General features: G+C 57.9%; 12 protein-coding genes, 1 long non-coding RNA gene and 1 pseudogene across 40 annotated transcripts in view; 5 read left to right on the top strand and 9 right to left on the bottom strand.

Annotated features, from left to right (window-relative positions):
• LOC115643401 (class II histocompatibility antigen, M beta 1 chain) overlaps positions 1-5,058 on the bottom strand; it is a 10,132-nt gene extending 5,074 nt beyond the window's left edge. Inside the window, exons 1-4 of the mRNA XM_030547405.1 lie at positions 4,268-5,058; positions 2,822-3,103; positions 1,842-2,126; positions 163-279 (exon numbers count right to left, since the gene is read on the bottom strand). Of these exons, the coding sequence (XP_030403265.1) occupies positions 163-279; positions 1,842-2,126; positions 2,822-3,103; positions 4,268-5,057 (1,474 nt within the window). The 5' untranslated portion in view covers position 5,058. The remainder of the gene's footprint in view (positions 1-162; positions 280-1,841; positions 2,127-2,821; positions 3,104-4,267) is intronic.
• A 1,915-nt stretch (positions 5,059-6,973) lies between these two features.
• On the bottom strand, positions 6,974-15,351 carry LOC115643417 (class II histocompatibility antigen, M alpha chain). The gene is made up of 5 exons (XM_030547449.1): positions 15,237-15,351; positions 13,677-13,937; positions 11,091-11,372; positions 10,093-10,221; positions 6,974-7,315 (listed from the first exon to the last, which is right to left on the bottom strand). Exons 1-5 carry the CDS (start codon positions 15,313-15,315, stop codon positions 7,311-7,313), a joined length of 756 nt encoding a protein of 251 aa, XP_030403309.1. The 5' UTR covers positions 15,316-15,351; the 3' UTR covers positions 6,974-7,310.
• Positions 15,352-30,840: 15,489 nt separating this feature from the next.
• On the top strand, positions 30,841-51,252 carry BRD2 (bromodomain containing 2). 5 transcript variants are annotated; one of them, XM_030547401.1, is made up of 13 exons: positions 30,841-30,932; positions 37,008-38,175; positions 41,896-42,037; positions 43,259-43,396; positions 43,511-43,652; positions 43,932-44,146; positions 44,520-44,891; positions 45,372-45,500; positions 45,614-45,859; positions 46,789-47,015; positions 49,000-49,310; positions 49,911-50,033; positions 50,319-51,252. In XM_030547401.1, exons 2-13 carry the CDS (start codon positions 38,147-38,149, stop codon positions 50,447-50,449), a joined length of 2,205 nt encoding a protein of 734 aa, XP_030403261.1. In that variant the 5' UTR covers positions 30,841-30,932; positions 37,008-38,146; the 3' UTR covers positions 50,450-51,252. The 5 variants fall into 5 exon arrangements, with proteins under 5 accessions (XP_030403261.1, XP_030403259.1, XP_030403260.1 ...); XM_030547399.1 differs by having other exon boundaries at positions 41,896-42,196; XM_030547400.1 differs by lacking the exon at positions 37,008-38,175 and having other exon boundaries at positions 30,863-30,932; positions 41,896-42,196.
• On the top strand, positions 38,225-40,605 carry LOC115643422. The gene is made up of 2 exons (XR_003998315.1): positions 38,225-38,577; positions 38,688-40,605. It is a non-coding gene; the product is annotated as an uncharacterized LOC115643422 (long non-coding RNA).
• Positions 51,253-57,705: 6,453 nt separating the features above from the next.
• On the bottom strand, positions 57,706-112,158 carry LOC115643409 (HLA class II histocompatibility antigen, DR alpha chain-like). Of its 6 annotated transcripts, none has more exons than XM_030547419.1 (5): positions 112,021-112,158; positions 59,981-60,238; positions 59,273-59,554; positions 58,920-59,070; positions 57,706-58,485 (listed from the first exon to the last, which is right to left on the bottom strand). In XM_030547419.1, the coding sequence occupies exons 1-5, from the start codon at positions 112,100-112,102 to the stop codon at positions 58,482-58,484; spliced, it is 777 nt and encodes a 258-aa protein (XP_030403279.1). In that variant the 5' UTR covers positions 112,103-112,158; the 3' UTR covers positions 57,706-58,481. The 6 variants fall into 6 exon arrangements, with proteins under 6 accessions (XP_030403279.1, XP_030403282.1, XP_030403281.1 ...); XM_030547422.1 differs by lacking the exon at positions 112,021-112,158 and adding an exon at positions 61,572-61,717; XM_030547417.1 differs by lacking the exons at positions 57,706-58,485; positions 58,920-59,070; positions 59,273-59,554; positions 59,981-60,238 and adding exons at positions 109,388-109,681; positions 109,915-110,065; positions 110,422-110,703; positions 111,110-111,367 and having other exon boundaries at positions 112,021-112,152.
• LOC115643412 (DLA class II histocompatibility antigen, DR-1 beta chain-like) lies at positions 63,701-352,494 on the top strand. Of its 12 annotated transcripts, none has more exons than XM_030547439.1 (6): positions 63,701-64,019; positions 64,355-64,624; positions 65,384-65,512; positions 66,730-66,840; positions 67,401-67,424; positions 67,793-68,554. In XM_030547439.1, the coding sequence occupies exons 1-6, from the start codon at positions 63,914-63,916 to the stop codon at positions 67,804-67,806; spliced, it is 654 nt and encodes a 217-aa protein (XP_030403299.1). In that variant the 5' UTR covers positions 63,701-63,913; the 3' UTR covers positions 67,807-68,554. The 12 variants fall into 12 exon arrangements, with proteins under 12 accessions (XP_030403299.1, XP_030403298.1, XP_030403290.1 ...); XM_030547438.1 differs by having other exon boundaries at positions 63,704-64,019; positions 65,231-65,512; XM_030547430.1 differs by lacking the exons at positions 64,355-64,624; positions 65,384-65,512; positions 66,730-66,840; positions 67,401-67,424; positions 67,793-68,554 and adding exons at positions 227,665-227,934; positions 228,756-229,037; positions 230,170-230,280; positions 230,591-230,614; positions 230,982-231,377 and having other exon boundaries at positions 63,737-64,019.
• LOC115643416 (HLA class II histocompatibility antigen, DR alpha chain-like) lies at positions 182,490-224,354 on the bottom strand. Of its 6 annotated transcripts, none has more exons than XM_030547442.1 (5): positions 224,221-224,352; positions 185,065-185,322; positions 184,196-184,477; positions 183,775-183,925; positions 182,490-183,290 (listed from the first exon to the last, which is right to left on the bottom strand). In XM_030547442.1, exons 1-5 carry the CDS (start codon positions 224,300-224,302, stop codon positions 183,287-183,289), a joined length of 777 nt encoding a protein of 258 aa, XP_030403302.1. In that variant the 5' UTR covers positions 224,303-224,352; the 3' UTR covers positions 182,490-183,286. The 6 variants fall into 6 exon arrangements, with proteins under 6 accessions (XP_030403302.1, XP_030403303.1, XP_030403305.1 ...); XM_030547443.1 differs by lacking the exon at positions 224,221-224,352 and adding an exon at positions 186,585-186,713; XM_030547447.1 differs by lacking the exons at positions 182,490-183,290; positions 183,775-183,925; positions 184,196-184,477; positions 185,065-185,322 and adding exons at positions 220,126-220,223; positions 221,351-221,501; positions 221,713-221,994; positions 222,611-222,868 and having other exon boundaries at positions 224,221-224,354.
• LOC115643408 (HLA class II histocompatibility antigen, DR alpha chain-like) lies at positions 220,205-337,203 on the bottom strand. Of its 2 annotated transcripts, none has more exons than XM_030547416.1 (5): positions 337,037-337,203; positions 336,138-336,395; positions 324,473-324,754; positions 324,185-324,335; positions 220,205-220,223 (listed from the first exon to the last, which is right to left on the bottom strand). In XM_030547416.1, exons 1-5 carry the CDS (start codon positions 337,179-337,181, stop codon positions 220,220-220,222), a joined length of 840 nt encoding a protein of 279 aa, XP_030403276.1. In that variant the 5' UTR covers positions 337,182-337,203; the 3' UTR covers positions 220,205-220,219. The 2 variants fall into 2 exon arrangements, with proteins under 2 accessions (XP_030403276.1, XP_030403275.1); XM_030547415.1 differs by lacking the exon at positions 220,205-220,223 and adding an exon at positions 323,534-323,835 and having other exon boundaries at positions 337,037-337,201.
• Positions 282,742-284,318, bottom strand: LOC115643419. Its single transcript, XM_030547451.1, has 4 exons — positions 284,228-284,318; positions 284,082-284,136; positions 283,947-284,000; positions 282,742-283,630 (listed from the first exon to the last, which is right to left on the bottom strand). The coding sequence occupies exons 1-4, from the start codon at positions 284,243-284,245 to the stop codon at positions 283,140-283,142; spliced, it is 618 nt and encodes a 205-aa protein (XP_030403311.1). The 5' UTR covers positions 284,246-284,318; the 3' UTR covers positions 282,742-283,139.
• LOC115643407 lies at positions 295,487-300,060 on the top strand (annotated as a pseudogene).
• A 26,974-nt stretch (positions 352,495-379,468) lies between the features above and the next one.
• On the bottom strand, positions 379,469-399,338 carry LOC115643411 (HLA class II histocompatibility antigen, DR alpha chain-like). Of its 2 annotated transcripts, XM_030547426.1 has the most exons (5): positions 399,232-399,338; positions 397,671-397,882; positions 397,586-397,631; positions 379,799-380,080; positions 379,469-379,623 (listed from the first exon to the last, which is right to left on the bottom strand). In XM_030547426.1, the coding sequence occupies exons 1-5, from the start codon at positions 399,311-399,313 to the stop codon at positions 379,469-379,471; spliced, it is 777 nt and encodes a 258-aa protein (XP_030403286.1). In that variant the 5' UTR covers positions 399,314-399,338. The 2 variants fall into 2 exon arrangements, with proteins under 2 accessions (XP_030403286.1, XP_030403285.1); XM_030547425.1 differs by having other exon boundaries at positions 397,586-397,882.
• Positions 399,339-402,256: 2,918 nt separating this feature from the next.
• On the top strand, positions 402,257-418,498 carry LOC115643387 (H-2 class II histocompatibility antigen, E-S beta chain-like). The gene is made up of 7 exons (XM_030547376.1): positions 402,257-402,261; positions 404,728-404,734; positions 406,075-406,215; positions 407,178-407,459; positions 409,175-409,285; positions 409,838-409,861; positions 418,314-418,498. Exons 2-7 carry the CDS (start codon positions 404,731-404,733, stop codon positions 418,496-418,498), a joined length of 747 nt encoding a protein of 248 aa, XP_030403236.1. The 5' UTR covers positions 402,257-402,261; positions 404,728-404,730.
• Positions 418,499-420,681: 2,183 nt separating this feature from the next.
• On the bottom strand, positions 420,682-477,838 carry COL11A2 (collagen type XI alpha 2 chain). The gene is made up of 60 exons (XM_030547398.1): positions 477,615-477,838; positions 473,009-473,068; positions 472,002-472,043; positions 471,824-471,886; positions 471,286-471,360; positions 469,737-469,823; positions 468,695-468,751; positions 468,257-468,310; positions 467,486-467,539; positions 467,339-467,392; positions 466,583-466,636; positions 465,633-465,686; positions 465,368-465,412; positions 457,640-457,693; positions 457,503-457,547; positions 457,074-457,127; positions 456,810-456,854; positions 456,630-456,683; positions 455,441-455,485; positions 455,099-455,152; positions 454,640-454,684; positions 453,324-453,377; positions 453,122-453,229; positions 452,703-452,756; positions 452,572-452,625; positions 451,837-451,881; positions 449,514-449,567; positions 448,982-449,026; positions 448,325-448,378; positions 448,002-448,055; positions 447,074-447,127; positions 446,822-446,929; positions 446,631-446,720; positions 446,501-446,554; positions 445,506-445,613; positions 445,218-445,325; positions 445,091-445,144; positions 444,919-444,972; positions 444,155-444,262; positions 441,500-441,553; positions 441,358-441,411; positions 441,218-441,271; positions 440,058-440,111; positions 439,185-439,292; positions 438,864-438,917; positions 438,635-438,688; positions 438,154-438,207; positions 437,509-437,562; positions 437,056-437,163; positions 433,625-433,678; positions 433,491-433,544; positions 432,881-432,988; positions 432,478-432,531; positions 431,401-431,436; positions 431,254-431,307; positions 430,400-430,670; positions 429,740-429,852; positions 429,359-429,427; positions 428,193-428,426; positions 420,682-422,352 (listed from the first exon to the last, which is right to left on the bottom strand). The coding sequence occupies exons 1-60, from the start codon at positions 477,729-477,731 to the stop codon at positions 422,206-422,208; spliced, it is 4,314 nt and encodes a 1,437-aa protein (XP_030403258.1). The 5' UTR covers positions 477,732-477,838; the 3' UTR covers positions 420,682-422,205.
• Positions 477,839-483,353: 5,515 nt separating this feature from the next.
• Positions 483,354-494,213, bottom strand: part of LOC115643397 (collagen alpha-1(XI) chain-like) — an 11,933-nt gene continuing 1,073 nt past the window's right edge. Inside the window, exons 3-6 of the mRNA XM_030547396.1 lie at positions 493,350-493,560; positions 486,503-486,665; positions 484,747-484,884; positions 483,354-483,392 (exon numbers count right to left, since the gene is read on the bottom strand). Coding sequence (XP_030403256.1) covers positions 483,354-483,392; positions 484,747-484,884; positions 486,503-486,665; positions 493,350-493,560 — 551 coding nt within the window. The remainder of the gene's footprint in view (positions 483,393-484,746; positions 484,885-486,502; positions 486,666-493,349; positions 493,561-494,213) is intronic.

Below are 494,213 nucleotides of genomic sequence, written 5' to 3'. Positions count from 1 at the left end.
GGGACACACACACTCTCAATCCCCAGCTCCTGGGAAGTGCGCCTCACGTTGTCCCCGTCTCTTGCAGGGACCCCAGGGACCACCCCCCCCCGTTGGGAATTGGGTTGGGGGCTCAGGACCCCAGGCGAGGGGGACACATGGCCCCAGCCCCCCACTCCTTACCCGGGGCGGGCGCCCTCCACCAGAACACCAGGCCGGTGCCCAGGAAGATGAGGCCGAGGATCAGCACCACGACAGCCACGCTGACCTTGACCGTCAGCCCCGGGGACAGGCCGGGCCCTGGGGGGGACAGCAGGGGAGGGGTTAATGGGGGGTAGACTGGGGAGCCCCCCACAGCACCCCTGCACTCCCAGCCGGAGTCCTACCCAGATCCCCCAACCCCCAGATCCCCTTCAACCTGTGACTCGCTCCCCGCTCCCTGCCCCATTCCGCTGCCCTGCCCCCCAGCACCCCATGCCCTGCCCTGCCCCCCAGTACCCCATTCCCCTGCCCTGCACCCCACTCCTACTGCCCCCTGAACCCCCAGCATGAGCTTTCCTAACCTCATACTCCTGCCCCCAGCACCCCATTCCCCTGCTCTGCACCCCATTCTACGCCCTGCCCCCCAGCACCCCATTCCCCTGCCCTGCACCCCACTCCATGCCTTGCCCCCCAGCACCCCATTCCCCTGCCCTATACCCCACTCTATGCCCTGCCCCCCAGCACCCCATTCCCCTGCCCTGCAACCCACTCCATGCCCTGCCCCCCAGCAACCCATTCCCCTGCCCTGCACCCCACTCCTGCTGCCCCCAACCCCCAGCACCCCATTCCCCTGCTCTGCACCCAACTGCATGCCCTGCCTCCCAGCACCCCATTCCCCTGCCCTGCACTCCACTCCTACTGTCCCCCAACTCCCAGCATGAGCTTACCCAACCCCATACTCCTGCCCCCAGCACCACATTCCCCTGCCCTGCCCCCCACTCCATGCCCTGCCCCCAGCACCCCATTCCCCTGCCCTGCACCCCACTCCATGCCCTGCCCCCCAGTACCCCATTCCCCTGCCCTGCACCCCACTCCTACTGCCCCCTGAACCCCCAGCATGAGCTTTCCTAACCTCATACTCCTGCCCCCAGCACCCCATTCCCCTGCTCTGCACTCCATTCTACGCCCTGCCCCCCAGCACCCCATTCCCCTGCCCTGCACCCCACTCCATGCCTTGCCCCCCCAGCACCCCATTCCCCTGCCCTATACCCCACTCTATGCCCTGCCCCCCAGCACCCCATTCCCCTGCCCTGCAACCCACTCCATGCCCTGCCCCCCAGCAATCCATTCCCCTGCCCTGCACCCCACTCCTGCTGCCCCCAACCCCCAGCACCCCATTCCCCTGCTCTGCACCCAACTGCATGCCCTGCCTCCCAGCACCCCATTCCCCTGCCCTGCACTCCACTCCTACTGTCCCCCAACTCCCAGCATGAGCTTACCCAACCCCATACTCCTGCCCCCAGCACCACATTCCCCTGCCCTGCCCCCCACTCCATGCCCTGCCCCCAGCACCCCATTCCCCTGCCCTGCACCCCACTCCATGCCCTGCCCCCAGCACCCCATTCCCCTGCCCTGCACCCCACTCCTGCTGCCCCCAACCCCCAGTACACCCTCTTCCCATCCTGTACCCCTGCCCCCTGCATACTCCCACCCCGTGCCCCTACCCCCAAACCCCCCACTCCATGCCCTGCCCCCAGCACCCCATTCCCCTGCCCTGCACCCCCTCCTGCTGCCCCCCATCACCCCAACTACCCAGCATTCTCTCCCCCCCACCCTCTGCCCTTGCCCCCCAAGCCCGTACCCCGCCCTGCCTGGCTCACCCCACTCCTCCTGGTGGGGCTCTGCCAGGCTGGCGTGCTGCACATGGCAGGTGTAGGTGTCCCCGGGCTTGGGGGCGGTGAGCAGGCTGACTTGGGTCTGGTAGGTCCAGTCGCCGTTGGCCAGCGCCGGGCTCAGGCCGCCCTCGGTGGGCTCCACGGGGCTCCCGTTCCGCAGCCAGGTGACCCCCACCTCCGCCGGGTAGAAGCCCCAGACGTGGCAGGTGAGGCGCACGGTCCCCGCGGGGTTCGACAGGGCCGTGGAGACGATGCGGACACTAGGGGGCGCTGTTGGGGGGGGTCACTGTATGGACCGGCTCCTGGTACCCCCACCGCCCCCACATAGATGGGGGTCAGACCCAGTATCCCCCACCTCAAACCTGTTCCAGACCTCGTCTCGGTGCCAGGGCCACCCCCCAACCCAGCTCTGTGCCAGGGGCCCCACAGTCTCTCCCCCACCCTGGTTCAGTGCCATGGGCCCCGCAGCTCCTCCCCCACCCCGCTCGGTGCCCCGCAGCCCCTCCCCCACCCCAGCTCATCACCAGGGGCCCCGCAGCCCCTCCCCCTCCCCGCTCGGTGCCCCGCAGCCCTTCCCCCACCCCGGCTCAGCACCAGGGACCCCCAGCCCCTCCCTCACCTCGCTCGGTGCCCCGCAGTCCCTCCCCCACCCCAGCTCATCACCAGGGGCCCCGCAGCCCCTCCCCCTCCCCGCTCGGTGCCCCGCAGCCCTTCCCCCACCCCGGCTCAGCACCAGGGACCCCCAGCCCCTCCCCCACCCCGCTCGGTGCCCCGCAGTCCCTCCTCCAACCCGGCTCAGCACCAGGGACCCCCCACCCTTCCCCCACCCCAGCTCAGAACCAGGGGCCCCGCAGTCCCTCCTCCAACCCGGCTCAGCACCAGGGACCCCCCAGCCCCTCCCCCACCCCGCTCGGTGCCCCGCAGCCCCTCCCCCACCCCGCTCGGTGCCCTGCGCCCCCACTCACTCTTCCTTTGCCCCGTGCGGCTCCAGAGGTGCTGGCTCTGGCTCTGGCAGGCCTGGCGCCCCGCTGCCACGTGCTGGCGCAAGCCGGGGTCCGTGTTCATGGCGGCGGCCACGTCCACGGCCAAGTGATTGAGCAGGCCCATGTCGCAGGCCTCGAAGAGCCGGTCCTGCTCGTTGTAACACACCAGCGGGTTCTTGTTGAAGACGAAGGCGAAGTAGAACCGGAGCACGGAGCCGTCGGCGGCCAGGGGGCACTCGCTGGCCAGGTGCATCAGGAACCCGCCTGCGGGGACGGCGCCGTCAGGAGCGGGTTCGGGGCAGGGGCTGGGTTGGGCTGGCGGGACAATGGGGCTGGGGTGAGGGAGGGGATGGGGCAGGGAGGGCAGGACATTGGGGAGATAGGGATCAGAGAGGTGAGGGGGACAGATGGGAACACGTTCCACACTAGGCTGTGTCCCCGGGGTGTAGACCAGGGGATGGTGGGTTTATGCCCCTTTCAGATGGCTCCTTTGCAGCTGTAGTGCCCTACTGTGGGTGTGTGCGCTGGGAACGACAGGGCTTAACCACCCCCTACAGACACACACAGCCCCCAGGGGTACAGACTGGGGTTATACCCCCATCCACACACACAGACACAGCCTCTAGGGGTATAGACTGGGGTTAACCCCCCATCCACACACAGACACAGCCCCTAGGGGTACAGACTGGGATTAACCCCCCTCCTCACACAGACACAGCCCCTGGGGTACAGACTGGGGTTATACCTCCATCCACACACAGACACAGCCCCTAGGGGTATAGACTGGGGTTAACCCCCCATCCACACACAGACACAGCCCCTAGGGGTATAGACTGGGGTTAACCCCCCATCCACACACAGACACAGCCCCTGGGGTACAGACTGGGGTTAACCCCCCATCCACACACAGACACAGCCCCTGGGGTACAGACTGGGGTTATACCCCCATCCACACAGAGACACAGCCCCTGGGGTACAGACTGGGGTTATACCCACATCCACACACAGACACAGCCCCTAGGGGTACAGACTGGGGCTATACTCCCACAAAAACAACCCCCTAGGGGTACAGATGGGGGTTATACCCCCCAGATAACCCCCCAGGGGTACAGACTGGGGTTATCCCCCATCCACACACAGGCACAGCCCCCTAGGGGTACAGACTGGGGTTATACCCCCATCCACACACAGCCCCTAGGGGTACAGACTGGGGTTAAGCCCCATCCACACACAGGCACTGTCTCCTAAGGTTAGACAAGCCCTATCCTGACATCGCCAGCAAGGGTACTGATCCGGGGCACAACTCTGGGGAACAGGTGGTCGGACGCTTGCTAGGCTGGTCCCTGAAGCGGGGACCCCCAGATAGGATTCTAGGGGGCAGGGACCCCAAGCTCCCCCCAGGCCTGTGGCACCGACGGGTGTCCTCACCTGCTCCGTGGTGGCCCAGAGCCATGGACAGCAGCCACAGCACCAGCTTCATGGCGGCCCCTCGGTCCCAGGCCAGGGCAGGTCTGTTGGGGTCCCCGGGTCGGCGCGGGGGTCTCGGGTCTCTGCTCCTTGAAGCGAGTTTCCAGCTCCCTGGCTCTGCTGTGGGTCCACTCTGGGATCTCTGGCTGGAGGATCCCTCGGGATCCCACACACCCTGCTCCCTGCTCTGCGGGGGGAGATCACTGGATCCTGGGGTGCCGAGAGAAGATCTATCTGCTGCTTTGGGGTGATCCCACTGGATCCGGGGCTTGGTGGGGACGCTGGGGATCCTGGGCTCTGTTGCAGGAGATCTCTCCTGGGACCCCTGGGTCGGGGGGGGCAGATCTTCCTGGGACCCCTGGGTCTGGGAGGGGCAGATCTCTCCTGGGACCCCTGGGTCGGGGGGGGGAAGATCTCTCCTGGGACCCCTGGGTCTGGGAGGGGCAGATCTCCCTGGGACCCCTGGGTCTGGGAGGGGCAGATCTCTCCTGGGATCCCTGGCTCGGGGGGGGGGGCAGATCTCTCCCTGGATCCCTGGATTGGGGGCTGGGGCAGATCTCTCCTGGGACCCCTGGGTCTGGGGGGGCAGATCTCTCCCTGGATCCCTGGATTGGGGGCTGGGGCAGATCTCTCCTGGGATCCCTGGCTCTGGGGGGGGGCAGATCTCTCCCTGGATCCCTGGGCTCTGCAGGGGTCTCTCTGGATCCCGGCTCCGGACCCCGCAGGCAGCTCCCGCTGTCCTGACCCACATCCCGCCCCCCGGCCCTGGCCAATGGCAGCCGGCTCCGCTGCGGCATCACCCGTCGCTGGGTGGAGGCGGCCGGCCCGGGAGCCCGACCGGGAGATGTCCCGCTGCGCCTGGGGGCCGGGCCAGCCTCGGAGCAGCCCGCGGTCCGGGGTGGGTTTATCTCCCCAGATCTCCCGCGGCGTCAGGGGATCCTGACACCCCTCCCCCCGCCCCCGTTACAGGTGGGGAAACTGAGGCACGGAGCAGCCACGGGACATGGGGCCAGACGTGCAGCGAGGGGGTTGGCTGCAGGGGAAAGGGACGAGTGATGGGGGGGTGGGGATCCTGGAAGAAGGGGGGCCCTGATGGGGGGCTGGGAAGGGGATCCCAGCAGAGGGGCGGCTGCCCTGGCCAGAACAGGGGATGGGCCCCATGTCTCCCAACGTGGGGATTTCACTTCCCCCGTGGGCCAGGGCGTGTCTGAAACCCCCATCCTGCTGCTTCCCCTATTCTGGGCCCAGCTTCCCCTATTTCAGGGGTTCACAACCTTTCTCTTTCTGAGCGCCCCCCCCCCCCCGCTATAAATACTCCACAGCCCACCTGTGCCACGAGCCGTTTTTCTGCGTATAAAGCCAGGGCCGGTGTTAGGGGGCAGCCAGCCGGGCAGTTCCCCAGGGCCCCACCCCACAGGGCCTCCCACGGAGCTAAGCTGCTCAGGCTGCGCCTGCAGCCCCAGGTGGCAGGACTCAGGGCCCCGGGCTTCAGCCCCTGTGGTGAGGCTTCGGCTTTCTGCCCTGGCCCCTGAGAGTCTAACACCAGCCCTGCTTGGAGCACCCCGAAACCTGGTCCAGGCCCCTGGGGGGGCCTGGTGGAGAACCACCCCCCATTTCCTCACCGTGCACCAGACGCTTCCCCTCGGCCCAGTGCCAACAGCTTTCTGTTTCCAGCAAAGCTAACGGCCCCTCCCCACGGACCCCCTCCCCCAGCCCCTTTATGGGGAAGTGGAGCCTGGCACTTCACAGGCATCTGGGCTGCAGCTGGCCCCCCGATCTCCGCTCCCGGCTGCATGGGGACCTGAAACCAACCAGGCTCAGCCTGAGACACGTTCGCTTCCTCTCTGACGGGGACAGAGGCTTTGATTATCCAGAGGAACTGGCCGGTTCGGGAACGGGCGGCGAGGAGTGAGACATGGGGCCTGTCCCCTCTGGGGGTCACTGGTTCTGATACGGCCCCAGGGCAGGGACTGGCTGGCTCAGACAGTGAGGAATGGGATACAGGGCGTTTCCCTTCCCGGGGGGGGGGCGCTGGTTCCGATACGGCCCCAGGGCAGGGCCTGGCTGGCTGGGGAGGCGGGGACGGGGACACGGGGCCTTTCCCTTCCAGGAGTCGCTGGTTCTGATACGGCCCCAGGGCAGGGCCTGGCTGGCTGGGGAGGCGGGGACGGGGACACGGGGCCTTTCCCTTCCAGGAGTCGCTGGTTCTGATACAGCCCCAGGGCAGGGCCTGGCTGGCTGGGGAGGCAGGGATGGGGACACGGTGCCTTTCCCTTCCGGGGGGCGCTGGTTCTGATACGGTCCCAGGGCAGGGCCTGGCTGGCTCAGGCAGCGAGGAATGGGACATGGGGCCTGTCCCCTCTGGGGGTCACTGGTTCTGATACAGCCCCAGGGCAGGGCCTGGTTGGCTCAGGCAGCGAGAAATGGAATACAGGTTCTCATCAGTGTCACGAATTTGGTGGGTCTCAGCCAAGATCCTAGCAGGACAGGTGCCCCCGGCACGAGCAGTAACTGTCCTCTTCGCTGAGGGCTGAACTGGCTGCAGCATGTGAGCTCCCCCCCGCCCCAGCGGGGTCCCTGCAGGACAGGAAGGGTTGGGGTGGCATGGGGGGAGGGTTATGGGGGTGTGGGGAGAGGTGAGGATGCAGGGGGCAGAGGCGTGACAGCTCCAGGAAATAGATCTTTATTAGCAGGAGGCTGGATAAGGCACCGATACGCCAGAGTGGGGCGACCCCTGGCACAGACCGCGAGTTGGAGGCTGCCCCAGGCACGCTGCACAGCTGGAATGCTGGAGGGGGCAGAACGTGGTACCCCCGGAGGAGAGGCACCAGGTTCCCACGGACGTGGCCCGTGTGTAGTGATTGTGTCCGGTCTCAGCACCATGCTGACTGCAGCTGGTTCCAGGAACTGCCTTTCCCACAGTTCCCAAGGGCTGGGGGGCTGGAATGGGGAAGGGTTCGGGGCATCTCCTCACAGTTCTTCGGGTGTTTCCAGCCACCGGAGTTCACTCTGAGGGTGAAAACACAGAACAAGGAGATTCAATGGAAGGGATAGAACCCAGGAGTCCTGGCCCCCAGACCCCGCTGCTCTAACCCACTAGATGCACCCTCACGCCAGGGATGAACCCAGGAGTCCTGGCCCCCAGCCCCCCTGCTCTAACCCACTTGATGCACCCCCAAGCCAGGGATGGAACCCAGGAGTCCTGGCCCCCAGCCCCCCTGCTCTAACCCACTAGACGCACCCTCAAGCCAGGGATGGAACCCAGGAGCCCTGGCCCCCAGCCCCCCTGCTCTAACCCACTAGACGCACCCTCAAGCCAGGGATGGAACCCAGGAGCCCTGGCCCCCAGCCCCCCTGCTCTAACCCACTAGACGCACCCCCAAGCCAGGGATGGAACCGAGGAGCCCTGGCCCCCAGCCCCCCTGCTCTAACCCACTAGACTGCACCCTCAAGCCAGGGATGGAACCCAGGAGTCCTGGCCCCCAGCCCCCCTGCTCTAACCCACTAGACGCACCCCCAAGCCAGGGATGGAACCCAGGAGCCCTGGCCCCCAGCCCCCCTGCTCTAACCCACTAGACGCACCCCCAAGCCAGGGATGGAACCCAGGAGTCCTGGCCCCCAGCCCCCCTGCTCTAACCCACTAGACGCACCCTCAAGCCAGGGATGGAACCCAGGAGCCCTGGCCCCCAGCCCCCCTGCTCTAACCCACTAGACGCACCCCCAAGCCAGGGATGGAACCGAGGAGCCCTGGCCCCCAGCCCCCCTGCTCTAACCCACTAGACGCACCCTCAAGCCAGGGATGGAACCCAGGAGTCCTGGCCCCCAGCCCCCCTGCTCTAACCCACTAGACGCACCCCCAAGCCAGGGATGGAACCCAGGAGCCCTGGCCCCCAGCCCCCCTGCTCTAACCCACTAGACGCACCCCCAAGCCAGGGATGGAACCCAGGAGTCCTGGACCCCAGCCCCCCTGCTCTAACCCACTAGACGCACCCCCAAGCCAGGGATGGAACCCAGGAGTCCTGGCCCCCAGCCCCCCTGCTCTAACCCACTAGACGCACCCCCAAGCCAGGGATGAACCCAGGAGCCCTGGCCCCCAGCCCCCCTGCTCTAACCCACTAGACGCACCCCCAAGCCAGGGATGGAACCCAGGAGTCCTGGCCCCCAGCCCCCCTGCTCTAACCCACTAGACGCACCCCCAAGCCAGGGATGGAACCCAGGAGCCCTGGCCCCCAGACCCCGCTGCTCTAACCCACTAGACGCACCCCCAAGCCAGGGATGGAACCCAGGATCCCTGGCCCCCAGCCCCCCTGCTCTAACCCACTAGACGCACCCCCAAGCCAGGGATGAACCCAGGAGCCCTGGCCCCCAGCCCCCCTGCTCTAACCCACTAGACGCACCCCCAAGCCAGGGATGGAACCCAGGAGCCCTGGCCCCCAGCCCCCCTGCTCTAACCCACTAGACGCACCCCCAAGCCAGGGATGGAACCCAGGAGTCCTGGCCCCCAGACCCCGCTGCTCTAACCCACTAGATGCACCCTCACGCCAGGGATGAACCCAGGAGTCCTGGCCCCCAGCCCCCCTGCTCTAACCCACTTGATGCACCTCCAAGCCAGGGATGGAACCCAGGAGTCCTGGCCCCCAGCCCCCCTGCTCTAACCCACTAGACGCACCCCCAAGCCAGGGATGGAACCCAGGAGTCCTGGCCCCCAGCCCCCCTGCTCTAACCCACTAGACGCACCCTCAAGCCAGGGATGGAACCCAGGAGCCCTGGCCCCCAGCCCCCCTGCTCTAACCCACTAGACGCACCCCCAAGCCAGGGATGGAACCGAGGAGCCCTGGCCCCCAGCCCCCCTGCTCTAACCCACTAGACGCACCCTCAAGCCAGGGATGGAAACCAGGAGTCCTGGCCCCCAGCCCCCCTGCTCTAACCCACTAGACGCACCCCCAAGCCAGGGATGGAACCCAGGAGCCCTGGCCCCCAGCCCCCCTGCTCTAACCCACTAGACGCACCCCCAAGCCAGGGATGGAACCCAGGAGTCCTGGACCCCAGCCCCCCTGCTCTAACCCACTAGACGCACCCCCAAGCCAGGGATGGAACCCAGGAGTCCTGGCCCCCAGCCCCCCTGCTCTAACCCACTAGACGCACCCCCAAGCCAGGGATGAACCCAGGAGCCCTGGCCCCCAGCCCCCCTGCTCTAACCCACTAGACGCACCCCCAAGCCAGGGATGGAACCCAGGAGCCCTGGCCCCCAGCCCCCCTGCTCTAACCCACTAGACGCACCCCCAAGCCAGGGATGGAACCCAGGAGCCCTGGCCCCCAGACCCCGCTGCTCTAACCCACTAGACGCACCCCCAAGCCAGGGATGGAACCCAGGATCCCTGGCCCCCAGCCCCCCTGCTCTAACCCACTAGACGCACCCCCAAGCCAGGGATGAACCCAGGAGCCCTGGCCCCCAGCCCCCCTGCTCTAACCCACTAGATGCACCCCCAAGCCAGGGATGGAACCCAGGAGCCCTGGCCCCCAGCCCCCCTGCTCTAATCCACTAGACGCACCCCCAAGCCAGGGATGAACCCAGGAGCCCTGGCCCCCAGCCCCCCTGCTCTAACCCACTAGACGCACCCCCAAGCCAGGGATGAACCCAGGAGCCCTGGCCCCCAGCCCCCCTGCTTTAATCCACTAGACGCACCCCCAAGCCAGGGATGAACCCAGGAGCCCTGGCCCCCAGCCCCCCTGCTCTAACCCACTAGACGCCCCTCCAACCCCAAGTGGGGCAGCCCCTGGCGTACCTGTGGGGCTGGGCCTGCGGGATTTGAGGAGGAGGACGATCCCGGTGACCATGAAGAAGATGCCCAGGGCGATGGCCAGGCCGCACAGCGCGTTCTCCAGCAGCTCTGATGGGATGGGGTTCTGGGGCACTAGAGACACAGCGGCAGGGGGAGGGGGATACAGAGTGAGGCCAGAGCTACCAGGGAGACTGGGGGAGGGGCTCCCGGCAGTGGGGCAGGCGGGAGGGGTGGGGAATCAGGGAGGGATCCCAGAAGTGGGGGGAGCTGGGGAGATGCAGGGTCAGGTGGAGGGGGATTGGGTATGGAGATCGAGCTTGAGGGGGGCTCGAATTAAGTGCAGGGGGGAAATCTCTCACCCCAGTGGGCCATGGTGGAGAAGCAGTCCCAGGGGCGGCTCCAGGCCCCAGCACGCCAAGCGCGTGCTTGGGGCAGCATGCCACGGGGGGCGCTCTGCCGGTCGCCGGGAGGGCGGCTCCGGTGGACCTCCCACAGCCGTGCCTGCGGAAGGTCTGCTGGTCCCGCAGCTTCGGTGGAGCATCCAGCACGCCTGCGGGAGGTCCACCAGAGCCGCGGGACCAGCGGACCCTAAGCAGGCACGTCTGCGGGAGGTCCACCAGAGCCGCAGGACCGGCAACCGGCAGAGCGCCCCCCATGGGGTGTCCCCGTGCATAAGGTGGCAAAATGGCTAGAGCCACCCCTGAGCAGTCCCCAGGCTGTACAGGTAGGGAGATGTGCAGGGGAGGGATAGCAGGATGGGGGAGGAGTGGGGTGCAGAGGATGGATTGGGGGGATCTCTTACCCCGGTAGGCTACGGTGGTGAAGCGTTCCCTGAGCTGCGTGATGGTGCAGGTGGGAAGACATTGGGGAGGGATAGAAGGATGGGGAGGATCGGGGTGTAGCAGAGAGGAATGGGGTGCAGCAGGGAGGAATAGGGTGCAGTGGGGAGGAACGAGGTGCAGCGGGGAGGAACGGGGAGTGGATCGGGGGGGGTCTCTCACCCCAGTAGGCCACAGTGGAGAAGCGATCCCTGGGCCGCGTGATGGTGCAGGTGTAGATGTCCCCCTCCTGCGGGGTGAACTCCAGGTAGGAGAAGAGCAGGAAGCCCAGGTCCTCGGTGGGATAGTACCGCGTGGTGTTGACACCCTGGCTCACGGGCTCCCCCAGTCGCTGCCACGACACGGTCACCGAGGCCGGGAAGAGGTTGCCCACCTGGCAGATCAGGGTGTTGGGTTTTCCCAGCTCCAGGGGCTGGGCTGTGAACACGTTGGCCATGGGGGTGCCTGAGGGGAGAGGGGAGATGGTAAGCGGGGGCCTGCGGGGGCTGGAGCACTGGGGGTATCTGGGGAGGAGGAGGGAGTGCTGGGGCGGCTGGGAAGGGGGGATGGGGTTGCTGGGGGGATGTGGGCAGGGAGGGGGTACCACCGTAAGGGGCTTGGGCACCTGTGCAGGGGGTGCTGGGCAGTGAAGGGCCTGGGTGCACAGACACTGGGGTGCCACGGGGAGGGGGTGTGGGCACCTTTGCCTCGGGCAGGGGCAGGGCAGTATCAATGATTGCTGGTTGCTGGGTGGTTGTGGGGGGCCCACGGGTGCTGGGCGAGACACGGGCACCAGGGGTCAGGGCCCTGGGGGGGGCAGGGCAGTATCAGTGATCGCTGAGGGTGCTGTAGGGGGGGACACAGGCACTGGGGAAGACACGGGCACTGGGGGAGACCAGGCGCCGGGTACCTCTGGCCTTGGGCAGGGGCAGGGCAATATCAGTGATTGCTGGGTGCTGGGGGGCCTGTGGAGGGGCCGCAGGCGCTGGGCTAGACATGGGCACTGGGTACCTCTGGCCTCGGGCAGGGGCAGGGCGGTATCAGAGATCGCTGGGTGCTGCGGGGTCGTGGGGGGGCCATGGGCACTGGGAGAGACATGGGCCCTGGGGGCCGGGCACCTTGGCCTCAGGCAGGTGCAGTATCAGTGATCCCTGGGCGCTGGGGGTGCCATGGGGAGGGCTGTGGATGCTGGGGCAGACACGGGCACAGGGGGCTGGGTACCTCTGGCCTCGGGCAGGGACAGGGCAGTATCAGGGATCGCTGGGGGTGTCGTGGGGGGCGCCGCGGGCACTGGGGAGGACATGGGTGCTGGGGGGGCAGTGGTCACTAGGGGAGACACGGGAGCTGGGGGAGACCAAGCACCGGGTACCTTTGGCCTTGGGCAGGGGCAGGACAGTATCAGGGATCACTGGGGGTGTCATGGGGGGGACACCGGTGCCGGGGAAGACACGGGCACCAGGGGCTGGGTACCTCTGGCCTCGGGCAGGAGCAGGGCAGTATCAGGGATCGCTGGGGGTGCCGTGGGGGGGGACATGGGTGCTGGGAGAGACACGGGCGCTGGGGGATACCGTGTGCCGGGTACCTCTGGTCTCGGGCAGGAGCAGGGCAGTATCAGGGATCGCTGGGGGTGCTGTGGGGGGGGCCGTGGGCGCTGGGGGGACAGCGGGCACTAGGGGAGACACGGGCGCTGGGGGATACCGTGTGCCGGGTACCTCTGGCCTCGGGCAGGGGCAGGACAGTATCAGGGATCGCTGGGGGTGCCGTGGGGTGGACGCGGGTGCTGGGAGAGACACGGGCGCTGGGGGATACCGTGTGCCGGCTACCTCTGGTCCGGGGAGGGGCAGGACAGTATCAGGGATCGCTGGGGGTGCCGTGGGGGGGACGCAGGTGCTGGGAGAGACATGGGGGCTGGGGAAGACCAGGCACCGGGTACCTCTGGTCTCGGGCAGGGGCAGGACAGTATCAGGGATCGCTGGGGGTGCCGTGGGGGGGGCCGTGGGCACTGGGGGGACAGCGGGCACTAGGGGAGACACAGGCGCTAGGGGAGACCATGTGCTGGGTACCTCTGGCCTCGGGCAGGGGCAGGACAGTATCAGGGATCGCTGGGGGTGCCGTGGGGGGGGACATGGGTGCTGGGGCAGACACGGGCACAGGGGGCTGGGTACCTCTGGCCTCGGGCAGGGGCAGGACAATAATCAGGGATCGCTGGGGGTGTCATGGGGGGGACACCGGTGCCGGGGAAGACACGGGCACCAGGGGCTGGGTACCTCTGGCCTCGGGCAGGAGCAGGGCAGTAGCAGGGATCGCTGGGGGTGCCGTGGGGGGGGCCGTGGGCGCTGGGGGGACAGCGGGCACTAGGGGAGACAGCGGGCACTAGGGGAGACACGGGCACTGGGGGAGACCGTGTGCTGGGTACCTCTGGCCTCAGGCAGGGGCAGGACAGTATCAGGGATCGCTGGGGGTGCCGTGGGGGGGACGCGGGTGCTGGGAGAGACACGGGGGCTGGGGGATACCGTGTGCCGGGTACCTTTGGCCTCGGGCAGGGGCAGGACAGTATCAGGGATCGCTGGGGGTGCCGTGGGGGGGGGCCGTGGGCGCTGGGGGGACAGCGGGCACTAGGAGAGACACGGGGGCTGGGGGATACCGTGTACCGGGTACCTCTGGCCTCGGGCAGGGGCAGGACAGTATCAGGGATCGCTGGGGGTGCCATGGGGGGGACGCGGGTGCTGGGAGAGACATGGGGGCTGGGGGATACCATGTGCCGGCTACCTCTGGCCTCGGGCAGCACGCCCGTGGTGATGTTGGTGAGCACCGAGAGCAGTTGCCGGCACAGACTGGAGTCGTTGCCGATCTGCTCCCTGCTCTCCTGGGTGCCCAGCCAGGGCTGGAAGTCGGGCAGCCGGGCCTCCCAGCGCGCCCCCGGGAAGTCGAACGAGAACAGCTGGTCCCCGTCGAAGGTGTCGGCCAGGCCCAGGGAGGGGCGGTCAGGCTGGCAGAACAGCACGCGGGACAGGACGTGGGCTGTGGGCGCTGCAGGAGAGAGACACCGACTGAGGTCACAACGGGGCACGCACGCGCTGTGCACACACACACTCATCATCGTCCTGTACGCATACTGTCACACACACTGCGCACACAGTGCCCCCCCTTTTCTGTGCACACACAAGTTCACACATTCCTCATGCACACAGGCACACCCACCCTATGCACACAGTCACACACACAGAATCACGACAGTCCCTAAACACACACATTCCTTTGCATACACAGTCCATTCACCCTCACTACAGCCCCGGTACACACACAGCTCCCACCACACAATGCTATCCCTCACACACAAATACACATTACAACCCATGTGTAAGCACACTCTTCCCATACACCCACACTCGCCCACACTCCACACCCTGTACACACAGCCACACACGTGCATTAAATACCCTACGTACACACACAGTCTGCATGTGCACAGTGACAAAACACAACACAAGCCGCCCAACCCTGACCCCATACTGCACACCTACACAATCACACACAACCAACACCCCCATACTCTGCACTCCCCTGTGTGCACAATCACACACACACACAAAATCGACTGCCACGCCACACTCCCATTTACATGGTTACACACCGTGCAACCCCATGCACCCAGCAATACCCATGAACACAACATTGGACACGGACACACACTGACAGAGCAGGGATAGCTTCCTCCCCATACACACTCAGGCAGGGCCTGCTAACTCCTGGGAAGTGCTTGCTCTCTCTCACACACACACACACACACACAGTATAACACACCCTATTTACACACAATCTCCATGCACGCCCAATTCCACAAACACTTTCACAACCCCGACACACTTTCACCCCCCATGCAAAAACACACTCCCCTGAGATGCATCCATACACTTGCATACACACAGCCGCACTCATACAGTCTCCGAGCATGCACACACAACCACACATACAATCCCCAGCATGCACACACACGGTGACACACACAACCCCCGTTTGCACACACACAACCACACATACAATCCCCGAACATGGACACGCAACCCCCGTGTGCACACAGCTGCACTCACTCACACAACCCCCGTGCATGCACACACACGGTGACACACACAATCCCCTTGTGCACACACACAACCACACATACAATCCCCGAGCATGGACACACAACCCCGTGTGCACACAGCTGCACTCACTCACACAATCCATGCACGGACACGGTGACACACAGAATCCCCTTGTGCACACACACGCTGGCCGTGCAATGCTCCCCTCCCCCGCCCGCCAGTAACGTCCGTGGGCAGCTCCTACCCTCTGTCGCGGCGGTGGCCGCCGCCCCCCGCAGCAGCCCCAGGGCCAGCAGCAGCCCCCAGCAGCCGGGCGCCTCCATCCCCGGCGGGCTGCCTCTGCTCCCGGCCCGGCCCAGGCTCCCGGGGCACCCCGGCCGGCTGCCGGCCAATCCGCGCGCGCCCCGCCGCCTCCTGGCCAATGGCTGGGCCCCGCCATCCCTTGTCACCTGTTACTGGGGAGACGCCCGCAGCGGAGCGCCGGGGAGCGCAGATGGGCGGCCGGGACGGGAACACGTGGGAGGGTCCGAGGCCAGGAGGGACCCTTGCGAGCATCTGGTCTGACTCCTGTCTAGACAGACCAGAGCCCTGCTCCGGATTCACCCCAGATAGCCCCTGCTTCGGATTCACCCCTGTCTAGACAGGCCAGAGCCCTGCTCTGGATTCACCCCAGATAGCCCCTGCTTCGGATTCACCCCTGTCTAGACAGGCCAGAGCCCTGCTCTGGATTCACCCCAGATAGCCCCTGCTTTGGATTCACCCCTGTCTAGACAGGCCAGAGCCCTGCTCTGGATTCACCCCAGATAGCCCCTGCTTCGGATTCACCCCTGTCTAGACAGGCCAGAGCCCTGCTCTGGATTCACCCCAGATAGCCCCTGCTTCGGATTCACCCCTGTCTAGACAGGCCAGAGCCCTGCTCTGGATTCACCCCAGATAGCCCCTGCTTCGGATTCACCCCTGTCTAGACAGGCCAGAGCCCTGCTCTGGATTCACCCCAGATAGCCCCTGCTTCGGATTCACCCCTGTCTAGACAGGCCAGAGCCCTGCTCTGGATTCACCCCAGATAGCCCCTGCTTTGGATTCACCCCTGTCTAGACAGGCCAGAGCCCTGCTCTGGATTCACCCCAGATAGCCCCTGCTTCGGATTCACCCCTGTCTAGACAGGCCAGAGCCCTGCTCTGGATTCACCCCAGATAGCCCCTGCTTCGGATTCACCCCTGTCTAGCGCATGCCAGAGCCCTACTTTGGATTCACCCCAGATACCCCTGTTCTGGATTCACCCATGTATAGACACTCCAGAGCCCTGCTCCAGGTTCACCCCAGAGAGCATCTGCTTCGGATTCATCCCTGTCTAGACAGGCCAGAGCCCTGCTCTGGATTCACCCCAGATAGCCCCTGCTTTGGATTCACCCCTGTCTAGACAGGCCAGAGCCCTGCTCTGGATTCACCCCAGATAGCCCCTGCTTCGGATTCACCCCTGTCTAGACAGGCCAGAGCCCTGCTCTGGATTCACCCCAGATAGCCCCTGCTTTGGATTCACCCCTGTATAGCGCATGCCAGAGCCCTACTTTGGATTCACCCCAGATACCCCTGTTCTGGATTCACCCATGTATAGACAGTCCAGAGCCCTGCTCCAGGTTCACCCCAGAGAGCATCTGCTTCGGATTCACCCCTGTCTAGACAGGCCAGAGCTCTGCTCCGGATTCACCCCAGATAGCTCCTACTTCGGATTCACTCCTGTCTAGACAGGCCAGAGCTCTGCTCCAGATTCACCCCAGATAGCCCCTGCTTTGGATTTGCCCCTGTCTAGACAGGCCAGAGCTCTGCTCTGAATTCACCCCAGATAGCCCCTGCTTCGGATTCACCCAGGTCTAGACAGGCCAGAGCCCTGCTCTGGATTCACACCTGATAGCCCCTGCTTTGGATTCACCCCTCAGTATAGCACAGGCCAGAGCCCTACTTCAGAGTCACCCCAGATAGCCCCTGTTCTGGATTCACCCACATATAGACAGTCCAGAGCCCTGCTCCAGATTCACTCCAGAGAGCCCCTGTTCCGGATTCACCCCTGTATAGACAGGCCAGGGCCCTGCTCCGGATTCACCCCAGATAGCCCCTATTCTGGATTCATCCCTGTATAGACAGGCCAGAGCCCTGCTCCGGATTCACCCCAGATAAGCCCTGTTCGGATTCACCCCTGTATAGACAGGCCAGGGCCCTGCTCCGGATTCACCCCAGATAAGCCCTGTTCCGGATTCACCCCTGGCTGAACCAGAGCTGATCTCTCTGGGATGTCCACACAGCAAAGCGAAACCCGGGGCCGTGCAGAGCCAGGGTCTGCAGACGTGGTCGGCAGTGCCAGTGTTTCCCCCAGGAGTTGAACTCAGAGGGCAGAGGGTGTTGGAATTTCCAGGGAGTGAAGGGCGAGGCCGCGAGGGCAAAGGTGCACCGTACGGTTTCACCAGGAAGGCCATTCGGCGCTAAGTCTCGGCCCACGCTCTACACAGGGTACGACACCAATAAGCAGCAGCCTTGGGGATGAGGATGATTTATTGTTGTTTATAAATCAGACTGTGACATGGTCAGGTTGGCCAATGCGGCTGAAAGGAACGTGCCGGGCGCCGGCTGCTGGCAGCACAAACGCAGCGATGTGAGGAGACGAGGCGTCAGTCCCACTTTCAAACCTGTTGTGTGTTTTCAGGGACGAGCCTTTTATCACCCGTCTGCTCTGAACGTGACTCTTCAGGTTTCAGTTTCAATTCAAATTTCCAACCAGACTAAATGGGACTGGTTCCAAACTAGAAAATGTGTGTGTGTGTGGGGGGGGAACGGATCTAGCTGGAAAATAACTAAAGTGGCGGCTCTGCATATAACGAGTTGACCACTAGGGCACATGGGGGTGCTCGGGGGAGGTGCACACCCCACTGTGGGGGGGGGGGAAATGGGCTCAGGCACTGGACCTGGAGGGGGTGCAGAACCCGAGCCCCAGCCCCAGCCCAAATGGCTACTCGGCTATTTTCAGTGCCCTCGCATGAGCCCCAGTCTGTAGACCCCTCCCAGGGTCTGAGACTCACTGCTGGGGTGGGGGGTTGCCATGTAGACACACCCTGACAAACCACCCCCATCTCAGAGCTATGCGTTGCCGGGGACGGAGAACCCACTGCTGCCTGGACCTCTTGTCCCGGTTGTTAGTTCCACTGGGGTAGAAATTTGCACCCTATTTCCAGTCAGAACTTCTCCAACAAAATACAAAATAAAAAGGCGTCATATAAAAAATGGAAACTAGGTCAGATCACAAAGGACGAATATAGGCAAATGACACAGGGGCAAGATTAGAAAGGCAAAGGCACAAAATGAGCTCAAACTAGCTATGGGAATAAAGGGAAACAAGAAGACTTTTTATCAATACATTAGAAGCAAGAGGAAGACTAAGGACAGGGTAGGCCCACTGCTCAATGAGGAGGGGGAAACAGTAACGGGAGACTTGGAAATGGCAGAGATGCTTAATAACTTCTTTGTTTCGGTCTTCACTGAGAAGTCTGAAGGAATGTCTAGTATAGTGAATGCTTACGGGAAGAGGGTAGGTTTAGAAGACAAAATAAGGAAAGAGCAAGTAAAAAATCACTTAGAAAAGTTAGATGCCTGCAAGTCACCAGGGCCTGATGGAATGCATCCTACAATACTCAAGGAGTTAATAGAGGAGGTATCTGAGCCTCTAGCTATTATCTTTGGGAAATCATGGGAGACGGGGGAGATTCCAGAAGACTGGAAGGGGGCAAATATAGTGCCCATCTATAAAAAGGGAAATAAAAACAACCCAGGAAACTACAGACCAGTTAGTTTAACTTCTGTGCCAGGGAAGATAATGGAGCAGGTAATTAAATAAATCATCTGCAAACACTTGGAAGGTGGTAAGGTGATAGGGAATAGCCAGCATGGATTTGTAAAGAACAAATTGTGTCAAACTAATCTGATAGCATTCTTTGATAGGATAACGAGCCTTGTGGATAAGGGAGAAGCGGTGGATGTGATATACCTAGACTTTAGTAAGGCATTTGATACAGTCTCACATGATATTCTTATAGATAAACTAGGAAAGTACAATTTAGATGGGGCTACTATAAGGTGGGTGCATAACTGGCTGGATAACCGTACTCAGAGAGTAGTTATTAATGGCTCCCAATCCTGCTGGAAAGGTATAACAAGTGGGGTTCCCCAGGGGTCTGTTTTGGGACCGGCTCTGTTCAATATCTTCATCAACGATTTAGATGTTGGCATAGAAAGTACGCTTATTAAGTTTGCAGACGATACCAAACTGGGAGGGATTGCAACTGCTTTGGAGGACAGGGTCAAAATTCAAAACGATCTGGACAAATTGGAGAAATGGTCTGATGTTAACAGGATGAAGTTCAATAAAGATAAATGCAAAGTGCTCCACTTAGGAAGGAACAATCAGTTTCACACATACAGAATGGGAAGAGACTGTCTAGGAAGGAGTATGGCAGAAAGAGATCTAGGGGTCATAGTAGACCACAAGCTTAATATGAGTGAACAGTGTGATACTGTTGCAAAAAAAGCAAACGTGATTCTGGGATGCATTAACAGGTGTGTTGTGAGCAAGACACGAGAAGTCATTCTTCCGCTCTACTCTGCGCTGGTAAGGCCTCAACTGGAGTATTGTGTCCAGTTCTGGGCACCGCATATCAAGAAAGATGTGGAGAAATTGGAGAGGGTCCAGAGAAGAGCAACAAGAATGATTAAAGGTCTTGAGAACATGACCTATGAAGGAAGGCTGAAGGAATTGGGTTTGTTTAGTTTGGAAAAGAGAAGACTGAGAGGGGACATGATAGCAGCTTTCAGGTATCTAAAAGGGTGTCATCAGGAGGAGGGAGAAAACTTGTTCACCTTAGCCTCCAATGATAGAACAAGAAGCAATGGGCTTAAACTGCAGCAAGGGAGATTTAGGTTGGACATTAAGAAAAAGTTCCTAACTGTCAGGGTAGTTAAACACTGGAATAAATTGCCTAGGGAAGTTGTGGAATCTCCATCTCTGGAGATATTTAAGAGTAGGTTAGATAAATGTCTATCAGGGATGGTCTAGACAATATTTGGTCCTGCCATGAGGGCAGGGGACTGGACTCAATGACCTCTCGAGGTCCCTTCCAGTCCTAGAGTCTATGAGTCTATGAGCTTCAACTTCCAGCCATAGGAGCTCGTTAGACCTCTGGGCTGGGCCAGTGGGCGCCTGGCCAGTGGGGTGCCCCCAACGCAGAGCCTCCCTGCGTCCTTGTGCCCCCCCGTCTGTCTCTCTGCACAGCCCTGACCCAGGACTGCAGTCTGCTGGCACCCCAATGAGAGAGAGAATCATTAATAATAGGAGGCGAATAAGAGGGGACTTGAAAACAGTAACAGCTAGCTCGTCTCCTCAGCAGCTCTCAACGCATTGTGCAAAGGAGTCAGGATAATTATTCCCCTCATACAGAGGGGGAAACTGAGGCACAGAGAGGGGCTCTGACTGGCTAACGTCACCCACCAGAGCCAGGTATCCTCACTTCATCACGCCAAGTTTCCTGAGTCCCAGTTCAGTGCTCTAGCCACTAGAGAACACTGTCTCTCCTACAGTTAGACTGTGGAACTCATTACCACAAGACCTCACTGGGGCCAGGAGCTCAGCGGGATCCCGCAAAGGGTGGGAGATTTCTATGGACAGTGAGACAACCCAGAGTGACACTAGATAGGATCAAACATCAATTGATTGGGGATGTAAACTCTCAGACTCAATCTGATATGGCTGGGGCGTGGGGACTCATCCCCTGAGGGCAGGTCAGCCCATCCGTGTAGGGTTTTTGCCCAGTCTCTGGAGTAGCTGGTGCTGGTCACTCTCGGAGCCAGGATGCCGGGGTAGATGGGCCCATTGATCTGAACCAGCTCAGGAATTCCACAGTTCCATAGCTAGAAAAATTAGCGAAATGATAACAATACAAAGCTAATTCTGCTTTGCTCTCCAGCCCCTGCATCTGTACCAGCTCCCGTTGGATGTAAGCAACCCAGGGCCGGGAAAGTGCTTATCTGTGCCCAGATTCAGCAGCGCTACTACGCAAGCGTTCAGCTTTATGGGACTAACTTAAATCCCTTTGGAGTGAATGGGATTTAAGCACATGACTTATCATACAGCACCGAGCACAGGCCCCGATTCAGGAAAGTATGTGCTGTGCCAAGCACAGACCGAGGTGCTGTAAAACAGCCATTGGTAATGCTTTATTTATACCGATCATGATGTCTGTATGCGTTGCCTAGGATAGGGGCACACAAATACCACCCTTCCTATGGATTTATTTCTATTCTGCTGATATCCGTATATTATTTATTTATAAATATTAACATTAGGATTAATTAATTATACGCAGTTCTGTGATTTCAGTTAGAGCCTGTAGGTGCTCTGGGAACATGATTTCTATCAGGGTGGACTGATTTCAATCAAGTGGTGCCATCACTAGCAATGCTTAGATCTATTCGCCGTCACTGGCAATGTTTTTCTGGAAGATTTGCTCTAATTCAGGGATGGGCAATCTACGGTCCCTGGGCTGGATCCAGCCCACCAGCTGTTTTAATCCGGCCCTCGAACTCTCGCTGGGGAGTAGGGTATGGGGCTTGCCCCACTCCAGTGCTCCAGCTGGGGAGCAGAGTTGGGGGCCACTCCACATGGCTCCCGGAAGCAGCAGCATGGCCCCCCTCCGGCTTCTACACATAGGGGCAGCCAAGGGGCTCCCCTCTGCATGCTACTCCCCACTCCAAGCACTCCCCAACAGCACCCGTTGGCTGGGAACTGCGGCCAGTGGGAGCTCCAGGGGCGATGCCTGTGGACAGGGCAGTGCGCAGAGCCACCTGGCAGTGCCTCCACATAGGAGCCAGAGGGGGTGATGCCACTGCTTCCGGGAGCCGTTTGAGGTAAGTGCCACCCGGAGCCTGCACCCCTGAACCTCTCCCTGCAGCCCAACCCCCGCCCCAGCCCTGATCCCCCTCCTGCCCTCCAAACCCTTCGATCCCAGCCCTGATCCCCCTCCTGCACCCCAAACCCCTCATCCCCAGCCCCTCTCCAGAGTCTGCACCCCCAACCAGAGCCCTCACCCCTTCCTGCACCCCAACTCCAATTTTGTGAGCATTCATGGCCTGCCGTACAATTTCTATTCCCAGATGTGGCCCTCGAGCCAAAAATCCCCCTCCTCACCCCTGTCTAATTCACTCAGGATTGAATTCAGGGCAGTCCTACGGCCTGTGTGTATATGAGGTCAGACTAGAATGATCACAGTGGGTCCCTCTGGCCTAAGAGTCCATGAATAATTAATCCCAGCTTCATTATGGGAAATGAAATTCACATCATCACCAAGAAGCAGGATTCAAAAAGTCATGAGTCAATGCCTCCCCCCAGCAAAAAAACCCATAAGTCTGTGTCACGGCGTCCCCAGGCGATGCTCTGGAACTGCTCCCCACAAAGCCAGGCAGGACTCTGGGAGCCTCCTCTCCCTTGGAGCAGACTGTCTGCAGGGCAAGAAGCTCACACGGCTTCACCTCCTGGGTCTGACCTTGGAGCATTCAGCATCCTCTGCCCCTCCGTGCGCTTCCCACAGCGAGCCCGCCCTGGCGGGGTCCTGGGGAAGCCACAGGGTCCTGCACCCCCACTTTGCAGTCAGACGTGACTCTCAGCCAGCCAGTAACACAGAGGTTTATTCGATGACAGGAACAGGGTCTAAAACAGAGTTTGTAGGTACAGAGAACAGGACCCCCTTCAGTTATGTCCATCTGGGGCCCCAGGGAGGCCACAGTCCCGTTGGGAAGCCCAAGCCCCATCGGGGCCCCTCTTCATTTCCCAGCCAGCTCCAAATTGAAAACTCCCCCCAGCCTCTCACTCAGCCTCCCCCTGACTCCTCCCCCAGCCTTTGTGTCCTTTGTTCCCTGTCCGGGCTCAGTGGTTTGAGCATTGGCCTGCTAAACCCAGAGTTGTGAGTTTAATCCTTGAGGAGGCCGTTTAGGGGTCTGAGGTAAAAATCTGACTGGGAATTGGTCCTGCTTTGAGCAGGAGGCTGGACTAGATACCTCCTGAGGTCCCTTCCAGCTCTGATATTCTATGACCCACTTTGGGATCCTTCTGCCAAATGTATTAATTTAAAGCCATGACCTTTATGCCTCATCAATGCAGTTACCGTGCCTGTATTTAATTTATCTTCGTAGAATGGCCTGTTTTGAATGACTCTTCCGGGCTCTGAGAGACTCCCGAGGCTTTCAGCTGAAGAGGTTACAGAATGCACCTTCCATTGGGCAGGTCTGCACTGGAGGCTTTATTAACTGAAGCTAATTGCCTGCCAATTAACCTGCCTTTACAAATGCTAGTCAAGGCACCCAGTGGGCCTGGCACAATGAAATCCAAGGGAGTTGAAGCTAGATACGTTCAGAGTAGAAGTGAGGGGCAATTCTTTAAACAGTGCGGGGAGATAACCTGGGCTCTGGTGGATTCTCCATCACCATCAGGATTACATCTCTCTCTAAATAGGGTGCCCAGACAGCAAGTATGAAAAATCAGGACAGAGTGTGGGGAGTAATAGGTGCCTATATAAGAAAAAGCCCCAAATATTGGCACTGTCCCTATAAAATTGGGACATCTGGTCACCCTATTTCTAAAGGACAAGCTGGAGCTCAGCCAGTGCCGTGGGCTTGATGCTGGGTGAGATTCTCTGCTTGTGATGTAGAGGGGGTCAGACTACAGGGCACCCTTCTGGCCTTAATATCTATTCATCAAACTTCAGGTGGGATACAAACATTTGCAGCTTGTCTCATGGAACAGAGGCTGTGTGGCCAGCTCTCCCGCAGCAGGTGAGTGGCGTCTCAGCTCCCGGGGTCGTGAGATTGTGTAAGAACCTCAGCACTCGTCTTTAAACAGTAAGTTGTTAACTCTAATGGTTGTGGAGAAAATCTTGACACAATGATCCCGAACAGCTCAAAAACACCAAGAAGAATAGGAGGTGAGGAGAAAGAACCCAGCCGTTATTACTTTCTTTTGCTTGCATGATTTTTAAGCCAATCTCATTATTTCTGCGGCTCTGGCTCACGATGGGTTCTTCGTCAGGGGCAATTTTTACACCAAGCATGGTGGTTTTTCTAGAAGGTGTTCTAGCTCAAACAGGGGTTAATTCGGGGCAGCCCTGTGTTCTGGGCGCTGCTAGCCTGGATGATCACAGTGGTCCCTTCTGGTCCCGGCCTCGCTGAGTTTTGAATGCAGGGGTGCCATCGCTTGCCCCCCAATGATCTGATGTGACCAGGGGGGTTGAGGAGATGCTGGAACTATTTTATCCCTGACCCTTGCAGAGGAGTTAATGTCACTTTTTACCATCATTCCTCGAGTTAATTGCATGCAAATCACAACCTTCAGGTCCTGTCCCTGAGGTCACTGTTCAAAGGGGTGGGAGGTGTCTCTAGACTAACCTTTCCAAAGTACTTCACGCTGTTGAGTTAAACTGTAATGTCTGTGGAAACTTTTGTACCTTTAATTTCAGCTGTGATCTTAACTGTGTGAACGGTTTGCACAGCCCAGATCTGAGCCCTGGAAGATTCACAGCTGGGCTGAATTAACACCTCATTGAGCTGAATGGGGTTTTGCTGAAGCCGTTATTTATTTCCTGCAACACTGTCCGGCGGACACGGTAAGAAATGACAGGGTTCATTCCATCTTTGCTGCAAAATTAAATAGAAATCTTATTTTTTTTAAATCAGATCTTAAACTCTGCAGAAGACGGCACTCAGACTAAACTACCCCAGGGTCTGAAGTCAGTTTTGGCAGCAGGTAGATCCCAATACCTATTTACTTTTAAATTCCTTTCTGCCCAATTTTAGGCTTGATCCTCTCATGCCCTAGAGGCAGTATGGAGTGAGCGTTCAGTGCTTTACAGCACTGGTCTGTCTTCTCAGATAGGGACCTGCATGTATTTTGCAATATGTGATTTCATATTGCATTGCCCACCACTCTTTTACTTTGCACAATTGGCGATAATGTTTCACAGAGCGCTGCCCTGTTTTATGCTGTCATATGCTGTTGTGCATTGCACTGCATTTTCTCTTGTATTGCCTAGAATGATTTCCTGGGTATAATTTCCCATTTTTATAGTGCATTGTAGTAGTGATTATCGGATGGTTTTATTTCATTTGACATCAAACTGCACTGCATTATTTTACAGTGCGGACTGTATTCTGTGCTGCATTGTCTAGGTCACACTGCACAGGCCCGGAAGCTACGCAGTCACAAGCTGGAGTTCCTATATCTAAACCCCAGTACGGTGATGTACATGTGTAAGCGGGCTCCCAGGGGGCCATACTGGAGTTACTTAATGAGGGTGAACTGCAAAGAATGGGGCAGACAATCCCCAAAGCTGGTGGATATTCCAACACTTAGATTCACCAAGCCAGCACAGCACAGTTCCCTTAAAGCAACCCGGCCTTGGGCTCCCACCCAGCCAGCCAAGTCAATATGATGACAATTACTGAAAATCGTATTCATCATGTAAGAAAGTTCTACCAATCCCCAAAGGATCACACACACTACCTCCCAGGTTAATTGGTGGTAAGCAGGGTCAGGCTGAGCTCTAACCTGGCATCTGGTGGTGAATTATGGCCAGTGTGGAAAAGAATTTCAGGGGCTGATCTTGTTTGCGTAGGCACACCCACCCTGCCTAGCATAGCCCAAGGCAGCCTAAAATGGTCACTTTGACAGCTGTGGGATCCCCAATTTCTTTGTTAGTGGGGCGGGAGGAATAAAGTCTTGTTACCCTGATTATGTGAATGAGGAACTATGAAACTGCTTTATGACAGAGGATCTCACCATCAACTAAGTAGCATTCGCTAGACAAGGGACATGGGTGCCAAAACCCAATGAATTAAGTGAGGCTAGGGACAGGTGTGTGAGTCAGAAGCATTAATTACACTGTCTCCTCTCTCCACTGTTGAATATCAGAGCTGATTTTTGATTTCTTTAAGAATCTAGTAACTGGTTACTGATTTGAGCTCTCTTTGGGCTAATAGTGCACCAGCACTGGGGCTCCCCTACTACGAGCTGCAGTCACTGAGCTGAAAGCATTGGGTGCTGTGGTAACTAGTGGGGGAGCAGAGATGCTGGCAGAGCAAAGCAGTTTGTGGGACCACTGGAGCGGATCATGGGACTGTTGGTGGAGCAGAGCAGCTGGCAAAGCGGAGCGGAGTGGCGCTGAGCAGTTTGTGGGGACGGCTGGAGGAGCAGAGTGGAGTGGCTGGTAGAGCGAAGCAGTTCGTGGTGAAGGCGGAAGTAGAACCCCACGGAGAGGCAAGGTAGTTGGCCCCGGACCATGTAAGGTGCTCTACCGGGCGGGGCGGGAAAACCCCCTGCAGATAGACTCTTGAACTCTGGGGCTGCACTGACCTGGGACAGAGACTTTTGGGTTGTGGGACTTTTGGGACTGTGGGTGATCTTTGGTTGCTGGACTCTAGGGACATTTGGTGTTTTGGACTTTGGAGTCTTGGGGTGATTTGAGGGTTGCTGGACTCAAGAGCCCAGGGAAAAGGACACAGCCCAGTTCCCTGGGGTGGGTCTTTGCTCACGGTTTGGTCTATGAACTCTAGTTGAGGTGTTTTCCCAATTTAATGCTGATGTTGTTTATCTCATGTAATTAAACATTTTCTGCTACACCGAAACTGTACTTGCGAGAGGGGAAGTATTGCCTCTTCGAGGCGCCCGGGGTGGTGTAAGATTTTCCCAGGTCACTGTGTGGGGACTCGAGCTGGTTTTGCATTGCTTTGTAGGGAAGGGACCCCTATGTATTGAACCCGGCCCTTGCTGCTATCAATTCGGCCTGGCAGAAGGGTTACATGAATATTCCAGATCTTACCCAAATACATGCTGCAGCCAATTCTTATTAACTAACCTAACATTTATTTAAAAAGAAAAGAAAATATTGGTTAAAAGATCAGTCTACATGAGTACAGGTCTGAGATCAGATTCATGGTAGAGATGGTGAGCTTTGTAGTTGCAAAGCGTTCTTTCAGAACCAGTCCACATGTTGTAGTCCAATGTTCATACTCAGGGTGATCCAGATTAGGACTGGAGATCTCAGCTTTATGACTTAAGCTTCTCCTGCATCAAACATCAAGCAGAACTGAAATAAAAAGGATCAGGACCCAAGGTTTTTTTATACTGTTCCAGGCCTTCTCTTGACAGCTTGGGGTCCTGAACAATAGGCAATCATGGATTCTTTGAAGTAGACCTATTTCCTAAGCATCACTGGTAATTAGCTACACAGATTAATATATGGCAATTAGCTGTTATTCCACCATTTGCAGATTATTTTCTGTACATTTCAAAGCGAGATGAATAGTGATATCATAGAATCATAAAAGATTAGGGTTGGAAGAGACCTCAGGAGGTCACAGAGTCCAACCTCCTGTTCAGAGCAGGACCAACCCCAATTAAATCATCCTAGCCAGGGCTTTGTCAAGCCGGGCCTTAAAAAGCTCTAAGCATGGAGATTCCACCACCTCCCATTCCAGTACTTCACCACCCTCCTAGTGAAACATTTTTCCTAATATCCAACCTAAACCTCCCCCACTGCAACTTGAGACCATTACTCCTTGTTCTGTCATCTGCCACCACTGAGAACAGCCGAGCTCCATCCTCTTTGGAACCCCCTTTCAGGTAGTTGAAAGCAGCTACCAAATCCCCCTCACTCTTCTCTTCTGCAGACTAAACAATCCCAGTTCCATCAGCCTCTCCTCCTAAGTCATGTGCCTCAGCCCACTTGACTCTCTCCAATTTGTCCACATCCTTTCTGTAGTGGGGGGCCCAAAACTGGATGCAGTGCTCCAGATGTGACCTCACCAGTGCCAAATAGAGGGGAATAATCATTTCCCTCTATCTGCTGGCAATGTTCCTACTAATACAGCCCAATATGTCGTTAGCCTTCTTGGCAACAAGGGCACACTGCTGACTCATATCCAGCTTCTTGTCCACTGTAATCCACTCAGCTAGTCAGTCCCCAGCCTGTAGTGGTGCATGGGATTCTTCTGTCCTATGTGCAGGACTCTGCACTTGTCCTTGTTGAACCTCATCAGATTTCTTTTGACCCAATCCTCCAATTTGTCTAGGTCACTCGGGACCCTATCCTTACCCTCCAGTGTATCTACCTCTCCCCCCAGCGTGGTGTCACCTGCGAACTTGCAGAGGGTGCAATCCATCCCATCATCCAGATCATTAATGAAGCTGTTGAACAAAACCGACCCTGGGACACTCCGCTTGAAACCGGCTGCCAACCAGACATCAAACCATTGATCACTACCCATTGGGCCCAACAATCTAGTCAGCTTTCTATCCACCTTATAGTCCATTCATCCAGCCCAGACTTCTTTAACTCACCGGCAAGATACTGTCAGAGACCGTATCAAAAGCTTTGCTAAAGTCAAGGAATAACACATCCACTGCCTTCCCCTCATCCAGAGAGCCAGTTATCTCCTCATAGAAGGCAATTAGGTTAGTCAGGCATGACCTGTCCTTAGTGAATCCATGCTGACTGTTCCTGATCACTTTCCTCTCCTACAAGTGCTTCAGAATTAATTCCTTGAGGACCTGCTCCATGATTTTTCCAGGGACTGAGGTGAGGCTGACGGGTCTGTAGTTTCCTGGATTACCCTTCTTCCCTTTTTTAAAGATGGGCACCACATTAGCCTTTTTCCAATTGTTCGGAACTTCCCCTGATCGCCAGGAATTTTCAAAGTTGATGGCCAATGGCTCTGCAATCACATCAGCCAAGTCCCTCAGCACCCTCGGGTGCATTAGATCTGGACCCGTGGACTTGTGGACATCCAGCTTTTCTAAATAGTCCTGAACCTGTTCTTTCACCACTGAGGGCTGCTCACCCCCTTCCCATACTGTGCTGCCCAGTGCAGCAGTCTGGGAGCTGACCTTGTCTGTGAAGACCGAGGCAAAAAAAGCCTTGAGTACTTCAGCTTTTTCCACATCAGCTGTCACTAGGTTGCCTTGCCCATTCAGTAAGGGGCCCACACTTTCTGTGACCAACTTCTAACGTACCTGTAGAAACCCTTCTTGTTACCCTTCACATCCCTTGCTAGCTGCAACTCCAACTGCGCCTTGGCCTTCCTGATTACACCCCGGCATGCTTGAGCAATATTTTCATACTCCTCCCTAGTCATCTGTCCAAATTTTCACTTCTTGTAAGCTTCCTTTCTGAGTTTAAGCTCACTGCCATATTTGCTATTCTTTCTGCACATCGGGATGGTTTGTTCTTGTGCCCTCAATAAGGCTTCTTTAAAATACAGCCAACTCTCCTGGACTCCTTTTCCCCTCATGTTATTATCCCAGGGTGTCTTGCCCACCAGTTCCCTGAGGGAGTCAAAGTCTGCTTTTCTGAAGTCCAGGGTCCGTAATCTGCTGCTCTCCTTTCTTCAGGATCCTGAACTCAACCATCTCATGGGCACTGCTACCCAGGTTGCCACCCACTTCTACTTCACCTATCAATTCTTCCCTGTTTGTGAACTGCCCCTGGTTGGTTCCTCTAGCACTTGTACCAGGAAGCTGTCCCCAACCCTCTCCAAAAGCTTCCTGGATTGTCTGTGCACTGCTGTATTGCTCTCCCAGCAGATGTCCCTTGTCACTATGTGTACAATTTATGTAAATGTTAATGTTTCCTTTGGTCTCTGAATTAAGAGAACACAGCATAGGCAGGGACGGTTTGATTCCATATATATTATTAGAGGTTAACAGTGTAAACACACAAACATTATCTACCAAAATGCCTGTAAAGGTTGAATTTGGGTGATTTATCCTGCAGGATGCTAAACCCTCTCTGGCCATGCGTCACAACATGTTTAACTCGAAGCACTAGAATCATTCCACTGACTACTTGGGAGAGTAAAATCAGGCACTTGCTTAGGTGTTAGCAGGACTAGGACCATTTAAAATTCCTTCTAAGTTTGCCTTCCACCACTTCATGCAGTATTCTTCTTGCTTTGCATGTGCTGAATTTCCAACTCCACAGCATCTCTGCTTTGCACTATTAATTAGTGTGCACATGGAAATTCTGCAATGCATTTTCCTGCTGTGCACTTTTCAATTGTTAGCACAGAATGCTGCATGCCCACTGCACTACTTTACTGGGCACTGTTGCATGCAGCATGGGGTTATTTCTCTTGGCACCCTGCCAGTTGGCAGCGTGGTTCTGTGCTGCACACTGCACGCCGGTATCTCACAGCGGGACACGCTCTCTCCGTGCAGGGTTGTCCCACTGGCACTGCAGGCTGTTGCTTGCATTCATCTCCTTTGGCACTGCCCAATTCCCAGGGCCTGGTTGATGCCGTTTTCCGTGCCGGCTGCCCCACGTTGCCCGCCCCAGGGACACTGCACCCCTGTTGCACTGCAGTCACGTGCACGAACACGCTGCACGCTCCCTGGGCACTGCAGAGCCCCTGCCCCTCCCCCGCCCGGCCCTGGAGGAGGGGGTCGGAGCTGCAGCGAGAGCCCAACGCGCATGCGCCCCCTCCCCGCGCACGCGCACTGGGCTCCTTGTGCCGCCGCCATGCTGACATTGACCCAAAGCAGGAGCCCGGGGGGGGGCTGGTGGGAAGGGCCCCCCCGCGCGCCCCGATTCTCGGGCCCGGCCGGCGCGCGGCCCCCCCGCGGCTTTGCCGGCTCCGAGCGGGGGATCGGCCCCCGGGGGGGAAGAGAAAGGGCGCGCGTTGGAGCGTCACGTGACGGCGGCAGCCAATCAGCGCGGCGGTGACGTAGGCGGCGGCTCCCTCCGCCCCGGGATGCGTTGGGCCCCCGGCCGGGGATCAGGGCCGGGCTCCGCCGGGGGCGAGGAGATGGGACCCCCGCGCCTCGGGACGGGGCTTTGCCGCCCGCCCGGCAGCCCCTCCGGTGAGTGCTTCGTGCGCCTTTAAGGGCGGGGGGGGGAGAGCCACGTGGCGTGCGGAGCTGTCAATCACCCGCGTGCCCGCCCTGGCGCTGCTCCTCCGCCAATCGGGGCCGAGCATGGCGGTGACTGACGGGCGCAGAGGGCCTCGCGCCGATCGATGCGTCACGTGGTCTGCTAGTGGGGGCGCCACCATGTGGGGCCGAACGGGGGGGGGGGTGTATTGCGCTGTAACGAACAGTCTAGCGGGGTAATTAGCAAACATTAGCATATGGCTTAATTTGGGGAAGCTGGGGTGGGGGTGAGGACAGGCACTTGGGGGGCTGGGGATTCCTGGGGCACAGGGGCCAGGCGTGACGGGGGGGCCTGGTGGGGGTCACTGGGGAGAAGGGGGCAGTGAGAGCCTGGGGTGGGGCTGGTCAGGGCAGGGGGGTGGGGGTCACTGGAGGGAAGGGGACAGTGAGAGCCTGGGGTGGAGGTCACTGGGGGTAAGGTGGTGGGGAGATCCCTGGAGTAGGGGTCACTGGGTGGCAGGGGGCATGAGAGACTGGAGTGGGGCTGGTCAGGGCAAGGGGTGGGGAGAGATCCCTGGAGGGGGGTCACTGGGAGGCAGGGGGCATGAGAGACTGGAGTGGGACTGGGCAGGGGGGTGGGGAAAGGTCCCTGGAGTGGGGGTCACTGGGGGTAAGGTGGTGGGGAGATCCCTGGAGTAGGGGTCACTGGGGCGAAGGGGGCAGTGAGAGCCTGGGGTGGGGCTGGTCAGGGCATAGAGATTGTGGGGAGTTGGGGAGAGATTCCTGCGGGGATCACTGTGGGGAAGGAGGGAAGTGAGCACTAGGGCAAGGAGGGCTGAGGGGTCGCTGTGGAGAGGGGGGCTGAAGGAGCTAGGGGTGGGGATTGCTATGGGGAAGGGGGGCAATGGGAGGAATCCCAGGAGTGGGGGGTCACTCAGAGTAGGGGGAATCCTTGTGGGTAAGGTGAATAGGGGTGTCCCCGTAGCTCAGGGTTTGCGCCAGGGGTTCTGTGGGATGGAGGTTCTCTTGGCTTGGGATCTGACTTTCACCTGGGGTAGAGGCAGCGCAGTTACCAAAGGGGGGCTGGTTTCATCTTGGCCCAGGGTCTGTTGGTGACCTTGGGCAAAGAGGGTATTTGCCCCTCGAATAAGCTGCCGTGAGGATGACCTAGACAGGGAGATTTGCTGTGAGTGAGAGACGGGCGGAGAGCTGGTACCAACCATAAAAGATACTTAATACCAAGTATTAGTGCAAAGCAACCGTATGAAATCACTGGGTTGAATGTAAACCAGGAAAAATGAGGTTTAAATCTGCCTGGGCCTTCCCAGGTCTTCACTCCCTGCAAAGTAAGGGGGGTGTTTAGAGGGGATAGTAATGGGGTTAAACACCCCCAAAAGCACATCTATCCCTGCAGGAGTGATCACTGCAGTTAAGGCGACAAAGCAGTTTCCAGTATAATATATCTAAGTTATTTCCTGGTGCGAATCTTGCCGCAGCAGGCGAGAAGCCGTGAAAATGCTGTGTCACGGCTGTAGGAGGGAGTGGGCCCTGCACCAGGGGGTGGGACCGCCTAGCACAAAGACCTGGTGACTTCAGGGGCTGAAATGACTCATGTGCCTCGCTGTCCGCCTCGCCTCGTGTTACCACCCTGGAGGGGCAGCGCCTGATCCTTTCAGGGCGTTATTAGGGCGTCGAGCCTGGGATCTGCGCGAACGCGACTAGGGCTTTCCATGTAAAATGGCCGCTGCAGACAGACCTGAAGGGTGGGATCCACCTCCCCACCATGTCTGGCACTAACCCCCCGTTCTGAGATCACTGATCCCCCACGCCACCACCTTCCCTTCTGGGGGGTCAGCCCTGGACCGAGGCGTGAGCGGGGAATTTCCATCTCACTGGATCAGGGAGGATGAAATGTGGAGAGACAAGGAGAGGTGGGGACGGACGGGCAGAGAAAAGGGAGGGAACCCACGCCCGCCCACAGGAAAAGGGAGGTGAAAAACCACCAGATGCCCCCTCAAGTTACCCCATAATCGTTCCGCTTTCCCCGCCCTCCGGAGAGCTTTCGGGAGGAGGTTTGCTGCCTATATTAAAGGGGAGGCGGAGGGAGGGGGGAGCTGCCAAGATGGCGGCTGCCTGCACCTTGGAGACAGCCTGACAACAGAGGGGAGAGAGAACAAAACGTGTTTCGAGGCCAAAACCCTTTAGTTCCATCCGCGTTCCTTTGTGTTTTGGGAGAAGCCCTGGTCTTACCTTTGCTAGCCACTTTGGGGGAGTTTCAGAGTAGCAGCCGTGTCAGTCTGTATCCGCAAAAAGAACAGGAGTCCTTGTGCACCTTAGAGACTAACACATTTGTTTGGGGGGGGTGACTCTAGAAACCCCACATCTGCCCCCTCTGTGAGGACCTTTAACCCTTCTGAGGAGCGAAGCCCGCTCCCTAACGGGGTTCCGTGTCCCTAAGCTGAGCTGGTCCTGCGGTGTGAAAGGTGCTGGAGCAATGGGTGGGGGTCATTGTGTGTGTGTGTCGGGGGGGCATGGCACCATTAGCATCCACGCTGGGGGGGGCTCAGCTCAGAGGGGGTGTCGGGTGTGGAGACAGGAATTCCTGTGGGGTTTCTGTTTGCATTCCGTGGTACATGGGAACGGTGGGGCTGTAGGGGAGGGTTGGCGTGAGTGCCGAAGGGGATGGGGAGGTGGTAGTGCCGCAGGGGGATTGGAGTGGTTTTCTGACAGTATTTTTGTGACATCCGTGTTTTATCGGGGTTTGGGGGGTGAGGTGGGATTGGAGGGGATGGTGCTGTTGACATCTGTGCTGATGGGGAGGGTGGAGGGGGTTGGCCTGAGAGCATGCAGGGGGAGGGAAATGGTAGCATTGTGGGGGCATAGGGATGCGTTTCTGGCGGGATTTCGGGTACCCCATGTTTGGAGTACGGCTGGGGGATGGACTGTGCTGTTGACATCTGTTCTTATGGGGGGCTGGAGAGGGGTTGGTGCGAGAGCAGGATGGGGGAGGGAAATGGTAGCATTGTGAAGGGCGTAGGGATGTTTCTAGTGGGATTTCGAGTACCCCCCATGTTTGGGGTACGGCTGGGAGGGGGGACTGTGCTGTTGACTTGCTTTGGGGTGGCTGGAGAGGGATTGGCGCGAGAGCAGGATGAGGGAGGGAGATGGTAGCATTGTGGGGGGCATAGGGATGCGTTTCTGGTGGGATTTCAGGTACCCCCATATTTTGGGGGGGATTAACTGAATATGTGGGGCATGGCTGGGATTGGAGGGGATGGTGCTGTTTACATCTGTTCTGATGGAGAGGCTGGAGAGGGGTTGGCTCGAGAGCAGGATGGGGGCGGGAGATGGTAGCATTGTGGGGGGGCATAGGGATGCATTTCTGGTGGAATTTAGGATACGCCACATTTGAGGTACAGCTGGGATGTGGGGACAGTGCTGTTGACATCTGTTCTGATGGGGGGGCTGGAGAGGGGTTGGTAGCTTTGTGGGGGGCATAGGGATGCGTTTCTGGCGGGATTTCAGGTACCCCATGTTTGGGGTATGGCTGGGAGGGGGATGGTGCGGTTGACTTACGTTGGGGGGGCTGGAGAGGGGTTGGCACGAGAGCAGGATGGGGGAGGGAGATGGTAGCATTGTGGGGGGCATAGGGATGCGTTTCTGGCGGGGTTTGGGGTACGGCTGGGAGGGGGGACTGTGCTGTTGACATCTGTTCTGATGAGGGGGCTGGAGAAGGGTTAGAGGATGGGGGAGGGAGATGGTAGCATTGGGGGGGGCATGGGGATGTTTCTGGCGGGATTTCGGGTACCCCATGGTTGGGGTACGGCTGGGAGGAGGACGGTGCTGTTGACTTGCGTTGGGGGGGCTGGTATGAGAGCAGGATGGGGGAGGGAGATGGTAGCATTGTGGGGGGCATAGGGATGAGATTCTGGCGGGATTTCGGGTACCCCCATGGTTGGGGTATGGCTAGGAGGGAGATGGTAGCATGGGGGGGCATGGGGATGTTTCTGGCGGGATTTCGGGTACCCCCATGGTTGGGGTACAGTTGGGAGGGGGATGGTAGCATGGGGGGGCATGGGGATGTTTCTGGCGGGATTTCGGGTACCCCATGGTTGGGTTACAGCTGGGAGGGGGACGGTGCTGTTGACTTGCGTTGGGGGGGCTGGAGAGGGGCTGGTATGAGAGCAGGATGGGGGAGGGGGATGGTAGCATGGGGGGGCATGGGGATGAGATTCTGGCGGGATTTCGGGTACCCCCCGTGGTTGGGGTACGGCTGGGAGGGGGATGGTGGCATGGGGGGGGCATGGGGATGTTTCTGGTGGGATTTCGGGTACTCCCGTGGTTGGGGTACGGCTGGGAGGGGGATGGTAGCATGGGGGGGCCTGGGGATGAGATTCTGGCGGGATTTCGGGTACCCCCATGGTTGGGGTCCGGCTGGGAGGGGGATGGTAGCATGGGGGGGCATGGGGATGTTTCTGGCGGGATTTCGGGTACCCCCCGTGGTTGGGGTACGGCTGGGAGGGGGATGGTGGCATGGGGGGGCATGGGGATGTTTCTGGCGGGATTTCGGGTACTCCCGTGGTTGGGGTACGGCTGGGAGGGGGATGGTGGCATGGGGGGGCATGGGGATGTTTCTGGCGGGATTTCGGGTACTCCCGTGGTTGGGGTACGGCTGGGAGGGGGATGGTAGCATGGGGGGGCATGGGGATGTTTCTGGCGGGATTTCGGGTACCCCCCGTGATTGGGGTACGGCTGGGAGGGGGATGGTGGCATGGGGGGGCATGGGGATGATTCTGGTGGGATTTCGGGTACCCCCCCGTGGTTGGGGTACGGCTGGGAGGGGGATGGTAGCATGGGGGGCATGGGGATGAGATTCTGGCGGGATTTCGGGTACCCCCCGTGGTTGGGGTACGGCTGGGAGGGGGATGGTAGTATGGGGGGGCATAGGGATGAGATTCTGGCGGGATTTCGGGTACCCCCCCGTGGTTGGGGTACGGCTGGGAGGGGGATGGTAGCATGGGGGGGCATGGGGATGAGATTCTGGCGGGATTTCGGGTACCCCCCGTGGTTGGGGTACGGCTGGGAGGGGGATGGTAGCATGGGGGGGCATGGGGATGTTTCTGGCGGGATTTCGGGTACTCCCGTGGTTGGGGTACGGCTGGGAGGGGGATGGTAGCATGGGGGGGCATGGGGATGTTTCTGGTGGGATTTCGGGTACCCCCGTGGTTGGGGTACGGCTGGGAGGGAGATGGTAGCATGGGGGGGGCCTGGGGATGAGATTCTGGCGGGATTTCGGGTACCCCCGTGGTTGGGGTCCGGCTGGGAGGGGGATGGTAGCATGGGGGGGCATGGGGATGTTTCTGGCGGGGTTTCGGGTACCCCCGTGGTTGGGGTACGGCTGGGAGGGGGATGGTAGCATGGGGGGGCATGGGGATGTTTCTGGCGGGATTTCGGGTACTCCCGTGGTTGGGGTCCGGCTGGGAGGGGGATGGTAGCATGGGGGGGCATGGGGATGTTTCTGGCGGGGTTTCGGGTACCCCCGTGGTTGGGGTACGGCTGGGAGGGGGATGGTAGCATGGGGGGGCATGGGGATGTTTCTGGCGGGATTTCGGGTACCCCCGTGGTTGGGGTCCGGCTGGGAGGGGGATGGTAGCATGGGGGGGCATGGGGATGTTTCTGGCGGGGTTTCGGGTACCCCCGTGGTTGGGGTACGGCTGGGAGGGGGATGGTAGCATGGGGGGGCATGGGGATGTTTCTGGCGGGATTTCGGGTACCCCCGTGGTTGGGGTCCGGCTGGGAGGCGGACGGTGCTGAGGGCTGAGCAGGGGCTGGACTGACGCCAGGCACTGGCGTTAGTTGGGGGGCACCGGGTAGGCTGGCGGGGCCTCTCCCCGTCTCTTGCGGCGAGGGCCGATGGCGATGGCCGGGGCCGGGCCGGGCCGGGTGCGTTCGGGGGCCCGTTCGTGGCGGGATGTTTGGAGTGGGGCGCACTGGCGGCAGCGGCGCGGCGCAGGGGCCGTCTGAAGGGAGCAGCCGCTTCATTGTCCGCCCTCTTCCCCGCTGCAGCTCAAAATGGCGCCTCGCTCCTCTCCTCCTCCCCCGCGGGGAGCAGCGCAACAACAGCCAACTGCCAGTTCCAACGGTCGCCCCGCCCCACGTGACTCGGCGGCCAGTCAGCCGGCAACCAATGGCAGCGCTGGCCAATGGCAGCGCGCGCCGCCTAGGCCGGCGGCTCGAGCGCCCTACGAGGGGGCGGGGAAGAGCGAATATGTGACTGATGGTTTTGGAGGCCCATCAGAATGCGGCGTCTGGCAAGCTTCCGCCCAATGAGCCGGCGAAGGGGCGAGCCCGGGTGGCGGGGTGATGTCACATGAGTCGCCGCCCAATCGGAGGCAAGCCGCTGTCTATATAAGGCCGACCGGGGACAGGCTGAGAGGCGCCATTTCGCTGAAGCGGAGGAAGGAGCTGGTCGAGGATTAGTCCGTGAAGGGGGCGGATTCAATCCAGATCCATCCTCCGCCGGGCAGCCCCCAGCCACCGCCTCTACACCACCTACGGGTCCGCAGGACCTCCCCGGCTTCCGTAGAGACCTCTGCCTGCGGCCTCGAGGGCCCTGGCGGAACGCCCCATCCCCCTGGCAGCCAAGATGGAGCCGGGGCAGTGATCCCAGTACAATCCAGTGCCATCCGCCTCTCTGACGCGGACCATCCCTCCGGGGGCCGGCCTCTACGGGCAGAGCAGGCGCCGGCGGACCCAACGAGCCCTGTATTGACCGGATCCCGACAGGATTTGGAGCCCGTCGGGGGCTCCGAAGAGGGGGCCCCCACCCTGCGCCCCCCTCCGTTCAGCCGCCGCCATTTTCTTCGCGTCCATTCATGTAAAGCCGGTGAATGGTGCTGGGGCCCGCGCCCCCTTGCTGGCGCTGCTCGCCTCGCTGGAGACCATCGGCCCCCGCGTCGGGTGCTAGCCCGCTGGGGGGAGGGGAGGGGAGGGGGTGCCGGCTTGTCCCCCTCCCCCCGCGTGACGTGATGCTCGGCAGCGGGCAGCCCTGCTCCCAGCGGCGCGGGACCAGCGTGTGTCGCTAGGGCTCCTCCTCCCGCCCCCTGGCAAAGTGGGGGTCCCCCGAGGGCCCGGGATCTGGAGGAGGAGGCGGAGGAGGAGGAGGACTCCTGGGGGAGAGACCCTGGAGAGCAGCCGCCGCAGGCATGTTGCAGAATGTGAATCCCCACAGCAAGTAGGTACCTAGGTCTCTGCCGGGGTGGGGGGGCGGTGTATGCCGGGGGGGTGCCATGCTGTGCGTGGGGTGCAGCGCTGTTACCTGCGGCCTGCTGCGGGGGTGTTCTGTGCAGAGCAGTTCTGCACTGTTGTCTTTAGTGGGGGGGGGGGGATGGTGTGTCCGCAGTGACCCCCTGCCAGGGGCTTGGATTGATTTACACCCTCACTTTCCTTCCTGGGCCCGTGGAGGGTTTGCGTTCAGCTCCCCTTGCCAAGCACTGTTGTGTGAGGTGGGGAGAGTGGCTGTTTGTGCAGGGTTCGGGGCTTGGATTGATTTACACCCTCACTTTCCTTCCTGGGGCCGTGGAGGGTTTGCGTTCAGCTCCCCTTGCCAAGCACTGTTGTGTGTAGGGTGGGGAGAGTGGCTGTTTGTGCAGGGTTAGGGGCTTGGATTGATTTACACCCTCACTTTCCTTCCTGGGCCCGTGGAGGGTTTGCGTTCAGCTCCCCTTGCCAAGCACTGGTGTGTAGGGTGGGGAGAGTGGCTGTTTGTGCGGGGTTAGGGGCTTGGACTGATCCCGTTATGTGGTAACCAGGGGCCTGGCACCCTGTGTTTCTGCACTGCACAGTTAATGGGGGGTGCCAGCCCCTACTGACAGCTCTGTACCTTGCCTGCTAACCTCACTGCATGTGGAGGTGCCGCTTCTCCTGAGGGCGAAGACATTGTCTGCTGTTTGCTTCACGAGGTGGATTGGGAGTGCCAGACACTGCCGGTGTATTTGTGGAGTGGGCCTTTTTTTAAACAATGCGTTAAATGTGGATGCGCTGCCTCTGGGATTCCTGTGTTAGGTGGGGAGTTTATGCAGTTGATGGCTTGGGTTTATTTACACAATCAGTTTCTATCATGCCCTTCCTTTTGGGGGATGCCCTTATTTTAGCCACTTTTGGCTGTCAGGGCATGTGTTTTGGGTGCTTTTTATTTGCCTTTGGTGAGAAGATGCTGGATCTGCCCCCACGTGTTGGCGGTGTGAGCATGGGAACTCAGACCTGCCCCTGCTGTGAGGGGGTGTTTGAGAGGTAGGGCTGTGCTGTCACTGCAGTTGTGCCTTGCGGCAGGGTCATTGGAGTGGGGTCTGGGCTGGGGGGGGGGGTGAGTTTTCTGGGCAGTCATGCTTGTGGCAAAGGGAGGAGGGCTGCAGTGGGGGTGAGTCAGGCACATGGCAGCCCTGGCCAGTTTGCCCGCTTGCCCCTGGCCTGCTCCCACCACTGTTCACTAGCCCTGCCCCTCTGAGAGAGAAGGGAGGTTGCTCCTAGTCCCTGGAGGTAGAAAGACTGGGTTCATGGGTTCATGTTAGGACAAGAAGAAGGGGTCATTAGGAACAGATCTGATTTGTACGACATAGAGGATTCTCCTCAGTGGTCCCTGCTTCCTGCCCCCTTGTTATCTGGAGTGGCTGAGAGGGAACAGGTGTGAGGTCAACCCTTTGGGATTGCATACAGCCTCAGCTTGTCTCCAGACTCCCCAAGGGGACACTGAACCCAACCCAAACAGAAGCAGTAAGCGTCTCAGGTGTGGACTAGATCTGCTAAGTGGCTTTTCAGCTCGGCTCCAGTGATCCCCTCCTCCATTGTCCATTGCTGAGTAATGGGCTCCTGGCTCTCATCAGGCAGAGGGTGTGGAGCAGGATGGTGTATTGGCAACAGGGCTCTGTGGGGTGGTGCAGCACTGGAGCAGATGGACCCCTCTGTGCAGCACTGTCCCCTGTGTGGGAAAGGGGGAGTGACCCTCACCCTCTCCTCCTGGGAATTATTCCTGGCTAATCAGAGGTACAGAGATTCCTGTCCCTTTATCCTTGGTATCTGAGTGTGTCCACAGAGCCTGGGGAATCCCCCACACAGGGCCTCCTGCCCATGACAGATGAGCTGTCAGCGACATGACCCTGATGTGTCAGCGCAGGGCATTCTGGCAGGGAGTTCTGGCCCCCCAGGGAAGGCAGGAATTGTCAGAGCTAGTCCCCTGGCAAAGACCACTTGCCCTGGAGTTGAGTAGTAGTTGCTTACGGAGGGGTGAAGTGGTGATTTTGCTAGGTGTCTCCCAAGTGTTTCAGAGGCTCCTGACTCCACCCCCGCCTGCCCCCATTTCTTGTTAAGCAGGATGCAAGCTCTGAACTGGGATTGTAACACCAGTTTGGTTCCCCTGGTTTTTGCAGGGCTGATTAGAGGCTCTATAGCAACCTGGTAACACAGTCCCAGCCCGTCAGTGCCTTGCTGTGTGCACCTCTGAGGAGAGTGGTGGGGATGTCTGGTTTGGCCCTGGGGATGCTGTTCCCCTGAGTGTATTCATTGGCCAGCTCTGGCTAGTTTGCACAGCTCTGTACAGAAGCTCCCTGACTTACGCATAAGTCGAATTTTGCGTAAGTCGGGAACCTATCTCCGACAATTATGCGCCCAAAAGAAGCTTGGTTTGGTTTGCGTAACCCGGGGAGTGTCTGTATAGCACAGGTGATTTGGTTCACTGGAGATGGGGTTCTCCACAAAAATTACTAAACAACCCCAGAAGGGGGAACCTGAACCTGCCGAGGGGCAGCAGGGAGGTCAAAGCAAAGGCCCAAGAGCTTCATCCCTGGGGGGGTTCTGTAACCTGAGCTCTGTCGTCCAGGGCTGAAGCAGAAACCTGAGCCCTGGGTAGTGAGGCTTGGGCTTGGTGCCAGCCCCAGGCAGTCTAATGTGGGCCCTGGCGACCTAGCCCGACTTTGGGGTCCCGCTGCATTAGAGAGAAGTGGTGAAATGTACCAGCCTGGGATACACAGAAGGTCAGACTGGCCTACTAAAGTAGATTCCATGCTAGATTGCTGAGCTGCAGGAGACCCCCATGTGGTGTGACTTCTGCTTGTGCTACCTATGCCTCGGGGGTGTGTAATGCTACCTAAGTGGAGTCCCCATCTCCTGTCCCTTCCACATCCTCCTGGAGGGCCCTGCCCTGTGCCATTGGGACCTTGGGCAGTGACTTCTAGGGAACAGTCCTGTCCGGAAGGCATAGGAATAAGAGGCTTTTCAAGGAGCTTATCTGCCGCCCTTTGTTTCCAGACATAACCTGGATGTGTGCCAGAACCTTGGCCCTGCAGCCCTGCATCTCTGGTATCTGCAGTGTGGATTCATAGCTAGTCCCTCACTGGTGACACACTAGTGTTGTGTGGGGTGTTGGTGTTCGACAGCAAGATCTCAGGGGTCTGGGCCCTTAGGAGAGACGGCTTGGTTCGTGCTCCCATAGAAACAGTTGGGAATGCCACCCTAGGCTAGCGGCAAGTGAGGAGAGTTCATGGCCTCTCCCTGGGCATGCGTGTGGCTGAGAATTCACCCACATCCCAGAGGCAGATTGCCTTTGTATACTTTCTCTCTGCCTTTTGCTTGGTTTTGGATGGATGTTTTCATAGAAGCAGCACAATCTTTCCATCACTAATTGTGCCCTAGGAGTGGGTATAAATAGCACGGGTGCCTCTCAGCTTTGCTTCAGGAACGGCTTTTGGGAAGACTTTTCAGAAGAGCTCCTTCCCGGACACAGGAGTAGCTGTCGCCAGCAGGCACAGAGTTCTTTCTCTCCACCCTAGGTGTCCTGCCCCCATGGTGTCTGCGAGCCCTTTTGCTCTGTGTTGCTGTGTGCTGGTGGCCCAGGGCCAGATGGCGTGAGCTGCTTAGTCCTAGAGTTAACCTGTTAATGGTGTCTTTGCTCCCATTTCAGGATTTTGGGGGAGGGCAGTACTGGGCTCATGGGCCTGGCGACGGAGTCGACCCCAGGCAAGCGGATCCGCAAGCCGTCACTGCTCTACGAGGGTTTCGAGAGCCCCACCATGGCGTCAGTGCCAGCCCTGCACCTGCCTCAGGTGAACCCTCCACCACCGGAGGTGTCCAACCCCAAAAAGCCAGGCAGGGTCACCAACCAGCTGCAGTATCTCCACAAGGTGGTGATGAAGGCCCTGTGGAAACATCAGTTCGCCTGGCCCTTCCGCCAGCCCGTCGATGCTGTCAAGCTGGGCCTGCCGGTAATGAGGCCTTATGGGCTGAGCATGAGAGTGACTGAGGCCCAGAGGGTGGGAGGTGCGTGTGTGTCTGTCTGTCCCAGTTGATCCTTACTGGCTTGGGGAGTGTGTGCCGTTCCAGGGGTGTTAGGAGGGTGCCTCATTCAAATATTGCTTCACCATGTGGCCTAACCTAAAGTATTCCCCCCCCAGCCTGACAGTCCCAGGGACAGCACTGTCCCATCCTGGGGTCTGTGCCACAAAGATGCAGCTGCAGGTGCCTGGGCTGTGCTATCCCCAACTCCTCCTTCCCGACCTGTGGTGGTCCCTCAGCTGGTTCCATGCTGTCCCAGAGCTGAGGGTCTCCAGGTCCCTGTAGATCCGGCCTTGTTGGCTTGTCCTGGGAGCTTCCCCAGACCAGCCTCCCCACCCTACTGTTCCCTACAAAGGTGTAGATGAGGTGAAGCAGCCCTTTTACAGGTAACCCGGACACTTCCCCACCTAATCTCTTGTGCCCTGAATGCATTTTGCAGATTCCCATCCATGAATTTGTAGAAGACATCACGTGACCCCAATATTAAACGCCAGCCCCCCGTGCACCTGTGGCGCTCAAGGATTTAAAGCCCGGAGGTAAATTCCACTTAGGTTTGCGCTTTCCTTAGCTTTAGTCTCCCAGCCCTGTTGCCTCCCTCCTGGGACTGGAGTAGTCCGGGTTGTTGCCTCACTGGGACCGCAGCCATTCGTGGTCACCAGATGTCCCAGTACCTTAGTGGTGATTTTGCACAGGGGTCCCCATTCATGAGTTGTATGCGAGGCTGAATCTAGCGCTGGAACGCTGCAGGCACCCTAGGAAGTGTCCGTGAGCGGATACAACCTCTGTCCTTTGCCAGGTGACTTGAGTGTAGAAACTGGAATGAGATCTGTGTGCATGAGTGACTTTACACAGCTCCTGCGTCTGTGTGCTCCTCTTGGGTATTTCTGGGCTGAAATGCCACCCCACTCCCTTGATCGTGTGACTGGGATCCTTGTTGTAGGGCTCACGCCTTGTGACTGACCTCCTGGCCCCTTGTGCTCTTCTGCCGGCAGGATTATCACAAGATTATCAAGCAGCCCATGGACATGGGGACCATCAAGCGACGTCTGGAAAACAACTATTACTGGGGGGCGGCGGAGTGCATGCAGGACTTCAACACCATGTTCACCAACTGTTACATCTACAACAAGGTGAGAGCCAGGCCTCCCTGCAGTGCTCTCCTCCTTGGGCTTTCCCTGGAGCCGGCGTTAGCCCCAGCCCCTTCCCTGCACCCTCTAATCCCTCACCTCTGCGTTGGCCTACAGCCCACGGATGACATTGTGCTGATGGCCCAGACACTGGAGAAGATTTTCCTGCAGAAAGTGGCTCAGATGCCTGCAGAGGAGCAGGAGATTGTCATCACCGTGGCCAAGAACAGCCACAAGAAGGGGGCTTCCCGGGCGGCAGGTACGTGCACTCTGTGATGGGGAGACTGGCCAGAGTTTGCTCCAGAGGGGTGGGGGCAGCAGCTCTGGTGTGGGGGTAAGCAGATCCCAGACATGGAGGAATGAGTGTCCCCCTGGAAGGGTGGTCTGGAAATGTGGGGGATGTAGTGGTTAGAGATGGGTGGGCTGGGAGCCAGGACTCCTGGGTTCCATGGTCAGCTGTGACATTGGGCCAGTCCTTGTGTGGTGGTGACTATATTCTCAGGTGCTGGTGCTAACTGGTGCTCGCGTATTCCCCCAGCTCTCCTGGCAGGAGCAGTCACTGCAGCTCACCAAGTGCCCGCAGTCTCCTCAGTCTCGCATGCCTCGCTCTACACCCCAAGCGCTGAGATCCCCACCACTGTGCTCAGTATCCCCCACCCCTCGGTGATCTCAGCACCGCTTCTCAAATCACTGCACTCCGCTGCCTGCCAGCCAGTGCTGGCTGTGCCCGCTCCCACGCAGCCTGTGGCCAAGGTAGGCACTCACCTGTCTGGCGTGGGGCTGGGGGTGGTCGAGGGACCAATTGGTGAGACTGGCAGGGGGGTTGGTCGGTCAGGCCTGTGGGACAGAGGGGTTGGCTGGGTTGAGCCGTCTACAGTCTGTCCTGCTGTGGAGGGGGTGGCATTTGCAGACCTGGAGGAAGGGGATGCGGTTGGCCACATGGGGGTCAGAAAATACTTGGCTGTGGGGGTGCTGTTTGCATTTGGGCCGCAGGGTGGAGGGGTTTCTGCAGTTGTCCCACGTGGGATAGGTGCTGGGTGGTTTGGGGTTTCAGTTGGTTCTGTAGAGGCATGAAATTGGGGGCTTGCTCAGCGCAGTGCTCATATTCTCTGTCCCTGCCCCACAGAAGAAGGGTGTGAAGCGAAAAGCAGACACCACCACCCCCACCACCACAGCCATCATCGCCACTAGCGGGGAGTCATCCCCGTCGGCCACCCTCCTGGAGCCCAAAGCGGCCAAGATCCCCACCCGGCGGGAGAGCGGGCGCCCCATCAAGCCCCCCAAGAAGGACCTGCCCGACTCGCAGCAGCACCAGACCTCCAAGAAGGGCAAGCTGTCTGAGCAGCTCAAGTATTGCAACGGCATCCTCAAGGACCTGGTGTCCAAGAAGCACGCTGCCTACGCCTGGCCGTTTTACAAGCCCGTCGACGCCTCGGCCCTGGGGCTGCACGACTACCACGAGATCATCAAGTGCCCCATGGACCTCAGCACCATCAAAGTACGTCTGGGGGCTCTGCAGGGAGGGAGGGAAAGGGGTGCTGGGGAACCTCCGGGTGTGTCGTGGATTCTTCCTCCAGGGACTGGGAGAGAGCTTAGTACCCAGGCATCACTGAAGTGCAGCCTGTGACCTGGCCCTAGGAAGGGGGCATCCCAGAAACCTCCGTGCTGTCCAGGTATGAGCTGAGGCCTTCCTGGTGCCAGTCTGCAGGAGACAGGTCCCCCACGGGGGAGACTGCCGGATCACCCCGCATCTCCGCCCTGTGGCAGTCTGAGACTCTGTCCCTCCTCGGGGGCGGTGGCGGCTGTCCTGCCCCCAGTAGTACCAGGAAGGCTCTGGGCAGTGGTAACTGCCTGATGGGCTGTTCTGAGCCCCCTCGCTGCAGCCCAGTCTGGGGAGAACCTTGGGGGTGGGGGGGTCTGTGCCCCTTCCCTGGTGCAGCCACCCCCACTCACCCTGTGTTCTCTGCCCGTGGTGCAGCGGAAGATGGAGAACCGGGATTACCACGATGCGCAGGAATTTGCTGCCGACGTCCGGTTAATGTTCTCCAACTGCTACAAGTACAACCCTCCCGACCACGACGTCGTGGCCATGGCTCGCAAGCTGCAGGTGAGTGGGGCAGCGGGGGCCAGGTGGCACTTCCCCTCCCCTGCCCCAGGACTCAGCACGCCTTTGTGTCCTCACTGCACCTGCTGACCCTGGCCTTCCTCGCCCTCCCGCAGGACGTGTTCGAGTTCAGCTATGCCAAGATGCCGGACGAGCCCCTGGACACCAACCCACAGTCGGCCGGGCTGTCTGGAGCCCTCTCGAAATCCTCCTCCGAGGAGTCGTCCAGCGACGACGAGGATGAGGACGAAGATGAGGATGAGGACGACGAAGAGAGCAGCAGCGAGAGCTCGTCAGAGAGCGAGGAGAGCTCCGACTCGGAGGAGGAGCGCGCTAACCGGCTGGCAGAGCTGCAGGAGCAGGTGAGGCCGTCGACGCTGACCATAGGGGTGTGGAGGCAGTGCCTTCTCTTGAGGGGCCAGTGCTTGGCTTGGTCCTTCCACTCAGCACTTAGGTCCTCCGTGGGGTACTGTCTCCCTGCCTCTGGGACAGCCTCTTGTCCCATAGTTAGCAGTTAGATCCCTCTGCCCCTAGTTGTGTCTTCCTTGCTGTCTCTGGTTTCCATCTCCCTCCTGGCCACAGGCAGGGCGCTATCTTCCCTGGGTTCCCTGGCTGTGTCCTGGCCCCCTTGCACAGGGGCCCTGTCTCTGGGCTAGCGCTGAGCTCCCGTCCTCTGCGCCCTGTCATTCCTTTCCAGCTGCAGCTGGTGAGAACTCATGTATTTCTGGGTCCTCTTGCACTGGTGTCTCTTCCCCCCCAGCTGCGGGCAGTCCATGAGCAACTGACCGCCCTGTCGCAGGGTTCGGCTTAGCAGCCCCCTCGTGTCTCTAGGTCCCCTCTCACTGGTGTCTCTCCCCCCAGCTGCGGGCAGTGCATGAGCAGCTGGCTGCCCTGTGCACGGTTTGGCTTAACAGCCCCCTCGTGTCTCTGGGTCCCCTCACTGGTGCGTCTCTCCCCTCAGCTGCGGGCAGTGCATGAGCAACTGACCGCCCTGTCGCAGGGTTCGGCTTAGCAGCCCCCTCGTGTCTCTAGGTCCCCTCACTGGCCTCTCTGGGTCCCCTCTCACTGGTGTCTCTCTCCCCCCAGCTGCGGGCAGTGCATGAGCAGCTGGCTGTCCTGTCGCAGGGTTCGGCTTAGCAGCCCCCTCGTGTCTCTAGGTCCCCTCTCACTGGTGTCTCTCCCCCCAGCTGCGGGCAGTGCATGAGCAGCTGGCTGCCCTGTGCACGGTTTGGCTTAACAGCCCCCTCGTGTCTCTGGGTCCCCTCTCACTGGTGTCTCTCTCTCCCCTCAGCTGCGGGCAGTGCATGAGCAGCTGGCCGCGCTGTCGCAGAGCCCGGTCTCCAAGCCCAAAAAGAAGCGGGAGAGGAAGGAGAAGAAAAGGAAGAAGAAATCGGAGAAGCACAAGGGCCGGGGAGGCGAGGAGGAGGCCCGGGCACGCCAGGCCCAGCTGAAGAAGGCCAAAAAAGCAGGGGGCAGCAGTGGAGGGACCAGCGGGAGCAGCAGCAGCAGCATCACCAAGTGAGCAGGGTGGGGCGTGGTGGGGATATGTGGAGGTGGCAGGGCAGCCCGTGTTCCACCCAACAGCAGAGCGGCGAGGGCAGCCGCGTGATGACTTTCTTTCCCTGGCAGATCGACCGTGGCGATGACCTTGTGTGAACAAGCCAAAGCGTGTCTGACGGCTGCCTGTTCCCTGAGATGCCCTTGGCTGGGTGGGGGTACAGGTCCTCACTGGGCTTAGCTGCTCCTGGGACAGCATGGGTCTGACATCCAGTGGGCAGCTCCTGGGGTCCCCGCACTGTGGCTGCAGGGGCTTCCAGGGTCCCTAGGAGCACCTCAGTGTGTGAGCACCTCTCCCCTTTGACGGAATCCCTGTCTCAGCAGCATCAGCTTCCTGATGGGTGTGTCTGACAGGGTGTGAGCAAAGGGTCTTGCTCACCTCTCCGCTTCCACCAGCCCCACATGAGTTCCACAGCTGATCCCTTGGGTGGTGGGTTGGCTCCTGCGATACCCACAGGAGCTAGATTTGTGGCCATCACGGTGGATTGATTTCAATCAAGAAGCAGAAAATCTGGATTGAAATTCTGTTTTGCCATTGTATTTAGTTCTTTTCCTACAAAGGGTCATTCTTGTTAGTTGAGAACCATTAAAACATGTTGATTTGCAAAAAAGTTAAGAGGGTGTTGGGAATCATTAAGAAAGAGATACAGACAGAAATATATTGCCACTATATAAATCCATGGTACCCCCACGTCTTGAATACTGCGTGCAGCTGTGGTCACCCCATCTCAAACAAGATGTATTGGAATTGGAAACGGTTCAGAAAAAAAAGGACAGCAAAAATGATGAGGCGTATGGAACAGCTGCCATGTGAGGAGAGATTAATAAGACTGGGACTTTTCAGCTTGGAAAAGAAACGACTAAGGGGTGATATGATAGAGGTCTATAAAATCATGACTGGTGTGAAAAAAATAAATAAGGAAGTGTTACTTACTCCTCATAACACAAGAACTAGGGGTCACCAAATGAAATGAAGAGGCAGCTTATTTAAAACAAAAGGAAGTATTTTTTTCACACAACACACAGTTAACCTGTGGAACTCCTTGCCAGAGGCTGTTGTGAAGGCCAAGCCTATAAATGGGTTCAAAAAAGAACTAGATAAATTCATGGAGGATAGGTCTATCCATGGCTATTAGCCAGGGATGGTGTGTGTCCCTGGCCTCTGTTTGCCAGAAGCTGGGAATGAGTGACGGGATGAGTCACTTGATGATTCCCTGTCCCGTTCATTCCCTCTGGAGGGCCTGGTTCTGGCCGCTGTTGGCAGACAGGATACTGGGCTAGATGAACGTTTGGTTTGACCCGGTACGACCGTTCCTATGTTATGTAACTGAATATAAGCTTTATGCCAAACTTAGTGATACTTTTTGCTATTCAGGAGGAAACAGTAGATCTCTACATTTTTATTTAAACCGTTATATTGCGTGTTTTATTTTGCAAAGAAATTGGGAAGGATGCATTTATTTACTATATTTGTTGTGATCTATTTTGATGGACATTGGAATGCAATTTAAAAAGGCACAAAACATTTTTGGGCCGATTTTTAATTCAGTAAAATGACCTCATGTCTTGGAAACATAAAAGAAAAGAAGCTTATCAAAAACTTTGTGTTTACAACTGATCTGGTGAGCAAGTTAGTGAACTGAAGTGGTTGTTTCTGGTCACTGTGTCCTTCAAGCCTTCGGAAGGAGTAGCTCTGATCGTCTCACACCTAAGTTCTCCTCAGAGATTGGAAAAGGATAAACAAGCGTTGTCCTGCCTTTTCAGTTCCCGGTTAGGTTCTTTTTGATTTCCGCTCGGGCCATGTGGGTGGCCAGGGTGTGTGGGGAGATGTGGGCCGGATGGGGTCTCTGGCCATGTGGGTGGCAGGGCTGGCTCTGTGGTACACGGTGGCCCAGAAGAGGGGTATCTGGCCATGCATGACATCCACCTCCCCCCCCCCGGACAGGAATTCCAGTAAGGTGTCGAAGGGGGCGCTGCCGGCACCCCCCATGCTCTACGACTCGGAGGAGGAGGAGGAGAGCAAGCCCATGACCTACGACGAGAAGCGCCAGCTCAGCCTGGACATCAACAAGCTGCCGGGGGAGAAGCTGGGGCGGGTGGTGCACATCATCCAGTCGCGGGAGCCCTCGCTGCGCGACTCCAACCCCGAGGAGATTGAGATCGACTTCGAGACCCTCAAGCCCTCCACCCTGCGGGAGCTGGAGCGCTATGTGCTGTCCTGTCTGCGCAAGAAGCCACGCAAGCCCTACAGCGAGAGTGAGTGGGGGGATGGTCCCGGCTGGGCTCCAGCCTGGGATGTGGGAGCCCTGCTACAGACCCCTCGATTCAGTCCCTGAGCCTCATGGTGCTGACGTGAGAGGCTCTGCCATGCTGCCGGGGTAAAGACGTGGTGGAGGGAACGCCCCAAGACTTACCGCAGAGAAGCACCAGATATGAGCTGGGGGGCTGGGAGTCTTGCAGCAAGGGTGGAGGGGGATGAAGTTGTTAGGGTGGGAAATCAGGGAGCTTAGGGGGTTGGGTGCCTCCCAGTGAGAGCGTGGGGGGATGTTCTGGGGTTAGCACGAGGGGGATGTCTGGGAGCCTTGCAGTGAGTTAGCTGGGTGGCGGAGGGGAGATCTCAGCAGTGACCCCCTCTCCTGCCTGTACACAACCCCCGTATGCATTACGAGGGATGAGGGGACATTGGGGGAGCCTTGGGGAGCAGTGCGCTCTGCCCCGTGCACACTGTACAGAGATGGGGTGGGGCTGAGTGCAGGGCTGGGCTTGTCTGCTCCCCAGGCGGGGTGGGTGTAGGGGGAGCTCAGGGAGGCAGCCAGCCGGGGAACCCTCTGAGCACATCTGTCCCGCTCACTGCAGCCATGAAGAAGCCGGTGGGGAAGACGAAGGAGGAGCTGGCGCTGGAGAAGAAACGGGAGCTGGAGAAGCGGCTGCAGGACGTGAGTGGCCAGCTCAACTCCACCAAGAAGCCCCCCAAGAAGGGTGAGTGCTGAGCAGGGGGCGGCAGGTCTCTCCCTTCCCTCTGTGGGGTGTCAGCATTGGGGTCCATGAGGTAGGGATTCAGAGCTGGGTGAGGGGGAATGATTCCAGCTCTGCTGGTGCCCCTGACTCCCGACCTGCAGCCCCGGCTAGCCCAGTCCTGCCCCCCCAGCTCTGCCAGTGCCCCTCACTCCTGACCTGCAGCCCCTGCCAGCCCAGCGCGGCTGCCCAGCGCAGGATGAAGAGGGCGTGTTCTGTTTGCTGACCAGCTCCCTCCTTTCCCTGCAGCCAATGAGAAGCCAGAGTCTGCCCAGCAGGTGCCCGTGTCGCGGCTCAGCGCCAGCAGCTCCAGCTCCGACTCCAGCAGCAGCAGCTCCAGCTCCTCGTCCTCGGACACCAGCGACTCGGATTCCGGCTAGAGCTGGGCGGCGATGGCAGTGGGTGGGCGGCGGCGTGGCCGGGTTGGAAGTGTGGACAGGTTCAGAAGAGGCTCTGCGGGACCGGACCCCATGTGAACCGGACTGAGCAGCTCCACCCGGCGGGCAGCACCCCCAAGGCAAGGGAGGGCGCCAGTGACTGCCCCCTCCCGGACATGCCCCAGCGTTTACAGTTCGGAGGCCCCTGGGGGTTGTCGGCGCAGAGGCACCTGCTGGGCACAGCCTGTGCAGGCCCCGGCACGACCCCAGCCAGGTTTTACCGTTTGGTTTGGTTTGGTTCTGACCCATGGGAGCTTTTCCCAGGGCAGAGTTTGGGTTTTAAAGGGTTTGGAAGTCTCCACGTTTGGATTTGCTCTTGGGGGATGGGGGTTTGAGGGGGCCTGGCCGGACAGATAGAAGCTGCCGGCCCCTCATGTGCTCTGGGCTGCATCGCTGGGCCCCCCCCCCCATCTCATGTCCGCTGGCAGCCTCGTCCCCTTCTCCGGGGAGGCTTTATTTATTTGAGCAGCGGTTGGGCCACAGGACCCTGCAGGGATGGGTGTCACCCGCCCGGCTCCAGGACTGCAGTGTACAGAGCCCGCAGGGCACAGCCTGGGCAGCATGCTCATTACTGGGGGGGGGGCAGGGAGGGGAGGGGGGCTGTTTTTTATGTTGACTGTACAATTGTTTTCTACTCCTTCCTTTTCCCTTCCCGTCCCCTGCCCGCCCCGTCAGACCCCAAGGGCGGGCTCAGCTGTTCTGACCTTTCCAGTCTGGAACATGTAAATAAAGAAAATATTATTGGAGTCCCTGGTCTCTCTGTGGGTCTCTCTGCCTGGGCTTCGTTCCTCGGTGCCCGCTGGGCCTGGGAACATGGTCACCCAGCCCATGGCAGACGTGGGATGGAGTCCTAGACACCCCCACTTGCTGAGATGGAACCCCAGAGTCCTGAATCACCGACCCTGTCCCCCTCCAACCGCCGTAGACGGAGCTGAGACTAGAGCCCCGGGCTCTGCAGAGCACCCCGTGGAGGGGGACGGAGCCCCAGGGGCTATAGCAGCCTACGACTGCTGAGCCGTGAGCCCTCGGGCTGGAAGGAGGGGAGGGGGAGCCAGAAATGCTGGGGGTTGGGGACCTCCCCTGCAGTGTTGGGGTCTCCCAGCCCATCCCATCTCTTCCCAGCTGCCTGACCCCTGGCATGGAGTGTGCAAGGGGGTTCTGTGGCCAGGGATGGAGGTGGGGTCCCTAGCCCCCGCTTTGGCTTCAGAGCTGGTGCTGCCACATCTCCTCCCTGAGGCTTACAGCCTGGGGCAGTGGCGCCAGTGGGGAGCCCCAGACCTGCCCCTCCCAGTACCCACCCCCGACATGAGGGCAGTGAACCCTGGGAACAGCTTCTGAGGGGGTGGGTGGAGGCTCCAGCCTGCCAGGGTTAGATCAGGCTGGGATGGTTTCCTGAGAGCTGTGCTGGGTCCCAGCCAGCCATGTTCCTGGGCAGGTGCGGAAGCCCTGGACCAGGTTCCCTAGGGTGGTGGTGGAATCCCCTTCGTTAGAGGTTTTTAAGGCCCGGCTTGACAAAGCCCTGGCTGGGATGATTTAGTTGGGGTTGGTCCTGCTCTGAGCAGGGGGTTGGACTAGATACCTCCTCGTGGTCTGTGATTCTGTGCTAGAAACACACCTGGGGGCAACACTGTCCTGTAGACGCTCTTGGGGGCGGGTTGTGCCATCCTAAATCCACCTCGGATGGGAGGGGGCGAGGTCGCTGGAGAACTCTTGTTGGCCCAGCTCCCACTCCGCTCGGCTCGGGCTGGCTGAGCTGCGGTGCCCAGGAGAGGAGATTTTAGCTCTGGCTCCCCATGTTCTCAGTCCAGCCCTGGCCCAGCTCGGTACAGGCCCATTTGCCCTTGGAATCCCGGCGCTGTCGGCAGAGGGCTCCGGCTGGTGGCTCAGAGAGAATTTGGTGCTGGCCTGGCCTGGCAGCAGCACCCGAGGGGAGGAAAGTTGCCATAACTAAGAACAGTCGGGGGGTGTCTGCTCAATTTTTTTTTATTGCAACCACACTGCAGCCCAGGATTTTCTACAGCCTTTTCCAGGGCGCTGACTCTGTCCGCTGGGTTTTGTGCAAACAGGGAGACACCATGAGGGGTAGCAGGGGTGGCTGGGAGCCAGGGCTGCGTGCAGTGGGGTAAATCCTCCCCCTCTCTGGGGCTCTGTTGGGGGGTATCCCCCTTTGTCCTGCTGTCAGGCTCCTGCGAGCAAAGCCCCTGGGTCTGGGCAGCACCCGGCACAACACAGCCCTGCTGTCAGCTGGGGTCTGTACAGCCTAGGGTGGGGGGCACTGGTACATGGGGTCTTTTCCGCCCTCCCCCCCGTGAGCGCTGGCTCCACTCCAGCACTGGGACGGGCACTGGCCGTCCCAGGGGCTGGGGATTGGGGCAGGTTGATTCCATTTCATTCCGAACTGTTAGAACACATTGGGTTGCTGCTCACTGGAGCCTTTATGCCGCCATTCCCCTGGGACCAGGGGTTTCTACCCAGCAGCGTCCACTGCTCTGCCTGCGCAGTCGCTCACCTGGTGCGACGACCAAACCAGTGATCCCCTCAGCCATTGCTGAGTGACGGGGGAGCAGCTGGCCCCCGGCTCTCTCCAGGCAGAGGGTGTGGAGCAGGATGGTGTGTTGGCAACAGGGCTCTGGGGGGGGGTGCAGCACTGGAACAGATGGACCCCTCTGTGTGTGCCACATGTGTCCCCTGGGTGGGAAAGGGGGAGTGACCCCCACCCTGTCCTCCTGGGAATTACGCTCCTGTCCCTTTATCCTTGGCATCTGAGAGTGTCCACACAGCCTGGGGCATCCCGCACACAGGGCTCCTGCCCATGACAGATGCGACATGACCCTGACATGTAAACTCAGGGCATTCTGACAAGGGGACACCCCCACCGGCATCTGGTCCCCCAGGGGATTGTCAGAACTAGTCCCATGGCAAAGACCGCTTGCCCTGGAGTTGAGCAGTTGCTTACGGAGGGGTGAAGTGATTTTTGCTAGAGGTCTCCCAAGCGTTATGGAAACAGCACCTCTCTCCGGTTGACAGCATGAGGCCCCTGGTGCTGCTGTGCGTCTGCAGGTGTCACCCTGTGACGAAGTGGAGGATTTTCTTGTTTTTTCCAGTGGGTTGCATGCAGAGAGGGTGGGACTCAGTTTCCCTGGGTGTTACTGGTTTAAGGAGGTGAGGGGAGAGGGAGTTTGTGAGTACAGGGGACCAGAGAGGGAACTTGGGACCCCGGCCGATGGCCTGGAGGACGGAGACCCTGGTGACCCAGAGACCCAGCTCAGGAGTCGCAGCTGGTTCCAGCCAGTGGGAGGACAATGGGCTGCAGAGAGGAACCCAGTGACCTGACCAGCTGATTCCAGCCAGAGGGGCCAGAGAACAGAAGAGGGAAGAGGAGGCCCAGGTGATCCTGTTTACCTGGAGAGAAGACAATGACAGAGGCAGGGCTTGGGGCCGAGGATCTCAGATGCTGGGCTGGAGAGGGGGAGCAGGCAGAGCCCTCCTGGATGCAGGGGAGACTGGGATGTGCTGGGCTGAGGGAGGCCATTCCTGAGGCCCTGAGAGTTTCCTGTGCTGGGTTCAGGCGCTCAGTAAACCCTCCTGTTTTACGCTGGCCCAGGCTCCCTCACAAGCGCGTTCCTGCTTCCCTGGACGGGTCGCTTGCTTTACGCCTTCCCTCTGTTCCCCCTCATGCACAAGGTCCTGGTCAAGGTTCGCAGGGACGGGGCAAGGGTGATTCTGGTAGCTCCGGTGTGGCCTTGCCGGCACTGATACGTCACGCTGCAGGAGCTGTCGGACGTACCGGTCACGCTGCCTCCTCCCCGACCTGCTCACTCGGGACCACGGTCACCTCTGCCATCCCGACCTGTGGTCCCTCCACCTCACCGCCTGGAAGCTGCTGTGTTTGGACCCCGCAAGACAGGTCTTGCTGGGCAGCAGGAAGCCCTCCACTAGAGCCACGTATCTGGTGAAGTGGAAAAGGTTTTTGTGTTGGGGTGACCAGCGCCGCTCACCCCCCCCCCATCTGGGCACCGGTGCTCCTCATTCTGGGGTACCTCCTGCACCTGAAACAGCAAGGCCTGGGGGCATCCTCCACCTCGCTGCCATCTCGGCCTTTCATCCCGGGTGCATCTGGCTGCTCTGTCTTTGCTGACCCGATGGTCGGTCGCTTTCTCAAGGGCTTGGACAGTCTCAGATTCATTAACCTGCCTTGCCTGGGACCTTAACCTGGTCCTTTTGAGGCTCCTGGGGCCCCTGTTCGAAGCGCTGGCCACATGCTCCCTCCTGTATCTCTCCTGGAAGGCAGCTTTCCTGGTCGTCATTACGAGACGCGTCTCTGAGCTGAAGGCCCTCCCCTCGGAATCACCTTACATGGTCTTCCATGGGGATAGAATGCAGCTCAGAACGCATCTGGCCTTTATCCCCAAGGTGGTGTCGAACTTCGACCACAGCCAGGACATTTTCCTGCCTGTCTTTTACCCAAAACCACACACTGGTCCCCGGGAGCAGCAGCTGCATTCCCTCGATGTCTGCAGGGCCCTGGCTTTCTACATTGAGTGCACCAAGCCCTTCAGGAAATCGACCCAGCTCTTCGTAGTGGTGGTGGACAAGATGAAGGGCATCCCGGTCTCCTCTCAGAGAATATCCTCGTGGATGACGTCCTGCATCCGCACTTGCTGTGAGCTGGCCAGGCTGCCGACCCCAGCTGTCACCGCACACTCCACCGGGGCCCAGGCTTTGTCAGCGGCATTCCTGGCCCAGGTCCCGATCCAGGAAATCTGCAGGGCAGCGACATGGTCCTGGGTGCATAGCTTCACCTCACACTGCGCCATCGTCCAGCATGCCAGGGACGACTCAGCTTTCACCCAAGCAGTGCTGCAATCTGCCTTTTCTTCACTCAGACCCCACTGCCTGGGTCAGGCTTGGGAGTCTCCTGATTGGAATTGACATGAGCAATCACTCGAAGAAAATAAAAACGGTTCCTCACCTTTGTAACAATTCTTCGAGGTGTGTTGCTCATATCCATTCCACACCAGCCCCCTTCCCCTCTGTTGGAGCAGCTGGCAGGAAGGGACTGAGGGGGCACCGGGTCGGCAGGGTTGTCTATTGAGTGCCAGGCAGGCACGACTCCAGGGAGCTCCACAGCCGACCCACTGGGAGCTGCTGAGGAAAAACGTTCCGACGTCCATGTACGAGGCACGCACACACCTGACTGGAATGGATGTGAGCAACACATCTCGAAGAACCAGAGTTACGGGAGGTGAGTCACCGTTTTCTCGTTTCCCTTTACTTCGTTTCCCAGCTTCTGTACTGACTGGGCTTTGATCTCTGTCCAGCTCGGGGTTTGCATGTTCCAGCCATTGACGCAGCATTCTTAAAACACCTTTTTAACCCAAAGCCGTGGCCGTCGGTGAGTGGGCTCCTGCCCCCCTGCAGAACTCAATGTGGCTCCTCCCACACATGGTCTGTTTGTGCAGATCTAGTTTCAGGGCCGTGGCTGTGGTTGGACAGTACCCCCTCCAGCTCAGCTGTTGCAGTGGTTCGGTGCCCTCCCTGTGAAAAACGTGACCCTGGTTTAGGGTGACCAGACAGCAAGTGTGAAAAATCAGGAGGGGGAGGCTGGTAATAGGAGTCTATATAAGAAAAAGACCCAAAAATCAGGACTGTCCCTATAAAATCGGGACAGCTGGTCCCCCTACCCTGGGTTCTAGTCTGTCATCTCAGCTCAGTTCCCAGACGCTGGCTCCTGTTCTGCTTTGTGTGGGAGACGAACAAGCCCCCTGCTCCCAGAAATTGACTCCTGGGGGAGTCACCCTGAGCCATGCACGGAACAGCTTCTCTAGACCTTGAGGTAGCTTTGTGGCTCCCCTCTGAACCCCGCTAACATTTCAGCCTTTCCACAGGGCCAGCGCCGGACACAGCAGCCAGTGACGCTCTCACCAGGGCCGTGTACAGAGGTGACGCCATCTCCCAGCACCTGCCCCATATTCCCCTGTTCCTACAGCCCAGGGTCACACCTGCCCCGCAAGACATAGCACGGCCCTGGGAGCTCACGTTCAGTTGGGTTCTGCCATGACCCCTACATCCAGTTCAGAGTCTCTGCGTCCTAGGGTACAGCCCACCTGCCTCCCCCCATCAGGCGGGACCTACATCCTCAGTTCCTGGCTGTCCAGCCTGGCACCTGGCTGTGTGAAAATACAAGTGAATGGGCCCAGCTCGCTGTGTGTAACTGACCCATCCTGGCATCATCCCCCACTCCCCAGCCTCGGTGTCCCTGCAGACATGCCCCAGGGTGGGGTTACATCGTCTCTCGGCTCACCCAGCTACTGACCCGCCCTGGCCCCAGGGCCCTGCCCTGCCCTCCCCCAACCCCTCCTGGAAACAGCCCCCAAGCTGTGCACCCAGACCACCGGGGCCTCCCCAGCCAGCAGGAGCCCAGGGCCTGTGTCTGGAGCTGCCTAAGGGAACCTGAGAACATCCCCACCAGGGACAGCTGGATGGCAGCAGCCAATGGGAATGCACAGGAGGCTGGTCCAGGGCTGCAGCGGCCAATGGGAGAGCTTTGTTGGTGGGTGGTGTTATTGGCGGGTTGGAGCAGCCAATCGCTGCTGGTGGGAGCTGGGGGTGGGTTAGGGTCTCCCAGCACATGCCAGGGGAGGGGTGCGAGGAAGCTGGGCTGGGGGCTCGGTGCCCTGTTCAGGGGGGGGGCGGGGGGATCTGCCCTTCGTGTCACAGTGACCCCAGCCTGGGCGACGTCACCACAGCCCCCAGACAGGCCAGTGTCTCTCTGCAGCCGCTCGCCCTGCGGGGTTCAGTCCCGGGGGAGCCTGGCCCATGAAATGCCCTGCTCCAGGGCTCCCGGCCATGGGACGAGCTCAAAGTGCTCCATGGACCATCCCTCAGCCCCAGAGCTCCCACCTCCAACTCAGGAAGAGAACGGCCACGTTTCACACAAAGGGAAACTGAGGCACAGGAAGCCTCTCAGCTTGCAGTAAGTCAGTGTCAGCAACGGGACCAGAGCCCAGAAGTCCTGGCTCCCAGCCCCACCTCCTCTAACTCACTCGACCCCTCCCAGCATCCTGGTTCTTTCCTTAACCCTCATAGCAAACTTCCTTAACAACCCGGTGCCCTGGACAGACGGGCTGGGCTGGGATAACACAGGCTGCCGTGGGCACAGCCCAGACTGACCAGATTTTAAATCATGATAAAAAATGTCCCAAAAGCCCACTTTATTGCTGTTAGCAAAGCTGCAGAGTGATGGGGGGGGGGCACGCAGGGTGTGGACACACACAGGGCACACGGCAGGGCCTGTACAGGGACTGGCCCTTCCCACACAGACCCCGCGCTGGGCTCAGCAGGGCTGGACCCCGGGGGAGCAGCACACGGGTGCGATGGGGCCTTTAACCGGGCGCTGAGGCTGCCCCCCTAGCCATGGGCCTGATCCTGCCCCACAGGGACCCCATTGACCAGGAATGGCCGAATCTGGCCCAAAGCCTGCTGGGTAATGGCTGGAGGGGCTTCACCTGAGGTGACTGACAGCAGCCTCTGGCCAATAGGGGCCGGGCTCGGGGCCCAATCCAGCACCCACTGGAGTCAAGCGAAACCTTCCCCTTGATGGCAATGGGGTTTGGATCAGCCCCATGGGCCCTGCTGCCCCCTGATGAGGGGCGACTCCCATTCCCAGCCCCATGGGACAGCAGCCCTCTCCCCTGCTGCCCCCTGACGAGGGGCGACCCCCATTCCCAGCCCCATGGGCAGCAACCCTCTCCTTGGATAGGTGCCCCCCTCCCAAGCCCAGCAAGGGGGTGCAGGGGCAGCCCAAGGGGGCCGGCTCCCTGGTGAGTCTCTAGTGGGTTGACTTGGCGCAGTTACGGGGCTGGGGGGCTCCCGCCTGGGTACAGCAGCTGGCAGCAACATGACAGGAGCAGGGATGCTGGGGGGGTCTCACGAAGGCACCTGAGGGTTAAGGGGCCCCAGTTCCTCCCCGCGTTTATCTGAAAGGCAAAGAGAGTGAGTTACCAGGAGCCCTGGACCCGACACAAGGCTGGCAGGGATCAGGGCCATTGCCCAGTGCCCCAGGGACTCTCCCTTTGACACGGGGAGTGCTGGGGGGGCCCAGGGGCTGTGGCTGGCTGGGGGGGCACAGTGTGGGGGGAGTCTCCCCTGTGGGTGCTGGGTGGGTCCAGGGGCTGTGGCTGGCTGGGCGGGGATAGCGGTTGGGGGGGGTCTCCCCAGGGGGTGTGGGTGGGGGATGGGCTGTGGCTGGCTGGGGGGGCACAGGAGCTGGACGCTCTCCCCAGGGGGTGTGGGTGGGGGACGGGCTGTAGCTGGCTGGGGGGCACAGCGGGTGGGGTCTCCCCTGGGGATGCTGGGTGGGCCCAGGGGCTGCAGGTGCAGTGGGACTCCTCCCCGGGCAGCGGCTACTCACAAGGGGCCCCGTGGGTTGCGGGCGGCGTTCATCTTCATCCCCTTGATGATGAGGATGGTGCCTGCGATGATGCCGACGATGCCCACAGCCAGGCCCAGGGCGCACACCAGGGTCTCTGTGGTCTCGGGGACGGGGGTGGGCACCTGGGCTTCTGGAGAGAGGGGGAGAGGGACAGGGCATGCAGTGAGGAGGGCTGTTCCTGCCCCTCCCTCCCAGAGCTCAGAAAGAACCCAGGCGTCCTGGCTTCCCAGCCCTCTGCTCTAACCACTAGCCCTCACTCCCCTCCCAGAGCTGGGAGAGAACCCAGGAGTCCTGGCTCCCAGCCCTGTGCCCAGTGGGATTCCCGGCCTCACCCCAGTGCTTCGTGAAGGGCTTGGGCAGTCCCTCGTGCTCCACCCGGCAGTCGTAGAAGTCGCCCTGGCTGGGGAGGAAGGGCAGGTAGGAGAACTTGCGGAAAGAGTTGTCCTGGCGGGGATAGAAGTCGGTCTCGTAGACGCCCCCCGTCACCTCCTGCCCGTTCTTCAGCCACGTCACGCTGAGCACCGGTGGGGAGAACTTGTCCGCGAAGCAGATCAGGACGTTGGGCTCCCCCAGCTCCACGGGTTCTTCAGAGAACACGGTCACCTCAGGGGGCACTGGGGAGACAGGGGTCAGTGGGTCCCATTGCCTGCCCCGAGCCAGCCAGTCCCTGCCCTGGGGCCGGATCGGAGCCAGTGCCCCCCAGAGGAAAAAGGCCCCATGTCCCATTCCCTACCCCCCTGGCCAGCCAGTCCCCAGTGCTCATGCTACAGCTCAGGAGTCTGTCACCGAGGCCGTCCCAGCTCCCTGGCCTGACGGCTCATGAGGCGCCAGGGGCAGGGGTCATGAACAGCCCTTGGCAAAGGAGCTGCCCTTGGCCCCCAGCCTGGAGGGTGTGAACTGCCCGGCCCCCTGCCCTGCGGAGCCCTGGCCTGGCTGACTGGCTCCCCGGAGCACTCCAGGGGCTGAGAGAGGAACTGAGTGGGGACTTCCACTAGGAGGGACGGGTCCCGGGAAGGTGCCTGGCAGGGAAAATGTCCCACCATTCTCAGCCCGTGTCCAGTTGGACCGCTTGATGAGGATCTCCAGGTTGTGCTTGTCCACGGCGATGTTGCTCAGGGCGCCCTGCGCCTCGAAGCTGGCGAACTTGCCAAAGTTGGGCAGGCGCCAGACGGTCTCCTTCCTCTCCAGGTCAACGTACAAGATCTCGTCCTGGTCGAACTCTTGCATGAACTCCCCAGACTCCTGCTGGGATCGGTCCGTGCGCTGGTAGAACTCCGCCTGGTAGTGCACGTGATCCACTGCGGGAAGACGGGCGTCCCCATCAGCACCCACACCAGCCCGTCCCCTGGGATACAAGGTCTCTGATGTCTTTCCCTGGGGCCACAGCCCCCGGCCGTGACATTGGCACTGGGGCAGCCCAATGTGAGGGGAAAGTGGGTGCAGGGACCCTAGTGACCCCTGGTATCGTGCTGGGGCATTGGGGTCAGCGCTGCCTGGGAGGGGACAGCGCCCCCTTACTGTGCCCCTCCTTCTGCTCACTTCAATCCCATCCAAGCCGTGGCCGGGCCTATCCCCACTTAGCTTGCGAAGGGGACATGGCCCCAGCCCACAGCAGTGTAGGGGGGACGTTGGATGTCATTACTGCTGGACATTTCATTCTCCCGTCTGTGCGTGGGGCTGGATCCGTGTCCCGAGATCACCATGACCTGGTTCTTGGGGTGATTTCAGTCCCTGGCCCCCAACACTCACCCCCCAGGGCCAGTCACTGGGAGACCCTGGAACCCCCTAGCTAGAGACATTAAAGCTGCGCTGGGGGGTCAGACACACTCTAGGGGGGAGGGTCTGGCTGGGGGCTGAGGCTGGGACTCCCCAGGGCCCAAGGGAGTTGGGCACCTGCATCCTAGAGAGTCGTTCACTGACCCCAGCTCGCCTGGCAAGATCTCACCGAGCGACTACAAAGGAGGGAACCCGCCACCACCAGCCAAGGAGAGTCGGCCCCACAGAGGCCCCCCCTCCCCCCGCACCGTGGGTCTGAGCCCTGGGGGGATGGGGGACAATGGGACCAGGCCGGGGAGCAGGGACAGGGGCTCCCTGCTCTGCACAGACACACTCACTGCTCAGCAGGATCTGGCCCTGCCGTGGCTCTTTGGGGAATGTTCCCCCATCTCCCCTGTGCCTGGTGCCCCCCTGGGGGGATCAGTCCCCGAGTCCCTGTGGGGGAGGGGGCTGCACCCCTAGGGCAGGGCTGTGTCATACCCAAACCACAGTGACTTCCCCACGATCCCTCTGCTGCCCCACCAGCCTCCCCTCCACCCTCCCTTCCATGGGGGTGAGACCATCTTGCCTGCAGTCCCCACTCTGCTCAGATCAGCCCCCATCCTCCCCTGCTCACCTCATCCCTCCACACTATGGAGTGAGACCCTCCTTCCTGCAGCCCCCCCAAATCCAGCTCCCCCCTGTGCCCTTCCCTGTCCCATCAGCCCCCCAATGCTTTCTCTCTTGGGGGGAGCCAGTTGTCCTAGATCCCCAACACTCACACCCCAGGGCCGGTCAATGGGAGACCCAGGAACTCCCGCGCCAGAGTCAGTAAAGCTGCACTGGGGGGTCAGACACACTCCGCCCCGCCCGTACCTCTCACTGCCCCGGCACCCGGCAGGGCCAGCAGGGTGAGCAGGGCCAGCTGGGCCATGGGGACGCCCCGTCCTGCGCCCATCTCCTCTCCCCGGCACTGGGCTGGGTGCAGGGCTGGCAGTGCTAGGGGGCCGGGGGGGCACATATCACACCCGGGGGAGCACAGCTGGGGGCAGTGCCTGGCATTGGCCAGGGGAGCCCGGCCCAGGGCCCCCACCCAATGGCAGAAATCCCTGCGCCGACCAGGCTGTTACCAGGCAGAGCAGCAGTGCCGAAGCCCTCTGAGGGGAGATGGAGAAATTCAGGGTTCACAGCTCTCAGGATCATGTCACAAGTCTCAGGATAATTCTTGTGTTTTCCTAAAGCCCCAGCTCTGGGAGTCACGTGGGTCAGGGACGATTCCAGCCTCATTCTTAGAGACCAAGGGAGTGTCCAGCTCTCTGGCTGTGGGGAAAACTTCAACCTGTGACCCCCGGGCACCCTAAGGCTCAAAGAGCAGAAGGCAAATAACCCCCACAGCTGGGATTTGTACGTCATCGCAGGATTTTAAAGCCAATCTCAGGATTTTTGAACATTTGGGGTTGACGAGACTGCAAATTCCGGGTCAGACACAGCGCCGCTGGGGGAGTTTGTCCCAGTGTGGAGGTGATGACACTGGGGGAGAGGGTGTCCCCAGTGTGGGGACAGCACCTCCCCGCACAGCACTCACTCCACCCCCCTACCCCCTGTTCTGCAGCACGGCTGTGTGCACACGGGGGGCTTGGCTGGCCCAGCTCTGCCCTGGGGGGTCACCGCCCCAACACACAGACCTCTGTCAGGACAAATGTTAAGTGCAGACCAGGCCACAAACAGGGTTTGGGGGACCATCCATGGATGACTGGGACCCAGGACCATTCCCCTCTAGGGGACGCTGTTCCCATCCAGCCCCAGAGCGGGGATTGGCTGGCTGGGGAGGTGGGGATGGGGACATGGGGCCTTTCCCCTCTGCTGGCACCGGCTCCGATCTGCTGCTAGTGACCAAACTCCCCCCGGGGTCTGTCCTGGGACCTGTGTGGGGCACGTTGGTCCCTGTCCCCTGCCCAAACCCACCGCCTCCCACCCCCATGGCACCAACTCGCCCCCCCCCCCCGCCCAAGTACCGCGCTGGGTGTTCACACTGCCCCCTGCGGGAGGGGCCGGGTGCTGGAGGGGCAGGAGCGGGGCTGGCCCAGCAGTTCGGGGCTGGCCTGGGACCCAGGAGCCCTGGGGTCCTTCCCGGCCCTGCCACAGACTGTGTGTGACCCTGGGCCAGTCACTGACTCCTCTGGGCCTCCCTCCCCAGCGGGGCCATGGGGACACTGGCCTGGCCCTGCCCCACAGTGTGGGGGGTGAATGCAGGGCTGGCTTTAGGAAGCATGGGGCCCAATTTGAGCAGTTTCGATGGGGTCCCGGCAAGGAAGACAAAAAAAAAACACGTAAACAAACCATGTGGGGCTTGTACTCACTGGGCAGTGCTCTGAGTCTTCAGCGGCACTTTGGTGGCGGGTCCTTCACTTGCTCCAGATCTTCGGCGGCACTGAAGGACCCACCGCCGAAGTGCCGCCGAAGACCCGGAGCGCCGCCAGGTGAGTAAAAATTAAAAAGACGCCTCTAGCCAGGGAAGAGATTCTCACTGGGCACAGGCCCCTCTTAGGCGCAGGGCCCGATTTGGGGGAATTGGCCTAAAGCCGGCCCTGGGTGAATGAAGCAGAGAGGGGGAGGGGCTCAGAGACTGGGGGGCCAGAGAAGCCCCTTAGGGAGGCCGAGCTGTGGCTGACCCACGGAGACTGAGCCCCTGCTCTGGTGGGGTGCCTGGGGGCAGGGCTCAGGCCCGTTGGGGTGGGGGAGGGGAAGCTCAGAACTTCTGCCTGTAGGGCCAGCCCCAAACCTTCCCCTGGGGCTAAACTTACCCAGGAACCCTGACCGATCGCCCCAGACACAACTGGCCTGCCCCACCTCCAGCAGACAGGGGACTTTGGGGCTTCGGGGAAGGGGACAGAGTGTGCCAGACACTTCACTGTGTGTCCTTCTCTGGTGGCATCTGGGCTAGTGCCTGGCAGGCACCAGGCGAGTCCTGCCGCCCGACCCCAGGCCCTGCTCTGCCCCCTGCGAGGGAGAAGTAGGGAACCGAGCCCTGCTGGGGCCGGCTCTGCCTGGCGACTGGTGATGCTGCCCAGCCCCGGTGCTGACTGGCCCCTGGGCTGGGGGTGCCCAATCCCCGGGGCCGTGGGCAGCGTCCCGGGGCTGGTGCTCGGAGCTGGACAGAGAAGGTCTCAGTCTGGGGGGTCCTGAGGAGTTTCCAGCTCTCTCCCTCCTGAGCAGCGATGGGGGCGGGTCGGATCCTGGGGGCCGGGAGCCGCTGGGCTGGGGCTCTGCTAGTGACAGTGACGGTGCTGAGAACCCACCTGGCTCATTGCATGGAGCCCCCAGGTGAGCAGAGGCCCCCACGTCCTGGGGACCCTAGTCTTGGGCAGTGCTGGGTGTATGGGGGGGGGATCAGACCCCAGTGCCACGGGGAGCCCCGTCCTGCCTGTGCCGGTGTCTCCGCCGCTCGGTGTCCGCCCCTGTCCCCGGCACAGTCTCTGCTCTATGCCCCCTCCCCCGAGGTCAGTGTTACTGTCACTCCCTCCCCCCCCAGGGCCCTACCTGCCCGTCCGGCTCCCCCGGGTGTGGGAGGGGTTTGGGGCAGGGGGGTCCGCTGGGCTCTGAGCCCAGGGGCAGCTGGGGGGTGTCTGAACTGAGCTCCCTCCCCCGCCCCCCCGCAGGGCGGTTCCTGCACCAGTTCAAGGCTGAGTGTTTGTTCACCAACGGCACCGAGCGGGTCCGGTTCCTGTACCGGCACATCTACGACCGGCGGCAGATCGCGCACTTCGACAGCGAGCTGGGGGTGTTTGAGGCGGACACGGAGCTGGGGCGGCCCGACGCCGAGCTCTGGAACAGCCAGCCCGAGACACTGCAGTACTACCGGGCTGCGGCGGACACGTTCTGTCGGAACAACTACGGGGCGTACGGGCCTTTCACCATCGACCGGAGAGGTGAGTGCGGGGGCGGGGGAGTGCGCGAGACGCCAGGGGGGGACTCAGCTGCTCCTGCACTGGGGAGTGGCAGGGAGGGGGTGGGATCACGTGCAGGGAGTGGGGTCACCCAGCGGCAGGTGCAGGAGGGAACCAGGGTCTGGCTGCGGCACCCCGTCTGCAGGGTGCAGAGCCCCAGGCCCGGGTCAGTCCCTGTGGCAGAGACTGACCCTCCCTGTGCCCAGCCCCTGCCCCTCTGAGGGGGTTCAGCCCCCAGCGCCCACCCCACCCCACCCCTAGTGCAGGCAGCTGCTGCGGCTCCTACCCCCTTCCTGGGCTGGGGGGGCAGGAGATGGGACAGAACTTTCCATCCCCCAACCCTGCCCCGACCCCTCAGGGCCCCCTGGCTCAGGGGCGGGAGCAGCCCCTTTTTCCTGGGCTGACCCCACATCTCCGAGGGACCAAAGCATCAGACAGTCCCTGGCTCTGTCCCCATAGAGGTGACGAGATGCAGCTCCCCTTGGGCCCTTTCTGCTGATCCTGGAGCTGGGACCTTTCCCTGGGGGAGGGGGTATCATCCTGCTCTGTCTCCAGCCCCTTTCCCCGCACTTCCCTCTCTCCCCCCAGTTCGACCCAAGGTGAAAGTTTCCCCCACAAAATCGGGGTCCCAGCCCCACTCCCACCTGCTGGTTTGCTCCGTGACGGGGTTTTACCCCGGGGGGATTGAGATCAAGTGGCTGAAGAACGGGCAGGAGCAGACGGCCGGGGTGGTGTCCACAGAGCTGCTCCAGAACGGAGACTGGACCTTCCAGATGCTGGTGATGCTGGAGATGAGCCCCGGGCGCGGGGACATCTACACCTGCCAGGTGGAGCACATCAGCCTGCAGGACCCCATCGCCGTGCACTGGGGTAAGAGTCTCTGGGTGTGGGGCAGCCCCTGAGCCCACAGGGGCAGCCCTCGGCGGATGGGCCTGGGTCAGAGCGCTCACAGGAGCCCTGATAACCCAAATCTATCGACATGGGCTGGGAGCTCACTTCCACGGGCTCCACAATGCAGTGTAAACACACCCTGAGTGGGGCAGTGACGGGGCGGGGAGTGGAGAAAAGTCTCCATAATAATGACTGGTCTGCAGAAGGGAGATCGGGAGCGTCTGTTCTCCCTGTCTCACAGCACAAGGACAAGGGGGCAGTAGAATGGAAAGGGGCAAATTGACATCTGGTAAAAGGAAGGACATTTCCCACACACTGTGTAATTAGCCTGTGGAACTCACTGCCACAGGGTGTCACTGAGCCCAAGAACAGAGCAAGGTTCACACAGAGACTGGCTATCTCTGTGTCTTACAGACTGTCCAGGACTAGACTCAGAGCTGTGCCTTGGGTAGGGCGAATTGGAGCAAGTGCTCTGGGCCACGCGGGCTGGTACAATTGGCCGGCACGGATGGTCCCAGAAGTGATGAATCCGTCACTTCCCCCCCAGGCCCAGAACACCCCCTAGGGACGGCCCTGGCTGGACCAGTTCATGCTGACAATGGGCAGGGATATTAGACCTTATGCTGCAGGGCCTGAGCCAATCTCTGAAGATCACAGACCAGGAGGATCCCTGATGTGGGACAGATTGTTCCATAGCTGCTCCTGCAGGCCCTGGCCCCTGGCTCTGCCCCAGCTGGTCACTGGCGCGGACGGGAGCCTGGCCTGGAGGCCCTTGGCTCTGACCTGGCCAGCGCCGGTCACTAGCATGGATGGGAGCCCGGCCCGGAGGCCCCTGGCTCTGCCCCGGCCGGTGCTAGTCACTGGCCCGGAGGCCCCTGGCTCTGCCCCGGCTGGTGCCAGTCACTGGCGTGGACGGGAGCCCGGCCCGGAGGCCCCTGGCTCTGACCTGGCCAGCGCCGGTCACTAGCATGGATGGGAGCCTGGCCCGGAGGACCCTGGCTCTGCCCCGGCCGGTGCCAGTCACTGGCCCGGAGGCCCCTGGCTCTGCCCCGGCCGGTGCCGGTCACTGGCGTGGACGGGAGCCCGGCCCGGAGGCCCCTGGCTCTGCCCCGGCTGGTGCCAGTCACTGGCGTGGACGGGAGCCCGGCCCGGAGGCCCCTGGCTCTGACCCGGCCCGTTCCATGTCCCTGTTTCAGAGGCGCAGTCTGACTCCGCCAGGAGCAAGATGCTGACGGGGGTCGGGGGCTTCGTGCTGGGGCTGATCTTCCTGGCGCCCGGACTCCTCATCTACCTGAAGAATAAGAAAGGTGAACGGCTCCGGGTGGGGGTGGGGCACCAGGGGGTCTGTGGGGGGATGTGGGACTCGGGGAGCTCAGGGGAATCCGGGCCTGGCTGCAGGCTCCCGCCCCCGAGCAGGGGCTGCTCAGAGTCTGGCAGGGGCCCCCCGGCTTCTAGTCCCCTGGAGCCGGGGCTGGGTCAGACCCTTCCCCCTTCCAGGGCAGGGGCAGAGCAGGGGCCATGGGGAGATCTCAGTGTGGGGCACCGGGGCCGGGCTGGGAGCTCCCACTCTCCCCTCCCCCGGCCGAGCCCCCGGGGTGGGACAGACCCCGACCCCTCGCAGTGCAGGGAGCTGCCCCAGCCCCGGGGCTCAGAGCGTTTCCGTCCCCTCCCCTGGGCAGGGATCCCGGGTCAAAGATTTACAATAATAATGTGGGAGGGGGGTAACCCCAGGTCTGGGACGGGAGCCGGAGGGGGCTGGGTTCCTAGTGAGGGGCGTTCCATGCCGTGGGGCAGGGGCTGGAGCTCTGACCCCCAGGAACCGGCTCCCTCACCCAGGGCTCTGACCATGTTTCTCTTTGTTTTTCAGGGCGCCCTGTTCCCCAACCTGCAGGTAATTTCAATCCCCCTCCCCCCGTTAAACACCCCTCCCCCCACACTGAGCACAGGCTGCCTGGGGCGCCCGTGGGGCGGCTGGTTCTGCCCCTCGGCCCATGACACCCGCCTGGCTCAGCCCCTGGGCAGCTGGGCAATGGGGCGCTGGCCCCGCGGAGGAGGAGTCTGCGGCTCCCTCGGTCCCCATTCAGGCCGATCCCTGAGGTGCTCCCGGGGGCAGAGGGTCCTGGGTACTGCGGAGCATCGCCCAGCCCTGCGGCTGCCGGGCAGAGTCACTGGGGCACCCTGGGGCCTGGCAGAGAAAATCTCCTGTCTGTCCCGCTAACCCCATGGCCAGGGGCTGATTTCTCTCCCCTCTCCCTGCAGGGCTCCTGAGTTAGATCCAGGGTGTTGGATCCCCCGTCCAGCAGGAGTTTTCGTCTGTCACTCCCAGCACCTCGCCCATCCTGGAAAATGCAGAACCTGGGGCCGGTCCCTTCCTGTCCCCGTCTGCTCCCTGCGCTCTGCCCAGCTCCAGTCTGCGCAGTCCCTGCGGGGACCCGTCCCTGCCCCTCAGTCCCTGCAGGGCCCTGGGGCGACCCTGTCCTGCTGTCTGGAGAGGCTCCCACCTGCCAACCTCATCTAGTAACAGCCTAACTAGACTGTTAGGAGCCGGGGCACAAACCCCAAATTGGCTGAGTTCTACACTTAGATCTCACCAAGGTATCAGGTGTGAACTCTGCAGGCCCTGTAACAACCGAGTCCTGGAGTCACAGTCCCCTGGGGTTCTCTGCTCTGTCTGGCCACCCCAGCCAGCCTGCCCTTGTGATCCATCGATTGTCCCTTCCAGGGCCGGCTTTTGGCCAATTCAAGCAATTCCCCTGAATTGGGCCCCGCCCCTAAGAGGGCCCCGTGCCCAAGCCCTGCTGGTGTGCTGTACCGGGGTGGCTCGGCTTCCCCAGGGGGCAATTTAAAGGGCCTGGGGATCCCAGCAGGGGCTGCAGCCTCAGGTCCTTTAAATTGCCACCAGAGCCCCACTGCTGGAGCCCTGGGGTAGGGCTGTGGGGCTCTGGCGGCTATTTTAAAAGTCGGGGGCTCCCGTTGTTTCTACCGCCCCGGCCCTTTAAATAGCTGCTAGACTGACCGCTTCCCCAGGGCTCCTGCAGCTATTTACAGGGCTGGGGCAGTGGAAATAGGGGATCCCCGGGCCCTTTAAATAGCCCCCGAGCCCCGGGCTGCTGCTGCTACCATGATGGAGGAGGGAGGAGGAAGAGGCACTCACTGTACAGGGTGGGCTGTACCCCCTGTACCTGCACCCCCTCCCACAGCCAGCCTCTGTTGCACCCCTGAAGCCAGCCAGTCCCGCACTTCTCTGTCTCCAGCCCTGCCAACCCCTGCCACACACCCCTGTGGCCCTGCCTGAAGCCAGCCAGCCCACCTCACACCCCCTGTCTCCAGCCAGCCCTGTACCCCTTGCCCTGCCTGCAGCCAGACCTGACCTCCAGCCAGCCCCATGTTCACTGGTGCCCTGCAGTTCCCAGGGCAGTAACCCTGCACATCTGCTTCAATGAGGGGGGCAGGGAGCAGCTGGGACCCACACATGTGAAATGAAGCTCATTTCTAGTTCAGGCCCATCTTTTTAAAAAATAACTTTAGGTAGGGTTAACATACATCCGTATTTTCCTGGACATGTCAGCCTTTTTGGTTCTTAAATTGCCATCCAGGAGGAAATTTTAAAATTTAAAAATTTCTCCTGGGAAAATACAAATGTATGGTAACCCTATTGGTACAAAAAATACGTACTGTGGCACATCCCTTAAATCAGAACTTTTTATAGGGAACCGGTTGTTAAGAAAAGAAAGGCTTTTTTACATGTTTGGGTTTTTTTAGTCATTCCTGCCGAGGCCCTGCTGAAAATGTTTGAATTGAGCCCTGCACTTCCTAAAGCCGGCCCTGGTCCCTTCCACCCCAATTCACAGCGACATTCGGGTCACTCCCTGTCCCAAAGGAGCAGTCGCTTTCCCCATGGCACTTTGAACTTTGAACTGATCTCACTCCACAGACGACGCTTGTAGCCAGTCCTGTAATAACCTCAGGGCTTGGCTACATTGGAGAGTTGCAGTGCTGGTGGTGGGTTTGCAGCGCAGCAACTCACTCTGTGTCCACACCTGCAAGGCACATCCAGCGTTGCAACTCCCTGGTTTCAGCGCTGGCTGTACACCTGGTCTGCCTCGGGTGTAGCAATTCCAGCGCTGGTGATGCAGTGCTGGTCAGCAAGTGTGGACACCACCAGCGCTTTTATTGACCTCTGGGGTATAAGGAGATATCCCAGAATTCCTGTCCACAACAAACCAGAAGAATGGCTGAACTCCGATCTCCCCGTAGCTACTTGCTAAAAAACAAACACAGCTGCTCTGTGCTCCAGCGAGGAGCCAGCGGAGGCAGGGGAATTGCTTTGGAATGTTCACAGCTGTTTGCTTGAGGAGAGAGGGGGGAGGGGTAATGTTGAGCAACTGTTTATGTGGTCTGACGGCTATTTAGGAGTGCATAATTAGCATTTAGTGAATAAGAGACAGGTGGGGGAAAAGTCAAAACTTTTAAAATGATTGAAGGTAGGCACTGTGTATCTTCCAGTCCTTAGAACTTGCAAGGCAGGGAGCTGAGAACAGTGTCAGCTCCAAAACTCCACTCTCTCTGTCTCCCCCACGCTCCCTGTCACACTCCACCCCACCCCCCTCTTTTGAAAAGCACGTTGCAGCCACTTGAACACTGGGATAGCTGCCCACAATGCACCACTCCCAACAGCGCTGCAAATGCTGCAAATGTGGCCACTGCAGCGCTGGCCCTACACGGCTGTACAAAGACAGCTGTACCTCCCAGCGCTGCACATCTCCAAGTGCAGCCAAACCCTCAGTAAAGATTCATTAACTACAACAAAGCACTGGGAGTTCTTCTTCGAGATGTGTTGCTCACATCCATTCCAGTTAGGTGTGCGCGCCGCGCGTGCACGTTCGTCGGAAACCTTTTTACCCTAGCAACTCCAGCGGGCCGGCAGGTCGCCCCCTGGAGTGGCGCCGCCATGGCGCCCAATATATATCCCTGCCGGCCCGCCCGCTCCTCAGTTCCTTCTTACCGCCGTGTCGGTCGTTGGAACTGTGGAGCGCGGCATAGCTGTCCTCCACGTCCCTAGCTCTCCTAGTTATCTATCGTTTATCTCTAGTACTATTGTAGTTGTTAATTAGATTGTTAAATAGTAGTTAAGTAGTTTGTAAATAGTTCTTCGCCGGGGGCTTAGCCCTTCCTGGCACCCGGCGCCAGGCTCATGCCTGTTTCGCCGGGCTTCAAGCAGTGTGCGGCCTGCAAGAAGCCCATGCCTACCAGCGATCCCCACGAAGCGTGCCTGAAGTGCCTGGGGGAATCGCACAGATCCGACAAGTGCCGCATCTGCAAGGCTTTTAAGCCAAGGACAAAGAAGGAGAGGGATCAAAGACTCCGAACTCTCCTTATGGAGGCGGCACTTGACCCGACGGCTTCGCAGGCCGTGATCTCGGCGCCGGCACCGGGTCGCACCGGCACAGAGAAGACTCCCCGGCACCGACCTTCTCCGGCACCGGAGACAGAGCCAAGGCCGTCGAAGTCCACTACTCCGGCCAGGCAGACCCGGCTAGAGCGCCCGGCCTCGACATCGGCCGCGGCGCCACCGGCACCGTCGACTCCGGGCCCGGCGGGTCCGTCGAGTCCGGTGCCGCCAAGCTCCCCCATGAGATCTGGGGTTGAGATAGTGGTCCCATCCACACCGGAGACCTTCGCCTCGGCTCGGGACCTAATAGCCCTGACTGAGCCCACTCGGCTGCCACCCCCGGTACCTCCGGTGCGGGTCGTGTCCAGAGGCAAGCCCATGATGTCGGCACCGTCTCGGGACTCTCGTTCACGATCCAGGTCCCGACGTCATGGTCGCTCCAGATCCCACCGCCGCTCGCAGTCCCGGCACCGCTCCCCTCAGCGGTACCGGTCGCACTCGCGGCACCGGTCGACATCAAGACGATCGCGGTCAGACTCCAGCCGCCGATACCGGCACCGCGATTCCAGGAGCAGGTCCCGACGTTACTCGCCGCACCGGTCGACCTCCCGGCACCGAGCTGGTGGCAGGTCCCGGTCCCGGTCGACCTCCCGGCACCGAGCTGGTGGCAGGTCCCGATCCCGGCACCGAAGCGGCGCCCGGTACCGATCCGGATCCCGGCACCGTGACAGAACCCGGTCCCGATCCCGGCACCGATATGACTCCCGGCACCGGTCCCCGGCACCGAGACGATCCTCCGTGCCGACCCGCGCAGACCCTTACCATCCAGGGTCGGCCCCACCATGGCCCTCTAGACAGCCGTCCGTATCCTCCCAGACGGACAGCGGGTATGCACTGGGCACCGACCGGCAGGTGGCGCTATTCAGTGATCCGCCGCAGCAGGACCAAGGCCCGCAACAATGGGGATTCTGGACACCCTGGGCATACCATCAGGCCCAGGGCCCCCAACAGCTCCCTGCTAGGCCGGCGACTGCGGAGCGTAGGGCTCCTGAAGCCTCCTTGTCTCGCCCCCCTCCCTCCCCGGAAGGGGAGGAAGGGTCCAAGCAGCAAGACTCCGCTGTGGCTCCGGAGACAGAGGCGAGGGCTGAGGAAGACCCACAGTTAGACACTCTCTTGCCTGGGGTCTCCTCATCCTCCTCCCCGGATGAAGCGGTGGCTGGTACCTCCTCCAACAGCCCCCCCCGCTGGATCTCGGGGCGCACCAAGACCTCCTCAGGCGATTAGCTCAAAATCTGAGTCTGCAAGCCGAGGAGGTCTCGGAGATAGAGGATCCAATTGTCACCATCCTCTCATCTGACGCTCCCACCAGGGTCGCCCTGCCCTTCATACGAACCATCCAGGCCAACGCCAACACCATCTGGCAGTCTCCGGCCTCCATTCCTCCTACTGCGAAGGGCGTCGAGAGGAAGTACATGGCCCCTTCTAAAGGCTATGAGTACCTCCATGTGCACCTGACACCGGGTTCCCTGGTGGTTCAATCCGTGAATGATAGAGAGCGTCATGGCCAGGAGGCTCCAGCCCCCAAATCCAGAGAAGCCAGGCGGATGGACCTCCTCGGCCGTAAGGTGTACTCAGCTGGGGCGCTGCAGCTCAGGGTCTCCAACCAGCAGGCCCTGCTGAGCAGATACGCCTTCAATTCCTGGGTGGCAGCAGACAAATTTAAGGAGCTGCTGCCACAAGATGCTCGCCAAGAGTGGGCGGCCATCTCGGATGAAGGCAAGAAGGTCGCACGCACGGCCTTGCAAGCCTCTTTGGACGCTGCAGACTCGGCTGCCCGCACCCTCGCGTCGGGAGTAACGATGCGTCGCATCTCCTGGCTGCAGGTTTCCGGCCTTCCGCCGGAGCTCCAGCATACTTTACAGGACCTTCCTTTCGAGGGCCAGGGCTTGTTCTCTGAAAAGACAGACCCCAGACTCAAGAGTCTGAAAGATAACCGAGTCATTATGCGGTCCCTCGGGATGCACACTCCCGTGACGCAGCGTAGACCCTTCCGGCCACAGCATCAACAACAGCGCAGGCCGTATTCCCAGTTCCGCCAGCAGCAGGACCTTAACAGGCGCCGCGGCAGGAATGGAAGGCGCAGGCATTCGGGGAACCAAGGGGGGCAGAACCAAGGCTCCTCTAAGCCCCCGCCTGGACCTAAGCCTTCATTTTGAAGGTGCGCCCGAGGGCGCAGTAACAGTTTCCCTAATGGATCCTTCCCCCCCGTTTTCCAACCACCTTTCGTTTTTCTTCCTGGCGTGGTCCCAAATAACATTGGACCGCTGGGTCTTAAGCACGGTGCGGACGGGATACCGCCTGCAGTTTGTTTCATTTCCTCCTTCCCGCCCCCCTTCCTCGTCCCTCTTCAGGGACCCCTCTCACGAGCAATTCCTTCGGCAGGAGGTGCAGACGCTCCTCAGCAAAGGAGCTATAGAGGCGGTTCCGGAAAACGAGAAAGGCAAGGGGTTTTATTCCCGCTACTTTCTGATCCCCAAGGCCAAGGGAGGCCTCAGGCCTATCCTCGACCTGCGAGAGCTCAACAAATACCTGGTGAAGTTGAAGTTCCGCATGGTATCCCTGGGGACCATTATCCCATCCCTGGATCCGGGAGACTGGTACGCCGCCCTCGACATGCAGGACGCGTATTTCCACATTGCCATTTGGCCGCGCCACAGACGCTTCCTCCGCTTCGTTGTGGGGGCTCTTCATTATCAATTTGCAGTCCTCCCATTTGGCCTGTCCACGGCCCCGAGAGTGTTTACAAAATGCATGGCAGTTGTTGTGGCGCATCTTCGGCGCAATCGTGTCCACGTGTTTCCCTATCTGGACGATTGGTTGATTCGGGGCACGTCGGAACAACAAGTCTACAGCCATGTCCGCGTGATCACCGGCATGTTCGCAAGTCTGGGCCTCTTGGTAAACGCAGACAAGTCCACCTTGATTCCCACACAGAGGGTGGAATTCATCGGGGCCGTCCTGGACGCCACTGTAGGCAGGGCCTTGCTGCCTCTGCAGCGGTTCCAGACCATGTCGGCGATCGTTCAGCGTTTGCGGACAGCCCCATTGACGTCAGTGCGGACATGTCTAACCCTGTTAGGCCACATGGCGGCTTGCACCTTTGTGACCGATTACGCGCGGCTCCGCATGAGGCCCCTCCAGTTGTGGCTCATCAATCATTACAGGCCGACAAGGCAGCCGCTAGACATGTTAGTCACAATCCCCCAGAGGGTATTAGATTCTCTCGGCTGGTGGCTAGACCAGTCCGTGTTATGTGCGGGTCTCCCTTTCCACCCCCCTCAGCCCTCGGTGTCCCTAACAACGGATGCCTTAGATCTAGGCTGGGGGGCCCACCTAGGGACCCTGAGGACGCAGGGCCTGTGGTCCCAGGAGGAGGTGGGACTACACATCAACATGCGGGAGTTGAGAGCGGTCCGCCTTGCTTGTCAAACGTTCTGTCATCAGCTTCAGGGTCGTTGTGTCGCGGTGTTCACCGACAACACGAAGACCATGTACTATATCAACAAGCAGGGCGGCACCAGATCCTCCTCCCTGTGCCACGAGGCGATACGACTCTGGGACTTTTGTGTAGCCCACTCCATTCACCTCACGGCTTCCTTCCTCCCCGGAGTACGGAACACGCTGGCGGATCGATTGAGCAGATCCTTCCTGTCGCACGAGTGGTCCGTTCACCCGGACGTCGCCCTCTCCATCTTCCGGAGGTGGGGTTATCCCCGGGTGGACCTCTTCGCGTCCAGGGGGAACAGGAAGTGCCAAGCGTTCTGCTCCTTTCAGGGCAGGGAGCCCAGGTCGATAGCGGACCCCTTCCTCATCCAGTGGTCGACCCACCTGTACTATGCATTTCCCCCGTTCCCTCTGGTCCACAGGGTCCTGCTGAAGGTGCGCAGGGACAGGGCTCACGTGATCATGGTGGCCCCGGCATGGCCCAGGCAGCACTGGTACACCATGATGCTGGACCTGTCCGTAGCCGACCCAGTTCCCCTGCCCCTTCATCCGGACCTGATTACCTAGGAACACGGGACCCTCTGTCACCCAGACCTGCAGTCGCTGCACCTAGCGGCGTGGCTCCTGCGTGGCTGACGGGCTCTGAGCTGCGCTGCTCCACGCCGGTGAGGGAGGTGCTCTTGAGCAGCAGGAAACCGTCCACAAGAGTGACATATTCGGCCAAGTGGAAGCGTTTCTCCTGTTGGTGCGTGGAGAGAAATCTCCGCCCTATGGAAGTTTCGGTAACCGACATCTTAGACTACATTTGGTCCCTCAAAGGGCAAGGTCTGGCCATATCATCATTGCGAGTCCACCTAGCAGCTATCTCCACCTTTCACTCGGGTGCGGATGGTCGCTCTGTTTTTTCTCACCCAACGGTGTCTAGATTCCTTAAGGGGCTGGAACGTTTATTCCCTAACGTCCGTCCCCCTGCTCCAACCTGGGATCTTAACCTGGTGTTGTCCCGGCTCATGGGGCCCCCCTTTGAGCCGTTAGCTACTTGCTCCCTGCTTTACCTCTCTTGGAAGACTGCCTTTCTAGTAGCTATCACCTCAGCTAGACGGGTGTCGGAACTCCGAGCCCTTGTGGTAGACCCCCCATACACGGTCTTCCACAAGGACAAGGTGCAGCTGAGACCACACCCTGCCTTTCTACCCAAGGTGGTCTCAGCCTTCCACGTCAACCAAGAGATTTTCCTCCCGGTTTTTTTCCCGAAACCTCACTCCTCAAGCAGGGAGCAGCAGCTCCACTCGCTTGATGTCCGTAGGGCTCTCGCGTTCTACGTGGAGAGGACCAAGCCCTTCCGCAAATCCCCCCAGCTTTTCGTAGCAGTAGCGGACCGCATGAAAGGGCTTTCTATCTCCTCCCAGAGGTTATCCTCTTGGGTAACGTCCTGCATCAGGACCTGTTATGACTTGGCCCGTGTCCCTACGGGCCGTGTGACTGCGCATTCTACCAGGGCGCAGGCGTCGTCGCTGGCTTTCCTCGCCCGTGTGCCCATCCAGGAAATCTGTCGGGCAGCGACCTGGTCATCGGTCCACACCTTTGCTTCCCACTACGCCCTGGTCCAGCAGTCGAGAGAGGATGCGGCCTTCGGAACTGCAGTGCTCCGTGCCGCGACTTCTCACTCCGACCCCACCGCCTAGGTATGGCTTGGGAGTCACCTAACTGGAATGGATGTGAGCAATCACTCGAAGAAGAAAAGACGGTTACTCACCTTTGTAACTGTTGTTCTTCGAGATGTGTTGCTCACATCCATTCCACACCCGCCCTCCTTCCCCACTGTCGGAGTAGCCGGCAAGAAGGAACTGAGGAGTGGGCGGGCCGGCAGGGATATATATTGGGCGCCATGGCGGCGCCACTCCAGGGGGCGACCTGCCGGCCCACTGGAGTTGCTAGGGTAAAAAGTTTCCGACGAACGTGCACGCGCGGTGCGCACACCTAACTGGAATGGATGTGAGCAACACATCTCGAAGAACAACAGTTACAAAGGTGAGTAACCGTCTTTTCTTGACAAAGTTAAAGCAGGTCCCACACACAGCGGGGAGTTACAGTCCCAGGTTTCAAAAGGAAATAGAAACTCCTGTAAGAAGCCAGCGCTGTGTGTCCTTTGGGGCCAACCCAGGCACAGCCAGGGGATCTGGCGCTTATGCCTGGCCATTCCTGCCCCTTCAGAGCCCAAGCCACAGACCGATACGGATTGCTCCTCGAAGGGGAATGTTATTCCCTTCCTCCCTGAGTTTAAGCTGGTGGGACAAGCACTTCTCCGTGTCTCCTCTTCACGGGGAGGGAACCATCAGAAAAGTCCTGTGTCCTCTGATGTCCCCCAATGGCCTATTTGGGGCTTAGGGCCTTCTGTTGGTGGGTGGGAGATAACCTCCCCCCGCCACACACACACTAGTATTTCACACTTGGCAATGCGTCTCTCCTGCCTGGCTTTACTGTTTCGTTTCACTATCACCTTATCACGTGGGGTACAGCTGCGGCAATTTACCAGCATTTCACAACGTCCTGATCACCTTTGCTCAGTCTAATCCCAGTTTTAACAATGCGAACACGCAGCTGAGCCCGGCCGGTTTCCAGCCAGGGATCTGTCAGTGATAACCTAGGGCCTTGGCATGAGCTGGTATCTGGTCTGACAGTGTCCAAGACCTTCCCCTGCATTCCCCCTTTCCCTGCCCCAGCCCAGCCCCACGTTCCCTTTCACTGACCCTGCTGGGGGTGGGAGGATGCACAAGCCAGCAGCCCTGGGGGAGGGGACTCCCCAGACACACCGTGATCTGAGCTGTCCATTTAGCAGCTGGGCAGAGAGTCAACAGGTCTCGGGGTCTGTCTCCATGGGGCTCGCTGCCTGGAGCTTCCAGAGGGGCTGCAGGCCCAGATGTCCAGCCTAAGAAGGCAGGGAAACAGCGGGGCTCACCCTGGAGGAAGGGTGAGACCCCCGAGGGTCTGGCTCACTGATGGGTCCTCCTAGAGCCTGTTCCAAAGCCAGGCCCACCCAACCCCGTGTACCTGGGACACCGGTTCCCCCTGGCTCACGCTCAGCAGAGACAGCGACTTGCAGGGGAAAAGCATCATCAGCGAGAGAAACAACCTGATGTAACCTGCCCAGCAGGAATCGCCCAGCTCCTACGTGGGGCGTGGGATGGGCCCGAGTTCTTTCCAGCCCTCCAGCCAGGATTGGGCCCATCTCTCTAGCCCCAGTTCGTTCTGGGGCCCTCATCTCTCCTCCGGCCCAGTCCAGACGGCCTGGCAAACCCCCCTGGGTGGGGGACCTCTCTGAGCCGGTCCCAGTCCCAGGCACTGCGGTGATCACCCCCCGCTGTGGTTAGTGCCTGGGCTGAGGAGCTGTGATAACCTCTTGCCATGGAGCAGATCGATCCCTTCCTGCAATGATCCATAAACCCTGCATGGACGTAACCCAGCGTGGGCCCCACCGCCGCTGCCCGGGGTGGGGATACCTGTCACTGCTCCCCCATGGAGGCATCATGGACCCAGGCTGGCCGACTGGCGTCCTGGGGGAATCTGTGGCTCACGGCCTGGCCAGGCACCAGCTGGGAGAGCTGCGTTCCCTGTAGCATGGATCATCCCCGCACCATTCGCTGGGGCACCAGGCTCCATTAGTCCCCTGGCCTGAGCCCCTGTCACTGGCTGGGGGCCGGCGAGGGGTCAGCACAGACAGGGCGACGGCTCCAGGACAGACAGGGCTGTGGTTTGCGCAGGGTCCAGCCCCAGGCCAGACGTTCATTGTCCCCTAGTTCGCTCCGGGAAGCAGCGTCTTGCTCAGATCTGCCCCAGGGCTTGGGGGTGTCTTGTGTTTCATGGTGTCGCAGCAGCTCAGCCTGTCAGAGGCGGCTGTGAAACCCACAACTGGTTTGTCGCAGTTGGGGCTCCCCAGTGCTGGGTGTGCTCAGGGCTGCCCCCGTTCCCAGCTGGCCTGTTGCCCCGTTAGACCAGAGGCCCCGTCTGGCTGCCCCGGCTCACACAGGCCCATGACGGGTCGGGCGGGTACCACAGTGAGGGACTGTGATGGGTAGGGGCTGTCTGTGTGGGGGATGGGAGAGCAGGGAGTGACTTTAGGTGGGGGACAGGACCTAGGCCTGTAACCTGAGCCAGGCAGGGGGCAGGGGGTCAGCACCTTGGCCCGGGAAGCTGGACAGAAGAAGGGGCCGGCTGGAGGGAGCTGGGGGAAGTTCAGTTTCGGTTTTGGTCTGGGTGGTTGGAATTGAGGGGACTAAGCTTCCTGGACCCCAGAAGGACTCGGTGGAGGGGTCCTGACTGTGCCTGCAAGCTCTGCTGTAACCTGTGTTCCTGTTGTCCAATAAACCTTCTGTTTTACTGGCTGGCTGAGAGTCACTGTGGGTCCCAGGAAGAGGGGTGCAGGGCTGGACTCCCCACACTCCATGACAGGGACAATCTCCGGCAATCCCCTGCCAGCAGCCGATGGCCGGTACCTGCTCCCTTGGCTGGGGATGGGCCCAGTCTCAGTCCCTCCACTATTGCAGGCTCTGGTTTCATGCAGCCCCTCCCCCGTCCATGGCCAAGATCCCCCCTCTGCCAGCCCCCCCACCCCCCGCCTGGCTCCCCCTTCCCAGGCAGGGCTGGGGTCTGGATGCCACGCAGCCCCCACCTGACATGGGTCATGGGCTCTGCCCAGGTCTGACTAACATACAAACACCCTCTAGCCACGTTGGGGACACTCCCCAGCCCACCCCACACCGGAGTTACCAGCTGCTGGAAGGGAGCCGGGACCCCCCCCAGCCCAAACGGCAGGACCAGGAACTGCAAGAGCCCCAGTGGGGGGTAAATGCCACCTGGAGCCGGGTAGCAAGGCCCCTGCCAAGGCCCGTTAGTGAGGTCAGTCGTGATCAGGAACGGGCCCCCCCCCCAGCCTGGCCAGGATCTCACCTGTCCTAGGCATGGAGCAGGTGTCAGACACGGGGATCGCACAAGTTCTCTGCAACCCACCCAGGGTCTGAGCTCCCCGACCTCCTCAGGTATCTGCACAGCGGGGGCTGCCCGTGGACGATCGGATCCCCCCCCTCAAGCCGGCCCAGCAGTGATTTCCCCTGCCAGGCTCCAGGCTCCCAGTGACCCTGTGGGTGGGCTCATTACTGGGTCCTGGTGTCAGCCAGCGAGGGGTGTCCTGTCCCCGCTCCCTGGAAAACACCTGCTGATAACTCGGCCACTCGCGCTGATCTCTGCTCGTTGGGCGGGGTCAGTGACCAGGGCGGGCTGGGGAGTCTGGGGAGGGGCTGGCTGGTGGGTCTCACCCACATGCTCAGGGTCTAACTGATAGACATACTTGGGGTCAGGAAGGAATTTTCCCCCAGTTCAGATGGCAGAGACCCTGGTGGGGGGCGGGGAGTGGGGTGTTTCGCCTTCCCCTGCAGCCTGGGACACGGGTCACAGCAGGTTTAAATTAGGGTCAATGATGGGGTCTCTGTAACTTTAAGTCTTTAACCCACGGTTTGAGGGCGTCAGTGACTCAGCCAGAGCTCAGGGTCTGTGACAGGAGCGGGTGGGTGAGGTTCTGTGGCCTGCAATCTGCAGGGATCAGACTAGATTATCTTGATGGTCTCTTGAGGCCTTAAAGTCTATGAGTCTATGAGCAAGAGGCCTGGGAGTCAGGATGTTACCTGCACAAAATTCTTTCTCACTCACACACTCTAGGGGCTCCCATCCTCACCCGGTCCTAGGGCTCAGGTGTAACCCTCTGAATTTAGGCACCCACCCACCCCTGCCCTGCTGTGGGCTCAGGCATAACCTTACCCTCTGCCGGTGTGCGGGGGCTTTCACCAGTGGAAAAGCCTCGCACAGTAATAGCCCGATCCTCTATTTGTTCCCAATCCCCGCAAACAGACGCACACGCTGCACACACAGTGCTCACCTCTCCCAATAAGACACGTGAACTTTCCCTGCTGGCCAGTCAGGATCAGGTCCACGTGGGGAGCTCCAGTCTCTGTGTGGTGATCTTGGGGGCCGTATCCTGGAGTTGGTTCCAAAGAACTTCCAATTTTGACCCTAGTTTATAGAGTGAAACTTGAGTTCTGCTGAGCTGCACCTTAACTAGCCATTTTACTAAAATGTTACTAACCAACCCTAACGTAGTGTAGTGTAATTCTCTAACCAATCCTACCCCACCGCCTTCACTGATTTACACCCAGCAAAATTAATTATACAGTGACAGAAACAATCAAAGAACCAGACAAATCACACAGACAAACAATAGGGAAGAGGGGACAATAATGGTAGAACAATAAAGAAATGAGGATTTCAGAACCACGGCTATTGATAAGTGGTCTCTTGTCAGACAGACACCATCAAACTAAGTTTTCTTTAGCCGTCTTAAGATCTGTTTCTGTATCTGGTGACAGTGGGGGCATTTAGGACGAGGTCTCCTTCTTAACAGCCGAATATGACACCGTTTTAATGTAATTTAGATGGAATGTGAGGATGTGACTTCCTGCTTCTCCACTCATGGCTGCTGCTTGGCTGCTCTTTCAGTCTGGCTGGAGACAAAGGCCGTAGGCTTTAGGCCTGGCAATATGGCTGCAGACAAAGGCCTGACCCTTACAGTCCATTCCTTAATGACACTTTTACCAAAGCCGTCGTTGCTATTCCAGGAGTCCAATGCTCAGACCTGCCAAGCTTGGGTTTCCCTCCTGGGTATAATTAACAAGGGCCTTATTTGACTTTGCATGGCAGCTTCCTGTAGTCTTCGGACCGTTCTCTTCACCCGGCCAAAGCTATTACGCTTGCTAATAAAGCCAGTTAGATTCCAATGATCACCACAATGAGGTGAACCATGATATTTAGCACACCCGTTGCAGAAGGTAACAACCCCAGTAGTGTCTCGCACCAGGAGCGATGTCCTGCATCTGCAACAGTTTTTACTCTGAGCGATTTCTGCATGATCACGTTGTACTTCAATACGTATTTGTTCTCCTGTCTGTGCAATACGCAGTTACTGCGAATGTAACACGGGATGGTGTGGCATTATCTGATTGTAATGTGAACGCACAGATCATTGCTGCAACCACTGTTCTATATTTGCAACAAATCTTGTACAATATAGGCTAAGACAGACGTCTATGAAAAGGTCGTGATTGGCTGGTGATGACGATGCTCTCCGGGTGCATGTATCATATTTGTGTTTGCAGTTATGAGTATTGGCTCTGTACCTGATTTCAAACGTTTGAATCCTGGGGCAACGCCCACAAAGTATTTAGCCAGCAAGTCTTGGCGGGATGATTCAAGTTGATTAGCAAAACCTGACTGACAACGGGCCTTGGAAGATGCTAAACCACATCTGATAATCATCCCTATGAACGTTCAAACTAGCACCTGGCCAGTGGCATCTACCTGTAAAGAACTGAGTCACGCATGGACAGGTGATGTGCCCATGCGATGGCTCATGTGACCAGACACCATCTTGTTACTGTGATTTTCCACAGAGAGAACAAAGGATTTCTCTGCCCTGGGCAGAAACTATATAAGGCCTTAAGAATGTCTCCATTTTGGCTTCAGTCCTGGTTCAAATCTCTGGAGGAACTTTGCTACAAACTGAAGCTTTAAACAAAGGACTGAATGACCCATTCAAACTGTGGATGTATTCCAGAGACTTGACTTAAGCCAGCAGTTTATTCCATCAAGCCTGAAACAAGCCTGAACCAAGGACTTTGCAATTGTTGTATGTATTTGATTCCTTCAACCAATTTTACTTTTTCTGTTTCTTTTTCTTTCCTTCTGGATAAACCTTTATATTTTAGATTCTAAAGGATTGGCTACAGAGTGATTTTTGGGTAAGATCTAAGTTATATATTGACCTGGGGTGTGGCTGGTCCTTTGGGATCAGAAGAACCTTTACTGGGGCCACTGGTTTTCATAACCACTCATCCCCACAGGGAGCGGTGCTGGTGGTGATACAGGGAAACAGGAGTGTCTGAGGGAATTGCTTGTGTGACTTGTGGTTAGCCAGTGGGGTGAGACCGAAGTTCTCTTTTGGGCTGGTTTGGGATCCTTGTAAGCAAAGGATCCCCAGCCTCGTTGGCTGTGACTGCCGTTTTTTCAGCAATTTGCCCTGAATTGGTGCTCTCAGCAGTGTCTCACCAAGGCCCCCCCCCTTGTTACAGATGGATGAACAATTTGCTTATCATGGTCATATTCATGCCTAAGGTTACAGGCGTTACATTGTGATACAATGGTGGTTTAAACTTCAAGTAGTTTACAGTCCATACAGATACATAATATTCAAAATCACAACGTTTAATCTTTGTAATGTTACAAAAACATCTATTGAGTAAATAAGTCATAAAATACAATTCCTCATCCTGTACTTTTACCATTGAACCATGACCCCTAACCCAAACACATCCCCTTCCTGCATATACAACAGCTGACTTTTGTTCAGTGAGTATATCAAACATGCATCTTTGGGTTCCTTTATCTTTAACACAGAAACATTCATCTCGTTTTTGTACATTTTCATCCTAACACACATCCCAGATTTCCGTGGGCTCCCCACTGAAACGTGTCAATCGTTTTCCGTTGTTGGTTTTCTTTATATGCCCAGGAATGATGATCAGATTCAGTGGAACATAGAGCCAGATTTTTTTCGTTAGCTGGATTCCCACAGGTACCCCTGGATCTATATCAGTAGCTAGGCTGGGGTGTACGGTTACTACATGTGCTTGTAGAACCATTTGATCTTTATTTAGGGTAAAATGTACAGATTTCCACCACACCATTAGTTGTTTCTCCCCTTGTGCAACATGTTCTCACAACTTTTTTATTTCCAAAGGCAGATTTCCTGGCCTGCCTTCCCAGAGTATTTGAATGACCAGTTGCTGACTCAGTTCCTGGGCCTGTGCACAGGCTAATGCTAGAAACACATTTTCTTGTATTGATTCCATAGTCCTTGCTAACAGTAACGAATCCTTTTCCCCTCGTTGTTGCCAGACTGGCCGTATGTTAGAAAACAATTGTTGCCCCATTCCTAACTTTGACAAGGATGCACTGATGGGCTTTCCCAATTCTTGTGTTTCAGCTGTAACATAATTGAGTGTGTTTGCCCATACCTCGATGTTAGGGTCTGGCTACACTTCCAGCTGTATAGCGCTACCATGGCAGCACCTTAAAGTGCGAGTGTGGTCGGAGGTCCAGCGCCGGGAGAGAGCTCTCCCAGGGATGAGCTCCCAGCGCTGGGATACTGCTTACACTGGCGCTTTGCAGCTCTGTAACTTGCTGCACTCAGGGGGGGTGTTTTTTTCACACCCCTGAGCAAGAAAGTTGCAGCGCTGTAAAGCGCCAGTGTAGCCATGGCCTTAGTAGCATCCAGTGCTCCAACTCCTAATCCAGTTCCACCCAAACACTCCTTGGGGTTCTCTTCCTTATGGACTTTTCAATACACCATTATTTTAATCATGCTGCCCACCCCGAGGGAGAGTTTGTACATTCGGGGAGCATTGAGGTACGATCTTGGACACATTTAACCCTTTAATGTCCAGCTCAGTTTGCTTTTGAGATGCTATTGGTGATATAATAATTTGTTCCCTATGATCCAAGTTTACCACATATGGTCCATTTAATGGGTGTTGTCTTGGGTTTCGCATATCAGGATCCATGGCAATTATTTTAAACTGTACTTTTACCCAGATGTTTTGCAATACACATTCACCTAGTTGGGCAGGGATATTATGAAAATTAGTCAGACACTGATATTGTAATTGAACTTTAGGTGGTTTTTAGTACATTCACTGCCCTGAGTTTCTTTAATCCATCCTGGGGGTCCCAGTTCCCCTGTATCCCGGATATCCCCCTGCCAAGGTGTGTTGGGGCAGTTTCCTGATGTTTGCAATTGCTGCCCTGAGGGAATAGTCAGTGTGCTCAGCCTTGAGTCCTAGATTTGAAGCAGGTGAGGCTCATTAAACCCCAATAACATCCTACTGTCAATGTCCCTCCTTGTGGGGTGTCTGCGAAGAGTTGTGGTGATTGCAACAAACCTGTGGCCCGGGAGTTTCTTACAGCCCTTCCCGTGGTGCTGCCTCTGCCAGCCGGCCAGCAGGGACGTGCGTAAGGAGGGAGTATCATAACCTAGTCCCAGATTTGGACCTTAGCGTCCAAAATACGGGGGTTAGCATGAAAACCTCCAAGCTTAGTTACCAGCTTGGACCTGGTAAAGCTGCCACCACCCAAAAAATTAGAGTGTTTTCGGGCACTCTGGTCCCCCCAAAAACCTTCCCTGGGGACCCCAAGACCCAAATCCCTTGAGTCTCACAACAAAGGGAAATAAAACTTTTCCCTTCCCCCCTCCAGGTGTTCCTGGAGAGATACACAGAAGCAAACTCCGTGAATCTAAATAGAGGGACTCCACCCTCCCCGTTCCCAGCCTTGGAAAACAGAAGTACCGAGAGTTAATCTCTCTTCCCCCCTCACCCAGAGGGAATGCAAAGTCAGGCTAGTAAATCTAACACACACAGATTTCCCCCTGACTTCTTCCTCCCACCAATTCCCTGGTGAGTTGCAGACTCAATTCCCTGGAGTTCCCCACTAAAGAAAAACTCCAACAGGTCTTAAAAAGAAAGCTTTATATAAAAAGAAAGAAAAGTACATAAAAATGGTCTCTCTGTATTAAGGTGACACATACAGGGTCAATTGTTTAAAAGAAATATGAATAAACAGCCTTATTCAAAAAGAATACAATTTAAAGCACTCCAGCAACTATACCTATGTAAATACAAAAGAAAATATATAAATCACTATCTGATCTTTGTACTCACAACTTGGAAACAGAAGATTAGAAAGCAGGAAATAGAAATCACTCCTCATAGCCGAGAGAGCATACAGGCAGACAGAAGACCCAAGAACAAAGGACCCACACACAAAACTCCCTCCACCCAGATCTGAAAAAGTCTGGTTTCCTGATTGGTCCTCTGGTCAGGTGTTTCAGGAACTTCTTTCTAGGTGTAAGAGGCATTAACCCTTAGCTATCTGTTTGTGACAGGGAGACACCCACTAGGGGGCAGCATGGGCTAGAACGCGGGTTGGGGGTGGCTGGGAGCCAGGGCTGTGTGCATGGGGGTAAATCCCCCTTCTCTGGGGCTCTGTTCCCAGCTGTAACGTGGGGGGACCCAATCCCACCTTTGTCCTGTCGTCAGGCTCCTGCAGGCAGAGCGTGTGAGTCTGGGCAGAGCCTTTATGCTAAACCTGGACAGTCACGTGCTGTCCCTGTGGGTCCCCACCTGTCGGTCGCTCGCGCTCCACGCGCCTGGGACCAGGGGTTTCTACCCGGCAGCGTCCACTGCTCTGTCTGCGCAGTCACTCACCTGGTGCGACGACCAAGCCAGTGACCCCCTTGGCCATTGCTGAGTAACGGGCTCCCGGCTGTCTCCAGGCAGAGGGTGTGGAGCAGGATGGTGTGTTGGCAACAGGGCTCTGTGGGGTGGTGCAGCACTGGAACAGATGGACCCCTCTGTGTGTGCCACACGTTTCCCCTGGGTGGGAAAGGGGGAGTGACCCCCACCCTGTCCTCCTGGGGATTAGGCTCCTGTCCCTTTAGCCTCACCATGGCCCACACCTGCTTGCGACAGCCTGCACAGATGTGGTCAGCGGTGCTCGACTTCACCTGTGGACCTGCAAGCGTGGCTGGCCGCGGTCGGTATCACCAGCAGGCAGGGCCTTGGACTGAGTGGTCACGGGGCCAAGACACGTCCTTTTGGCCCTAGACTGGTGGCTGGATCCCAAGTCAGTGCTGCAGGGAGCTCCCTTCGCGACCCTGTTGCTCACCCTGGTCGCAGATGTGTTGGATCTGGGCTGGGGAGCCCACTTGGGTGAGCTCAACACTAAGGGCCGATGGTTGTAACACGACCTGGCCCTTTATATCAACGTCCGGGAGCTCAGAGTGGTTCCCCTGTCCTGCCCGGTGTTCTTGCCCCAGCGGAAGGGCCGGGGGATGCAGGGCTTGATGGACAATACAGCCACAGTGTGTTACATTAACAGGCAGGGTGGGGCCAAGGCTTCGGCCCGGTGTTGGGAGGTGCTCAGCCATTTGCCTGGTACCTGCCCCCCTGCTTGGCACCAGGAACATCCTGGCGGATCCCCTCAGCAGAGCCCTGTTGTCTCCCCACGAGGGTTCACTCCATCCGGAGGTATCAGCCTCATTTCCCGCAGGTGGGGGACTCTCCAGGTGGACTTGTTCACATCCCAGCAGAACAGGAAGTGCCCTGGGTTCTGGTCTGTGCAGGGCAGGGACAAGGGCTCCATGTCAGACGCCTTCCTGATCCCGTGCTCAGGGACGCTGACGTTCGCCTTCCCGCCGGTGCTGCTGCTCCACAGGGGCCTGCTAAGGGTGAAGCGGGACAAAGCGACTGTCACCCCATAGCCCCGGCGTGGCCTCGCCAGCACTGGTCTGTCAGCGGCCAGCCCCTACAGCTGCCTCTTCAGCTGGACTGGCTATCCCAGAGCTCCGGGAACCTGCTGCACCGAACCTGGCACTGCTGCCTGACAGCCTGGCTGCTGCGTGGCTGTCTGGACGAACAGGTGTCTCTCCGCTGGTGTCCAACTGGTCCTGCTGACCAGCAGAAAACCCTCCACCAGCTCTGCCTACATGGGGAAGGGGAAGCAGTTCACATGCTGGGCCTCGGACTGACAAATTCAGGTTGAAGAGGCCCCATTGCAGGACGTTCTGGGCTATTTGCTGCACCTTAAACTCCAGGGCCAGTTGCTCTCTTCGGTCAAGGTCCACCTGGCGGCCATTTCAGCATTCCACCCTCCATTTCACAGCAAGTCGGTCTTCGTCCGTCCCATGACGGCGCAGTTCCTGAAAGGTCTGGAACACCTTTACCTGCACGTCCGGGAGCTGGTCCCCCCGTGGGATCTGAATCTGGTGCTGTCGTGGCTCATGGGTCCCCCTGTCAAACATTTGGCTTCCTGCTCCCTCCTGCTTCTCTCCTGGAAGGTCTCCTTGGTCGCTATAACCTCAGCCCACAGGGTGTCCCAGCCGGATGCTCACGTCAGAGCCACCTTATACGGTCTTCTATATTGACACGGTCCAGCTGTGTCTGCACCCGCCTTTCTGCCCAAGGTCGTCTCCCTGTTCCATACTGGTCAAGACATTTACTTACCAGTCTTCTGCCCAAAGCCTCATGCAATGGAGGAGGAACGCAGGCAGCATCCCTGGACGTCAGACGGCAGCTGGCCTTCTGCATGGATAGAACAAAGCCATTCTGTAAGTCAACGCCATTGTTTCTCGCTGCTGCAGACAGGATGAAGGGTTGCCCATTGTCTACCCAGAGAGTCTCATCCTGGATTACGGCCTCCATCTCCTCCTGTTACGAGCTAGCAAAGGTCCCCCTGCCAGCGATCGTGACGGCTCACTCAGCTAGGGCACAGGGGCCTATCCAAGAAACCTGTCGGGCTGCTACCTGGTCACCCATCCTCACAGTCGCTTTGCACTAAGCACTGACCCAGCGAGCTCGAGGTGATGCTGGTTTCGGCAGAGCAATTCTCCAATCGGTAAGACTGAACTCCGAGCCCACCTCCGTGGAGTCTGCTTGTGTGTCCCCTAGAATGGAATCGACATTAGCAAGCGCTCGACGAAAAGCCGGTTCCCTGCCTCTCGTAAGTGGTGGTCTTCAAGGTGTGTTGCTCACGTCCCTTCCTTTACGCGCCCGCCTGCCCCTCTGTCGGAGCTGCCGGCGAGAAGGATCCGAGCAGGCGCAGGGCCGGCAGCGCCTGATATACCAGCGCATGAGCACGGGGCTCCACAGGGCACCAGAGCCGGCCCTGGGGATACTGCAAAGGCAGAAATCTCTGCCACCAGCGCACGTGGGCGCGCACCTAGAATGGAAGAATGGAAGGGACGTGAGCAGCCCGGCTCGAAGAACATTGGTTGGTAACCGGGTTTGGGAGGTGGAGGGGTTGGTGCAGACTCAGCCTAGCTGGTCACAGGGATTTTGCCCTTGAAATCCCAGCGCTGTCGGTCCAGGGGCGCAGGCCGGCTGAGCTGCATTGTTCAGAGCGAGTTTGTCACACCCCGGAGCGCTGCAGCTCCCTTGACCAAGTGTTTGGTGCAGACCAGGCCTGGCTGGTCTCGGAGCCCTTTGCCCGTCAATGTCTGTGACCGGGCCCTGCAGGGGCCCCGACCGACCCCCCCACCCCTCCCCAGCCTGCCCCTGGCGCTTCCACTGCGGCTGCTGTTCCTGCCTTGCCCTGCAGAGGGCGCCCTCCCCTTTCCCATAGGGCAGGGGTTGGGCTGGCTCTTGGCTGGGGGGTCCACGTGTGGGGCTAGTGGCTCTTGCCTTGGGGTCTCTGGGTCTCCCGAGGCTCAGGTGGGAAGAAAGCCTGGACTTGTTCTGTTCAGCACTTGGGGAAACAGTTTGGTACAGTTGCTATTTGGAGCATTCTCAAAACCATCTCTTCTGCCCCGAATCCAGCTCTGCTCCCCTACCACCACTCACTGGCCCCCATCCATCCCTACCCACTGCCCCTGCTCCCCACTCTGCCCCCTGTCCGGCTCTGCTCCCCAGCCAGCCTTGATCTCCTGTTGCTGCCCCACGTCTCCCCTCGCTGCCTCTGCTCCCCAGGAGTGAGCTGCCATCACAGCCTCAGCAGGCCCTGCCGCTGACAGCAGCACCCGAGGTGCGGAAAGCTGCTGCAGCCCAGAACAGCTGCGGGGTGTCTGCAAAGAGTTGTGGTGATTGCAACCAAAGTGTGGGCCGGGAGTTCCTTACAGCCCTTCCCGTGGCGCTGCCTCTGCCCGCCGGCCAGCAGGGACGTGTGTAAGGAGGGAGACACCCACTAGGGGCAGCCGGGCTGGGGGTGGCTGGGAGCCAGGACTCCTGGGTTCTGCTCCCACCTTTGCCACTAGTTTGATGTGTCATCTTGGGCGAATCCCCGACTCTGCCCAGGGCTCCATTCCCAGCTGTAACGTGGGGAGGGGGATCTTACCTTTGTCCTGCGGGCAGAGTCCTGGGTCTGGGCAGCACCCGGCACAACACAGCCTGCTGTCAGCTGCGGTCTGTACAGCCCCTGGCAGGGGGACTGGCTGGCTCGGGCGGGGGGATGACGACTGGGACATGAGGCCTTTCCCCTCAGGAGAGCCCCAGCTCCGGCACTGTCTGGCCCAAGGGGTTGAGGATCGGGATGGGTTGATTCTTCAAGTGCTTGTTCATGTCCAGTCCCAGTCAGGTGTGTGCGCTGCGTGCCCCAGTGCTGGGCATTTCTCTCCCCCACCCCCCTGTGGTATCCATAGGGCTGGCTCTAGGGCCTCTCCTGCACCAGTATAAGGGACCCCACAGGCTATGCCCCCTTCCAGCTCCTTCCTACCCCCTGTGGCTGTCACTGGAACAGTCTCTCGCTCTGGCAGCTTCCTCCCAATGGTCATTGCTGGACTGTTGGGAAGAGCTGATAGTTGTCAATAGTTAGTCCCTAAAAAGAGACCTTGTTCCCAGGCTGGGGCAGGCCCCAGTGTCCAGGCCTCAAATCCACAGTACTTGTCAGAGTGGTCTGGGGGAGACTCATGGACAGGCCACATGCAGGATCTGCCAGAGTTTCAGGCCCTGCATGTAAAGGGACAGGGACATTCAACTGATGTGACCCGTGTCAGGCCATTCGCCTTCCCATCAAAGGCCCTGCCTACGAGCAGCGTCTCACCCAGGAGCTGCCGGCCCTGCTGCGGGTTGGGGCGGTGGAGGTGACGCCCCCGGCGCGGAGAGCAAAGGGATCCTACTCCTGCTGTTTCCTTGTTCCAAGGCAAAGGGGTGTCTACGGCCAACCCTAGACCTGCATCGACTCACCACGTCGCTCAAGAAAGTGAGATTCCGCCCCGTCTCCCTGGCCTCCATCATCCCCCCTAGATCCAGGGACTGGGACACCACCCTCGATTTGAAGGGCACGTGTTTTCATATCTCCATTTTCTTGGCACACAAGCCCTTCCTCGGGTTTGTGGTGGGCCACGCTGCGCTTCCCTTGGGCCTTTTGGTGGCCCCGCGAGGCTTCACACCGTGCAGGGCATTGATCACAGCCCACTCAGATCTACCCGTACCTGGACGAGCAGGTGATAAAGGGCGATGCGAAAGGTCACATCCGGCACAGCGTCTCGGTGGTACAAGGCATGTGCAGGGCATTGGGCCTCTTAATCAATGAACAAAGTCCACGTGGGTCCTGGTACAGAGAACAGAATTCACAGGGGTGCCACTCGAGGCATCACAGGTCAGGCCCTTCCTGCCAGAGGCCAGGTTCAAGGCCGTGACAAACATAATCAATGGAACCGAATGGACATGAGCAGGCACTCGAAGAAGAAAATGCGGTTCCCTGCCTCTCATAACTTGTTCTTCCAGATGTGTTGCTCACGTCCATAGGCGCCAACTCCATGGATGCTCCTTGGCTGGAGCACCCAAGGGGAAAAATTGGTGGGTGCAGCCAAGCTCCCTGCCCCAGCTCACCTCGCCTCTTCCCCTGAACGCGCCACGTACCTGCTTCTCCTCCCAGCGCTTGCCACCATGAAACAGCTGTTTCAGGATGTAACAAGCTGCAGCGGGGAGCAGGAATGAGGCATGCTCAGGGGAGGAGGTGGGGAAGGGGTTGGAATGGGGGCAGGGAAGGGGTGGAGTCGAGGTGGGGGGGTCAAGCACCCACCAGTGCCAAGAGCTTATGTTTATGTCCATTGCGTAACCCACCCTCCTTCCCCCCTGTTGGAGATCGGGAAGAAGGAACTGAGGGTGCAGGGCCAGTGGTATCTCATTTACTGGTGCATGAACACAACGCTCCAGGAGGCATGAGAGTCGGCCCGACAGGTACCACTGGGAGACAAATCTCTGGCAATGGTGCAGCCTGTGCATCCATCTGACATGGAATGGACGTGAGGAACACACCTTGAAAAACAACAGTTACGAAAGCTGTTTTTTGTCATTAGTTGCAAACCCTTAAAACATGTTAATTGGCAACTTGCTGTAGCCTGTATGCTAAATCTGGACAGTCACGTGCTGTCCCTGTGTACCCCCCACCATCGATCACCTGCGCTCCGTGCCCCTGAGACGGGCGGGTTCTAGCCAGCATCTCTGTGCCTGCACAGTCGCTCGCCTGGTGCTCCGAACTGAGAGGCTCAGGTGTGGCCCAGACCAGTGGCTCTCCAGGGCATGTCGTGGCTGCCTGGCCTGAGGCACCGTACTCTGTGTCCGGTGCTGCCTTCACATCCTCTCTTTCCAGCAGCTGTGAATACGGCTGTATTTGTACGTGGTTACTGGTGTTCTTGGCTTTAGTACTCACTGTCTAGGTAATTGAGTGTCTGCTCAGCTGGGGGGCTTCTCCCTGCGGAGCAGGACTCTGCCCAGAGTCCTGGGGTTTAAGAGCTGTGTCTTCTCACGCCCCCCCCCATCAGCTGTGAACACAGCACTCCCTCTGCAGCCCCAGGGAGACTCACAGCACCAGCGAGTGCAGCATATGTCCCTCCCTCCCTCCCCAACCTGGAAGGCCCCAGATCTCTGCCTGAGAGACTCCAGGTTGGGGACCCCCCTGTACAACAGCCTCAGGCTGCGAGCAGGGCCCAGTTCTGGTCAAAACCGCTGAGCCTACAAAACCACAGCCTCAAGCCTTGCCAGAGCAAGGGGTGTCTTGTGGGTGCAAGGCAGGTCCCAGATCCGCCTGTCACAGAGCAGATCCCTCTGCCAGAGCAAGGGGTGTCTTGTGGGTGCAGGGCAGGTCCCCAATCCGCCTGTCACAGAGCAGATCCCTCCGCCACTCGGCCCAGGTCTGGTGGGGCCTCGGGCGGGGCTCCGCCCAGCAGGGAAAGAGAGAGGATGTGGTTGTACTCAGACCAACTGGGAGCAGCACATGGCCTCCCCTTGGACAGCCCAACGTGTTCCAGGAGGCACCTGCCGCCTCCCTGCCCTTGGTCACCCCAGATCTGCAGTCCTGACCCTGGAACTCTGCCAGCTCCGAGAGGGGCTGAAACCTTCCCAGCAGCTGAGGACCTTTCTGCCTCCCTGGACCTGCAGCCTCTCCTCCTCAGGCCAGAGCTGCACAGAGACGCTCCCACAGAGAGAAGGGGATTTTCCCCTACCCCTGCTCCCTCTCGAGACCGTCTCCGTGGGTGGGGCTGGTGCAATCGCAGTGGGTCTCTGGGTCTGTCCCATGGCAAACACTGGAAGGAAGTTGTGATTTTTGTTGTTGTTTGTTCAAAAGTTGCAGCCACCGTTTGTTAAAGTTGTGGTTTTGGTGTGATCACCTGAAAATCACAACTCCACCCCACGCCCAGCCCCCCTCTCCACCCCACACCCAGCCCTGCTCCCCCATCTCTGCCCCCATGCCCAGCCCCCCCCCACTCCCACATCCAGCCCTGCTCCCCCATCTCTGCCCCACACCAAGCCCCTCTCTCCGCCCCACACCCAGCCCTGCTCCCCCATCTCTGCCCCCATGCCCAGCCCCCCCCCACTCCCACATCCAGCCCTTCTCCCCACTCTCTGCCCCATGCCAAGCCTCCCTCTCCACCCCACATCCAGCCCTGCTCCCCCATCTCTGCCCCCATGCCCAGCCCCCCCCCACTCCCACATCCAGCCCTTCTCCCCACTCTCTGCCCCATGCCAAGCCTCCCTCTCCACCCCACACCCAGCCTCCCTCTACCTTGTCTCCAGCCCTGCTCCACAAACACCCCCTCCAGCCGGTAACAGGTGCAGAGGCCCAGCACTAGCAGTGGCCCAGGCTCCCCCACATCCCGGTTGTGGGGCGAGGGAAGTCGTCTCCACTAAGAGTGGTTGTGGGGTGTCTGTGAAGAGTTGTGGTTATCACAACAAGACTGCAGCCCAGGATGTTCTTACAGCCTTTCCCAGGGCAGAGCTGGGGCTGCTCACTGGGGGCCCTGTACAGGAATATCTCCCCCAGTACTAAACAGGCCAGTTCTTATAATGAAAGGAACATGGGGCCCCCTGCGCTGCTCGGGGCCCTAAGCAATTGTTTGGTCGGCTAGCGCGGGCTCTGCCCCTGGCGCTGAATCCTCGTCAGCTGTAATGAGGGAGACAGACGCAAGGGGGCAGCATAGGCGAGAGGGGGTGGGGTGGGAACCAGGACTCCTGGGTTCTATCCCCCGCTCTGGAGAGGGGGAGCCTATGACGGGGGAATTGCTAATACAAGGGCACCAGAGCCTTGTAGAAGTGAGGGGGGGCATGATCCCCTGCCCCCTCCCAGTTCCAGCACTGTTGGTGGGGGTGGGAAGAGGAGCTGAGGTTTGCTGAGGCAGAGCCCCCCCAGAATTCCCCTTGCTGAGAGTGGCAGGGTCCTGAGCCACTACCCCAGGAAGGCGAGGAGAGTCCCTCGGGGATGGGGGGGCAGAGTCTGTCTGTGGAGGGGTGGGGGCTGGCCCAAGCATGGCAGAGCTTGGGGTGGGGATGAGGGCAAAGCCACAGCTCTGAGAAGCAGATGGGGGCAGGGAGGTGCGTGGGTTACCCCTCTGCCCAGATGGGAGGAGGAGAAGGGGAAGGACCCTGTAGCATGGGGGGTGGGGAGGGGCTGAGTGTCCTTCCTACCCCCAGAAGCCTCCTCCCCACTGCCCTCCATTTACCTTCTCCCGCTGGAGCCTCTGACCCTGGCCATCTTGTCCTGCAGCCCCCGCCCGTCCCCCTTTCCCATGAGCTGACTGAACTGGCTGGGCTCACCCTGCAAGCGAACCCCAGCCCGGTGGTGCCCCTACCTCATGGGTGGGCCTAGGGACTGCCTGGCCAGCTGAGGAGGGAGTGGCCGTGTCAGCGCAGGAATGGGGAGGATGACTGGGGCAGGTGTTAAGCAGCATTCAGGGGAAAAGTGTGGGGGGGGCATGGCCTCCTTGGCGGCCTCACCTCCTCCCCCCCCACCGCCCAGTTCCAGCACCATTGGTTAATACAGTACCAATTTCTAACAAAGGTGTGTAGGGAAGTGATCCAGGAAACTAGAGGCCCACTCATTTGACCCCAAATGTACACAAGGTCTTGGGACAAGTTTTGAAAGAGGAAATAGTTACAGACATAGAGGTGATTGGTAACTGGGATAAAATACAAGAGGTAGATCATGCCAGACCAACCCGGTCTCTTTCTTTGAGAGGATTACCCATTTTCTAGGCAAAGAAAATGCAGTAAATGTCATCCACTTGGATGTCAGGAAGGCATTTGAGCCAGTTCCACATGGGAAATTAGTAGTGAAACTGGAGAATTTGGGCATTAATACGAGAATGTCGAGGTTGGTAACAAACTGGGTAAAGGGAAGACTGCAACAGGTCACACTGAAAAGTGAACTGTCAGGGTGGAAGCAGCAAAGAATCCTGTGGCACCTTATAGACTAACAGACGTTTTGCAGCCTAAGCTTTCGTGGGTGAATACTCACTTCGTCAGATGCATGTAGTGGAAATTTCCAGGGGCAGGTATATATATGCAGGCAAGCTAGAGATAATGAGGTAGTTCAATCAGGAAAGTATGGCATAATCTCTCACTGTGGTCTGTGTAGTATGTAGATAGCAGTGGATTTTTTACCTTTAGTCCATTTGGTATGATGTCCATCCATTTGCATTTGGAAAGGAAGATGATATCTGTCTGTATTTGTGCAAGTTTCTTCATGAGGTTGATGATATATATACCTGCCCCTGGAAATTTCCACTACATGCATCTGACGAAGTGGGTATTCACCCACGAAAGCTCATGCTCCAAAACGTCTGTTAGTCTATAAGGTGCCACAGGATTCTTTGCTGCTTTTACAGATCCAGACTAACACGGCTACCCCTCTGGTACTTGTCAGGGTGGAGAGAGGTTGCTAGTGGAGTTCCTCAGGGATCGGTCTTGGGACCAATCCTATTTAACATTTTCATTAATGACAAAAAGTGGCAGTGTGCTAATAATATTTGCGGATGACACAAAGTGGGCAGGTTTGGCCAATACAGAGGAGGACCAGAATATCCTACAATAAGATCTGGGTGACCTTGTAAACTGCAGTAATAGAAGTGGGATGATCTTTAAGAGTGCAAGGTTGCGTTTAGGGACTAACAACAAGAATTTTTACTCTAAGGTGGAGATGTATCAGTTGGAAGGGACTGAGGAGGAGAAAGACCTGAGTGTATTGGTTGATCACAGGATGACTATGAGCTGTCAAAGTGATGTGGCCGTGAAAAGGCTCACATGGTCTTGGGATGCATCAGGGGAGGCATTTCCAGTACAGACAGGGAAGGGTTATTGCCATTATACAAGGTGTTGGTGAGACCCCACCTGGAATACTGTGAGCAGTTCTGGGCTCCCATGTTTAAGAAGGATGAATTCAGACTGGAACAGGTGCAGAGACGGGCTACTAGGGTGATCAGAGGAACGGAACACGTGTCTTAGGAGAGGAGACTCAAAGACCTTGGCTTGTTTAGCCTGACCAAACGAAGGTGTAGGGGAGCCATGATCGCTGTCTGTAAATACCTCAGATGGATAAATACCAGGGAGACACAGGAGTTATTTAAGTTAAGCACCAATGTGGGCACCAGAACAAATGGATACAAACTGGCCATCAACAAGTTCAGGCTTGAAATTAGAGGAAGGTTTCTAACCATCGGAGGAGTGAAGTTCTGGAGCAGCCCCCAAGGGGAGCAATGGGGGCAAAAAACCCTAACTGGCTTCAGGACTGAGCTTGGTGAGTTTGTGGAGGGGATGGTTTGATGGGACTGCGTACAACTGTGTGTGGCCCATCGGCGACTGCCTGTAGCAAAACTCCCCAAAAGCCAGAGACAGGACCCTAGCTGGAGAGGGCTCTGAGTTACTACAGACAATTCTTTCCCAGGTGTCTGGCTGCTGGGTCTTGCCCTCATGCTCAGAGTCTAACCGATCCTCAGATTTAGGGTGAGGGAGGAATTTTCCCTGAATTAGATTGGCCAAGACCCTGGGGGGTGAGTGTTCACCTTCCTCTGCGCAGCATGGGGCAGGGGTCACTGGCAAGTTTAAACTCATGGAAACAGTGGAATCTCTGTAATGAAAAGTCTTTGACCAAAGAGCTGCAAGTTGGGGGTGGGGGGAATTGGGGGGCTGGCTGGCTTATTGGGGGGTTTACAGCCTCTCCCTCGCAGAGGCTCCAGCTTTAGTCCAGCCACAGCGTGAGGAGACAGGCTGGCCGGGGGGCAGTAAGCTATGGGGCCTGTCCCCTCTAGAGGGCACTGGCTCTGATGCAGGGGCTTGTTGGTTGCAATGGCTGTTTGCCCCAGCAGGGATGTGGGGGCCCTGCCAGCAGTCAAATCTCTGTGTGCCCTGGGCTCTGCGCTCCCCTTGCCCTAGAGACGGGTGATGTGGGGTCCTTCTCTCTCCCCACTGGCCCCGCCACAGGGCTGCCTGGCCCAGGGGAACCGCCCAGCCAAAGCCGCTTCCCCTCTGAGCCCTGGAACCCTCCAGCTTCTCCCTTTCACTTCCCCCAGGGCTGGACTCTGCCCAGTGCAGGGTGGGCAGGGGGGGAACCGAAATCCAGGGAGTCTGCAGCATCACTCAGCCCCTGAGCGGTGACCCCAGCACTGAGACGCTGGACCCGGGGTCAGCTTCACGGTGCTGCGGACTTCACCCATGGAGAGCTGGTCTGATCCAGCCCCAGTTTCAGTCGGGGTCTGTGCAGTGCCTGGCACAATGGGGCCCTCATCTCTGTTGTGGGAGTTTGGGTTGTGCCTGGCACAGTTGGGAGTGGCCTCAATTTCAGTCTGGGATGTATGTGTAGCACCCAGAACAACAGGGACCCCAGTCTGAGGCCTGCAGACCCCACTGTGCTAGAAACAATTAATACAAGAACAAGGGACAGTCAGTGAAATCTGAAGGTGGCCAATTTAAAGCTGGCAAAAGGAAATATGTGTTGTCGGCCTGTGGAACTCACTGCCACAAGATCTCATGGGGGCCAAAAGTTCAGCTGGATTTACACAAGAGCTGGAGATTTATAAGGATGGAGTGCATGCAGTAAGGGTTAACAGGAGTTCCCTGTCAGGACTGGAGCTGAACTCTAGCTAGTGGGGGTTAAACATCCTCTTGGGCAGGTTATCGCATCCCTGAGACTTCCTGTCCTCCACTCCCAATGGAGCAGCTAGGAGTGGCCCCCCTCAGAGATAGACCCAGGAGTCCGGGCTCCCAGTTCCCCAGGTACTGGGCCCCACTGGCTGTCTTGGGGCAAGCTGGGCACTGGGGGAGGGCTGAGTTGGTTGGGGGCTCAGACATGGGAGCCAGGCTGGGGGGGGCATTTCAGCAGGGCCACCCAGAGGATTCAGGAGCCTGGGGTCTTCGGTGGCTGGGGTCCTTCTGCTCCGAATCTGCAGGGCACTTTGGCAGCGGGTCCTTCACTTGCTCTGGGTGCGTTTGGTGACACTGAAGGACCTGCTGCCGAAGACCCGCCGAAAACGCTTGTGGAGCCCCCTGAAAACTCTCTTGGGGGCCCCTGCGGGGCCTGGGGAAAATTGCCCCACTTGCCCCCCTGTGATGAACTAGGAATGTTCTTAATGTTTGCTCTGAATACTGTGTTGGTGTCTCAGTGTCCCCATGGCAGTTCTTAATATCTAGGTGGTGGGTTAAGGGGGTGTGATTGCTGCAGAGCAAAGGGCCAGAGCACTTAAATGCCTGGCACTCGGTCTCCTAGAAACTGATGGCCTGGGTCCCCCCTCTGCAAAGGTGCCAGCTGAAGGTGTTGGAGACAAAGGGATCAGGTGACCTCCTGGTCCGGGAAAAGGGGCTGAGGAGAGAGGAGGGGCTGGAGGGGTTGTTAGTCTGGAGCTGGCTGGGGTCGAGGGTGGAGGGCAGACCTGGGGGTCTGGCTCACTGCCCCCCAGAATGGATCCGGCCGAGGGGTCCGGTTCTCTGTCCCTACAAGCTCTGTTTTAGACCCTGTTCCTGTCATCGAATAAACCTCCGTGTTACTGGCTGGCTGAGAGTCACGTCTGACTGCAAAGTGGGGGTGCAGGAACCTGTGGCTTCCCCAGGACCCCGCTGGGGTGGACTCGCTGGGGAAAGCGCACGGAGGGGCAGAGGATGCTGAATGCTCCAAGGAGAGACCCAGGAGGTGAAGCCGTGTGAGCTTCTTGCCCTGCAGACAGTCTGCTCCAAGGGAGAGGAGGCTCCCCAAAGTCCTGACTGGCTTGGTGGGGAGCAGTTCCAGAGCACCTCGTGACACCCCCTCCCGCCCCTCTGGGCAGCCCTGCAGTTCTGTCTCTGGTGCCACCGCCCTGACTCTGATTTCAGGCTTTGCACAAAACTCCTCTGGGCTCAGAGGGCAACTGATCTCAGCTCCCTGCCGGGGCAGGGCTGGACTGAGCCTGAGGGGGGTGAGGGATCCGCTGCCCCCTCCTCCAGCCCAACCCGCCGGCCGCTCCAGCCCCTCAGCCTGCCCCAGAGCAGCCTGGCCTGGCCGGAATCTGCCAGAGACCGATGACGCTGCCCAGAGCCGCGCGCTGATTGGCTGGGGTGGGGGGGTCACTTGAGTTCAAGGTGGGAAGGAAGCTTCTGGGGAAAGCCCTGGCTGCGGGTGGGAGAGGGGGAGAGGATGAGGAGCGCTGCAGGGGGGGGGGGGGCCGATGGGGACACTAGACGGGGTGGGGGAGGGGTGATGAACCCTGGGCGGCTCCTGAGTTCGGCCCTGCCTGCAGCAGAAGTGGGTCCAGACAAAGCTCTGAGCTCCTGGAACCCACCCGGCTGCTACTGCACCCTGCAAAGTACTTGTTGGGGCAGGGATCTGCAGTGACCCCCTGGGCCCTGCTCTGGGTCACGGCGCTCCAATCCAGGCCCCATCCTGTGAGTCTAACCGGCAGTCCTGGTGCCCAGCTGGGTCCGTCCCTGATGCTGCTGCAATGGGAACAGGTTTCCCTTCGCTAACCAAGGAGGAGGTGAAGCTGCTAAAATCAGAGACTTTCAAATTAACAGTCCCTGATAATTTACACCAAAGAGTGTTAAAGGAACTGGCTGAGGCATGCTCAGAGTGCAAATACAGCCCAATGTCAGGTCGTTTACTTCCCCTTTTCCCAGCCTTTGTACTGACCAGGCTTCGATCTCCGTCCAGCTCCAGGCTTGCATGTTTCAGCCATCCAGGTGTTCTTAAAAGCCTTTGGGAACCCAAAGCCTCAATCCTGCTGGGGACTGTCTGTGGGTGGGCTCCGGTGCCCCTGCAGAACTCAGTGGGGCTCCCCAGACACAAGGTCTGCGTGTACAGATCCAGTCTCAGATTCACGGCTGTGTTTGGAGAGCAATGGGCTCCCACTGGCTCAGCTGTGCTAATGGTTAGGGGCCCTCCCTGTTAAAAATGTGCTCCTTGTGTCTAGTCTAAGTTCATCTCACATCACTCCCCAATGCCAACACTCACTCTGCTTTGTCTGGGAGACTGAAGAGCCCTCTGCGCTCAGAAATCTGCTCCCCATGTGGGTACTTGCAGACCTGGTCCAGGATCAGGTAACCCCTGAACCTCCTCCTGGAGGAATTGCACAGAACAGGCTCCTTCCGTCTCTCACTCAAAGCAGGTTTCTCCAGACCTTCATCTTTGTGGCTCCTGTCTGAACTCTGCCGACATTTCAGCAAGTGTCCACGTTGCAGGGCCAACGCCAGGGCTGGACACAGCAACAGTGACGATCTCACCAGGGCCGTGTACAGAGGTGATACCATTTCCCTGCGCCTGCCCCATATTCCCCTGTTCCCACAGCCCAGGGTCACACCTGCCCCCTAAGCCACAGCATGGCACGGGGAGCTCATGTTCAACTGGCGTCTACCATGACCCCCAAGTCCAGTTCAGAGTCACTGCTTCCCAGGGTACAGCTCCCCCTCCCCCCTAGTTTGTGGGGCCTACATCCTTGGTTTCTTCTTCGAGTGATTGCTCATATCCATTCCAGTTAGGTGTACGCGCCGCGCGTGCACATTCGTCGGAAAACTTTTACCCTAGCAACTCAGTGGGCCGGCAGGTCGCCCCCTAGAGTGGCGCCACCATGGCGCTCCATATATACTCCTGCCGGCCCACCCGCTCCTCAGTTCCTTCTTACCGCCCGTGTCGGTCGTTGGAACAGTGGAGCGCGGCTTAGCTGACCTCCACTTCCCTAGCTACTCGTTTTCTCGTATATAATTATGCAGTTATAACACTTTTATATATACATTTGTATGGTTAGTTTAGTTAGCGGGGTTCAGGAAGTAGCCCCTTCCATGAGCCCAGTGCCGGAGCCATGCATGGCTCACCGGGTTTTAAAAAGGGGCCCGGCTTGCCAGAAGCCGCGGCCGAAGAGAGATCTACATGACTCCTGTTGAAGTGCCTCAGGGAATCACACTTGACAGATAAGTGCCCCATTTGCAAGGCTTTAAAGCCGAGAACAAAAAGGTGCGGGACTTTCACTTACCCCTCCACCTTGGGCGCGGAGCGATGTTCAAGCGGCGGGCAGAAGCGCCTCCTCGGCACCGGACCCCGCCGGTACCACCAAGGCCTTTCGGCACCGACCGTCGCCGGCACCGATGTCGACTCGGCACCGCTCCCTTCTTCCGAGGTCGAGAGAGTCTACGATTCCTGCTGGTGCCTGGCGGCTCCCCGGCACGCGCCGTGGTTGAGCCCCCTGCTCCCGCTACTTCCGTGCCACCTGCATCGCAGCCAGAGAGCTCGCCTCAGTTGCGTTATCCGGCACCGTCACCTGCAGAGGCACCGATGACTTCGGCTCCGTCGATTCCAGTCCCCCAGGACCAGGGAATCCGCTGCCTGGCAGCTCCCCGGCTCGCGCCGTGGTAGAGCTTACTGCTCCTGCTGCTTCTGTGCCAGCTGCACCACAGCTAGACAGCTCGTCTAAGATGGCTCGCCCGGCACCGACGACGTCGGCACCGTCGATCCCGGTCCCACGAGGGCCATAGAATCCGGTGCCTGACGGCTCCCCGGCACGCGCCGTGGTTGAGCGTATTGCTCCTGCTGCTTCCGTGCCAGCGGCACCGCAGCCAGAGAGCTCGTCTACTCGGATCGCCCGGCGCTGACACCTGCTACGACACCGATGACGTCGTCACCGTCGATCCCGGTCCCATAAGGGCCGTAGAATCCGGTGCCTGACGGCTCCCCGGCACGCGCCGTGGTTGAGCGTATTGCTCCTGCTGCTTCCGTGCCAGCGGCACCGCAGCCAGAGAGCTCGTCTAGTCGGATCGCCCGGCGCTGACACCTGCTACGGCACCGATGACGTCGTCACCGTCGATCCCGGTCCCACAAGGGCCGTAGAATCCGGTGCCTGACGGCTCCCCGGCACGCGCCGTGGTTGAGCGTATTGCTCCTGCTGCTTCCGTGCCAGCGGCACCGCAGCCAGAGGGCTCGTCTACGTCGGATCGCCCAGCACCGACACCTGCTGCGGCACCGATGGCGTCGGCACCGTCGATCCCGGTCCCACACGGGCCGTAGAATCCGGTGCCTGACGGCTCCCCGGCACGCGCCGTGGTTGAGCGTATTGCTCCTGCTGCTTCCGTGCCAGCGGCACCGCAGCCAGAGAGCTCGTCTACGTCGGATCGCCCGGCACCGACACCTGCTGCGGCACCGATGACGTCGGCACCGTCGATCCCGGTCCCGCAAGGGCCGTAGTATCCGGTGCCTGACGGCTCCCCGGCACGCGCCGTGGTCGAGCTAATGCTCCGGCTGCTTCCGTGCCAACGGCACCGCGGTCAGAGAGCTAGTCTAAGTCGGATCGCCCGGCACCGACACCTGCTGCGGCACCGATGACGTCGGCACCGTCGATCCAGGTCCCGCAAGGGCCGTAGAATCCGGTGCCTGACGGCTCCCAGGCACGCGCCGTGGTGGAGCTCCTGTTCCGGCTGCTTCTATCGGCACCGTCGATTCCAGTCCCACAAGGGCTATCGAATCCGGTGCCCGACGGCTCCCCGGCACGCGCCGTGGTTGAGCGTATTACTCCCGCTGCTTCAGTGCTGACGGCACCGCAGCCAGACAGCTTATCTAACTCGGTTCGCCCGGCACCGGCACCTACCGAAGCTCTAATGACCTCGGTACCGTGGATCCCGGCCCCACGAGGGCCGTCGAATCCGGTGCCTGACAGCTCCCCAGTACGCACTGTGGTTGAGCCTGCTGTTCCCTGCACGCCGGAGATGTTACCAACGGCGAGGGCTCTCAGTGCCATGACAGAGTCAGTGCTGCCTGACCCGGGCACCGCCGGTACGGGTAATACAGTCTCTTCAAGGGACTGTCCCCTGTCAGTACAGCAGAGCGGCACCGTCCATGATCACGGTCCCGCAGACACTCCAAGTCCTGTCGGCACGCCGGACACCACTGGCAGTCCCGGTACTGTTTTCCTCGGTACTGGTCACACTCGCTGCACCGGTCGGTATCCCGTTCGCCGACCCGCTATCGGCACCGTTCCGACATCTGGCACCGGGGCAGGTACCTTGACTCCTGTAGCTCTTCTCCGAGCCTCGAGATCTCGGTCGACCTCCCGACACCGTTCTGGTTGCGGGTCTGGATCTCGTTCCAGGTACCGATACGCCTCCCGATGCCGGTCCCCGGTGCCGAGTTGGGCAAGGTCCGAGTGAGTCAGAGACTCGGCCCGTGCCTTCTTTTAGTACCTCCATGGCCATCCGGACACGCATCCGTGTCATCCCATATGCGCAGATTTTATGCTCAGGACCACGATCCTGATATCATGGCCAGCGGGCGCCAGCCCCGAAGCAGAAAGAGCCTTGGCGAATGCAAGGTGTACTCTGCAGGGGCCCTGCGCCTCTGGGTAGCAAAGCAACAAGCCTTGCTTAGCTGCGATAATTATAGCACCTGGGTGGAGGAGTTTCTCCCTCGAACCTCCCACCTAGAGTTCGCTGCCGTCTTGGAGGACGGGGGAAAGAATTTACCCTTTGTTGGTAAAGGCATCTTCGCGGCAGAGACAGCCCCAGACTGCGAAGCCTGCTGGACAATAGGGTCCTAATGCGTCTCAGCGTGTATACGCTTGCGACCAAACGCAGGCCTTTATGGCCCCAGCCGCCATACTCTGTGCCTAGCCAGAGGCAGAACTCTGGAAAACGGCAAGGCCAAGGTGGTCGCAGACAAACGTCAGGCCCCCTAAAAAGCCAGAGTCGAGGTCCCTCGCAATTACCACTGGGACCAAAGACGGACCTTCCAAGGTTCGTCGGAGGGCGGTGTACCAGTCGCAGGACGGGGTCCTGATCCCGCTTTCTCCTGGCATGGCCCCAGTTACTTTTAGATCGCTGGGTCCTGCGCACGATGGAGCATAGGTACCACCTTTAAATTGCTCCAGCCCTGTCCCCCTTCAGCGGACGAAAGGGGCTAGGGGTTTTACTCCCGTTATGCCCTAGTTCCCCACTCGAACACAGGTCTCAGACCTCCCTGGTCCTGCATGGACTCAACCGGTTTGGGATAAGGTTAAAGTTCTGCATGGTATCCCTGGGAACCATTATTCCATCCTTGCCTCCTGGGGGCTACTATGCCGCCCTGGATAGGAAGGACGCGTACTTTCGCAATGCCATCTTCCCTCCGCACGGGAGATGCCTCCGCTTTATAGCCAGCGGTGAATACTCCCGGTTTACGGCCATAGTCGCCGCCTACCGTAGCTATGTCGGATATGCGTTTTTCCGTATTGGGACGATTCGCTTATCCGAGGAGACTCTGACGCACAACCCACTCAGCCGTGGGCATCGTCACGGTCTTATTCACAGGTCAAGGCCTGATGATTACTATAGAGCAATCCACTCTGGTTCCCACGCAGAGGTTGGGCTTCCTAGGGGCTATCTTGGTCTCCTACCTAGCCGGAGCCTGCTTATCGCAACTGCGGTTTTAGGCGATGGCATCAATCATCTGAGGTCTGAAGGCTTTCCCAACGACCTCAGCTCGTTCTTGTCTCAGTCTCCTGGGTCCATGGTTGCCCGCAAGTTTGTAACCAAGCACGCCAAGCTCCGCCTCCGTCCTCTCCAAGTCCGGCCCACCTCGGCGTACCGCTTGGACAGGGAGCCAATGGTCATGGTAGTCACCGTTCCCTCGAACGCCTTAGGCTCCCTAGAGTGGTGGCTAACCCCCTCCTTGGTGTGGACAGGATGCGGTTTCATCCGCCCCAGCCCTCACTGCCCCTGACGGCGGACGCATCATCTCTCTGCTCGAGTGCTCATGGTCACCTCCGAGCTTAAGGCCTTCGGTCTTCTAGGGAGCTGGCATTCCTCATTAATGCCCCAAAAATCAGAGTAGTCCGCCTGGCATGCCAGGGGTTCCAGCGGCAGCTGCGAGGCCGTTGTATCTCGGTGTTTACAGCCAACACAATGGCCAGGTGCTTCATAAGCATTCAGGGGGGACATAGTCCTCCCCCCTTTTTTGTCAGGAGGCCATCCATTTCCGGGTCTTTTGCATGGCCCGCTCGATGGAGCTGGCGACGTCCTTTCTCCCAGGCGTTCGGAACGTCTTATCTCTTTGACTCAGCAGGTCTTTCCTGTCTTACGAGTCATCACTCTGCCCCATGTGAGGCGTCCCGCTTTCCGGAGGTGGAAATGGTTCCTCGCACAGACCTGTTCGCTCACCGCGAGTGCAGGAAATGCCAGGTGTTCTGCTCCTTCCAAGGTCTCTCCTCGGAATCGATCTTGGACGCATTCCTGATACCGTGGAACGGCCAACTGCATTATGCCTTCCCGCTGTTCCCACTGGTTCGTTACGTCCTGCTCAAATTCCGCAGGGGCGGAGCGTGCGTCATCATGATCACTCCAGAGTGGTCCAGGCAGCACTGACATACCACGTTGCTCGGCCTGTCAGCCCAGACCTCATCACTCAGGGCAATGACAGGCTTCGTCACTCGGACCTGCAGCCTCTTCGCCTCACGGTGGCTCCTGCGTACCTGAGTTGGGGTGACAGGCAGCCTTCCGCCTGGTCAACGTACCGAGCCAGGTGGAAGCGTTTCCTTTACAGCTGCAGTACGCTCGATCTTGCTCCTGCTGAGGTCTCGATCCCCTCTATTTGGCCTGCCTCTGGCCTTCAGCGGCAGGATCTGGCGGTATCATCGCTGAGGATACTCTCAGCAGCCGTCCCTACCTTCCAGCAGGCTAAGATGGACGTTCAGTGTCCCACGCTCTATGGGTTCGAGGTCCCTCAAGGGCTTGGAGCGCTTGCACCCTCGGGTGCGCCGCCCAGCCCCGCCCTGGGGCCTCAACCTAGTCTTGGCCAGACGGGTCTCTGAGATCAGAGCTCTTACGAAGGTTCCACAAAGACAAGGTGCAGTTGTGACCGCACCCGGCTTTCCTCCCTAAGGTGTTTTGGCCTTTCATGTTACCCACAGCTCAACGCAATGGGCATAACCGTTGCACTCCTTGGACATCTGTGGAGTGCTCGCATTATGTTGTGCTGACAGAATCATTTCCTAAGGTGCCCCAGCTCTGCCCCGGTAGCGGGCCAAAGGGAGGGCTTGCTTGTTTTCCTCTCAGAGGATCTCATCTTGGGTGATGGCGGACATCCCCACTTGTTCTGATTTGGCTCATATTTCCCCAAGCCACATCACCGTGCATTCTACCAGGGCTCAGGCTTCATCTGCCGCCTTGCTGGCTCGTGTTTCTACCCACGAGACCTGTCGCGAAGCTCCATTGGTCCTCGGTCCTTACCTTTGCTTCGCAGTATGCCCTGGTTCAGCAGTCACGAGAGGCTGTAGCCTCTGGCTCGGCAGTTTTATTCTGCCACATTTCACTCCGACCCCACCGCCTTTGTAAGGCTTGGGATTCACCTAACTGGAATGGATATGAGCAATCACTCGAAGAAGAAAAGACGGTTACTCACCTTTGTAACTGTTGTTCTTCGAGATGTGTTGCTCATATCCATTCCGCACCCGCCCTCCTTCCCCACTGTCGGAGTAGCCGGCAAGAAGGAACTGAGGAGCGGGTGGGCCGGCAGGAGTATATATGGAGCGCCATGGTGGCGCCACTCTAGGGGGCGACCTGACGGCCCACTGAGTTGCTAGGGTAAAAGTTTTCCGACGAATGTGCACGCGCGGCGCGTACACCTAACTGGAATGGATGTGAGCAACACATCTCGAAGAACAACAGTTACAAAGGTGAGTAACCGTCTTTTCTAGATGCCCAGCCGTGTATGTGGCTGTATTAAAACACATGTGAACGGGCCCAGCTGCCGGTGTGTTACTGACCTGTCCCATCATCACCTGCTGCCCCCCCCCAGTCTCAGTATCACCTGCAGATGTGCAGGGCAGCAAGTTGTCTGGGCCTGTGGTGCCCGGGCTCCAGGAAAATTACAGGCCTGGAGGCCCTGTCTCCACCCATGGTCAGGGCTGGATCTCTCCCCCCGCACCGCACACCTCTCTTGAGGGTCCCTGCCTGCCCTGGGCAGTGGGTGGCTGCCCTGCAGCTCTGTGCTGTGCGTCCTCGCCAGCCGCTGCCGGCTACAAGGGAGCAGTGCCGGGGGCAGGCTGAGGCAGCTGCTGCGCCTGCAGAGGGGGAGGGGAGGAGGCGCATGGTGCCCCCCCCAGGTGACTCCGAGTGGGGGAGAGTTATCCTGGCTTGACCTCCTGAGCACCAGCCTGGGGGGCCTTAGGTGAATGTCATGCGGGGGGGCGGGGGGACTTTCCCCAGAGCTCACTGCTGCTGGTAGGAAGAGGCCTGTGGGGAATCCTCCTCTCTGGTCCCATGCCCCAGCCCTGGGGCAGCATGGCTGCTGCACCCCAAACTCCTCAACTCAGCTCCTGCCTGCTCCCACACTCCAAACCCCTGCCTTGGCTCAGAGCCTGCACCCCAAATCCCCATACTGCACTCAAATTCCCTCTCAGAACCTGCACCCCAACCTCTGCCCCAGCCCAGAGCCTGCACCCCAAATCCCCATACTGCACTCAAATTCCCTCTCAGAACCTGCACCCCAACCTCTGCCCCAGCCCAGAGCCTGCACCCCAAATCCCCATACTGCACTCAAATTCCCTCTCAGAACCTGCATCCCAACCTCTGCCCCAGCCCAGAGCCTGCACCCTAAATCCCAATACTGCACTCAAATTCCCTCTCAGAACCTGCACCCCAACCTCTGTCCCAGCCCAGAGCCTGCACCCCAAATCCCCATACTGCACTCAAATTCCCTCTCAGAACCTGCACCCCAACCTCTGCCCAAGCCCAGAGCCTGCACCCCAAATCCCCATACTGCACTCAAATTCCCTCTCAGAACCTGCACCCCAACCTCTGTCCCAGCCCAGAGCCTGCACCCCAAATCCCCATACTGCACTTAAATTCCCTCTCAGAACCTGCACCCCAACCTCTGCCCAAGCCCAGAGCCTGCACCCCAAATCCCCATACTGCACTCAAATTCCCTCTCAGAACCTGCACCCCAACCTCTGCCCAAGCCCAGAGCCTGCATTGCCTCCCACACCCCCTTCCGCACCCAAACTCACTCCCAGAGCCCACACTCCACAACCCTCACCTCCTGCACCCCAACCGTCTGCCCAGCCGAGAGCCCGCACCCCAAACCCCTTCCTACACCCAAACTCCCATCCAGAGCCTTAGGCAGGTGTGTGTGGGGGGGCGACTTGGACCCCTTCTGGGCACCACCAAAAATTATACCTGCCTGGTACCCCACATCGTCTTTTGGCCCCGCCACACCCCACTGCAAACAGCCCCCCAGCTGCGTGCCCAGCCCCCTAGGGCCAGGTCCTGCCAGACCCCACTGGAATCAGCCCCTCCCCAGGCTCGCTCCCAGCCCCCCAGGGCCTCCCCAGCTGGCAGGGCCCCAGGGCCTGTGTCTGGAGCTGCCTAAAGGGACCTGGGAACATTCCCCCCAGGGACAGCTGGACGGCGGCAGCCAATGGGAACGCGCAGGAGGCTGGTCCAAGGCTCCAGCGGCCAATGGGAGAGCTTGGTCGGTTGGTGGCATTATTGGCAGGTTGGAGCAGCCAATCGCTGCTGGTGGGAGCCAGGGTGGGGTGGGGTCTCCCAGCACATGCCAGGGGAGGGGTGCGAGGAAGCTGGGCTGGGGGCTCAGTGCCATGTTCGGGGGGGGCGGGGCATCTGCCCTTCACGTCACAGTGACCCCAGCCTGGGGGACGTCACCGCAGCCCCCAGACAGGCCAGTGTCTCTCTGCAGCCGCTCGCCCTGCGGGGTTCAGTCCCGGGGGAGCCTGGCCCATGAGCCCTGCCCTGCTCCAGGGCTCCTGGCCACGGGACGAGCTCAAAGTGCTCCATGGACCATCCCTCAGCTTCAGAGCTGCCCCCACCACTGCCCAGGAAGGGACTGACCACATTTCACACAAGGGGAAACTGAGGCACAGGAAATGTCACACCTTGCAGTGAGCCAGTGTCAGGAATGGGACTAGAACCCTGGAGTTCTGACTCCCAGTTCTCCCCAACTAGCCCCTCCCAAGCTCAGACAGAACCCAGGAGTCCTGGCTCCTTCCTTACCCTCATACCAAACTCCCTTAACTCCCAGCATGACCCGGTGCCCTGGACACACTGAGGCTAGGCTGGGATAACACAGGCTGCCACAGGCACGGTGCAGACTGACCAGATTTTAAATCACAATCAAAAACTCAGAAATGACCCAAACCCACTTTATTGCTGTTGGCAAAGCTGCAGAGTGATGGGGGCGCAGGACTGTGGACACACACAGGGCACAGGGTGGGGGCTGTACAGGGACTGGGTCCTTCCCACACAGACCCCGCGCTGGGCGCTGGCCCCAGAGCAGGGCTGGACCCCAGGGGAGCTGCACATGGGCACAATGAGGCCTTTAACTGGGGCTGCTGCCCCCCTACCCCAGGCATGGGCCCAAACCCTTCGCGGTAATGGCAGGAGGGGCATTACCTGGGGTGACTGACAGCAGCCTCTGGCCAATAGGGGCCAGGCTCGGGGCCCAATCCAGCGCCTACTGGAGTCAAGAGAATCCTTCCCCATGACGGCAATGGGGTTTGGATCAGCCTCGTGGGCCCTGCTGCCCCCCGATGAGGGGCAGCCCCCATTCCCAGCCCCATGGGGCAGCAGTCCTCTCCCCTTCTGCCCCCTGACGAGGGGCGACCCCCATTCCCAGCCCCATGGGGCAGCAGCCCTCTCCCTGGATAGATGCCCCCCCCAGCCCAGCAGGGGGTGAGTGAGGGAAGTCCAAGGCGCTGGCTCCCCAGGGAGTCTCTAGTGGGTTGGCTTGATGCAATTACAGGGCCGGGGGGCTCCCGCTTGGGTACAGCAGCTGGCACTGATGGGAGCAGAGCAGGGACGCTGAGGGCAGTGCTGGGTGTGTGTGTGCGTGAACAGGTCTCACGAAGGCACTTGGGGGATTCAGGGCCCCCGGCTCCTCCCCGTGTTTATCTGAAAGGCAAAGAGGGTCAGTTACCAGGAGACCTGGACCCAGTGCAAGGCTGGCAGGGATCGGGGCCGTGCCCCAGCACCCAAAGGAGACTCCCATTCAAACAGGGGCTGTGGGTGGGCCATGGGGTTGTAGCTGGGGGGGGCACAGCATGTGGGGGGTCTCCGCAGTGGGTGCTGGGTGGGCCCAGGGGCTGCAGGTGCAGTGGGGGCCTGCCTGGGCAGCGGCTACTCACAAGGGGCCCCGCGGGTTGCGGGCGGCGTTCATCTTCATCCCCTTGATGATGAGGATGGTGCCTGCGATGATGCCGACGATGCCCACGGCCAGGCCCAGGGCGCACACCAGGGTCTCTGTGGTCTCGGGGACGGGGGTGGGCACTTGGGCTTCTGGAGAGAGGGACAGGGCATGGAGTGAGGGGGGCTGTTCCCACCTTCCCTCCCAGAGCTGGGAGAGAACCGAGGAGTCCTGGCTCCCAGCCCCCACTGCTCTAACCCACCAGCCCCTGCTCCCTTCCCACAGCCGGGGAAAGAACCCAGGAGTCCTGGCTCCCAACCCCCACTGCTCTAACCCACCAGCCCCTACTCCCTTCCCACAGCCGGGAAAAGAACTCAGGAGTCCTGGCTCCCAGCCCCCATGCTCTGACCCACCATCCCACACTCCCCTCCCAGAGCCAGGGATAGAACCCAGGAGTCCTGGCTTCCAGCCCTGTGCCCAGCAGGGTCCCCTGGCGCCCCGGCCTCACCCCAGTGCTTCGTGAAGGGCTCGGGCAGACCCCCGTGCTCCACCCGGCAGTCATAGAAGTCGCCCTGGCTGGGGAGGAAGGGCAGGTAGGAGAACTTGAGGAAGGAGTTGTCCTGGCGGGGGTAGAAGTCGGTCTCGGAGACGCCCCCCGTCACCTCCTGCCCGTTCTTCAGCCACGTCACGCTGAGCGCGGGCGGGAAGAACTTGTCCACGAAGCATATCAGGACGTTGGGCTCCCCCAGCTCCACGGGGTCTTCAGGGAACACGGTCACCTCAGGGGGCACTGGGGAGGCAGAGGTTAGTGGGTCCCACTCCCTGCCCCCCTGAGCCAGCCAGTCCCTGGTGCTCACGCTCCAGCCCAGGGGTCTCTTCCCAGGACTGTGGGGGTGTCACCGGGGCCGTCCCAGCTCCCTGCCCTGACGGCTCATGGGGCACAAGGGGCAGGGGAGAGAATCCCTGAGGGGCAGAGCCTGACACTGGGCAGGGGCCACGAACAGCCCTCGGCAAAGGAGCTGCCCTGGGCCCCCAGCCTGGAGGGTGTGAACTGCCCGGGCCCCCTGCCCTGCAGAGCCCTGGCCCGGCTGACTGGCTCCCCGGAGCCCTCCAGGAGCTGGGCTGGGAAGTCGCAGTGGGTAGGCACGGGGAGGGACGGGTCCTGGGAGTGGTGCCTGGCAGGGAAAATGTCCCACCATTCTCAGCCCGTGTGTGGTTGGACCTCTTGATCAGAATGTCCAGGTTGTACTTGTCCGTGGCGATGTTGCCCAGGGCGCCCTGCGCCTCGAAGCTGGTGAACTTGCTGAAGTCAGGCAGGCGCCAGACAGTCTCCTTCCTCTCCAGGTCCACATGGAAGGTCTCATCCCAGTCAAACTCTTGCATGTACTGCCCGGACTCCTGCTGAGATCGGTCCGTGCGCTGGTAGAACTCCGCCTGGGAGATCACGTGTTCCACTGCAGGGAGACAGGCGTCCCCATCAGCACCCACATCAGCCTGTCCCCAGGGGTACAGGGTCTCTCCGGGCTGAAGCTGGGATCCCTCAGAGCCCAAGGGAGTTGGGCACCTGCATCCTAGGGAGTCGTTCGCTGACCCCAGCTCACCCGGCAGGATCTCACCAAGCGACTGCAGAGGAGGGAACCCGCCACCAACAGCAGAGGAGAGTCGGCCCCACAGAGGCCCCGCCACACACAGGGGACAATGGGACCAGGCCAGGGAGCGGGGCCAGGGGCTCCCTGCTCTGCACAGACGCACTCAGTGCTCAGCAGGGTCTGGCCCTGGCGTGGCTCTTTGGGGAACCCTCTCCAACCCCCCTGTGCCTGGTGCCCCCCAGGGAAGGGTCATCCCCTGAGTCCCTGTGGGGGAGGGGGCTGCACCCCTAGAGCAGGGCTGTGTCATACCCAAACCACAGAGACTTCCTCACGATTCTTCTGCTGCCCCTGTGCCGGCCTCCCCTCTTCCCTCCCATACCTGCAGCCCCCATCCCATCCAGATCAGCCCCCCATTCCTGCCTGCCAACCCCATCACCTCACCACTATGGGGTGAGACCCTCCTCCTCACATCCCCCACCCCATCTGGCTCCCCTCCCGTACCCCTCCCTGTTCCGTACCTGTCACTGCCCCGGCACCCGGCAGGGCCAGCAGGGTGAGCAGGGCCAGCTGGGCCATGGGGACGCCCCGTCCTGCGCCCATCTCCTCTCCCCGGCACTGGGCTGGGTGCAGGGCTGGCAGTGCTAGGGGACCCCGGGGGGGGCACATTTCACACCCCGGGGTGGGGCAGCACCCAGCATTGGCCAGGGGAGCCCGGCCCAGGGGCCCGCGCCCAATAGCAGAAATCCCTGCACCGACCAGGCTGTTACCGGGCAGAGCAGCAGCCCCGAGCCTCGCAGAGAGGAGATGGACAAATACTGTGCACCAGCTCCCGGGGCTGGGGCTGCACAGTGGGGCCTGGAGCAGGGCGGCTCTGACCACCCAGGTATGAACATGGCACTGGCGAGGGGGTGTCACGCTGTGGACCCACAGAGCTCTGCTGGGAGACGCATTGAGTGCAGACCAGGCCAAGTACCCAGTTCTGAAGGCAGCAGTGCAGAAGTAAGGGTAGCAATATCACAACCCCCTACAATAACCTGCCAATCCCCCACAACTCCTGTTGGGTCAGGACCCCTACAGTTACAACGCCGTGAAATTTCAGATTTAAATATCTGAAATCATGAAATTTAAGATCTTTTAAAATCCTATGGCCGTGAAATTGCCCCAAATGGACAATGAATTTGGTAGGACCCTGGGGCCTTTCCCCTCTCGGGGGCACCAGCTCCAATCTGGCCCCAGAGCAGGGGAAGGGACAGAAGCTCTGTACCTCTAGAAGCTGCTGGCTCTGATCTGCTGTTAGTGACCAAACTTCCTCCCCCCAGGGTCTGTCCTGGGCCCTGTGTGGGGCATTGGTCCCTGTCCCCTGCCCAACATCCCCCCCATGGCACCAACTCACCCCTTCCCTGGCTAACGCACTGGGTGTTCACACTGCCCCCTACAGGAGGGGCCAGGCACTGGAGGGGCCGGAGAGGGGCCGGCCTGGGACCCAGGAGCCCTGAGGTCATTCCTGGCCCTGCCACAGACTGTGTGTGCCCCTGGGCCAGTCACTGACTCCTCTGGGCCTCCCTCCCCAGCTGGGCCATGGGGACACTGGCCCGGCCCTGCCCTGCCCTGCAGGAGTAGGGGGGTGAATGCAGCAGAGAGGTGCAGGGGCTCAGATGGGGGGGAGGGGAAGCTCAGAACTTCTTTCTGTGGGGCCAGCCCCAAACCTTCCCCTGGGACTACATTTACTCCCAACAAACCAGAGAACCCCCCCACCCCACATACACACCCAACCTGCCCCACCCGAGCAGAGGGTCGAGGCACCGGGGGAAGGGGACGGAGGGTCCCAGGCCCATTGCTGGGGGCCCTGCTGTGGTGGAGGCTGGTCCCTGGGCTGGCCCCGCTCTCCAGCTGCCCCAGGGCCATGGCAGGCACCAGGCGAGTCCTGCAGCCCGACCCCAGGCCCTGCTCTGCCCCCTGTGAGGGAGAAGTAGGGAACCAAGCCCTGCTGGGGCCAGCTCTGCCCCACCTCCAGCAGACAGGGGACTTTGGGGCTTCGGGGAAGGGGACAGAGTGTGCCAGACACTTCACTGTGTGTCCTTCTCTGGTGGCATCTGGGCTAGTGCCTGGCAGGCACCAGGCGAGTCCTGCAGCCCGACCCCAGGCCCTACTCTTCCCCCTGCGAGGGAGAAGTAGGGAACCGAGCCCTGCTGGGGCCGGCTCTGCCTGGCGACTGGTGATGCTGCCCAGCCCCGGTGCTGACTGGCCCCTGGGCTGGGGGTGCCCAATCCCCAGGGCTGTGGGCAGCGTCCCAGGGCTGGTGCTCGGAGCTGGGCAGAGAAGGTCTCAGTCTGGGGGGTCCTGAGGAGTTTCCAGGTCTCTCCCTCCTGAGCAGCGATGGGGGCGGGTTGGATCCTGGGGGCTGGGAGCCGCTGGGCTGGGGCTCTGCTAGTGACACTGATGGTGCTGAGAACCCACCTGGCTCATTGCATGGAGCCTGAAGGTGAGCAGAGACCCCAGCGCCCCGGGGAGCCCCGTGCTGGGCAGCGCTGGGTGTATCCGGGGGGGTCAGACCCCAGCGCCCCGGGGAGCCCCGTGCTGGGCAGCACTGGGTGTATCCAGGGGGGTCAGACCTCAGCGCCCTGGGGAGCCCCGTCCTGGGCAGCACTGGGTGTATCCAGGGGGGTCAGACCTCAGCGCCCTGGGAAGTCCCGTCCTGGGCGGTGCTGGGTGCATCTGGGGGGGGTCAGACCCCAGCACCCTGGGGAGCCCCATCCTGGGCGGTGCTGGGTATATCCGGGGGGTCAGACCCCAGCACCCTGGGGAGCCCCGTCCTGGGTGGTGCTGGGTGTATCCGGGGGGGGTCAGACCCCAGCACCCTGGGGAGCCCCGTCCTGGGCGGTGCTGAGTATATCCGGGGGGTCAGACCCCAGCGCCCCAGGGAGCCTCGTCCTGGGCAGCACTGGGTGTATCCGGGGGGGTCAGACCTCAGCGCCCTGGGAAGCCCCGTCCTGGGCGGTGCTGGGTATATCCGGGGGGTCAGACCCCAGCACCCTGCGGAGCCCCGTCCTGGGCGGTGCTAGGTGCCTATGGGGGGGGCAGACCCCAGCGCCCCGGGGAGCCTCGTCCTGGGCAGCACTGGGTGTATCCGGGGGGGTCAGACCCCAGCGCCCCGGGGAGCCCCGTCCTGGGCAGCACTGGGTGTATCCGGGGGGGTCAGACCCCAGCGCCCCGGGGAGCCCCGTCCTGGGCAATTGCCGGTGTCTTTCCCCGCTCCGCTCAGTGTCTCCACCCCTGTCCCCGGCACAGTCTCTGCCCTACACTCCCCGGATGTGTTACTGTCACTCTCCCGCGCCCGCCGCGCTCCCCTGGGCCTGGGAGGGGTTCAGGGCAGGGGGGCTCCGGCGGCTCCGGCTCCGAGCCCGGGGGCAGCAGAGGGGTCCCTGAGCCCAGCCCGTCTCCCCCCGCAGGGCGGTTCGTGATCCAGGCGAAGTCTGACTGTCAGTTCACCAACGGCACCGAGCGGGTCCGGTACCTGCAGCGCTACATCTACAACCGGCAGCAGTACGTGCACTTCGACAGCGAGCTGGGGGTGTTCGTGGCGGACACGGAGCTGGGGCGGCCCGACGCCGAGTACTGGAACAGCCAGCCCGAGATCCTGACACAGAAGCGGGGTGAGGCGGACCGGTTCTGCCGGAACAACTACGGGGCGTGGGCGCCTTTCACCGTGACCCGGAGAGGTGAGTGCGGGGGGGTCCGGACACACTGCCCCCCCCGGGTTATCCCCGTGCTCCCGACCTGGGCCAGGGGCGGAGGATGGGAGGGGCTGAGAGGGTTCTGCGGCCCGGGGAGCAGGGAGAGGGCGGGGCCCGGGCACGGGGACCAGGAGCCGGCGGGGGGCGGGGTCACTCAGCGGCAGGTGTGGGGGGGTCGTCTCCTCCCATCCCCCCCGCTGCCCCCGGGTCTGGCTGCGGCGCCCCCTCTCTGCAGGGAACAGAGCCCACCTGGGTCAGTCTCTGGGTGCCTGTGTGACTGACCTACCCCCTGCCCCTCTGGGGGTTCAGCCTCCAGTGCCCCCCACTCAGACCCCTGGGGCAGGTAGTTCCTACCCCTCTTCCTGGGCTAGGGGGGCTGGGTGATGGGGCAGAACTTTCCCCTCCTCCCAACCCTGCCCCTCCCCCCTTGGGGTGCCCCTGCTGTGGGGTGGGAGCAGCCCCTGGGCTGACACCATGGGCCCAGGGTCTGACAGTCCCTGGCTCTGTCCCCATGGGGGTGACGGGATGTGACTCCCCTCAGGCCCTTTCTGCCAGAGCCTGGAACACTTGGGGGGTTGGGGCCTTTCCCTGGGAGCGGGCTGTCACCTTTTCTCTCTCAGCCCTGCTCTGTCTCCTGTTAATTTCTGTCTCTCTGTCCCCAGTTCGGCCCAAAGTGAAAGTTTCCCCTACGAAATCAGGGTCCAAGCCCCAACCCGACCTGCTGGTTTGTTCCGTGACGGGGTTTTACCCCGGGGGGATCGAGATCAAGTGGCTGAAGAACGGGCAGGAGCAGACGGCCGGGGTGGTGTCCACGGAGCTGCTCCAGAACGGAGACTGGACCTTCCAGATCCTGGTGATGCTGGAGATGAGCCCCCGGCGCGGGGACGTCTATACCTGCCAGGTGGAGCACATCAGCCTGCAGGGCCCCATCGCCGTGCACTGGGGTAAGAGCCTCTGGGTGTGGGGCAGCCCCTGAGCCCGCAGGGGCACCCCTTGGGGAATGGGCCTGAGTCAGAGAGCTCATCGGAGCCCTGCTAACCCAAATCTATCGACCTGGGCTGGGAGCTCGTGTCCACGGGCAGAAAAATGCCATGGGGCAGTGTGTTGGTGCTGCCAATAGGAGCCAGCTGAGGTCACTCAATTAGGGTCAACTGCAGACAAAATGGGGCAAACCCCAAATGCTGGTGGATCTTCCAATACTTAGATTTACCAACCAGCCCAAAACAGCTTCTGTAGTACCTCACTGGTTACTCAGAATCCAAACAACACAGTTCCCTTAAAGTGCCCAGCCTCAGGCCTCCGTTCAGACACACCTGTCAGATATGATGATGATTATTGAAAATATTATCTCATTGTATAAAAGAAAAGGTTCTTCCAACCGCAAAGGATCAGCAACACACCCAGGTTCAATGATAACTTAGATCTTACCCAAAATCCACGCTTATAGTCAACTCTTATTAACTAAACTAAAATTTATTTAAAAAGAAAAGAGAGAGAGTTGGTTCAAAGATCAATCTACAGACAGACTTGAATTCAATTCTTGAGGTTCAGACACAGCAAAGATGAGCTTGTAGTTGCCAAAAGTCCTTTTAGAAATAGTCCATAGGTAACAGTCCAGTGTCCATATTCAGGGTGACTCCAGTCAGTGACTGGGGATCTCAATCCTTGTGGCTTAAGGTTTCCCCCTCTTGAAACCCAAAGCAGATCTGAGATGAAGCAGGGTCGTGTCCCAGGGTTTTTATACATTTCCAGCAGCCTTTTTTGCCTGAGAAAACAATCGGCTTAACTCCCTCTCCCAAACATCCTGGCAGTTAGCACAGGGTAATTTATCCATTAAACAGTTCAGTTACAGGTCACCACAGCCTTCAAAGAGATACATAGACAATAACACTATTGCACTCAAGTATCTTCCTAAATGTTAATATTCCTTTTTTGGTCTTCGAAGCAAAGCTCTAGCAATAGACAAGACTTGTTTGCTGACATCACAAGACCTGAGCAAACATCTACTCTTCTATCTCTAAAAATGCAGATTTGCATTTCACAGCTCTATTCATTTACAGATCTTTCTAACCAGTCTCTATAGTTCAGCCGTGGTTCAGGGCAGTCTGTGAGTTAATTAACTCTTTCTGGCCCAGTCACCTTTCAATGAGATATTATATTACACTCATAATGTCACTGGGGAAAGGAGAAAAGTCTCCATAATAATGACTGGTCTGGAGTAGGGAAATTGGAGCGTCTGTTCTCCCTGTCTCACAGCACAAGGACAAGGGGATACTCAGTGGAATGGAAAGGGGCAAATTCACACCTGGTAAAAGGAAGGACATTTCCCAGGCACTGTGTAATTAGCCTGTGGAACTTACTGCCACAAGATGTCACTGAGCCCAAGAACAGAGCAAGGTTCACACAGAGACTGGCTATTTCTGTGTCTCACAGACTGTCCAGGGCTAGACTCAGAGCTGTCCTTTGGGTAGGGGGAATCGGGGCAATGGCTCCGAGCCCCACAGGCCGGTGCAATTGGCCAGCATGGTCTGTCCTGAAAGAGACTGTGACAAAGTTCCTCTTCTGCCTTGGGTCCTGCACTTATTGGCGGATTTACTCACCTCAGAGATCTTCCCCTCTGGTGGAACACACAGTCCAGGCAGTAGCGTAGCTGGGGGGATGCAGGGGGAGCACCTGCTTCCCCAAGCCCAGGATTCCCCAAGTGGCGCCGTTTCCAGCGCCTCTCTGTCTTTCGGCAGCCCTGCGCATGCGCTGTTCCATCTTTCAGTGGCATTTCGGCACATGCACAGGGCCACCGAAATGCCGCCAAAGGATGGAGTGGCACATGCTCAGGGCCACCGAAATAAGAATAATTTCGGCGGCCCTGCGCATGCACCGCTCTGTCTTTCGGTGGCATTTCAGTGCACGCGCAGGGCCGCCAAAGGACATGTGCCTTTTCTCTCCGCCGCTCCTCCTGGGCAGCAAGCCTGGCTATGCCACTGAGTCCAGGTCAACTCCTCCTGTGTCTGATCAGGAGTTGGGAGGTTTGGGGGGAACCCGGGCCCGCCCTCTACTCCGGGTTCCAGCCCAGGGCCCTGTGGATCGCAGCTGTTTATAGTGCCTCCTGTAACAGCTGCATGACAGCTACAACTCCCTGGGCTACTTCCCCATGCCCTCCTCCAAACACCTTCTTCATCCTCACCACAGGACCTTCCTCCTGGTGTCTGATAACGCTTGTACTCCGTAGCCCTCCAGCAGCACAGCCTCTCACTCAGCTCCTTGTGCCTCTTGCTCCCAGCTCTTCACCCACACTTCCTCTCCTTGGCTACCCCTCCCCTGACTGGAGTGAGCTCCTTTTTAAACCCAGGTGCCCTGATTAGCCTGCCTTGATTGATTCCAGAAAGTTCCTGATTGTCCTGGAACCTTCCCTGTTACCTTACCCAGGGAAAAAGGACCTTCTTAACCTGGGGCTAATATATCTGTCTTCGATCACTCTCCTGTAGCCATCTGGCCTGACCCTGTCACAAGACGAATCCGTTACTTCTGCCCTGGGCCCCGCACCCCTCTAGGGACGGCCCTGGCTAGACCAGTTCATGCTGACAACGGGCAGGGATAGCAGCCCTCGTGCTGCAGGGCCTGAGCAGAGCTCTGACTATGACAAACCAGGAGGAGCCCTGATGTGGGGCAGGTTGTCCCAAAGCTGATTCTGCAGGCCCTGGCCCCTGGCTCTGCCCCGGCTGGCGCCAGTCACTGGCGCTGACAGGAGCCTGGCCCGGAGGCCCCTGGCTCTTTCCTAGTCACTGGTGCAGATGGTAGCCCAGCCCGGAGGCCCCTGGCTCTGCCCTGGTCAGTGCCAGTCACTGGAACAGACGGGAGCCTGGCCCGGAGGCCCCTGGCTCTGCCCCGGCCGGCACTGGTCACTGGTGCAGACGGGAGCCCGGCCCGGAGGCCCCTGGCTCTGACCTGGCCCATTCCATGTCCCTGTTTCAGAGGCGCAGTCTGACTCCGCCAGGAGCAAGATGCTGACGGGGGTCGGGGGCTTCGTGCTGGGGCTGATCTTCCTGGCACCCGGACTCCTCATCTACCTGAAGAATAAGAAAGGTGAACAGCTCCGGGTGGGGGCGGGGCACCAGGGGGTCTGTGGGGGGATGTGGGGCTGGGGGGGCTCAGGGGAATCCGGGCCTGGCTGCAGGCCCCCCAGGAGGGGCTGCTCAGAGTCTGGCAGGGGCCCCCCGGCTTCTAGTCCCCTGGAGCCGGGGCTGGGTCAGACCCTCCCCACTCCTAGGGCAGGGACAGAGCAGGGGCCGTGGGGAGATCTCAGTGTGGGGCACCGGGGCCGGGCTGGGAGCTCCCACTCTCCCCTCCCCCGGCCGAGCCCCCGGGGTGGGACAGACCCCGACCCCTCGCAGTGCAGGGAGCTGCCCCAGCCCCGGGGCTCAGAGCGTTTCCGTCCCCTCCTCCCCTGGGCAGGGACTCTGGGTCAGGGATTTACAGTAATAACAGGGGAGGGAGGGTAACCCAAGGTCTGGGGTTCGGAGGGGGGCTGGGTTCCTAGTGGGGGGCATTCCACGCCGTGGGGCAGGGGCTGGAGCTCTGACCCCCAGGAACCGGCTCCCCTTCCCAGGGCTTTGACCATGTTTCTCTTTGTTTTTCAGGGCGCCCTGTTCCCCAACCTGCAGGTAATTTCAATCCCCCTCCCCCCGTTAAACACCCCTCCCCCCACACTGAGCACAGGCTGCCTGGGGTGCCTGTGAGGTGGCTGGTTCTTCCCCTCGGCCCATGACACCTGCCCAGCTCAGCCCCTGGGCAGCTGGGCAATGGGGCGCTGGCCCCACGGAGGAGGAGTCTGCGGCTCCCTCAGTCCCCGTTCAGGCCAATCCCTGAGGTGCTCCCAGGGGCAGAGGGCCCTGGGTACTGCGGAGCATCGCCCAGCCCTGCGGCTGCCAGGCAGAGTCACTGGGGGCACCTTGGGGCCTGGCAGAGAAAATCCCCCGTCCGTCCTGCTAGCCCCACGGCCAGGGGCTGATTTCTCTCCCCTCTCCCTGCAGGGCTCCTGAGTTAGATCCTGAGCGTCGGATCCCCAGGCCGGCAGGAGTTTCTGTCTGTCTCTCCCAGCACCTCGCTCAGCCCAGAGAATGCAGAACCTGGGGCCGGTCCCTTCCTGTCCCCACTTGCCCCCTGCGCTCTGCCTGGCTCCAGCCCGCGCTGCCCCCCCGGGGACCCGTCCCTGCAGGGCCCTGGGGCGACCCTGTCATGCTGTCTGGAGAGGCTCCCACCTGCCAACCTCATCTAGTAACAGCCTAACTAGACTGTTAGGAGCTGGGGCACAAACCCCAAACTGGCTGAGTTCTACACTTAGATCTCACCAAGGTATCAGGTGTGAACTCTGCAGGCCCTGTAACAACCGAGTCCTGGAGTCACAGTCCCCTGGGGTTCTCTGCTCTGTCTGGCCACCCCGGCCAGCCTGCCCTTGTGATCGATTGATCGTCCCTTCCACCCCAATTCACAGCGACATTCGGGTCACTCCCTGTCCCACAGGACCAGTCGCTCACCCCAGGGCACTTTTGCCTCTGAACTGATCTCACTCCACAGACAACGCTTGTAGCCAGTCCTGTAATAACCTTAGTAAAGATTCATTAACTACGACAAAGCGCTGAGAGTGCTTTACAAAGTTAAAGCAGGTCCCACACACAGCGGGGAGTTACATTCCCGGGTTTCAAAAGGAAATAGAAACTCCAGTAAGAAGCCAGCGCTGTGTGTCCTTTGGGGCCAGCCCAGGCACAGCCAGGGGATCTGGCGCTTATGCCTGGCCATTCCTGCCCCTTCAGAGCCCAAGCCACAGACCGATACGGATTGCTCCTCAAAGGGGAATGTTATTCCCTTCCTCCCTGAGTTTAAGCTGGTGGGACAAGCACTTCTCCGTGTCTCCTCTTTACGGGGAGGGAACCATCAGCGAAGTCCTGTGTCCTCTGATGTCCCCCAATGGCCCATTTGAGGCTTAGGGCCTTCTGTTGGTGGGTGGGAGATAACCTCCCCCCCACACACACACACTAGTATTTCACACTTGACAATGCGTCTCTCCTGCCTGGCTTTACTGTTTCGTTTCACTATCGCCTTATCACGTGGGGTACAGCTGCGGCAATTTACCAGCATTTCACAACGTCCTGATCACCTTTGCTCAGTCTAATCCCAGTTTTAACAATGCGAATACGCAGCTGAGCCCGGCCGGTTTCCAGCCAGGGATCTGTCAGTGATAACCTAGGGCCTTGGCATGAGCTGGTATCTGGTCTGACAGTGTCCAAGACCTTCCCCTGCATTCCCCCTTTCCCTGCCCCAGCCCAGCCCCACGTTCCCTCTCACTGACCCTGCTGGGGGTGGGAGGATGCACAAGCCAGCAGCCCTGGGGGAGGGAACTCCCCAGACACACCGTGATCTGAGTTGTCCATTTAGCAGCTGGGCGGAGAGTCAACGGGTCTCGAGGTCTGTCTCCATGGGGCTCGCTGCCTGGAGCTCCCAGAGGGGCTGCAGGCCCAGATGTCCAGCCTAAGAAGGCAGGGAAACAGCGGGGCTCACCCTGGAGGAAGGGTGAGACCCCCGAGGGTCTGGCTCACTGATGGGTCCTCCTAGAGCCTGTTCCAAAGCCAGGCCCACCCAACCCCGTGTACCTGGGACACCGGTTCCCCCTGGCTCACGCTCAGCAGAGACAGCAATTCACAGGGGAAAAGCATCATCAGCGAGAGAAACAACCTGATGTAACCTGCCCAGCAGGAATCGCCCAGCTCCTACGTGGGGCGTGGGATGGGCCCGAGTTCTTTCCAGCCCTCCAGCCAGGATTGGGCCCATCTGTCGCTGGATCAAAGCAAGGCCCTGAGTCTGTTTAACCTCATCTCTCTGGCCCCAGTTTGTTCTGCGGCCCTCACCCCTCCTCTAGCCCAGCTCTGTCAGCCTGGGACCCACCCGGGTGGGGGGACGTCTCTGAGCCGGTCCCAGTCCCAGGCACTGCGGTGATCACCCCCCCGCTGCTGTTAGTTCCTGGGGAGCTGGGGTGACCCCCCCACAGAGCAGATCAATCCCTGGCCTGCAGTGATCCATAAACCCTGCATGGACGTAACCCAGCGTGGGCCCCACCGCCGCTGCCCGGGGTGGGGATACCTGTCACCGCTCCCCCATGGAGGCATCATGGACCCAGGCTGGCCGACTGGTGTCCTGGGGGAATCCGTGGCTCATGGCCTGGCCAGGCACCAGCTGGGAGAGCTGCGTTCCCTGTAGCATGGATCATCCCCGCACCATTCGCTGGGGCACCAGGCTCCATTAGTCCCCTGGCCTGAGCCCCTGTCACTGGCTGGGGGCCGGCGAGGGGTCAGCACAGACAGGGCGACGGCTCCAGGACAGACAGGGCTGTGGTTTGCGCAGGGTCCAGCCCCAGGCCAGACGTTCATTGTCCCCTAGTTCGCTCCGGGAAGCAGCGTCTTGCTCAGATCTGCCCCAGGGCTCGGGGGTGTCTCTGCCCCATTCATGGTGTCGCAGCAGCGCAGCCTGTCAGAGGCGGCTGTGAAACCCACAACCGGTGTGTCACAGTCGGGGCTCCCCAGAGCTGGGTCAGTGCTCAGGGCTGCCCCCTGTTCCCAGCCAGCCCGTGGGCCCCATTAGACTAGACGCCCTTGTGATGTCTGCACAGTGAACGGGAGGGCAGGGGAGGACTTTAGGTGAGGGACAGGACCTGAGCCTGTAACCTGAGCCAGGCAGGGGACAGGGGAGTGGGCTCCTGGGCCCGGAAGCTACACGAAAGGAAGGGGCCGGCTGGAGGAGGGGCAGTTCAGTTTCAGTTTTGGGCTGGTGGTTGGAATTCAGAGAATCCTAAGCTGGGATCCAAAGGCCCTGAACCCCCAGGAGGACTTGATTGAGGGGTCCTGGTTGGGCCTCCAAGCCCTGCTGTAACCTGTGTTCCTATTGTCCAATAAACCTTCTGTTTTACTGGCTGGCTGAGAGTCACTGTGGGTCCCAGGAAGGGGGGTGCAGGGCCAGGCTCCCCCACACTCCATGACACCCTTGTCTGCTGCCCCGGCTCACACAGGCCCATGACGGGGCGGGCGGGTACCACAGCAAGGGACAATCTCCGGCAATCCCCTGCCAGCAGCCGATGGCCGGTACCTGCTCCCTTGGCTGGGGATGGGCCCAGGTCTCAGTCACCTCCACTATTGCAGGCTCTGGTTTCATGCAGCCCCTCCCGCCTCCATGGCCGAGATCCCCCCTCTGCCAGCCCCCCCTCCCCCCGCCCAGCTCCCCCTTCCCAGGCAGGGCTGGGGTCTGGATGCCACGCAGCCCCCCCCGACACAGGTCATGGGCTCTGCCCAGGTCTGACTAACATACAAACACCCTCTAGCCACGTTGGGGACACTCCCCAGCCCACCCCACACCAGAGCTACTGGCTGCTGGAAGGGAGCTGGGAACCCCCCAGCCCAAACGGCAGGACCAGGAACTGCAAGAGCCCCAGTGGGGGGTCAATGCTGCCTGGAGCCGGGTATCTGAGGCAGGGCCAGTGCAAGGAAGTTTTGTGCCCTAGGCGAAACTTCCACCTTGTGCCCCCCGCCCCCACGGCAGCTCCCCACCCCCTGGCCCGAGGAGCCCTGCAGTACCTCCTCACCCCAGCTCACCTCTGCTCCGCGTCCTCCCCAAGCACGCTGTCCTGCTCTAATTCTCCTCCCAGGCTTACTGGGCCAAACAGCTGATTGGCGCTGCAAGCCTGGGAGGCGGGACAAGTGAAGCAGCGACTGCGCAGGGGAACCCCCAGGCTGCTGGCGGTGCGCTGACCCAGGGGACCCCCTAGGCTGGAGGCTGCTAGCGGCAGTGCACTGACCCAGGGGATCACCTGGGGTGCCAGTGGTGGCGCACTGACCAGGGGAACCCCTAGGCTGGAGGCTGCCGGCGGTGGCATGCTGACTGGGGGAGCCCCTGGGCTGCCCACTGCCGCTGCCACCATCAGCTCAGACTCCCTCTCTGTCCCAGCAGCAGCGACTGCTCAAGCATTTAAAAAAAAATTGGGGGACGCTGCTTTTTGGCGCCCCTAAATCTTGGCGCCCTAGGCAACCTCCTAGTCCACCTAAATGGTTGCACCAGCCCTGATCTGAGGCCAAGGCCCCTGCCAATGCTCGTTAGTGAGGTCAGCCGTGATCAGGAACGGGGCCCCCCCCAGTCTGGTCAGGATCGCACCCGTCCTAGGTGTGGGACACATGTCAGACACGGGGATCGCACAGAGCTCTCTGCAACCCACCCAGGGTCTGACCTCCCCAAACTTCTCAGGTACCCGCACAGCAGGGGCTGTCTGTGGACCGTCGGATCCCCCCCCTCACTCCAGCCCAGCAGTGATTTCCCCTGCCAGGCTCCAGGCTGTCTCCCGGTAACCCTGGGGGGTGGGCTTGTTACTGGGGCCTGGGCTCCCGGCTTGTGACGAACTGGGAAAGTTCTAAATGTTTTCTCTGAGTACTGTGTTGGTGCCTCAGTGTCCCCTATGCAGTTCTTAAGTATCTAGGTGGTGGAACAAGGGTCTGTGATTGCTGCAGAGCAAAGGGCCAGTGCCCCTAAATGCCTGACACTCTGTCTCCTAGCAACTGATGGCCTGGGCCCCTCCCCTGCAAAGGTGCCAGCTGAAGGTGTTGGAGACAAAGGGATCAGGTGACCTCCTGGCCCGGGAAAGGGGCTGAGGAGAGAGGAGGGGCTGGGAGGGGTTGTTAGTCTGGAGCTGGCTGAGGGCAGACGTGGGGGTCTGGCTCACTGACCCCCAGAATGGACCCAGCCGAGGGGTCTGGTTCTCTGTACCTACAAACTCTGTGTTAGACCCTGTTCCTGTCATCGAATAAACCTCTGTGTTACTGGCTGACTGAGAGTCACGTCTGACTGCCCCCCAGGACCCCGCTGGGGTGGACTCTCTGCGGGAAGCGCACGGAGGGGCAGAGGATGCTGAATGCTCCAAGGAGAGACCCAGGAGGTGAAGCCGTGTGAGCTTCTTGCCCTGAACAAGTCTGCTCCAAGGGAGAGGAGGCTCCCCAGAGTCCTGAGTGGCCTGGTGGGGAGCAGTTCCAGAGCATCGCCCGGTGACTCCGTGACAACTGGTGGCAGCGGCGGGACGTACTGCACCCCGTGAATGGCGCTGCTTGCAGTGAGTGACTGGGGAGCAGTAAAACAAAGGAGGGATAATGAGGACCAGACATGCTGAAGGCTCAGAGAGGGACGGTTTCAGGGGGCAGTTAACCTCTGGGAGTGTGTGACCAGCGAGAAGGACTGTTGGAGTAACGGGGTCCCCCTGAGGACTGCAGGGAGCAGTCTCAGGGGCGGAGGAGCTTGCCGCTCGACCCTGCGAGAGAGAAGGATTTTTGCAGTAGCAGGGTTCCCCTGGGGATTGCAGGAGTAGTCCCAGGGGTGGAGGAGTCTGCAGCTCAACCCTGGCAAAGAGGTGGTGATCACGAGAAGGGCTGGCACACCAGGGGTTCTTCCTGGAAACCATGGGGGAGCCAAGAGCACACAGGCCTGTGAGTCCAGAGCCACTTGGGAACGGTGAAGTGATGGCCTATCACCATCTCCTTGAGAAGGACATTGTGATCCTGTGCACAAAGAGAGGGTTACGCATGGGGAAATTCACCAAGGCACAGTTAATCGTGCAGTTGGAGGAGAAGCACCGCTCTGAGGAGCAGATTCCTGGCCCAGATGGGGCTACAAGAGGATCTGAGAGCAGCTGGAGCATCAGCCAGGCATCCCCGGGAGTCTGGTCCCCAATCAGACGAGGGTCTTCACGATTGGGTTCCCCATCAGGAGATTGGAGACGGATGGGATGGGAGCAGAGCCCGAGAGAGCGAGAGGACCGTGAGAGAGAGCAAGAGCCCGAGGAAAAGCTGCAGGAGAAGCAGCAGCAGCGTGGAGTGGTGATGCTGGAGCAGAGAGACATAGGGGGCTGCCCAGGGGTCAGTGGGAAAACACGCCTGCGGGGGCGAGACCCTGGGACAGAGAGAACTGTGGTGGTGCAGCCGCAGATGCTGAGGGACTGTGGGACCTGGGTGAAGTTACCTGGGGTGAAGCCCCTCGCCCTGCCTATGGCCCGGATCCCTGTGCAGACCCAGGAGGGGTCTGGCTGGCTGGTCGTTGGGGTTCTCCAGGATATCGGCTGGGAGGCCCTGTTGGGGGGTGACTGTCTCCCCATGGGACAGGATCCAGGCCCCGCTCCTGTAACGGCCGAGGGTTTGAATTCAAATCCAGGGAACCAATTGGCTAGGATGGAAATGGTCAGTGAAAATGCAAATAACCTGGCTGGCAGGGGGGAGGGACTGCTGGGCTCAGGATACCTGCCCACCTATAACCAGACTCCTGGGGCTGAGTGGGAGGGAGAGATGCTTCCCGCCCCCGTGCACACCGGAGAGGGGGCTCACGCTGGCTCTGATGCTGTGACCAGAGCAGAGAGCTCGCTGCCTGCCCCCACTGGGACAGCAAGGGCAGCGCTGAGCACGGGGGGAGCTGAGACCCCAGCTGAGTGGGGGGACACTCAGGCAGGGCAGGTCAGCTGCCAAACAGGTTTGCCTGGTCCAGACGTGCTGCTGGGAAGTGATTACACAGCAGGAATGGAGCTACCAGAGACAGGGCTCAGGGGGGCTGTGACCCCAGGCCCAGCCAGTGAGAGGGAGCAGGTCCCATTCCCTGCCCCAGCCGCTGAATCCCAGACCGAGCTGCAGAGGGATCCCTCCTTGGAGAAGCTGAGGGAACTTGCTGGCCACAGTGCTGCAAACCCCCTTGGGGAAGGCTGCAGGGACAGAGTCCTGCAGGAGAAGGGATTCCTGTACCGGGAATGGGCTCCCCAAGGGGAAGTAGAACTGGCGGGAATCGGGAGGCAGCTGGTGGTGCCCCAGGAATCCACAGGGTTCTTCCCTTTCGAGCTGCTGGATGGGAGGAGAGTGAGGGGACCCCTGGACCTGAAGGGGGAGGATTGGATGGAGAAGGGGGAAGACCCCCTGGGGGATCTCTTCCCTGAGGTGGGACCCAATCTCTCCATGAGGTGTTCCCTGTTCAGAGTCACTGGGAGAGCAGCCCAGAACCTGGAGAGAGAGGTCAGGGACATGCTGGCTTTAGATGGGATCCAGCCATTTTACAGCCCATCGGCCTCACCCATGATCCCCAAGTGAGACAGGATGATCTGGTTTTATGGGGGCTATCAGAAGCTTAAAGCCATCACAGTGTCCGATGCCGACCCCATGCCTAGGCCTGGGGAGATTCTAGACAAGCTGAGGGAGATGGAGAACTTGGCCCTGGCAGACACTGATAACGTGCATCTTTAGCCAGACCTGGGAGGAACAGGTGTCCCAGGTGAAGAGGGGGCTGGGCTGCCTCAAGGAGGTGGGACTGACGTTAAAAGCTGGAAAGTGCAAGGGGGGACGGCAGAGGTGTTGTGTCTGGGCCACAAAGTGGGGAGCGGCTGCCCAAGCCCAGAGCTGGCAAAGGCCAAGATGGGGGCTTTTAAGTGCTGGGAGAAGACCCCGTCCCAGTTTGGACCCCAGAGGCATTGGGGTAGCAAAAGGGTTCAAGCCGCATAAACCTTCCCACATGCGGCCTGCAAGTGCCATCAAGCACACCCGACCTAAGGGAGGGTGTGAGACTGGACTGTCCTGGTGTAACTCACACCAAGGGATGGGAGAGATGCTGGGGCATCCATGGGAACCTTGGTGGGTTCGAACTTCCCCAGGTCACTGGCTGGAGTGACCTCGCTCAGTTCGGTCTGGAAGGGGGGAGAGATGTGACGAACTGTGAAAGTTCTTAATGTTTTCTCTGAGTACTGTGTTGGTGCCTCAGTGTCCCCATGGCAGTTCTTAAGTATCTGGCAGAGCCAAGGGCCAGTGCACCTAAATGCCTGACACTCTGTCTCCTAGCAACCGATGGCCTGGGCCCCTCCCCTGCAAAGGTGCCAGCTGAAGGTGTTGGAGATAAAGGGATCAGGTGACCTCCTGGCCCGGGAAAGGGGCTGAGGAGAGAGGAGGGGCTGGGAGGGGTTGTTAGTCTGGAGCTGGCTGAGGGCAGACATGGGGGTCTGGCTCACTGCCCCCCAGAATGGACCCGGCCGAGGGGTCCGGTTCTCTGTACCTACAAGCTCTGTTTTAGACCCTGTTCCTGTCATCAAATAAACCTCTGTTTTACTGGCTGGCTGAGAGTCACGTCTGACTGCAAAGTGGGGGTGCAGGACCCTGTGGCCCCCCAGGACCCCGCTGGGGCGGGCTCGCTGTGGGAAGCGCACGGAGGGGCAGAGGATGCTGAATGCTCCAAGGAGAGACCCAGGAGGTGAAGCCGTGGGAGCTTCTTGCCCTGAACAAGTCTGCTCCAAGGGAGAGGAGGCTCCCCAAAGTCCTGAGTGGCTTGGTGGGGAGGAGTTCCAGAGCATCACCCAGTGACTCCGTGACACGGCTCCAGCTGGTGGGAGCCAGCGAGGGGCATCCTGGCTCTCCGGAAAACACCTGCTCGTAACCCAGCCACCCGCGCTGATCTCTGCTCACCCGGGTGGGCTGGGGAGTCTGGGGAGGGGCTGGCTGGTGGGTCTCACCCACATGCTCAGGGTCTAACTTATAGACAGATTTGGGGTCAGGAAGGAATTTTCCCACAGTTCAGATGGCAGAGACCCTGGTGGGGGGGGGGAGTGGGGTGTTTCGCCTTCCCCTGCAGCCTGGGACACGGGTCACAGCAGGTTTAAACTAGGGTCAATGATGGAGTCTCTGTAACTGTAAGTCTTTAACCCACGGTTTGAGGGCGTCAGTGACTCAGCCAGAGCTCAGGGTCTGTGACAGGAGCGGGTGGGTGAGGTTCTGTGGCCTGCGATCTGCAGGGATCAGACTAGATTATCTTGATGGTCTCTTGAGGCCTTAAAGTCTATGAGTCTATGAGCAAGAGGCCTGGGAGTCAGGATGTTACCTGCACAAAATTCTCTCTCACTCACACACTCTAGGGGCTCCCACCCTCACCTGGTCCTAGGGCTCAGGTGTAACCCTCTGAATTTAGGCACCCACCCACCCCTGCCCTGCTGTGGGCTCAGGCATAACCTTACCCTCTGCCGGTGTGCGGGGGCTTTCACCAGTGGAAAAGCCTCGCACAGTAATAGCCCGATCCTCTATTTGTTCCCAATCCCCGCAAACAGACGCACACGCTGCACACACAGTGCTCACCTCTCCCAATAAGACACGTGAACTTTCCTGCTGGCCAGTCAGGATCAGGTCCACGTGGGGAGCTCCAGTCTCTGTGTGGTGATCTTGGGGGCCGCATCCTGGAGTTGGTTCCAAAGAACTTCCAATTTTGACCCTAGTTTGTAGAGTGAAACTTGAGTTCTGCTGAGCTGCACCTTAACTAGCCATTTTACTAAAATGTTACTAACCAACCCTAACATAGTGTAGTGTAATTCTCTAACCAGTCCTACCCCACCGCCTTCACTGATTTACACCCAGCAAAATTAATTATACAGTGACAGAAACAATCAAAGAACCAGACAAATCACACAGACAAACAATAGGGAAGAGGGGACAATAATGGTAGAACAATAAAGACATGAGGATTTCAGAACCACAGCTATTGATAAGTGGTCTCATGTCAGACAGACACCATCAAACTAAGGCCATGGCTACACTGCAGAGTTGCAGCGCTGGTGGTGGGTTTACAGCGCTGCAACTTACTCTGTGTCCTCATCTGCAAGGCACATCCAGCGCTGCCACTCCCTGGCTGCAGCGTTGCAGCGCTGGCTGTACACCTGCTCTGCCTGGGGTATAAGGATTGCAGTGCTGGTGATGCAGCGCTGCTCCGCAAGTGTGGCCACCAAAAGCGCTGTAATTGGCCTCCAGAGTATTAGGAGGTATCCCAGAATGCCTGCTCACAACAAACCGGAAGAGTGGCTGGGCTCCACAGAGCTGCTTATCTAAAAAACAAACACAGCTCCTGTTTGCTGAGCGGAGGCAGGCAGGGGGATTGCTTTGGAATTTCACAGCTGTTTGCTTGAGGAGAGAAGCCACAGGGCGGAGGGGGTGGGGGGAGTCCGTGTTGGAGCTCGCAGTGCATAATTTGCATTTAGTGAATAAGAGAGGGGTGGGGGAAGGGGTCGAAACTTTTAAATTGATTGCAGGTTGGTGCTGTGTATGTTCCAGTCCTTAGAACTTGCAAGGCAGGGAGCTGACAGCTCCAAAAATCCACTCTCTCTCTCTCCCCCACGCTCCCCCTCAGCCCCCTCTTTTGAAAAGCAGGTTGCAGTCACTTGAATGCTGGGATAGCTGCCCACAATGCACCACTCCCAACAGCGCTGCAAATGCTGCAAATGCAGCCACACTGCAGCGCTGGTAGCTGTCAGTGTGGCCACACTGCAGCGCTTTCCCTACACAGCTGTACCTCCCAGCGCTGTAGAGCTGTAAGTGTAGCCACAGCCTAAGTTTTCTTTAGCTGTCTTAAGATCTGTTTCTGTATCTGGTGATAGTGGGGGCCATTAGGATGAGGTCTCCCTCCTAACAGCCGAATATGACACCGTTTTAATGTAAGTTAGATGGAATGTGAGGATGTGACTTCCTGCTTCTCCACGCTTGGCTGCTCTTTCAGTCTGGCTGGAGACGAAGGCCATAGGCTTTAGGCCTGGCAATATGGTTGCAGACAAAGGCCTGACCCTTACAGTCCACTCCTTAATGACACTTTTACCAAAGCTGTCATTGCTATTCCAGGAGTCCAATGCTGAGACCTGCCAAGCTTGGGTTTCCCTCCTGGGTATAATTAACAAGGGCCTTATTTGACTTTGCATGGCAGCTTCCTGTAGTCTTCGGACCGTTCTCTTCACCCAGCCAAAGCTATTACGCTTGCTAATAAAGCCAATTGGATTCCAATGATCACCACAATGAGGGGAACCATGATATTTAGCACACCCGTTGCAGAAGGTAACAACCCCAGTAGTGTCTCGCACCAGGAGCGATGTCCTGCATCTGCAACAGTTTTTACTCTGAGCGATTTCTGCATGATCACGTTGTACTTCAATACGTATTTGTTCTCCTGTCTGTGCAATACGCAGTTAATGCGAATGTAACATGGGATGGTGTGGCATTATCTGATTGTAATGTGAACGCACAGATCATTGCTGCAACCACTGTTCTACATTTGCAACAAATCTTGTACAATATAGGCTAAGACAGACATCTATGAAAAGGTCGTGATTGGCTGGTGATGACGATGCTCTCTGGGTGCATGTATCGCTTTTGTATTTGCAGTTATGAGTATTGGCTCTGTACCTGATTTCAAACGTTTGAATCCTGGGGCAACGCCCACAAAGTATTTAGCCAGCAAGTCTTGGCGGGACAATTCAAGTTGATTAGCAGAACTTGACTGACAATGGGCCTTGGAAGATGCCAAACCACATCTGATGATCCTTCCTATGAACGTTCAAACTAGCACGTGGCCAGTGGCGTCTACCTGTAAAGAACTGAGTCACGCATGGACAGGTGATGTGCCCATGTGATGGCTTATGTGACTCGAAACCACCTTGTTACTGTGATTTTGCACAGAGAGAACAAAGTATTTCTCTGCCCTGGGCAGAAACTATATAAGGCCTTAAGAATGTCTCCATTTTGGCTTCAGTCCTGGTTCCGATCTCTGGAGGAACTTTGCTACAAACTGAAGCTTTAAACAAAGGCCTGAATGACCCATCCCAGCTGGGGCTGTTCCAGAGACTTGACTTAAGCTAGCAGTTTATTCCATCAAGCCTGAAACAAGCCTGAACCAAGGACTTTGCAATTGTTGTATGTATTTGATTCCTTCAACCAATTTTACTTTTTCTTTCTTTCTTTCTTTCCTTCTGGATAAACCTTTATATTTTAGATTCTAAAGGATTGGCTACAGAGTGATTTTTGGGTAAGATCTAAGTTATATATTGACCTGGGATGTGGCTGGTCCTTTGGAATCAGAAGAACCTTTTACTGGGGCCACTGGTTTTCATAACCACTCATCCCCACAGGGAGCGGTGCTGGTGGTGATACAGGGAAACAGGAGTGTCTGAGGGAATTGCTTGTGTGACTTCTTGTTAGCCAGTGGGGTGAGACCGAAGTTCTCTTTTGGGCTGGTTTGGGATACCTTGTAAGCAAAGGATCCCCAGCCTCGTGGGCTGTGACTGCCGTTTTTTCAGCAATTTGCCCTGAATTGGTGCTCTCAGCAGTGTCTCACCAAGGCCCCCCTTGTTACAGATGGATGAACAATTTGCTTATCATGGTCATATTCATGCCTAAGGTTACAGGCGTTACATTGTGATACAATGGTGGTTTAAACTTCAAGTAGTTTACAGTCCATACAGGTACATAATATTCAAAATCACAACGTTTAATCTTTGTAATGTTACAAAAACATCTATTGAGTAAATAAGTCATAAAATACAATTCCTCATCCTCTACTTCTACCGTTGGACCATGACCCCTAACCCAAACACATCCCCTTCCTGCATATACAACAGCTGACTTTTGTTCAGTGAGTATCTCAAACATGCATCTTTGGGTTCCTTTGTCTTTAACACAGAAACATTCATCTCGTTCTTGTACATTTTCATCCTAACACACATCCCAGATTTCCGTGGGCTCCCCACTGAAACGTGTCAATCGTTTTCCGTTGTTGGTTTTCTTTATATGCCCAGGAATGATGATCAGATTCAGTGGAACACAGAACCAGATTTTTTCGTTAGCTGGATTCCCACAGGTACCCCTGGATCTATATCAGTAGCTAGGCTGGGGTGTACGGTTACTACATGTGCTTGTAGAACCATTTGATCTTTATTTAGGGTAAAATGTACAGATTTCCGCCACACCATTAGTTGTCTCTCCCTTTCTGCAACATGTTCTCACAACTTTTTTATTTCCAAAGGCAGATTTCCTGGCCTGCCTTCCCAGAGTATTTGAATGACCAGTTGCTGACTCAGTTCCTGGGCCTGTGCACAGGCTAATGCTAGAGACACATTTTCTTGTATTGATTCCATAGTCCTTGCTAACAGTAACGAATCCTTTTCCCCTCGTTGTTGCCAGACTGGCCGTATGTTAGAAAACAATTGTTGCCCCATTCCTAACTTTGACAAGGATGCACTGATGGGCTTTCCCGATTCTTGTGTTTCAGCTGTAACATAATTGAGTGTGTTTGCCCATACCTCGATGTTAGGGTCTGGCTACACTTCCAGCTGTATAGCGCTACCGTGGCAGCGCTCCTACAGCAGCGCCTTAAAGTGCGAGTGTGGTCACAGGACCAGCGCCGGGAGAGAGCTCTCCCAGGGATGAGCTCCCAGCGCTGGGATGCTGTTTACACTGGTGCTTTGCAGCTCTGTAACTTGCTGCGCTCAGGGGTGTGTTTTTTCACACCCCTGAGCAAGAAAGTTGCAGCGCTGTAAAGCGCCAGTGTAGCCACGGCCTTAGTAGCATCCAGTGCTCCAACTCCTAATCCAGTTCCACCCAAAACACTCCTTCGGGTTCTCTTCCTTATGGACTTTTCAATACACCATTATTTTAACCATGCTGCCCACCCCGATGGAGAGTTTGTACATTCGGGGCGCATTGAGGTACGATCTTGGACACATTTACCCCCATCACGTCCAGCTCAGTTTGCTTTTGAGATGCTATTGGTGATATAATAATTTGTTCCTATGATCCAAGTTTACCACATATGGTCCATTTAATGGGTGTTGTCTTGGGTTTCGCATATCAGGATCCATGGCAATTATTTTAAACTGTACTTTTACCCAGATGTTTTGCAATACATATTCACCTAGTTGGGCAGGGATAATATAGAAATTAGTCAGACACTGATATTGTAATTGAACTTTAGGTGGTTTTTAGTACATTCACTGCCCTGAGTTTCTTTAATCCATCCTGGGGGTCCCAGTTCCCCTGTATCCCAGATATCCCCCTGCCAAGGTGTGTTGGGGCAGTTTCCTGATGTTTGCAATTGCTGCCCTGAGGGAATAGTCAGTGTGCTCAGCCTTGAGTCCTAGATTTCAAGCAGGTGAGGCTCATTAAACCCCAATAACATTCTACTGTCAATGTCCCTCATTGTGGGGTGTCTGCGAAGAGTTGTGGTGATTGCAACAAACCTGTGGCCCAGGAGTTTCTTACAGCCCTTCCCATGGCGCTGCCTCTGCCAGCCGGCCAGCAGGGATGTGCGTAAGGAGGGAGTATCATAACCTAGTCCCAGATTTGGACCTTAGCGTCCAAAATATGGGGGTTAGCATGAAAATCTCCACGCTTAGTTACCAGCTTGGACCTGGTAAAGCTGCCACCACGCAAAAAATTAGAGTGTTTTGGGGCACTCTGGTCCCCCCAAAAACCTTCCCTGGGGACCCCAAGACCCAAATCCCTTGAGTCTCACAACAAAGGGAAATAAACCTTTTCCCTTCCCCCCTCCAGGTGTTCCTGGAGAGAGACACAGAAGCAAACTCCGTGAATCTAAACAGAGGGATTCCACCCTCCCCGTTCCCAGCCTTGGAAAACAGAAGTACCGAGAGTTAATCTCTCTTGCCCCCTCACCCAGAGGGAATGCAAAGTCAGGCTAGTAAACCTAACACACACAGATTTCCCCCTGACTTCTTCCTCCCACCAATTCCCTGGTGAGTTGCAGACTCAATTCCCTGGAGTTCCCCACTAAAGAAAAACTCCAACAGGTCTTAAAAAGAAAGCTTTATATAAAAAGAAAGAAAAGTACATAAAAATGGTCTCTCTGTATTAAGGTGACACAATACAGGGTCAATTGCTTAAACGAAATATGAATAAACAGCCTTATTCAAAAAGAATACAATTTAAAGCACTCCAGCAACTATACCTATGTAAATACAAAAGAAAATATATAAATCACTATCTGATCTTTGTACTCACAACTTGGAAACAGAAGATTAGAAAGCAGGAAATAGAAATCACTCCTCATAGCCGAGAGAGCATACAGGCAGACAGAAGACCCAAGAACAAAGGACCCACACACAAAACTCCCTCCACCCAGATCTGAAAAAGTCTGGTTTCCTGATTGGTCCTCTGGTCAGGTGTTTCAGGAACTTCTTTCTAGGTGTAAGAGGCATTAACCCTTAGCTATCTGTTTGTGATAGGGAGACACCCACTAGGGGGCAGCATGGGCCAGAACGCGGGGTGGGGGTGGCTGGGAGCCAGGGCTGTGTGCATGGGGGTAAATCCCCCTTCTCTGGGGCTCTGTTCCCAGCTGTAACGTGGGGGGACCCAATCCCACCTTTGTCCTGTCGTCAGGATCCTGCAGGCAGAGCGTGTGAGTCTGGGCAGAGCCTTTATGCTAAACCTGGACAGTCACGTGCTGTCCCTGTGGGTTCCCACTCGTGGGTCGCTCGCGCTCCACACGCCTGGGACCAGGGGTTTCTACCCGGCAGCGTCCACTGCTCTGTCTGCGCAGTCACTCACCTGGTGCGACGACCAAGCCAGTGACCCCCTTGGCCATTGCTGAGTAACGGGCTCCCGGCTGTCTCCAGGCAGAGGGTGTGGAGCAGGATGGTGTGTTGGCAACACTGCTCTGTGGGGTGGTGCAGAACTGGAACAGATGGACCCCTCTGTGTGTGCCACACGTTTCCCCTGGGTGGGAAAGGGGGAGTGACCCCCACCCTGTCCTCCTGGGGATTAGGCTCCTGTCCCTTTAGCCTCACCATGGCCCACACCTGCTTGCGACTGCCTGCACAGATGTGGTCAGCAGTGCTTGACTTCACCTGTGGACCTGCAAGCGTGGCTGGCCGCGGTCGGTATCACCAGCAGGCAGGGCCTTGGACTGAGTGGTCACGGGGCCAAGACACGTCCTTTTGGCCCTAGACTGGTGGCTGGATCCCAAGTCAGCGCTGCAGGGAGCTCCCTTCGCGACCCTGTTGCTCACCCTGGTCGCAGATGTGTTGGATCTGGGCTGGGGAGCCCACTTGGGTGAGCTCAACACTAAGGGCCGATGGTTGTAACACGACCTGGCCCTTTATATCAACGTCCGGGAGCTCAGAGTGGTTCCCCTGCCCTGCCAGGTGTTCTTGCCCCAGTGGAAGGGCCGGGGGATGCAGGGCTTGATGGACAATACAGCCATGGTGTGTTACATTAACAGGCAGGGTGGGGCCAAGGCTTCGGCCCGGTGTTGGGAGGTGCTCAGCCATTCGCCTGGTACCTGCCCCCCTGCTTGGCACCAGAAACATCCTGGTGGATCCCCTCAGCAGAGCCCTGTTGTCTCCCCACGAGGGTTCACTCCATCTGGAGGTATCAGCCTCATTTCCCGCAGGTGGGGGACTCTCCAGGTGGACTTGTTCACATCCCAGCAGAACAGGAAGTGCCCTGGGTTCTGGTCTGTGCAGGGCAGGGACAAGGGCTCTGTGTCAGACGCCTTCCTGATCCCGTGCTCAGGGACGCTGACGTTCGCCTTCCCGCCGGTGCTGCTGCTCCACAGGGGCCTGCTAAGGGTGAAGCGGGACAAAGCGACTGTCACCCCATAGCCCCGGCGTGGCCTTGCCAGCACTGGTCTGTCAGCGGCCAGCCCCTACAGCTGCCTCTTCAGCTGGACTGGCTATCCCAGAGCTCCGGGAACCTGCTGCACCGAACCTGGCACTGCTGCCTGACAGCCTAGCTGCTGCGTGGCTGTCTGGACGAACAGGTGTCTCTCCGCTGGTGTCCAACTGGTCCTGCTGACCAGCAGAAAACCCTCCACCAGCTCTGCCTACGTGGGGAAGGGGAAGCAGTTCACATGCTGGGCCTCGGACTGACAAATTCAGGTTGAAGAGGCCCCATTGCAGGACGTTCTGGGCTATTTGCTGCACCTTAAACTCCAGGGCCAGTTGCTCTCTTCGGTCAAGGTCCACCTGGCGGCCATTTCAGCATTCCACCCTCCATTTCACAGCAAGTCGGTCTTCGTCCGTCCCATGACGGCGCAGTTCCTGAAAGGTCTGGAACACCTTTACCTGCACTTCCGGGAGCTGGTCCCCCCGTGGGATCTGAATCTGGTGCTGTCGAGGCTCATGGGTCCCCCTGTCAAACATTTGGCTTCCTGCTCCCTCCTGCTTCTCTCCTGGAAGGTCTCCTTGGTCGCTATAACCTCAGCCCACAGGGTGTCCCAGCCGGGTGCTCACGTCAGAGCCACCTTATACGGTCTTCTATATTGACACGGTCCAGCTGTGTCTGCACCCGCCTTTCTGCCCAAGGTCGTCTCCCTGTTCCATACTGGTCAAGACATTTACTTACCGGTCTTCTGCCCAAAGCCTCATGCAATGGAGGAGGAACGCAGGCAGCATCCCTGGACGTCAGACGGCAGCTGGCCTCCTGCATGGATAGAACAAAGCCATTCTGTAAGTCAACGCCATTGTTTGTCGCTGCTGCAGACAGGATGAAGGGTTGCCCTTTGTCTACCCAGAGAGTCTCATCCTGGATTACGGCCTCCATCCCCTCCTGTTACGAGCTAGCAAAGGTCCCCCTGCCAGCGATCGTGACGGCTCACTCAGCTAGGGCACAGGGGCCTATCCAAGAAACCTGTCGGGCTGCTACCTGGTCACCCATCCTCACAGTCGCTTTGCACTAAGCACTGACCCAGTGAGCTCGAGGTGATGCTGGTTTCGGCAGAGCAATTCTCCAATCGGTAAGACTGAACTCCGAGCCCACCTCCGTGGAGTCTGCTTGTGCGTCCCCTAGAATGGAATCCACATTAGCAAGCGCTCGACGAAAAGCCGGTTCCCTGCCTCTCGTAAGTGGTGTTCTTCAAGGTGTGTTGCTCACGTCCCTTCCTTTACGCGCCCGCCTGCCCCTCTGTCGGAGCTGCCGGCGAGAAGGATCCGAGCAGGCGCAGGGCCGGCAGCGCCTGATATACCAGCGCATGAGCACGGGGCTCCACAGGGCACCAGAGCCGGCCTGGGGATACTGCTAAGGCAGAAATCTCTGCCACCAGCGCACGTGGGCGCGCACCTAGAATGGAAGGGACGTGAGCAGCCCGGCTCGAAGAACGTTGGTTGGTAACCGGGTTTGGGGGGTGGAGGGGTTGGTGCAGACTCAGCCTAGCTGGTCACAGGGATTTTGCCCTTGAAATCCCAGCGCTGTCGGTCCAGGGGCGCAGGCCGGCTGAGCTGCATTGTTCAGAGCGAGTTTGTCACACCCCGGAGCGCTGCAGCTCCCTTGACCAAGTGTTTGGTGCAGACCAGGCCTGGCTGGTCTCGGAGCCCTTTGCCCGTCAATGTCTGTGACCGGGCCCTGCAGGGGCCCCGACCGACCCCCCCACCCCTCCCCAGCCTGCCCCTGGCGCTTCCACTGCGGCTGCTGTTCCTGCCTTGCCCTGCAGAGGGCGCCCTCCCCTTTCCCATAGGGCAGGGGTTGGGCTGGCTCTGGGCTGGGGGGTCCATGTGTGGGGCTGCTGGCTCTTGCCTTGGGGTCTCTGGGTCTCCCGAGGCTCAGGTGGGAAGAAAGCCTGGACTTGTTCTGTTCAGCACTTGGGGAAACAGTTTGGTACAGTTGCTATTTGGAGCACTCTCAAAACCATCTCTTCTGCCCCGAATCCAGCTCTGCTCCCCTACCACCACTCACTGGCCCCCATCCATCCCTGCCCCTGCTCCCCACTCTGCCCCCTGTCCGGCTCTGCTCCCCAGCCAGCCTTGATCTCCTGTCGCTGCCCCACGTCTCCCCTCGCTGCCTCTGCTCCCCAGGAGTGAGCTGCCATCACAGCCTCAGCAGGCCCTGCCGCTGGCAGCAGCACCCGAGGTGCGGAAAGCTGCTGCAGCCCAGAACAGCTGCGGGGTGTCTGCAAAGAGTTGTGGTGATTGCAACCAAAGTGTGGGCCGGGAGTTCCTTACAGCCCTTCCCGTGGCGCTGCCTCTGCCCGCCGGCCAGCAGGGACGTGTGTAAGGAGGGAGACACCCACTAGGGGCAGCCGGGGTGGGGGTGGCTGGGAGCCAGGACTCCTGGGTTCTGCTCCCACCTTTGCCACTAGTTTGATGTGTCATCTTGGGCGAATCCCCGACTCTGCCCAGGGCTCCATTCCCAGCTGTAACGTGGGGAGGGGGATCTTACCTTTGTCCTGCGGGCAGAGTCCTGGGTCTGGGCAGCACCCGGCACAACACAGCCTGCTGTCAGCTGGGGTCTGTACAGCCCCTGGCAGGGGGACTGGCTGGCTCGGGCGGGGGCATGACGACTGGGACATGAGGCCTTTCCCCTCAGGAGAGCCCCAGCTCCGGCACTGTCTGGCCCAAGGGGTTGAGGATCGGGATGGGTTGATTCTTCAAGTGCTTGTTCATGTCCAGTCCCAGTCAGGTGTGTGCGCTGCGTGCCCCAGTGCTGGGCATTTCTGCCCCCCACCCCCTTGTGGGATCCATAGGGCTGGCTCTAGGGCCTCTCCTGCACCAGTATAAGGGGCCCCACACACTCTGCCCCCTTCCAGCTCCTTCCTACCCCCTGTGGCTGTCACTGGAACAGTCTCTCGCTCTGGCAGCTTCCTCCCAATGGTCATTGCTGGACTGTTGGGAAGAGCTGATAGTTGTCAATAGTTAGTCCCTAAAAAGAGACCTTGTTCCCAGGCTGGGGCAGGCCCCAGTGTCCAGGCCTCAAATCCACAGTACTTGTCAGAGTGGTCTGGGGGAGACTCATGGACAGGCCACATGCAGGATCTGCCAGAGTTTCAGGCCCTGCATGTAAAGGGACAGGGACATTCAACTGATGTGACCCGTGTCAGGCCATTCGCCTTCCCATCAAAGGCCCTGCCTACGAGCAGCGTCTCACCCAGGAGCTGCCGGCCCTGCTGCGGGTTGGGGCGGTGGAGGTGACGCCCCCGGCGCGGAGAGCAAAGGGATCCTACTCCTGCTGTTTCCTTGTTCCAAGGCAAAGGGGTGTCTACGGCCAACCCTAGACCTGCATCGACTCACCACGTCGCTCAAGAAAGTGAGATTCCGCCCCGTCTCCCTGGCCTCCATCATCCCCCCTAGATCCAGGGACTGGGACACCACCCTCGATTTGAAGGGCACGTGTTTTCATATCTCCATTTTCTTGGCACACAAGCCCTTCCTCGGGTTTGTGGTGGGCCACGCTGCGCTTCCCTTGGGCCTTTTGGTGGCCCCGCGAGGCTTCACACCGTGCAGGGCATTGATCACAGCCCACTCAGATCTACCCGTACCTGGACGAGCAGGTGATAAAGGGCGATGCGAAAGGTCACATCCGGCACAGCGTCTCGGTGGTACAAGGCATGTGCAGGGCATTGGGCCTCTTAATCAATGAACAAAGTCCACGTGGGTCCTGGTACAGAGAACAGAATTCACAGGGGTGCCACTCGAGGCATCACAGGTCAGGCCCTTCCTGCCAGAGGCCAGGTTCAAGGCCGTGACAAACATAATCAATGGAACCGAATGGACATGAGCAGGCACTCGAAGAAGAAAATGCGGTTCCCTGCCTCTCATAACTTGTTCTTCCAGATGTGTTGCTCACGTCCATAGGCGCCAACTCCATGGATGCTCCTTGGCTGGAGCACCCAAGGGGAAAAATTGGTGGGTGCAGCCAAGCTCCCTGCCCCAGCTCACCTCGCCTCTTCCCCTGAACGCGCCACGTACCTGCTTCTCCTCCCAGCGCTTGCCACCATGAAACAGCTGTTTCAGGATGTAACAAGCTGCAGCGGGGAGCAGGAATGAGGCATGCTCAGGGGAGGAGGTGGGGAAGGGGTTGGAATGGGGGCAGGGAAGGGGTGGAGTCGAGGTGGGGGGGTCAAGCACCCACCAGTGCCAAGAGCTTATGTTTATGTCCATTGCGTAACCCACCCTCCTTCCCCCCTGTTGGAGATCGGGAAGAAGGAACTGAGGGTGCAGGGCCAGTGGTATCTCATTTACTGGTGCATGAACACAACGCTCCAGGAGGCATGAGAGTCGGCCCGACAGGTACCACTGGGAGACAAATCTCTGGCAATGGTGCAGCCTGTGCATCCATCTGACATGGAATGGACGTGAGGAACACACCTTGAAAAACAACAGTTACGAAAGCTGTTTTTTGTCATTAGTTGCAAACCCTTAAAACATGTTAATTGGTAACTTGCTGTAGCCTGTATGCTAAATCTGGACAGTCACGTGCTGTCCCTGTGTACCCCCCACCATCGATCACCTGCGCTCCGTGCCCCTGAGACGGGCGGGTTCTAGCCAGCATCTCCGTGCCTGCGCAGTCGCTCGCCTGGTGCTCCGAACCGAGAGGCTCAGGTGTGGCCCAGACCAGTGGCTCTCCAGGGCATGTCGTGGCTGCCTGGCCTGAGGCACCGTACTCTGTGTCCGGTGCTGCCTTCACATCCTCTCTTTCCAGCAGCTGTGAATACGGCTGTATTTGTACGTGGTTACTGGTGTTCTTGGCTTTAGTACTCACTGTCTAGGTAATTGAGTGTCTGCTCAGCTGGGGGGCTTCTCCCTGCGGAGCAGGACTCTGCCCAGAGTCCCGGGGTTTAAGAGCTGTGTCTTCTCCCCCCCCCCCATCAGCTGTGAACACAGCACTCCCTCTGCAGCCCCAGGGAGACTCACAGCACCAGCGAGTGCAGCATGTGTCCCTCCCTCCCCAACCTGGGAGGCCCCAGATCTCTGCCTGAGAGACTCCAGGTCGGGGACCCCCCTGTACAACAGCCTCAGGCTGCGAGCAGGGCCCAGTTCTGGTCAAAACCGCTGAGCCTACAAAACCACAGCCACAAGCCTTGCCAGAGCAAGGGGTGTCTTGTGGGTGCAGGGCATGTCCCCAATCCGCCTGTCACAGAGCAGATCCCTCCGCCAGAGCAAGGGGTGTCTTGTGGGTGCAGGGCATGTCCCCAATCCGCCTGTCACAGAGCAGATCCCTCTGCCAGAGCAAGGGGTGTCTTGTGGGTGCAGGGCATGTCCCCAATCCGCCTGTCACAGAGCAGATCCCTCCGCCAGAGCAAGGGGTGTCTTGTGGGTGCAGGGCATGTCCCCAATCCGCCTGTCACAGAGCAGATCCCTCTGCCAGAGCAAGGGGTGTCTTGTGGGTGCAGGGCATGTCCCCAATCCGCCTGTCACAGAGCAGATCCCTCTGCCACTCGGCCCAGGTCTGGTGGGGCCTCGGGCGGGGCTCCGCCCAGCAGGGAAAGAGAGAGGGTGTGGTTGTACTCAGCCCAACTGGGAGCAGCACATGGCCTCCCCTTGGACAGCCCAACGTGTTCCAGGAGGGACCTGCCGCCTCCCTGCCCTCGGTCACCCCAGATCTGCAGTCCTGACCCTGGAACTCTGCCAGCTCCGAGAGGGGCTGAAACCTTCCCAGCAGCTGAGGACCTTTCTGCCTCCCTGGACCTGCAGCCTCTCCTCCTCAGGCCAGAGCTGCACAGAGACGCTCCCACAGAGAGAAGGGGATTTTCCCCTACCCCTGCTCCCTCTCGAGACCGTCTCCGTGGGTGGGGCTGGTGCAATCGCAGTGGGCCTCTGGGTCTGTCCCATGGCAAACACTGGAAGGAAGTTGTGATTTTTGTTGTTGTTTGTTCAAAAGTTGCAGCCACCGTTTGTTAAAGTTGTGGTTTTGGTGTGATCACCTGAAAATCACAACTCCACCCCACGCCCAGCCCCCCTCTCCACCCCACACCCAGCCCTGCTCCCCCATCTCTGCCCCCATGCCCAGCCCCCCCCACTCCCACATCCAGCCCTGCTCCCCCATCTCTGCCCCACACCAAGCCCCTCTCTCTGCCCCACACCCAGCCCTGCTCCCCCCATCTCTGCCCCCATGCCCAGCCCCCCCCACTCCCACATCCAGCCCTTCTCCCCACTCTCTGCCCCATGCCAAGCCTCCCTCTCCACCCCACACCCAGCCTCCCTCTACCTTGTCTCCAGCCCTGCTCCACAAACACCCCCTCCAGCCAGTAACAGGTGCAGAGGCCCAGCACTAGCAGTGGCCCAGGCTCCCCCACATCCCGGTTGTGGGGGGAGGGAAGTCGTCTCCACTAAGAGTGGTTGTGGGGTGTCTGTGAAGAGTTGTGGTTATCACAACAAGACTGCAGCCCAGGATGTTCTTACAGCCTTTCCCAGGGCACAGCTGGGGCTGCTCACTGGGGGCCCTGTACAGGAATATCTCCCCCCAGTACTAAACAGGCCAGTTCTTATAATGAAAGGAACATGGGGCCCCCTGCGCTGCTCGGGGCCCTAAGCAATTGCTTGGTCGGCTAGCGCGGGCTCTGCCCCTGGCGCTGAATCCACCTCAGCTGTAATGAGGGAGACAGACGCAAGGGGGCAGCATAGGCGAGAGGGGGTGGGGTGGGGTGGGAACCAGGACTCCTGGGTTCTATCCCCCGCTCTGGAGAGGGGGAGCCTATGACAGGGGAATTGCTAATACAAGGGCACCAGAGCCTTGTAGAAGTGAGGGGGGGCATGGCCCCCTGCCCCCTCCCAGTTCCAGCACTGTTGGTGGGGGTGGGAAGAGGAGCTGAGGTTTGCTGAGGCAGAGCCCCCCCAGAATTCCCCTTGCTGAGAGTGGCAGGGTCCTGAGCCACTACCCCAGGAAGGCGAGGAGAGTCCCTCGGGGATGGGGGGGCAGAGTCTGTCTGTGGAGGGGTGGGGGCTGGCCCAAGCATGGCAGAGCTTGGGGTAGGGATGAGGGCAAAGCCACAGCTCTGAGAAGCAGATGGGGGCAGGGAGGTGCATGGGTTACCCCTCTGCCCAGATGGGAGGAGGAGAAGGGGAAGGACCCTGCAGCATGGGGGGTGGGGAGGGGCTGAGTGTCCTTCCTACCCCCAGAAGCCTCCTCCCCACTACCCTCCATTTACCTTCTCCCGCTGGAGCTTCTGACCCTGGCCATCTTGTCCTGCAGCCCCCGCCCGTCCCCCTTTCCCATGAGCTGACTGAACTGGCTGGGCTCACCCTGCAAGCGAACCCCAGCCCGGTGGTGCCCCTAGCTCATGGGTGGGCCTAGGGACTGCCTGGCCAGCTGAGGAGGGAGTGGCCGTGTCAGCGCAGGAATGGGGAGGATGACTGGGGCAGGTGTTAAGCAGCATTCAGGGGAAAAGTGGGGGGGGGGGCATGGCCTCCTTGGCGGCCTCACCTCCTTCCCCCCCCTCCCCCAGTTCCAGCACCATTGGTTAATACAGTACCAATTTCTAACAAAGATGTGTAGGGAAGTGATCCAGGAAACTACAGGCCCACTCATTTGACCCCAAATGTACACAAAGTCTTGGGACAAGTTTTGAAAGAGGAAATAGTTACAGACATAGAGGTGATTGGTGACTGGGATAAAATACAAGAGGTAGATCATGCCAGACCAACCCGGTCTCTTTCTTTGAGAGGATTACCCATTTTCTAGGCAAAGAAAATGCAGTAAATGTCATCCACTTGGATGTCAGGAAGGCATTTGAGCCAGTTCCACATGGGAAATTAGTAGTGAAACTGGAGAATTTGGGCATTAATACTAGAATGTCGAGGCTGGTGACAAACTGGGTAAAGGGAAGACTGCAACAGGTCACACTGAAAAGTGAACTGTCAGGGTGGAAGCAGCAAAGAATCCTGTGGCACCTTATAGACTAACAGACGTTTTGCAGCATGGGCTTTCGTGGGTGAATACCCACTTCGTCAGATGCATGTAGTGGAAATTTCCAGGGGCAGGTATATATATGCAGGCAAGCTAGAGATAATGAGCTAGTTCAATCAGGAGAGTATGGCATAATCTCTCACTGTGGTCTGTGTAGTATGTAGATAGCAGTGGATTTTTTACCTTTAGTCCATTTGGTATGATGTCCATCCATTTGCATTTGGAAAGGAAGATGATATCTGTCTGTATTTGTGCAAGTTTCTTCATGAGGTTGTTGATACATATACCTGCCCCTGGAAATTTCCACTACATGCATCTGAGGAAGTGGGTATTCACCCACGAAAGCTCATGCTCCAAAACGTCTGTTAGTCTATAAGGTGCCACAGGACTCTTTGCTGCTTTTACAGATCCAGACTAACACGGCTACCCCTCTGGTACTTGTCAGGGTGGAGAGAGGTTGCTAGTGGAGTTCCTCAGGGATCGGTCTTGGGACCAATCCTATTTAACATTGTCATTAATGACAAAAAGTGGGAGTGTGCTAATAATATTTGCGGATGACACAAAGTGGGCAGGTTTGGCCAATACAGAGGAGGACCAGAATATCCTGCAATAAGATCTGGGTGACCTTGTAAACTGCAGTAATAGAAGTGGGATGATCTTTAAGAGTGCAAGGTTGCGTTTAGCGACTAACAACAAGAATTTTTGCTCTAAGGTGGAGATGTATCAGTTGGAAGGGACTGAGGAGGAGAAAGACCTGAGTGTATTGATTGATCACAGGATGACTATGAGCTGTCAAAGTGATGTGGCCGTTGTCATAACTTTAGTCCCAGATTTGGACCTCAGCATCCAAAATATGGGGGTTAGCATGAAAACCTCCAAGCTTAGCTACCAGCTTGGACCTGGTACTTGCTGCCACCACCCAAAAAATTAGAGTGTTTTGGGGCACTCTGGTCCCCCTGGAAAACCTTCCCTGGGGACCCCAAGACCCAAATCCCTTGAGTCTCACAACAAAGGGAAATAATCCTTTTTCCCTTCCCCCCTCCAGGGGCTCCTGGAGAGATACACAGATACAAGCTCTGGGAATCCAAACAGAATGACTCCCCCCCTCTCCGTTCCCAGTCCTGGAAACAAAAGCACTTTCCTCTTCACCCAGAGGGAATGTAAAATCAGGCTAGCAAATCCAACACACACAGATCTCCCCCTGATTTCTTCCTCCCACCAATTCCCTGGTGAGTGCAGACTCAATTTCCCTGAAGTAAAGAAAAACTCCACCAGGTCTTAAAAGAAAGCTTTATATAAAAAAGAAAGAAAAATACATACAAATGGTCTCTCTGTATTAAGGTGACGAAATACAGGGTCAATTGCTTAAAAGAAATATGAATAAACAGCCTTATTCAAAAAGAATACAAATCAAAGCACTCCAGCACTTATATTCATGCAAATACCAAAGAAAAGAAACCATATAACTTACTATCTGATCTCTTTGTCCTTACACTTAGAAACAGAAGATTAGAAAGCAAAACTACTTCTCCAAAGCTCAGAGAAAGCAGGCAGACAGAAAACAAAGACCTTAGACACAAAATTCCCTCCACCCAAAGTTGAAAAAATCCGGTTTCCTGATTGGTCCTCTGGTCAGGTGCTTCAGGTGAAAGAGACATTAACCCTTAGCTATCTGTTTATGACACGCCCCCCAAATTGCAGACAGTGGGGAAGCTCACTGGCGGCGATTTCCTTCTAGAACTTTAAAATAAACAGATTACTACAACACATGCACCTTTACATATACTACTAAGTATATAACTAACAGACTTTTACATTTTAAGAACACTTTTTAACTACTGGATTCTGGGAAACTCTCACGGGAGAGTGCATCAGCAACTTTGTTAGAAGCTCCTGTGATGTGCTGAATTTCAAAATTAAAATCTTGGAGAGCTAAACTCCAACGAAGAAGTTTCTTGTTGTTCCCCTTGGCAGTATGAAGCCACTTTAGTGCAGCATGGTCAGTTTGTAGTTGGAACCGCCGTCCCCAAACATATGGGCGTAGCTTTTCCAGGGCGTACACAATGGCATAGCATTCCTTTTCACTGACTGACCAGTGACTTTCCCTCTCAGACAGTTTCTTGCTGAGAAACACGACAGGATGGAAGTTGTGATCTGTTGCTTCCTGCATGAGCACTGCTCCTATACCACGCTCAGATGCATCCGTGGTTACTAGGAATGACTTGTCAAAATCCGGGGCCCTGAGTACAGGGTCAGACATGAGCATCGCCTTAAGCTGGGTAAAGGCCTTTTGACACTCATCAGTCCACTTAACTGCATTTGGCTGGGTCTTTTTGGTCAGGTCGGTCAGTGGGGCAGCGATTTGGCTGTAGTGTGGAACAAATCGCCTGTAGTATCCGGCCAAGCCTAAGAAGGATTGGACCTGTTTCTTTGACCTTGGAACAGGCCACTTTTGGATAGCATCCACCTTGGCCTGTAGGGGGATTATGGTTCCTCGACCCACCTGGTGCCCCAGGTAAGTCACTCTGTTTTGGCCTATTTGACACTTTTTGGCCTTAACAGTTAGTCCTGCCTGCCTGATGCGCTCAAAGACCTTTTCTAGGTGTAGTAGGTGTTCGGGCCAGGAGTCTGAAAAAATGGCCACATCATCGAGGTAGGCAACTGCAAATTCTCCCAGTCCAGCTAGTAGACCATCTACCAGCCTCTGGAAGGTGGCGGGTGCATTTCGAAGGCCGAAAGGAAGGACATTGAATTCATACACCCCCGCATGGGTGACGAATGCTGACCTCTCCTTGGCAGGTTCATCTAGCGGTACTTGCCAGTACCCCTTGGTTAAGTCTATTGTAGAGATGAACTGGGCACGTCCCAACTTCTCCAATAGCTCATCGGTGCGTGGCATTGGATAGTTGTCCGGACAAGTTACCGCATTTAGCTTACGGTAGTCCACGCAAAAGCGTATTTCCCCATCTGGTTTGGGTACCAGAACCACTGGAGATGCCCATGCACTGGTAGATGGGCGGATTATACCCATCTGTAGCATGTTCTGGATCTCCCGTTCTATAGCAGCTTGGGCATGAGGAGACACCCGGTAGGGTGGGGTTCTGATTGGGTGAGCATTACCTGTATCAATGGAGTGGTATGCCCGTTCAGTCCGTCCTGGGATGGCTGAGAACAATGGGGCGAAGCTAGTGCACAGCTCCTTGATTTGTCGCCGCTGCAGACGTTTCAGGGTGGTTGAGAGGTTCACCTCTTCCACGCCACTGTCTTTTTTTCCGTCATAGTAGACACCGTCAGGCCACTCAGCATCATCTCCCTGGACTGTAAACTGACAAACCTGTAAGTCTCTGGAATAGAAGAGCTTGAGAGAATTAACATGGTAAACTCTAGGTTTTAGTGAGGAATTGGGAAATGCTATGAGGTAGTTCCCAGGCGCTCTTGGACCATGAATGGCCCTTCCCATGATCCTTCCATCTTATGGGCCCGTTGCGCCTTCAAGACCATAACCTGGTCTCCTACCTTGAAGGAACGTTCTCCGGCATGTCTGTCATACCAGGCCTTTTGCTCTTTCTGAGCATCCTTTAGGTTCTCTCTAGCAAGGGCTAAAGAGTGTCGGAGGGTGCTTTGTAGGTTGCTTACAAAGTCCAGAATGTTAGTTCCTGGAGAAGGCGTAAACCTCTCCCATTGCTGCTTCACCAACTGTAATGGCCCCTTAACCTCATGACCATACACAAGTTCAAACGGTGAAAGCCCTAAACTGGGATGTGGTACAGCCCTGTAGGCAAACAGCAACTGCTGCAACACTAGGTCCCAATTATTGGAGAATTCGTTGATGAATTTTCGTATCATGGCCCCCAAAGTTCCATTGAACCTTTCCACCAGGCCATTGGTTTGATGGTGGTACGGGGTGGCAACCAAGTGATTCACCCCATGCGTTTCCCACAGTTTTTCCATGGTCCCTGCCAGGAAATTAGACCCTGAATCTGTAAGGATGTCGGAGGGCCAACCTATCCTGGCAAAGATGTCTGTTAGGGCCAGGCACATAGTGTTAGCCCTGGTGTTGCCTAGAGCTACTGCTTCCGGCCATCGGGTAGCAAAGTCCACTAAAGTCAGTACGTACTGCTTTTCTCTGGGCGTCTTTTTTGGGAAAGGGCCCAGAATATCCACAGCTACTCGCTGAAATGGGACCTCAATTATGGGGAGTGGCTGGAGAGGGGCCTTGACCTGGTCTTGAGGCTTTCCCACTCTTTGGCATACCTCACAAGACCAGACATACTTGGCAACGTCCTTGCCCATCCCCTCCCAGTGGAAGGACTTCCCCAACCGGTCCTTGGTTCTGTTCACCCCAGCATGGCCACTGGGATGATCATGGGCTAAGCTTAAAAGCTTCCCCTGGTACTTAGTTGGAACCACCAACTGTTTTTGCGGCTGCCATTCTTCCTGGTGTCCACCAGAAAGAATCTCCTTGTATAAAAGTCCTTGGTCTATAACAAACCGGGATCGATTAGAAGAGCTGAGAGGCGGTGGGGTGATCCGTGCCGCCGCCCAAGCTTTCTGAAGGCTGTCATCTGCTTCCTGCTCAGTCTGGAACTGTTCCCTTGAGGCTGGGGTCACCAGTTCTTCCTCAGACTGTGGACTTGGGCTTGGTCCCTCTGGAAGCGATGTAGGTGATGGGGTTGTTTCCGTTGCTGGTGAACCGCTCTCCGCTGGTGCACCTGAGGGTATTTCAGGCTCGGGCTGAGCCTTTTGGGTATGGCTGTCTGTTGCTTCCGCCAGTTGTGACTCGCTGGCGCCCATTGGTGTTGAGTTTGAAGATGGGGTTGCAATTGCTGGTGCTGGTTGCTGTTCCAGTTCCGGGCCTGGGACTGGAGATGCTGTGGCTGTTTCAGTGGTTGGCATGGAATCCGGGTCCACTACCTCTGTCTGGGTCTCTGGTAACCCAGACGGGGCGTCTGTGGACGGTTCAGGAACAGGAATGGGTCTGGAAGCTTGCCTGGTTTGGCTGCGTGTAACCATTCCCACTCTCTTGGCCCGCTTCACCTGGTTGGCCAAGTCTTCCCCCAGTAGCATGGGGATGGAATAATTGTTATAGACTGCAAAAGTCCACATTTCTGACCAGCCTTTGTACTGGATAGGCAGTTGAGCTGTAGGCAAGTCTACAGCTTGTGACATGACGGGGTAAATTGTAACTTTGGCCTTTGGGTTGATGAATTTGGGGTCTACGAAGGATTGGTGGATAGCTGACACTTGTGCCCCCGTGTCTCTCCACGCAGTAACCTTCTTTCCGCCCACTCTCAAATTTTCCCTTCGCTCCAAGGGTATTTGAGAGGCATCCGGGCCTGGGGATCTTTGGTGTGATGGTGGTGTAATGAATTACACTCGCATGGTGTTCTTGGGACAGTTGGCCTTGATATGTCCCAGTCCATTACACTTAAAGCATCTTCCATCTGATGGGTCACTGGGCCGAGGTGAGTTACTGGAGACTGGTGAGGTGGAAGAGTAGGGTGTCTGTGGCTTAACTTGGGTGGTATGTGGGGTCTTTGGCTGTCCTCGGTTGTAGGGTTTATGGTCTGTGTGCCCCCTGGGGTATTCGTTCCCCTTGACAGTAGCTTTCTTGCTTTCTGCCACTTCCATCCATCTGGCTCCAATCTCCCCCGCCTCAGCGAGATCTTTGGGTTTTCCATCTTGTATGTACCGTGTGATGTCTTCAGGAACACCATCCAAGAACTGCTCCATTTGTATGAGGAGGTTCAGTTCTTCCAAGGTTTGAATGTTGTTTCCTGTTATCCAGGCCTCATAGTTTTTTGCAATGTAGTAGGCGTGTTTGGGAAATGACACCTCTGGTTTCCACTTTTGGGTTCTGAAGCGCCGACGGGCATGATCTGGGGTTATCCCCATTCTGTATCTGGCCTTGGTTTGAAAAAGTTTATAGTCATTCATTTGCTGCTTAGGCATTTCAGCTGCCACCTCTGCTAAAGGTCCACTGAGTTGTGGCCTTAATTCTACCATGTACTGGTCTTCGAGGATGCTGTACCCAAGACAGGCTCTTTCAAAATTTTCCAAGAAGGCCTCGGTGTCATCACCTGCCTTGTAGGTGGGAAATTTCCTGTGCTGTGGAGCAATAATTGGCGCCGGGTTGTTAGGGTTGGCTGGCACATGCAGCCCAGCTTTTGCCAAGTCCAGTTCATGTTTTCTCTGTTTTTCCTTCTCTTCATTCTCTTTTTGTTATTTTTCCATGTCTCGGCGGTGGGCCGCCTCTTTGGCTGCCTGTTCTCTTTGGTAGGCTGCCTCTCTGATCTGTTCTTCTCTTTCTCTCAGTTCCATCTCTTTTTGTTTTATTTCCAGTTGTCGCCTGTGTTCAGCTTCTCTGAATTGTTCTTCGGCTTTCCTTTTTGTCTTGGTAGACATGGTTTCTGTTTTCTTGTGTTGGGGTGCCCTCCGGTGTTTATCTTTAGAACTGCAGGTTCTTTGTTGCCTCCTGAAGTCTGCCTAGCAACAGTGCTTATTTCCTTTTCTTCCTCTAGCGTAAACTAGAAAAACCACTTTATTTGCATGTAGATAGTGCTGGTATTGACTCTCAATGGGAGTGCTATTGTGTGACAAAAGACCCTTAACAGTCTGGTAATGGCTTCTTGCTTAACATGCAAGCCACAAACTGCCAGAGAGAGCAGAAAAAAAATTCTCTTTTAAACCCAAACTGTTTCTCTCTGCTAAAAAGCCCTTAGCAGAGAAGAGAAAAAAATAATATTCCTACTGGCTTCTGGATTTTGTCTATCGCACCGCTGCCACTCATATCATACCTTTAGTCCCAGATTTGGACCTTAGCGTCCAAAATATTGGGGTTAGCATGAAAACCTCCAAGCTTAGTTACCAGCTTGGACCTGGTACTTGCTGCCACCACCCAAAAAAATTAGAGTGTTTTGGGGCACTCTGGTCCCCCTGGAAAACCTTCCCTGGGGACCCCAAGACCCAAATCCCTTGAGTCTCACAACAAAGGGAAATAATCCTTTTTCCCTTCCCCCCTCCAGGTGCTCCTGGAGAGATACACAGATACAAGCTCTGGGAATCCAAACAGAGTGACTCCCTCTCTCTGTTCCCAGTCCTGGAAACAAAAGCACTTTCCTCTTCACCCAGAGGGAATGTAAAATCAGGCTAGCAAATTCAAAACACACAGATTTCCCCCTGATTTCTTCCTCCCACCAATTCCCTGGTGAGTACAGACTCAATTTCCCTGAAGTAAAGAAAAACTCCAACAGGTCTTAAAAGAAAGCTTTATATAAAAAAGAAAGAAAAAATACATACAAATGGTCTCTCTGTATTAGATGATACAACACAGGGTTAATTGCTTAAAAGAAATATGAATAAACAGCCTTATTCAACAAGAATACAAATCAAAGCACTCCAGCACTTATATTCATGCAAATACCAAAGAAAAGAAATCATATAACTTACTATCTGATCTCTTTGTCCTTACACTTAGAAACAGAAGATTAGAAAACAGAACTACTTCTCCAAAGCTCAGAGAAAGCAGGCAGACAGAAAACAAAGACCTTAGACACAAAATTCCCTCCACCCAAAGTTGAAAAAATCCGGTTTCCTGGTTGGTCCTCTGGTCAGGTGCTTCAGGTGGAAGAGACATTAACCCTTAGCTATCTGTTTATGACAAGGGCTGGTCAGACCCTCCCCCCTCCTAGGGCAGGGACAGAGCAGGGGCCGTGGGGAGATCTCAGTGTGGGGCACCGGGGCCGGGCTGGGAGCTCCCACTCTCCCCTCCCCCGGCCGAGCCCCCGGGGTGGGACAGACCCCAACCCCTCGCAGTGCAGGGAGCTGCCTCTGCCCCAGGGCTCAGCGTTTCCATCCCATCCCCCGGGGCAGGGACTCTGGGTTAGGGATTTACAGTAATAATGGGGGGGTAACCCCAGGTCTGGGGGCCGGAGTGGGGCTGGGTTCCTAGTGAGGGGCATTCCATGCTGTGGGGCAGGGGCTGGAGCTCTGACCCCCCCCGGAACCGGCTCCCCCTTCCCAGGGCTCTGACCATGTTTCTCTTTGTTTTTCAGGACACCCCATTCCCCAACCTGCAGGTAATTTCAATCCCTCCTCCCTTGTTACACCCGCCTCCCCCCACACTGAGCACAGGCTGCCTGGGGCACCCGTGGGGCGGCTGCTTCTGCCCCTTGGCCCCTGACACCCGCCCGGCTCAGCCCCTGGGCAACTGGGCACTGGGGCTTTGGCACCGCGGAGGAGGAGACTGCAGCTCCTTCGATCCCTGTTCAGGCCGATCCCCGAGCTGCTCTCGGGGGCAGTGGGTCCTGGGTCCTGCGGAGCATCGCCCAGCCCTGTGGCTGCCGGGCAGAGTCACTGGGGCGCCCTGGGGCCTGGCAGAGAAAATCCCCCGTCCGTCCCGCTAACCCCACGGGCCAGGGGCTGATTTCTCTCCCCTCTCCCTGCAGGGCTCCTGAGTTAGATCCTGAGCGTCGGATCCCCCGGCCGGCAGGAGTTTCCGTCCGTCTCTCCCAGCACCTCGCCCAGCCCGGAGAATGCAGAACCTGGGGCCGGTCCCTTCCTGTCCCCGTCTGCTCCCCGCACTCTGCCTGGCTCCAGCCCGCGCTGCCCCCCCGGGGACCCGTCCCTGCCCCTCAGTCCCAGCAGGGCCCTGAGGCGACCCTGTCACGCTGTCGAGTGGCTTACGAGTGTGGGTACCAATCTCAGGGCACAGTTAGTACCCGGGGCACCAACCCCAAATTGGCTGAGTTCTGTACTGAGATTTCACCAAAGTGTCAGGTGTGAACTCCACAGGCCCTGTAACAACATATCCACGGAGTCACAGACAGTCCCCTTGGGCTCTCCGATCTGTCTGGCCACCCAGCCAGCCTGCCCTTGTGATCGATCGATCGTCCCTTCCACCCCAAATCACAGCGACATTCGGTCACTCCCTGTCCCACAGGACCAGTCGCTCACCCCCGGGCAGTGGCACCTTTGATCTCACTGCACAGACAACGCTTGTAGCCAACCCTGTAATAACCTCAATGAAGATTTGTTAACGAAGACAAAGCACTGGGAGTTCTTGACAAGGTTACAGCACGTTCCCCACACACCAGGGAGTTACAGCCCTAGGGGCCCAAAGGTCACAGAAACTCCTGTCAGAAGCCAGCGCTGTGTGTGCTGTGGGGCTGACCCGGCACAGCCAGGGGATCTGGTGCTTATGCCTCGTCATTCCTGCCCTGTCACAGCCAAGCAGCATCCAGCGGGAGATTTCTCCTGGACAAGGGTTTTCATGCCCTTCCTGCCCAAGTTCAGGCTGGTGGGACGAGCGCTCCTGCACCTCTCCTCTTCAGGGGTGTGGGGGGGGCCCCTCAACCAAGTCTTGTGTCCTCTGAGGTCTCCCAAGGGCCCCCCGGGGCACAGGGCTTGTCCACACGCCCAGCACTGCTGCAGCACGTCTGGTGACGACGCTTCGTGCCGATGGGCGGGAGATCTCCCCTTGGCCTGATAACCCATCTCTGCGCCGCAGGGGAGTGTGGGGAGAGGCTCTCTGCTGGCAGCGCCAGGCACACAAGTGCTTGTGACAGTGACACTTATATCATGCAGGGAGGTGGTTTATTCACACGGGTGTGTTCTGGGGGGTCAAGCAGGGGCACCTCCCCCAATGAGCACAGGCACAGAACTCCCCCAGCCCCAGGGTAGAGGACAGGTCCTCAAGCCCTGGCGCCATGGGGGGAGATCCAGCTCCGGGAGGGGAGAGCCAACTCCTCCAGGCACGAGGGGCACAGAAAGGGCCCCTCCAATAGCAGCCACCTTTGTATTCCTGTGCATGCCCCTGTGACACCCCGAGCAACATCAATCACACTGACACACATGTAGTGCAGACTGACCCTAGGGCGTCTGTTGGTGGGCCAGGTGGGGAGAACCCACCCTGGGCACTCCGGGGTCACTGAGTCAGAGCAAACCCTTCCCTGTCGCCGGACAGCCTGGGACGCGTTCTAGATGAGACTGATGCCGACAGCCACTGCCAGCATCTCACACAGTCTGACCCCACTGGCATCCGTCTAAGCCCATTTTGACAGTGTGAACTCTCCCAGGGTCTGCCCCAGTGGGGCTCGCTGAGCGGAGCTCATGGGAGAGCAGGGGGCTGCAGGCCCAGACGTCCAGCCTAAGGAGGCGGTGAAGTCGTGGGGCTCCACCTGGCAGCAGAGTGAGACCCCAGAGGTCTGGCCCCTGGCCTGATGGGGCCTCCCAGAGTCTGATCCAACGCTGGACCATAGCCCTGACCCCGTGTGCCTGGGACATCAGTTCCCACTCAGCTCACACTCAGCAGAGACAGCGACTCTCGGGGGGAAGCCTCACAGAGAGACAGATAAAAACCAGTAACCAGATGTAACTATGCCCTGAGCAGCAGGAATTGCCCATCTCCCAAACGGGGTGTTGGATGTCCCGGGCTCTTCCCCGCCCGGCAGCCAGAACTGGGGCCCCTGGGACCAAAGCCTCGTCCATCGCCGGATGCAAAGCAAGGCCTGGAACCTGTTAAACGCCGTCTCTCTAACCCCAGTTTGTTTTGTGGCCCTCACCTCTCCTGTGGCCAGGGCGACCCGCCCCGGGCAGGGGGACGTCTCTGAGCCGGTCACAGTCCCAGGCACAGCAGTGATCACCCCCCGCTGCTGTTAGTGCCTGGGGAGCTGGGGTGACACCCCCCCCCCCACAGAGCAGATCAATCCCTGGCCTGCAGGGATCCATAAACCCTTCATGGACATAACCCAGCGTGGGCCCCACAGACACTGCTTGGGGCTGGGATATCACCTTCCTCATGGAGCAGTCATGGACCCAGGTGGCCCAACTGGCATCCTGGGGGAATCCGTGGCTCATGGCCTGGCCAGGGCACCAGCTGGGAGAGCTGCGTTCCCTGTCGCATGGATCACCCCCACACCAGTCCCCCTGTTCATGGTGTCACAGCAGCGCAGCCTGTCAGAGGCGGCTGTGAAACCCACAACTGGTTTGTCGCAGTTGGGGCTCCCCCGTGCTGGATCAGTGCTCAGGGCTGCCCCCGTTCCCAGCTGGCCTGTGGCCCCGTTAGACCAGAGGCCCCGTCTGGCTGCCCCGGCTCACACAGGCCCGTGACGGGTCGGGCGGGTACCACAGCGAGGGACAATCTCCGGCAACCCCTGCCAGCAGCCGACGGCCGGTACCTGCTCCCTTGGCTGGGGATGGGCCCAGGTCTCAGTCCCTCCACTATTGCAGGCTCTGGTTTCATGCAGCCCCTCCCGCCTCCATGGCCGAGATCCCCCCCGCCCGGCTCCCCGTTCCCAGGCAGGGCTGGGGTCTGGATGTCGCGCAGCCCCCACCTGACATGGGTCACGGGCTCTGCCCAGGTCTGACTAACATACAAACACCCTCTAGCAACGCCAGGGACACTCCCCAGCCCACCCCACACCGGAGCTACCGGCCGCTGGAAGGGAGCCGGGACCCCCCCCCAGCCCAAACAGCAGGACCAGGAACTGCAAGAGCCCCAGTGGGAGGTAAATGCTGCCTGGAGCCGGGTATCTGAGGCCCAGGCCCCTGCCAAGGCCCGTTAGTGAGGTCAGCTGTGATCAGGAACAGGGGCCCCCCCAGCCTGGCCAGGATCGCACCCATCCTAGGTGCGGGACACATGTCAGACATGGGGATCACACAGAGCTCTCTGCAACCCCCCCCAGGGTCTGAGCTCCTCGATCTCCTCAGCAGGGGCAGCTCTAGGGATTTTGCTGCATCCAGGTTGGCTCTGCCTGGTCCCCCTCTCCAGCCCAGAGCCCCCCTGCTTCCCAGCTGGGCCTCCCATATCTCTGGCTCCAAGCCCCCTCTGTCCATTGTCTTCTCTCCAGGAAAACAGGGTCACTGGGCCTCCTCTCCCCTCTTCTTTTCTCTTGCTCCTCTGGCTGGAACCGGCAGGTCAGGTCACCGGGGTCCTCTCTCCACAGCCCATTGTCCTCCTACTGGCCAGACCCAGCTGTGTCTCCTGAGCTGGGTCTCCGGGTCACCAGGTCACCAGTTGCTGGGGTCTCCATCCTTCAGGCCATCGGCCAGGGTCCCGAGTTCCCTCTCCGGTCCTGTGCACCAACAAACTTCCTCTCCCCTCCCCTCGTTAAATCAGTAACACCCAGGGACACTGAGTCCTACCCGCTAAGCATGCAACCCACTGGAAAACACAGAAAACCCTAAGAAACTCCCCCACTTCGTCACATCTCTCCCCCCTTCGTGGCTGAACGGAACAGGGTCACTTAGCCAGTGACCTGGGGAAGTTCAGGGCCCCCACCCCATGATAAAGCATCATCTATAACATTGCCCCCCTCCTCACATGAACCACCTCCATGTCGTACCCCTGGAGGAGCAGGCTCCATCTCAGCAGCTTGGCATTAGCCCCTTTCATCTGGTGCAGCCACGTCAGGGGAGAGTGGTTGATGTACACGGTGAAGCGCCGCCCAAATAGATACGGCTGCAGTTTCTTAAGGGCCCACCCCATGGCCAGGCATTCCTTCTTCATGGCCGCATAGTTCTGCTCCCGGGGTAGCAACTTCTTGCTCAGGTACACGATGGGGTGTCTCTCCCCCTTCGTATCAGTTTGCGTCAGCACCGCCCCCAGCCCTGTGTCTGAGGCGTCGGTGAACACCAGGAAGGGTTTGTTAAAATCCGGGTTTACCAGCACCGGGCCCTGGATAAGTGCCCCCTTCAGCGCATAGAGAGCCCTCTGGCACTGCTCGGTCCAGACCACCTTGTCTGGCTTCCCCGTCCTACACAGCTCCGTGAGGGGAGCCGCCAGGGAGCTAAAGTGGGGCACAAACCTCCGGTAGTACCCCGCCATCCCAATGAAAGCCTGGACCTGCTTCTTAATCTGGGGAGCGGGCCAGTCCTGGATCACCTCCGCCTTGGCCGGCTCTGGCTTCAGGTGGCCGCCCCCCACCTTGGCCCAGGTATGACACCTCCGCCATCCCCACCTTGCACTTTCCAGCTTTTATGGTCAGTTCTGCATCCTGGAGGCGACCCAACACCCTCTTCCCCTGGGACACATGTTCTTCCCAGGTCTGGCTAAAGACACAGATATCGTCAATATACGCCAGAGCAAAGTCCTCCAGACCCCTGAGCAACTGATCCACCAGGCGCTGGAAGGTGGCAGGTGCTCCCTTGAGGCCGAAAGGCAGGACCAGGAACTCAAAGAGCCCTATTGGGGTGGTGAAGGCAGACTTCACCCAGGCCTCCGGGTCCAAAGGCACCTGCCAGTCGCCTTGGGTAAGATCCATGGTAGTGAGGTACCAGGCGCCCCCCAACTTGTCTAGGATCTCATCGGTCCTAGGCATGGGGTAGGCATCAGATACGGTGATGGCATTAAGCTTCCGATAGTCCACACAGAACCGGATTGACCCATCCTTCTTGGGGACCAGCACTACCGGTGAGGCCCAGGGGCTGGAGGACGGCTGGATCACCCCTAAAGCCAGCATATCCCCGACCTCTCTCTCCAGGCCCTGGGCTGTTTTCCTAGTGACCCTGAATGGGGAACACCTGATGGGAGGGTTGGTTCCCGTCTCCACCCGGCGGACAGCCAGGTTAGTGAGCCCAGGCCGGATGGAGAACAGCTGCCGGTATGAATGCAGCACCGCTCTGATCTCTGCCTGCTGGGCAGGGGTTAGCTGGTCAGAGAGGGGAATTGATTTCAGTGGGGGTTAGCCCCTGCCTCAGGGAGGAGTCCCACCAGGGGATCCTCTCCCTTCTCCTCCCACTGCCCACATCCAGCCAGCACCAACTTCTCCCTGTCCCAGTGCGGTTTCATCATGTTGACATGATACACCCGGTGGCTGTGTGCCTGGCTGGACAGTTCCACCACATAGTTCACCTGGTTTACCTGTCTGATGACCTTGAAGGGGCCGTCCCAGGCAGCTTGCGGCTTGTTCCTCCTCACGGGGATGAGGAGCATCACCTGGTCCCTGGTAGCATAAGAGTGGGCCTGTGCTGAGCGGTCGTACCAGACCTTCTGCTTCCCATGGGCCCTGGCTAGGTCTCCCATGGCCAAGCCCATGAGCTCCACCAGGGCCGGCTTTAGGCTGATTCGCCCGATTCCTAGGAATCGGGCCCCGCGCCTTAGACATTTTTTTTTTTTCAAACTTACCCTGGGTCCCTGGCTGCGATCTGCTCAGGGGTCTTCCGTGCTCCCGCTCCTTTGAGCGAAGCGCAGGCGGGAGCGCGGCAAGCCCCACAGCCCTGGCTGGAGCCCCGGCTGGAGCGCGGCAAGCCCCGTGGCCCTGCTCTCCTGGCTGGAGCCCCGGCTGGAGCGCGGCAAGCCCTGTGGCCCTGCTCTCCTGGCTGGAGCCCCGGCTGGAGCGCGGCAAGCCCCGTGGCCCTGCTCTCCTGGCTGGAGCCCCGGCTGGAGCGTGGCAAGCCCCGTGGCCCTGCTCTCCCGGCTGGAGCTCCGGGACTTTAAATAGCCTCCAGAGCCTTGGGGTAGTGAGGGGCTCCAGGGGCTATTTAAAGGGTCAGGGCTCCAGCTGCCTCTGCCACCCCAGTCCTTTAAATAGCTGCCAGAGCCCCGCCACCCCCACGCATTCCCAAGGGCTCCCGCGGCTATTTAAAAGGTCCAGGGTGGGATAGAAGCTGGGGAGTCCCAGGCCCTTTAAATAGCCCCCAAAGCCCTGGGATAGCAGGGGGTTTGGAGACTATTTAAAGGGCTGGGGCTCCAGCTGCCTCTACTGCACCCCCTGCCCTGCCCACTCCAGCCCTGCTCCCCCTGCCTGCAGCCAGCTCTGCACCCCGTGCCCACAGCCAGCCCCTGCCAAACCCCCTGCCCTGTCTCCAGCCATCCTCATGTCCACTGGTGCCTGCAGCTCCCAGGGCAGTAACCCTGCACTCCTGCTTCAATGAGGGGGGCAGGGAGCAGCTGGGACCCACACAAGTGCACACCCCCAGGGAGTGGCGGGGACCCACACATGTGAAACGGGCGGTCATTAATAACCAATCAACAGCATATATGAATGTGATGCAGTAGGGACTGTCTCTGTGGGGGATGGGAGAGCAGGGAAGGACTTTAGGGGATGGACGATGCCAGGGCCTGTAACCTGAGCTAGGTAAGGGAGGGGAAAGGTCAACACCTTTGCCCGGGAAGGGGACAAAGGAAGGGAGCGGCAGGAGGGAAGCAGTTTGAGTTTGGGCTTGGGGCTGTGTGGGTGGAATTCAGGGTATCCTAGCTAGGATCCAAGCACCCTGAAAGCCCAGAAGGCCTCGGTGGAGGGGTCCTGACTGTGCCTGCAAGCTCTGCTGTAACCTGTGTTCCTGTTGTCCAATAAACCTTCTGTTTTACTGGCTGGCTGAAAGTCACTGTGGGTCCCAGGAAGAGGGGTGCAGGGCTGAACTCCCCCACACTCCGTGACAACTGGTGGCAGCGGCGGGATATACTGCACCCCATGGACGGCGCTTCCTGCAGTAAGTGACTGGGGAGCAGTAAAACGAAGGGGTGATTAACCCCTGGGAGTGTGTGCCCAGTGAGAAGGACTTTGCAGTAACAGGGTCCCCCGGGGGATTGCAGCGAGCGGTCCCAGGGGCGGAGGAGTCTGCAGCTCGACCCTGGCAGAGAGGTGGTGACCTCAAGAAGGGCTGGTGCACTAGGGGTCCCCCTGGAAACCGTGGGGAGCGGCGAGCACCCCGGCCTGTGAGTGGCCAGCAGGAAGATGTATGCCAAGCGGCGCAAGTGCGACCTGCTGGAGCTGTGCAAGCAGAGGGGGCTGCGCCCGGGGAGATGCACCAAGGACCAGCTGATTGCCCAGCTGGAGCAGGGAGACCGCATGAATGAACGGAGCCCTGTCTCTGAGGGAAGCAGCCGAGCAGATGCAGCGCAGGCACCAGTGTCTGTCCCCGCTGGGAGTGGTCAGCCGGCGGACGAGGGCTTCCCGAGACCCCCCCTTCCTAGGCGTAGGGGAAGGGCGGGGAGGAGCCCAGTGTATACCGAGGGCACCGTGACACCCCCGGCCAGCAAGGGATCCTCCCGGCGAAGCTCACCCCCCAGCAGGGGATCCTCCCGGCAACGCTCGGCATCCGTGGAGCGGAGGCGGCTGGAATATGAAAGGGAGCTGAGACGGGAAGAGCTCGAGTTAAAGAGGCGAGAGCTGGAGGAGAAGGCGAAACAGCGTAAACATGAGCTGGACCTGGCCCGGCTGGCGAGCAGTGGGGCCCCAGCTGCGGTGAGTGAGGGGGGACCCAGGCCTACAAAGAGCTTTGATAAGCACTTGCTGCCCCGGCGTAAGGAGGGGGAGGACATAGATACCTTCCTGACGGCCTTTGAGAATGCCTGCGAGCTGCACAGGGTTGACCCTGCAGACAGGATCGCAGTTCTCACCCCCTTACTGGACTCCACAGCCGTGGAGGTGTACAGCCGACTGAAAGGGGCGGAGGCAGGGGACTACGAACTGTTCAAACAGGCCCTGCTCCGCGAGTTTGGGCTGACTCCTGAGATGTACCGGAAAAAGTTCCGGAGCCAGCCTAAAACCCGTGAGGTCACACACCTACAACTGGTCAACCGGGCGCAGGGGTATGCCCGCAAGTGGACAGCTGGGGCCCAAACTAAAGAGGACCTGCTTGACCTATTCATACTGGAGCACCTGTACGAGCAGTGCCCGTCCGACCTGAGGCTGTGATTGATGGACCAGAAGCCGGAGAACCCACAGCACGCAGGCCAGCTGGCCGACCAATTTGTGGACAGTCGGGCAGGGGATGGCAGGGAGGAGTCTCGAAGGAGCAGGCCTGCCTCAACGCAGAGAGAGAGTCATCCTGGGACCTCCCAGCGGGGTCCTATGGAGAATCCCCCCAAAAGGGGAACATCCAGCGGCAGGTCCCTCCGACCCACTCAAGGGGACCCACGAGATATGGGCTGCTATCGCTGTGGCCAACGAGGTCACATACGGGCCCAGTGCCCCAAGCTCAGGGACAGACCAAGCAGACCCAACCCGCAGAGGGTGGACTGGGTAAAAACCCAATCGGAGGAGGGGCTACATTCCCAGGAAAGGGGGGTTGGCAACATACCACCTGTGGATGCTCCAGGTTCCGGGTTTTTGGTTTACCGGGTGGGCGTGGGGCTGCCCCTCCGGAAAGAGTGCATTGTTTCCCTGGAAGTGGATGGGAGGAAGGTCACTGGGTAGTGGGACACGGGCGCAGAGGTGACGCTGGCCCGGCCCGAGATGGTGGCCTCAGATCGGATGGTGCCCGACACCTACCTGACCCTGATGGGCGTGGGTGGGACCCCATTCAAGGTACCCGTGGCAAGGGTATACCTGAAATGGGGGGCCAAGGAAGGCCCCAAGGATGTGGGGGTACACCAATATTTGCCCACTGACGTGTTAATGGGAGGGGACCTTGAGGACTGGCCTAGTAACACCCAGAGTGCCCTGGTCGTGACTCGTAGTCAGAGTCGGCAAATGGCACTGCTCCCCGACAACGAGGAAGGTACTCGACCCGAGGTGCAGGACCCTAACTCAGGGAGTGGGGAATGCCCAGGGGCACGGTGCAGAGAGGCTGCGGCCTCAGACCCAGCCAGCAAGAGAGAGCCGGTCCCCATTCCTGTCCCAGCTGCTGAGTTCCAGGCCGAGTTGCAGAAAGATCCCTCCTTGCGGAAGCACAGGGACCGGGCTGACCTTAGTGCGGTACAGACCATGAGGAGAGGTTGCAAGGAGAGGTTCCTGTGGGAGAAGGGGTTCCTGTACCGAGAATGGGCTCCCCCAGGGGAAGTAGAGTCATGGGGGATCAGGAGGCAGCTGGTGGTTCCCCAGAAGTTTCGTCACAAGCTGCCGTACCTGGCCCATGACATCCCTCTCGCAGGGCACCAGGGAATCCGTCGCACCGGGCAGAGGCTGCTACAGAACTTTTACTGGCCTGGGGTCTTTACCCATGTCCGACAGTACTGCCAATCCTGTGACCCCTGCCAGAGGGTGGGGAAGGCCCGGGACAAGGGGAAAGCGGCTTTGAGGCCTTTACCCATCATAGAAGAACCTTTCCAGAAGGTGGCCATGGACATAGTGGGACCCCTCAGCAAGACGACCCGGTCGGGGAAGAAATACATCCTGGTGGTGGTGGATTTTGCCACTCGCTACCCCGAGGCGGTGGCCTTGTCCTCTATCGAAGCAGACACAGTGGCAGATGCGCTGCTGACAATTTTCAGCCGGGTGGGGTTCCCCAAGGAGGTCTTAACGGACCAGGGGTCCAACTTCATGTCGGCCCTGCTCCGGTCCTTATGGCAGAAATGTGGGGTCCAGCACAACTGGGCCTCAGCGTATCACCCCCAGTCCAACGGGCTGGTAGAAAGGTTCAACGGGACGCTGAAGATGATGCTAAAAACATTTATGAACCAGCATCCGCAAGATTGGGACAAGTACTTACCTCACCTGCTGTTTGCGTACAGGGAGGTACCCCAGGAATCTACCGGGTTTTCACCTTTCGAACTGTTGTATGGAAGGCGGGTGAGGGGGCCCCTAGACCTGATGAGGGATGAATGGGAGGGGAAGGCTGCTCCCGAGGGAGAGTCAGTGGTGGAGTATGTCCTGACCTTCCGGGAAAGACTGGCCGAGCTCATGGGCCTGGCCAGGGAGAATCTGGCCCGAGCCCAGAGGCGGCAGAAGGTCTGGTATGACCGCACGGCACGGGCCCGTGCCTTCGCCACCGGAGATCAGGTGATGGTTCTTATCCCCGTGAGGAGAAACAAACTCCAGGCCGCCTGGGAAGGGCCCTTCAAGGTTATCAAGCAACTGAATGAGGTAAACTATGTGGTGGAGCTGTCGAACCGGGCACATCACTGTCGGGTGTACCATGTGAACATGATGAAACCATACTATGACAGGGGGAATGTGGTGTTAGCCGTGTGTGGACATTGGGAAGGGCAGGGAGATGACCCCTTAGTGGATCTATTCCCTGGGACCAAAGCGGGTTCCCCGGTGGAGGCGATTCCCCTCTCTGATCAGCTGACCCCGGGCCAGCACGCTGAGATCAGAGGGGTGCTGCATCTGTACCGACAGCTGTTTTCCAACCAGCCTGGACGCACTAATTTGACTGTCCACCGGGTGCAGACCGGGTCACATCCCCCTATAAGATGCTCCCCTTTTCGGGTCACTGGTAAAACTGCCCAGGATCTTGAAAGAGAGGTCAGGGACATGCTGGCTTTGGGGGTGATCCAGCCGTCTTCCAGCCCTTGGGCCTCGCCAGTGGTGCTGGTCCCCAAGAAGGATGGGTCAGTCCGGTTCTGTGTGGACTATCGAAATCTCAATGCCATTACCGTATCTGATGCCTACCCTATGCCCAGGCCTGACGAGCTCCTAGACAAGCTGGGAGGTGCTCGGTACCTCACCACTATGGATCTTACCAAAGGCTACTGGCAAGTGCCGCTGGACGCAGATGCCAGGCTGAAATCGGCCTTTATCACCCCTCTGGGGCTCTACGAGTTTCTGACCCTGCCCTTCGCCCTCAAGGGAGCGCCGGCCACCTTCCAGCGCCTGGTGGATCAGCTACTGAGGGGGATGGAGAGTTTTGCCGTGGCGTATATTGACGACATCTGCGTCTTCAGCCAGACCTGGGAGGACCACATGTCCCAGGTTAAACAAATCCTAGACCGACTCCGAAAGGCTGGGTTAACAGTAAAGGCGTAGAAGTGCAAGGTGGGGATGGCTGAAGTATCTTACCTGGGCCATCGGGTGGGGAGCGGCTGCCTGAAGCCGGAACCAGCCAAGGTGGAGGTGATCAGAGACTGGCCTGCTCCCCAAACCAAAAAGCAGGTCCAGGCCTTTATTGGGATGGCGGGGTACTATCGAAGGTTTGTGCCCCACTTTAGTGCCATAGCCGGCCCCATCATTGAACTGTGCAAAAAGGGGAAGCCAGACAAGGTGATCTGGACTGAGCAGTGCCAGGAGGCTTTCCGGGCGCTGAAGGGGGCTCTGGTTAGTGGCCCAGTTCTGGCAAACCCAGATTTTGACAAACCCTTTATGGTGTTCACTGATGCCTCAGACACAGGACTGGGGGCGGTGTTAATGCAGGAGGATGAAAAGGGGGAGAGACACCCCATCGTGTACCTGAGTAAGAAGCTGCTACCCCGGGAACAAAGCTACGCGGCCATCGAGAAGGAAGGCCTGGCCATGGTGTGGGCCCTTAAGAAGCTAGAGCCATATCTCTTTGGGCGACACTTCACCGTGTACACCGACCACTCTCCCCTGACCTGGCTGCACCAGATGAAAGGAGCCAACGCCAAGCTCCTGAGGTGGAGCCTGCTCCTGCAGGACTATGACATGGACGTGGTCCATGTGAAGGGAAGTGCCAACCTGACAGCGGATGCGTTGTCCCGGAGAGGGGACCCTGAACTTCCCCAGGTCACTGGGCAGAGTGACCCCGCTCAGTTCAGTCTCGAAGGGGGGAGAGATGTGATGCAGTAGGGACTGTCTCTGTGGGGAGTGGGAGAGCAGGGGAGGACTTTAGGGGATGGACGATGCCAGGGCCTGTAACCTGAGCTAGGTAAGGGAGGGGAAAGGTCAACACCTTTGCCCGGGAAGGGGACAAAGGAAGGGAGTGGCAGGAGGGAAGCAGTTTGAGTTTGGGCTTGGGGCTGTGTGGGTTGAATTCAGGGTATCCTAGCTAGGATCCAAGCACCCTGAAAGCCCAGAAGGACTCGGTGGAGGGGTCCTGACTGTGCCTGCAAGCTCTGCTGTAACCGGTGTTCCTGTTGTCCAATAAACCTTCTGTTTTACTGGCTGGCTAAGAGTCACTGTGGGTCCCAGGAAGAGGGGTGCAGGGCTGGACTCCCCCACACTCCGTGACAATGATGCAATGTACATAATATATAATTGTATTATTTATATAGTTATGGAAAGTAAATAATACATGAAAGAAATTAAAGGCTTTTTTTTCCACTTTTTTTTTTAAGTCATCCCTGCCAGGGCCCCACCGAAAGTGTTTGAATTGGACCCCGCACTTCCTAAAGCCAGTCCTGAGCTCCATGAGCTTTTCCCGGAAAGCCAGTACATACTCCACCACTGATTCTCTGTCTGGAGAGGCCTTTCCCTCCCACTCGGCCCTCATCAAGTCCAGGGGTCCCCTCACCTTCCTCCCGTACAGCAACTCGAACGGGGAAAACCCTGCGGATTCCTGGGGCACTTCCCTATATGCAAACAGCAGGTGGGGTAAATACTTGTCCCAGTCCTGCGGATGCTGGTCCATAAAGGTTTTCAGCATCCTCTTTAGGGTCCCATTGAATCTCTCCAGCAGCCCATTGGACTGAGGGTGGTAGGCTGAGGCCCAGGTGTGTCGGACCCCACACTTCTCCCACAAGCACTGGAGCAGGGTTGACATGAAGTTAGACCCTTGGTCTGTAAGGACCTCCTTGGGAAACCCCACTCTGCTGAAGATGGTCAGCAGTGCGTCTGCCACAGTGTCTGCCTCGATAGACGACAAGGCCACCACCTCAAAATCCACTACCATCAGGATGAATTTCTTCCCTGCCTGGGTCACCCTGCTGAGGGGCCCCACTATGTCCACGGCCACCTTCTGGAAAGGTTCTTCTATGATGGGCAAAGGTCTCAGCGGTTCTTTACCTTCGTCCCGGGCCTTCCCCACCCTCTGGCAGGAATCGCAGGACCTGCAATACTGTCAGACAATGTCAAAGACCCCAGGCCAGTAAAAGTTCTGCAGCAGCCTTTGCCTGGTGCGCCGGATGCCCTGATGCCCTGACAGGGGAATATCGTGGGCCAAGTACAACAGTCTGCGGTGGTACCTCTGGGGAACCACCAACTGCCTCCCCCCTGTCCAAGGTTCAGTGTGCCCGGAACCAGCCCATTCCCGGTACAGGAATCCCTTCTCCCACAGGAATCGCCCCCGGCGGTCCTCCCCCTGGGACCCTGCCCCGCCGTGGCCTGCCAGGGCCCTCAGTTTCTCCAGGGAGGGATCCACCTGCAGCTCCGTTTGGAATTCAGCTGCTGCGTCCGAGGATACAGCCCTGGCCAGTGGTGCCTCAGTTTCCCACCCTGGGACGGAGGTTCTGGCCCAGCCCTGTCGAGCCCTACCCTCGGCACTTCGGGCCCCCTCCTCGGGAGGTCCCACAATCCTCACTGGCTCTGGCTCTGGGTAAGGACCAGGGCACTCTGAGTGCCATCCGGCCAGTTCTCCAAGTCATTACCCATTAGCACCTCGGCAGGCAGGTGATCGTGCACCCCGACCTCTTTGGTCCCTCCTTAGCCCCCATTTCAGGTGTATCCTCGCTACAGGCACCTTGACAGGGGGCCCGAACACTCCCCTCAGGGTCATTTAGGCATCGGGCACTAGCTGGTCTGGGTCCACCCCCTCAGACCGCGCCAGCGTCACCTCCGCGCCCGTGTCTCAGAACCCCTGGATGCTCCTTCCCCCCACCTCAATGGGGATGATGTGTCGATTGTCCCCTGGGGCCTGTCCCACGCTCACCTGGCGGATGGAGCACGGCCGCTCTGGACCTGGGGCCCCGCCTTCTCCTGCTGGCCTGGCCTGGCCTGGCGGTCCCCTCCCCCTGGCACAGCCCTCTCAACTGCAGCCCCCTTGCCTGGCATTGCCCCCTCTGGGTGGGCTTCCACCCAGTTAACACCCCTCGGGTACTGCTTGGCTACCTTTTCCTTCATCTTCAGGCACTGGGCCACCTTGTCCCCTTTTGGCCACAGTCCCTCAAGTCCCATGCAGGGGGTCAGCCAACCCCAGCGTTCCCAGCCACCCTTGAGCTGGGCTTCCTGGAGTCCACCTTGGAGAGGTCTCTGGGTGACTCCCCTTCTGAGCCCCCAATGTGGGTCTCCCTCCTGCCCCGATCTGCTGTCCACAAACTCATCCGCCAGTGACCCCGCACTGCACAGATCCTTGGGCTTCCGGTCCACTAGCCACATCTTAAGGTCTGGAGGGCAGATGTTGTACAGCTGCTCCAACCCCACCAGGTTATACACGTCCTCTGCGGTGGTGGCCCCTGTGCCCTTCCCCCGCTTGCGGAGATATTCCCCCAGCAGGTTGGCAACCTCCTTCTAAGTGACACCTGGGGTCTTGCGTACACCCTGGAATTGTTTCCTGTTCGCCTCGGGGGTCAGTTCAAACTTCAGCAGCAAAGCCTGTTTGAACAGGTCACAGTCTCCCGTCTCAACACCATCCATTTGGCTGAACTCCTCTATAGCCTTGGGACCGAGCAGGGGGGTCAGACAGTGCAGCCTGTCTGTGGGGTCAATGTGGTTCAGATCACAGACCTTCTCAAAGGCTGTGAGATAGGCATCAATATCCCCCCCTCCTTGAACTGGGGCAGCAGTTTGGTGTCCGGAGTACCCCCAACACTGGAGTCTCGGGGCCCTTCCCCACTTACCCCCTGGCAGGCCCTCTTGGCCCGCCACTCCTCCATCGCCAACTCGTGTTTTCTCTGTTCTACACGGTCCTCTCGTTCTCTCTCTGTCCACCAGCCTCCACTCCTCCAGCGCCAGCTCCTTCGCTTTCAGCTCCAGCTCTAGTTTCCGCAGCTCCTCGAGGGAGGAACCTGACTGGGGTCTCCCTGTGCTGACTGGGGAGTCAGGTCTGACACCCTCCCGCTCGCTACACAGACTGCCCCCCCTGCTACTCCCCAGCTCACCGGGCACCCCAGGAGCCCCCCTGGGGTCTGGAGCCTGTTCCTCAGACTGGTCATTCTCTACAAGCTGAGCAATCAGCCGCTCCTTAGGGAGCCTCCCCACACTCAGCCCCCTCTCCCTGCCCAGACCTGCCAGGTCGCTCCTACGGAGCCGGTTCTAGGCCATTGCCAGGCTGGTTCCGTTCAATACCCTCGTTCTATCGCTGGCAGCCACTCACTGCGAAGCGCCTGCGCCCGCAGCCAAACATCTACAGGGGGCATCTGCTAACCATCCTCTGCTACCACATTGTCACGGACTCACAGGTCGTGCCCACGCGTGGTCCATGGGGGGTGCCCCTTTCAGTGAGACAACCCTTCTCGGGGGGCCACTCTCTCCCAGGGTCAGGCCCCTCCACCTCCTGGAGCCGCACCTCTCTGAGCCTTAGCACGTCTGTCTCTTCCGTGGGCCCCTCAGGGAGTCCCCTCACTTTGGACCCCCCAGGCCTCCACCCCCGAAGGGATTGATGCCCCTCCCTCGCCCTGTCCTCTGGACCGGAGTGACTCTCAGCCAGCGTAACACAGGAGGGTTTATTGAGAGTTGAACACAGCATAAGAAACTCTCAGGGCCTCAGGCCTGGCTTCCCTCAGCCCAGCACATCCCAGTCCCCCTGCAGCCAGGTCGGCTCTGCCTGCTCCCCCTCTCCAGCCCCGAGCCCCTCTGCTTCCCAGCTGGGCCTCCGATATCCCTGGCCCCAAATCCCCCCCTCTGTCCATTGTCTTCTCTCCAGGGAAACAGGGTCGTAAACAGGGTGGCCTGGGTCTCTTCTCCTCTTAGGCCCCCTCTGGCCCCTCTGGCTGGATCCGGCTGGTCAGATCACCAGGGTCCTCTTCCTGCAGCCCATTGTCCCCCACTGGCCAGAACCGGCTGCCACGCCTGAGCTGGGTCTCCAGGTCACCAGTCACTGGGGTCTCCATCCTCCAGGCCATCGGCCGGGGTCCCGAGTCCCTCTCTGGTCCTGTGTACCAACAAATTCCCTCTCCCCTCACCTCATTAAACCAGCAACACCCAGGGAAACTGAGGCCCCCCACCCCCACATGCAACCTAGAGAACACAGAAAATCCTTCGGCACACTCACCCACATGCTCAGAGTCTAACTGATCACCAGATGGCGGGTGGGGAAGGAATTTCCCCTGGGTCAGATTTAGCAGCGGGATGGGGAGGAGTGTGTTTCACCTTCCTCTGCAGCATGGGACACAGGGAACGGACAGGTTTAAACTAGTGTCAATGGTGGAGTCTCTGTCATGTGACATCTTTAACCCATGGTTTGAGGGTGTCAGCGACTCAGCCAGAGGTTCGGGGTCTGTCACAGGAACGGGTGAGTGAGGGGCTGTGGTCTGCAATGTGCAGGGGTCAGACTAGATGATCACAATGGTCCCTTCTGGCCTTAGAGTCTATGAGCAGGAGGACATGGAGCCAGGACTCCTGGGTTCTCAACCCGGCCCTGGGAGTGGGGCTGGTGGTTAGAGCAGGGGGGCTGGGAGCCAGGACTCCTGGGTTCTCTCCCCGGCTATGGGAGGGGTGTGGGGTCTAGTGGATAGAGCATGGGGGGGTGGCTGGGGGCAAGGACTCCTGGCCTAATTTCAGACACATCTTCTGTGCTTTCAACCGCAGAGGAATGAGGCCCAAGTGATCAAATGGCTCCAGGCTGGAGGGGAATTGGGGTGACTGGTTGGTTTGTGGGGGAGCAGGGTATAGGGCCTCTCCCTTTTATGGGCACCAGTTCCAGTCCACCCCCATTATGGGGAGACAGGCTGATGGGGGGGCAGTAAGCTATGGGGCCTTTCCCCTCTAGGGGGCCTAGTTCTGATGCAGGGGCTTGTTGGTTGCAATGGCTGTTTGCCCCAGCAGGGACGAGGGGCCCTGCCAGCAGCCCGAGTTCTGCATGCCCTGGGCTCTGCGCTCCCCTTGCCCTAGAGACAGGTGACGTGGAGCCCTTCTCCCTCCCCATTGGCCCCGCCACGGGGCTGCCTGGCCCGGGGGAACTGCCCAGCCAGGGCGACTTCCTCTCCGAGCCCTGGAACCAGCCATCTTCTGCCTTTCACTTCCCCCAAGGCCGGACTCTGCCCAGTGCAGGGCAGCAGGGTAGGAACCGAAACCCTAGGCAGATGCAGCATCACTCGGCCCTCACGCGGGGACCCAGCACTGAGACGCTGGACCCGGGGTCAGCCTCACGGTGCTGGGGACTTTCCCCATGGACAGCTGGCCCCATCCAACCCCAATCTCAGTAGGGGTCTGTGCAGCGCCTGGCACAGTGGGGCCCTGATCTCTGCTGAGGGAGTGTGGGTGATGCCTGGCACAGTGGTGAGGCTGAAGTCTTGGTCTGGGGGTGTATGTGCAGCCCCTGGCACAACAGGGAGTCTGGGGCCTCTAGACAGTGCAGTATTAAAAATAATTACTAGAAGAACAAGGGGACAGTCAGTGAAACTGAATCATGGCCAATGTAAAGCTGGCAAAAGGACAGATGCACCTCTGGCCTATGGAACTCTCTGCCACAAGATCGCACTGGGAGCTCAGCAGGATTCACACAAGAAGTGGAGGTGTATATGGACCGTGAGGGTATCTCGTAAGGGTTAATAAGGGATTGAGATGGGGTCAAACACCACCTGCGGCAGGACAGCAGCTTAACTCCGGCTACGGGGGGTTAAACTTCTCCCTGGGCAGGTTATCTCTTCTCTGTGAGGTTCCTGCCCCTCGTCCCGGAGCAGCTGGGGCTGGTCTCTGTGAGAGACGGGGACCAGGTTCGACAGGCCCTGGCCAGGCTGAGCTGCTCAGGGATTCCTGCCCCTCGACAGGCCTGTTTAAATCACACACCTGTCTGATCCGATCCCAAACTCCACAGGACCAAAGCTCAGTGCTCAGCATCTGCATCCGGCACCTCCAGCTGCCTGGAGCCGGCTGTGCAGGGAAAACCCTGGAGGGCACCAGTCAACTGCTGGGGCTGGGAATCGGGATCGTACAAACTGGCTGCACTTGTGTGACATTATGAGTATAATATAATATCTCACTGAAAGGTGACAGGGCCAGAAAGAGTTAATTACCTCCCAGATTGACCTGACCCAGGGCCAAACTTTGGAGACTGGTTAGGAAGATCTGTAAATGAGCAGAGCTTTGAAATGCAAGTCTGCATTGTTAGAGGCAGAGGGGTAGGAGTTTGCTCAGGTCTTGTGAGTAAGAAAACAAGTCTTGTCTATTGCTATAGCTTTGATTCAAAGATCAAAAATAGAATATTAACATTTAGGAAGTATCAGAGGGCAGCCGTGTTAGTCTGGATCTGTAAAAGCAGCAAAGAATCCTGTGGCACCTTATAGACTAACAGACGTTTTGGAGCATGAGCTTTCGTGGGTGAATACCCACTTCCTCAGATGCATCGGATTCTTTGCAACATTTAGGAAGATACCCGAGGGAAATAGTGTTATTGTCTCCGTGTCTCTTTGAAGGGTGTGGTAACTGTATCTGAACTGTTTAATGGATAAATTACTCTGTGCTAATTGCCAGGATGTTTGGGAGAGGGAGTTAAGTCGATTCTTTTCTCAGGCTGAAAGGCTGCTGGAAATGTATAAGAACCTGGGACACGATCCTGCTTCATCTCAGATCTGCTTTGGGTTTCAAGAGGGGGAAACCTCGAGCCATAAGGATTGAGATCCCCAGTCATTGACTGGAGCCACCCTGAATATGGACATTGGCCTAGAATCTCTGGACTGTTTCTAAAAGGACTTTTGGCAACTACAAACTCATCTCTGCTGTGTCTGAACCTCAAGAGGCGAATTCAGTCTGTCTGTAGATTGATCTTTTAAACAACACTCTCTCTCTTTTCTTTTGTAATAAATTTTAGCTCAGTTAATAAGAATTGGCTGTAGTGTGTATTTTGGGTAAGATCTAAGCTATAATTGGACCTGGGTGTGTTGCTGATCCTTTGGGGTTGGAAGAACCTTTTCTTTTATACAGTGAGATAAGATTTTCAGGAATCAGCATCATATCTGACAGGTGTGTCTGGACGGAGGCCTGAGGCTGGGCACTTTAAGGGAACTGTGTTGTTTGGATTCCGAGTAACCAGTGAGGTACTATAGAAGCTGTTTGGAGCTGATTGGTAAATCTAAGTATTGGAAGATCCACCAGCGTTTGGGGTTTGTCTGCCCCGTTTTGTTTGCAGTTCACCCTAATTGAGTGACCTCAGCTGGCTCCTACAGGCAGCATCGTCACAACTTGGCCCAAGGGTGGGTTTGAGGAGACTGGAGCAGGCAGCTGAAGAGCCAAACCTGGGGCTGGATCGGAGCCAGTGCCCCCAGGATGGGAAAGGTCCTGTGTCCCCTTTCCTGCCCCCGTGAGCCAGCCAGTCCCTGCCCTGGGGCTGTACGGAACCCAGCTGGGAGCGGGGCCGGGTTGTGCCGGGAGCTGCCCAGACCCACGGGCTCTGCCCTTGGGAGGTTACACCCTAAGATGACAAGACAACGAGGGGTCGCCAGCCCCCCGTCACAGCTGGGAACAGAGCCCCAGACAGGGAGGGATTCACCCCAGTGCTCACAGCACAGCATGGGCAAAGGGAGGAACTGAACCCAGGAGTCCTGGCTCCCATCCCCTCTCCCCTGTAACTCACCAGACCCCCGAACTGAGGTCAGAACCCAGGAGTCCTGGCTCCCAGCCCCCGCTGCTCTAATAATCAGACCCCACTCCCCTCCCAGAGCCAGGGGCTGGCTGTCCTGAGGCCAGCTGGGCACTGGGGGAGGGCTGGGCTGGGGGCTCAGCTATGGGAGCCAGGCCGGGGCGGGGGGAGCTGCTCGGGCTCTGGTGCCCCCCTCCCCGATCCTGATTTCAGGCTTTGTGCAAAACTCCTCTGGGCTCAGAGGGCGACTGACCTCAGCTCCCTTCGGGCGGGCGGGACTGAGCCTGCGGGGGTGAGGGGCTGGGAGATCCGCTGCCCCCTATCCCCAGGCCCCCTCTCCCTCATCAGCCCAACCCGCCCAGCTGCTCCAGCCCGTCAGCCCCGCCCGGCCGGAATCTGCCGGAGACCGATGACGCTTCCAGGGCCGCGCGCTGATTGGCCGGGGAATGGGGGGGGTTACTTGAGTTCAAGGTGAAGTGGAAGTTTCTGAGGGAAGCCCGAGGGGTGGGGCTGTACAGGGGCGATGGGGGGACTCTGGGCCTGTGGGGGGGATGGGACAAACGCTCGCACCAGCCCTGCCATGGACACAGACCCCCCCCCACCTGTGTGGAGATGCACTGAGAGCCATGGGGGGGGGGCTAACCAGGGAGGGGGTGTTAGTCCGGGGGGGCTGGGATGTGGGACCCACCCGCCCCGGGGGAATTGGGGGTCGGGGGCTGGGCTGGGGCCAGCTGCCAGCACGGGTGTGACAGGTCGGATTGGGGGGGCCGGGTTAAGTTGGGGGCAGGGCTGGGGGCTAGCGCTGGGGGAGGGTGAAGGTCTGGGTCCCCCTCACCCTAATGAGCCCCAGGATCCCAGCTCCCAAACACCCTGCACCCAGCCCAGCCCTCAAGGCAGCGCCCAGACTGGTGAATCAGGGCCGGACTCCCCTGGCCGCAGCAGGTGCTGAGCCGGGAGTGACACCCACCAGGAGCAGCCCCCCAGCATGGCTCCATAGAGATCCAGGCCAGCTGGGACCATCGGATCCCTGGCCAGTCACCCTGCAGCCCAGCCCAGGCCAGGGACTCGTGGCCAGTCCCTAGTGCCTGGTTGGACCAAAGCATTTCAGCCCTTGAGGGACCGAGCTGATGTGTCCCCAGCCAGAGCCCAGGAGGAACCAAGGGGCCCCAAAGGCCAACACCCCTTCAATGGCAGGGACCCAATCTGCTGAGCCCAGCCAGTGACCCACACTCCACGCTGCAGCGGAAGGGGAAAGCCCCCAAGGGCATGTGAGCTGGACAGAGTCTCTGAAGCTGCTCAAATAAATGTGTTAGTCTCTAAAGTGCCACAAGTCCTCCTGTTCTTTTTGTGGATACAGACTGACACAGCTGCTACTCTGAAACCATCTCGTTTCAATGACTCCGCGAGGGTGTGAATCGCCACCCACCTCCCTTGGAGCTGTTCCAGTGTCAGTCCCCACCCTCTGCTGGGAGACTGCCCCTTATTTCAAACCGAGTTCTGTCTGACTTCAGCTTCCAGCCATCGGCTCTTGTTCTGCCTTTCTCAGCAGGACTCAGAAGCCGCCCCACTCTCAGATCTGTCTGGGGCCCAGGGCCTAGCCCCAGTGATCAGCCCCCTCAGCCCTTAGCCTCATCGCCTAAGGGTTGTTACCCGGCCCGTGGACATGGAGCTTTTTTCTGCCCTCCTTTGAACTCACTCCAGCATTTCCACATCCCTCTTCAAGTGCAGACCCCAGAGCTGGACCCAGCAATCTCTGGCGGTCTCACCAATGCACCCTACACAGGCAGGGTCACGTCCCTACTTCTACTCAATATTCCCCTGCGTATACAGCCAAGGATCTCCTCAGCCTGCCTTGCCACAGCCCTGCACTGAAAATTCACGGTAAGGCAGATATCTGTCCTGACCCTTGAGCCTGTCTCTGAGTTATGGCTTTCCAAGGCAGTCCCCGTCCTACAGGTACAACCTGCGTCCTAGGTGCCCAGATGGGCTGCCTGGCCTTGGGCTGTATTTAACCTCAAAGTCCACTCATCTAGTTCCTTTGAGACTCTTGGGTGTAAATGATCCAGGACAGTTGATTTGAAAGTGTCTGAGTTTAGCAGATGCTGCCTCACCTTGTCCTTTGCTAGAGATGGGAAATGTTCTGTCCCAGGATGGACCCAGCCTCCTGCGTCACTCCAAACACAGGCAGGAATAGCTGTGGGACATTTCTTCCTTTTCTGCATCGTTAAATGTTTTACCATCTGCATCTAGCAATGGACCTATACCTGACCGAGGGGTATTTTTGTTCCTAATGTTTTTTTTTAAATGTCTTTATATTGGCCTTAACCCTGATGGCCATTGAATCCTTTAGCTTCCCTTATCCATCACTATATTTGTTGACTTGTAACATATTAGTTACCATTTACTCCCCCTTTTTCCATCCTTTGTATATTGATTGTTTAATGTTTGATCACTGTTCCCACATCTCCTTTCAAGCAGGATGGCTTCTTGCTGAGCACAACTTTTTCCATGTCTGTGGAAATGTGGCTTGTGAGTAGTCTGTGAGCTGTTGGGGGGAGTCCTGGGGCTGGGGGATCTGTGAACTGGGGGACCCTTTCCCCAAGGGAGGGTTTGGAAGCCCCTTGCTTGGGTGAGTGTGAAATGAGGGGATCCCTCTCTCAGAGTGGAGGGGGGATCCAGGCAGGATTTTCTCAGCTGGCCCAGCCGGCCTATCTGGCTTAGTTCCCTTACGGTGTTTCTAGGCTGGGCCGCTCCCCACTCCGTGATGCACTGGGCGCTGCTCCCCAGCCCCCATGCTGGGCCGATGCCAGGGACTCGCCCAGGATTGGTTCCTTGGCACATGTTCTCAGGACCCAGGGCTTTGCCAGGGACTTTCCGTGCACCGGGTGCAGATCCAGAAGCACCAATAGCAGGCCCTGGGGCCGTTGGGTCACCGGTTGCTGGGTGAAACTTCTGCAGCAAGAGCTGGGTCCAGGCTCTGCATGAGCCGTGTCTGCTCCATCCCCAGTCCAGGGGACAGGGTGCGCCCCAAGCTGGAGAAAGATCCCAGCTGGCTGGAGGGACAGCAGCCTCCCGGTGCCCTGGTATAGGGCAACCTGTGCCCTGCAGCCCTGTGATCCCTAACCTGCTGGACCCTCCTGAATCCCAGCCCCTCATCTCTAAGCCCTGCCCTGGGTAACCCCTGACTCTGCCAGACCCTGTCCTGTGTGCTCCCTGATCCCCCCATTCCAACCCCTCCCCCAGCCCTACACCCCCCAGTAATCCCTGACCCTGCTGAACCCTATTCTGTGTGCTCCATGAGCCCCCCCCCATCCTAGCCCCTCACCCCCAATCTGGGTAACTTCTTACCACTTCAGACCCTGCCCTGTGTGCTCCCTGAACACCGCCGTCCCAGCTCCTTCATCAGTTCCAGCAAGGCCGGCTCTAGGTTTTTTGCCGCCCCAAGCAAAAAAAAATGTTGGCTCCCCCCTGCCCTTTCTTTGGCTTTTACACGTTTGCTCTTTGCAATTTTGTTTGTTTTGTTTTGTTCCTATTATTTAGGAAACTGGGGAGAAGATGCAGGGCTGAATGGAAAGACACACTGGCCAGCAGAAGAGTAATGTAGGCTTTTAATGTTTTTGGTGAGCTTATCACAGAGGGAGACTTTATGTGTTTAAACGTACGGGTATTATTGTGAGATGTATCTGATATTGCAAGATGAAAAAGCAGCAGTGATTGATCCTGGGTTACTGGAGCACAACAAAGTGCCTTGGGTGCTAGAAAGGGGAGAGAGTAGGGAGAACAACGTAAGGCTCTTTGGATCCACTTCTCATCCTGAGTCAGCTCCTTCAGGTGACAGTTTCCCTAGCCCCAGACCCCCCCGAGCCAGACTTGCGGCTCAGATCCCAGCCTCAGGGCCAGCTCCATGCACCAGCATCCCAGGGAAGCAGGGTCACCTGGGTCTCCTCTCCCAGATTGGACAAATGACCAGGAAGGAGTATAAAAATATTGCTCAGGCTGTAGGAGTGAAATCAGAAAGGCCAAATCACACTTGGAGTTGCAGCTAGCAAGAGATGTTAAGAGTAACAAGAAGGGTTTCTTCAGGTATGTTAGTAACAAGAAGAAAGTCAAGGAAAGTGTGGGCCCCGCACTGAATGAGGGAGGCAACCTAGTGACAGAGGATGTGGAAAGAGCTAATGTTCTCAATGATTTTTTTGCCTCTGTCTTCACAGACAAGGTCAGCTCCCAGCCTGCTGCACCGGGCAGAACAGTATGGGGAGGAGGTGACCAGCCCTCTGTGGAGAAAGAAGTGGTTCAGGACTATTTAGAAAAGCTGAATGAGCACAAGTCCATGGGGCTGGATGTGCTGCATCCGAGGGTGTTAAAGGAGTTGGCGGATATCATTGCAGAGCCATTGGCCATTATCTTTGAAAACTCCTGGCGATCGGGGGTGGTCCCGGATGACTGGAAAAAGGCTAATGTGGTGCCCATCTTTAGAAAAGGGAAGAAGGAGGATCCGGGGAACTACAGACCAGTCAGCCTCACATCAGTCCCTGGAAAAATCATGGAGCAGGTCCTCAAGGAATCAATTCTGAAGCACTTAGAGGAGAGGAAAGTGATCAGGAACAGTCAGCATGGATTCACCAAGGGCAAGTCATGCCTGACTAACCTAATTGCCTTCTATGAGGAGATAACTGGGTCTGTGGATGAGGGGAAAGCAGTGGACGTGTTATTCCTTGACTTTAGCAAAGATTTTCATACAGTCTCCCACAGTATCTAGCCGGCAAGTTAAAGAAGTATGGGCTGGATGAATGGACTATAAGGTGGATAGAAAGCTGGCTAGATCGTCGGGCTCAGCGGGTAGTGATCAATGGATCCATGTCTAGTTGGCAGCCAGTTTCAATCGGAGTGTCCCAAGGGTCGGTCCTGGGGCCGGTTTTGTTCAATATCTTCATTAATGATCTGGAGGATGGCATGGACTGCACCCTCAGCAAGTTTGCAGATGACAGTAAACTGGGAGGAGTGGTAGATACACTGGAGGGTAGGGATAGGATACAGAGAGACCTAGACAAATTAGAGGACTGGGCCAAAAGAACCTGATGAGGTTCAACAAGGACAGTGCAGAGTCCTGCACTTAAGACGGAAGAATCCCATGCACTGCTACAGACTAGGGACCAAATGGCTCGGCAGCAGTTCTGCAGAAAAGGACCTAGGGGTTACAGTGGACGAGAAGCTGGATATGAGTCAACAGTGTGCCCTTGTTGCCAAGAAGGCTAACAGCATTTTGGGCTGTATAAGCAGGGACATTGCCAGCAGATCAAGGGACGTGATCATTCCCCTCTATTCAGCATTGGTAAGGCCTCATCTGGAGTACTGTGTCCAGTTTTGGGCCCCACACCACAAGAAGGATGTGGAAAAATTGGAAAGAGTCCAGCGGAGGGCAACAAAAATGATTAGGGGGCTGGAGCACATGACTTATGAGGAGAGGCTGAGGGAACTTGGATTGTATAGTCTGCAGAAGAGAAGAGTGAGGGGGGATTTGATAGCTGCTTTCAACTACCTGAAAGGGGGTTCCAAAGAGGATGGATCTAGACTGTTCTCAGTGGTGGCAGATGACAGAACAAGGAGTAATGGTCTCAAGTTGCGGGGGGGGGGGGGGGAGGTTTAGGTTGGATATTAGGAAAAACTTTGTCCCTGGGAGGGTGGTGAAGCACTGGACTGGGTTCCCTAGGGAGGAGGTGGAATCTCCTTCCTTAGAGGTTTTTAAGGCCCGGTTTGAGGAAGCCCTGGCTGGGATGATTTAGTTGGGGTTGGTCCTGCTTTGAGCAGGGGGTTGGACTAGCTGACCTCTTGAGGTCCCTTCCAACCCTGATATTCTATGATTCCCCTCTTCTGTCCTCTGGCCCCTCTGGTTGGAACCAGCTGGTCAGGTCACCGGGGTCCTCTCCCCACAGCCCATTGTCCTCCCACTGACCAGAACCGGCTGTGACTCCTGAGCTGGGTCCTTGGGTTATCAGGTCACCAGTCACTGGGGTCTCCATCCTCCAGGCCATTGGCTGGGGTCCCAAGTTCCCTCTCTGGTCCTCTGTAACAAACTCCCTCTCCCCTCACCTCGTTAAACCAGTAACACCCAGGGACACTGAGTCCTACCCCCTCTGCATACAAACCATTGGAAAACCACAGAAAACAAGAAAAAAACCCACTTCATCACACCTTCCTGACCCTGCTACACCCTCTCTAGACCCTGCTACACCCTCTCCAGACCCACCCCTCACCACTCCCCACCCTGGGTAGTGCCCTGAGCCCGAGACCCTGCCAACCTCTGTCTCTGGGCCTCTCCCCAGACCCTGCTGGCACCGTGCCCTGCCCTCCCCACCACTGTTCAGTCTGCAGTTCTCCCCACTGCCACCTGCCCCCAGTGCTGCCCTGCAGCTCCCGGTCCTGCCCCATCCCAGTATTTCCAGGGCTCTCTCCCTGGTGCTGTTAGTTCCCGTACGCCAGCCAGGGCCCAGGAGGGAGCTTTGTGGGGCAGTAATTGCCAGGAGTGCTCTTCTGGCCTCTCCTGAAGGTCAGTACCACGTCTCTGGGGCCCTCACCCCACATCCCAGTCATGGAGCCAGAGCTGCCAAGGCCAGAAGGCATTGTTTGGAGCATCTAGTATGAGCTCCTGCATGGCCTAGGCCAGAGAATTGCCCCCAGGGATCCCGGCATCCAGTCCATATCTTGTAGTCGAACTAGAGCGGGTCTGTTAGAAAGAAACGTCCCAGACTGATGTACAGACTCCAAGTGCTGGCAAATCCACCGTGTCCCTGGGTCATTCCAATGGTTAGTGCCCCTCCCAATTAAATGTGTGTCCCTTATTTCTCATCTGAATTTGTCTCACTTCAGCTGCCAGCCACTGGCTCTTGCTCACCTTTGTCTGTGAGATCAAAGAGCCCCCCGCCCTCAGACATCTCCTCTCCAGGAACCTTCACTTGGATAAACTATATAGCCTGAGCTCCTTCCATCTCTCACTCAAAGGCAGATTTCTCCGAACCTTGAATTGTCCTTGTGGCTCCTCTCTGAACCTTTCAAGCTTTCAATGGCCTTTCTGCAGGGCAGACTCCAGAATGGGACACGGCAGCCAGTGAGTCTCACCAGGGCTGTATACAGAGGTGATACCATCTCCCTGCACCTGCCTCATATTCCCCTGTTCCCACAGCCCAGGGTCACAGTCACCCTCTCAGAGTATATGTACACTGCAACTAGACACCCACGGCTGGCCCGTGCCAGCTGATGGGCTCGCGGGGCTCAGGCTGCGGGGCTGTTTCATTGCAGTGTAAACTTCCAGGCTTGGGCTGGAGTCCAGAGTCTAGGAGCCCGCGTGGTGTGAGGATCCCAGAGCCCTGGCTCCAGCCCCAGCCCAGAAGGCTACACTATAATGAAACAGCCACACAGCCTGAGCCCCATGAGCCTGAGTCAGCTGGCCCAGGCCAGCCATTACGTCTAGTTGCAAGGTGCACCTACCCTTAGCCACAGATTGCTCTGGGAGCTTGTGTTCAACTGGCTTCTAGCATGACCCCCCCAAGTCCAGTTCAGAGTCACTGCTTCCCAGGATACAGCCCCACCCAGCCATCTTGTGGGTCCTACAGCTCTGGTTCCTAGATGTACAGCCTTTCTAGATTTTTTGTAGATCCCAAGCCCAGAAGGGACCATTGTAATCTCCTCTGACCCCTTGTGCAGCACAGGCCAGAGACCTGCCCCACAATAAGCCCTAGAGCAGATCTCGGAGAAAACCAGCCATTCATGATCCAAACTTTGCCAGGGTGGAGAATCCGACACAGCCCTGGGTAACGTGTTCCACTGGTTTCTTCTCCTCACTGGTAAAAATTGTGCCTGATTTCCAACCTGAACTGGTCTAGCTTCAATTTCCAGCCATTGGACCGTGTTAGACCGTCCTCTGCTAGGCTGAAGTGCCCATTATTAAATATTTGTTCCTCATTTATCTTGCACCTGGCTGTGTGAAAACACATGTGAATGGGCCCAGGTACCAAGCGAACCCAGCTGCGCCATACGTGTAACTGACCTGTCCTATCATGATCAGCCGCATCACAGTCTTGGTGTCCCTGCAGACGCGCCCCATGGCGGGGTTACATCGTCTCTCGGCTCACTCAGCTACTGACTAGCCTTAGCCTCAGGGCCAGGCCCTGCCAGACCCCACTGGAAACAGCCCCCCCAGCAGCGCACCCAGCCCCCCCCAGGGCCCAGCCCCATCAGACCCCACTGGAACCAACCCCACTCCCAGACGTGCGTCCAGCCCCCCAGCGCCCGGCCCCACCAGACCCGACTGGAAACAGTGCCCCAGCTGCGCACCCAGCCCCCCAGGGCCAGGCCCCGCTAGACCCCACTGGAACCAGCCCCCCTCCAACCGCGCACCCAGCCCCCCAGGGCCAGGCCCCGCCAGACCCCACTGGAACCAGCCCCCCTCCAACCGCGCACCCAGCCCCCCAGGGCCAGGCCCCGCCAGACCCCACTGGAACCAGCCCCCCTCCAACCGCGCACCCAGCCCCCCAGGGCCAGGCCCTGCCAGACCCCACTAGAAACAGCCCCCCCAGCAGCACACCCAGCCCCCCCCCAGGGCCCAGCCCCATCAGACCCCACTGGAACCAGCCCCACCCCCAGAAGTGTGTCCAGCCTCCCAGGGCCAGGCCCCGCCAGACCCCACTGAAAACAGCCCCTCCCCCAGCCGCATGCCCAGCCCCACGGGGCCTGTGGTTGGAGCTGCCTACAGGGACCTGGGAACATTCCCCCCAGGGACAGCTGGACGGCAGCAGCCAATGGGAACGCGCAGGAGGCTGGTCCAAGGCTCCAGCGGCCAATGGGAGAGCTTGGTTGGTGGGTGGCGTTATTGGCGGATTGGAGCAGCCAATCGCTGCTGGTGGGAGCCAGGGTGGGGTGGGGTCTCCCAGCACATGCCAGGGGAGGGGTGTGAGGAAGCTGGGCTCGGGGCTCGGTGCCATGTTCGTGGGGGCAGGGGGATCTGCCATTCGCGTCACAGTGACCCCAGCCTGGGGGACGTCACCGCAGCCCCCAGACAGGCCAGTGTCTCTCTGCAGCCGCTCGCCCTGCGGGGTTCAGTCCCGGGGGAGCCTGGCCCATGAACCCTGTCCTGCTGCTGGGCTCCTGGCCATGGGATGAGCTCAAAGTGCTCCATGGACCATCCCTCAGCCCCAAAGCCTCCCCCACCAACCCAGGGGGAGACTGGCCACATTTCACACAAGGGGAAACTGAGGCACATGAAGGTGATTTACCCAAGGGTATTCACCGAGTCAGTATCAGCAATGAGAATAGAACCCAGGAGTCATGACTCTCAAACCCCACCCCTGGTCTAAGCCACTAGTCCCCACTCCCCTCCCAGAGCAGGGATAGAACCCAGGAGTCCTGGCTCCTTCCTTACCCCTCGTACCAAACTCCCTTAACTCCTGGTTAACCCAGAGCCCCTGGACAGACAGGGGCTGGGCTGGGCTAACACAGGCTACCGCAGGCACAGCTCAGACTGACCAGATTTTAAATCAGGATCAAAACCTCAGCAACGTCCCAAAAACCCACTTTATTGCTGTTAGCAAAGCTGCAGAGTGAGATGGGGGGGCGCAGGGCTGTGGACACACCCGGGGCACAGGGCGGGGGCTGTACAGGGACTGGGCCCTTTGCACACAGACCCCGCGCTGGGCTCAACAGGGCTGGACCCTGCAGGAGCCACACACGGGTGCGATGGGGCCTTTAGCCGGGCGCTGGGGCTGCTCCCCAACAGCCATGGGCCTGATCCTGCCCCACCGGGACCCCATTGACTGGGAATGGCCTAATCTGGCCCAAAGCCTCCTGTGTGGCTGAAGGGGCTTTACCTGGGGTGACTGACAGCAGCCTCTGGCCAATAGGGGCCAGGCTTGGGGCCCAATCCTGCACCCACTGCAGTCAAGAGAAACCTTCCCCGTGACGGCAATGGGGTTTGGATCAGTCCTGTGGGCCCTACTGCCCCCTGACGAGGGGTGACCCCCATCCCCATCCCCACGGTGCAGCAGCCCTCTCCCCTGCTGCCCCCTGATGAGGGGTGACCCCCATTCCCAGCCCCATGGGCAGCAGCCCTCTCCCTGGCTAGGCCCCCCCCAAGCCCAGCACAGGAGTGCGGAGAAGTGGGGAGCCCAAGGGGCCGGCTCCCTGATGAGTCTCTAGTGGGTTGGCTCAGCACAATTACGGGGCCAGTGGTCTGGGTACAGCAGCTGGTACCAATGGGCACGGAGCAGGGACGCTGGGGGCAGCGCACAGCGGGCATGCGAGTGGGTCCCACGAAGGCACCTGGGGGATTCAGGGGCCCCAGCTCCTCCACGCGTTTACCTGAAAGGCAAAGAGGGTCAGTTACCAGGAGCCCTGGGCCCTGACGTGAGGCTGGCAGAGATTGGGGCCACTCCTCAGCACCCCCATAGAGCCTCCCATTAAAACAGGTGGTCCTGTCTGGGCAGGCACAATGGGTGGGAGGTCTCCCAAGGGGGTGCTGGGTGGGGGAGGGGCTCTGGGTGTGGCTGGGGGGGTCACAGCAGGTGGGGGTATCTCCCAAGGGAGTGCTGGATGGAGATGGGACTGTACTGGCTGGGGGGGCACAGCGGGTGGAGGGGTCTCCCCAGGGTCTGGGTGGGCACAGGGGCTGTGGCTGGCTGTGGGGGCACAGGAGCTGGAAGCTTTCGCCAGGGAGTGTGGGTGGGAGAGGGTTGTGGCTGGCTGGGGGGAGCACAGCAGGTGGGGGGGGGTCTCCCCAGGGGTGCTGGGTGGGCCCAGGGGCTGTGGATGCAGCAGGTGCCCTCTCCAAGCAGCGGCTACTCACAAGGGGCCCCGCGGGTTGCGGGCAGCGTTCATCTTCATCCCCTTGATGATGAGGATGGTGCCCGCGATGATGCCGACGATGCCCACAGCCAGGCCCAGGGCGCACACCAGGGTCTCTGTGGTCTCGGGGACAGGGGTGGGCACCTGGGCTTCTGGAGAGAGGGACAGGGCATGAAGTGTGGGGGGCTGTTCCTGCCCCTCCCTCCCAGACTTGAGATAGAACCCAGGAGTCCTGGCTTCCAGCCCCCCCTGCGCTACCCACCAGCCCCCAGTCTCCTCCCAGAGCTAGGATAGAAACCAGGAGTCCTGGCTCCCAGCCCCCCCTGCTCTAATACACCAGCACCCACACCCCTCCCAGAGCTGGGAGAGAACCCAGGAGTCCTGGCTCCCAGCCCTGTGCCCAGTGGGGTCCCCGGCCTCACCCCAGTGCTTTGTGAAGGGCTTGGGCAGCCCCCCGTGCTCCACCCGGCAGTCATAGAAGTCGCCCTGGCTGGGGAGGAAGGGCAGGTAGGAGAACTTGCGGAAAGAGTTGTCCTGGCGGGGGTAGAAGTCGGTCTCGTAGACGCCCCCAGTCACCTCCTGCCCGTTCTTCAGCCACGTCACGCTGAGCGCCGGTGGGAAGAACTTGTCCACGAAGCAGATCAGGACGTTGGGCTCTCCCAGCTCCACGGGGTCTTCAGGGAACACGGTCACCTCAGGGGGCACTGGGGAGACAGGGGTTAGTGGGTGCCATTGTCTGCCCCTGAGCCAGCCAGTCCCTGCCCTGGGGCCGGATGGGAGCCGGCACCCTGTAGAGGGGAGAGGCCCCATGTCCCATTCCCTGCCCCCCTGAGCCAGTCAGTCCCTGGTGCTCACACTCCAGCTCAGGGGTCTCCCTCAAGGACTGTGGGGGCATCACCGGGGCCACCCCAGCTCCCTGCCCTGACGGCTCATGGGGCACAAGGGGCAGGGGAGAGAATCCCTCAGGGGCAGGGCCTGGTGCTGGGCAGGGCCACGAACAGCCCTCGGCAAAGGAGCTGCCCTTGGCCCCCAGCCTGGAGGGTGTGAACTGCCCGGGCCCCCTGCCCTGCAGAGCCCTGGCCCGGCTGGCTGGCTCCCCGGAGGCTCCAGGGGCTGGGAGGGGAGCTGAGTGGGGACGCGCAGTCTCTGGTGGGGGCTGGTATTGGAGCCGTGTGAGGAGGGGAGAGCCCACTGGTGAGCAAGGTGGGGAGAGGGCCCCAGGAGGGGTGCCTGGCAGGGAAGGTAGGGGAGGGTCAGGTCCTTGGCAGGGAAGGTGCTCCCCATGCCATACCATTCTCAGCCCACGTGTGGTTGGACCTCTGGAACAGGATGTCCAGGTTCTGCTTGTCCACGGCGATGTTACCCAGGGCGCCCTGCGCCTCGAAGCTGGCGAACTTGCCGAAGTCGGGCAGGCGCCAGACGGTCTCCTTCCTCTCCAGGTCCACGTGGAAGATCTCATCCTGGTCGAACTCGAACATGAACTCCCCAGACCCCTGCTGGGACTGGTCCGTGCGCTGGTAGAACTCCGCCTGGGACAGTATGTTCTCCACTGCGGGGAGACGGGTGTCAGCACAGGCCCTGCCCAGGGAACAGGGTCTGAGTGCTCCCCCTAAGGTCACAGACCCCCCAGCTCCCAGGCCTTGGCATTAAGAATCCCCGGTGTGAGGGGAAAGCAGCCACAGGGAGCACAGGGACCCCTGGCATCATGCTGGGGCATTGGGGTCAGTGCTGCCTGGGAGGGGACAGCGCCCCATACTACTGTGCTCCCCCCCGGCTAATTTGTTCACTACAGGTCTCCCATCCAAGTAGTGGTGGCCAGGCCTCTACCCACTTAGCGTGGGAAGGGGGACATGACCACAATCAAAAATGGGGAGGGGGGAGACATTCCATTTTCCCATCTGTACCTGGGGCTGGTTCCATGTCCCGGGGTCGTCATGACCCGGCTCTTGAGCGATTTCAGTCCCTGGACCCCGACACTCACACCCCTGGGTCAGTCACTGGGAGACCCAGGAACTCCCCAGCCAGAGACATTAAAGCTGCGCTGGGGGGGTCAGACATACTCCAGGGGGGAGGGGTCTGGCTGGGGGCTGAGGCTGGGAGTCCCCAGGGCCCAAAGGAATTGGGCACCTGCATTCTAGGGAGTCGTTCGCTGACCCCAGCTCGCCCGACAGGATCTCAACGACCGACTGCAAACGAGGGAACCCGCCACCACCAGCCAAGGAGAGTCGGCCCCACAGAGCCCCCGCCCCCCGTGGGTCTGAGCCCTGGGGGGATGGGGGACAATGGGGCCAGGCCGGGGAGCGGGGCCAGGGGATTCCTGCTCTGCACAGACACACTCAGTGCTCAACAGGGTCTGGCCCTGGCGCGGCTCTTTGGGGAATATTCCCCCATCCTACCTGTGCCTGGCGCCCCCCTGGGGGGGATCAGCCCCTGAATCCCTGTGGGGGAGGGGGCTGCACCCCTAGAGCAGGGCTGTGTCATACCCAAACCACAGCGACTTCCTCACGATTCTTCTGCTGCCCCTGTGCCGGCCTCCCCTTCCCCCTCCCTGCTACAGGGGTGAGACCCTCCCCCCTGCAGCCCCCACCCTGTCCAGATCAGCCCTCTGACCCCTCTCTGCCCACCCCATCGCCTGCTTGCCATGGCATGACATCCTCCTCCCTGCAGGCTCCCCCCCAATCCGGCTCCCCCTGTGCCCCTCCCTGCCCCATCAGCCCCCCATTGTCCCCTCCCTGAGGGGCTGCTGGGTGCTATGGGGGTGAAGCTGCCCCTCCCCTCGCCCAGGTGTCCCAGCCCCCGCCCCACCCGTACCTGTCACTGCCCCGGAGCCTGGCAGGGCCAGCAGGGTGAGCAGGGCCAGCTGGGCCATGGGGACGCCCCGTCCTGCGCCCATCTCCTCTCCCCGGCACTGGGCTGGGCGCGGGGCCGGCAGCACTAGGGGACCCCGGGGGGGCACATGTCACACCCGGGGGGGTGGGGGCAAGGCTGGGAGGCAGTGCCCAGCATTGGCCAGGGGAGCCCAGCCCAGGGGCCCGCGCCCAATGGCAGAAATCCCTGCGCCGACCAGGCTGTTACCGGGCAGAGCAGCAGCCCCGAGCCTCGCCCAGAGGAGATGGAGAAATTCCCAGGCTGCACAGCCAGGCCCGGACTGTGGGGCAGCTCCAACCAGCACCCCAGTGTGGGGGCAGCACCGCTGGGGAGGGGGGTGTTGTCCCCGGTTCAGGCACAGCACTGCCGCGAGGGTCTGTCTGTCCCCAGTGTGGACGCAGTGCCACTAGTGGGGGTTTGTCGCTGGTGTGGGGACAGCACCTCCCCGCACGGCACTCGTCCTGTCCATAGACACCTGCAGCACGGCTGTGTGCAAAGCGGGGGCTTGGCCAGCACCGCTCTGCATTGGGGCAGGGGGTCACCCCCTGATCCTAAGAGCTCTTCCCTGTAGGGGTCACATCCTGACCCACGGATCTCAGCACAGATCTTTGCCAGGATAAGCAGTAAGTGCAGGCCAGGGCACAGACAGGTAACAAGGGAATTCTCCATGGGACACTGGGGCACGGGGCCTTTCTGTCTAGGGGGCACCAGCTCCGATGTGTCCCCAGGACGGGGACTGGCTGGCCCAGGGGTGGGGAATGGGACACAGGCTCTGTCCCAGAAGCTGCCAGCTCCAATCTGCTGTTAGTGACCAAACTCCCTCCCCCATCCCATCTGTTCTGGGCCGTGTGCAGAAGGTTGGTCCCTGTCCCCTGCCCAACTCCTCTCGCCCCCCGCCCTGGCACCAACTCTCTCCCCACTAATGCGCTGGGTGGTCACACTGCGCCTGGCTGGGGGTCTGGGGACAGGAGAGGCCAGAGAGGGCTTTGGTTAGGGTTAGTTTGGGGGCTGGCCTGGGACCCAGGAGCCCTGGGGTCATTCCCGGCCCTGCCACAGACTGTGTGTGACCCTGAGCCAGTCACTGACTCCTCTGCGGGGCTGGCGCTTTCATTTAAGCGGCCTAGGCAATCGCCTAGGGCGCCAGGATTATTGGTGGGCGGCATTTTGCTGGAGGGGGCGGCAGGCAGCTCCGGTGGAGCTGCCGCAGTCCTGCCTGCGGACAGTCGGCTGCTCCTGCGGCTCCGGTGGAGCTGCCATGCCTGCGGCAGCTCCACCGGAGCCACGGGACCAGCGTGCGGGGTGGCAAAATTGTTGTGCGCCTAGGGTGCTCAAACCCCTAGTGCCGGTCCTAGTCCTCTGGGCCTCCCTCCCCAGCTGGGCCATGGGAACACTGGCCCGGCCCTGCCCCACGGAGTGGGGGGTGAATGCAGCAGAGAGGGGGAGGGGCTCAGAGATGGGGGGGCCAGAGAAGCCCCTTAGGAAGATTGAGGGTGGGAGCAGCTGGGAGGCCGAGCTGTGCCTGACCCATGGAGACTGAGCCCCCGCTCTATGGTGGGGTGCCTGGGGGCAGGGCTCAGGCCCACCAACAGGGCCGGCACCAGCCCAGCAAGCAGGTGCTTGGGGCGGCCAATGGAGAGGGGCAGCACGTCCAGCTCTTCAGCGGTGGGTCCCTCACTCCTGCTCGGAGCGAAGGACCAGCTGCAGAATTACCGCTGAAGAAGAAAGTGGCGGTGGAGCTACTGCCGGGGTGCCGCTTGCGATCGTGGCTTTTTTTTTTTTCCTCCGCCACTTCGGGCGGCAAAAACCCTGGAGCCGGTCCTGCCCACCAAGGTGGGGGACAGGGGAGCTCAGAACTTCTCCCTGTGGGGCCAGCCCCAAACCTTCCCCTGGGGCTAAATTTACCCAGACAAACCAGACACCTCCCCACACCCATCCTGCCCCATCCAGCAGCAGAGGGTCGAGGTATCAGGGGAAGGGGACGGAGGGTCCCAGGCCTGTTGCTGGGGGCCCTGCTCTGGTGGGGGCTGGTCCCTGGGCTGGCCCCGCTCTCCAGCTGCCCCGGGGCCATGGCAGGCGCCAGGCGAGTCCTGCAGCCTGACCCCAGGCCCTGCTCTTCCCCCTGCGAGAGAGAAGTAGGGAACCGAGCCCTGCTGGGGCCGGCTCTGCCTGGCGACTGGTGATGCTGCCCAGCCCCGGTGCTGACTGGCCCCTGGGCTGGGGGTGCCCAATCCCCGGGGCCGTGGGCAGCGTCCCGGGGCTGGTGCTCGGAGCTGGGCAGAGAAGGTCTCAGTCTGGGGGGTCCCGAGGAGTTTCCAGGTCTCTCCCTCCTGAGCAGCGATGGGAGCCGGGCAGATCCTGGGGGCTGGGAGCCGCTGGGCTGGGGCTCTGTTAGTGACACTGATGGTGCTGAGAACCCACCTGGCTCATTGCAGGGAGCCCCCAAGTGAGTAGAGACCCCAGCGCCCCTGGGAGCCCCGTGCTGGGCAGCGCTGGGTGTATCCGGGGGGGGGTCAGACCCCAGCGCCCTGGGGAGCCCCGTGCTGGGCAGCACTGGGTGTATCCGGGGGGATCAGACCTCAGCGCCCTGGGGAGCCCCGTCCTGGGCAGGTGCTGGGTGTATCTGGGGGGGGGTCAGACCGCAGTGCCCAGGGGATCCCCGTCCTTGGGCAGCGCCGGGTGTATCCAGTGGGGTCAGACCCCAGTGCCCTGGGGAGCCCCGTCCTGAGTAGGGGCCGGGTGTATCCAGGGGGGGGGTCAGACCTCAGTGCCCCAGGGAGCCTCGTCCTGGGCAGGGGCCGGGTGTATCCGAGGGGGTGGGACCCCAGTGCCCCGGGGAGCCCCATCCTGGGCAGGTGCTGGGTGTATCTGCGGGGCGGTGTCAGACCCCAGCGCCCCAGGGAGCACTGTCCTGGGGAGGTGCTGGGTGTATCGGGGGAGGGGGTGGGACTCCAGTGCCCCGGGGAGCCTCGTCCTGGGCAGGGGCCGGGTGTATCCGAGGGGGTGGGACCTCAGTGCCCCGGGGAGCCCCGTCCTGGGCAGGTGCTGGTTGTATCTGCGGGGCGGGGTCAGACCCCAGCGCCCCAGGGAGCACTGTCCTGGGGAGGTGCTGGGTGTATCGGGGGAGGGGGTGGGACTCCAGTGCCCGGGGGAGCCTCGTCCTGGGCAGCGCTGGGTGTATCCGGGGGCAGGGGCGGTAGGTTTGTATAATTTTTAGCTGTGCCTAGAACGGGTCCGGGTCCAAGTCCCACCTCCCCCCACACCTGCCTTGTAGCCAATCTATATTTTAAAATAATGTAAAACTGGACTGGAAACGATGAGCGTTTACAGTTTCCCTCTATTGCACAGTATGACTATTGTAAGAAAACTTTTTTAGCTGAATATCAACTTTAATACTCTGTTGAATACAGAAACAACCCAGCACTTGGCTCAATAACCCTCCAACGCAAACACTTTCTAACATGAAAGCCAAACCTAGCCCCTTCTTTTGTGACATTCTTCAGGAGGCAGCCAGCACTTTTCGGCCTTGTTGGGGGGGATGGGGCAGGGGATGCGGCAGGAGTGGTGACTGCTGATGGGGGGGCAGGGTGTCATGACACTCCCCGGGCCCCAGCTGCTCACGGGCAGGAAGCCGGGGGAGGGGGTGGAGCTGCCGTCACTGAGTATCTCCTCCCCTGCTGCTGCCCCTCACCGTAGCCTCACTGGGGTTGGGGGGTGGGGCTGCCCCTTGCCAAGCGTGGGGCAGGAATGGTGACTGCGGGGGGGGGGAGTGTCAGGAGTCCGACACTAACCCAAGCCTCAGCTGCTCGGGTCCAGACTCCAGGAAGCCCCCCCGAGTCGGAGTTGTCTCCTGGTGGGTGTCAGGGGGAGGGGGATCACATGCGCCCCTCCTCCGTCTGCAGGCTCAGCAGCCGCGTAGCCCGGCGGCCAGTGAGCGAGCCCAGCGCAGAGTGGCAGGGACGCTGCCCAGGGTGCAGGCAGGGCGGCTTGGGGGAGAGAGGCGGGGGCAGCAGGCAGGGCCAGGGGATGCTTTGGGGGAGGCATGTGGGGGCGGTGGGAGAGACCTGGCCCTGAATATTGCTGGAGCAGGGGCACCATGGGCCCATATAACTCGCCACCCCTGTCCGGGGGCGTCAGACCCCAGCGCCCCGGGGAGCCCCGTCCTGGGCAGCGCTGAGTGTATCGGGGGGGGTCAGACCCAGCGCCCCGGGGAGCCCCGTGCTGGGCAGCGCTGAGTGTATCGGGGGGGGTCGGACCCAGCGCCCCGGGGAGCCCCGTCCTGGGCAGCGCTGAGTGTATCGGGGTGGGGTCAGACCCAGCGCCCCGGGGAGCCCCGTGCTGGGCAGCGCTGAGTGTATCGGGGGGGGTCGGACCCCAGGGCCCCGGGGAGCCCCGTCCTGGGCAGCGCTGGGTGTATCCGGGGGGGTCAGACCCCAGCGCCCCAGGGAGCCCCGTGCTGGGCAGCGCTGGGTGTATCGGGGTGGGGTCAGACCCCAGCGCCCCAGGGAGCCCCGTCCTGTCTGTCCCGGTGTCCCCGCCTCCGCTCCGTTTCTCCCCCTCCCCGTCTCTGCGCTGCGGCCCCTGCGGTCTGTGCTCGGAGTTACGGACATGCCGGGACCCGGGGCGGGTCCCTGAGCCCAGCCCGTCTCCCCCCGCAGGGCGGGTCGTGCACCAGGAGAAGTATGACTGTCACTTCACCAACGGCACCGAGCGGGTCCGGTTCCTGCAGCGGCACATCTACAACCGGCAGCAGATCGCGCACTTCGACAGCGACCTGGGGGTGTTCGTGGCGGACACGGAGCTGGGGCGGCCGAGCGCCGAGGGCTGGAACAAGGACCAGGCGATCCTGGCGGACAGGCGGGCTGCGGTGGACACGTTCTGCCGGTACAACTACGGGGTGGCGCAGACGGGGAAGGTGGTCGGCCGCACAGGTGAGCGGGGGCGGGGCCAGGAGAGGGGGCGGGGTAACGGGGGGAGCCTCCCACCGCCTCCGGGTCTGGCTGCGGCGCCCCCTGTCGGCAGAGCGCAGTGCCCCACCCACGTCAGTCTGGGGGGGTAGCTGACCCCTCCCCTTTCCCAGTCCCCCACCCCTCTGAGGGGTTCAGCCCCCAGCGCCCCCCCTGACTATCTGGGGCAGGCAGCTGCTGCGCCTCCTACCCCCCTTCCTGCACTGTGGGGACCAGGCAATGAGGCAGAACTTCCCACCCGCCAACCCCACCCCTCCCCCCTCAGGGTGCCACCTGGCAGGGGGTGGGGGCAGCCCCTGGTCTGAGACCCCCGTCTCCCTGGGCCCCAAGCGTCAGACAGTCCCTGGGGGTTCTGTCCCCAGGGGGTAACAGGACACAACTCCCCTCAGGCCCTTTCTGCTGATCCTGCCTGGGACAATGGGGGGCAGGAGAGAACCAGCCCCACCCCGAAGCAGTGAGGGGGGAATGGGGTGCCTAGGGAATCAGACCCCCCACACCGTGGGGAGCCCTGTCTGTCATGGGCATGTACAGGGGAACGGGACCCACACATCCAGGGTGCCCTGCCCCAGGCAGCTGCCAGGAGTATCAGGGGGTTGGATGCCCTGTCCTGGAAAGGCGCCATGTGTATGGTTGAGGGGATTGGACTCCACACACTCGGGAGAGCATCGCCCTTGGCAGGTGCTGGGCATATGGGGGGGGTGAATATTTCCATGGGGGGGCACCTGTTCTCCCTGAGCCCCCCTCCATCTCTAGACCCTTCCCCAGCATGCTCTCTCTCTCTCTCTCTCACCCCAGTTCAGCCCAAGGTGAAAGTTTCCCCCACGAAATCAGGGTCCCAGCCCCACTCCCACCTGCTGGTTTGCTCCGTGACGGGGTTTTACCCCTCGGGGATCGAGATCAAGTGGCTGAAGAATGGGCAGGAGCAGACGGCCGGGGTGGTGTCCACGGAGCTGCTCCAGAACGGAGACTGGACCTTCCAGATCCTGGTGATGCTGGAGATGAGCCCTCGGCGCGGGGACGTCTACACCTGCCAGGTGGAGCACATCAGCCTGCAGGGCCCCCTCGCCGTGCACTGGGGTAAGAGTGCTGGGTCACCCAGCCCCCACAAATACCACCCCAAGCCAAGACTTCAAAGCGCTGTCTACTGTAGCCTTTTATCTATTTAATATTAATTATGTTTCAGTGGGTTCAGATCTGGGCTACAGCCTCAAGTTCAACAACGTTATCTCTGTTTGTTCTGGATTTAGAGCCCATGGGAGCATAGCCACCTAACACCTACACGAGCGTCTCTCTTTTAGCAGTTTTATTAGGGTTACCAACAAAGGTCTAAATGTCACAGCACATACAACCCCTAAAGATAAGTACCACATACTAGTCACATCCTCCTAGCGATGGTGTTTGTCTGTTGCCCTCTCATGGATTGACCATCAATATACGGGAGTGGTTCCTGCTGGAGTTTTCCGTAGGAAGCTCCATTTTCCTGCTCTGAGCACTTTGAAGTATTTATTAATAACTTTGATTAATTTCACTTCCTGGTTTTTATACTCCGTGTGCGGAGTAGAAATCCAGGGTGCTGCGTTAGTTGCTCCTGCAGTGGGTTGAGGTGGGGTTTGCTGACTGTTCAGTATCATGGAATTCATTTGCTGCTGTCTTTCTTACACTCCAACGCTCGTGAGAATTTAGGTTCGGGGTAAAGTACTGATCATGTCCACGCTGGGAGCACTCTCCCAGAAGTCCTGAACTCATTATCTAAAGCTTATCGTTATATTCAAACCCAACAGGTGCCAATGGTAGAAAACCATTTTGCTTTGGGATTTGCAGATTAATTAGATTAGGCATTTTGGTTACAACAGCTGTAACAGCTGGAGACACTTCATTTAATTTTTGATAGTCAGTACTGAGATGCCATGATCCCTCTGGTTTTTGTCAAACTGGAGAATTGCAGGTAGAAGTACATGCACGAATGATTTCCTCTTGCAGCAGAGATTCAATGGTTTCCGCAGTACAGGTCTGTCACATCTTATGCGCATTTAACATGCGCAATTTCAGCTTTACGCGGATGGGAGCCTGGCCCGGAGGCCCCTGGCTCTGCCCTGGTCGGCGCCGGTCTCTGGCACGGACGGGAGCCTGGCACGGAGGCCCCTGGCTCTGCCCCGGCCGGCACCGGTCACTGGTGCAGACGGGAGCCCAGCCCGGAGGCCCCTGGCTCTGACCCGGCCCGTTCCATGTCCCTGTTTCAGAGGCGCAGTCTGACTCCGCCAGGAGCAAGATGCTGACGGGGGTCGGGGGCTTCGTGCTGGGGCTGATCTTCCTGGCGCCCGGACTCCTCATCTACCTGAAGAATAAGAAAGGTGAACGGCTCCGGGTGGGGGCGGGGCACCAGGGGGTCTGTGGGGGGATGTGGGGCTAGGGAGGGCTCAGGGGAACCCGCCAACACTAGCCAAGGAGGGAGTCTGCCCTGCAGAGCCTCCCCCCAGCCCACCGGGACTCTGGGTTGGGGATTTACAGTAATAACAGGGGAGGGGGGTAACCCAAGGCCTGGGGGCCGGAGGGGGCTGGGTTCCTAGTGAGGGACGTTCCATGCTGTGGGGCAGGGGCTGGAGCTCTGACCCCCAGGAATCGGCTCTCCCCACCCAGGGCTCTGACCATGTTTCTCTTTGTTTTTCAGGGCGCCCCGTTCCCCAACCTGCAGGTAATTTCAATCCCCCTCCCCTGTTAAACCTGCCTCCCTCCACACTGAGCACAAGCTGCCTGGGGCATCCGTGGAGCGGCTGCTTCTGCTCCTCGGCCCATGACACCCGCCCAGCTCAGCCCCTGGGCAACTGGGCACTGGAGCATTGGCCCCGCGGAGGAGGAGTCTGCAGCCCCCTCAGTCCCCATTCAGGCCGATCCCTGAGCTGCTCCTGGGGGCAGAGGGCCCTGGGTCCTGCTGAGCATCGCCCAGCCCTGCGGCTGCCGGGCAGAGTCACTGGGGCACCCTGGGGCCTGGCAGAGAAAATTCCCCATCCGTCCTGCTAGTCCCACGGCCAGGGGCTGATTTCTCTCCCCTCTCCCTGCAGGGCTCCTGAGTTAGATCCTGAGCGTCAGATCCCCCGGCCGGCAGGAGTTTCCGACCATCTCTCCCAGCACCTCGCCCAGCCCGGAGAATGCAGAACCTGGGGCCGGTCCCTTCCTGTCCCCGCCTGCTCCCCGCACTCTGCCTGGCTCCAGCCCGCGCTGCTTCCACTTGGGGACCCGTCCCTGCCCCTCAGTCCCTGCAGGGTCTGCCTCGGTGTGACCCCTCCTGTGTTAACCCTTTCCCTGCCCCAGCCCAGCCCCACTTTCCCTCTCGCTGACCCCACTGCCCTCGGGGAACCTTTGGGGGATGCTGCTCCGCACCCGGGGGGGAAGCTGGACTGAGGCTGGGCGCTTTTAGAACTGCTGCACCCTAATAAACCATTCCCAGCCCCCCCTCTCCTCCCCCCGGCTCCATGTTCATTGCTCCCACAGGGCCGGGACAGGGCTGGGGGCTCTGGGCTCTGGCTGGGAGGAGGGGACTCAGGGCACAGAGCAGCTGCCCTGGGGGAGGGGACTCCCCAGACACACCCTGGGGCCATTCAGCGGCTGGAGGGATCAGGGCTGTGCTGGACAGGGCCGGATCTGACTGGAGGGAGGGGGCAGTACCCCAGAGGGGGGCTCTGCGGGTGGGGGTGGCTCCTGCGGGGGGGCTGTGGGTTCCCAGTCCCAGTGCAGACTGGTTCCTTCCCCAGGGGTGGGGACAGCAGGGAGGAGGCCGTGGGAAGGGGGCCCCCAAGCCCCTTTCCCAGGGGGGAGGCAGCTGCAGAGGGGGAGATGCTCCCATCCCCAGCCCAGCAGCATGGACACCCCGGCCTGAGGGGCAGCGATGGGGCAGGGCTGGGCTGGAGGGGGTTGTCAGTGAGCTGGGCTATGGGAGAACCTCACGGATGGGGCAGGGCAGTTGTTATCCAGGGGTCCAACCCCCCAGGGAGTCAAAGCTAGGTGCTCACATTCCCCCTCCCCCCAGTCCAGCCTGCGCTGCCAACCTGCTCCAGGGCTGCCCAACTGTGGCCATTAACGCTCCCCTGGCCCATCCCCCCACTGCTCCCATTGGGTACTGGTGTCCCCGTCACTTCCTGTCCCAAAGTGCCATGTGCTGTTCCCCAGCTGCCAGGCCCCACCCCAGAGGTGGCTGCATTTCTAGGGGGGGAATTGGCCCCAGTGCTATCGGGTGCAATGACCTCTGAGATCCTGGTGGGAGAACGTCCCTGAGAGCGGGGAGACCAGGCCATGGGGACGTCCCTGTCAGCTGCTCCCATGGGCTGTCACTGCGGGAGGGGACACAGGACGAGGGCGTGAATCTGTGTCATTCAGAGCCTGGCCTGCTGCTCCCACTGCTGGCCAAGGCCCCCCTGCCCTGGAGTCTCCTCTCTTCAGCACCCCACACGGACCATCCCGTCCCTGCTCCTACCCACCCCCGCCCCCCAGCTATTCACCATCCTGACACCATGGGCAAGTGGATGGGGCTGCGCTGAAGGGCCGGAGGGGAGGGAAGGAGGGACTGGCTGGCTCAGGGGGTCAGGGATGGGACACGGGTGCCTCTGCCCTTTTGGGGCTGGGGGCTCTGATCCAGCCTCAGGGCAGGGGACTGGCTGGCTTAGGGGGCCGGGGCCGGGACATGGGGCCTTGGCAGTCCAGGACCATCAATCCAGTGTCAGCATGAAAGTCCCCGTGCAGTTGCCCACAGCCCCGTGGAGATGTTTCTCCGGCCCAGTGACCCAGAAAGGGTTAACGCTCTACGTCGTTTCACACCCCGTCTGCCTGTGGGAGGACAGATGGACAGACTGACGCCTGCTTTCCGCTCACCTGGTTTCACTTCCTCCCCCCCAGCCCCAGGGATGGTTCTGAGCCCCCCCAGCCCCGGGGCCCCAGCAGCATCCAGCCCACTGTGCTCCCCGGCCCTCCCACCCCGACTCTGCCCAGCACCCAGTGATGCTGGGTTGGCACCGCGCTGCCACTGGCCGAGCCCCGGAGGCGCTAACCTCGGCCCAGCATCTCTGCCTGTTTGTGCGTCAGTGAGACACCAGGTCCCATGGGTGGGCGTCATTTTGGTGCCAGGGACTTTCCACCTGAAACCACCCGGGCCTGCAGCCTGGCTGGCACCCGGGGGCTGGCCCAGCCTCAACCCTGCACTGGAGAGAAATAAACTGCGAGTGAAATGCAGCCCCGGTTGGTGTCCTCACCCCACGGTACAGAGGGGACACTGAGAGCAAGGGACTTGTCAGAAACCACAGAACTGGGAGAGAACCCAGGAGTCCTGGCTCCCAGCACCCTCCTCTCCCCCTGCTCTGATTCACTAGCCCCACTCCCCTCCCAGAACTGGGAGAGAACCCAGAAGTTCTGGCTCCCAGCCCCACCTGCTCTGACCACTAGCCCCCACTCCCCTCCCAGAGCCAGGATGGAACGGAGAGGTCCTGGATTCCCAGCTCTAACTGTTACACCCCACTCCCCGCCCAGAGCCAGGACAGAACCCAGGAGTCCTGGCTCCCAGGTCCCTCCACCCCCTACATGCTAGAGACAATGATGGGGACTGCCTGTCTGGGGTGCTCAGTCAGAGGAGTGGGGCTGGCGTGGAATGAGGGGTCCTGACTGAGGATGGGTTTTGGGGGTGCTCAGGCTCGGGGTGCAGACGGAGGGACAGGCTGTGGGTCACGGATACAGACACCCTTGCCCAAGCGGGACCCTGTGCAGCCGGCTTCCCTGCAGGCAGGTTCTGGGGGTGTTGGGTGGGGAAGGAGGTGTCTATGGGCCATGTCCCCTCCCTCATGGGTGAGGCACTTCCCAAGCAATCCAGCCCACCCTGCACTTCCCCCGCTGGATTCCCCTCCACCATGTTCCTGCCCCCGCCCCCCAGCTCTACGGAGCAGGTGCTGCTGTGGGTGTGAACGGAGCCCCCGGTTACGCTCTCAGAGACAGACACAGGTTGCTCCCTGGCCCCACAGCGTCAGCAAATACTGCTCCCTGCAGGGACCCCGGGCCCAGGGATCCCCCTGCCCTGTCCCACCCCGGCACAGACCGACCCATAGCGAATCCTGTCCCACAGCTGACAGCCTGCCCCACGGGGCTCCAGAGAGCAGGACAGGGTGAGCAGCAGTGGGGTGAATCCAGGGTCACAGCAAAGACCAGCTGCTCCCCATGGGGTGGGGGTCAGGCGCTCTCTGCCCACCCAGCTCACACCCACCCAGCAACGGCTGCCTGGCACCACAAGGTCTTGTCTTGATAGCTGGGCATTTGCAAGGGAGCAGACCCTCACCCCGGGCAGGAGACACATGGGGGTGGGGCGCAGGGGAAAACACAGCCCTGCTCCCCCACCTCCACACCTGTCACAGAGGGCAGGGATCCCTGGGCCCATGGGGGGTGGGCTCTGGTGGGGCCAAGCGGAGCAGGGGGCATGCTGGTCCCAGGGCAGTGCCAGGCAGCTGTAGGGCCTGGGTATGGAGGGCCAGGTACTCAGCGGGGTCACGCAGCACTGACTGATGGCACGACGCCAAGTCATAGCATGGGATCAGAATGGCTACAGGGTGGGATGTGGGGGGACGACATTCTCCCCAGGTGATTGGTCAGACCCAGGGCAGGGGGTCTCCAGAGATTTACCAGCTCCCGTCTGGCTCTGGGGCTGCCTCCGTCTCAGCGTGGGGAACCCTCCCCTGCCCCATGGGGACCAACCAGCCCCGATTCCCTCTGTCCTCTCCCTCTGCAATCCCCTCACTGGGCTGTGGATGGGGGGACGCCAGCCGGGACTCTCCTGGCACCACAGAGCTGGCTGAGACTCCAGCAGCACCTAGCGATGGGGGCCAGCAGTGCCCGTTCGAGGGGCTGGGCCGTTACGCTGCATTATGGGCCTCCTCCCCAGACATCGGGGCTCCTCAGGGCATCCTGGGTCAGGCCTCTGGAGATAGAGGGGCCATAAGTCACCTCGGGACATGCCCCCACTCCCAGTTCAAGGCAGGGGATGGAGCTGGGCTGAGGAGCAGTGGGGATGGGCTGGCAGGGGGACAGGGGGACAGACACCTTGCAGGTGGCAGCGAGGGCAGTGTCTGGAGCGCCAGGGTCATTCAGTCGGGTAGCGGCGTCTCCCCCCTGCAAAGGCCCAGCCTGAGATGGTGGCAATGGTGCCTCCCCTGCCCCTGGGCTCCCCCCAGTACTCCAGGGGCACTCCACTGACACCTCCTCTCCAAAGCCAGATCCCTGCGAATGCCGGCAGGAGACAGGCCAAACGCCCGGCTCTGGGCTCTGCCGCACACCCGTCCCGCAGCAGGATGAAGGGGGGGGGCTGGACGCCGGATCTCAGGCCAGTCTGGGGGGCCCAGCCTGGGGCATAGCCGGGCGGACGTACAGCCAGTCAGGACAAGCTCCGCGCAAGGCCGGACACAGGGATCCCGGCTGAAATCCCTGGGGCCGAGTTACGCAGGAGGCCAGGCTGGCTGAGCAGAACCTAGGACATTTCAGAGGCCCGGGACTGCACCCCCCCGAGACCTGGCTCCTGCGATTCCAGGGATCCCCTGGCCTGAAACCCCCCAACACACAGACCATCAACAGTCACATTTCACACCTCTTAAAAATGCCCCACCCCGGGCTGCTACAGCAACCAGCGCCGGGCGCCTGCCTGGAGCCCTCTGAGCCCAGCTCCTTGGCCAGCCGGCCCCTCTCCTCCAGGGAGCCCCTGCGCCCCCCGCCCGCCTCTGGGGAAGGGGCAGCGCTGGAGAGCTGGGGGAGCACCAAGGCTCACGGCGAAGGGGCAGCCGGGGCCCAGCTGGGGGAACCTTGCTGGAGTGATGTGCCGCAGTAGGGAACGGGGTGGGTTGACCTGGGACTGTCTGCATGGGGGTGGGAGACCAGGGGATGCCTTTAGGTGGGGGACGGTACCTGAGCCAGGAAGGGGGGTGGGGGGAGTGGACAACCCCCTCCCCCCAGAGCTCTTAGGTAAAGAGAACGGGACCCCTCAGCCGGATGGGAGACCTGTAAGAGCAAATGAGCAGTGTAGGGGGCACCGTGGGGGGTGCTGTCCCCTCCAGGCAGCGCTGACCCCCGCGATGCCGTGGGGAGTATTGACCCGGTAATGTTGCAGGGCAGTTGTACTGGGACGGATGGGGGACTTTCCCTGAGGGACGGTACCTGAGCCTGTAACAGGAGAGCCCAGAAGGCGGGTGGGGCCAGGTGACCCCTCTGCCCGGGAAACTGGACAAAGGAGAGGAGCGGGGGGAGCCAGCTGGAGTGGTTTTAGTTTCGGTTTTGGGCTGGCTGGGAAGAGGCAGGAACCCCGAGTCTGGACTCTAAGCTCCCTGCCCCCCAGAGGGACCTGGCTGAGGGGTCCTGCTTGTACCTACAAGCCCTGCCTGGGCCTGTGTCCTGTCGGCTAATAAACCTTCTGTGTTACCGGCTGGCTGAGAGTCCCGGGGAACCGCAGGAAGTGGGGGTGCAGGGCCTGACTCCCCCACACTCTGTGACGTGTGCGTGTGTGTGTGTGAGGGGGACACAGCATGGGGAGGGAGGCTCAGTTTGCCCCTGAACTAGCAGAGCACGTCAGCAAACGCGGCATCTCACAAACTCAAGGGGGTCGCTCACCAGCTCGTCACTCGGCACGTTCACAGGATCGGGGCCTCTAGCCCCTTACTGACCTGCCTGCATCCCCCTCCCCTGCCAGTCTGAGACTTCGGTCCAGCTCCTCCCGCTGCCGGGACACAGACACGGCCGGGCGTATCCCCCACAACCTGGGGCCTGACCACACCAGAGAGATGTGTGTGTGTGTGTATTCCAGGGGACCACAGGCAGATTGACCCGCCCAGGCAGCTGCAGGCCCCCCCCCCGGCCTGCAAGCCCCTGCGCCCCCCCAGGGCATTACCAGGGTCCTGCTGCAGCTGCCTGGCTCTGACATACCCAGCGGCCATGCCTGGGCCTCGCACCCATCTGACATAGCACCAGGGCCCCTCTGGGTGCCAGGCTGAGGGTGAATCCCTCTGGGGCAGCTCCTGCCCGGGTGCAAACCAGCATTGCCGTCAGGGGGGGTGGCATTGCTGATTTACACCGCTGAGAGAGCTGGGCCCAATTCATCCTCACGTGGCCATTTCCACCTGTCCCTGACACCAGGCAGGACGGGGTCTCCCGGATCCCTTTGCCAGGCCCCCGACAGGAGCATCCCGCCCGCAGATGTGTCTGGCTCTGGCTCCACACTCAGGAATGTCTCTTTCCCGCTTTGCGCGGGCGGGCGGCTGCGCCAGCCTCTCCCTCCGCTGGGGGCTGGAAACAGGCTACGTGCCGGCCTCAGCCTGCTCCTGACCAGGTCCGCCCCACTGGCTCTCAGGCCTTGGCCTGTAACTGCAGCAGCTCGTCCCCCCGCCAGGCGTTTACACCCTTTGGCTACAGAGCGATGGGAGCCCCTGGCAGCCGAGCTCCTCCGGCCTCCTCTAGGTCAGCTCCAGCCCCCGCACGGCCCAGCAGCCCTTTGGGGTTCATTGCTCGGCCTCACGGGACCAGAGCCGGCCTCAGCGTTCCAGCTCCGCACCAGATTGGCTGGCACAAAATGGGGGCAAAGCACTCACCCCCCACCCCCGTGTAACTGGCTGCATGACACACTGGGCGGTGAATGGGGGTGGGCTCCGGGATAAAATCCAGCTGCCAGCGGCTGGTGCAGACCATAGGCCACAGGCCGGCCTTGCAGGGGGCCACAGATCCGCACGTGGGTTTGTTCCTGGCCCGTATTTTCATGGGGGCTGAAGGAAAACAGAGCAACAGAAAAAGCCCCGAGCAGGGTGAGGCCGGGTGGGGTTGGGGGGAGCCAAGGGGGCAGGACACCAAAAATAACAACCCCCAAAAGCAGCAAAATTCTAGCTGATCTATTAACACAACTTCCAACATTACTTACAAACATTCCACTGGCCGCTGGCTCTGCACCGGGGGCACCTGCTCCCTGTCAAACCCCGAAAAGCCAAGACAGTCGCCCCGTGAAACTGATGTCCAGCAGCCCTGAGAAAATCAACTGGATCCCCCCCCCCAGCCCCCTGCTGCAGGACGTGCAGCGTCGCCGGAGCGCTGGGCTCGTGTGGGATTCAAACTCCGCGGCAGGGCCCAGACCCCTGTGTGTCTCCACACCTTAAATAATAGAATTCATTCAAAATAAAACAATCCAACCAGTGTCCTTCTCTTCGCTCCTCGGCCTCTTCCAGGGGGGGAGGTTGGTGAAGTCTTTTAAAATACACCCAGAGCAACGATTCCTTGCAAACAACCTGTTGGGGGGGGGCGGGATCTGAGCCCTGGGGAGATGTTAATTAACAGAGTTTGTTCATTATTTTAACTGATACAGCAGGGAAGGGAGAGAACCCAGGAGTCCTGGCCCTCAGCCCCGTGCCTCCCTCCCATCACACTCACCTCCTGCGTCTCTTTGGTGGGGAAGAGGCAGGTCTCCCCGCCAGCCTGAAGTCGCAGTGCACCTTGAAGGAGTCCCGGGGGCAGCCCTCGTTGGGGTCGATCCAGTACTCGCCTGGGAGTGGTGGGGAGTTTCAGTGCACAAATGTCACGGAGTGTGGGGAGTCCGGCCCTGCACCCCTCTTCCTGGGACCCACAGTGACTCTCAGCCAGCCAGTAAAACAGAAGGTTTATTGGACAACAGGAACGCAGGTTACAGCAGAGCTTGCAGGCCCAACCAGGACCCCTCCACCGAGTCCTTCTGGGCTTTCAGGGTGTTTGGATCCCAGTTTAGGATTCCCTGAATTCCAACCCCCAGCCCAAAACTGAAACTGAACTAACTCAGCTCCCTCCTGCCGGCCCCTTCCTTTGTCCAGCTTCCCAGCCAAAGGTGTTGACACCCTCCTCCCCTGCCTAGCTCAGGTTACAGCCTTAGGTCCTAGTCCCTCACCTAAAGTCCTCCCCAGTTCTCCCATCCCCCACACAGACAGTCCCTACTCCATCACATCTCTCCCCCCTTCGAGACTGAACTGAGCGGGGTCACTCTGCCCAGTGACCTGGGGAAGTTCAGGGCCCCCTCTCCGGGACAACGTGTCCGCTGTCAGGTTGGCACTTCCCTTCACATGGCCCACGTCCATGTCATAGTCCTGCAGGAGCAGGCTCCACCTCAGGAGCTTGGCGTTGGCTCCTTTCATCTGGTGCAGCCAGGTCAGGGGAGAGTGGTCGGTGTACGCGGTGAAGTGTCGCCCAAAGAGATATGGCTCTAGCTTCTTAAGGGCCCACACCATGGCCAGGCATTCCTTCTCGATGGCCACGTAGTTCTGCTCCCAGGGTAGCAACTTCTTGCTCAGGTACACAATGGGGTGTCTCTCCCCCTTTTCATCCTCCTGCATTAACACCGCCCCCAGTCCCGTGTCTGAGGCATCGGCGAACACCATAAAGGGTTTGTCAAAATCTAGGTTTGCCAGAACTGGGCCACTAACCAGAGCCTCCTTCAGCGCCCGGAAAGCCTCCTGGCACTGCTCAGTCCAGATCACCTTGTCTGGCTTCCCCTTTTTGCACAGTTCAGTGATGGGGCTGGCTATGGCACTAAAGTGGGGCACAAACCTTCGATAGTACCCCGCCATCCTAATAAAGGCCTGGACCTGCTTTTTGGTTTGGGGGGCAGGCCAGTCTCTGATCACCTCCACCTTGGCTGGTTCCGGCTTCAGGCAGCCGCTCCCCACCCGATGGCCCAGGTAAGATACTTCAGCCATCCCCACCTTGCACTTCTCAGCCTTCACTGTTAAGCCAGCCTTTCGGAGTCGGTCTAGGACTTATTTAACCTGGGACATGTGGTCCTCCCAGGTCTGGCTGAAGACGCAGATGTCGTCAAAATACGCCATGGCAAAACTCTCCATCCCCCTCAGTAGCTGATCCACCAGGCGCTGGAAAGTGGCCGGTGCTCCCTTGAGGCCGAAGGGCAGGGTCAGAAACTCATAGAGCCCCAGAGGGGTGATAAAGGCCGATTTCAGCCTGGCATCTGCGTCCAGCGGCACTTGCCAGTAGCCTTTGGTAAGATCCATAGTGGTGAGGAACCGAGCACCTCCCAGCTTGTCTAGGATCTCGTCAGGCCTGGGCATAGGGTAGGCATCAGATACGGTGATGGCATTGAGCTTTCGATAGTCCACACAGAACCGGATTGACCCATCCTTCTTGGGGACTAGCACCACTGGCGAGGCCCAAGGGCTGGAAGACGGCTGGATCACCCCCAAAGCCAGCATGTCCCTGACCTCTCTTTCTAGGTCCTGGGCAGTTTTACCAGTGACCCGAAAAGGGGAGCATCTTATAGGGGGATGTGACCCGGTCTCCACCCGGTGGACAGTCAAATTAGTGCGTCCAGGCTGGTTGGAAAACAGCTGTCGGTACAGATGCAGCACCCCTCTGATCTCAGCGTGCTGGCCCGGAGTCAGCTGATCAGAGAGGGGAATCGCCTCCAGGGGGGAACCAGCTTTTGTCCCAGGGAATAGATCTACTAAGGGGTCATCTCCCTGCCCCTCCCAATGTCCACACACGGCCAACACCACATTCCCCCTGTCATAGTATGGTTTCATCATGTTCACATGGTACACCCGACAGTGATGTGCCCGGTTTGACAGCTCCACCACATAGTTTACCTCATTCAGTTGCTTGATAACCTTGAAGGGCCCTTCCCAGGCGGCCTGGAGTTTGTTTTTCCTCACGGGGATAAGAACCATCACCTGATCCCCGGTGGCGAAGGCACGGGCTCGTGCTGTGCGGTCATACCAGACCTTCTGCTTCCTCTGGGCTCGGGCCAGATTCTCCCTGGCCAGGCCCATGAGCTCGGCCAGTCTTTCCTGGAAGGTCAGGACATACTCCACCACTGACTCTCCCTCGGGAGCGGCCTTCCCCTCCCATTCGTCTCTCATCAGGTCCAGGGGCCCCCTTACCCACCTTCCATACAACAGTTCGAAAGGTGAAAACCCGGTAGATTCCTGGGGTACCTCCCTGTACGCAAACAGCAGGTGAGGTAAGTACTTGTCCCAGTCCTGCGGGTGCTGGTTCATAAATGTTTTTAGCATCATCTTCAGCGTCCCGTTGAACCTTTCCACCAGCCCGTTGGACTGGGGGTGATACGCTGAGGCCCAGTTGTGCCGGACCCCACATTTCTCCCACAAGCAACAGAGCAGGGTCGACATGAAGTTGGACCCCTGGTCCGTTAAGACCTCCTTGGGGAACCCCACCCGGCTGAAAATTGTCAGCAGTGCATCTGCCGCTGTGTCTGCTTCGATAGAGGACAAGGCCACCGCCTCGGGGTAGCGAGTGGCAAAATCCACCACCACCAGGATGTATTTCTTCCCCGACCGGGTCGCCTTGCTGAGGGGTCCCACTATGTCCATGGCCACCTTCTGAAAAGGTTCTTCTATGATGGGTAAAGGCCTCAAAGCCGCTTTCCCCTTGTCCCGGGCCTTCCCCACCCTCTGGCAGGGGTCACAGGATTGGCAGTACTGTCGGACATGGGTAAAGACCTCAGGCCAGTAAAAGTTCTGTAGCAGCCTCTGCCTGGTGCGCCGGATTCCCTGGTTCCCTGCAAGAAGGATGTCATGGGCCAGGTACAACAGCTTGTGACGAAACCTCTGGGGAACCACCAGCTGCCTCCTGACCTCCATGACTCTACTTCCCCTGGGGGAGCCCATTCTCGGTACAGGAACCCCTTCTCCCACAGGAACCTCTCCTTGCAACCTCTCCTCATGGTCTGTACCGCACTAAGGTTAGCCCGGTCCCTGTGCTTCCGCAAGGAGGGATCTTTCTGCAACTCGGCCTGGAACTCAGCAGCTGGGACAGGGATGGGGACCGGCTCTCTCTCGCTGGCTGGGTCTGAGGCTGCAGCCTCTCTGAGCCATGTCCCTGGGCGTTCCCCCCCCACCAGGTTAGGGTCCTGCGCCTCGGGCAGAGTCCCTTCCCCGTTGTCAGGGCGCAGTGCCCTTCGCCGACTCTGACTGCGAGTCACGACCAGGGCACCCTGAGCGTTGCTTGGCCAGACTTCCAGGTCCCCCCCATTAACACCTCTGTGGGCAAATATGGGTATACCCCCACATCCTTGGGGCACTCCTTGGCCCCCCACTTCAGGTGTACCCTTGCCACGGGCACCTTGAATGGGGTCCTGCCCATGCCCATCAGGGTCAGGTAGGTGTCGGGCACCATCCGATCTGAGGCCACCCCCTCGGGCTGGGCCAGCGTCACCTCTGTGCCCGTGTCCCAGTACCTAGTGACCTTCCTCCCATCTACCTCCAGGGAAACAAGGCATTCTGTCAGGAGGGGCAGCCCCGCACCCACCCTGTAAACCAAAAACCCGGAGCCTGGAGCATCCAGCCCCCCAGAGGAGCTGACCTGGGGATTTCCTCCCTCCTTCCCAGGTTGTACACTGCCAGCCCCCCTTTCCTGGGAATGTTGCCCCTCATCCGACTGGGTCTTTACCCAGTCAACCCTCTGCAGGTTTTGTCTGCTTGATCTGTCCCTGAGCTTGGTGCACTGGGCCCATATTTGGCCTCGTTGGCCACAGTGATAGCAGCCCATGTCTCGTGAGTCCCCTCGAGTGGGTCGGATGGACCTGACGCTGGATGTTCCCCTTTTGGGGGGGTTCTCCATAGGCCCCCTCTGGGAGGCTCCATGTTGACTCTTTCTCTGCGTTGAGGCAGGCCTGCTCCTTCAAGACTCCTCCCTGTTATCTCCTGCCCGACTGTCCACAAACTCGTCGGCCAGCTGGCCTGCATGCTGCGGGTTCTCCGGCTTCTGGTCCATCAACCACAGCCTCAGGTCGGATGGGCACTGCTCGTACAGGTGCTCCAGTATGAATAGGTCAAGCAGGTCCTCTTTAGTTTGGGCCCCAGCTGTCCACTTGCGGGCATACCCCTGCACCCGGTTGACCAGTTGTAGGTATGTGACCTCACGGGTTTTACGCTGACTCCGGAACTTTTTCCGGTACATCTCCGGAGTCAGCCCAAACTCGCGGAGCAGGCCCTGTTTGAACAGTTCGCAGTCCCCGCCTCTGCCCCTTTCAGTAGGCTGTACACCTCCACGGCTGTGGAGTCCAGTAAGGGGGTGAGAACTGTGATCTTGTCTGCAGGGTCAACCCTGTGCAGCTCGCAGGCATTGTCAAAGGCCGTCAGGGAGGTATCTGTGTCCTCCCCCTCTTCACGCCGGGGCAGCAAGTGCTTATCAAAGCTCTTTGTTCAAATTGGGCTCCACATTTCCTAAAGCCGGCCCTGATGGGCCTCACCTGTGGGGCTGATCCCCAAGGGAGACAGGATGATCTGGTTTTGTGGGGACTATCAGAAGCTTAAAGTCATCACGGTGTCCGATGCCGACCCCATGCCTAGGCCTGGGGAGATTCTAGACAAGCAGAGAGCAATGGAGAACTTGGCCCTGGCAGACACTGATAACGTGCATCTTTAGCCAGACCTGGGAGGAACAGGTGTCCCAGGTGAAGAGGGAGCTGGGCTGCCTCAAGGAGGTGGGACTGATGGTAAAAGCTGGAAAGTGTAAGGTGGGGACGGCAGAGGTGTTGTATCTGGGCCACAAGGTGCGGAGCGGCTGCCCAAGCCCAGAGCTGGCCAAGGCCAAGATGGGGGCTCTTAACCAAGAGAGCCCGAATCGCAGACCAGAGGGCTGGGAAAAGACCCTGTGCCAGTTTGAACCCCAGGGGTATTGGGGGGGCAAAAGGGTTCGGGCCACATAAACCTTCCCACATGCGACCTGCAAGTGCCATCAAGCACCCCCGACCTAAGGGAGGGCGTGAGACTTAACTGTCCTGGTGTAACTCACACCAAGGGATGGGAGAGATGCTGGGGCATCCATGGGAACCTTGGTGGGTTCAAACTTCCCCAGGTCACTGGCTGGAGTGACCTGGCTCAGTTCAGTCTGGAAGGGGGGAGAGATGTGACGAACTGGGAAAGTTCTTAATGTTTTCTCTGAATACTGTGTTGGTGCCTCAGTGTCTCCTATGCAGTTCTTAATATCTAGGTGGTGGGATAAGGGTGTGTGATTGCTACAGAGCAAAGGGCCAGGGCACCTAAATGCCTGGCACTCTGTCTCCTAGCAACTGATGGCCTGGGCCCTCCTCTGCAAAGGTGCCAACTGAAGGTGTTGGAGACAAAGGGATCAGGTGACCTGGCCCGGGAAAGGGGCTGAGCAGAGAGGAGGGGCTGGAGGGGTGGTTAGTCTGGAGCTGGCTGGGGTCAAGGGTGGAGGGCAGACCTGGGGGTCTGGCTCACTGCCCCCCAGAATGGACCCGGCCGAGGGGTCCGGTTCGCTGTATCTACAAGCTCTGTTTTAGACCCTGTTCCTGCCATCGAATAAACCTCTGTGTTACTGGCTGGCTGAGAGTCACGTCTGACTGCAAAGTGGGGGTGCAGGACCTGGTGGTTTCCCCAGGACCCCGCTGGGGTGGACTCGCTGTGGGAAGCGCACGGAGGGGCAGAGGATGCTGAATGCTCCAAGGAGAGACCCAGGAGGTGAAGCCGTGTGAGCTTCTTGCCCTGCAGACAGTCTGCTCCAAGGGAGAGGAGGCTCCCAGAGTCCTGCCTGGCTTGGTGGGGAGCAGTTCCAGAGCAGCGCCCGGGGACTCTGTGACACTTCCCTTTTTTCCATCCTTTGTATACTGATTGTTTAATGTTTGATCGTTGTTCCCACATCTTTCAAGCAGGATAGCTTCTTGCTGAGCACTTTTTCCATGTCTGTGGAAATGTGGCTTGTGAGGGGTCTGTGAGCTGTAAGGGGGAGCCCTAGGGCTGGGGGATTTGTGAGCCGGGGGATCCTTTCCCTAAGGGAAGGTTCAGGAACCCCTTGGTTGGGTGGGTGTGAAATGAGGGGATCCCTCTCTCTGAGGGGAAGGGGGTGTCCAGGCAGGATTTCCTGAGCTGGCCCAGCCGCCCTGTCTGACTTAGCTGCCCTCACAGTGTCTCTAGTCTGGGCCACTCCCCACTCCGTGATGCACTGGGTGCTGCTCCCCATTCCCTGCGCTGGGCCGGCACCAGGAGCTCTCCCAGGCTCGGTTCCCTGGCACATGCTCCTGGGACCCGCGGCTTTGCCAGGGACTTTCCGGGCACCAGGTGTGGATCCAGAAGAACCAATCGCAGGTCCTGGGGCCACTGGGTCACCAGTTACCAGGTGAAACTGCTGCAGCGAGAGCTGGGTCTGGGATCTGCATGAGCCGTGTCTGCTCCATCCCTGGCCCAGGGGACAGGGCCGCCCCGAGCTGCAGAGACACCTCAGCTGGCTGGAGGGACAGCAGCCTCCCTGCGCCCTGGCATAGGGCAACCAGTACCCTGCAGCCCTGTGATCCCTGACCTGCTGGACCCTCCTGAATCCCAGCCCCTCCCTCAGCCCCAGCCCCTGCCCCAGGTAACCCCTGATCCTGCCGGACCCTGTCCTGTGTTCTCCCTGATCCCCCCATTCCAACTCGTCCCCCAGCCGTACATCCCCACCCCACCCCGGGTAACCCCTCATCCCTCCAGACCCTGTCCTGTGTGCTCCTGAGCCCCCCAATCCCAGCCCCGCCTCAGTCTTCCCCCCCGGGTAACCCCTGACCCCTCCAACCCTGTCCTGTATGCTCCTGAGCCCCCCAATCCCAGCCCCTCCTCAGCCCTACGCCCCCCCGGGTAACCCTCGACCCTGCCAGACCCTGTCCTGTGTGCTCCTGAACCCCCCAATACCAGCCCCCCCTCAGCCCTATGCCCCCCCAGGTAACCCCTGACCCCTCCAACCCTGTCCTGTATGCTCCCTGATCCCCCCATTCCAACTCCTCCCCCAGCCCCTGCATCCCCGCCCCACCCTGGGTAACCCCTGACCCCTCCAGACCCTGCCCTGTGTGCTCCCTGAACTCCCCCATCCCAGCTCTTTCATCAGTCCCAGGCCCCACCACAGCTAACTCCTGACCCCTCTAGACTCTGTCCTGTGTGCCAATCTGTCATGGAGTGTGGGGGAATCACCCCCACTTCCTGCGATTCACCAGGACTCTCAGCCAGCCAGTAACACAGAAGGTTTATTAGATGACAGGAACACAGTCCCAAGCAGGGCTTGTAGTTACAACCAGGACCCCTCAGCCAGGTCCCTCTGGGGAGTTAAGGATCTTAGACCCCAGACTTGGGCTCCCTGCCTCTTCCCAGCCAGCCCAAAACCAAAACTAAAAACCCCTCCAGCAGGCTCTCCCCCTTCTTCTCTCCCCCTCTCCCTTTGTCCAGTTTCCCAGGCAAAGGTGTGGACTCGCCCCATTGCCCTGCCTGGCTCAGGTTACAGGCTCAGGTCCTGTCCCTCCCCTAAAGTCACCCTGACATAACCTTATTCCCAGATTCTGGACCTTAGCGTCCAAAATATGGGGGTTAGCATGAAAACCTCCAAGCTTAGTTACCAGCTTGGACCTGGTACTGCTGCCACCACCCAAAAAATTAGAGTGTTTTGGGGCACTCTGGTCCCACTGAAAAAACCTTCCCTGGGGACCACAAGACCCAAATCCCTTGAGTCTCACAACAAAGGGAGATAATCCTTTTTCCCTTCCCCCCTCCAGGTGCTCCTGGAGAGATACACAGACACAAGCTCTGTGAAACTACGCAGAGTGAGTCCCCCTCTCCGTTCCCAATCCTGGAACAAAAGCACTTTCCTCTTCACCCAGAGGAAATGCAAAATCAGGCTAGCAATCCAACACACAGCTTTCCCCTGATTTCTTTCTCCCACCAATTCCCTGGTGAGTACAGACTTAATTTCCCTGAAGTAAAGAAAAACTCCAACAGGTCTTAAAAGAAAACTTTATATAAAAAAGAAAGAAAAAATACAAATGTTCTCTCTGTATTAAGATGATACAACACAGGGTCAATTGCTTAAGAGAATATTGAATAAACAGCCTTATTCAAAAAGAATACAAATCAAAGCATTCCAGCACTTATATTCATGCAAATACCAAAGAAAAGAAACCATATAACTTACTATCTGATCTCTTTGTCCTTACTCTTAGAAACAGAAGACTAGAAAGTAGAAAGTACTTCTCCAAAGCTCAGAGAAGCAGGCAGACAGACAAAAGACTCAGAGACACACTTCCCTCCACCCAAGGTTGAAAAAATCCGGTTTCCTGATTGGTTCTCTGGTCAGGTGTTTCAGGTGAAAGAGACATTAACCCTTAGCTATCTGTTTATGACACGCCCCCCAAATTGCAGACAGTGGGAAAGCTCACTGGCGGCAATTTCCTTCTAGAACTGGAAAATAAACAGATTAATACAACACATGCACTTTTACATATACTACTAAGTATATAACTAACAGACTTTTACATGTTAAGAACACTTTTTAACTACTGGATTGTGGGAAACTCTCACGGGAGAGTGCATCAGCAACTTTGTTAGAAGCTCCTGTGATGTGTTGAATGTCAAAATCAAAATCTTGGAGAGCTAAACTCCAACGAAGAAGTTTCTTGTTGTTCCCCTTGGCAGTATGAAGCCACTTGAGTGCAGCATGGTCAGTTTGTAGTTGGAACCGCCGTCCCCAAACATATGGGCGTAGCTTTTCCAGGGCGTACACAATGGCATAGCATTCCTTTTCACTGACTGACCAGTGACTTTCCCTCTCAGACAGTTTATTGCTGAGAAACACGACAGGATGGAAGTTGTGATCTGTTGCATCCTGCATGAGCACTGCTCCTATCCCACGCTCAGATGCATCTGTGGTTACTAGGAATGGTTTGTCAAAATCCGGGGCCCTGAGTACAGGGTCAGACATGAGCGTTGCCTTAAGCTGGGTAAAGGCTTTTTGACACTCATTAGTCCACTTAACGGCATTTGGCTGGGTCTTTTTGGTTAGGTCGGTCAATGGGGCAGCGATTTGGCTGTAGTGTGGTACAAATCGCCTGTAGTATCCGGCCAAGCCTAAGAAGGATTGGACCTGTTTTTTTGACCTTGGGACAGGCCACTTTTGGATAGCATCCACCTTGGCCTGTAGGGGGTTTATGGTTCCTCGACCCACCTGGTGCCCCAGGTAAGTCACTGTGTTTTGGCCTATTTGACACTTTTTGGCCTTAACAGTTAGTCCTGCCTGCCTGATGCGCTCAAAGACCTTTTCCAGGTGTAGTAGGTGTTCGGGCCAGGAGTCTGAAAAAATGGCCACATCATCGAGGTAGGCAACTGCGAATTCTCCCAGTCCAGCTAGTAGACCATCTACCAGCCTCTGGAAGGTGGCGGGTGCATTTTGAAGGCCGAAAGGAAGGACATTGAATTCATACACCCCCGCATGGGTGACGAATGCTGACCTCTCCTTGGCAGGTTCATCTAGCGGTACTTGCCAGTACCCCTTGGTTAAGTCTATTGTAGAGATGAACTGGGCACGTCCCAACTTTTCCAATAGCTCATCAGTACGTGGCATCGGATAGTTGTCCGGACGAGTTACAGCATTTAGCTTACGGTAGTCCACGCAAAAGCGTATTTCCCCATCTGGTTTGGGTACCAGAACCACTGGAGATGCCCATGCACTGGTAGATGGGCGGATTATACCCATCTGTAGCATGTTTTGGGATCTCCCGTTCTATAGCAGCTTGGGCATGAGGAGACACCCGGTAGGGTGGGGTTCTGATTGGGTGAGCATTACCTGTATCAATGGAGTGGTATGCCCGTTCAGTCCGTCCTGGGGTGGCTGAGAACAATGGGGCGAAGCTAGTGCACAGCTCCTTGATTTGTTGCCGCTGCAGACGTTCCAGGGTGGTTGAGAGGTTCACCTCTTCCACGCCACCGTCTTTTTTTTTCCGTCGTAGTAGACACCGTCAGGCCACTCAGCATCATCTCCCTGGACTGTAAACTGACAAACCTGTAAGTCTCTGGAATAGAAAGGCTTGAGAGAATTAACATGGTACACTTTAGGCTTTAGTGAGGAATTGGGAAATGCTATGAGGTAGTTTACAGCTCCCAGGCGCTCTTGGACCGTGAATGGCCCTTCCCATGATGCTTCCATCTTATGGGCCTGTTGCGCCTTCAAGACCATAACCTGGTCTCCTACCTTGAAGGAACGTTCTCTGGCATGTCTGTTATACCAGGCCTTTTGCTCTTTTTGAGCATCCTTTAGGTTCTCTCTAGCAAGGGCTAAAGAGTGTCGGAGGGTGCTTTGTAGGTTGCTTACAAAGTCCAGAATGTTAGTTCCTGGAGAAGGCGTAAACCCCTCCCATTGCTGCTTCACCAACTGTAATGGCCCCTTAACCTCGTGACCATACACAAGTTCAAATGGTGAAAACCCTAAACTGGGATGTGGTACAGCCCTGTAGGCAAACAGCAACTGCTGCAACACTAGGTCCCAATTCTTGGAGAATTCGTTGATGAATTTTCTTATCATGGCCCCCAAAGTTCCATTGAACCTTTCCACCAGGCCCTTGGTTTGATGGTGGTACGGGGTGGCAACCAAGTGATTCACCCCATGAGTTTCCCACAGTTTTTCCATGGTCCCTGCCAGGAAATTAGACCCTGAATCTGTAAGGATGTCAGAGGGCCAACCTACCCTGGCAAAGATGTCTGTTAGGGCCAGGCACACAGTGTTAGCCCTGGTGTTGCCTAGAGCTACTGCTTCTGGCCATCGGGTAGCAAAGTCCACTAAAGTCAGTACGTACTGCTTTCCTCTGGGTGTCTTTTTTGGGAAAGGGCCCAGAATATCCACAGCTACTCGCTGAAATGGGACCTCAATTATGGGGAGTGGCTGGAGAGGGGCCTTGACCTGGTCTTGAGGCTTACCCACTCTTTGGCATACCTCACAAGACCGGACATACTTGGCAACATCCTTGCCCATCCCCTCCCAGTGGAAGGACTTCCCCAACCGGTCCTTGGTTCTGTTCACCCCAGCATGGCCACTGGGATGATTATGGGCTAAGCTTAAGAGCTTCTCCCGGTACTTAGTTGGAACCACCAACTGTTTTTGCGGCTGCCATTCTTCCCGGTGTCCACCAGAAAGAATTTCCTTGTATAAAAGTCCTTGGTCTATAACAAACCGGGATCGATTAGAAGAGCTGAGAGGCGGTGGGGTGCTCCGTGCCGCCGCCCAAGCTTTCTGAAGGCTGTCATCTGCTTCCTGCTCAGCCTGGAACTGTTCCCTTGAGGCTGGGGTCACCAGTTCTTCCTCAGACTGTGGACTTGGGCTTGGTCCCTCTGGAAGCGATGTAGGTGATGGGGTTGTTTCCGTTGCTGGTGAACCGCTCTCCGCTGGTGCACCTGAGGGTATTTCAGGCTCGGGCTGAGCCTTTTGGGTATGGCTGTCGTGTGCTTCTGCCAGTTCTGGCTCGCTGGCGCCCTCTGGCGTTGAGTTTGAAGATGTGGTTGCACTTGCTGGTGCTGGTTGCTGTTCCAGTTCCGGGCCTGGGACTGGAGATGCTGTGGCTGTTTCAGTGGTAGGCATGGAATCCGGGTCCACTACCTCTGTCTGGGTCTCTGGTAACACAGACGGGGCCTCTGTGGACGGCTCAGGAACAGGAATGGGTCTGGAAGCTTGCCTGGTTTGGCTATGGGTAACCATTCCCACTCTCTTGGCCCGCCTCACCTGGTTGGCCAAGTCTTCCCCCAGTAGCATGGGGATAGGATAATTGTCATAGACTGCAAAAGTCCACATTCCTGACCAGCCTTTGTACTGGACAGGCAGTTGAGCTGTAGGCAAGTCTACAGCTTGTGACATGAAGGGGTAAATTGTAACTTTGGCCTTTGGGTTGATGAATTTGGGGTCAACGAAGGATTGGTGGATAGCTGACACTTGTGCCCCCGTGTCTCTCCACGCAGTAACCTTCTTTCCGCCCACTCTCAAATTTTCCCTTCGCTCCAAGGGTATTTGAGAGGCATCCGGGCCTGGGGATCTTTGGTGTGATGGTGGTGTAATGAATTGCACTCGCATGGTGTTCTTGGGACAGTTGGCCTTGATATGTCCCGGTTCATTACACTTAAAGCATCTTCCATCTGATGGGTCACTGGGCCGAGGTGAGTTACTGGAGACTGGTGAGGTTGAAGAGTAGGGTATCTGTGGCTTTACTTGGGTGGTATGGAGGGTCTTTGGCTGTCCTCGGTTGTAGGGTTTATGGTCTGTGTGCCCCCTGGGGTAATCGTTTCCCTTGACAGTAGCTTTTTTGCTTTATGCCAGTTCCATCCATTTGGCTCCAATCTCCCCCGCCTCAGCGATAGTTTTGGGATTTCTATCTTGTATGTACCGTGTGATGTCTTCAGGAACACCATCCAAGAACTGCTCCATTTGTATGAGGAGGTTCACTTCTTCCAAGGTTTGAATGTTGTTTCCTGTTAACCAGGCCTCATAGTTTTTTGCAATGTAGTAGGCGTGTTTGGGAAATGACACCTCTGGTTTCCATTTTTGGGTTCTGAAGCGCCGACGGGCATGATCTGGGGTTATCCCCATCCTGTATCTGGCCTTGGTTTGAAAAAGTTTATAGTCATTCATTTGCGGCTTGGGCATTTCAGCTGCCACCTCTGCTAAAGGTCCACTGAGGTGTGGCCTTAATTCTACCATGTACTGGTCTTCGGGGATGCTGTACCCAAGACAGGCTCTTTCAAAATTTTCCAAGAAGGCCTCGGTGTCATCACCTGCCTTGTAGGTGGGAAATTTCCTGTGCTGTGGAGCAAGACTTGGCGCCGGGTTGTTAGGGTTGGCTGGCACATGCAGCCCAGCTTTTGCCATCTCCAGTTCATGTTTTCTCTGTTTTTCCTTTTCTTCATTCTCTTTTTGTTGTTTTTCCATTTCTCGGGGGTGGGCCACCTCTTCTTCTTCTAGTTTTCTTTTGTGTGCTGCCTCTTGGGCTGCCTGTTCTCTTTGGAAGGCTGCCAGTTTGAGGCTTTCTTCCTTTTCTTTCATCTCCATCTGTCGCCTGTGTTCAGCGTCTTTGATTTGTTCTTCGGCGTCAATCTTTGCCTTAGAAGTCATGGTTCCTGTTTTCTTGTGTTGGGGTGCCCTCCGGTGTTTATTTTCTGAACTGCAGGCTCTCTTTTGCCTCCTGAAGTCTGCCTAGCAACAGTGCTTTTTTCCTTTTCTCTCTCTAGCTAATGTTCAATTAAGGGAAACCAGAAAAACCACTTTATCTGCATGCATATAGAGTGCTGGTATGACTCTCAATGGGAGTGCTATTGTATGACAAAAGACCCTTAACAGTCTTCTCGCTTAATATGCAAACCACAACTGCTAGAGAGCAGAAAAAAAAAATTCTCTCTGGTTCCCTTTTAAAACCAAACTGTTTCTCTCTGCTAAAAAGCCCTTAGCAGAGAAAAGAAAAATATAATATTCCTACTGGCTTCTGGGTTCTGTCTATATCCCGCCGCTGCTACACCATGTTATAACCTTATTCCCAGATTCTGGACCTTAGCGTCCAAAATATGGGGGTTAGCATGAAAACCTCCAAGCTTAGTTACCAGCTTGGACCTGGTACTGCTGCCACCACCCAAAAAATTAGAGTGTTTTGGGGCACTCTGGTCCCACTGAAAAAACCTTCCCTGGGGACCACAAGACCCAAATCCCTTGAGTCTCACAACAAAGGGAGATAATCCTTTTTCCCTTCCCCCCTCCAGGTGCTCCTGGAGAGATACACAGACACAAGCTCTGTGAAACTACGCAGAGTGAGTCCCCCTCTCCGTTCCCAATCCTGGAACAAAAGCACTTTCCTCTTCACCCAGAGGAAATGCAAAATCAGGCTAGCAATCCAACACACAGCTTTCCCCTGATTTCTTCCTCCCACCAATTCCCTGGTGAGTACAGACTTAATTTCCCTGAAGTAAAGAAAAACTCCAACAGGTCTTAAAAGAAAACTTTATATAAAAAAGAAAGAAAAAATACAAATGTTCTCTCTGTATTAAGATGATACAACACAGGGTCAATTGCTTAAGAGAATATTGAATAAACAGCCTTATTCAAAAAGAATACAAATCAAAGCATTCCAGCACTTATATTCATGCAAATACCAAAGAAAAGAAACCATATAACTTACTATCTGATCTCTTTGTCCTTACTCTTAGAAACAGAAGACTAGAAAGTAGAAAGTACTTCTCCAAAGCTCAGAGAAGCAGGCAGACAGACAAAAGACTCAGAGACACACTTCCCTCCACCCAAGGTTGAAAAAATCCGGTTTCCTGATTGGTTCTCTGGTCAGGTGTTTCAGGTGAAAGAGACATTAACCCTTAGCTATCTGTTTATGACACACCCCCTGCTCTTCCATCCCCCATGCAGACAGTCCCAGTAAAACTAGACGACAATCCCAGGTCAGTCCGCCCCGCTCCCTCCTGCGTCACAGAACCCCTAGCCCCAAGCCCCACATCTGACTCTGGGTAACCCCAGAACCTCCACATCCTGGCCCCTTCCTGAGCCCAGACTCTGCTACACCCTGCCCAGAGCCACCCCCCACCACACCCCAACCCTGGGCAGTGCCCTGAGGCTGAGACCCTGCCAACCATTGTCTCTGCCGCCCCCCAACCCTGCTGGCACCCCCCCGTGCCCTGCCCTCCCCACCACTGTTCAGTCTGCAGTTCGCCCCACTGCCACCCGCCCCCACCCCCAGTGCTGCCCTGCAGCTCCTGGTCGTTCCTCCCCCCCCCCCTTGGTATTTCCAGGGCTTTCTCCCTGGTGCTGTTAGTTCCCATACCCCAGCCAGGGCCCAGGAGGGAGCTTTCTGGGGCAGTAATCGCCAGGAGCGCTCTGCAGGCCTCTCCTGAAAGTTGGTACCACGTCCCTGGGGCCCTCACCAGTTCTGGGCACCGCATTTCAAGAAAGATGTGGAGAAATTGGAGAGGGTCCAGAGAAGAGCAACAAGAATGATTAAAGGTCTTGAGAACATGACCTATGAAGGAAGGCTGAAGGAATTGGGTTTGTTTAGTTTGGAAAAGAGAAGGCTGAGAGGGGACATGATAGCAGTTTTCAGGTATCTAAAAGGGTGTCATCAGGAGGAGGGAGAAAACTTGTTCACCTTAGCCTCCAATGATAGAATAAGAAGCAATGGGCTTAAACTGCAGCAAGGGAGGTTTAGGTTGGACATTAGGAAAAAGTTCCTAACTGTCAGGGTAGTTAAACACTGGAATAGATTGCCTAGGGAAGTTGTGGAATCTCCATCGCTGGAGATATTTAAGAGTAGGTTAGATAAATGTCTATTAGGGATGGTCTAGACAGTATTTGGTCCTGCCATGAGGGCAGGGGACTGGACTCGATGACCTCTCGAGGTCCCTTCCAGCCCTAGAGTCTATGAATCTATGAGTCACCCCACATCCCAGTCATGGAGCCAGAGCTTCCAAGGGACCGTTTGGAGCATCTGGTCTGAGCTCCTGCTTGCACAAGCGAGAGAGTCACATCCAGGGATCCCGGCATCCAGCCCAGATCTGGTAGTCGAGCTAGAGCGGGTCTGTTAGAAAGAGACGTCCCAGCCTGATGTACAGACTCCAAGTGCTGGCGAATCCACCGTGTCCCTGAGTCGGCTGCTCCAACGGTTAGTGCCCCTCCTGGTTAAACGTGTGTCCCTTATTTCTCATCTGAAGTTGTCTCACTTCAGCTGCCAGCCACTGGCTCTTGTTTTGCTTTGTCAGTGCAATCAAAGAGCCCCCTGCTCCCAGACATCTCCTCTCCAGGAACCATCTCTTGGATGAACAGCACAGCCTGGGCACCTTCAGTCTCTCACTAAATGGCAGGTTTTTCCAGTCCTTGACTCATCCTTGTGGCTCCTCTATGAACCCCGCCAACATTTCAGCCTCCTTTCTGCAGGGCAGATCCCAGAACGGGACACAGCAGCCAGTGACGGTCTCACCAGGGCTGTATATGGAGGTGACGCCTTCTCCCTGCACCTGCCTGATATTCCCGTTTATACAGCCCAGGGTCACATTCACCCTCTTCGGGTACATCTACATTGCACTAGGCACCCATGGCTGGCCTGTGCCAGCTGATGGGCTTGCAGGGCTCCGGCTGCAGGGCTGTTTCATTGCAGTGTCGACTGCCAGGCCTGGGCTGGAGTCCAAGGTAAAGCCACACGAGATGGGAGGATCCCAGAGGCCTGGCTCCAGCCCGAGCCTGGAAGTCAACACTATAATGAAATTATTTTAGCTGCACAGCCCAAGCCTCATGAGCCCGAGACAGCTGGCCCAGGCCAGCCAGGGTGTCTGGTGGCAGGACAGACACACCCCAGCTTCAGCAATGCACGGGGAGCTCGTGTTCAGTTGGGTTCTGCCGTGACCCCCACGTCCAGTCCAGCCCAGGGTACAGACCCACCCGCCCCTCCTGTGGGGCCCATGGCCTTGGTTCCCAGATGTACAGACTGCCTGGGTTATTTGTAGATGAGCCCAAGGCCAGAAGGGACCATGTGACGGTCTCATCTCACCCCCGGTCCAGCACAGTGCAGAGACCTGCCCCAGGATAACTCCTAGAGGAGATCTCAGAGAAAACAGCCAGTTGTGATCCAAATGCTGCCGGGGTGTAGAACCCACCACACTCCTTGGGAAACGTCCAGTGGTTCATTCCCCTCACTGGTAAAAACTGCGCCTTAGTTCCAGCCTGAGCATGGCTGGCTTCAACTTCCAGCCGTCGGATTGTGTTTGACCTCTCGCTGCTGGGCTGAAAAGCCCATTAGTAAACACTTATTGCCCCTGTCAGTCAGTGTCAGCAACGGGAGTAGAACCCAGGAGTCCTGGCTCCCAACCCCACCTGCTCTAACCCAGCAGCCCCCCTTCCCCTCCCCGAGCTGGGGAGAGAACCCAGGAGTCCTGGCTCCCTTCCTTAACCCTTCTCTCAAACTCCATTAACTCCCATTATAACCTAGTGCCCCTGGAGAGACGGCGGATGTGCTGTTGTGTATGTCACAGATTGGCCAGAGATTTTAAATAATAATAAAAAATGTCCCAAAAACCCACTTTATTGCTGTTAGCAAAGCTGCAGAGCGAGATCGGGGGCGCAGGGTTGTGGACACACACGGGACACAGGGCGGGGGCTGTACAGGGACTGGGCCCTTCTCACACAGACCCCGTGCTGGGCTCAGCAGGGCTGGACCCCGGGGGAGCGACACACGGGTGCGATGGGGCCTTTAACCGGGCGCTGGGGCTGCCCCCCTAGCCATGGGCCTGATCCTGCCCCACAGGGACCCTATTGACCAGGAATGGCTGAATCAGGCCCAAAGCCTTCTGGGTAATGGCTGGAGGGGCTTTATCTGGGGTGACTGACAGCAGCCTCTGGCCAATAGGGGCTGGGCTCGGGGCCCAATCCAGCACCCACTGGAGTCAAGAGAAACCTTCACCATATCGGCAATGGGGTTTGGATCAGCCCCGTGGGCCCTGCTGCCCCCTGACAAGGGGCGACCCCCATTCCCAGCCCCATGGGGCAGCAGTCCTCTCCCCTGCTGCCCCCTGACGAGGGGCGACCCCCATTCCCAGCCCCATGGGCAGCAGCCCTCTCCCTGGATAGGCGCCCCCCTCCCCCCAAGCCCAGCACAGGAGTGCGGAGAAGCGGGGAGCCCAAGGGGCTGGCTCGCTGGTGAGTCTCTAGCCTGTTGGCTCAGCGCGGTTACGGGGCCGGGGTCTGGGTACAGCAGCTGGCACCAACGTCGCAGAGTGGGGACAGTGGGTGGTGGTGCGCGTGGGTCCCACGAAGGCACCGGGGGGATTTGGGGGCGACGGCTCCTTCCCGCGTTTATCTGAAAGGTAAAGAGGGTCAGTTACTAGGAGCCCTGGGCCCTGATGTGAGGCTGGCAGGGATCAGGGCTGTTCCCAGTGCCCCCAGGGAGTCTCCCATTGACACAGGGTAGGGCTGGGGGGGTCCCAGGGGCTGTGGCTGGCTGGGGGGCACAGGGGTTGGGGGTCTCCCAGTGGGTGTTGGGTGGGCCCAGAGGGTGAGTGGCAGGGATGGGCACAGCAGGTGGGCGGGATTGTGACAAAGTGGGAATGTTCTTGCTGTGTTCTGTAAATGCTGAGTGGGGGGTATTAACCTGAGAAGGTTGCAGGGGAGTTGTGCTGGGACTGGCTGTCTTGGGGAAGGGAGGATTCCTGAGCATGTAACCTGAGAACCCAGGAGGGAGGTTGGAGGCCAGGTGACACCTCTGCCCGGGACACTGAACAAAGGACACAAAGGCTGGAGGAGGAGCCGGGGGGGAGGCTGCATGAGAGGCTGGGGGGAGTTTTCAGTTTGGAGCTAGCTGGGGAATGGAGAGGAGCCCCAACGAGGCTTGGGCTTCCCAATGGGGATGTGGCCTCCCTGAGGGCCCCAGATGGACCTAACTAAAGGAGGTCCTGTTGTCTGTACCTACAAGCTCTGTTTTAGACCATGTTCCTGTCGTCTAAATAAACCTCTGTGTTACTGGCTGGCTGAGAGTCACGTCTGACTGCAAAGTGGGGGGGCAGGACCCTGTGGGTTCCCCAGGACCCCACCTGGGTGGACTCGCTGTGGGAAGCGCATGGAGGGGCAGAGGGTGCTGAATGCTCCAAGGAGAGACCCAGGAGGTGAAGACGTGGGAGCTTCTTGCCCTGCAGACAGTCTGCTCCAAGGGAGAGGAGGCTCCCCAAAGTCCTGCCTGGCTTGGTGGGGAGCAGTTCCAGAGCATCGCCCAGGGACTCCGTAACAGGGATTTCTCCAAAGGGTGCTGGGTGGGCCCAGGGGCTGTGGCTGGCTGGGGGCGCACAGCGGGTGGGGAGGTCTCCCCAGGGGGTGCTGGGTGGGGGAGGGGCAGTGGCTGGTTAGTGGGGCACAGCAGGCAGAGGGGTCTCCCCAGTGGGTGCTGGCTGGGCCCAGGGGCTGCGGGTGCCTCCCCGGGCAGCGGCTACTCACAAGGGGCCCCGCGGGTTGCGGGCGGCGTTCATCTTCATCCCCTTGATGATGAGGATGGTGCCTGCGATGATGCCGACGATGCCTACGGCCAGGCCCAGGGCGCACACCAGGGTCTCTGTGGTCTCGGGGACGGGGCTGGGCACCTGGGCTTCTGGAGAGAGGGGGAGAGGGACGGGGCATGGATTGAGGGGGGCTGTTCCCACACCTCCCTCCCATAGCTGGGATAGAACCCAGGTGTTCTGGCTCCCAGCCCCCCTGCTCTAACCACCAGCCCCCACTCCCGACCCAGAGCTAGGAGAGAACCCAGGAGTCCTGGCTCCCAGCCCTGTGCCCAGCGGGGTCCCCTGGCGCCCCAGCCTCACCCCAGTGCTTTGTGAAGGGCTCGGGCAGCCCCCAGTGCTCCACTCGGCAGTCGTAGAAGTCGCCCTGGCTGGGGAGGAAGGCCAGGTAGGAGAACTTGCGGAAAGAGTTGTCCTGGCGGGGGTAGAAGTCGGTCTCGTAGACGCCCCCCGTCACCTCCTGCCCGTTCTTCAGCCACGTCACGCTGAGCACCGGTGGGGAGAACTTGTCCACGAAGCAGATCAGGACGTTGGGCTCTCCCAGCTCCACGGGGTCTTCGGGGAACACGGTCACCTCAGGGGGCACTGGGGAGACAGAGGTCAGTGGGTCCCATTGCCTGCCCCTGAACCAGCCAGGCCCTGCCCTGGGGCCAGATGGGAGCCAGCGCCCCCCAGAGGGGACAGGCCCCATATCCCACTCCCTGCCCCGAGCCAGCCAGTCCCTGCCCTGGGGCCGGATCGGAGCCAGCGCCACCCAGAGGGGACAGGCCCCTGCCCCATTCCCTGCCCCCCGAGCCAGCCAGTCCCTGCCCTGGGGCTGGATCAGAGCCAGCGCCCCCCAGAGGGGACAGACCCCTGCCCCATTGCCTGCCCCTGAGCCAGTCAGTCCCTGGTGCTCACGCGCCAGCTCAAGGGTCTCTCCCCAGGACTGTGGGGGCATCACCGGGGCCATCCCAGCTCCCTGCACTGACAGCTCGTGGGGCACAAGGGGCAGGGGAGAGAACCCCTCAGGGACTGGGAGGGGAGCTGAGGGGGGTCTGGTATTGGGCTGGGTGGGTGTGTGAGCAGGGGACCGTGGGGCAGAGAGAGAAGGGGTCTCTGGATAAAAAGGTGGTGGGAGGGCTCAGGTCCCTGGTGGGGAAAGTCGGGGGACAGGTCAGGCCCCTGGCGGGAAAGGTGCCCCCACACCCCCATGCCGTACCGGTCTGGGCCTGCGTGCGATTGGACCTCTGGATCATGATCTCCATGTTCTTCTTCAGCACGGCCATGTTGCCCAGGGCGCCCTGCGCCTCAAAGCTGGTGAACTTGCCGAAGTCGGGCAGGCGCCAGACGGTCTCCTTCCTCTCCAGGTCCACGTGGAAGATCTCGTCCTGGTCGAACTCGAACATGAACTCCCCGGCCTCCCGCTGGGCCGGGTCCGTGCGCTGGTAGAAGGCCACCTGGGAGAGCATGTTCTCCGCTGCGGGGAGACAGGGGTCAGTACTGGCCACCTGGGGGGGCTGCTTCTCACCCCAGCGGAGGGGGTCTCAGCGCTTCCCCCAGCAGTGCAGCCCCCCAGCTCCCGGGCTGTGACATTCGCACTAGGGCTCCCCGGTGTCGGGGGAAGGCAGATGCATGGAGCACGGTGCCCCCCAGCATCGCGGTGGGGCTCTGGGACCAGCACTGACTGCCAGGGGAGAGTGCCCCGGCCCTGCCCCGGCCCCTGCCCCTGCCCCCAGCACAGGCCCCCTAGGGCTGCCCTGCTGCAAGGACTGAGAGAGCAGAGACCCCCCTGCTGACCCCTGCTCAGTTCCCTGGTTTCCAGTCACGTCTCCCAGCCGAGCAGTGACCAGAGCAAACCCGGCTCCGCTGGCAAGTGGGGACGTGACCCAGCCAAAGCAGCTCCTGGGGGGAGTTGGGGGCTGCAGCTGCAGGACATTTCATTCTCCCGTCTGTGCGTGGGGCTGGTTCCGTGTCCCAGAGTCACCATGACCTGGTTCTTGGGGCAATTTCAGTCTCTGGCCCCCGACACTCACACCCCCAGGGTCGATCACTGGGAGACCCCGGAACTCCCCAGCCAGAGACATTAAAGCTGCGCTGGGGGGTCAGACACACTCCAAGGGGGAGGGGTCTGGCTCCAGGCTGGGACTCCCCGGGGCCCAAGGGAGTTGGGCACCTGCATTCTAGGGAGTCATTCGCTGACCCCAGCTCGCCCGGCAGGATCTCACCGACCGACTGCAAAAGAGGGAACCCGCCACCACTAGCCAAGGAGAGTCGGCCCCACAGAGCCCCCCCCGCCCCATGGGTTTGAGCCCTGGGGGGAAGGGGGATTATGTGGCCAGGCCGGGGAGAGGGGTCAGGGGCTCCCTGCTCTGCACTGACACACTCAGTGCTCAGCAGGGTCTGGCCCTGGCGCGGCTCTTTGGGGAACGATCCCCCATCCCCCTTGTGCCTGGCACCCCCCTGGGGGGATCAGCCCCAAGTCCCTGTGGGGGAGGGGGCTGCACCCCTAGGGCAGGGCTGTGTCGTACCCAAACCACAGAGACTTCCTCACAATCCCTCTGCTGCCCCTACACCAGCCTCCCCTCCCCCCTCCCTGCCATGGGGATGAGACCCCCCTCCCTCCACCCCATCCAGATCAGCCCCCTTTCCTGTCCTGCCCACCCCATCCCCTGCCTACTATTGGATGAGACCCTCCTCCCTGCAGCTCCCCCCAAAGCTGGCTCACCCCATGAGCCCCCCCATTGTCTCCTCTCTGGGGGGTAGCCGGGCGCTATGGGGGTGAAGCTGCCCCCCCAGGCCCAGGTGTCACAGCCCGCGCCCCACCCGTACCTGTCACTGCCCCGGCACCCGGCAGGGCCAGCAGGGTGAGCAGGGCCAGCTGGGCCATGGGGACGCCCCGTCCTGCGCCCATCTCCTCTCCCCGGGCACTGGGCTGGGTGCAGGGCCGGTAGTGCTATGGGGCCAGGGGAGGCACATGTCACACCCTGGGGGGAGGCATGGTTGGGGTCTGTGCCTGGCATTGGCCAGGGGAGCCCAGCCCAGGGCCCCCACCCAATGGCAGAAATCCCTGCGCCGACCAGGCTGTTACCGGGCAGAGCAGCAGCGCTGAGCCTCCCAGAGGGGAGATGAAGAAGTTCAGGATTCCTGGCTCGCAGGATTGTGTCACGAGTCAGGATAATTATTGTGTTTTCCTAAAGCCCCAGCTCCAGGAGTCATGTGGGTCTGGGAGGATTTCAGCCTCGTTCTGAGAGACAAAGTGAGTGTCCAGCCCTCAGGACTGTGGGGAGAGCTTCAGAGTGGGACCCCTGGGCGCCCTGAGGGCTCAAGACACAGCTGGTATTTGTACATCATTGCAGGACTTTTGGTGAGCCTGACTCATGATTTGGGGGGGGGGGGTCACACCATAGGCGTTGTTTGACTTCCATATTTGGGAGTGCAGCTTCAGTCAGGCCAACGGGGCCATGCATGGGGGGCACAAATTCTGTGCCTGTCCAATGTTTGCAGTTTGGGGGGGACAATGGCCCCCCTGCTCCATCAAATTACACCCATGGGTCATAGCTCTGACCTATACAGTTGTGCAATGGGGGAGGGGGTGTAACACCTCTGACCCCCAGGTACCCTGATGTCTCAAAGAGCAGAAGGCAAATAAAAAGAACCTCTGTGACAAGGTGGGACTGTTCTTAATGTTTTCTCTGAGTGCTGTGTGGGTGCCTCAGTTTCCCCTATGCAGTTCTCGAGTGTCTAGGGGTGTGTGATTGTTGCAGAGCCCTAGAGGGCAGGTGTGAAGGTGTCTGCACAGAGAGTGACCAACACTCTGTCTCCTGGCCACTGATGGCCTGGGCCCCTCCCCAGCAAAGTGCCAACAGAAGGGGTTGGAGAACAAGGAGATCAGAGGAGGGGCTGGAGGGGGTTTCAGTTTGGAGCTGGCTGGGGAAATGAAGGGGAGCCCAGCCGGGGCTCTGGCCTCCCTGGGCCCCCCCCCCAAGATGGACCTGAGGGGTCCTATTGTCTGTACCTGCAAGACCTGTTTTGGACTGTGCTCCTGTCATCTAAATAAACCTTCTGTTACTGGCTGGCTGAGTCACAGAGAATCACAGGAAGCCGGGGGTGCAGGGCCCAGACTCCCCCAAACTCTGTGACAACCTCACAGCTGGTATTGTTACATAAACTCAGGATTTTACAGCCAATCTCATAATTTTGGAGCATTTGGGGTTGGCAGTACTGCAAATTCCCAGCCAGATGCCAGTTCCCGCCGGCTGTATGCGCACAGCGGGGCCCGGAGCAGTGCGGGTGCAGCAGCACTGCCAGGGGGAGTTTGTCCCAGGTGCGGACGTGGCGCTGGGGCCAGAGAAGCCCCTTAGGGAGATTGATGGTGGGAGCAGCTGGGAGGCCGAGCTATGCCTGATCCATGGAGACTGAGCCCCCGCTCTGGTGGGGGGGGGAATGGCTCAGGCACATGAAGGTGGCAGAGGGGGAAGCTCAGAACTTCTACTTGTGGGGCCAGCCCCAAACCTTCCCCTGGGACTAAATTTACCCCCAACAAACCAAAGACCCCCCCACACTCATCCTGCCCCAGCTGGCAGGAGAGGGTCAAGTTACCAGGGGAAGGAAACAGGGGGTCCCAGGCCCGTTGCTGGGGGCCCTGCTCTGGTCCCTGGGCTGGCCCCGCTCTCCAGCTGCCCCGGGGCCATGGCAGGCGCTGGGCGAGTCCTGCAGCCCGACCCCAGGCCCTGCTCTGCCCCCTGTGAGGGAGAAGTAGGGAACCGAGCCCTGCTGGGGCCGGCTCTGCCTGGCGACTGATGATGCTGCCCAGCCCCGGTGCTGACTGGCCCCTGGGCTTGGGGTGCCCAATCCCCGGGGCTGTGGGCAGCGTCCTGGGGCTGGTGCTCGGAGCCGGGCAGAGAAGGTCTCAGTCTGGGGGGACCCGATGAGTTTCCAGGTCTCTCCCTCCTGAGCAGCGATGGGGGCGGGTCGGATCCTGGGGGCCGGGAGCCGCTGGGCTGGGGCTCTGCTAGTGACACTGACGGTGCTGAGAACCCACCTGGCTCATTGCATGGAGCCCCCAGGTGAGCAGAGACCTCAGCGACCCAGGAAGCACCCAGGGAGCTGGGTGTATCTGGGGGGATCAGACTCCAGCACCCCAGGGAGCCTCGTCCTGGGCAGCGCTGGGTGTATTCGGAGGGGGCTCAGACCCCAGCGCCCCGGGGAGCCCCGTCCTGGGCACCGCTGGGTGTATCCGGGGGGAATCGGTGCCCACGCACCCTGCAGATCATGTCCCAGGTGGGTGCCGGGTGTATCTGTGAAGTTCAGTTTGGACTGAACGACCCCACATGCCCCAGGGAGCCGTATGCCCAGCTGGCGCTGGGTGTATCAAGGGGATCAGACCCCACATGCCCTGCGGAGCCCCATCCTGGTCACGAGTGTATTGGGGGAATTGGACCCTACTCACCCCTGGGTGCCCTGTGCCAGGCAGCCACCAGGCGTATCAGGGGAAGTGGACCCCACACACCGCAGGGAGTCCTGTCTTGGGCAGGCGCTGGGTATATCAGGGAGATTCAGCCCTATATGCCCTGGCGAGACCCCATCCAGGCAGACAGCAGATGTATGGGGGTGGAGGGGAATTGGACCCCAGGCATCCCAGCGAGTCCTGTCCTGGGCAGGTGCTGGGTGTGTTGGTCTTTCCTCCATGAGCTCTGGCTCCACCTGCGGTGTTTGGGGGGGCCCCAGGGTGGACAGGGGGAGGGGCCATGGGGATCCAGGCCCCTCCCATGGGAGTGAGACACAATGCACAGAATCGTTCCCTTTTACACCCCCTGCCCCAGGGGAACCTGGGGTGAACCCACATTAACAGGCTGCTCCAGAGCCAGACCCTGGGGCCTTCTCCTGCCCCACAGTGACCGGCCCGCAGCCTCCCTGCGCCTGGCTCCCAGCTCCCCTGCACCTCCCCCATCTGTGCTGTGCCCCCCTGTGACTCAGTCTCCCCGCACCCTGTGCCCCACCCTGCCCCCATTTCTCTGCTGTGCCTCCTGCCCCACCCCTCCGCCCCGTGCCCCCCGCTGAGTGTCCCCCAGGCCCCCAACCTGCCCCTCCCCCACGTCTCCCCATGTTACTGTCATTCTCCCCCCCTCGCAGCCCTGCGGGTTCCCGTCAGCGCCCAGTGGATCCAGGGTGGTGCCGGGGGGGGGTGTCCCGGGGCTGTGGTTGCCCCCTCCGCTGAGCTCCGAGCCCCGGGGCAGGAGGCGGGTCTCTGAGCCCAGCCCGTCTGCCCCCCAGAGCATTTCCTGTACCAGGCGAAGGCTGACTGTCTGTTCACCAACGGCACCGAGCGGGTCCGGTACCTGCAGCGCTACATCTACAACCGGCAGCAGTACGTGCACTTCGACAGCGAGCTGGGGGTGTTCGTGGCGGACACGGAGCTGGGGCGGCCCGACGCCGAGTACTGGAACAGCCAGCCCGAGATCCTGGCGGACAAGCGGGCTGCGGCGGACCGGTTCTGCCGGCACAACTACGGGGCGATCGAGCCTTTCAGCATCGAGCGGAGAGGTGAGTGCGGGGGCGGGGCTCCGAGGGGGCGGGGAAACGGGGGGAGCCCCCCACCGCCTCCGGGTCTGGCTGCGGGGCCCCCTGTCGGCAGAGCGCAGAGCCCCACCCGGGTCAGTCTCGGGGAGTAGCTGACCCCTCCCCCTTCCCAGCCCCCCACCCCTCTGAGGGGTTCAGCCCCCAGCGCCCCCCCTGACTATCTGGGGCAGGCAGCTGCTGCGGCTCCTACCCCCCTTCCTGCACTGTGGGGGCCAGGCAATGGGGCAGAACTTCCCACCCCCCAACCTCCCCCCTCAGGGTGCCCCCTGGATAGGGGGTGGGAGCAGCCCCTGGTCCCTGGGCTGAGACCCCGTCTGCCTGGGCCCCGAGCGTCAGACAGTCCCTGGCTCTGTCCCCATGGGGGTAACAGGACGCAACTCCCCTCAGGCCCTTTCTGCTGATCCTGCCTGGGACAATGGGGGCAGGAGAGTACCGGCCTCCCTCCAGGGCAGTAAGGCGGGAACAGGGTGGCTGGGGAATCGGACCCTACACACCGTGGGGAGCCCTGTCTGTCATGGCCATGTACAGGGGAACGGGACCCACACATCCAGGGTGCCTTGCCCCAGGCAGCTGCCAGGAGTATCAGGGGGTTGGATGCCCTGTCCTGGAAAGGCGCCATGTGTATGGTTGGGGGGATTGGACTCCACACACCCTGGGGAGCATCAGCCTTGGCAGGTGCTGGGCATATGGGGGGGTGAATATTTCCATGTGGGGGCACCTGTTCTCCCTGAGCCCCCCTCCATCTCTAGACCCTTCCCCAGCTCTCTCTCTCTCTCTCACCCCAGTTCAGCCCAAGGTGAAAGTTTCCCCCACGAAATCGGGGTCCCAGCCCCACTCCCACCTGCTGGTTTGCTCCGTGACGGGGTTTTACCCCTCGGGGATCGAGATCAAGTGGCTGAAGAACGGGCAGGAGCAGACGGCCGGGGTGGTGTCCACGGAGCTGCTCCAGAACGGAGACTGGACCTTCCAGATCCTGGTGATGCTGGAGATGAGCCCCCGGCGCGGGGACGTCTACACCTGCCAGGTGGAGCACATCAGCCTGCGGGACCCCCTTGCCGTGCACTGGGGTAAGAGTGCTGGGTCACCCAGCCCCCACAAATACCACCCCAAGCCAAGACTTCAAAGCGCTGTCTGCTGTAGCCTTTTATTCTATTTAATATTAATTATGTTTCAGTGGGTTCAGATCTGGGCTACACGTAGCCTCAAGTTCAACAACGTTATCTCTGTTTGTTCTGGATTTAGAGCCCATGGGAGCATAGCCACCTAACACCTACACGAGCGTCTCTCTTTTAGCACAGCACATACAACCCCTAAAGATAAGTACCACGTACTAGTCACATCCTCCTAGCGATGGTGTTTGTCTGGTGCCCTCTCATGGATTGACCATCAAGATATGGGAGTGGTTCCTGCTGGAGTTTTCTGTAGGAAGCTCCATTTTCCTGCTCTGAGCACTTTGAAGTATTTATTGATAACTTTGATTAATTTCACTTCCTGGTTTTTATACTCCGTGTGCGGAGTTGAAATCCAGGGTGCTGCGTTAGTTGCTCCTGCAGTGGGTTGAGGTGGGGTTTGCTGACTGTTCAGTATCATGGAATTCATTTGCTGCTGTCTTTCTTACACTCCAACGCTCGTGAGAATTTCGGTTCTTGGTAAAGTACTGATCATGCCCACGCTGGGAGCACTCTCCCAGAAGTGCTGAACTCATTATCTAAAGCTTATCGTTATATTCAAACCCAACAGGTGCCAATGGTAGAAAACCATTTTGCTTTGGGATTTACAGATTAATTAGATTAGGCATTTTGGTTACAACAGCTGTAACAGCTGGAGACACTTCATTTAATTTTTGATAATCAGTACGGAGATGCCATGATCCATCTGGTTTTTGTCAAACTGGAGAATTGCACGTAGAAGTACATGCACGAATGATTTCCTCTTGCAGCAGAGATTCAATGGTTTCCGCAGTACAGGTCTGTCACATCTTATGCGCATTTAACATGCACAATTTCAGCTTTACGTGGATGGGAGCCAGGCCCGGAGGCCCCTGGCTCTGCCCCGGTCGGCACTGGACATTGGCGCGGACGGGAGCCCAGCCCGGAGGCCCCTGGCTCTGTCCCGGCCGGTGCCGGTCACTGGCGCTGACAGGAGCCTGGCCTGGAGGCCCCTGGCTCTGACCCGGCCCGTTCCATGTCCCTGTTTCAGAGGCGCAGTCTGACTCCGCCAGGAGCAAGATGCTGACGGGGGTCGGGGGCTTCGTGCTGGGGCTGATCTTCCTGGCGCCCGGACTCCTCATCTACCTGAAGAATAAGAAAGGTGAACGGCTCTGGGCGGGGGCGGGGCACCAGGGTGTGGCTGGGGAGCTGGGGAGGGCTCAGGGGAACCCGCCAACACTAGCCAAGGAGGGAGTCTGCCCTGCAGAGCCTCCCCCCAGCCCACCGGGACTCTGGGTCAGGGATTTACAATAATAACAGGGGAGGGGGGTAACCCCAGGTCTGGGGGCCGGAGGGGGCTGGGTTCCTAGTGAGGGACGTTCCATGCTGTGGGGCAGGGCCTGGAGCTCTGACCCCCAGGAATCAGCTCTCCCCTTCCCAGGGCTCTGACCATGTTTCTCTTTGTTTTTCAGGGCGCCCCGTTCCCCAACCTGCAGGTAATTTCAATCCCCCTCCCCTGTTAAACACCTCTCCCCCCACACTGAGCACAGGCTGCCTGGGGCACCCATGGGGCGGCTGCTTCTGCCCCTCGGCCCATGACACCCGCCCAGCTCAGCCCGTGGGCAGCTGGGCACTGGAGCGTTGGCACCGCGGAGGAGGAGACTGCAGCTCCCTCAGTCCCCGTTCAGGCCGATCCTCGAGCTGCTCCTGGGGGCAGAGGGTCCTGAGTCCTGCTGAGCATCGCCCAGCCCTGCGGCTGCCGGGCAGAGTCACTGGGGCACCCTGGGGCCTGGCAGAGAAAATCCCCCGTCTGTCCTGCTAGCCCCACGGCCAGGGGCTGATTTCTCTCCCCTCTCCCTGCAGGGCTCCTGAGTTAGATCCTGGGCGTCGGATCCCCCAGCTGGCAGGAGTTTCCATCCGTCTCTTCCAGCACCTCACCCAGCCCGGAGAATGCAGAACCTGGGGCCGGTCCCTTCCTGTCCCCGTCTGCTTCCCGCACTCTGCCCGGCTCCAGCCCGCGCTGCCTCCACTTGGAGACCCGTCCCTGCCCCTCAGTCCCTGCAGGGTCTGCCTCGGTGTGACCCCTCCTGTGTTAACCCTTTCCCTGCCCCAGCCCAGCCCCACGCCCCCTCTCGCTGACCCCACTGCCCTTGGGGAAACTTTGGGGGATGCTGCTCCGCAGCCGGGGGGGAAGCTGGACTGAGGCCGGGTGCTGTTAGAACTGCTGCACCCTAATAAACCATTCCCAGCCCCCCCCTCCTCCCCCCGGCTCCATGCTCATTGCTCCCACAGGGCCGGGACAGGGCTGGGGGCTCTGGGCTCTGGCTGGGAGGAGGGGACTCAGGGCACAGAGCAGCTGCCCTGGGGGAGGGGACTCCCCAGACACACCCTGGGGCCATTCAGCGGCTGGAGGGATCAGGGCTGTGCTGGGCAGGGCCGGATCTGACTGGAGGGAGGGGGCAGTACCCCAGAGGGGGCCTCTGGGGGTGGGGGTGGCTCCTGCGGGGGGGCTGTGGGTTCCCAGTCCCAGTGCAGACTGGTTCCTTCCCCAGGGGTGGGGGCAGCAGGGAAGAGGCCGTGGGGAGGGGGCCCCCAAGCCCCTTTCCCAGGGGAGAGGCAGCTGCAGAGGAGGAGATGCTCCCATCCCCAGCCCAGCAGCATGGACACCCTGGCCTGAGGGGCAGCGATGGGGCTGGGCTGGGCTGGAGGGGGTTGTCAGTGAGCTGGGCTATGGGAGAACCTCACGGATGGGGCAGGGCAGTTGTTATCCAGGGGTCCAAACCCCCCAGGGAGTCAAAGCTGGGTGCTCACATTCCCCCTCCCCCCAGTCCAGCCTGCTCTATCGCTGCCACTCTGCTCCAGGGCTGCCCCACTGTGGCCATTAACGCTCCCCTGGCCCATCCCCCCACTACTCCCATTGGGTACTGCTGTCCCCGTCACTTCCTGTCCCAAAGTGCCATGTGCTGTTCCCCAGCTGCCAGGCTCCACCCCAGAGGTGGCTGCATTTCTAGGGGGGGAGTTGGCCCCAGTGCTATCAGGTGCAATGACCTCTGAGATCCTGGTAGGGGAATGTCCCAGAAAGCGGGGAGACCAGGCCGTGGGGACGTCCCTGTCAGCTGCTCCCATGGGCTGTTCCTGCGAGAGGGGACACAGGATGAGGGCGTGAATCTGTGTCACTCAGAGCCTGGCCTGCTGCTCCTACTGCTGGCCAAGGCCCCCCTGCCCTGGAGTCTCCTCTCTTCAGCACCCCACACGACCATCCCGTCCCTGCTCCTGCCCCCCGCCTCCCCCCCACAGCTATTCGCCATCCTGACACTATGGGCAAGTGGATGGGGCTGCGCTGAAGGACCAGAGGGGAGGGAAGGAGGGACTGGCTGGCTCAGGGGGTCGGGGACGGGACACAGATGCCTCTGCCCTTTGGGGGCTGGGGGCTCTGATCCAACCTCAGGGCAGGGGACTGGCTGGCTTAGGGGGCCGGGGCCGGGACATGGGGCCTTGGCAGTCCAGGGCCGTCAGTCCGGTGTCAGTGTGAAAGTCCCCGTGCAGTTGCCCACAACCCAGTGGAGACATTTCTCCGGCCCCGCGACCCAGAAAGGGTTAACACTCTACGTCGTTTCACACCCCGTCTGCCTGTGGGTGGACAGAGGGACAGACTGACGCCTGCTTTCCCCTCACCAGGTTTCACTCCCCCCCCGGGATGGTTCTGAGCCCCCCCAGCCCCGGGGCCCCAGCAGCATCCAGCCCACTGTGCTCCCCGACCCTCCCACCCCGACTCTGTCCAGCGCCCGGTGATGCCGGGTTGGCGCCGCGCTGCCACTGGCCGAGCCCCGGAGGCGCTAACCCCGGCCCAGCATCTCTGCCTGTTTGTGCGTCAGTGAGACACCAGGTCCCATGGGTGGGCGTGTCACGGAGTGTGGGGGAGTCCGGCCCTGCACCCCTCTTCCTGGGACCCACAGTGACTCTTAGCCAGCCAGTAAAACAGAAGGTTTATTGGACAACAGGAACACAGGTTACAGCAGAGCTTGCAGGCACAGTCAGGAGTCCTTCTGGGCTTTCAGGGTGCTTGGATCCTAGCTAGGATACCCTGAATTCCGCCCACACAGCCCCAAGCCCAAACTCAAACTGCTTCCCTCCTGCCACTCCCTTCCTTTGTCCCCTTCCCGGGCAAAGGTGTTGACCTTTCCCCTCCCTTACCTAGCTCAGGTTACAGGCTCTGGTATCGTCCATCCCCTAAAGTCCTCCCCTGCTCTCCCACTCCCCACACAGACAGTCCCTACTCCATCACATCTCTCCCCCCCTTCGAGACTGAACTGAGCGGGGTCACTCTGCCCAGTGACCTGGGGAAGTTCAGGGCCCCCTCTCCGGGACAACGCGTCTGCTGTCAGGTTGGCACTTCCCTTCACATGGACCACGTCCATGTCATAGTCCTGCAGGAGCAGGCTCCACCTCAGGAGCTTGGCGTTGGCTCCTTTCATCTGGTGCAGCCAGGTCAGGGGAGAGTGGTCGGTGTATACGGTGAAGTGTCGCCCAAAGAGATATGGCTCTAGCTTCTTAAGGGCCCACACCATGGCCAGGCATTCCTTCTCGATGGCCGCGTAGCTTTGTTCCCGGGGTAGCAGCTTCTTACTCAGGTACACGATGGGGTGTCTCTCCCCCTTCTCATCCTCCTGCATTAACACCGCCCCCAGTCCCGTGTCTGAGGCATCAGTGAACACCATAAAGGGTTTGTCAAAATCTGGGTTTGCCAGAACTGGGCCACTAACCAGAGCCTCCTTCAGCGCCCGGAAAGCCTCCTGGCACTGCTCAGTCCAGATCACCTTGTCTGGCTTCCCCTTCTTGCACAGTTCAGTGATGGGGCCGGCTATGGCACTAAAGTGGGGCACGAACCTTCGATAGTACCCCGCCATCCCAATAAAGGCCTGGACCTGCTTTTTGGTTTGGGGAGCAGGCCAGTCTCTGATCACCTCCACCTTGGCTGGTTCCGGCTTCAGGCAGCCGCTCCCCACACGATGGCCCAGGTAAGATACTTCAGCCATCCCCACCTTGCACTTTTCCGCCTTTACTGTTAACCCAGCCTTTTGGAGTCGGTCCAGGACTTGTTTAACCTGGGACATGTGGTCCTCCCAGGTCTGGCTGAAGACGCAGATGTCATCAATATACGCCACGGCAAAACTCTCCATCCCCCTCAGTAGCTGATCCACCAGGCGCTGGAAGTTGGCCGGCGCTCCCTTGAGGCCGAAGGGCAGGGTCAGAAACTCATAGAGCCCCAGAGGGGTGATAAAGGCCGATTTCAGCCTGGCATCTGCGTCCAGCGGCACTTGCCAGTAGCCTTTGGTAAGATCCATAGTGGTAAGGTACCGAGCACCTCCCAGCTTGTCTAGGAGCTCGTCAGGCCTGGGCATGGGGTAGGCATCAGATACGGTGATGGCATTGAGCTTTCGATAGTCCACACAGAACCGGATTGACCCATCCTTCTTGGGGACTAGCACCACTGGTGAGGTCCAAGGGCTGGAAGACGGCTGGATCACCCCCAAAGCCAGCATGTCCCTGACCTCTCTTTCAAGATCCTGGGCAGTTTTCCCAGTGACCCGAAAAGGGGAGCATCTTATAGGGGGATGTGACCCGGTCTCCACCCGGTGGACAGTCAAATTAGTGCGTCCAGGCTGGTTGGAAAACAGCTGTCGGTACAGATGCAGCACCCCTCTGATTTCAGCATGCTGGCCCGGGGTCAGTTGATCAGAGAGGGGAATCGCCTCCAGGGGGGAACCAGCTTTTGTCCCAGGGAATAGATCTACTAAGGGGTCATCTCCCTGCCCCTCCCAATGTCCACACACGGCCAACACCACATTCCCCCTGTCATAGTATGGTTTCATCATGTTCACATGGTACACCCGACGGTGATGTGCCCGGTTTGACAGCTCCACCACATAGTTTACCTCATTCAGTTGCTTGATCACCTTGAAGGGCACTTCCCAGGCGGCCTGGAGTTTGTTTCTCCTCACGGGGATGAGAACCATCACCTGATCCCCGGTGGCGAAGGCACGGGCTCGTGCTGTGCGGTCATACCAGACCTTCTGCCTCCTCTGGGCTCGGGCCAGATTCTCCCTGGCCAGGCCCATGAGCTCGGCCAGTCTTTCCCGGAAGGTCAGGACATACTCCACCACTGACTCTCCCTCGGGAGCGGCCTTCCCCTCCCATTCGTCCCTCATCAGGTCTAGGGGCCCCCTCACCCGCCTTCCATACAACAGTTCGAAAGGTGAAAACGCAGTAGATTCCTGGGGTACCTCCCTGTACGCAAACAGCAGGTGAGGTAAGTACTTGTCCCAATCTTGCGGGTGCTGGTTCATAAATGTTTTTAGCATGATCTTCAGCGTCCCGTTGAACCTTTCTACCAGCCCGTTGGACTGGGGGTGATACGCTGAGGCCCAGTTGTGCTGGACCCCACATTTCTGCCATAAGGACCGGAGCAGGGCCGACATGAAGTTGGACCCCTGGTCCGTTAAGACCTCCTTGGGGAACCCCACCCGGCTGAAAATTGTCAGCAGCGCATCTGCCACTGTGTCTGCTTCAATAGAGGACAAGGCCACCGCCTCGGGGTAGCGAGTGGCAAAATCCACCACCACCAGGATGTATTTCTTCCCTGACCGGGTCGTCTTGCTGAGGGGTCCCACTATGTCCATGGCCACCTTCTGGAAAGGTTCTTCTATGATGGGTAAAGGCCTCAAAGCTGCTTTCCCCTTGTCCCGGCCTTCCCCACCCTCTGGCAGGGGTCACAGGATTGGCAGTACTGTCGGACATGGGTAAAGACCCCAGGCCAATAAAAGTTCTGTAGCAGCCTCTGCCTGGTGCGCCGGATTCCCTGGTGCCCTGCGAGAGGGATGTCATGAGCCAGGTACAGCAGCTTGTGACGAAACTTCTGGGGAACCACCAGCTGCCTCCTGATCCCCCATGACTCTACTTCCCCTGGGGGAGCCCATTCTCGGTACAGGAACCCCTTCTCCCACAGGAACCTCTCCTTGCAACCTCTCCTCATGGTCTGTACCGCACTAAGGTTAGCCCGGTCCCTGTGCTTCCGCAAGGAGGGATCTTTCTGCAACTCGGCCTGGAACTCAGCAGCTGGGACAGGGATGGGGACCGGCTCTCTCTTGCTGGCTGGGTCTGAGGCCGCAGCCTCTTTGAACCGTGCCCCTGGGCGTTCCCCGCTCCCTGGGTTAGGGTCCTGCACCTCGAGTCGAGTACCTTCCCCGTTGTCGGGGAGCAGTGCCCTTTGCCGACTCTGACTACGAGTCACGACCAGGGCACTCTGGGTGTTACTAGGCCAGTCCTCAAGGTCCCCTCCCATTAACACGTCAGTGGGCAAATATTGGTGTACCCCCACATCCTTGGGGCCCTCCTTGGCCCCCCATTTCAGGTGTACCCTTGCCACGGGTACCTTGAATGGGGTCCCACCCACACCCATCAGGGTCAGGTAGGTGTCGGGCACCATCCGATCTGAGGCCACCACCTCGGGCCGGGCCAGCGTCACCTCTGCGCCCGTGTCCCAGTACCCAGTGACCTTCCTCCCATCCACTTCCAGGGAAACAATGCACTCTTTCCGGAGGGGCAGCCCCGCGCCCACCCGGTAAACCAAAAACCCGGAACCTGGAGCATCCGCCGGTGGTATGTTGCCAACCCCCCTTTCCTGGGAATGTAGCCCCTCCTCCGATTGGGTTTTTACCCAGTCCACCCTCTGCGGGTTGGGTCTGCTTGGTCTGTCCCTGAGCTTGGGGCACTGGGCCCTTATGTGACCTCGTTGGCCACAGCGATAGCAGCCCATATCTCGTGGGTCCCCTTGAGTGGGTCGGAGGGACCTGCCACTGGATGTTCCCCTTTTGGGAGGGTTCTCTATAGGCCCCCTTTGGGAGGTCCCATGATGACTCTCTCTCTGCGTTGAGGCAGGCCTGCTCCTTCGAGACTCCTCCCTGCCATCCCCTGCCCGACTGTCCACAAATTGGTCGGTCAGCTGGCCTGCATGCTGCGGGTTCTCCGGCTTCTGGTCCATCAACCACAGCCTCAGGTCGGACGGGCACTGCTCGTACAGGTGCTCCAGTATGAATAGGTCAAGCAGTTCCTCTTTAGTTTGGGCCCCAGCCGTCCACTTGCGGGCATACCCCTGCGCCCGGTTGACCAGTTGTAGGTATGTGACCTCACGGGTTTTACGCTGGCTCCGGAACTTTTTCCGGTACATCTCAGGAGTCAGCCCAAACTCGCGGAGCAGGGCCTGTTTGAACAGTTCGTAGTCCCCTGCCTCCGCCCCTTTCAGTCGGCTGTACACCTCCACGGCTGTGGAGTCCAGTAAGGGGGTGAGAACTGCGATCCTGTCTGCAGGGTCAACCCGGTGCAGCTCGCAGGCATTCTCAAAGGCCGTCAGGAAGGTATCTATGTCCTCCCCCTCCTTACGCCGGGGCAGCAAGTGCTTATCAAAGCTCTTTGTAGGCTTGGGTCCCCCCTCACTCACCACAGCCGGTGCCCCACTGTTTGCCAGCCGGGCCAGCTCCAGCTCATGTTTACGCTGTTTCTCCTTCTCCTCCCACTCATGGTTACGCTGTTTCTCCTTCTCCTCCAGCTCATGTTCACGCTGTTTCGCCTTCTCCTTCAGCTTTTGCCTCTTTAACTCGAGCTTCTCCCTTTCATATTCCAGCCGCGTCCGCTCCACGGATGCCGAGCGTTGCCGGGCGGATCCCCTGCTGGCCGGGGGTGTCACGGTGCCCTTGGGATACACTGGGCTCCTCCCCGCCCTTCCCCTACGCCTAGGAGGGGGGGGTCTCGGGAAGCCCTCATCCGCCGGCTGACCACTCCCAGTGGGGACAGACACTGGTGCCTGCGCTGCATCTGCTCGGCTGCTTCCCTCAGAGACAGGGCTCCGTTCATTCATGCGGTCTCCCTGCTCCAGCTGGGCAATCAGCTGGTCCTTGGTGCGTCTCCCCGGGCGCAGCCCCCTCTGATTGCACAGCTCCACCAGGTCGCACTTGCGCAGCTTGGCATACATCTTCCTGCTGGGCACTCACAGGTCGGGGTGCTCGCCGCTCCCCACGGTTTCCAGGGGGACCCCTAGTGCACCAGCCCTTCGTGAGGTCACCACCCCTCTGCCAGGGTCGAGCTGCAGACTCCTCGCCCCTGGGACCGCTCGCTGCAATCCCCCGGGGGACCCTGTTACTGCAAAGTCCTTCTCACTGGGCACACACTCCCAGGGGTTAACCCCCCCCCTTCGTTTTACTGCTCCCCAGTCACTTACTGCAGGAAGCGCTGTCCACGGGGTGCAGTATCTCTCGCCGCTGCCACCAGTTGTCACGGAGTGTGGGGGAGTCCAGCCCTGCACCCCCTTCCTGGGACCCACAGTGACTCTCAGCCAGCCAGTAAAACAGAATGTTTATTGGACAACAGGAACACAGGTTACAGCAGAGCTTGCAGGCACAGTCAGGACCCCTCCACCGAGTCCTTCTGGGCTTTCAGGGTGCTTGGATCCTAGCTAGGATCCCCTGAATTCAACCCACACAGCCCCAAGCCCAAACTCAAACTGCTTCCCTCCTGCCACTCCCTTCCTTTGTCCCCTTCCCGGGCAAAGGTGTTGACCTTTCCCCTCCCTTACCTAGCTCAGGTTACAGGCTCTGGTATCGTCCATCCCCTAAAGTCCTCCCCTGCTCTCCCACTCCCCACACAGACAGTCCCTACTCCATCACAGGGCGTCATTTCGGTGCCAGGGACTTTCCACCTGAAACTCCCTGGGCCTGCAGCCCGGCTGGCACCTGGGGGCTGGCCCAGCCCCAACCCTGCACTGGAGAGAAATAAACTGCGAGTGAAATGCAGCCCCGGTCGGTGTCCTCACCCCACGGTACAGAGGGGACACTGAGGGCAAGGGACTTGTCAGAAACCACAGAACTGGGAGAGAACCCAGGAGTCCTGGCTCCCAGCCCCCTCCTCTCCCCCTGCTCTGATTCACTAGCCCCACTCCCCTCCCAGAACTGGGAGAGAACCCAGGAGTCCTGGCTCCCAGCCCCCTCCTCTCCCCCTGCTCTGATTCACCAGCCTCACTCCCCTCCCAGAACTGGGAGAGAACCCAGGAGTCCTGGCTCCCAGCCCCCTCCTCTCCCCCTGCTCTGATTCACCAGCCCCACTCCCCTCCCAGAACTGTGATAGAACCCAGGAGTCCTGGCTCCTAGCCCCCTCCTCTCCCCCTGCTCTGATTCACCAGCCCCACTCCCCTCCCAGAACTGGGAGAGAACCAGGAGTCCTGGCTCCCAGCCCCACCTGCTCTGACCACTAGCCTCCACTCCCCTCCCAGAGCCAGGATAGAACAGAGAGGTCCTGGATTCCCAGCTCTAACCGTTACACCCCACTCCCCACCCAGAGCCAGGACAGAACCCAGGAGTCCTGGCTCCCAGCCCCACCTGCTCTGACCACTAGCCCCCACTCCCCTCCCAGAGCCAGGATGGAACGGAGAGGTCCTGGATTCCCAGCTCTAACTGTTACACCCCACTCCCCGCCCAGAGCCAGGACAGAACCCAGGAGTCCTGGCTCCCAGGTCCCCACACCCCCACATGCTAGAGATAATGATGGGGACTGCCTGTCTGGGGTGCTCAGTCAGAGGAGTGGGGCTGGTGTGGAATGAGGGGTCCTGGCTGAGAATTGGGGTTTGGGGGTGCTCAGCTTGGGGTGCAGACGGAGGGACAGGCTGTGGGTCATGGATACAGACACCCCTGCCCAAGCGGGACCCTGTGCGGCCGGCTTCCCTGCAGGCAGGTTCTGGGGGTGTCTGTGGGCCATGTCCCCTCCCTCATGGGTGAGGCACTTCCCAAGCAATCCAGCCCATCCTGCACTTCCCCCGCTGGATTCCCCTCTACCATGTTCCTGCCCCCCCCCAGCTCTATGGAGCGGGTGCTGCTGTGGGTGTGAACGGAGCCCCCAGTGACGCTCTCAGAGACAGACACAGGTCGCTCCCTGGCCCCACAGCGTCAGCAAATGCTGCTCCCTGCAGGGACCCCGGGCCCAGGGATCCCCCTGCCCTGTCCCACCTGGCACAGACCCATAGCGAATCCTGTCCCACAGCTGACAGCCTGCCCCACAGGGCTCCAGAGAGCAGGACAGCGTGAGCAGCAATGGGGTGAATCCAGGGGCTCAGCAAAGACCAGCTGCTCCCCATGGGGCGGGGATCAGGCGCTCTCCCCCCCTGCCCACCCAGCTCACACCCACCCAGCAACGGCTGCCTTCACCACAAGGTCTTGTCTTGATAGCTGGGCATTTGCAAGGGAGCAGACCCTCAGCCCGGGCAGGAGACACATGGGGGTGGGGCGCAGGGGAAAACACAGCCCTGCTCCCCCACCTCCACACCTGTCACAGAGGGCAGGGTTCCCTGGGCCCATGGAGGGGGGAGCTCTGGTGGGGCCGAGCTGAGCAGGGGGCAGGCCGGGTCCCAGGGCAGTGCCAGGCAGCTGTAGGGCCTGGCTATGGAGGGCCAGGTACCCAGCAGGGTCACGCGGCACTGACTGATGGCAGGACACCAAGGCATAGAATGGGATCAGAACGGCTACAGGGTGGGATGTGGGGGGGACGACATTCTCCCCAGGTGATTGGTCAGACCCAGGGCAGGGGGTCTCCAGAGATTTACCAGCTCCCGTCTGGCTCTGGGGCTGCCTCCGTCTCAGCGTGGGGAACCCTCCCCTGCCCCATGGGGACCAACCAGCCCCGATTCCCTCTGTTCTCTCCCTCTGCAATCCCCTCACTGGGCTGTGGATGGGGGGAAACCAGCTGGGACTCTCCTGGCACCACAGAGCTGGCTGAGACTCCAGCAGGGCCTAGCGATGGGGGCCAGCAGCGCCCGTTCGAGGGGCTGGGCCATTACGCTGCACTATGGGCCTGCTCCCCAGACATCGGGGCTCCTCAGGGCATCCTGGCTCAGGCCTCGGGCCGTCCTTAGGCATAGGCAACATAGGCAGCTGCGCAGGGCACCTGAAAATTTGGGGCACCACTGGGTCTTAGTGTCCCCCCTCTTGTTTTCCTATCCCTGTTTTGACCCTTCCTGCAGGCTCCCACAGATGGCTGCTCTAACCTGGTGAGTCTTCCTTGGGAGGGAATCTAGTAGTTAAAAGTGAAAAAACCTCCAGCCTGCCAGACCTATTAGCACAACATTGAAACTGTTAAAGAGACATTCAAGGGGTAATAAAGCCATTTAACAGGCATTTGCCAACCCCAAAGTATATACTGACAGGTTTCAGAGGGGTAGTCCTGTTAGTCTGTATCAGCAAAAACAAGGACAAGTCCTTGTGTCACCTCAAAGACTAACAAATTATTTGGGCATAAGCTTTTGTGGACTAGAACCCATTTCATCAGATGTCTACGAAAGCTTATGCCCAAATAAATTTTTATACTGTCAGTTTCTGACTTTACTGCCAAAATAGTTGTGCATTAATGTAATATTTACACAGAACATGTCAGTCTACAGGACCTTAGTTTAAAATTTGCTTTAAAAATATTTCATTAGTGAGCTGGTGAAGATTATAAAATCACATTTCTAAAAAATGCTTGCATAGAGTTTTAGATGCACAATCATCTTTAGCCTTAAATGTGTGGACCTTCAGACATACAGTTTTTTAAATAAATCCTTCAAAAGACCTCCCTTATCTAAAATACACATTTTAATTACTATAGTTAAAAAAAAAGTGCTTCCAAGTCTTCCTGTCCTTTCTGTCCATCCCTTTACCACCTCCTCCCCCACTCCCCACTGAAGAGAGCCCTTAAAGGGACAACAGTCCTTCCCTTCCAGATAGCTGGACAAAGAGTTCCCTGTCTTTACTTCTGACTATCTGACAAACTAGTTTTAAAAGAACCCTCCAGCAAAATAAGTACCCTAGTAAAACAAAATCCTTGTTATACCTAAAATCTTTGGAAACATATTTTTTTTAAAGTTGGTGAAATTTCATAACCATGTCTCTTGTTATGGAGATCACACAAAGTAAATTACTGTTCCCTTTTTCTAAAAGCAATGAACATTGTTATGAACACACTAAACCTCTCTGATTAATTTAAAAGAATGTCTTTGTTTCAGTGAGTTAAATATGTAATAAATCTGGAATGCTGGCTTAAGATTTGAGTACATTTAAAATATAAATTCAATTTAGAAATACTGATGAAGAAAATGTAAAACAGAGAAGAGCTGCATCATGTATTCCATTATATGTAATGTTGTATTCAGCAGGACAGCTGACTCACCCTTACTATGAAGTTTTTGCAAACAAATCTCTGACAAACTTCAGGGCATATCAAAAAACCTGTGACTGACATTTTTTATTCCCAAATTTTAGTGCTTTTAATTAGGTACTTTCTTCATATCCATTCTGCATGAGGGAGAGGGCATGGAAGTGTCTGCGGGGAACTGTGACTCTCCGCCACCATGAGGCAGGCCGGGCATCTCATTATCCTTTACTGTCAAGTCCCTCCTCCCCCTCCCCCACCAGGCTGTGAGCTTGGGCTGCCATCCGGCACAGGGGCACCAGTTTAATAATACTGCGTAGGGCCCCATAAATCCTAAGGACGGCCCTGCCCCCCCTCCCAGTTCAAGGCAGGGGATGGAGCCGGGCTGAGGAGCACTGGGGATGGGCTGGCAGGGGGTCGGGGGTCAGACTCCTTGCAGGTGGCAGCGAGGGCAGTGTCTGGAGCGCTAGGGTCATTCATTCGGGTAGCGGCGTCTCCCCCTTGCAAAGGCCCAGCCTGAGATGGTGACAATGGTGCCTCCCCTGCCCCTGGGCTCCCCCCAGAACTCCAGGGGCACCCCACTGACACCTCCTCCCCAAAGCCAGATCCCTGCAAATGCCGGCAGGAGATAGGCCAAACACCCGGCTCTGGGCTCTGCCGCACACCCGTCCCGCAGCAGGATGCAAGAGGGGGGCTGGACGCCCGATCTCAGGCCAGTCCGGGGGGCCCAGCCTGGGGCGTAGCCGGGCGGACGTACAGCCAGTCAGGACAAGCTCCTCGCGAGGCCGGACACAGGGATCCCGGCTGAAATCCCTGGGGCCGAGTTACGCAGGAGGCCAGGCTGGCTGAGCAGAACCCGGGGGACATTTCAGAGGCCTGGGACTGCACCCCCCGAGTCCTGGCTCCTGTGATACCGGGGAACCCCTGGCCTGAAACCCCCCAACACACAGACCATCAACAGTCACATTTCACAGCTCTTAAAAATGCCCCACCCCAGGCTGCTACAGCAACCAGCGCCTGGCGCCTGCCTGGAGCCCTCTGAGCCCAGCTCCTTGGCCAGTCGGCCCGTCTCCTCCAGGGAGCCCCTGCGCCCCCCGCCTGCCTCTGGGGAAGGGGCAGCGCTGGAGAGCTGGGGGAGCACCAAGGCTCACGGCGAAGGGGCAGCCGGGGCCCAGCTGGGGGGACCTTGCTGGGGTGATGTGCCGCAGTAGGGAACGGGGTGGGTTGACCTGGGACTGTCTGCATGGCGGGTGGGAGAGCAGGAGATGCCTTTAGGTGGGGGACGGTACCTGAGCCAGGAAGAGGGGGGGGTGGACACCCCCCCCAGAGCTCTTAGGCACAGAGAACGGGCCCCCTCAGCCGGATGGGAGACCTGTAAGAGCAAATGAGCGGTGTGGGGGGCACAGTAGGGGGGTGCTGTCCCCTCCAGGCAGCGCTGACCCCCGCGATGCTGTGGGGAGTATTGACCCGGTAATGTTGCAGGGGAGTTGTACTGGGACGGATGGGGGACTTTCCCTGAGGGACGGTACCTGAGCCTGTAACAGGAGAGCCCAGAAGGCGGGTGGGGCCAGGTGACCCCTCTGCCAGGGAAACTGGACAAAGGAGAGGAGGAGCGGGGGGGGGAGCCTGCTGGAGGGGTTTTAGTTTTGGTTTTGGGCTGGCTGGGAAGAGGCAGGAACCCCGAGTCTGGGGTCTAAGCTCCCTGCCCCCCAGAGGGACCTGGCTGAGGGGTCCTGGTTGTACCTACAAGCCCTGCCTGGGCCTGTGTCCTGTCAGCTAATAAACCTTCTGTGTTACCGGCTGGCTGAGAGTCCCAGGGAATCGCAAGAAGTGGGAGTGCAGGGCCTGACTCCCCCACACTCTGTGACATGTGCGTGTGTGTGTGAGGGGGACGCAGCATGGGGAGGGAGGCTCAGTTTGCCCCCGAACCATCAGAGCACGTCAGCACACACGGCATCTCACAAACTTCAGGGGGTCGCTCACCAGCTCGTCGCTCGGCACGTTCACAGGATCGGGGCCTCTAGCCCCTTACTGACCTGCCTGCATCCCCCTCCCCTGCCAGTCTGAGACTTCGGTCCAGCTCCTCCCGCTGCCGGGACACAGACACGGCCGGGCGTGTCCCCCACAACCTGGGGCCTGACCACACCAGAGAGATGTGTGTGTGTGTGTTTGTGTGTGTGTATATTCCAGGGGACCACAGGCAGATTGGCCCGCACAGGCAGCTGTGCACCCCTCCCCCAGCCTGCACACCCCTGCGCCCCCCCCAGGGGATTACCAGGGTCCAGCTGCAGCTGCCTGGCTCTGACATACCCAGCGGCCATGCCAGGGCGTCGCACCCATCTGACACAGCACCAGGGCCCCTCTGGGTGCCAGGCTGAGGGTGAATCCCTCTGGGGCAGCTCCTCTCCGGGTGCAAACCAGCATTGCCGTCGGGCGGGGGGGGGCATTGCTGATTTACACCGCTGAGTAGCTGGGCCCGATTCACCCTCATGTGGCCATTTCCACATGTCCCTGACACCAGGCAGGACGGGGTCTCCCTGATCCCTGTGCCAGGCCCGCAACAGGAGCATCCCGCCCGCAGACGTGTCTGGCTCCGGCTCCACACTCAGGAACGTCTCTTTCACGCTTTGCGCCGGCGGGCGGCTGCGCCAGCCTCTCCCTCCGCTGGGGGCTGGAAACAGGCTACGTGCCGGCCTCAGCCTGCTCCTGACCAGGTCCGCCCCACTGGTTCTTGGGCCTTGGCCTGTAACTGCGGCAGCTCGTCCCCCCGCCAGGCGTTTACACCCTTTGGCTACAGAGCGATGGGAGCCCCTGGCAGCCGAGCTCCTCTGGCCTCCTCTAGGTCAGCTCCAGCCCCCGCGCGGCTCAGCAACCCTTTGGGGTTCATTGCTCAGCGTCGCGGGACCAGAGCCGGCCTCAGCGTTCCAGCTCCGCACCAGATTGGCTGGCACAAAACGAGGGCAAAGCACTCACCCCCCACCCTGTGTAACTGGCTGCATGACACACTGGGCGGTGAATGGGGGTGGGCTCCGGGATAAAATCCAGCTGCCAGCGGCTGGTGCAGACCGCAGGCCACAGGCCGGCCTTGCAGTGGGCCACGGATCTGCACGTGGGTTTGTTCCTGGCCCGTATTTTCATGGGAGGTGAAGGAAAACAGAGCAACAGAAAAAGCCCCGAACAGGGCGAGGCCGGGTGGGGTTGGGGGGAGCCAAGGGGGCAGGACACCAAAAATAACAACCCCCAAAAGCAGCAAAATTCTAGCTGATCTATTACAACACAACTTCCAACATTACTTACAAACATTCCACTGGCCGCCGGCTCAGCACCGGGGACACCTGCTCCCTCTCAGACCCCGAAAAGCCAAGACAGTCGCCCCGTGAAACGTGTGTCCAGCGGCCCTGAGAAAATCAACTGGATCCCCCCCCAGCCCCCTGCTGCAGGACGGGCAGCGTCACTGGAGCACTGGGCTCGTGTGGGATTCAAACTCCGCGGCAGGGCCCAGACCCCTGTGTGTCTCCACACCTTAAATAATAGAATTAATTTAAAATAAAACAACCCAACCAGCGTCCTTCTCTTCGCTCCTCGGCCTTTTCCATGAGGGGAGGTTGGTGAAGCCTTTTAAAATACACCCAGAGCAAGGATCCCTTGCAAACAACCCGGAGGAGGGGGGCGGGATCTGAGCCCTGGGGAGATGTTAATTAACAGAGTTTCTTCATTATTTTAACTGATACAACAGGGAAGGGAGAGAACCCAGAAGTCCTGGCCCCCAGCCCCCCCCATCACACTCACCTCTTGCGTCTCTTTGGTGGGGAAGAAGCAGGTCTCCCCGCCAGCCTGAAGTCGCAGTGCACCTTGAAGGAGTCCCGGGGGCAGCCCTCGTTGGGGTCGATCCAGTACTCGCCTGGCGGGGGACGTCCCCCCGCCCTCCTGAGCCACCCCAGCAGCACGGCCCCCTAGCGTCGCCTGGGCAGAGAGCCCCCTGCTGCCCCTGTCACGGGCTCACAGATCGTGCCCACTCGTGTCCCCGTGCGGTCCGTGGGGGGTGCCCCTTTCAGTGCGACAGCCCTTCTTGGGGGGGCCACTCTCTCTCGGGGTCAGGCCCCTCCACCTTCTGGAGTCGAACCTCTCTGAGCCTCAGCACGTCTGTCTCTGCCGTGGGCCCCCTCAGGGAGTCCCCTCGCTCTGGGCCCCCAGGCCTCCTCCCCCCCGAAGGAATTGATCCCCTCCCCGCCCTGTTCTCTAGCCCGGAGCGACTCTCAGCCAGCATAACACAGGAGGGTTTATTGAGAGTTGAACCCAGCACAGGAAACTCTCAGGGCTCAGGCCTGGCCTCCCTCAACCCAGCACATCCCAGTCCCCCTGCAGCCAGGTGGGCTCTGCCTGCTCCCCCTCTCCAGCCCCAAGCCCCCCTGCTTCCCAGCTGGGCCTCTGATATCCCCCGCCCCAAGCCCCCTCTGTCCATTGGCTTCTCTCTAGATAAACAGGGTCTTAAATGGAAGGCCTGGGTCTCCTCTCCTCTCAGCCCCCCGCTGACCCCTCTGGCTGGAACCAGCTGGTCAGGGCACCAGGTCCTCTCCCTGCAGCCAATTGTCCTTCCCCTGGCCAGCCACGCCCAGGACTGGCGCTAGGGGTTTGAGCGCCCTAGGCGGACGGCAATTTCGGCGCCCCGCGCGCTGGTCCCGCGGCTCCGGTGGAGCTGCTGCAGTCGTGCCTGCGGGAGGTCCACCGGAGCCGCGGGACCAGTGGACCCTCCACAGGCACCACTGTGGCAGCTCCACCGGAGCCACCTGCCGCCCCCTCCGGCAAAACGGCACCCACCATTTATTCTGGCGCCCTAGGCGATTGCTTAGGCTGCCTAAATGGTAGCGCCAGCCCTGGCCACACCTGAGCTGGGTCTTCGAATCACCAGGTCACCAGTTGCTGGGGTCTCCATCCTCCAGGCCGTTGACCAGGGTCCCGAGTTCCCTCTCCAGTCCTGTGTCCCAACAAACTCCCTCTCCCCTCCCCTCGTTAAACCAGTAACACCCAGGGACACTGAGTCCCAGCCCCTCTGCATGCAACCCACTGGAAAACCACGAAAAGAAAATCCCCCACTTCGTCACATCCCCCCACCCCGCCCCCTGCAGCCCAGCCCCTAGCACCGCTCGGGGGCAATGGGGAGCCCTGACTGCCCAGGGAGAGCCCCCTGCTGCCCCCCCTGCAGCCCAGCCCCTAGCGCCGCCCTGGGGCAATGGGGAGCCCTGACTGCCTGGGCAGAGCACCCTGCTGCCCCCACCATGCTCCCTGCAGCCAGGCCCCTAGCACTGCCCCATCTCCCATCGAGCCCGGCCTGGCACTCACCATCGGGCAGGTCGGGGTGGCAGAGCCGCAGGTCCTGGCAGGTGCGGGCCGGGTTGTCCTTGGTGCCCATCGGGTGCTTCATCTGCTCGACCTCCCTCTTGAGGGCGTTGAGGGAGCCGAAGATCTTGTCCATGCTGCCTGCATGGCCGTGGGCCCCGTCCGCTGCCATCCCCTCCCCGTCCTCGCTCACCAGCTGGCTGGCATTGATCAATCACTTCCTCTTCCTAGGCAGCTGGATGGCAGTGGCTGGATCACCTTCCTGGGGGGCCCTGCGCCAGCACAGCACCGTCAGTGGGGCAGGAGCAGGGAGGGAGGGGGAGGAGGGAGGGCAGGGACAGGAGGTGCTGGGATGAAGGCAGGTAAAGCAGGGGGAAGGAGGGTCGGAGGGGCACCACCATGTTGTGTGACTAGAGTGACCAGAGAGCGTGGGGGGTAATAGGAACCTGTCTAAGAAAAAGACACAAAAATCGGGACTGTCTCTATAAAATCAGGACATCTGGTCACCCTGCGTGTGACAGACACTTGACAAAATTACCGAACTTAGTGAGGGACATTGAGAAGGGGTATTACGTCATTCAGTCATTCAACCTGTAAACTAGCGCATATAATTTTCCACACTGAAAAAAACCAGTAACCTAGCTAGCTAGCTAATAAATAATAATAACAATAAAAAATTCAACTCATATAATTAATGACAACATGTGTGTACACTGTGTATGAGATTATTACGTGAGAAATGAAAAGAAGTTTGGGGATTTTACAAGGCACTTCTATCATTTAAACGCATTTGGTGCCCTGAGCAATGATAGCACTTCTTGCAAATCGCATAACTAGGGAACCCAGGGTCCTCTTCCCTCACCCCATTGCCAAGGCCCAGTGGTTATTGCTGGCTGCCCCAGGGCTGCAGAAAACTCTATGGGCAGAACATATGGAAAGAAGGGGGTCAATTTATACAGAGGGCTGAAGGGGGCTCCCATAGTGCGTTAACACTTAATAAATACATCAAAATGAAATGCATTACAGAGATAAGAACCTGTCATGACAGACTTTACTTCATGAGATGCTCCAGAGAAAGAAGTCCCAGGGGGAGTAATGGGAGTGGGGGTGTCATAAACAGATAGTTAAGGGTTAATGTCTCTTTTACCTGTAAAGGGTTAACAAACAGTGAACCGGACACCTGACCAGAGGACAAATCAGGAAACAAGATACTTTCAAATCTGGGTGGAGGGAAGCCTTTGTTTGCATTTTTTGGGTTTTGCTTTGTTCTCTCTGGGTCCTGGAAGGGACTAGACGTGCAACCAGGTTTCTTGCCAATCTCCCTGCTACAGTCTCTTATATATTCAGAATAGTGAGTATTTAGTAAGAAAGGCGGTTATAGTCTTTTAATTATCAGAGAGGTAGCCGTGTTAGTCTGGATCTGTAAAAGCAGCAAAGAGTCCTGTGGCACCTTATAGACTAACAGACGTTTTGGAGCATGCGAAAGCTCATGCTCCAAAACGTCTGTTAGTCTATAAGGTGCCACAGGACTCTTTGCTGCTTTTACAGTCTTTTAATTGTTTTCTGTATTTGTAAATGTGTATTTGGCTGGAAGTATTTTAAATTGTATTTCTACTGGAGGAGGCTTTTTCTCCACTTTCTATAAGCTGACAGACCCTGTAACTTTTACCATCTTAAGTACAGAGACAACTTTTACTTTTCTTTCTTTCTTTTTATTAAAAGTTTTGCTTTTCAAGACCTGTTTGAGTTTTTTTTCTCCTACTTAAGGCTCAAAGGAACTGAGTCTGTACTCACCAGGGAATTGGTGGGGAGAAGGGAAAGGTGAATTTCCTCTTTGTTTTAGATTCACGGAGTTTGAATCTGTATTGCCTCTGGGTGAAGGGAAAAGAAGAGGAGGGGGGAAGGTAACATTCCTCTCTGTTTGGTGATTAAAGCAGTTTGAATCACGGTGATCTCCTAGTGTACCCAGGGTGGGAAAGAGCTGGGAGGAAAGAAGGAGGGGGAAGGGAAATGGTTTATTCCCCTTTGTTGTGAGACTCAAGGAATTTGGGCGTTGGGGTCCCCAGGGAAGGTTTTGGGGGGACCAGAGTGTATCAGGCACTGGAATTCCTGATTGGTGGCAGCTTATCAGATCTAAGCAGGTAATTAAGCTTAGAGGAATTCATGCTGGTACCCCAACTTTTGGACTCTAAGGTTCAGATTGGGGAAAGATACTATGACAGGGAGATCCTAGGGAGGCCAAAGGGGCTGGTGGAGGGAGCGGACAGAACAGGGGTAGAGGCAGAGTCGCTGCAGGGTTGACCCCTGTGGGAGATGGCAAAGTGTGTCCAGATATGGATTTCAAACCCCTTCGCTGTAGAGATTATAAGGCTGACTAAAGAACAAGTGAGAGAAGAAATTGCTGTTCAAAATTCCCTCCTTCACCCAGTGAAAGAGGTAGGTTCTCAAAACAGCATAAACCATCACAGCAAAACTTCAGAATCACCTGCAGACTTGGAAGAACCCATAAAAGAACCTGAACAACCTAACATGAGCGTGGCAAGCGACGTGAAGGTTTCTGTTTGGGTTTCCTTTTGTGAGATTTACAATGAGTACGTTTACCACTTTTCGCTCCCAGTGTCAACTGACAAGAAAAGATGATTGCTGTGTCTTACTCAACAGGGCTGGCTTTAGGCCGATTCGCCCAATTCCTGGGAATCGGGCCCTGAGCCTAAGAGGGCCCCGCGCCTTAGGCACCTTTTTAATTTTTTATTTTTTTTTACTTACCTCAGGTCCCCGGCTGCGGTCTGCTCCGGGGTCTTCCGTGGTCCCGCTCCCTGACCAAAGCGCAGGCGGGAGCATGGCAAGCCCCACGGCCACACTCTCCCGGCTGGAGCTCCGGCCGGAGTACGGCAAGCCCCACGGCCCCGGCTGGAGCTCCAGGCCCTTTAAATAGCCCCCAGAGCCCTGGGGTAGTGGGGGGATCTGGGGGCTATTTAAAGGGTCAGGGGTCCAGCTGCCTGTGCCACCCTTTAAATAGCCACCGGAGCCTCGCCACCCCCATGCATTCCCCAGGGCTCCCGCGGCTATTTAAAAGGTCCGGGGAGGGGTAGAAGCTGGGGACCCCCGGACCCTTTAAATAGCCACCAAAGCCCTGCGATAGCAGGGGGTTTGGAGGCCATTTAAAGAGCTGGGGCTCCAGCTGCCTCTGCTGCACCCCCTGCCCTGCCCACACCAGCCCTGCTCCCCCTGCCTGCAGCCAGCTCTGCACCCCGTGCCCACAGCCAGCCCCTGCCAAACCCCCTGCCCTGTCTCCAGTCATCCCCTGCCACACACCTCTGCGGCCCTGCCCAAAGCCAGTCAGCCCCACACACTCTGCTGCCTGCACCAGCCCTGCACTGCCCGCCCTGCCCTGTCTCCAGCCAACCCCTGCCTGAAGCCAGCCAGTCCCACACTCCTCTGTCTCCAGCCCTGCCAACCCCTGCTGCACCCCCCTTCAGCCCTGCCTGAAGCCAGCCTGCCCCACTCACCCCTGTCTCCAGCCCTGCCAACCCCTGCTGCACCCCCCTGCAGACCTGCATGAAGCCAGCCAGCCCACCCCACACACCCCTGTCTCCAGCCAGCCCCGCACCCCTTGCCCTGCCTGCAGCCAAGCCCAACCTCCAGTCAGCCCCTGCCCTGCCTCCAGCCAGCCCCATGTCCACTGCTGCCCTGCAGTTCCAGGGCAGTAACCCTGCACACCTGCTTCAATGAGAGGGGCAGGAAGCAGCTGGGACCCACACATGTGCACACCCCCAGGGAGTGGCAGGGAACCACACATGTGAAACGGGTGGTCATTAATAACCAATCAACAGCATATATGATGCAATGTACATAATATATAATTTTATTATTTATATAGTTATGGAAAGTAAATAACACATGAAAGAAATGAAAGGCTTTTTTTTCCACTCTTTTTTTTAAGTCATCCCTGCCAGGGCCTCGCCGAAAATGTTCGAATTGGGCCCCGCACTTCCTAAAGCCGGCCCTGCTACTCGAGACATCAGAGGCTGCTCTGATGTAAAAGATCTGCAGTGGATTCAGATTTCTGATTCAAAAGCAGCTACTAAGCTTCTGCAGCTCGGGCTGAAGCACCAGAGTGTTGCTTGCACCAAAGGGAATCCTTACTGCAGTCGAAGTCACAGCATATTCACTGTTCAGTGTTAAAGCCTGAAGATTGGAAGCACCTGATGTAACACCAGCCAGTGACTCTGCGATCTTGCTGGCTCAGAAACACACACGTACCAAGACGCGCAATGAAGGTGATTGAAAGAGAGTGGAAATATTAACACTTCTCTACTGATTCTAGCTAAATGCATCAGTGCACTCAAAAACAGTCCACAGTCAGAGCTGCAGCTGCACATACCGTTTGGGGAAACTCACTTCCTTCAAGGCCATTTCAGTGGAAAAGGGAAGCTACATACGATGGTGAACATCAGCCAGTGTGCTGCTGCATATGACAAAACGCCCAGTGCTCCCCGAGAGCAGCCATTTGTCCAGAAGTCTGCAAGAGACGTGGCTCTCATAATAACGCTGAGACTAAAACGCAGGTGGCAAGAAAAAGAGCCCCGGTACTTTGGGAGAGGAACCTGGGGGATGTGATAGAAGATGATGATCATTTAACTGTGGCTAACAATGACACACACGAACAGCATGATATGGCAGAAGAGATGTCAAATGAGGAGGAGGAAATGTAAGTAATTCTTGTAAAAGAAGAGGATCTAAGACTACTAACTGTAAGAGAAGACTTGAGAAGGAAGCTGATCAACGAGAGAAAAGATAAGTGACTCCTGGAATTAAAACTTCGTGAAAAAGTCACACAAAAATTCACTCAATATTTTGCTCAACGGAAAACAGATTTCAGGCAATGCCTTTCTCATGATCCAGAGTTGCTGGAAGAAGCCTCTGAACAACGCTTGGAAATCTACCAGGATTTGGTAAACGACTGTGCCAAAAAGCTGGATGAAGAACAGGAGATAAAGAATTCCCACTGCAGTGAAAGAGCTGGAATGCTGGAAGGAGACAACAATGTAGCTCCTGAAAACTGTATTGCTCTTGAGGGCATTACTGATTCTCTGCCAGCGGATGTCACTGGTAGTAAGAAGCAGGCAGGAGGAGCTCACAGGATCCCTAGCAGACCCACAGGAAGCTATTGCTTGGCTTGAACAACAACTGGGGAAAGTTACTGTTGAGGTAACCAAACCCAAAGAAGGGCTGACACAGAGAACCGAAGAGCTTGGAATGCAAGTGATGACGTGAATCTGCTCGACAGAAGAAGCTACTGAGAAAATGACGATAGGGAATAAACGGATTCAAGAGCTAACGCACATTGTGGAGCAACAAGAGGATGTTAGAAGTAGACTACAGGACTTAGTATCCCATTTAGAAACTACAGAAAAAGACTATAGGTACGTCTACACTACGGGATTATTCTGATTTTACATAAACCGGTTTTATAAAACAGATTGTATAAAGTCGAGTGCACACGGCCACACTAAGCACATTAATTCAGCTGTGTGAGTCCATGGTCCGAGGCTAGTGTCGATTTCTGGAGCGTTGCACTATGTGTAGCTATCCCGTAGCTATCCTATAGTTCCTGCAGTCTCCCCCGCCCCTTGGAATTCTGGGTTGAGATCCCAATGCATGATGGGGCAAAAATCATTGTCGCTGGTGTTTCTGGGTACAGCCTCACTCCTCCCTCCGTGAAAGCAGCAGACAACCGTTTAGCGCCTTTTTTCCTGGGTAAACTGTGCAGACGCCATAGCACAGCAAGCATGGACCCTGCTAAGATCAATGCCGCAATCGTGGACGTTGTAAACACTTCACACATTCTTGTGCAGTCTATGCTGAACCAGGACCTGCAAAGCCAGACGAGGAGGCGGCGGCTACGGCAGAGCGACGACGAGAGCGATGAGACATGGACACAGAATTCTCTCAAACCGGGGGCCCCTGCGCTTTCGAGATCATGCTGGTAATGGGGCAGGTTCTAGACATTGAACGCTGATTTTGGGCCCGAGAAACAAGCACAGACTGGTGGGACTGCATAGTTTTGCAGGTTTGGGACAATTCGCAGTGGCTGTGAAACTTTCGCATGCATAAGGGCACTTTCATGGAACTTTGTGACTTGCTTTCCCCTGCCCTGAAACACCAGAATACAAAGATGAGAGCAGCCCTCACAGTGGAGAAGCGAGTGGCAATAGCCCTCTGGAAGCTTGCAATGCTAGACAGCTACCGGTCAGTCGGGAATCAATTTGGAGTGGGAACATCTTCTGTGGGGGCTGCTGTGATGCAAGTAGCTAAAGCAATCATTAAGCTGCTGCTACGAAAGGTTGTGACTCTGGGAAATGTGCAGGTCATAGTGGATGGCTTTGCTGCAATGGGATTCCCTAACTGTGTGTGTGGGGGGGGCGATAGATGGAACCCATATCCCTATCTTGGCACCGGCGCACCAGGGCACCCACTACATAAACTGCAAGGGGTACTTTTCAATGGTGCTGCAAGCACTGGTGGATCACAAGGGACGTTTCACCAACATCCACGTGGGATGGCCAGGAAGGGTTCATGACGCTCGTGTCTTCAGGAACACTACTCTGTTTAAACGGCTGCAGCAAGGGAATTACTTCCCAGACCAGAAAATAACAGTTGGGGATGTGGAAATGCCTGTAGTTATCCTGGGGGACCCAGCCCACCCCTTGATGCCATGGCTCATGAAGCCATACACACAGGCAGCCTGGGCAGTGGTCAGGAGCTGTTCAACTACAGGCTGAGCAAGTGCAGGATGGTTGTAGAATGTGCATTTGGCCGTTTAAAGGCGTGCTGGCGCACATTACTGACTCGCTCAGACCTCAGCCAAACCAATGTCCCCTTTGTTATTGCTGCTTGCTGTGTGCTCCACAATCTCTGAGAGAGTAAGGGGGAGACCTTTATGGCGGGGTGGGAGGCTGAGGCAAATCACCTGGCCGCTGACTACGTGCAGCCAAACACCAGGGCGATTAGAAGAGCACACCAGGAAGCGGTACGCATCAGAGAAGCTTTGAAAACGAGTTTCATCATGGGCCAAGGTACGGTATAACTGTTGTGTTCGTTTCCCACTTGATGAACCCCCCCCTGATTGACTCATTCCCTGTAAGCAACCCACCCTCCCCCTTTGATTACAGCTTGCTTAAGGAAATAAAGTCACTATCGTTTTAAAAGTCAATTGTTCTTTATTAAAAAGACATTATAAAAAGAGGGAGAGAAATTACAAGGTATCCTGGGTGTGGTTTGGGAGGAGGATAGGAGGGAAGGAAAAGGCCATTAAACACATTTCAATGTAATTACAGCCTTTTGGTTGGACGGTCCATGGGGGTGGAGTGGGCGGGTGCACCAGGACCGGCGCTAGGCATTTGAGCTCCCTAGGCGGACAGCAATTTCGCCGCCCCGCACGCTGGTCCCGCAGCTCCGCTGGAGCTGCCGCAGTGGTGCCTGCGGAGGGTCCGGTGCTCCGCGGCTCCAGTGGAGCTCCCGCAGTCGTGCCTGCTGGAGGTCCACCAGAGCTGCGGGAGCAGCCTACCCTCCACAGGCACCACTGCGGCAGCTCCACCAGAGCCGCCTGCTGCTCCCTCCGGCAAAACGGCGCCCACCAATAATCCTGGCGCCCTAGGCAATTGCCTAGGCTGCCTAACAGGTAGCGCCAGCCCTGGGGTGCACGAAGCCTTCCCCCACGCGTTCTTACACGTCTGGGTGAGGAAGATATGGAACATGGTGAGTGGTGAGGGTAGTTACACAGGGGCTGCAGCGGCACTCTGTGACCCCGCTGCTGTTCCTGAAGCTCCACCAGACGTCGGAGGATGTCAGTTTGATCACGCAGCAGCCCCAACGTTGCATCCCGCCACCGCTGATCTTCCTGCCTACACCTCTGATCTTCCTGCCGCCACCTCTCATCTCGAGCATCTCTCCTGTCCTCAAGTTGGTCCCTCCTGTCCTCACGTTCACTGCCATCTTTCCTGTAGTTTGATACCACATCCTTCCAATCATTCAGATGAGCTCTTTCATTGCAGGTTACTTCCATGATTTCCGAGAACATTTCTTCTCACGTCTTTTTTTTCCGCCTCCTTATCTGAGATAGCCTTCGGGATGGAATAGGGAGACTTGAAAAATGTGCAGCTGCATGAGGGAGGGAAAAAAGGGAGAGAAGTATTTAAAAAGATACATTGTACAGAACAATGGTTATACTCTTTCACAGTGAACAACACTATTCACCTTACGTAGCACATGTGATTTCACTACAAGGTCGCGTTTTGCATCTTAATATTGAGTGCCTGCGGCTCTGGGGTTACAGATCTCACAGACGCAGGCCTGGGCATCAGAATTCAGCTTGCATGCGGCCATGGTAAGCCATTGTCTTTCGGCTTCTGCAGTCTTCATATACACAGTGCCCTCCTTTCCCAAATACCAAGCAAAGCCCGTTCAGTGATGCTTCTGTCCTGTTAACATGCAGCAGCAGAAGCCACCCCCACCTCCAATTCTGTGGGATGATCGCGTTACCCCTCCCCCCACCCCATGGCTGGTATCATGGAAGATCACTGCTAATCACCCCCCTTACCCCCCTCCACCGCGTGGCTGGTAGCAGGGAAGATCCCTGATAGCCAAGCGCAAAAAAGCTCAGCGCTATTCCCCTCCTCCCCTCCCTCCGCTTGGCTACGTGCAAGGAAGGATTTCTTTTAAGCAACAGGGAAACAGTCCAGTAGGAATGGCCATCTCTGTCCCCTTACTTAAATTCCTGAATTTCAACCAGGTTACCATGAACGATATCACTCTCCTGAGGATAACACAGCGAGATAAAGAACGGATGTTTCTTGAATGCCAGCAATCACCGGGACCATACGCAGCTAGGCTTTGTCATGCAATGATACCCGATTACTTGCTACATGCATGGCATGGTAAAGTGTCCTACCATGGTGGACGGAATAAGGCTGCCTTGCCCAGAAACTTTTTGCAAAGGCTTCTGGAGTACCTCCAGGAGCACTTCATGGAGATGCAAGAATAATAGGGGTCAGATTTTTCTGGATGTGATAGCGGATGGATTTCTTCATCAAGTAGTTGAAGTACCAACGAGAGGGGATGCCATTTTAGATTTGGTGTTGGTGAGCAGTGAGGACCTCGTAGAAGAAATGGTGGTAGGGGACAACCTTGGTTCGAGTGATCATGAGCTGATTCAGTTCAAACTAGATGGAAGGATAAACAAATGTAGATCTGGGATTAGGGTTTTTGACTTCTCGAGGGCTAATTTTAAAGAGTTAAGGAAATTAGTTAGGGAAGTGGATTGGACGGACGAATTAGTGGATTTAAATGCGGAGGAGGCCTGGAATTACTTTAAGTCGCAGCTGCGGAGACTGTCGGAAGCCTGCATCCCGAGAAAGGGGAAAAAAACCATGGGCAGGAGTTGTAGGCCAAACTGGATGAGCAAGCAACTCAGAGAGGGGATTAGACAAAAGCAGAAAGCTTACAGGGAGTGGAAGAAAGGCAGGATCAGTAAGGAAAGCTACCTTGGTGAGGTCAGAACATGTAGGGATAAAGTGAGGAAGGCTAAAAGCCATGTAGAGTTGGACCTTGCAAAGGGAATCAAAACCAATAGTAAAAGGTTCTACAGCCACATAAATAAGAAGAAAACAAAGAAAGAAGAAGTGGGGCCGCTATACACTGAGGATGGAATGGAGGTTAAGGATAACCTAGGCATGGCCCAACATCTAAACAAGTACTTTGCTTCAGTTTTTAATAAGACTAGTGAGGAATCTAGCGATGATGGAGGGATGATAAACGGGAATCTGGATATGGAAGTGGATATTACGGCAACTGAGGTAGAGGCCGTACTTGAACAGCTCGATGGGACGAAGTCGGAGGGCCCGGACAATCTCCATCCGAGGATATTAAAGGAACTGGCGCGTGAAATTGCGAGCCCGTTAGCGAGAATTTTTAAGCAATCGATAAACTCGGGGGTTGTGCCGTATGACTGGAGGATTGCTAATGTAGTTCCTATTTTTAAGAAAGGGAATAAAAGTGATCTGGGTAATTATAGGCCTGTTAGCTTGACGTCCGTAGTATGCAAGGTCTTGGAAAAAATTTTAAGGGAGAAAGTAGTTAAGGACATAGAGGTCAATGGTAATTGGGACGAATTGCAACACGGATTTACTAAAGGTAGATCGTGTCAAACCAATCTGATCTCCTTCTTTGAGAAGGTGACGGATTACTTAGATAAAGGAAATGCGGTGGATATAATTTACCTAGATTTCAGTAAGGCGTTCGACACGGTTCCGCATGGGGAACTGTTAGTCAAATTGGAAAAGATGGGAATGAATATGAAAGTTGTAAGGTGGATAAGGAACTGGTTAAAGGGGAGACTCCAGAGGGTCGTATTGAAAGGTGAATTGTCAGGCTGGAAGGAGGTCACTAGTGGAGTCCCTCAAGGATCGGTTTTGGGACCGATCTTATTTAACCTTTTTATTACTGACATTGGCACAAAGAGCGGGAATGTGCTAATAAAGTTTGCGGATGACACGAAGCTGGGGGGTATTGCTAACACGGAGAAGGACAGGGATACTATTCAGGAAGATCTGAACCGCCTTGTAAACTGGAGTAATAGAAATAGGATGAAATACAATAGTGAAAAGTGCAAGGTTATGCACTTAGGAATTAATAATAAGAATTTTGGATATACGTTGGGGGCGCATCAGTTGGAAGCGACAGAGGAGGAGAAGGACCTTGGGGTACTGGTTGATAGCAGGATGACTATGAGTCGCCAATGTGATACGGCTGTTAAAAAAGCAAATGCGATTTTGGGATGCATCAGGCGGGGTATTTCCTGCAAGGATAAGGAGGTGTTAGTACCGTTATACAAGGCGTTGGTGAGACCACATCTGGAATACTGTGTGCAGTTCTGGTGTCCCATGTTCAAGAAGGATGAATTCAAACTGGAACAGGTTCAGAGACGGGCTACAAGGATGATCCGAAGAATGGAAAAACTGCCTTATGAAAGGAGACTCAAAGAGCTTGGCTTGTTTAGCCTGGCCAAAAGAAGGCTGCGGGGGGATATGCTTGCTCTATATAAATATATCAGGGGGGTTAACGTTAGGGAGGGAGAGGAATTATTTAAGTTTAGTACTAATGTAGGCACGAGGACGAATGGGTATAAACTGGATATTAGGAAGTTTAGACTTGAAATTAGACGAAGGTTTCTAACCATTAGGGGAGTGAAGTTCTGGAACAGCCTTCCGAGGGAAGTAGTAGGGGCAAAAGACTTTCCTGGCTTTAAGACAAAGCTTGATAAGTATATGGAGGGCATGTTATGATAGGATCGTTAATTTGGGCAATTGATCTTGGATTACCACCAGATAGATCTGCTCAATGGTCTGCGGGGAGATGTTGGATGGGATGGGAACTGAGTTACTGCAGAGAATTCCTTCTTGGGTGCTGGCTGGTGACTCTTGCCCACATGTTCAGGGTTTAGCTGATCGCCATATTTGGGGTCGGGAAGGAATTTTCCTCCAGGGCGGATTGGCAGGGACCCTGGAGGTTTTTCGCCTTCTCCTGCAGCGTGGGGCACGGGTCACTTGCTGGTGATTTCTCTGCAGCTTGAGGTCTTCAAACCAATTTTGAGGATTTCAATAACTCAGTCCTGGGATAGGGGGTGTTATAAAATTGGATGGGTGGGGTTCTGTGGCCTGCCTTGTGCAGGAGGTCAGACTAGATGATCAGATTGGTCCCTTCTGACCTATGAGTCTATGAGTCTATGAGTCTATGTCCCTAGAGGATTTCCGCTCCATCCCCAGACATGTTAACAAACTTTTCCAATAACTGTACTGGCTGCGAATGCATCCCAAGTCCTCAAGGCAAATCAATCATTAAAAAACACTTGCTTTTAAACCATGTTTTATATTTACAAAGGTACACTCACCAGAGGTCACTTCCATGGCTTCACTGTCTGGGCTAGTGGCTTGGGAGGGATGGGAGGGCAATTCCGTCTGGGTGAGAAAAAGCTCCTGGCTGTTGGGGAGAACGGAGTGGTGTGTGCTCTCTGCAAGCTTGTCCTCCTCTTCCTCCTCCTCATCTTCCCCGTCCGCAGAATCCTCAGGCATGGCTGAGATTACCACCCCCACCGCGGACTCCACAGACAGGGGTGGGTAGTGGTGGTGCAGCCCCCTAGAATTGTATGCAGCTCAGCGTAGAAGTGGCATGTTTTCGGCCCTGCCCCAGACCTTCCCTTTGCTGCTTTGGTTTTCTGGTAGGCTTGTCTGAGCTCCTTAACTTTCACTCTGCACTGCACTGAGTCGCCTGGTGTGGCCTTTTCCCATCAAAGCCTTGGAAATTTTTTCTAATGTTTTTTCATTTTGTCTTTTGGAACGGAGTTCTGTTAGCACGGAATCCTCTCCCCATACAGCGATCAGATCCAGTACCTCCCGTGCGGTCCATGCTGGAGCTCTTGTTCTATTCTCAGGAGACTGCATTGCTACCTGTGCTGATGAGCTCTGCATGGTCACCTGTGCTGATGAGCTCTGCGTGGTCACCTGTGCTGGTGAGCTCTCCACGCTGGCCAACCAGGAAATGAAATTCAAAAGTTCACGGGGCTTTTCCTGTCTACCTGGCCAGTGCCTCTGAGTTCAGATGGCTGTCCAGAGCGGTCACAGTGGTGCACTGTGGGATATCGCCCGGAGGCCAATACCGTCGATTTGCGGCCACACTAACCCAAATCCGATATGGTAATACCGATTTCAGTGCTACTCCTCTCATCGGGCAGGAGTACAGAAACCAATTTAAAGAGCCCTTTATATCGATATAAAGGACCTTGTAGTGTGGATGGCTACAGCGTTAAATCAGTTTAACGCTGCTAAAATGGGTTTAAACGTGTAGCCTAGACCAGACCTACGACAACTCTGGAACTACTATTGAAAGACAAGTGGCAGAGGAGACCAACAATGGGACAGTAGAAGGCACTCAGTCTGGTGAAAGTGTGAAGCATGTGTTGGATGTAGGAAGCAAACACTGGTTTGAAAGTAAGCCTACCCACAAGGAAGAGACACCTACAAAGAAAGGTCCCGTTTCTACCACAGCCGAACAGGGAGCCTTCCGAAAAATCCCATTCCGGTGCCAGCACCAGAGCAAAACCTCGCAATTCGTAAACTTTATCGACTGAGGAGAAAGTCAGCAACATGAAATGCTATGTGGAAGTAACTGTTTATTTTCATTGTCTTGTCTGTTGCCTCAAAATTCGTAAAATAAAATAAAATAAAATAAAATAAAAAACTGTTTTTAGAAAAAACAGTCTCCCCTGCGGGTGGAGACACTGATCACTATCACTGAAGGAGGGACAATAAAGTGGGATGCCCAGAGGAATGAATGGCTTGAGGACAATGTCCTGAAGGGACCCCTACCCTTGCAGAGTTTTCTAGCTCTGACACATTTCCACACAGGGTGGTTTCGCCTACAGAAATAAAAATCTGCACATCTTCCGTGTCATTTTGGACCAATGGAAAAAACCAGGTACAATTCAAGTGATTTTTAAAATTGCCTCTAAAACTGAGTTAAAAAAATAAAGAAACAACCAGAACATACACTTTGCAAGTGAAAACCGATAAATGGAGTTCTTTGCAAAGAAATTGTACATTTTCTTACTGGAAAAGCCACCAGCTGCCTGGAAAGGAAGAGTAGCCTGAATTACTTGCCTCAGTAAAATTAAATCCCCAAACAGAGACTTGTTGGGCCTGTGATGCTGGTGACTGGGGCTTGCTCACCCGTGGCTCCCCCTCCTCACACTGTGGAGGCACCAGGCAGGTCTGAGTCTGCAAGCAGGCGCCTGCCTTGGGTGCAGCTCCCATTGGCCACGGGGTCCAATGGGCTGGGGGGATGGGGAAGGCAAAGGGGGAGATTGCAGGCAGGGGGGAGGGGAGCTATCTCTGGAGGCACAAAGGGGGGGCTCTCTGGAGAGAGGTGACAGGGGCACAGGGGCCAGTGGGGGTTTCTCGGGGGGCAGAGGGTTATGTGGGTCTCTGTGGGAGTGATGGACGGAGCCAGCTGCAGCCCAGGTCTGCTCTGCAGGGAGGGGTGTTGCTATAGTCCCCTCCAGGAAGCCCCCTCTGTACGGTGTATTAAATGCCAGCCCCAGGGTGCCCATCGCTGCTCCCCCACATCTGTCTTCCCCCCCTTCCCCCGCTGTGTCTGTGCCTGTGACAGACTCCTGCTGTTCGCTCTGCCTGGGGCTCAGCCGTTGCCTGCAGCTCCCTGCCCTGCCCTGCAAATGGAATTAAAGCAGCTGGAGATGGATGCGCGAGAAGCAGCAGAGCGAAGAACCGCACAAGCAGAGATGCCGGAGAAGAGGCTGCGCACCAGAGCACCCTGGAACTGAGACCGATAGAGGCTAATAAGGAGACTGAGGCCCAGAAGCTCACCATGGAGAAGAAGGAAGGAGAGAGGATGCATGAACTGGACTTGATAGAGAGGTGGAACCAGCACCCCACACACACACACCAGGGGGTCCCACCGCTCCAAAAATCCACCAACGGGAGCGGTTGTGTCCTGCCTACGGCGACAGGGACATGGCTGAATATTTCATCACCTCTGAGCGGCTGTGTGTGCTCCATGCGGTCCCTGAGGACCAAACGATGCCCACGTTGGTTGCGAAGGTGTCTGGCAGAGCTCTGGACAGACTCAGTAAGATGCCTGTTGGTGATGCTGCAGATTCTGGTACATTCAAGGGAATGGTTTTAAAACACTTTCACCCTTGACACATCTAGAGTCGAGTTCAGAAGCCCAAAGCGAGGGGCTGGAATGAGCACTGTGGCCTGCGGCAGCAGCTGAGAGAGGTGATGGAGAAGGGGGTACGGGGCGGGAGGTATTACAAGCTCTGCAGAAATGGGTGATCCTGTTGCTCAGGGGCATTTCCTGAGTGTGTGTGATGATAATGTAAAACAGCGTTTGTGGGGTCTTCCAGCATGTGCCACTGCTCGGTTGGGGGGTTCGGTGCCATGTTGCGGGGGGCATCTGCCTTTCGCGTCACAGTGACCCCAGCCTGGGGGCCGTCACCGCAGCACCCAGACAGGGCAGTGTCTCTTGGCAGCCACTCATCCTGTGGGGTACAGTTCTGGGGCAGCCTGGCCCATGAGCCCTGCCCTGCTCCAGGGCTCCCGGCCATGGGACTGTGATGAAGTGGGGGGTTTTCTTGGGTTTTCTGCATTTTCCAGTGGGTTGCATGCAGAGGTGGTGGGACTCTGTCCCTGGGTGTTACTGGTTTAACGAGGGGAGGGGAGAGGGAGTTTGTTGGGACAGAGGACCGGAGAGGGACTCAGGACCCCGGCCGATGGCCTGGAGGATGGAGACCCCAGCGACTGGTGACCTGGTGACCTGGAGACGCAGTTCAGGAGACCCAGCTGGTTCTGGCCAGTGGGGGACAATGGGCTGCGGGGAGTGGACCCTGGTGATCTGACCAGCCGGTTCCAGCCAGAGGGGGGCTGAGAGGAGAGGAGACCCAGTGACCCTGTTTACAATCCTCTTTCCCTGGAGAGAAGCCAATGGACAGAGGGGGCTCGGGGCCAGGGATATCGGAGGCCCAGCTGGGAAGCAGGGGGCTCTGGGTTGGAGGGGGAGCAGGCAGAGCCCATCTGGCTGCAGGGAACTGGGATGTGCTGGGCTGAGGGAGGCCAGGCCTGAGGCCCTGAGAGTTTCCTGTGCTGGGTTCAGATGCTCAGTAAACCCTCCTGTGTTGCACTAGCTGAGAGTCACTCCAGTCTAGAGAACAGGGTGCGGGGGGGGGGGGGGGAAACAACCACTTCGGGCGGGTGAGGAGTCCCCAGGGGCCCCAGAGCGAGGGGACTCCCTGAGGGGCCCATGGCAGAGACAGACGTGCTGAGGCTCAGAGAGGTGCGGCTCCAGGAGGTGGACGGGCCTGACCCTGGGAGAGAGTGGCCCCCCGAGAAGGGTTGTCGCACTGAAAGGGGCACCCCCCACGGACCACGCATGGGCACGACCTGTGAGTCCGTGACAATGTGGCAGCAGAGGATGGTTAGCAGATGCCCCCTGTAGACGTTTGGCTGCGGGCGCAGGCGCTTCGCAGTGAGTGGCTGCCAGCGATAGAACGAGGGTATTGAACGGAACCAGCCTGGAACTGGCCTAGAACCGGCTCCGTAGGAGCGACCTGGCAGGTCTGGGCAGGGAGAGGGGGCTGAGTGTGGGGAGGGTCCCTAAAGAGCGGCTGATTGCTCAGCTTGTAGAGAATGACCAGTCTGAGGAACAGGCTCCAGACCCCAGGGGGGCTCCTGGGGTGCTCGGTGAGCTGGGGAGTAGCCGGGGGGGCAGTCTGTGTAGCGACCGGGAGGGTGTCAGACCCGACTCCCCAGTCAGCACAGGGAGACCCCAGTCAGGTTCCTCCCTCGAGGAGCTGCGGAAACTAGAGCTGGAGCTGAAAGCGAAGGAGCTGGCGCTGGAGGAGTGGAGGCTGGTGGACCGTGTAGAACAGAGAAAACACGAGTTGGCGATGGAGGAGTGGCAGCCAAGAGGGCCAGCTGGAGGGTAAGTGGAGAAGGGCCCCGAGATGCTGGTATTGAGGGGAATCTAGACACCAAAACTGCTGCCCCAGTTCAAGGGGGGGAGCAATATTGATGCCTATCTCACAGTCCTTGAGAAGGCCTGTGTTCTGATCCAGATTGACCCCACAGACAGGCTCCGCTGTCTAATCCCCCAGCTGGGTCCCAAGGCTATAGAGGCATTGAACCAAATGCATGGTGTTGAGATGAGAGACTACGACCTGTTCAATCAGGCTTTGCTGCCGAAGTTTGAACTGACCCCAAAACGTACAGGAAATGATTCCGGGATGTACGCAAGGGTCACGGAGTGTGGGGGAGTCAAGGCCCTGCACCCCCCACTTCCTGAGATTCAGTGTGACTCTCAGCCAGCCCATAAAACGGAAGGTTTATTAGATGACAAGACACAGTCCCAAGCAGAGTGTGTGGGTACAACTAGAACCCCTCAATCAAGTCCTGGGGGGTTTAGGGAGCTTCGACCCCAGCTTGGGGTTTCCTGTGTTGCACCACCCAGCCCAAACTGACTCTCAAAATCCCTCCAGCAGCTTTCTCCCTCCTCCCCTCTGCTCCTCCTCTCCTTAGTCCAATCTCCCGGGCAGAAAGTGTCACTTCTCCCAACCCCCCTCCTGGCCCAGGTTACAGCTCAGGTAGATTCTTTCTCATCCGCAATGTAACTCCCCTGCAACATTCCCAGGTCAAATCCACCCCGCTCCCTGCTCCGGCACAGCAAGACCTCAGGTGTCACTTAGAAGGAGGTTGCCAGCCTGCTGGGGGAATATCTCCGCAAGTGGGGGAAGGGCGCAGGGGCCACCACCGCAGAGGACGTGTATAACCTGGTTGGGTTGGAGCAGCTGTGTGACATCTGCCCTCTGGACCTTAAGTTGTGGCTAGTGGACCGGAAGCCCAAGGATCTGCGCAGTGCGGGGTCACTGGCGGATGAGTTTGTAGACAGCAGATCAGGGGCAGGAGGAAGGCCCACTTCGGGGACTCAGAAGGGGAGTCACCCAGAGACCTCTCAAAGGTGGACTCCAGGAAGCCCAGCTCAGGGGTGACCGGCAACACTGGGGTGGCCGACCTCCCGCATGGGACTTGAGGGACCTGAAATGTAATTACTGTGGCCAAAAGGGACACAAGGTGGCCCAGTGCCTGAAGATGAAGGAAATGGAGGCCAAGCAGACCCCACGGGGTGTTATCTGGGTGGAAGCCCACCAAGAGGGGGCACTGCCAGGCCAGGGAGCCGCAGTTGAGAGGGCGCCGGGTGAGCGTGGGACAGACCCCGGGGGACAATTGCCACATCAGCCTCATTGAGGTGGGGGGCTAAGGAGGGACCCAAAGAGGTCGGGGTGCACCATCACTGTCACGGAGTCCCCAGGCGATGCTCTGGAACTGCTCCTCACCAAGCCAGTCAGGACTTTGGGGAGCCTCCTCTCCCTTGGAGCAGACTTGTTCAGGGCAAGAAGCTCACACAGCTTCACCTCCTGGGTCTCTCCTTGGAGCATTCAGCATCCTCTGCCCCTCCGTGCGCTTCCCACAGCGAGTCCATCCCAGCGGGGTCCTGGGGAAGCCACCGGGTTCTGCACCCCCACTTTGCAGTCAGACGTGACTCTCAGCCAGCCAGTAACACAGAGGTTTATTCGATGACAGGAACAGGGTCTAAAACAGAGCTTGTAGATACAGCGAACCGGACCCCTCGGCCGGGTCCATTCTGGGGGGCAGTGAGCCAGACCCTCAGGTCTGCCCTCCACCCTCGACCCCAGCCAGCTCCAGACTAACAACCCCTCCCAGCCCCTCCTCTCTGCTCAGCTCCTTTCCCGGGCCAGGAGGTCACCTGATCCCTTTGTCTCCAACACCTTCAGCTGGCACCTTTGCAGAGGAGGGGCCCAGGCCATCAGTTGCTAGGAGACAGAGGGTCAGGCATTTAGGTGCACTGGCCCTTTGCTCTGCCAGATACTTAAGAACTGCCATGGGGACACTGAGGCACCAACACAGTATTCAGAGAAAACATTAAGAACTTTCCCAGTTCGTCACCATCACCTGCCTACTGAGGTGCTAATGGGTAATGTCTTGGAGAACTGGCCGGATGGCACTCAGAGCGCCCTGGGCCTTACCCGGAGCCAGAGCCAGAGCCAGCAAGGGTCGCTGGACCTCCCGAGGGGGAGCCCGAAGCGCCGAGGGTAGGGCTTGACCAAGCTGGGCTGGAGCCTCTGTCCCAAGATGGGGAAACTGAGGCACCACCAGCCAGGGCTGTATCCTCAAACCCAACCACTGAATTCCAAACGGAGCTGCAGGTGGATCCCTCCCTGGAGAAACTGGGGGCCCTGGCAGGCCACGGCAGGGCAGGGTCCCAGAAGGAGGACCACCGGGAGCGATTCCTGTGGGAGAAGGGATTCCTCTACTGGGAATGGGCTGGTTCTGGGCACACTGAACCTTGGACAGGTGGGAGGCAGTTGGTGGTTCCCCAGAGGTACCGCCGCAGACTGTTGTACTTGGCCCACGATATTCCCCTGTCAGGGCATCAGGGCATCCGGCACACCAGGCAAAGGCTGCTGCAGCACTTTCACTGGCCGGGGGTCTTTGACGCTGTCTGACAGTATTGCAGGTCCTGTGACTCCTGCCAGAGGGTGGGGAAGGCCCGGGACAAAGGTAAAGAATCGCTGAGACCTTTGCCCATCATAGAGGAGCCTTTCCAGAAGGTGGCTGTGGACATAGTGGGGCCCCTCAGCAGGGTGACCTGGGCAGGGAAGAAATTCATCCTGGTGGTAGTGGATTTCGCTACGCGCTACCCCAAGGCAGTGGCCTTGTCGTCTATCGAGGCAGACACCGTGGCAGACGCACTGCTGACCATCTTCAGCAGAGTGGGATTCCCCAAGGAGGTCCTTACAGACCAGGGGTCTAACTTCATGTCAACCCTGCTCCAGTGCTTGTGGGAGAAGTGTGGGGTCCAACACTCCTGGGCCTCGGCCTGCAGAACTGATGAATGAAATTGTTTTTAATTGTTCACTTTATCAATGTAACTTCTGTTCACTGTTTGCCATATTGTAATTCAAACCCCATTTTAAAACACTCACTCCATTTTGTGGAAGCTTCCTCCAACCTTCATTTTTGCAAATCCTGCTGTGATCTTATTAGTTTAGGTTAGATGTGTGACTGAGGTGTGTATGGATGATGAAATCAACCTCCAGCCCCAGCCTGTCCTGATGAAACAAAGTTCAAACCCCACCTGCTGAAGATGCAGACAAGAGCCCTAACAAAGAAAGAAGTGGGTATTCACCCATGAAAGCTCATGCTCCAATACATCTGTTAGTCTATCTGGTGCCACAGGACTCTTTGCTGCTTTTACAGATCCAGACTAACACAGCTACCCCTCTGATAAAGTAAGCAGAGTCCACCCTAAAAAGAAAAGGTGCAATAAAAGGAAGATCAAAGCCAGGCCCGAGGCAGAAAGTCGCCTGCAACTGATAGGTGATCAATCACCAAACCCAGAGGCAGCGTGACACAGCAAGACGTATAGACTCTGGATTCAAACTAAAGCCTACAAAAAGGATGGGTGAGATGGGAGACTTTGGAGGGTAACGTTCTGCTGCCAACATGGAAGGACATCAGTGCATGTCCAACAGAGACCCAGTTCGTCCTTGTGCCAGGCTTTCCTGGCCAGTTACCGCCACAAGCTACGAACCCAAGCTACAAAATCAAGCCACAAGCTCAAGCTATCTTCAGGACTGGTAACTATGCAGCAGCTGCAGAACATCTGATGGGTGTGTGTGTGTGTGTGTGTATTGCTATTAGGTATAATGTGTGTGTATAAGGATTAAAATATTAGTTATTGGTCATAAATCAAATTATCATAATAAATGTGACATCTTTATCTTGCCCCCTGTGTAGTTTTGTCTGTACAACATTATTGGTGGAGAATGCAAAGGGGGGGCAAGCACAGAATCCACAGCTATTATAAACACTGGTGTGCCCCCCGCCAGCTTTAGTAAGCCTGGTTCTATAGGAAAAAATTGTAAACTTTATGATTAAAAGGTATACACACCCTCGGTCATAGCAGGGCTGAGAAAAAGGGGAGAGGTTTAACATCCCTCTCTCCACCCTGGACGGTTGGGGGGAAATAATTGGAGGTGGGTATATCCCTGGTCGTAGTAAGGTTGGGAAACAGGAGGAGGACTTAGAGATCCTTGCTCCACACTGAAAAATCCTGTGTGCATACACCCTCAACCATAGTAAGATTGAGCTAAAAAGGAGAACGTAATGTTTCTCGCTCTATCCAGGGAAGGATTTTTATAGTTGGTGCATGAACCCTCGGCGGTAGTAGGCCGAGTGATACAGAGGGAGGCTTAGGGTATGTCTACACTACGGGTTTATTCTGATTTTACAGAAACCAGTTTTTGGAAACAGATTGTATAAAGTCGAGTGCACACAACCACACTAAGCACGTTAATTCGGCGGTGTGCGTCCATGTACCGAGGCGAGCGTCGATTTCCAGAGCATTGCACTGTGGGTAGCTATCCCGTAGCTATCCCATAGTTCCTGCAGTCTCCTCCGCCCATTGGAATTCTGGGTTGAGATCCCAATGCATGATGGAGCAAAAACGGTGTCGCGGGTGATTCTGGGTAAATGTCGTCAGTCAATCCTCCCTCTGTGAAAGCAACAGCAGACCATCATTTCGAGCCCTTTTCCCTGGATTGCCCGGGCAGACGCCATAGCATGGCAACCATGGAACCCGTTCAGCCTTTTTTCACTGTCACCGTATGTCTACTGGATGGTGCTGACAGACGCGGTTCTGCAGCGCTACACAGCAGCATTCATTTGCCTTTTGTAAGTTAGCAAAGATGGTTACCAGCTCTCCTGTATCATCTGCTGCTTTGCAAGTTGACAATGACAGTTAACAGCCATACTGTACTGTCTGCTGCTGTCTTGGGTGCTCCTGGCCGGCCTCGGTGAGGTCAGCCAGGGGCGCATGTACAAAAACGGGAATGACTCCCCAGGTCATTCCCTTCTTTAAATTTTGTCTAATGGCAAGTCAGTCCTGCCTAGACCATCAGGCAAGTCTACTAAAGAACCAGAGAGACAAACGGCCACTCCGGATCAGAGCCCCAGACATCCCGCAGAAATGATGAGCTGCATGCCATTCTAGGGGGTACCCCTGCAACAACCCCACCCGTTGCTTCCCTCCTCCCCCACCCCTCCTGGGCTACCGTGGCAGTGTCCCCCCATCTGTGTGATGAAGTAATAAAGAATGCAGGAATTTGAAACAACACTGACTTTATTGCCTCTGCAAGCAGAGCTCAAAGGGGGGAGGGGAAGGCAGCCTCCAGCTGCCATGATATTCCAGGCAGGACTGAATCTCCATTAGACAAAGCTTAAAGGAGAGAATGACCTGGGAGTCATTCCCATTTTTGCCCAGGCACCCCTGGCCGACCTCACCGAGGCCAGCCAGGAGCACTCACGGGACGAAGATGACAGATACCAGTACTACTGTACCATCTGCCGTCCGGAAGGGAAGGGAAGGGGATGCTTCTGTGTAGCTCTGCAGCACCATGTCTGCCAGCAGCATCCAGTAGACATACGATGACATTGAAAAAGGATGAGAGAGGATTTTTTTCTCTTTGCTTTCATGGGGGGGGGGGCAATGACGACATATACCCTGAACCACCCACGACAATGTTTTTGACCCTTCAGGCTTTTGGAGCTCAGCCAAGAATGCAAATGGCTTTTGGAGAGTGCGGGAACTGTGGGATAGCTACAGTCGTCAGTCGTCCCTCCCTCCATGAGCGTCCATTTCATTCTTTGGCTTTCTGGTACTCTTGTCTCAGCTCCTTAAGTTTCACGCAGCACTGTGTTGAGTCCCTGTTGTAGCCTCTGTCCATCATAGCCTTGGAGATTTTTTCAAATGCTTTGGCATTTCGTCTTTTGGAAAGGAGTTCTGATAGAACAGATTCATTTCCCCATAGAGAGATCAGATCCAGTATCTCCCGTACGGTCCACGCTGGAGCTCTTTTTTTATTCTGGGACTGCATCACCACCTGCGCTGATCAGCTCTGCACGCTGAGCAAACAGGAAATGAAATTCAAAAGTTCACAGGCTTTTCCTGTCTACCTGGTCAGTGCATCCGAATTCAGATTGCTATCCAGAGCGGTCACAAAGGTGCACTGTGGGATAGCTCCCGGAGGCCAATACCATTGAATTGCAGCCACACTGACCCTAATTCGAAATGGCAATGCCGATTTCAGTGCTGCTCCCCTCGTTGGGGAGTAAAGATACCAATATTAAGAGCCCTTTATATCGATATAAAGGGCTTTGTTGTGTGGATGGATGCAGGGTTAATTCAGTTTAACGCTGCTAAATTCGAAATAAACTCATAGTGTAGACCAGGCCATAGTGTCTCTCCCTCTGGCCCAGAGAGGGTTAAGTTGTTCTGCTAGGAGTTAAAAAGGGAAACTGTTCTTTCAGAAGCTGTAAGCTGCTCTTTTAGGAATTAGGGGTTATAGTGCTCAATATTTATCAATTTGGTTTTGTTGTGGTTGGTCTTTGCTCACAACTGTTGGGAAGAATGTTTAAGAAAACACTGTCTAAAGATATTCTTTAAAAAAAACCCAAACAACAAATTGGCTATTAGTAGTAATAAGCTCGATAGTATTCATCACCATGCAATTTTGACAGGTTTCCACGCCCCTTTTAGGGCTTATGTCCCGCCTTCCCACCCCCGTTTCCGTTGGCGCCGTCAGCCATTTTGAAAAAAGTGCGTGTGTATGTGTTTGACTAGGAGAAGTGTTGTGTATGTTTGTGCTTGGTGACACGAATAAAAAATGTATTAAATACCAGGGTGGATTAAGAAAAAAGTTAAATAATATTGAAAGCTAGGTTTATAAAGGGAATTTTCTAAGGCAAAACCTGTTTGGTAAGCACAGTATAAAAAGGCTTTGAAACTAGTTAATATCAATGTAGGTTAAGAAAGAAACATTATAAACTAAGTTTAAAAGGATAATTATCTGAAGCAAAACCTGTTTTGTAAGGACATAACCAAAAACTATAAGGAAATACTTTAAAACTAGGTTTAAAAAAAAATTGACCAAGGCAAAGCCTCCCTTTGCCCGTCTTTCTGTAGAATGAGGTAGCTTTCCTGGTTCTGACCCTCTGCGGCTTGTTATCACCGCCTTTGGATCGGCCCAATCAGAGGTGCTTTTACAACAGCGTCATAGAATTCATTTTCCTGAACCAATCCTAGTGTTTCAAGAGTTTAAGCAAGAGCCTTTTAAAAAACGGCTATTGTCTACCAATCAGCACGTGTTTTTGTGTATAAAAACACGTGGTTTTGCGAGCGGGTTTTTTAACACAGAGAAACTAAACACAAAGGCATGTCCCTGTACAAAACACCTACAGAAGCCAAGAAGCCGGAATTGTCCCTGGGTGCGCCAGACCGTGTTCAGAAAAGAAGGCTCCTTTACAGTTATTTTGCCAACGAGAAAGGGTTGTTGCCGAGCCCTGTGTTTTATTCTGAAATAGAACTGAAAAAAGAGGAGCCACAGCTGTTTGTAAAAAATCAAGTGCGAAAAAATTTGTTGTCAGATTTGGAAAAAACAGAATTAAAGGCAGAGGTAAACCTTTTTTTTTTGTAACAAATTACAAAATGTTTTATAAAAATAAAGGGTTAAATCTTTTTTTTTTTATAGGGGGGAATGGAAGAAGAGCCTATATATGAGGACATGGCAATCGAGGAACAGCCGCAGGATAGCGATGTTAAAAACCAGCCGATAGACCCCGAGTTGTGGAAAGATGGCGATATTGTTACGGTAAAACCTTTATCAGTTGTAAAAAAATAAAATAAAAAATTATTGTATTTACACTTTTAAAAAATGACTTTTGATTTTTTAACAGATAACCAAGCCTGGGCCATAGAAGATTACTGCTTTAGTGTGTAACAAACGGCCAACAGTTGCAGAGACAGAAACACCCGAGGAGGTAAAGACAGCTTAACTTATTTCAAAAAAATATATATATATATATGTGTGTGTATGACACTAATTAAGCGTTAATATACGGTTGGTTTAATAATAGGCTGCTGAAACTATGATTGATGGAGGTGATTCAGAAACAAAGGACACAAACGGGGTGTCAATGGTAAAACCCAAAGAACACGGCGAGGTAAAAGTTACTTAAATAATTTAAAAAATATATAAATATAAACATATATAAGAGTGGTAAAATAAAACTATATGTTTTGTGTTTAATAACAGGAAGGTGATACGGGGTTCAACGGTGCGTGAGTTGAGGATGATGATAATTCAAGATCAGACGAGGGTACGACTGAGGTAGCACAAATAAACTGTAGGCTTTTTTATTTTAAAATTTTTGCATCAAAAAGCTTAAAATATGTTTTTACAATGTTTTTAACAGACATCTTCAGAGGATGAAAAGAGGCAGCCTCTAAGCAGAACAGCCGTAATATGTACCTGTTGTTTTTGTGTGAAGCAAGATGTTAAAAAAAAGTCTGTAAAAAGTAAGGAGAGTGACCAGAAAAGCTGTGAAGAAGAAGAAGATGCCGTTATGGTTGATATTATTAGAGCTGTTGTAGTAAAAGCCTTTTACCACTGTTTGAAAAAACGACTTTTGGAAAACTGTGCAGCCTGCGCTGTAAATAAGTCCAACCCTTTTAGTCACCCTTGTATTTTTTGGGATCGCTCAGAAGTATTTTACCAGCTTAGACGTATTTCTTCTAAACTGAACGTGGCCCAGCTGGTAAATGTAATTATAGCTGAAGGCTACAAACTGAAAAAGCTTAACATAACCACTGAAACTATATCCAAAGTTGTTAAAATGATTAGGGAGGTTGGAAAATCATCTGACCCGGTGGCCTTGCTGGTAGACCTGTCAAAAGAGGTGGCCCCCGATATTGGCCGAGCGGTGTGTAGCAGGGTTCGTCAAATGGTTTATAAAACTTTTTACATGCAAGCTTGTGACCCTAGAGGCTTAAAAAATATATATTAATTAAGATGCATTGTACAAATTTGTATTATTTTGCTTATGCGTTAAAAATGTATGTGATTGTGCCGTATATTACATGGCCAATTGGTGTGTAGCAGGGTTTGTCAAATGGATTATAAAACTTTTTACATGCAAGCTGGTGACCCTAGAGGCTTAAAAAAATATATTAATTAAAATGCATTGTTAAAAAAAATTGTATCACAGTTTTTATATTATTTTGCTTAAGCGTAAAAAAATTTATGTAATTGTATCGTATATTACTTTGCTGCAGCTTTAAAAGTCAAATGTGTATAAACGTTGTTGGGTTAAATAAAAACAAAAGCAGAAACAAACTTTTGTGTATACGAGTGTTTTAAAGCAAGACGGGGTAAGCATGGCAAAGTTGCTAAAGAAAATTTATTACTCTCCCGAAAAAGTTGGTAGTTTTGTGAGCATAACACCCTTATTTCAGGCCGCTAAAAGACACCGTAAAAGCTTAAGCAAAAAGCAGGTTTCCGCTTGGCTTGTGGATCAAGATGCTTACGCTTTACATAAACCTGCAAGGCTTAAATTTAAAAGAAAACAGTGGTGTCTAATGTGGATACGCAATGGCAGGCAGATTTGGTTGATATGGCCGCCTATTCTAAAGACAATGACGACTGTAAATATATTTTAACAGTGATAGATATTTTGTCTAAATACGCCTGGGTGGTAACCCTAAAAAATAAAACAGGAAAAGAGGTGGCAGAGGCGTTTAAAGCTATTTTTACAAAGGGGCGCGTGCCTCAAAAATTACAAACAGACCGAGGAAAAGAGTGTTTAAACAAAGCTTTAAAAAATTTGTTTAAGCAATATGGAGTACACCATTTTGTTACCAATAACAAAGTTAAAGCGGGAATTGTGGAGAGGTTTGACAGAACTTTAAAATCAAAGATGTGGAGGTATTTTACCGCCCGTAACACCTTTCGCTACATTGATGTGCTGCAGGCCTTCATAGACGGTTACAACAGAAGTTATCACAGAACTATCAGAGGGCGCCCAATTGACCTGACACAAGCTAAAGCGCTAAGCGTGTGAAAAACCGTCTACTGGGGTAATTTTAAAATAAAGACGCAACGTGTGAGTTCTAAAAATGGGGATCAAGTAATAGTATCTAAAACAAAGTGCACTGTTGAAAGGGGGTATAAGCAAAGCTTTACCGATGAAATATTTATCGTGTCAGGGGTTTTATTAAGAGGACAAAGACAGGTGTATGCATTACAAGATTATGAAGGGGAGGAAGTCGTGCGGTCTTTTTATCCTGAAGACTTACAAAAAGTAAACCATAACGAGGACTGCGTTTACAGGGTAGAAAAAAATTTAGCTGTATAAAATTTCGGGGAATAAACAATTTTTTTTTTGTAAAATGGAAAGGCTGGCCTAAGAAATTTAATAGTTGGCTTAAAGCGTCTCAAGTGCACTACCTTTAATTAAAAAAATGACTGAACAAAGTGTTTACATGACCTTACGCCTGAGCGGGGTTTTTTTCCTCAAAATACTAGTTCCAATTTTACAATAAAACTAGCCAAGCCTTTAAATTTAATAAGGCGGTGGGATGTCGCTTTATCGGAAATTTATTATTGTCACTTTGGGAACACTCTTCTTTACGAAACAGCATTTACTTTAGCCTCGGAAAAAAATTCGAAGCTACAACATGGATGCCGGCTATTATTCAATCATTCACCATTTAATAGAAATCACCAAGAATATAGACAAAGATGCCGAAAAACCAAATACCTACGTTATTTACAACCCTGAGACTAGAAGCGTTCAGTTAAAACCAAACGATGGAAAGTAGTTTTTTTCCACAGGGGGTAAATTGGCAACAATATTGGGATGCTTTCAAATCATCCGTGTAGGATAGTACCCTGCAGACATAACGGGGGGGGGGGGGGTTAACTCTTTATATGTGTACACAGATATAGTGGAACATCACTTAGTGGGGGGACTACTATGTGCCGCTGTTGCGCTGCGTTCCCATCCGCGGTAGCAACAATGAATTTATTACAATAACGTATGACAAAGCGCATTACGTCCCCGTAAGTAAGCAGCACATCAGAACCATTACTATTGAAGTAAAGACGGATCAAAATAAGCGCGTTTCATTTAGTTTTGGAAAGATAATTGTAAATTACTATTTGCGCCCCAAAAAGCTGAGAAATGTGACTATGAAAAACTACGGGGACCCCTTTTTGTATAGAAACTACTACAAGGCCCAGGCTGGCTATGGCTTAGCCAGGATATCAAGGATTACCCGTTATGTACGGGCTAGGTTTAGGAGGGATATTTCGCAGTCTTTTTAGAAAAGTCGTGCCACTTTTAAAAAGAGGTTTTGACATTATTAAACCCCACATGAAAACAGCCGCAAAAAATATAACCAAAGACGTCGTAAACCACGTGTCTAGCGCAGTTATAAACAAAATAGGAGCACAGGAAGGTTCCGGTTTAGTGGTAATGAGAAGAAAAAGAGCAGCGTTGCGCCAGCCCTTTAAAGGCCCACCTAGACCCTTTAAAAAAAAAGCTGTCGGAAGACGTCTTAGCCATATACCTAAAAGGCCTCCTAAGAAGAGGAAGCGTCTCGTTCCCAGCGATAAAAGGGATATATTTTAAAATGGCTTTTATTCATTGTGGATCTGACGAATGCACCAAAATCGGAACTGGATTTATTTCAAATAGCCCCTACAAAAACCAGTATTTAAAATAGCTTTTATGTAGAGGTACCTCCTTTGGCCGCTTTTACGGTAAACGCACTTCTTGAATTTTTTATTTCGGGACTTGGGGATCATTTCTTAGGCCTTAACAACACGCTCCTGTACGTGTGCTGCAAGGTGATAAAAGAAGACTGGTCAGACATTGATGATGATGCCCGGGTGGCCCTAACAAACTACCCCATCGCCACTCTTTTTAACCAGCTGGATGTTACTTTAGGCGATCGTCTTAATAGCCAGAGCAACAATTGTTACCCTTACAGAGCCTTAATAGAGCTAATTTTAAACGAAAGCCACGACACCCTCGCAACGCAGTTTTCGACAGGCGGATTTTGTAAAGACACGGCAGGGGGCCACGAAAGCACACTTTTGGTTGGCCAGGCCAATGAGGGCTTTATACGCAGGGCCGGACTAACGGCCGGCAGCAGGAGACTGGATTTGTTGGGACCTTTACACAGCAATTTGTTTTTTTAAAGAAAATCTACTGCTAAACGGTGTGGATTTAAAAATTAAACTATCACGTAGCAAAGATGTTTTTTGCCTCATGAGCGGGACTGAAAACCAGAATTACGAAGTACACATTATTTCGGCGTCTTTGTTTTTAAATCGTGCAAAAGTAACCGTGGAAGTTCGTTTGGGGCACGGCGAAGCTTTAATGACCGTCAACGCTAAGTATCCCGTAGACCGGGTAAGCATAAAGTTGTTTAGCATACCGGCCGGCAGTCGTGTCAGTTACCAGGAAAACCTTTTTTTAGGACAGCTACTCAAGCAGCTAGCAGTCGGTTTTATAGATAACGACGCCTAACTGTGATAAAGTTGTGTTTCATCAGAGACAACTACCAGGACCTCCTAGCAGTAACCTGCGGTTATCATTGGATTTTTTTTTAAAACAACGTAATAAGGGTTTATCTTTTGATTGTATTTTAAAGTTGTACACAGATGATTTACCAGAAAATGACCGCTTGGTGGTGCAACTTGTAAAAGGAAGAAGACCCGGCATGCCCAGACCTGTTTTAAACATATTTCAACATGTTCAAACTTGTTTGTCTTGTGTGTTTAAAGAGGTGCACCAATAAAATTTTGTTTACGTCTTTTATTTTACATTGTTAACCAGTCGATTTTTCGTTTTTTAACAGGGACGTTTTTAAAAGGGGTGGTCCTACTTGTGGTCTTGACCGGCTTTAGCCCTATTTTTAGACGCTTTAAAAATTGTTTATTGGTAACATGCCCTATGACGGTCGTAGGCACGTTTAGCTCTGCCAAGGCTTTCATAAAAACAGGCCACCCTTTAGGTGTCCTCTTGTTAGCGAAAGAATAAGAGCCGGTTACCCCCTGACTATATCAAGCATGTGAGACCCCTCAATCGCTTTCCGCCGGTACACAAAACGGCCGTTATCAACCCAAGAAGAAACATCTTTACGCTGTTTAAGCTTATTTAACAATATTTCAGCTCTTTTTTTTATAATGAGGGTTTACCCCCTCCAATACCTCCTGAATAAGAAAGTCCGATAAACCTCCCTGAACTTTAGGAGGTTGAAGCTCCTCTTGCTCTTGCTCTTGCTCGGGGGGAAAAAAGAGGTTTATTTTAGTCCTTTCCATTCCACCACGCTTGGCCAATACCAGGTATCTTTGCAGGACCCCCTCGTAGAGTTTAGCCTTTTCGTAGTCGGATAAACCGGTTCTTTGAAGAATGTCTTTCATTTCTGAATCCAATTGGCGAGTGGTTGTGGTTCACGTATATTCTTCACCGCTAGAAGCCCGCTTTATTTGGTCTAACTGGTGGCTAGGAACGAGGTACCTTTTTTTCAGCGTGTTCCGTTCTCTGTTAATTAAAAGGCTTGACAGCAGGGGGAGTGCAAAGCTTAACAAAGGACCATTAAAGCCACCGGTTTGTTTTACAATAAGCTTTTTTTCTTTTTAGGGATAGATTTTTATCGTTTATCTTTTTAATAATTTTTCGGCTTTTTTTAAGGATGCTTATTTGTCGAGGTTTTAGAGGAACGTTTCCTTTTAAAGTGTTAAGCGCTATTTCTGAGATGGCCGCTACTAGGTCGTCAGAAGCCGTACAGAGATTAGCCTTTCTTTGAGGCGGCTTGGCTTTGATAAGAAATTTTAAAAGAGCCAGGCTTTATTGACACGGTTAGACATGCTTGTTCGGGTAGCGATTTTTTTTCAAATGGAAGATTAATAAAAATAACTATTTTTTTATGGTTTTTTTTTAAAGGAGTATGCACAGGGCCGGTCTGTGAGGAAAAGACCTGTTTTTAAACTGAGGTTTTCGGGCGCTGAAGCTTTTGAATCCACCAACAGATACGCGAAGCGGTTTTTGGTAGCGTCCTCAGAAGCCTCCAAAAAAATTGTGTTTTACCAGGGTACATTTGCCTGACCAAAGTGGTAATTTGTAGTTTATCGCGGGGGGTTTTAAAAAGAACCATATATTTAGTATATAAATTAATTGTACGGCTTTTTTTTCCCTGACAAAACATATTTTGCACAGTGTACAGAATACTTAAGTTTTTGTGGTGTACGTATTTTGTAAAGGCTTTTTCAATTTCACCACTTTCAGAAGCAGACTCCATAATCATATAACAACCACATTCACTTTATTAGGAAATAAATGTTCATCATTAAATGTGTTAGGTAACCTTCAAAAATGTAATAAATGAAAATTTTTGGAGCAACTCTGTATACAGAGCTTGCCAACAGCTATAACACCACACAATATTTTCAGGCATACATGAAAACAGTTTGTGACCATTTTCTAACAACTGCTTTATAAAATATGATTCTCCAGAATTTGAGGTACCACAGAGCAAAAAGGAAAAGGGATGAACAAACTGAACGTTGTTTTTCATAATTATTAATACCCGTACGGCAAAGGTTTAAAAGCTACCTCGAGGGCTCTTTTGTCGTAAATCGGTAAAAGCAGCAAAGAATCCTGTGGCCCCTTATAGACTAACAGACGTTTTGGAGCATGAGCTTTCGTGGGTGAATACATGCATCTGAGGAGGTGGGTATTCACCCAAGAAAGCTCATGCTCCAAAACCTTTGTCGTAAATGACTTCTTGGGTGTTTTTTGAGTCCTTGTTTCTATTAACCACTGTTTTTTTACCCTTACGATTCCTGGCTTCTGTGTTACGATTTCTTTTGGGTCCTCTCCCGCGGGGAAATCCCAGACGAGTTCTTTTAAGCTTTCAACATTAATTTTTTCAGTGTTTCCTGAGTTAAGTGTGATTCCTTTTAATTTCATAGAGGTTTTACCGCTGGAGAGTTTGTACCCGTATGTTTTAGGTCCCGCGGACACAAATTCCACAATGTGATCATCTGGGGGTATTTCGCTAGTTAAATCTCCTAAATAATCCCCTGGGGTGGATTCCACTCCCCTTCTTTACTTACAAAAATTATAGAATCCGTATCATGATAAAGACTCCGCTGCTGTAAACGGTCTAACAAGCTGTCGACCTCTAGCCCAGCATAAGCGGTGGGAAAGCACGCTATAAACACGTTAGTGTTGCTGGAATGGGTGCAGTGTTCTTTTGCGTACTTCCAAGACACTACGGCTGTATCATCATCGATAAACTCGCACGATGACACATCGTAATAAGGTACAAAAACGTACTTAAAGAGCTCGTCCGGGTCCATTACTATACTAGTGTTAGTCAAATTTGTTCGCTGACCAAATTTTCCCCACAAGGAATTTAAAAACAGCTTTGAAATTTGTCTTTTTGCGAGGTTTACCTTAATTTTGTTTAGACGCAGACACACACCTTCTTTTTCACGGTACTCTTTAACGTACTGTTCTTTTTTAAGCTTGTCCGTACACCAGTGAGGAAACCCCGAGGCCTCTTGTTTTTGTCTTAGGTGTGTTTTAATATAGTCTGAAAACAGGGCATCTGAAGAGCGGTTAAAATGCCAGACTTCATAAATTTCAGCGATTTTGTACCCTTTGTTTAAAGCCTCCACCAACTCTATTGTGCACCAAGTCCCTGTTAAAGCCCTCTCCTCCTGACTGTGCCCGCAGGGATCCTTTTGTTTAGTTTCTGCACAAAGGGCGCACAGGGGAAACATTAATTTACCATCAACCCTGTATGGTAACACGGGAAAATACAAACCTCTTGGAGGGTACACTTTAACCTTGGCTATGCCAAAGTACTGGTCGATATCCCCAAAACCCTCATACACAATAACGGGATGTCCCACAGGGTACTGTTTAGTTTTGTTAACAAATGGGTAGAGGCTGGTAAAATCGTAGTAATGAACCTGCTCCCCGGGCTGCGGTTTGTAATAAAGGCAAATGGCGTTTGTTCTAGCACCGTAAAGGGCGTCCTCTAGGAACCAAAGGCTGTGGCAGCTTTTTTTCTCATAAAAATTTTTCCACCCGGTTATCGTTTGCTAGCATGGCCTGCCACTCGTGTTCCCACACGGTCCTTACCTCAAACCCCTGGCTTTTTAAAAATTCAGCCTTAATAATGGTTCTGTTGTACAGCTGTCCGTAGGTTGCCTTAAGCAACGGGTTGTAATCATTTTCGCAATAGCAAATGGGGCACCCGTGAAAAAAACACCCGTTAAATTCAAAGGCCGTGGGTTTACCAGCTATAATGGCGTAACCGTCCAAAAAATTGGACCCAGTTTTAAACTCGCCACCCTGCAAAGCGTGTTGAATGTAAATATTTTCAGTGTGGGCTACGTACATCAACCACTGAATGGCCGGCGTGGAATATCTCTTCTGCTGTTTGTGGTAATTGTCTAACGGCAAAAGCGCTATGGTTTGCGGCTTTAAAAAATTAAACCGGTACATGGCCATGCAAATCGAGGCCAATGTGAGGTGCTGAAAGGGATCTATACACTTAGTAACCACTTCCTCATTATCCTTTCCGGGGTTTTTAACAATTTGCTTTTCTGTCATTTTTATAACTTCGTTTCTGAACCGGTCGCAAGCCTCTCACAAAATTTCAACATCTTTTTGACAATAATAGCGTAGTTCTTTTTGAAGATCAAAGCTGTTTTGGCGATTGTGCTGGTACCAGTTTAAAAATTCTTTTTTTTCTTCAGGCATCATGTAGTCTACTCCAAAGTACTCTATTTCGGGCATAGGTCCCACATAGTTCTGATTTTTAACGGTGTTAAAAAAGTGCGGAAAGTACCCCTTCGCTTCCTCAAACCCCATAGCTTTGGGTAACTTGCTAAGTTTCATGGGGAGAAAATTTAAAGAATCTATAAATTTAATGGCTAAGTTTACCACCATCACGCAAATAAGTTTTCCCCCTTGCGTTACGGTGCTAACAGCCATTTTTTCTTTAATTAACTGCCTCAGAATAAAATAACTATCGTAACCTTTAGCGTTATGAGCAATAAAAGTGTATCCCTTAAAGCGCTTGTCTACAAAGGTTAAAACAAACTTGCTAATGCATTCTTCCCCCTTAAATTCCCAGCTAGTTTCTTTATTTAAATGCAAAGCATAAACATAATTTGGCACGTGTACCCCCGTTTCCTGCATACATTCAAAATCATAAAACACATAATCCTTTCCCTCTTCTGGAGACCAAATATTACGCATATAACACTCGTGACCCTCTATGTTGTCGGTTTTTTGATGGCACTGGGGACACTTTTTGCTTCTACACTGGTGATTTTTAACCATGTAGAAGCCGCATTTATCGCAAAAAATTCTGTTTTTACAATCAACTTTGCTGCTGGTCGCCAAAGCGCTGTGCCTTTCTAAACAGTCGTCAGACCTGCAAAACAGCTTACAGCTGGGGCATCTTTTTTTTTCACCGGCCACTTCGAGGCACTCGGCGCTATTACACGTACGGCAGTGGTTTTTACAGGCGTGCTGGTGTTTGTGGCTATAGGGAGCGTAACAGTAGTTGCACAAATACGGGGCGCCTATAAAGGCTTTAATATTTAAAATACCGTAAAAATGTTTGTTATGTAACAAAACAAAAACAGTTTGGGAACGCTGTACACCCCCAGTTGTAAAAAAACACCAATTTCCATTTTCATAATACAAAACGGTAATAGCTACCCCCAAGCGCTCTTCGAAAGAGCTCACGTCTGTCAAGCTAATCATTTTTTGGTCCGAAAACCCCAACTCCTGATGAAGGTGTTTGGCCTCCTCTAACAGCTGGGCATCTGTAAGTTTTTTATCTGATAAAAGACCCAGCACGCTACCGGCAAAACATAAGTTGTTACCCTGATTATTTAAATCAATTAAAAGTTTTCTTTTTTTTTCAATAATTTTACTGTACGTAATAGTTTTTAGGGGTCTTACAGACCCAACTCCACCAAGCCTGTTTCTAATAATTGTAACAACTAGGCGTAAAGTTCCGGACCCCACAATCTCTGCATTACTTTGCAACACATTAACGATGTTATTTAAAAAATCCATGGCGTTTAAATTTTCCCAAGGCCTCCGTAAAGAAAAGAGCGGGTGATTTAGCCCCGGGGCATCTAAGCGTAGCTGTACAAAATCTTCAGGACCCACCTGATTATTAATATCATCTAGCAAATTTTGAATAGCAATGTCGATGGCCGCCATGGCTTCTGTGAACCCCGTTACTCTGTCCAAATTAGCAAAACGAAATTCCTGAAAATATTCATATGCGTTAAACTCTCTTCGGGGTCTTATCCAGTGTCTTACACGCTCCAAATACACCTGTGGTGGTGTATCAGGAGCGGGGGAATCTGGACCTTCAGAAGAAGAAGAAGAGGTGGGAGGGTCTATTTCCCTTTCTTGGTTGGGGGGTTGTTTTTTTATAATAGCTTTGGCTTTTTTTATTCTTTTTGCCAAAAGCCTTCTTAACATTTTAGATTTTTTCCATTTTTTTTCCAACCCCTTTTTACATTTTTAGGTTTCATGTGTAGTCACCCTCTTCCTTCCCCCTTTAACGCGCTTTCCACCTTTTCAATTAGTGCCCGGGTGTCTGCTATTTTTTGGTCTAAAACAACCCTTTCTTCTGGAAAATTTTGTTTTTGAAATACCTCAAGAATTAGCTTTGAAAACTTTTTATCTATTAAACGCTTTAAAGATGAACAAACACTAAACAGCTCCTTACAAGCAGCAACTGATGCGGCCAGCCCCACAGGAAGATTGTTATTTGTAGCAAGGGCTTTGCGGGTTCCGAGAGCTTGGGGGTTAACTTCTTCACCCTGCTCGAACCCACCCCTAGACACGGTTCCTTCTACAGAGTTTTTAAAGCTGATTGGGTCGGGGAGGCATAGGTCTGTTGAAAACGAGGGGCTTTACCGCCTCTGCCTCGCTTACCATGGTTTTTGAAAGTTGTAGAGGTAGCTTTGGGCGGTTCAAAAGCAGGGGATCTGAGCCCCTTTCCCCCCGCCCTGAAAATGGATGCTGTTTTAGAGGTAGACTTTTTGGCCTTTTTTAATGCCGGCTGGTTTTGTTCAATAAGGGATTTAGACGTACAGGGCTGTTCAAAATCGGTGTGCTTAATACCCTTGCTTCCGACTGCAGCTGCCTCAGAGGGAAATTTTTTGCCCCTCTTTAAAGGTTGTGGGCTTTGGGCAATAAGGGATTTGGACGTGCAGGGCTGTTCAAAATCGGTGTGTTTAATACCCTTGCTTCCAACTGCAGCTGCCTCAGAGGGAAATTTCTTGGCCCCTTTAAGCGCTCTTCCCTTCAACATTTCTTCTTGAGGAATAACACTTGATAAGTCTGCCGATACACATTAAAAATGGTTTTTAGCACGGGGTTTGTTTGTTTTTACTAACAACAACAAACATGTTCCCCAAATATATATATTTTAAAAACGTTTTTGCAATAAGGGGGCTAAAAACCGCGTTTAGGTATAATGTACAAAATAAAGCACTCTTTTAGTTTACACCCCCCTTGGGGCTGTACAATGGCAGCTTTTGTACAGTAAAACCTTTAAGGGTTTTTTTCCCTAACAATAACAAACAAACCCCTAAAATGCACACTATTTCCAACGTCAATTTTTTAAAAAACCACATATTTAAAAAACAGTTCACACCTTCGTCTGTAATTTCAGGAAAACCTATTGGGTGGTTTTGACTTCCATCTTGTTCTAAATTAAAAAAATAAAAATTTTTAAAACCTTTTTTTCTTAAAAATAAATTATACTTGTGTAGCATATTAATTGGCTTACCAAAATTTAAAGCTTCTAGCGCGGCATCTGGAATGTCAAGAAAAAAGTTCTCGTCCTATTTAAAAGAAAAAATGTTGGCTTTTAACTAAGCATAACGCTGTTATAATATCTTGGCGGCCCATACAAATTATAGTAAGGTTTCTTACCATGTTGTTGCTCCCCATAACGGTAGAAGTCTTGTATTAGCAATATTTCTTTAACAGCCTTGTTCAGTTTTTTGTCCCCCTATTTATAGGTTTAAACCTGCTTTTTTTAAAAAAAAAAGGTTTTGCCCCTGTCGTAACCTTATTCCCAGATTTGGACCTTAGCGTCCAAAATATGGGGGTTAGCATGAAAACCTCCAAGCTTAGTTACCAGCTTGGACCTAGTACTTGCTGCCACCACCCAAAAAATTAGAGTGTTTTGGGGCACTCTGGTCCCCCTGAAAAACCTTCCCTGGGGACCCCAAGACTCAAATCCCTTGAGTCTCACCACAAAGGGAAATAATCCTTTTTTCCTTCCCCCCTCCAGATGCTCCTGGAGAGATACACAGACACAAGCTCTGCGAATCCAAACAGAGTGACTGGTCCTCTCCGTTTCCAATCCTGGAAACAAAAAGTACTTTCCTATTCCCCCCAGAGGGAATGCAAAATCAGGCTAGCCAATTCAACACACACACCTCTCCCCCCTGATTTCTTCCTCCCACCAATTCCCTGGTGAGTACAGACTCAATTTCCCTGAAGTAAAGAAAAACTCCAACAGGTCTTAAAAGAAAGCTTTATATAAAAAGAAAGAAAAAATACAAATGATCTGTCTGTATTAAGATAACACAATACAGGGCAATTTCTTAAAAGAATATTGAATAAACAGCCTTATTCAAAAAGAATACAAATCAAAGCACTCCAGCACTTATATTCATGCAAATACCAAAGAAAAGAAACCATATAACTTACTATCTGATCTCTTTGTCCTTACACTTAGAAACAAAAGATTAGAAAACAGAACTACTTCTCCAAAGCTCAGAGACAGCAGGCAGACTGAAACAAAGACCCTCAGACACACAATTCCCTCCACCCAAAGTTGAAAAAATCCGGTTTCCTGATTGGTTTTCTGGTCAGGTGCTTTAGGTGAAAGAGACATTAACCCTTAGCTATCTGTTTATGACAGCCCCCCACACCCAAAATTAATATTTAAAAAGGCGTTTCTTTAAAAAAAGAGGGTGTGTAAAGGGCACTTTTGTAGGAAAAAAGGCGGGTGTAGTTTTGGGGGGTGCCAAATACTTTAGCTTTAATGGCTAACAATGTTATTTTTTATAGTAAATGTGTTTAAACAGTTAATAAAAAGCCTTTGTAAATGGTAATATACCTATTTACAGCTTTGTAACCAAAAAGTTATTAAAAACTGCAACCTGTATTTTTTAAATTTGTTATATGGCCTTGGTTTTTAAAACAAAACTGCTAATTTAAAAATAAATCACCTTAAACTTTTACAAAACTTATTTTACATTGTTAGTAAGTTAAAAAAATAGGTATTACTTTAAAAACACATTTTAAAACGGTATATAGTTTTTGTTACAGATTTTAAAAAAAAGCCGAAGGCTCTGGCTGTTTAGATAAGGGCGGAGGGGTGGGGTGGGGGGGTGGGGTGGGGGAGGGTGGCTGTCTTAGTCGGTTTTTTAAAAAAGGCGGGAAGGTTTTTGGCTACACACTTTAGCTTTTAAACTTTAATGGTTAAAAAGCTTAGTTTTAATAGTAAGTAAGTTATTATGCTTTTTAATACCTGATTTGGCTATTTTTTGCTTTAAAAGAAAACCTTCTTATGTTTTGTTCTTTTTATTTTTAATTTACTGACTTACAGAGGCTGTTTTGCTAACAGCCGCTCTGCTGCAAAAGCCTGCTGTTTTTACTTTAAAATGATTCGCGTTAGCCTAAAATTAAAAAAAAACAAACCTTTTGTTGTTACAACACGTTAGTTTTATAGCCCTAAACTGTTTTTGCACACTTAAGTGTTATTAAAACACCTATGCCTAAATAAAGGCTATGGGTCTGCAGGTTTCCTTTTCACTTTTATTTGTTAAATAGTAAAAAAAGCAATCTTTTCTCTAATCCACTAACTCACAAAAACTGCTTAGCTAACAGGCGCTTTGCTTCTTTGTTTTTCTAATTTACTGGTTTACAAAATAAGGGATATATAAACCGCCTGTTACTAAAAAACCTAGGATGCTTCTGCATACTTTTTATTACAACACATACAAAATAATTGGTTTTTTTATTCCTTTGCAAAACTTAAGGTAACTTTAACATGTGTTAAAAATGGTGTATTAGTAAAAGCTTATGGTTTTAACTTTTATAAAAACCCTTTGTAAAAGGGCTACGTGGCAAAAAAATGCTAGGGGTCTGTCTCTTTAGATAAGAAAAAACAGTTGGGGGGCAGTGGGGGAGGCAGCTGGATTACAAATATGGGGACTATAAACCGCCTGTTACTAAAAAACCTAGGGTGCTTCTGTATAATTTTTTATTACAACACATACAAAAAATTGTTTTTTCGAGTCCTTATCCTTTTGCAAAACTTAATGTAACTTTTTAAAGAGTTTGAAAAAGAAGCAGCCTTCTTCTCTCTGATTCGCTGACTCACAGAGACTGCTTTGCTATGTGTTGTTCAGCTTTTGCTACAGGGTCTGGTTGATTAGATAAGAGCAGAGCAGGGCTCTGCTGCAGCTTCACAGTTTTTACTAAAAAAATAAGCAGTGCTAGTCTAAAACCTAGGGAAAAAAACTTTTTTTTGTCACTATACATTACTAATGTTGGGTCTAAACTTTTGGTGAACTTTGGAGCCAAAACACACCCAGACTGGCCGTCTCTGCATAATCCTTTCTGAACCCTTTATCGAAATAAGCACTGACCTGCAAACTACTCATGACACCCCCTTTATTAAGTAGCCATTAGCCTTTATCTCTATGCATTTACTTGTTAAACTTGCTTTTCCTGTAAAATCTTGATTGATTATGCATGACCATTATCTTTTATTAATCACTTTGTTTACTTCTGTGTATAAATATTGATGCTCACCCCTAATAAAGGGGCCACACTTATTCTAAAGCTTTTGGGTTAGTGTGAGCCCGTTGATCAACGCATTGGTGTCTGGTCTCTGACAGAATTGTGTGCCCAAATACCAACTCCGCACGAACTTGGGTATTGGAGAGGTGAGTGAGGACTTGCTTTATTACCTAACAATTTGGGGGCTCGTCCGGGATTCCTTCTGGTGCGGTACCTCTGTCCAGTGGTCAGACCACTCATATATGAATTGGCAAGGCGCCACAGGAGATTTCTCCCAGCCAATTCAATATTGAGGGGTCGTGTATTGGACAGCAGGGTAAACGCCAGTTGGAGGGCTCCTGTCAGACACCATGGGTCAAGGGACTAGCGTGCCTCTTGAGAGTCCGTTGGGGATTGTAAATAAGTTATGGAACGAAGGGAAACTCCCAGTACAGACAGGAATGTCTAGGAAGAAGTTGTACACACTATGTGTAAGGAATTGGACTGGGTATACCGCGGTATTGGCCGACCCGGAGATGAGGTGGCCTTCGTATGGCTCTTTCGAACAGGCTGCCTTAAGAGGAGTAAAGAGCCATCCGGGACAGTTATGTTACTGGTTTTGTTGGGACACAGAAGCAGAGCTGTGGAAATCTTTAAAAATTATGGCAGTCAGGTACTCTCCCGAGAGTGAACCCCCTCCAGGTTATTTCGATGAAGGGTGTAGACCACGGCGTGTTTTGACTCGTCAGCTGGTCCCCTCTGCACCTGCCCCTATTCCTCCGCAGGGGGACTCTCTCCTTGTAGCAGAGGGGAATCTGCAGGATACCAGATTGGAATTTCTGCAGAAGGATGAGGAGGAAATGGAGGGGCAAACCTCGGGAGGAGTAGTTACTAGGCTTATGTCCAAGCAGGTACGGCAGGGTGCATGCCCCCCCCCGAGGAAAGTATAGTTAGAGAGATGCCTTTACAGGTGCACGATCAACCTTATATGGGCAATGATGGACGGTTGCAACATGCTAGTATTGTGGAATATAAAGGATGGCTAGAATGGGACTTGAAAGAGTGGGGACAGTTGTCAGGGTCTTTTGGCGAAAATCCCCGAAAGATCATAGAACTTCTAGAAAGATTGTTTTTAAGTTATAATCCTACTTATACGGATGTGGATCAGTTGTTAAGTAGAGTTTTGACCGGAGAGGAACGTAGTAGATTGTGGATGGCAGAAAGGACATGGGGAGATAGCAATGCAGTTAATCTTACTTGGATGGATAGGCGGGATCTGGCCGCTGGCTGGAATCCCCTAGACTGGACTCAGCCAAGGCTGACTCAGCTGCGAGCAGATCGAGAGCGATTGTTAGAGAGACTCAAGGAAATGGCTCGCCGCTCGCCTAATCAGGCTAAGTTCATGCAGATTCGGCAGGAATCTGATGAGCCGCCCAGAAAGTTCTGGTCGAGGCTATTGGAGGGGGCCCGAATGTTCACTCAGATGGATCCTGAGAGAGAAGCAGACCACCCTACTCTTATTTCATTTTTTGTGAATCAGTCGGTGCCCCCTGTAAGGGATTACTTCTTAAAGTTTCGCCCTGGTTGGGGAGGTGAGTCAGTCACTTCAGTGTTGGACGTAGCTGATTTTGCCTGGGAGAAAGAAAGGGAGAGTAGTAAAAAGAAAGAGAAAAAGGAAGAATATAAGCTGATGGCTTTAGCTTTTCACGGTGGTGTTCGAGGCAAAGGCCGTGGCCGTGGCAGGGGATTCCAGGGTGCTCGGGGAAAGGGGTCCTGGCGACCCCAGCCATCAGGAAATTGTTTTCAGTGCGGACAGCCTGGTCACTTTAAACGTGAATGCCCCTGGGGACGCCCAGAGGGTCTGGTTGCATCCGCAGATGCTTACGCAAGTGAGGAATACACCCCTGCACCACCAGCTCAGCCAATTCCCCAGGCCTGGATCAACTACGGGAAACAGCAGCAGCCGCAGCAAACTCAGCCTCCTCAATGACGGTACCCCGGGGGCGAAGGCAAACAATGTGATGGTCTTATTTCCTTAATGTCTTTAGCCGGCTCCTTTCTCACTTTCTCCCCTCCCAGCAAAGAACCTCGTTTAACCCTTTCAGTCCAGGGACTGCCTGTCTCTTTCCTCATTGATACTGGGGCTACTTTCTCTCTTTTAAATCATGCCCCCTCTCCCTGGCTATCCTCTGAGGTTAAAACTGCGACTGGGGTGGAGGGCAACCCACAGTCTCTGGAACTCACTTTGCCTTTGAATGTTGTTTATGCTGATAAATGTTTTCCTCACCGTTTTCTTTTTTCCCCAGCTTGTCCGATCCCTTTGATGGGCCGGGATTTACTCTGTAAGCTTGAGGCTACTTTAACCTGCACTCCTGAAGGGGTAGGATTATTGATGACAGTGTTAGGAGATTCGGCCCCTACTCAGGGTAATTGGGAAACCCCCCCCTCTCTCTCCCCTGACCTCACTGACTTGCCTTCAACCCTCTGGGGAATTTCTGACACTGATGTTGGCCTGCTCCTTTCGGCAGAACCCGTAAGGATTCAGGTAAAGCCTTCCTTAACCCCCCCGTCAGTCCTTCAATACCCCCTGTCGCTGGAAGCCCGGGAGGGCATCCGCCCCATTATCGAGGGATTCATTGCACAAAAGCTAGTCCGCCCTCAGCGCACTCCCTGTAACACCCCTATACTGCCTGTCAAAAAGCCTCCTAAAAAGAACGGAGACCCTGTTCGTTGGCGCTTTGTACAGGATCTACGAGTTGTTAATCAGTATGTGGTCCCTCTTCATGCAGTAGTTCCTGACCCAGCTACTCTCATCAGCCAAATCCCCTGGGATGCTGAGTGGTTCACTGTTATTGACTTAAAATCAGCTTTTTTCAGCATTCCTGTGCACCCAGACTCTCAGTATCTCTTTGGTTTCACCTGGGAGGAACAAAGTTATGTCTGGCAACGACTTCCTCAAGGCTACAGAGACAGCCCCACGATTTTCAGCCAGTGCCTCTGCCACGACTTGGAAGGTTTCACCAGTCCGCAGGGATCCACATTGGTCCTATACGTAGATGACATCCTATTAGGTAATCGCGAAGAAGCTGCCCTCCGCATCGATGGTAAGGCACTTTTATTATACCTACACACCAGAGGCCACAAGGTAGACCCTAAAAAGATTCAGTAGGTCTCACAGAAGCTCCGATATCTGGGCTTCCTGTTAACCCCAGAGGGAAGACAGATGGACCCAGCCCGCATAAAGACTATTCAAAACTGCCCTCTACCGAACACCAAGAAACAACTTCGAGGTTTCTTAGGATTAATTGGCTTCTGTCGCCCCTGGTTGCCATCCTGCGGGGAGTTAAGCAAACCGCTCCACCGACTCACTGCTAACCTTGCTCCTGACCCTTTGCAGTGGTCCCCGGACACTATTCAAGCCTTTCAGTTACTCAAGGACAGTGTGGCCTCCTCCATGTCTCTCCGCCCCCCCAATTACAGCAAACCCTTTCACCTTTTTGTCCACGAGAGGGGCGGAATTGCTAGTGGTGTCCTTACCCAGCTGAGCGGGCCCCACCATTTCCCGTTTGCTTTTTACTCTCAGCAAATCGACCCTGTCGCTCAGGGAACCCCCTCCTGCACCCGGACTCTGGCAGCAGCTGCCCTGCTGATCACAAAGGCAAAGAGCCTAACCCTGGGTCATTTTACCACGGTTTGGACCTCTCATGCCTTGTCAGCCCTTCTGCGTAGGGGCACAACCCAAGTCTTTTCGGCCCATCGTCAGCAACAGCTAGAGGCCGAACTCTTAGAAGACACTAACCTAATTTTTGAAAAGTGTGGACCCCTTAATCCAGCTACCTTGCTTCCTGACCTGCCAGTCCTCCAGGATCAGCACGACTGTGTGGAAGTAGTTTCCAGCATCTTACAGATAAGGGACAACCTGTTTGACGTGCCACTGGACAATCCCGATTGCATACTCTTCTCGGACGGAAGCTCCTTCTATGTTGATGGCAAGCGTTTCACTGGTTATGCTGTCACCTCTGAATGGGACATTCAAGAGGCCGCCTCACTGCCAGGCAACTGGGGAGCCCAAGCCGCTGAACTCTATGCCCTGGCCCGAGCTTGCCAGTTGGCCGCTGGTAAGACCGTTACCATTTTTACTGATAGCAAATATGCTTTTGGAGTTGTGCATTGTCATATCCACCTCTGGAAGTTTCGAGGTTTCCAGACAGCTGCCGGTAAACCCATTCAGCACCTCCCCCTCATCCACAAGCTTTTGGACGCCCTCCAAAAACCCTCTGTCCTGGCTATAGTTCACTGCCGGGCCCATACTAAAGATAGCAGCCCTGTTACCCGTGGGAATGCCCTGGCTGACGCCTCCGCCAAGAAGGCTGCCACCTTACCTTTAGCCATGCCCACATTGGCTATTGCAACCTCCTCCTTTACTCCACCGCACCCCGTACCAGTACCCGCTGCTGAACTAAAATCATGGGAAAGCCTCGGGGCCACTCTGGTCAAAGGGACCTGGCTTATGCCAGATGGCCGAGCCTGCCTCCCTCGCTCCACATACCCCGTGGCAGTTCGCTGGCACCATGATAAAGGGGGTCACTACGGCACGCACACCCTCGTGGACACTATCGCTCGCTTTTGGTATGCTCCAGGCATTCAACCCTATTGCCTATCAATAGTGAAAGCATGCAGCACATGTCAGCGTAATGGACCTGCTCCACCTCTTAACAAAATTAAGGGTGGAAGACCTCCGCCTGCTGCTCCATTTCAGCATCTCCAAATTGACTTTGCAGATATGCCAAAGGCTTTTGGGAAAAAGCACCTCCTTGTTTTGGTTTGCCCTCTGACTTCCTGGGTCGAAGCTTTTCCTACTGCTAATTGTACTGCTGCCACAGTGGCGAAGATTCTCCTTAGAGATATTGTACCCCGTTTTGGCATCCCTCTTGTGCTTGACTCAGATCGCGGACCTCACTTTACTGGTCATGTCCTTGGCCGTTTAGAACAAGGACTGGGCATTTCACACTCCTTCCATACACCCTACCACCCCCAGTCTAGCGGGAAAGTTGAGCGTATGAATAGGGAACTTAAGTTTACATTGGCTAAATACTGTCAGGAAACAGGATTAAAGTGGCCTCAGGTACTTCCCTTGGTCCTGTTTCACCTTCGTACTCGCCCAACCCGCGCATTGGGATTATCCCCCTTTAAACTGCTCTATGGACACCCCCCTTTCAAAGGCGGGGCGCTACCACGTGCTGATGTTTCACTATTGGGAGGGGATCATATGACTGCGTGTCAGTTTCTCTCCCTACAGGCTCGCCTCCGTACCCTTTGGAAAGCCTCGCAGTTTTCCCAGACCGTGCCGCTGGAGGAACAAATCCACCCGTTCCAACCAGGGGACTTCGTCTGGGCCAAAAAGTTCGTTCGTGACGACACCCTCCAGCCAAGGTTTACTGGACCCCACCAGGTTCTTTTGACAACCCAGACTGCAGTGTTCCTGGAAGGACGCAAATCTTGGATCCACCACTCCCACATCAAGCCAGCCGTAGTGGACCACAGTGACGGACCAGCAGCTCTTGTCACCACTGAGGACACTGCCTTCGACCAGTGGACCAGCTTACCTCTCTCAGACATTAGACTTAAATTGACTCGAAAAAAATGAGAGGACCCTTTATTCTGACAACTGTATGTTTTTTATGCTTTTTTAGTTTATTTTCTGCTTATGAAGATAATGCTTTTATTAGATATTCCCACAAGGTTAAAACTCGTATTTTAGGAAATAGAAGTGATTGCTGGGTATGTACTCAATTTCCAGTAAATGCAGCACAGGGACTACCCTTCACACCCATTCCCCTAACCACTGCTAATATGACTTGGATGCCACCGACTAGAATAAAAGATCCAGTCCAACCCAATCTTACATGGGACAAAACAGAAGTGCCAATTAACAAATATCTCAGGGTAACCAATCAAACAGGATCACTGTGTTTTGTTAAAGAAAAAGGGTCAACTTTTGTGGGAACAAGTAAATGCAACATATATTTTAATGGCACCGCCTTTAGTAAAAATCTTGGCTTCAAGCCTTGCGCATCCCACTTATCCCATATGTGGATCCCTCACCCCGATCCAACCTTTTCAACTTTTTCATGGAGGGGCAGGTTTTCAGAGTCAGTTTTTAAAAAGCCCTGCTCAGATCTCGAGGGTGTCCAACTAATTGTTAAAGGATACACAATTGCCTTCTACAACTGCTCAAGCAGTACTACACTGCCCTTTGAGGACAACACTACCAAATTGTGCCTCTGCAGTTCACACAACGACCCCTCTGCGTTACCAGGGGAACAGTGGTACAACGGGTGGTGGGTTACCTCCTACTTTGAGAAATGGAATACCCAAATGGAACATACTGGGTGTGCGGGCCCAAGGCTTATTATTTTCTCTCCCCTGATTGGGCAGGGTCATGTTATTTGGCATGGCTAGCACTGCCTTCTCGCATCTCCCTCACTCCCCCTCATTTTCCCCACGTTCGTAACATCCGTGAAACTGACAGAGATATTAATCTCCGTGATGGTTTGTCCTGGCAGCGGTGGGCTGGTCACACTAGCTTGAAGGGTGCTATCATCCGTCTACAGGGACTATTAGAATCTTTGACCAATGAAACTGCAACCCTATTTGAAAATCAGGCCGGGGAAATGTCCCAGCTGCGCCAGTTAGCTTTGCAAAACAGAATGGCTTTAGATATGATGTTAGCAGCCCAGGGAGGAACTTGCGCCCTCATAAATGAAGAATGCTGTGTTTTTGTAAATGACACCTACTCTGACACTTTTCAACGTACCAAACACCTAAGGGAAATGGCTAAAAACTACTCCTCTGGCCAGCCACCTTATGATTGGTGGGGAGCCTTATGAAATTGGCTGCCCGGACTTGGGTGGGTTAAAAACCTCTTGGTGGGTGTTGTTGGGGCCATAGTAGTCCTTATAATACTGTGTTTCTGTATTCAGTGTGTCCCCTCCCTCATAAACTCATGTAAGTCAGTTTATTCTTTTCCCACTTCAGCTAAAAGCCTTACTCTCTTCGAATTGGCCCAGGCTGAAATTGCCAAGCGGCCCTTGAGATCTTGAAATAGGGTGTAGCTTTTTGATTAATAGTTATCTCAAAGCTACAAATGGAGGAATGTTGGGTCTAAACTTTTGGTGAACTTTGGAGCCAAAACACACCCAGACTGGCCGTCTCTGCATAATCCTTTCTGAACCCTTTATCGAAATAAGCACTGACCTGCAAACTACTCATGACACCCCCTTTATTAAGTAGCCATTAGCCTTTATCTCTATGCATTTACTTGTTAAACTTGCTTTTCCTGTAAAATCTTGATAGATTATGCATGACCATTATCTTTTATTAATCACTTTGTTTACTTCTGTGTATAAATATTGATGCTCACCCCTAATAAAGGGGCCACACTTATTCTAAAGCTTTTGGGTTAGTGTGAGCCCGTTGATCAACGCATTGGTGTCTGGTCTCTGACAGAATTGTGTGCCCAAATACCAACTCCGCACGAACTTGGGTGTTGGAGAGGTGAGTGAGGACTTGCTTTATTACCTAACACTTTTATAATCCTAAACTGTTTGTGCATGCTCTTTTTTTAAGAAAACACCTATACCAAAGGACTGTGCCTTCATTTTGGCATGTCTTTTACCTCTCTTTGTTGTTAAATGGGAAAAAAAACAATCTTCTTCTCTCTAATCCAGTGGTTTACAAAATAAGGGGTTTATAAACCGTTTGTTACTAAAAACCTAGGGTGCTTCCGCATAATTTTTTATTACAACACATACAAAAGGGTTGTGTCTTAGGTTTGTCTTTTCCAGTCATTTTCCCTTTGCAAAACTTAATGTAACTTTAACTTGTGTTTGTTAAAAAGCACGAAAAAGAAGCAGCCTTCTTATCTCTGATTCACTAACTCACAGAGGCTGCTTTGCTAACAGGCGCTTTGCTTCTTTGTCTTCCTAATTTAATGGTTTACAAAATAAGGAATATATAAACCGCCTGTTACTAAAAAAACCTAGGGTGCTTCTGCATACTTTTTATTACAACACATACAAAGGGGGTGTTTTTTTTATTCCTTTGCAAAACTTAAGGTAATTTTAACATGTGTTAAAAATGGTGTATTAGTAAAAGCTTATGGTTTTAACTTTTATAAAAACTCTTTGTAAAAGGGCTATGTGGCAGGAAAATGCTAGGGGTCTATTTCTTTAGATAAGAAAAAAACAGTTAAAAGGGCTGGGGGAGAGAGGAGGGGAGGGGGGAAAGGAGGGGGCTGGCTCTTGCTTAAACTCTTAAAACACTAGGATTGGTTGGTTCAGGAAAATGAATTCTATGACGCTGTTGTAAAACCACCTCCGATTGGGCCGATCCAAAAGCGGTGATAACAAGCCGGAGGGTGTCAGAAGCAGGAAATCTCCCTCATTCTACAGAAAGACGGGCAAAGGTAACAATTCTCTCTCTTTCTCTTTAATCCTACCCTGTGCTCTCTATCTTTGCTCTTTGCAAAGCGGACTCTCTCCTCGCTTTTCTTGTCTTGTAACCCGCCCTGATTCTGAATGCTTTTTTACCCTGTGCTTACTAAACAGACTCTGCCTGCTTCTCTCTCTGTCTCATTCTGATTCCACCGCGTGCTCTCTATCTTTGCTCTTTTTTCTTAATCTACACTGATATTGAATAGTTTCAATGCTTTTTTACCCCGGGCTTACCAAACAGTCTTTGCCTTGGTCAATTTTCCTTTTAAAACTCGTTTTTTCTTAACATGCATTGGCATTAACTAGTTTTAATGTGTTTTATTTACTAGGGTTAAACCAGAAAAGCTGCCTCGTTTTACAAAAAGACTGCAAAGGTAAACATTTTTTAATTTTACCCTGAGCTTTATTGTATTTTTCTTAGCCACTTTTTTATAGAGTCTTTGTCAATTTTCCTTTTAAACCTCGTTTTTTCTTAACCTACATTGGTATTGACTAGTTTTAATACGTTTTATTCACTTTTATTACACTGCCTTAGTACATTTTCTTTTAAACCTAGTTTTTAATGTTTTTAAAAGCTTTTTTCTTAGTACCCCTTTATAGTTTTTGGCCATGTGCTTACTTAACAGGTTTTGCTTCAGTCAATTCCCCTTTTAAACCTAGCTGTATTGTTTTTAATATTACTTAATAATATTAAAAAGTTTTTTTTAACCTGTGTTGGCATTCAATAGTTTCAATCCCTTTTTATTCACTTTTTTACCCAGGGCACCCCAAACAGGCTTTGCCTTGGTTAATTTTTTTTAAACCTAGTTTTTAAGTATTTCCTTATAGTTTTTGCTTATGTCCTTACAAAACAGGTTTTGCTTCACTTAATTATCCTTTTAAACTTAGTTTATAATGTTTTTTCTTAACCTACATTGGTATTGAATAGATTCAATGCTTTTTTATCCTGTGCTTAACAAACAGGTTTTGCCGTAGTAAATTCCCTTTATAAACCTAGTTTTCAATATTATTTAACTTTTCTCTTAATCCACCCTGATATTTAATACACTTCCCCTAGTCAAACACACACACACATTTTTTTAAAATGGCCGACAGCGCCAACCAAAACGGGGGGTGGGAAGGCGGGAAATAAGCCCTAAAAGGGGCGTGGAAACCTGTCAAAATTGCATGGTGATGAATACTATCGAGCTTATTACTACTCATGCTGGTACCCCAACTTTTGGACTCTAAGGTTCAGTTTGGGGAAAGATACTATGACAGGAGTATCCTAGGGAGGCCAAAGGGGCTGGTGGAGGGAGCAGACAGAGCAGGGGTAGAGGCAGAGTCGCTGAAGGGTTGACCCCTGTGGGAGATGGCAAAGTGTGTCCAGATATGGATTTCAAACCCCTTCGCTGTAGAGATTATAAGGCTGACTAAAGAACAAGTGAGAGAAGAAATTGCTGTTCAAAATTCCCTCCTTCACCCAATGAAAGAGGTAGGTTCTCAAAACAGCATAAACCATCACAGCAAAACTTCAGAATCACCTGCAGACTTGGAAGAACCCATAAAAGAACCTGAACAACCTAACATGAGCGTGGCAAGCGACGTGAAGGTTTCTGTTTGGGTTTCCTTTTGTGAGATTTACAATGAGTACGTTTACCACTTTTCACTCCCAGTGTCAACTGACAAGAAAAGATGGTTGCTGTGTCTTACTCAACAGGGCCGGCTTTAGGCCGATTCGCCCGATTCCCGGGAATCGGGCCCTGCGCCTAAGAGGGCCCCGCGCCTTAGGCACCTTTTTAATTTTTTTTTTTTTTACTTACCTCAGGTCCCCGGCTGCGGTCTGCTCCGGGGTCTTCCGTGGTCCCACTCCCTGACCAAAGCGCAGGCGGGAGCGTGGCAAGCCCCACGGCCACACTCTCCCGGCTGGAGCTCCGGCCGGAGTACGGCAAGCCCCGCGGCCCCAGCTGGAGCTCCAGGCCCTTTAAATAGCCCCCAGAGCCCTGGGGTAGTGGGGGGATCTGGGGGCTATTTAAAGGGCCAGGGCTCCAGCTGCCTCTGCCACCCTTTAAATAGCCGCCAGAGCCTCGCCACCCCCATGCATTCCCCAGGGCTCCAGCGGCTATTTAAAAGGTCTGGGGCGGGGTAGAAACTGGGGAGCCCCGGACCCTTTAAATAGCTGCCAAAGCCCTGGGATAGCAGGGGGTTTGGAGGTCATTTAAAGGGCTGGGGCTCCAGCTGCCTCTGCTGCACCCCCTGCCCTGCCCACACCAGCCCTGCTCCCCCTGCCTGCAGCCAGCTCTGCACCCCGTGCCCACAGCCAGCCCCTGTCAACTCCCCTGCCCTGTCTCCAGTCAACCCCTGCCACACACCTCTGCGGCCCTGCCCAAAGCCAGCCAGCCCCACACACACTGCTTCCCGCACCAGCCCTGCACTGCCTGCCTTGCCCTGTCTCCAGCCAACCCCTGCTGCACCCTCCTGTCTGAAGCCAGCCAGTCCCACTCTCCTCTGTCTCCAGCCCTGCCAACCTCTGCTGCACCCTCCTGCAGCCCTGCCTGAAGCCAGCCCGCCCCACACACCCCTGTCTCCAGCCAGCCCCATGCCCCTTGCCCTGCCTGCAGCCAGACCCTACCTCCAGTCAGCCCCTGCCCTGCCTCCAGCCAGCCCCATGACCACTGCTGCCCTGCAGTTCCCAGGGCAGTAACCCTGCACACCTGCTTCAATGAGGGGGGCAGGGAGCAGCTGGGACCCACACATGTGCACACCCCCAGGGAGTGGCGGGGACCCACACATGTGAAACTGCTGTCATTAATAACCAATCAACAGCATATATGATGCAATGTACATAATATATAATTTTATTATTTATATAGTTATGGAAAGTAAATAATACATGAAAGAAATGAAAGGCTTTTTTTTCGGCTTTTTTTTTTTAAGTCATCCCTGTCAGGGCCCCGCTGAAAATGTTCGAATTGGGCCCCGCACTTCCTAAAGCCAGACCTGTTACTCAAGACATCAGAGGCTTCTCTGATGTAAAAGATCTGCAGTGGATTCAGATTTCTGATTCAAAAGCAGCTTTTAAACTTCTGCAGCTTGGGCTGAAGCACCAGAGTGTTGCTTGCACCAAAGGGAATCCTTATTCCAGTCGAAGTCACAGCATATTCACTGTTCAATGTTAAAGACTGAAGATTGGAAGCACCTGATGTAACACCAGCCAGTGACTCTGCGATCTTGCTGGCTCAGAAACACACACGTACCAAGACGTGCAATGAAGGTGATTGAAAGAGAGTGGAAATATTAACACTTCTCTACTGATTCTAGCTAAATGCATCAGTGCACTCAAAAACAGTCCACAGTCAGAGCTGCAGCTGCACATACCGTTTGGGGAAACTCACTTCCGTCAAGGCCATTTCAGTGGAAAAGGGAAGCTACATATGATGGTAAACAGCAGCCAGTGTGCTGCTGCATATGACAAAACGCCCAATGCTCCCCGAGAGCAGCCATTTGTCCGGAAGTCTGCAAGAGACGTGGCTCTCATAATAACGCTGAGACTAAAACGCAGGTGGCAGGAAAAAGAGCCCCGGTACTTTGGGAGAGGAGCCTGGGGGATGTGATAGAAGATGATGATCATTTAACTGTGGCTAACAATGACACACACGAACAGCATGATATGGCAGAAGAGATGTCAAATGAGGAGGAGGAAAAGAAAGTAATTCTTGGGAAAGAAGAGGATCTGAGATTACTAGCTATAAGAGAAGACTTGAGAAGGAAGCTGATCAACGAGAGAAAAGATAAGTGACTCCTGGAATTTAAACTTCGTGAAGAAGTCACACAAGAATTCACTCAATATTTTGCTCAACGGAAAACAGATTTCAGGCAATGCTTTCTCATGATCCAGAGTTGCTGGAAGAAGCCTCTGAACAACGCTTGGAAATCTACCAGGATTTGGTAAACGACTGTGCCAAAAAGCTGGATGAAGAACAGGAGATAAAGAATTCCCACTGCAGTGAAAGAGCTGGAATGCTGGAAGGAGGCAACAATGTAGCTCCTGAAAACTGTATTGCTCTTGAGGGCATTACTAATTCTCTGCCAGCTGATGTCACTGGTAGTAAGAAGCAGGCAGGAGGAGCTCACAGGATCCTTAGCAGACCCACAGGAAGCTATTCCTTGGCTTGAACAACAACTGGGGAAAGTTCCCGTTGAGCTAACCAAACCCAAAGAAGGGCTGACACAGAGAACCGAAGAGCTTGGAATGCAAGTGATGACATGAATCTGCTCGACCGAAGAAGCTACTGAGAAAATGACGACAGGGAATAAACGGATTCAAGAGCTAACGCACATTGTGGAGCAACAAGAGGATGTTAGAAGTAGACTACAGGACTTAGTATCCCATTTAGAAACTACAGAAAAAGACTATAGGTACGTCTACACTACGGGATTATTCTGATTTTACATAAACCGGTTTTATAAAACAGATTGTATAAAGTCGAGTGCACACAGCCACATTAAGCACATTAATTCAGCTGTGTGAGTCCATGGTCCGAGGCTAGTGTCGATTTCTGGAGCGTTGCACTATGGGTAGCTATCCCGTAGCTATCCTATAGTTCCTGCAGTCTCCCCCGCCCCTTGGAATTCTGGGTTGAGATCCCAATGCATGATGGGGCAAAAATCATTGTCGCTGGTGGTTCTGGGTACAGCCTCACCCCTCCCTCCGTGAAAGCAGCAGACAACCGTTTAGCGCCTTTTTTCCTGGGTAAACTGTGCAGACGCCATAGCACAGCAAGCATGGACCCTGCTAAGATCAATGCCGCAATCGTGGACGTTGTAAACACTTCACACATTCTTGTGCAGTCTATGCTGAACCAGGACCTGCAAAGCCAGACGAGGAGGCGGCGGCTACGGCAGAGCGACGACGAGAGCGATGAGACATGGACACAGAATTCTCTCAAACCGGGGGCCCCTGCGCTTTCGAGATCATGCTGGTAATGGGGCAGGTTCTAGACATTGAACGCTGATTTTGGGCCCGAGAAACAAGCACAGACTGGTGGGACTGCATAGTTTTTCAGGTTTGGGACGATTCCCAGTGGCTGTGAAACTTTCGCATGCATAAGGGCACTTTCATGGAACTTTGTGACTTGCTTTCCCCTGCCCTGAAACGCCAGAATACAAAGATGAGAGCAGCCCTCACAGTGGAGAAGCGAGTGACAATAGCCCTCTGGAAGCTTGCAATGCCAGACAGCTACCAGTCAGTCAGAAATCAATTTGGAGTGGGAACATCTTCTGTGGGGGCTGTTGTGATGCAAGTAGCCAAAGCAATCATTAAGCTGCTGCTACGAAAGGTTGTGACTCTGGGAAATGTGCAGGTCATAGTGGATGGCTTTGCTGCAATGGGATTCCCTAACTGTGTGTGTGTGGGGGGGGGGGTGATAGATGGAACCCATATCCCTATCTTGGCACCGGCGCACCAGGCCACCCAGTACATAAACCGCAAGGGGTACTTTTCAATGGTGCTGCAAGCACTGGTGGATCACAAGGAACGTTTCACCAACATCCACGTGGGATGGCCGGGAAGGGTTCATGACGCTCGTGTCTTCAGGAACACTACTCTGTTTAAACGGCTGCAGCAAGGGAATTACTTCCCAGACCAGAAAATAACAGTTGGGGATGTGGAAATGCCTGTAGTTATCCTGGGGGACCCAGCCCACCCCTTGATGCCATGGCTCATGAAGCCATACACAGGCAGCCTGGGCAGTGGTCAGGAGCTGTTCAACTACAGGCTGAGCAAGTGCAGAATGGTGGTAGAATGTGCATTTGGCCGTTTAAAGGCGCGCTGGCGCACATTACTGACTCGCTCAGACCTCAGCCAAACCAATGTCCCCTTTGTTATTGCTGCTTGCTGTGTGCTCCACAATCTCTGAGAGAGTAAGGGGGAGACCTTTATGGCGGGGTGGGAGGCTGAGGCAAATCACCTGGCCGCTGACTACGTGCAGCCAAACACCAGGGCGATTAGAAGAGCACACCAGGAAGCGGTGCGCATCAGAGAAGCTTTGAAAACGAGTTTCATCATGGGCCAGGGTACGGTATAACTGTTGTGTTCGTTTCCCACTTGATGAACCCCCCCCTTGATTGACTCATTCCCTGTAAGCAACCCACCCTCCCCCTTCGATTACAGCTTGCTTAAGGAAATAAAGTCACTATCATTTTAAAAGTCAATTGTTCTTTATTAAAAAGACATTATAAAAAGAGGGAGAGAAATGACAAGGTATCCTGGGTGTGGTTTGGGAGGAGGATAGGAGGGAAGGAAAAGGCCATTAAACACATTTCAATGTAATGACAGCCTTTTGGTTGGACGGTCCATGGGGGTGGAGTGGGCGGGTGCACCAGGACCGGCGCTAGGGGTTTGAGCTCCCTAGGCGGACAGCAATTTCGCCGCCCCGCACGCTGGTCCCGCGGCTCCACTGGAGCTGCCGCAATGGTGCCTGCGGAGGGTCCGGTGCTCCGCGGCTCCAGTGGAGCTCCCGCAGTCGTGCCTGCTGGAGGTCCACCAGAGCCGCGGGAGCAGCCTACCCTCCACAGGCACCACTGCGGCAGCTCCACCAGAGCCGCCTGCTGCTCCCTCCGGCAAAACAGCGCCCACCAATAATCCTGGCGCCCTAGGCAATTGCCTAGGCTGCCTAACAGGTAGTGCCAGCCCTGGGGTGCACGAAGCCTTCCCCCACACGTTCTTACACGTCTGGGTGAGGAAGATATGGAACATGGTGAGTGGTGAGGGTAGTTACACAGGGGCTGCAGCGGCACTCTGTGACCCCGCTGCTGTACCTGAAGCTCCACCAGACGTCAGAGGATGTCAGTTTGATCACGCAGCAGCCCCAACGTTGCATCCCGCCACCGCTGATCTTCCTGCCTACACCTCTGATCTTCCTGCCGCCACCTCTCATCTCGAGCATCTCTCCTGTCCTCACGTTGGTCCCTCCTGTCCTCACGTTCACTGCCATCTTTCCTGTAGTTTGATACCACATCCTTCCAATCATTCAGATGAGCTCTTTCATTGCAGGTTACTTCCATGATTTCCGAGAACATTTCTTCTCACGTCTTTTTTTTCCGCCTCCTTATCTGAGATAACCTTCGGGATGGAATAGGGAGACTTGAAAAATGTGCAGCTGCATGAGGGAGGGAAAAAAGGGAGAGAAGTATTTAAAAAGATACATTGTACAGAACAATGGTTATACTCTTTCACAGTGAACAACACTATTCACCTTACGTAGCACATGTGATTTCACTACAAGGTCGCGTTTTGCATCTTAATATTGAGTGCCTGCGGCTCTGGGGTTACAGATCTCACAGACGCAGGCCTGGGCATCAGAATTCAGCTTGCATGCGGCCATGGTAAGCCATTGTCTTTCGGCTTCTGCAGCCTTCATATACACAGTGCCCTCCTTTCCCAAATACCAAGCAAAGCCTGTTCAGTGATGCTTCTGTCCTGTTAACATGCAGCAGCAGAAGCCACCCCCACCTCCAATTCTGTGGGATGATCGCGTTACCCCTCCCCCCACCCCATGGCTGGTATCATGGAAGATCACTGCTAATCACCCCCCTTCCCCCCCCCCACCGCGTGGCTGGTAGCAGGGAAGATCCCTGATAGCCAAACGCGAAAAAGCTCAGCGCTATTCCCCTCCTCCCCTCCCTCCGCTTGGCTACGTACAAGGAAGGATTTCTTTTAAGCAACAGGCAAACAGCCCAGTAGGAATGGCCATCTCTGTCCCCTTAATTAAATTCCTGAATTTTAACCAGCTTACCATGAATGATATCACTGTCCTGAGGATAACACAGCGAGATAAAGAATGGATGTTTCTTGAATGCCAGCAATCACCGGGACCATACACAGCTAGGCTTTGTCATGCAATGATACCTGATTACTTGCTACATGCACGGCGTGGTCAAGTGTCCTACCATGGTGGACGGAATAAGGCTGCCCTGCCCAGAAACTTTCTGCAAAGGCTTTTGGAGTACCTCCAGGAGCGCTTCATGGAGACGTCCCTAGAGGATTTCCGCTCCATCCCCAGACATGTTAACAAACTTTTCCAATAACTGTACTGGCTGTGAATGCATCCCAAGTCCTCAGGGCAAATCAATCATTAAAAAACACTTGCTTTTAAACCACGTTTTATATTTACAAAGGTACACTCACCAGAGGTCGCTTCCATGGCTTCACTGTCTGGGCTAGTGGCTTGGGAGGGATGGGAGGGCAATTCCGTCTGGGTGAGAAAAAGCTCCTGGCTGTTGGGGAGAATGGAGTGCTGTGTGCTCTCTGCAAGCTCGTCCTCCTCTTCCTCCTCCTCATCTTCCCCGTCCCCAGAATCCTCAGCCATGGCTGAGATTACAACCCCCACCTCAGAATCCACGGACAAGGGGGGGTAGTGGTGGTGCAGCCCCCTAAAATTGCATGCAGCTCAGCGTAGAAGTGGCATGTTTTCGGCCCTGCCCCAGACCTTCCGTTTGCTGCTTTGGTTTTCTGGTAGGCTTGTCTGAGCTCCTTAACTTTCACTCTGCACTGCACTGAGTCCCTGCTGTGGCCTCTCTGCATCACGGCCTTGGAGATTTTTTCAAAGGTTTGTTCATTTCGTCTTTTGGAACAGAGTTCTGTTAGCACAGAATCCTCTCCCCATGCAGCGATCAGATCCAGTACCTCCCGTGCGGTCCATGCTGGAGCTCTTGTTCTATTCTCAGGAGACTGCATTGTTACCTGTGCTGATGAGCTCTGCGTGGTCACCTGTGCTGATCAGAGCTCCACGCTGGCCAACCAGGAAATGAAATTCAAAAGTTCATGGGGCTTTTTCTGTCTACCTGGCCAGTGCATCTGAGTTCAGATTGCTGTCCAGAGCGGTCACAGTGGTGCACTGTGGGATATCGCCCGGAGGCCAATACCGTCGATTTGCGGCCACACTAACCCAAATCCGATATGGTAATACCGATTTCAGTGCTACTCCTCTCATCGGGGAGGAGTACAGAAACCAATTTAAAGAGCCCTTTATATCGATACAAAGGACCTCATAGTGTGGATGGCTACAGCGTTAAATCGGTTTAACGCTGCTAAAATGGGTTTAAACATGTAGCCTAGACCAGACCTACGACAACTCTGGAACTACTAGTGAAAGACAAGTGGCAGAGGAGACCAACAATGGGACAGTAGAAGGCACTCAGTCTGGTGAAAGCGTGAAGCATGTGTTGGATGTAGGAAGAAAACACTGGTTTGAAAGTAAGCCTACCCACAAGGAAGAGACACCTACAAAGAAAGGCCCCGTTTCTACCACAGCCAAACAGGGAGCCTTCCGAAAGAATCCCATTCCGGTGCCAGCACCAGAGCAAAACCTCGCAATTCATAAACTTTATCGACTGAGGAGAAGAAAGTCAGCAACATGAAATGCTACATGGAAGTAACTGTTTATTTTCATTGTCTTGTGTGTTGCCTCTAAATTCGTAAAATAAAATAAAATAAAATAAAATAAAATAAAATAAAAAACTGTTTTTAGAAAAAACAGTCTCCCCTGCAGGTGGAGATACTGGTCACTGTCACTGAAGGAGGGAACAATAGAGTGGGATGCCCAGAGGAATGAATGGCTTGAGGACAATGTCCTGAAGGGACCCCTACCCTTGCAGAGTTTTCTAGCTCCAACACATTTCCACACAGGGTGGTTTCGCCCACAGAAATAAAAATCTGCACATCTTCCATGCCATTTTGGACCAATGGAAAAAACCAGGTACAATTCAAGTGACTTTTAAAATTGCCTCTGAAACTGAGTTAACAAAATAAAGGAACAACCAGAACATACACTTTGCAAGTGAAAACCGATAAATGGAGTTCTTTGCAAAGAAATTGTACATTTTCTTACTGGAAAAGCCACCAGCTGTCTGGAAAGGAAGAGTAGCCTGAATTACTTGCCTCAGTAAAATTAAATCCCCAAACAGAGACTTGTTGGGCCTGTGATGCTGGTGACTGGGGCTTGCTCACCCGTGGCTCCCCCTCTTCACACTGTGGAGGCACCAGGCAGGTCTGAGTCTGCAAGCAGGCGCCTGCCTCAGGTGCAGCTCCCACTGGCCACGGGGTCCAATGGGCTGGGGGGATGGGGAAGGCAAAGGGGGAGATTGCAGGCAGGGGGGAGGGGAGCTATCTCTGGAGGCACAAAGGGGGGGCTCTCTGGAGAGAGGTGACAGGGGCACAGGGGCCGGTGGGGGTTTCTCGGGGGCAGAGGGTTATGTGGGTCTCTGTGGGAGTGATGGACGGAGCCAGCTGCAGCCCAGGTCTGCTCTGCAGGGAGGGGTGTTGCTATAGTCCCCTCCAGGAAGCCCCCTCTGTACGGTGTATTAAATGCCAGCCCCAGGGTGCCCATCGCTGCTCCCCCACATCTGTCTTCCCCCCCTTCCCCCGGCTGTGTCTGTGTCTGTGACAGACTCCTGCTGTTCGCTCTGCCTGCGGCTCAGCCACTGCCTGCAGCTCCCTGCCTCGCCCTGCAAATGGAATTAAAGCAGCTGGAGATGGATGCGCGAGAAGCGACAGAGGAAGAACCGCACAAGCAGAGATGCCGGAGAAGAAGCTGCACACCAGAGCGCCCTGGAACTGAGACCAATAGAGGCTAATAAGGAAACCGAGGCCCAGAAGCTCGCCATGGAGAAGAAGGAAGGAGAGAGGAAGCATGAACTGGACTTGATAAAGAGGCAGAACCAGCACCCCCCACACACACACCAGGGGGTCCCACCACTCCAAAAATCCACCAACGGGAGCGGTTGTGTCCTGCCTACGGCGACAGGGACATGGCTGAATATTTCACCACCTCTGAGCAGCTGTGTGTGCTCCATGCGGTCCCTGAGGACCAAATGACACCCACGTTGGTTGCGAAGGTGTCTGGGAGAGCTCTGGACAGATTCAGTAAGATGCCTGTTGGTGATGCTGCAGATTCTGGTACATTCAAGGGAATGGTTTTAAAACACTTTCACCCTTGACGCATCTAGAGTCGAGTTCAGAAGCCCAAAGCGAGGGGCTGGAATGAGCAATGTGGCCTGCGGCAGCAGCTGAGAGAGGGGATGGAGAAGGGGGTACGGTGGGGGGAGGTGTTACAAGCTCTGTAGAAATGGGTGATCCTGTTGCTCAGGGGCATTTCCTGAGTGTGTGTGATGATGATGTAAAACAGCGTTTGTGGGGTCTTCCAGCATGTGCCACTGCTCGGTTGGGGGGTTCGGTGCCATGTTGCGGGGGGCATCTGCCTTTCGCGTCACAGTGACCCCAGCCTGGGGGCCGTCACCGCAGCACCCAGACAGGGCAGTGTCTCTTGGCAGCCACTCACCCTGTGGGGTACAGTTCTGGGGCAGCCTGGCCCATGAGCCCTGCCCTGCTCCAGGGCTCCCGGCCATGGGACTGTGATGAAGTGGGGGGGTTTCTTGGGTTTTCTGCATTTTCCAGTGGGTTGCATGCAGAGGTGGTGGGACTCTGTCCCTGGGTGTTACTGGTTTAACGAGGGGAGGGGAGAGGGAGTTTGTTGGGACAGAGGACCGGAGAGGGACTCAGGACCCCGGCCGATGGCCTGGAGGATGGAGACCCCAGCGACTGGTGACCTGGTGACCTGGAGACGCAGTTCAGGAGACCCAGCTGGTTCTGGCCAGTGGGGGACAATGGGCTGCGGGGAGTGGACCCTGGTGACCTGACCAGCCAGTTCCAGCCAGAGGGGCCAGAGGGGGGCTGAGAGGAGAGGAGACCCAGTGACCCTGTTTACAATCCTGTTTACCTGGAGAGAAGCCAATGGACAGAGGGGGCTCGAGGCCGGGGATATCGGAGGCCCAGCTGGGAAGCAGGGGGGTCGGGGCTGGAGATGGGGAACAGGCAGAGCCCCCCTGGCTGCAGGGGGACTGGGATGTGCTGGGCTGAGGGAGGCCAGGCCTGAGGCCCTGAGAGTTTCCTGTGCTGGGTTCAGATGCTCAGTAAACCCTCCTGTGTTACACTAGCTGAGAGTCACTCCGGTCTAGAGGACAGGGTTGCATCAACCCCTTCGGGCGGGTGAGGAGGCCCCAGGGGGCCCAGAGCTAGGGGACTCCCTGAGGGGGCCCACAGCAGAGACAGACGTGCTGAGGCTCAGAGAGGTGCGGCTCCAGGAGGTGGAGGGGCCTGACCCTGGGAGAGAGTGGCCCCCCGAGAAGGGCTGTTGCACTGAAAGGGGCACCCCCCACGGACCACGCATGGGCACGACCTATGAGTCCGTGACAATGTGGCAGCAGAGGATGGTTGGCAGATGCATCCTGTAGATGTTTGGCTGCGGGCGCAGGCGCTTCGCAGTGAGTGGCTGCCAGCGATAGAACGAGGGTATTGAACCGAACCAGCCTGGAACTGGCCTAGAACCGGCTCCGTAAGAGGCACCTGGCAGGTCTGGGCAGGGAGAGGGGGCTGAGTGTGGGGAGGATCCCTAAAGAGCGGCTGATTGCTCAGCTTGTAGAGAATGACCAGTCTGAGGAACAGGCTCCAGACCCCAGGGGGGCTCCTGGGGTGCCCGGTGAGCCGGGGAGTAGCCGGGGGGGCAGTCTGTGTAGCGACTGGGAGGGTGTCAGACCCGACTCCCCAGTCAGCACAGGGAGACCCCAGTCAGGTTCCTCCCTCGAGGAGCTGCAGAAACTAGAGCTGGAGCTGAAAGTGAAGGAGCTGGCGCTGGAGGAGTGGAGGCTGGTGGACCGTGTAGAACAGAGAAAACACGAGTTGGCGATGGAGGAGTGGCAGCCAAGAGGGCCAGCTGGAGGGTAAGTGGAGAAGGGCCCCGAGATGCTGGTATTGGGGGGAATCTAGACACCAAAACTGCTGCCCCAGTTCAAGGGGGGGAGCAATATTGATGCCTATCTCACAGTCCTTGAGAAGGCCTGTGTTCTGATCCAGATTCACCCCACAGACAGGCTCCGCTGTCTAATCCCCCAGCTGGGTCCCAAGGCTATAGAGGCATTGAACCAAATGCATGGTGTTGAGATGAGAGACTACGACCTGTTCAATCAGGCTTTGCTGCCGAAGTTTGAACTGACCCCAAAACGTACAGGAAATGATTCCGGGATGTACGCAAGGGTCACGGAGTGTGGGGGAGTCAAGGCCCTGCACCCCCCACTTCCTGAGATTCAGTGTGACTCTCAGCCAGCCCATAAAACGGAAGGTTTATTAGATGACAAGACACAGTCCCAAGCAGAGTGTGTGGGTACAGCTAGAACCCCTCAATCAAGTCCTGGGGGGTTTAGGGAGCTTAGACCCCAGCTTGGGGTTTCCTGTGTTGCACCACCCAGCCCAAACTGACTCTCAAAATCCCTCCAGCAGCTTTCTCCCTCCTCCCCTCTGCTCCTCCTCTCCTTTGTCCAATCTCCCAGGCAGAAAGTGTCACTTCTCCCAACCCCCCTCCTGGCCCAGGTTACAGCTCAGGTAGATTCTTTCTCATCCGCAATGTAACTCCCCTGCAACATTCCCAGGGCAAATCCACCCCGCTCCCTGCTCCGGCACAGCAAGACCTCAGGTGTCACTTAGAAGGAGGTTGCCAGCCTGCTGGGGGAATATCTCCGCAAGTGGGGGAAGGGCGCAGGGGCCACCACCGCAGAGGACGTGTATAACCTGGTTGGGTTGGAGCAGCTGTGTGACATCTGCCCTCTGGACCTTAAGTTGTGGCTAGTGGACCGGAAGCCCAAGGATCTGCGCAGTGCGGGGTCACTGGCGGATGAGTTTGTAGACAGCAGATCAGGGGCAGGAGGAAGGCCCACTTCGGGGACTCAGAAGGGGAGTCACCCAGAGACTTCTCAAAGGTGGACTCCAGGAAGCCCAGCTCAGGGGTGACCAGCAACACTGGGGTGGCCGACCTCCCGCATGGGACTTGAGGGACCTGAAATGTAATTACTGTGGCCAAAAGGGACACAAGGTGGCCCAGTGCCTGAAGATGAAGGAAATGGAGGCCAAGCAGACCCCACGGGGTGTTATCTGGGTGGAAGCCCACCAAGAGGGGGCACTGCCAGGCCAGGGAGCCGCAGTTGAGAGGGCGCCGGGTGAGCGTGGGACAGATCCCGGGGGACAATTGCCACATCAGCCTCATTGAGGTGGGGGGCTAAGGAGGGACCCAAAGAGGTCAGGGTGCACCATCACCTGCCTACTGAGGTGCTAATGGGTAATGTCTTGGAGAACTGGCCGGATGGCACTCAGAGCGCCCTGGGCCTTACCCGGAGCCAGAGCCAGCAAGGGTCGCTGAACCTCCCGAGGGGGGGCCCGAAGCGCCGAGGGTAGGGCTTGACCAAGCTGGGCTGGAGCCTCTGTCCCAAGATGGGGAAACTGAGGCACCACCAGCCAGGGCTGTATCCTCAAACCCAACCGCTGAATTCCAAACGGAGCTGCAGGTGGATCCCTCCCTGGAGAAACTGGGGGCCCTGGCAGGCCACGGCAGGGCAGGGTCCCAGAAGGAGGACCACCGGGAGCGATTCCTGTGGGAGAAGGGATTCCTCTACTGGGAATGGGCTGGTTCCGGGCACACTGAACCTTGGACAGGTGGGAGGCAGTTGGTGGTTCCCCAGAGGTACCACCGCAGACTGTTGTACTTGGCCCACGATATTCCCCAGTCAGGGCATCCGGCACACCAGGCAAAGGCTGCTGCAGCACTTTCACTGGCCGGGGGTCTTTGACGCTGTCCGACAGTATTGCAGGTCCTGCGATTCCTGCCAGAGGGTGGGGAAGGCCCGGGACAAAGGTAAAGAACCGCTGAGACCTTTGCCCATCATAGAGGAGCCTTTCCAGAAGGTGGCCGTGGACATAGTGGGGCCCCTCAGCAGGGTGACCCGGGCAGGGAAGAAATTCATCCTGGTGGTAGTGGATTTCGCTACGCGCTACCCCGAGGCGGTGGCCTTGTCGTCTATCGAGGCAGATACCGAGGCAGATGCACTGCTGACCATCTTCAGCAGAGTGGGATTCCCCAAGGAGGTCCTTACAGACCAGAGGTGTAACTTCATGTCAACCCTGCTCCAGTGCTTGTGGGAGAAGTGTGGGGTCCAACACTCCTGGGCCTCGGCCTGCAGAACTGATGAATGAAATTGTTTTTAATTGTTCACTTTATCAATGTAACTTCTGTTCACTGTTTGCCATATTGTAATTCAAACCCCATTTTAAAACACTCACTCCATTTTGTGGAAGCTTCCTCCAACCTTCATTTTTGCAAACCCTGCTGTGATCTTATTAGTTTAGGTTAGATGTGTGACTGAGGTGTGTATGGGTGATGAAATCAACCTCCAGCCCCAGCTTGTCCTGATGAAACAAAGTTCAAACCCCACCTGCTGAAGATGCAGACAAGAGCCCTAACAAAGAAAGAAGTGGGTATTCACCCACGAAAGCTCATGCTCCAATACATCTGTTAGTCTATCTGGTGCCACAGGACTCTTTGCTGCTTTTACAGATCCAGACTAACACGGCTACCCCTCTGATAAAGTAAGCAGAGTCCACCCTAAAAAGAAAAGGTGCAATAGAAGGAAGATCAAAGCCAGGCCCGAGGCAGAAAGTCACCTGCAACTGATAGGTGATCAATCACCAAACCCAGAGGCAGCGTGACACAGCACGACGTATAGACTCTGGATTCAAACTAAAGCCTACAAAAAGGATGGGTGAGATGGGAGACTTTGGAGGGTAACGTTCTGCTGCCAACATGGAAGGACATCAATGCATGTCCAACAGAGACCCAGTTCGTCCTTGTGCCAGGCTTTCCTGGCCAGTTACCGCCACAAGCTACGAACCCAAGCTACAAAATCAAGCCACAAGCTCAAGCTATCTTCAGGACTGGTCACTATGCAGCAGCTGCAGAACATCTGATGGGTGTGTGTGTGTGTGTGTGTATGTGTGTGTATTGCTATTAGGTATAATGTGTGTGTATAAGGATTAAAATATTAGTTATTGGTCATAAATCAAATTATCATAATAAATGTGACATCTTTATCTTGCCCCCGTGTAGTTTTGTTTGTACAACATTATTGGTGGAGAATGCAAAGGGGGGGCAAGCACAGAATCCACAGTTATTATAAACACTGGTGTGCCCCCCGCCAGCTTTAGTAAGCCTGGCACTATAGGAAAAAATTGTAAACTTTATGATTAAGAGGTATACACACCCTCGGTCATAGCAGGGCTGAGAAAAAGTGGAGAGGCTTAACATCCCTCTCTCCACCCTGGATGGCTGGGGGGAAATAATTGGAGGTGGGTATATCCCCGGTTGTAGTAAGGTTGGGAAACAGGAGGAGGACTTAGAGATCCTCACTCCACACTGAAAAATCCTGTGTGCGGACACCCTCAGCCGTAGCAAGACTGAAGTAAAGAGGAGAACGTAATGCTTCTCGCTCTATCCAGGGAAGGATTTTTATAGTTGGTGCATGAACCCTCGGCGGTAGTAGGCCGAGTGATACAGAGGGAGGCTTAGGGTATGTCTACACTATGGGTTTATTCCAATTTTACAGAAACCAGTTTTTGGAAACAGATTGTATAAAGTCGAGTGCACGCAGCCACACTAAGCACGTTAATTCGGCGGTGTGCGTCCATGTACCGAGGCGAGCGTCGATTTCCAGAGCGTTGCGCTGTGGGTAGCTATCCCGTAGCTATCCCATAGTTCCTGCAGCCTCTCCCGCCCATTGGAATTCTGGGTTGAGATCCCAATGCATGATGGAGCAAAAACAGTGTCGCGGGTGATTCTGGGTAAATGTCGTCAGTCAATCCTCCCTCTGTGAAAGCAACAGCAGACCATCATTTCGAGCCCTTTTCCCTGGATTGCCCGGGCAGACGCCATAGCATGGCAACCATGGAACCCGTTCAGCCTTTTTTCACTGTCACCGTATGTCTACTGGATGGTGCTGACAGACGCGGTACTGCAGTGCTACACAGCACCATCCCCTTGCCTTTTGCAAGTTAGCAAAGATGGTTACCAGCTCTCCTGTATCATCTGCTGCTTTGCAAGTTGACAATGACAGTTAACAGCCATACTGTACTGTCTGCTGCTGTCTTGGGTGCTCCTGGCCGGCCTCGGTGAGGTCGGCCAGGGGCGCATGTACAAAAACGGGAATGACTCCCCAGGTCATTCCCTTCTTTAAATTTTGTCTAATGGAAAGTCAGTCCTGCCTAGACCATCAGGCAAGTCTGCTAAAGAACCAGAGAGACAAACGGCCACTCCGAGTCAGAGCCCCAGACATCCCGCAGAAATGATGAGCTGCATGCCATTCTAGGGGGTACCCCTGCAACAACCCCACCCGTTGCTTCCCTCCTCCCCCACCCCTCCTGGGCTACCGTGGCAGTGTCCCCCCATCTGTGTGATGAAGTAATAAAGAATGCAGGAATTTGAAACAACACTGACTTTATTGCCTCTGCAAGCAGAGCTCAAAGGGGGGAGGGGAGGGCAGCCTCCAGCTACCATGATATTCCAGGCAGGACTGAATCTCCATTAGACAAAGCTTAAAGGAGAGAATGACCTGGGAGTCATTCCCATTTTTGCCCAGGCTCCCCTGGCCGACCTCATCGAGGCCAGCCAGGAGCACTCACGGGACGAAGATGACAGATACCAGTCCTACTGTACCATCTGCCGTCCGGAAGGGAAGGGAAGGGAAGGGAAGGGGATGCTGCTGTGTAGCTCTGCAGCACCACGTCAGCACCACGTCTGCCAGCAGCATCCAGTAGACATACAGTGACATTGAAAAAGGGTGAAAGAGGATTTTTTTCTCTTTGCTTTCATGGGGGGCGAGGGGGGCAATGACAACATATACACTGAACCACCCACGACAATGTTTTTGACCCTTCAGGCTTTTGGAGCTCAGCCAAGAATGCAAATGGCTTTCGGAGAGTGCGGGAACTGTGGGATAGCTACAGTCGTCAGTCGTCCCTCCCTCCATGAGCATCCATTTCATTCTTTGGCTTTCTGGTACTCTTGTTTCAGCTCCTTAAGTTTCACGCAGCACTGTGTTGAGTCCCTGTTGTAGCCTCTGTCCATCATAGCCTTGGAGATTTTTTCAAATGCTTTGGCATTTCGTCTTTTGGAACGGAGTTCTGATAGAACAGATTCATCTCCCCATAGAGAGATCAGATCCAGTATCTCCCGTACGGTCCATGCTGGAGCTCTTTTTTTATTCTGGGACTGCATCACCACCTGTGCTGGTCAGCTCTGCACGCTGAGCAAACAGGAAATGAAATTCAAAAGTTCACAGGCTTTTCCTGTCTACCTGGTCAGTGCATCCGAATTCAGATTGCTGTCCAGAGCGGTCACAAAGGTGCACTGTGGAATAGCTCCCGGAGGCCAATACCACTGAATTGCGGCCACACTAACCCTAATTCGAAATGGCAATGCCGATTGCAGTGCTGCTCCCCTCGTTGGGGAGTAAAGATACCAATATTAAGAGCCCTTTATATCGATATAAAGGGCTTTGTTGTGTGGATGGATGCAGGGTTAATTCAGTTTAACGCTGCTAAATTTGAAATAAACTCATAGTGTAGACCAGGCCATAGTGTCTCTCTCTCTGGCCCAGAGAGGGTTAAGTTGTTCTGCTAGGAGTTAAAATGGGAAACTGTTCTTTCAGAAGCTGTAAGCTGCTCTTTTAGGAATTAGGGGTTATAGTGCTCAATATTTATCAATTTGGTTTTGTTGTGGTTGGTCGTTGCTCACAACTGTTGGAAAGAATGTTTAAGAAAACACTGTCTAAAGATATTCTTTAAAAAAAGCCCAAACAACAAATTGGCTAGTTACTTATTAAACCCTCAACTCCAATGAAAAAGGAAGCAGCCACAGTGTGGCTTCTATGGAAAACCTGTCATGAGGTATTCCTTCAATTGGCTAAATGTAAAAATTAAAAACTGCACCAAGATTTACAAGCCTCTGCTGCAAAAGCAGAGAAATAAAAATGTATGTAGTACCCAAACCCAGTTAGATGCCCTTAAGGTTGGGTACAGAGAATTAAAACAGCACTCTCACATCTTACAGCAGCAGTAACATCAGAAAAAGGAATGTAACCTTTCTGCCCCTCTGAGTTGGCAGCAACAAGGGCCAGGTTCAGTATCCAGGGGTTCCATTTCAGTAACACAATGCATAACCGGCTCGAGCCCCCACCCAGTGACACATACCACACACCCCTGGGCGCCTGTAGGAGGCAATACTTCCCCTCTCGCAAGCACAAAATCTGAGTGTAGCAAAATCTTTTTAATAAAGGAAGGAATCAATGCGGCATCCCATTGGAGAAACACCACAAACAGGGTTATAACACAAACCATAAACAAAAACCCACCTCCAAGTACGTTTGGCACTGTCCTATTCCCCTTAGGGTTTTAAGTCCAATCACCCCAAAGTCCAACAACCCAAAAGTCTCTGGTCAATGCCACCCCAGAGTTTGAGAGTTTATCTGTAGAGGTCCCTCCCCCCAGCCTGGTAGAAAGGGGCACCTTACGTGGTCCGGGGCCAACTGCCCTGCCTCTCCGTGGGTTCTGCTTCCGCCTTCTCCACGAACTGCTCCGCTTTACCAGCCGCTCCACTCTGCTCCCCCAGCCGTCCTCAGGAACTGCTCCGCTCCACCAGCTGCTCTGCTCCATGAGCTGCTCCAGTTCTCCCTGCAAACTGCTCAGCTCCACCCGTCCCACAGCTACTCCGCTCCGCTGCCACCAGCTGTCCCGTGATCCGCTCCAGCCATCCCCACAAACTGCTCCACTCCGCCAGCTGCTCTGTTCCACAGTATAGCTTCAGGCTCCCCCACTAGCTAGCACAGTACTCAGTACTCTCAGCTCAGTAATTTCAGCTCTTTAGTGATTTCAACTCTTCGTAGGGGAGCCCCAGTGCTAGTGCACCATTAGCCCAAAGTGAGTTCAGCTCAGTCACCTGTATCTAGATTCTTGAGGGAATAAAAAAATCAACTCTGACATTCCACAGTGGAGAGAGGAGGGGGTGGAACTGGTGCTTCTGGCTCCACAAGGCCACTGCACCACCAGGCATAGATACCTGTCCCCAGCCTCTCTCAACTCACTGGGAATTGGAACCCATGTCCCTTGTCTAGCAAGTACCACCCAACTGAGGGTGAGTCATTTGTCACCAAGCAGTCCCACAGCTCGGCAGCCTGGGATGGGGTAGGCGTGCCTATGCAAATACACTCTCTGAAATTCTTTCCGCCAGATGTCAGGGTAGAGCTCATCCTGACTCTGCTTACAGGAATATCTGAGACCCCAGAAGGGGCAGACTTTCGGGACCCCTCCAGAGATTGGGAAGGGGGATATTTGGGTAGATTCCTCCTCCCAGGGCCAAAATGTCATTGCAATGGAGCCTGCTTCTGCCTCAGACCTCCAGGCCATGGCAAAGTGGCTGGGGATTTTAAAATGGAAAAAATTTAAACTCACAAAGAAATGCACCACTTAATTAGCATTTGTGCGGCCCCAAGTACCAAACACACCGTGGCAGAGACTGAGCAGGGTCTGGGAGCACTGTGCTAATTTTGTTTCTAAGCTGCTATCTTTCAGGCTCTGAACAAGAACATCAAGAGAGCTGGTACCAGCTGAAGAGTTATAAAATACCATGGTTACAGTGTCGCGACAAAGTCTGTGTTCAGTGTTGCATGTTCTGTGTTGCATGTTCTGTGCCTGTCTCTAGTGGTGTCCTGTGCTAGCATTGGGCCCAGAAACAGAGTAACACTACACTAGATAGGGCAAATGTCCTTTCCTTTCTCTACTTCCCCCATGTCCATCCAACTTATCAATCACCACTTGTGTCGAAAAGCAGGGCCGCCCGGAGGGGGGGGCAAGAGGAGCAATTTGCCCCGGGCTCCGCAGGGGCCCCCACTAGAGTTTCTCAGGGCCCCTGGAGCAGGGTCCTTCGCTTGCTCCAAGGGGCCTGGAAAACTCTTGCGGGGCCAGGCCCTGGAGCTTCTTCCGCTCCCGGTCTTTGCTGGCAGGGGGGGTCCTTCTGCTCCGGGGGGAAGGACCCCCCGCCAGCGAATTACCGCCAAAGTGGGACCTGCCGCCGAAGTGCAACCCGGTCTTTGGCGGTAATTCGGTGGCTGGGGGCCCTTCCGTTCCGGGACCCGTTGCTGAAGTGCCCCGAAGACCCGTGGCAGGGCCCCCCCCACCGAATTACAGCCGAAGAGTAGGCTGCACTTCAGCGGCGGGTCTCGCTTCAGCCATAATTCGCCGGCAGGGGGCCCCCTGCCGTGGGTCTTCGGGGCACTTCGGCAGCAGATCCCGGAACAGAAGGGCCCCCCGCTGCCAAATAAGGCCGGCTCTAGACATTTCGCTGCGCAGGGGGCGACCTGCCACTTGCCGGTCCTGCGGCTCTGGTGGACCTCCCACAGGCTTCTCTGCGGATGCTTCACCGGAGCCGCAGGACCAGCAGACCCTCCACAGGCACGCCTATGGGAGGTCCACCAGAGCCGCCTGCCGCCAATGGCCCCAGGCCCCTGGAATCCTCTGGGAGGCCCTGTCCAAAAGACTTTGGTCCCCAGTGCATCAGGTTTATTTTTTGTTAGGTTCTCTAATAGTCATTTTGTTGTTAATTTTTGTTATTGATTCATTTGTATTGTTAGTTACATTTGCTTGTATTGTTAATTCCACACTTTCCTCTATGCACCCTGGTTCTACTTCCCCAAGCCCTAAAGGGTAGTTCTTGGGCCCCCATAACCTGTAAGACCTTAGCCCATAATTGTACGGCCCCATCTTTCAGGTCCCCAGAAACCTCTTGAAAACTGTTAAAAATAGGGGATTCTGCAACATTTTAGAAACTAAAAGTTAGTTTAAGTCCAAATCAGCTTAACTTTGCATAACAACTGTGGTCCTCCTACAAAATCTTATTTGTTGTGTGTGCTTAAGAAGGTCCTGACTTCAGTAACTTTTGTTGTTTGATGGCTATTGCAGCATCAAACTTGGTCCTCATTTTATTTGTCAATGTACCCAATGATTGTAATGGTTTTACTGTATTCCCAATTATTATAACTATAAATGTTTGCATTTGTGTGTAGGTTATATCTGGTGTTGAGTCAATTGTAATGGGTTTAGTTATATTCACCTGGTTATAATTGTTTGGTTTGTTTGCAACAGATCACCTGTGCCCTACAATGACAACAACTACTGTAATAATCATTGACCAAGGGGCAGAGTGTTGTAGGAGCAGCCCACCTGGTCAGCTGTTCTAAATGTAATTTTTCATCCCCTCATTGTCCTCTTAGTAATCCTGTTACGTTGGTTCTGCCTTAAAACAATTACATAAAGTGTGACCCATTCAATACCCCTGGATTGAAGGGTCAAAAGGGGGATAATGTAGAACTGATACATGAAATTGTTTTTAATTGTTCACTTTATCAATATAACTTCTGTTCACAGTTCGCCATCCACTACACTTGTCTACATTGTAACTTCTGTTCACTGTTTGCAATATTGTAATTCAAACCCCATTTTAAAACACTCACTCCATTTTGTAAAAGCTTCCTCCAACCTTCATTTTTGCAAACCCTGCTGTAATCTTATTAGTTTAGGTTAGATGTGTGACTGAGGCACGTATGGATGATGGAATCAACCTCCAGCCCCAGCCTGTCCTGATGAAATGGAGTTCAAACCCCACTGGCTGAAGATGCAGACAAGAGCCCTAACAAAGTAAGCAGAGTCCACCCTAAAAAGAAAAGGTACAATAGAAGGAAGATCAAAGCCAGGTCCCAGGCTGACAGTCAGGCCTGCAACTGACGGGTGATCAATCACCAAACCCAGAGGTAGTGACACAGCAAGACCTACAGACTCTGGATTCAAACTAAAGCCTACAGAAAGGATGGGTGAGATGGGAGACTTTGAAGGGTAACATTCTGCTGCCAACATGGAAGGACATCGGTGCAGGCCCAACAGACCCAGGTTGTCCTTATGCCCGGCTTTCCTGCCCAGTTACCACCACAAGCTACGAACCCAAGCTGGGAAATAAAGCCACGAACGCAAGCTATGTCCAGGACTGGTCACTATGCAGCAGCTGCAGAACATCTGATGAGAGAGAGAGAGAGAGTGTGTGTGTATAGCTATTAGGTATAATGTGTGTGTATAAGGATTAAAATATTAGTTATTGGTCATAAATCAAATTGTTATCATAATAAATGTGGCATCTTTGTCTTGCCCCCTGAAAAGATCCTGTGTAGTTTTGTCTGTACAACAAGCCTACCACGCTCAGTCCAATGGGCTGGTGGAGAGATTCAATGGGACCCTAAAGAGGATGCTGAAAACCTTTATGGACCAGCATCCGCAGGACTGGGACAAGTATTTACCCCACCTGCTGTTTGCATATAGGGAAGTGCCCCAGGAATCCTCAGGGTTTTCCCCGTTCGAGTTGCTGTACGGGAGGAAGGTGAAGGGACCCCTGGACTTGATGAGGGCCGAGTGGGAGGAAAAGGCCTCTCCCAGTGGAGAATCAGTGGTGAAGTATGTACTGGCTTTCCGGGAAAAGCTCATGGGCTTGGCCAGGGGAAACCTAGCGAGGGCCCAGAGGAGGCAGAAGGTCTGGTACGACCGCTCAGCACAGGCCCACTCCTATACTACCGGGGACCAGGTGATGCTCCTCATCCCCGTGAGGAGGAACAAGCCGCAAGCTGCCTGGGACGGCCCCTTCAAGGTCATCAGACAGGTAAACCAGGTGAACTATGTGGTGGAACTGTCCAGCCAGGCACACAGCCACCGGGTGTATCATGTCAACATGATGAAACTGCACTGGGACAGGGAGAAGTTGGTGCTGGCTGGATGTGGGCAGTGAGAGGAGAAGGGAGAGGATCCCCTGGTGGGACTCCTCCCTGAGGCAGGGGCTAACCCCCACTGAAATCAATTCCCCTCTCTGACTAGCTAACCCCTGCCCAGCAGGCAGAGATCAGAGCGGTGCTGCATTCATACCGGCAGCTGTTCTCCATCCGGCCTGGGCTCACTAACCTGGCTGTCCGCCGGGTGGAGACGGGAACCAACCTTCCCATCAGGTGTTCCCCATTCAGGGTCACTAGGAAAACAGCCCAGGACCTGGAGAGAGAGGTCGGGGATATGCTGGCTTTAGGGGTGATCCAGCCGTCCGCCAGCCCCTGGGCCTCACCGGTAGTGCTGGTCCCCAAGAAGGATGGTTCTGTGTGGACTATCGGAAGCTTAATGCCATCACCGTGTCTGATGCCTACCCCATGCCTAGGACTGATGAGATCCTACACAAGTTGAGGGGTGCCCGGTACCTCACTACCATGGATCTTACCAAGCCTACTGGCAGGTGCCTTTGTAGGAACATTAAAGAAGGTACTAACAGTGAATCCCCCAAGTGACAGTGACCCCCCATAACTTGTCCCCCACACTTTAAAAATCCAACAGTTTCACCAAGTACAGAAATCTTTTAGTTCTTCTGTTAAAACTTGTAAGTTCCTGTCTGTAGAAACCATTTATTGTATCTGTCCTGTGAAAGATACCCTATTACTATGTAAAACTTATAAACAAGTTAATTGACTTTGTTCTTTGAAGTGAACACTATGCTACCACCCCTGCTGTGAGCCTTAAACTGTAATTGATGCAATGTAAACAAACGCTATAAGCTGTTAAGTGATTTTCACACACTCCGAAAGTGGTGAAAACAGTAAATTAAAATATGGTTAAGATATGAAATGTATGTTGACGAATGCTTTATGTACATGAATGGTTAGGGAGGTGCCAACCTAGGAAGAAAGTTTCCATCAGCTGAAGAATGTGTCAAGTGGACCACCAGACAAGCCCCGGAGAGTAAACTTGGATCCACCCCATCACCTGGAAGGATGAGAAACACAGACTTTGCACAATGTGGAGTCACCAGGAATGTGCCAACTGCTGATTGAGTCAGCAACAGCAGGATGAAACAGCTCCCATACACTAACGTAGGAATTAATTCCTGTAAGAATGGACTCCAAAGACTAAGGACTTTGAGTGTCTGGTTCTGCTGCCAACCTCCAGGAGCATCAGGTGCATCTGACACAGACTCGGCTCCATCCTCATGACCAAGATACCTGGCCAGTAACTTGGCATGAGCAACTTCTAGGCTGGTAACTATAACACCTTTACAGAACCTGAATGAATGATTGTGTGAATGAATATATATATGTGTGTGTGTATGTGTGTGTAAGGAATACGTAGTGATTGGAATAAGTAGTTAAACAACATTGTTTACTTTTATCTTTTGCTTTATTATTATATTTACAATAAATGTGGCATCTTTGCCTTATCCCTCTTAATAAGATCCTGCTGGTTTTTATTCTATCAGTATAACACCTTTGGACCTGGAGGCCCAGGTGAAGTCTGCTTTCACCACCCCAATAGGACTCTTTGAGTTCCTGGTCCTGCCTTTTGGTCTCAAGGGGGCACCTGCCACCTTCCAGCGCCTGGTGGATCAGTTGCTCAGAGGTCTGGAGGACTTTGCTCTGGCGTATATTGACGATATCTGTGTCTTTAGCCAGACCTGGGAAGAACATGTGTCCCAGGGGAAGAGGGTGCTAGGTCACCTCCAGGATGCAGGACTGACCATAAAAGCTGAAAAGTGCAAGGTGGAGATGGAGGAGGTGTCATACCTGGGCCAAGGTGGGGGGCGGTCACCTGAAGCCAGAGCCGGCAAGGTGGAGGCAATCCAGGACTGGCCCGCTCCCCAGATTAAGAAGCAGGTCCAGGCTTTCATTGGGATGGCGGGGTACTACTGGAGGTTTGTGCCCCACTTGAGCTCCCTGGCGGCTCCCCTCACGGAGCTGTGTAGGACGGGGAAGCCAGACAAGATGGTCTGGACCGAGCAGTGCCAGAGGGCTCTCTGTGCGCTGAAGGGGGCACTTATCCAGGGCCCGGTGCTGGTAAACCCGGATTTTAACAAACTCTCCTGGTGTTCACCGACGCCTCGGACACAGGGCTGGGGACGGTGCTGATGCAAACTGATACTAAGGGGGAGAGACACCCCATCGGGTACCTGAGCAAGAAGCTGCTGCCCCGGGAGCAGCACTATGCGGCCATCGAGAAGAGAGGCCTGGCCATGGTGTGGGCCCTCAAAAAACTGCAACCATATCTATTTGGGCGGCGCTTCACCGTGTACACGGACTATTCGCCCCTGACGTGGCTACATCAAATAAAAGGGGCTAATGCCAAGCTGCTGAGATGGAGCCTGCTCCTCCAGGGGTACGACATGGAGGTGGTTCATGTGAGGGGGAGGGACAATGTTATAGCTGATGCTTTATCACGGGGCGGGGGCCCTGAACTTCCCCAGGTCACAGGCTAAGTGACCCTGCTCCGTTCAGCCACGAAGGGGGGAGAAATGTAACCAAGTGGGGGAGTTTCTTGGGGTTTTCTGTGTTTTCCAGATGGTTGCATGCAGAGGGGGTAGGACTCAGTGTCCCCGGGTGTTACTGGTTTAAGGAGGTGAGAGGAGAGGCAGTTTGTTGTTACACAGGACTGGAGAGGGAACTTGGGACCCCAGCCGATGGCCGGGAGCATGGAGATCCCAGCGACCGGTGACCTGGTGGCCCAGCTCAGGAGTCACAGCCGGTTCTGGCCAGTGGGGGACAATGAGCTGCAGGCAGAGGACCCCGGTGAGCTGACCAACCAGTTCCAGACAGAGGGGCCCAGAGGGGGGCTGAGAGGGGAGGAGACCCAGGCCTTCCTGTTTACAACCCTGTTTCCCTGGAGAGAAGCCAATGGACAGAGGGGGCTTGGGGCCAGGGATATCCGAGGCCCAGCTGGGAAGCAGGTGGGCTCTGGGCTGGAGAGGGGGAGCAGGCAGAGCCCTGAGGCTGTGAGAGTTTCCTGCGCTGGGTTCAACCCTCAATAAACCCTCCTGTTTTATGCTGGCTGAGAGTTGCTCGGGGCTAGACAACAGGGCAGGGGTTGGGGGGAAATCAACCTCTTTGGGGGGTTGGGAGACCTGGGGGCCCAGAGCGAGGGGACTCCCTGAGGGGGCCCATGGCAGAGACAGACGTGCTGAGGCTCAGAGAGGTGCGGCTCCGGGAGGTGGAGGGGTCTGACCGCGGGAGAGAGTGGACCCCCGAGAAGGGCTGTCTCACTGAAAGGGGCACCCCCCATGGACCACACAGGGCCACAAGTGGGCACGATCTGCGAGTCCGTGACAGGGACAATCTCAAAGTGCTCCATGGATCATCCTTTTGCCCCAGCGCCCCCACTCCTGCCCCAGGAGGAGACTGGCCATATGTCACACAAGGGGAAATTGAGGCACAGGGTGTGTCACCACTTGCAGCAAGTCAGTGTCAGCAATGGGAACCCGAGAAGCCTGACTCCCAGTTCTCCCCCACTAGCCCCCACTCCTCTTCCAGAGCTGGGATAGAACCCAGGAGTCCTGGCTCCTTCCTTACCCCTCCTACCAAACTCCCTTAACTCCAGGTATAACCCAGAGCCCCTGGACAGACAAGGGCTGGGCTGGGCTAACACAGGCTGCCGCGGGCACGGCCCAGACTGACCAATTGTAAATCACAATCAAAAACTCAAAAGCATCTCAAAACCCACTTTATTGCTGTTAGCAAAGCTGCAGAGCGAGATGGGGGCGCAGGGCTGTGAGCACACCCAGGGCACAGGGCGGGGGCTGTACAGGGACTGGGCCCTCCCCACACAGACCCCGCACTGGGCACTGGGGCTCAGCAGGGCTGGACCCTGGGGGAGCCACACACGGGTGCGATGGGGCCTTTAGCCGGGCACTGGTGCTTCCCCACCCCCAGCCATGGGCCCAATCCTGCCCCACAGGGACCCCATTGACCGGGAATGGCCAAATCTGGCCCAAAGCCTCCTGGGTAATGGCTGGAGGGGTGTTACGTGGGGAGACTGACAGCAGCCTCAGGCCAATAGGGGCTTGGTGCCCACTGGAGTCAAGAGAAACCTTCCCCACGGGACAGCAGCCCTCTCCCCTGCTGCCCCCTGAGGAGGGGTGACCCCCATTCCCAGCCCCATGGGGTAGTAGCCCTCTCCCCTGCTGCCCCTTGAGGAGGGGTGACTCTCATTCCCCTGCTGCCCCCTGAGGAGGGGTGACCCCCATTCCCAGCCCCATGGGGTAGTAGCCCTCTCCCGGGATAGGTGCCCCCCTCCCAAGCACAGAGTGGGCCTGCTCCCCAGTGAGTCTCTAGTGGGTTGGGTGTCACAGTTATGGGGCCGGGGGGCTCCTGCCTGGGTACAGCAGCTGGCACTGACGGGCACGGAGCAGGGACACTGGGGGCAGAGCTGGGTGTGTGTGCGTGTGCGTCCCATGAAAGCACCTGGGGGGTTCGGGGGCCCTGGCTCCTCCCCACGTTTATCTGAAAGGCAAAGAAGGTCAGTTACCAAGAGTCCTGGGCCCCGATGCGAGGCTGGCAGGGATCAGGGCCATTCCCCAGCACCCCAAGGAATCTCCCATTGACATGGGGTGCTGGGTGGGCTGCGGGGCTGTGGCTGGCTGGGAGAGAACAGAGGGTGGGGGGGTCTCCCCAGTGAGTGCTTGGTGGGCCCAGGGGTTTTGGCTGGCTGGGCGGGCACGCTGAGGGGGGTCTCCCCAGTGGGTGCTGGGTGGGGGAGGGGCTGTGGCTGGCTGGGAGGGCACAGCAGGTGGGGGGGTTCTTCCCAGGGGGTGCTGGCTGGGCCCAGGGGCTGGGGGCAGCGGCTACTCACAAGGGGCCCCGCGGGTTGCGGGTGGCGTTCATCTTCATCCCCTTGATGATGAGGATGGTGCCCACGATGATGCCGACGATGCCCACAGCCAGGCCCAGGGCACACACCAGGGTCTCTGTGGTCTCGGGGACGGGGGTGGGCACTTGGGCTTCTGGAGAGAGGGGGAGAGGGACAGGGCATGGAGTGAGGGGGGCTGTTCCCACCCCTCCCTTCCAGCGCTGGGATAGAACCCAGGAGTCCTGGCTCCCAGCCCTGTGCCCAGCAGGGTACCCGGCGCCCCGGCCTCACCCCAGTGCTTCGTGAAGGGCTCGGGCAGCCCCCCGTGCTCCACCCGGCAGTCGTAGAAGTCGCCCTGGCTGGGGAGGAAGGGCAGGTAGGAGAACTTGCGGAAGGAGTTGTCCTGGCGGGGGTAGAAGTCGGTCTCGTAGACGCCCCCGGTCACCTCCTGCCCGTTCTTCAGCCACGTCACGCTGAGCACCGGCGGGAAGAACTTGTCCACGAAGCAGATCAGGACGTTGGGCTCGCCCAGCTCCACGGGGTCTTCGGGGAACACGGTCACCTCAGGGGGCACTGGGGAGACAGGGGTCAGTGGGTCCCATTGCCTGCCCCTGAGCCAGCCAGGCATCCGGATTTTGACTGCAACGCCTGGTCAAAGAGGGACCCTGGCGGCTCCTGTCAGCACCACTGACGGGCCGTTAAAAGTCCCATCGGCAGCACAGTGGGGCTAAGGCAGGCTCCCTGCCTGCCCTGGCTTCACGCAGCTCCCAGGAGCAGCCGCCATGTCTGGCCCCGAGGCACAGGGGTGGCCACAGGGAGTCCGCGTGCTGCTCCTGCCCCCAGTGCCGGCTCCGAAGCTCCCAGGAACTGTGGGGGTGGCGCTTGCGGGCGCAGGCAGTGTGCACTGCACAGAGACAACTGGCCCTACCTCTGCCTCTGGGAGCTGTGGGGAGCCTGGGCACGCAGAGAGCCTGCCTTAGCCCCACTGTGCCACCGGCCAGGAGCCACCTGAGGTAAGTGCTGTCCGGCCGGAGCCTGCACCTCTCACTCACCCCAGCCCTGAGCCCCCTCGCACACCCTGAACCCCTCATTTCCAGCCCCACCCCAGAGCCTGCATCCCCAGCTGGAGTCCTGCCGCCCACACCCCTATCCGCTGCCTCAGCCCAGTGAAAGTGAGTGAGGGGGGCAAGAGCGATGGAGGGAGGGGGGCTGGAGTGAGTGGGGGCAGGGCCTTAGAGCGGGGCAAAAGCGGGGCCTCAGGGCAAGGCACAGGCAAGGGGGTTCGGCTTTGTGCAATTAGAAAGTTGGCAACACTAGCCAGTCCCCACCATGGGGCTGGATCGGAGCCAGCACCCCCTGTAGGGGACAGGCCCCATGTCCCATTCTCTGCCCCCCTGAGCCAGCCAGTCCCCGCGCTGGGGCTGGCGGGGAGCCGGCGCCCCAGGAGGGGACAGGCCTCATGTCCCATTCCCTGCCCCCCTGAGCCAGCCAGTCCCTGGTGCTCACACTCCAGCTCAGGGTCTCTCCCCAGGACTGTGGGGGTGTCACCGGGGCCGTCCCAGCTCCCTGCCCTGACGGCTCATAGGGCACCAGGAACAGGGGAGAGAATCCCTCAGGGCAGGACTGGCACTGGGCAGGGGCCATGAACAGCCCTCGGCAAAGGAGCTGCCCTGGGCCCCCAGCCTGGAGGGTGTGAACTGCCCGGCCCCCTGCCCTGCAGAGCCCTGGCCCGGCTGGCTGGCTCCCTGGGGCCCTCCAGGGGCTGGGAGGGGAGCTGAGTGGGGACGCGCAGTCTCTGGTGGGGGCTGGGACTGGGCCGGCGTGAGGAAGGGAGTGTCCACGGGTGAGCGGGCTGGAGGGTTTCGGGAGAGGAGCTGAGTGGGGACGCGCAGTCTCTGGTGGGGGCTGGGACTGGACCGGCGTGAGGAAGGGAGTGTCCACGGGTGAGCGGGGTGGAGGGTTTCAGGAGAGGAGCTGAGTGGGGACGCGCAGTCTCTGGTGGGGGCTGGGACTGGGCCGGCGTGAGGAAGGGAGTGTCCACGGGTGAGTGGGGTGGAGGGTTCTGGGAGAGGAGCTGAGTGTGGACGCGCAGTCTCTGGTGGGGACTGGGACTGGACCGGCGTGAGGAAGGGAGTGTCCACGGGTGAGCGGGCTGGAGGGTTTCGGGAGAGGAGCTGAGTGGGGACGCGCAGTCTCTGGTGGGGGCTGGGACTGGACCGGCGTGAGGAAGGGAGTGTCCACGGGTGAGCGGGCTGGAGGGTTTCGGGAGAGGAGCTGAGTGGGGACGCGCAGTCTCTGGTGGGGGCTGGGGCTGGGACTGGGCCGGCGTGAGGAAGGGAGTGTCCACGGGTGAGCGGGCTGGAGGGTTCTGGGAGAGGAGCTGAGTGGGGACGCGCAGTCTCTGGTGGGGGCTGGGACTGGGCCGGCGTGAAGAAGGCAGTGTCCACGGGTGAGCGGGCTGGAGGGTTCTGGGAGAGGAGCTGAATGGGGACGCGCAGTCTCTGGTGGGGGCTGGGGCTGGGACTGGGCCGGCGTGAGGAAGGGAGTGTCCACGGGTGAGCGGGCTGGAGGGTTTCGGGAGAGGAGCTGAGTGGGGACGCGCAGTCTCTGGTGGGGGCTGGGGCTGGGACTGGACCGGCGTGAGGAAGGGAGTGTCCACGGGTGAGTGGGGTGGAGGGTTTCGGGAGAGGAGCTGAGTGGGGACGCGCAGTCTCTGGTGGGGGCTGGGATTGGACCGGTGTGAAGAAGGGAGTGTCCACGGGTGAGTGGGGTGGAGGGTTCTGGGAGAGGAGCTGAGTGGGGACGCGCAGTCTCTGGTGGGGACTGGGACTGGGCCAGCGTGAGGAAGGGAGTGTCCACGGGTGAGCAGGGTGGAGGGTTCTGTGAGAGGAGCTGAGTGGGGACGCGCAGTCTCTGGTGGGGACTGGGACTGGGCCAGCGTGAGGAAGGGAGTGTCCACGGGTGAGTGGGGTGGAGGGTTCTGGGAGAGGAGCTGAGTGGGGACGCGCAGTCTCTGGTGGGGGCTGGGGCTGGGGCTGGGACTGGACCGGCGTGAGGAAGGGAGTGTCCACGGGTGAGCGGGGTGGAGGGTTCTGGGAGAGGAGCTGAGTGGGGACGCGCAGTCTCTGGTGGGGGCTGGGGCTGGGCCGGCGTGAGGAAGGGAGTGTCCACGGGTGAGTGGGCTGGAGGGTTCTGGGAGAGGAGCTGAGTGGGGACGCGCAGTCTCTGGTGGGGGCTGGGGCTGGGACTGGGCCGGCGTGAGGAAGGGAGTGTCCACGCGTGAGTGGGGTGGAGGGTTCTGGGAGAGGAGCTGAGTGGGGACGCGCAGTCTCTGGTGGGGGCTGGGGCTGGGACTGGGCCGGCGTGAGGAAGGGAGTGTCCACGGGTGAGTGGGGTGGAGGGTATCGGGAGAGCAGCTGAGTGGGGACGCGCAGTCTCTGGTGGGGGCTGGGACTGGGCCGGCGTGAAGAAGGGAGTGTCCACGGGTGAGCGGGGTGGAGGGTTCTGGGAGAGGAGCTGAGTGGGGACGCGCAGTCTCTGGTGGGGGCTGGGGCTGGGACTGGGCCGGCGTGAGGAAGGGAGTGTCCACGGGTGAGTGGGGTGGAGGGTTTCGGGAGAGGAGCTGAGTGGGGACGCGCAGTCTCTGGTGGGGGCTGGGATTGGACCGGTGTGAAGAAGGGAATGTCCACGGGTGAGTGGGGTGGAGGGTTCTGGGAGAGGAGCTGAGTGGGGACGCGCAGTCTCTGGTGGGGACTGGGACTGGGCCAGCGTGAGGAAGGGAGTGTCCACGGGTGAGCAGGGTGGAGGGTTCTGGGAGAGGAGCTGAGTGGGGACGCGCAGTCTCTGGTGGGGACTGGGACTGGGCCAGCGTGAGGAAGGGAGTGTCCACGAGTGAGTGGGGTGGAGGGTTCTGGGAGAGGAGCTGAATGGGGACGCGCAGTCTCTGGTGGGGGCTGGGACTGGGACTGTGCCGGCGTGAGGAAGGGAGTGTCCACGGGTGAGTGGGGTGGAGGGTTTCGGGAGAGGAGCTGAGTGGGGACGCGCAGTCTCTGGTGGGGGCTGGGACTGGGCCGGCGTGAGGAAGGGAGTGTCCACGGGTGAGCGGGGTGGAGGGTTCTGGGAGAGGAGCTGAGTGGGGACGCGCAGTCTCTGGTGGGGGCTGGGGCTGGACCGGCGTGAGGAAGGGAGTGTCCACGGGTGAGCGGGGTGGAGGGTTTCGGGAGAGGAGCTGAGTGGGGACGCGCAGTCTCTGGTGGGGGCTGGGGCTGGGACTGGACCGGCGTGAGGAAGGGAGTGTCCACGGGTGAGCGGGGTGGAGGGTTCTGGGAGAGGAGCTGAGTGGGGACGCGCAGTCTCTGGTGGGGACTGGGACTGGGCCGGCGTGAGGAAGGGAGTGTCCACGGGTGAGCGGGCTGGAGGGTTCCGGGAGAGGAGCTGAGTGGGGACGCGCAGTCTCTGGTCGGGGCTGGGACTGGACCGGCGTGAAGAAGGGAGTGTCCACGGGTGAGCGGGGTGGAGGGTTCTGGGAGAGGAGCTGAGTGGGGACGCGCAGTCTCTGGTGGGGGCTGGGGCTGGGACTGGGCCGGCGTGAGGAAGGGAGTGTCCACGGGTGAGTGGGGTGGAGGGTTTCGGGAGAGGAGCTGAGTGGGGACGCGCAGTCTCTGGTGGGGGCTGGGATTGGACCGGTGTGAAGAAGGGAGTGTCCACGGGTGAGTGGGGTGGAGGGTTCTGGGAGAGGAGCTGAGTGGGGACGCACAGTCTCTGGTGGGGGCTGGGGCTGGGACTGGGCCGGCGTGAGGAAGGGAGTGTCCACGGGTGAGCGGGGTGGAGGGTTTCGGGAGAGGAGCTGAGTGGGGACGCGCAGTCTCTGGTGGGGGCTGGGGCTGGGCCGGCGTGAGGAAGGGAGTGTCCACGGGTGAGCGGGGTGGAGGGTTCTGGGAGAGGAGCTGAGTGGGGACGCGCAGTCTATGGTGGGGGCTGGGACTGGGCCGGCATGAGGAAGGGAGTGTCCACGGGTGAGTGGGGTGGAGGGTTCCGGGAGAGGAGCTGAATGGGGACGCGCAGTCTCTGGTGGGGGCTGGGACTGGGCCGGCGTGAGGAAGGGAGTGTCCACGGGTGAGCGGGGTGGAGGGTTCTGGGAGAGGAGCTGAGTGTGGACGCGCAGTCTCTGGTGGGGGCTGGGGCTGGGCCGGCGTGAGGAAGGGAGTGTCCACGGGTGAGCGGGGTGGAGGGTTCTGGGAGAGGAGCTGAGTGGGGACGCGCAGTCTATGGTGGGGGCTGGGGCTGGACCAGCGTGAGGAAGGGAGTGTCCACGGGTGAGCGGGGTGGAGGGTTTCGGGAGAGGAGCTGAGTGGGGACGCGCAGTCTCTGGTGGGGGCTGGGGCTGGGACTGGACCGGCGTGAGGAAGGGAGTGTCCACGGGTGAGCGGGGTGGAGGGTTCCGGGAGAGGAGCTGAGTGGGGACGCGCAGTCTCTGGTGGGGATTGGGACTGGGCCAGCGTGAGGAAGGGAGTGTCCACGGGTGAGTGGGGTGGACGGTTCTGGGAGAGGAGCTGAGTGGGGACGCGCAGTCTCTGGTGGGGGCTGGGGCTGGACCGGCGTGAAGAAGGGAGTGTCCACGGGTGAGTGGGCTGGAGGGTTTCGGGAGAGGAGCTGAATGGGGACGCGCAGTCTCTGGTGGGGGCTGGGGCTGGGCCGGCGTGAGGATGGGAGTGTCCACGGGTGAGCGGGGTGGAGGGTTCCGGGAGAGGAGCTGAGTGGGGACGCGCAGTCTCTGGTGGGGGCTGGGACTGGGCCGGCGTGAGGAAGGGAGTGTCCACGGGTGAGCGGGCTGGAGGGTTTTGGGAGAGGAGCTGAGTGGGGACGCGCAGTCTCTGGTGGGGGCTGGGACTGGGCCGGCGTGAGGAAGGGAGTGTCCACGGGTGAGCGGGCTGGAGGGTTCTGGGAGAGGAGCTGAGTGGGGACGCGCAGTCTCTGGTGGGGGCTGGGACTGGGCCGGCGTGAAGAAGGGAGTGTCCACGGGTGAGCGGGGTGGAGGGTTTCGGGAGAGGAGCTGAGTGGGGACGCGCAGTCTCTGGTGGGGGCTGGGACTGGGCCGGCGTGAGGAAGGGAGTGTCCACGGGTGAGCGGGCTGGAGGGTTCTGGGAGAGGAGCTGAGTGGGGACGCGCAGTCTCTGGTGGGGGCTGGGACTGGGCCGGCGTGAAGAAGGGAGTGTCCACGGGTGAGTGGGGTGGAGGGTTCTGGGAGAGGAGCTGAGTGGGGACGCGCAGTCTCTGGTCGGGGCTGGGACTGGGCCGGCGTGAGGATGGGAGTGTCCACGGGTGAGCGGGGTGGAGGGTTCTGGGAGAGGAGCTGAATGGGGACGCGCAGTCTCTGGTGGGGGCTGGGACTGGACCGGCATGAGGATGGGAGTGTCCACGGGTGAGCGGGGTGGAGGGTTTCGGGAGAGGAGCTGAATGGGGACGCGCAGTCTATGGTGGGGGCTGGGACTGGGCCGGCGTGAGGAAGGGAGTGTCCACGGGTGAGCGGGGTGGAGGGTTCTGGGAGAGGAGCTGAGTGGGGACGCGCAGTCTCTGGTGGGGGCTGGGACTGGGCCGGCGTGAGGAAGGGAGTGTCCACGGGTGAGCGGGGTGGAGGGTTCTGGGAGAGGAGCTGAATGGGGACGCGCAGTCTCTGGTGGGGGCTGGGACTGGACCGGCGTGAGGAAGGGAGTGTCCACGGGTGAGTGGGGTGGAGGGTTCTGGGAGAGGAGCTGAGTGGGGACGCGCAGTCTCTGGTGGGGGCTGGGGCTGGACCGGCGTGAAGAAGGGAGTGTCCACGGGTGAGCGGGGTGGAGGGTTCTGGGAGAGGAGCTGAGTGGGGACGCGCAGTCTCTGGTCGGGGCTGGGGCTGGGACTGGGCCGGCGTGAGGAAGGGAGTGTCCACGGGTGAGTGGGCTGGAGGGTTCTGGGAGAGGAGCTGAGTGGGGACGCGCAGTCTCTGGTGGGGGCTGGGACTGGACCGGCGTGAGGAAGGGAGTGTCCACGGGTGAGTGGGCTGGAGGGTTCTGGGAGAGGAGCTGAGTGGGGACGCGCAGTCTCTGGTGGGGGCTGGGACTGGGCCAGCGTGAGGAAGGGAGTGTCCACGGGTGAGTGGGCTGGAGGGTTCTGGGAGAGGAGCTGAATGGGGACGCGCAGTCTCTGGTGGGGGCTGGGACTGGGCCGGCGTGAAGAAGGGAGTGTCCACGGGTGAGCGGGGTGGAGGGTTCTGGGAGAGGAGCTGAGTGGGGATGCGCAGTCTCTGGTGGGGGCTGGGACTGGGCCGGCGTGAAGAAGGGAGTGTCCACGGGTGAGCGGGGTGGAGGGTTCTGGGAGAGGAGCTGAGTGGGGACGCGCAGTCTCTGGTGGGGGCTGGGGCTGGGACTGGACCGGCGTGAAGAAGGGAGTGTCCACGGGTGAGTGGGGTGGAGGGTTCTGGGAGAGGAGCTGAATGGGGACGCGCAGTCTCTGGTGGGGGCTGGGGCTGGGACTGGGCCGGCGTGAGGAAGGGAGTGTCCACGGGTGAGCGGGGTGGAGGGTTTCGGGAGAGGAGCTGAGTGGGGACGTGCAGTCTCTGGTGGGGGCTGGGACTGGGCCGGCGTGAGGAAGGGAGTGTCCACGGGTGAGCGGGCTGGAGGGTTCTGGGAGAGGAGCTGAGTGGGGACGCGCAGTCTCTGGTGGGGGCTGGGGCTGGGACAGGGCCGGCGTGAGGAAGGGAGTGTCCACGGGTGAGTGGGGTGGAGGGTTTCAGGAGAGGAGCTGAATGGGGACGCGCAGTCTCTGGTGGGGGCTGGGACTGGGCCGGCGTGAGGATGGGAGTGTCCACGGGTGAGCAGGGTGGAGGGTTCTGGGAGAGGAGCTGAGTGGGGACGCGCAGTCTCTGGTGGGGGCTGGGACTGGGCCGGCGTAAGGAAGGGAGTGTCCACGGGTGAGCGGGGTGGAGGGTTTCGGGAGAGGAGCTGAGTGTGGACGCGCAGTCTCTGGTGGGGGCTGGGACTGGGACTGGACCGGCGTGAGGAAGGGAGTGTCAACGGGTGAGCGGGCTGGAGGGTTTCGGGAGAGGAGCTGAGTGGGGACACGCAGTCTCTGGTGGGGGCTGGGACTGGGCCGGCGTGAGGAAGGGAGTGTCCACGGGTGAGCGGGCTGGAGGGTTCTGGGAGAGGAGCTGAGTGGGGACGCGCAGTCTCTGGTGGGGGCTGGGGCTGGGCCGGCGTGAGGAAGGGAGTGTCCACGGGTGAGTGGGGTGGAGGGTTCTGGGAGAGGAGCTGAGTGGGGACGCGCAGTCTATGGTGGGGGCTGGGACTGGACGGGCGTGAGGAAGGGAGTGTCCACGGGTGAGCGGGGTGGAGGGTTCTGGGAGAGGAGCTGAGTGGGGACGCGCAGTCTCTGGTGGGGGCTGGGGCTGGGACAGGGCCGGCGTGAGGAAGGGAGTGTCCACGGGTGAGTGGGCTGGAGGGTTCCGGGAGAGGAGCTGAGTGGGGACGCGCAGTCTCTGGTGGGGGCTGGGGCTGGGACTGGGCCGGCGTGAGGAAGGGAGTGTCCACGGATGAGTGGGGTGGAGGGTTTCGGGAGAGGAGCTGAGTGGGGACGCGCAGTCTCTGGTGGGGGCTGGGACTGGACGGGCGTGAGGAAGGGAGTGTCCACGGGTGAGCGGGGTGGAGGGTTTCGGGAGAGGAGCTGAGTGGGGACGCGCAGTCTCTGTTGGGGGCTGGGGCTGGGACTGGACCGGCATGAGGAAGGGAGTGTCCACGGGTGAGTGGGGTGGAGGGTTCTGGGAGAGGAGCTGAGTGGGGACGTGCAGTCTCTGGTGGGGGCTGGGACTGGGCCTGCGTGAGGAAGGGAGTGTCCACGGGTGAGCGGGGTGGAGGGTTCCGGGAGAGGAGCTGAGTGGGGACGCGCAGTCTCTGGTGGGGGCTGGGACTGGGCCGGCGTGAGGAAGGGAGTGTCCACGGGTGAGTGGGGTGGAGGGTTCCGGGAGAGGAGCTGAGTGGGGACGCGCAGTCTCTGGTGGGGGCTGGGACTGGACCGGCGTGAGGAAGGGAGTGTCCACGGGTGAGTGGGCTGGACGGTTCTGGGAGAGGAGCTGAATGGGGACGCGCAGTCTCTGGTGGGGGCTGGGACTGGGCCGGCGTGAAGAAGGGAGTGTCCACGGGTGAGTGGGGTGGAGGGTTCCGGGAGAGGAGCTGAGTGGGGACGCGCAGTCTCTGGTGGGGGCTGGGGCTGGGACTGGACCGGCGTGAGGAAGGGAGTGTCCACGGGTGAGTGGGGTGGAGGGTTCCGGGAGAGGAGCTGAGTGGGGACGCGCAGTCTCTGGTGGGGGCTGGGACTGGGCCGGCGTGAGGAAGGGAGTGTCCACGGGTGAGAGGGGTGGAGGGTTCTGGGAGAGGAGCTGAGTGGGGATGCGCAGTGTCTGGTGGGGGCTGGGACTGGGCCGGCGTGAGGAAGGGAGTGTCCACGGGTGAGCGGGGTGGAGGGTTTCGGGAGAGGAGCTGAGTGGGGACGCGCAGTCTCTGGTGGGGGCTGGGACTGGGACTGGACCGGCGTGAGGAAGGGAGTGTCCACGGGTGAGTGGGGTGGAGGGTTCTGGGAGAGGAGCTGAGTGGGGATGCGCAGTGTCTGGTGGGGGCTGGGACTGGGCCGGCGTGAGGAAGGGAGTGTCCACGGGTGAGCGGGGTGGAGGGTTTCGGGAGAGGAGCTGAGTGGGGACGCGCAGTCTCTGGTGGGGGCTGGGACTGGGCCGGTGTGAAGAAGGGAGTGTCCACGGGTGAGTGGGGTGGAGGGTTCTGGGAGAGGAGCTGAGTGGGGACGCGCAGTCTCTGGTCGGGGCTGGGACTGGACCGGCGTGAGGAAGGGAGTGTCCACGGGTGAGCGGGGTGGAGGGTTCTGGGAGAGGAACTGAGTGGGGACGCGCAGTCTCTGGTGAGGGCTGGGACTGGACCGGCGTTAAGAAGGGAGTGTCCACGGGTGAGTGGGGTGGAGGGTTCTGGGAGAGGAGCTGAGTGGGGATGCGCAGTCTCTGGTGGGGGCTGGGACTGGACGGGCGTGAGGAAGGGAGTGTCCACAGGTGAGCGGGGTGGAGGGTTTCGGGAGAGGAGCTGAGTGGGGACGCGCAGTCTCTGGTGGGGGCTGGGACTGGGCCGGCGTAACGAAGGGAGTGTCCACGGGTGAGCGGGGTGGAGGGTTCTGGGAGAGGAGCTGAGTGGGGACGCGCAGTCTCTGGTGGGGGCTGGGACTGGGCCGGCGTGAGGAAGGGAGTGTCCACGGGTGAGCGGGGTGGAGGGTTCTGGGAGAGGAGCTGAGTGGGGACGCGCAGTCTCTGGTGGGGGCTGGGACTGGACCGGCGTGAGGAAGGGAGTGTCCACGGGTGAGTGGGGTGGAGGTTTCTGGGAGAGGAGCTGAGTGGGGACGCGCAGTCTCTGGTGGGGGCTGGGACTGGACGGGTGTGAGGAAGGGAGTGTCCACAGGTGAGCGGGGTGGAGGGTTCTGGGAGAGGAGCTGAGTGGGGACGCGCAGTCTCTGGTGGGGGCTGGGGTGGGACTGGACCGGCGTGAAGAAGGGAGTGTCCACGGGTGAGCGGGGTGGAGGGTTTCGGGAGAGGAGCTGAGTGGGGACGCGCAGTCTCTGGTGGGGGCTGGGACTGGACCGGCGTGAGGAAGGGAGTGTCCACGGGTGAGCGGGGTGGAGGGTTTCGGGAGAGGAGCTGAGTGGGGACGCGCAGTCTCTGGTGGGGGCTGGGACTGGACCGGCGTGAGGAAGGGAGTGTCCACGGGTGAGCGGGGTGGAGGGTTTCGGGAGAGGAGCTGAGTGGGGACGCGCAGTCTCTGGTGGGGGCTGGGACTGGGCCGGTGTGAAGAAGGGAGTGTCCACGGGTGAGTGGGGTGGAGGGTTCTGGGAGAGGAGCTGAGTGGGGACGCGCAGTCTCTGGTCGGGGCTGGGACTGGACCGGCGTGAGGAAGGGAGTGTCCACGGGTGAGCGGGGTGGAGGGTTCTGGGAGAGGAGCTGAGTGGGGACGCGCAGTCTCTGGTGAGGGCTGGGACTGGACCGGCGTTAAGAAGGGAGTGTCCACGGGTGAGTGGGGTGGAGGGTTCTGGGAGAGGAGCTGAGTGGGGATGCGCAGTCTCTGGTGGGGGCTGGGACTGGACGGGCGTGAGGAAGGGAGTGTCCACAGGTGAGCGGGGTGGAGGGTTCTGGGAGAGGAGCTGAGTGGGGACGCGCAGTCTCTGGTGGGGGCTGGGGTGGGACTGGACCGGCGTGAAGAAGGGAGTGTCCACGGGTGAGCGGGGTGGAGGGTTTCGGGAGAGGAGCTGAGTGGGGACGCGCAGTCTCTGGTGGGGGCTGGGACTGGACCGGCGTGAGGAAGGGAGTGTCCACGGGTGAGCGGGGTGGAGGGTTTCGGGAGAGGAGCTGAGTGGGGACGCGCAGTCTCTGGTGGGGGCTGGGACTGGACCGGCGTGAGGAAGGGAGTGTCCACGGGTGAGCGGGGTGGAGGGTTTCGGGAGAGGAGCTGAGTGGGGACGCGCAGTCTCTGGTGGGGGCTGGGGCTGGGACTGGACCGGCGTGAAGAAGGGAGTGTCCACGGGTGAGTGGGGTGGAGGGTTCTGGGAGAGGAGCTGAGTGGGGACGCGCAGTCTCTGGTGGGGGCTGGGACTGGACCGGCGTTAAGAAGGGAGTGTCCACGGGTGAGTGGGGTGGAGGTTTCTGGGAGAGGAGCTGAGTGGGGACGCGCAGTCTCTGGTGGGGGCTGGGACTGGACGGGTGTGAGGAAGGGAGTGTCCACAGGTGAGCGGGGTGGAGGGTTCTGGGAGAGGAGCTGAGTGGGGACGCGCAGTCTCTGGTGGGGGCTGGGGCTGGGACTGGACCGGCGTGAAGAAGGGAGTGTCCACGGGTGAGTGGGGTGGAGGGTTCTGGGAGAGGGGCCTGGCAGGGAAGGTGACCCACCGTTCTGCGCCTGCGTCTGGTTGGTGCTCTTGATCATGAGCTCCAGGTTGTTCTTGCTTATGGCGATGTTGCGCAGGGCGAACTGTGCATCAAAGCTGGCAAACTTGCCGAAGTCGGGCAGGCGCCAGACAGTCTCCTTCTTCTCCAGGTCCACGTAGAACATCTCGTCCTCCTCAAAGCCCTGCACAAACTCCCCTGACCCCTGCTGGGACTGGTCCGTCCGCTGGTAGAACTCTGCCTGGAAGTGCACGTGGTCCACTGTGGGGAGATGGGCATCAGCAGCAGCACCAGCCTCCCTCCTGGGGCCAGGGTCTCTGAGCACCTCCCCTGAGGCTGCAGCCCCCAGCCGTGACATTCAAACAAGGATGCCCGGGGTGAGGGGAAAGCAGCCGCAGGAAGCACAGGGACCCCTGGCATCACACTGGTGCACTGGGGCCAGTCCTGCCTGGAGGGGACAGTGCCCCTACTGTGCCCCCACCCCTGGCTCATCTGTTCACTATGGGGTGGCTTATCCGAGCAGCGGCTGGGCCTATCCCCACTTAGCTTGGGAAGGGGGACATGACCCCAGTCCAGAGTGGTGCAGGTGGAAGTTAGAGATTGTAACTGCAGGATATTTCTGTGCATGGTGCCCTTGCTGGGGGGGATCAGCCCCCGAGTCCCTGTGGGGAAGGGGGGCTGCACTCCTACGGGCGGGGCCATGTTGCAATCAAACCACAGCGATTCCTCACGATCACCATGCTGCCCCCACGGCAGCCTTCCCTCTGTGAAGCGAGACCCTCCTCCCTGCAGCCCCCACCCCAATCCGGCTCCCCATGCCCTTCCCTGGTGGGGGCGATCTGGGGGTAAAGCCATCCCCCCCTTCCTGGAACCAGGTGTCCCAGCCCCCGCCCCGCCCGTACCTCTCACTGCCCCGGCGCCTGGCAGGGCCAGCAGGGTGAGCAGGGCCAGCTGGGCCATGGGGACGCCACGTCCTGCGCCCATCTCCTCTCCCCAGCACTGGGCTGGGTGCGGAGCCAGCAGCACTAGGGGGTCAGGGGGGCACATTTCGCACCCCGGGGGGGGCAGCACCCAGTATTGGCCGGGGGAGCCCCGCCCAGGGGCCCGCATCCAATAGCAGAAATCCCGGTGCCGACAAGGCTGTTACCGGGCAGAGCAGCAGCGCTGAGCCTCCCTGAGAGGAGACGGAGAAATTCCTGGCCAGGCGCCGGCTCCCAGGGCTGCACAGCCTGTGTGGACGCAGCGCTGCCGGGAGGGGTTTATCCCCAGTGTAGAGAGAGCACCTCCCCGCACGGCACTCGCCCGGCCCACACATGCCCTGTTCTGCAGAGCAACTGTGTGCACATGGGGGGCTTGGCGACCCAGCTTTCTGCTGGGGTGTGGGGTCACAGCCTGACCCCCAGAGCTCTGCTGAGATAAGCATTAAGTGTAGACCAGGTCACAGACAGGGTTCAGGGGGACTATCCATGGGGGACTGGGATGGAGTCTGTTCTGGGCCCTGTGTGTGCGTGTTGGTCTGTGTCCCCTGCCCCTGCAGCACCAACTCGCTCCCTCTGGCTAACACACTTGGTGTTCACGCGCAGATGTGTTCATCCCATCTCAAAGAAGATGTATTGGACTTGGAAACGGTTCAGAAAAGGGCATCAGAAATGATTAGGGGTCTGGAACAGCTGCTGTATAAGGAGAGGTTAATGAGACTGGGACTTTTCAGCCTGGAAAAGAGATAATTAAGGGAGTGTGTGATGAAGTGGGACTGTTCTTAATGTTTCCTCTGAATACTGTGTGGGTGCCTCAGTTTCCCCTATGCATTTCTTAAGTGTCTAGGTGGTGGGGTAAAGGCCAGGGTGCATAAATCGCTGACATTCTGTCACCCCGACAACAAATGGTTGGGGCCCTTCCTCCCTGCAAGGGAATAGCTAAAGGTGAACAAAGAAATCAGGTGACCTCCTGGCCCGGGAAAGAGACAAAGCCCAGAGGAGGAGGGGCTGGAGGGGTTGTTAGTCTGGAGCTGGCTGGGGTCAAGGAGTGAAGTGCAGAGGTGGGGGTCTGGCTCACTGCCCCCCAGAATGGACACAGCCGAGGGGTCCCGTTCACTGTATCTACAAGCTCTGTTTTAGACCCTGTTTCTGTCATCGAATAAACCTGTGTTACTGGCTGGCTGAGAGTCACGTCTGACTGCGAAGTGGGGGTGCAGAACCCGGTGGCTTCCCCAGGACCCCGCTGGGGTGGACTCGCTGTGGGAAGCGCACGGAGGGGCAGAGGATGCTGAATGCTCCAAGGAGAGACCCAGGAGGTGAAGACGTGTGAGCTTCTTGCCCTGAACAAGTCTGCTCCAAGGGAGAGGAGGCTCCCCAGAGTCCCGACTGGCTTGGTGAGGAGCAGTTCCAGAGCATCACCTGGGGAGCCCGTGACAGAGGGATATGATAGAGGTGTATAAAATCATGACTGGTGTAAAGAAAGTAAATAAAGAAGTACTATTTACTCCTTCTCATCACATAAGAACTAGGGTCCACCAAATGAAATTAATAGGCAGCAGGTTTGAAACAAAAGGAAGTATTTCTTCACACAATGCACAGTCAACCTGTGGAACTCCTTGCCAGAGGATGTTATTGTCATGGACTCACAGATTGTGCCCACTCTTGGCCCCGTGGGGTCTGTAAGGGGTGCCCCTTTCAGTGCGACAGCCCTTCTCGGGGGTCCTCTCTCTTCGGGTCAGGCCCCTCCACCTCCTGGAGCCGCACCTCTCTGAGCCTCAGCACATCTGTCTCTGCCGTAGGCCCCCTCTGGGAGTCCACGCGCTCTGGGCCCCCTGGGCCTCCACCCCCGAAGAGGTTGATGCCCCCCCCTCACCCTGTTCTCTAGATGTCACGGAGTGTGGGGAAGTCCGGCCCTGCACCCCTCTTCCTGGGACCCACAGTGACTCTCGGCCAGCCAGTAAAACAGAAGGTTTATTGGACAACAGGAACACAGGTTACAGCAGAGCTTGCAGGCACAGTCAGGACCCCTCCACCGAGTCCTTCTGGGCTTTCAGGGTGCTTGGATCCTCGCTAGGATCCCCTGAATTCCAACCACACAGCCCCAAGCCCAAACTCAAACTGCTTCCCTCCTGCCACTCCCTTCCTTTGTCCCCTTCCCGGGCACAGGTGTTGACCTTTCCCCTCCCTTACCTAGCTCAGGTTACAGGCCCTGGCATCATCCATCCCCTAAAGTCCTCCCCTGCTCTCCCACCCCCCACACAGACAGTCCCTACTGCATCACATCTCTCCCCCCTTCGAGACTGAACTGAGCGGGGTCACTCTGCCCAGTGACCTGGGGAAGTTCAGGGCCCCCTCTCCGGGACAACGCATCCGCTGTCAGGTTGGCACTTCCCTTCACATGGACAACGTCCATGTCATAGTCCTGCAGGAGCAGGCTCCACCTCAGGAGCTTGGCGTTGGCTCCTTTCATCTGGTGCAGCCAGGTCAGGGGAGAGAGGTCGGTGTACACGGTGAAGTGTCGCCCAAAGAGATATGGCTCTAGCTTCTTAAGGGCCTACACCATGGCCAGGCATTCCTTCTCGATGGCTGCGTAGCTTTGTTCCCGGGGTAGCAGCTTCTTACTCAGGTACACGATGGGGTGTCTCTCCCCCTTTTCATCCTTCTGCATTAACACCGCCCCCAGTCCCGTGTCTGAGGCATCGGCGAACACCATAAAGGGTTTGTCAAAACCTGGGTTTGCCAGAACTGGGCCACTAACCAGAGCCTCCTTCAGCGCCCGGAAAGCCTCCTGGCACTGCTCAGTCCAGATCACCTTGTCTGGCTTCCCCTTTTTGCACAGTTCAGTGATGGGGCCGGCTATGGCACTAAAGTGGGGCACGAACCTTCGATAGTACCCCGCCATCCCAATAAAGGCCTGGACCTGCTTTTTGGTTTGGGGAGCAGGCCAGTCTCTGATCACCTCCACCTTGGCTGGTTCCGGCTTCAGGCAGCCGCTCCCCACCCGATGGCCCAGGTAAGATACTTCAGCCATCCCCACCTTGCACTTCTCAGCCTTTACTGTTAACCCAGCCTCTCGGAGTCGGTCCAGGACTTGTTTAACCTGGGACATGTGGTCCTCCCAGGTCTGGCTGAAGACGCAGATGTCGTCAATATACGCCACGGCAAAACTCTCCATCCCCTTCAGTAGCTGATCCACCAGGCGCTGGAAGGTGGCCGGTGCTCCCTTGAGGCCGAAGGGCAGGGTCAGAAACTCATAGAGCCCCAGAGGGGTGATAAAGGCCAATTTCAGCCTGGCATCTGCGTCCAGCGGCACTTGCCAGTAGCCCTTGGTAAGATCCATGGTGGTGAGGTACCGAGCACCTCCCAGCTTGTCTAGGAGCTCGTCAGGCCTGGGCATAGGGTAGGCATCAGATACGGTGATGGCATTGAGCTTTCGGTAGTCCACACAGAACCAGATTGACCCATCCTTCTTGGGGACCAGCACCACTGGCGAGGCCCAAGGGCTGGAAGACGGCTGGATCACCCCCAAAGCCAGCATGTCCCTGACCTCTCTTTCAAGATCCTGGGCAGTTTTACCCATGACCCGAAAAGGGGAGCATCTTATAGGGGGATGTGACCCGGTCTCCACCCAGTGGACAGTCAAATTAGTGCGTCCAGGCTGGTTGGAAAACAGCTGTCGGTACAGATGCAGCACCCCCCTGATCTCAGCGTGCTGGCCCAGGGTCAGCTGATCCGAGGGGAATCGCCTCCAGGGGGGAACCAGCTTTTGTCCCAGGGAATAGATCTACTAAGGGGTCATCTCCCTGCCCCTCCCAATGTCCACACACGGCCAACACCACATTCCCCGTCATAGTATGGTTTCATCATGTTCACATGGTACACCCGACAGTGATGTGCCCGGTTTGACAGCTCCACCACATAGTTTACCTCATTCAGTTGCTTGATAACCTTGAAGGGCCCTTCCCAGGCGGCCTGGAGTTTGTTTCTCCTCACGGGGATGAGAACCATCACCTGATCCCCGGTGGCGAAGGCACGGGCCCGTGCCGTGCAGTCATACCAGACCTTCTGCCTCCTCTGGGCTCGGGCCAGATTCTCCCTGGCCAGGCCCATGAGCTCGGCCAGTCTTTCCCGGAAGGTCAGGTGTGACGAACTGGGAAAGTTCTTAATGTTTTCTCTGAGTACTGTGTTGGTGCCTCAGTGTCCCCATGGCAGTTCTTAAGTATCTGGCAGAGCAAAGGGCCAGTGCACCTAAATGCCTGACCCTCTGTCTCCTAGCAACTGATGGCCTGGGCCCCCCCTCTGCAAAGGTGCCAGCTGAAGGTGTTGGAGACAAAGGGATCAGGTGACCTCCTGGGCCCGGGAAAGGGGCTGAGCAGAGAGGAGGGGCTGGGAGGGGTTGTTAGTCTGGAGCTGGCTGGGGTCAAGGGTGGAGGGCAGACCTGGGGGTCTGGCTCACTGCCCCCAGAATGGACCCAGCCGAGGGGTCCGGTTCTCTGTACCTACAAGCTCTGTTTTAGACCCTGTTCCTGTCATCGAATAAACCTCTGTTTTACTGGCTGGCTGAGAGTCACGTCTGACTGAAAAGTGGGAGTGCAGGACCCGGTGGCTTCCCCAGGACCCCGCTGGGGTGGACTCGCTGTGGGAAGCACATGGAGGGGCAGAGGATGCTGAATGCTCCCAGGAGAGACCCAGGAGGTGCCAACGTGTGAGCTTCTTGCCCTGAACAAGTCTGCTCCAAGGGAGAGGAGGCTCCCCAAAGTCCTGACTGGCTTGGTGGGGAGCAGTTCCAGAGCATCGCCCGGGGACTCCGTGACATTAGGACATACTCCACCACTGACTCTCTCTCGGGAGCGGCCTTCCCCTCCCATTCGTCCCTCATCAGGTGTAGGGGCCCCCTCACCTGCCTTCCATACAACAGTTCGAAAGGTGAAAACCCGGTAGATTCCTGGGGTACCTCCCTGTACGCGAACAGCAGGTGAGGTAAGTACTTGTCCCAATCTTGCGGATGCTGGTTCATAAATGTTTTTAGCATCATCTTCAGCGTCCCATTGAACCTTTCTACCAGCCCGTTGGACTGGGGGTGATACGCTGAGGCCCAGTTGTGCTGGACCCCACATTTCTGCCATAAGGACCGGAGCAGGGCCGACATGAAGTTGGACCCCTGGTCCGTTAAGACCTCCTTGGGGAACCCCACCCGGCTGAAAATTGTCAGCAGCGCATCTGCCACTGTGTCTGCTTCAATAGAGGACAAGGCCACCGCCTCGGGGTAGCGAGTGGCAAAATCCACCACCACCAGGATGTATTTCTTCCCTGACCAGGTCATCTTGCTGAGGGGTCCCACTATGTCCATGGCCACCTTCTGGAAAGGTTCTTCTATGATGGGTAAAGGCCTCAAAGCCGCTTTCCCCTTGTCCCGGGCCTTCCCCACCCTCTGGCAGGGGTCACAGGATTGGCAGTACTGTCGGACATGGGTAAAGACCCCAGGCCAGTAAAAGTTCTGTAGCAGCCTCTGCCTGGTGCGTCGGATTCCCTGGTGCCCTGCGAGAGGGATGTCATGGGCCAGGTACAGCAGCTTGTGAGGAAACTTCTGGGGAACCACCAGCTGCCTCCTGATCCCCCATGACTCTACTTCCCCTGGGGGAGCCCATTCTCGGTACAGGAACCCCTTCTCCCACAGGAACCTCTCCTTGCAACCTCTCCTCATGGTCTGTACCGCACTAAGGTCAGCCCGGTCCCGGTGCTTCCGCAAGGAGGGATCTTTCTGCAACTCGGCCTGGAACTCAGCAGCTGGGACAGGGATGGGGACCGGCTCTCTCTTGCGGGCTGCTTCTGAGGCCGCAGCCTCTCTGGACCGTGCCCCTGGGCGTTCCCCGCTCCCTGGGTTAGGGTCCTGCACCTCAGGTCGAGTACCTTCCTCGTTGTTGGGGTGCAGTGCCCTTTGCCGACTCTGACTACGAGTCACGACCAGGGCACTCTGGGTGTTACTAGGCCAGTCCTCGAGGTCCCCTCCCATTAACATGTCAGTGGGCAAATATCGGTGTACCCCCACATCCTTGGGGCCCTCCTTGGCCCCCCATTTCAGGTGTAACCTTGCCACGGGCACCTTGAATGGGGTCCCACTCACACCCATCAGGGTCAGGTAGGTGTCGGGCACCATCCGATCTGAGGTCACCACCTCGGGCCGGGCCAGCGTCACCTCTGCGCCCGTGTCCCAGTACCCAGTGACCTTCCTCCCATCCACTTCCAGGGAAACAATGCACTCCTTCCGGAGGGGCAGCCCCGCGCCCACCCGGTAAACCAAAAACCTGGAGCCTGGAGCATCCACAGGTGGTATGGTGCCAGCCCCCCTTTCCTGGGAATGTAGCCTCTCCTCCGATTGGGTTTTTACCCAGTCCACCCTCTGCGGGTTGGGTCTGCTTGGTCTGTCCCTGAGCTTGGGGCACTGGACCCGTATGTGACCTCGTTGGCCACAGCGATAGCAGCCCATGTCTCGTGGGTCCCCATGAGTGGGTCGGAGGGACCTGCTGCTGGATGTTCCCCTTTTGGGGGGGTTCTCCATAGGCCCCCTTTGGGAGGTCCCATGATGACTCTCTCTCTGCGTTGAGGCAGGCCTGCTCCTTCGAGACTCCTCCCTGCCATCCCCTGCCCGACTGTCCACAAATTGGTCGGCCAGCTGGCCTGCATGCTGCGGGTTCTCCGGCTTCTGGTCCATCAACCACAGCCTCAGGTCGGACGGGCACTGCTCGTACAGGTGCTCCAGTATGAATAGGTCAAGCAGGTCCTCTTTAGTTTGGGCCCCAGCTGTCCACTTGCAGGCATACCCCTGCGCCCGGTTGACCAGTTGTAGGTATGTGACCTCACGAGTTTTACACTGGCTCCGGAACTTTTTCCGGTACATCTCAGGAGTCAGCCCAAACTCGCGGAGCAGGGCCTGTTTGAACAGTTCGTAGTCCCCTGCCTCCGCCCCTTTCAATCGGCTGTACACCTCCACGGCTGTGGAGTCCAGTAAGGGGGTGAGAACTGCGATCCTGTCTGCAGGGTCAACCCTGTGCAGCTCGCAGGCATTCTCAAAGGCCGTCAGGAAGGTATCTATGTCCTCCCCCTCCTTACGCTGGGGCAGCAAGTGCTTATCAAAGCTCTTTGTAGGCTTGGGCCCCCCCTCACTCACTGCAGCCGGGGCCCCACTGCTCCTCAGCTGGGCCAGGTCCAGCTCATGTTTACACTGTTTCTCCTTCTCCTCCCGCTCATGTTTACGCTGGTTCTCCTCATGTTCACGCTGTTTCGCCTTCTCCTCCAGCTCTTGCCTCTTTAACTCGAGCTCTTCCCGTCTCAGCTCCCTTTCATATTCCAGCCGCCTCCGCTCCACGGATGCCGAGCGTTGCCGGGAGGATCCCCTGCTGGGGGGTGAGCTTCGCCGGGCGGATCCCCTGCTGGCCGGGGGGGTCACGGTGCCCTCGGTATACACTGGGCTCCTCCCCACCGTTCCCCTACGCCTAGGAAGTGGGGGGTCTCGGGAAGCCCTCGTCCGCCGGCTGACCACTCCCAGTGGGGACAGACACTGGTGCCTGCGCTGCATCTGCCCGGCTGCTTCCCTCAGAGACAGGGCTCCGTTCATTCGTGTGGTCTCCCTGCTCCAGCTGGGCAATCAGCTGGTCCTTGCTGAGCCTCCCTGGGTGCAGCCCCCTCTGCTTGCACAGCTCCACCAGGTCACACTTGCGCCGCTTGGCATACATCTTCCTGCTGGCCACTCATAGGCCGGGGTGCTCGCCGCTCCCCACGGTTTCCAGGGGGACCCCTAGTGCACCAGCCCTTCTTGAGGTCACCACCTCTCTGCCAGGGTCGAGCTGCAGACTCCTCCGCCCCTGGGACTGCTCGCTGCAATCCCCCGGGGGACCCTGTTACTGCAAAGTCCTTCTCACTGGGCACACACTCCCAGGGGTTAACCACCCCTTCGTTTTACTGCTCCCCAGTCAGGAAGCGCCGTCCACGGGGTGCAGTATATCCCACCTCTGCCACCAGTTGTCATGGAGTGTGGGGGAGTCCGGCCCTGCACCCCTCTTCCTGGGACCCACAGTGACTCTTAGCCAGCCAGTAAAACAGAAGGTTTATTGGACAAGAGGATCACAGGTTACAGCAGAGCTTGCAGGCACAGTCAGGACCCCTCCACCAAGTCCTTCTGGGCTTTCAGGGTGCTTAGATCCTAGCTAGGATCCCCTGAATTCCACCCACACAGCCCCAAGCCCAAACTCAAACTGCTTCCCTCCTGCCGCTCCCTTCCTTTGTTCCCCTTCCCGGGCAAAGGTGTTGACCTTTCCTCTCCCTTACCTAGCTCAGGTTACAGGCCCTGGCATCGTCCATGCCCTAAAGTCCTCCCCTGCTCTCCCATTCCCCACACAGACAATCCCTACTGCATCACACTAGACCAGAGCGACTCTCAGCCAGTGTAACACAGGAGGGTTTATTGAGAGTTGAACCCAGCACAGGAAACTCTCAGGGCCTCAGGCCTGGCCCCCCTCAGCCCAGCACATCCCAGTCCCCCTGCATCCAGGGGGGCTCTGCCTGCTCCCCCTCTCCAGCCCAGAGCCCCCCTGCTTCCCACCTGGGCCTCCCATATCCCTGTCCCCAAGCCCCTCTGTCCATTGTCTTCTCTCCAGGGAAACAGGGTCGTAAACTGGGTCGCTGGGACCTCCTCTCCCATCTTCCATCCTCTGGCCCCTCTGGCTGGAACCGGCTGGTCAGGTCTCTGGGGTCCTCTCCCCGCAGCCCATTGTCCTTCCACTGGCCAGAACCGGCTGTGACTCCTGAGCTGGGTCTCCAGTTCACCAGGTCACCGGTCGCTGGGGTCTCTATCCTCCAGGCTGTTGGCTGGGGTCCTGAGTTCCCTCTCTGGTCCTCTGTAACAACAAACTCCCTCTCCCCTTGTTAAACCGGTAACACTCAGGGAAACTGAGTCCCACTCCATCTGCAAGCAAACCACTGGAAAAACAGAGAAAAAAATAGGAAAATCCCCCACTTTGTCACAGTTATGAAGGCCAAGACTTTAACTTGGTTAAAAAAACATCTAGATAAGTTCACAGAGGATAGGTCCATCAATGGCTATTAGCCAGGCTGGGCAGGGATGGTATCCCTGGCCTATGTTTGCCAGAAGCTGGGAATGGGCGACGGGATGGGTTACTGGATGATTCCCTGTCCCGTTCATTCCCTCTGGGGCACCTGGCATTGGCCACTGTCAGTAGACAGGATACTGGGTTAGACAGATGTTTGGTCTGACCCAGTGTGACGGTTCAGGCACTGGCCTGGGACCCAGGAGCCCTGGGGTCTTTCCCGGCCCTGCCACAGACTGTGTGTGACCCTGGGCCAGTCACTGACTCCTCTGGGCCTCCCTCCCCAGCTGGGCCATGGGGACACTGGCCCAGCCCTGCCCCACGGGGTGGGGGGTGAATGCAGCAGAGAGGGGGAGGGGCTCAGAGACTGGGAGGCCAGAGAAGCCCCTTAGGGAGATCGAGGGTGGGAGCAGCTGGGAGGCCGAGCTGTGCCTGACCCACGGAGACTGAGCCCCCGCTCTGGTGGGGTGCCTGGGGGGCAGGGCTCAGGCCTGTGGAGGGAGTGGGGCTCAGAACTTCTGCCTGTGGGACCAGCCCTGAGCTTTCCCCTGGCACTAAATTTACGCACATAAAGCCCAGGGATGTCCCACACATCTGTCCTCCCCCAGCCGGCAGCAGAGGGTCGAGGCACCAGGGAAGGGGATGGAGGGTCCCAGGCCCGTTGCTGGGGGCCCTGCTCTGGTGGGGGCTGGTCCCTGGGCTTGCCCCGCTCTCCAGCTGCCCCGGGGCCATGGCAGGCACCAGGCGAGTCCTGCAGCCCAACCCCAGGCCCTGCTCTGCCCCCTGCGAGGGAGAAGTAGGGAACCGAGCCCTGCTGGGGCCGGCTCTGCCTGGCGACTGATGATGCTGCCCAGCCCCGGTGCTGACTGGCCTCTGGGCTAGCCCCGCTCTCCAGATGTCCCAGGGCCAAGGCAGGCACCAGGCGAGTCCTGCAGCCCGACCCCAGGCCCTGCTCTGCCCCGTACGAGGGAGAAGTAGGGAACCGAGCCCTGCTGGGGCCGGCTCTGCCTGGCGACTGGTGATGCTGCCCAGCCCCGGTGCTGACTGGCCCCTGGGCTGGGGGTGCCCAATCCCCGGGGCCGTGGGCAGCGTCCCGGGGCTGGTGCTCGGAGCTGGGCAGAGAAGGTCTCAGTCTGGGGGGTCCTGAGGAGTTTCCAGGTCTCTCCCTCCTGAGCAGCGATGGGGGCGGGTTGGATCCTGGGGGCCGGGAGCCGCTGGGCTGGGGCTCTGCTAGTGACAGTGACGGTGCTGAGAACCCACCTGGCTCATTGCACGGAGCCCCCAAGTGAGTAGAGACCCCAGCACCCCGGGGAGCCCCGTCCTGGGCAGCGCTGGGTGTATCTGGGGGGAATCGGACCCCAGCGCCCCAGGGAGCCCTGTCCTCGGCAGGCGCTGGGTGCATCCAGGGAGGTCAGACCCCAGTGCCCGGGGGAGCCCTGTCCTAAGCAGCACTGGGTGTATTCGCGGGGGTCAGACCCCAGCACCTCAGGGAGCCCTGTCCTGGGCAGGGGCTGGGTGCATCCAGGGGGGTCAGACCCCCAGCGCCCCGGGGAGCCCTGTCCTGCCTGTGCCGGTGTCATCCCTGCTTCGTGTCTCCCATGCCCCCTTTCTCTGTCCTGTGCCCCCTCGCCCCTACCCAGTCTGGGCTCACTGTTACTGTCTCTCTCCTCCCTCAACATGCGCCTGCTCACCTGCTGGGCTGCGCTGGGTCCGGGAGGGTTGGCAGGGGGCTCTCAGGGGCTCTGACTGTCCCCCCCCACCTGGCTGGGGTCTGAGCCCTGGGGCAGCAGGGGGAGGGGCAGGCGGCGGGTCTCTGATCTGAGCCCATCTCCATCCCCCTCTCCCCCCCCCCCCCCCGAAGAGCGGTTCGTGTTCCAGTTCAAGGCTGAGTGTCAGTTCACCAACGGCACCCAGCGGGTCCGGCTCCTGGCCTGGTACGTCTACAACCAGCAGCAGTTCGTGCACTTCGACAGCGACGTGGGGGTGTGGGTGGGGGACACGGAGGTGGGGCGGTGCTGGGCCGAGTACTGGAACAAGGACAAGGCCGAGATGGATTACAGACGGAGCGGGGTGGACCAGTTCTGCCGGCACAACTACAGGGTGGGCGCGTCTTTCACCGTGGACAGGAGAGGTGAGTGCGACACGGCCGGGGGCAGGGCCAGGGGGTCGGACACTCTGCCCCCCGTTATCTCCATGTTCCCGACCTGTGCCGGGGACGAGGGAGGGGGAGCAGGGCCCTGCTCCTCTTGCGCTGGGGGTGGGGGGCAAAGAGAGCAGCAGGTGGCAGTGTTGCCGGCAGATAACTGCCTGTCGCCTGGTGTGCCGCGCCAATAAACACACCAGGGTGGAGAAGCAAACCAAGTTTATTTGAGATCTCAAAGCGGTGCAGGGAGATTGACTCAGATCCAGCACACCTAAAACAAGCAGTCTGTTCCTTTATATCCATGAGAACTTTTCTCACTGACTAGCAATCCCCCGTTTCCCCTCCCTCCTCCTCCTTCCTCCCCTGTAGCAATTACGTAAGCGCAGGTGCATTAAGTAATCTTGGCCGCGGCAGCTCGTTAGTAAGTTTTCCTTCTGCAAGTTATCTTGTCCTTCTGCTAAAGGTGCACAGGCCTCATTATTTCTGCTTTAGACCAGTTAGAACTGTTGCAACTGATAACGGCTGTTACGCCTGGCCTTTTAGGTGGATTAAAGTTCAAACATGGAGGGACTCTTGTCTGCTGAGGCCTAAAACCAGGAAGGCTCCATACTCTTGTGGCCTTCCACCCTCCCGAGTTACGTAGGGTTATGCTTAGTGACACCAACAGCGGGGTCGGGGCGGGGACACTCAGCAGCAGGTGGGGAAGGGGCCCAGGCACTGCCTGGGGTGGGGTAATGGGGGGTGTCTCCACCCCTCCTCCCTGGGTCTGCCTAAGCACCCCCTGTCTGCAGAGAGCACAGCCCCATACCGGTGTCTGGGTGTGTGTCACTGCCCCTTGCCCCATTCCCAGCCCCCCTCCTTCTGAGGGGGTTCAGGCCCGCAAGGCCCAGCCCCCAGCTTCCCAACTCTCAACTCTCCCCTGGGGCAGGCAGCTGCTGCGACTCCTACCCCACTTCCTGGGCTGTGGGGGCCGGGCGGCAGGGCAGAACTTTCCTCTCCCCCCAGCCCCAGCCCTCCCCCCTCAAGGTCCCCTGGCTGGGGGGTTGGAGAGCCCCTAGGCTGAGACTCTGTCTCCCTGGGCCCCAAGCGTCAGACAGTCCCTGGCTCTGTCCCCATGGGGGTGATGGGACACGACTCCTCTCAGGCCCTTTCTGCTGGAGCCTGCCCAGGGCAGTGGGGAGCAAGAGAGAACCAGCCTGCAGGGGGGTGCACATGGGGGGCTGGGGCTTGCCCTGGGGGAGGGGGGCACCTGTTCTCTCGGAGCCCTGCTCCATCTCCGGCCCCTTTCCCAGCTCCTCCCTCTCTCCCCCCAGTTCAGCCCAAGGTGAAAGTTTCCCCCACGAAATCGGGGTCCCAGCCCCACCCCCACCTGCTGGTTTGCTCCGTGACGGGGTTTTACCCCGGGGGGATCGAGATCAAGTGGCTGAAGAATGGGCAGGAGCAGACGGCCGGGGTGGTGTCCACGGAGCTGCTCCAGAACGGAGACTGGACCTTCCAGATCCTGGTGATGCTGGAGATGAGCCCCCAGCGCGGGGACGTCTACACCTGCCAGGTGGAGCACATCAGCCTGCGGGGCCCCCTCACCGTGCACTGGGGTAAGAGCCTCTGGGTCTGGGGCAGCCCTTTGGGATGGACCTGGGTCAGAGCCTAGGTCTGGGTCAGAGAGCTGGGATGTGACCCCCCAGCCTGCCCCCCCTCACAGCAGCACTGGGTCTCGGAGAATGAGACTGAGCAGACATTTCTACAGCCCCACGGCCCAGCACTTCCCAGACTGAGCCTCCTGCCAACACATGGCCCCCCACCTCCACTGCAATGCAGCCCCCTCTGGGGTGGGGCACGGCCGCTGTTTAACAGCCCCACAGCAGCACTGCACTGCTGCTTGGGACAGGAAGTGAAGGGGAATCTCATCTCCAGGGACACGTGGGGGGATCAGCCACCTCCTGGATTCCAGCCCAAGGTGCAACTTCAAAGTGCTACTTACTCCGCGTTTAACATCTCACACAAGCTCTGCTAACGCAAATGATATATCAGCCTGGGCTGGGAGCTCACGTCCACGGGCTGCAGAATGCCATGGAGACACGTCCTGAGTGGGGCAGTGACGGGGCGGGGGGAGGAGAAAAGCCTCCATAATAATGACTGGTCTGGAGAAGGGAGATCGGGAGTGTGTGTTCTCCGTGTCTCACAGCACAAGGACAAGGGGACACTCAGTGGAATGGAAAGGGGCAAATTCACACCTGGCAAAAGGACGGACGTTTCCCACACACTGTGTAATTAGCCTGTGGAACTCACTGCCACAGGGTGTCACTGAGCCCAAGAACTGAGTAAGACACAAAGGAATAGGCCACTTCTGAGGCTCACAAGACAACGCAGCGCTAGACCAGTTCACGCTGACAACGGGCAGGGATCTCAAACCTCGCGCTGTAGGCCCTGAGCAGAGCTCTGAGATCACAGACCAGGAGGAGCCCTGATATGGGGCAGATAGTCCCACAGCTGCTCCTGCAGGCCCTGGCCCCTGGCTGTGCCCCAGACAGCGCTGGTCACTGGCCCGGAGGCCCCTGGCTCTGCCCCGGCCAGTGCCGGTCACTGGTGTGGACGGGAGCCTGGCCCGGAGGCCCCTGGCTCTGCCCCGGCTGGTGCCAGTCACTGGCGCAGATGGGAGCCCGGCCCGGAGGCCCCTGCTCTGACCCGGCCCATTCCATGTCCCTGTTTCAGAGGCGCAGTCTGACTCCGCCAGGAGCAAGATGCTGACGGGGGTCGGGGGCTTCGTGCTGGGGCTGATCTTCCTGGCGCCCGGACTCCTCATCTACCTGAAGAATAAGAAAGGTGAACGGCTCCGGGTGGGAGCGGGGCACCAGGGGGTCTGTGGGGGGATGTGGGGCTGGGGGAGCTCAGGGGAATCTGGGCCTGGCTGCAGGCTCCTGCCCCCGAGCAGGGGCTGCTCAGAGTCTGGCAGGGGCCCCCCGGCTTCTCTCCTGCGGCCGGGGCTGGATCAGTCCCTCCCCCTCCTAGGGCAGGGGCAGAGCAGGGGCCGTGGGGAGAACTCAGTGCAGGGCCCTGGGGCCAGGCTGGGAGCTCCCACTCTCCCCTCCCCCGGCCGAACCCCCGGGGTGGGACAGACCCCGACCCCTCGCAGTGCAGGGAGCTGCCCCTGCCCGGGGCTCAAAGCGTTTCCGTCCCCTCCTCTGGGCAGGGATCCTGGGTCAGGGATTTACAGTAATAACGGGGGGGGGACCCCAGGTCTGGGGGCCGGAGTGGGGCTGGGTTCCTAGTGAGGGGCATTCCATGCCGTGGGGCAGGGGCTGGAGCTCTGACCCTCCCAGGAACTGGCTCCCCCTTCCCAGGGCTCTGACCATGTTTCTGTTTGTTTTTCAGGGCGCCCCATTCCCCAACCTGCAGGTAATTTCAATCCCCCTCCCCAATTAAACCCGCCTCCCCCCACACTGAGCACAGGCTGCCTGGGGTGCCCGTGGGGCGGCTGCTTCTGCCTCTCGGCCCATGACACCCGCCCAGCTCAGCCCCTGGGCAGCTGGGCAATGGGGCAGTGGCCCCACGGAGGAGGAGACTGCAGCTCCCTCAGTCCCTGTTCAGGCCGATCCCCGAGCTGCTCCCAGGGGCAGAGGGTCCTGAGTCCTGCTGAGCACCGCCCAGCCCTGCGGCTGCTGGGCAGAGTCACTGTGGCCTGGCAGAGAAAATCCCCCGTCTGTCCCGCTAGCCCCACGGCCAGGGGCTGATTTCTCTCCCCTCTCCCTGCAGGGCTCCTGAGTTAGATCCTGGGCGTCAGATCCCCAGGCCGGCAGGAGTTTCTGTCCGTCGCTCCCAGCACCTCGCCCAGCCCGGAGAAGGCAGGACCTGGAGCCGGTCCCTTCCTGTCCCCGCCTGCCCCCCGCACTCTGCCTGGCTCCAGCCCGCGCTGCTCCCCCCGGGACCCGTCCCTGCCCCTCAGTCCCTGCAGGGCCTGGGGTGACCGCTCCTGTGTTAATCCTTTCCCTGCCCCAGCCCAGCCCCACGCCCCCTCTCGCTGACCCCGCAGCCCTTGGGGAAGCTTTGAGGAATGCTGCTCTGCAGCTTGGGGGGAAGCCGGACTGAGGCCGGTGCTGTTGTAATTGCTGCACCCTAATAAATCATCCCCAACCCCCTCCGACTCTGTGCTCACTGCTCCCCCAGGGCCAGGACAGGGCTGGGGGTTCTGGCCCCGCTGGGCTCTGGCTGGGAGGAGGGGACGCAGGGCACAGAGCAGCTGCCCTGGGGGACGGGACTCCCCAGACACACCGTGGGGCCATTCAGCTGCTGCAGGGATCAGGGCTGTGCTGGGGAGGGGCCTGGGCAGGGCCCCAGAGGGGGGCTTTGAGGGTGACTCCTGGGGGGGAGCTGTGGGTTCCCAGTCCCAGTGCAGACCGGTTCCTTCCCCAGGGATGGGGGCAGCAGGGAGGAGGCAGTGGGAGGCGGGAGCCCCAAGCAGGGCTGCCCAGAGGATTCAAGGGGCCTGGGGCAAAGGCACCACCCGCTGTGGCGCTCGTACTCACCCGGCAGCTCCGGGGCTTTGGCAGAACTGAAGGACCCGCTGCCAAAGCCCCGGAGCGAGTGAAGGACCCGCTGCAGAAGTGCCCCGAAGACCAGAGCGCCACCGGGTGAGTAAAAATTCAAAAGGCGCCTCTAGCCAGAGGATTCTCAGCCAGGGCATGCGGGGCCCCTGCGGCAAATTGCCTCACTTACCCCCCACCCCTGCCCCAAGCCCCTTACCCAGGGGAGAGGCAGCTGCCGGGAGGGAGATGCTCCCATCCCCCTGGAGAGCCCAGGCTGCAGCCCAGCAGCACGGACACCCCGGCCTGGGGAGCAGCGACAGGGCCGGGTGGGAGATGGGGGGCTGTCAGTCAGCTGGGCCATGGGAGCTATGCGGGAGGCGCTTGCAAGCAGGGGTCAGTGCATGGACCCCCTCCCCAGGTGCCACAGAGATGTGTCAGCCACTTCCAGAAGCCCCACTGCGTTGCCAACTGGGAGCCACCTGTGGGAAGCACCTCCCAGTCGGCTCACACCGCCTCTTCCACCCCAATTCCCTGCCCCAGGTCAGAATCCCCCTCCTCCCAAACTTCCTCCCAGGAAAAAGACTTGTATACAAGGGCCCAACAAAATCTAATATCCCCGGGCCAACAGGAGAGTTAATCCAGCCCTGCCATTGGGTACTGGTGTCCCCATCACTTCCTGTCCCAAAGTGCCATGTGCTGTTCCCCAGCTGCCACCCCAGAGGTGGCTGCATTTCTGTGGAGGGAATTGGCCCCAGTGCTATCGGGTGCAATGAGCTCTGGGATCCTGGTGAGGGAGTGTCCCTGAGAGCGGGGGAGAGGAGGCCGTGGGGACGTCCCTGTCAGCTGCTCCCATGGGCCGTCCCAGCAGGAGAGGACACAGGACGAGGGCGTGAATCTGTGTGAGTCACTCAGAGCCTGGCCTGCTGCTCCTACTGCTGGCCAAGGCCCCCCTGCCTTGGAGTCTCCTCTCCAGCACCCCACACGGACCATCCCGGCCCTGCTCCTGTCCCCCACCCGCCCCAGCTATTCACCATCCTGCCGCTGTGCTAACCAACGTGTGTCACAACTTAACTATCAGGAGCTATCATGGACGAGGCTGCGCTGAAGGGCTGGGGGAGAGGGACTGGCTGGCTCAGGGGGTCAGGGATGGGACATGGGGCCTCTGCCCTTTGGGGACTGGGGGCTCTGATCCAGCCTCAGGGCAGGGGACTGGCTGGCTCAGGGGGCTGGGCCCAGGACATGGGGCCTTGGTAGTCCAGGACCATCAATCCAGTGTCAGCATGAAAGTCCCCGTGCAGTTGCCCACAGCCCAGTGGAGACGTTTCTCCGGCCCAGTGACCCAGAAAGGGTTAACGCTCTATGTCGTTTCACACCCCGTCTGCCTGTGGGAGGACAGATGGACAGACTGACGTCTGCTTTCCCCTCATCTGGTTTCACTCCCCCCCGGGATGGTTCTGAGCCCCCAGCCCCAGCCCCAGCAGCATCCAGCACACCCTGCTCCCCGACCCTCCCACCCCGACTCTGTCCAGCGCCCGGTGATGCCGGGTCGGCACCGCGCTGCCACTGGCCGAGCCCCAGAGGCGCTAACCCCGGCCCAGCATCTCTGCCTGTTTGTGCGTCAGTGAGACACCAGGTCCCATGTGTGAGCGTCATTTCGGTGCCAGGGACTTTCCACTCAATCCCCCCTTCCCCAGGCCTGCAGCCCGGCTGGCACCCGGGGGCTGGCCCAGCCCCAACCCTGCACTGGAGAGAAATAAACTGAAAGTGAAATGCAGCCCCGGTCGGTGTCCTCACCCCACGGTACAGAGGGGACAGTGAGGGCAAGGGACTTGTCAGAAACCACAGAACTGGGAGAGAACCCAGGAGTCCTGGCTCCCAGCACCCTCCTCTCCCCCTGCTCTGATTCACTAGCCCCACTCCCCTCCCAGAACTGGGAGAGAACCCAGAAGTCCTGGCTCCCAGCCCCACCTGCTCTGACCACTAGCCCCCACTCCTCTCCCAGAGCCAGGATAGAACGGAGAGGTCCTGGATTCCCAGCTCTAACTGTTACACCCCACTCCCCGCCCAGAGCCAGGACAGAACCCAGGAGTCCTGGCTCCCAGGTCTCTCCACCCCCTACATGCTAGAGACAAGGATGGGGACTGCCTGTCTGGGGTGCTCAGTCAGAGGAGTGGGGCTGGCGTGGAATGAGGGGTCCTGGCTGAGGATTGGGTTTTGGGGGTGCTCAGGCTCGGGGTGCAGACGGAGGGACAGGCTGTGGGTCACGGATACAGACACCCCTGCCCAAGCAGGACCCTGTGCAGCCGGCTTCCCTGCAGGCAGGTTCTGAGGGTGTTGGGGGGGAAGGAGGTGTCTATGGGCCATGTCCCCTCCCTCATGGGTGAGGCACTTCCCAAGTAATTCAGCCCATCCTGCACTTCTCCCGCTGGATTCCCCCCACACACACCATGTTCCTGCCCCCCCCCCAGCTCTATGGAGCGGGTGCTGCTGTGGGTGTGAACGGAGCCCCCGGTGACGCTCTCAGAGACAGACACGGGTTGCTCCCTGGCCCCACAGCATCAGCAAATGCTGCTCCCTGCAGGGACCCCGGGCCCAGGGATCCCCCTGCCCTGTCCCACCCCGGCATAGACCTATAGCGAATCCTGTCCCACAGCTGACAGCCTGCCCCACAGGGCTCCAGAGAGCAGGACAGCGTGAGCAGCAATGGGGTGAATCCAGGGGCTCAGCAAAGACCAGCTGCTCCCCATGGGGTGGGGGTCAGGCGCTCTCTGCCCACCCAGCTCACACCCACCCAGCAATGGCTGCCTGGCACCACAAGGTCTTGTCTTGATAGCTGGGCATTTGCAAGGGAGCAGACCCTCACCCCGGGCAGGAGACACATGGGGGTGGGGCGCAGGAGAAAACACAGCCCTGCCCCCCCACATCCACACCTGTCACAGAGGGCAGGGATCCCTGGGCCCATGGGGGGTGGGCTCTGGTGGGGCCGAGCTGAGCAGGGGGCAGGCCAGGTCCCAGGGCAGTGCCAGGCGGCTGTATGGCCTGGCTATGGAGGGCCAGGTACCCAGCTGGGTCACGCGGCACTGACTGATGGCACGACACCAAGTCATAGCATGAGACCAGAACGGCTACAGGGTGGGATGTGGGGGGACGACATTCTCCCCAGGTGATTGGTCAGACCCAGGGCAGGGGGTCTCCAGAGATTTACTAGCTCCCGTCTGGCTCTGGGGCTGCCTCCGTCTCAGCGTGGGGAACCCTCCCCCGCCCCATGGGGACCAACCAGCCCCGAATCCCTCTTTCCTGTCCCCCTGCAATCCCCTCACTGGGCTGTGGATGGGGGGACGCCAGCCGGGACTCTCCTGGCACCACAGAGCCGGCTGAGACTCCAGCAGCGCCTAGCGATGGGGGCCAGCAGCGCCCGGTCGAGGGGCTGGGCTGTTACGCTGCACTATGGGCCTCCTCCCCAGACATCGGGGCTCCTCAGGGCATCCTGGGTCAGGCCTCTGGAGACAGAGGGGCCATAAGTCACCTCGGGACATGCCCCCACTCCCAGTTCAAGGCAGGGGATGGAGCTGGGCCGAGGAGCAGTGGGGATGGGCTGGCAGGGGGACAGGGGGCCAGACACCTTGCAGATGGCAGCGAGGGCAGTGTCTGGAGCGCCAGGGTCATTCAGTCGGGTAGCGGCGTCTCCCCCCTGCAAAGGCCCAGCCTGAGATGGTGGCAATGGTGCCTCCCCTGCCCCGGGCTCCCCCCAGGACTCCAGGGGCACCCCACTGACACCTCCTCCCCAAAGCCAGATCCCTGCAAATGCCAGCAGGAGACAGGCCAAACGCCCAGCTCTGGGCTCTGCCGCACACCCGTCCCGCAGCAGGATGCGGGGGGGGGGACTGGATGCCCGATCTCAGGCCAGTCTGGGGGGCCCAGCCTGGGGCGTAGCCCGGCGGACGTACAGCCAGTCAGGACAAGCTCCGGGCAAGGCCGGACACAGGGATCCCGGCTGAAATCCCTGGGGCCGAGTTACGCAGGAGGCCAGGCTGGCTGAGCAGAACCGGGGGACATTTCAGAGGCCCGGGACTGCACACCCACCCCCCAAGCCCTGGCTTCTGCGATTCCAGGGATCCCCTGGCCTAAAACCCCCCAACACATAGACCATCAAGTCACATTTCACACCCCTTAGAAATGCCCCTCCCTAAGCTGCTACCACAACCAGCGCCGGGCGCCTGCCTGGACCCCTCTGAGCCCAGCTTCTCGGCCAGTCGGCCCCTCTCCTCCAGGGAGTCCGTGTGCCCCCTGCCCGCCTCTGGGGAAGGGGCAGCGCTGGAGAGCTGGGGGAGCACCAAGGCTCACGGCGAAGGGGCAACCGGGGCCCAGCTGGGGGGACCTTGCTGGGGTGACTTGACACAGTAGGGAAGGGGGTCGGTTGACCTGGGACTGTCAGCATGGGGGGTGGGAGAGCAGGGGATGCCTTTAGGTGAGGGGCGGTACCTGAGCCAGGAAGAGGGTACCCCCCAGATCTCTTAGGTACAGAGAACGGGACCCCTCAGCCCCAAAAGCAAGTTATTCCGATGGTTAGGAAAGATAGAAAATGTGGCAAAAGACCACCTTGGCTTACCCTTGAGATCTTGCGTGACCTACAAAATAAAAAGGCGTCATATAAAAAATGGAAACTAGGTCAGATTACAAAGGATGAATATAGGCAAATAACACAGGAATGCAGAGGCAAGATTAGAAAGGCAAAGGCACAAAATGAACTCAAACTAGCTATGGGAATAAAGGGAAACGAAGACTTTTTATCAATACATTAGAAGCAAGAGGAAGACCAAGGACAGGGTAGGCCCACTGCTCAGTGAGGAGGGGGAAACAGTAACGGGAGACTTGGAAATGGCAGAGATGCTTAATGACTTCTTTGTTTCGGTCTTCACTGAGAAGTCTGAAGGAATGTCTAGTATAGTGAATGCTTACGGGAAGAGGGTAGGTTTAGAAGAGACAATAAGGAAAGAGCAAGTAAAAAATCACTTAGAAAAGTTAGATGCCTGCAAGTCACCAGGGCCTGATGAAATGCATCCTAGAATACTCAAGGAGTTAATAGAGGAGGTATCTGAGCCTCTAGCTATTATCTTTGGGAAATCATGGGAGACGGGGGAGATTCCAGAAGACTGGAAGGGGGCAAATATAGTGCCCATCTATAAAAAGGGAAATAAAAACAACCCAGGAAACTACAGACCAGTTAGTTTAACTTCTGTGCCAGGGAAGATAATGGAGCAGGTAATCAAAGAAATCATCTGCAAACACTTGGAAGGTGGTAAGGTGATAGGGAATAGCCAGCATGGATTTGTAAAGAACAAATCGTGTCAAACTAATCTGATAGCGTTCTTTGATAGAATAACGAGCCTTGTGGATAAGGGAGAAGTGGTGGATGTGATATACCTAGACTTTAGTAAGGCATTTGATACGGTCTCGCATGATATTCTTATCGATAAACTAGGCAAATACAACTTTGATGGGGCTACTATAAGGTGGGTGCATAACTGGCTGGATAACCGTACTCAGAGAGTAGTTGTTAATGGCTCCCAATCCTGCTGGAAAGGTATAACAAGTGGGGTTCCGCAGGGGTCTGTTTTGGGACAGGCTCTGTTCAATATCTTCATCAACGATTTAGAGGTTGGCATAGAAAGTACGCTTATTAAGTTTGCGGACGATACCAAACTGGGAGGGATTGCAACTGCTCTGGAGGACAGGGTCAAAATTCAAAATGATCTGGACAAATTGGAGAAATGGTCTGATCTAAACAGGATGAAGTTCAATAAAGATAAATGCAAAGTGCTCCATGTCACGGAGTGTGGGGGAGTCCGGCCCTGCACCCCTCTTCCTGGGACTCACAGTGACTCTTAGCCAGCCAGTAAAACAGAAGGTTTATTGGACAACAGGAACACAGGTTACAGCAGAGCTTGCAGGCACAGTCAGGACCCCTCCACCGAGTCCTTCTGGGCTTTCAGGGTGCTTGGATCCTCGCTAGGATACCCTGAATTCCGCCCACACAGCCCCAAGCCCAAACTCTAACTGCTTCCCTCCTGCCACTCCCTTCCTTTGTCCCCTTCCCGGGCAAAGGTGTTGACCTTTCCCCTCCCTTACCTAGCTCAGGTTACAGGCCCTGGCATCATCCATCCCCTAAAGTCCTCCCCTGCTCTCCCACTCCCCACACAGACAGTCCCTACTGCATCACATCTCTCCCCCCTTCGAGACTGAACTGAGCGGGGTCACTCTGCCCAGTGACCTGGGGAAGTTCAGGGCCCCCTCTCCGGGACAACGCATCCGCTGTCAGGTTGGCACTTCCCTTCACATGGACCACGTCCATGTCATAGTCCTGCAGGAGCAGGCTCCACCTCAGGAGCTTGGCGTTGGCTCCTTTCATCTGGTGCAGCCAGGTCAGGGGAGCGTGGTCGGTGTACACGGTGAAGTGTCGCCCAAAGAGATATGGCTCTAGCTTCTTAAGGGCCCACACCATGGCCAGGCATTCCTTCTCGATGGCCGCGTAGCTTTGTTCCCGGGGTAGCAGCTTCTTACTCAGGTACACGATGGGGTGTCTCTCCCCCTTTTCATCCTCCTGCATTAACACTGCCCCCAGTCCCGTTTCTGAGGCATCGGTGAACACCATAAAGGGTTTGTCAAAATCTGGGTTTGCCAGAACTGGGCCACTAACCAGAGCCTCCTTCAGTGCCCGGAAAGCCTCCTGGCACTGCTCAGTCCAGATCACCTTGTCTGGCTTCCCCTTCTTGCACAGTTCAGTGATGGGGCCGGCTATGGCACTAAAGTGGGGCACGAACCTTCGATAGTACCCCGCCATCCCAATAAAGGCCTGGACCTGCTTTTTGGTTTGGGGAGCGGGCCGGTCTCTGATCACCTCCACCTTGGCTGGTTCCGGCTTCAGGCAGCCGCTCCCCACCCGATGGCCCAGGTAAGATACTTCAGCCATCCCCACCTTGCACTTCTCAGCCTTTACTGTTAACCCAGCCTCCCAGAGTCGGTCCAGGACTTGTTTAACCTGGGACACGTGGTCCTCCCAGGTCTGGCTGAAGACGCAGATGTCGTCAATATACGCCACGGCAAAACTCTCCATCCCCCTCAGTAGCTGATCCACCAGGCGCTGGAAGGTGGCCGATGCTCCCTTGAGGCCGAAGGGCAGGGTCAGAAACTCATAGAGCCCCTGAGGGGTGATAAAGGCCGATTTCAGCCTGGCATCTGCGTCCAGCGGCACTTGCCAGTAGCCTTTGGTAAGATCCATAGTGGTGAGGTACCGAGCACCTCCCAGCTTGTCTAGGAGCTCGTCAGGCCTGGGCATAGGGTAGGCATCAGATACGGTGATGGCATTGAGCTTTCGATAGTCCACACAGAACCGGATTGACCCATCCTTCTTGGGAACCAGCACCACTGGCGAGGCCCAAGGGCTGGAAGATGGCTGGATCACCCCTAAAGCCAGCATGTCCCTGACCTCTCTTTCAAGATCCTGGGCAGATTTACCAGTGACCCGAAAAGGGGAGCATCTTATAGGGGCATGTGACCCGGTCTCCACCCGGTGGACAGTCAAATTAGTGCGTCCAGGCTGGTTGGAAAACAGCTGTCGGTACAGATGCAGCACCCCCCTGATCTCAGCGTGCTGGCCCGGGGTCAGCTGATCAGAGAGGGGAATCGCCTCCAGGGGGGAACCAGCTTTTGTCCCAGGGAATAGATCTACTAAGGGGTCATCTCCCTGCCCCTCCCAATGTCCACACACGGCCAACACCACATGCCCCCTGTCATAGTATGGTTTCATCATGTTCACATGGTACACCCGACAGTGATGTGCCCGGTTTGACAGCTCCACCACATAGTTTACCTCATTCAGTTGCTTGATCACCTTGAAGGGCCCTTCCCAGGCGGCCTGGAGTTTGTTTCTCCTCACGGGGGTGAGAACCATCACCTGATCCCCGGTGGCGAAGGCACGGGCTCGTGCTGTGCGGTCATACCAGACCTTCTGCCTCCTCTGGGCTCGGGCCAGATTCTCCCTGGCTAGGCCCATGAGCTCGGCCAGTCTTTCCCGGAAGGTCAGGACATACTCCACCACTGACTCTCCCTCGGGAGCGGCCTTCCCCTCCCATTCGTCTCTCATCAGGTCTAGGGGCCCCCTCACCTGCCTTCCATACAACAGTTCGAAAGGTGAAAACCCGGTAGATTCCTGGGGCACCTCCCTGTACACAAACAGCAGGTGAGGTAAGTACTTGTCCCAATCTTGTGGGTGCTGGTTCATAAATGTTTTTAGCATCATCTTCAGCGTCCCGTTGAACCTTTCCACCAGCCCGTTGGACTGGGGGTGATACGCTGAGGCCCAGTTGTGCTGGACCCCACATTTCTGCCATAAGGACCGGAGCAGGGCCGACATGAAGTTGGACCCCTGGTCCGTTAAGACCTCCTTGAGGAACCCCACCCGGCTGAAAATTGTCAGCAGCGCATCTGCCACTGTGTCTGCTTCAATAGAGGACAAGGCCACCGCCTCGGGGTAGCGAGTGGCAAAATCCACCACCACCAGGATGTATTTCTTCCCTGACCAGGTCATCTTGCTGAGGGGTCCCACTATGTCCATGGCCACCTTCTGGAAAGGTTCTTCTATGATGGGTAAAGGCCTCAAAGCCGCTTTCCCCTTGTCCCGGGCCTTCCCCACCCTCTGGCAGGAGTCACAGGATTGACAGTACTGTCGGACATGGGTAAAGACCCCAGGCCAGTAAAAGTTCTGTAGCAGCCTCTGCCTGGTGCGCCGGATTCCCTGGTGCCCTGCGAGAGGGATGTCATGGGCCAGGTACAGCAGCTTGTGAGGAAACTTCTGGGGAACCACCAGCCGCCTCCTGATCCCCCATGACTCTACTTCCCCTGGGGGAGCCCATTCTCGGTACAGGAACCCCTTCTCCCACAGGAACCTCTCCTTGCAACCTCTCCTCATGGTCTGTACCGCACTAAGGTCAGCCCGGTCCCTGTGCTTCCGCAAGGAGGGATCTTTCTGCAACTCGGCCTGGAACTCAGCAGCTGGGACAGGGATGGGGGCCGGCTCTCTCTTGCTGGCTGGGTCTGAGGCTGCAGCCTCTCTGCACCGTGCCCCTGGGCGTTCCCCGCTCCCTGAGTTAGGGTCCTGCACCTCAGGTCGAGTACCTTCCCCGTTGTCGGGGTGCAGTGCCCTTTGCCGACTCTGACTACGAGTCACGACCAGGGCACTCTGGGTGTTACTAGGCCAGTCCTCAAGGTCCCCTCCCATTAACACGTCAGTGGGCAAATATTGGTGTACCTCCACATCCTTGGGGCCCTCCTTGGCCCCCCATTTCAGGTGTACCCTTGCCACGGGTACCTTGAATGGGGTCCCACCCACGCCCATCAGGGTCAGGTAGGGGTCAGGCACCATCTGATCTGAGGCCATCACCTCGGGCCAGGCCAGCGTCACCTCTGCGCCCGTGTCCCAGTACCCAGTGACCTTCCTCCCATCCACTTCCAGGGAAACAATGCACTCTTTCCGGAGGGGCAGCCCCGCGCCCACCCGGTAAACCAAAAACCCGGAACCTGGAGCATCCACAGGTGGTACGTAGCCAGCCCCCCTTTCCTGGGAATGTAGCCCCTCCTCCGATTGGGTTTTTACCCAGTCCACCCTCTGCGGGTTGGGTCTGCTTGGTCTGTCCCTGAGCTTGGGGCACTGGGCCCGTATGTGACCTCGTTGGCCACAGCGATAGCAGCCCATATCTCGTGGGTCCCCTTGAGTGGGTAGGAGGGACCTGCCGCTGGATGTTCCCCTTTTGGGGGGGTTCTCCATAGGCCCCCTTTGGGAGGTCCCAGGATGACTCTCTCTCTGCGTTGAGGCAGGCTTGCTCCTTCGAGACTCCTCCCTGCCATCCCCTGCCCGACTGTCCACAAATTGGTCGGCCAGCTGGCCTGCATGCTGCGGGTTCTCCGGCTTCTGGTCCATCAACCACAGCCTAAGTCGGACGGGCACTGCTCGTACAGATGCTCCAGTATGAATAGGTCAAGCAGGTCCTCTTTAGTTTGGGCCCCAGCTGTCCACTTGCGGGCATACCCCTGCGCCCGGTTGACCAGTTGTAGGTATGTGACCTCACGGGTTTTACGCTGGCTCCGGAACTTTTTCCGGTACATCTCAGGAGTCAGCCCAAACTCGCGGAGCAGGGCCTGTTTGAACAGTTCGTAGTCCCCTGCCTCCGCCCCTTTCAGTCGGCTGTACACCTCCACGGCTGTGGAGTCCAGTAAGGGGGTGAGAACTGCGACCCTGTCTGCAGGGTCAACCCGGTGCAGCTCGCAGGCATTCTCAAAGGGAGTCAGGAAGGTGTCTATGTCCTCCCCCTCCTTACGCCGGGGCAGCAAGTGCTTATCAAAGCTCTTTGAAGGCTTGGGTCCCCCCTCACTCACCGCAGCCGGAGCCCCACTGTTTGCCAGCCGGGCCAGCTCCAGCTCATGTTCACGCTGTTTCGCCTTCTCCTCCAGCTCTCGCCTCTTTAACTCCAGCTCTTCCCGTCTCAGCTCCCTTTCATATTCCAGCCGCCTCCGCTCCACGGATGCCGAGCGTTGCCGGGCGGATCCCCTGCTGGCCGGGGGTGTCACGGTGCCCTCGGTATTCACTGGGCTCCTCCCCGCCCTTCCCCTAGGCCTAGGAAGGGGGGGTCTCGGGAAGCCCTCGTCCGCCGGCTGACCACTCCCAGCGGGGACAGACACTGGTGCCTGCGCTGCATCTGCCCGGCTGCTTCCCTCAGAGACAGGGCTCCGTTCATTCATGCGGTCTCCCTGCTCCAGCTGGGCAATCAGCTGGTCCTTGGTGTGTCTCCCCGGGCGCAGCCCCCTCTGCTTGCACAGCTCCACCAGGTCACACTTGCGCCGCTTGGCATACATCTTCCTGCTGGCCACTCACAGGCCGGGGTGCTTGCCGCTCCCCACGGTTTCCAGGGGAACCCCTAGTGCACCAGCCCTTCTTGAGGTCACCACCTCTCTGCCAGGGTCGAGCTGCAGACTCCTTCGCCCCTGGGACTGCTCGCTGCAATCCCCCGGGGGACCCTGTTACTGCAAAGTCCTTCTTACTGGGCACACACTCCCAGGGGTTAACCACCCCTTCGTTTTACTGCTCCCTAGTCACTTACTGCAGGAAGCGCCGTCCACGGGGTGCAGTATCTCCCGCCGCTGCCACAAGTTGTCACGGAGTGTGGGGGAGTCCGGCCCTGCACCTCTCTTCCTGGGACCCACAGTGACTCTCGGCCAGCCAGTAAAACAGAAGGTTTATTGGACAACAGGAACACAGGTTACAGCAGAGCTTGCAGGCACAGTCAGGACCCCTCCACCGAGTCCTTCTGGGCTTTCAGGGTGCTTGGATCCTAGCTAGGATACCCTGAATTCCGCCCACACAGCCCCAAACTCAAACTGCTTCCCTCCTGCCACTCCCTTCCTTTGTTCCCCTTCCCGGGCAAAGGTGTTGACCTTTCCCCTCCCTTACCTACCTCAGGTTACAGGCCCTGGCATCTTCCATCCCCTAAAGTCCTCCCCTGCTCTCCCACTCCCCACACAGACAGCCCCTGCTCCATCACATCTCTTTCCCCTTCAAGGCTGAACTGAGCGGGGTCACTCTGCCCAGTGACCTGGGGAAGTTCAGGGTCCCCTCTCCGGGACAACGCGTCCGCTGTCAGGTTGGCACTTCCCTTCACATGGACCACGTCCATGTCATAGTCCTGCAGGAGCAGGCTCCACCTCAGGAGCTTGGCGTTGGCTCCTTTCATCTGGAGCAGCCAGGTCAGGGGAGAGTGGTCGGTGTACACGGTGAAGTGTTGCCCAAAGAGATATGGCTCTAGCTTCTTAAGGGCCCACACCATGGCCAGGCATTCCTTCTCGATGGCCGCGTAGCTTTGTTCCCGGGGTAGCAGCTTCTTACTCAGGTACACGATGGGGTGTCTCTCCCCCTTTTCATCTTCCTGCATTAACACTGCCCCCAGTCCCATGTCTGAGGCATCGGTGAACACCATAAAGGGTTTGTCAAAATCTGGGTTTGCCAGAACTGGGCCACTAACCAGAGCCTCCGTCAGTGCCCGGAAAGCCTCCTGGCACTGCTCAGTCCAGATCACCTTGTCTGGCTTCCCCTTTCTGCACAGTTCAGTGATGGGGCCGGCTATGGTGTCATAAACAGATAGCTAAGGGTTAATGTCTCTTTCACCTGAAACACCTGACCAGAAAACCAATCAGGAAACCGGATTTTTTCAACTTTGGGTGGAGGGAAGTGTGTCTCTGAGTCTTTTGTCTGCCTGCCTGCTTCTCTGAGCTTTGGAGAAGTACTTTCTACTTTCTAGTCTTCTGTTTCTAAGAGTAAGGACAAAGAGATCAGATAGTAAGTTATATGGTTTCTTTTCTTTGGTATTTGCATGAATATAAGTGCTGGAATGCTTTGATTTGTATTCTTTTTGAATAAGGCTGTTTATTCAATATTCTTTTAAGCAATTGACCCTGTGTTGTATCATCTTAATACAGAGAGAACATTTGTATTTTTTCTTTCTTTTTTATATAAAGTTTTCTTTTAAGACCTGTTGGAGTTTTTCTTTACTTCAGGGAAATTAAGTCTGTACTCACCAGGGAATTGGTGGGAGGAAGAAATCAGGGGAAAGCTGTGTGTTGGATTGCTAGCCTGATTTTGCATTTCCTCTGGGTGAAGAGGAAAGTGCTTTTGTTCCAGGATTGGGAACGGAGAGGGGGACTCACTCTGCGTAGTTTCACAGAGCTTGTGTCTGTGTATCTCTCCAGGAGCACCTGGAGGGGGGAAGGGAATCAGGATTATCTCCCTTTGTTGTGAGACTCAAGGGATTTGGGTCTTGTGGTCCCCAGGGAAGGTTTTTCAGGGGGACCAGAGTGCCCCAAAACACTCTAATTTTTTGGGTGGTGGCAGCAGTACCAGGTCCAAGCTGGTAACTAAGCTTGGAGGTTTTCATGCTAACCCCCAAATTTTGGACGCTAAGGTCCAGAATCTGGGAATAAAGTTATGATATATGGCACTAAAGTGGGGCACGAACCTTCGATAGTACCCCGCCATCCCAATAAAGGCCTGGACCTGCTTTTTGGTTTGGGGAGCGGGCCGGTCTCTGATCACCTCCACCTTGGCTGGTTCCGGCTTCAGGCAGCCGCTCCCCACCCGATGGCCCAGGTAAGATACTTTAGCCATCCCCACCTTGCACTTCTCAGCCTTTACTGTTAACCCAGCCTTTCGGAGTCGGTCCAGGACTTGTTTAACCTGGGACATGTGGTCCTCCCAGGTCTGGCTGAAGACGCAGATGTCGTCAATATACGCCACGGCAAAACTCTCCATCCCCCTCAGTAGCTGATCCACCAGGCGCTGGAAGGTGGCCGGTGCTCCCTTGAGGCCAAAGGGCAGGGTCAGAAACTCATAGAGCCCCAGAGGGGTGATAAAGGCCGATTTCAGCCTGGCATCTGCGTCCAGCGGCACCTGCCAGTAGCCTTTGGTAAGATCCATAGTGGTGAGGTACCGAGCACCTCCCAGCTTGTCTAGGAGCTCGTCAGGCCTGGGCATAGGGTAGGCATCAGATACGGTGATGGCATTGAGCTTTCGATAGTCCACACAGAACCGGATTGACCCATCCTTCTTGGGGACTAGCACCACTGGCGAGGCCCAAGGGCTGGCAGACGGCTGGATCACCCCCAAAGCCAGCATGTCCCTTTGACCTCTCTTTCAAGATCCTGGGCAGTTTTACCAGTGACCCGAAAAGGGGAGCATCTTATAGGGTGATGTGACCCGGTCTGCACCCGATGGACAGTCAAATTAGTGCGTCCAGGCTGGTTGGAAAACAGCTGTCGGTACAGATGCAGCACCCCTCTGATCTCAGCGTGCTGGCCCGGGGTCAGTTGATCAGAGAGGGGAATCGCCTCCAGGGGGGAACCAGCTTTTGTCCCAGGGAATAGATCTACTAAGGGGTCATCTCCCTGCCCCTCCCAATGTCCACACACAGCCAACACCACATTCCCCCTGTCATAGTATGGCTTCATCATGTTCACATGGTACACCCGATGGTGATGTGCCCGGTTTGACAGCTCCACCACATAGTTTACCTCATTCAGTTGCTTGATCACCTTGAAGGGCCCTTCCCAGGCAGCCTGGAGTTTGTTTCTCCTCACGGGGATGAGGACCATCACCTGATCCCCGGTGGCGAAGGCACGGGCCCGTGCCGTGCGGTCATACCAGACCTTCTGCCTCCTCTGGGCTCCGGCCAGATTCTCCCTGGCCAGGCCCATGAGCTCGGCCAGTCTTTCCTGGAAGATCAGGACATACTCCACCACTGACTCTCCCTCGGGAGCGGCCTTCCCCTCCCATTCGTCCCTGATCAGGTCTAGGGGCCCCCTCACCCGCCTTCCATACAACAGTTCGAAAGGTGAAAACCCGGTAGACTCCTGGGGTACCTCCCTGTACGCAAACAGCAGGTGAGGTAAGTACTTGTCCCAATCCTGCGGGTGCTGGTTCATAAATGTTTTTAGCATCATCTTCAGCGTCCCGTTGAACCTTTCCACCAGACCGTTGGACTGGGGGTGATACGCTGAGGCCCAGTTGTGCTGGACCCCACATTTCTGCCATAAGGACCGGAGCAGGGCCGACATGAAGTTGGACCCCTGGTCCGTTAAGACCTTTGGGGAACCCCACCCGGCTGAAAATTGTCAGCAGCGCATCTGCCACTGTGTCTGCTTCAATAGAGGACAAGGCCACCGCCTCGGGGTAGCGAGTGGCAAAATCCACCACCACCAGGACCTATTTCTTCCCTGACCGGGTCATCTTGCTGAGGGGTCCCACTATGTCCATGGCCACCTTCTGGAAAGGTTCTTCTATGATGGGTAAAGGCCTCAAAGCCGCTTTCCCCTTGTCCCAGGCCTTCCCCACCCTCTGGCAGGGGTCACAGGATTGGCAGTACTGTCGGACATGGGTAAAGACCCCAGGCCAGTAAAAGTTTTGTAGCAGCCTCTGCCTGGTGCACCGGATTCCCTGGTGCCCTGCGAGAGGGATGTCGTGGGCCAGGTACAACAGCTTGTGGTGAAACTTCTGGGGAACCACCAGCTGCCTCCTGATCCCCCATGACTCTACTTCCCCTGGGGGAGCCCATTCTCGGTACAGGAACCCCTTCTCCCACAGGAACCTCTCCTTGCAACCTCTCCTCATGGTCTGTACCGCACTAAGGTCAGCCCGGTCCCTGTGCTTCCGCAAGGAGGGATCTTTCTGCAACTCGGCCTGGAACTCAGCAGCTGGGACAGGGATGGGGACCGGCTCTCTCTTGCTGGCTGGGTCTGTGGCCGCAGCCTCTCTGCACCGTGCCCCTAGGCGTTCCCCGCTCACTGGGTTAGGGTCCTGCACCTCAGGTCGAGTACCCTCCCCGTTGTCGGGGTGCAGTGCCCTTTGCCGACTCTGACTACGAGTCACGACCAGGGCACTCTGGGTGTTACTAGGCTAATCCTCGAGGTCCCCTCCCATTAACACGTCCGTGGGCAAATGTGGGTGTACCCCCACATCCTTGGGGCCCTCCTTGGTGCCCCATTTCAGGTGTACCCTTGCCACGGGCACCTTAAATGGGGTCCCGCCCACGCCCATCAGGGTCAGGTAGATGTTGGGCACCATCCGATCTGAGGCCACCACCTCGGGCTGGGCCAGCATCACCTCTGCGCCCGTGTCCCAGTACCCAGTGACCTCCCTCCCATCTACCTCCAGGGAAACCAGGCAGTCTCTCCAGAGGGGCAGCCCTGCGTCCACCCTGTAAACCAAAAACCCGGAGCCTGGAGCATCCAGCCCCCCAGAGGAGCTGACCTGGGGACCTCCTCCCTCCTTCACAGGTGGTATGTTACCAGCCCCCCTTCCCTGGGAATGTAGCCCCTTTTCCGATTGGGTTTTTACCAGTCCACCCTCTGTGGATTGGGTCTGCTTGGTCTGTTCCTGAGCTTGGGGCACTGGGCCCGTATGTGACCTCGTTGGCCACAGCGATAGCAGCCCATATCTCGTGGGTCCCCTCGAGTGGGTCGGAGGGACCTGACGCTGGATGTTCCCCTTTTGGGGGGAGTTCTCCATAGGCCCCCTTTGGGAGGTCTCATGATGACTCTCTCTCTGCGTTGAGGCAGGCTTGCTCCTTCGAGACTCCTCCCTGCCATCCCCTGCCCGACTGTCCACAAATTGGTCGGCCAGCTGGCCTGCATGCTGCGGGTTCTCCGGCTTCTGGTCCATCAACCACAGCCTAAGTCGGACGGGCACTGCTCGTACAGATGCTCCAGTATGAATAGGTCAAGCAGGTCCTCTTTAGTTTGGGCCCCAGCTGTCCACTTGCGGGCATACCCCTGCGCCCAGTTGACCAGTTGTAGGTATGTGACCTCACGAGTTTTACGCTGGCTCTGGAACTTTTTCCGGTACATCTCAGGACTCAGCCCAAACTTGCGGAGCAGGGCCTGTTTGAACAGTTCGTAGTCCCCTGCCTCCGCCCCTTTCAGTCGGCTGTACACCTTCACGGCTGTGGAGTCCAGTAAGGGGGTGAGAACTGCGATCCTGTCTGCAGGGTCAACCCTGTGCAGCTTGCAGGCCTTCTCAAAGGCCGTCAGGAAGGTATCTATGTCCTCCCCCTCCTTACGCCGGGGCAGCAAGTGCTTATCAAAGCTCTTTGTAGGCTTGGGTCCCCCCTCACTCACCGCAGCCGGGGCCTCACTGCTCCTCAGCCGGGCCAGCTCCAGCTCATGTTTACGCTGTTTCTCCTTCTCCTCCCACTCACGCTGGCGCTGGTTCTCCTCATGTTTACGCTGGTTCTCCTCATGTTTACGCTGTTTCGCCTTCTCCTCCAGCTCTCGCCTCTTTAACTCGAGCTCTTTCCGTCTCAGCTCCCTTTCATATTCCAGCCGCCTCCGCTCCACGGATGCCGAGCGTTGCCGGGCGGATCCCCTGCTGGCCGGGGGTGTCACGGTGCCCTCGGTATACACTGGGCTCCTCCCCGCCCTTCCCCTACGCCTAGGAAGGGGGGGTCTCGGGAAGCTCTCGTCCAGCGCCTGACCACTCCCAGCGGGGACAGACACTGGTGCCTGCGCTGCATCTGCCCGGCTGCTTCCCTCAGAGACAGGGCTCTGTTCATTCATGCGGTCTCCCTGCTCCAGCTGGGCAATCAGCTGGTCCTTGGTGCGTCTCCCCGGGCGCAACTCCCTCTGCTTGCACAGCTCCACCAGGTCACACTTGCGCCGCTTGGCATACATCTTCCTGCTGGCCACTCACAGGCCGGGGTGCTCGCCGCTCCCCACGGTTTCCAGGGGGCCCCTAGTGCACCAGCCCTTCTTGAGGTCACCACCTCTCTGCCAGGGTCGAGCTGCAGACTCCTCCGCCCCTGGGACCGCTCGCTGCAATCCCCCGGGGGACCCTGTTACTGCAAAGTCCTTCTCACTGGGCACACACTCCCAGGGGTTAACCCCCCCCCTTCGTTTTACTGCTCCCCAGTCACTTACTGCAGGAAGCGCCGTCCACGGGGTGCAGTATCTCCCGCCGCTGCCACCAGTTGTCACGGAGTGTGGGGGAGTCCGGCCCTGCACCCCCCTTCCTGGGACCCACAGTGACTCTCGGCCAGCCAGTAAAACAGAAGGTTTATTGGACAACAGGAACACAGGTTACAGCAGAGCTTGCAGGCACAGTCAGGACCCCTCCACCGAGTCCTTCTGGGCTTTCAGGGTGCTTGGATCCTAGCTAGGATACCCTGAATTCCGCCCACACAGCCCCAAGCCCAAACTCAAACTGCTTCCCTCCTGCCACTCCCTTCCTTTGTCCCCTTCCCGGGCAAAGGTGTTGACCTTTCCCCTCCCTTACCTAGCTCAGGTTACAGGCCCTGGCATCGTCCATCCCCTAAAGTCCTTCCGTGCTCTCCCACTCCCCACACAGACAGTCCCTACTCCACCACACCTGCATCCCCCTCCCCTGCCAGTCTGAGACCTCGGTCCAGCTCCTCCCGCTGCCAGGACACGGACACGGCCGGGCGTGTCCCCCACAACCTGGGGCCTGACCACACCAGAGAGGGGTGTGTGTGTGTGTGTATTCCAGGGGACCACAGGCAGATTGGCCCGCCCAGGCGGCTGCGCCCCCCGCCCCCCCGGCCTGCACGCCCCTGCGCCCCCAGAGGACTACCAGGGTCCTGCTGCAGCTACCTGGCTCTGACATACCCAGTGGGCCATGCCTGGGCCTTGCACCCATCTGACACAGCACCACGGCCCCTCTGGGTGCCAGGCTGAGGGTGGATCCCTCTGGGGCAGCTCCTCCCCGGGTACAAACCAGCATTGCCGTCGGGGGGGGGGGGCATTGCTGATTTACACCGCTGAGTAGCTGGGCCCGATTCACCCTCATGTGGCCATTTCCACCTGTCCGTGACACCCGGCGGGACGGGGTCTCCTGGATCCCTGCGCCAGGCCCCTGACAGGACCATCCTGCCCGCAGACGTGTCTGGCTCCGGCTCCACACTCAGGAACATCTCTTTCCCGCTCTGCGCCGGTGGGCGGCTGCACCAGCCCCTCCCTCCGCTGCGGGCTGGAAACGGGCTATGTGCCGGCCTCAGCCAGCTCCTGGCCAGGTCCCCCACTGGTTCTCGGGTCTTGGCCTGTAACTGCAGCAGCTCGTTCCCCCTGCCAGGCGTTTACCCCCCTTGACTACAGAGCGATGGGAGCCCCTGGCAGCTGAGCTCCTCCGACCTCCTCTAGGTCAGCTCCAGCCCCCGCACGGCCCAGCAGCCCTTTGGGGCTCATCGCTCGGCCTCACGGGACCAGAGCCGGCCTCAGCGTTCCAGCTCTGCACCGGATTCACTGGCAAAGCATTTGCCCCCGTGTAACTGGCTGCATCACGCACCGGGCGGTGAACAGGGCTGGGCTCAGGGATAAAATCCAGCTGCCAGCGGCTGGTGCAGGCCACGGGCCGGCCTTGCAGTGGGCCACGGATCCGCACGTGGGTTTGTTCCTGGACCGTATTTTCATTGGGGGGGTGAAAGGAAAACAGAGCAACAGAAAAAGCCCCAAGCAGGGCGAGGCTGGGCGGGGTTGGGGGGAGCCAAGGGGGCAGGACACCAAAAATAACAACCCCCAAAAGCAGCAAAATTCTAGCTGATCTATTACAACGCAACTTCCAACATTACTTACAAACATTTCACTGGCCTCCGGCTCAGCACCGGGGACACCCGTTGCCTGTCAAACCCCGAAAAGCCAAGACAGTCGCCCCGTGAAACGTGTGTCTAGCGGCACCGAGAAAATCAACTGGATCCCCCCCCCAGCCCCCTGCTGCAGGACGGGCAGCGTCGCCGGAGCGCTGGGCTCGTGTGGGATTCAAACTCCTGGCAGGGCCCAGACCCCTGTGTGTCTCCACACCTTAAATAATAGAATTAATTAAAAATAAAACAATCCAACCAGCGTCCTTCTCTTCGCTCCTCGGCTTCTCCCATGGGGGGTGGTTGGTGAAGGCTTTTAAAATACACCCAGAGCAACGATCCCTTGCAAACAATTGCGGGGCGGGGCTGGGGGGAATCTGAGCCCTGGGGAGATGTTAATTAACAGGGTTTCTTCATTATTTTAACTGATACAGCAGGAAGGGAGAGAACCCAGAAGTCCTGGCCCCCAGACCCCCCCCCCCTGCATCACACTCACCTCTTGCGTGTCTTTGGTGGGGAAGAGGCAGGTCTCCCCGCCAGCCTGAAGTCGCAGTGCACCTTGAAGGAGTCCCGGGAGCAGCCCTTGTTGGGGTTGATCCAGTACTTGCCTGGTGGGGGACGGGGTGTTTTCAGCGCACAAAGAATCCTCTTCATTCCCCGCCCCCCCGAGCCACCCCAGCAGCACGGCCCCCTAGCGCCGCCCAGGCAGAGCCCCCTGCTGCCCCGTCACGGACTCACAGATGGTGCCCACACGTGGCCCTGTGCCGTCCGTGGGGGGTGCCCCTTTCAGTGCGACAGCCCTTCTCGGGGGTCCACTCTCTCTCGGGATCAGGCCCCTCCACCTCCTGGAGTCGAACCTCTCTGAGCCTCAGCACATCTATCTCTGCCGTAGGCCCCCTCGGGGAGTCCCCTCGCCAGGGCCATAGCAACAAAGACCGTGGCCCCCTCCAAACATATGTCCGGGGCCTCTTACAATGCAGAAACGATCAAAAACTGAACAACTAAATTAATAACATTTATCCGCCGACCACCATTATGAACGCAAATACACATTCTTTGAATGGGTCCAACTAAAATTCGAAACTGACCAACAGACAACTGACGTAGCCAATAGCATTATGATGTATCATAATGATTTCACGGTTTTGTAAGTAAAAGCGACGTGGATTGTGCAATAGCGTCAATAAATATCACTTACCTAGTTATACCTTACATTTTTTTGCCACTTTCAGGGGCCCCCTTCCTTGCGGGGTCCCCTCCGGTCGGAGGGTACGGAGGGCACTTGCTACGCCTCTGGTGCAGCTCGGGCTGAAGCACCAGAGTGTTTCTTGCACCAAAGGGAATCCTTACTGCAGTCGAAGTCACAGCATATTCACTGTTCAATGTTAAAGACTGAAGATTGGAAGCACCTGATGTAACACCAGTCAGTGACTCTGCGATCTTGCTGGCTCAGAAACACACACGTACCAAGACGCGCAATGAAGGTGATTGAAAGAGAGTGGAAATATTAACACTTCTCTATTGATTCTAGCTAAATGCATCAGTGCACTCAAGAACAGTCCACAGTCAGAGCTGCAGCTGCACATACCGTTTGGGGAAACTCACTTCCGTCAAGGCCATTGCAGTGGAAAAGGGAAGCTACATACGATGGTAAACAGCAGCCAGTGTGCTGCTGCATATGACAAAACGCCCAATGCTCCCCGAGAGCAGCCATTTGTCCAGAAGTCTGCAAGAGACGTGGCTCTCATAATAACGCTGAGACTAAAACGCAGGTGGCAGGAAAAAGAGCCCCGGTACTTTGGGAGAGGAGCCTGGGGGATGTGATAGAAGATGATGATCATTTAACTATGGCTAACAATGACACACACGAACAGCATGATATGGCAGAAGAGATGTCAAATGAGGAGGAGGAAAAGAAAGTAATTCTTGGAAAAGAAGAGGATCTGAGATTACTAGCTATAAGAGAAGACTTGAGAAGGAAGCTGATCAACGAGAGAAAAGATAAGTGACTCCTGGAATTAAAACTTCGTGAAGAAGTCACACAAGAATTCACTCAATATTTTGCTCAACGGAAAACAGATTTCAGGCAATGCCTTTCTCGTGATCCAGAGTTGCTGGAAGAAGCCTCTGAACAACGCTTGGAAATCTACCAGGATTTGGTAAACGAATGTGCCAAAAAGCTGGATGAAGAACAGGAGATAAAGAATTCCCACTGCAGTGAAAGAGCTGGAATGCTGGAAGGAGGCAACAGTGTAGCTCCTGAAAACTGTATTGCTCTTGAGGGCATTACTAATTCTCTGCCAGCGGATGTCACTGGTAGTAAGAAGCAGGCAGGAGGAGCTCACAGGATCCCTAGCAGACCCACAGGAAGCTATTCCTTGGCTTGAACAACAACTGGGGAAAGTTCCCGTTGAGCTAACCAAACCCAAAGAAGGGCTGACACAGAGAACCGAAGAGCTTGGAATGCAAGTGATGACGTGAATCTGCTCGACCGAAGAAGCTACTGAGAAAATGACGATAGGGAATAAACAGATTCAAGAGCTAACGCACATTGTGGAGCAACAAGAGGATGTTAGAAGTAGACTACAGGACTTAGTAACCCATTTAGAAACTACAGTAAAAGCTACGACACCCCTGGAACTACTAGTGAAAGACAAGTGGCAGAGGAGACCAGCAATGGGACAGTAGAAGGCACTCAGTCTGGTGAAAGCGTGAAGCATGTGTTGGATGTAGGAAGAAAACACTGGTTTGAAAGTAAGCCTACCCACAAGGAAGAGACACCTACAAAGAAAGGCCCCGTTTCTACCACAGCCGAACAGGGAGCCTTCCGAAAGAATCCCATTCCGGTGCCAGCACCAGAGCAAAACCTCGCAATTCGTAAACTTTATCGACTGAGGAGAAGAAAGTCAGCAATATGAAATGCTACATGGAAGTAACTGTTTATTTTCATTGTCTTGTGTGTTGCCTCTAAATTTGTAAAATAAAATAAAATAAAATAAAATAAAATAAAATAACTGCTTTTAGAAAAAACAGTCTCCCCTGCGGGTGGAGACACTGATCACTATCACTGAAGGAGGGACAATAGAGTGGGATGCCCAGAGGAATGAATGGCTTGAGGACAATGTCCTGAAGGGACCCCTACCCTTGCAGAGTTTTCTAGCTCCAACACATTTCCACACAGGGTGGTTTCACCCACAAAAATAAAATTCTGCACATCTTCCATGCCATTTTGGACCAATGGAAAAAACCAGGTACAATTGAAGTGACTTTTAAAATTGCCTCTGAAACTGAGTTAACAAAATAAAGGAACAACCAGAACATACACTTTGCAAGTGAAAACCGATAAATGGAATTCTTTGCAAAGAAATTGTACATTTTCTTACTGGAAAAGCCACCAGCTGTCTGGAAAGGAAGAGTAGCCTGAATTACTTGCCTCAGTAAAATTAAATCCCCAAACAGAGACTTGTTGGGCCTGTGATGCTGGTGACTGGGGCTTGCTCACCCGTGGCTCCCCCTCCTCACACTGTGGAGGCACCAGGCAGGTCTGAGTCTGCAAGCAGGCGCCTGCCTCGGGTGCAGCTCCCACTGGCCACGGGGTCCAATGGGCTGGGGGATGGGGAAGGCAAAGGGGGAGATTGCAGGCAGGGGGGAGGGGAGCTATCTCTGGAGGCACAAAGGGGGGCTCTCTGGAGAGAGGTGACAGGGGCACAGGGGCCGGTGGGGGTTTCTCGGGGGGCAGAGGGTTATGTGGGTCTCTGGGGGGGTGGGAGTGATGGACGGAGCCAGCTGCAGCCCAGGTCTGCTCTGCAGGGAGGGGTGTTGCTATAGTCCCCTCCAGGAAGCCCCCTCTGTACGGTGTATTTAATGCCAGCCCCAGGGTGCCCATCGCTGCTCCCCCACATCTGTCTTCCCCCCCCTTCCCCCGCTGTGTCTGTGCCTGTGACAGACTCCTGCTGTTCGCTCTGCCTGGGGCTCAGCCACTGCCTGCTGCTCCCTGCCCCGCCCTGCAAATGGAATTAAAGCAGCTGGAGATGGATGTGCGAGAAGCAGCAGAGCGAAGAACCGCACAAGCAGAGATGCCGGAGAAGAGGCTGCGAACCAGAGAGCCCTGGAACTGAGACCGATAGAGGCTGATAAGGAAACTGAGGCCCAGAAGCTCGCCATGGAGAAGAAGGAAGGAGAGAGGAAGCATGAACTGGACTTGATAAAGAGGCAGAACCAGCACCCCACACACACACACCAGGGGGTCCCACCACTCCAAAAATCCACCAACGGGAGCGGTTGTGTCCTGCCTACGGCGACAGGGACATGGCTGAATATTTCATCACCTCTGAGCGGCTGTGTGTACTCCATGCGGTCCCTGAGGACCAAACGACGCCCACGTTGGTTGCGAAGGTGTCTGGCAGAGCTCTGGACAGATTCAATGAGATGCCTGTTGGTGATGCTGCAGATTCTGGTACATTCAAGGGAATGGTTTTAAAACACTTTCACCCTTGACGCATCTAGAGTAGAGTTCAGAAGCCCAAAGCGAGGGGCTGGAATGAGCAATGTGGCCTGCGGCAGCAGCTGAGAGAGGTGATGGAGAAGGGGGTACGGGGGGAGGTGTTACAAGCTCTGCAGAAATGGGTGATCCTGTTGCTCAGGGGCATTTCCTGAGTGTGTGTGATGATGATGTAAAACAGCGTTTGTGGGATAAAACGGTGAAAACTCGCTGAACTGGTGGCTCCAGCTGATCAGTTTGAACAGCCCCAAGGGTCTGTTAGGAGTAAATCACGGGCGGAGGGGCTACATGTGGTAACTTGGCTTTGTTTTGTCTAACACCAGCGTGTGAAAATCAGAAGGGGGGGCAGGAAGCTGTGCATATTCCTCTCCACACTGCGGGCGGGGGCGAATGTCACGAGCTGGCGCTGTACCGATCTCTGTGCAGCGCCGGACGGTGTAATTCTGGGTTTACCCTCTAAAGGGGGGTGCAATGGGTACGGGGCAGGTCCCTTGCTGAGCCTTCCCCTGCAGAGCTGATCTCAGTCTGTGTGCGAAGCTGCAGCTGGGTGTGTCCCCACCTGCGTGTGCTGGTACCGTGCAGGCTGAAGCTGGGGAGGGGGAAGGGGGGCTTGGCAGGCTGCAGAGCAGTGTGGGGTAAAGGGAACCCAGGCTGGTGAGTCAGGCGGGGTCAGTGGTGCCCCAGTTCCAAGTGGCACTATGGGGCAGGGGGGGACCCATCTTAGGGGTCTCCCAGCACGTGCTACTGAAGGGGTGTGAGGAACCGCTGGGTTGGGGGCTCAATGCCATGTTTGGGGGGGATCTGCCCTTCATGTCACAGTGACCCCACCCTGGGGGACGTCACCGCAGCCCCCAGACAGGCCAGCGTCTCTCTGCCGCCACTCGCCCTGCGGGGTTCAGTCCCGGGGGAGCCTGGCCCATGAACCCCACCCTGCTCCTGGGCTCCTGGCCATGGGACAATCTCAAAGTGCTCCATGGACCATCCCTCTGCTCTTGAGCCCCCATCACCACCCCAGGAGGAGAACGGCCACATTTCACACAAGGGGAAACTGAGGCACAGGGTGTGTCACTACATGCAGCAAGTCACTGTCAGCAATGGGAACCCCAGAAGCCTGACTCCCAGTTCTCCCCCACTAGCCCCCACTCCCCTTCCGGAGCTGGGATAGAACCCAGGAGTCCTGGCTCCTTCCTTACCCCTCATACCAAACTCCCTTAACTCCTGGTATAACCCAGAGCCCCTGGACAGACAGGGGCTGGGCTGGGCTAACACAGGCTGCCGCGGGCACGGCCCAGACTGACCAGATTTTAAATCAGGATCAAAACCTCAGAAATGTCCCAAACCCACTTTATTGCTGTTAGCAAAGCTGCAGGGCGATGGGGGGCGCAGGGCTGTGGACACACCCAGGGCACAGGGCGGGGGCTGTACAGGGACTGGGCCCTTCCCACACAGACCCTGCGCTGGGCGCTGGGCTCAGCAGGGCTGGACCCCGGGGGAGCGGCACACGGGTGCGATGGGGCCTTTAACTGGGCATTGGGGCTGCCTTCCCCCCCCCCCGAGCCATGGGCCTGATCCTGCCCCGCAGGGACCCTGTTGACCAGGAATGGCCGAATCTGGCCCAAAGCCTGCTGGGTAATGGCTGGAGAGGCTTTATCTGGGGTGACTGACAGCAGCCTCTGGCCAATAGGGGCCAGGCTCGGGTCCCAATCCAGCACCCACTGGAGCCAAGAGAAATCTTCCCCATGATGGCAATGGGGTTTGGATCAGCCCCATGGGCCCTGCTGCCCCCTGTCGAGGGGTGACCCTCATTCCCAGCCCCATGGGGCAGCAGCCCTCTCCCCCACTGCTCCCCGACAAGGGGTGACCCCCATTCCCAGCCCCACGGAGCAGCAGCCCTCTCCCTGGATAGGCGCCCCCCCAAGCCCAGCAGGGGTGAGTGAGGGAAGTCCGAGGGGCCAGCTCCCCAGTGCGTCTCTAGCCCAGGGGTGGCTCCGGCGCCACGTGCGGCTCTTCAGAAGTTAATATGCGGTTCCTTGTCTAGGCACCGACTATGGGGCTGGAGCTACAGGTGCCAACTTTCCAGTGTGTGGGGGTGCTCACTGCTCAGCCCCTGGCTCTGCCACCGGCCCTGCCCCACTCTACTCCCTCCCACCACCTCCCCTGAGCCTGCCCTGCCCCCCTCCACCCCTTCCCGCCCCTTCCCCTGAGCCTGCCCTGCCCCACTCTACCCCCTCCTGCCCCCTCCTCTGAGCCTGCCCTGCCCTCGCTCCTCCCCACAGAGCCACTGCCACAAACAGCTGATCGGGAGGTCCAGGGAGGGAGGGGGAGGCGCTGGGCGGCGCTGGGCGGGAGGCGCTGGGGGTGGGGCGGGGGGAGCGGTGGGGGGGCTGCTGAGTGTCACTGTGGCTCTTTGGCAATGTCCATTGGTAAATTCTGGCTCCTTCTCAGGCTCAGCTTGGCCCCCCCTGCTCTAGGGGTTGGGTGTCACGGTTATGGGGCTGGGGGCTCCGGCCTGGGTACAGCAGCTGGCAACAGGCACGGAGGAGGGACGCTGGGGGCAGAGCTGAGTGTGAGTGGGTCCCACAAAGGCACCGGGCAGCTTCGGGGGCCCAGGCTCCTCCATGCATTTATCTGAAAGGCAAAGAGGGTCAGTTACCAGGAGCCCTGGGCCCCGACGTGAGGCTGGCAGGGATCGGGGCCATTCCCCAGCACCCCCAGGGAGTCTCCCATTCAATCAGGGGAGTGGCTGGGGGGGCACAGTGGGTGGGGGGTCTCCCAGGGGGTGCTGGGTGGGGAAGGGGCTGTGGCTGGCTGGGGGGACACAGGGGTTGGGGGTCTCCCCGGGGGGGGCTGGCTGGGCCCAGGGGCTGTGGGTGCAGCAGTTGCCTCCCCAGGCAGCGGCTACTCACAAGGGGCCCCGTGGGTTGCGGGCGGCGTTCATCTTCATCCCCTTGATGATGAGGATGGTGCCCGCGATGATGCCGATGATGCCCACGGCCAGGCCCAGGGCGCACACCAGGGTCTCTGTGGTCTCGGGGACAGGGGTGGGCACCTGGGCTTCTGGAGAGAGGGACCGGGCATGGAGTGAGGGGGGCTGTTCCCACCCTTCCCTCCCAGAGCTGGGATAGAACCCAGGTGCCTTGGCCTCCACTCCCCTCCCAGAGCCAGAAGAGAACCCAGGAGTCCTGGCTCCCGGCCCTGTGCCCAGCAGGGTCCTCTGGCGCCCCAGCCTCACCCCAGTGCTTCGTGAAGGGCTCGGGCAGCCCCCAGTGCTCCACTCGGCAGTCGTAGAAGTCGCCCTGGCTGGGGAGGAAGGGCAGGTAGGAGAACTTGCGGAAAGAGTAGTCTGGGCGGGGGTAGAAGTCGGTCTCGGAGACGCCCTCGGTCACCTCCTGCCCATTCTTCAGCCACGTCACGCTGAGCACCGGCGGGAAGAACTTGTCCACAAAGCAGATCAGGATGTTGGGCTCGCCCAGCTCCACGGGGTCTTCGGGGAACACGGTCACCTCAGGGGGCACTGGGGAGACAGGGGTTAGTGGGTCCCATTGCCTGGCCCTGAACCAGCCAGTCCCTGCCCTGGGGCCAGATGGGAGCCAGCGCCCCCCAGAGGGGAAAGGCCTCATGCCCCATTCCCTGCCCCCCTGAGCCAGCCAGTCCCTGGTGCTCACGCTCCAGCTCAGGATCTCTCCCCAGGACTGTGGGGGCATCATCGGGGCTGTCCCAGCTCCTTGCACTGACGGCTCATGGGGCACAAGGGGCAGGGGAGAGATTACCTCGGGGCAGGGCCTGCCGCCTGAGGGGGGGAGGGGGGAGGGGGCAGTTCGTGTTGGAGCTTGGAATTTGCATTTAGTGAATAAGAGAGGGGTGGGGGAAGGGCTCCAAACTTTTAAATTGATTGCAGGTTGGTGCTGTGTATGTTCCAGTCCTTAGAACTTGCAAGGCAGGGAGCTGACAGCTCCAAAAATCCACTCTCTCTCTCTCCCCCACGCTCCCCCTCAGCCCCCTCTTTTGAATAGCAGGTTGCAGTCACTTGAACGCTGGGATAGCTGCCTACAATGCACCACTCCCCACAGCGCTGCAAATGCTGCAAATGTGGCCACACTGCAGCGCCGGTAGCTGTCACACTGTGACAAGGCGCCTTGTCACACTGCAAATGTGGCCACACTGCAGCGCTTTCCCTACACAGCTGTACGAAGACAGCTGTAACTCCCAGCGCTGTACAGCTGTAAGTGTAGCCATACTCTAAGTATTGGAAGATCCACCAGCGTTTGGGGTTTGTCTGCCCCATTTTGTTTGCAGATCACCCTAACTGAGTGACCTCAGCTGGCTCCCACGGGCAGCATCATCACAGAGGGGGCTCTCAGTCTCTGGTGGGGTCTGGTATCAGCCCGGGTGGGTTTGCGAGCAGGGGAAGGTGAGCGAGAGATGGGAGGCATCTCTGCTCAGGAAGGTGGGGAGAGGGAAGGTGGGGGAGGGCTCAGGTCCCTGGGGGGCAGGTGGGAGAGGGGGCAGGTCACTGGCAGGGAAGGAACATTGTATGTAAGGGAGTGCTATGATTGCTCAGAGCTCCAGTATGAAACTGGAGAACAGCCTGTTGAAAGTCTTTGGGTTAAGTTTAGAGGCGAGATGTCGTGGTGGGTGTCTGCTATAGACCTCCAGACCAGGAGGATGAGGTAAACAAGGCTTTCTTCTGGCAACTAGCAGAAGCTTTGAGATCACAGGCCCTGGTTCTGATGGGGGACTTCAATCACCCCAACATCGGCTGGGAGAGCAATGCAGCGGTGCACAGACAATCCAGGAAGTTTCTGGAGAGCGCTGGGGACAACTTCCTGGTGCACGTGCTGGAGGAACCGACTAGGGGCCATGCTCCTCTTGACCTGCTGCTCACAAATGGGAAGGATTGGTAGGGGAAGTAGAAGTGATGGGAACCTGGGCAGCAGTGACCATGAGATGGTCGAGTTCAGGATCCTGGTGTAACCCTTCTGCCCCTCTGAGTTGGCAGCAACAAGGGCCGGGTTCAGTATCCAGGGGTTCCGTTTCAGTAACACAATGCATAACCGGCTCGAGCCCCCACCCCGTGACCTGGGACACTCACATACCACACCCCCCTGGGCGCCTGTAGGAGGCAATACTTCCCCTCTCACAAGCACGGAGTCTGAGTGTACCAAAATCTTTTTAATAAAGGAAGGAATCAATGCGGCATCCCATTGGAGAAACACCACAAACAGGGTTCTAACACAAACCATAAACAAAAACCCACCTCCAAGTACGTTTGGCACTGTCCTTTTTCCCCTTAGGGTTTTAAGTCCAATCACCCCAAAGTCCAACAACCCAAAAGTCTCTGGTCAATGCCACCCCAGAGTTCGAGAGTTTATCTGTAGAGGTCCCTCCCCCCAGCCTGGGTAGAAAGGGGCACCTTACGTGGTCTGGGGCCAACTGCCCTGCCTCTCCTTGGGTTCTGCTTCCGCCTTCTCCACGAACTGCTCCGCTTTACCAGCCGCTCCACTCTGTTCCTCCAGCCGTCCTCAGGAACTACTCGGCTCCACCAGCTGCTATGCTCCATGAGCTGCTCCAGTTCTCTCTGCAAACTGCTCGGCTCCGCTCGCTCTGTGGGCCGCTCCACCCATCCCACAGCTACTCCGCTCTGCTGCCACCAGCTGTCCCGTGATCCACTCCAGCCGTCCCCACAACTGCTCCACTCCGCCAGCTGCTCTGTTCCACAGTATAGCTTCAGGCTCCCCACTAGCTAGCACAGTACTCAGTGCTCTCAGCTCAGTAATTTCAGCTCTTTAGTGATTTCAACTCGTAGTGATCTCAGCTCTTAGTGGGGGAGCCCCAGTGCTAGTGCACCATTAGCCCAAAGTGAGTTCAGCTCAGCAACCTGTATCTAGATTCTTGAGGGAATAAAAAAATCAACTCTGACATTCCACAGTGGAGAGAGGAGGGGGTGGAACTGGTGCTTCTGGCTCCACAAGGTCCCAGTCCCAGTCCCAGTCCCAGTCCCAGTCCCAGTCCCAGTCCCAGTCCCAGTCCCAGTCCCAGTCCCAGTCCCAGTCCCAGTCCCAGGCCTCTGCCCCTCTCTCTCCATTCACTGGGAATTGGAACCCATGTCCCTTGTCTAGCAAGTACCACCCAACTGAGGGTGAGTCATTTGTCACCAAGCAGTCCCACAGCTCGGCAGTCTGGGATGGGGTAGGCGTGCCTATGCAAATACGCTCTCTGAAATTCTTTCCACCAGATGTCAGGGTAGAGCTCATCCTGACTCTGCTTACACTGGCACAAGGAAGAAAGGAGAGCAGCAGAATACGGACCTTGGACTTCAGAAAAGCAGACTGACTCCCCCAGGGAACTGATGGGCAGGATCCCCTGGGAGGCTAATCTGAAGGGGAAAGGAGTCCAGGAGAGCTGGCTGCATTTTAAAGAAGCCTTATTGAGGGCACAGGAACGAACCAGCCCGACAGGGCCGTCCTTAGCCATAGGCAGAACAGGCAGTGGCCTAGGGCACCACTAGGTCTGGGGGCACCGCTCTGCCGGGAGCCCAGACAGACGGGAAGCAGTGGAGAATGTAAGAGCAGGGCTGCTGGGTCCTAGAGAGAGCTGAATGCAGCACAGTCTGAGAGAGGGGATTGGCTGCTGGGGTCTCTGGAAGGGGTGGGGGAAGGAACTCACTTGTAGGGTGACCAGATGTCCCGATTTTATAGGGACAGTCCCGATTTTTGGGTCTTTTTCTTATATAGGCTCCTATTTCCCCCCACTCCCCCACCCCCATCCTGATTTTTCACATTTGCTGTCTGGTCACCCTAGGTGGGGGTAATTGGTACCCATATAAGGCAAAGCCCCAAATATCGGGACTGGCCCTATAAAATCAGGACATCTGGATCTGGTCACCCTAGCTGGAGAGCGCGTCTCTCCCTCAGGGCTGCCAGTGATCCATCTCATCCGGGGGGAGCTGCAGGGGGCAGGATGAGCTGCTGTGGCTCCATGGGTGCCCTGTCCCTGAGATCAGATGCTGTGCTAACTTCACCATGGTCTGTTGAGCTGCCAGCGGTGCCCATTGGCGTGTGATCGGACCTGAGGGTTTGCTGCTGCTGTTGCCACTCTGCACCCCAAGAGGTGGATTTTGGGGTCCTGCAGTTTTCTACCTATCTCCTCCTCTACTGCAGCTGTTGGACCAGCAGGCTGGGGGGTGAGCCAAGCACGAAAGCAGTACTGTGTTGCCATTTAGATTGTCATTTAACAAATATGTTCACCAAAAATGCTTGCTAACAATCCTGAATTCAATGTCAATATTTTTTTTAAAAAATCAATATCTTAGCCAAAAACAGAAAATTAAGTTGTTGACAATTATTAGTGACAGGTTTGGTTTGAGGCAGGGAGTGGGCCAGTTTTCATTAGAGAAACAAAAAATGTTGACTGACTTTCCTATAGCCTGTTACTCCTGATAAGAGCCCTCCAACAACTGTAATATGCTCATCTCCTTACTAGTGTATAAAGCAGGGGTCGGCAACCTACGGAACATGTGCCAAAGGTGGCACGCGAGCTGATCTTTGATGGCATGCAGCAGCAGGCTGAGCGGCTCAGCCCGCCACGGCTCTGGGGTTCCGGCTGCTGCCCCATTGCCATCCAGGGTCCCAGCCGCCCGCCCCACTCAGCACCCGCTGCTGTTCTGGGGACCCCCAAGGAATCCCAGAGTGGCAGCCAGCTGAGCAGACTGGTGTCTGATACCCTGGCTGAGCCACTCAACCCGCTGTCGGCCTGGGGTACCATTCACTCAGAGGGTAGCAGGCTGAACAGGATTAAATTCAATGAAATAGGAAAACAAGAGCAACTAATGACAATGTGCAAGAACCTAGAGCAGTGGTCCTCAACTTTTCTTGTCTGGCGGTCACCAGATGAAGGACCATGGCAGTGGACGATCATCCACCGAAATGCCGTGAAATTCGGTGGCATTTCAGCGGTGACGCCTCTGGATGACGCTGCTTATTGGCGGCAAGCAGCATCATCCAGAGGCGTCGCCGCAGAAATGCTGCCGAATTTCGGTGGCATTTCAGCGGATGCTTGTCCGCTGGCCAGCACGCAGGTGCATTGAAAGGCCCCTGTGGGCGCCATGGCACCCTCGGGCACCGCGTTGGGGACTCCTGACCTAGAGAGCCTCCTGAAGCACGGCGATCGTTTTGATTTAAATGGACTTGAACTGTACGAAGAATTGAGTACACTGTCATCAAATGTTGCCACATGCAAAATCGATGATGGACATTGTACAGTTTACTCATACCAGCAAACTTGTTGACATATATCCCAACGTGTACATTGCCACTCGTATTCTACTGACAATTCCTGTAACAGGAGCATCAGGAGAACGGAGTTTCTCAAAACTAAAGCTCATTAAAAACTATCTCCGCTCTACAAGGAGTCAGGAACGCTTAACTGGTCTTGCTTTTCTTGCAATCAAACAAGACACAACTTTGTCTTTGTCATACGATGACATTATTACTGATTTTGCAGCCAAAAAAGCCAGAAAGATTGCTTTTAATTAAAAACAAATCTTTGTTCCAATACCTCTTCATATAAATTTCCAATAAAATGTTGACAAATTAAAAAAATTATATTATTTGCATCATTCTGTCATATCAGAATTTTTTCTATAGTGCTGCTTCTTTAGTGCTAGTCCATCAGCATTACAGTGTGCTTCATTAGGTTAAACTTGTGGTATCTCATGCGGAGCGAAGAAAATTCACACAGTCAACACAGCTGCAAACAAGTCAGGAATCAGGAATCACTTTATTCTCTTCCACCACCTCCTTATATAGTTAAGTCTGGTTACATAAGAACCAATCATGTGGGCTAACATCATACATGCTAGCAATCTAATTGGACAAGAAGAAAAATCACGCGCTTACCATGCCTCTAATCACGCGATTGGCCAACCGCAACAACGCAATCCCCGACCATACAAAGAAGGATCTACAGCCTCCTCCCCTCTCCTCTCCCGAACCAATCGCTCCGTGTGGAACACAGAGAACAAGCGGCTCGGACCAGCCCCCCCAGCCACAGCCACAGGACTCCAGCTGAGGAGGCAACGGACACTCACGTGTGACAGCTGCCGCCCACCTCTGCCCGCGGAGCGCCTTGCGCAGGGACCCACACTTACCCGACATCAGAGCAGGAGCGGCGCTGAGCCCGGCCGCCTGGGCTCCCCGCGCTGCCCGGCCGGGGCCCCAGCAGCGCCCGGCGTCCGAGCGCATGAGAGGGAGCGAGGAGCGGGGGCCGCGGCCCGAGCCGCTCGCCTCCTCTCCCGGACGGCGGCAGCAGAGAGACCGGCCCGGGGGGAAGCAAGGAGGCAGCGAGGAGGCAGCGGCTCTACGCGAAGAGCCCGGACACAACCCCGGTCCAGCGCCGCACTCCATCAGAGTAGGGAGGATAAGTCCCTACACCTCCCCCTTTCTTTTCAAACAAGGCCGTGGCAATGCGCATAAGACTTTATATAAACAAAACAAGGAGCAAAACAAGAAAAGCAATACAATCATTAATAGATACAATTTAGCGTGTAATAGTGAAGTATACCAAGTTGGTTAACCAAAACTATTAAGCCAATCCCAGGGAGGATTCTATCCCTGGGTGAGGTTATACACATTATTCTATAATCAATAGTTGCTCGATTTTACAAAACTGCACAACGTATACTATCTACATCTTACAACTTAACTAATAATTACAAGTTTCTAATTAAAGTCAGGAAAGAGGAAGCGTAGATCCGGGATGGTATCATCGTTTGCCGCTTCTATATCGGGATCGTGTGGTTGCTTATCACGTCGCTGGGTGAGCCACGGTCGAACCCACTTCGCAGGGATCCATCTGGGACCTGTAGTAGTAGAAATACATGCATAGCCCCTTCCCCATGTTAATAAATCCACAGGACCTTGCCACTTTTGATCTGTATAATTAAACCATCGGACCTGTGGGCGGGGCAATTGGCAATCTTGGCCCATAGCACCAGCAATATGTCGCGTAACTGGTGGGACATTATGGGTTCCTACCTGTAACCAATTAAGCACATATAGAGCCTTTGAAAGGCGAGCATGGGGCGTACGGGACAATGGATCAGCATCGGGGGCAACTCTCCCTTTTTGTTTTAACAAAAGAAGCTTTAATGAGGCATGAGAGCGTTCCACAATAGCTTGGCCAGTGGAATTGCCAGGGACACCGGTAACATGAGAAATTCCCCATAAGGAAAGAAAACGAGCTGTACGACGAGAAATATATCCAGCGCCATTGTCCGTTTTTATGGAAGCAGGAATGCCCATAACAGCAAAGCAGACCTGCCAATGTTTAATAACATCCCGAGAACCAGTACTGGCTAACGCTGTAGCCCACAAAAGTCCTGAAAAGGTGTCCACCGTGACGTGAATATATTTAAGGGAGCCAAACTCAGGAAAAAGGGTAATATCTGTTTGCCAAATTTGTAAGGAGGACAAACCACGAGGGTTAACACCAGAGGCAAGGGAAGGGGGTACAACATGCTGTTGACAACTAGGACATGAGGCCACAAGGGCACGAGTGGTAGCCAAAGGGAGCTTAAACTGTCGGGCTAAGGCACGGGCAGATTGGTGGAAAAAATCGTGCGAAAGGTGAGCCTGAGCAAAGGAGTCAGGGACATGAACTGAACCAACCAATTGGTCAACGATGGCGTTGCCCTGGGCAAGACCATCAACAATACCAGAATGACTGCGAATATGAGTAATAAAATAGGGGCAGGAACGGGCATCAAGTAAATGCCAAAGTCGCAAAAGGGCTTGCCACAGCACAGAATTAGACACTTGTCTCAGAAGAGAACGTTCCAAGCGACATGTCACACCCACAGCATAAAGAGAATCATAACAATATTAAGAGGGGTGGTGGGCCACTTGACAAAGGCACGAATAATGGCTTGAAATTCCAAAACTTGGAGAGATCCCTCAGCTACGACCAGCTCGTGATGCCAAGCACCGGCCGTATGCCACAGAAGGCCGGTGCGGGCCATCTTGCCACTGGCATCAGTAAATACAGTAAGTCCTTGCACAGGGGAAGATTGTCGCATGACCACCTTTTCTAAGGGAATTGTTACTGACAAAAGGCGATGAGAGGGATAATGATTGGTAAGACGACCAGTATAACTTAACAAAGCAACAGCAAAAGAAACATCATTAGCAAGAATGTGGGAAAGTAACAAAGCATTAAAAGGCACATAAATAACATCAGGGTCAGCGCCCGTAATTGCAACAGTACGGGAACGGGCTGTCACAATAAGTGATGCAATGGCTTCCAATCGAGTGGTAACTGTTTTGGAAAATTGAGAAGATGGAAAAATCCATTCGAGTCCGACGAGAGGATCAGGTAAATCCGGGAGCCATTGAAAAAGTAGCGCCTCCAGGGAGGTATCTCTAGAAAGAATTGCTAGGGATACAGGTGAACCCGGGAGAACACGGCCGGAATACCGAAGCGTGACCTTACTGGCAATAGTGCGAAGGGCAACTTCATGTTGTGGTTGCAAGGAGCGAGGTTCAGCTGGATCACGGCCTCCTTTGAGAAGTTGAAGAAGAGGAGCAAGGTCCTCATTAGAAATGCCACAAAGCCCACGGACCCACTGTAGGTCTCCGACCAGGCGTTGGACATCATGTAAATTGCGAACAGTAAGATTAATAGTTAATTTCTGAGGTCGCACAATAGAGTTAGTAATGCGCATGCCCAGATAAAAATAAGGCGCCTGTCGTTGAATTTTATCCGGGGCTATTTTGAGGCCAGCAGATTGTAACACAGAAGCAATTTCCAAGATGGCCGTTTCAGTATTAAGAGTTGCTCCAGCAAAAAGAATGTCATCCATGTAATGGTAGATAAGCCATTCGGGATGTGCATGACGGAGCAGCCGCAACGCCCAGGCCACATAAAGCTGGCAGATGGTGGGTGAGTTTTTCATGCCTTGGGGAAGCACTGTCCATTGATATCGTTGAGCGGGCTCGGCCTTGTTCACAGAAGGAACCGAGAAAGCAAATTTATCCTTATCATCAGGATGAAGAGGAATTGTAAAGAAACAATCCTTTAAATCAATGACAAGTAGAGGCCAATCACGTGGGAGCATCGTAGGGGTAGGCAAGCCTGGCTGAAGGGCTCCCATGTCTTTCATAACTGCATTTATTGCCCGCAGATCATGCAAGAGACGCCATTTTCCCGATTTTTTGGGAATAGTGAAAATTGGAGTGTTCCAGGGGCTTAAAGAAGGTTCGAGGTGGCCCTTTTCGAGCTGTTCTTGGACCAATTCTTGTACACGGGCGAGCTTGTAAGCTGGTAACGGCCATTGAGCGACCCACACCGGAGTAGAAGTTAACCATTCCAACTGTAGGATCGGCCGCCCCTCAATGGCCGCTAAGCAAAAGGGGAGTTTTGTAAAACAACCCCCCACTGACTTAAGCAATCACGGCCTAACAGCCAGACGGGAGCAGAAAGAACGTAAGGACGCACCTTTGCTGTTGTAGCAGGGTCCTCGTCATCACAGATTGTAATATAGTACGTACTGATGCGAGTGGGTTGGGTCCCTCCAATACCTCTAACCGAGGTCATAGCATCCTGCAGGGGCCAGGTATCAGGCCAAAATTGAATCGGAACAACAGTGACATCGGCCCCAGTGTCTAAAAGGGCTTCATGTCGGATCTGGCGGCCATCCGGGCCCTGTAGACGCACCATCCGTGAAGGTTTACGTTGGGTTACTGTCATGGCAAAGGCTACCTGTGGAGAATCTGTAGAGCCAAAACCATGGGACCCACGCTCTGTCAGTTTAGTTTTTGGAACGGAGCTTTGGAATGGAATTAACTGGGCAATACGAGTGCCGGCTGCAATATTGACTGGAGGGAAGAGGGCACGGACCATTATTCCGATATTCCCGGTATAATCTGCATCGATAAGACCAGGTAGCACAAAAAGCCCTTGCTTGGACATAGAAGAGCGGCCAATTAAGAGAGCACTAAGTCCGTACCCCAAGGGGCCATTTACTACCGATGGAACAATTTGTACTTTGTCATCTTCTAATGTTACATCTGCTGCGGTGGCCAAGTCCACTCCAGCACTTCCTCGGGTGGCTCCTGTAAGGTATTCCAAACAACCGGCTTGGGGTTGGGGGACTCTTGTGTCTTCGCGCCCCCCCGGCGGGCGCTTCGCGTCCCGTTTCCCTGAAGCGGTGTGCCATCCTTTTTAAAACGAGATCGACATTCAGACGCACGGTGTCCAAACTTATCACAGCGGTTACAAGTTCCTGCAAAAGTCTTCGTTGCATTTTCGGTTCCTGCCCGTACATTTTTACTTGGGCAGTCCTTTTTCATGTGCCCCGGCTTTCCGCACGCAAAACAAACCCCCGACGGGCGGGAAGGCTTACTGGGCCTCACCAAAGGTCGTAGGGCCACTGCCAACGCTGATGCATGAGCCTTTGCATGTATTTCCGCTCTATCAGTTTCCTCGTACACCGACGCTCTGTTACAAGCTTCCACCATTTCTGTCAGGGAAGCAGTTTTTGGCAAGGTAGCCAAGATACGACGACAAACAGCATTGGCATTTTGTGTAGCAAGATCGAGCCCAACAGCTGTCTTCGCTTCGGCCGTCAAATTAGGGGAGCGGTCTATCGCTTCTCTAAGTCGATCAAGAAATGTTGAATAAGGCTCTGAGGGATCCTGGACAATTTTTGCGTACGGTGGGATCGGTTTACCCATTTGAGGTACATCCTTAAAAGCGGCCAAGGCCAATCCCTGCGACTGTTGTAAAATCCAAGGATCAAGACGAGCTTGCCGTTGCGGGTCCGCATAAACTCCAGTTCCCATAAGCATATCCTGAGTGGCATAACGCAGCGGATTGTCCTCAGACAAATCAATATTGCGTATGAGAGCCATTTCCACACGCTTTGACCAATTATCCTTCCACAATAGCCTTTGAGTGGGTGTTAGAAGCATGTCAGCAAACTTTAACGAATCATAAGGGCACATAGCTTGTCCGATGAACACCTGCTCTATGAGGGACTGTACATATGGATTATTCATGCCGTAGGACATTATTGATTTTTGTGCCTCACGGACAAGTTTCCAGTCCAATGGTGCCCACTGTCGCCTAGCAGGGTTATTCGGGTCTGGTGTAATAACCGGGAAGGCATTAGGTAAGAATTCTCCTTCTATGTGGGCTTCCTTGATAAGCCCATGCCACCGCCGCACCGGATCCGGAGACCCTGGACCCACATCATCAGAAGAATATGTTGATGGCTTATTAATAAAGGGATGGCCAAGTTCCCGCGGTTTGCCCAGAAAGGGGCTATCCCGCTCAGTACATTCCACATTACACCCCCAACGCCCACAGCGACGACAGGGGGTGACAACATCACTCGAGGGTGGGGTTTTATTGGGCGGTTTAGTCTTATAGGCTCTCTGAAAATTAGACAAACCCGGCTCAGACATTTCGTGCAGAGTTTTTAATGTACGAGATTGCGGAGGATGGTCCTCCCCGACCATCTGGGACAATTTATTTAACATTTCTTGCAATTGATAACCCTGCCTTCTGATCTCCTCCTGGAATTCAACTGTCCCTGCATTGATGGCTTCCATTTTTTCCAAGGATTCATCTGAATCCTGAGGGAGCGGGACAGTGCTAGGATCGACTTCAGGCGCACTGGGGGCTAGAGGAATTACAGTCTCTTCTCCCCCAAAGAACTCTCGGGCGCCAACCGGCAACACACAGGGCGGCTCCTCTTTCCGCCGAAAAATATTATTAACCGCCGCCTGCACTTCTGCCTCCGCGGCGAGTGTCTCTACAACCCTTTTTGTTTTGCGCCATGTTTGGCTCAGGGATGGGGCTTCTTTGTCGCCATGCGAGACAGACTCCCACAGTTCAGATCCCACTTGTTCCCAAACGGCTGTATCCAAAACAGTACTTGGGGTAATAAAAAACCCGCGCCTTTGCCCCCACTTCAACAACTGGGACAGCGCGTCGGAGGGAATCTTTTCTCCCTGCTTCTCAGCAGTGCATAACAAAAAGTCATGCACCGTTTTTTCCTCCGCTGACAAAGCGGAACCCATATTTCTTTTTATAATATGCGCGGCCGCTCACCTGTGAGCTCACAACCGTCTCTCTCGGACGACCAGGAGCCGATCTTCCTTCGGTACCTCCTGCCGCGGCCGCTACCTCCGCTTTTCTTCTCTCGAGTGCGCCGACCAGGTCCAGCCGGATCGGATCACGTCGGGGTCACCAACTGTGGTATCTCATGCGGAGCGAAGAAAATTCACACAGTCAACACAGCTGCAAACAAGTCAGGAATCAGGAATCACTTTATTCTCTTCCACCACCTCCTTATATAGTTAAGTCTGGTTACATAAGAACCAATCATGTGGGCTAACATCATACATGCTAGCAATCTAATTGGACAAGAAGAAAAATCACGCGCTTACCATGCCTCTAATCACGCGATTGGCCAACCGCAACAACGCAATCCCCGACCACACAAAGAAGGATCTACAGCCTCCTCCCCTCTCCTCTCCTGAACCAATCGCTCCGTGTGGAACACAGAGAACAAGCGGCTCGGACCAGCCCCCCCAGCTACAGCCACAGGACTCCAGCTGAGGAGGCAACGGACACCCACGTGTGACAGCTGCCGCCCACCTCTGCCCGCGGAGCGCCCTGCGCAGGGACCCACACCTACCCGACATCAGAGCAGGAGCGGCGCTGAGCCCAGCCGCCTGGGCTCCCCGCGCTGCCCGGCCGGGGCCCCAGCAGCGCCCAGCGTCCGAGCGCATGAGAGGGAGCGAGGAGCGGGGGCCGCGGCCCGAGCCGCTCGCCTCCTCTCCCGGACGGCGGCAGCAGAGAGACCGGCCCGGGGGGAAGCAAGGAGGCAGCGAGGAGGCGGCGGCTCTACGTGAAGAGCCCGGACACAACCCCGGTCCAGCGCCGCACCCGACCAGAGTAGGGAGGATAAGTCCCTACAAAACTGGTTTTAATAACGTGAATGTGGCAAGTTTTCCAATACTGTAAGCTTATGTTTGTGTTGCTAAGAGCAAGACAGGCACAGGGGCATCAGTTTAATAATCCCGCCTAGGGCACCATAAATCCTAAGGACGGCCCTGCAGCCCGATGTGCAGAAAGAATAGCAAATATGGCAGGAGACCAGCTTGGCTTAACCGTGAAATCTCAGTGAGCTTAAACACAAAAAGGAAGCTTACAAGAAGTGGAAACTTGGACAGATGACTAGGGAGGAGTATGAAAATATTGCTCAAGCATGCCGGGGTGTAATCAGGAAGGCCAAGGCACAGTTGGAGTTGCAGCTAGCAAGGGATGTGAAGGGTAACAAGAAGGGTTTCTACAGGTACGTTAGCAACATGGTCAGGCAAAGTGTGGGCCCCTTACTGAATGGGGGAGGCAACCTAGTGACAGAGGATGTGGAAGAAGCTGAAGTCTCAAGGCTTTTTTTCCCTCAGTCTTCACAGACAAGGTCAGCTCCCAGCCTGCTGCACCGGGCAGCACAGTATGGGGAGGAGGTGAGCAGCCCTCAGTGGTGAAAGAACAGGTTAAGGACTCTTTAGAAAAGCTGGACATACACAAGTCCATGGGGCCGGATGTGCTGCATCCAAGGGTGCTGAGGGACTTGGCTGATGTGATTGCAGAGCCATTGGCCGTTATCTTTGAAAATTTATGGCGATTGGGGGAGGTCCCAGACAATTGGGAAAAGGCAAATATAGTGCTCATATTTTTAAAAGGGAAGAAAGAGAACCCAGGAACTACAGACCGGTCAGCCTCACTTCAGTCCCTGGAAAAGCCATGGAGCAGGTCCTCAAGGAATCAATTCCGAAGCACTTGGAGGAGAGGAAAGTGATCAGGAACAGTCAGCATGGATTCCCCAAGGGCAAGTCATACCTGACTAACCTGATTGCCTCCTATGAGGAGATAACTGGCTCTGCAGATGACGGGAAAGCAGTGGACGTGTTATTCCTTGACTTTAGCAAAGTTTTTGATACGGTCTCCCACAGTGTTCTAGCCAGCAAGTTAAAGAAGTCTGGGCTGGATGAATGGACTATAAGGTGGTGTAACCCCTTTGGGGTTTAGAGAGCATGGCCTCTTTAAATCTTTTTCCCAGGGGGAGGAGGAGAGTAAGAAAAAGGAGGAAAACTCCAGGGGGACAGCGCTGGAGCTCCAGGGAGAGAGGGAGGCAGCCAGCAGGCCCTGGAGAAGGAAGCAGGGAGAACCTGCCTGAGGAGGACAGGCCCAATCGGGGACAGCCCAGGACAGGAGCCAGGAGGAACTCTGTACCGGGGGGAATCGCCCAAGGAGGAGGGCCGGAGCTGGACCCAGGGTCACGGCTGCCCAGAGCTGCATGGGGCTGGGAGTACTGGGCTGGTGACTCTGCATTGGGAATAAGGAGGGAGGTTGTAGCTAGTTAAGTGGGGAGGTGGTCGCTCTGGAGGCTTTGCAGAGAGCGGCAGAAGAGGGCACCGGAGGCAGGGCCGGTGCAACCATTTAGGCGAACTAGGCGGTTGCCTAGGGCGCCGAGATTTGGGGGTGCCAAAAAGCGCCCCCAAATTTTTTTTTAAATGGTTGACCGGACGCTGCTGCTGGGACAGAGAGGGAGTCTGAGCTGCTGGCAGCAGCCGGCAGCCCAGGGTGTCCCCTGAGTCTGGGCGCCGCCGCGGCAGCCGGCAGCCCAGGGGGTCCCCCGGGTCAGGGCACCACTGCGGCAGCCCGGAGTCCAGGGTTTCCCTGGGCCAGGGGATCCCCTGGGCTGCCGGCTGCCGCGGCAGCGCGCTGACCCGGGGGATCCCCTTAGCTCTATCCCATTTAAGTTAGTATATCACTTGGCAATTATTGCTTTGAATATTATTACTTATGTATTCTGTGTCCAAAAATGTTCTAGGATCTCTGCAGACAAATAAAAGAGACTCACTAGCCCAAAGAGCCTGTGATTTAAATTAAAAATAACACCAAGTGATAGTGACAAACAATGGGAGCAAAATAAGGAAATGGGAAGAGGCGGATACAAAAATCAGATGACATAGTTACTTGTTAGGTTCACATCATGGTCTGCAAAATCTGTACAGTTTTTTATATTCCCTTTCCTGTTTGTATCTAAACTGTTCCCGCATTTTCTAAACTTGAGGTGATTTTCTGTTTCATTACTAAACAGACCCCTTACAAACAATCCATACACCCTTGTGTGTTGTTTTAAACTATTGCATGTGTTAAAACCTACTAAGCCCCCACTTCTTAGCTTAAGAGCTGGTTTACACATATTTCCTATCTTACTTCACCACCAACCACCCTTAGCCCAGATCCCCAACCCAGGTGACTGTAAGCCTCTCATCCTCGGATATCTGCACGTCTCTTCCATCCCCAGCAATCATGTCCTTATTTCAGTAAGTCAGTATTTTCATTGCCCAGAAATGAGAAGTTTACAAAAGTTACTCTTGTTATCAGAGGCCTTGATCCACCTTCATAGAATCATAGAATATCAAGGTTGGAAGGGACCTCAGGAGGTATCTAGTCCAACCCCCGCTCAAAGCAGGACCAATCCCCAGACCTTGAAGTCAGTGGAAAAATTCCCACTGATTTCAATGGGGTTTAGATCAGGCCCAGAGGCTCCAAGAGCCACTTCTTCCTCTTCCTTCACAGAAGCCCTTCAACATCCTATGGCCTCCTGTTCCAGCACTCAGCTCAGGCTCTCTGTTAAAGAATAAAGAACTTCTGGGGCTATTACCTCAGAAAAGCAGAAAGTTTGTTACTCCTGTTTTATTGTCCCATTTGAAATAATTCTTTAAAATGTAGGTTTCTCTTGTGTAAGGTAACAAGTGACTCAGGATCACCATCTAGCCACAACGTGCACGATGCTGAGAAATACGTAGGGGTGGTGGTTGTTTGCTGACCGGTAAAGCCCTGATTTGATACTAAATACTGGAACAGACATGAACTATTAATGTCTCTAGAGCTCCCAGGTCTCTCCCATTGATGGCCTCCTCTTTCGAATCAAGCAAATGGGATTTGCATGTGAATTCTTACAATGTAACATTCAAGGATTAGCTGGACAGCTTGGAGCACCTTGGAGTTGTACCTTCTGTGAACTTTAATCTTTTATCATTCTTTCTAGCAGAGCAGCACAATAGTGGGATCCTAGGTTGTACTAGCCAGATGTTTTCCTTACTAACTTGGAAGGTTGCTCTCCTATTATTTTGTCAGATGCTTGAATTGCACCTAACTCAAGTGAGGTAAAGTAGAACAAGGTAAAACATCTTAACAGATACCTTCTGCATAAGTGATTGCAGGATAGGGGTCTATTTCTTTAAAACAAACCTGGACCACAATGCTTCTGAGAAACTTGACAACCCCTAATATGGAACAACTTTTTGATCCTATCCAGAGCAGTTGCTGTTACACCAGTAGGATAAGATCTGCCTACATCTGTGCTTTTGTTTAGTGTAATGGTTGCAACATAAACCTAACAAGGCTTGAATACTCAGGCTTAAGCTTGAAAGTCATCTTGATCTCTTAATCAATATTGACGTCAAATAGTTGATGAAATTCAAATAGTTAATTATAGTAAGTGACATGCATTCTCTATCCTTTACTTTTAATAGTGAACAAGAAAAAGGACTGATAGGAATAAAATTTCATTTTTTTTCATTTACAGTTGATGCAGCCTCGTGGCAGATTTAAAAAAAAAGGTCTGGGGCACAATTTCGTGACCGTGTATTGTGTATAATGTATGTGATTTGGGGGGCGGGGGGCGCAAGATGGAAGTTTCGCCTAGGGCGCAAAATATCTTTGCACCGGCCCTGACCGGAGGGGTTTGCTGGGGAGAGTTCACTGGCGCCGAAGACGACCAGGAGCACCCACGACTCACCACTGGACTGGAACTTTGCTCAGGCCTCCTGAACTCTGTGTGCAGACACATTGCTCAGTGCCTGCCCCTCCAGACTGTGCTCCCACTGGGCCCGGGGGCCTTGGCTTGGATGCAGCCCTGTTCTGCTGCTCCCCTTATATTTCCCCTTGTTGTATTGCTCCTCTCATCCCTCTGTAAATAAATATCTCCCTTTCCTAAATCCATTGCACTTTTCCTGTGGGTGGGTGTGTTCACTCAGGGAAGGTTGGAACAGGTGCCCCTGGGGTGGGGTGTCTCCTGCTGCATTCCTGCACGTGCCTTCTCTTGGCCAGAGCTGCCTGCAGAGCAGACTCCATCTTGGCCACGAGGGTGCTAAAGTTACAGTGGATAGAAAGCTGGCTAGATCATCAGGCTCAGCAGGTAGTGATCAACGGCTCGATGTCTAGTTGGCAGCCAGTATCAAGCGGAGTGCTCCAAGGGTCGGTCCTGGGGCCGGTTTTGTTCTATATCTTCATTCATGATCTGGAGGATGGCGTGGACTGCACCCTCAAGAAGTTTGCAGATGACACTAAACCTGGAGGAGAGGTAGATACGCTGGAGGGTAGGGACAGGATATAGTAACAGAGGGACCTAGGCAAATTAGAAGGCTGGGCCAGAAGAAACCTGATGAGCATCAACAAGGACAGTGCAGAGTCCTGCACTTAGGACAGAAGAATCCCATTCACTGCTACACACTAGGGACCGAATGGCTAGGCAGCAGTTCTGCAGAAAAGGACCTAGGGGTTACAGTGGACAAGAAGCTGGATATGAGTCAACAGTGTGCCTTTGTTGCCAAGAAGGCTAACAGGGTTTTGGACTGCATTAGTAGGGGCACTGCCAGCAGATCGAGGGAAGTGATTACTCCCCTCTAATCCACCTGGTGAGGTCTCATCTGCAGTACTGTTTCCAGTTTTGGGGCCCTCCCACTACAAAAGGGATGTGGACAAATTGGAGAGAGTCCAGCTTTGAGCAGGGGGTTGGACTCAATGACCTCCTGAGGTTCCTTCCAACCCTGATATTCTATGAAGGTGGGAGGAGGGCTCAGGTCCCTGGCAGGGAAGGTCGGGGGACAGGTCAGGCCCCTGGCGGGAAAGGTGCCCCCACACCCCCATGCCGTACCGGTCTGGGCCTGCGTGCGATTGAACCTCTTAATCATGATCTCCATGTTCTTCTTCAGCATGTTCTTCTTAATCATGATCTCCATGTTCTTCTTCAGCACGGCCATGTTGCCCAGGGCGCCCTGCGCCTCAAAGATGGTGAACTTGCCGAAGTCGGGCAGGCGCCAGACGGTCTCCTTCCTCTCCAGGTCCACGTGGAAGATCTCGTCCTGGTCGAACTCGAACATGAACTCCCCGGCCTCCCGCTGGGCCAGGTCCGCGAGCTGGTAGAAGGCCACCTGGGAGAGCATGTTCTCCGCTGCGGGGAGACGGGGGTCAGTACCGGCCACCTGGGGGGGCTGCTTCTCACCCCGGCGGAGGGGGTCTCAGCGCTTCCCCCAGCAGTGCAGCCCCCCAGCTCCCGGGCTGTGACATTCGCACTAGGGCTCTCTGGTGTCAGAGGAAGGCAGATGCATGAAGCACGGTGCCCCCCAGCATCACGGTGGAGCTCTGGGGCCAGCACTGACTGCCAGGGGAAAGTGTCCCTGTCCCTGCCTCTGCCCCTGCCCCCAGCACAGGTCCCCTAGGGCTGCCCTGCTGCAAGGACTGAGAGAGCAGAGACCCCCCTGCTGACCCCTGCTCAGTTCCCTGGTTTCCAGTCACGTCTCCCAGCCGAGCAGTGACCAGAGCAAACCCGGCTCTGCTGGCAAGTCGGGACGTGACCCAGCCAAAGCAGCTCCTGGGGGGAGTTGGGGGCTGCAGCTGCAGGACATTTCATTCTCCCGTCTGTGCGTGGGGCTGGTTCCGTGTCCCAGAGTCACCATGACCTGGTTCTTGGGGCAATTTCAGTCTCTGGCCCCCGACACTCACCCCCCAGGGTCGATCACTGGGAGACCCCGGAACTCCCCAGCCAGAGACATTAAAGCTGCGCTGGGGGGTCAGACACACTCCAGGGGGGAGGGGTCTGGCTCCAGGCTGGGAGTCCCCAGGGCCCAAGGGAGCTGGGCACCTGCATTCTAGGGAGTCATTCGCTGACCCCAGCTCGCCCGACAGGATCTCAACGACCGACTGCAAACGAGGGAACCCGCCACCACTAGCTGAGGAGAGTCGGCCCCACAGAGCCCCCCCCAGCCCGTGGGTCTGAGCCCTGGGGGGAAGGGGGACAATGGGGCCAGGCCGGGGAGCGGGGTCAGGGGCTCCCTGCTCTGCACTGACACACTCAGTGCTCAGCAGGGTCTGGCCCTGGCGCGGCTCTTTGGGGAACGTTCCCCAACCCCCCTTGTGCCTGGCACCCCCTGGGGGGGATCAGCCCCGAGTCCCTGTGGGGGAGGGGGCTGCACCCCTAGGGCAGAGTTGTGTTCTACCCAAACCACAGTCACTTCCCCGCGATCCCTCTGCTGCTCCTGCACCAGCCTCCTCTCCCCCCTCCCTGCCATGGGAATGAGACCCCCCTCCCTCCACCCCATCCAGATCAGCCCCCCCTTCCTGCCCTGCCCACCCCATCCCCTGCCTACTATTGGATGAGACCCTTCTCCCTGCAGCTCCCCCCAAAGCTGGCTCACCCCATGAGCCCCCCCATTGTCTCCTCTCTGGGGGGGAGCCGGGCGCTATGGGGGTGAAGCTGCCCCTCCCCTCGCCCAGGTGTCACAGCCCGCACCCCACCCATACCTGTCACTGCCCCGGCACCCGGCAGGGCCAGCAGGGTGAGCAGGGCCAGCTGGGCCATGGGGACGCCCCGTCCTGCGCCCATCTCCTCTCCCCGGAACTGAGCTGGGTGCGGGGCTGGCAGTGCTAGGGGGCCGGGGGGGCACATGTCACACCCGGGGGAGCACAGCTGGGGGCAGTGCCTAGCATTGGCCAGGGGAGCCCGGCCCAGGGCCCCCACCCAATGGCAGAAATCCCTGCGCCGACCAGGCTGTTACCAGGCAGAGCAGCAGCGCTGAGCCTCGCAGAGGGGAGATGAAGAAATTCAGGGTTCCTGGCTCGCAGGATTGTGTCACGAGTCAGGATAATTATTGTGTTTTCCTAAAGCCCCAGCTCTGGGAGTCATGTGGGTCTGGGAGGATTTCAGCCTCGTTCTGAGAGACAAAGTGAGTGTCCAGCCCTCAGGGCTGTGGGGAGAGCTTCAGAGTGGGACCCCTGGGTGCCCTGAGGACTCAAGACACAGCTGGTATTTGTACATCATTGCAGGACTTTTGGTGAGCCTGACTCATGATTTTTTTTGGGGGGGTCACACCATAGGCGTTGTTTGACTTCCATATTTGGGAGTGCAGCTTCAGTCAGGCCAACAGGGCCATGCATGGGGGGCACAAATTCTGTGCCTGTCCAATGTTTGCAGTTTGGGGGGACAATGGCCCCCCTGCTCCATCAAACTACACCCATGGGTCATACCTCTGACCCATACAGCTGTGCGCTGGGGGGAATGTAACACCTCTGGCCCCCAGGTACCCTGATGGCTCAAAGAGCAGAAGGCAAATAAAGAGAACCTCTGTGACAAGGTGGGACTGTTCTTAAAGTTTTCTCTGAGTGTTGTATGGGTGCCTCAGTTTCCCCTATGCATTTCTCAAGTGTCTAGGGGTGTGTGATTGTTGCAGAGCCCTAGAGGGCAGGTGTGAAGGTGTCTGCACAGAGAATGACCGACACTCTGTCTCCTGGCCACTGATGGCCTGGGCCCCTCCCCAGCAAGGTGCCAATAGAAGGGGTTGGAGAACAAGGAGATCAGAGGAGGGGCTGGAGGGGGTTTCAGTTTGGAGCTGGCTGGGGAAATGAAGCGGAGCCCAGACGGGGCTCTGGCCTCCCTGGGCCCCCCCCCAAGATGGACCTGAGGGGTCCTATTGTCTGTACCTGCAAGACCTGTTTTGGACTGTGCTCCTGTCATCTAAATAAACCTTCTGTTACTGGCTGGCTGAGTCACAGAGAATCACAGGAAGCCGGGGGTGCAGGGCCCTGACTCCCCCAAACTCTGTGACAACCTCACAGCTGGTATTGTTACATAAACTCAGGATTTTACAGCCAATCTCATAATTTTGGAGCATTTGGGGTTGGCAGTACTGCAAATTCCCAGCCAGACGCCAGTTCCCGCCGGCTGTGTGCGCACAGCGGGGCCCGGAGCAGTGCGGGTGCAGCCAGGGGGAGTTTGTCCCTGTCACAGAGTGTGGGGGAGTCAGGGCCCTGCACCACCCCCCCGGGATTCACCAGGACTCTCAGCCAGCCGGTAAAACGGAAGGTTTATTAGATAACAGGACACAGTCCCAAGCGGAGCATGTAGGCACAACCAGGACCCCTCAATCAAAGTCCTTCTGGGGGTTCAGGGAGCTTAGACCCCAGCTTGGGGTTCCCTGCGCTGCCCCACCCAGCCCAAACTGAAACTAAAAAAATCCTCCCCTTGCTTTCTCCCCCCTCCCCTCTGCTCCTCCCCCTTTGTCCAGTCTCCGGGCAGAAGGGGTCACTTCTCCCCACCCCACTCCTGGCTCAGGTTACAGCTCAGGGAGTTTCCTTCTCATCCTCAGCGTAACTCCCCTGCAACATTCCCAGGGCAAATCCAATTATCCACCCTGCTTCCTGCTCCGTCACAGTCCCAGGTGCCAGCTGGGAGGCCAAGCTGTGCCTGACCCATGGAGACTGAGCCCCGGCTCTATGGTGGGGTCCCCAGGGCCGCCCAGAGGATTCAGGGGGCCTGGGGCAAAGCAATTTTTGGGGCCCCTTCCATAAAAAAAAGTTGCACTACTACAGAATACTATATTCTCATGGGGGCCTCTGCAGGGCCTGGGGCAAATTGCCCCATTTACCCCCCCTCTGGGTGTCCCTGGGGGGGCAGGGCTAAGGCCCATGGAGGTGGGGGAGGGGAAAGCTAAGAACTTCTGCCTGTGGGGCCAGACCCAAACCTTCCCCTGGGACTAAATTTACCCCCAACAAACCAGAGACCCCCACACACCCATCCTGCCCCAGCTGGGAGCAGAGGGTCGAGGCACCAGGGGAAGGGGACGGAGGGTCCCAGGCCCGTTGCTGGGGGCCCTGCTCTGGTGGGGGCTGGTCCCTGGGCTGGCCCCGCTCTCCAACTGCCCCAGGGCCATGGCAGGGGCCAGGTGAGTCCTGCAGCCCGACCCCAGGCCCTGCTCTGCCCCCTGCGAGGGAGAAGTAGGGAACCGAGCCCTGCTGGGGCCGGCTCTGCCTGGCGACTGGTGATGCTGCCCAGCCCCGGTGCTGACTGGCCCCTGGGCTGGGGGTGCCCAATCCCCGGGGCCGTGGGCAGCGTCCCGGGGCTGGTGCTCGGAGCTGGACAGAGAAGGTCTCAGTCTGGGGGGTCCTGAGGAGTTTCCAGCTCTCTCCCTCCTGAGCAGCGATGGGGGTGGGTCGGATCCTGGGGGCCGGGAGCTGCTGGGCTGAGGCTCTGCTGGTGACAGTGACGGTGCTGAGAATGCACCTGGCTCATTTCACAGAGCCCCCAGGTGAGCGGAGACCCCAGCACCCCGGGGAGCTCCGTCCTGGGCAGCGCTGGGTGTATCCGGGGGGGTCAGACCCCAGCACTCCGGGGAGCCCCGTCCTGGGCGGGGCTGGGTGTATCTGGGGGGGTCAGACCCCAGCACCCCAGGGAGCCCCGTCCTAGGCAGCGCTGGGTGTATCTGGGGTAGGGGGGTGATCAGACACATACGCCCCAGGGAGCCCCATCCTGGGCAGTGCTGGGTGTACCTGGGGGTGGTCAGACCCCAGCGCCCCGGGGAGCTCCATCCTGGGCAGCGCTGGGTGTATCTGGGGGGGTCGGAGCCCACACACCCTGCGGATCATGTCCCAGGTGGGTGCTGGGTGTATCTGTGAAGTTCAGTTTGGACTGAACGACCCCACATGCCCCAGGGAGCCGTATGCCCAGCTGGCGCTGGGTGTATCAAGGGGATCAGACCCCACATGCCCTGCGGATCCGAATCCTGGTCACAAGTGTATTGGGGGAATCGGACCCTACTCACCCCTGGGTGCCCTGTGCCAGGCAGCCACCAGGCGTATCAGGGGAATTGGATCCCACACACCCCAGGGAGTCCTGTCCTGGGCAGACGCTGGGTATATCAGGGAGGATCAGCCCCATATGCCCTGGCGAGACCCCATCCAGGCAGACAGCAGATGTATGGGGGTGGGGGGGAATTGGACCCCAGGCATCCCAGCGAGTCCTGTCCTGGGCAGGTGCTGGGTGTGTTGGTCTCTGTCTTTCCTCCATGAGCTCCGGCTTCGCCTGCGGTGTTTGGGGGGGCCCCAGGGTGGGCAGGGGGAGGGGCCATGGGGATCCAGGCCCCTCCCATGGGAGTGAGACACAATGCACAGAATCGTTCCCTTTTACACCCCCTGCCCCAGGGGAACCTGGGGTGAACCCACATTAACAGGCTGCTCCAGAGCCAGACCCTGGGGCCTTCTCCTGCCCCACAGCGACCGGCCCCCAGCACCCGTGTCAGGGCCCCTGGCCTGGCTCCCAGCTCCCCTGCTCCTCCCCCATCTGTGCTGTGCCCCCCTGTGATTCAATCTCCCTGCACCCTGTGCCCCACCCTGCCCCCATTTCTCTGCTGTGCCTCCTGCCCCACCCCTCCTCCCCGTTCCCCCTGCTGAGTGTCCCCCAGGCCCCCAACCTGCCCCTCCCCCACATCTCCCCACAGAGGTGTAGCGAGCACCCTCCATACCCTCCGACCAGAGGGGGCCCCACAAGGAAGGGGGCCCCTAAAAGTGGCAAAAAAAATGTAAGGTATAACTAGGTAAGTGACATTTATTGACACTATTGCACAACCCATGTCGGTTTTACAGTATGACACTGTCCTCAGCGAACTTTTACAGAGGATTAAGAAGGCAGAGACACATGTTCAGCACCTCAGTCCACAGATCCCAAACGAGCTGATTCAACTTGTTGCCAGTAACATTCAAGAGGCCAACATAGCGCAGCTTAAAAAAGCAAAATATTATTCGGTTATTTTGGACTGTACTCCCGACGTGTCACATTGTGATGGAGCAGGGGCTGTCTGTGTGGGGAGTGGGAGAGCAGGGAAGGACTTTAGGGGATGGACGATGCCAGGGCCTGTAACCTGAGCTAGGTAAGGGAGGGGAAAGTTCAACACCTTTGCCCGGGAAGGGGGACAAAGGAAGGGAGTGGCAGGAGGGGAGCAGTTTGAGTTTGAGCTTGGGGCTGTGTGGGCGGAATTCAGGGTATCCTAGCTAGGATCCAAGCACCCTGAAAGCCCAGAAGGACTCGGTGGAGGGGTCCTGACTGTGCCTGCAAGCTCTGCTGTAACCTGTGTTCCTGTTGTCCAATAAACCTTCTGTTTTACTGGCTGGCTAAGAGTCACTGTGGGTCCCAGGAAGAGGGGTGCAGGGCCGGACTCCCCAACACTCCGTGACACACATGAAGAACAGATGTCTGTGGTGTTATGCTTTGTTGAATGCAACGGTGAAGATGGTGTCAATATTCGTGAAGCGTTTGTTGGTTTTCTTAATGTTCATGATACGACTGGCGAGGGCTTATTGGAAGCGTTTCTTGAAAAGGCAAACAACTTAGGAATCGACATTGCTGACAGAGGCCAAGCTTATGATAACGGCGCAAATATGAGAGGAAAGAATAAAGGAGTTCAAGCCCGCATGCTAGAAATAAATGACCGTGCCTTGTATGTACCATGTGGAGCTCACACTTGGAATCTTGTGATCTCAGACGCGGCAAAGTCATCGAAATATGCCGTTGACTTTTTCGGTCTGATTAACAGAATATACGTTATCTTTTCTTCTTCACCTTCACGTTGGGATATACTTCAGGAACATATGCCAATATCTGTTAAAGGGTTATCGGACACTCGTTGGGAGTCGAGAATTGATGCTGTGAAGCCATTGCGTTATGACCTTGAAGAATTGTGCAATGCTTTGTCATCTTTGCGAGAATATGCGCTCGAAAAGAAAGATGGCAATACAGCAACAGAAGCCGGTGCACTTTTAGACCATGTTACTACGTGGCCTTTTGTTCTGACTGTGTACACATGGTACGATATACTATTTCACATCAATAAAACCAGCAAATTAATTCAGTCACCAGATGTGTCAATTGACGTACTGCAGGCAGAAGTCGGTGCTACAATGAAGTTTTTGGAAGACTATCGAAATACAGGATATAACTCTGTGGTCACAAATGCACGTGAAATAGCAGAGCATATGGGTATTGAGCAGGTGTTTCCAGAAACCAGGGTGCGACGTAAGAAGAGAATGTTTGATTACGAATGTGCTGATGATTCGAGTCGTCTTTCTGCTGAAGAAAAATTCAAATCGCAGTTCTTTCTTGTTCTCACTGATCAGGCCATATCTTCTGTTTCGTTGCGATTTGACCAACTCGTGGAGTGGTATAAGTTGTTTGGATTTCTGTACAACGCTAACAGCCTGAAGCAGTGTCACGGAGAAAATGAACTGGAGAATCACAGCAAAAATTTTAAAAGAAAAATGGGAGACATTGATGCCAACGAACTCATAATGGAATTGAATCGTTTTATTTATGTCATCGAGAAAGAGAGAGGACTTGTCACGGCAAACAATTTTTTAACGTACATATACAAGAACAGCCTTCAGGAGATATATCCGAATCTTTGCATTTGCATCAGAATTCTTCTGACCACACCAGTTACTGTCGCTGGTGCTGAAAGGAGCTTCGGCAGAATGAAACTGATCAAGAATATCCTGCGCTCAACCATGACAGATGACAGGCTTTCTGCGCTTGCAGTTATCTCCATCGAAAACCAGATTGCCAGATCTCTGGACTATGACGCATTGATTAACCAATTTGCAGAGAACAAGGCTCGAAAGAAGCGCTTTGCGTAAATACGGAATACATGTACACTGTAGGCCTATGTATACATAATATGAACCCTGTATATTGTATAAAATAAATACCACATTCCAGTTTCTGCATTGTAAGGGGCCCTGGACATATGTTCGGAGGGGGCCACATTCTGTGTTGCTAAGGCCCTGTCTCCCCGTTACTGTCATTCCCGCCCGCCGCAGTCCTGTGGGTTCCTGTCAGCGCCCAGTGGATCCAGGGTGGTGCCGGGGGTGGGGGGATCCTGGGGCTGTGGTTGTCCCCACCCCCCCGCTGAGCTCCAAGCCCCGGGGCAGGGGTCAAGTCCCTGAGCCAAGCCAGTCTCCCCCACAGAGCATTTCCTGTACCAGATAAAGGCTGAGTGTTACTTCACCAACGGCACCCAGCGGGTCCGGTATCTGTACCGGGACATCTACAACGGGCGGCAGGATGTGCACTTCGACAGCGAGCTGGGGGTGTTCGTGGCAGACACGGAGCTGGGACGGCCCGATGCCGAGCACTGGAACATCCGGCCTGAGAGCCTGGCGCAGGCGCGGGCTGATGTGGACACGTTCTGCGGGTACAACTACGAGGTGTTCGAGCCTTTCACCATCGACCGGAGAGGTGAGTGCACGGGGTGGGCAGGGGGGGAGACAGCAAGCTGGGGCGGTTCGAGGCAGACACGGAGCAGGACCGGCCTGAGACACTAGCAGACACGGAGCTGGGGCGGCCCGACGCCGAGGGCTGGAACAAGGACCCGGCGATCCTGGCGGACCAGCGGGCTGCGGTGGACACGTTCTGCCGGCACAACTACGGGGCGGCGCAGGCGGGGAAGGTGGTCGGCCGCACAGGTAAGCGGGGGGGGCGGGGCCAGGAGAGGGGGTGGGGCTCCGAGGGGGCGGGGCTCTTGGGGGGGAGTGCAGGGGGCGGGGCCGCAGCACAACACGCTCCCCTTCTCTATGGGCCCGGTCCACCCGCTGGGCTGGGGGGTAACAGAACGTCTCGTGCCTGGGGGGGGACAGCTGGGGTGGGGTAATGGGGAGGAATCCCCCCTCCCCCGCTGCCCCCGGGTCTGGCTGCGGCGCCTCCTGTCTGCAGAGAGCAGAGCCCCACGCCCGGGTCAGTCTCGGAGGGGGACCCCTCCCCCTTCCCTGCCCCCCACCCCTCTGAGGGATTCAGCCCCCAGCGGCCCCCCCCAGACCATCTGGGGCAAACTGTTGCGGCTCCTACCCCCATTCCTGGGCAGTGGGGGCCAGGTGATGGGGCAGAACTTCCCACCCCCCTCCCTCAGGGTGCTCCCTGGCTGGGGAGTGGGAGCAGCCCCTGGGCTGAGACCCCGTCTGCCTGGGCCCCAAGGATCACACAGTCCCTGACTCTGTCCCCATGGGGGTAACAGGATGCAACGCCCCTCGAGCCCTTTCTGCAACAGCCTGCCCAGGGCAACGGGGGCAGGAGAGAACCAGTCCCACCCCAGGGCAGTGAGAAGGGAACGGGGTGGCCAGGGAATCGGACCCCACACACCTTGGGGAGCCCTGTCTGTCCTAGGCATGTACTGGGGAATGGGACCCACACATCCAGGGTGCCCTGCCCCAGGCAGCTGCCAGGTGGATCGGGGTCGGAGTTGGATGCCCTGTCCTGGAAAGGTGCTGTGTGTATGGTTGGGGGGGATTGGACTCCACACACCCTGGGGAGCATCACCCTAGGCAGGTGCCGGGCATACTGGGGGGAGGATATTTCCCTAGGGGGGCACCTGTTCTCTCTGAGCCCCCCTCCATCTCTGGACCCTTTCCCAGCTCTCTCTCTCTCTCCCCAGTTCAGCCCAAGGTGAAAGTTTCCCCCACGAAATCAGGGTCCCAGCCCCACCCCCACCTGCTGGTTTGCTCCGTGACGGGGTTTTACCCCTCGGGGATCGAGATCAAGTGGCTGAAGAACGGGCAGGAGCAGACGGCCGGGGTGGTGTCCACGGAGCTGCTCCAGAACGGAGACTGGACCTTCCAGATCCTGGTGATGCTGGAGATGAGCCCCCGGCGCAGGGACGTCTACACCTGCCAGGTGGAGCACATCAGCCTGCGGGACCCCCTTGCCGTGCACTGGGGTAAGAGTGCTGGGTCACCCAGCCACCACGAATACCAGCCCAAGCCAAGACTTCAAAGCGCTGTCTGCTGTAGCCTTTTATTCTATTTAATATTAATTATGTTCCAGTGGGTTCAGCTCTGGGCTACATGTAGCCTCAAGTTCAACAACATTATCTCTGTTTGTTCTGGGTTTAGAGCTCATGGGACCATAGCAACCTAACACCTACACGAGCGTCTGTCTGTCTTTTAGCGGTTTTATTAGGGTTACCAACAAAGGTCTAAATGTCACAGCACATACAACCCCTGAAGATAAGTACCACGTACTAGTTACACCTACACCTACACCTAGTACCACGTACTAGTCACATCCTCCTAGAGATGGTGTTTGTCTGGTGCCCTCTCATGGATTGACCATCAAGATATGGGAGTGGTTCCTGCTGGAGTTTTCCGTAGGAAGCTCCATTTTCCTGCTCTGAGCACTTTGAAGTATTTATTAATAACTTTGATTAATTTCACTTCCTGGTTTTTATACTCCGTGTGCGGAGTAGAAATCCAGGGTGCTGCGTTAGTTGCTCCTGCAGTGGGTTGAGGTGGGGTCTGCTGACTGTTCAGTATCATGGAATTCATTTGCTGCTGTCTTTCTTACACTCCAACGCTCGTGAGAATTTTGGTTCTTGGTAAAGTACTGATCATGCCCATGCTGGGAGCACTCTCCCAGAAGTGCTGAATTCATTATCTAAAGCTTATCGTTATATTCAAACCCAGCAGGTGCCAACGGTAAAAAACCATTTTGCTTTGGGATTTACAGATTAATTAGATTAGGCATTTTGGAAACAACAGCTGTAACACTTCATTTAATTTTTGATTATCAGTACATGCATCTGAAGAAGTATGGGGGGGGTTATGCACAAAAGCTTATGCCCAAATTAAATCTGTTAGTCTTTAAGATGCCACTGGACTCCTTGTTGGTTTTGTGGCTACAGACTAACACGGCTGCCCCGTTAAGATGCCATGATCCATCTGGTTTTTGTACGGGCCAAATTGGAGAATTGCACATGCAAGTACACACACAAATGATTTCCTGTTGCAGCAGAGATTCAATGGTTTTAGCAGTATAAGGTTTGGCCTGATTTGGAAAAGGACACTGCTTTTATCGGGGGAATTTTTCTTCTACAGTTTTAACAGTTACATCCATATTTTTACATGTATGCTTGTGTTTAGCAAAAGCATCAACCCTACTCACAATTTTTAGAGCACTTGTACGAGCCCTGCTAACCCAAATCTATTGACCTGGGCTGGGAACATCTGTTCTCCCTGTCTCACAGCGCAAGGACAAGGGGACACTCAGTGGGATGGAAAGGGGCAAATTCACACCTGGTAAAAGGAAGGACATTTTCCACCCACTGTGTAGTTATTCTGTGGAACTCACTGCCATAGGACATAATGGACCCAAGAGCTGAGCAAGGTTCACAAAGGGATTGGACATTTCTGTGGCTTACAGGAGTATCCGGGACTAGAACAGTTCATGCTGACAATGGGCAGTGATATCAGACCTTGCGATGCAGGGCCTGAGTTGATCTCTGAGAATCACAGACCAGGAGGAGCCCTGATGTGGGGCAGATTGTCCCACAGCTGCCCCTGCAGGCCCTGGCCCCTGGTTCGGCCCCAGCTCGTGCTGGTCACTGACCCAGAGGCCCCTGGCTCTGACCCGGCCCGTTCCATGTCCCTGTTTCAGAGGCGCAGTCTGACTCTGCCAGGAGCAAGATGCTGACGGGGGTTGGGGGCTTCGTGCTGGGGCTGATCTTCCTGGCGCCCGGACTCCTCATCTACCTGAAGAATAAGAAAGGTGAACGGCTCCGGGTGGGAGCGGGGCACCAGGGGGTCTGTGGGGGGATGTGGGACTCGGGGGGCTCAGGGGAATCCGGGCCTGGCTGCAGGCTCCCGTCCCCAGCAGGGGCTGCTCAGAGTCTGGCAGGGGCCTCCCGGCTTCTAGTCCCCTGGGGCTGGGGCTGGATCAGACCCTCCCCCGCTCCTAGGGCAGGGACAGAACAGGGGCCCTGGGGAGATCTCAGTGTGGGGCCCCAGGGCCAGGCTGGGAGCACCCACTCTCCCCTCACCCGGCCGAGCCCCCAGGGTGGGACAGACCCCGACCCCTCACAGTGCAGGGAGCTGCCCCAGCCCCGGGCTCAGAGCGTTTCCGTCCCCTCCCCCCCTGGGCAGGGATCCTGGGTCAGGGATTTACAGTAATAACGGGGGGGGACCCCAGGTCTGGGGGCCGGAGTGGGGCTGGGTTCCTAGTGAGAGGCGTTCCATGCCGTGGGGCAGAGGCTGGAGCTCTGACCCCCAGGAACCGGCTCCCTCGCCCAGGGCTCTGACCATGTTTCTCTTTGTTTTTCAGGGCGCCCCGTTCCCCAACCTGCAGGTAATTTCAATCCCCCTCCCCTGTTAAACACCCCTCCCCCCACACTGAGCACAGGCTGCCTGGGGCACCCATGGGGCGGCTGCTTCTGCCTCTCGGCCCATGACACCCACCCAGCTCAGCCCCTGGGCAGCTGGGCACTGGGGCTTTGGCACTGTGGAAGAGGAGACTGCAGCTCCCTCGGTCCCCGTTCAGGCCGATCCCTGAGCTGCTCCCAGGGGCAGAGGGTCCTGGGTCCTGCTGAGCATCACCCAGCCCTGCAGCTGCCGGGCAGTCACTGGAGCGCCCCCCCCCAGGGGACCCGTCCCTGCCCCTCAGTCCCAGCAGGGCCCTGGGGTGACCCTGTCACGCTGTCGAGTGCCTTACGATTGTGGGTACCAATCTCAGGGCACAGTTAGTACCCGGGGCACCAACCCCAAATTGGCTGAGTTTTGTACTGAGATTTCACCAAAGTGTCAGGTGTGAACTCCACAGGCCCTGTAACAACGTATCCACGGAGTCACAGACAGTCCCCTTGGGCTCTCCGATCTGTCTGGCCACCCAGCCAGCCTGCCCTTGTGATCGATCGATCGTCCCTTCCACCCCAAATCACAGCGACATTCGGTCACTCCCTGTCCCACAGGAACAGTCGCTCACCCCAGGGCAGTGGCACCTTCGATCTCACTGCACAGACAACGCTTGTAGCCAACCCTGTAATAACCTCAGTAAAGATCTGTTAACGAAGACAAAGCACGGGGAGTTCTTGAGAAGGTTACAGCAGGTCACCCCCAGTGACAGAAATTACACTGACATGAGCTGCAGTGCAGACTTACTCTAGGGCCGTCTGTTGCTGGGCTGGAGGGCTCAGGGCTGTGCTGGGGAGGGGCCTGGGCAGGGCCAGATCTGACTGGAGGGAGGGGGCAGGACCCCAGAGGGAGGCTCTGGGGCAGGGGGCTGTGGGTTCCCAGTCCCAGTGCAGACTGGTCCCTTCTCTGGGGGTGGGGGCAGCAGGGAGGAGGCCCTGGGAAGCGGGAGCCCCAAGCCCCTTTCCCAGGGGAGAGGCAGCTGCCGGGAAGGAGATGCTCCTGTCCCCCTGGAGAGCCCAGGCTGCAGCCCAGCAGCACGGACACCCCGGCCTGGGGGGCAGTGCCATCCCGGTGGGGGAGCGTCCCTGAGAGCGGGGGAGAGGAGGCCGTGGGGACGTCCCTGTCAGCTGCTCCCATGGGCCGTCCCAGCAGGAGAGGACACAGGACGAGGGCGTGAATCTGTGTGAGTCACTCAGAACCTGGCCTGCTGCTCCTACTGCTGGCCAAGGCCCCTGCCATGGAGTCTCCGCTCCAGCGCCCCACACAGACCATCCTGGCCCTGCTCCTATCCCCACCCCGCCACACCCCACGGCAGGGCTGGCTGTAGGCACCAGCTTTCCAACATGTGCTTGGGGTGGCACTTTCCAAGGGACTGTGCTCCAGTCCCCCCCGCCTTTTTTTTTTTGCTTGGGGCACACAAAGCCGGGGGCCGGCCCTGAACCAGGATGTGCCCTGTCAGCTGAGGCTTTCAGGCTGAGCTGGAACTGACGCTGCAGTTCAGGCTGCCCTGCTGCTGGGAAGCCCGAGCATCATCCCCCGGAGCTGGGCCTGGGCTGCGGTGGCGAGAGGGGCTCAGCTCCAGCGGATGATGCGCTGGTTCTCCAGCGGCAGTGCAGCCTGGGTGTGGGGCACCGGGGAGGGAGGGAAGTGGGGCCCGGGCTGCGGCGGTGAGAGGGGCTCAGCTCCAGGGGATGATGCTCTGGCTCTCCAGCGGCAGTGCAGCCTGGGTGTGGGGCGCCGGGGAGGGAGGGAAGTGGGGCCTGGGCTGCGGCGGCGAGAGGGGCTCAGCTCCAGGGGATGATGCTCTGGCTCTCCAGCGGCAGTGCAGCCTGGGTGTGGGGTGCCGGGGAGGGAGGGAAGTGGGGGCCAGGCTGCGGCGGCGAGAGGGGCTCAGCTCCAGGGGATGATGCTCTGGCTCTCCAGCCGCAGTGCAGCCTGGGTGTGGGGCGCCGGGGAGGGAGGGAAGTGGGGCCTGGGCTGTGGCGGTGAGAGGGGCTCAGCTCCAGGGGATGATGCTCTGGCTCTCCAGCGGCAGTGCAGCCTGGGTGTGGGGCGCCGGGGAGGGAGGGAAGTGGGGGCCAGGCTGCAGCGGCGAGAGGGGCTCAGCTCCAGCGGATGATGCTCTGGTTCTCCAGCGGCAGTGCAGCCTGGGTGTGGGGTGCCGGGGAGGGAGGGAAGTGGGGCCCGGGCTGCAGCGGCGAGAGGGGCTCAGCTCCAGGGGATGATGCTCTGGCTCTCCAGCTGCAGTGCAGCCTGGGTGTGGGGCGCCGGGGAGGGAGGGAAGTGGGGCCCGGGCTGCGGCGGCGAGAGGGGCTCAGCTCCAGGGGATGATGCTCTGGCTCTCCAGCTGCAGTGCAGCCTGGGTGTGGGGTGCCGGGGAGGGAGGGAAGTGGGGCCCAGGCTGCGGCAGCGAGAGGGGCTCAGCTGCAGGGGATGATGCTCTGGCTCTCCAGCTGCAGTGCAGCCTGGGTGTGGGGTGCCGGGGAGGGAGGGAAGTGGGGCCCAGGCTGCAGCGGCGAGAGGGGCTCAGCTCCAGGGGATGATGCTCGGGCTCTCCAGCGGCAGTGCAGCCTGGGTGTGGGGTGCCGGGGAGGGAGGGAAGTGGGGCCCGGGCTGCAGCGGCGAGAGGGGCTCAGCTCCAGGGGATGATGCTCGGGCTCTCCAGCGGCAGGGCAGCCTGGGTGTGGGGTGCCGGGGAGGGAGGGAAGTGGGGCCCGGGCTGCGGCGGCGAGAGGGGCTCAGCTCCAGGGGATGATGCTCTGGCTCTCCAGTGGCAGTGCAGCCTGGGTGTGGGGTGCCGGGGAGGGAGGGAAGTGGGGGCCTGGGCTGCGGCGGTGAGAGGGGCTCAGCTCCAGGGGATGATGCTCTGGCTCTCCAGCGGCAGTGCAGCCTGGGTGTGGGGCACCGGGGAGGGAGGGAAGTGGGGCCCGGGCTGCAGCGGCGAGAGGGGCTCAGCTCCAGGGGATGATGCTCTGGTTCTCCAGCTGCAGTGCAGCCTGGGTGTGGGGTGCCGGGGAGGGAGGGAAGTGGGGCCCGGGCTGCAGCGGCGAGAGGGGCTCAGCTCCAGGGGATGATGCTCGGGCTCTCCAGCTGCAGTGCAGCCTGGGTGTGGGGCGCCGGGGAGGGAGGGAAGTGGGGCCCAGGCTGCGGCAGCGAGAGGGGCTCAGCTGCAGGGGATGATGCTCTGGCTCTCCAGCTGCAGTGCAGCCTGGGTGTGGGGTGCCGGAGAGGGAGGGAAGTGGGGCCCGGGCTGCGGCGGCGAGAGGGGCTCAGCTCCAGCGGATGATGCTCTGGCTCTCCAGCGGCAGTGCAGCCTGGGTGTGGGGCACCGGGGAGGGAGGGAAGTGGGGCTCAGGTTGCGGCAGCGAGAGGGGCTCAGCTCCAGGGGATGATGCTCTGGCTCTCCAGCGGCAGTGCAGCCTGGGTGTGGGGTGCCGGGGAGGGAGGGAAGTGGGGCCCAGGCTGCGGCAGCGAGAGGGGCTCAGCTCCAGGGGATGATGCTCTGGCTCTCCAGCTGCAGTGCAGCCTGGGTGTGGGGTGCCGGGGAGGGAGGGAAGTGGGGCCCGGGCTGCAGCGGCGAGGGGCTCAGCTCCAGGGGATGATGCTCTGGCTCTCCAGCGGCAGTGCAGCCTGGGTGTGGGGCACCGGGGAGGGAGGGAAGTGGGGCCCGGGCTGCGGCGGCGAGAGGGGCTCAGCTCCAGGGGATGATGCTCCGGCTCTCCAGCGGCAGTGCAGCCTGGGTGTGGGGTGCCGGGGAGGGAGGGAAATGGGGCCCGGGCTGCGGCGGCGAGAGGGGCTCAGCTCCAGGGGATGATGCTCTGGTTCTCCAGCCGCAGTGCAGCCTGCGTGTGGGGCACCGGGGAGGGAGGGAAGTGGGGCCCGGGCTGCGGCGGTGAGAGGGGCTCAGCTCCAGGGGATGATGCTCTGGCTCTCCAGCGGCAGTGCAGCCTGGGTGTGGGGCGCCGGGGAGGGAGGGAAGTGGGGCCCGGGCTGCGGCGGTGAGAGGGGCTCAGCTCCAGGGGATGATGCTCTGGCTCTCCAGCTGCAGTGCAGCCTGGGTGTGGGGTGCCGGGGAGGGAGGGAAGTGGGGCCTGGGCTGCAGCGGCGAGAGGGGCTCAGCTCCAGGGGATGATGCTCGGGCTCTCCAGCGGCAGTGCAGCCTGGGTGTGGGGTGCCGGGGAGGGAGGGAAGTGGGGGTCAGGCTGCAGCGGTGAGAGGGGCTCAGCTCCAGGGGATGATGCTCTGGCTCTCCAGCTGCAGTGCAGCCTGGGTGTGGGGCACCGGGGAGGGAGGGAAGTGGGGCCCGGGCTGCGGCGGTGAGAGGGGCTCAGCTCCAGGGGATGATGCTCTGGTTCTCCAGCGGCAGTGCAGCCTGGGTGTGGGGTGCCGGGGACGGAGGGAAGTGGGGCCCAGGATGCAGGGAGGGTCCTGCCGTTGCTGCTGCCGCTCTGTCTCCCCAGGGTGGGTCGGCGTTTCCCCGCCCGAGGGGGCTGTGCAGGGCGCCACCAGGCTGGGCAGGGAGCGTGGATCCCGGATTGCGCGCTGACAGGGCCAGTGGCTGGGCAGCCCGAGCTGCCAGGGAGCTGCCCCCTCCTGCCCCCGGACCCATCCCACCGGGCACCTCAGCCCTGCGCTGCCGGCCCTGGGCGGGGAGAGGCAGAGCCCAGCTCCGAGTGGGGCAGAGAAAGGGGAATGCTGCCCTGCTGGGGGACCCACGGCCACAGGCACCTGGGGGTCAGTGTCTCTCCTCTCGGCTCTGCCTGCACGGGGCTGGGGAAGCAGCTGTCAGCGCCTGCCCCTCTCAGACACTGCACCCCCCCATCCCGCTCGCAGCCTCTTCACTTGTACCTCCCCCCATCACTCCTTCCCCTTGTACTCTCCCTTCACCCACTCCTCTCCCCTTGCACCCTCCCCCAGCCCTGTCCTCCCGCACCCCCCTTCCTCTGCCCCTCTTCTCCTGCAACCCTCCTGATCCCCCCTCTCCTCCTCCACATCACACCCCACTTGTCTGCCAGTGTGGAGCCCCCAAGCATCCCCACACCCGCTCCTCTGCCTGAACCCTCCTCCAGCCCTCTCCTCCCACACCCCCCTTCCCTGCACCACTTCTCCTGCAGCCCTCCTGATCCTCCCTCTCCTCCTCCACATCACACCCCACTTGTCTGCCAGTGTGGAGCCCCCAAGCACCCCCACACCCGCTCCTCTCCCCTTGCACCCTCCCCAGCCCTCTCCTCCCGCACCCCCCTTTCCCTGCACCACTTCTCCTGCAGCCCTCCTGATCCCCCCTCTCCTCCTCCACATCACACCCCACTTGTCTGCCAGTGTGGAGCCCCAAGCACCCCCACACCCGCTCCTCTCCCCTTGCACCCTCCCCAGCCCTCTCCTCTCGCACCCCCCTTTCCCTGCCCCTCTTCTCCTGCAACCCTCCTGATCCCCCCTCTCCTCCTCCACATCACACCCCACTTGTCTGCCAGTGTGGAGCCCCCAAGCACCCCCACAACCGCTCCTCTCCCCTTGCACCCTCCCCCAGCCCTGTCCTCCCGCACCCCCCTTCCTCTGCCCCTCTTCTCCTGCAGCCCTCCTGATCCCCCCTCTCCTCCTCCACATCACACCCCACTTGTCTGCCAGTGTGGAGCCCCAAGCACCCCCACACCTGCTCCTCTGCCTGAGCCTTCCTCCAGCCCTCTCCTCTCGCACCCCCCCTTCCTCTGCCCCTCTTCTCCTGCAACCCTCCTGATCCCCCCTCTCCTCCTCCACATCACACCCCACTTGTCTGCCAGTGCGGAGCCCCAAGCACCCCCACACCCGCTCCTCTGCCTGAGCCCTCCTCCAGCCCTCTCCTCTCGCACCCCCCTTCCCTGCACCACTTCTCCTGCAGCCCTCCTGATCCCCCCTCTCCTCCTCCACATCACACCCCACTTGTCTGCCAGTGTGGAGCCCCAAGCACCCCCACACCTGCTCCTCTCCCCTTGCACCCTCCCCAGCCCTCTCCTCTCGCACCCCCCTTTCCCTGCCCCTCTTCTCCTGCAACCCTCCTGATCCCCCCTCTCCTCCTCCGCCAGCACATCACATCCCGCTTCTCTGCCAGTGTGGAGCCCCCAAGCACCCCCACACCCGCTCCTCTGCCTGAACCCTCTTTACGAGATCCCCATCCCTTTCCGGGTGCAAGGTTTGAGGGTTAGTCCCTGTGCCGTCCATGTGCATTTGGAGCACTAAAGTTGGGGTTGTGGGGGACGGGAGGTGAGATTTATACTAAAGTGAACTAAAAGTAGGAGAAACGGTTTGATCCTAACTGCAGGTGTAAACGGGGATTTCTGTGGTGAACAAGGTGGTCACATTGGGGGGGGGAGCCCAGGGCTGGGGTGGTGCGCAGCCAAAAATTTTTTTGCTTGAGGTGGCAAAAAAACCTAGAGCCAGCCCTGCCCCCTGGCTATTCGCCACCCTGCAGCTGTGCTAACCAACGTCTGTGTCACAACTTAACTATCAGGCGCTACGGCAGCCCCACGGCGTCAGGACTCTTGGGCTCCAGCCCAGCTCTGCGTACGGGCCCTGCTAACTCCAGCCCCTCGGCTTTCCCTGCGCAGGCCCCGTCTGGGGGACAAGTGGACGGGGCTGCGCTGAAGGGCTGGTGGAGGGGAGGGAGGGACTGGCTGGCTCAGGGGGTCAGGGATGGGACATGGGGCCTCTGCCCTTTTGGGGCTGGGGGCTCTGATCCAGCCTCAGGGCAGGGGACTGGCTGGCTTAGGGGGCCGGGGCCGGGACATGGGGCCTTGGGAGTCCAGGGCCGTCAGTCCGGTGTCAGTGTGAAAGTCCCCGTGCAGTTGCCCACAGTCCCGTGGAGACGTTTCTCCGGCCCCGCGACCCAGAAAGGGTTAATGCTCTACGTCGTTTCACACCCCGTCTGCCTGTGGGAGGACAGATGGACAGACTGACGCCTGCTTTCCCCTCACCTGGTTTCACTCCCGCCCCAGGGATGGTTCTGAGCCCCCAGCCCCGGGGCCCCAGCAGCATCCAGCCCACTGTGCTCCCCGACCCTCCCACCCCGACTCTGTCCAGCGCCCGGTGATGCCGGGTTGGCGCCGCGCTGCCACTGGCCGAGCCCCGGAGGCGCTAACCCCGGCCCAGCGTCTCTGCCTGTTTGTGCGTCAGTGAGACACCAGGTCCCATGGGTGGGCGTCATTTTGGTGCCAGGGACTTTCCACCTGAAACCCCCTGGGCCTGCAGCCTGGCTGGCACCCGGGGAGCTGGCCCAGCCTCAACCCTGCACTGGAGAGAAATAAACTGCGAGTGAAATGCAGCCCCGGTCGGTGTCCTCACCCCACGGTACAGAGGGGACACTGAGGGCAAGGGACTTGTCAGAAACCACAGAACTGTGATAGAACCCAGGAGTCCTGGCTCCCAGCACCCTCCTCTCCCCCTGCTCTGATTCACCAGCCTCACTCCCCTCCCAGAACTGGGAGAGAACCCAGGAGTCCTGGCTCCCAGCCCCTTCCCGCTTTAACCACCAGCCCCTATTTCCCTCCCAGAACTGGGAGAGAACCCAGGAGTCCTGGCTTCCAGCCCCCGCTGCTCTAACCCACCAACCCCCACTCCCCTCCCAGAGCCAGGGAGAGAACCCAGGAGTCCTGGCTCCCAGCCCCTCCTGCTCTGATCCATCAGCTCCACTCCCCTCCCAGAGCTGGGAGAGAACCGAGGGGGTCCCGGATTCCCAGCTCTAACCATTACACCTCACTCCCCTCACAGAGCTTGGAATAGGACCCAGGAGTCCTGTCTCCCAGCACCCCCACACTAGACCCGACTCCTCTCCCAGAGCCAGGACAGAACCCAGGAGCCCTGGCTCCCAGGCCTGCCTCCCCTGCATGCTAGAGACAAGTATGGGGTCTCTGTCCATTTGGGGTGCTCTGAGAAGTGGGGCTGGCGTGGAATGAGGAGTCCTGGTTGAGGGTTTGGGGGTGGTCAGGCTGGGGGTGCAGACAGAGGGGCAGGCTGTGGGTCACAGATGCAGACATCCCTGCCCAAGCGGGACCCTGTGTGGCCGGCTTCCCTGCGGGCCAGTTCTGGGGGTGTTGGGGTGGGGGTCTGTGGGACACGTCCCTTCCCTCATGGGTGAGGCACTTCCCAAGAAATCCTGCCCATCCTGCACTTCCCCCACTGGATTCCCCCGTGCCCCCATTCCTGCTCCCCCCCCAGCTCTATGGAGCGGGTGCTGCTGCGGGTGTGAACGGAGCCCCCGGTGATGCTCTCAGAGACAGACACGGGTCGTGCCCTGTCTCCACGGCATCAGCAAATGCTGCTCCCTGCAGGGACCCCAGCCCAAGGGACCCCCTGTCCCATCCCACCCCAGCACAGACCCATAGCGAATCCCATCCCAGAGCCGACAGCCTGCCCCACAGGGCTCCAGAGAGCAGGACGGGGTGAGCAGCAGTGGGGTGAATCCAGGGGCTCAGCAAAGACCAGCTGCTGCCCCTGGAGTGGGGGTCAGGCGCTCTCCCCCCTGTCCACCCAGCTCACACCCACCCAGCAATGGGGGGCTCTGGTGGGGCCAGGCCAGGTGACAGGGCAGTGCCAGGTGCTGTAGGGCCTGGCTATGCAGGGCTCAGTCCCCAGCCGGGGTCACTCGGCACTGATCTCAGGCAAAACCACCCCCTCCCCTAGTTTCCATGGGGTGAGAATGGCTACGGGGGGGGGGATGACAACATTCTCCCCAGGTGATTGGTCAGACCCAGGGCAGGGGGTCTCCAGAGATTTACCAGCTCCCGTCTGGCTCTGGGGCTGCCTCCGTCTCAGCGTGGGGAACCCTCCCCTGCCCCATGGGGACCAACCAGCCCCGAATCCCTCTGTCCTCTCCCCCTGCAATCCCCTCACTGGGCTGTGGATGGGGGGACGCCAGCCGGGGCTCTCCTGGCACCGCAGAGCCGGCGGAGACTCCAGCAGGGCCTAGCGATGGGGGCCAGCAGTGCCCGGTCGAGGGCTGGGCTGTCACGCAGACATTGGGGCTCCTCAGGGCGTCCTAGGGGGTGAGATTGTTGCAGAGCAAAGGGCTAGTGCATAAATGGCCGACACTCTGTCGCCTGGCAAGTAATGGCTGGGCCCCTTCCCCCCCCTGCAAGGGGATGCTAAAGGTGGGGGAGAACAAAGAGATCAGGTGACCCCCTGGACCGGGAAAGGGGCTGAGCAGAGAGGAGGAGCTGGAGGGGTTTTGGGAGTCTGGAGCTGGCCGGGGACAAGGAGTGAAGTGCAGACGTGGGGGTCTGGCTCACTGCCCCCCAGAATGGACCCGGCTGAGGGGTCCGGTTCACTGTATCTACAAGCTCTGTGTTAGACCCTGTTCCTGTCATCGAATAAACCTCTGTGTTACGGGCTGGCTGAGAATCACGTCTGACTGCGAAGTTGGGGGGCAGGACCCTGTGGCTTCCCCAGGACCACCCCTCCCCCAACTGGCCGAGACTGGCCAGGCTTCTGCCCCAGTTCCAGGCGGCTCAGCTCTGAGGAGACAGGTGGGGCCCCACAGGTGGTGGGAAGCCCAGAGCCAGCGGTGCACTGGGGTCCGGCCAGGGGGCAGAGAGACGCAGGGGAGTGGGGACAGGGGGTGAAGAGGAGCCCTCGGTGGGTGGCTGAGCCAGTGGGGTCTCAGGGCACAGTGCAAGCAGAGCAGACCAGGGCTCCTTATGAGCATGGGCCCAGCTCCATGGGGCCACGGGCGCCATTGTAAACCCGGCACTGCCCTCCCCCCAGGCAGCTGCGCCCCCTCCCCTGCCAACCAGCACCCCGTGAGCCCCCAGGGGATTACCAGGGTCCTGCCATAGCTGCCTGGCTCTGTCTGAGGCCAGGCTGAAGGTGGATCCCTCTAGGGCAGCTCCTCCCTGGGTGCAAACCAGCATTGCCGTAGGGGGCATGTTGCTGATTCACACTGCCGAGTAACTGGGCCCGATTCACCCTCATGTGGCCATTTCCATGCATCCCTGTCACCGGGCGGGATGGGGTCTCCCGGATCCCTGCGCCAGGCCCCAACGGGAGCGTCACGGCCGCAGACGTGTTTGGCTCCGGCTCCACACTCAGGAATGTCTCTTTCCCGCTCTGCACTGGCTGGCGGCTGCGCCAGCCCCTCCCTCCGCTGGGGGCTGGAAACAGGCTACGTGCCGGCCTCAGCCAGCTCCTGGCCGGGTCCCCCGCACTTGTTCTTGGGCCTTGACCTGTAACTGCAGCAGCTCGTTCCCTCCACCAGGCATTTACACCCCTTGGCTACAGAGCGATGGGAGCCCCTGGCAGCTGAGCTCCTCCAGCCTCCTCTAGATCAGCTCCAGCCCCCGCGCGGCCCAGCAGCCCTTTGGGATTCATTGCTCGGCCTCACGGGACCAGAGCCGGCCTCAGCGTTCCAGCTCCGCACCAGATTCACTGGCACATAACAGGGGCAAAGCACTCGCCCCCGTGTAACTGGCTGCATGATGCACCGGGCGGCGGTGAACAGGGCTGGGCTCGTGGATAAAATCCAGCTGCCAGCAGCTGGTGCAGGCCGCAGGCCACGGGCCGGCCTTGCAGGGGGCCATGTATCCGCACGTGGGTTTGTTTCTGGACCGTATTTTCACGGGGGGTGAAGGAAAACAGAGCAACGGAAAAAGCCCCAAGCAGGGCGAGGCCGGGCGGGGTTGGAGGGAGCCAAGGGGGCAGGACACCAAAAATAACAACCCCCAAAAGCAGCAAAATTCTAGTTGATATATTACAACACAACTTCCAACATTACTTACAAACATTCCACCAGCCGCCGGCTCAGCACTGGGGGCACTCGCTGCCTGTCAAACCCCGAAAAGCCAAGACAGTCGCCCCGTGAAACGTGTGTCTAGCGGCACCGAGAAAATCAACTGGATCCCCCCCAGCCCCCTGCTGCAGGACGGGCAGCGTCGCCGGAGCGCTGGGCTCGTGTGGGATTCAAACTCCGCGGCAGGGCCCAGACCCCTGTGTGTCTCCACACCTTAAATAATAGAATTCATTTAAAATAAAACAACCCAACCAGCGTCCTTCTCTTCGCTCCTCGGCTTCTCCCACAGGGGGAGGTCGCTGAAGGCTTTTAAAATACACCCAGAGCAACGATCCCTTGCAAACAACCCGGGGGGTGGGGGGGCGGATCTGAGCCCTGGGGAGATGTTAATTAACGGGATTTGTTATATATTGTAAGTGATACGGCAGGGAAGGGACAGAGCAGGTGTAGGGCAGGGAAGGGCCATGGAGCTCTGCCCATGTCAATTAACACTAATTAGTACTAGGGGGAGGGGGCACCCCACTGATATTAATTAATTCGTTTTGCTCCATTGATATTAATTAGTCCAGTGGGGGAGGGGTTGTAGCCTCACAAATCAATACTAATTATCATGGTGGGGGAGGGGAGGGGAGAACCCCACTGAGATTAATGCCAAAGGAAGAAGAAATGTGAATTAGTGCGGCGGGGAGGGGGACTGGAGACCGTTGATAGGGATGAAGGAGGTGGAGGAATCCCAGCCTGGACCGGACCAGAGGCCCATCTAGCCTGGCCTCCCGCCTGTGGCTGCTCTGGGTGGAAAGGGCAGGAACCCTGCAGGAGGTGACTAAACAGGGAATTAAACGAGACCTCAGTGAGGACGAAGTTTCCTCCTGACCCCATCCCTGCAGGCCAGCACCTGCCCTGAAGCATGAGGGTCGTTGTCACTGTGACAGGTGTCAGCACTGTGGGGAGGGGGGACGGGAGCCCACTGGGGTTAACCCAGGTCCTCTGTCCATGATGCTGCCCAGCATAGGAGAGCCGGCCACCCTGCTGACGTTAATTAACTCTGGATCGCTCACAATGTTCATTAGACATTAATGGCTTTGCAATTGGGCTACCGGGTCCATCGTTTCGGGGTGGCTCCAGTCTGGGGTTAAGCTGAGGGGCTCTGGGAGATATGGAGGGTGTGCCCTGAGACACTCTGGGGAATATGGCCCACGGGCAATGAGGGCTGTTGCTGGGGCATTCTGGGAGCTCTGGCTGGAGGATTGTGGGGCTCCGAGGGATCCAGCCAGCGCATGGATGTAACTGTCCTCTCTCTACACATTAAAATACAAGAGGGCTCTAAGCGGTGACGTCTCTTCGGTGTCTCTCTCCGGTCCCTGGTCCCAGTGGCAGGTGCATCAGTCTCAGTGGCTGTGGGTGGTCGTGACGGGTCCATCCCTCGGGTGGTCGGTAGGTCCCGTAGCTTCGCTGCTCGGGGGTGGTGGGGCCTGGGCCAGGCTGGGACGTTCCCTCAGGGACCAGGGCAGGGCTCACGGGGGTTGATCCTAGCCCAGGAAACAGACGGGTCCCACCTCGAACCCAAACTTCTGGTTGGGCTCCCCAAAGTCCGTGAAGTGCACGTCCAGCAGGGGGAGCTGCTCCACGCGGGGCGTGTTCACCTCCAGCACCGTCCTGTCCGGGCCCTTCCGCCGCTGCAGGGAGAAGGACGGGGGGAGGGTCAGGCCGTGGGGTCAGCGCCTCCAGGGACTGTTCCTGCCACGGGTTCCCCCGGGGGGTCTGTCTCACTGCGGCGACCCGGGCTCTGCCCTCTGTTCCTGCCCTCTGTCCCCGCCAACTGTCTGGTCATCCAGCCTCCCTCCTAGTGTATCCATCCATCCTTCCCTCCATCCTTCCCCCATCCTTCCAGCCTCCCTCCTAGTGTATCCATCCATCCTTCCCTCCACCCTTCCCCCATCCTTCCAGCCTCCCTCCTAGTGTATCCATCCTTCCCTCCATCCTTCCAGCCTCCCTCCAGTGTATCCATCCATCCTTCCATCCTTCCCTCCATCCTTCCAGCCTCCCTCCTAGTGTATCCATCCATCCTTCCCTCCATCCTTCCAGCCTCCCTCCTAGTGTATCCATCCTTCCCTCCATCCTTCCAGCCTCCCTCCTAGTGTATCCATCCATCCTTCCATCCATCCTTCCAGCCTCCCTCCTAGTGTATCCATCCATCCTTCCCTCCATCCTTCCCCCATCCTTCCAGCCTCCCTCCTAGTGTATCCATCCATCCTTCCCCCATCCTTCCAGCCTCCCTCCTAGTGTATCCATCCTTCCCTCCATCCTTCCAGCCTCCCTCCTAGTGTATCCATCCATCCTTCCATCCATCCTTCCAGCCTCCCTCCTAGTGTATCCATCCATCCTTCCCTCCACCCTTCCCCCATCCTTCCAGCCTCCCTCCTAGTGTATCCATCCTTCCCTCCATCCTTCCAGCCTCCCTCCTAGTGTATCCATCCATCCTTCCATCCTTCCCTCCATCCTTCCAGCCTCCCTCCTAGTGTATCCATCCATCCTTCCATCCTTCCCTCCATCCTTCCAGCCTCCCTCCTAGTGTATCCATCCTTCCCTCCATCCTTCCAGCCTCCCTCCTAGTGTATCCATCCATCCTTCCCTCCATCCTTCCAGCCTCCCTCCTAGTGTATCCATCCTTCCCTCCATCCTTCCAGCCTCCCTCCAGTGTATCCATCCATCCTTCCATCCTTCCCTCCATCCTTCCAGTCTCCCTCCTAGTGTATCCATCCATCCTTCCATCCTTCCCTCCATCCTTCCAGCCTCCCTCCAGTGTATGCATCCATCCTTCCCTCCATCCTTCCAGCCTCCCTCCTAGTGTATCCATCCTTCCCTCCATCCTTCCAGCCTCCCTCCTAGTGTATCCATCCATCCTTCCCTCCATCCTTCCCTCCATCCTTCCAGCCTCCCTCCTAGTGTATCCATCCATCCTTCCATCCTTCCCTCCATCCTTCCAGCCTCCCTCCTAGTGTATCCATCCATCCTTCCCTCCATCCTTCCCCCATCCTTCCAGCCTCCCTCCAGTGTATCCATCCATCCTTCCCTCCATCCTTCCAGCCTCCCTCCTAGTGTATCCATCCTTCCCTCCATCCTTCCAGCCTCCCTCCTAGTGTATCCATCCATCCTTCCATCCTTCCCTCCATCCTTCCAGTCTCCCTCCTAGTGTATCCATCCATCCTTCCATCCTTCCCTCCATCCTTCCAGCCTCCCTCCAGTGTATCCATCCATCCTTCCCTCCATCCTTCCAGCCTCCCTCCTAGTGTATCCATCCTTCCCTCCATCCTTCCAGCCTCCCTCCTAGTGTATCCATCCATCCTTCCCTCCATCCTTCCCTCCATCCTTCCAGCCTCCCTCCTAGTGTATCCATCCATCCTTCCATCCTTCCCTCCATCCTTCCAGCCTCCCTCCTAGTGTATCCATCCATCCTTCCCTCCATCCTTCCCCCATCCTTCCAGCCTCCCTCCAGTGTATCCATCCATCCTTCCCTCCATCCTCCCTCCTAGTGTATCCATCCATCCTTCCCTCCATCCTTCCCTCCATCCTTCCAGCCTCCCTCCTAGTGTATCCATCCATCCTTCCCTCCATCCTTCCCCCATCCTTCCAGCCTCCCTCCTAGTGTATCCATCCATCCTTCCCTCCATCCTTCCAGCCTCCCTCCTAGTGTATCCATCCTTCCCTCCATCCTTCCAGCCTCCCTCCTAGTGTATCCATCCATCCTTCCCTCCATCCTTCCAGCCTCCCTCCCAGTGTATCCATCCATCCTTCCCTCCATCCTTCCATCCCCCCTCCTAGTGTATCCATCCATCCTTCCCCCATCCTTCCAGCCTCCCTCCTAGTGTATCCATCCATCCTTCCCCCATCCTTCCAGCCTCCCTTCTAGAGTATCCATTCATCCTTCCCTCCATCCTTCCCCCATCCTTCCATCCCCCCTCCTAGGGTATCCATCCATCCTTCCCTCCATCCTTCCCCCATCCTTCCAGCCTCCCTCCTAGTGTATCCATCCATCCCTCCATCCTTCCATCCTTCCCTCCATCCTTCCAGCCTCCCTCCTAGTGTATCCATCCATCGCTCCATCAATCCACCCCTCCCCATCCCGTCCATCCATCCCCCCTCCTAGTGTATCCATCCATTGCTCCATCCATCCATCCCTCCCTTCCCATCCCCCGTCCATCCATCCCCCCTCCTAGTGTATCCATCCATCCCTCCATCCTTCCAGCCTCCCTCCTAGTGTATCCATCCATCCCTCCATCCTTCCCTCCATCCTTCCAGCCTCCCTCTTAGTGTATCCATCCATCCATCCCTCCCTCCATCCTTCCAGCCTCCCTCCTAGTGTATCCATCCATCGATCCACCCCTTCCCATCCCCCATCCATCCCTCCCTCCCTCCCCATCCCTCCATCCTCCCTCCTAGTGTATCCATCCATCGATCCATCGATTCACCCCTTCCCAGCCCCCGTCCATCCATCCCTCCCTCCCCATCCCTCCATCCTTCCAGCCTCCCTCCTAGTGTATCCATCCATCCCTCCATCCTTCTACCCTCCCTCCTAGTGTATCCATCCATTGCTCCATCGATCCACCCCTCCCCATCCATCCCTCCCTCTGAGGGCTTGTCTACATCAGAAAGTTGCAGCGCTGGTGAGGGAGTTACAGCGCTGCAACTTAGGAGGTGTACACATCTGCAGGGCATCACCAGCGCTGCAACTCCCTGTTTGCAGCGCTGGCCGTACTCCTGTTTTGTCTCGGGTGTAGAGGATCCAGCGCTGGTGATCCAGCGCTGGTAATCCAATGTAGACACTTACCAGCGCTTTTCTTGACCTCCGTGGAAGGAGGAAGCCTCTGGTAATCAAGCTGGTCTCCTTCCCCGGCTTGCTCTCGCGTTCCCGGAACCCCGAGCAAGCAGGTCTCCTTCCCTGCGGTTTGCAGGGTGGTTCGGGGAACGCGAGAGCAAACCGCCGCGAAGCTGGTCTCCTTTCCCGGTTTGCTCTCTCGTTCCCCGAACCCCCGAGCAAGCAGGTCTCCTTCCCTGCGGTTTGCAGGGTGGTTCGGGGAACGCGAGAGCAAACCGGGAAAGGAGACCAGCTTCGCCGCGGTTTGCTCTCTCGTTCCCCGAACCCCCGAGCAAGCAGGTCTCCTTCCCTGCGGTTTGCAGGGTGGTTCGGGGAACGCGAGAGCAAACCGGGAAAGGAGACCAGCTTCGCCGCGGTTTGCTCTCTCGTTCCCCGAACCCCCGAGCAAGCAGGTCTCCTTCCCTGCGGTTTGCAGGGTGGTTCGGGGAACGCGAGAGCAAACCGCCGCGAAGCTGGTCTCCTTTCCCGGTTTGCTCTCTCGTTCCCCGAACCCCCGAGCAAGCAGGTCTCTTTCCCTGCGGTTTGCAGGGTGGTTCGGGGAACGCGAGAGCAAACCGCGGCGAAGCTGGTCTCCTTTCCCGGTTTGCTCTCTCGTTCCCCGAACCCCCCTTGAAGCCGCCCAACAGCGCTGCAGTGTGGCCACATCTAACACCATTTGCAGCGCTGGTTGCTGTAAGTGTGGCCACTCTGCAGCGCTGGCCCTATACAGCTGTACTAATACAGCTGTAACAACCAGCGCTGCAAAATTTTAGATGTAGACATGGCCTGAGTGTATCCATCCACTCTCCTCAACCCTACAACTGTCTATTCACCCATCCCCGGGTATCCATGCTGTGACAGGGCACTCCATATGATTATATGGACATATGCTAATGAGTGTGACTATGATGTAACTGGAATATGCTTCATGCAAAACGTCTCTTGTAAGGGATCGTTACAAAGCTTATAATCTACAGAGTGTGATCATCCTGTTTGTATGAATGTACCACTCTTGTATCTGAAAGTAGAAATCTGAAATATAACTCTGAGGGCCAATTGTAATTATGCAAAGTGCGGGCCATTAATGGTGCTTTGGAATCTTGATGACTCCCATTAACCAGGACAATTGTCTGCAGATGGGTGTGTTTTACCTGTAAGTCTTCCTGTGTACGTGTGTGCTGGCAAGTGGGCAATGAAGTCTTGCAGTGACATGTGATCATGTCACCAGAACTGGAATCCATCTCTAATCTGGTGTTTTTCCATGCAGAAGGAGGGGTGGGGACCCAGAGAGGGACAAAGGATTCCCGCCTTGTGCCAAAGGTATATAAGGGGGGAGGAACAGGACAAGGGGGGCTGCAGTCATGAGAAATCCCCTAGCTACCACCTGAGCTGGAACAAGGGCTGTACCAGGGAAAGGACTGGGCCCAGACCAGGAAGGCGTCTCCAGTCTGTGACAGAAGCTGATTGGAACCTCTGAGGGTGAGATTTTATCTGTGTTCACTTTCTGACTGTATTAGGCTTAGACTTGCATGTTTTATTTTATTTTGCTTGGTAATTCACTTTGTTCTGTCTGCTACTACTTGGAACCACTTAAATCCGACTTTCTGTATTTAATAAAATCATGTTTTACTTATTAATTAACCCAGAGTCTGTATTAATACCATGGGGGGGGGATACAGCTGTGCATCTCTCTCTATCAGTGTTATAGAGGGCAAACGATTTATGAGTTTACCCTGGATAAGCTTTATACAGAAGGAGCACTTCTTAAGCTGTTTTCAGTTCAGCCTGCAGCTTTTGGGAGACGTGGTTCAGACTTGGGTCTGTTTGTAGCAGGCTAGCGTGTCTGGAGCAACCAGGCAGGGCACTGAACCCCCAATTGGCAGGGAAAATGGGCTCAGAGGTAGTCTCAGCACATCAGGTGGTAGTTCCCAAGGGGGTTTCTGTGATCCAGCCCATCACAGTGTCCGAAATCCAATGGGCTTTCCCCGCACAACTGTCCTTTGTTCCAGTTTCTTTCAGGTATCCTGGGGGGTGGAGCCAGCTGACGACTATATGGAGGGGGGTCTCCCAAGGCTTTACATAGTTTCTCCTTGTGGGTCTAAACCCCTCCCTCCCCCTGTGTAGAATCCCCTCTACGAGCTGGAGTTTTGGAGTCACATGGGCAAGTCACATGTCCCTGCAATACTCAGTTCTCTCCAGGAACGCTCCCAGGAAAGCTCAGATGTGGACTGGCGTCTGTCAAGGTCCATTGTTCACCAAGTACTTCCATGTACTTCAGTAACCCCCTCACACTTCGCTGATCACATCTGCCTGAGGTGCTTCCTACAGCAAACACTTGAAATAGAAGCATCAAGCCAACGCTCATAACTTCCGATATAAAAATGATAAATGAATACGAATAGGATGAAAACATTCAGTAGAACGTAACCTGTGCAAAGATGTGTGACATGGCCTATGTAGCATAAACGGATCGCAGTTATGTCATATTTACATTCATAAGCATATTTCTATAACGCCCTATGGGGTGCGTCACACATCCCTCCCTCCCAGAGCCTCCATCCAGTATATCTGTCCCTCCCCAGACCTCCACGTGCTCCCGTCTCGCCCTTCGCCCCCTATCCCAGCCTGTCCCTCCCCCAGGCCCGCCCTGGCCCTGCTCACCGCGCAGCCGTCGGTGAGGGCCGTGATGTAGGGGCTGTTGTCGTAGCTCATGTCCTCCTCGTTGGCACCCCGGAGGCGCAGGGCGCGCTGGTGGTCCCCAGAGGGGGCACTGCGCCAGGCCACCGAGCGCTGGCAGTGGTAGGTGAAGTTCTGCCGGGCGGCCACGCTGAGTAGCCGCAGGAAGGTGAGCTGCACCGCACCCACCGGGCGCCCGTCCGCGTCCACGTACGAGAACTGGGGGGGGGGGGCAGGGACACATTAGGGGGAGATGCACATGGTGGCCACCCCCCCACATTCCCCACTTGGGGCAAGGCATGAGGAGCCCCTGCCCGGGGGGCACTCACTGGGGATCAGAGTCTGTGCTCCGTGGTGAAGGGCGCCAGAGGCAGGGAGAGAGATGGACAGAGATGGAGACAGACAGGTGGGCAGAGCGGATGACAGGGGATGGACAGCTCCAAGGACAGGGGCATTAGGGCTGACCAGATGTCCCGCTTTAATAGGTACAGTCCTGATTTTTGGGTCTTTTTCTTATATAGGCTCCTATTACCCCCTACCACTGTCCTGATTTTTCACACTTGCTGTCTGGTCACCCTAAGGGCATGGACAGAGCCACAGACGGGTTTCTCTGGTGTGGATCTGCCACGCCGCAGACTCAGGGCTGGACAGACATTAGATGGGCGACTAGCCGGGCAGACAAGACTCCAGGTGGGTCTAGGGATGGGTAGATTCCAGAACGGGTGGATTGATGGATCAGATGGAGGAGAGTCTGGGGCCAGAGGGAGACACCCTCGGGGCTAGGCACAGGGGGGGATTCCAGGGGGGGATGAATGACAGAGGAGTTTGAAGGCTGGACAGACTAACGTTAGCTGGAAGGGGGTGCGGTCAATGGAGACCACCCTGCAGAACGCAGGTGTCAGCGGGGGGTCAGCGTTGGAGTTGGGGAGTACAGGAGGTATCTGTGCACACACACACACACACACACACACACACACGATCAGGTGGGGCCTGTCTCTGGGGCTCATTCAGAGGTGCCAGGATCGTGTACCAGGGGCGTGAGCTGTATTATCAGGGTGCAGGATCCCCGGGACCAGGACAGCTGTCGAGGTGACCCTGGTGGTGTCACCGAGCCCAGGACACCCCCACCAGCCGCCCGGCCTGACTCTCACCTTCCTTCCTTCCCGGAACTGGCTGAACCAGCGCGGAGGCTTCTCCTCCTGCCACGCAGACATCTGGACCTGGCGGGGGAGACCAAGAGAGACGGGCTCAGGGGGGCGGCATCTGGAGGTGCCCCACATGCACTGACCCTGGCTGGGAGCCAGGGGCGAGGCTGGGGCTAAATCCTTCCTTCAGCCACCACCGCTGATCTAGTGCCAAAACCAGACAGCGGCAGCTTGGGACTGTTATAACAGGAAAGAACCCAGGAGTCCTGACTCCCAGCCCCCTCTGCTCTAACCCACCAGCCCCTACTCCCCTCCCAGAGCTGGGATAGAACCCAGGAGTCCTGGCCCCTAGCCCCCCCTGCCCCCCCCGCCCCCCATTATACTCACCTTCTGTGTCTCTTTGGTGGGGAAGAGGCAGGTCTCCCCGCCAGCCGTGAAGTCGCAGTGCACCTTGAAGGAGTCCCGGGAGCAGCCCTCGTTGGGGTCGATCCAGTACTCGCCTGGGGGTGGGGAGGGTCAGTGCACAAAGAATCCTCTTCGTTCCCCCCCAGCCCCAAGCCACCCCTGCAGCCCAGCCCCTAGCGCCGCCCTGGGGCAATGGGGAGCCCTGACTGCCCAGGCAGAGCCCCCTGCTGCCCCCACCCCACTCCCTGCAGCCCAGCCCCTAGCGCTGCCCTGGGGCAATGGGGAGCCCTGACTGCCCAGACAGAGCTCCCTGCTGCCCCCTGCCCCCATCCTCTGCAGCCCAGCCCCTAGTGCTGCCCTGGGGCAATGGGGAGCCCTGACTGCCCAGGCAGAGCCCCCTGCTGCCCCCAACTCACCCCCTGCAGCCCAGCCCCTAGCGCCGCCCTGGGGCAATGGGGAGCCCTGACTGCCAGGGGAGAGCCCCCTGCCCCCCCACCCACTGCAGCCCAGCTCCTAGCGCCGCCCTGGGGCAATGGGGAGCCCTGACTGCCTGGGCAGAGACCCCTGCTTCCCCTGCCCCGCTCCCTGCAGCCCAGCCCCTAGCACTGCCCCGTCTCTCATCCAGCCCGGCCCGGCACTCACCGTCGGGCAGGTCAGGGTGGCAGAGCCGCAGGTCCTGGCAGGTGCGGGCCGGGTTGTCCTGGGTGCCCATCGGGTGCTTCATCTGCTCGATCTCCCGCTTGAGGGTGCTGAGGGAGCCGAAGATCTCGTCCATGCCGCCCGCGTGGCCGTGAGCCCCGTCCGCCGCCATCCCCTCCCCATCCTCGCCCACCAGCTGGCTGGCATCGATCGACCTCTTGCTCTTCCTGGGCAGCTGGATGGGCAGTGGCTGGATCACCTCCCCAGGGGGGCCCTGCGCCGGCACAGCACCGTCAGTGGGGCAGGGGCTGGGGAGATGGGGCGGAGGGAGGGCAAGGGCAGGGCGGGGACGGCAGGGACAGTGTGGGGCAGGGAAGGAAGGGTCGGGGGTTCAGGGGGAAGAGTGGGGCAGGAGGGGCAGGGAGGGAAGGAGCAGGGTGGGGCAATGGGGCAGGGAGGGCAGGGGGCCGGGTAAGTAATTGAGCCGGGAAGAGGGAAGATGCTGCGAGCGAGAGATGGGGGGGAGCAGGGGGAAGGGCAGAGAGGGATGGGTGGCAGAGCAGGGAAGGAAGGGGGCAGGGCGGGGCAGACAGCAGGGTAAGTAACCGAACCAGGAAGGGGAACGATGCTACGAGCGAGAGATGGGGGGGAGCAGGGGGAAGGGCAGAGAGGGATGGGGGGCAGGGCAGGGAGGGAAGGGGGCAGGGCGGGGCAGACAGCAGAGTAAGTAACCGAGCCGGGAAGGGGGACAACGCTGTGAGCGAGGGATGGGGGGGACCAGGGGAGCAGCCGCTGCGCAGGGAATGGACGGTCCAAGGCAGCAGGTCGAAGGGAAGCAGGGTGAGGGGGCCACTCACCGGGTGTCCAGGGGGGCCGGGGACGCCTCGCTCACCCTTGGGGCCGGCTTGTCCCTGGTGGGGAGAAAACAGAGAAGTCAGCTGCCTGTAGGGGTAGGGGGTGGGGGGGAGGGCACTCCCTGCTGGGGCACCAGGGACAGTGCTTACCGTGGCTCCTTTTGCACCCTTGGGACCGGACGGGCCCTGCAAAGCAAAGACAGGACAATCAGAGACACGGGGGGCTGGGAGTGGGGGACCCTGGCAGCCCTCAGGCCGGGGTGGGGCAGTGTGACAGGATGCACCCTGTATTCACACCCCTAGTGAGGTCCCTTTGCACACCAGTGACTGGCTGGTCCGTGCGCTCACGGGGCCCCATGGAGCCACGTCGAACACACATCACGGACATGCTGCAATCACGACTGACAGGTCTGGGGAGGCGACAAGGGCCTATGTCCAGCCAGGCACCGCACCCAGCAAGCGGCCATGCTCTGGCACGGGGCCGGGGCAGGAACAAGCCAGTCTGAGGCCAGGGCTACACTGCAGACTGTATCGGTGTAACCACGTCATTCGGGGCTGTGAATAATCCACCCCTAAGCGAGGCAGTTAACGCCGACCTGCTGTGGGAGAGCTCTGCCCGCCGACACAGCGCAGGCCCCCCGGGGAGGTGGATTAACTCTGCCGACGGGAGAGCTCCCCAGCATCAACGTGCCCTGGGCTCAGCACAACGGCCCCCCGCCCGACTCCACATCCCCTCGCGCCGGGGGACAGAGCGTTATCCAGGGGCCCCTCGGGAGCGGGCCGGCATGTCCTAGGGGCTGAGCTATCCAAGGGGGGCGGACACCCCACCCTCTCACTCCCTACACAGGCCTGGGGGGCTGGGTGGGGTGGGGGGTGGGCTGGGGTCACCCTGTAGCACTAACCCAGGCTGGTGGGCCAGGCATGACCTGGGCGTGGCTGGCTGGTGGCATCTGTACCCAGTTCTCGGGGGGAACATGCTGGGGAGGTTGTGGGGGGTCCAGGCTGGGAGCTCCAGCAGCAAGGCACTGCAGGGCACCCCAGGATACCGGGCAGGCAGTGACACAGTCCCTGCCCCAGTCTGGACCGCACCCCGTAGTGTCACAGGCAAGCTACAGGGGATGCCCAGACACAAGGGTGAGGGGTAGATGACAAAACGGGGCCCATTACAGGTGATGCTCAGATGGGGGGGGCTATGGGGTGAGGCACAGAAGGTCAAAGGTCACTCACAGGAAGTCCCGGGGGGCCAGCGGGGCCGATGGGGCCGGTAGCACCAGGGATCCCCTGCAGGGGCGAGAACAGAGCAGAATTAGCATGAGACCAGGAGCACCCCAATTAACCCCTCACACGTTAGACCTCACAAGGGCTACCATGTTTGCCCCCCCGTCTGCCCTGGGTCCAACACAGCCTCCTCCCTGGGCAGCCCTTCTCACCACTCCCACCTCAGAGCAGTGATTAGAACCCAGGAGTCCTGGCTTCCAGCCCCCTCTGCTCTAACCCACCAGCCCCCACTCCCATCCCAGAGCCGAGGAGAGAACCCAGGAGTCCTGGCTTCTGGCCCCCCAAGCTCCCACTGCTTCCCACATGGCAGGGGTCTCTGGCGGTGGAGAACTCCCCCTTTCCCAATACTCACGGTCTCTCCTTTGGACCCCAGGGAGCCTTGCGGGCCAGGCAGGCCCCGGTCCCCTTTCTCTCCCTGCTCGCCCGGGGGCCCGATCAGACCAATCAGACCGGGGTGGCCCTGGGAAAGACACAGTGGTCAGTGCAGGACAGACAGAAGGGGGACGGCATCGAGGGCTGGCTGTCGGACAGACAGACAGACGGGCTGCATGCTGGGGGCTGGGCGTGTCGGTACGGGCAGCGTGTGGGGAGGGGTCTGCGTGCGGGTCTCTGCCCTGGGCGCTCACACACCCTCGTGCCCCTTGTGCGGGCTGTGGGACATGCGCCCCAGGAATACTCGCAGGCGTTTGTGCTGACGTGTCTGGTTCACACTGACTTGTGTATCTCCTGTGCCATGCTCATGATGCGCGTGTCGTGGGCGTTCCCATCTCTCGGTGCATTCACCCACACTGTGTACCACGTGTGCTGACATGTTCCCTGACACTGCGTGGCGTGGGCTGGCGCCACGTGGCACATGCTGGTGCACACTGGTGCACGGGGCATGCATCATTCCCCCCCCCCACATGGGTGTGTTGTGTGTATTCACACACAGGCTGTGCACCCCCCGTGTGCCCCCCGCTCACCTTCTCTCCTTTGGGTCCGGAGTCCCCTTTGAGGCCTGGCAGCCCCGGAGGGCCCTGCAGGAAGACACAAGCAGAGCGGTTAGCCAGGGAGGGGAGGGGGGCTCCATTGCACGGGAGGGCAGAGTCACACTCACCACAGGTCCAGGGGGGCCCGTCTGGCCCGTCGCACCCGGCTTGCCTTGTTCTCCCTGCGGCGGATGGAGGGGAGAGGTTAGCGCTAAAGGCTGCCCCAACCATGCCCTGGGGCTGCCCCCCACAGCCCAGCCCCAGAATCCCCATCCCTCTGCTCTAACCCACCAGCCCCCACTCCCCTCCCAGAGCCAGGGATAGAACCCAGGAGTCCTGGCTCCCAGCCCCCCCTGCTCTAACCCACTAGCTCCCACTCCCCTCCCAGAGCCAGGGATAGAACCCAGGAGTCCTGGCTCCCAGCCCCCCCTGTTCTAACCCACTAGCTCCCTGTGACGAACTGGGAAAGTTCTTAATGTTTTCTCTGAATACTGTGTTGGTGCCTCAGTGTCCCCATGGCAGTTCTTAAGTATCTGGCAGAGCAAAGGGCCAGTGCCCCTAAATGCCTGACCCTCTGTCTCCTAGCAACTGATGGCCTGGGCCCCTCCGCTGCAAAGGTGCCAGCTGAAGGTGTTGGAGACAAAGGGATCAGGTGACCTCCTGGCCCGGGAAAGGGGCTGAGCAGAGAGGAGGGGCTGGGAGGGGTTGTGAGTCTGGAGCTGGCTGGGGTCAAGGGTGGAGGGCAGACCTGGGGGTCTGGCTCACTGCTCCCCAGAATGGACCCAGCCGAGGGGTCCGGTTCGCTGTATCTACAAGCTCTGTTTCAGACCCTGTTCCTGTCATCGAATAAACCTGTTTTACTGGCTGGCTGAGAGTCACGTCTGACTGCAAAGTGGGGGTGCAGGACCCGGTGGCTTCCCCAGGACCCCGCTGGGGTGGACTCGCTGTGGGAAGCGCACGGAGGGGCAAAGGATGCTGAATGCTCCAAGGAGAGACCCAGGAGGTGAAGCCGTGGGAGCTTCTTGCCCTGAACAAGTCTGCTCCAAGGGAGAGGAGGCTCCCCAAAGTCCTGACTGGCTTGGTGGGGAGCAGTTCCAGAGCATCGCCCGGTGACTCCGTGACACTCCCACTCCCCTCCCAGAGCCAGGGATAGAACCCAGGAATCCTGGCTCCCAGCCCCCCTGTTCTAACCCACTAGCTCCCACTCATAGACTCATAGGTCAGAAGGGACCAATATGATCATCTAGTCTGACCTCCTGCACAAGGCAGGCCACAGAACCCCACCCATCCAATTTTATAACAACCCCTAACCCAGGACCGAGTTATTGAAATCCTCAAAATTGGTTTGAAGACCTCAAGCTGCTGCAGGGGAAGGCGAAAAACCTCCAGGGCCCCTGCCAATCCGCCCTGGAGGAAAATTCCTTCCCGACCCCAAATATGGCGATCAGCTAAACCCTGAGCATGTGGGCAAGACTCACCAGCCAGCACCCAAGAAGGAATTCTCTGCAGTAACTCAGTTCCCATCCCATCCAACATCTCCCCGCAGACCATTGAGCAGACCTATCTGGTGGTAATCCAAGATCAATTGCCCAAATTAACGATCCTATCATAACATCCCCTCCATATACTTACCAAGCTTTGTCTTAAAGCCAGAAAAGTCTTTTGCCCCTACTACTTCCCTCGGAAGGCTGTTCCAGAACTTCACTCCCCTAATGGTTAGAAACCTTCGTCTAATTTCAAGTCTAAACTTCCTAATATCCAGTTTATTTATACCCATTCGTCCTCGTGCCTACATTAGTACTAAACTTAAATAATTCCTCTCCCTCCCTAACGTTAACCCCCCTGATATATTTATATAGAGCAAGCATATCCCCCCATAGCCTTCTTTTGGCCAGGCTAAACAAGCCAAGCTCTTTGAGTCTCCTTTCATAAGGCAGTTTTTCCATTCCTCGGATCATCCTAGTAGCCCGTCTCTGAACCTGTTCCAGTTTGAATTCATCCTTCTTGAACATGGGACACCAGAACTGCACACAGTATTCCAGATGGGGTCTCACCAACGCCTTATATAACGGTACTAACACATCCTTATCCTTGCAGGAAATACCCCGCCTGATGCATCCCAAAATCGCATTTGCTTTTTTAACAGCCGTATCACATTGGCGACTCATAGTCATCCTGCTATCAACCAGTACCCCAAGGTCCTTCTCCTCCTCCGTCGCTTCCAACTGATGCGCCCCCAACGTATATCCAAAATTCTTATTATTAATTCCTAAGTGCATGACCTTGCACTTTTCACTATTGTATTTCATCCTATTTCTATTACTCCAGTTTACAAGGTGGTTCAGATCTTCCTGAATAGTATTCCTGTCCTTCTCCATGTTAGCAATACCCCCCAGCTTTGTGTCATCCGCAAACTTTATTAGCACATTCCCGCTCTTTGTGCCAAGGTCAGTTATAAAAAGGTTAAATAAGATCGGTCCCAAAACCGATCCTTGAGGGACTCCACTAGTGACCTCCTTCCAGCCCGACAGTTCACCTTTCAATACGACCTGCTGGAGTCTCCCCTTTAACCAGTTCCTTATCCACCTTACAACTTTCATATTCATTCCCATCTTTTCCAATTTGACTAACAGTTCCCCGTGTGGAACCGTGTCGAACGCCTTACTGAAATCTAGGTAAATTATATCTACCGCATTTCCTTTATCTAAGTAATCCGTCACCTTCTCAAAGAAGGAGATCAGATTGGTTTGACACGATCTACCTTTACTAAATCCGTGTTGCAATTCGTCCCAATTACCATTGACCTCTATGTCCTTAACTACTTTCTCCCTTAAAATTTTTTCCAAGACCTTACATACTACAGACGTCAAGCTAACAGGCCTATAATTACCCGGATCACTTTTATTCCCTTTCTTAAAAATAGGAACTACATTAGCAATCCTCCAGTCATATGGCACAACCCCCGAGTTTATCGATTGCTTAAAAATTCTCGCTAACAGACTCGCAATTTCACGCGCCAGTTCCTTTAATATCCTCGGATGGAGATTGTCCGGGCCCTCCGACTTCGTCCCATTGAGCTGTTCAAGTACGGCCTCTACCTCAGTTGCGGTAATATCCACTTCTATATCCACATTCCCATTTATCATCCCTCCATCATCGCAAGGTTCCTCACTAGTCTTATTAAAAACTGAGGAAAAGTACTTGTTTAGATGTTGGGCCATGCCTAGGTTATCCTTAACCTCCATTCCATCCTCAGTGTATAGCGGCCCCACTTCTTCTTTCTTTGTTTTCTTCTTATTTATGTGGCTGTAGAACCTTTTACTATTGGTTTTGATTCCCTTTGCAAGGTCCAGTTCAGTGCGGCTTTTAGCCTTCCTCACTTTATCCCTACATGTTCTGACCTCACCAAGGTAGCTTTCCTCACTCCCCTCCCAGAGCCAGGGATAGAACCCAGGAGTCCTGGCTCCCAGCCCCCCTGTTCTAACCCGCTAGCTCCCACTCCCCCGCAGAGCCGGGACAGGACCCGGGCGTCCCACTGGCATCACTGGCTGTCACTTACCACTGAGCCAGGGATGCCTCTCAGCCCGTCAGGCCCCTGCTTGCCGGTCGGTCCCTGAGGCCCCACGTGGCCGGTCTTGCCAGGGGGTCCCACGGCGCCTGGCTCGCCCTGGGGGACAGAGGGGCAGGGTGAGCTTGGCGATGGGCGACACGGTCACAGCTGTGGTGGGGGCTCCTTGGCGCCACCGCGCCCCGTTGGGGTCAGAGGCCATCCTGGGGCTCCCTGTCACACCGACCCCAGAGCATCATGGGACAGGAGCCCTTGGCGTGGCCAGGCCGCGGCCTGGCTGGCTGCACCGAGAGCCCCCAGCCTGGGCTCTGGGACAGATCCAGCTGTGCCTCGTCTGCGGGGAGCTCCAAACTGAGTCTGACCCCAGGGGATCCGGGACCCGACACCTCCCCAGCAGAGACCCCACCCCAGGGGGGGGCGGGGCATGGAGCCTGAGTCACTTACCTTAGTGCCCTTCTCGCCCTGACGCCCCTCGGGACCCGGGGAGCCTGCGGGACCCTGCAGAGAGAGGAGACAGGGATGAACAAGGGAATGGGGCACAGGGCCTGTCTCCTCTAGGGGGCGCTGGCTCCCACCTCACCCCCGGGTGGGGACCAGCTGGCTCAGGGGGGCAGGAAATGGGGCCTGGGGCCTGTCTCCTCTAGGGGGCGCTGGCTCCCACCCCGCCCCCGGGCAGGGACTGGCTGGCTCGGTGTGGGGCGGGAGGAGTCCCTGGAGCTAAGCGGTTTCCCTGTTATTAGCTGCTGCGCTCTGGCCCAGGCATTTCACTCGCTGCTGGGGACGGGAAGGAATTTCCTGCCCTCGGTGCCAGCCCCTCCCTCCCGGCAATGAGATTCCCACGGAGCTGGATTTGTGTGTGTGCGTCTCTGCCGCCCCCTGCTGGCGGGTCACTGTGGCTGCAGACGAGGTGGGTGCCCGGCGTGGGGGGGTCTGCGTAGGTCAGAGTCCTGTCGCACAGTGGCTGGGACAGGAGGCGCGTCCCTCACACCCCCTGTGCAGTGAGACTCTTCTGCCCTGCTCCTGGGGGACGGCAGGAGGAGGGGAGTGACCTGGGCAGGGGAGGGGGGTCCAGACAGACCCATCACTTACCCTCTTCCCTGGGGGGCCTGGAGGGCCGTTCTCTCCTGTCGGGCCTGGGGAGCCCTATAGAGAGAGAGAGAGCTGGAGTTAGGAGAACCAATTTAACCCAGAACATCATGGAGAGGGGAACCCGGAGAGGTGAGGAACCTGATCCAGAACATGAGGGCAAGGAGAACCCAGAGATGGAGGTTTGATCCAGAACAGGGGAACCCAGAGTACAATCAGAGAGGGGGGATCCGGAACATCAGAGGTGGGTTCCAATTCAGAACATCGGAGGGGCCAATCAGGAAGGTTGGACAGAAAGGAATCCAGAGAAGGACCCGATCTGGAAAGGGGGGGCGTGTGGAGTCTGATCAGACTGTTGGAGGGACTCGGGGGGGGGGGCTGGGGACACAGGTGGGGTGTCCAGTCCAAATGTCAGGGGAGATCAATTCCAAACCATCGGGGGGGGACCCCATCAGGGCCCCGCTCGGTAGCCCTGGTCACTCACCAGCTGCCCGGGTTCCCCATCCTCGCCTCGCTCGCCCTTCGCCCCGTCCTGGCCCTGGAGGGGGAAGACAAGCCCTGAGTCAGAGGAGGCCTCAGCAGGGACCCCAAACCCCAGCCAGGGGGCTCCAAACCCAGCTGCATGCCTCCTGGGTCCCCACCCGACTTCCGAGCATCTCCCCTGCCCCCAGACTGCAGGGACCTGGAGGGCAACGCATGGGACTGTTACTTACCCTGGGGCCCATTTCACCTGGGGGGCCTGGATCCCCTGGGAAACCAACAGGACCCTGGAAGAGACAGGAATGAATTAGCCTGAGCCACCTTCTCCTACAGCCAGGCACAGAACCCAGGAGTCCTGGCTCCCAACACCCCCCCCCTGCTCTAACCACTAGACACCACTCCTCTCCCAGAGCTGGAATAGAACCCAGGAATCCTGGCTCCCAACACCCCTCTGGCCCGCTCTAACCACTAGACCCCACTATCCTCCCAGAGCTGGGGAGACAACTCAGGAGTCCTGGCTCCCCCTCCCCTGGTCTCTGCGCCACGTCACTCACGGGGTTCCCCTTGGGCCCATCGTCTCCGGGGGGCCCTTTCCCTCCAGGGGGTCCAGCTGTGCCAGCGGCTCCGGTTTCTCCTTTCTCCCCTCGCTCTCCTCGTGGGCCCTGGGAAGGAGACAGAACGGAGGGGGCAAGGTGTCAGTGTGGGGTCCGTGGGCACAGGGAGGATGGGGGGAGTGGCCTGGCAGGGGGCAGAGCTCTGGGGGTCAGCTGTAGGGGAGGGATCCCAGCCTCAGTGTCCCTTGGGGAGATCCACCATGTGGGCAGGGGAAGGAGTCTCTTTGGGGGGGGTTGTCATGGGGGAGAGGTCCTAGCCCCAGTGTCTCTGGGATGGGGTCCACAGCCCGGGGAGAGGGAAGCACTCCAAACTGGGGGGGGGTTCCTGCTGGAAGAAAGGGGCTCCGGGGTGGTTCTCACTGGGTGGGGGAAAGGCCAGGCCTGGCCCTAGGACTCCCCCCACAAGGCAGGGGATAGATGGGCCCTGAGGGGCCCTTGTCTGGTGGGGAGCAGTGCTCTGGGGGTCCCTGACAGGAGACACCCCAAGGAGGGGTCCCTGGCTGGAGGCTGACAGCTCTGGGTGGGCCTTAATAAGGAAGAGACACATGTGGGGAGCTGGCCACTGATCCCCATGGGGGCAGGGCCCCAGTAGAGGGGATGAAGGAGGGTTCGGGGGGCTCCTTGGTGGGGGAAGGAGCAGGTGCGTCCCATGAGATAGCGTCTGTGCCGCCAGGTGGGGGCGAGGACTGCGAGGAAGCCCTGGGGGGGTAGGAGAGGGACAAACAGGGGGAAGGGGTTTCCCAGGGGGGTTAGTGGCCGTGCTGCCAGGTAGGGTGTGCGAGGAAGCAGGGGCAGGGGGGCCCAAAGACTCACCTTGACTCCTGGCTCCCCAGGGATGCCGGGGGCCCCCGACTCACCAGACTCACCCTGAAATGGGAGAAACGTCAGCGCTCGCACTCCGACCGGTCCCCCTGGATGGTCCCAGGGACACAGCGTGGCAGCACCCCACAGGCCCTGTGTCACTAGACCCCACTCCCCTCCCCTCCCCTAGCCGGGAGAGAACCCAGGAGTCCTGGCCCCACTCCCCTCCCCGAGCCACGAGAGAACCCAGGAGTCCTGGCCCCACTCCCCTCTCCGAGCGGCGAGAGAACCCAGGAGTCCTGGCCTCGCTCCCCTCCCCGAGCCGCGACAGAACCCAGGAGTCCTGGCCCTGCTCCCCTCCCTGAGCCGCGAGAGAACCCAGGAGTCCTGGCCCCGCTCCCTCCCCGAGCCAGGAGAGAACCCAGGAGTCCTGGTCCCACTCCCCTCCCCGAGCCGGGAGAGAACCCAGGAGTCCTGCCCCAGCCTCACATTCCCCTGGGCGACTGGTGGTGGGTCCCTTTGACTCCTGCAGTCTGTGACTCTGAGTCCCCCCATCTATTCTCGGGCCATGGGGAGAACAGGGTGGCCTGCATTGCCCCTCTGCACAAGGACAGTGACTTGTCCAGTCTCAGGCTGCAGGCAGCAGGGTCAGGAAGGGAATTGCTCCCCGAGACTCAATCAGCTGGAGACAGGCACCACACAGCGGGGCACTGCTCTGAGGGGCTCCAGAGATACCTCTGTCTGGCTGCTGAGTCTGGCTCACATGCTGGGGGTCCCCAGACTGGGGGCAGGGAAGGAATCTCCCCCAGGACACACAGCCGAGGCCCTTGGGAGGTTTCCTGTTCCCCCGCAGCGCGGGGTGTGGGTCACTGGCTGAGCTCAGCAGATCAGATCCCTGCCATCACAGGGGTGTCGGCCCTTGGGGTCCCTCGGTCCCTCCTGGGCTCAGCTGTTGTGGCCCCAGGCTCGGTCCCCTGGGCGCTGATACGTATCGGTCCAGCCAGGTCACGGGGCTGGGCACAGGGTGACAGGGAGTGATTCTCTGCCTGCTGCTGTCCAGGGGCCAGGCTGGAGCGAATGGGCCCTTCTGGCCTTGAACTCCATGAAATCTACCAGCCCCACTCTGCCCCCCCGGGGCTGGGAGAGAACCCAGGCGTCCTGCCTCCACCTACCTTCTCTCCGGGGGGGCCCAGATTGCCGATGCCTCCAGGGCCACCTTGGGGTCCCTGCAGGGGGAGAGAGCAGAGCTGGTTACCTCTGGGGACGTGCGGGGCAGGGCTGAACGGGTGCGGGGGGCGAGGGAGGAACTTACATCTGCTCCGGAGGGTCCGGCTGGGCCACGTGGGCCCGGTGGTCCGGGGGGGCCCTGTGGGGAGAAAGAACAAGGTGAGGGGGGCTCTGGAACATTCCCACCTGGGGGGGGCTCGGAATGGGGGGCAGCCGGTGTCACTTACCATGGGGCCCACGTCACCTGTCTCGCCCTTCTCCCCCGCCGGGCCCGGCAGACCCTAAGGAGAGACAGAGCATCAGTGCGGGGCACATCTGGACTGGGGGGAGGGGGCTGATCAAGGGGCACATCTGGATCCAGGGAGTTGGGGGAAGCAGGCAGCACATCTGGATTTGGGATGAAGAGGGACTTAGACCTAGGACATATCTGGATCTGGAGGATGCAAGGAGGGGAGAGATGGAGGGACACATCTGTTTCAGGATGGGATGGTGGCCTAGAGGGAGGGACACATCTGGAGCACGGATGGGGAGAGGGGACCCAGAGGGGCACATCTGGATCCAGGTAGGTGTGGAGGAGGGCACACAGGGATTGGTTCCCCCCGCCTCCTAGAACAGCTGGCTCGGGGTGGGACCCAGCAACAACTGGCCAGGGGTCGCACGGTCATGCTGCCCAGCAGTTTGGGACAGGAAGTGAAGGGGAATCCTGTCCCCAGCTAGAACTGCACCATGGGGCAGGAGTTACTTAGGGAGGCCGGAATGGGTGGCTAGGGCTGGGCCCATGGCTAGGCAAGGGGGTTCGGGTCGGGTTGGGTCTGGGTCCAGGGGGAGGTCAGAGACAGGTGGGAGGTATAGAGCATGGGGGCTGGGCCAGGGACAGGTGTAGGGCTGGGGCTATAGCTAAGTAAGGGGGCTCTGGCCGGGTCGGGTCTGGGTCCAGGGGGAGGGCGGAGACAGGTGGGAGGTATAGAGCATGGGGGCTGGGCCAGGGACAGGTGTAGGGCTGGGGCTATGGCTAAGTAAGGGGGCTCTGGCCGGGTCGGGTCTGGGTCCAGGGGGAGGTCGGAGACAGGTGGGAGGTATAGAGGATGGGGGCTGGGCCAGGGACAGGTGTAGGGCTGGGGCTATAGCTAAGTAAGGGGGCTCTGGTCGGGTCGGGTCTGGGTCCAGGGGGAGGGCGGAGACAGGTGGGAGGTATAGAGCATGGGGGCTGGGCCAGGGACAGGTGTAGGGCTGGGGCTATGGCTAAGTAAGGGGGTTCAGGTCGGGTTGGGTCTGGGTCCAGGGGGAGGTCGGAGACAGGTGGGAGGTATAGAGCATGGGGGCTGGGCCAGGGACAGGTGTAGGGCTGGGGCTATGGCTAAGTAAGGGGGTTCAGGTCGGGTTGGGTCTGGGTCCAGGGGGAGGTCGGAGACAGGTGGGAGGTATAGAGCATGGGGGCTGGGCCAGGGACAGGTGTAGGGCTGGGGCTATGGCTAAGTAAGGGGGCTCTGGTCGGGTCTGGGTCCAGGGGGAGGTCGGAGACAGGTGGGAGGTATAGAGCATGGGGCTGGGCCAGGGACAGGTGTAGGGCTGGGGCTATGGCTAAGTAAGGGGGCTCTGGCCGGGTCGGGTCTGGGTCCAGGGGGAGGTCGGAGACAGGTGGGAGGTATAGAGCATGGGGGCTGGGCCAGGGACAGGTGTAGGGTTGGGCCCATGGCTAGGTAAGGGGGTTCAGGTCGGGTCGGGTCTGGGTCCAGGGGGAGGGCGGAGACAGGTGGGAGGTATAGAGCATGGGGGCTGGGCCAGGGACAGGTGTAGGGCTGGGGCTATGGCTAAGTAAGGGGGTTCGGGTCGGGTCGGGTCTGGGTCCAGGGGGAGGGCGGAGACAGGTGGGAGGTATAGAGCATGGGGCTGGGTCAGGGACAGGTGTAGGGTTGGGCCCATGGCTAGGTAAGGGGGTTCAGGTCGGGTCGGGTCTGGGTCCAGGGGGAGGGCGGAGACAGGTGGGAGTATAGAGCATGGGGATAGGGCCAGGGACAGGTGTAGGGCTGGGGCTATGGCTAAGTAAGGGGGCTCTGGTCGGGTCTGGGTCCAGGGGGAGGGCGGAGACAGGTGGGAGGTATAGAGCATGGGGCTGGGCCAGGGACAGGTGTAGGGCTGGGGCTATGGCTAAGTAAGGGGGCTCTGGTCGGGTCTGGGTCCAGGGGGAGGTCGGAGACAGGTGGGAGGTATAGAGCATGGGGGCTGGGCCAGGGACAGGTGTAGGGCTGGGGCTATAGCTAAGTAAGGGGGCTCTGGCCGGGTCGGGTCTGGGTCCAGGGGGAGGTCGGAGACAGGTGGGAGGTATAGAGCATGGGGGCTGGGCCAGGGACAGGTGTAGGGTTGGGCCCATGGCTAGGTAAGGGGGTTCAGGTCGGGTCGGGTCTGGGTCCAGGGGGAGGGCGGAGACAGGTGGGAGGTATAGAGCATGGGGATAGGGCCAGGGACAGGTGTAGGGCTGGGGCTAGGGCTAAGTAAGGGGGCTCTGGCCGGGTCTGGGTCCAGGGGGAGGGCGGAGACAGGTGGGAGGTATAGAGCATGGGGGCTAGGCCAGGGACAGGTGTAGGGCTGGGGCTATGGCTAAGTAAGGGGGCTCTGGCCGGGTCTGGGTCCAGGGGGAGGGCGGAGACAGGTGGGAGGTATAGAGCATGGGGGCTGGGCCAGGGACAGGTGTAGGGCTGGGGCTATGGCTAAGTAAGGGGGTTCGGGTCGGGTCGGGTCTGGGTCCAGGGGGAGGTCGGAGACAGGTGGGAGTATAGAGCATGGGGGCGGGGCCAGGTGTAGGGGGGGGGCCAGGGCACTGGAGTGGCTGAGTGAGGGGCAGAAGGGGAAACCCTGCAAGGCCAGTGACAGGCCCCACTCACCTGCAGCCCGATGGGGCCAGGCGGCCCATTGAATCCGCGGGTTCCTTCGTCGCCCTTTGCCCCAAAATGGCCCTGGGGGCCCCGAGCGCCTGGCTCCCCATCAGCCCCCTCGACACAGACACAAGAGAGAGTCAATGACAGGCCTCGAGCGGCCCCGGGGAGATGGGACTCGCTGAGCGGGCGAGGGGGGGGGAAGGTCTCGGCGCTGTGGGAGCAGCGGGAACCCCCACCACCACCATTCCCTGGAATCCCAGCCATGCTCCTGCAGTGCCATGTGGGGCCCCTGTGCCATCAGAAACCGAGCACCTCGCCCCATGGCATGAGTGAGGGGCCGGGACACTGCGCTGCCAGGAGACAGGGACCTTCCACCCGGCATGGAGCAGACCAGGCTCCATCGCCCTCAGCTACGTTCCCCCCGCCCACATGGAGCCAATCTGGCTCCATCACCCAGGCCCTGCACGGACCTGACCTGGGTCCATCATCCAGCCTGGCAAACAGCAGACCAAGCTCCATCATCCTCAGCTCTGTCCCGCAGCCCAGCATGGAACCAACCCGGCTCCATCACCCCCACCCTGCATGGAGCAGACCCAGCTCCATCCCCCTGCCCTGCACAGAGCCAACCAGCTCCATCATCCTCAGCTCTGTCCCGCAGCCCAGCATGGAGCCAACCCAGCTCCGCTGTCCGGCACTGCCCCGTGCTACCAGCCACAGAGACCCTCCGCCCTGTGCTGCAGGAGGCTGTCTGAGGGGTGCAAGGTACTTACGGCTGCTCCAGGTTGCCCGACTGGGCCCATGGGACCTGGGGGGCCTGGGGGACCCTGGAAGGAAGGAGACGGGGGTCAGTGATGCTGAGACACAGAGATACCCCAGGCAGGAATTGGTGGGGGGGGAATCAGCCCCAGTCTGGGGTGAGGGGAGCCCCCAGTTCCTACTCACGTGTTCTCCCTTGTTGCCTTTGCCACCCTTCCGGCCCGGCTCGCCCACCTCGCCCTGCAAAGAGGAGAAGGGGGGGTTAGCCCATTGTCATGGGGGGGACAGGACACAGACACAGACGGGGCCTTACCTTGTCGCCGTCCTCACCAGCACCCCCTGGGGGCCCCGCTGGGCCGGGAAGCCCAACTGGACCCTGGACTCCGTCGCGGCCCGCGGGGCCTATGGGACCTTTCTCACCCTAGGAAGAAACAGAGGGGAGTGAGGTGCACAGAACCCTGGAGTCCTGGCTCCCTCCACTCCCCGTTTTAACCCACCCAACCCCCATCCTCTCCCAGCACTGGGGACAGAACCCAGAAATCCTGGCTCCCAGCCCCCCTGCATTTGACTAAGCCCTGCTCCCCCCATGCCCTCTACTCACAGGAACTCCTTTCTCTCCAGCGGGGCCTGGTGGCCCTTGGGGGCCCGGTCTGCCTGGGGGTCCGATGGGGCCGCCCTGCCCAGGGCCACCTCTCTCGCCGGGGGAGCCCTGGAGGAGGAGAGAGGAGGAGTCACTTGCTGCCCCCCGTGATGAAGTGGGGCTGGTCTTAATGTTTCCTCTGAATACTGTGGGGGGCCTCAGTTTCTGGTTGATACACTGTCTCCGTGGCAACTAACGGCCAGGACCCTTCCCCCCTGCAAGGGGATGCTAAAGGTGGGGGAGAACAAAGAGATCAGGTGACCTCCTAGCCCGGGAAAGAGACAAAGGCCAGAGAGGAGGGGCTGGAGGGGGTTGCAGTTGGGAGCTGGCTGGGGACAAGCAGTGAGGGCAGACGTGGGGGTCTGGCTCGCTGGGCCCCAGAATGGACCCAGCTGAGGGGTCCCATTCGCTGTACCTACAAGCTCTGTTTTAGACCCTGTTCCTGGCATCGAATAAACCTCTGTGTTACTGGCTGGCTGAGAGTCACGTCTGACTGCGAAGTGGGGGTGCAGGACCCGGTGGCTTCCCCAGGACCCCGCTGGGGTGGACTCGCTGTGGGAAGCGCACGGAGGGGCAAAGGATGCTGAATGCTCCAAGGAGAGACCCAGGAGGTGAAGCCGTGGGAGCTTCTTGCCCTGAACAAGTCTGCTCCAAGGGAGAGGAGGCTCCCCGAAGTCCTGCCTGGCTTGGTGGGGAGCAGTTCCAGAGCATCACCCGGGGACTCTGTGAAACCCCCACAGCGGGGTCCCCCGGACACATTGCGGGGACCGGGATCAGGGGTGAAGAAGGAGGCAGATCAAGGGGCTCAGAGGTCGGAAGTTAGGGAGGAGAGGGGCTGATGGGGGAGTGAGGGAAGGGAAGTCAAAGAACAGTTGGGGAGGTGGGGGCCTATGGGAATAGTTGGCGGGAAGGAGTTGGGGGAGGGGCTGGCGTGGGGGTCCCCATATCATACTCACTGCAGGTCCTGGAGGTCCGGCCGGCCCCTCATTCCCTTTCAGCCCCGTGCCACCCTGTGGGGAGAAGCACAGGTTAGGGCCTGCTGGCACCGGGGACAGACTGGGGGCATTGGAGGGGGCAGGTACTCACTGGGGTGCCGGGCAGCCCACGCTCACCAGGGAAACCGCGCAGTCCAGCCGGGCCGTCTTTCCCGAGGGCTCCTGGGGGGCCGGGGTCTCCCTGCGCCGGGGGAAGGAGAAGGAGAATTAGGTGGGTCCCCCACCCTGCTCCCTGCAGCACAGCGCCCCCTAGCGCTGCACTGAAACATCACAGCTCCTTACTTTGGTTCCTTCTTTCCCAGAGGGTCCTGGCAAGCCCTGCTCTCCCGGAGGCCCGGGGGGGCCTGGGTGACCTCTCTCCCCCATCTGACCAGACTCTCCAGAAGCGCCCTAGTGCAGGGGGAGACAAGAAACAGTGTGAGACCTTCAGGGAATTGGCCACACCCTTCGACCCCTGCCTCTTCCATCACCAGGAGGAGCTGCTGACGGCCGCTCCCAGCCCACCCCGGCACCCCTCACCACCCGGCTTCTTACCTGAGGTCCCACCACTCCCGGGGGGCCAGGGGGTCCCGTCTTGCCTTGGAAACCCTGAAAGACAGAGAGAGATGGGGGCATTAGCATGAGCCACAGCAGATGGCTCTGCCCCACAACTCCCCGTGTGTAAGTGGAGAGTCACCCAGGAGTGTGCGAGGAGCAACACAGAAAAGTGTGAGAAGTAACCATGGAGTATCCAGAGTGTAACACATGAGTGTGTGAGGAGTAACCATGGTGAATCCAGAGTGTAACACGTGAGTGTGTGAGGAGTAATGTGGGGGTAATCAGAGACTAACACTGGAGGATGTGAGGAGTAATGCAGGAGTATCCAGAATGTAATACATCAGCATACAAGGCTTAAAATGGGAATATCCTGAGAGTTACACGGGAGTAAGAGAGTAGTAAAGTGGGAGTAACCAAGAGTAACAGCGGAGTGAGCAGAGAGCAATGTGCGAGAGAGGAGTAATGCGGGAGTGACCAGAGTGCAACACAGGAGTGAGGGAGAAATAACACAGGAGTATCCAGAGAGTAATATGTGAGCAAGCAGAATGCAAAGTGGGAGTGAAAGAGGAGTAACGGGAGTATCCAAAGCATAATGTAGAAGAATGTGAGGAGTAACATAGGAGTATCCAGAGAGTAATGTGGGAGTAGTTTGGGGTAACATGGGAGTAACCAGAGAGGAATGCCAGAGCATGCGAGGTGTAATATGAGAGTCACACGAGAGTAATCAGAGAGTAACAGGAGAGTAAGAAAGGAGTAACAGGGAATAATCAGAAAGTAACAAGGTACTATGTGAGGAGTAATGAGGGAGTTACTTAGGTTTAACCTGGGAGGAACCAGAGTGTAACACGGCAGGAACCACAGAGTAACACAGGGGTAACAGAAAAGTATCTGAAGCCTAACATGCAGTAACAGTGCAGTAACGTACGACTTCTCCTCGCTGACCAGGGTGCCCGGGAAGTCCGTCCTTGCCAGGAGGGCCCTGTGGGGAGGAAAATGGAGAGGTCAGTGGGGCAGGGGAAGATCATAGTGGGAGGGAACTGGGGAGCAGTCAGGAGGGCAGGGGAGCCAGCTGGGGAGCCAGGGGAGCAGGCAAGTGGGAATGGCAATGGGAGAGGGCTGGGATGCAGGCAGGGAGACTGGGGAGCAGGTGGGGGTAGCTTGGATGCGGGGGCGGGGGCTGAGGAGCTGGCAGGGGGGTGGGGGCAGGCAGAGGGGCAAGGGAGCCAGTAGGTAGTGCACGTTACTCACCGGTGGCCCTTTGGGTCCGGGGAAGCCGTTTGGCCCCTGGGAGCCCGGGAGTCCCTATGGAGAGAAGAGCGGAAGTTAGGGGAGCTGGGGGTGCAGGGAGAACAATGCCTGGCCCTGGAGACACCAGCACGGCCAGGGCCAGCCGTAGTGAGCGGGGGCCAGGCCAATGTTGTACCCGGAGCCCAACTGCATAAAACCGGCCATGTTGCACTGCAGTGACCCGCCCCTCGCACCAGGGAACTGCTGAGGCTGCTGCACACCATGCTGGGCCCAGCAGCCGTGACTGGGGCCGTGCAAGCACCACACTGCAGTGACCTGTGCCTCACACCAACAAATCGCTGTGGCTCCGAGCAGCAGGTCTGGAGCCGGCTCACGGACAGGCTGAACAGTGCTAGCGACGCTCAGACAGGGCAGGCTGGATGAGGCCCAGCGGTGGTGAGCAGAGGCCTAGTGCGAGTGTCGCACTAATGTGACCCATGCCTGGCACAGCTGTCGCACAGGGCCCTGGAGAGGTGAACAGGAATGAGCACAAGGCAGGGCAGGCTGCATGAGGCCCAGCAGTGGTGTTCCAGGCCCAGCTGATGCAGCGAAGGGTGGCGCCCGGTACCCAGGGCTCTGTGCACACCCAGGTCCCCCCCATGCTGCGCCCACACTCACCCTTTCCCCGGGAGGGCCATGGGGGCCATCACCGCCAGAGGTGCCCTGAGGGGGAGATAAATGTGAGAGGTAACCAGGAGCACATCCCCTTCCAATACACACTGACACACGTGCACAGACGTGTACATTCATCCCTGTGCAAGCACACACACCCATTCTCACACTCACACACACTCGGATGTACACAGACAGCCACAGAGAGAGACAGAGACACACACACAGACACACGGGGACACACACACAGACACACACACAGGGACAGACACAGACGAGACACACACAGAAACACACGGGGGACGCACACACACAGACACACACAGAGATACAGATGGGACATACACACATGGACAGACAGAGACACACAAGCACACACACAAAGGAACACATTCAGCCTTGCATGTTTGCACGCCCAGAGCCTGCTCACACACGCTGACCTCTGAGCCCTGCCCAAACCTCACCCTGCGACACACTGGCCCCATCCTACTCCAACCCGACATTTACAGACAGACAGACCCGGAACCCCAGTCCTCACCTTCGCCCCCAGCTTTCCAGTGGCTCCTCGTGGCCCCCGCTGGCCCCTGGGACCCTGGAGGAATGAGACAGAGGCGGGTGAGTGTCTGAGCCCTGGCTCTGCCCCCTCTCATCCTCCAACCCCCCCTTCCTGGGGGGCAGAACCCCAGCAATCCACACAGTGCCCTGGGGGCATTAATGAGGATCTCAGGGGTGGAAGCGGCAGACTGGAGGGACCCACCAGCCACACAGGACGCGGATGGGCACATGACCCCTAGCCCTGTTAGGGGAATGCTGGACCCCCCCCAACCCCAGATGGGAGGATTAAGGAGGGTAGGTGGAAGGGGATATTTGCCCCCCCCACCAGAGAGGGGCCCAGCCCCGAGGCCCTGTGCCAACGCGAGGTGGAGCCCAGAGGGGACACATTATGTATTAGTCAAGCTTAGAGGTGAGCCCCATGGCAGGAGGTCTGGCTGGTCCCAGGGGTCATGGGCAGGACCTCACTGGGGACAGGGTGAGGGGGGTTCCATAGGAGGGGCAGGGGCCGGGATGGGGAGGCCTGCACTGGGCAAGGATGGGTGGATAGACGGGCGGGCGGACAGACAAACAGGCTGACAGAAGAAATATGGATGGGAGAAGGAGGAGATGGAGGTTTCAGATGGAGAAAGCAGAGGGAAGGATGGATAGACAGATGAGAAGGGACGGATCGAGGGGGTTCGGGATGGAGGGTTGGGGCAGGATGGGAGGACAGAGGGGTGGATGGATGGATGGATGGAGAAAGCAGAGGGAAGGATGGACAGACAGATGAGAAGGGACGGATCGAGGGGGTTCGGGATGGAGGATTGGGGCAGGATGGGAGGACAGAGGGGTGGATGGATGGATGGATGGAGAAAGCAGAGGGAAGGATGGACAGACAGATGAGAAGGGACGAATCGACGGGATTGAGACAGAGAACTGAGGCAGGATGAGAGGACGGAGGGGTGGATGGATGGATGGAGAAAGCAGAGGGAAGGATGGACAGACCGATGAGAAGGGACGGATCGAGGGGGTTCGGATGGAAGATTGGGGCAGGATGGGAGTACGGAGGGGTGGATGGATGGATGGAGAAAGCAGAGGGAAGGATGGACAGATGAGAAGGGATGGATCGAGGGGACTGGGATAGAGGATTTGGGCAGGATGGGAGGACAGAGGGATGGATGGATGGATGGATGGATGGATGGAGAAAGCAGAGGAAAGAATGGACAGACAGATGAGACGGGACGGATCGAGGGGATTGGGACAGAGGACTGGGGATGGAGGGGAGGATGGAGGGCTGGACAGACATGGAGAGATGGATCGGGGGGATTGGGATGGAGGACTGGGGCAGGGATGGGAGGGCTGGATGGAAGGAGAACACAGATGGAGGGATGGACAGATGTGGAGAGATGGTGTGACAAAGTGAGGGGTTTTCTTGGTTTTTTCTGTGTTTCCCAGTGGGTTGCATGCAGAGGGAGGGGGATTCAGTGTCCCCGGGTGTTACTGGTTTAACGAGGGGAGGGGAGCGGGAGTTTGTTAAGACACAGGACTGGAGAGAGAACTTGGGACCCCGGCTGATGGGCTGGAGGACGGAGACCCCAGCGACCGGTGACCTGGTGACCCAGAGACCCAGCTCAGGCATGGCAGCCGGTTCTGGCCAGGGGAAGGACAATGGGCTGCGGGGAGAGGACCCCGGTGACCTGACCAGCCAGTTCCAGCCAGAGGGGGGCTAAGAGGAGAAGAGACTCAGGTCTGCCTGTTTATCTAGAGAAGCCAATGGACAGAGGGGCTTGGGGCGGGGGATATCAGAGGCCCAGCTGGGAAGCAGGGGGTCTGGGTTGGAGAGGGGGAGCAGGCAGAGCCCACCTGGCTGCAGGGGGACTGGGATGTGCTGGGTTGAGGGAGGCCAGGCCTGAGGCCCTGAGAGTTTCCTGTGCTGGGTTCAACTCTCAATAAACCCTCCTGTGTTACGCTGGCTGAGAGTTGCTCCGGGCTAGAGAACAGGACGAGGGGGGGGCATCAATCCCTTCGGGGGGGAGGAGGCCTGGGGGCCCAGAGCGAGGGGACTCCCTGAGGGGGCCCATGGCAGAGACAGACGTGCTGAGGCTCAGAGAGGTGCGGCTCCAGGAGGTGGAGGGGCCTGACCCCAAGAGAGAGTGGACCCCCGAGAAGGGCTGTCGCACTGAAAGGGGCACCCCCCACGGACCGCACGGGGACACGAGTGGGCACGATCTGTGAGTCCGTGACAGATGGATTGGGGGGAGGGAGGATGAATGGGGGAGCCCAGAGACTTGGCTGCAGTAACCCCCCAACCTCCTTCCAACACTCACCGAGGGGCCGCGCTCACCCCGGGGCCCTGGCTTCCCGGATAGACCCTGCAACAGAGAGAGTCAATGAGACACAGCCAGGGCATGGGCACCCATGGGAGAACTCCTCAGCCAGCCAGGGCCCTGCTGGGACCCATAATGTACTCACCCACGGGAAACACACAGGGACCCCCCACGCCCCACCCAAACCATCCAGGGACCCCTCAGCCAGCCAGAGCCCAGCAGGCACCCCTAACACTCACCCCTGGAACCCGCCACCCAGAACCAACCCCATCCCAGCCCCCATAAAGACCCCACATCCATGGCTCTGCAGGGCCCCCCATCCCCACAGAACTTGCACAGGGATCCCCAATCCAGCGGTCTACAGAGACCTGGCCCATAGGACACCCTATTCACAGCTCTACAAGGACCCCCAACTCCAGCCCCCATGGGGACCCCACCCAGGGATTTGCAGACACCCCTATCAAGAACCACCCCCCATCTAGCCCATCCCCAGAAGACCCTCCCCTACCCCTCAACAGCCTCTCACTCTTCACCCAGCCCCAGTTCCAATCCATCCCTTGGGGGGGGATGCGTGTAAGCCCCACCCAGCAGGACCTGCACCCCCCCTCAGATCCCCCCAGGTGGGGATGCCTCCTGCGGAGGGAAACATGGACCCCACTCCACCAGGGGGCAGTGGTAGGAGCTGTACTGGGGCTGGGGGGAGCCATGCTGGGAGAGTGATGGAGGGTTACTCACCCGAGCACCCTTCTCACCATTGCTGCCAGGGAATCCAGGGAAGCCCTGAGATCCCTGCGGAGAGAGAAGAGATGGGGGTTAAGGGGGGTGCTGGGGGGCAGGGGGTTAGACCCACCATCCACAGCGCTCACCTTCGGGCCTTGCCGTCCTGGGTATCCGGGAAGACCTGGTACACCCAGCTTCCCCTGCAAGAGAGAGAGAGATGGGGTTAGGGGGATGGGACATGGGGCCTTTCCCCATTGGGGGGCGCTGGCTCTCATCCGGCCACAGGGTTGGGGGCTGGCTGTTCGGGGAGTCAGGGAATGGGACCCGGCGCCTTTCCCCTCTTGGGGGCGCCGGCTCCCATCCGGCCTCAGGGTGGGGGGCTGGCTGTTTGGGGGGGCAGGGAATGGGACACGGGGCCTGTCCCCTCTAGGGGGCACTGGCTCCCATCCGGCCCCCAAGCAGGGACTGACAGGCTCAGGGGGCAGGGAACAGGCACATGGTCAGGGGCCCACTCCCTCATGCTCGGCACTGCCCAGTCCTGCCCCATGGTGCCCTGGCTCCTCACCTTCTCTCCCACCAGTCCGAGGGGACCCGGGTCACCCGAGGGTCCAGTCCGGCCTTTGGGACCTTCCGGTCCATCCTCTCCTCTGGCTCCTGGGACACCCACCTCGCCCTGCGGGGGCAGAGATGACAGAGGGGTGGGTGAGACTGGCATCGCCAGGAGTAGGTGGACAGCGAGGGGCGGGGGGCTCCGGGCACAAACTTACCCTTTCTCCTTTCACACCGAAGTCACCTTTGAACCCAGGGAATCCGTCCTCACCCTGCAGAGACAGACAGACCGGTGACCGTCAGACAGCCAGAGAGGAAAGGCCAGAAGGAACCAGCAGCTCAGCCGATCTGACCTCCCGTGTGTCATAGGCCACCAGCCCTCTCCCCACACACACAAACCCCACTAACCCAGCCCCCGAAATGAGACCAAAGTGCCACAGCCCCTGGGACACTCGGCTGTTACCTGCCAAAGGCTGAGAACCAGGGCGGGGCGAGGGGCACCTGAGCACGAGGCTCTGCAATGGCAGGGAAAGGGTTAAGTGAGAGAGACCCCCTCCCCCAGATAATCTTTAAATTAAATATATGGAGATGTACCTATCTCCTAGAACTAGAATGGACCCTGAAAGGTCATCGCGTCCAGCCCCCTGCCTGCACTAGCAGGACCAAGTACTGATTTTGCCCCAGAGCCCTAAGTGGCCCCCTCAAGGATTGAACTCACAACCCTGGGTTTAGCAGGCCAATGCTTTCCCTCAGTGACCTGCCCCCAGGCTGCAGGAGAAGGTGAGAACCCCCAAGTCACTGTCAGTCCGACCGGGGGAGAGGGGGAGAATTCTCCCCAACCCCACCCACAGCGATCAGCTACACCCTGAGCATGGGCGCAAGGACTAGCCAGCCACTCCCATGGGTGCGATAATGCTGGGTGCCCCCTCAGAGCCCGCCACCCCCAGTCCCATCTCCAGCTGGGCCAGCCCTGAGGCTGCAGAAGGAGGAGAGTTAAAACAAAAAACCCAGAATACACTGGGGAGGGGGAAATCCCTTCCTGACCACTGGTCAGGGGTCTGCAGGTAGGGGGCGCTGTGCACTATTCCCCCAGCCGGGCACTAGGGGGCACTGTGCACTATTTCCCTAACCTGGCACTAGGGGGCGCTGTGCACTATTCCCCCAGCCAGGCACTAGGGGGTTCTGTGCACCATTCCCCCTAGCCTGGTACTGGGGACGTCAAGTATCAGGAAGTAGCCGCGTTAGTCTGTAGCCACAAAAATAAGGAGTCCGGTGGCATCTTATCTGTTAGTCTTTAAGGTGCTACCGGACTCGATTTTTAGGGGATGTCATGCACCATTACTGCAGCCTCGCACAAGGGGGTGCTGTGCACCATTCCCCTAGCCAGACACTAGGCAGCGCTGTGCACCATTCCCCCAGCCTGGCACTAGGGGACACTGTGCACCATTCCCCTAGCCTGGCATTAGGGGGTGCTGTGCGGTGCTGCCAGCAACATGTCTGATGTACAGTTGAGGGTGGGGGAAGCAGAACTCACCTTTTCACCCTTGTGACCCTTCAGCCCCCGAATTCCATCTACGCCCTGGAAGAGATGGGGAGAGTTCAACAGGGTGAGCTGCACTGCAGAGACCAGCCACAGATCTAGGCAGAGAACCCAGGAGTCCTGGCTCTCAGTTCCCACCGCCCCCTGCTCTAACCACTGGACCCCACTCCCCTCCCAGAGCTGGGATAGAACCCAAGAGTCCTGTCTCCCAGCCCCTGCTCTAACCCACCAGCCCCTACTCCCCTCCCAGAGCCGGGGATAGAACCCGGGAGTCCTGGCTCCCATTGGCTACAATCCTCTTGTCTTGTTTTCCATTGTAGCCAGAATCCTCTTCTCCCTTGAGGGTCAGGGACCTCCTGGCTTCTGGATCTTCACCCATCCTTACTAAGAATTGTGAGTAATATCCCGGTGCCAGAGAGTCACGCCAAGTCCTGGGACCAATCAGCCGCTTACCTTCACACCACGTGGGCCTGGGTAGCCAATCGGACCTTGGGGACCGGACGGACCCTGCAATAGAGAGAGATTAGACCAATCACAGGGGAGAGTGGCTGGTGTCCCTGCTCCCTACTTTGGAGGGGTTAGAATCACGGATGGGAGACATGTCACCCCACTGACCTGGGGGCCAGGGTCTTAGTACCTCACCCCTAGCACCTGGGGGGTTGTGACTTGGCTGCCAAGGTCTGAAAGGGCTCGGACTGGGGGCAGGGGAGCTTGACCCCGGTGCCTGAGGGGCGAGGGGATATTGGGGTCTGGGGGGACAACGGGAAGGGGAAGGAGTGCACATTATCCCCTTACCTGGTTACCTTTGGTTCCCGACGGACCTTCCTTCCCCGGATGCCCCTGAGAGGGAGGGAATGGGAAAGGGAGGAGACAGAGAGGGATGAATCGTTAACGCCAGCACCACAGCACTGGGCGTTGCTCCATCCCCCTACATGGGGAGCCACCTCAACATCCCACACGCACCCCCGCTCCTGTGGCAAGGGCAGTGCCCCCTGCCTGTGGGGCAGGAATAGCCCAGCTGCCCTTTGACCAAGCGTTGGGGACACCTGGCCCAGCTAGGGGTGAATGGTCAGTGGAGTTTGATTGCGCCAGGGGGTGCAGGCCAGGGTTGGCGTGAGTGAAGGTAGCTGCCTTTGGGGACCAGGCCAGAGCTGAGGCCAGAGGCTCTGGGGCCAATCCCACTTGCTGGCATTTAACGGGGTCAACCAAACAAGCCGGGCTGAAAGGAAACCAACATCAACAGGAAGTGGCACTGGCTCACTTCCTGTTAAACATGGCCACCAGGTCCTCACCCCATGAGCAGGGGGCGCAAGTGGGGAGCCAACAGGAAGTGGTACTGGCTCACTTCCTGTTAAACATGGCCACCAGGTCCTCACCCCATGAGCAGGGGGCGCAAGTGGGGGGCCAACAGGAAGTGGTACTGGCTCACTTCCTGTTAAACATGGCCACCAGGTCCTCACCCCATGAGCAGGGGGCGCAAGTGGGGAGCCAACAGGAAGTCATACTAGCTCACTTCCTGTTAAACATGGCCACCAAGTCCTCACTCCATGAGCAGGGGGTGAAAGTGGGGGGCCAACACAAAGTGGTGGTAGCTCGCATCCTGTTAAACATGGCCACCAGTCATTGCCCCATAGCTGGGGGCACTGGTCAAGAGCATCCCTATGATGATGGGGCCTCTACAGGAAATGTGATAGCTCACTTCCTGTTAAGCATGGCTGCCCCACCCTTGCACCCATGCCAAGGTCAGGCAAGGAGTCAAAAGGAAATGGCAATGACCCACTTCTTGTTAAACATGGCCGCCGGGCTCTCACCCCAGGGGCAGGAGGGAGCCATGCCGTGCAGGAGGCCAACAGTATGGGCTCACTTCCTGTGAAATATGGCCGTCGTATTGCCATTCCAGGGCTGGAGGAGTCTGAGGGCCAGGGTGCTGGGAGGAGAGGGTGGAAGGAAGAAGGGGAGGAGCTGGGGTGAGAACGTTACTCACAGGAGGCCCGTCAGACCCTGGCATGCCAGGGAGGCCAGGTTTGCCACTGGGACCCTGCAGAGAGAGAGAAAAGCAGAGATCAGAGCTGGCAGAGAAGAGATCCCCGTTGTGTGACCCAGGCTGGTGTGGAGGGCGGGGGCTGCACAACATTGGGGGGCAGGGTAGGTTTGGGGCACTCACCTTCTCTCCGGGGGGGCCCATAGCACCTTGTGGGCCAGGCAATCCCTGAAAGAGAGACACACAGTCAGATCCAGCCCCTATTCCCTACCCAAAGCCGGGGACAGAACCCAGGAGTTGCTCCCAGCTCCCCCTGCTCTAATCCATTGAACCCCACTCCCTACCCAGAGCAGGGACAGAACCCAGGAGCCCTGGCTCCCAGCTCCTCACCCCCCTGAACCCCATGTCCTCAGAGCTGGGCTGTTTCAGGGAGAGGGTTTTCCTTACCTGGGTGCCAGGAGTTCCCTGCAGACCTGGGGGGCCTGGCTCACCTTGCGGCCCCTGTAACAGTCAGACGCAACTGGAGTTAGAACCAGAACCACCCACATGTTATACAGAAGGGAGAGAGGGCACTGCTGCAGGGGAAGTTCACAACACTGGGATCATTGGATGGGGGCACTGCTGTCGGGCAAGCTCACAGCATCAGAGACCCCATTTAGGGCACTGCTGTAGGAGACGCTCGCAGCACCGGAGACGCCATGTGGGGACACTGCTGTAGGGGAAGCTCACAGCGCAAGAATCCCCTGCTGGGGGCACTGCAGTAGGAGAAGCTTACAGCACTGGCATCCTTGGGTGGGCGCCCCAGGGCATTTCCAACCCAGTCCGTAGCAGGACCAGGCAGCGCAGACAGACAGACAGACAGACGTGCCGACTCACCAGGTTCCCTTTGGGCCCGATGGGACCATCTATGCCACGCACGCCCTGCCGAGCAGACAGACAGACAGACAGGTGGAGGTTAGTGTGGTGGGGGTTACTGGGGCGGGGGGAATTGGGATGCCATGCGTGGCACTTACCAGAGGCCCGGGGATCCCCGGTGGGCCTTTGGGTCCAAGCAAACCTCTGGGTCCCTGCAGGGAGGGGAGAGACCAGAGTTAGTGAGGCTGTGGGGACAAAGCCAGGTCTGGGTCCCCCCAACAGGGCTGTGGGGGGAGCCAGCAATTGCCCCCAACACTATCCTCTCCCTGCCCAGCAAACAGCAGCATACGTGTGCACACACACACACACACACACACAGACACACGCACACTCTGCACCAGCCAGCACTCCCCGGCACCACACTGAGCAAGCAGTACATAAACCCTGGAGCTGAGGACCCCATGAGGACGCTGCTCCGTGGTGCAGACCCTGCTCCTCTCTGATTCCAGACCCTGGGCTGCATGCTGGGGTGAAACCCCAGAGCAACCTGGGACATGGCACCAAGACCCCTCAGTTTCAGTGCAACGAGACTCCGCTGGCGCCCGTATTAGGACACACTGGGCCCTTGTGGAGTCTGCCAGGGGCAGGCACAGGGGGACCCTACAGGCCAGATACCCAGCTGGTGTTGCTCTGTCCCCAAGGCCTGGCCCTGGACGGCTCATCTGTCCATCCCGTGGGTAGCAAAGGGCTAATCCCCAAACAGATTCTGGGGGCTCATCCAAAAGGGAACTGCTCTCAGGGAAGAGCGTTCTGGGCAATGGGGAATCGGGCACCATGTGGGAACGTTCGCTTTGCTCGGGCTGTCGATGAACCCAGTGTTTCAGAGAGTCCAGACGCTTGCATTTGTCCTGCGTTTTACTACCAAATGTGCCAGGAGAAAGGATTTTGGGGGGGTTCTCATCCTTCCCCCACCCCGGCTGTGGCTTTTCCAAACAGCGTCAAATCTGTAAATGTAACAGAGCAGCAAGAGGGGGGAAGGGACAGGAGAAAAGAGAAAACAAACCCAACCAAACCCCAAAGCCACCAACGCCTAATCCAATCCCAATGCCAAGCCTAAAACCAACCACCATCCTAACACCAACGCCTACTCCAATCCCAACGCCAAGCCTAAAACCAACCACCGTCCTAACACCAATGCCTACTCCAATCCCAACGCCAACCCTAACACCAACCACCATCCTAACTTCAACGCCTACTCCAATCCCAATGCCAACCTTAACACCAACCACCATCCTAACACCAACACCTACTCCAATCCCAACGCCAACCCTGACACCAACCACCATCCTAACACCAACACCTACTCCAATCCCAATGCCAACCCTAACACCAACCATCATCCTAACACCAACGCCTACTCCAATACCAACGCCAACCCTAACACCAACCACCATCCTAACACCAACACCTACTCCAATCCCAATGCCAACCCTAACACCAACCATCATCCTAACACCAACGCCTACTCCAATCCCAACGCCAACCCTAACACCAACCACCATCCTCACACCAACACCTACTCCAATCCCAACGCCAAGCCTAAAACCAACCACCGTCCTAACACCAACGCCTACTCCAATCCCAACGCCAACCCTAACACCAACCACCGTCCTAACACCAAAGCCTACTCCAATCCCAACGCCAAGCCTAAAACCAACCACCATCCTAACACCAACGCCTACTCCAATCCCAACGCCAAGCCTAAAACCAACCACCGTCCTAACACCAACGCCTACTCCAATCCCAACACCAAGCCTAAAACCAACCACCGTCCTAACACCAATGCCTACTCCAATCCCAACGCCAACCCTAACACCAACCACCATCCTAACACCAACACCTACTCCAATCCCAATGCCAACCCTAACACCAACCATCATCCTAACACCAACGCCTACTCCAATCCCAACGCCAAGCCTAAAACCAACCACCATCCTAACACCAACACCTACTCCAATCCCAACGCCAACCCTAACACCAACCACCATCCTAACACCAACACCTACTCCAATCCCAACGCCAACCTTAACACCAACCACCGTCCTAACAACAACGCCTACTCCAATCCCAATGCCAACCTTAACACCAACCACCATCCTAACACCAACACCTACTCCAATCCCAACGCCAACCTTAACACCAACCACCGTCCTAACACCAACGCCTACTCCAATCCCAACGCCAACCCTAACACCAACCACCATCCTAACACCAACACCTACTCCAATCCCAACGCCAACCCTAACACCAACCACCATCCTAACACCAACGCCTACTCCAATCCCAACGCCAAGCCTAAAACCAACCACCGTCCTAACACCAACGCCTACTCCAATCCCAACGCCAACCCTAACACCAACCACCGTCCTAACTTCAACGCCTACTCCAATCCCAGCGCCAACCTTAACACCAACCACCGTCCTAACAACAACGCCTACTCCAATCCCAAAGCCAACCTTAACACCAACCGCCATCCTAACACCAACACCTACTCCAATCCCAACGCCAACCCTAACACCAACCCAACATCCACCCCAACCCTAACACCAACCTCAACCCTAACACCAACACCTACTCCAATCCCAACGCCAACCTTAACACCAACCACCGTCCTAACACCAAAGTCTACTCCAATCCCAACGCCAACCCTAACACCAACCACCGTCCTAACACTAACACCAACGCCTCCTCCAATCCCAACGCCAACCTTAACACCAACCACCATCCTAACACCAACGCCTACTCCAATCCCAATGCCAACCACTGTCCTAACGCCAACACCTACTCCAATCCCAACCTCAACCCTAACACCAACACCTACTCCAATCTCAACGCCAACCTTAACACCAACCACCGTTCTAACACCAACGCCTACTCCAATCCCAACGCCAACCACTGTCCTAACGCCAACACCTACTCCAATCCCAACGCCAACCCTAACACCAACCACCATCCTAACACCAACACCTACTCCAATCCCAACGCCAAGCCTAAAACCAACCACCGTCCTAACACCAACGCCTACTCCAATCCCAACGCCAACCTTAACACCAACCACCATCCTAACACCAACACCTACTCCAATCCCAACGCCAACCCTAACACCAACCTCAACCCTAACACCAACACCTACTCCAATCCCAACGCCAACCTTAACACCAACCACCGTTCTAACACCAACGCCTACTCCAATCCCAACGCCAACCACTGTCCTAACGCCAACACCTACTCCAATCCCAACGCCAACCACCATCCTAACACCAACACCTACTCCAATCCCAACGCCAAGCCTAAAACCAACCACCGTCCTAACACCAACGCCTACTCCAATCCCAACGCCAACCCTAACACCAACCACCATCCTAATGCCAACACCTACTCCAATCCCAACGCCAACCCTAACACCAACCATCATCCTAATGCCAACACCTACTCCAATCCCAACGCCAAGCCTAAAACCAACCACCGTCCTAACACCAACGCCTACTCCAATCCCAACGCCAACCTTAACACCAACCACCATCCTAACACCAACACCTACTCCAATCCCAACGCCAACCCTAACACCAACCTCAACCCTAACACCAACACCTACTCCAATCCCAACGCCAACCTTAACACCAACCACCGTTCTAACACCAACGCCTACTCCAATCCCAACGCCAACCACTGTCCTAACGCCAACACCTACTCCAATCCCAACGCCAACCCTAACACCAACCACCATCCTAACACCAACACCTACTCCAATCCCAACGCCAAGCCTAAAACCAACCACCGTCCTAACACCAACGCCTACTCCAATCCCAACGCCAACCCTAACACCAACCACCATCCTAATGCCAACACCTACTCCAATCCCAACGCCAACCCTAACACCAACCACCATCCTAATGCCAACACCTACTCCAATCCCAACGCCAACTCTAATCCCAGCTCCAGCTTCAATTCCAACCCTAACACCAATCACAATCCTAACACCAAAGCCAAAGCCTACTCCAACGTCAATGCCAGCTCTGAACCCCAATGCCAACCCTAACACTAGCTCCTATTCCAATCCCAGCATCAACCCTAATCCCAACTCCAGCTCCAATCCCAACTCTAACTCCGACAACAATCCTAACACCAATCCCAGCGTCAACTCTATCAGTGACACTATCCCTAATACCAACTCCAATATCAACGCCAACCCTACCACCAACTCCAGCCCCAACCAACCCTAATACCAACTGCAATCCCAATGCCAACTCCAGTGCCAACCCCAGCCCAATGTCAACTCCCATACTAAGCCTAATGCCAACCCCAACGCCGATCTCAACCCTAACACCAATGCCAGTGGCAGCCCCAATACCAACACCTAGCCCAACCATAGTGCCAGCCCCAATCCCTGCCTGGGACCCATTTTCCAAACCGATATGTCAGAGTGTTCCCTGCGCTAGTCGGCGCTCCCCTGTCCAGAGCTAGCTGCATTCCCATCCCGCATCTCCCCAGCAGCAGGGCATTAGCACCCCCAGTTTTCAGCCCACCCCTAAAGGCGTCTTCAGGGACCCAGGTGGGGATTTTCAAATGGAGTCTAGGGCCCCAATTTGGATCCCTTCCACACCGTGCTAATCCTTGGCTAAGTCCTGCCAATTTCAAACTCCTCCCCTCCACACTGCCAGCTCCTGAGGCACCAAGGAGTCTCGTCCCAGCAATACCAGGGGTGCTGGGGCACAGGAGGGAGTCTGGACACAGGTGGGAGCAGATGGAGGTTTGGGGGTAACCCATTAACTGGCTTGTTTCTGCTGAAGTGAGGGGGGTGAAGAAGTTAACGTTGGGCTTTGATTTTGCCATCAGTAGGTTCAATGGTTAATGGTGATTTTATGGAGAGGCGTTAACACAGGGGTGGGCAAAATATGACCCGCGGGCCACGTCCAACCCATCAGACCTTTTAATCCAGCCTTTGTGCTCCCGTTGGGGAGCAGGGTCAGGGGCTTGCTCCGGGGGTCTGCACGTGCCGTGGCTCTGTGTGGCTCGCAGACGCAGCGGCACGGCCCCCCTCCAGCTCCTGCATGTAGGGGCAGCCAGGGGATTTCTCATACTGTCCCCGCCCCAAACAGCAGCTCTGCAGCTCCCATTGGCCAGGAACTGCAGCCAATGGGAGCTGTGGAGGTGGCGCCTGTGGACGGGGTAGCACTGCAGAGCCGCATGGTCGGTGCCGCGCCTCTGCATAGGAGCCGGAGTGGGGACATGCTGCTGCTCCTGGGAGCTGCTTGAGGTAAGCGCCGCCCAGAGCCTGCAGCCCTGACCTCCTCCCATGCTCCAACCCCCTGCCCTAGCCATGATCCTCCTTTTGCCCTCTGAACGCCTCGGTCCCAGCCTGGAGCCCCCTCCTGCACCCCAAACCCCTCATCCCTGGCTCCACTCCCAAGACTGTACCCCTAGCCCGAGCACTCACCCCCCACCGCACCTCAACCCCTGCCCCAGCCTGGAGCCGCCTCCTGCACCCCAAACCCCTCATCCCTGGCTCCACTCCCAAGCCTGTACCCCTAGCCCGAGCACTCACCCCCCGGCCGCACCTCAACCCCCTGCCCAGCCTGGAGCCACCTCCTGCACCCCAACCCCCTCATCCCTGGCTCCACTCCCAAGCCTGCACCCCTAGCCCAAGCACTCACCCCCCCGCCGCACCTCAACCCCCTGCCCAGCCTGGAGCCACCTCCTGCACCCCAAACCCCTCATCCCTGGCTCCACTCCCAAGCCTGCACCCCTAGCCCGAGCACTCACCCCCCCCCCGCCCCCACACTTCAACCCCCTGCCCCAGCCTGGAGCCCCCTCCTGCACCCCAACCCCCTCATCCCTGGCTCCACTCCCGAGCCTGCACCCCCAGCCCGAACACTCACCCCCCCGCCGCACCTCAACCCCCTGCCCAGCCTGGAGCCACCTCCTGCACCCCAAACCCCTCATCCCTGGCTCCACTCCTGAGCCTGCACCCCCAGCCCGAGCCCTCACCCCCCCACCCCCACACTTCAACCCCCTGCCCCAGCCTGGAGCCGCCTCCTGCACCCCAAACCCCTCATCCCTGGCTCCACTCCCTAGCCTGCACCCCCAGCCCGAGCACTCATGCCCCCTCCCCCACACTTCAACACCCTGCCCCAGCCTGGAGCCGCCTCCTGCACCCCAAACCCCTCATCCCTGGCTCCACTCCCGAGCCTGCACCTCCAGCCCGAGCCCTCACCCCCCCACCCCCACACTTCAACCCCCTGCCCAGCCTGGAGCCGCCTCCTGCACCCCAAACCCCTCATCCCTGGCTCCACTCCCGAGCCTGCACCCCCAGCCCGAGCCCTCACTCCCCCCTCCCCCACACTTCAACCCCCTGCCCAGCCTGGAGCCGCCTCCTGCACCCCAAACCCCTCATCCCTGGCTCCACTCCCGAGCCTGCACCCCCAGCCCGAGCACTCACTCCCCCCGCCCCCACACCTCAACCCCTTGCCCAGCCTGGAGCCCCCTCCTGCACCCCAAACCTCTCATCCCTGGCTCCACTCCCGAGCCTGCACCCCCAGCCCGAGCCTTCACTCCCCCCACCCCCACACTTCAACCCCCTGCCCCAGCCTGGAGCCCCCTCCTGCAGCCCAAACCCCTCATCCCTGGCTCCACTCCCGAGCCTGCACCCCCAGCCCGAGCACTCACCCCCCCGCCGCACCTCAACCCCCTGCCCCAGCCTGGAGCCCCCTCCTGCACCCCAAACCCCTCATCCCTGGCTCCACTCCAGAGCCTGCACCCCTAGCCCAAGCACTCACTGCCCCCTCCCCCACACTTCAACCCCCTGCCCCAGCCTGGAGCCGCCTCCTGCACCCCAAACCCCTCATCCCTGGCTCCACTCCCGAGCCTGCACCCCCAGCCCGAGCCCTCACCCCCCCGCCCCCACACTTCAACCCCCTGCCCCAGCCTGGAGCCCCCTCCTGCACCCCAAACCCCTCATCCCTGGCTCCACTCCCGAGCCTGCACCCCCAGCCCGAGCCCTCACCCCCCCACCCCCACACTTCAACCCCCTGCCCCAGCCTGGAGCCGCCTCCTGCACCCCAAACCCCTCATCCCTGGCTCCACTCCTGAGCCTGCACCCCCAGCCCGAGCCCTCACCCCCCCGCCGCACCTCAACCCCCTGCCCCAGCCTGGAGCCGCCTCCTGCACCCCAAACCCCTCATCCCTGGCTCCACTCCCGAGCCTGCACCCCCAGCCCGAGCCCTCACCCCCCCACCGCACCTCAACCCCCTGCCCCAGCCTGGAGCCCCCTCCTGCACCCCAACCCCCTCATCCCTGGCTCCACTCCCGAGCCTGCACCCCCAGCCCGAGCACTCACTCCCCCCACCCCCACACTTCAACCCCCTGCCCCAGCCTGGAGCCCCCTCCTGCATCCTGAACTCCTCGTTTCTGGCTCCACCCCAGATCTCAAAGCCCCAGACGGAGCCCTCATCCCCTCCCACACTTCGAGCCCCAATTTCGTGGCCCGCCATACAATTTTCATACCCAGATATGGCCCTTGGGCCAGAAAGTTGGCCCACCCCTGGGTAAACAACACAGAGCTGAGCACCAAGGGGTTGAGAATCAAGGCTCAGCTGGGGCAGTTGCCTGCCCTCAGAGCAGTGGTTTCAGGCCCTCTGCAGACTCAGGCAGGGCCAGGAAAGTGAGGATCGTGGGGCCCAATTCCACGGAGTGGAGGGGGAGTAAATCATGTGGTGGGCAGGATAAATGGGGCCTTGATTATCCCTCTGCACGACCCTAGGGAGCTGCTCCTTCTCACACTGGCACAAGCTCCTGCTGCCTGCCTGGCAGGGAGGGAGGGGACGTACCGGTTCTCCAGGGAGCCCTCTGGGGCCGACCTCTCCATCGTCTCCCTGGGGGAAGAGAAAAAGGGGGTGAGGCAGAGAACAGGGAGGAGAAGGAAGCTCAACTCCCCCCTGCCATCCCTGCTCCCCATTTCCAGCTCCCTCTGCTCTCCCCACCTCCAGCCCCCTCCATCTCCCCATTCCCCCATAGCTCTCCCACATCTCCCTCCCCGGGGAACCACCTCAGCTCCCTCTCACCCCCCAGACCCTCCAGTGAGCAGTTACTCACCCTCTGTCCATCCTCACCAGGGGGGCCTGGGATGCCCTGGGAACCCGTCTCACCCTGCGGGGACAAAGGTTTGGATCAGCTGGGCGGGCGGGCGGGGAACCATGGGGGTTGTGTACAGGGGATGAGCAGGGCCTTGGGGCTGACTGTGTGTGATGGGGGCACGGCTGCATGTGCTGTGGGGGTTAGTGTGACCGAGTATGTAATTGCAGGGCGGGGGATGCATCGCAAATGTGCCGGATGTGTATGTGTTGTGCTGTGAACTGTGTACAGCTGTGTTGTTGTGCGTACGTGCACAACTGCCTGTGCTGTGTATACTGTGTTTGTGCGACTGCACGTGTGTGGGGCTGCGTGTGAATGCAGTGGCTTTGTGTGTATTGCTGCGTATCTGAGTGTGTGCACACGTAGTTAGGAGAGTGTTAGCGTGTGCGTGGTTGTGTCTATGTGACTATGTGACTGCACGTGCCTGGCTGCACAAGTGGCGGCTGTGTGTGTACTGCGTGGTGCGGTGCGGTGTGTTTGTGGTGACACGGCTGTGGAGACGTGCGTGGTTGTGCGTCTGTAGTGTTCCGCGTGGCTGTGTGCGCTGTGCAGGGTGCATAAGACTGTGAGTAGATTCTGAGGCCAGAAGGGCTCGGCTCCGACGTCGGTCTGCCCCAAAACAAGCCCTGCTGGAACTAGACTGTATATATCTGTGTGCGTAGATACACTTGTGTGCGCTGGTAGGGCGGCGTGTGACTGCGAAGGGGGGGCAGTGGCTCTGGCTGTGTGGTGTACAGTTGTGTGTCTGTGTGTGTATCAATGCTCAAAGGGGGGTGCACAATTGTGTAGCACACACATGGGCTGGCCAGAACTGACTGTGGGGCGGCCCCATCTCTCAGGGAGATCCCAACAGTGCACCTGGACAGTCCTCCCACCTCCCCACCGCAAGGCGCCCGGCCAACGCAACTCACCCTGTACCCCTTGTCCCCCGGCAGCCCCGGCAAGCCATCAAAGCCTCGGTCGCCCTGCAGAGAGAAACACAGAACAGCTCCCTGAACCAGCACGCCCCAGCTGGGGAGACGCCCCTGCAGGACCCCCTTCCAGGGCACCCCATCCCCGGGAGGCGGGCTGCAAATCCCCACTGGGAACGAGGGTGGGCCTGTCCCGCGGGGGCCCCCAGGGATCCTGGTCCTGAAGCAGTGATGTTCCCACACAGAACCGGAGGGTCGCTGGTTGAGTTAGTGGGTCTCCAATATGCTAGAGTGGATCACAGGTGCACGAGGATCACCATGCTGCGTGGGTGGGTTACCAGGACAGTGCATCACCAGGAGATTCGTGCACACACCGAGTGGATCACTCACACAGCAAATGACTAGATCGCTAACGGATCGTCAGGCTGAATGCGCGAGTTACTAGAAGAGTGGATTACCACTGGATCATGCACCATCAGTGGATAACCAGCTCAGGTGATCTAATGATCTTCAGTGCCTTCACCTCATAGACTATTGGTGGATTCGCAGGGGCAATGTGGATTACCAGCAATGCAACCTACTGGATCAACACTGCTACAGTCCAGTGGGTCGCCAGAGCAGTGACCCACTGGATCATCAGTGGATCTACACTGCTGGGACCTAGTGGATCACCAGCCCAAGGAGGCCAGGCCCTGGTTGGTCCCCCGGGCAGGCTCACATCCAGTGCCTTGTCCATGGAAGCCATGACTCTGTTACCTTAACACCAGGCTCCCCGGGCATCCCCCGGGCACCATCGACTCCAGCCCGACCCTGCCAGAGACACAGAGACGAGGTGACAGGAGACTCTCCAGGCATAGAACTGCCCCCACCCTGGGGTATCCCCACCAGGATGCACACACTTACCCTCCTTCCAGGCTTCCCTGGGGGGCCAGACAGGCCCTGCGGCCCGCGGGGTCCCTACAAAGAGAGAGGGAGGGAAAGGGTGAACAGAGCTTCCCCCCACAAGCAGTAGTGGGGGGAAAAGAAGAGGGAGAAATGGGGGTGGGAGCTCTCCAGGGTCCTGGGGGTTAATGGGGGTTCTGGGGGGTCAGATCAGGGTTAGGCTTCAGGGTGGGATGTGGTTCATGGGATCAGGCCGGGGGTTCTTCCCCAGTGTCTGAGGGGTTAATGAGGGGTGGGGTGGCAGAAAGCAGTAACAAAGGGTAAAGAGAGGGGTGGGCGGCAGCGACCCCGGCTCTGGGTCAGGGTTGTAAGTCACAGGATCCAAACAGCCCAGAATAAATCCAGCGTTGAACCAGGGGTCAGAGGTCACTTGCCAGCATCAAGGGTTAGACATCAAGGTCAGGGGCCACTAATCGTGAGTCAGGGTCACAGAACAGAGGTGCGGGTCACGGGTCATTCACCCTGGTCAGGGGCCAATGATTGGGAGTCAGGGTCAGAGACCAGGGTCACGGGCTGGAGAGAGAGGTCAGGGTGAAGGGGTCAGGGGTTAGTGACGGGTCAGATTCCTGAGGTTAGAATGAAGGGGTCAGAGGTCAGTGGCTGAGATAAGAGGTCAGTGACAGGGTCATGTCTCTGGGTCAGAGCAAGAGGTCAGAGCAGGAGCCAGGGGTCAGAGTCGGGGTCGTGCTGGGCTCCAACCCCTTGATCTCCTGCCAAGGCCAAGCCTGTTACCTGGGGTCCAAAGTCTCCAGCTTCCCCCTTCAGCCCAGGGCCCCCTGGCTGCCCCTGGAATGAGATAGCAGAGCAGAGGGGGTTACATAGGGGCAGCACGTGGGCTAAGGGCCACAACCCTCCCCACACTCTCCCCAGGTCGCTGGGACCCACAGAATCTGGGGACGTGAAATTCCAGTGACACTAGTCCCCCGCCCTACCCCCGGCCCCATACCCCAGGGTGCTGGGACCCACAGAACCTGGGGACATGACATTCCAGTGACACCAGGCCCACACACGCAGAGCACGGGGAACACAAGGACATGAAGCCCTAGTGACTCCAGCGCTCTGTGTCCCGCCCCAGGGACAAGCCAACAAGTCCCCCTAAGCCCTGACACCTGCCCCCACATCCCCAAAGCACCAGCCATCAAGTAATGCCGCCTCACAGCAGATACCTACCAGGGGCCCAGGCCGGCCGGTGTATCCCATGGGTCCCGGGGGGCCACGCAGGGCCATCTAGGGGTGAGAGAGGAGAAGGAGAATTAGACAGCAGCAAGCCAGGATCCCAGCCAAACTCAGAACAAAGCAGGGAATAAGGGGTGGGATTAGAATAGGGCTGAACAGGAAACTTGGGGATCTAGAGAGTTATTGGGGTTTGGGGGGATTAGAACGTGGTCCCAGCTGGGGATCTAAGAGGGGGATAAAATATGAATTTATCAGCATCAATAGACTGGAGGGAAAACAGCGATGTTCGGTGTTCTAGAAAAGAAGCAGCAGATTTACTGGGGTTTCTGGAAAAAGCACATTGTGATATCAGCAGGGTTCTAGAAGGGGACAAGTATGGTCCTAGAATGGGGGTTCTAGAAGGATGACAAGTTGAGGCCTCATTGGAGTTCTAGAAAAGGGGAAACTGTGATTTGCTCAGCACTCGGGAGGGTTAATAAGGTTTGAGGTTTGAAGGGAAGATAAATCACAGTCTTAAGGCAATGATCCATGATAGTTTTGGGATTCTAGAAATGCAGTAAAATGTTTTGTTATAAGGGTTGTAGGTGGGCACAGACTGTAACCCCCGTGGTTCCAGGAGAGCAGTCGACTGTAATCTCGTCCTGGTTCTAGAAGGGCAGTACACTGAGATGTTTTTGAAGAACTACTTAACCATAAGATTATAAATGAACCTAGAAAGGTAAGAAACAGGGATCTGCTGAGATTCTAGAAAGGTGACAAACCATTATCCTGCGGTTCTAGACTGGCAGTAAATTGTGACCTTGCGGAAGCTCTGGAAGGGCACAACCACTATTTGGTACGGAATCTTGAAGAGTAATAAAAGAGTGACCCATAACATGGTTCTAGAAAGGTAACAACCCATTGGTATCTGGGTTCTTGATTACCAAATTTATCAGGGCACCAGGGAAGAAAATAAGGCAGGATCTTTTCCAGGCTCCTTGGATCCCCTATCCTGACCCAGCCCAACTCTCCCTGCCCTGTCTCCATCTCAACTTACCCGGGCTTGCTGTAAAATGGCCTGTGCTTGTGCCTCTTGTGCTGACACCGCAGGCCCCTTGTCTCCGCCGCTGCTCCCAAACCGGAACTGGGGGAGGAAAGACAAACCTTCAGGTGTGAAAATCACAGTGGTGCCATCCCTGAATTCACATCACTATCCCAGAACTGGGCTCCTGGGAGACATGCCCAGAGCCCTCCCTAGAGCTCCAGAGCCCAAGTCCTGCTCTGTCCTTCTCACTTCATGGGGAGGCAGGCAGATCACATTGCCGGAGCTTCCCTGGCCTCTTCTAGACACCCAGAGATTTGCTGCAACCTATCCAATTCCAGGCTGCATTCTTGGTATTCCCCCTTCTCATCTAGACTCACACAGACCCACTGCGTGCTCTATGGTTCTAGGTAATACAACCAGAGTACCCATTTCTGTTCCATACTCACATAAGCCCACTGTGTATCCTTGCTAGTTCCAGGTAATGCTATCAGCTGTTCTAGACACCTATAGACTCACTGCATCATCTTTGGTTCTAGATAATGCTATTAGTACTAGCCTTTTGGTTCTCAACTCACTGTGCTCTCCAGTTCTAGATCTCACTACAAGGGCTCTCCCTTCTATCCTAAATTCCCATATCCCTATTATGTTAACTACATTTCTAGAGAATAGCACCAGAGTCCTCCGGTCCTGTTCTAGATTCCACACAGGCCCACCCACAGTGCAGTCTCCAGTTCCTGATCACATATACAAAGTTTTTCTTCTGATATAGATCTAGACATCTGCTCTGTTTTTAGGTAATACTTGCAGAATCCATCTCATCTGTTACAGCTTTATACTCTGAAATACCTCTGTTTTAGGGGTTACTCTCTGGGTTCTAGATTAAAAGATCCCCACTACATACTAACCAGGACTAGCTAAGAGAGTCAGTCTCCTCTCTCCCATATCTTAGATCCTCACAGATCCACTCTACAATCTTCATTCCAGATCACAGTACTAGAGTTCCCCTTTTTGTTTTAGAATCCAGCTGACCCACTGTATCCTCCCCAGTTCTAGGCCATGCTATCAGAGTTCTTCTTGTTTTACTTTAGACCCCGCAGGCCCACTGTATAGTCTACGGTATTAGGTATCTGAGTTCTTGAGCCCCACAGACCCATTGTATCACCTACTAGTTCTGGATACTGCTATCTGAATCCTCATGCCTGCTCTAGACTTCCACAGACACATCGTATTGTCCCTAGTTATAGGTAACACAATGAGAGTCTTCCTTGATTTATTCAAGACCCACAAACCCACATTATCCTTTCTGGTTCTAGATCACACAATTAGTTCTCCTGGTCTTATTCTAGACCTGAGAGCCCCAACCTTCCATACACTTCCTTGGTCCAGCTCCCACAAGTATTTCTTCTGGTTTTATTCTAGATCCCAGAGAGCCACCCAAGCTCTAGGTCATACTATCAGCACTTTCCCCTGCTGTCCTAGACCCTAATCAGCCTACGTTAGCCCATTCCATTCCAGATTGCAGCAGCCCCATCATTAACCCATCAAACACCTCCTCACTCACCGGGAGCATGAGAGATGTGCCAGGGGGTCCAGGCGTCCCATCCGAGCCAGGGAGACCTGAACGGCCAGGAGGACCCTGTTGGAGAGAGAGGTAGAGTGGGAGGTTATTGCATGGGGTGGGCGGGGCTGCGATCTTGCCCTCAGACAGTGCTGCTGCTTCCCCTGCCCTTCTCAGCACCCCCAGCTCCCCCAGTGGTGCATCAATCTTCCCCACACACAATGTGAGTCTCATATTCTCCCAACACTCTGACATACACTGACACTTGCCGGGATCTCTGGCCTATCCCCAAACATCCCAGGCCATTGGTGCTGCGTATGCACAATCACATACGCTAACGCATGCACACTCCCAGGCACTCACACGCACAGCGCCTTCCCCAGCCAAGAGGGCACAATGACATCCCACTCCAGCGCACATTCACACCTCCCCGTGCAAACACACACTCACTCCTCCCTTGGAAGGGAGGCTGCGGTCTCCCCCAGAGCTGATGCTGGACCCACAACCCCTGCCATGCGGCCAGGTTCCAGCTCGCACTCACCCTCTCACCAGGATCTCCTGGGGGTCCCGGGGGGCCCTGTGTGCCCGGTGGCCCCGATATGCCCTGAGGAAACACACAAGAGACACACAGTGAGACTAATGCACCAGCACGGGGATCTGCCCCCAGCCCCAGAGCATCCCCTAGAACTCCCCAGACAGACAGACAGACAGGCTCTTACCGCAGGTCCCTCAGGGCCGGGGGGGCCCTCCACCAGCATTCCCTGCGGAACGAGAGGCAGATAACAGGGTTAGGCCAGTGACAGGCCCAGGTGGGGCGAGGGCACAGTGGGCCGGGGGGGGTGGGGGATAAAGCCCCCAGCTGAGGAGCCCTTAGGCAGACATGACCCCAGCCATGAGGTGCCCTAGAGAGACTTGGGACTGCCCAGGTGAGTTTGAAAAGGGAGAAGATCTCCTGACTCATCCACACCCCTCACCCACTCTCCCCATCAGGAGAGAGGGGCATGGGCTGAGAACACACGACTGTGCACCCTCCCACACACAGAGACATATACTAACCCAAACATGCAAATATTGTGGCATGCATGCACCAGGGTGTGCAAATACACACACACACACCGTGGTGCGTAACAGATGCACACGCATGGGAACTAACACCAACATGCAAATTAGATGTGCACACACAGGTACTCGCAAATACACAAATGTGCACCATAACAGCTGCAAGCACTGACAGACAGATGCAAATGTGAATCTGCATGCAGGGGCTTGTGCAAACTCATGCACAAACTCAGAGGCACATGCAACATATGTGCGCACACAATTTTTCACACTTAAGGTGTGACAATACATATATGCTTGTTCACACAGGTGTATGCAGACACACACACGTCTCATCCTGCCACGTGCACTCTGCCCCCCTGCATACATACACTACAGATCACTACGTTCATCGCGCACACACAACCCAGGGGAGGTTCCAGGCCCAGGTGACCTGTGACGGGGCATGCAGGGCGCGCTGATCTCTGAATAGGGCAGGGGCGAGGTGGGCTCTGTCCCATGCACAGCAGGATATCCTGCTCCTGCCACAGGGTGCATCGGGGGCTGCATGGGGGTGAGGGACCCCACGGCCTGGGCTATGCAGAGATGGGCAACGTCCAGGCATGAACAATGGAGGGGCAGGTGGGAGCAATTGGTCTCACCCTAACCAGTCAACGCAGGGACCTACCGGTTCCATGACGGCCGACTCTCCCTTCTCTCCTTTGTAGCCTCTGACTCCACGCACAGCCTGGGGGTAACACACATATAACCGCAAAGAGGGGCCCGGTCAATATAACACACCCGAGGCCCCCCCCCGGCACCCTCCCAGCCCTGCAAATCCCAGCTCCTGCACTGGGCAGCGGGGCTTGTCCAGCACCACTCAGCTGCACCACCACAGGCTCTGTTATCTGAGGCTCCCTATCCCCCATGGTCTGAGGAAAAGTGGAGTAAAGTCTGAGTCAAAACTGGTGCAAGGGCTCAGTGAAGATGGAGCAGGGTCCAAACGAGGTGCAAATAAAAGTGGAGCTCATCTCACTAAGATCTGAGTAAAACAGGAGTGAAGTTTGAATAAAACTGGAGAAAGCTCTGAAAACGGAGCAGGGTCTGTGTAAATGTGGAGTAAAGTCTGAGTGAAAATGGAGTAAGGTACGCATGTCCGTGCAGCAGAGTCTGTGTAAATGTGGAGTAAAGTCTGAGTGAAAATGGAGTAAGGTACGCATGTCCGTGCAGCAGAGTCTGTGTAAATGTGGAGTAAAGTCTGAGTGAAAATGGAGTAAGGTACGCATGTCCGTGCAGCAGAGTCTGTGTAAATGTGGAGTAAAGTCTGAGTGAAAATGGAGTAAGGTACGCATGTCCGTGCAGCAGAGTCTGTGTAAATGTGGAGTAAAGTCTGAGTGAAAATGGAGTAAGGTACGCATGTCCGTGCAGCAGAGTCTGTGTAAATGTGGAGTAAAGTCAGAGTAAACCTGGGGCAGGCTTTGTGTAAAGCCCCAGGATTTTGTCCCAACCCTTCAGTTATCCTTCTGGGACCTAGGGAGAGACAGCTGCTGTTTCTCACTGGAGCCCACCCTCACCCCTACCAGCTCCCTTGGAGCCTCGTGAGTTAGGATGCTCTGTTAGCTCTGAGCTAATCAACGCATCGCGACCCACAGCGGCTCTGAACGGAAGCTGAGGACAGGTTACATCACCAGATGAAACACACCCAAGGGGAGGGAGTCAGGGGGAGGAGATATTTAAAGGCTCACATCTGGAGAGGCCCCTGGCCCTAAATCCCCAGCCCCATTGAGATGGCAGCGTGGGGAGAGGGGAATTACCGCATCCCTTTTGGGGATTATCCCCCCAAATCGGTAATTGACACCAACACTGACAATACTCGGAGAGGTGGGTGAATAACAGAGATGGCTGTACATGGGGATGACATCACAGAGTGGGGATGCCCTGGCGGGTTAGGGGCATTGCCAAGGCAGAGGATGTCATGGTTTCAACATCAGGTGTGATGCCATCGGGGCACCACGGGCCCATCTCTGAACATACAAGGTGGGGGAGAGGGTGCTGATGTCACTCCAAGCAAGAAGTGACCTCACAAGAGAGGAAACGCATCATAGGAAATGGAATGGCGGAGGGAAAGTGACACAATGGTCAGTGAAGTGCAAGGAAGGACTGCCAAAGACAGGAAGCGACCCCCACACTGGGCAAGAAGTGAAGGCAGCGAACAGGAAGTAATGCCGCAATGGACAGCCATGAGCCCCACGATGCCGAGCCAACATGGAGGAAGTGATGTCACAACAAACAGGAAATGACCATGACACAACAGTAAATGCTGACAAGGAGGCAGGGATGCCACAAACAAAATGACACCACACAGGAAGTGACAACATGGCAAACAGCGGTGACACCATGAAAAGCAGGAAGTGACACATCAACAAACAGGAATTAACACATCAGAAAGTGATACCACGGCAAACAGGAAATGACACCAGGACACACCAACAAATGGCCACAAGCAGGAAGTGACACCACAATGATAACAACACAGAGCCATGAATGGGAAGTTACATCTCAACAAACAGGAAATGACACCATGAGACACCAACACAGGACAACAAAAAGGAAATGACACCACAATAAACAGGAAGTGATGCCACAACAGGAAATGCTGCCAACAAAAGACCACAAAGAGGAAGTGACCCCACAACAAAGAGGAAGTGACCAGAGAAAGACCGCTCATGAGAGGCCAGCAGGAGGAAGGGCCTGAGGAGATGTCCCCGTGCCCCACTTACGCCTCCATTCTGGGGTGTCTCCGCGGAGAGCACGGGCCCCAGCTCCGATGGCTCGGCTCCCTCGGGAAAGTCCTTATAGACATACTCGTACTCCTGCCCCGTCATGTACTCCTCCACAAGCACCTCGTCCTCACCCGGAGCGGCAGGCGCCGGGCTGGGAGCCTCCTGCCCCACGGGATGGGGGAGAAGGAGAAGAAACCCAGCAACACATTAATGCACAGCACAGCGCCTACTGGGAAACAGGATGGAGGAGGTGTGCCAAAACTGGATCCCCCAGACCTCCTTGACTCCCAGCCTCCTCTCTCCCGGCTCTGACCCGTTAGACCCCTTTCTCCGCCCAGAGCTGGAGATAGAACCCAGGAGTCCTGACCCCCCGTCCCGAATCCTCAGTCCTTTCCCCTCTGACCCTGGAGCCTCTCCCCCAGGGTCTCCATCTCTTCCATCGTGGGATCAGCACAGAGGCAGCTCTCAGGGGGACCAGCCTTGAATTGCATTTAAGGCCCCACCTCACTGAGACAGATAGTGGGGCCGTGGGAACTAGTGGGGAGCTAGACCTCGCCCTGGAGCCAGCTCAGCCCCCTGCTCCTTCCCATCCAGCCCCTTAGCCACCCCTCAGTCCAACCCCAGGGTGGTTACCTCAGCCCAGGGCTCTGAGGGGGAGGGGGGAGTTGCCTCCAGCCCCATTGTCTCCTCCCAGTAGTCACCATCAGGGTCCTGGTCAGGGGGTAGGGTATAATCCAGGTACTCGCCAGCCCCCCAGGGCTCCTCCGTAGGGGACAGCCCCACATCCTGGGGGGTGGGGGTCAGCAGTTGCCAGGGCCAGGGGGGAACAGGGTTGGAACAGCAGTCATGGGGGCAGGGGAGAAAGATGGATGGATGGATGGATGGATGGAGAGAAGGATGGATATGCATGAGGACAGATGGATGGATGGATGGATATGCATGTCGATTGATCGATGGATATGCACGTGGACGGATGGATATGCACATGGATGGATGGAAGGATGGATATGCATGAGGACAGATGGATGGATATGCATGTGAATGGATGGATGGATGGAGAGAAGGATGGATATGCATGAGGACAGATGGATGGATGGATGGATGGATAAACATGCAAAGGGATGGACAGACAGATGGACAGACAGGCAAATATGCACAGGGATGGATGGATGCAGTGGACAAACGGAAGTGCATGGAGATGGATGGAGATACATGCATGAGGATGGATTGACAGATATGCAAAGGGATGGATGGATTAGAGGAGAGAGGGAAAGAGGACAGAAGTATTAGTAGGCTATTCTTGTTCTCCCCCATGCCCTGGGGAAGGGGCACGGGCAGCGGAACTGGATTCATCCCGGCTCATTTTCCTGGACACACAGAGACAAACCGATCGCTGATGGAATCGCGCCCCCCTGCAGCGCCCCCTGCCGGGGAGCGACTGCCCCATGTCACTCAAGGGGGACTCGGGGTGTCCATTCACAGGAAAGAAGGTGCAAGATAAATTAACTCGGAGAGAAAATGTGAGGGAAGTGGGACATGGGGCCTTTCCCCTCTGGGGGGCGCCGGCTCCCACCCGGCCCCAGGGCGGGGACTGGCTGGCTCAGGGGGGTGGGGAATGGGGCAGGGGCCTTTCCCCTCTAGGGGGCGCCGGCTCCCACCCGGCCCCAGGGCGGGGACTGGCGGGCTCAGGAGGGCAGGGAATGGGGCAGGGGCCTGTCCCCTCTAGGGGGCGCTGGCTCCCACCTGGCCCCAGAGCGGGGACTGGCTGGCTCAGGGGGGTGGGGAATGGGGCAGGGGCCTTTCCCCTCTAGGGGGCGCCGGCTCCCACCCGGCCCCAGGGCGGGGACTGGCGGGCTCAGGAGGGCAGGGAATGGGGCAGGGGCCTGTCCCCTCTAGGGGGCGCCGGCTCCCACCTGGCCCCAGGGCGGGGACTGGCTGGCTCAGGAGGGCAGGGAATGGGGCAGGGGCCTGTCCCCTCTAGGGGGCGCCGGCTCCCACCTGGCCCCAAAGCGGGGACTGGCTGGCTCAGGGGGGTGGGGAATGGGGCAGGGGCCTTTCCCCTCTAGGGGGCGCCGGCTCCCACCCGGCCCCAGGGCAGGGACTGGCTGGCTTGGGGGGTGGGGAATGGGGCAGGGGCCTGTCCCCTCTGGGGGGCGCTGGCTCCCACCCAGCCTCAGGGAGGGGACTGGCTGGCTCGGGGGTGGGTGGGGAATGGGGCAGGGGCCTGTCCCCTCTAGGGGGCACCGACTCCCACCTGGCTCGGGGGTGGGTGGGGAATGGGGCAGGGAATGGGATTTGAGGCCTTCCCCACATTCCCCATCTGCTGGTTTATTTTTGTTGCCGAGGCGTTTCCCGAATGGCCCCGTCACAGACAGACAGACAGACACGAGCGAGACGCACAGACGGGGGGAAGGGAGGGGGTGGGAGGAGCATGCTCCCCCCACAGATCTCAGATCGTGCTATCCCTGGGGGGGGGCCAGCACCGATCTGGATGCCTCGCTCTTGCTCTACCTGCTGGTAGCCGTTGCCGTGTTTCCTGGGCGTGCCGGCGCCAGCGTAGGCCATGCCCCCCGTCTGGGCCTTACCCAGGGCATTTTTCACGGCTGGGTGTTTCCCCCCAGCTGCCATCTTGGCGTTGCCAGGGGATTTGCTGTTGCCAGGGGATTTGCCGTTGCCAGGGGACTTGGCGTTGCCGGGGGCTTTCCCGGGGGACTTCCCGCCACTGGGAGCTTTGCCGTAGGTTGAGGCCATGCTCATCAGCTGCTGCTGTTTCTGCTGCTTGGGCGCCGGCTTGGCAGGCGCTTTGTGGCCCGGCCTGGCGGGTTTCTGGTGCCGCGACGGCAAGGAGGAGGAGGATGGAGGTGATGAGGGTGAGGATGAGGATGGCAGCGACACACACACAGACCGGGAGCCGGGCACAGAAAGAAAACAACACACACGGCATGAGTTCACGGGGAGCCGGGGCTGCTACAAGGACTCCCTGGTGTACGGAGCACCCCACATCCCTCAGGGTCACCCCAAACCCCTTCTATCCCTGGGAGCTTGTAACATTCAGAGCACCCCGAATCTCCAGGGGTCGCCCCGGAGCCTCTCCACCTTGGGGACCTGGATACATACAGAGCACCCCAAATCTCCAAGGGTCATCCCAGAACCCTCATTGTCCTTGGGATCCCCATTTGTATGGAGCACACATCGGGATTCCCTCCCCTCTGTCCCCCCCCCGGAGGTCCTACCATCAGGTTACAATAAGGGGGGGGCATGGTTTTTCCCCTACTAGTAGCCCCATTCCCTGCCCCCCCAACCTGTGCCACCTGCACCCCTGCTCGGGGTGCCATGAAGCAGTGATGGATGGATGGATGGACAGACGGACGACACTGCCATGAGAGGATGAGACTCAGACACAACGGGAGCTGGGACAGACAGACGGACGTGGGAGGGGGAGCAGAACCTGCCCCCCCGGGTTACCTGCTCCACTTCGCCCCCCGAAAGCATGGGGAGGGGTGCGCTCCCATCCTCCTTATTCCCATGAGAGTCGGGGTACTCATAGTATTCCATTTCCTCATCAAAGTACTGGGCGCCGGGGGTGGGGGGGAGGATGGTGGAAGGGGGAAAAGGAGGAGAACAAAACAATCATAACAGAAACCCACAGCAGGGGGAGGGTCAGGGGCTGGACCAGGGTGTAAGGGTCTGTCTGCTCCCCCTGCCCCAGTTCTCCCCCTCCCCCGCTCGCTCTCCCTGGGCCTGACTCTCAGTTCCCCCACTCAGGGCAGGGATGCAGTGGGCAGGGCAGAAGTGCCTTTAAACCTCCAGTTCTGGGGTTCACCCCCTACCCCTCCACGAGCCAGAGCAGCCTGCCCCAAGAAAGAGCAGGGCATGCTGGGAACACGAGGGCGGATGGCCCCGAGGAGGAGCAGGACATGCTGGGAACACGAGGGCGGATGGCCCCGAGAAGGAGCAGGGCATGCTGGGAATACAGGGGCACGTGGCCCCGAGGAGGAGCAGGGCATGCTGGGAACACAGGGGCGCGTGGCCCCGAGAAAGAGCAGGGCATGCTGGGAACACAAGGGCGGATGGCCCCCAGGAGGAGCAGGGCATGCTGGGAACACGAGGGCGGATGGCCCCGAGGAGGAGCAGGGCATGCTGGGAACATGAGGGCGGATGGCCCCGAGGAGGAACAGGGCATGCTGGGAACACGAGGGATGGGTCGCCCCGAGGAGGAGCAGGGCATGCTGGGAATACAGGGGCACATGGCCCCGAGGAGGAGCAGGGCATGCTGAGAATACAGGGGTGCGTGGCCCCGAGGAGGAGCAGGGCATGCTGGGAACACGAGGGATGGGTCGCCCCGAGGAGGAGCAGGGCATGCTGGGAACACGGAGGGATGGGTTGCCCCGAGGAGGAGCAGGGCATGCTGGGAACACGAGGGCGGATGGCCCCGAGAAGGAGCAGGGCATGCTGGGAACACGAGGGCAGATGGCCCCGAGGAGGAGCAGGGCATGCTGGGAACACGAGGGATGGGTTGCCCCGAGAAGGAGCAGGGCATGCTGGGAACACGAGGGCGGATGGCCCCGAGGAGGAGCAGGGCATGCTGGGAACACGAGGGCGGATGGCCCCGAGGAGGAGCAGGGCATGCTGGGAACACGAGGGATGGGTTGCCCCGAGGAGGAGCAGGGCATGCTGGGAACACGAGGGCGGATGGCCCCGAGGAGGAGCAGGACATGCTGGGAATACAGGGGCGCGTGGCCCCGAGGAGGAGCAGGGCATGCTGGGAACACGAGGGCGGATGGCCCCGAGGAGGAGCAGGGCATGCTGGGAACACGAGGGATGGGTCGCCCCGAGGAGGAGCAGGGCATGCTGGGAACACGAGGGATGGGTTGCCCCGAGGAGGAGCAGGGCATGCTGGGAACACGAGGGCGGATGGCCCGAGGAGGAGCAGGGCATGCTGGGAACACGAGGGCGGATGGCCCCGAGGAGGAGCAGGGCATGCTGGGAACACGAGGGATGGGTCGCCCCGAGGAGGAGCAGGGCATGCTGGGAACACAAGGGCGGATGGCCCCGAGGAGGAGCAGGGCATGCTGGGAATACAGGGGTGCGTGGCCCCGAGGAGGAGCAGGGCATGCTGGGAACACGAGGGCGGATGGCCCCGAGGAGGAGCAGGGCATGCTGGGAACACGAGGGCGGATGGCCCCGAGGAGGAGCAGGGCATGCTGGGAACACGAGGGATGGGTCGCCCCGAGGAGAAGCAGGGCATGCTGGGAACATGAGGGCGGATGGCCCCGAGGAGGAACAGGGCATGCTGGGAACACGAGGGATGGGTCGCCCCGAGGAGGAGCAGGGCATGCTGGGAATACAGGGGCACGTGGCCCCGAGGAGGAGCAGGGCATGCTGGGAACACGAGGGCGGATGGTCCCGAGGAGGAGCAGGGCATGCTGGGAACACGAGGGATGGGTCGCCCCAAGGAGGAGCAGGGCATGCTGGGAACACGGAGGGATGGGTTGCCCCGAGGAGGAGCAGGGCATGCTGGGAACACGAGGGCGGATGGCCCCGAGAAGGAGCAGGGCATGCTGGGAACACGAGGGCAGATGGCCCCAAGGAGGAGCAGGGCATGCTGGGAACACGAGGGATGGGTTGCCCCGAGAAGGAGCAGGGCATGCTGGGAACACGAGGGCGGATGGCCCCGAGGAGGAGCAGGGCATGCTGGGAACACGAGGGCGGATGGCCCCGAGGAGGAGCAGGGCATGCTGGGAACACGAGGGATGGGTCGCCCCGAGGAGGAGCAGGGCATGCTGGGAACACGAGGGATGGGTTGCCCCGAGGAGGAGCAGGGCATGCTGGGAACACGAGGGCGGATGGCCCCGAGGAGGAGCAGGGCATGCTGGGAACACGAGGGCGGATGGCCCCGAGGAGGAGCAGGGCATGCTGGGAATACGAGGGATGGGTTGCCCCGAGGAGGAGCAGGGCATGCTGGGAACACGAGGGCGGATGGCTCCGAGGAGGAGCAGGACATGCTGGGAATACAGGGGCGCGTGGCCCCGAGGAGGAGCAGGGCATGCTGGGAACACGAGGGATGGGTCGCCCCGAGGAGGAGCAGGGCATGCTGGGAACACGAGGGATGGGTTGCCCCGAGGAGGAGCAGGGCATGCTGGGAACACGAGGGCGGATGGCCCCGAGGAGGAGCAGGGCATGCTGGGAACACGAGGGCGGATGGCCCCGAGGAGGAGCAGGGCATGCTGGGAACACGAGGGATGGGTCGCCACGAGGAGGAGCAGGGCATGCTGGGAACACAAGGGCGGATGGCCCCGAGGAGGAGCAGGGCATGCTGGGAATACAGGGGTGCGTGGCCCCGAGGAGGAGCAGGGCATGCTGGGAACACGAGGGCGGATGGCCCCGAGGAGGAGCAGGGCATGCTGGGAACACGAGGGCGGATGGCCCCGAGGAGGAGCAGGGCATGCTGGGAACACGACGGATGGGTCGCCCCGAGGAGGAGCAGGGCATGCTGGGAACACGAGGGATGGGTTGCCCCGAGGAGGAGCAGGGCATGCTGGGAACACGAGGGCGGACGGCCCCAAGGAGGAGCAGGGCATGCTGGGAACACGAGGGCGGATGGCCCCGAGGAGGAGCAGGGCATGCTGGGAACACGAGGGATGGGTCGCCCCGAGGAGGAGCAGGGCATGCTGGGAACACGAGGGCAGATGGCCCCGAGGAGGAGCAGGGCATGCTGGGAACACGAGGAATGGGTTGCCCCGAGAAGGAGCAGGGCATGCTGGGAACACGAGGGCGGATGGCCCCGAGGAGGAGCAGGGCATGCTGGGAACACGAGGGCGGATGGCCCCGAGGAGGAGCAGGGCATGCTGGGAACACGAGGGATGGGTTGCCCCGAGGAGGAGCAGGGCATGCTGGGAATACAGGGGCGCGTGGCCCCGAGAAGGAGCAGGGCATGCGGGGAACACGATGGCGGATGGCCCCGAGGAGGAGCAGGGCATGCTGGGAACACGAGGGATGGGTCGCCCCGAGGAGGAGCAGGGCATGCTGGGAATACGGGGGTGCGTGGTCCCGAGGAGGAGCAGGGCATGCTGGGAACACAAGGGATGGGTCGCCCCGAGGAGGAGCAGGGCATGCTGGGAACACGAGGGCAGATGGCCCCGAGGAGGAGCAGGGCATGCTGGGAACACGAGGGCGGATGGCCCCGAGGAGGAGCAGGGCATGCTGGGAACACGAGGGCGGATGGCCCCGAGGAGGAGCAGGACATGCTGGGAACACGAGGGTGGATGGCCCCGAGGAGGAGCAGGACATGCTGGGAATACAGGGGCGCGTGGCCCCGAGGAGGAGCAGGGCATGCTGGGAACACGAGGGCGGATGGCCCCGAGAAGGAGCAGGGCATGCTGGGAACACGAGGGATGGGTCGCCCCGAGGAGGAGCAGGGCATGCTGGGAACACGAGGGATGGGTTGCCCCGAGGAGGAGCAGGGCATGCTGGGAACACGAGGGCGGATGGCCCCGAGGAGGAGCAGGGCATGCTGGGAACACGAGGGCGGATGGCCCCGAGGAGGAGCAGGGCATGCTGGGAACACGAGGGATGGGTTGCCCCGAGAAGGAGCAGGGCATGCTGGGAACACGAGGAATGGGTTGCCCCGAGGAGGAGCAGGGCATGCTGGGAATACAGGGGCGCGTGGCCCCGAGGAGGAGCAGGACATGCTGGGAACACGAGGGATGGGTCGCCCCGAGGAGGAGCAGGGCATGCTGGGAACACGAGGGATGGGTCGCCCCGAGGAGGAGCAGGGCATGCTGGGAACACGTGGGATGGGTCGCCCCGAGGAGGAGCAGGGCATGCTGGGAACACGAGGGATGGGTCGCCCCGAGGAGGAGCAGGGCATGCTGGGAACACGAGGGATGGGTCGCCCCGAGGAGGAGCAGGGCATGCTGGGAACACGAGGGATGGGTCGCCCCGAGGAGGAGCAGGGCATGCTGGGAACACGAGGGATGGGTTGCCCCGAGGAGGAGCAGGGCATGCTGGGAACACGAGGGATGGGTTGCCCCGAGGAGGAGCAGGGCATGCTGGGAACACGAGGGATGGGTTGCCCCGAGGAGGAGCAGGGCATGCTGGGAACACGAGGGATGGGTTGCCCCGAGGAGGAGCAGGGCATGCTGGGAACACGGGTGCAGGTGGCCCCATATGGGGGAGAGTTGAGGGGACAGCAGTTATGAAGGGCAGGTGGGAGGTCTGGGCCCCCGAGATGAAGCTGGCAGTGTTTCCCTAGGGGGTAAGTTCGGAGTCCCAGTGGGTGGGTGGGATCTGAGGGACAGATAGGGGGTGGGGGTTTGAGATGAACCCGGCAGTGTCTCCTCGGGAGGTTTCAAGTTTTTTCCTTTTGCACCTGAAAACGTCAGCAAAGGAGCAGCAGTCCCGTATCTCCCCCAGATCTGCTCCAGGGGCCCAACTAGCTCTGTAACCCCCCCAGATCAGACCCACGGGCCCAACCAGCCCCATATGCCCCCTAGGCTTGCCAACATCCTACATGCACAAAACCGAACACCCTTACCCCACCCCCTGCCCGCCCCTTGTCTGAGGTCCTGCCCACCGCTCCCTGCATCCCCCTCCCTCCGTCACCCACTCTTCCCACCCTCACTCACTCGCTCATTTTCACCGGGCCAGCTCAGGGGGTCGGGATGGGAGAGGGGTTGAGGGCTCCGGCTGGGGGTGTGGGTTCTGGGCTGGGGCCAGGGATGAGGAGTTCATGGTGCAGGACAGGGCTCTGGGCTGAAGCAGTGGGTCGGGATGTGAGAGGGGTTGAGGGCTCCGGCTGGGGGTGTGGGTTCTGGGCTGGGGCCAGCTATAAGGGGTTTGGGGTGTAGGAGGGTGCTTTGGGCTGGGACTGAGGGGTTTGGAGGGCGGGAGGGGAATCAGGGCTGGGGCAGGGGGTTGCGGTGCTGGGGAGGGGGTCAGGGGTGGAGGCCCCTGGCCGTGCTTACCTCAGGCAGCTCCTGGAAGCTGCGGCATGTCTCCTCTCCAGCTCCTATGCAGAGGCATGGCCAGGTGGCTCTTCACGCTGCCCCTACCACAGGCGCCACCCCCGCAGCTCCCATTGGCCACGGTTCCCGGTCAATGGGAGCTGCGGGGCCGGTGCTTGGGGCAGGGGCAGCATGCGGCCCCCCCGGCCGCCCCTACGCATAGGAACCGGAGGGGAGCCATGCCGCAGGTTCTGGGAGCTGTGCAGAGCCACAGCAGGCAGGCAGCCTGCCTTAGCCCCGCTGTGCCGCTGACCGGACCTTTCACGGCTCAGTCGGTGTTTCTGACTGGAGCCGCCAGGGTCCCGTTTCGACCAGGCGTTCCAATCGAATACTGGGCACCTGGCAACCCTAATACCCCCAGATCAGCCCCACGGGCCTGACCAGCCCTGTAACCCCCCTCAAATCAGCCCCACAGGCCCGACCAGCCCTGTATATCCCCTAGATCAGCCCCACGGGCCCGACCAGTCCCGTATCTCCCCCACAGGCCATCCAGCCTCGTATCCCCCATGAGATCAGCCTCCCGGCCTGTCCAGCCCTGTATCCCCCCAATTTCAGCCTGCTGGGCCCATCCAGCCCAGTATCCTTCTCGAGACCACACCCAAAGGCCTGACCTGCTCGGTCTGCCCTACGTCCCTCACCTCGGGCCTGGCAGGTCTCCGCTGCGCCTCCTGTGCCTGGGGAGCATGGGGCTGGGCGTGGCAGTCGGGGCTGTAGTGCTCACAGTAGTCGTAGGCTGCCTGCGGGTTTGGGGCGATGAGCAGCTGCTGGATGTCACCCTGCAGAGAGAGACAGACGGGGTGATGGGGGGACGGGCACTGCTGGGCCTGGAGTCCCCACCCAACACTAATCATAGACTCATAGACTATCAGGGTTGGCAGGGACCTCAGGAGGTATCTAGTCCAACCCCCTGCTCAAAGCAGGACCAACCCCAGCTAAATCATCCCAGCCAGGGCTTTGTCAAGCTGGGCCTTAAAAACCTCTAAGGAAGGAGATTCCACCCCCTCCCTAGGGAACCCATTCCAGTGCTTAACCACCCTCCTCGTGAAATAGTGTTTCTTAATATCCAACCTAGACCCCCCCTCCCCACTGCAACGTGAGACCATTGCTCCTTGTTCTGTCATCTGCCACCACTGAGAACAGTCTAGATCCATCCTCTTTGGAACCCCATTTCAGGTAGTTGAAAGCAGCTATCAAATCCCCCCTCACTCTTCTCTTCTGCAGACTAAACAATCCCAGTTCCATCAGCCTCTCCTCCTAAGTCATGTGCTGCAGCCCCCTAATCATTTTTCTTGCCCTCCACTGGACTCTTCCCAATTTGTCCACATCCTTCTTGTAGTGTGGGGCCCAAAACTGGACACAGTACTCCAGATTAGGCCTCAGCAACACTGAACAGAGGGGAATGATCATATCCCTCAATGGGGAAAGGGGCCAGAGAGAGAGGGACAGGTGCTGCAGGGAGGAGTGGGAGGGGATGGATCACGGATGGGTTGCGGGGGGTAGACGGATGGGGAGCTGCAGGGAGGGCATGAAAGGATGGATCACGGATGGATTGGGGATGGACAGAGGATTGGGTGGATGTACAGGTGTGTGGGGATGGATGGAGGGAGGAAGGTAGGGATGGAGGGATGAATGGATGGATGGATGGATGGATGGATGGATGGACAGGTGTGTTTGGGGATGGATGGAGGCAAGGAGGCTGGGGATGCAGGGATGGGTGGGTGGAGGGGTGTGTGTAGGGATGGAGGGAGGGAGGGAGGTGGGGATGGAGGGATGGATGGACAGGTGTTTGGGGATGGATGGAGGCAAGGAGGGTGGGGATGGAGGGAGGGATGGGTGGAGGGGTGTGTGTAGGGATGGATGAACGGAGGATTGGGTGGATGGACAGGTGTGTGGGGAATGATGGAGGGAGGAAGGTGAGGATGGAGGGAAGGATGGGTGGATGGATGGACAGGTGTGTGGGGATGGATGGGTGGAGGGAAGTGGGGATGGAGGGGGGACAGTGATGGGTGAGTGGAGGGGTGTGTGCAAAGATGGATGGATGGATGGAGGATTGACTAGATGGACAGGTGTGTTTGGGGATGGATGGAGGCAAGGAGGGTGGGGATGAAGGTATGGGTTGTGGATGGATTGGGGCATAGATGGATGGCGGGATGGATGGATTGGGGGAATAGATGGAGGGGTGTGTACAGGGAGGGAGGGCGGGAAGGAGAGGAGTTACCCTGATACCATCCTGCTTCCCCATTGTGATCCCACCCAGAAATAACCCCCAACATCCCCCCAAATCACCCCCAGGCACCTCCCCCCATTCCTCACACACAGACAGTCTTAGGGGAGACATGGGGGTCAGGCGGGGTCCCCGTGGGCAGGGGGACGCAGGGTGGGCTGGGCTGGTACCTGGAAGACCTGCTCGTCGAGGATGCGGGTGCCAAAGACAGTGATGCCGCGGGTGTCGATCACCGGGCGGGGGCCCCGGGGCAGCGGCCGCGTCACCTTCTTCTTACAGTCCAGGATCAGCGTCACCGACTGCTTGCGCACGCTCAACGCCAGCCGGTGCCACCTGGGGACACGGACACGCTGATGGGAGCAGGCAGGGATGGAAAGGGGAGTCCTCAGGTGTTGGAGTAGGGTCGGTGTAGGGGGCAGAGGGTACCCATGTGCTGCAGTGCTGGGGGTCAGGGTCAGGGGGTACCCACTTGCCATCAGCGAGGTTCATGTCCCAGAAGAGCGGGTAGCCCTCGGGGGTGGGATGGGGGGGTTGGGGGGCAGGGGCAGGGGGTACCCACTTGCCGTCAGCAAGGTTGATGCCCCAGAAGAACGGATAGCCCTCAGGAGTGGGGTGAAGGAGGTTGGAGGTCAGGGGTCGGGGGGTACCCATTTGCTATCAGCGAAGTTGATGCCCCGCAAGAGCGGGCAGTCCTCGGGGGCGGGGTGGGGGGTTGGGGGTCAGGGGTCAGGGGGTACCCACTTGCCGTCAGTGAGGCTGATGCCCCGGAAGAGCGGGTAGTCCTCGGGGGCGGGGTTGGGGTTGGGTGTCAGGGGTCAGGGGGTACCCACTTGCAGTCAGCGAGGTGGGTGCCCCAGAAGAGGGGGTAGTCCTCGGGGGCCGGGTGGGAGGTCAGAGGTCCGGGGGTACCCACTTGCCGTCAGCAAGGCTGATGCCCCAGAAGAGCGGGTAGTCCTCGGGGGCGGGGTGGCGAGGTTTGGGGGTCAGGGGTTAGGGGGTATCCACTTGCCGTCAGCGAGGCTGATGCCCCGGAAGAGCGGGTAGCCCTCGGGGGCGGGGTGGGGGGGCGGGGATCAGGGGTCAGGGGGTATCCACTTGCCATAAGCGAGGCTGATGCCCCGGAAGAGTGGGTAGTCCACGGGGGCGGGGATCAGGGGTCAGGGGTCGGGGGGACCCACTTGCCGTCAGCGAGGCTGATGCCCCGGAAGAGCGGGTAGTCCTCGGGGGCGGGGTGGGGGTCAGGGATCAGGGGTCGGGGGTACCCACTTGCCGTCAGCGAGGCTGATGCCCCGGAAGAGCGGGTAGTCCTCGGGGGCGGGGTGGGGGGTCAGGGGTCAGGGGTCGGGGGTACCCACTTGCCATCAGCGAGGCTGATGCCCCGGAAGAGCGGGTAGCCCTCGGGGGCGGAGTGGGGGGTTGGGGGCAGGGGTCAGGGGGTACCCACTTGCCGTCAGCGAGGCTGATGCCCCGGAAGAGCGGGTAGCCCTCAGGGGTGGGGTGGGGGTTGGGGGGCAGGGGTCAGGGGTACCCACTTGCCGTCAGCGAGGCTGATGCCCCGGAAGAGCGGGTAGTCCTCGGGGGTGGGGTGGGAGTGGGGGGTTGGGGGTCAGGGGTCAGGGGGTACCCACTTGCCGTCAGCGAGGCTGATGCCCCGGAAGAGCGGGTAGTCCTCGGGGGTGGGGTGGGGTGGGGGGTTGGGTATCAGGGGTCGGGGGGACCCACTTGCCGTCAGCGAGGCTGATGCCCCGGAAGAGCGGGTAGCCCTCAGGGGCGGGGTGGGGGGTCAGGGGTCAGGGGGTACCCACTTGCTGTCAGCGAGGCTGATGCCCCAGAAGAGCGGGTAGCCCTCGGGGGCGGGGTGGGGGGTTGGGTGTCAGGGGTCGGGGGTACCCACTTGCCGTCAGCGAGGCTGATGCCCCGGAAGAGCGGGTAGTCCTCAGGGGCGGGGTGGGGGGTCAGGGGTCAGGGGGTACCCACTTGCCGTCAGCGAGGCTGATGCCCCGGAAGAGCGGGTAGTCCTCGGGGGTGGAGTGGGGGGGGGGGGTGGGGGGTCGGGGGTCGGGGGTACCCACTTGCCGTCAGCGAGGCTGGTGCCCCGGAAGAGCGGGTAGCCCTCGGGGGCGGGGTGGGTGGTCAGGGGTCAGGGGGTACCCACTTGCCGTCAGCGAGGCTGATGCCCCGGAAGAGCGGGTAGTCCTCGGGGGCGGGGTGGGGGGTCAGGGGTCAGGGGTCGGGGGTACCCACTTGCCGTCAGCGAGGCTGATGCCCCGGAAGAGCGGGTAGCCCTCAGGGGTGGGGTGGGGGTTGGGGGTCAGGGGTCGGGGGTACCCACTTGCCGTCAGAGAGGCTGATGCCCCGGAAGAGCGGGTAGTCCTCGGGGGCGGGGTGGGGGTTGGGGGACAGGGATCAGGGGGTACCCACTTGCCGTCAGCGAGGCTGATGCCCCGGAAGAGCGGGTAGCCCTCGGGGGCGGGGTGGGTGGTCAGGGGTCAGGGGGTACCCACTTGCCGTCAGCGAGGCTGATGCCCCGGAAGAACGGGTAGTCCTCGGGGGTGGGGTGGGGGGTTGGGGGTCAGGGGTCAGGGGTCGGGGGTACCCACTTGCCGTCAGCGAGGCTGATGCCCCGGAAGAGCGGGTAGTCCTCGGGGGTGGAGTGGGGGTGGGGGGTTGGGGGTCAGGGGTCAGGGGGTACCCACTTGCCGTCAGCGAGGCTGGTGCCCCGGAAGAGCGGGTAGCCCTGGGGGGCGGGGTGGGTGGTCAGGGGTCAGGGGGTACCCACTTGCCGTCAGCGAGGCTGATGCCCCGGAAGAGCGGGTAGCCCTCGGGGGTGGGGTGGGGGTTGGGGGTCAGGGGTCGGGGGTACCCACTTGCCGTCAGCGAGGCTGATGCCCCGGAAGAGCGGGTAGTCCTCGGGGGCGGGGTGGGGGTTGGGGGACAGGGATCAGGGGGTACCCACTTGCCGTCAGCGAGGCTGATGCCCCGGAAGAGCGGGTAGTCCTCGGGGGCGGGGTGGGGGTTGGGGGACAGGGATCAGGGGGTACCCACTTGCCGTCAGCGAGGCTGATGCCCCGGAAGAACGGGTAGCCCTCGGGGACGGGGTGGGGGGTCAGGGGTCAGGGGTCGGGGGTACCCACTTGCCGTCAGCGAGGCTGATGCCCCGGAAGAGCGGGTAGCCCTCGGGGGTGGGGTGGGGGGTTGGGGGTCAGGGGTCAGGGGTCGGGGGTACCCACTTGCCGTCAGCGAGGCTGATGCCCCGGAAGAGCGGGTAGCCCTCGGGGACGGGGTGGGGGGTCGGGGGTCAGGGGGTACCCACTTGCCGTCAGCGAGGCTGATGCCCCGGAAGAGCGGGTAGTCCTCGGGGTTGGGGTTGGGGGTCAGGGGTCAGGGGTCGGGGGTACCCACTTGCCGTCAGCGAGGCTGATGCCCCGGAAGAGCGGGTAGTCCTCGGGGTTGGGGTTGGGGGTCAGGGGTCAGGGGTCGGGGGTACCCACTTGCCGTCAGCGAGGCTGATGCCCCGGAAGAGCGGGTAGCCCTCGGGGGTGGGGTGGGGGGTCAGGGGTCAGGGGTCGGGGGTACCCACTTGCCGTCAGCGAGGCTGATGCCCCGGAAGAGCGGGTAGTCCTCGGGGGCGGGGTGGGTGTTGGGGGTCAGGGGTCAGGGGGTACCCACTTGCCGTCAGCGAGGCTGATGCCCCGGAAGAGCGGGTAGCCCTCGGGGACGGGGTGGGGGGTCAGGGGTCAGGGGGTACCCACTTGCCGTCAGCTAGGCTGATGCCCCGGAAGAGCGGGTAGCCCTCGGGGGTGGGGTGGGGGTTGGGGGTCAGGGGTCAGGGGTCAGGGGGTACCCACTTGCCGTCAGCGAGGCTGGTGCCCCGGAAGAGCGGGTAGCCCTCGGGGGCGGGGTTGGGGGTCAGGGGTCGGGGGTCAGGGGGTACCCACTTGCCGTCAGCGAGGCTGATGCCCCGGAAGAGCGGGTAGTCCTCGGGGACGGGGTGGGGGGTGGGGGGTCAGGGGTCAGGGGTCGGGGGTACCCACTTGCCGTCAGCGAGGCTGATGCCCCGGAAGAGCGGGTAGTCCTCGGGGGCGGGGTGGGGGGTCAGGGGGTACCCACTTGCCGTCAGCGAGGCTGATACCCCGGAAGAGCGGGTAGCCCTCGGGGGCGGGGTGGGGGGTCAGGGGTCAGGGGGTACCCACTTGCCGTCAGCGAGGCTGATGCCCCGGAAGAGCGGGTAGCCCTCGGGGGCGGGGTGGGGGGGTCAGGGGTCAGGGGTCAGGGGGTACCCACTTGCCGTCAGCGAGGCTGATGCCCCGGAAGAGCGGGTAGCCCTCGGGGGCGGGGTGGGGGGTTGGGTGTCAGGGGTCGGGGGTACCCACTTGCCGTCAGCGAGGCTGATGCCCCGGAAGAGCGGGTAGTCCTCAGGGGCGGGGTGGGGGGTCAGGGGTCAGGGGGTACCCACTTGCCGTCAGCGAGGCTGATGCCCCAGAAGAGCGGGTAGCCCTCGGGGGCGGGGTGGGGGGTTGGGTGTCAGGGGTCGGGGGTACCCACTTGCCGTCAGCGAGGCTGATGCCCCGGAAGAGCGGGTAGTCCTCAGGGGCGGGGTGGGGGGTCAGGGGTCAGGGGGTACCCACTTGCCGTCAGCGAGGCTGATGCCCCGGAAGAGCGGGTAGTCCTCGGGGGTGGAGTGGGGGTGGGGGGTTGGGGGTCAGGGGTCGGGGGTACCCACTTGCCGTCAGCGAGGCTGGTGCCCCGGAAGAGCGGGTAGCCCTCGGGGGCGGGGTGGGTGGTCAGGGGTCAGGGGGTACCCACTTGCCGTCAGCGAGGCTGATGCCCCGGAAGAGCGGGTAGTCCTCGGGGGCGGGGTGGGGGGTCAGGGGTCAGGGGTCGGGGGTACCCACTTGCCGTCAGCGAGGCTGATGCCCCGGAAGAGCGGGTAGCCCTCAGGGGTGGGGTGGGGGTTGGGGGTCAGGGGTCGGGGGTACCCACTTGCCGTCAGAGAGGCTGATGCCCCGGAAGAGCGGGTAGTCCTCGGGGGCGGGGTGGGGGTTGGGGGACAGGGATCAGGGGGTACCCACTTGCCGTCAGCGAGGCTGATGCCCCGGAAGAGCGGGTAGCCCTCGGGGGCGGGGTGGGTGGTCAGGGGTCAGGGGGTACCCACTTGCCGTCAGCGAGGCTGATGCCCCGGAAGAACGGGTAGTCCTCGGGGGTGGGGTGGGGGGTTGGGGGTCAGGGGTCAGGGGTCGGGGGTACCCCCTTGCCGTCAGCGAGGCTGATGCCCCGGAAGAGCGGGTAGTCCTCGGGGGTGGAGTGGGGGTGGGGGGTTGGGGGTCAGGGGTCAGGGGGTACCCACTTGCCGTCAGCGAGGCTGGTGCCCCGGAAGAGCGGGTAGCCCTCGGGGGCGGGGTGGGTGGTCAGGGGTCAGGGGGTACCCACTTGCCGTCAGCGAGGCTGATGCCCCGGAAGAGCGGGTAGCCCTCGGGGGTGGGGTGGGGGTTGGGGGTCAGGGGTCGGGGGTACCCACTTGCCGTCAGCGAGGCTGATGCCCCGGAAGAGCGGGTAGTCCTCGGGGGCGGGGTGGGGGTTGGGGGACAGGGATCAGGGGGTACCCACTTGCCGTCAGCGAGGCTGATGCCCCGGAAGAGCGGGTAGTCCTCGGGGGCGGGGTGGGGGTTGGGGGACAGGGATCAGGGGGTACCCACTTGCCGTCAGCGAGGCTGATGCCCCGGAAGAACGGGTAGCCCTCGGGGACGGGGTGGGGGGTCAGGGGTCAGGGGTCGGGGGTACCCACTTGCCGTCAGCGAGGCTGATGCCCCGGAAGAGCGGGTAGCCCTCGGGGGTGGGGTGGGGGGTTGGGGGTCAGGGGTCAGGGGTCGGGGGTACCCACTTGCCGTCAGCGAGGCTGATGCCCCGGAAGAGCGGGTAGCCCTCGGGGACGGGGTGGGGGGTCGGGGGTCAGGGGGTACCCACTTGCCGTCAGCGAGGCTGATGCCCCGGAAGAGCGGGTAGTCCTCGGGGTTGGGGTTGGGGGTCAGGGGTCAGGGGTCGGGGGTACCCACTTGCCGTCAGCGAGGCTGATGCCCCGGAAGAGTGGGTAGCCCTCGGGGACGGGGTGGGGGGTCAGGGGTCAGGGGGTACCCACTTGCCGTCAGCGAGGCTGATGCCCCGGAAGAGCGGGTAGCCCTCGGGGGTGGGGTGGGGGGTCAGGGGTCAGGGGTCGGGGGTACCCACTTGCCGTCAGCGAGGCTGATGCCCCGGAAGAGCGGGTAGTCCTCGGGGGCGGGGTGGGTGTTGGGGGTCAGGGGTCAGGGGGTACCCACTTGCCGTCAGCGAGGCTGATGCCCCGGAAGAGCGGGTAGCCCTCGGGGACGGGGTGGGGGGTCAGGGGTCAGGGGGTACCCACTTGCCGTCAGCTAGGCTGATGCCCCGGAAGAGCGGGTAGCCCTCGGGGGTGGGGTGGGGGTTGGGGGTCAGGGGTCAGGGGTCAGGGGGTACCCACTTGCCGTCAGCGAGGCTGGTGCCCCGGAAGAGCGGGTAGCCCTCGGGGGCGGGGTTGGGGGTCAGGGGTCGGGGGTCAGGGGGTACCCACTTGCCGTCAGCGAGGCTGATGCCCCGGAAGAGCGGGTAGTCCTCGGGGGCGGAGTGGGGGGTTGGGGTCAGGGGTCAGGGGGTACCCACTTGCCGTCAGCGAGGCTGATGCCCCGGAAGAGCGGGTAGTCCTCGGGGGCGGGGTGGGGGGTCAGGGGGTACCCACTTGCCGTCAGCGAGGCTGATACCCCGGAAGAGCGGGTAGCCCTCGGGGGCGGGGTGGGGTGTCAGGGGTCAGGGGGTACCCACTTGCCGTCAGCGAGGCTGATGCCCCGGAAGAGCGGGTAGCCCTCGGGGGCGGGGTGGGGGGGTCAGGGGTCAGGGGTCATGGGTACCCACTTGCCGTCAGCGAGGCTGATGCCCCGGAAGAGCGGGTAGTCCTCGGGGACGGGGTGGGGGGTGGGGGGTCAGGGGTCAGGGGTCGGGGGTACCCACTTGCCGTCAGCGAGGCTGATGCCCCGGAAGAGCGGGTAGTCCTCGGGGGCGGGCCGGCCGCTCTGGTCCTGGTAGAGGAAGACGGGCGAGCGCCCCAGCTCCACGCCCAGCTGCTGGGTGCCGTGCTGGTCGTACACGGAGAGCAGGAACGCCTGGCTCCCAGCCTTGGCCTTCACCAGGGCCATGATGGAGAAATCCTCCGGGAACTTCCCTGGGGAGACACCGGGGCTGTGGGACCCCACGGGGCCGTTCGGGGGGCAGGACACTGGGGTGCAGGGACAGCCAAAGGGGGATGTAGGAATGTTCCACTAGAGACACAGGAGGGGGGGCGTGGGAACGTCCCAATGGGGGTGTAGGAATGTTCCACTACGGACATGGGGGTGGGGGTGCAGGGATATCCCAAGAGGGGCGTGGGAATGTTCCACCAGTGACACAGGAGGTTTGGGAACATCTCAAGGGGGCATGGGAATGTTCCACTAGACTAGGGACTCGGGGGTTGTGGGAACATCCCAATGGGGATGTAAGAAATTGGAGGTGGACACACAGGAATTTTCCACTAATGATATGGAAGGTGTGGGAACATCCCAAGGGGGCGTGGGAATGTTCCACTAGTGGCACAGGAGGTGTGGGAACATCCCAAGGGGGCGTGGGAATGTTCCACCAGGGACACAGATGAGTGCGGGAACATGCCAAGGGGGATATAGGAACGTTCCACTAGGGGCACGGGACCATGCTGGGAGCTGGGAGGTGTGGGACCAGCCACAGAGGCGGGGGGAGCCTGTGGGAACAACGCCCGTGGGCCGTGGGAAGGGCACGGCTGATGGAGGACACAAGGAGGGGGAACACGCCGCAGGACAGGGAGGG

This window comes from Gopherus evgoodei, unplaced genomic scaffold, assembly GCF_007399415.2.
Source record: "Gopherus evgoodei ecotype Sinaloan lineage unplaced genomic scaffold, rGopEvg1_v1.p scaffold_58_arrow_ctg1, whole genome shotgun sequence".
NCBI classification, from domain to species: Eukaryota; Metazoa; Chordata; order Testudines; family Testudinidae; genus Gopherus; species Gopherus evgoodei.
The sequence above is the reverse complement of the archived record's forward strand: the minus strand, read 5'-3'. Positions and strand labels throughout refer to the sequence as shown.

Excerpts from the sequence above, each read along its gene's own strand:
- LOC115643419 (XM_030547451.1), bottom strand. Across the intron at positions 284,001-284,081 it reads GCTAGAAGCTTTAAATTTTG|AACAAGATGGAAGTCAAAAC; the intron begins GTAAGCCAATTA and ends TTTTTAATTTAG. Across the intron at positions 283,631-283,946 it reads TCCTGAAATTACAGACGAAG|ACTTATCAAGTGTTATTCCT; the intron begins GTGTGAACTGTT and ends GTGTATCGGCAG.
- LOC115643412 (XM_030547428.1), top strand. The coding sequence starts at position 63,914 with ATGGGGGCGGGTCGGATCCTGGGGGCCGGGAGCCGCTGGGCTGGGGCT. Across the intron at positions 64,020-191,296 it reads TCATTGCATGGAGCCCCCAG|GGCGGGTCGTGCACCAGGAG; the intron begins GTGAGCAGAGGC and ends CTCCCCCCGCAG. Across the intron at positions 191,570-192,400 it reads GAAGGTGGTCGGCCGCACAG|TTCAGCCCAAGGTGAAAGTT; the intron begins GTGAGCGGGGGC and ends CTCTCACCCCAG.
- LOC115643409 (XM_030547422.1), bottom strand. The coding sequence starts at position 61,716 with ATGTGCCCCCCCGGCCCCCTAGCACTGCCAGCCCTGCACCCAGCCCAG. Across the intron at positions 59,555-59,980 it reads CTGGACACGGGCTGAGAATG|TGCCCCCTGAGGTGACCGTG; the intron begins GTGGGACATTTT and ends CTGTCTCCCCAG. Across the intron at positions 59,071-59,272 it reads GCCCTTCACGAAGCACTGGG|AAGCCCAGGTGCCCACCCCC; the intron begins GTGAGGCCGGGA and ends CCCTCTCTCCAG.
- LOC115643408 (XM_030547416.1), bottom strand. The coding sequence starts at position 337,181 with ATGTGCCCCCCTGACCCCCTAGTGCTGCTGGCTCCGCACCCAGCCCAG. Across the intron at positions 336,396-337,036 it reads AGGCGCCGGGGCAGTGAGAG|TGGACCACGTGCACTTCCAG; the intron begins GTACGGGCGGGG and ends ATCTCCCCACAG. Across the intron at positions 324,755-336,137 it reads CCAGACGCAGGCGCAGAACG|TGCCCCCTGAGGTGACCGTG; the intron begins GTGGGTCACCTT and ends CTGTCTCCCCAG.
- LOC115643417 (XM_030547449.1), bottom strand. The coding sequence starts at position 15,315 with ATGGAGGCGCCCGGCTGCTGGGGGCTGCTGCTGGCCCTGGGGCTGCTG. Across the intron at positions 11,373-13,676 it reads CGTGCTGCCCGAGGCCAGAG|GCACCCCCATGGCCAACGTG; the intron begins GTAGCCGGCACA and ends CTCTCCCCTCAG. Across the intron at positions 10,222-11,090 it reads CTCCACTGTGGCCTACTGGG|TGCCCCAGAACCCCATCCCA; the intron begins GTGAGAGACCCC and ends CTGTGTCTCTAG.
- LOC115643387 (XM_030547376.1), top strand. Across the intron at positions 406,216-407,177 it reads GAAGGTGGTCGGCCGCACAG|TTCAGCCCAAGGTGAAAGTT; the intron begins GTAAGCGGGGGG and ends CTCTCTCCCCAG. Across the intron at positions 409,286-409,837 it reads CTACCTGAAGAATAAGAAAG|GGCGCCCCGTTCCCCAACCT; the intron begins GTGAACGGCTCC and ends TTTGTTTTTCAG.
- LOC115643411 (XM_030547425.1), bottom strand. The coding sequence starts at position 399,313 with ATGGGCGCAGGACGGGGCGTCCCCATGGCCCAGCTGGCCCTGCTCACC. Across the intron at positions 397,883-399,231 it reads GGGTGCCGGGGCAGTGACAG|CGGAGAACATGCTCTCCCAG; the intron begins GTATGGGTGGGG and ends GTCTCCCCGCAG. Across the intron at positions 379,624-379,798 it reads GCCCTTCACGAAGCACTGGG|AAGCCCAGGTGCCCACCCCT; the intron begins GTGAGGCTGGGG and ends CCCTCTCTCCAG.
- LOC115643416 (XM_030547447.1), bottom strand. The coding sequence starts at position 224,302 with ATGGGCGCAGGACGGGGCGTCCCCATGGCCCAGCTGGCCCTGCTCACC. Across the intron at positions 222,869-224,220 it reads GGGTGCCGGGGCAGTGACAG|CGGAGAACATGCTCTCCCAG; the intron begins GTACGGGTGGGG and ends GTCTCCCCGCAG. Across the intron at positions 221,995-222,610 it reads TCGCACGCAGGCCCAGACCG|TGCCCCCTGAGGTGACCGTG; the intron begins GTACGGCATGGG and ends CTGTCTCCCCAG.
- BRD2 (XM_030547399.1), top strand. The coding sequence starts at position 38,147 with ATGTTGCAGAATGTGAATCCCCACAGCAA. Across the intron at positions 43,397-43,510 it reads ACTGTTACATCTACAACAAG|CCCACGGATGACATTGTGCT; the intron begins GTGAGAGCCAGG and ends GTTGGCCTACAG. Across the intron at positions 45,501-45,613 it reads CCATGGCTCGCAAGCTGCAG|GACGTGTTCGAGTTCAGCTA; the intron begins GTGAGTGGGGCA and ends GCCCTCCCGCAG.
- COL11A2 (XM_030547398.1), bottom strand. The coding sequence starts at position 477,731 with ATGGCAGCTGGGGGGAAACACCCAGCCGTGAAAAATGCCCTGGGTAAG. Across the intron at positions 457,128-457,502 it reads TCGGGCCCAAAGGGAACCTG|GGGCCGCAAGGTGAGCCAGG; the intron begins GTGAGTCGGCAC and ends TGACTGTTACAG. Across the intron at positions 448,379-448,981 it reads ATGGCCCTCCCGGGGAAAGG|GGACTCCCGGGCTCCCAGGG; the intron begins GTGAGTGTGGGC and ends TTCTCTCCATAG.